Source organism: Lithobates pipiens, unplaced genomic scaffold (genome assembly GCF_037356315.1).
Source record: "Lithobates pipiens isolate NorthernLeopardFrog02 unplaced genomic scaffold, aLitPip1_a1.2 Scaffold_27, whole genome shotgun sequence".
NCBI lineage: Eukaryota > Metazoa > Chordata > Amphibia > Anura > Ranidae > Lithobates > Lithobates pipiens.
Window position 1 is genome coordinate 208,556,544 of NW_027507788.1, and position 534,647 is coordinate 209,091,190.

Genomic DNA, 534,647 nt, shown 5'->3' on the forward strand with positions numbered 1-534,647 from the left:
TGTAGGAGGTCCTAAGGAGCAGAGGGGACGATTTGGGCGATAGCTGCAGATGAGGTTGATGATGTAGATGGGGCTGATGTTGTGGATGGCTTTGTATGTTTATGGTTAGCATTTTGAATTTTACACGGTGGGGTAGGGGAAGCCAGTGACGGGATTGGCAGAGAGGGGTGGCAGTCACGGATCGATTAGTGAGGTGTATTAGTCTAGCAGCAGCATTCACAATAGACTGGGGGGGGGGGAGCCTTAACAATATCAAGATACAGGCTTCAGAAAAAAAGGAAAAGCATTCCACGCACAAAAGAGAAACCGTAACGCACATGTAGATACAACAGAGACACGTTTTCTAAGGTTTGAAAGCAAAAAGTAGAACCACCAGGCATCTAGCGTCAGAAATGACAATGGGTAACCTTGCACGGAGGCCCAGGACATTGTGAGGCAAAGGGAGTGGGATTGTGCTTGCATAATGGAGGGGAAGGGGAAAAAAGGGGGGGGGGTGGGAAGAGACAAGGCGAGAGACAGCCAGAATGAGGAAGGAAGAAGTGAAGTGCAGAACTAAGCAAGGGGAGAAGATGGGAATCAGTCAAGACGAGGCAGAAGAATGGGATTAAAAAGGTGTAGACCGGAAGCGGGATGAGAGGGCAGAACCTGCAGGTTAGATGGTGTTCCAGAATGATCTGGGGGCAGAGTGAGGAGACCACCATGGGTTTCACTCTTTGATGAACTTGGAGTGAGTCATGAAGTATAGTGGTCATATTCTCATAAAGCATGAGGGTAGTTAGGATGCTCTTTGCCTCTCCAAACTCAACCAAGGGCTTCCCCCAAGCCCCCAGCAAGGGCCTGCTCTGCAGCAATGAAAGGGAAGGTGGCCAGCTTCTGCTGGTAAGAGAAAAGGCCTGGGAGAGGGCAGTGGAGAAGTGCCTCCTTGTGAATGGGTACATGAAAAAGTAAACACGCGGCGGGTCATTCTTACCTTAAAGTGCTATTAAATCCAGGACTCTGCATTCACTAAATCTGGCCTCCCACAGAACATGGAAATGCAATTGTTTTAGTAAATATAAACTGTTAAATACCTTTTCTCGTTGGCAGTTTCAGCAGTCTTGTGACTTCTATCAGTGTCTGCTTTAAGCTTGTAGGAGGAGTTTTCATTCTCCCCTGATTGTCCTATTAAGGCTGCAGGACCCCTGACCCTCTGTCTGGACAGTACTGATTTAGCCCTGTGATGATCACATGCACCCTCCCAAGAAAAAAAACACAAAAAAAAAAATGCACACCTAACTGAGCATGTACATCTTGCACCCAAGGCTCTGTTCTATCAGGAGATAGTTTGGGGACAGTGGAAGAAGGAGGATCAGAGAATACAGGATCAAACAGCCTTTTTTACACAATGTGGAGGATTAACCCTTTAGGTTCCACAGTGAGTAGAACAAGCATGCTTTACTGCATATACAAACTGATTTTTTACTGTTGTGGGTTTAGCAACACTTTAATGCAGGGAATGCATGATGGAAAAAAATTATTGGACTTTAGAACCACTTGAATTCTTTCTTTCTTTCTTTCTTTCTTTCTTTCTTTCTTTCTTTCTTTCTTTCTTTCTTTCTTTCTTTCTTTCTTTCTTTCTTTCTTTCTTTCTTTCTTTCTTTCTTTCTTTCTTTCTTTCTTTCTTTCTTTCTTTCTTTCTTTCTTTCTTTCTTTCTTTCTTTCTTTCTTTCTTTCTTTCTTTCTTTCTTTCTTTCTTTCTTTCTTTCTTTCTTTCTTTCTTTCTTTCTTTCTTTCTTTCTTTCTTTCTTTCTTTCTTTCTTTCTTTCTTTCTTTCTTTCTTTCTTTCTTTCTTTCTTTTTCGTGCCCCGTTTGGACATTTTCCTTCACACTGTCCCATAGACACAACAGGAAATCCCTTCAAAGACTTAGACTGGCACAGGTGCTCCAGCTGTAGAATTGCTTCTCATCTCCCCTTCCAGCAACAACTGTAACTGTTTATTTCCTATCACTTTCTCTCACCATTACAAAGAAGGTGAATTTATTCAACACAGATGGAAACAAAAACATGACGGGGTGTTCCAATTTTTTCTTTTTGCTGTTCTTTCCAAAACCTAACACAAGTCTTGTGTAGATATGTTTTAAGAAAAATGGACTGATCTTTCATTGTGCATCAGTAGCATCGCAAATATGCAAATGTTTGAAATCGTAAGGAAGATGACTAAATTGCTACAGGCAATCATTACAACAGGAACAGACAATTATTTATTTTGTTCATTAGTGACAACAATTCTGCTTTTGTTTTTGTATTCAGTATACGGTACCAAATAAACTCTGTGCTACGTTCTTAAACCATTTTTATGCAACTCTTGTTGAATTCCTTCTGCTATTCTCGGAATGTAGCCATAATAACAGGCAGTCTGGTTTGCAGATTTAAGCTAAACACTGGTATAATCATTGCCTTCGTTTAAAGCACATGTAAACCTGAACTGAATGATGTTTAGCTTGCATAATACACTGTGCATAATAAACAATTGGTTCATTTAAAAAAAAAAAAAAAAAATTATTTAAAAGAGATGGATAAAGCATTTTTGCCCATGCTTCTCTTGTGGGTCACAGGAGTAAAATTACTTTTGTCCTCCTGTGACCCAGTGTCAGCTGATGGCACACGATTGCCTGCTATCAATTGACTGAACAGAGCTGCTCTAGAAGGATCGTGACTATATTGTCGGAATCCACCTAACTGCCTGATTGACAGCTGGCTCAGCCTTTCAGTGTATGGCTGAGGGCAGGAGCAGGTCACTCCCACCCCCTCACCAGCCTGGTGCTCCAGTGAGCGCTGGAGGAGCAGAGTGTGGTGACTAGATGTCTACTTTCCTGTCTACATGAACAAATGAAGAGGAGAGAGGCGCCAAGGAGCCCAATATAGTGTAGTAATTCAATTTATTGAGAAAGTAATTGTTAAAACCATTTAGTGATGCACACACATGGTGGAGGAAATGACAACGGGAGCCACCAGCCTAGTGTCCGCAGTCAGGTCAGGAGAGCCAAAGCTTCGCTAGGAGGAGCTGCCATGCAAGGAGGATGAGACAGCCTGGATCTACCGCAGAGGGAGTGAGTGTGTGTCTACTATTGGAAGGTGTTTCGGAAGAACTGCGCACTTCCTTAATCAGCCGCTTTCTTGTTTACATACACTGCAGTGATGGCTGCATGGCATGTATCGGGGTGTCTTTCCTGATGGTGATAACAGTGGACTATGCCGATGTAAGTTGCCTTGAAAGGCTCCCTTTAAAGCGGAGTTCCGGCTGGGTAAGAAAAATAAAAAAATTTAAGTTGTCAGCTACAAATACTGCAGCTGCTGACTTTTTTAATATATGGACACTTACCTGTCCTGGGAGCCTGCGATGTCTGCACCCAAGGTTGGACCCGTCCCTGAACTTACTACAGCTTCGCAGCCTGTTTTTTACTGCGCATGCACGAGTCACAATGCGCTTTCTGATTGGTCCCGGTGTTCCATTAGATTAGGCGACCCGTCAAATCTTATAACAGAAGTGACGTTCTGTCACGGCCATCTTGGTACACCTCGCACTCGGCTGCAGTAAGCCTATTGTCTAAAGTCGCCATGCGGACATCTTTTTACACCCAACGGAATCTTGCTTTTCACATTTTTTTTTATTTTTACCAGTAATCTGAGCTTATATCATGAAATACGGTATTTTAGAAGTCCATGACACTGTTTTAAAGTTGCATTTTAAAAGCAGCAGTCTTCTGCCAGATTAGCAAACGTGTGAGATCAGCACGCTTGCCACTGCTTTTACAATTCAACATGAAAACCGCTTCGCGGACTTCTAAACCCTGAATTTCATGATCTCAGTTTAGTGGTAAAAATGACTCTGAAATGTAAGATTTCGGTGGGTGTAAAAAGATGTCTGGAAGTGGGAGCAGATACCTGGATTTTACAGGTATCTGCTCCACCTTCCCCCCTGAAAGGGGTGAACTGTGGCACTGGAGGGGAAGTGATATCTGATCCATGGAAGTCCCATTTCTGCGTGGAACTCCGCTTTAATCTTCATGGGGGCCAGATGGTCAATGTAACAACGAAGGAGAACCATTGGGAGGCAGGGACAGAGCATAGTCACCCTATAATAGGAAATGCTGGAACAATTGTATGTGAGGCTTATGTGTCCCTGCACACATGGGAGTTTACATGTTTTTTTTTTCAAATAACAGTTTTATTTTTCGTGGTCGTAAAACAGATATTAGTACAGGCATACAGCAAAAGCAGTAAGGCTCCCAAAGTTTGGAGGGCCCATTGCAAAGAAACAGCACAAAATAACATAGTATTGGGGGGTACAGCAAAAACAGGCAGTCTGACCAGGGGTGCAGAGCGGCATGAGAGACAGAGTCAAACAGGAGTTTACATGTCTTTGAGGCAGGAGCGTAAGGAGGCAGGAAAGCCAGTGCCAAAGCTTTCAGGAGACACATATTGGCACATATATTGTTGTGGAGAGACCTGGTTATGAGCGGTACCCACTCACCTACATCCGGTCAGATCTCTGCAGCAATCAGAGTTTTTAGCCATTCCCTGGCGGCCTTCTGGGACACATCACAGAAAGCTGCGGGACCAATCGGATGACGCATGCGCAGTGAGCAGCCGCTTGTGAAGCTGCAGTGAGTCTCATCGACTGGCAAGAAGGGTGCCTGTGCCAGCGGCTCAAGCCCTGTGACAAAACTGGCTGGGTGTGGACAGCACTGGATCCTGGGACAGGTAAGTGGCTGTTTATTAAAAGTCAGCAACTACACTTATTGTAACTAACTGCTGACTTTTAATTTTTTCAAAATAGGACTGAAGAACCTCTTTAATGTTGCCATGCACGCCAGTGTGCGATAAATGATTCTAGGGCCCATGGAAAATTTGGGTACCAATCATTTCACAGATGCACACAACTGGGCCTGACATTGTTGGGTATCTATTTACGCTGCACTACCTCATTTTTTTTTTTTTATGTTGTACCAAAAAATAAGAGAATATTTTGCAGTTTTGTGCAATAAATGTGCGTTTTTTTTTTTTTTTTTTTTTTACTGAAAATGTGGACTCGATAAACTGCTGAGCTAATATAATGTGTAAAAAAATAAATAAAATTTGCAAACTACCACCATTTTATTTTCCAGGGTCTCGGCTTTCAAGAAAATGTATTGTGATTGGGGGGTTTAACTAATCTTCAGACCTAAAACGATTCTTTTACCATGTGTGCAAAAAACGCTTAGTCGCCGAAAGGGTTAAAATGTATGTGGCGTTAGGAATGAACATTATCCAACACACAGCTGATTTTTCCGGCCAGCAATAAAATGACAAGTGTCGTTTTTTTTGCTGTCTTGTTTCCAACAGAAGCCCACAAAGAACAATGTCTGGATTATTATCAAATACGTCGCCTTCTGTACTTACAAGGATAGTCCTTTTTTTTGGGGGGGGGGGGGGATAAGTAATGGAAGCATTTGTCAGAAGCTACAGATGGCTTTGCATTGAATAAATTGGCTATTTTTGCTGTTGCGGAGCAGGATTTGCCGTGGTACGGCGGCACTTCTGTGCTTTTGTGTCTGTACAACTTTCTGCACAAGAGACGGGCCTCAATAAATGATGGTTGCCATAGCAACTGTTAAAAAGCAGCTGTTGAATACAATTTCAAGGCTGCATTTTTTTTTTCTTTTTTTTTTTTCTTGGAGAGTCTCGTAGCTAGAGTTAAAGGGCAATGAACCTCCATTTTTTGAAATTTTGAAGTGGAGGATAGTCTGGTCATGGTGGTCCTCCTTTCTTTACCTGGGTCATGGTGCTTCCTGCGTCAGCTTGATGTTGGTTGCTGATATACATGGACATACGTATATGTGTATATGTGTTATATGTATATATGTGTTACAGTGCCTTGCGAAAGTATTCGGCCCCCTTGAACTTTTCAATCTTTTGCCACATTTCAGGCTTCAAACATAAAGATATAAAATTCTAATTTTTAGTGAAGAATCACCAACAAGTGGGACACAATTGTGAAGTGGAACGAAATCTATTGGATAATTTAAACTTTTTTAGCAAATAAAAAACTGAAAAGTGGTGCGTGCAAAATTATTCGGCCCCTTTACTTTCAGTGCAGCAAACTCACTCCAGAAGTTCAGCGAGGATCTCTGAATGATCCAATGTTGTCCTAAATGACTGATGGTGATAAATAGAATCCACCTGTGTGTAATCAAGTCTCTGTAAAAATACACCTGCTCTGTGATAGTCTCAGGGTTCTGTTGAAAGCGCAGAGAGCATCATGAAGACCAAGGAACACACCAGGCCGGTCCGTAATACTGTTGTGGAGAAGTTTAAAGCCAGATTTGGATACAAAAAGATTTCCCAAGCTTTAAACATCCCAAGGAGCACTGTGCAAGCGATCATTTTGAAATGGAAGGAGTATCAGACCACTGCAAATCTACCAAGACCTGGCCGTCCCTCTAAACTTTCAGCTCAGACAAGGAGAAGACTGATCAGAGATGCAGCCAAGAGGCCCATGATCACTCTGGATGAACTGCAGAGAACTACAGCTGAGGTGGGAGAGTCTGTTCATAGGACAACAATCAGTCGTACACTGCACAAATCTGGCCTTTATGGAAGAGTGGCAAGAAGAAAGCCATTTCTCAAAGATATCCATAAAAAGTCTTGTCTAACGTTTGCCACAAGCCACCTGGGAGACACACCAAACATGTGGAAGAAGGTGCTCTGGTCAGATGAAACCAAAATCCAACTTTTTGCCCACAATGCAAAACAATATGTTTGGCGTAAAAGCAACACAGCTCATCACGCTCAACACACCATCCCCACTGTCAAACGTGGTGGCAGCATCATGGTTTGGGCCTGCTTTTCTTCAGCAGGGACAGGGAAGATGGTTAAAACTGAGGGGAAGATGGATGCAGCCAAATACAGGACCATTCTGGATGAAAACCTGTTGGAGTCTGCTAAAGACCTGAAACTGGGACGGAGATTTATCTTCCAACAAGACAATGATCCCAAACATACAGCAAAATCTACAAAGGAATGGTTCACAAATAAACGTATCCAGGTGTTAGAATGGCCAAGTCAAAGTCCAGACCTGAATCCAATCGAGAATCTGTGGAAAGAGCTGAAAACTGCTGTTCACAAACGCTCTCCATCCAACCTCACTGAGCTCGAGCTGTTTTGCAAGGAAGAATGGGCAAGAATTTCAGTCTCTCGATGTGCAAAACTGATAGAGACATACCCCAAGCGACTTGCAGCTGTAATCGCAGCAAAAGGTGGCTCTACAAAGTATTAACGCAAGGGGGCCAAATAATTTTGCATGCCCCACTTTTCATTTTTTTATTAGTTAAAAAAGTTTCAAAAATCCAATAGATTTCGTTCCACTTCACAATTGTGTCCCACTTGTTGGTGATTCTTCACAAAAAATAAAAATTTTATATCTTTATGTTTGAAGCCTGAAATGTGGCAAAAGGTTGAAAAGTTCAAGGGGGACGAATACTTTCGCAAGGCACTGTATATGTATATCCATTTGCATGGATATACATATAACCTGCTGGTGTCCGCAGACAACAGACTATGTTTTGGGGAGAGATGCAGGCTGTGTTTTTATTTATTTATTTACTTTTTTTTTAAAAAAGTAAAAAAAAAAGCACCTCAAAAACGCCCCTGCCCATTGAAATGAATGGGCAGCGCTTCCAAAGCACCTCCAAAAGCGCTGCAAAACCTTTTTTTTTGTGTCACGTAACTTTAAAAAAAATGCACTGCTAACGCCTCAAAAATGCAGCAAAAACAACCGATGTTTTATCTCCAGTTTTTGCAGCACTTTAGTGTGAAAGGGGTCTAAAAGTGTTCCTAAACCCACAACAGTAAAATCATGTGCTTTTTATATGTGTTTTGTATTTTTCATCCTAAAATATTTTTTCGTATTCGATAATTCTTCCTTTATAATTTTTGTGCCTTATGAGTCCACCAGGGGATTTTGTTTCATTTGCCACAACAGTAAAATCAGTCTGTATATGCAGTAAAGCATGCTTGTTATACTCACTGTGGAACCTAAGGGGTTAATCCTCCGCATTGTGTAAAACAGGCTGTTTGATCCTGTATGCACTGATCCTCCTCTCCCTGCACTGTCCTCCTGGACAAGTCCGGATAAGACCGATCCTTTTGGAGTCGGGCTGCACATGCTCCGTTTGGTGTGTATTGCTAGAGGGTTTTTTATTTTATTTTTTTCTCGGGAGAGTGCATGTGATCGGCACTGTCCAGACAGAGGGTCTGGAGCCCCTGCAGCCTCATAGGACAGTCAGAGGAGAATGAAAACTCCTTCTACAAGCTTCACCAAGAACTGATAGAAATCACAAGACTGCTATATACTGCTGATGAGTAAAAGGTGTTTAGCAGTTTATATTTAATAAAAAGATTGCATTTCCATGTTCTGTGTACTGTGGGAGACCAGATATAGTGAATGCAGAGTCCTGGGTTTAGTAACACTTGAACTATGAAGCTGTGCACAAAATAGGCAAGCAGAGAGCAATGCACTTGTTACCGGTTTTTCCTATTGGCACCCTGCAGCTGATGTTCTCCCCTTTTACTGACTTGCATTGCATTGTTCTGCATTATGTCTTTGTGGAAGCAGCCATTTTGGTATAGGCAGATGTTAGATTCCTCATGTCAGCCCTACCCCCATGATGACTAATGATCTAACTATTGGGGGAACATAGGTGTACTCGGCCTATTGCATTAGCGTGTGACCCTCAAAGCTCAAACACACACGTGTTATATTAAAAGTGTGTGTGTGTGTGTGTGTATATATAATAGATATCACACACATTCTCTCACTGTCCACTTTATTAAGTACACCTGTTGAGTTGCTTTGTAACACAAACTGCTAATCAGTCAATCACATGGCAGCAACTCAATGCATTTAGGCATCTAGACTTGGTGAAGACTACTTGCTGAAGTTCAAACTGAGCATCAGAATGGAGGAAAAAAGGGGATTTAAGTGACTTTGAACGTGGCATGGTTGTTGGTGCCAGACGGGCTGGTCTGAGTATTTCACAAACTGCTGATCTGCTGGGATTTTCACAAACGACCATCTCTCTGGTTCACAGAGATTGGTCTCTTTCACTCAGATGAAGACGGTAAACAGGTTTTATGCCGGGGAGGCTAATTCACACCACAAAAAACGCACTCCAGATTAGTTCAGGACGCGTTTCTGCATGTGCATTTTTACCAAGTTTTTGATGCATTCTGAAGTGTTTAATGCGTTTTCAATATGCATTTTTTTTCATGCGTATTTGATGCATATTACTATGTTCCAGTGCAGGAAAAATACAGCGTGTTAGGCCCCTTTCACATGGACGATCCGTTCAGGTCCGCCTGTCAGTTTTTCAGGCGGACCTGAATGGATGCTCCATAGAGCTCTATGGAGCGGGTCGGATGTCAGCGGTGACATGTCTGCTGACATCTGACCCGCTCCGATCCAAAAAAAGTGTGACGGAGGAAAAAGCTATTTTTACATCTGTCAACGGGCCGTTGTCACCCGATCTCCCATAGGGGAGAGCGGTGCTATGACAGGTCCATCCCTGCGCAGTGTGCAGAGACCGACCTGTCATCTTCCTGCTCAGCAGAGATCGCTCCGGCGATCCCCGCTGAGCAAGCGGATATCCACGTGTAAATGGGCCCTTATACTTTTTTTTTTTTTTTTTTTTTTTTTTTAACTGATTGCACAGGTGTAAACTATGCCCTTGGAAACCATATAACCTACTTTCCATGTGTTTTTGATGGGGGGAAAAAAAACCACACTGGTCTGCATGTTGTGTGAACAGGCCCTAAGGCCTGGATCACACCTATGTAGTTTTAGTGCTTTTTGCATTTTGCACCACAGAACGTGCTCCATAGGAAACCATGTTAAATGGACTGTAGTGCAAATCTGCAAAATGCAAAAAACACTAAAACTGCCATAGGTGTGAATCCAGCCTAAGACCAGTTTCATACTAATGTGGTGCGGGAAACCTTGCGATCTGTGTGCGTGTTTTCTACCCAACATTTAAATCGCACTGCCCCTGCAATCCACAGTGGGTTCCGACGCAATCTTAACGCCACCCCAAAAGCAAGTTGCAAGCGTTTGATGGCACCGGATCGCATGGTACAAAAGGACAACGTGATGCGGTTGCAGTTCCAAAGTTGCTGCGTGCAGGAAATTGGCGTGATGAATGAATAGACTCAAATCGCACCTCGCTAAATCTCATGCGTATTGATCAGGAATGCAGCACGGTTTTGATGCCATTCATATGCGGCTTCATGGTGTGAAGCGAGTCTAAAGCCCCATACACACTCTGCTGATTTTTGTCTTCAGATTTATCAAAACCATATAATATGAGGTCAAACCTTAGGAGTTTCAATTTGTATGCAATCAGGCAGGCCCTTGCACTACATGGTTTTGGAAGACAAAAATCAGCAGAAAATCTGATAGTGTGTATGGGGCTTTAGAATTACAACTTGGTCTAAGACCTGCAGCAGCAGGATGATGTCATCACTTTGCGCTCTCTAGCTCTTGTCGTTGCTTGAACAGCGCTGTGCAATGCATTATAGCCCGGTTGTCTGCTAGTGCTTTCCCTGCTACCCCCAGTTGCAGAGATCTGCTTTGTAGGAGATGACAGGATGCTGATAAAATCAGATTCAGGTACTCGGATTCAGCGGTCTCAATACATTTTTTTTTTTCCCGAAGTTCAGTTTTTACAGTGGACATTTTTTCACAGATGAGACTAACAAAGTAAGAGGCTTGTGTATAACGAGCTGTGAATATCCAGTGTGTGACTTTAGGATGGAGCTGTGCCCGCCATCATTCCTGGGTGTAGAAGCCGCAGTCACAGCTGCACTCTTCCTCTGCCGAGGTGTCAGTACTGTGTATGTCTGCTGATCTGTCACCGGTTACATCAGCGGAGCTAGGAGGCTTCCCTCTGTGTTAAGGGAATTTGTGACTTTGATTCTAATAAATCAGTTTGGATCATCAGCAGCACTCAGGTTCTTACGTCCTCATCTGTGCTGTTCACTGGGGCTGAGACAAAAATATTTTTTTCTCAGTATAAGGCTAGCAAGTAAAGAATATCTTCAGCCAGATGTAGAAAAAAAGCTGAGGCCAATATAGAAATCCTAAGCAAGAAGATCTGTCCTTTATCCATAACAGCCAATGAGATTGCAGCAGTTATTCTTGCTCACACCAGGACACCCAGTCAATGGGGACGGGGTAGAGATGTATATTCTGTTGCAAAAAAAAAAAAAAAAAGTGCCTCTTGCTGGATTTTATGTCTGAAGAAGTGAACGTCGCTTCATGAAACGCATAACACGTCCTCTGCCAATTGGTGACGATGCTCTACTATAGTGGTTGTCAATGTTGAGCTAAAGGGGGCTTCAGATGTGGCCCCTGACTTTCCCCAAAGGACTGCACATAATTTTCAATATATGTAAGGACAGTCAGAGACTGCTGACTTAATAGACAAGATGAGGGTCAAACAGTGAAGGCAGGATACATTGTTGGTGGGGAGATGGTGCAGAAGATAATATGAAACTGGGAGCATGTTGCATGAGGCTAGTAGAGAGCCATGCTGTTCCTAGGGATGCATCGGTGCCGATGGCAAACATTTGTATAAATTCTCCCAATATCGAAATCGATAATTGGCAGTGCGATTTGTGGCACTACAAAATGAATGGGTGCAAATCGCACTGCAAGAATCAAATGCGACTTCCCCCACCGTGTGTGTGTGCGCGTGCGTGTGTGCGTGCGTGTGTGCGTGTGTGTGTGTATGTATGTATGTATGTATAGGGTAAAGTGCCATATAGTGGGCAAGTTAAAAAAAAATGTTAGAACTCAATACATATCTGGCCCAATGCAAAATCTGCATAGGTGTCCCGGTCCCACGGATGATAGCGAATTGTGGCCGCTGGAGGTGCTCACAGGGTTGGACGAGATGTAGAGGTGGTCTGGCCACAAGCTGACATCACTTCCACCTTATACCCACAGGGATCCCAGAACTTCTCCTCCAGCCCTGTGAGCACCTCCAGCAGCCGTGATTTGCTATCGTCGGTAGGTCGGGACACCTATGCAGATTTTTCATTTGGCCAGATATGTACTGAGTTATAACATTTTTAATAAACTGCCCACTAGATGGCTCTTTTCCCTTTCTATACACACACACACAGCAACAGTGGGGAAAATAGCATGCGATTCAGATAGGAATCAAACCACATTCCTGTTCAAATTGTGCGCAAATTGCGACAAGTTTATATGTGTTTACACTTTATGGTGTGAGTGACTTAACTGAAAGTATCAGTGCAACCCTAGCTATTACCCTAATCAATGTTCCCACTACAGACTGCTGAGGCCCGAGGGCCGCACGTCATATACCAAAGGGCCACATGTTGGGCACCAGGGCTCTACTTCAACATGGATTATATCTGATTATTTACAAAGATTGATCTGACATATAGTATGAGTTATGTATTAGTACATAACCGTTAAGGAGTCTCTGCCTGTTAAATGCAAGCTATATATGAGCCCTGCTGTTCTCTAGTTCTTTGGAAAGTACTTAGTATCTTTGCATACAAGATTAGTGACGGTGGGCTGAATTTTGTCTGTATAATGGCTAAGGCGCATTTAAGTCTGCTTTTGTCCTAAAAGTGTCATAGGACCGTTCTGTGCGCAACTCGCAGGTTTGTTTCTGTTTTTTCTGTTTCTTGTCTAATAGTTTTTTTTTTTATTTTGTATTTTTTTTTTTTCCCCTCTCGTTTTTCACAGGGGTGACCCATCGCAGCCAGAGCAGTGAGGGGGTCAGTTCGCTCAGCAGCTCCCCATCAAACAGCCTTGAAACTCAGTCTCAGTCCCTGTCCCGGTCCCAGAGTATGGACATCGACAGCGTTGCTTGTGAGAAAAGGTAACACGCTTGGCCTCTTTTTATGTGTATATAGATTTGCCGGCTTAATATATTTACCTTGCCTTCACTTTACCACCACTGCTTTCGGCCACCAGGTGCAAGAGAAATAACCAGTACTTCTGAGAATGGGGGATACACTCCCCTTTTGTACACATTGCAGTACTGGGGGCTGCCTGCTCAAATGTCCAGCATGTCACATGGGGGCTGGAGAGAGTCTGAAGTCCTTTTATAAACTCCAAGTCACGACCTGGAGCTTATTCAGGGAATATTCACTATACATAGCAGAAGTAATGGATAGGTGATTGTGAAGCTGGTAAGGACAATAAATAAATGATAAATTATACTGTCTGCTGTGATATTTTTTCATAGGCATCTTTAAAGACAAGTATGGGGTTGGGAAAAAAAAGTATAACTGCAGCTTCGATCTGATGCTGTATCTGTCCCCCGCCGGCTCTAAAACCGAGCAATCAAGTGCAGCTGATTGCTCAGTTCTTCCCTCTGCTCTGAGTGAGTGACTGTCACCAGCTCTGTGCTCTGCCCCTCCAGTGCTCACTGGAGTGCCAAGGATGTGGAGGGGATGGCGGCAGCTGACTCGTGCTGTCAGTGGCTTGCTGAGCCAGCTGCCACTTAGGGCATCTGGGTGCATCCTGACATTAAGGTCGAGATCAATCCAGAGCCTGGTCCTGCTGAGTGACGTCAGCCGACAGCAGGCTTTAGCTAAAAATGGGTCACTGGCATGCATAACTTACTCTACTCCTGTGATCCATAGAATTATGGCCAAAATAGCTTTAATAGCTTTGGCCTTGCGTCTCCTATAAAACAAACTTTAGTACATTTTTCTCTCCAAACAACATAGAAATGTCACAATCTTTATCGCTGAAATACAAAATTTACATGAACACAATTTTGCATGGGTTTACCAGCACTTTATGAATCAGTAATTCTTCAGCACACATTTTAGTGGAATCCATGGCATTTAAAAAAAGCTTTTATAGGACACACTGTGCAAGGCCTGCTGGGAAGCCAGGCAATACTGTGTAAGTCTTGGTTTCCATTATTTGGAGTACATTCTCCTTCTATTCCAATGAAAGAAAAATAATACAATCTTGTTGAAGGTACTAGCTTTCCATCTGATCGTGCAGATTCAATACTTTGTGACCGACTCTTATAAGGATCTGGAGTTCTCTCACTGCAAATCCTCATTCATTTTATCTGGCTCACAACCACTCGCTTTGGAAGTGGAAATGCCTTGGCAGGACTGTCATTTGTTGTTTCTGTGTTGACATCTTGTGTTTTTATCACCAGCATGTCCCAGGTAGATGTGGACTCTGGGATTGAGAACATGGAGGTGGACGAGAATGACCGCAGGGAGAAAGGAAGTCTGACCGATAAGGTGATTCAGCGCTCCATTCTGCTTTACTTCATATTTCAAATGTATGTATGTATGCGAGCGAGTGGCTAAACTTGGACATCCATTTTTTTCTTTTTAGTCTTATTCACTATCTAACACAGGGCTTGACAAATTTGCTTTGAATCTAGAAGCCAGCTAAAAAAAGGTAGGATCCAGTTTTTGTTAGCGTAGCATGAGTTGTCAGTGCCCAGGGTAAGGTAAGTCGTTTGCTCCCCATAACTTAGAGCAGAGTGGCCAGCCAATAACCCAGACGTAACATCACTCTTCCCCCCAAGATGTTTCCCCCGGCCAGGACTAACTCATCAGGGTCAGTAGACGGCCCCATGTCCTCCCATCTACCATCTCCTCCCCCCTCTCAAGCACGCCTCTGATCTCCTGCCATGTGTTAAGAACCAGCCCAGATGATATCTGCTGCGGCTCCCTGATCTTCTCTTTAGTGTGTAATCCTGCACATAGCCAGCACACTACAGACATGACTTGGGGCAGCAAGAAATGAGGGACCCTAACAGGGAAAAAAAGGTCATGCCTGCCTGTCACTTCCCATCTCCCTGTGTCTGCTCAGGAACTACACATCCCAGCATGCCCAGCCGGACACAGGCTGCTGCGGTGTCATGGGATTTATAGCTCTGGATTGAATTCTAATGCCCCGTACACACGATCCGAAAATCGTACGGAAAATACCGCTTTCGAAGCGATCGTACGATAATCGGATCGTTAGTACAGAGCTTTCGAGAGCCGATTAGGACAGTACATCCGATATTCTATCGGACATGCACGGAATTTTTTTTCGCACGATGCCAGATCGTACGATTTTAGTTTAATCAGTACAGCTATCGTTCGAAAATGCAATACAAATGCATTACAACAAATGACATCACTTCCAAATTTTTTTTCTGTCGTGCGGGAATTTTCGTGACTTTAATAAACTCATCAGATTCGATCTGAGATTAGCATGCAATAAAAAACGGATGATCATTCGTCCGATAATCTCATCGTGTGTATGGGGCATAAGTCTAGGAATGAACAAGGGATCAGGGCACATCTCTGCTGACCTGTTGGGGGCACAGGACTAGTAGCTGAGTTTGCATACCCATCCAATGCTGTGACTGCTGGAAGTTCTCCATCAGGAGTTAATTGCTCCAATCTGATTTCATCCAGGACAAAATATTTACTATGGCTCTTTAACATGTTATCAGCTGTGTCCAATCACAGTTGATCACATGTAAACAAATGCCGGTTATCTGCATTTCTTTCCTCAGCGCTGTCAGTGTTTGAGAAAAGTAAAGTCGATTAAGTGGCTTTCCTGAGACATAGGCACATTTTATAATGAAAATCAGTCCCCCGATTATCAGTGCCCCCTTTACACATACTAACATTACACACCCAAACAATAGAAATTACTTTCTCGAGACAGGTGTACTTAAGAATTTTTTTTAGACCTGCAGGGGTACTTCCCCGTAAAAGGTTGAGAAACGCTACTCTAAAGATTGAGTACTGTAATTGCAGACTGACAAGAGAACAGAGCTACATTAATTGCTGGAACAAGTGGCTAGAGAAGCAACCACTAGATACAGAGAGTAAAATCATCTGGTCGGAGTTGTATATTTTTTCTTGTCTTGGCACTGTGACCTGGTGCTGGGTATTTGTTGGGCCATTTTTACTTTTGCAATGCACTGCTGTACAGATTTTGTTTGTGGATTTTTTTTTTTTTAATATAAAGGTTTCTTATGTATTCTAGGAACAGTCTTCAGGCTCCGAGGTTTCGGAGGAGCAGTCACTGCAGCTGGTCTGCAAAATTTTCCGGGTATCTTGGAAGGACCGTGATCGGGATGTCATATTCCTGAGAAATCTGTCTGCTCAGTTCAGACAGAGCCCTAAAGAAGGTATTTAGTGCCTGTGGATGCTTTACTCTCGTTATTAAGTTTAGTCTTCCAACACAGTGTGGGGAAAAAAAATATTGTTCGGAAGCCATTAGTAATTCATGCTAAGGTTTCCCAGTAACCAAATTACATTTAGAGCACCTGAGAACCAAATAGTTAGCAACTGCGATTTGTAAAACTTTTTTTTTTTTTCTCTTTTTTTTTTTTTTTTGCTTTAGTCTTCTCCAATTTTAAGGACTTAATTGGACAGATTTTAATGGAAGTCTTGATGATGTCCACACAGTCGAAAGACGACAATCCGTTCGCTAGCCTGACGGCTACATCACAGCCAATTGCAACCACAAGACTGCCTGAAAGGACTTTGACTCTGAATTCTGGGTCCAGTCTTGGCACCAGTCCTATGTTGTGTAATACAGGATCATTTGGTGCTGGCTCCGTATCCAGGCAAGTACTATCAACTCTAAAGGGCAGAGGACAGTGTTCTGTAACCTGTAACAACCAATCAGATTGCAGCTCTTATCTGGATATAGTAAACAGAAGCTTGGTTGATATAGGCTACTTAACTACTCACAGTTCAGTTGCTCTTTGCACTTTCTTCTCCTAAAATTTTAACATTTTATGTACAGTATAGCCAAAATTATAATTTTTTTGGTAGAGAAGGGTTAAAATCACTGTTATACGTTTTGTTCTCTGTGTCCTGTTTGGGAAATTCCCCTCCCTGTCCCAAAAAGTCCCCTCAACTACTGTCACCAGAACAGGTGTCCTCATTAAAGATTTAGCCTTACAAATGGGAGGGGGTGAATCTGCCTAGCAGTGACACAGACCTCATTAAAAAAAAAAAAAAAACAGGGATCCTAAAACCTACCATATCAAAAAAAAAAAAAAAAAAATTGTAATCAATTTATATTCTTTGTCTGCCCTTTAAAAACAGTTATTTAAAATTTGAAATGCAAATGCTTATTGAAACTACGGTACTTTTAAATCGGTGAATTAGGTCGATGGTGTGGTTGGTCCAGGAGTGTCCAGGTAATCGGCTTGTGTAAAAGGGACATCTACAATTATGATTAGGGCACTGATTATCAGTGTAGATGTCCTGATTATCAGTGCAGCCCCAACAGTGGCCATTAGTGCTTCCAATCCATGCCCATCAGTGCTTCCATAGTGTCGCCTATCAATGCTGCCTATCTGCGCCATTCAGTGCAGCCTCATCTGTGCCCACCAGTGTCGCCTCATCAGTGCAGCTTATGAGCGCATGTCAGTGAAGGATAAAAATTACGGATTTGCAAAAATTTTATAACGAACTGTTAAACTTTTTTTTTTTTTTTCCCCCCCCCTTTAAAATTTTCTGCCGTTTAATCTATCCATAAAATAAAAAACCCCAGTGGTGATTAAATTCCACCAAAAGAAAGCTCTATTATTGTGAAAAAGTTATAATTTTATATGGGTACACTGCTGCATGACTGTGCAATTATTAAAGTGCGACAGCGCTGGAAGCTGTCAATTGGCCTGGGCAGAAAGGGGGTGAAAGTGCCCGGTAGGCAAGTGGTTAAAGTGGACCTTACAGTAAAATGCAAGGTCCTCTCATATTGCCTGAGCCCCCTACCTCCCCTTTACCAATCACCTACTGCAAAAAAATGGGACTTGTACTTGCCTTGCCTTCCATATTGCCAGGCATGACATTACCGTCCTTCAGGTAAAATTCCTAGAGAATGCTGAGCTGATGAAATCTCCTGAGAATACACTCCAGTGTGTTGCAATAGTGTCTTCTCACAACATTTAGGCTGCTTTGTATTCTCCAGACTCTAGGAGGAAGGAACATGACCTCATCCTTGCCTAGGCATGGAAGACAGGGGTGAGGTACATTACAAACCTTCTTCTTCTTTTTTTTTTTTTTTCCTTACTGATACATTTTACAGGTACTTGGTAGTAAATGTTTTGTGAAGGGGAAGGGGTCTGGACAGTGTAAGCAGACCTTGAATTTTAACGCAAGGTACACTCGAAGGTCATGCAGAATCATACTCCATGCTGTCTTTTTAATTTTACTGAGGACTAAGCAGGGCTCTGTTACTCAAGTCTGACCCTAAGCAACATAGAAAAGTTTCACCCTCTGGGGCCTTATCCAGCATAATAAGATTAGGAAGTGTCATTGAGCAGAAGTAACCCACGGTTTGTTAGGTGTCAGGAAATGGCCACTTGTTCCAGAATCCTCCTCTCTCCAAAGTAAGATCTCCCCACTAGGGGAGATTTTGTATTTACTTTAAAATGTAAGTTCACCTTTACAGAAAATCTGTACTGTGAACTTACACTGGACCCTCGCCCCATCCCCCCCCCCGGTCCTGCTAACCTGGAGTCCGGTGATTTCTCGCACTGACCAATTGCAACGCCACTGTACCGGTCTGGGGATTTTAAATCCCTGTGGCTTTCTCTCCTCTTCTCCCGTGGTAACAGAATGGACTACGTGGGGTCTTATTGGTTGACGCCGACCAGTTTGGAATGCTCCTAAACGTACCCCCTGACTAGGAACGTTTTGTAGATAAGCTGTGGGTGATTTCTAAGACCCGCAACCGGTGAGGTGGCAACCCGATGTGTCAGTTTGGGTGATCGCCGCGTTCCAGGTCAGCTTCCTGTTGTCACCTTTCTGCCTCCAGCCTATACCTTTTTGATAATGACATCAGCATCATCACCTCAATCAGTGAGCTGACCTAGAATGCAATAATGATAACCCAGGAAGCAGTAATACTGAACCTAGAAGTAGCAGAGGGATTATCCTGACTGACAGATGTCAGGATATCACAAAAGTGGCTTAGCACAGTTGCAAGTCTTTTGCCAGGTACAACTTTGCACATTCAGCTACTGGGCTGTTTTTCTGGAGTGGCACTTCAAGGGTCAAAATATTCCCCTCAGTGTTAAAAATGTTGGAAAACAAAATGGCCTCATTGTCGCTACCCTGGTACTACTTTGCTGCCTGAGTGTAAGAGGGTGGCAGCTTCCATCGGTGCCTTGTGACAAGCGTTCCATTACATTGTAGCCTTTAAGCCCAACTTTTTTTTTCTTGTTTAGAGACCGTTCTCACCAGGAATTGCACAGGTATGCACTGTACATTCCTGCGCAATACATATACGATCCAGGTGCATTATGATCTCAGCCCATTCATTTGAATAGGATAATCATGTCGGACTTCACCAAAAGTAGTGCATACAAGTAGTGTGATCCGATGCATGCTAACACACTGTGTTTGACCTGCGTTTGGGCTGTCGTTAACACCGACACCCGCTGCAGATTGCAAGTGTAGTGTGTTTTGAACTTGGTGTGGTAAACATGCAGGGAATACGCGTTTCCCAGATTGCGCTCTTATGTGACACAGCTTTTGCAGAGCTTTCAACAAGCTCTTTTGAAACCTTTTAAAGTGCCTTTCAGCTCCTGTTTGGAAATGTTACACACAGATCTTAATGAGTGCTGTTTGCCACTTTAAGCAAGCTGCTACCAGGCTTCGGCAGGCATTTTAACAAGCTTCAGGTAGTGCTGAAGCCTGCTAGCAGCACTTTTTAAGTGGCAATCAGCACTCCTGTTGGAATCTGTTTTTACCATTTACAAACTAGTGAAGAATGGTACTTTAAAAGCCTCAAACACACTTACTGAAAGCTTTGCAAATGCTTTGTCAAATCTTGAGGTTCACACTGCTCTTAGCCCTTGTACACACGGTCGGAGAATCCGTCGGAATGTGTCCTATAGGACCGTGTTGTCGGATAATCCAACTGTGTGTGGTATGCATCGGACTGATTCCGTCGGACCCAATTTTTTCCAACTTGTTGGAAATATTTCCCGACCAACTGGTTCGATTGGACATACTCCGATCATGTGTAGAGAATTTTGATTGGACCAAGTGCCACGCATGCTCAGATCAAATTCCTACATCAAAGCTATTGGCTACTAGCCTGAACGTAGTCCCATCGTAACGAAATTACGTTCTGAATGATCGGATTTTTCGACAACTTAGTCCGACCCTGTGTATGCAACAGTTTCGGACAAAATCCGATGGATTTGGTTGTCTAAATCTCTGACCGTGTGTACAGGGGCTTATACAAGCTAAAGCCTGTGTGAAACAAGAATTTGACTAGGTGAACGCCGTAATACGTGCGCACTCCCCACACCACTACATTCAAAACGCATTGCCCTTGCGATCTGCAGCAGATCTCAGTGCAATCTTAATGACAGTTAAAATTAAGCTTTGGCGCTAGAACTTTATGTTTGTGCATCTAAGTGCGTACAAATGAGTGTCTTAAGATTATTAGAAAAACTATACGTGTTTAGCAATTATATATCCGGTGTTGGTTTGCTTATTTCTTATGTGCGTGTTTAACAAAAAAATTATTACTTATAAATCCAGTGTAGATACTGGTTTTCTTATTACATACTATATATCAGTGTGGGTGCTGGTTTACCATGTGTAGAACTGTGTGATGCTGTATATATGTTTTCTGATGAAATACACACAGGTACCAGATAAACAAAGATAAATGACATAAAATTATTTTATAATTGTGCACAAAAGTGCTGATAATCTTAAACAAGTGTCATGCAACTACTAGTGCAAAAAATGATGGTGCAAAATAATCGTGCAAAAAACAAGAAAAAAAAAGTCCTTCAATATGCAAAGAAATTTTCAAAATCGCATCCTGAAGTTGCTAGAAAATCGCATGCTGCTGTATCTCTAGAGCGGATAGTGGAATAAGGTGACTAGTGCAGGAAGACTAAGGACATTCCTCCCCGGTGCGCCACTCAGTGCTGTAAAGATGTATTTGTGCTCACCAGATAAAACACCCTCAGAAGGGTTAGCCGAGCCTTCACAGTATAAGCCACTGTGCTGCTTTTTGGACTCTGCTCCTGATGTACTGGGGGAATATTCGCCCTTCACTTCCAAATATGTTCCATAGTTAGATGCATGAAGGAGGAGAAAAAAAGTATATCCATAGTGCAAAACCGTTTTATAACCTTTTTATTTCGTTTAAAAGAAAATTACTCACAATGCAGTTAAAATTCGATCGCGTGTATAACAGCTCCGCCAGCCCTATACACGCTATACAGCCCGTTATACACGCGATCGAATTTTAACTGCATTGTGAGTAATTTTCTTTTATACGAAATAAAAAGGTTATAAAACGGTTTTGCACTATGGATATACTTTTTTTCTCCTCCTTCATGCATCTAACTATGGAACATATTTGGAAGTGAAGGGCGAGTATTCCCCCAGTACATCAGGAGCAGAGTCCAAAAAGCAGCACAGTGGCTTATACTGTGAAGGCTCGGCTAACCCTTCTGAGGGTGTTTTATCTGGTGAGCGCAAATACATCTTTACAGCACCAGGGAGGAATGTCCTTAGTCTTCCTGCACTAGTCACCTTATTCCACTATCAGCTCTAGAGATAAAGCAGCATGCGATTTTCTAGCAACTTCAGGATGCGATTTTGAAAATTTCTTTGCATATTGAAGGACTTTTTTTTCTTGTTTTTTGCACGATTATTTTGCACCATCATTTTTTGCACTAGTAGTTGCATGACACTTGTTTAAGATTATTAATCAGCACTTTTGTGCACAATTGTAAAATAATTTTATGTCATTTAGCTTTGTTTATCTGGTACCTGTGTGTATTTCATCAGAAAACCTATATACAGCATCACACAGTTCTACACATGGTAAACCAGCACCCACACTGATATATAGTATGTAATAAGAAAACCAGTATCTACACTAGATTTATAAGTAATAATTTTTTGTTAAACACGCACATAAGAAATAGGCAAACCAACACCAACACTGGATATATAATTGCTAAACACGTATAGTTTTTCTAATAATCTTAAGACACTCATTTGTACGCACTTAGATGCACAAACATAGGGTTCTAGCGCCAAAGCTTAATTTTAACTTTCTACTTTTTGCCCCCTCCTTTATGTAAAGGTGGAGGATCTAGGCATAGGCAGCTTTAACCCTCTAAGACTTTGCTCAGGAATTTTTTCTTCTTTCTGTTTGCGCTACGGACTAATTCTGTAACTATTACAATCTTATTGATTTATTCGCAATCTTAACCACTTGAGGACCGCCGTATTGCCAATGTACGTCAGCACAATGGCACAGGCAGGCACAATCACGTACATCTACGTGATTGCCTTCCAGCGGGTGGGGGGTCCGATCGGACCCCCTCCCGCTGGTTACGGCGGTCCGATTCGGTCCAGGAGCGCTCCGTGATGAGGGGATGGCCGTTGGTTTTCGGCCACCCCCTCTGGATCGCTCCTGGCCAATGAGAAGCTTCCTCCCCTGTGTATTGTTTACACAGGAAGGAGGAAGTGATGTCATTCTCCTCGGGGCGGTCTTTTTGACCGGACTACGAGGAGAAGAGTAAAAGTAAGTGTGCACCAACACTACACTGACATGTAGGTACACACAGGCACACAAACCCCCCCCGATCCCCCCCCCGCCCCCCCTCCCCCCCAGTCACAGTGTCACTGATTGCATTGATCATTTCTTTACTGATCAATGCATTCAGTGTCAGTTGTGACAGTAAAAACTGTCAGGACAGTTAGTGTTAGGTCCAGGGTAGCCCCCTATCACCCCCCAATAAAGATTTAACCCCCTGATTGCCCCTAGAGTTAACCCTTTCACCCCCTTTTGCCAGTGTCACTAAGCGATCATTTTTCTGATCGCTGCATGTGTCGCTAGGTAGCTAGTTATTTTTTTAGGTTCACCGCCAGGTTTTTATATCGCTAGGTACCCCGATATACTACCCAATAATGTTTTTAACCCCCTGATTGCCGCTAGTTAACCCTTTCACCCCCTTTTGCCAGTGTCACTAAGCGATCGTTTTTCTGATCGCTGCATTAGTGTCGCTACAGTCGCTAGGTAGCTAGTTATTTTTTTAGGTTCACCGCCAGGTTTTTATAGCGCTAGGTACCCCGATATACTACCCAATAATGTTTTTAACCCCCTGATTGCCGCTAGTTAACCCTTTCACCCCCTTTTGCCAGTGTCACTAAGCGATCATTTTTCTGATCGCTGCATGTGTCGCTAGGTAGCTAGTTATTTTTTTAGGTTCACCGCCAGGTTTTTATATCGATAGGTACCCCGATATACTACCCAATAATGTTTTTAACCCCCTGATTGCCGCTAGTTAACCCTTTCACCCCCTTTTGCCAGTGTCACTAAGCGATCGTTTTTCTGATCGCTGCATTAGTGTCGCTACAGTCGCTAGGTAGCTAGTTATTTTTTTAGGTTCACCGCCAGGTTTTTATAGCGCTAGGTACCCCGATATACTACCCAATAATGGTTTTAACCCCCTGATTTCCGCTAGTTAACCCTTTCACCCCCTTTTGCCAGTGTCACTAAGCGATAATTTTTCTGAACGCTGCATCAGTGTCGCTAGTGTCGCTAGGTAGCTAGTTATTTTTTTAGGTTCACCGCCAGGTTTTTATAGTGCTAGGTACCCCGATATACTACCCAATAATGGTTTTAACCCCCTGATTGCTGCTAGTTAACCCTTTCACCCCCTTTCACCAGCGATCACAGTATAAGTGTCACTGGTGACGCTGGTTAGCCAGTTAGTTATTTAGGTTCCCCGTCAGGTTTTTATATAGCGCCAGGGACCCCCATATACTACCTAATAAAAATTTGAACCCCCTGATTGCCCCTAGTTAACCCTTTCACCACTGATCACCGTATAAGTGTTACGGGTGACTCTGGTTAGTTTGTTTTTTATAGCATTTTATATTCAAATCCGGAAGGCAGTGCTTGGTTTTCGGGGTCCCGTACGTGGCTAGGCTCCCAAAAAGTCCCCCACATGTGGTATCCCCGTACTCGGGAGAAGCAGCAGAATTTATTTTGGGGTGTAATTTGACTTCTGCCCATAGCATGTGTGAACAATATATCATTTAGTGACAACTTTGTGCAAAAAAAAAAAAGTTTGTAATATTCCCGCAACTTTTGGCAAAATATAAAATATTCCATGGACTCAACATGCCTCTCAGTAAATAGCTTGGGGTGTCTACTTTCCAAAATGGGGTCATTTGGGGGGGTTTTGTGCTATTTTGGCATTTTATGGCCTTCGAAACTGTGATAGGTAGTGGGGAGTTAAATCAAAAATTTGCACCCTTAGAAATCCTGAAGGTGGTGATTGGTTTTCGGGGTGCCGTGCGCGACTAGACTCCCAAAAAGTCCCACACATGTGGTATCCCCGTACTCGGGAGAAGCAGCAGAATGTATTTTGGGGTGTCATTTCACATATGCCCATAGCATGTGTGAGCAATATATCATTTAGTGACAACTTGGTGCAAAAAAAAAAAAGTTTGTAATATTCCCGCAACTTGTGGCAAAATATAAAATATTCCATGGACTCAACATGCCTCTCAGTAAATAGCTTGGGGTGTCTACTTTCCAAAATGGGGTCATTTTGGGGGGTTTTGTGCTATTTTGGCATTTTATGGCCTTCGAAACTGTGATAGGTAGTGAGGAGTTAAATCAAAAATTTGCACCCTTAGAAATCCTGAAGGTGGTGATTGGTTTTCGGGGTGCCGTGCGCGACTAGACTCCCAAAAAGTCCCACACACGTGGTATCGCCATACTCGGGAGAAGTAGCGGAATATATTTTGGGGTGCAATTCCACATATAACCATGGCATGTGTGAGCAATATATCATTTAGTGACAACTTTTTGTAAAAAAAATTTTTTTTTTTTTTTTTGTCATTATTCAATCCCTTAGGACAAAAAAAATAAATATTCAATGGGCTCAACATACCCATCAGCAATTTCCTTGGGGTGTCTACTTTCCAAAATGGGGTCATTTGGGGGGGATTTGTACTGCCCTGCCATTTTAGCACCTCAAGAAATGAGATCGGCAGTCATAAATTAAAAGCTGTGTAAATTCCAGAAAATGTACTCTAGTTTGTAGACGCTATAACTTTTGCGCAAACCAAAAAATATACGCTTATTGACATTTTTTTTACTAAAGACATGTGGCTGAATAAATTTTGCCCTCAATGTATGACTAAAATTTAGTTTATTCGATTTTTCTTATAACAAAAAGAAGAAAATATCTTTTTTTTTTCAAAATTTTCGCTCTTTTTCCATTTATATCGCAAAAAAAAAAAATCGCAGAAGCAATCAAATACCATCAAAAGAAAGCTCTATTTGTGGGAAGAAAAGGACGCAAATTTCGTTTGGGTGCAATATTGCATGACCGCGCAATTACCAGTTAAAGCAGCGCAGTGCGAAATTGCAAAAAGACCTCTGGTCCTTAAGGTGTTTATTGGTCCGGAGCTGAAGTGGTTAATGACACCCCAAATGCAGGTCGCAAACAGTGCATTGGCTGGCACCGTATCGCATGGTACAAAACAACCATGCAATTCGGTTGCACTACGGCTCCACAATTGCAGCATCACATCTTTGGCGCAATGCGGTGGGATTTGAGGTAATAAAAATGAATGGGCTCAAATCGCACTGCACTGAATATTATGTGAATTTAACAGGAATGTGGTGTGGTTCCTGTGTGATTCACAATACTGTTCCTAGTGGGAACTGAGTCTTAAGCAGCTCAGGCTGTAATGCTTATATTCAATCCAAAGCTGTCCAATGCAGTATCTCTTTACTACCACAAGATGTCCTTAGTCTTCTGGGTTAAATGAGGACCAGCATTGTCTAGTCGAGAAAACTGTGGGCAGGGTATAATTGAGCATGGCGCTCTGCATTTCTTGTGTAATGGTGCACAAGCCGCAGGAAATCATGTTTGCCCCATGGCTCTGTGCATCGCCAAGGACTGGAGAATGTGACCCTGGGGCATCACGTGACTGGCCTGAAAAATTAGCAAAACTTTGTGCGTATATCAGATTGGTATATAGAGTTGTGAATATTTGTTGTCTTTGTAAAGATATTTGTGAGTTTTAATGTTTTTTTTTTTTTTTTTTGTTTTTAACATTTTTCTTATTCCTTGATCCTTTCTTCTTTCTTTAATCCAGTCTGTATGGTACTAGTCCGGTTCTTGCCACCAGTCTGGCCACTGGTGCCCGTATGGCAGCTCCTTCCACCATTCCAGTTTCTAGCACTCCATCAAGCAGCATTGGACAAGCCGTGCCCACTAGCCCACATCCCGCACAAAGCGGCCCGTCTATAGTTCACGCCTCTTCTCCTCGCTATCGTCCCTACGCAATATCACCCTCGGGACCATTGCCTGTTCCCTCTACTCCTCGAACGTTCAGTCTTCCTATCCTGCATCTGTCATCGAGCCCACGTGCCCTTCCCAGCAGCCCTCGGGCAATCCCTGGCAGTTCACCCAGACAGAGGCCTCTGTTATCTCCTAGAATGTCCCCAAGACAAAGTCGGATGCCGCTTAGGTTTGCTCATGCATGACCTCTTTTGTATCCCTTACATTAGTGACTTCTTTGAAGAGTATGTGCGCTACATCCTAACCCTAAGCCTGCCCCCTGGTGGTCATTAACAGCTATAACTGGTTAACCTCTGCATGAATAGATAATGAATAAATACTTTATTGAGCTTCAACCGCATCTAAAGCCAAAGCTTTTTTACTTGGGTTTAGATGGTGGGGACAGTTTAGAACCTCTGCCGGGTCTTGTATTGTTTGTGTCCACAATGAGAAGATTTGCGCTTTTTGTCTATCCTGGTGACTATTGTCCTAAGGGCCGTAAGTGAGAAAAAAAATCCAGAATTTTGAGTTGATGCCCGATCGAGAATAGAGAAAATATCTGCCAATGAGGGGGGGTTGTCCCTTTTTCGCACTTTCTTTTGTTGTGCCTATAGGACAGGAAGCAAATAATCTTCTCCCCAGTGAGACACAGATAACAGGAAAAAAATCCAATGGAATTTTACTTTTACCTAATCTATAAAGTAAACAAAATTGGCTTTTGATATGCTTTGATAAAAAAAAAAAGATACCCCTCAGTAAACAACCCCAGTCCTTTTATTTTACATTTTCTAAACTAGGAACTTTGGTTCTTAGGGATACACATGATATACGGAGTGGTGACTTTTAAGGTGCCAAATATAATGTACTACATCATATTGTTAAAATTCATATCAAATTTTATTGGATACATTAAAAAGATACCCTTTGTCTTTTTTAAAATTATTTTTTCAAATAAAGATCACATGCAAACCAAGTATACAGCGGTAATTGCTCAACATGTTTCGGGGCGCTGCAGTGATGCATTGAGTCTTTCTGTCAGATTGTATATGCTTACACGTGCGATGTACCGGCACACGGATACACTGACAGATCTTCAAAACAACAATAAGAGAAGGGAGCACCGACCTAGCACATTAGCATAATAAAATGTATTTAAATGTAAAAGCAACAAACATTATACTCAAACGCATGGCAAGTAAAAGCATGTCATAAGTAAAAGAATCGCCTCCAGGTCTGCTGTAATCAACCAATGATATGGGGGAAGCCCAAATTGTGTCTGTATTGGATGATGCGTTTTTCAAGGGAGAACCCTCTTCATAAGAGCCGGCTCCATTTAGTCTTCCCATATCATTGGTTGTTTACAGCAGACCTGGAGGCAATTCTTTTACTTGTTACGACATGCCATTACTTGTCATGCGTTTACATAGTAAGGTTGAATAAAGACACCAGTCCACCCAGTTCAACCTGAGTGAGTGTCTACAATTGTCCCTATCCCTGTACATTGCACACTCACATTGGTCCCCACCCTCAAGAAGCTCACAATACAAGGTCCCCAATTCGCATACTAGGGACAATTTTTTGGGCAGAAGCGAATTAACCTACCTGCATGTCTATGAAGTGTGGGAGGAAACGGGAGTACCTGGAGGAAACCCACGCAGGCACAGGGAGAACATGCAAACTCCAGGCAGGTAGTGTCGTGGTTGGGATTTGAACCAGCAACCATTTTTACTTCTAGGCGAGAGTGCTTACCACTACACCACTATGCCTCCCTTTGTGAGTATAATGTTTGTTGCGTCTACATTTAAGTAAATGTTATGGTAATGCGCTAGGTCGGTGCCCCTTCTCCTATTGTTTTGCAGTTTGAGGATACCCATTGTCCTGAGGGGGCAGCAAAGTTTCTGGCTTTTGTGAAGAATTGAGACGGTGGATCCAGTGTTTATACACCCCAGTTTTTTGATTACTCTGACAGATCTGCAGGAGACCTGTATGGCACCAGCAATCTGCTGATCGCTGGTGCAATGCTTTAGACTCGACTCAAAAAAACTAATGATAAATGCACATTTTTATACAAATAATAAATGTGCATTTTTTTTTTTTTTTTTTTTTTTTTAAAGGTTAACTTTTATTCTTAATGCCAGACATAGATGGGTCAAATCTCAGCTGGTTCAGCAGGGGCTAGTCGAGCTTCAAACTCTCTATGAGCAGGCTGGTTGTACTGAAGTTGATCCACTGATTGGCTTCAGTACAACCAGCCTGTCAATTTTTTTTTTTTTTTGCATGAGATTTACTGCCAGTGACTAAAGCCGCTAGCAATAATCATTATGTTTTACCTGGCAGAGACTGCTCCCTGCCAGCAGAACACCATAGCACTGCAGAAGGGATTCCCCCATCAAATTAGTGATTACCCCCCCCCCCCCCCCTTTTCAAATCAGGTTATTTTCTTTCCTGCAACTTGTGGTTGCAATAAAGAAAATGTCAACTATGGCTTGCCTTTGGATTTAATTCCACTTTAAATCCCTTAAAAGCCACTCTTTTTCCTTAAATCCAGCCCCCATGTTTACCACTATAGCATTAATGTACTTATTTTACATTAATTCTACATAGGCTTACCTCACTCCCTTCATAGCTGTTTAAACACACTGATTACTTCTGTCCTACTTCCTGTTCAGATTTTGGGTCATTACACAGGAAGGAGTTGACCAGATCTCATTAGCACACGCCCTGAATCATCTACCCTCAACTGGTCAACTCTTTCCTGTGTCATGACCTAAAGCCTGACCGGGAAGTAAGGCAGAAGTAATCGAGCAGTGTTTTTACTTATTTTTTTCAATTCTTTTATTTTATTTTTTAACGCCCAACGCGGGCTCGGACGATGGAATACTGGCATAAAAAGGAAGTCCTAAGTAACATAAAGAGAAGAAACAGGGTTTCATATGTACATTTGATCGTGTTGTGCGTTACAAATGGGAAACCTTTCCTGGGTTGGTGCCGAATAGCCGAAGCCCTCTCTATAGATGAATATCAGTTTTTGGGGAAAAGGGAAGCCTAGTCTTTATTTTTTTATTTTTTTCTTTCTTTCTTTCTTTTTTTCTCTTTCTTTTTTTCTCTTTCTCTTTCTTTCTTTCTCTTTCTTTCTTTCTCTTTCTTTTTTTTCTCTTTCTTTTTTTTCTTTCTTTCTTTCTCTTTCTTTTTCTCTTTCTCTCTTTCTCTTTCTCTTTCTCTCTCTCTCTCTCTCTCTCTCTCTCTCTTTCTCTTTTTCTTTCTCTTTCTTTCTCTTTCTTTTTCTTTCTGTTTCTCTTTTTCTTTCTTTAATTTCTTTCTTTCTCCCTTTCTCTCTTGCTCTCGCGTGCTTTCTCGCTCTCGCGTGCTTTCTCTTTCTTTTTTCTTTTGCTCTTCTTTCTTTTTTCTTTCTTTCTGTTCTCCCTTCCATCGTCCATACAATCTGAGTTAGGGGTCTATATTAGAAAGCAAGTCGAAGGGGGTACAGGGTAGGGACAGTTAAGGTGGGGGCAGGGTAGGACCCCCAGTTGATTCAGAATGGCCCTAGAATGCAGACTTGCAGGGTTGAGCTGTATTTTTAAACTGCTATGAAGAGAGTGGGGTAAACCTCTAGAAATAATAGAAAGCTGTTTTGTTTTTACAAAACGAGTACTTTAATGCTATATTGGTACACAAGAGAGCTGGAATTTAGAAAACAAAAGGTGAGTTTAGCCTTAAATGCTCAGAGCTGCTGATATGTCTGTCGGTAATTGGCGCTCTGTGTTCTTTCAAGTGACTTTTTTTGAAAATTCGGCATATCCATTCCTTGGGGACCGATGACATCACTGAAAATGCATCCTTTCCATTCATTAGTGGCCAGTGACCTTTTTGAGAATGCAGACAGTCCATTCCTTGGAGACCCGTGACATCATTTAGGATGCAGCCTATTTCCTACAGACCAGGAACATGACTTCCTTCATTCTTAAAATTCAGCCTTTCCTTGTTAATATTGATCATTTATGGCAGCTGGACAAATTCCAGAAGCTGAGTAACTATTAGATCTAGGAAAATTATAGAAAAATATCTGCTGACTATTTTTATTTTGAGCAGTTTGTTTTAGTGACTTTGTGTTCTTGACTCCTTACCAGTTGTAATGACTCCTCAGTTTAGTTATAATGTATACCTTTGTCATATATGGAGGAAAAAGCTTTACTCTGATTTTAAACAGCATGCGATGTGGTTAAGCTTGGTGTGTTTTGAGATGCCCTGTACTCTCACCCACTCATTACCTGTGTGTTTACATCACGCCAGTGCATACGACAGTCCGCTGTCCCTCCTCTTCCTCTCCCACGCTGAGGAGGCCGAGGACAGCAGTGATGATGACGGCAACGAAGAGGATTTTTCTAGTGTGCAGTTTGGGTCCAGGTACAGATCAGTATGGCATGCTTGAGTGTCCGCGCACTCACTAACAATCACAGATACCAGTTGCTGTGTTTGGGCAGGGCATTGTGGCATTCTCTTTCACAATCAGAAGTAATCTTTAGGCTTAGATAGTTTTTTGAGCAAAGGGAAAAACTCTCACATTTGTTCAGAGCATGGTTGTTTAGGGATTAAAGCACATTAAAGTATATTTTGCAGTATACTAATCCTTAATGTGGTGGCTTCAATTTTCTTTTCTCAGACTAGTTTTCCTTTATTTTCACCTGGTGATTCTGTGAATCACACCCTTCCTGTCTCTGGGTGGCTACACTCACCTCTCCATTGTATCTATGGAGGGAGCATCTTTTCATGTCTGTTTTATGGGAGATGGAAGAAATATTCGTTTACAGAAGAAAAATAACATTTCCTCTTTCAATTCAACTCACAGGAAGTGATGAGGACACTTCATTTTTGGCAGGATTTCCTGTGGTTGATGAAACTGTTCTTAGCGTGATAAAGATAGTGTAACCACCACCTCGCTTTGACCTTCAGAGGCAGTTACAGTCATGGGTAAAAATATTGGCACCTCGGCATTTCTGTCAGATAATGCACCACTTCTCCCAGAAAAGTGCAAATGTTTAGGCATTCTCAGTTTTTTTTTTTTCTTTTGTTGGTATGACAAACAAAAAAAAAAAAACGGAAACAAAAAGCCAAATCTGACACATTCCATGCAAATCTCCAAAAACTGTCTGGAAAAAATGATTGGCACCTTCTCAAAACTGTAAAATAAATCGCATTCCAGGTTTACGATGCTCCTGTAATTTGTAAATAAACTCACCCGTATCAATTAACAAGTGCTGACAATATAGAAATCACACCATCAACCAGTTAAAAATTGTGAAAATTTGTGGAGAGGAGGGGTCCTGTGTAAGTTCACCCTCAATTTAATATTTGGTAGCACACCCCTTGTAAACAATAACTGAAATCAATCGCTTCCTGTAACCATCAGTGAGTTTTATACCTCTCTGCTGTCATTTTGGACCATTGGAAGGGTTCCTTTTTCCAACTGCTGTTTTGAGATCTCTACACAGGAGCTCTATGGGAATTAGATCTGGACTCATTGCCAGCCAGTTCAGTACTCTCCAGAGCTTTGTCTTAAACCATTTCTGTGTGCTTTTTGATGTGTGCTTTGGGTCATTGTCTTGCTGTGGGACCATGACCTCTACAGAGACCCAGATTTCTGACACTGGGCCCCATATTGCTCCCCAGAATTCTTTGGTAGGCTTCGGATTTAATAATCCCATGCGCACGATCAATATATCCATTGCCTTAAGCAGCAAAGTAACCCCAAAACGCCCACAAACCTCCGCCATGTGTGACTGAAGAGCCTGTATTGTTTTCTTTAAAGGCTTCATTTCTTTTTCTGAAAACAGTAGACTGATGGGCTTTACCAAAAAGCTGTCATTGTGTTTCGTCTGTCCACAGGGCATTTTCCCAAAACGATTCCTCACATAAGTTTTTTGTCAAATGCCAATCCTGGCTTTTTTATGTTTCTTTGTCAGCAGTGGGGTCCTTCAGGTTCTCCTTCTGGCTCTCGTACCATAGCGTCCCTTTTCGTTCAGATGGCGACGAATAGTTCAAGCTGACACAGTTGTATCCTGTGCCCGAAGGTCAGCTTGAATTTGTCTGGAAGTTGATCAAGGTTCATTCTCCACCATTCAAACAACCCTTTGTTGCAATCGTTGATTAATTTTTTTCTTTGGTCCATGTCCAGGGAGATTAGCTACAGTGCTTTTGGCTGTAACCTTAATGACAATGTTGCGCACAGTGGAAACGGGAACATGAAGATATAGGGAGATGGACTTGCAACCTTAAAGGGTAAGTTCACCTTTACAGAAAACTCCATAATGTGAACTTACACAGGACCCCCTCCTCGCCACAAATTTTCACCATTTTAACTGGTTGCTGGTGTGACTTCTATATTGTCAGCTTTTGTTAATTGATACGGGTGAGTTTATTTACAAATTACAGGAGCAACGCAAACCTGGAATGCAATTTATTTCTTACAGTTTTGAGAAGGTGCCAATAATTTTGTCCAGACAATTTTTGGAGTTTTGCATGGAATGTGTCAGATTTGGCTTTTTGTTGCCCCGTTTTTTTTTTTTGTTTTTTTTGTCATGCCAACAAAAGAAATAAACCTGAGAATGCCTACACATTTGTAAGTGGAACCATTTTCTGTTCACAGTGGTGCATTATCTGACAGAAAAGCAGGGGTGCCAATATTTTTGGCCATGACTGTATCTGCAGCCTGAGCCCCTATCTGAAGTAATTGACATGAGTAGATTTTAGCCCTCCTGCTTAGTGTTTGTTAACCTAAAAAAAAGAAATTCAAAAAAACAGATCCTGTTCCTTTAAAGAGGAAGTAAACCCTGATGGGTTTACTTCCTCTTTTTTTCCCTGCAAAGGTAAAGCATAATGGACTACTATGCATCGCATAGTAGCTCATTATGTGTCACTTATGTGTCACTTACCTGACACAGGAGCCAGCGAAGTCGCCGCTGTCCCCTGTAGTCCGCCGCATCCATCTTGCTGGTGGCGTCTCGCAGCTCCGACGAATGACAGCGGCGAAGCCGCGATGACGTCACTCCCGCGCATGCCCACGGGAGTCGCGTCTCGCAGCTCCGCCGCTGCCATTCGGCGAAGCCGCGATGACGTCACTCCCGCGCATGCGCACGGGAGTCGACAAATTAGGCAGATCCATTCTTGGACTTGCCGCATTTAGTGCGCCTGTGCGCCGTAGACAGCGGTGCCCATTTTCGGGCAAATATCTCCTAAACCATATAGGTTTAGGAGATATTGCTTGGACCTACAGGTAAGCCTTAATCTAGGCTTACCTGTAGGTCAAAGTGGTTTGAAAGGGTTTACTTCCTCTTTAAAGCATGTTATGCAGAACAGTGCTTGTGCTCTGTCATTTGGCCCCCCGTATTATCTGAAATACCTGGCTGGTTCTGCCCTCCCCCTGTAAACTGACAATAGTTTTATAATGGCTGCTGAGCCCTGACACTGGTCAGTTTACATGCCCCCCCGTCATCCGCTGCCTATCCTCTGCTCTCTCCATCCTCTTCCCCCTCCCTTCCCTGCCTGTCGGCTCTGTGTGTCTGTGCCTTCCCCCTCCTCTCCTGCTCAAATTAGGGTTAAATTTACATTATCCTCTCGGTTGATTCATGTAATGTCCCCCCATGACCATGTTTTATAATAATAATAATAAAAAAAAGGCAGCTATATACCTGTTCACAGAGCGCCGATCAGCGCTCACGTGACCGGCCGCCTCTCTCCTCTCTCTCGCATGACCGCTGCAGCGGGTGGGGCCGCCTCTCTCCTCCTTCCATCCTGACTGATGTCAGCGGGGGATCTTCAGCTCCGCCCACTGCAGCTGTCAGCTTGAGAGGCAGCGGGTCATGTGAGCGCCGACTGGCGCCCTGTACATAAGTATATAGCTGCATTTTTATTTTATTTTATTTTTTAATAAAGCACAGTCACAGGGGGACACGAATCAACGAAGAGGATAATGTAAATTTAACCCTGTGGGTTAACCACTTAAAATAAAATGGGTATCTATAGCAGCATCTCCCCTAGCTGCCAGGTTGTCTCAGCAAGGTTGCCCATAAGATCCCAGGTTCACCATAGCCCAGCCCATAGATGATCTACCCCATTATGGGAGTTATTGGAAAGTGTTTAACTGTCTTCTGAATATTTTGTTAACCATGTAGTGGTTTCCATGTGACTTGCATGTGCTACCATTGTGGGTAAAATAACTGGTTGGTTACAAAATTCCTCCTATAGGCCTGCATCACCCAGCCTCCTTGGAAGGCACTATACTCAGTTATACCTCACATAATGCCATATTCATTAATGAATAGGTGATATTTTCTGAACTGCCGCATAGTCTGCTGATAATGCTACATAACCAAAATATTGTTTGCTGCTTTTCAATTTAGCTTGTGCAAATTTTTCTTTTTTTTAAAACATATTGCATAATATATTGCTTAATAGGTGCTATTGTGAAATGCTGGTAGGATAGATAAATGGAAATGCCCAGCGTTTGTCCTTTGTAAAAATCCACACAAAGGAATGGTTGCTAAAGATGACGTTGGGCCAGTGTTGTGTTGACCATCACAGATGCAAAGCTCAAATGCCTTTAGAACGGGGGTCTCAAATTGGTGGCCCTTCAGCTGTTGCAGAACTACAATTCCCATGAGGCATTTCAAAACTGACAGTTACAAGCATGACTCCCATAGGGAGAGGCGTGATGGGACTTGTAGTTCTGCAACAGCTGGAGGGCCACCAGTTTGAGACCCCTGCTTTAGAAAATGCTCTGCCCCTGTTTGGGGTTGATGGGGCTGTGCAGGCACAATCTGAGCACCATCCAACGCTCTATAAACTTGCTAGAATCCCTTGTAGTAATCCACCAGTGTGTGAAAGGACAGCAGTCTGGCAGCTGTAGACATAGAGGGGTAGAAAAATACATGTTAAGAACACATTGAAAATCATTGCCATTTATGATTTCACACAATATTTACTGCTTAAAGTGGTTGTAAACCTCACATGAAATATGAACAAAGCATATACCTCTGTAGTGTCTACTTGTCTCAGTCCAGCACTAAGGCTGGGTTCTCGCATGCAAATTGGATGCGGGTTTCCCTGCATCCAATTTGCATGACAGGTGAGTATGATCGACTCTCAATGGAGCCGGTTCACGCTGGAAATGTATATATTGCGTATTACAGAAAAAAGGGAAAAGATGCCCTCCACTGTCATGTTTCACTCTGAAGGCTTCCTCAGGGGTTCAATGGGTGCAGTTGAGTATGATTGCTGGAAAAAGAAAAATACACAATAGTACATAATCAGTTGTATAATATACAATATTTCAATAAAGCTACCAAACCATTTGGAACTAACAGTAGACCCAAAAAAACTACTGTATATCCACCACTAAAGGATCGGATCAAAACGTTCATGATCTCTCAGCGCAGTTGAAAGCGTAAATGGTGCAATACGGAAGACAGTGCAGGAGTGGATACCTAAGTTTAAAGCTTTATACATTTTGAACAGATGTGGAGATGAAAAGATTACAGCTACATGTGTACAACTTGTGTAGGAGGATTTGTTTCATTTCTGTAGATCACCTATGGGATAATCACTTCTGTGTGTATATGCAAGGGTTTACAACCACTTTAAGCCTCCTTGATGATTATATTAAACTAGCTACAGTATAATTTTGAATAGTTTGTTCCATGAAGGTACCCCTAAATGTGTAATGGGCCAACCTTTAGTACTGCGCTTGGTTGTCCATGCTGGGTATAAAGGTTAATATGAAAAATATATCAGCGCTTAAAAAACAAAATAATACAACCAGCAGCTGTGCACTATAACCCAGATACCAGGCACAAATAATAATGTATAGATAAAAGTGCAGTGCTAGATAAGTAAAATGCAATTCCTGCATACAACACAATGCACGTGATATGTGCAAACATCCAAATAGATATACTAAAGTGCAATCAATAATATATGAGCAGTATAAGAAAACAATAAAAACTGTGAATATATTCTAAAATGCTTATGCGATATTACATCACATGTGAAAGGATAAAATGACTCGCAAAAAGAAAGTTCATATAAAGCTGAATTTCATCAAAGAAAATCCCATGGTGGAAAAGTGTATTGGAAATGATGATCAGACACCTACCAGCGTGATACCCATCATCTCAACAAAATGGAGGCTTAGCAGAAAGCCAGCGATACCCCAACCCTCCCCAGGGAGGTCACAGAGCGCTTGACTGGATCTGTGATCCACTGAGAAGGAAGTCCGGAAGTTTTACTCTAGTAGCCTTGGATAGTATACACCAAGAAGGTTCACAGCTGATCTGGGCTTGTCATTAGGAGACCTCAGTGCCAGAATGTATATGAAACAAAACACTCCACATAGTGTGATATTGTCTATGCATCTGTTTTAATAAAAGTAGTACACTTGCATAAAATTGTAAAGGCTGAGAACATCTCATAATCCAAACAAACCCATTCCCTCTTAAATTCCAAACAGCACTCGTGCATGTGCAGCAGCGTGTCTACATGACTGTCCCTAAGATTGTTTCGTCATAAATGACGTCATAAAGGTTGCTAGTTGACTGGCTGTCTCTGGCTTCATTATTTTATGATGCTGAAGTGAAGCAAGCGTGTGGATCAAGACAACCAGGGTGAAATCAGAGCTAACTTTATTCAAATTAGTGACTCATGAAAATACTGAAGCCATGGGATCAACATGACAGCCAGGGAGCTAACCTTTTCAAATGGAGAGGTTAGCAGGGGGTGGTTCCATATGTTTCACCACAAGTTTGCTTTAAATCCATCATGATGGACTGCACATTGTTTTTCAGCTTCTAATGCCGCGTACACACACGACCAGACTTTTCGCCGGACTAGGTCCGACGGAACGAATCCGCCGGACAATTTGATCGTGTGTGGGCTTCATCGGACCTTTGCTGTCTAAAAATCAGATGGACTTTAGATTTAAAACATATTTCAAGTCTTTCCGACGGACTTGAGTCCGGTCGAAAAATCAGTTAGTCTGTATGCTAGTACGACGGACGAAAACCGACGCTAGGGCAGCTATTTGATACGAACTACGAACTATGAACTTCCTTATTCTAGGCCGGTCGTACGTCATCAAATTCAAATCCATCAAACTTTGGTGTGCTTGTGTGTGGCCAAGTCCATTCATTCGGAAACTTCGTTGGAACTACGCCGAAAGTCCGTCGGGAAGACCGCCGGACCTAGTCCGTCAAAGTTCGGTCGTGTGTACGCGGCATTATACTGATCTGGAGTTCTACCTTCTGAAATGTGATGACGTTACAAGGCTTTCATTTGATTTGCTTTTTAGAGTTGTGCTGCTTATATTGACCATAACATTAATATTGACTATAACGATTTGATTTTCTGCCTGTGTTTTGGTGACTAACGGTGTGACTGTGTGACAATCGCGCTTAAATCGCTCTTATTTGCTGACCGCTCAGTGTGAGCTCTCGGGGACAGACGATTCTGGGAATTTGGAAATAACCTGAAAAGTATATTCTCTTTTACAGTGGAACTAGCAGTACGGAGTCATGCGGTGATCACTTTACAATTGAAGCTTGCAAAGAGACCGAGATGCTTAACTACCTCATTGAATGCTTTGACAGAGTGGGAATAGAGGAGAGGAAAGCACCAAAGGTGAGAATCCATTCCATTCCAAGCCAGCTAACTGCAGATAAAATATTGTTGCCGTAGATGAAGTGTACTTGGGGTCCTTTCACACAAGGCCTCCAAATCCCCCACCCCACCCCCTATGTGAATGGGTATCGGGTACATCATACCCCTATCCATTCACCCCAAAAAGCAGTGAAAAAACTGTTTTTTTGAGCAGTCCATTATTAAAAAAGCCCCGTGCCGTCTTTGCCCTCTGCCGTCGTCATCCTTGCCACCAGTAACCCACTAAAAACAAAAAAGGTCGCTCTTATCCTGATAATGTCTTCCTCCGCTGTCTGGCACCTCTTTATATAGGCAAGCCACTTTCTCTGTGGGCACAGGTGCGTGCTTTCTCCCAAGCCGCCTTTGTGTCCATAAGACACAGAGAGCACGGCTCGTCCCCAACCCCTGTTCCCGCCTCACTAGCTGTGATTGACAGCAGCAGCAGGAGCCAATGGCTCCTGCTGCTGCGTCTCAGCCACTCAGGAGGGAGAGACCTGTGAGAGCCTTGGGTCTCGTGCACATCGCTGGGTTGAGATCAGGCTTGGGTAAGTATTCGGGGATGCTGAGAGGTGGAGCTGCACACTGAAGCTTTTTTACCTTCATGCTTACAATGCCTGAAGGTAAAAAACCTAAAGCCTTTACAACCACTTTAATGTTCTAGAATTTTTCCCACTAAGGTTGTGATTTGAAGACAACCAAACGAAATAAAGCTCATCATAATTTGTTAAAATATTACATCTTTAACCACTTGCGGCCTGCCCTCCGTACATGCTCTGCACCAGATCACGTGCCTAGTACATTTATCTAACACTTCCGGGTCTGGGGCGCGCAGCGCCGGCAGCCTGCTCACGCTGTGTTTATACAGCAGGTACGGCGGACTTAATGCTGGCACCCGCCGATGCCATTCGGGCAGAATGGCAATCTGCCTATGTAAACAAGGCAAATTGTCGTTCTGTGAGTACAGAAGACATGGATCCTGAGTTCCTGTAATGCAGGAACAGCGACCCATGCCTTCCACTAGTCAAAGCACCTCCCCTACTACATTGAATCACAAGCTAGGCACACAGTTAACCCTTTGATCGCCCCTGATAACCCCTTCCCAGACAGTGGCAGTGCATATGTTTTAGCACTGATCACTGTATTGGTGTGACAAGTGTTGGTGTTCGACTTTGCTGCAATATCGCAGTCCCTCTATAAGTCGCTGATTGCTGCCATTACTAGTAAATAATAAAAATCCCATAGTTTGTAGACGCTATAACTCTTGCACTTACCATTCAATATACGTTGGGATTTTTTTTTCAAAAACACATATATAGCAATTTTTTTTTTTTTTCGATTGGATATGTTTTATAGCAGAAGTTTAAAAAAAAATATATATATATTTTTTTAATTGTCTATCTTTCTTTGTTTATAGCGCAAAAAATAAAAACCACAGAGGTGATCAAATGCCACTAAAAGAAAGCTCTATTTGTGTGAGAAAGGGGGCATGAGTTTTATTTGGGTACAGTGTTGCATGACTGTGCAATTCAGTTAAAGTAATGCAGTGCCTGGTCAGCAAGGGGGTAATGCAAGTTTTCAAATTCCTTTAAATTTTTATTTTTATTTTTTATTTTTTTTACAACAAACTTTTTTTAAATCCACAAAATAGCCATAAATCACTTGTACACATTGGTTTAAGTATACATGCTGAGTAGTACTTCGCATGTATACTACTTTGATCACCACTGTGTTTTTTTTATTTTATTTTTTGCTCTATAAACAAAAACAGACTGACAATTAAAAAAAAAAAAAAAAAAAAAGATTTTTTTACTTTTTTGCTGTATAAAACGCATCCAAAAAAAAGATTTAGGCCAGTATGTATTCTGCTACATAGTTTTTGTAAACAAAATCCCAATAAGCGTATATTGATTGGTTTGCACAAAAGTTATTGCGTCTACAAACTATGGGATATATACTGGAACTATATTTATGTGTATATATATATATATATATATATATATATATAACAGAAAAACAAAGAAAAGGCTCCTCTAAGTGTAGCATTAAAAGCTGTTTAATTTCCCCAAAAAGGGTTAAAAACACTTACAAGATATGTAGACTGGCAGAGCATATCATTAATATCCATGTAGGTGGTCCGGCATGAATGCAGTGGTCATTGGCATATACCAGTTCTTTAGGCTTTGTGTGTCCAGTAGCAGGGAGGTCCAGGGGATGCCAAAAGGAAAAACAGCAGGGAGCTCCAAGAGAACTGACAGGCCAGTCCGCAATCACAGTCTCAAAATACGAGGATCCTGGAAGTGACGTCAGCGGCAGGAGACAATAACCAGCAACCAGCATGGACCACAAACAGGAAGCAAAACAGGAAGCAGTCATCAAAGAGGGACGCGTTTCGGAACATCTCATTGGTTCCTTTATCAACCTGATGACTGTGTGTGTATGGGACTAATTTATACTACCTGGGCGGACCTTAGGGGCGGGGATATGTAAATGGAGCGTTATCACAATATAAAGGTATAGGACAGGGGGAGAAACAGAAACAAAATCCCTATCCAAACAAAAAAAATATGATTTCTTACAGAGCAACAACCAATAAGCGACATTTAAAAATAAAAATAAACATAAAATGAAAATGAGAATCAATATTTTTACACAGTCTTCAATAATGCTTAGGTCTAGGCATAATATATAAGACTGAAGGGGAGGGAGTAGGGAAAAAAAAAAAGGGGCAAAAGAAGAAAGGGAATAAAGGGGCAAAGAGAAACTATTTTGAAAAATATCTAGGGCAAAAAATATGTATAAATATATTAGCTAAATATATTAAAAAAAATATATAATATATAAATATACCGAAAAGGTTAAAATTATTTAAAAATATTTACCATATTTAAAATAATACACTAATAGAAAATGATATACTACTAAAAAAATCTTGCACAAATATATTAGGAAAGGAGGAATCTAGAGAATGGCACTAGTTTCAAAGTCCTCGTTCAACCCTCCAGGGGCAAGAACATTTAAAGTAAAAATCCAAAACATTTCTCTATGACAGAGTTTTCTGAAACGTTCGGCTGAGGGGAGGTTCTTTGGCATTGTCTCAATGACCCAGACCCTTAAACCATCTGTAGATTTTTGATGATACTTGAGGAAATGCCTAGGAACACTGTGATTATCTAATCCAGGAGATGCTCTCTCCTTCCTGTTGTTCACAATAGGCCAAAGTTTGCGTACAGAAAAGCACCTAATATTAAGAGCAAAGTGGCACCAAGTAAACTTAAAGAGAAACCTCCTCCCCCTGGTAGCTGTTTTCCCACTTTTCTAGCTATCTCGGGTATGTACCAATGCCGCAAACCATTATGCAAAACCTGCCAGTTTGTAAGACATGGCCAGAAGGACTTTGTTGTAAAAGGAAAAACATACCCTATCAAGGGTTTTCACACATGCTCCACTGACCATGTGGTATACTGTCTAACATGTCCTTGCGGCCTGTTTTATGTAGGGAGAACCATTAGGCCACTTCGCAAGCGTTTCGGCGAGCATCGCCGTTTCATCTCCGGTGGATTAGATAATCACAGTGTTCCTAGGCATTTCCTCAAGTATCATCAAAAATCTACAGATGGTTTAAGGGTGTGAGTGTAAGTGTTTTTAACCCTTTTTGGGGAAATTAAACAGCTTTTAATTCTACACTTAGAGGCGCCTTTTCTTTGTTTTTCTGTTTCCTATTCAGAGATTGCTTCTCTCCATAAGTGCAGCCCTAAGTGTGGAAGATACCCTATTATAGACTTTCTGGTTCATAAAGACATCTGTTTTTTGCTTGGTCCTGAAGTTCAGAGCGCCCTTACAAACTGTATCTGGAATATATATATATATATATATATATATATATATATATGTATATATATATATATATATGTATATGTATATATATATATATATATATATATATATATATATGTATGTGTATATGTATATATATATATATATATATATATATATATATATATATATATATATATATTTTTGGCAGTAATCGGTGACTTGTAGCAAGACTGCAATATTGCAGTGAACAATCGGACAGGAACTGTCACTTTGTGGGAACCAGTGACACTATTACAGTGATTAGTGCTAAAAAATATGCACTTTCACAGAACTAATGGCACTGGCTGGGAAGGGCTTAAACAAGGGTGATCAAAAGGTTACCTCTGTGCCTAACCAGCGTTTGTGTGCTGCTTTTACAAAGGCGGGTGGTGGATTTTACTCCCTGCTTTGCAGATCGGCTTCTGTTGAAGTGGCCCACGCCTTCTATAGGTGGAAGTGCAGAATCACTTAGGATATAGGTGATTCTGCACAGAACGGCTGCCCTGTAGTAGTATATTTGCTATGCGGTGGTCAGTAAGAGGTTAACGTACTCAATTGTGATTTATAGCTGCGAAAATGATTACAACTATGTAATGTGGCTCTTTTCTCCCCTGCAGATGTGCAGCCAGCCAGATGTGAGTCAATTCCTGAGCAACATTCGGTCCCAGTGTATCTGCCATGCTGCGCTGGTGTTACAGGGAGCGCTCACCCAGCCAAGGTAAATACCGCTTTTAGCGGGTTTGGTTTTCTTCGTCAAATTTTCCTCAGGCGTTGACATAAACTCTTTGGTGCAGGTCTGTACAGCAGCCGTCTCTCCTGGTGCCATATATGCTCTGTAGGAATCTACCTTTTGGGTTTATTCAGGAACTTGTGAGGACGACCTATCAGGACGATGAAGTATTCAGACAGGTAAGGCAGGCACAGCCATGTAGTTACAAGATCACAACCTTAATCACAGGTCCTTCATTAAATGTTTAATTTCCCAGTGTAAAAGCTTGTGACATCAGTTGAAGACACATCAGAGAGCGTTAATAATTTGACCTGCAGTTGACGACCTCCTGACCTGCATTTGACGGACCTTAAGTGGATTTTGCGTCATCTTGGACTCCTTTCACATGGGGCTGACTCCACTAGGAGTCTGCCTGCGCAGCATGGAATCTGGCTGCTGATCCCTGCTGAGCAAGCGGATGGGTGGTCCGTGTCCAATCTGTTTATGCAGAGCTGACAGACACAGCCCGCTCTCCTCTGGGCGGTTGCATGTAAACAGGCTGCCCCCTGTCCATTTACACCCAACTGCCATGGATCCATTATTTGGTGGGTGCCAACACACGTCTGCAATCCGCTGCTCCATAGAGGGCAATGTGTGGTCCGATCAGGTCCTCTTTAAGAAAAAAAAAAAAAATGGACAGGCAGACTCGATCGTTTTGCCTGCATTAAAGGCCCTTTGGACTTGTGTTGCTATGCAGACCCTTAAAGTGAGCAAAAGTTTGTCAGCACAGACCTTAAACATTAGATACTAAAGAAAAAGGCTTAGGAATGTTCTAAAACAAAGTGTTGTGCACTACTGTGCTATTAGTATGTTTTTAATCTTGCTGAAATCTTTGCCTTGGTAAATACAAAGAGCTTTCCGGTATTGGACTAGCACCAGGTCATTTGATCAGTTGTAGAGCAGGGCTTATGTTGAAAGGATCACTTTTCATGCTGAGCCTTTGGGCTGCTTTTCCTGAGGGGGCTCGTTCATAGGGTGGGTGGTGGAGGGCGGCTATAGAACCTTGCAGTTAAACCACCCTTTTACTGCTACCCTCTTAAGCAAAGCGAAAGCAGCTGGGGTGTGTACACATGCTGCAGCCATTCTGCTTTGCTTCATGGCTGTGGCAGGAATGAATACCCCCTGTTGCAAGTGAAAGGGGCTGTTTTGCAAGCACCTGCATGCAATGCACATGATTGCGGTGCAGTAGTGCAAGAATCAAGGGATTAAAGCGTGTGGTAGGGAGTTGATACCATGCCACCTCACCACCTGTAAAATGCTTTCTGAAGAGCAATCTGAATGCAGATTGCTCTTCACAGAAAGTGAAGAGTGTGAATGAGCCCTTAAAATCAGTCCACATGGATTCTTCAATAGAGATCACGTGATCAGTGCTTCCGCACTAAGCATGTGTGACCCAGTGCTTCCGCTCTAAGCATGTGTGACCCAGTGCTTCCGCACTAAGCATGTGTGGCCCAGTGCTTCCGCACTAAGCATGTGTGGCCCAGTGCTTCCGCACCAAGCATGTGTGACCCAGTGCTTCCGCACCAAGCATGTGTGACCCAGTGCTTCCGCACCAAGCATGTGTGACCCAGTGCTTCCGCACCAAGCATGTGTGACCCAGTGCTTCCGCACCAAGCATGTGTGACCCAGTGCTTCCGCACCAAGCATGTGTGACCCAGTGCTTCCGCACCAAGCATGTGTGACCCAGTGCTTCCGCACCAAGCATGTGTGACCCAGTGCTTCCGCACCAAGCATGTGTGACCCAGTGCTTCCGCACCAAGCATGTGTGACCCAGTGCTTCCGCACCAAGCATGTGTGACCCAGTGCTTCCGCACCAAGCATGTGTGACCCAGTGCTTCCGCACCAAGCATGTGTGACCCAGTGCTTCCGCACCAAGCATGTGTGACCCAGTGCTTCCGCACCAAGCATGTGTGACCCAGTGCTTCCGCACCAAGCATGTGTGGCCCAGTGCTTCCGCACTAAGCATGTGTGACCCAGTGCTTCCGCACTAAGCATGTGTGACCCAGTGCTTCCGCACCAAGCATGTGTGACCCAGTGCTTCCGCACCAAGCATGTGTGACCCAGTGCTTCCGCACTAAGCATGTGTGACCCAGTGCTTCCGCACTAAGCATGTGTGACCCAGTGCTTCCGCACTAAGCATGTGTGACCCAGTGCTTCCGCACTAAGCATGTGTGACCCAGTGCTTCCGCACTAAGCATGTGTGACCCAGTGCTTCCGCACTAAGCATGTGTGACCCAGTGCTTCCGCACTAAGCATGTGTGACCCAGTGCTTCCGCACTAAGCATGTGTGACCCAGTGCTTCCGCACTAAGCATGTGTGACCCAGTGCTTCCGCACTAAGCATGTGTGACCCAGTGCTTCCGCACTAAGCATGTGTGACCCAGTGCTTCCGCACTAAGCATGTGTGACCCAGTGCTTCCGCACTAAGCATGTGTGACCCAGTGCTTCCGCACTAAGCATGTGTGACCCAGTGCTTCCGCACTAAGCATGTGTGACCCAGTGCTTCCGCACTAAGCATGTGTGACCCAGTGCTTCCGCACTAAGCATGTGTGACCCAGTGCTTCCGCACTAAGCATGTGTGACCCAGTGCTTCCGCACTAAGCATGTGTGACCCAGTGCTTCCGCACTAAGCATGTGTGACCCAGTGCTTCCGCACTAAGCATGTGTGACCCAGTGCTTCCGCACTAAGCATGTGTGACCCAGTGCTTCCGCACCAAGCATGTGTGACCCAGTGCTTCCGCACCAAGCATGTGTGACCCAGTGCTTCCGCACCAAGCATGTGTGACCCAGTGCTTCCGCACCAAGCATGTGTGACCCAGTGCTTCCGCACCAAGCATGTGTGACCCAGTGCTTCCGCACCAAGCATGTGTGACCCAGTGCTTCCGCACCAAGCATGTGTGACCCAGTGCTTCCGCACTAAGCATGTGTGACCCAGTGCTTCCGCACTAAGCATGTGTGACCCAGTGCTTCCGCACTAAGCATGTGTGACCCAGTGCTTCCGCACTAAGCATGTGTGACCCAGTGCTTCCGCACTAAGCATGTGTGACCCAGTGCTTCCGCACTAAGCATGTGTGACCCAGTGCTTCCGCACTAAGCATGTGTGACCCAGTGCTTCCGCACTAAGCATGTGTGACCCAGTGCTTCCGCACTAAGCATGTGTGACCCAGTGCTTCCGCACTAAGCATGTGTGACCCAGTGCTTCCGCACTAAGCATGTGTGACCCAGTGCTTCCGCACTAAGCATGTGTGACCCAGTGCTTCCGCACTAAGCATGTGTGACCCAGTGCTTCCGCACTAAGCATGTGTGACCCAGTGCTTCCGCACTAAGCATGTGTGACCCAGTGCTTCCGCACTAAGCATGTGTGACCCAGTGCTTCCGCACTAAGCATGTGTGACCCAGTGCTTCCGCACTAAGCATGTGTGACCCAGTGCTTCCGCACTAAGCATGTGTGACCCAGTGCTTCCGCACTAAGCATGTGTGACCCAGTGCTTCCGCACTAAGCATGTGTGACCCAGTGCTTCCGCACTAAGCATGTGTGACCCAGTGCTTCCGCACTAAGCATGTGTGACCCAGTGCTTCCGCACTAAGCATGTGTGACCCAGTGCTTCCGCACTAAGCATGTGTGACCCAGTGCTTCCGCACTAAGCATGTGTGACCCAGTGCTTCCGCACTAAGCATGTGTGACCCAGTGCTTCCGCACTAAGCATGTGTGACCCAGTGCTTCCGCACTAAGCATGTGTGACCCAGTGCTTCCGCACTAAGCATGTGTGACCCAGTGCTTCCGCACTAAGCATGTGTGACCCAGTGCTTCCGCACTAAGCATGTGTGACCCAGTGCTTCCGCACTAAGCATGTGTGACCCAGTGCTTCCGCACTAAGCATGTGTGACCCAGTGCTTCCGCACTAAGCATGTGTGACCCAGTGCTTCCGCACTAAGCATGTGTGACCCAGTGCTTCCGCACTAAGCATGTGTGACCCAGTGCTTCCGCACTAAGCATGTGTGACCCAGTGCTTCCGCACTAAGCATGTGTGACCCAGTGCTTCCGCACTAAGCATGTGTGACCCAGTGCTTCCGCACTAAGCATGTGTGACCCAGTGCTTCCGCACTAAGCATGTGTGACCCAGTGCTTCCGCACTAAGCATGTGTGACCCAGTGCTTCCGCACTAAGCATGTGTGACCCAGTGCTTCCGCACTAAGCATGTGTGACCCAGTGCTTCCGCACTAAGCATGTGTGACCCAGTGCTTCCGCACTAAGCATGTGTGACCCAGTGCTTCCGCACTAAGCATGTGTGACCCAGTGCTTCCGCACTAAGCATGTGTGACCCAGTGCTTCCGCACTAAGCATGTGTGACCCAGTGCTTCCGCACTAAGCATGTGTGACCCAGTGCTTCAGTGAGAATGACGTGCCTGGAACCAAAACGCTCCTGGGATGTGCATGTCAGATATTCAAGAAAGCTTCGGCATCCATTCACTGCAGCTGGTGGAGGGGGAAATCTTGCACTCGTTATTAACAGGCCGGCTGCCTGAATGCAGAAAAGAAAACTCCTGATGTCATGGGGGGGGGGGGGGGGAGAGGCTGGCGGCATGGCACCAGGTGTTTGGTATCTGAGTGGTGGAACACATCAGGGCAGTGCTGGAAGGGTGTGAGTATGTGAATTCAGGATAAAGGGTAAGAGTAAGGCCAGCCATACATTGTTTAGAATCTCCGCCGGTTCAGCAGGAGCCGGGGCAAGATTCGAACTGTTAATAGGCAGGCTGAATGTACCAAGTTAATCGATCGACTTGGGTATAACCAGCCTGTTGGATTTTCTTGCGATTATCGCTAGTGGCTGCTACAGCCACTAGTGATAATCACTGTCTTCTCCCAGCAGGGGTAGCTTCCCCGGCCCCCCTCCTATGGTTGCAGGAAATAATTTTGCTCCCTTTATGGCCTGCCTAAAGGGCCAGTTCACGCCGGATGCAGTTGCGTGCCTTTTTTTCTGCACAAAATGCATGCACAGTGTTTTCCAAGTATTCCAATGGCTCTAGTTCACACCATGCAGTCAGTTTCTGGACAGTTTCTACACTGGAAATACTGCATGGTGTGAACTAGAGCCATTGGAATACAAGGGAAAAACTGTGCATGCATTTTTAGCGCAGAAAAAAAGCACACGGAACTGCATCTGGTGTGAAATGCCCCCAAGTCTTGTGTCTGCACCTCTCCTGTACTTTTCTGTAAACATTCTTTAGGCCCCTTTCACACATGCGGACGATATGTCCATATTTCATCCATCCGTTTGCGGATGAAATACGGACATACATGCACCCCTATGGGATAGCGGGTGTCTGCGGATGAACATCCGCAGACACCCGCTATTGTCCGCCTCCGCAATTGTCCGATTCTGCAGAGGGAGGAAAATCCTATTTTTCTATCCGTCTGCAGAGCGGATCGGATGAGCACGGACAGACGGTCCGTGCTCATCCGATCCCCATAGAGGAGAGCGGAGAGCTGACAGGGCGGTCCCTGCACAGTGTGCAGAGACCGCCCTGTCCGCCGCCGGCTCAGCGGGCACAATGGAACGATCCCCGCTGAGCAAGCGGATCATCATGGGGTGGATCATTACTGATCTGTCCCGTGTGAAAGGGGCCTAAGTGTGTGTGTGGCACTTGCTGGAACCCTCCCACAGCTCTGCTCTATGCACAGGCTATGGTACAGCACAGTGATGATATCACAGCAAGTTTATTATATTTATATCCTTTCTGGTAATTGAGGAATATATTTGAAGGAGAATTTTTGAGCCCAGAATATAGCTGTAATGAATGATGAACGGATTTTCTGTCCCGTAGTGTTAAAACATTAACCTGTATTTCTTCCACAGATATTTATTCCAGTTCTGCAAGGTTTGGCTCTAGCTGCTAAAGACTGTTCTCTGGACAGTGATAACTTCAAATATCCACTAATGGTGAGATGTTCTTGCTGCCTGTCAGGAGTAAAACGAAACTAATGTCAACCCCAATAATGTTGCATTACAATAATCACAAGAATAAAATGCTAGAATGGGAATTGGCTAACCTCTAAGGCCGCGTACACACGCGCGGACTGTTCGCCCAACCTTGTTCGGCAAACAGTTTGTCAAACAGTCCGCTCAAAATTTGCATGAGCGGACTTGCCCACACACGAGCGGACTGTTTGACGAACAAGGTTGGGCAAACAGTTCGCTCAACTTTTGAAATGAACGGACTCGCCCACGTAAGGAGGAGGCAAATCCGCCCATTTCGAGCGCGTGTACAGGTAGGCGGGGCCCGCGAAGGAGACGTCGCGGGCTCCGCCGCCTGGAATGGGCTTAAAGGGGAACCCCAACGCCGAAAAAAATCGGCGTGGGGGTTCCCCCCAAGTCCACACCAGACCCTTGTCCGAGCAGGCTACCCGGCCGGCCAGGAAAGGGGGGCGAGCGAGCGCGCCCCCCCTCCTGAGCCGTACCAGGCCGCGTGCCCTCAACATGGGGGGTGCCTTGGGGAAGGGGGGGCCGCGCGGCCCCCCCACCCCAAAGCACCTTGTCCCCATGTTGATGAGGACAAGGGCCTCTTCCCGACAACCCTGGCCGTTGGTTGTCGGGGTCTGCGGGCGGGGGGCTTATCGGAATCCGGGAGCCCCCTTTAAGAAGGGGGCCCCCGGATACCGGCCCCCCACCCTATGTGAATGAGTATGGGGTACAATGTACCCCTACCCATTCACCTGTGAAATAAAGTACAAAAAAAACACAACACATAGAAAAAGTATTTTATTGCACAGCTCCGGGGGTCTTCCGTCTTCGGGGGTCTTCTCGCCGGACTCCTCCGCTATGTGTGTGTAGCTCTTTTGCTAGCGGAGGAGTCCGGCTTTCTTCCTCCCCGCCGCCGGCCTCTTCTCCCGACTTCGGGGGTCTTGTCCCCCTCTTCGGTTCTTCTGCCGGGCCACCGCGCCTGGTCCGGTGGCCCGGTCTTCTGTCGCCGTCTTCCGTTCTTCTGTCGCCGCCTTCGGTTCTTCTGCCGGGCCACCGCGCCTTCTTGTAGCTCTTTTACAGGCGGTGGCCCGGTCTTCTGTCGCCGATGTCGTCGTCGCCGTCGCCGCCGCCTTCCGTTCTTGTTCTTCTTCTTGTTCTTCTTCTTCTTCTCCTGGAGATGTTGACTCGACGAGCTCTCCGGCCGGAATGCCGGGGACGCGCTGTGCGGTCACTTATATAGTGACAATGGGGCGGGGTCACATGGTATATGTCACATGGGTTGGTCACATGGGTTGATGTCACATGGGGACTATGACATCGTAAGGGGGCGGGGTCACCATGTGACCAACCCATGTGACATATACCATGTGACCCCGCCCCATTGTCACTATATAAGTGACCGCACAGCGCGTCCCCGGCATTCCGGCCGGAGAGCTCGTCGAGTCAACATCTCCAGGAGAAGAAGAAGAAGAACAAGAACGGAAGGCGGCGGCGACGACGACATCGGCGACAGAAGACCGGGCCACCGCCTGTAAAAGAGCTACAAGAAGGCGCGGTGGCCCGGCAGAAGAACCGAAGGCGGCGACAGAAGAACGGAAGACGGCGACAGAAGACCGGGCCACCGGACCAGGCGCGGTGGCCCGGCAGAAGAACCGAAGAGGGGGACAAGACCCCCGAAGTCGGGAGAAGAGGCCGGCGGCGGGGAGGAAGAAAGCCGGACTCCTCCGCTAGCAAAAGAGCTACACACACATAGCGGAGGAGTCCGGCGAGAAGACCCCCGAAGACGGAAGACCCCCGGAGCTGTGCAATAAAATACTTTTTCTATGTGTTGTGTTTTTTTTTGTACTTTATTTCACAGGTGAATGGGTAGGAGTACATTGTACCCCATACTCATTCACATAGGGTGGGGGGCCGGTATCCGGGGGCCCCCTTCTTAAAGGGGGCTCCCGGATTCCGATAAGCCCCCCGCCCGCAGACCCCGACAACCAACGGCCAGGGTTGTCGGGAAGAGGCCCTTGTCCTCATCAACATGGGGACAAGGTGCTTTGGGGTGGGGGGACAAGGTGCTTTGGGGTGCCCATGTTGAGGGCACGCGGCCTGGTACGGCTCAGGAGGGGGGGCGCGCTCGCTCGCCCCCCTTTCCTGGCCGGCCGGGTAGCGTGCTCGGACAAGGGTCTGGTGTGGACTTGGGGGGAACCCCCACGCCGATTTTTTTTCGGCGTTGGGGTTCCCCTTTAAGCCCATTCCAGGCGGCGGAGCCCGCGATGTCTCCTTCGCGGGCCCCGCCTACCTGTACACGCGCTCGAAATGGGCGGACTTTCCGAGCGGGAACAGTCCGCTCATTTCGAAAGTACAGCGGACAGGCCCACACACGGGCGGACTGTTCGCTCAAACACAGTTTCAGCGGACAGTTTTTCGGAATTTCCGAAAGACTTTGTCCGTCCAACTGTCCGCTGAAACTGTCCGCTGAAAGCCCACACACGAGCGGACTGTCCGCCCAAACACTGTTCAGCGGACAAGGTTGGGCGAACAGTCCGCCCGTGTGTACGCGGCCTAAGGGTTCACTTTTGATCATTTCATTTATTATCTTGCTATAACCCATTCTATTCAACACAATTATTGATGTTAAGTTCTTTATCACGTTGTGTGGTGATTGTCTTTCTTTTTTTTTTTGATCAGTACAGCAGGAGGAGTTCTAGCCAGACAGTTTTTTTCTTTTTCTTTTTTTTTTCTTTTTTATTCCCTTTTATTTCAACTTGATCTTGATCCTAATCCTATCAGATTTGAGTGGATATTTTCCGACTTGTCTGCCTTTTTTTTTTTTTTGCAGACCTGTAAAAATGATTGAAAGCAAAGGGGAAAGTTCCGCTTTATTTTTTGGTGGGGGGGACCGGGTTTTGACAGTTATTCGCTCCTACGTCTGCTAGGATCGCTTAGACCAGGCTTGTCCAAACTCCATTGCATTGCTGGCTGCATCAGCATTATGGTTGCCTTCAAAGGACTAGTTGTATCTATAAGACTATATATAAATGTATCTAGGGAACACACCTCCCAACAGGAGTGTTATGTGCAGGGTCCAAGGGTGCCCAGTGTGCGGGGTCCAGGGGTGCCCAGTGTACAGTGTGCGGGGTCCAGGGGTGCCCAGTGTACAGTGTGCGGGGTCCAGGGGTGCCCAGTGTACAGTGTGCGGGGTCCAGGGGTGCCCAGTGTACAGTGTGCAGGGTCCAGGGGTGCCCAGTGTACAGTGTGCGGGGTCCAGGGGTGCCCAGTGTACAGTGTGCGGGGTCCAGGGGTGCCCAGTGTACAGTGTGCGGGGTCCAGGGGTGCCCAGTGTACAGTGTACAGTGTGCGCGGTCCAGGGGTGCCCAGTGTACAGTGTGCGGGGTCCAGGGGTGCCCAGTGTACAGTGTGCGGGGTCCAGGGGTGCCCAGTGTACAATGTGCGGGCTCCAGGGGTGCCCAGTGTACAGTGTGCAGGGTCCAGGGGTGCCCAGTGTACAGTGTGCGGGGTCCAGGGGATCCCTGTGTGTGCGGGGTCCAGGGGATCCCTGTGTGTGCGGGGTCCAGGGGATCCCTGTGTGTGCGGGGTCCAGGGGTGCCCAGTGTGCAGGGGGTGCCCTGTGTACAGTGTGCAGGGTCCAGGGATGCCCTGTGTACAGGTAGCTTTTATTTTACGCTCATAATACAATTTTTTTTTTTTTTTATTCAGTGGGATATTTTAATTGACCAACAGTTTCCAAATCATGGGCTGTTCCATGTAGCCAGATAACCTTACTTGAAATAGAAATGTAACATGCATGATAGAGTTTCAGCATATTTGGAGATCTAGAAATCTTCCAGAATGCCAGTGTAAACTGCCATGATTCGTGAAAAATCGGTTCAGTTTTCTGTTATTCTGACCTAAGTAAACGGACATTGAGTCACTGAACTTTGTACTTGTCCATTGTGTTTTGTGTCTCCTTTTTGAAGACCTGAGGCAGATAATATGCATAACCTATTGCAAGTTAACCTTTCTTTCTTATTCTCTGCAGGCGTTAGGTGAGCTCTGTGAGATCAAGTTTGGAAAAACTCATCCTGTATGCTCTTTGGTAAGCTGTTCTGTTTATACTGTTTACTGCTTGTCGACAAATTAGGTTAATGTGACTGTCAGCCCTGGTTCACACTCCACCCCATTCCTGTGAAAATTCACATGCGATTCTGTGCCGTATGATTTGAGACCTTTCATTTTACCTTTCTCAAATCGCACTGTATCCGCATGGAAAAAAAGGTAGCGTGTTTGTGTGTGTATGAGAATGCAGCCAAATGAATGGCGTTCTTTGCAACCGCCACATTCAGCAGCTTTTTGTATTCAAATATTATATTAGTATTATACTATTAGAGATGCGAACATGTGTTTGCATGTCCAATCCTGTAAAGCTGGGTACACACAGTCAGTTTTTTTCTATCATTCAACCAAGTGGGCCATATGGAAAAAGAAAAAAAAATTACAGATCACTGTACTAACACAAGCAAAGTTGGTGCGGCAATCTCTGTACCGTGCCTTTGTGTTCTCACAGGGGGGGACCAACATCCCCACCCCCAAAGTTCAGCGCTTTCCTTTTGTCTGCAAGCGCTGAACTTTGCTGGACTTACCAACAAGTCAAACTTAGGAAACTGAACACGTTTGTAAGTAGGGGACTTGCAGTAATGCAATGGCCATCGCACACAAATTGACAGCTAAAGTTGGCAGTCGGCGGCTCAATGCAACAGTTTTTCTTTCGTGTTTTCAAACACCATGTATATTCTCTTCTATTAAAGTGTATATTGGGCATATATACTGTATATGCTGTATATATAGTAAATCTCTACAATACATGGATATTCTCCATGTTGTTTTTAAAAAAAATGCTGCAAATACTTGTTTGCCAGAAATTGTGTGCTCCTCACTTCCTGTTTGGGCTGCAACACTTTGCCTCTGCTGCACTTAAATCTGAAGCAGTTTTGTGAACCCCGCCCAGTTCTACGGTGGACTACAGAATGCCTCCCCTCATTTTATGGAGATGAGCAGCAATGGTGCTTTAACTTCTACTTGTCTGGAAGATGCAGAAAATCCTAAGTGGCTGTAATTACCTTTTTATTACTTTATCCTCCATTTATCCCAAACTATTAAATTGTGGTCCTCTTCTAGTGTGTAACATTGATGTATTTTTCAATTTTCAGATATCATCTTTGCCCCTTTGGTTACCCAAGTCTTTGAGTCCAGCCACTGGCCGGGAACTGCAGCGTCTGTCTTATCTAGGATCCTTCTTCAGCCTTTCTGTGTTTGCAGAGGACGATGTAAGTTCTGAGTGTTCTTTTAATTGCTTCTCGGAAATAATAGTGTCATAAAAAGGACATGTTTGTCGCAGTTACTAATCGGATTTTCCCTTTTGCGTGTTCTTGAAATTGTAATATAATTGGATTGGTCATTATGACTAAGACCTGCCAGAGATGGGCAGATGTCCCCCAAGAGTGACAATCAGGGAGGTAGCTGCTTGTCAGCTGTATAAACCTGTGTCCCATGTTTGCATCTTGTGCATCTGGCCTGATAGACTGAGGTGTCACTAGTACAGGTAACCACGTCCTTTATACGAGCTGTGTCCAAAAAGTTTGGTGAATGGTATCCGAAAACAAACAAAACCGAAGTTGCAAACAAATGACCTTTTATTGGGCTTCAAAATAATCGCCACCCCTTCACAACACACTTTTGGCAATTTTCTTAAAGCTTCTGGAAACTGTCGGTAAAGGCATCTTTTAGGAATTGATCGCAGAACCGCTCTCACACATTCTTGGATTGCTGCCACATCTGCAAAACGCGTGCCTTTCATGATGCTCTTCAGGCAGGTAAACAGAAGTCCGCAGGTGCCAGATCAAGGGAGTACAGAGGATGCCGCTTGGATTCCGGATCAAACTGGTAGCACCACGTCTCGACGGTAGGATGGATCCTGGTCGCACATGGTAATGAAATCTCCAGAGGTTTCCATCCGTTTTGCTTTCTGTTCATCTGTTAGCTTGTGTGGCACAAACGGGGAACAGATTTTCTGCTTGCACAAATCTTCGTAGACGATTGTACGCACAGTGTCCTTACGGATCTCATGCCAGCAGCATTTGTTGCACTCGCTTGATCGTGCCTGGTGTTGTTGCTTATTAACGGCCGACCTGAACGTGGCTCATGGCTTCCGTCCCATACACTTGCACCAACATTTAATGTGTCTCCGTCACCTTTATCCCAAATATCTCAAAACTTGGTGTTTACACATTGCTCCATTGCACTGTGACCTCACCTCTCATACTATGTTCGACTGCCCACAGCGGGTATAGTGACGTGTACTAGGTGTTTCTTCTCGACTTGTCTCTGGATAGCCAAGTGCATGTGTGTGCGCCTAGCCCAAATTGCCGTTGAGATATCGGGCGATTCACCAAACTTTTTAGACACACCTCGTACATCTCACTGAGAAGCAGGGAGCATTGGCCGGATCTTATTAGGATTTTTTAACCACTTCAATACTGGGCACTCTCGCCCCCTTCCTTCCCAAACCAATTTTCAGCTTTCAGGGGTCTTTCACTTTCAATAAGAATTGGGCGGTTAGGCAAAGCTGTACCCAAATGAAATTTTTATCATTTTGTTCACACAAATAGAGCTTCCTTTTGGTGGTATTTATTCACGACTCCGTTTTTTTAATTTTTTGCGAAATATAAGCGAAAAAAGAGCGGAAATTTGAAAAACAAACATACTATTAACATACAAACAAACTATTTTTAAAGAAATCCAATAAAATCTAATTTTGTCATAAATGTAATATTACTGAGCGGGTGAATTTCTGCAAGGTTTCACTGTTAATGTTCAGACTTTCATAGCTGTTCTCGTTGACACTTGTGATGACCCTGGGGTTTGGTTCAGTTTCAGATCGATCTAAGAAAGAATTTTGCTTTGTATTGTTTTTCTTAGAGTAAAGTTGTGGAGAAATACTTCTCTGGCCCAGCAATTACTCTAGAGAATACCCGAGTTGTCAGCCAGTCACTACAGCATTACTTGGAGTCTGCGCGGGTAAGTTTCACACTATTACAGTCAGTTTGAATGCAACCATCTTTCATTTACCCAGATCCCCTATAGCATGGGTGTCAAACTCCATTGCATGGTAAAATGCATCAGCGTAATGATGTTTTATCTATACATGAACTTGTATAGCCAAAACATTTTTCCTAATGCTGCGTACACATGGTTGGATTTTCTGATGGGAAATGTTGGATGTGAGCTTGTTGTCGGAAAGTCCGACGTGTGTCTGCACCATCGAACATTTGCTGTCGGACTTTCCACCAACAAATGTTTACTAGCAGGTTCTCAAGTTTTCCGCCAACAAAACTTTGTTGTCGGAAAGTCCGATCGTGTGTGTACACAAACCCGTTGCACAAAAGATTGTGCATGCTCGGAATCGAGCAGAAGGAGCCGCACCGGCTATTGAACTTGCGTTTTCTCGGCTCGTCGTATATCTTGTAAGTCACCGCGTTCCCACATTCGTAATTGTTGGCCAACATTTGTTTGACCGTGTGTATGCAAGACAAGTTTGAGCCAACAACCTTCGAACAAAAATCCGATCGTGTGTACGTGCCATTAGTGTGTTTTTTTGTTTGTTTTGTTTTTTTAAATCTTATGACTGCTGTAAGATGTTCGATTTGTCATTGCTTTCTGTCTCAGTATCAACAGTCTTCAGAACAAATAATGGGCATCGCAGGGACACGGATGGCAAAAAGAAAAAAAATTGACAAATTTTAATCCGTCTCTACGTAATCAAACGGAAAAAAAAAGCTTTAGATTCACTTTATCAAACTAAAACCTGGCTCCCATTTATGTTTTTTTTTCTTTCTGTGCACTAATCAGAAGAGTGCTTTCATCACCCTTCTAATGTGCGTTGAGTGAAATTTTAAACCTTAATTTTGCTTACAGCAAGAATTGTTTAAGATTCTGCACAGCATCTTGCTGAATGGAGAGACCAGAGAGGCTGCTCTAAGCTACATGGCTTCCGTTGTCACTAGCAACATGAAGAAGGCTCAGCTGCAGGTAAAGATCACTCCATTGCTTTTCTGTCGTTTATATCAGGGCTAAATTCTTAGTTCCCTCTCCTTGTATCCTGCAGGCAGATGACCGTCTTGTGTCCACAGATGGCTTCATGCTGAACTTCCTTTGGGTGTTGCAGCAGCTCAGTACTAAGATTAAGCTTGAGACTGTGGATCCCATGTATATTTTCCACCCTAGATGTCGTATAGCATTGCCCAACGATGAAACTCGCATTAAAGCTACCATGGAGGAGGTTGCCAGCTGGATGGGGGAACTGAGTGAGTGTTTAGTAGTTCTTTAGTAGTAGGAAAGTCAGGTCTGCCTTTCCGGATACGGCTGAGCACACAGAAGAGCTTTGTTTTCTGTCAAATCATTTGTATTTCTGTTCATTCAGTCCTGAGAGTTACAATTTCTTACAGTATGTATGTTTAGCTGTTTTACCTGGAGTTCAGTTTTAATATTTTGTCTTTTTGTATTACTCATTTTAAAAATTTAGGCCAAGATTCATCTGCATTTTCCGATCCCAAGTTTCCAACAGAATGTTTCTTCCTGACATTACATGCTCATCACCTTGCCATCTTACCGAGTTGCCGGCGTTATATCCGTCGCCTCAGAGCAATCCGAGAACTGAACAGGTAGGTGACCCTGCCTTCGCATTATCAAGAGTGCTCAGTTTGCAGAAAGGATATTTCAGACTACTCAGGTAATTGGCTTGCTGCTGAGCACTTGAGGTTAAAGTATACAGTCTCACAACTCCCCCTGTTGGTGGATTACCCCTTAAAGCCCACCCCACGAAAAGTAAAGATCAGCAGCTACAAATGCTGCAGCTGCTGACTTTTAATATCCGGACACTTACCTGTCCAGGGAGCCCGCAATGTCAGCACCGCAGCCAATCTTCGGATCTGCTGTTGGGTGCAGTCGCTGCCATTGCCAGTAAGGAAACCTGGCAATGAAGCATTTCGCGCTTAACAGCTGGTTCCCCTACTGTGCATGCACTCTGCTCCTTCTGACTGTAAGGAGGAGGGGGCCGAACTTCGGAGACGACGCAGCTGGCCCATCTCCCAGAAGTGGGGAAGGGGACCAAACAAGCGGAGCTTCGCTTTTTGGGTGGAGCTCCACTTTAATTAGAGATACTTGAACATCCCAGGGACTAAGGAGGCCTAGCAGCTCCAAACCCATAGTTGCAGTGCCTTGCAAAAGTCTTCACTCCCTTTGACTTTTTACCTATTTTGTTACATTACAGCCTTTAGTTCCATTTTTTTTTCTGAATTATATGTGAGGGATCAGAACACAATGGTCTAAGTTGGTGAAGTAAAATTAGAAAAATATATACATAAAACTATTTTTCAGAAATAAAAAAACTGATAATTGGCATGTGCGTATGTATTCACCCCCTTTGTTATGAAGCCCATAAAAAGCTCTGGTGGAACCAGTAACCTTTAGAAGTCAAATAATGTCCACTTGTGTGCGATGATCTGTCAATACATACACACCTTTTTGAAAGGCCCCAGAGGCTGCAACACCTAAATAAGAGGCACCACTAACCAAACACTGCCATGAAGACCAAGAAACTCTCCAAGTGAGGTACAATGTTGCTGAGAAGTACAGGGGTTAGGTTATAAAAAAAAAAATATCCAAATCTTTGATGATCCCTAGGAGCACCATCAAATCTATCATAACCAAATGGAAAGAACATGGCACAACAGCAAACCTGCCAAGAGACGGGCGGACACCAAAACTCGTGGACCGGGCAAGGAGGGCATTAATCAGACGCAGCACAGAGACCTAAGGTAACCCCCGGAGGAGCTGCAGAGTTCCACAGCAGAGACCGGAGTATCTGTACATAGGACGACAATAAGCCGTACACTCCATAGAGTTGGGCTTTATGGCAGAGTGGCCAGAAGAAAGCCATTACTTTCAGCAAAAAAACAAAATGCCACATTTTGAGTTTGTGAAAAGGCATGTGGGAGACTCCCAAAATGTATGGAGGAAGGTGCTCTGGTCTGATGAGACTAAAATTGAACTTTTTGGCCATCAAAGAAACTGCTATGTCTGGCGCAAAACCAACACATCACATCACCCAAAGAACACCCACAGTGAAACATGGTGGTGACAGCATCATGCTGTGGGGATGTTTTTCAGCAGTCGGGACTGGGAAACTGGTCAGAGTTGAGGGAAAGATGGATGGTGCTAAACACAGGGATATTCTTGAGCAATACCTGTAGCACTCTGTGTGTGATTTGAGGCTAGGACGCAGGTTCACCTTCCAGAAGGACAATGACCCCAAACACACTGCTAAAGCAACACTTGAGTGGTTTAAGGGGAAACATGTAAATGTGTTGGAATGGCCTAGTCAAAGCCCAGACCTCAATCCAATAGAAAATCTGTGGTCAGACTTAGATTGCTGTTCACAAGCGCAAACCATCCAACCTGAAGGAGCTGGAGCAGTTTTGAAAGGAGAAATGGGCAAAAATCCCAGTGGTAAGATGTGGCAAGCTCATAGAGACTTATCCAAAGTGACTTAGAGCTGTGATAGCCGCAAAAGGAGGCTCTATAAAGTATTGACTTTAGGGGGTGAATAGTTATGCACATTGACTTGTTCTGTGTTCCCTATTTGTTTGCTTCACAATAAGAAGAAAAAAGAAAAAAAATCTTCAACGTTGTGGGCATGTTCTGTAAATATAAATGATGCGCAGCGCCTAGAGGCGATTCAGTTCGCATTGTGCGCTATACAAGTATTTCATTCATTCATTCATGCAAATCCTCAAACAATCCATGTTTGCATCACCTCAGTTTTCATACAAACTAGAGCTGCGTGATCATTAAAAACTTGTGATCTCAATTCAACCCCCCTCACAACCTTAATCCAGCATTTCCACAATTCAGTGCAGAGCCGATCTCTGCTGACAGCTGTCAAAAAAAAAAGGCAGGCTGTGTTCTGTCAGGATCAGCGACCCGTCAGATTAGGCAAAGGACAGCCTTCTTGGTACACCTTGCACTTGGCCGCAGTAAGCCTGCAGTCAGAAGGCGGCAGCAGACCTCTTTTTACACCCACCCAAGTCATACATTTTACACTTAATTTTACCAGTAAACTGAGCTTATATGTGAAATACCGTATTTTGAGATCCATCAGACTGTTTTGATGTTGAATTTTAAAAGCCGCGGTGTCCTGTAGTAATAGCAAACCTGTGAGATCAGCAGGCTTGCCACTGCTTTTAACCACTTCAGACCCGTAAGGATTCACCCCCTTCCTGACCAGGCCATTTTATGCGATAGGGCACCGTGTCACTTTAACTGACAATTGCGCAGTCGTGCGACGCTGTACCCAAACATAGTGTAGGTCCCTTTTTCCCCACAAATAGAGCTTTCTTTTGGTGGTATTTGATCACCTCTACGGTTTTTGCTTTTTGCGCTATAAACAAAAGAGCAGCAAGAATTTTGACAACACTTTACCATTTGCTATAATATCTCATATTTAAAAACAAAATGCAAAAATAAACACAAATTTCTTCATCAGTTTAGGCCGATATATGTTCTACATATTTTTGGTAAAAAAACGCAATAAGCATATATGGATTGGTTTGTGCAAATGTTCTATCCCCTATTTTGTAGACGATATATTTGTTGCTTTTTTTTTTTATATCGGGACTGCGACAGATCAGACACTTTTGACACCTTTTTGGGGACCATTGATATTTATACAGAAATCGGTGCTATAAAAATGAACTGATTACTGCGACCCCATGGTTTACACACACAAATGAGTTTCTCGCTCTGTCAGGAGCGATCGTGGGTGTCTGGCGGACATCACGCCCAATGGGCACATGCATTGGCTCCTTAGTGACGTGGCCGCGTATGTGAACCCCCTATACTCCCTATACTCCGCGTATGTGAACCCCCTAACTGTACCCACATACAGCTGCGGTGATTCTCGCAGGAGTGCCATTCTGCCGCCGCTTGACGATTGATGGCGGGCAGTTTGGCAAGTGGTGAAAATTCAACATCAAAACAGTATCATGGATTTCTAAATACTGGATTTCTAAATACTGTATTTCACTATATAAGCTCAGTTTACTAGTAAAAATAAGTGTGAAATGCACGAACTTGGGTGGGGTATAAAATGATGTCCGCTGCCACCTGCTTACTGCAGACGAGTGTGGGTTGTAGCAAGATGGCCATCGCCGATTCTGACGGAACACCTTCCGTCCCTTTCTTTTAGATCAAAGGGATGAACTTTGGACTGTAAATTAGGCCATTTTAACCACTTAAAGACAAAGCCTTTTTCTGACACTTGCTGCTTACAAGTTAAAATCAGTATTTATTTTTTTTTCTTGAAAATGACTTGGAACCCCCCAAACATATTTATATTTTTTCGCAGGGAATAATATGATGGTCGTTGCAATATATTTTGTCACACTGTATTTGCGCAGCGGTCTTTCAAAAGCATTTTTTGAATTAAAAAAAAGTTAAGTTGGCCCAATTTTTAGTCTTTTTATTATGTGAAAGATAATGTTACGCCAAGAATTTAGAGATTCGTGATCTTTATTCTAAGCAAAAAAATCGTGATTCTTATTTTATCCATAATTGTGCAGCTCTAGTTCAAAAACTAATATTTGCGGCTTTGTCATCTTGCTGGAGTTGATAAAAGGGTTATACAATCCTCTTGAATGTCCTAATTTTCTTTAGCTGTTTTGTGAAGTTCTGAATAATACGCTTTGTGAGGAAACGTTGCATACCCCGCTGGCGCTCTTCAGTGTGAATGGATTCTTTTGTTTTGTATAACATCTTGTATCTTTTCTAATTCCTCTCTCCATCACCCATTGCAGGACAGTGGAAGAGCTAAAGAACAATGAAAGTCAGTGGAAGGACTCCCCGCTGGCCGCCCGGCACAGAGAGATGCTGAAACGTTTTAAAACGCAACTTAAGGTTTGTTCCACACTCGGGGCGGAGTATCACTATAAACATCCACAGTTTAATTTAAAGTGCATTCTCTTCCTAAAAGTACCCTGTCATCCATTTATGTGACTTGTAAGCCAATAAACGGCCTCTCGTTTTTTAAAAATAGATATTCAGAGCTGACTGCTTTTTGTTTATCTGTCGTTATAAGGGGACTTTAGACTGCTGGAAGGTTGCAGCAGATCTTCAGAAAAAGCTGCACCCTGTCACAACACAATATCATGCACGGCATTGGTGCCATTGTTCTCCTATTTTGCTTGACAGATCCTTTCAGTGATGTAGGAGAGATGGTTAGGGGTGCAAAAGTTTAATTTAGGCTGTGAACTTACAAATACTTTCTAATTTGTACTGTGTGAGTAGTGACTACCGTACAATTGCTTTTTTTTTTTTTTTTTTCTTGGGGCCGAGGATGGGTTGGGTTTAAATAAAAAGCCAAAGCTTTCATGCAGTCCCCCCCACAATTACATCAGAGTGCAGAATAATCGCATACTTGTTTGGATGGCAAAAGCAACCTACTTACCAAAACATGGGAACCATGAATCAAATACAACTTAGATTAGTCAAGAAGCTTCCCACCTATTAAAACAGAACTGCTATCTTTCGTGCTTGCATAGGCAGATCCCCGTTCTGTGTTTACAGATGATCATTGGGTGCTGGAGGACATTGAGTTCCTGGCACCCGCAGATCGGCTTCTGCTGTGAAGATTAATGCAGAATCGTGTGTGTGTGTGTGTGTGTGTATATATATATGTGTGTGTGTGTATGTATATATATATATATATATATATATATATATATATATATATATATATATATATATATATATATATATATATATATATATATATATATATATATATACATACATACACACATACACATATATATGTGTGTGATCCTGCACATAGCTGCCGCCCTGTAGCAGTGAAACTGCTATAGGTTAGTCAGCAAATGGTTAGCTGTGTTAGATATATATATCTATTTATTATCGCTAGATCTATACATCTCTATCAATATATAGATAGATATATATAATAGAGAGAGAGAGATGGATAGAGATTATATATGTGTATATATATTAGTTATGATCTAATTAGATTTGGGTACAGCACTGTTGACAAAGATCTGCTTATACAATAACAGCAATAGAATTAAATTATTAAAGTGGTTGTAAAGTCACATATATTACACTTCTCCTCTGTTTTGGTCCAGGTTTTGTGTGTGTGTGTGTGTGTGTGTGTGTGTGTGTGTGTGTGTGTGTGTGTGTGTTGCTATGCATTCATGTGTCCTCACTCTGCTCCTCTGCTCTCCTTCCCAATCTAAGGGAGAATAGTGGGAGGGGCTGAAATTCCCTTCTGATGTATGCTAGCGTAGAGGGAGGACACGTGACCGCACAGCAGCGCTGTGCAAAGAAGGTAGTTAGCATTATAATAAGCATTATAGCATTATGGTAATTGGCATTATAATAAAAAAAAAATTTTTTAAAAGCCGCACGCTATACTTAATTAACACGGACTAAGAACAGGATGAAAGTAATATATGTGACTTTACAGCCACTTTACTAATTTGATTCTATAGCTGTTATTGTATACTGTATAAGCAGATTTATGTCAACAGTGCTGTACCCAAATCCAATTTGATATATATACACATGTGATTCTTCACAGCAGAATCTGATCTGTGGGTGCCAGGCACTCGGTGACCTTGAGCACCCAATGATTATCGATAAATGCAGAACTGGGATCTGCCTATGTAAGCAAGGAAGATTGCAGTTCTGATAGGCGAGAAGCTTCTTGACTAATCTTTGCTCCTGATGTTAACCCCTTCCCAGCCAGTGTTAGTATAGTGATGGTGCATATTTTTAGCGCTGATCACTGTATTAGTGTTAATAAGACAGTGCCGTATTGCAAAAAATGGCCTGGTCATGAAGGGGGGTAAATCTTCTGGAGGTCAAGCGGTTAATAGATGTTACTTTACAACCACAGGGGAATAGTTTTACTCAAGGCAGGAGGGGTGGGTTTGGGGAGGAGGTCGGCTCACAATACAGACAACGGAAATGCTAAAGAGGGAGAGATGCTAAAAATACAGCACAATAGCGGAGCAAAGTAAACTTGACCATGTTATCGTGGCTCAGCAGCCATGATTGGTGTGGTCAGTTCACATAGGGAAATACAGGAACAAGCAGGATCTGCAACTGAAGTAAAAAAATAAAGCCTAAATTTCTTTTTAAATATTAAAATATAACATTTTTTATCTTTTTTTGCAGAAACTAGTACGATGTAAGGCCTGTGCTGATGCTGGCCTACTAGATGAAAACTTTTTAAGAAGATGCCTCAGCTTTTATGGAATGGTTATCCAACTCCTTCTTCACATGATGGATCCCGCTTACCCAAGGTGAGCTTCCAGTTGTTAAGGGTCTAGAGCCATACCAGCAATTTAATCCTGTCATTTTGGGGGATGTGTTTATTAATGGCTGCTTGTAAAAAAAGTCGGTGCAAGAAAACAAGAAAAAAGATATCTGAAATTGTAGTTTTTGATTCTGTGTGCTTTCTCTTCCGGTGACAGTATGACGCTGCCTTTAAATCCAGACATTCCCAAGATGTTTGCTGCACTGCCCGAATTCTATGTAGAAGACGTAGCCGAGTTCTTGTTTTTTATTGTGCAGTAAGTACACAACTGTAATTTTGGGGTTCTCTAAAATGACAAAACATCTGCAAAGGCGTGTGGTGTCCAGAAAAAAAATGATTGGTTTTATCAATGTTTAAAACCACAAGAAGTGGTTATTTAAAAGAACCTGACAGGTGTACAAACTTATAATAACCACTTGCCGACCGCGCTATAGCCAAATGACTGCTACATTGCGGCCGGCCAGTTCTGGGAGGGCATCATGAGGCCCTCCCATGATCGTGCCCACTGCTTATCACAGATTGAGGTAAAGAGCCAATCGAGTAGCTCTTATCCATGTGATCAGCTGTGTCCAATCACAGCTGGTCACAATTTAAACAAAAGCAGGTTATCTGCATTCCTTTCTTCACGCTGACAGCATGAGGAGAGGCAAAGGGACATGTGCACTGATCGGTGTCCTGATTAGCATTGCAGTCCCAACAGTGTCCACCAGTGCTGCCTCATCAGCGCACATCCAGGAAGGAGAAAAATTAACTGTTTGCAAAATTTTATAGCAAACTATGAAATGTTTTCTTTTTTCATTTATTTAGCAAAAAAAGTAAACAACCCAGTGGTGATTAAATGCTAGCAAAAAAAAAGCTCTATTTGTGTAAAAATGTCATAAGGGGACTGCAATGTCATAAGTGTAGCATGCCTGCGTAATTGCCATTCAAAGTGTGACCGCACTGAAAGCTGAAAATTTGCCTGGGCAAGGACGAGGGTTAAAGTGCCCAGTAGGCAAGTGGTTAAAGCATATGTAAAGGCAAAATAAAAAACTCATATGCAGTATATCTCTGCAATATGTGCACATTTTCTCATATTTGATCCCTTTAACCACTGAAGGACTGGAAGGTTTTACCTCCATCCTGACCAGGCCATTTTTTTGCAATATGGCACTACGTTATTTCAACTGACAATTGCATAGTCGTGCGACGCTGTAAAATGGGTGTCCCCCCCCCCCCCCCCCCCCCACAAATGCATTTGCTTTGGTATGCGATCACCTCTGCGTTTTTTTTTTTTACGCTATAAACAAAACAGAGTGACAGTTTTGAAAAAAAAAAAATATATATATATATATATATATATATATATATATATAAAATCTCTATTCATTATATTGATTGGTTTGCGCAAACCTATAGCATCTACACACTATAGGATATTTTTATGGGACTTTATATTTATCTTTATTTTTATTTTTTTGTGGTGCTGTGACATTGCGGCAGACAAATCGGACACACTTTTTTGGGAACCAGTGACATTATTACAGTGAACAGTGTTACAAATATGCACTGTTGCTGTACTAATGACACTGGCAGGGGAAGAAGTTAACTTCTTCCCCCTCAGGGGCGGTTAAGGGGTTAAGTGTGTTCCCTGGGAGTGTTTTCTAACTGTGTGGGGGATGTACTGACTGGGACAACAGAGATCCGTTTCCCTGTTTAGCCAGGAACACAAGATCTGTCCTCTTCCTTCAGAACAGCAATATGCCTTGTTTACATAGACAGATCCACATTCTGCCTCTGTGGGGAATGATCACGGGTGATCACCCGCTAATTGGCTCCCCCTCTGGCCAATCTGTGCACAACCACACAACGACATACAGGTATGTCAATTCGCGCAGCGGTGCCACCTTGGGGCGGGCAGTCGGCAAGTAGGTAAACGTGCTGCCAGTGCAGAAAAATACCTGTTATTCTGCTTGAAGTGCACTCCTCTCAATTTTGTATTGTGGGCTTGTCAGCACAATGCATTTTTGTGGACTAAATGATCTTTTGTGTCTTTTGCTAATCTACTTAACCACTCCCACTGTCTTATTCACAACATAGCGACAAATTAACTTGTAGTCAAAGATCAGAACAGAGAGGGCTGTGTGGTCTCTGAGATAAGAAACATCAAGTACTCTCTGCCTATCTTAATTTGACTAGATCAAAAGGTAATTGTGTGCCTTTATTAAACATATAATGTAATGTTTTCTGTTGTGTGTTTAACAGACCAAAAATGAAGCGGGTAAAAGAAGTTCATTGTTAAGGTTTACATATACTTTTGAGTGTATTGAAAACCAAACCAGGACAAGAGAGATTAAATGTCCATAGCAGGGGTACACAGGGAGCAGTAAATAGCTGATAGAGCTTCTAACCCTTCCCCTCCCTTGCCATAGCACTAACATCTTTTTATCTTTGCACGATATTGCTGAGGTTATTGCTCACCTTTTTGTCAGCAGGACATGTGGCGCATGTGCATCCACAATTCCCAACAGTGTCTTCTGCTGGGGCTGGACCAACTACAGCATAACCGGGCATGGGGAGATGGGCTAATGGACTCTGGGGCACTCTCCCAGTATCCATTTCAAGTCTTGAATCCAACTATGAATCTTGAGTTGACAAATCCGGAGTTCAAGGATACAGTAAACTTTCAATGGTGTTGGGTATAGCAAAATCAGCTTTGAGGTTGATGAGGTTTTCTGAGGTTCTCTTCTAAAGCAACCACAATCCTATATTCTTACAGAGCTTATAAAAACCCTTTCTCTTTTTTTTCTCCTCCCAGATATGCTCCTCAGGTCCTCTTTGAATCCAGCACGCAGGATATTGCAACGTTCCTGGTGGTACTGCTATGCAACCAGAACTATATCAGAAACCCTTACCTTGTGGCCAAACTGGTGGAAGTTATGTTCGTCACAAACCCTGCCATACAGCACCGGACGCAGAAGTTCTTTGAAATGATCGAAGGACACCCATTGTCAGTCAAACTCCTGGTGCCCTCACTGATGAAGTTCTACACTGGTAAGGAAAGATTAGGCCCCAGAGAATTATTTGTGCGCTGCAGTCTGCCACCTTATTAAAACCACTTCAAAAACTGACCTAGTGGATTAAACCGTTAGGTTGACTTCACACTTGTGATTTGTAGCTTTTTTTTTGTTTTATTGCATTTTATTGCATGTTTCCATACTGCGCAGTGGGTGCACTGCAATGTACATTTGTTAACCATGTGTGTTGAGGAGAAAAGCTTTTTTACCTTCATGCCTAGAATGCATGAAAATTATAAAACATTGAGCCTTTAAAACCATTTTGTCAGTTTTTCACCCTGTGTCTTTTTAAAGTGGTTCTTCGCCCTGAAAACAAAAAATATTGTAGTCCTGACTTAATAATGGAGCACTTTCCTGTCCAGGGATCCAGCGCTGTCCTCATCGGACCTGGCTCTTTGGGTCCAAACGCCGGCATGTTTACTTTGGGAAGCCGGCTGTGGCTGCTTGTCGCCTCAAAGCTGGCTTCCCACTGCACATGTGTGAGCTTCCCTGTGCTTTGTGAATGGTCCTGCAGCTTTCTGGGACCTTTGATGTGTCCCAGAAGCCTGCGGGGGGAGGAAGGGAGGGCCAAACTTCCACTTGGATTGCCTCGGCCTTCTGACTGTAAGTGAGAGTATTACCTGTCAGAACCAGGTCCCTGCTCCCTCCCCAAAAAATAGAAGTGCTAAAACTTAGTGGAGGAGGCAGAGCAGCAGAAATTTGGGGTAAAGTTCCTCTTTAAGTACCCTGAAAAGGAATACTTGAAATACACCCAAAGAACACAGCCGCACTGCCCAGAGCCTCTGACACCTCCAGACCATAATTACCTATTTGACAAAGGGATATAAATTTTTTTTTTTTTAACTTTGACAAATGGCCCGTTAACTTTAATTTGAGCTCTAAGTCAGAACACTGTCCCTGCATTGTGGCAGCCAGTAGACAAAGGCCTGCAGTACACCATAGGATGTGGAGGAGAGGCAGAGCTTTCGTTCGAAGCCCAAATTAGTGACAGTGTACATAGTGTGCCCAGATTCTGGGGCTCCCGGGGGGAAAACGGCAGGTATGTGCAGGCCCCCTTATGTTTGATGTTGATGATAAAATTCTGTGTCCATTTGGAATTTAAATATTTATCACAGTGGATAAGACTATTTCTCTTCAAAAACTCAACGCAAATGAAAAGGGCCCTGAGCTATTTCATAAACAGCCAACAGGCATTAATGTGATTTCTGTGTATGTGTGACATGACCTTGTAATAATAATATGACGGCTCTTCCATGTCTTCTGCAAGAGCGATTCCTGACATTAGTTCCGCTGTGCTGACTTGAGCGTGGTCTGATTTTTCTCTGGTCTTCTCTGGGCCTGCAGCTTATCAGTGGCTCTCGGAGATCTGGCTTGTGTGTATGAGTTGCCCAGTACTGACACTTATGATGCGCTTGATCTTCTCCCAATGAATGCGCTGTCTGTGTTTTGGCAGATGTTGAGCACACGGGTGCCACCAGTGAATTCTATGACAAGTTCACTATCCGCTACCATATCAGCACCATTTTCAAAAGCCTCTGGCAGCACCCGGCCCATCATGGCACTTTTATGGAGGAATTCAAGTGAGTAACACACAAAGCAAAATATGAATAAGGCTTGAAATTAAAGTTATAAATATATGCACACAGGTTGCAGACAAGACAAAGGAGCCTCTATCTCCATCCTTAGTTGTGGTCATGAGCTGGGGGGCTTACCTTTTTAGTGTGTGGATATATATATATATATATATATATATATATATATATATATATATATATATATATATAATATATGGGATAATTTCACCTTTTGACAAAAAATAATGCACTTTTTTTTTTTTTTTGCAGGTAAAAAAAAATGTGCATTTTTTTTGTTGCAGGGACCTGTAAAGCATTGCACCAGCGATCAGCATATCACTGATGCCATGCAGTACTCCTGCAGACCTGTCGGCGTATCTGCTTGCTTGAACCTCATACGATCAGGCTGGTACACTCTGAGAGGCAGAATCAATTAACTACCACAGCACTTTAAGCTGACAGCCGCTAAAGCAGTCGGGACTTGTTGTTTTCCATTAGCAGAGGACTGTGAATGAGTGACACGGCCGGCCAGGGCAGAGCCCCACTTGGCCACCCCCAACCCCCCTCTAGCTGTCACAGGCGGTCCTTTTCATAAAATGTTACACCCTGATTATGGGTGTAATATGTTACGAAAGGTGAACTTATCCTTAAAGTAAACTTGTCCTGACAGAAGCCTAGGGGGGATGCTGTTGCTGACTGATTCTTTTTGAGCTATGCCCAAAGTTCAGGAAACAATGCATTTGCAGATAGCAGAATAACACACAAGATTGCTGGGCTTATGTTCCATAATAAAGGGAAGAAGTTTATAAGTTGGTGGAGCAAAGGGCAGGGGCTGGGAACCTACAGCATACCTATATCCAGGCATTTTGTAGGTCTGATTCTAAAAATGGATTTTGCATTAAGTAGCGATCTCCATCTCATGCTGATTTTATACTATTTGGATCTGTTTGTATGATTTTGTGGCCAAACTGTATCATGGACTAGCTGTGTGGCCTCTTCACATTGAGTTGAGCTGCTTTAGGCATCTGAAGCAGAACCATCCTTAAAGCGGAACTAAACCCTCCTATCCTTTTACAACCAAGGAAGCTGCCATCTTGACATCTGTTTGATCTGCTGCTGTCATGGTGTTGCACATGTGATCAGTAATGATACAAGCCATTTGATGGTTTGACAGTTTGGTTGAGGGAACAAACACATGTGGCAGTTATCATTCACGGCATGTCTTAATTGCAGCAGTTTTGGGAAACCGTTAAATCAATGGGTTTAGTTCCACTTTAAAGTGGAGCTCCAGCCCCGCACCCCCTTCCTCCAAAAATTAAAAATCTGCTACAAATACTGTAGCTGCTGACTTTTATTATTAGGACACTTACATGTTAAGGGATCCCACAATGTCGGCACCCCAGTCGATTTTCGGATTAGCTCTCAGATGCTGCCGCCACTTGTGGTGAGGGAAACCGGCTGCGTAGCCTTTCTAACTGGTCCGGCGGCGAAGGAAGGAGGGGGGCCAAACGTCAAGGGGACCTTGCTGCATGTCGCCGCAGCCAGGTCTCCCAGAAGTGTGGGGACAGGTACCTGGCACAAACTGGGGAGGGGGAAAGCAAACGAGCTCAACCACTTTTGAGTGTAACTCCACTTTAAAGGCTTTTTTAGGAACCGCTCATTCGCATTCCAGCTAGTAGTGGACCCCTGAACAGGCTGACGGGATTAAGGCCTCATTCACACCATGTGCAGAGAGACAGGAGTTTTTCTGCATGCTTTCTGCAGAAAAAACAACTGTTTTCTATGTGCCCTGTTAACACCACAACACTGGGATCACCTGCAGATTTTTTCCTGCACAAGAATCTGCAACGTGTTTAAAATTCACTGTGCCTCGCATGAATATTGATATGAAATCTGCATGTCAGTTTCCATCAGTTTCTCTGCACATATGGTGTGATTGAGGCATAAACCTTCCAACTGGCTTGAAACAGCTTTCAGTTTACCGGGTAAACCTGTAGTCTAAGCATGCATTTTTTGGCAGGGCTACTCTGTAGGCTCTGTGACCCACACTAGGACAATTGGACTGTATTGATGAAGATGAGCAGGCAGCTGAAAACAGGAGAGTCACTGAGTATGCAGCATCAGGAGTCAGGGCAGGCAATGTGTTGAGATAAACTTTCTTTCGTACTTTATCTGATATCAGAATACTTTGTCTTTACAGCTCGGGGAAACAATTTGTGCGTTACATTAACATGCTGATCAATGACACCACGTTCCTGCTGGACGAGAGCCTGGAGTCTCTGAAACGCATCCACGAGGTGCAGGAAGAAATGAGGAACAAGGAGCTCTGGGAGCAGCTCCCTCGGGTTAGAGATCTTCTTTTTTAAATCAGGAAAATGTTTATTGGAATAACTGACAGTTTAACCACTTTCAGACCGGACCATTTTGCTGGTAAATGACCAGAGGTCTTTTTACACTTTGGCACTGCGCTGCTTTAACTGGTAATTGCGCGGTCATGCAATGTTGTACCCAAACAAAATTTGCGTCCTTTTCTTTCCACAAATAGAGCTTTCTTTTGATGGTATTTGATTGCCTCTGCGATTTTTATTTTTTGCGATATAAACGTAAAAAGACCGCAAATTTTGAAAAAAAATATTTTCTACTTTTTGTTATTAGAAAAATCCAATAAACTCAATTTTAGTCATACATTTAGGCCAAAATGTATTCAGCCACATGTCTTTGGTAAAAAAAAAAGTCAATAATTGTATATTTATTGGTTTGCGCAAAAGTTGTCACATCTACAAACTAAGGTACGTTTTCTGGAATTTACGCAGCTTTTAGTTTACGACTGCCTATCTCATTTCTTGAGGTGCTAAAATGGCAGGGCAGTACAAACCCCCCCCCAAATGACCCCATTTTGGAAAGTAGACCCCCTAAGGAAATTGATAAGAGGCATGTTGAGCCCATTGAATATTTTATTTTTTTGCCTCAAGCGATTGAATAATGACAAAAAAAAAATTTTTTTTTTTTTTTTTTTTTTTTTACACAAAGTTGTCACTAAATGATATATTGCTCATGCATGCCATGGGCATATGTGAAATGACACCCCAAAATAAATTCTGCTGCTTCTCCTGAGTACGGGGATACCACATATGTGGGACTTTTTGGGAGTCTAGCCGCGTACGGTGCCCCGAAAACCAAGCACCGCCTTCAGGCTTTCTAAGGGCGTAAATTTTTGAGTTCACTTCTCACTACCTATTAAAGTTTTGAAGGCCATAAAATGCCAAGATGGCACAAAACCCCCACAAATGACCCCATTTTAGAAAGTAGACACCCCAAGCTATTTGCTAAGAGGCATGTTGAGTCCATAGAATATTTTATATTTTGCCACAAGTTGTGGGAAAATTACAAACTTTTTATTTTTTTATTTTTTTTTTCACAAAGTTGTCACTAAATGATATATTGCTCACGCATGCCATGGGCATATGTGAAATGACACCCCAAAATAAATTCTGCTGCTTCTCCTGAGTACGGGGATACCACATATGTGGGACTTTTTGGGAGCCTAGCCGCGTACGGGGCCCCGAAAACCAAGCACTGCCTTCAGGCTTTCTAAGGGCGTTACAGTTTTGAAGGCCATAAAATGCCAAGATGGCACAAACCCCCCCCCAAATGACCCCATTTTGGAAAGTAGACACCCCTAAATTTAGGGGTACACTAGTGAGACTAGGTAATAAATGGCGGGTGCCCTGAAACTATAAAAAAATAACTAACCAACCAGCGTCACCTGTAACAGTTATATGGTGATCACTGGTGAAAGGGTTAACTAGGGGGCAATCAGGGGGCTTTATGCGGTAGTATATGGGGGTCCCTGGCGCTATAAAAAGCTGCGGCGAACCTAAATACCTACCTGCCTAACTAGCGTCACCTGTGACACTAATACAGCGATCAGAAAAACGATCGCTTATTAGGCTGGGTTCACACTGGAGCGATGTGGGAACGCCACGAATGCGCGGCGGGTTCCCGCATCGCATGCCTCCCGGCGGCAGTTCACACTGCCCTATGCGAACTGCTGGGAGTGTCAGTGAAATGTTAATGACACCCCCAGATCAGTTCGCATATCGCAGTGCGATCTGCAAACTTGGATCGCATGGTGTGAACACCCATGCGATCCGATTCTGCTGCGGACCAAAAAAGGGTCCCGTGCGAGTTTGCGGCGGGTGCGACACGAATTCAGCCATACTATCTGTATAGCTGAACTCGAATCACACAGAGATCGGATGTGATTTGCACTGCAGTGCGGTGCGAATCGCATCCGTTCTCATAAACCGCTGCAATGTGAACCCAGCCTTAGTGACACTGGCGACGGGGGGTGATCACGGGGTTAAACCTTTATTGGGGGGGTTAGGGGGGTACCTTAGAACTAAAGGGGGCTAACCCTAACTGCCCTAACAGTTATTAGTCACAAATAACACCCGCCGGGTGATCAGGGGGTTAAACCTTTATTAGGTAATAAATGGCGGGTGCCCTGAAACTATAAAAAAATAACTAACCAACCAGCGTCGCCTGTAACAGTTATATGGTGATCACTGGTGAAAGGGTTAACTAGGGGGCTTTATGCGGTAGTATATGGGGGTCCCTGGCGCTATAAAAAGCTGCGGCGAACCTAAATACCTACCTGCCTAACTAGCGTCACCTGTGACACTAATACGGCGATCAGAAAAATGATCGCTTATTAGGCTGGGTTCACACTGGAGCGATGCGGAAACGCCGCGAATCCGCGGCGGGTTCCCGCATCGCATGCCTCCCGGCGGCAGTTCACACTGCCCTATGCGAACTGCTGGGAGTGTCAGTGAAATGTTACTGACACCCCCAGATCAGTTCGCATATCGCAGTGCGATCTGCAAACTCGGATCGCATGGTGTGAACACCCATGCGATCCGATTCTGCTGCGGGCCAAAAAAAGGGTCCCGTGCGAATTTGCGGCGGGTGCGGCGAATGGCTGAACTCGAATCGCACAGAGATCGGATGTGATTTGCACTGCAGTGCGGTGCGAATCACATTCGTTCTCATAAACCGCTGCAATGTGAACCCAGCCTTAGTGACACTGGCGACGGGGGGTGATCACGGGGTTAAACCTTTATTGGGGGGGTTAGGGGGGTACATTAGAACTAAAGGGGGCTAACCCTAACTGCCCTAACAGTTACTACAGTCACAAATGACACCAATGCAAAAAAAAAAAAAGACATTGGTGTCACTGTGACTGGGGGGCAGGGGTAATTGGGGGGGGGTGATCGGGGGGTAAAGGGGGGGTGTGAGTGTGCCTGGCATGTTCTACTGTGTGTGTAGAGTGTTGGTGCAACTCACCGATCCGCTCTCCTCCGTGTCGGAACGAAAAATACCGACACGGAGGAGAGAATACATCACTTCCTCTCCTGTGTTTACATTACAGGAGAGGAAGTGATGTCACCGGGGATTTCTATTCGTCGGGAGCGATCGCGAGGGGGTGGCCATGAATGAATGGCCGTCCCCTCGTCTGGGATCGCTCCCGAACGAATACCGACCGCCGCAGGCACCGGGCGGGGGCCCGATCGGGCCCCCGACCCGCGGGAGGCAAAGGACGTACATGTAAGCCCTTATGCCTGCCCGTGCCATTCTGCCGACGTACATCGGCGTGCGGCGGTCGGCAACTGGTTAAAACAAGTCAATAAAGTAAAGTCTGAAGCCGCATATAGAGCCAAAGGCAATATTAAAGTGGATGTAAACCCGATTTTTTTTTTTTTTTTTTTTTTTTTCTTTTTTTAATTATTATTTATTTATTTATTTTTATGTCATAATGTAGAGTATAAGATTTCCTGTCATTTGAGCCCAGTCTTGCCGCAAAGAGTTAATCCAGCTCTGAGCAATCCTCTTTTATTGTTCAGTGAGATAAATCTTGACAATCAGAGAAAAACGTTGTCAAATCCTCCCCCTTGCTGTGAGTGACAGGTGATTTACATATCTCGTGCACTAGCCTAAGACATGCATTATTTTTTAATTCCCTCCCACTCCTTTCTTCTGCTGCTCTGCAAGGATTGGCTGATCCACACCTCAGCATGATTTGGCATGCTGAAGTCATGTGAGGACTTTTATGGGTTTTGACTGGATGTTAAAGATCATAGCAGAAGTTCAGTGTAATGCCGCGTACACACGGGCGGACTGTATGGCGTACTTAGTCCGTCGAAACACATTTCAGCGGACAGTCCGCTCGTGTGTGGGCTTCAGCTGACTTTTTCAGCGTGCAGTACGGCGTACTAAGTATTTCGGATTTTTCTAAATTCTGTCCGTCGTACTTTGATTTCAGCGGACAATCCGCTCGTCAGTAGGCTAAGAATGGCGCATGCTCAGAAAGGATTTACACGGCGGAAGGGTGCTTTGCTATGTATTGGACTTCCTATTTCTAGTCCCGTCGTACGTGCTGTACACGTCATCGCGCAAGCTTTCGACGGACTGTTTGTGCATCCGTGTGTGGTCAAGTCTGTTCAGTCGAAAGTATGACGGACTGTCCGTCGGATTTTATGATGGACCAAGTAGGCCATACAGTCCGCTCGTGTGTACGCGGCATAAGAAATACACAGGAGAAAATGCATATTGACAAGGGGAGTGTAGAGGTGGGCGGGGAGCCTGCTGACATCGCAACTCTACCCACTGAGCCCTGGAAAACGGACCCACCCACAAAATCTGCAGTTTTTCGGGTCTCATAGCAGATAGAGGGGAGACATTTCATAGTTAGTAAGGTTGAATAAAGACACCAGTCCATCCAGTTCAACCTGAGTGAGTGTCTACAATTGTCCCTATCCCTGTACATTACACACTCACATTGGTCCCTACCCTCAAGGAGCCCACAATCCAAGATCCCCATTCATATACTAGGGTCAATTTTGGACAGAAGCCAATTAACCTACCTGCATGTCTTTGGAGTGTGGGGGGAAGCCGGAGTACCCGGAGGAAACCCACGCAGGCACAGGGAGAACATGCAAACTCCAGGCAGGTAGTGTCATGGTTGGGATTTGAACCAGTGACCCTTCTTACTGCTAGGTGAGAGTGCTAACCACTACACCACTGTGGATGAGGCATGTATATCCTTCTAGATAACCAATATTGCAGTAGTTTCGAAAGGATGAGAGTGGGTTTACATCCACTTTAATGTTGACATTGTCAAGTATTTGTACATGCGCCCACATAACCATCTCAAATTACTACACCTACACAGTACAGCCATGGCACCAGCCGACATGAATTGTGTCAAAATCACAAAGTCATCTGATTAGTCAGTACCTTATGGTTTATTCAGACACACAAGGGTTAGATCTTAGTAATGACCTAGTTAAAGAAATAGAAGTTAGCTGTTTTGTACATTAGTCTGATAGTGTGCAATGATTATCAGCAACGCACAAGAAGTGGAAATGGGGATCATTTTGGGTCTCCTGTAGCTGAACCTCAGCCTGCAGCAGCCAGGAGCACTTTAGACTTTTTTGTTTTCTAACTTGCACTTGAACAATGACAAATGAAATTCAGATATGGTTGGACAGCACGCTTTTCTGCCTTGCTGAACTGCTTTCAACTCTGTGTATTTAAATGACAAGTTCACCTTTAGGAGCATGTTACATTCAGATTTAGGGTTTAACTTCTAACATGCTCCTATGCACCAACCACCCGTCGCCAGTGGTCCCTTCTCTTTGATAACAAGCAGGGCTTCCTGTCCCTGCACCCGCTGTCACTATTTGAAAACAGCATGGCTCTATGGCACTCCACACACATGGCTGTGCCATTTAAGTTTCCTTTTAAATTAAATATACTACAAGTACCATCAGCCATTGCAGCTGATGGCTTACAGTTCTTAACGAACACAGAAGGTGCTGGTTAGCTCTCTCGTAGCTCATTGATTCTTCCTGCCATTCAGTAACTACCTGCCTGGGTATGGGCAGACAGCTTACTGAGAGTCTGCATGATCCAGGCATTGCACCCACAATCTTCTGATTGCTGGTAATGCTTTACAGGATGCAGTGTAAAAATTTTTTAGAAATGCACATTTTATTTTTTTTAACCTGAAGAAAGATGTGCTTTTATTATTTTTTTTATTTTATTTTTTGTCAAAAGGTGAACTCAGGGTGGATTTGATTTAAATCAAATCTATTTTATATCACAATTTAAATCACTAGTAAAAAGGCTTGATTTAAATCAACTCAATTTTAAATCATCATTTTTTTAATCACTTCAGCCCCGGTAGATTTGGCTGCTCAATGACCAGGCTGTTTTTTGCAATACGGCACTGTCGCTTTTGACACATTTTTGGGACCATTGACAATTATACAGCAATCGGTGCTATGAAAATGCACTGATTACTGTATAAATGTCACTGGCAGAGAAGGGGTTAACACTAGGGGGCGATCAACGGGTTTAACTGTGTTCCCTAGATGTGTTCTAACTGTAGGGAGGATGGGACTGACTAGGGGAAGAGAGATCGGTGTTCATACTTAGTGTGAATACACCATCTGTCTCCTCTCCCCTGAAAGAACCGGAATTTGCACATTTACACACACAGATCCCGGTTCTCGCTGTCACGAGCAATCGTGGGTGCCCATCGGTCATCCTGCCTGCTGGGCACTAGCATCGGCTGCGGGCGCACGTGCCCATAGTGCCAAAGGGTGAAGCAAAGTAAGGTAACGTCATTTCGCCCAGCCTTGCCCTTCTGCCACAGTAAAACTGGGCGGCTGGTCAGCAAGCTGTTAAAGAGCAACTGTCATATCTGTCTCACAGCGGCTCCTCTGATCTGTTTTAAGACACCGACAGTCCCATTCACTTTAATGGGACGGCTGGTGATGCGGCAGTGACACAACAAGGTGAGGGACGTGGTGGCAGCAGGTGAGTGGATGCCCACTAACAGGCGCTGCCATGATGTATCTGAAATGACAGGTGCTCTTTAAATGTAAGGACTCATTCTTGCTGGTAGTTAGAATATTTCATATTTTCAAACAAAATGAATATTTCCTATTTAGAATAATAAGCTGTCAGGTTAGTAAAACAGCAATATTGTAACCCATTTTAGATTAATCACACATAGTTGGAGAACTACTCAAATTGTTTTATCTAATTAAACAATAGCATTGCTAGTGCATGTTATCTCAGCTTGCAGAGTTTGGATTCATTGAGTGAGTTTAACAAAAATGTAGATATTGCAGAATATACAAACTAATGCTACATAACTAAGCTCCGTTTCATGCTGAATAAATTACTAATGTATCTTAAATGGAAAACTATCTTTAGACAGATTTTTACTCCAAAAGCATTTTATTAAAATTAAATTGATAAAAATAAAAAACAAATTTTTTTGATTCTCTAAAAAAAAACATCAAATATATAATTTATTATAATAGAGATAGAGGCGATATAGATAGAGGCGATATAGATAGAGGCGATATAGATAGAGGCGATATAGATAGAGGCGATAGAGATAGAGGCGATAGAGATAGAGGCGATAGAGATAGAGGCGATAGAGATAGAGGCGATAGAGATAGAGGCGATAGAGATAGAGGCGATAGAGATAGAGGCGATAGAGATAGAGGCGATAGAGATAGAGGCGATAGAGATAGAGGCGATAGAGATAGAGGCGATAGAGATAGAGGCGATAGAGATAGAGGCGATAGAGATAGAGGCGATAGAGATAGAGGCGATAGAGATAGAGGCGATAGAGATAGAGGCGATAGAGATAGAGGCGATAGAGATAGAGAGAGAGAGATAGAGGCGATAGAGATAGAGGCGATAGAGATAGAGAGAGAGAGAGATAGCGAGAGATAGCGAGAGAGATAGAGATAGCGAGAGATATAGAGATAGCGAGAGATATAGAGATAGCGAGAGATATAGAGATAGCGAGAGATATAGAGATAGCGAGAGATATAGAGATAGCGAGAGATATAGAGATAGCGAGAGATATAGAGATAGCGAGAGATATAGAGATAGCGAGAGATATAGAGATAGCGAGAGATATAGAGATAGCGAGAGATATAGAGATAGCGAGAGATATAGAGATAGCGAGAGATATAGAGATAGCGAGAGATATAGAGATAGCGAGAGATATAGAGATAGCGAGAGATATAGAGATAGCGAGAGATATAGAGATAGCGAGAGATAGCGAGAGATAGAGAGATAGCGAGAGATAGGGATATATATATATTTATTTTATTTATTTTTTATTTATTTTTTTATATTATCCACCCTGCTTGGCCTTTAAAGCCAAAACATTTTTTGTTTTGCATATTAATAGGTATTAGATAGATGGATATAGATGGAACCTCCTGTAAGGGTTTTTTTTTCCTGTGGTCCCCACTTAGGAGGTTCATACTTTTAGTATTTGTGACTATTTGTTTCCTTGTAGCGAAAGAACAGGACATAAAGGAAAATCTTTCCAATGGGACATTTGTTTGCAATGTAACTGGTATTAACCATTTCATACTCCATTCAAAATAAAAGGTTCCTTTTTAGATGCACTTTAGTGTGGAGTATGTACTCTTTTATTTTCAAAGGGGTTCTTGCATCCATTTCACTAAGAGCATTTTCTAACGTCTCTCTGTATTAATAGATACCAGCCTTCTCCAATAAGGTCCCATAGATGTTCCTGTTCTCAAGCTGGCATGCTTATCAAGTACTGCAGGACACTTTGTACATAATTTACTTACAGGATAGTCATCCTCTTTTGAGTAGGCTGTTTAGAAAATCTCTGTAAAAGCTTTTATGATTATTTGCACTTGGCGGTCTTGTTTTTATTAGATGGTTTGTGTTTTTATCGTCTCTTGCAGGATCAACAACAAGCACGCCAGTCTCAGCTGGCCCAAGATGAGCGAGTCTCTCGCTCCTATCTCGCTTTAGCCACTGAAACGGTAGACATGTTCCACATTCTCACTAAGCAAGTGCAGAAGCCTTTCCTGAGACCCGTGAGTACTGAGCACCCAAGATTTAAGCATCTGGTCCTCTCAAATCCAATGCCCAGTTCTTACCTGCTTTTTTTCTGTGCAGGAGCTGGGACCTAGGTTGGCGGCTATGCTGAACTTTAACCTGCAGCAGCTGTGTGGGCCCAAATGTCGAGACTTGAAGGTGGAGAATCCAGAGAAATACGGGTTTGAACCAAAGAAGCTCCTGGACCAGCTCACGGATATCTATTTGAATTTAGACTGCCCACGGTTTGCAAAGGCTATAGCAGATGACCAGGTCAGTTTGATTTCTCTCCACTCATCTCACGTTGAAATGTGGTTTAGTTCAGCAACTAGAATCCCTGCTGCACCTGGTTTATCCTAGATTGTCAGACTAACAGCCCCATGCCTGTTAATTTTTACTGCAGACTATACTGAATATTTTTTTCTTTTCCACTTCTGCAGCTCAGGTAAGTGTTAAAGTGGTTGTAAACCTCAGACATGGAAAAATAAACAAAGCATATCCCCCTATAGTGTGCAGTTGTCTTAAGAGCACTGTGTAATTTCTGTCCGCTGCCTCCTTCCTCTACTATCAGCATTGGTCACTTCTGACAAGTGTTCCTGATACCAAGAGAAAAAAGGGTGAGGGAGCTCCAGCTGATTGACAGCCTCAGCTCTGTTCCTGTGTGAAGAGGGGGAGGGGGTCCCTTCCCTTCCCTCCCCTCCAATCAGCTCTCAGAGCTCTCCTCACTGAGCTGAGTAGAGTTCAACTTTGAGCTCTCCACACCCTTTTTTCTGGACACTCAGACAAGCTTATAAATTCTGCACTCTGAACAGATGTGGAGAAGAGAAGACTGCAGATAAACAGTACAACTTGTGAAGGAGGATATTTAATCTGTGTATAACTGAGGATAGTCCCTTCACTGAGTACATGAAGAATGAATGAATGAAATACTTGTATAGCGCACAATGCGAACTGAATCGCCTCTAGGCGCTGAGGGTTTACAACCACTTTAAGAACTTTTTATTTGATTAAAATATATATATATATATATATATATATATATATATATATATATATATATATATATATATATATATATATTTTGACATGGTTTACAAAGAAACCAACTTTTTTCCCCTTACCTGAAAAAATCTCAAGGACTTTTAAAGTTTTGTAAAAAGTGATGACAACCCTGACAGGTTGTTATTGCTATCTGTGCCTAATAGGGGGCGCTACGAATGGGTCCTCCTTTGCTCATAGAGCTTAATTTATTTTCCTGCAGAGATCGTACAGCAAAGAGCTATTTGAAGAGGTTATTTCTAAGATGAGGAAAGCTGGAATTAAGTCCACCATCGCCATAGAGAAATTCAAGCTGCTTGCTGAGAAGGTGGAGGAGATTGTAGCGCGAAACGCTCGTGCTGAGATCGATTATAGTGATGCACCGGATGAGTTCAGAGGTATGGAAAAGCATTCTGCCCTCAACCTCTATCTAGTCAATGTGTGTTTGTTTTTTGGGTTCTATCCCCAGAGTATGGATTTGTAATGATAAAAAATCCTCACTGTAGTATAGTGTGAGATCAAGTAATTACAAGTAGGATATCAGGCCCACAGGAACCAAAGTGTGCGCTTTCAGGTTGCAGCGTCATTGTTGCGTGCCACAGACTCTGACACTGCAGTACTGAAATAGAAAGTGGGTAGAAGACGCAGACCACCAGAGAGTTATCAATACCAATCAAATATCCGTACCTCTTCTATTACAGGGAAGTTCCGACCTTGCTTTTTTTTACAAATCTTACAGTGTGACTTTAATACTATACAGTAAGTTGCTGGACCTGGGATGATGCCTGCAGTCGCAAGGCATTACCCTGGTACCCCTTTTTTAAAGCTGGCGGTCGGCTGTCTTGAAAAAGCAATCCTAATGGCTAACTAGCCGCTTGCTCGTTCTCTCCCATCCCTCCGGGAGACCTGAGAGACCAGCCGTCATGTCTGCCAGGTGATCAGACAGCCGAACAAAGCTGGGATTGGCTTTGATTGGCTCTCCACTATGGTAAGCCAGAAGCGATGACCTGATGACATCACTTCCAGGTTAACCCAGATGTCAACTGTGCCATTTATAAAAAAAATATATATATATATATATATATATATATATATATATATATATATATATATATATATATATATATATATATATATATATATATATATATCAAAAGCATCGAAATACACCAATGTGCTTTGAATGCTTTTAAGGGCAGAGGAGGGTTTTGGGGTCTTATAGATGCCTATTGCTGTCACAAGGATATTTACATTCCTTTTTGACAGCAATTAAAGTGATTAAAAAAAAATGTAAAGTAACAGTGTAAAAATAAAATTATTTAAAAAAAGTGTTTTGTACCCCCCCCCCCCCCCCTCCTCCTGGTCATCCACACAGGCGTACACACGCGTTGGTGCCGCGCACACGCAAACGGTGATCATCCAAACACATGTGAAGGATGGTGGGCAGTAATTCTAGCACCAGACCTCCTTTATAGATCTAAAGTGGTAACCTGTAAAGGCTTTTAAAGCGTTGCCTATGGATAGTAAAATTATACTTTGTCGCTGTTGTATGGGTATGCGCAATTTTAAAGCGTGACATGTTTGCTATCTATTTACTCTGCGTAACATCATTTACAAAAGAGATGGTTATTTGTGTTTTTTTTTAAACCGACATTCTCAAAAAATTGCATTTGAAAAACCGCTGCGCAAATACCTTGTGACCTAAAAAAAATTCCAAAACCCATCCCCAATTAATTCTCTTGAGCCTCTACTTGAAAAAATATATAATTTTTGGGGGTTCTAAGTATTTTTCCAGCAAAAATGACTGATAAAAATGACATGTAAACAAACCGTGCCAGAAAAGGCCTGGTCTGAAAGTGGTTACTAGAAACCTACAGTAAGGAAGAACAGGGCTGCCCTTGTTGACCTCTTATTGAAAATTCTATGTTATGGTGATCCAGTTGCATCAGTACTTGGAATTACTGACTCTGAACAAGTATGCTGTTTAGGGCTCTCTAATTTGTAACACACCATTTTCTTTTCTTTTTTGGTTACAATGTGCCTTAATATCGATTCCGTTCCTCTTTCAGATCCACTGATGGATACGTTAATGTTGGAGCCGGTGAGACTGCCATCTGGAACCATCATGGACAGGTCAATTATTTTGCGACACCTCCTAAATTCGTCCACGGATCCCTTCAACAGACAGACCCTAACCGAGAATATGCTTGAACCAGGTACAGCTCACATCACCCCCTGCAGTATGGCACAGCATCTATATGAACATGGTGGCAGTTGTTAACATTACCATTAAAGTGTTACTAAACCCAGTAATATGAAAATTGTTAATCTGCCCCCTCAAAAGTGCTCACAGCTTATAAATCTTCTTTTCACATTAAAATACTACCACTATATACCTTTTTGGCTGATCTGTATACCACAATCACGTGGTAAACTGTAGGGTCTGCCCAAGTGCTGTGTTCTCAGGTAGGAGGAGATTTTCACTATAGCCTGTGTCCTCAAGCGGTTATGGGAGGCAGATCTTCCATGAATCAAGAGGTGACATCCCACCCACTGTGTTCTTTTTTACGTACTGGCATGGAGGGAGGGTCTAAGCTGTCATTTTAGAATCTGTATACACACTCACATGTGTGATGTCATACCATGTGACCTGACTAGCTCAGCTCAAGACAGGAAATGTTCTCACCAGCAAAAGAGACCAAACTGAGCATGTGCAGCAGTACTGGCCTTGCCAAGAGAGACCCTGCAGGAGAGGGAGGATCTGTGCATACAGGATAAAAGCCCTTTTACACAACGCAGAGGATTAACCCCTTACGTTCCACAGGGAGTATAAAAAGCATGTTCTGCATGTACAGACAGATTTTACTGTTGTGGGTTTAGTAACACTTTAACTTTATTAAAGTGGAACGGAAGGCATTTTAAAGAAGACTTGGAGCAGGCAGGCTATTATTGCAGAAGAGACATCCAATGTTACATAGGTGTATGGTATTGCAGAAAAGACTGCATGTCTCCTCTGCAATAACATTCACCTATCTACCTGTTTACAGTCTTCTGTCCCCCAGGCAGAAGGGCAGAGGCCATTCTTTAACCACTTACTGTCTTTTCGGTGGTTGTACCGGAGTGATGCCTTTTTTTTTTTTTTTTTTTTTTTTTTTTTTTTTGGAGCCGGTGGTCTGCCTTTTTGTAATGGCAATCTGATTGGCTTACTAGCTGCTTGATTGCTATTACAAGCTGCGGGAGGGGTCGGTTCTTTCAAGCTCTCCCGTCCACCAGAAGACCCAAGCAGCCAGACAGCTAAGCAAAGCTGGGATCGACTTTGATCAGCTGCTCATATCAGTAAACTGGAAGCAATGACATGACATCAATTCTGGTTTACTCAAAAACATCTTGGGTTTTTTGAATGCTCGATAGAACACCTTTGTGATTAATTTGAGGCGAGACTGCGAGCCATGCCTTCTCGTCCATATCAGTACCTGTCCTTACAAATGTTCTTCTGGAAGAATGGTCAAACATTCCCATAAACACATCTCCTAAACCTTGTGGACGGCCTTCCCAGAAGAGTTGAAGCTGTTATAGCTGCAAAGGGTGGGCCAACTCAATATTGAACCCTACGGACTAAGACTGGGATGCCATTAAAGTTCATGTGCGTGTAAGGGCAGGTGTCCCAATACTTTTGGCAAAATAGTGTACGTTGTAAATGTGTAAAAAGAATATAAAACAGAACTGCAAGACAGTGGTAGTCCTATTGAAATCGGCACTGAAGAATGAAAGCCTGCAGCCAGCTCAAAAAGGTGAGGAGTGGGCACCCCAAGAATAACTAAATGAAAACACAAAAGGGAGCAGTGAAAGCAGACTCCATAGTAATAATGTATTTTTAGTAAAACGTCGATCATATGCAATCCTAAAAGTAATAAGCATTGGGGGCAAAGAAGCCAAATACACATACATGGAACAAGAGTCCTTTCACACCTCCACCTCCTGACCACAGGTATGGGGGAATGATGACACCATTGGGAGGAGAAATAGAAACCCGCAAGTATGTTGGTGTCTTGTCAGCAGGCTCCTCCCCTTCAGGTAATGTCAGTCATCGGTGGCTACGGACAAGTTCACTGGTTTTCAGTTTCTATGCCGTCTTTGTCCTCTTAAAGTGAACCTGTGCTACTAGCAGCCTTTTCTGTATTCCTCCACTGAAAATGCATTTTTGTTCTGCTTGGTTTTTTCAGTGCCAGAACTGAAGGAGCGGATCCATGCGTGGATGCGGGAGAAGCATAACACTGACCAGTGACACGATCGCTTATCAAGAGGTTTGCATTGCTGGAGGATGTCCGCAGGCGACAGAACCTTGTACATATATTTAAATAATATTGCAAGCATTGACGTGCTCACCTGATGGATAGTAAAAAAAAAAAAAAAAAGAAAAGAAAAAAAAACATTTAAAAACATGGGGATTATATTTTCTTAAGGGCCAGCGTTACTGGATGGAAAGTGGAGACTGCCTTTGCATTAAAACATGATGATGGTTGACAGAGGAAATCGAGGATCTTCAACAAACCAATTGCAGTGTACTGACTACCGGAGGGTCTTTTTTTTTTTTTTTTTTATGTTTTTGTTGTTTTTTTTACTTCTGCTGCTACTATTTCCCCCCCTTTCCCTCCCTTCTCCCCACCTGGATACCAGTGTTGACAATAAAGGATGTAGAGAATAATTGACACACATTGAATCCAGGATCCTGCCACTGTTGAGTTAACCATGTGGTAAGATTCAGGGACTGAGGAGTAAAATGAGATTGTCAGACACAAATTTTTGTATTCAGCGTACAAATCTACGATTTAATATGTTATATATTTGTGTTTATATATAACATATGTATATAATATATATGTAATTTACATTACATATAATTTACTCTAAAGGGCAAGTCAACCCAATGTGGTTTTCCTTACATTTGTTCCTGAATGGCGATCTCTGTAATTGGAGCAAATTTGTATATATCCTGAGCTGCACCAGAGCACAGGTCCGCAAAAAGCTGAATGGAGAAATAATTGGCCACAGAAGAGGGTGGGGTTTGGATCTCAGGGGCGGGCGAAGGGATCTCCCCGATCTCAAGAGATTTACGAAGTCGGTGCGAGTCCATGTGATTTCAATGATAGAACAAAGTAATATTTTAGCAAGAAACGTTTTTTTTTTGTTTTTTTTTTTTTTCTTCCGACATTCACAGGTCGTGATGCGTTTTTTTTTTTTTTTTATTAAAAAGCTTTGTAAGATCTGCCGTGGGAGCCATTTTATAATGGAAGAGATGTTCAGATATAGTGTGTGACCCGACGGACAGGTTGCACCCTCCTCAGCCCTTGCTTTACACCTCATCCCATACCAGAAAGAGGAGATCTCCTGTATGCACCCATGTTTAGCCTTACCAAAGTGACTGGTGCCAGGGCAAGCTGTCCTCAGACTTTTTTTTTTTTTTTTTTTCCTCTCTGCTTTATTTTTTTAATGAAACCCTTTTGTATTACTGCCCTCCACAGCATACTTGAATCCCTGGACTAACTTTATGTGGAATGGCAGGACAATTTTAACCTGAAGCCCGTTTAAAGGTACAAAAGTGCCGCCCTCCTTTATTTTCAGTTTTCCGTCAGATTTCTCCTCCCTAATAGGCTCTGGACTCTGGAAATAAAATAAGTGGTGACAACATTGCAGAGTTTGTGTGGAGTGTTCTTATTAACGTGTTAGTCTTGTGGCTGGAAGATGCACTTAACCATGGAAGTGAATGTCGATGAATGTTCGTGTACCTATGACGGCATCCGATGTTAAACTGGCTTTGAACTTTTTTCTTAAATGTAGACTTTCATTGAATCCATAATATTTCAGGCCAGCGTGCTGGAAATTTATCGTCACCTACCTACAAATCGCACACTGCTCAGCGCTTGAGGATTTAGTTTTAAAAGAAAAATGTAGCAATCTTTAGACTAATCCTTATGATTACTAAATGATTCAATCAAATAAATAATAGAACAATAAAAATAATAGCTGCTGCTTGTTAAAAATTGCACTTCATGTAAAATATATACATAAAAAAATAGATAAAACTTCAAAGAGTCCACAATTTAAATATATATATATATATAGCAGCGCTCAATATACAAAACCTTATTCAGATATTAGTTCATATGTGCTCTTGAAAGACTGGTGATAGAGTCCAATGCGTGAAGAGAAGGAAGAAGGATCAAAACCACTTTCCACCTGGCGTTTTTCCACCTTATGTGCTCTCCAAATACAAACCCCCCAAGGGGATGCACTCACCAGAAAATCAAGGATGTATGAGCCTCCAATAAACCAAACCACTGAGTTCTTTAGTCGTGGGAAATCAAAGATATGGGAGCCTTCAAAACTTTAAATTCATTGGTCGCTTGATATCCCCATAATAGGATGGTCCAAAGCTCATAAAGTAGACAAGATCATACTGACATAGTGTGATACTGTTTTAAAAACCTTTATTGTAGACCCCCCATACAAAATAAGCGTACCAAATATATTCAAACAAATCGCATAGGATAAGTGTACTGTGCCTGAGTTACTCGTGGTGAGCCCCTTCGGTTACCGCGAACGACCGCTCTGTGCGTTCGGCTTACTTCCTGGTACCTTGGTTCACGAACGAGTCACTGGAACGCACACGAAACTTCCGGTGTGTGTTACGCCCTGACGCATTTCGTCATTTCCGACTTCGTCTCGAGGGAGTAACACACCACACCGGAAGATAGTAAATATACACGCCGGGATCCAATGAAAGCAGGTGTTCCCTGAGAGTGGCAAGGGTCAAAACCCGCCCAGACTAACCTATTATGATCTGGATTTCTCGTCACTCTGCAGTTGCCATAAAACGCAATCACTGGACCCGATGTGTAACTAAATAGCATACATTTAATACAATCTCACAGATGTATATGTGTACACAGAGATCATAGTAAAACCAAATTAACAGGACTATGCCTATCAGCATGCCAATAGAATAGCAAATAAAACCATAATCCGTTATATGTAAAAATTCCTTAGCATATAAATATATAATTACTTAACATATACATATATAAAAACCAATAAGTAAAAACATCAATGCTTAATACAAGTATCGCACTATGTCTTGTACCTACATATATAGATATATGTGCCAATTAGTGTCCTCTATTTAGCTCATGAGGTGATCTAATTTTATTCGATATGGGGCATGCTTAATCAATGAGGTAAAAGATTAACAGAACGTGAAAAAAATGAATAAAAAAATAAAAAAAATAAAATAAAAATAAAATTAAAAATAAAATAAAAAATAAAAAAGCTTTCAAGAGCACATATGAACTAATATCTGAATAAGATTTCATTGAATCCAACCAAAAAGCCATACAAAACAGAGTGGTGATGACATCGAGCAACAACCCCACACAATAGTTGACCAGTAGTGATTAAAGCCCCTAAGACCGGGGGGGCCACAATCGACAATAGACTAGCCATAAAGTATACCACAAGTCATTTGTGTAAGATCACAAAATACTACAGCCAACCTAGGTGGGCTTTTTTTTCCCAGCTGCATGGGAGGACCCATATATTGTACTGCTGTTCAGGATAACAGAGAAGTGAATAATATACAGGTCACTAGAGAGAGAGGATGGAGCTGAGATATTTGGGAGAGAAGAAGGTGAAACGGTTAAAAACGATCCCATAACCACCTTGGAATCACTCATCTGGAACTAAAGAATGATAGATTTTCCTTTCTCTGTTGTAAGAAGAAGGGAAGAGCTTTCTAGGGCTACACTTTTTAATTTTGAGAGCAATCGCATGTTAGTCGCTGAGATTGGCTCTGTACACCTGCGGCTCGGATTCACAGCCATTAACTTGTACACTGGCTGTCCGAGGGTTATTTCTACAGTGCTGTTTATGAATGGCACTCAGGAAATAATCATCCACCAATTTGCAGTAAAACAAATTGCATGGCTCTGCATCAATGGTTAAAGCAAAAACACTATATTGGTCTTTTGAACTAGTAGCATTCTGAGCTCTGCCCTATCTCTTTACCTCCCTAATGGCCATTGAGACTGACCATCATATGTAGAGGCACAGCATAAGGATAAGGTGATTTGTTGTGGGTTAGGTAGGGTTTAGAGTGCATCATATAGGGTGCTTGGAATATACATAAGGGCGCCTCAAGTATCGGAGCTCAGAAATTAAATTGAAGTGCCTGCCTCAAAGTCAACTGAGTAAGTGGGAAGCTGATCTGGGCCTTTCTCTCATGGAGGATCAGAGACACCACAAGTCAACAATCAGGTTTCAGCAAGTTTGGTACAAACTGCTGACCAGACGGTACAAGGTACCTTTGTTGCTGAACAAAATTTTTCTGACTGTATCACTATCGTGTTGGAGAGGTTTGCTAGAGCGTGGTACGATCTCACATCTTGTGGCAGTGTCCGCTTATATGCCCTTTTAGGAGAAAGTTCAGAAGATGGTACAGTATTTGAGTGTTATGGATTTTTGGCTCAACAACCACCCAAGGCATTTTTGTTGTCTGAAGGCCTCTATGACAAGTCACTTTTAGTGCACCTGATAAACACAGCTAGGGTTTGTATAGTTCAAACGTAGAAGTGTAATGAGCCCCCCTTGCTAGATCAATGGTTTGCTGTAATGGAGGTGACTCAACTGATGGAGGAACTTACGGTGACCTTGGAGTGAAAGGAGCAACAGCAGCAGAAGATTTGGTTTTACTGAACCGCATTTTCTTGTTCCCAAGACTACTGTACCTACCTTGCTACTGATGGCTAGATTTGGCTTTAGGGCACCTGGGACCTTGGCTGGGGGAAATGCACTTGTGTATTTTTTGGTAGTTGATGGTACGTTTTCCTTTGTCTTCCCCCCTGCACCAAGCCAAACCCCTGGTTTTTGGTTTGCTTATCTTAAAAAACCCTCACCTCCACCCTCCTCCTGTGACCTGTACATTAACCCCTTTACCACCTCCTCCCTCCTTTGTATTACCTGTACATTTAATGAATCTAGTGCACCGTTATCAAACTTTGTTTTACACTCCTCAATACCAGCATGTTTCTTCTTCGGTATTGGTAAAATGAGATCACCTTGGGGTGTTTACATTCCAAAATACAATTTTTCCTGTGTTCCTGTGTTATCGTTGCATGGCTTGCTGACAAAAAAGCGAGGACTCGAAGAATGAGGTAAGGATATAGGGGAATGCCCAGGGAATGTCATCAGAAACTTTGCCAGTGTCCCATCACCTGAAGGTACCAGCTGATAAGCCAGGATCTATGAATTTTAATCCTGTGTCCTGTACTGTACAAGATATGGAAGTACAGGTAAGCCAAAAGTCCTCTTCTTCTTTCGTTCATTGACAGACACAGCACTCCATTATTCAGAACAGTAGGGTTATATCGCCCCCTACAGGAGTAGGACACTAGGCAGAAAAAATACTTTACTATGCCTTTGGGCAGTCCTAGCTGATATACACCACCCCGCCCCCCCCCCCCCCCGCTATAGGCCTTCAGGTTTTTTTTGGGGGGGGGGGGGGTTTGCCTAGTCAGAAGCAAAGACCTAGTTCTAGTGCTTTTTTGTTTTGAAAGTACTTTTTTTTTTTTTTTTTTTTTTCAGTGGTCTCCCCAGTCTGGCCAGCGAATGCGTGCAGACCGCAACTATGCGCTAGGTCGGCCCTGCAGTTAAATGTCTCACGAGGTCGCATACTATCGGGTCTCTTTCAGTTGGCTTCTATACTATCTGAAGACTGCTCCTTCCAGAAAATTGGATTATCTGGGCCTGACTGGTTTCATCTCTAGCCAGTGTTTCTTCCTCTGGACAAACTCTAGAAGTTGCATGCTGTGCTTCAACTACTGTTGTCTTGCAGGTGGGCCTTCCTGCGGTCCTGCATGTGGGTATTGGGCCATGATGGTATCTACTTTTGAGGTGGTTCCATTTGTGCAGTTCCATACGAGCTCCCTTCAAGAGAGATCCTGGCATAAAGTGCCCAAGGTCTCTGGGCTATCGGATTCGGCTGAGCCAGAAAACCGGGGGTCCCTAGTCTGGTGGCTTCGCTTTCTGGTATTTCAGCAGGGCACATCCTTTCTCCCCTTGTTTTGGACACCACCAATGCCAATCTGTCCATGTGGGGAGGTGTCCTGGGAATGGGTTCTGCTCAGGGTCGATGGACGCTGGAGGAATCCAAACTGACTATCAATATCCTGGGACTTCGAGTGATCAGACTATGTATGGATCATGGTGGTAGGGATCCAGTCGGGTGATGCCATGGCAGTGCTCTGTGTCAATCACCAGGGCGGAATGAAGAGTCTATTGGCAGCCCTCTCCAACCTATGCATTCTAGGAGTGAAAAACTGGCATGCGGTTGCCTCAGTCGGCTAGTGTTGGTCCACGTGGTGGTCCCTTCACCAGGACGTGTTTCATCAGATATGTCTCTGATGGGGCACTCCTAAGGTAGATCTGTTGGTGTCCCGGCTTAAAGGAATGGTATTGAGGTTTCTGGCAAGGTCACAGACACTCTGGTGGGGGCCGATATAGTCAGATCTACGCCTCTCCTCCTCAAGCTTCTGGTCATTCTAGTGGGCGCTTATGGCCTTGTCGGCCTTGGTACACCGACCTGGTGCGCTTGGTCGCTGACATCCCTTGGCGACTGCCTTTCAGGGAGTGTCTACTGTCCCAATGGCCGATCTTGCATCCTGCTTCAGTCGCTCGTTTTGAAGGCCTGGCTGTTATGAGCCAGGTGCTGAAGTTATGATGCTTCTGAAGGCTAGGAAGCCTTCCTCTAGGAAGATTTACCACCGGATGTTCATAATAGCATACATATCCTGGTGTGAGGCGCTTGGCATTTACCCTCGCTCTTTCTCGGTGGCTTGGGTTTCAACCTTCCTTCACGGGGGGTTTGAGCAGAACTTGGCCTCGAGTACCACTGGCCTTGGCAGTTTTCTTCAGCATCCCCTGGCCTCACTCCCTGGTGTGTAATCAATGGTTCGACATCTGCCTCCTCCGGTGCAGTTTCTTCTACTGCCGTGAGATCTGCTCTTGGTGCGTTTTTTGGTTCTTCAAGAGCCACCTTTTGAAAATATTTGGGAGGTTCCTCTGCTTGCTCTGTCCCAGAAGGTGGCTTTTTTGGTTGCTATCACCTCTGCTTGCAGTGTGTCGGAACTTTAGGCATTACCATGTCATACTTCCTACCTGGTGATCCGCAAAGATGAAGTGGTTCTTCCTCCTGATTCCTTTTGAATAAGGACATTGTATTGCCTTCCTTGTGTCCCAGGTAAAAATGTCCTAAGTGTTTTACCTTACATGCCCTGGATGTGTTCGGGCATTTTGGGTGTATTTGGCAGTCACAGGGTCTTTTTGGAGATCAAACTCGCTGTTTGTAATCATGGACAGGCCCAAAAAGAAGCGGTCTGATTCTTCTTCCTTTCTAGATCTATCAGACAGACTAGGACTGGCCTATTCTATGATGGGTTGGGTTCCTCCTTTCCCTGTTACGGCGCATTCTACTTGGCTGCATACTGCTTCTTGGGCCTTCCATCATCAGGCGTCAGCTGCGCTGGTTTGCACGGCAGCCACTTGGTTGCCGGTGTACACTTTTGCAAAATTCTGCAACATGGATGTGCTGGCATCTGAGGATGCTGCTTTTGCCCGAAAGGTGTTGCGGGCTGCTGTTTAGGGGGTCTAATCTCTCTTGGGGTGTATTGTTCATGTTGGGCTCCAGTTCTGTGTTAAGCTTCTGTTACCTGGTTGGCTCTTGTTAGTCTTGGGATTTTTCGTTGTCCCACCCCTCATATTTGGCACAGTTTTGGGACGTCCCTATGGTTCTGAATAATGGAGCGCTGTCTGTCAATGAACTCAGAAATGGATTTTAAGGTAAGTCAAAAATACCATACTTTTTATTCCCCCTTCTCTTCTGTCCTGCTAATTAATAATGGTCATCAGGACTGACCGATCGAATCTCTCCTGCAGTCGGAGTGCTTATCATACAAACTTGTCTTTAACCACTTGCCTATTGAGTTTTTTTTTACCCCCTTTCTGCCCAGGCCAATTTTTAGCTTTCAGCACTGTCACACTTTGACAATTGCGTGGTCATACAACACCCCTTATGAAATCTTTATAATTTTTTCACACTAATAGAGCTTTCTTTTGGTGGTATTTAATCACCATTTTTTTTTTTGCTAAACAAATGAAAAAAAAGCAAAACTTTTTAGAGTTAAAAAAAAAAAAAAATTGCAAACCGATAATTTTTCTCCACTGATGGTCACTGATGAGGTGGCACTAATAGGCAGCACCAATAAACATTGTTGGGGCTACAATGCAGATGTCCCTTTAACACAAGCAGATTATCGGCTCTCTTCTCCCCTCCTCATGCTGTCAGCATAAGGAAAGGAAAGCCCATAACCTTGTGTTTACATCGTGATCAGCTGTCATTGAACACAACTGATCATGTTGTAAAGAGACCTGATAAAAGTTTGGGATGCTGGAGGACCAGACTTTTCTTTGAATAGATACCAGTGGACTTTTATATTAACATTGGGACTTTCCGTCACTGTTATGTTTTTTTTTCTTATGCATATATGATTTTTCTTTTTCACTATAATACTTCCACATCGTGTTTTGTCTATTTTGATGTGGAGTTGTACTCTTGCGCTGCACTTTATATTTTTATTTGTGGTGAACTTGGCTTGTTTGTGTGCTAGCAGCTTTGCTGTGTTCACTCATGATTTGGGTACACTGATTTGTTTTTTTCATAACTTTGGGGTTTAGCGCAGTGCTTCCCCTCCTCCTCTTTTGTTTACACCAGGGATGCCTGTAACGGGGCGACTACATAGGCACACAGTTAGGAGGCAGGAGTAGAGCGTTGTCACTTCATAATGGGAAGGATCACCAGGTCCTATCCTACACCCTAGCATTTTTTTTTTTTTTTCCATTTAACAAAAAAATTATCCTGACCCTCTGCATAAAAAAAAAAAAAAAAAACTCTGCGTGCAGTACTCGCTGTGTTTTGGAACTGTCCCACAAGGTGACCTTGGTCTTCTGAATTGTTGCGCAGTGTCACTAAATTGTGAAGAAAAGGGATATACTATGATTGGTTTATATGTACTTCATGTACTTACATTTTTATATTTTTTTTTAATATCTATATTTTATATAGGCTTAACATGAATTAGGAGAGTAACGTACCTTGCCATAACATTGCGTGGAGTACATTAAGTAAAATGTTAATTAACCCAGGACTCTGCAGTCACTATATCTGGTCTCCCACAGTACATAGAAATGCAATTATTTTAGTAAATATAAGCTGCAAAATACCCTTTCTCATCGGCAGTATATAGCAGTCTTGTGACATCTATCAGTGTCTGGTTAAAGCTTGTAGGAGGACTTTTCATACTACACCGATTGTCCTATGAGGCCGCGGGACCCTCTGTCTGGACAGTGCTGATTGGCTCTGTGCTGATCACATATAAACTCCCAAGTGGAAAAAAAAAATGTCTCTAGCAATACACACCAAACTGGGCATGTGTAACTTGTCCCCTAGCCTCTGTTCTATCAGGAGATGGATTTGGGACTGTGGAAGAATGGAAGGATCAGAGAAGATTGGATCAAAAGCCTTTTTACATTGCAGTGCAGAGGATTAGACCCCTTAGACGTGAGTATAACAAGCATGCTTTACTGCATATACGCACTGATTTTACTGTTGTGGGTTTAGTAACACTTTAAAGAGCAAATATGTGAATATACATTATCGTGAGTCAACAACAAACTCACAATCGACGATTATCACTACATAATAAAAGTTTGAGTGGTTTGTCTTTATTTTTTATTTTTTTTTGCAGTGGCTACTTTATGTAAAATATCACCTAAAGCACCGGTTGCCAACCAGTGCTCCATGACAAACTTTTGGTGGTCCCCAGGGGTTCTGCCACAAATCAACATTGTAGCGGATGTGTAACACCCAATGTTTTCAGTGGTGTTCTCAATGTGTGCTGACAGTCAATAACGTCAGCAGGCATTGAAGACCCGAGGCCTCCCCTGTAGTTCCTGCTCCTGTGAACTCAGATCACAGATTGTGGGAGGGTCCCGGGAGCTAGAGCACATGGCAGCAACTCCATGCATTTAGGCATCTAGATGTGGTGAGAACGACTTGCTGATGTTCAAACCGAGCTTCCAATGATGAGTCTGTGATCATTCAATGGATCATCCATGGATGAGTCTGCGTAAGGCTGGATTCACACTGATGCAGTTTTAGTGCTTTTTGCATTTTGCAGATTTTCACTAGAGTCAATTTACCATGGTTTCCTATGGAACACGTTCTGTAGTGCAAATCTGCAAAATGCAAAAAGCACAAAAACTGCATAGGTGTGAATCCAGCCTTAGACAGGAGAGTGATGTAGGGGGAGGGAGAGAGAGACACAGGGCGTTGTGTGTATAATTGGATACTAAACTAAATATAAAACTGCTACCTTGACTAAATATATAATTGTAGTGCGTGTGCTAATGCAATACATGAAAATGCAAAAAATTTATACAATTGTGCAAAATGTGCATGCATAAAGTGCTATTACATAAATGAGTGCTTCAAAAATTCTGTGAAACCAACAGAAATAAAGTAATACAAGTACACTCACGGATCACTTTATTAGGAACACCTGTTCAATTGCTTGGTAACACAAATTGCTAATCGGGCCAATCACATGGCAGCAACTCAATGCATTTAGGCATATAGATGTGGTGAAAACGGCTTGTTGAAGTTCAAACCGAGCATCAGAATGGGGAAGAAACTGAGGCTACAATTCGCACAGGCTCACCAAAATTGGACAGTAGAAGATTGGAAAAACGTTGCCTGGTCTGATGAGTCTGGATTACAGTTGCGACATTCATATGGTTGGGTCAGAATTTGGTGTAAACATGAAAGCATGGATCCATCGTGCCTGGTGTGGGGAATATTTTCTTGGCACACTTTGGGCCTCTTAGTACCAATTGAGCATCGTATAAAGGTCACGGCCTTCCTGAGTATTGATGGTGACCATGTCCATCCCTTTATGACTACAGTCTTCTGATGGCTCCTTCCAGCAGGATAATGCACCATGTCACAAAGCTCCAATCATCTCACCACTGGACAATGAGGTCACTGTACTCCAATGGTCTCCACACTCACCAGATCTCAATCCAATAGAGCACCTTTGGGATGTAGTGGACCCACCACCAGACCCATCTTCTAATGGCTCCTTCCAGCAGGATAATGCACCATGTCACAAAGCTCAAATCATCTCACCACTGGACAATGAGGTCTCTGTACTCCAATGGTCTCCACACTCACCAGATCTCAATCCAATAGAGCACCTTTGGGATGTAGTGGACCCACCACCAGACCCATCTTCTAATGGCTCCTTCCAGCAGGATAATGCCCCATGTCACAAAGCTCAAATCATCTCACCACTGGACAATGAGGTCTCTGTACTCCAATGGCCTCCACACTCACCAGATCTCAGTCCAATAGAGCACCTTTGGTATTTGGTGGAACAGGAGATTGGCATCATGGATGTGCAACCGACAAATCTGTAGCAACTGCGTGATGCTATCATGTCACTATGGAGAAAAATCTCTGAGGAATGTTTCCAACTCCTTGTTGAATGTATGCTACCAAGAATGAAGGAAGTTCTGAACGCACAAGGGGGTCCAATCCGGTACTAGCAAGATGTACCTATTAAAGTGGCCGGTGAGTGCATGTTCCCAGTGAGGGGATTGAAAAGACTTTCTCAATGAAATTCCATACAAAAGTGTGCAATGTGCCAACAGCCGAGCTGTCCCCAAGTATTTCCGAGGCTCTCCGCAGTAAACCCTGCATTCACTATATCTGGTCTCCCACAGAACTGAGACCACCAATCCAGCACTGTGCAGAATTACAGGCCTCCTCTGACCATCCATAGTGGATATTCTGCATCTGTGAGTTTGTTCAAATATTACTATTGTAAATTAATAACATGATATTCGATTTTTATTTTTTTAATCCAGTAGTATAAATTGAGTTTGGAATGCTTAAATAATGCATTACAATTTAACTCGACACATTTGATTTTAGTTGACTTAAATTATTTTATTCAACTAAAATGTACTGGAGATTTTGGTCGACTAAAATACGACTAAAACGAAAACAGTTGCAGATGACTAAAATGGGACCAAAACTAAAATGGCATGTAAATAGATCACTGCAAATCCCCGCGTAAGCTCCCACTAGGGTGCGAACTCACCCGCAGATATGGACCCACTCGGTGTATACCTAGCCAGGTCTATAAGGCTTTTCTAGTACTGTTGTGATGCCCGGCGGGGTGTTTGGAGACTGCATCGCTGGATCCAGCTGACTGATGCTGTCCTGTTCTGGAGGTTGATGTGGAGCTCTTCTGATAAGTCTTCTATGGTTGGGTTCCTCTGCTATTCTGACTTCTAAATCTTCCCAGCAAGGTGATTGGAAATGAAGGAGGAAATCTCTCCCAACTCTCGCCTTCTCTTCCTCCTACTCACAAGTGTCCACAATCAGGGGAAAGTTCCCCTTAAAGTGCCGTTCCACCTTGTGGGGCATCTTAGGCCTGCAATGTGCAAGGTTCTATACGCCAGGAAGAGGACATTCGTGTAATGTGACCGCCGTGATTGGTGGTCACATGATCAGAAAGCTCCCGATGGCTAATATGCATCAGGAGCTTTTTAGTAACCACCAGCTACCGTGCCGCTCTCAGTGCAGTATTTTAAACTGGGCTGGATGTATGCAGGTGCTTGGCGTGAAGGTCCACATATGTGTGTTCTGCCGGCGTGAAGAGGTTAACGCTATAGGTCAGTGATGGCGAACTTTGGCCCCCCCAGATGTTTTGGAACTACATTTCCCATGATGCTCATGCACTCTGCAGTGTAGTTGAGCATCAAGGGAAATGTAGTTCCAAAACATCTGGGGTGCCAAGGTTCCCCATCACTGTTATAGGTGCTTTTAGGCTGCTTTAAAATTTAACACAAGTGTGAAAGAGCCCTAAAAGAGTTGGTTGGGTGACCTATATTTTCATTTTAATATTGCCTGTTTGCTCTAGAAAGGGTTAAACACATAGATGTGATTATGGTGTGGACTCTTCCTCTTCAACTGGACTTAAAAAAAACAAAAAAAAACAAAAAACCTGAAACTAAAAATGTATCTAAACCACAAATTTAGTATACTGCAGCTTACAAGTCTTAGATGTAGTGGCTACATTAGTTTTCTTTTTTCGTTTTTTAAGAGCGCTTTCAGCAGCTACAGAAAATAACTGTCCAGACACTGCCCGAAAGTAAGCCGTACCCCTAAAATAAGACCTAGCGTTTTTTTGCGGATGGCTGCAATATAAACCCTAACCTGAAAATAAGCCCTTGTTAACGTTGTTGTAAAACCATGTGATCCATTTTTGTAAAAAGATTATATAATGTGCAGTGTGTCTCCTTTTGTAACTTTATTGTGGAAAATACTTTATTTACAGCACCACCGGGTGCACACGTGACCCGCCGGAGATCTTCTCCTCTCTCCTCCTGGCTGACGTCAGAGGCCCCTTCCTCTGCAGCGCTTAGAGCGGGGAAGAAGAACTCAGCACAGCGGCTCTGTAAATAAGGTATTTTCCACAGTAAAATTACAAAAGGAGACACACTGCACATTATATAATCTTTTTACAAAACGGATTACGTAATTTTACAGTGACTTTAACCAAGGTTTATTTTACCTTAACTGAAAACGAAGCCCTCGTCACCGCTGAAGGCAACATCCATCTTCGCCCATCTTCCATCTGGGTCCGCGGCTGTCTGACTGGCTGGAAGCCGCCGGTCACGGCACAGGGCTTTGAAGCAACGGCACAGGTGACCATTCCTTCAGAGCGCATGCATATACAGGAACTGTCTCCTAAACGGCAATGGATTCCCTTTAATTTGCATAGGTTTCCTCTCACTTCCTGTTTGGCTATGGGGTAGGAAGTGAAGGGAAATCTCTGCAAAGGGACAGGGGTGGTAAAAATAAACTGACAGGGGCTATAATATGTATATCATGCTCCCCTGCAGTGAGGAGATGATGTGCTGTAACCTCTAGCAACCAATCAGTGAGCGGTATTGATGTACAGTAATCTCTAGCAACCAATTAACAAGCAGAAATCATTTGCTGTAACCTCTAGAAACTAATCAGTGAGCTGTAATGTGTGCTGTAACCTCTAGCAACCAGTCAGTAAGCAGTAATGATATACTGTAGCCACTGGCAACCAATCGCAATTGATATACTGTAGCCACTGGCAACCAATCGCAATTGATATACTGTAGCCACTGGCAACCAATCGCAATTGCTGCCTGATCTGATACAGTAAACTGATTTTAAGTCTAGCTGCTATTTATTGTATGTCTCAGAGCAGGTGGAGAGTGAAATTGCATGGGGGGGGGGGGGCCCGAGAATTTTTTTGTCCAGGATGAGTGGACAGTCAAAATTAGAAGCAGAACCCCCCCCCCACAGTTGCGGAATGCCTGGGGTGTTTTATAGGGGCGCTAGACTATTTTGCCTCTCAGCCCAGCCCACCCCATAAGACTGGTGCTACACTAGCAGTGTAGCGCAAGCCAGCAGGGACTCTTTCCGTGCTCGCCCCCCCCCCTGCAAAGTGCTGCCCTAGGCCTGGGCCTTGTCAGCCTAGACCAGGATACAGGGTTGCCTATAGGTACAAACAGGGCCATCTTTAATATTGATTGGACAAGGGCAAAACTTTTCTTGGGGACCCCCCCATGCCGTTTTGTTCTCCACCTGCTCTGAGACATACAATAAATGGCAGCTAGACTCAAAAACTGTACCTTCTGGTTGCCAGAAGGTACAGTGTATCATTACCACTCACTGACTGGTTGCTAGAGGTTACAGCACACATTACGGCTCGGCTCACTGATTAGTTGCTAGAGGTTAGAGCACATGATTTCTGCTTGTTGATTGGTTGCTAGAGATTACTGTGGATATAACCTCAGGGGGGCATGATACACATATCAATGCTGCCGGCCGCCGCTGTTTACATATGAATGCTGGCAATTTACATGTATACACGGTCTGCAGGTGAGTCACCCATACACAACAATAGGGCAGAGCTGGGCAGCATTAATAGCAGCACTTCACACTGAGGTATTGGGACACAGCACAGGACTAAAACCTCAAGGGACGAGGGAATTTAAACCAGGATAGTTGGCAAGTATGAGGCAGCTGCTTTGGGCCCCACAACAATGACAGGGCCCAGGGCAGCTACCCCTTTTGCCCTGCCTTAAAAACGGCCCTGGGTACAAATGATCCAGTTTGGAAGTTTACTTCCTCTTTAAGGCCTTCAAGGTGAGATATATATTAATTTTTTAATTTCGGTTAAGACATGTTTTAGGCTCGTAAGCATTCTGCTACATTTTTACCTGCAGGTGATTTTGGATGACAGTTGCTCTGCCAGACCTAGATGCCCCCTCTAGTGGTTAGCGTATATATATCGAGATCATAGGAAAAATGAAAGGTCAGTGAAAATATGCATTGCTTGTGAATTCACCTATTGTGAACATATCTACCCTCTTTGTTTTTAGGAAGGATGATTTTGTGTGTTTTCCTTTTTTTTTTTATATCCCGTGATTAGCTTAGCTTGGACCCTATTCAGTCAAGGAAACAAATAGATAAGGCAAAATCTCAGACGGGCTTATTTTATTACAAGCCGGTACAAATACAAATAGAAAATCCCATCTCTAATAAGCAATTAAACGGTCCCTGTACACCAGGGGGAAGTGTAATCCCTGTTTAGCGGCTTGTAGCTGCAATAATAGATTACCGTGTCGCATGCAAATCTGTTGGCGTTTCCTCTCTAGAATTTCAGCCCTGTTTGTGCGTTTCATCACTTTGTGACAGTGAAAGGAGGGGGATTCTAGAACAATATAATGAGCTGACTAACAATGTCGTGCTGTCCAAAGGAACTATAAAATGCAGCAAAAAATGTTTCATCATGTCAACATGTTGGCAGATGTTTATTCTGTTTTGGGGTCCACGGTGAAATCCACGTTGGTTAGAAACTGGAGATGCATCAGTTTTAAAGCTGAACTCTAGTCAAGTATAAAAGACACCGTTTAATTGGCCTCTGTATTAATTATTACATAATTAAATGTAATTTTTATGCAAGGGGTGTAAATTAGTCTCGGTGCTGTCAGCCCCTTGCGATTCCTATTACAGCAGAGCTAAGGGTGGTAGAGGGAGGAGCAGTACATAGAAGGAAGAGAGGAAAGTTCCCTAGAGCCGAACATCCACAGAGTCCTATGGTGGCATGAGAGAGACAACCTCTGCCTGGGCTCCTGCCAGGCCATGCCTCCAACGCGTTTCATTCCGCCCCTCGGGGCTTAGTCATAGGGACCCATGACACCAAAACAGCCCTGACCCTTCAAGACATGGACGCCACTAGACCTCTGAAGGCATGCTGTAGTATCCAGCACAAAGCTGTCAGTAGCAGATCCTTAAAGTTCTGTCCATTACAAGGTGGGGCCTCCATAGACCAGACTCGTTTTTTCAGCACACCCTACAAATGTAGATGTTTATCTGAAGTGAGAATCTGAAGAATTTGGAGGCTAAGTAAACACCTTAAAGACACTTGCTCCATGGTCCAGCTCTGATACTCGCACTTTTGGACACGGGTCAGCAAGAGCACCCTGACTGGTCTGCGACTACGCAGCCCCATACACAACAAACTGTGATGCACTGTGTTCTGACACCTTTCTATCAGAACCGCCATTAACCACTTGACCACTGGGCACTTAAACACCCTTAATAACCAGACCAATTTTCAGCTTTCGGTGCTCTCGCATTTTGAATGACAATTACTCAGTCATGCAACACTGGACCTATATGAAATTTTTGTCCTTTTTTTCACACAAATAGAGCTTTCTTTTGGTGGTATTTAATCACCGCTGGGTTTTTTTTTTTTTGTGCTATAAAAGAAAAAATACCGAAAATTCTGTAAAAAAACGAATTTTTCTTTGTTTCTGTTAGAAAATTTAGCAGATTAGAAATTTTTTCTTCATAAATTTTGGCCAAAATTTATACTACTACATATCTTTGGTAAAAATAAGTACAAATTGGTGGATATTATTTGGTCTTTGTGAAAGTTATAGAGTCCACAAGCTATGGTGCCAATATCTGAAAATTGATCACACCTGAAGGACTGACGGCCTATTTCAATTCTTGAGACCCTAACATGCCAGAAAAGTACAAATACCCCCCAAATGACCCCTTTTTGGAAAGAAGACATTCCAAGGTATTTAGTAAGAGGCATGATGAGTTTTTTGAAGTTGTCATTTTTTCCCACAATTCTTTGCAAAATCAAGATTCTTTTTACTTTTTTTTTTTTTTTCACAAAATTGTCATATTATCAGGTTATTTCTCACACACAGCATATGCATACCACAAATTACACCCCAAAACACATTCTGCTATTACTCCCGAGTATGGTGATACCACATGTGTGAGACTTTTACACAGCGTGGCCACATACAGAGGCCCAACATGCAGGGAGCGCCATCAGGCGTTCTGGAGCACCCAGGACAATTCTGACATTTCTCTCCTACATGTAAAAATCATCATTTATTTGCTAGAAAATTACATAGAACTCCAAAACATTATATATGTTTTTTTAGCAAACACCCTGGAGAATACAATGGTGGTCTTTGCAACTTTTTATCTCGCACGGTATTTGCGCAGTAATTTTTCGAATGCTTTTTTTGGGAAAAAAAACTGTTTTGTGCTTAAAAAAAAAAACACAGTAAAGTTAGCCCAATTTTTGCATAATGTGAAAGATGAAGTTACGCTGAGTAAATAGATACCTAATATGTCACTCTTCAAAATTGCACACGCTCGTGGAATGGCGGCAAACGTCGCTACTTAAAAATCCCCATAGGCGACGATTTACATTTTTTTTACTGGTTATATGTTTTGAGTTACAGAGGAGGTCTAGGGCTAGAATTATTTCTCTCGCTCTAACGTTCGCAGCGATACCTCACATGTGTGGTTTGAACACCGTTTTCATATGTGGGCGGGACTTACGCATGCGTTCGCTTCTGCATGCGAGCACATGGGGACAGGGGCGCTTTAAAAAAAACATTTTTTTTTTATTGTTCATTTTACTTTATTTATTTTAGTTTGACATTTTTTTCCCCAAAAATAATTTTTTTGATCACTTTTATTCCTATTACAAGGAATGTAAACATCCCTTGTAATAGGAATATGGCATGACAGGTCCTCTTTACAGTGAGATGTGGGGTCAATAAGACCCACATCTCACCTCTAAGCTGGGAAGCCTGAAAAAAAAAAAGATTCTGGCTTTGATCGTATTAGCGATTCGGTAGAAGCACCGGAGGGCGGAGGGCGGCGGGAGATGTCTATGGCTGGGTATTGCAGGGTATCACCGACTATGGCTGGGTATCTCAGAGCATGGTGTTGCAGAGTACTGCGTTGCAGAGCATTGCAGGGTATTGGCGGGTGTTGCAGAGCATTGCAGAGTGTTGCAGGGTATTGGCGGGTGTTGCAGAGCATTGCAGAGTGTTGCAGGGTATCGGCGGGGGTTGCAGAGCATTGCAGAGTGTTGCAGGGTATCGGCGGGGGTTGCAGAGCATTGCAGAGTGTTGCAGGGTATCGGCGGGGGTTGCAGAGCATTGCAGAGTGTTGCAGGGTATCGGCGGGGGTTGCAGAGCATTGCAGAGTGTTGCAGGGTATCGGCGGGGGTTGCAGAGCATTGCAGAGTGTTGCAGGGTATTGGCGGGTGTTGCAGAGTGTTGCAGGGTATTGCAGAGTGTTGCAGGGTATTGCAGAGCGTTGCGGAGTGTTGCAGGGCATTGCGGAGTGTTGCAGGGCATTGCGGAGTGTTGCAGGGCATTGCGGAGTGTTGCAGGGCATTGCAGAGTGTTGCAGGGCATTGCAGAGTGTTGCAGGGCATTGCAGAGTGTTGCAGGGCATTGCAGAGTGTTGCAGGGCATTGCAGAGTGTTGCAGGGCATTGCAGAGTGTTGCAGGGCATTGCAGAGTGTTGCAGGGCATTGCAGAGTATTTGCAGGGCATTGCAGAGTATTTGCAGGGCATTGCAGAGTATTTGCAGGGCATTGCAGAGTATTTGCAGGGCATTGCAGAGTATTTGCAGGGAATTGCAGAGTATTTGCAGGGAATTGCAGAGTATTTGCAGGGAATTGCAGAGTAATGCAGAGTATTTGCAGGGAATTGCAGAGTAATGCAGAGTATTTGCAGGGAATTGCAGAGTAATGCAGAGTATTTGCAGGGAATTGCAGAGTAATGCAGAGTATTTGCAGGGAATTGCAGAGTAATGCAGAGTATTTGCAGGGATTTGAGGGGTTAATTTTCGGTGAGCAGCGATGTGGGCACTGCAGATGCAGCCCACATCGCTGCTGACACCGATCTCCTCCCCCTCCGCTGTTCCGATCGGTACAGAGAGGGGGAGGGAGGAACCGGCGTCATAACATGACGCCGGCTTGTTTACAAGTGATCACTCCGTCATTTGACGGAGCGATCACGTGGTAAACGGCCGCGATGAGCGGCCGTTTACCGTGATTCGTGATGCGCCGGGTCCACTGGACCCAGCGGTCACGGATGCTCTCGTGTGCGCGCCCCAGGGGGCGCGCGTAGAGCAGAATTCTAGGAGGCCGTTAATTAACGGCCTCTTAGAGTTAAACAACCGCCCTGATGCCGTTAATCGGCAATGGGCGGTTGTTAAGTGGTTAAAGAATAAGTTTACCTTTTGTTAAGTGCTTACTGACTGCCCCGCGTATATGTACTGCAGGGCGGTGGCTCCTACAGGCCAAATTGCGTACATGTAAGTTTTTTTTCTTCCACTTTTGTAGGCGTGCCGCTGGAAACCAGCTCTCGCTGTGATTGGAAACAGCGGGAGCAGATCAGCGGGTCCAGCAGATCCGCTGTCCCCTGGGACCCGCCGATTGTTTCCAACAGAGGCAGAACGGTGGTCTGCCTCTGTAAACAAGGCAGATCCCCGTTCTGTGACAAGGGAAGACAGAGATCCTGTGTTTCTGCTAAGCATGAACATTGGTCTTCCCACAGTACAAGCACCTCCCCCACACAGTAAGCACTCCCTAGAGCAGGGGTGCTCAACCTGTGGCTCTCCAGCTGTTGCGGAACTACAAGTCCCATGAGGCATAGCAAGACTCCGACAGCCACAAGCATGACACCCAGAGGCAAAGGCATGATGGGACTTGTAGTTTTGCAACAGCTGGAGAGCCACAGGTTGAGCACCCCTGCCCTAGAGACACATTTAATCCTTTGATCGTCCCTGAGGTTAACTCCTTCCCTGCCAGTGTCATTAGTACAGTAACATACAGTTAACAACAGTGTATATTTTTTTTTAGCACCGATCACTGTGTTGGTGTCACTGGTCAAGTCCATCAAATTCCATAACTAACGGGGCTTAAAAAAGTCCAAACACAGAGGGCTGCCACCATATGGGAACAGAAGCCGAATTCCAGCAAGGCTGTGAAAATGAGGAGAGGGGCGCCTCTAAGTGTAGGATTTTAGACAAATTTAATAGCACATAAATAGGCAACTCACATGTGTGTAGTTAAAAGTAAAGCACATCATAGAGTATGGTTCCTGAGGGGGGGGATCATCACCAGACTGTCGTAGGATTTGACAGTCTGCCAATGATTTTTTTTTTACAAGAAATATGTAGCAGAATACATATTGGCCTAACTTGGTGAAGATGATTTTATTTTTATTCTTTTATTGTATTTGTTTTATAGCAGAAATTAAAAGAAAATATATTTTTCTAAATTTTCACTTTTTTTATTTTTTTTGTTTGTAGCGCAAAAAATAAAAACCACAGAGTTATCAAATCGCACCAAAAGAAAGCGCTATTTGTGGGAAAAAAAAAAATGACATCTATTTTATTTGGGTACAGTGCTGCAGGACCGCGCAATTGTCAGTTAAAATGACGCCGTGCCGTATCTCAAAAAATGGCCTGGTCATGAAGGGGAGGGGGGGGGGTAAATCTTTTGGAGCTGAAGTGGTTAAAAAGAATCAGTTCACCTTTGTTAAAAAAAAAGATAATAATAAATGCGCATCTCTTGCAGATATAAAAAAAACTAGCTTTTTTTTTTTTTTTTTTTTTTTTTTTTTTTTAAACTAGATACCTGTAAAGCATTGCAGTTGTGATCAGCGGATCGTGGGTGCAATCTCAGGCTCCTGCAGAGTGTCTATGTAGCGGTCTGTCTGTACCTCATATGAGCAGGCAGTTACCAAATGACAAAGCATCAATGAACTAACTAGAACTCTCATTGGTGCCCTAGTAGTTCATTGAGGACTACAAGCCGTCTGCCACAATGGTTGACGGTAGTTGTAGTTCTTCCATTCACAGAACTCTGAATTATTGATGTGGGCGGAGCCCCGCAAAACCCCCCCAGGACATAGGGATGAGTATAGAATATCTGTTACAGGTCAAAGGGATGAATTACAGAATGTTGGATACAGGACACATGGATGCAGTATAGAATATTGGATGAGGGACATATGGAAGGAGTATAGATTATCAGGTATACAGGACATATGGATAAATTATTGAATATTGGGTACAGAACATATAGATGGCGTATAGACTGTTGCGTACAGAACATATAAATGGAGTATAGGACATCTGATAAAGTGCATATGCAACGAGTATATGATATTGGGTATAGGACATATGGATTAAGTATAGACTGTCTGGATGGGACATATGGAAAAGCAATGAATACTGGGTTTAGGATATATGAATGGAGTATAGCATATCTGCTACAGTACATATGGAAGGAGTGTAGAATAACGAGTACAGGACATATGGATGAAGTATTAAATATTGGGTACAGGACATATGGATGGACTATAGGATACCTGGTACAGGATATATGGAAGCAGTATGTAACGTCTGGTATAGGACACATGCATGAAGTATTGAATATTGGGTACTGAACATACGGCTGGAGTTATGAATGTCGGGTGCAGAACATATGAATGGAGTATAGAATATCTGGTAAAGGACATATAGAAGGAATATAAAATATCATGTATGAGAGATGTGGAAGGAGTATAGGATGTGTAGAACAGGACAGGACAAGATGGAATATAGGGTGTCGGATACATAACATGGGCAGAGTATAGAATAACAGGCAGTGGACATATGGTTGGAGTATAGGCTGTTGAGTAGCGTACACATGGATGGAGTATAGAATCTAGGGTACAGGACATATGGATGGAGTATAGATTAGGGGTAGCGGACATATGGATGGAGTATAGGCTGTTGAGTAGCGTACACATGGATGGAGTATAGAATATAGGGTACAGGACATATGGATGGAGTATAGAATATAGGGTACAGGACATATGGATGGAATAAAGAATATGGGATAGCGGACATATGGATGGAGTATAGGTTGTTGAGTAGCGTACAATGGATGGAGTATAGAATATAGGGTACAGGACATATGGATGGAGTATAAAATATCAAATACATCATGGGATCGAGGTAAAGGACACATGGGTGGAATATAGGCTGTTAAGTAGTGTACACATGAAAAAAAAGTATATAGTATAATATTGAGTACAGGACACATGGGTGGAGTACAAAATATCAAGTACATGACATATGGATGGAGTATAGAATATGGGGTAGAGGACATATGGATGGATTATAGGATGTTGAGTAGCACAAATATGGGAGGAGTATAGAATATAGAGTACAGGACATGTGGATGGAGTATAAAATATTAAGTACATGACATAGGCATGGAATATAGGATGTTGAGTATCATACACATGGAAGGAGAATACAAAATGGGGTACATGACGTATGGAAGGAGTATATAATATTGGGTACAGGACATATGGATGGAGTATATAATATGGAGTAGTGGACATATGGATGGAGTATAGAATATGGGGTAGTGGACGTATGGATGGAGTATAGAATATGGGGTAGTGGACGTATGGATGGAGTATAGAATATGGGGTAGTGGACGTATGGATGGAGTATAGAATATGGGGTAGAGAACGTATGGATGGAGTATAGAATATGGGGTAGAGGATGTATGGATGGAGTATAGAATATGGGGTAGAGGATGTATGGATGGAGTATAGAATATGGAGTAGTGGACATATGGATGGAGTATAGAATATGGGGTAGAGGACGTATGGATGGAGTGTAGAATATGGGGTAGTGGACGTATGGATGGAGTGTAGAATATGGGGTAGTGGACGTATGGATGGAGTATAGAATATGGGGTAGTGGATGTATGGATGGAGTGTAGAATATGGGTTAGAGGACGTATGGATGGAGTGTAGAATATGGGGTAGTGGACGTATGGATGGAGTATAGAATATGGGGTAGAGGACGTATGGATGGAGTATAGAATATGGGGTAGTGGAAGTATGGATGGAGTGTAGAATATGGGTTAGATGACGTATGGATGGAGTATAGAATATGGGGTAGAGGACATATGGATGGAGTATAGGATGTTGAGTAGCATATATATGGAAGGAGTATACAATATTGGCTACAGGACACGTGATGGAGTATAGAAGAGTACATCATTAAAAGGCAGTTGATAATCGGACAATCCTGTATAGAACATATGGAAATGGTATATAGGGGACAGTAAAGCAGGGAATGGATAATCTGGTATATGACACAGGAAAGCAGTCTAGCAGACATTAGTACATGTTATATAAAATATTGGTCTGTCATGTAACTTGCAGCATCATGTTTTGAGATAATCCTATTACACCCCTGACAGATCAGGGATTGGGCACACGTCAGGACATGGCAGCATTAGGGTGAATGTGTCCCTGCATGAGCTGTACGGAGTAATTAGTCCTGATCACCGGAAGACATCCAATGAGAAAGGTCCTTAATGTAATTCTGCATGCGTTACCATCACTGTTTCTTTGTATTGTGATGCTGATCTCCCTGGTAACCATTTGTTGTAAATGCAGAAAAGCACTCACAAGCCTTGAACCCTCACATTCTACTTCTGCTCCAGTACAGCATGTTTGTACCAGTGCTTCAGGGCTGCTTTCTTGGCAGTTGGCAGGGTATTACATGATCAGGGCAAACACTGAACCATTTGTCTACAGTGGTTTGTCCACTAGGGGCACTGTTCTCTTCTGTTTCAAGGTTGATGTCAACTTAAAGTAGAACTATAGGCAGTTTGTTTTTTTCATTTTGGATAGTGCTATAACCCCTGTCCTATTTTTTTCATTTCGCAACCTGTGTCCCATTGCCGAGATTTGCATTCATTTCCTGTCCCCTAGCCAAACAGGAAGTGAGAGAAAATCCCTGCAAATTAAGGGAATTCCTTAGGGAACCCCAGGTCATCAGAACTAGGGTCCCCATTGGAAGATTTCCCCTCTTTTACTTTTTTTGGGGATAACCCAAAATTTGGGATTTTCTTTTACTTTCATTTTTAATGAGAATGGTAAACTGGACAAATAGAGAGGGTGAATCTCCTTAACAGACCTCAATAAAAAAAAAAATGAATTGGGAGGGGCGGGTTCATTATAATCACTTGGTGCAGAGACATAATAATCCATCTGGATCTATGAGTGGGACTTTACATATACCTCCCCAGTGTTATACAAAACTCATAGTAAAAAAAATATCCAATAAAAATACCTGTTTTATTATACAAACTGCATATAATACAATAATAACGTAAAATACGCTGAGTGAAAAATAGTAATGTATCACCTCAGTCTACAACCAGTGCTTTCCTTTCAAAATACTGTCTAGTACTTTGAAAAAGTATTCACACCCCTTGAAATTTTCCACATTTTGTCGTGTTACAATCAAAAACGTAAATGTATTTTGTGATAGACCAACACAAAGTGGCACATAATTGTGAAGTGGAAGGAAAATGATAAATGGTTTTCAACATTTTTTACAAATAAATATGTGAAAAGTGTGGGGCATGCATTTGTATTCAGCCCCCTTTACTCTGATACCCCTAACTAAAATGTAGTGGAACCAATTGCCTTCAGAAGTCACCTAATTAGTAAATAGAGTCCACTTGTGTGTACTTTAATCTCAGTATAAATACAGCTGTTCTGTGAAGCCCTCAGAGGTTTGTTAGAGAACCTTAGTGAACAAACCGCATCATGAAGGCCAAGGAACACACCAGACAGGTGAGGGATAAAGTCGTGGAGAAGTTTAAAGCAGGGTTAGGTTATAAAAAAAATATCCCAAGCTTTGACCATCTCACAGAGCCCGTGGTTCAATCCATCATCTGAAAATGGAAAGAGTATGGCACAACTGCAAACCTACCAAGACATGGCCGTCCACCTAAACTGACCGGCCGGGCAAGGAGAACATTCATCAGAGAAGAGCCAAGAGGCCCATGGTGACTCTGGAGGAGCTGCAGAGATCCACAGCTCAGGTGGGAGAATCTGTCCACAGGACAACTATTAGTCGTGTTCTCCACAAATCTGACCTTTATGGAAGAGTGGGAAGAAGAAAGACATTGGTGAAAGAAAGCCATAAGGAGTCCTGTTTGCAGTTTGTGAGAAGCCATATGGGGGACACAACAAACATGTGGAAGAAGGTGCTCTGGTCAGATGAGACCAAAATTGAACTTTTTGGCCTAAAAGCAAAACACTATGTGTGGTGGAAAACTAACACGGCACAACACCCTGAACACGCCATCCCCACTGTGAAACATGGTGGTGGCAGCATCATGTGGTGGGGATGCTTTTCTTCAGCAGGGACAGGGAAGCTGGTCAGAGTTGATGGGAAGATGGATGGAGCCAAATACAGGGCAATCTTAGAAGAAAACCTGTTAGAGTCTACTTGAGACCGGGGTGGAGGTTCAACTTCTAGCAGGACAACGACCCGAAACATACAGCCAGAGCTACAATGGAATGGTTTAGATCAAAGCATATTCATGTGTGTTATGCACACGATCAGAATTTTGGTCGGAAAAAGCTCTGATGGTTTTCCAGACGGAATTCCGATTGGATTTCGCTCAAGCTGTCTTGCATACACACGATCACACCAAATTCCGACCGTTAAGAATGCGGTGACACATACGACGGGACTAAAAAAAGGAAGTTCAATACCCAGTAGCCAATAGCTTCCATCTCGTAGTTGAATCTGAGCACAAGTTTTTGTGCGTCGGAATTGCATACGCACGATAGGAATTTCCGATGCAAAGTTTTTCCATCGGAAAAATTGTGAACATGCTCTCAAATTTTTGCTGGTGGGATTTCGGCCAGCTAAATTCCGATGGAGCATACACAGTCGCATTTTCCGATGAAAAGTTCTCATCGGTCTTTTGCTGACCCGAAATTCCGATTGTGTGTACGCGCCATTAGAATGGCCCAGTCACATCCAGACCTGAATCCAGTTGAGAATCTGTGGCAAAACTTGAAAATTGCTGTTCACAGACGCTCTTCATCCAATCTGATGGAGTTTGAGATGTTTTGCAAAGAAGAATGGGAAAAAATTCCACTCTACTAGATGTGCAAAGCTGGTAGAGACATCCCCAAAAAGACTTGCAGCTGTAATTGCAGTGAAAGGGGGTTCTACAAAGTATTGACTCTGGGGGGCGCCGTACAAATGTACCCCCCACACTTTTCACATTTATTTGTAAAAAATGTTGAAAACCATTTATCATTTTCCTTCCACTTCACAATCATGCGCCACTTTGTGTTGGTCCATCACATAAAATCCCAATAAAATACATTTACATTTTTGGTTGCAACATGGCGAAATATGGAAAATTTCAAGGGTTGTGAATACTTTTTCAAGACACCGTATGCCTACAACAGCAATCCCCAGAATTTCCCCCTCAAATGTAATTGGCTTAATGTTTTATTTTCAAGAAGTCCACACAGAGCCTGAACTCAAATACAGGCATTCCCTGCAATAGCAGTTCCAGGTTTGTCAGATATTTTAAAGACGTTTGTATTTGTGAAGACTGAGTCCCTCCATTAGCACTATTAGAAAGTCCATGTCAACATCAGCCGATAACAGGTAAGAACATTTTGCTAAAATCTTGCAATGCAGAATGTTTACCTGGAAGGTTTGTCTTTAACATGACAAAAAAGGTATTATTGCGTCCATTTATTCTTATGGATTACCTGGTTGATCCTTCCAGTTTCCCATCCGTAGGTGCAAATCTGACCACGCTAGCCGATCCATGCTAGCGTGGTCAGTTTGCATCTTCTGTGAATGATTTTTACTTATAGGTAAGCCTTAGGCCGCGTACACACGGGCGGATTGTCTGCCCAACTTAGTCCGCTGAACCGTGTTTCAGCGGACAATCCGCTCGTGTGTGGGCTTCAGCGGACTTTTTCAGCGGACAGTCTGACGGACTAAGTCTTTCGGAATTTCCGTAATTTTGTCCGTCCAAACTTGGTTTCAGCGGACAGTCCGCTCGTGTGTAGGCAAGTTGGACGGACTAAGTATGGCGCATGCTCAGAAAGGATTTACACGGCCGAAGGTTGCATTGCAGTGTATTGGATGTCGTTTTTCTAGTCCCGTCGTACGTGCTGTACACATCATCGCGCAAGCTTTCAGCGGACTGTCTGTTCATCGTGTGTGGTCAAGTCCGTTCATTCAAAAGTTGAACGGACCGTCTGTCGGATTGTCTGACGAACTTAGTTGGGCAGACAATCCGCCCGTGTGTACGCGGCCTAAGGCTTACCTATTGGTACAGTAAATCTCTCCTAAACGTGCACCATTTAGGAGATACTTACTTTAGATGCAGCCAGTTACGTCACCAGCGCACGCGCTCTGAAGGAATGGCATACCCGTGCCATAAACAGCACAGGAGTGACGTCATTGCCAGCTCAGCCATTCATGTCACCGAAGCACGCCAACCCGGAAGGAAGACCGGGTGAAGATAGAAACGCCTTCAGCAGAGACAGCACCGCCACTGGTGGGCTTTGTTTTCAAGTAAGTCTGTCATAATGTGCTAGTATGCGATGCATACCCCCCCCCCCCCCACAGTTATTACCCTTGTATCACATTTAGATTGTAAGCTCTAATGTGCGGGGCCCTCTGATTCCTCCTCTATTGAATTGTATTGTAACTGTACTGTCTGCCCTCATGTTTAGAAGTGCTGTGCAAAGTGTTGGCGCTATATAAATCCTAAATAATTATAATTAATAACATAGGTGTTCATTAGAAAATCATTAAAGACCACAGCATGAAAAATGATCTGAATTTGAATTGCCCTTTTTTAATCTTCTGTAGAGCATTATTTGGACTGGAGTGGAGGGGACAGCTCTCTAAACCAGGGGTCTCCAAACTTTCTAAAGAAAGGGTTAGTTTATTATCCTTCAGACTTTAGAGGGGCTGGACTGTGGCCAGTAGGAGTAGAAAATGACCTGGCGTTGATAACAATGCCCCATCATTGGTATTAGTGGGAGGAATAGGGCCCCATCATTGTTATCAGTGAGAGGAAAAGAGCCCTATCATTGGTATCAGTGGGAGGAATAGTGCCCCATCATTGGTGTCAGTGAGAGGAATAGTGCCCCATCATTGGTGTCAGTGGGGGGGAATAGAGCCTCATCATTGGTATTAGTGGGAGGAATAGAGCCCCATCATTGGTATCAGTGAGAGGAATAGGGCCCCCATCATTGGTATCAGTGAGAGGAATAGGGCCCCATCATTGGTATCAGTGAGAGGAATAGAGCCCCTTCATTGGTATCAGTGAGAGGAATAGAGCCCCATCATTGGTATCAGTGAGAGGAATAGAGCCTCATCATTGGTATCAGTGAGAGGAATAGAGCCCCATCATTGGTGTCAGTAATAGTGCCCCATCATTGGTGTCAGTGAGAGGAATAGAGCCCCTTCATTGGTATCAGTGAGAGGAATAGAGCCCCATCATTGGTGTCAGTAATAGTGCCCCATCATTGGTGTCAGTGAGAGGAATAGAGCCCCATCATTGGTATTGGTGGGAGGAATAGTGCCCCATCATTGCTATCAGTGAGAGGAATAGAGCCCCATCATTGGTATCAGTGGGAGGAATAGAGCCCCTTCATTGGTATCAGTGAGAGGAATAGAGCCCCATCATTGGTGTCAGTAATAGTGCCCCATCATTGGTGTCAGTGAGAGGAATAGAGCCCCATCATTGGTATTGGTGGGAGGAATAGTGCCCCATCATTGGTATCAGTGAGAGGAATAGAGCCCCATCATTGGTATCAGTGGGAGGAATAGTGCCCCATCATTGGTATCAGTGGGGGGAATAGAGCCCCATCATTGGTGTCAGTGGGAGGAATAGAGCCCCATCATTGGTGTCAGTGGGAGGAATAGAGCCCCATCATTGGTGTCAGTGAGAGGAATAGGGCCCCATCATTGGTATCAGTGAGAGGAATAGGGCCCCATCATTGGTATCAGTGAGAGGAATAGAGCCCCATCATTGGTATCAGTGAGAAGAATAGAGCCCCATCATTGGTATCAGTGAGAGGAATAGAGCCCCATCATTGGTGTCAGTAATAGTGCCCCATCATTGGTGTCAGTGAGAGGAATAGAGCCCCATCATTGGTATTAGTGGGAGGAATAGAGCCCCATCATTGGTATTAGTGGGAGGAATAGTGCCCCATCATTGGTATCAGTGAGAGGAATAGAGCCCCATCATTGGTATCAGTGGGAGGAATAGTGCCCCATCATTGGTATCAGTGAGAGGAATAGAGCCCCATCATTGGTATCAGTGGGAGGAATAGTGCCCCATCATTGGTATCAGTGGGAGGAATAGAGCCCCATCATTGGTATCAGTGGGAGGAATAGAGCCCCATCATTGGTATCAGTGGGAGGAATAGAGCCCCATCATTGGTATCAGTGGGAGGAATAGAGCCCCATCATTGGTGTCAGTTGGAGGAATAGAGCCCCATCATTGGTGTCAGTGGGAGGAATAGTGCCCGTCATTGGTGTCAGTGGGAGGAATAGTGCCCCATCATTGGTATCAGTGAGAGGAATAGAGCCCCATCATTAGTATAAGTGGGAGGAATAGAGCCCCATCATTGGTATCAGTGGGAGGAATAGTGCCCCATCATTTGTATCAGTGGGAGGAATAGAGCCCCATCATTGGTATCAGTGGGAGGAATAGAGCCCCATCATTGGTGTCAGTGGGAGGAATAGTGCCACATCATTGGTGTCAGTGGGAGGAATAGTGCCACATCATTGGTGTCAGTGGGAGGAATAGTACCCCATCATTGGTGTCAGTGGGAGGATCTGAATGCAGGCATTGCACCCAGAGGTGGTTTAAAAAGAATGTTTTGATCACGCTTTGTTTGCGAGGTCACACGCTCTAATCTCTAATGCAAGCACATGCACCAAAAGGGGGGACACAAGAGTGGAAACGAGCACCTGTTGTATTATCTTTATGATGAATTAGAAAAAAAGGACTGAATTTGGATGAACTTTGTTTCATTTTATTAAGGGCACATTAATGCATGAAATATTATTTATATATATATATATATATATATATATATATATATATATATATATATATATATATATATATATATATATATATATATGAGAGAGAGATATATTATATATATATCTAAGAATAATCTATAGATAGAAATATAAAGTGCACAAGAGCACCTTAATGCACTATATTAATTTGTGTACCATATAAGCACTTTAATACTGTTATGTATTTTATGTGGATGCACTATATATATATATATATGTGTATGTGTATATGTATATGTGTATATGTACAGTTTTTCACATGCTGTCATGAGATATAATCGCATAGGATTGTAACATATTCACAGTATTATTTTTATATGTTAAAAGGTAATGCCAGCACCAGTGCATGCGGTGGTCGCATGACAGTATTTCGATAGTGCAGCATTTTATTGGCGCACATACCTGTCTGCAAGGACAGTAAGCCTTATATACTCATCAGATATTAATAACATCCTCTCTCAGATAGCTGCTGTGACCAGGGCGATAATACTGTTCCAGCCAGACAGCCCACTCACAGGCAAGAAGCTGGGTTTAGAAATGAGAAATCATGAAAAGATTAAATGACGTTCCTATGTCACCGTGACTCAGTGCCGAGGGCTCGTAAAACACAGCTATACCCGCACAAATATCTATTTTTAACCCACTCGTACAAGGCCAAAATAAAATAATGAAGCTGCCCAGGAAAATGAAACCTAGCAGGACTTCATAGACCTTTATGTAGATAAATTGGAGAGGATCTGAAGAGAGGCAAAATTAAATTGCAGTTGTTTGATCAGATTTGTGGTTTTCTTGTCACGCTGCAGGATAACCAACTACTGGCATAGACCTAAGTGCTTCTAAAGCCTGCCATAAGATGGACAGGTGCCCACTGAGAATTTTGGAAGTGGTACATACACCCATCCTCAAACCTCAGGGACCGCTGTGATCAGTCACTGGTCAGGGCAGTGAGGAGTTGTGCCTCCTATTATATTGAATCTTACTTCCTATCTCTACATGATGGTTAGAAATGCTCATTGCTTCTCCCTGGGGAATTCCTATATAATCCAACAGTTGCAAGGGGCCTTCCAATGGTGGAATTAGATCATGAATTTCCCTTCTTAGGGCATCCAAGGGTGTCCTATTTGAGTATAATATTGGGCAAATAGAATTCTGGTGTTTTTCACTAGCGGAATCACTACCAGGAGGAAGGAGGTCCTGATTCCGCTATATAGATCTTTAGGTATGACTACAGGGATCACCAGCAAGAAGAATGAGGTCCTGATTCCTCTATATAGACCTTTATTTATCTCTAGAGGGATCACCAGCAGGAGGAAAGAGATCATGATCCCTCTGTATAGATCTTTATACCACTAGAGGAGTCACCAGCAGGAGGAAGGAGGTCCTGATTCCCCTATATAGATCTTTAGGTATGACTACAGGGATCAACAGCAAGAAGAATGAGGTCCTGATTCCTCTATATAGATCTTTAGTTATCTCTAGAGGGATCACCAGCAGGAGGAAATAGATCCTGGTCCCTCTCGTTAGATCTTTATATCACTAGAGGGGTCACCAGCAGGAGGAATAAGGTCCTGATTCCTCTATATAGATATTTACTTATCTCTAGAGGGATCACCAGCAGTTGTAAGGAGGTCCTGATTCCTCTCTGAATCTTTAGTGATCTTTAGAGGGATCACCAGCAGGAGGAAGGTGTCTTTATGGACCTTGCTTTGTGCAGTTATGTTGGAACAAGAAGGGGCAATCCCCAAACTGTTTCCACAAAGTTGGGAGCATGAAATTAACTAAGGGGCCAAGCCCAACCCCTGAAAAACAACCCCACACCATAACCCCCCCCCCCCCAAATGATTTGAACCAGTGGACAAAGCAAGGTCCATAAAGGCGTGGATGAGCGAGTTTGGGGTGGAGGAACTTGACTGGCCTGCACAGAGTTCTAACCTCAACCCAAAAGAACACCTTTGGGATGAATTAGCGCGGAGACTGCGAGCCAGGCCTTCTCATTCACATCAGTGCCTGACCTCACAAATGTGCTTTTGGAGGAATGGTCAAACATTCCCATAGACCAGTGATGGGGAACCTTGGCACCCCAGATGTTTTGGAACTACATTTTCCATGATGCTCAACTACACTGCAGAGTTGCATGAGCATCATGGGAAATGTAGTTCCAAAACATCTGGGGTGCCAAGGTTCACCATCACTGACATTGACTCACTCCTAAAACTTGCGGACAGCCTTCCTAGAAGAGTTGAAGCTGTTATAGCTGGGGCCAACTCAATATTGAACCCTACGGACTAAGACTGGGAAGCCATTAAAGTTTAGATGCATATAAAGACAGGTGTCGCAATACTTTTGGTAATATAGCGTAGATCTTTATATCATGAGAGTGATCACCAGCAGGGGGAAGGAGGTCCTGAAACCTCTATGTAGATATTTAGTTGTCATCAGAGGGATCACCAGCAGGATGGGGGAGGCTCTGATTCCTCTTTGTAGATCTTTAGGGTTTTACTAGAGGGATCACCAGCAACAGGAAGGAGGTCCTGATTCCCCATTTAGAATAATGTGTCCAGTTCTGGAGGCCTCACTTAAAAAAAAATATATTGATAAAAGGAGTTCAGACAGGCAACAAAAACGATGAAAGGTCTGAAGTATAAAATATATCAGGAGAGACTGCAGGAACTTAATAATATGTACAGCCTGGAGGAAAGACGGTAAAGGGGAGACATTATTGGAACCCTTAACTACATTAGGGTGTAAATGAGGTTCAGGAGGAAAAAAATGTAGCGCTAGAAAATAAAAACAAATGGTGAAAACAAAGGAAGAGTCCACTAAAAGTTAATCTGGATGCATAGTGGGTTCTCGAAACTCGGAAGTCAATCCTATATGAAGAAGGTCAGCAGTCAACTGTACTTTGAGGAGTAGTAAAATCCAAATAAACAGATATGGTGAAGTACTCTTACCAGAGAGAGTGGACCTGTATGTCAGTGGCACCAGATCTTACAAGCATGGAATGATAATCACTTGGAGCAACCGGCTGTATGAGGTCCTTCACCGCCCACAAACGTCAAGGGAATTCGGCAGGCCAAAGCACTAACACCCAAGTAATCCAAATGCGTGTTTCTCGAATCCATCAATGTACACATGGAGCAAATGGTATGTAGAAACATAAAAAAGACAGGCTTCCAATGGTGTAGATCCAAGAATACAAAAATATAGTAACAGAACATGGAAAATAAAAACTTGTGATCACATTTAAAAAGCAATATGAGAAGCAGCTGCAAATAAATTTGCAAATAAAAACGCCAATTCGTATTCTCGGAACTAAACCATTGGGAGCCTGTCTTTTTTATGTTTCTACATGCCATTTGCTCCATGTGTACATTGATCGATTCGAGAAACACGCATTTGGATTCCTTGGGTGTTAGTGCTTTGGCCTGCCGAATTCCCTTGACGTTTTGTGGGCGGTGAAGGACCTCATGCAGCCGGTTGCTCCAAGTGATTATCGTTCTATTTTTGTAAGATCTGGTGTCGCTGACATACAGGTCCACCCTCTCTGGTAAGAGTATTTCACCATATCTGTCTATTTGGATTTTACTACTCTTCAAAGTACAGTTGACTGCTGACCTTCTTCATATAGGATTGACTTCCGAGTTTCGAGAACCCACTATCCATCCAGATGAACTTTTAGTAGACTCTTCCTTTGTTTTCACCATTTGTTTTTATTTTTTAGCGCTACATTTTTTCCTTTTAGTCTATATGAGTTTTTGTCACATTCGTATGTAGCTGCTGCATGCATTGTTTAACTGCAATTTTAGCGCAGTAATTACCATGTTTTTCCAAGGTTCAGGAGTGCAGAATATGAATATGAAGCTAAGATCAAGAACCCAAGATCATCAACGTAGCAGAAATACCAAACTATCAGGAAGAAAGTTCAAAACTAATCTTACAAAGTACTATTTAGCCAAAAGAGTAGTTTATACGTGGCATGTATTTCCAGGCAAAGGTAGTGAGTCAGTCAACAGTAAGTGCATTTAAATATGCTTGGGACGGACATACTGTAGATCCACGCTCAGACAAAAAAAGTTTATATTTCTGGTAGCGTTATGTCGGCCTATATTGTTTAGACCTTGGATATACCAATGAACTGAGCATCGGGAGTATATAGACCCGGGTTATATTTTCTTTCTTGTGCTGTTGAAATACATGCTGTATTTGGTATCCTGTCAAGATGTGTGACTTGGAGGCTGCGACCTCCATTTTTATGCTACCGCTGTATGTTAAACGGGCCCTTGCCCCATTGTTGAAAACTAATAAAATATATATTTGAAAAAAAAAAAGTTTATATAGAGAGCAGGGGGTGGCCTGTCAATTAGGGGTGCCACCCTATCTATGTGCTCGGCCCCCTAATCTACATTCGGGGAGCTGGATGCATGGATTCCAGTGGGGGAGGGGATTTTGAAGCATGTGCTTAGAGCCAGAGGCTCTAATTGGCTCACAAAAAAGGGTGGGGTCGAGGCGCGCAAGCACTGTGCCCCAAGCCCACCCAGCTGTGTGACATTCAGTGTGAAAATATAAAATATTCATTCATTCAATATCCTCCCCGCCAATCAGGAAGCAGGTGATGAGACCCATTTACCAATTGGCCAAGATGACAAGCGATCCTATTGGACCACCACGACGAAGAGAGAAGAGGAGGAGGAGGAGGAGGGAGGAGACGCAGGGGACGAAGCCGCAGACCGGTCCTTGCCTGCCCGTCTCAAGATGTGGACGGTCACTGCGCTGATCGATCCCCTGGGAACTCCCTAGGGTTGGAAATCTTGTGCACTTACTGCTTTATCTTCTATGTAAGTGCTTTTTATCACATTCAATATCACTAATGCCGGTCTGTGTTCTGTGCTTTAATCACCTGTCAGCTGGATTCCCCCGAGATCCTAACGAAGGAGCTGCAGCCTGTGCGTGATGTAATTCTTGATGAGTCTCCAGCCCTGAATGTGCCTTGGCAGCCAATCGGCTTCTGACTTCAGCTTGTTCAATTCAGCTTTGACAAAATAATCCTGGAAGCTGATTGGTCAGAGACATTGCATGTCGCGTCTGCAATAAACAGCCTACTCGTAAGTTTTAAAATACCTTTAGTTCCATTTGAAGCTGTCTATATATACTAGCATAGCTCCCAACGGTCCCTGATTTCGAGGGACTGTCCCTGATTGGGAGCAACTTCCCTCTTTCCTCCTCATTTGCCCCTCATTTTGCTCTGATCCATATAGTTGTATATAAAATGCACTTTTTATCTTTCAAAAAGTGTTTTCCAGCGCTAAACCTTTCATCCAATTTCTAAATTGCTGCATTTGTACATTTTAAAAGCCAATATAAAGTACTAGTAGTGGTAAAAAAAAAGTCCTTGTGGATTTAATTAACCTTTTTCTTGGGGTTAATTCTCCTTTTAAAGGGGGTGTGGCAGGGGGGCGTGTCCTGTGCCAGCATACGTTTGTTAGTAGGTGTCCCTCATTCCCATCTCAAAATGTTGGGAGGTATGTAATAGTAGAATTTTAAATGAACCCTTCGTATGAATATTCTCTGTACACTTGATGACTTGACAAAAGCTGCTCAAAACAACTTCAAAATGTAGTTTGCTTAAAGCGGAGTTCTGCTTAAAAAAAAAAAAAATTAAAAGTCAGCAGCTACAAATACTGCAGCTGCTGCCTTTTAATAATCAGACACTTACCTGTCCCAGCGATGTGGGGAATTGAAGCCCCTCCGCTTGGCGGTGCCGGTGTCCTATCACATATGGTCCCCCATCGGATAGTGTCCGCTGTGTACTGCGCATGCGCAGTACACACACATTCCGAAAATAGCCGAGGATGAACAGCGCCTGCGCCGTGAGTCCAGGTTCTAGCCCTACCATCCAAGTGGACATAGAGTAGGAATATAAAAGAGCCGAGCGCAGCGAGGCCGAGCGAAGCTCGCCCGCGAGGGGCCCAGGGCCGTCTTTAAGGCAGGGCAAAAGGGGCAGCTGCCCTGAGCCCTGTCATTGTTGTGGGGCCCAAAGCAGCTGCCTCATACTTGCCAACTATCCCAGTTTAAATTCCCTTGTCCCTTGAAGTTTTAGTCCTGTGCTGCTACTAATGCTGCCCAGCTCTGCCCTATTGTTGTGTACAGATGACTCACCCGCAGACCTGTGTTTACATGTAAATACTGGCATTCATATGTAAATAGCAGTGACATGCATATGTAAATAGCTGAGGCCAACTGCATTGATATGTAAATAAAGGCAGCATTCATAGGTATATCATGCCCTCCTGCAGTGAGGAGAAGATGTGATGTAACCTATAGCAAGCAGTGAGCAGTATTACTGTACAGCAATCTCTAGCAGCCAATCAACAAGCAGAAATGTGCTGTAACCTCTAGCAACTAATCAGTCAGCCTTAAGGAGTGCTGTAACCTCTAGCAACCAGTCAGTAAGCAGTAATGATATGCTGTAAAGAGAAGAAAAAACAGCGCCAATCTATATGATATGATATGATATGATATGCTGTAACCTCTGGCAACCAATCGCAATTGCTGCCTGAACTGATACAGTAAACTGATTTTAAGTCTAGCTGCTATTTATTGTGTGTCTCAGAGAAGGCGGAGAGCGAAATTGCATGGGGGGAGGGGGGCCCTAAGAAAATTTTTGCCCAGGGTCCAATCAATATTAAAGACGGCCCTGGAGGGGCCCTTTAATTTTCCAAACCCTATGTCCGCTTGGATGGTGGGGCTACCACCTCCACTCACGGCGCAGGCGCCGTTCATCTTCGGGGATTTTCCGAAGCTTCTTCTGCCCCGTACTGCGCATGCGCAGTGCGGGGCGGACACTATATGATGGCAGGACACTATCTGCCAGAACAACGGCATTGTAACTGTGGGCACCCGGCTGTGGCTTCACAGCCGGGCACCCACTGCGCATGCGCGAGCCGCGTGCCGTGACGGGCCGCGCAATCATCTGGGACCAGTCACGTGTCCCAGATGATTGCCTAGAGGGAGGGGGGAGAGGTGATCTCCCTTTCTGCTCCGAGGGAAGTGACGTCAGGAACCCAGGCGCCCAAGGAGGCAGATTACGAGGGACCCCCTAGCAACTGGCATTAAAGAGGTGCGTAGAAAAAAAAATAATTCTCCAAATGTTTTTATTTTTTTATGCACATTAATTAATTATTATTTTTTTGGGTGGAACTTCGCTTTAACATTAAAGCGGACTTTCAGTAATTTTTTCATCTTTCCATCTATTAAATCTTCTGTCCTTGTTGTTTTAACTTTGGATAGTAAAACTTCTTTTTTTTTTTTTTTCTTCTGCCAGTAAATCCCTTATACAGCCCACTTCCTGTTTCTTGTCTGGTCATTAGCCTAGGCTTATGATATCACGCACAGCGCTCTCTCTCACTCCCTCTTGTGAGAGTTTGCCAGGAAGGGAGGGGGGATGAGTCATAAGAGGGCCAATAAGAAATGCAGAGCTGGAGGTGTGCCTCTGTGTAAATCCAGCAAGCGAACAGGCGGCAGCTTCAGCTGCCAACAGTTAAAATGGCTGCAGCCAGACTCAGCGGAGGGAGATTTCTGCAGCGTATTTGCCAAGTGCAGAATCCTAGTATATATAAAATAACATGCAAAGTGCTTGGAGGGAAGCTTCAGAACGGCAAAGATGTTTTTAATTACAAATTATGTGAGCAGACTGCAGTTCCTCTTTTAATAGAAAACTATGTTTAGACCGATTTTTACTCCAAAAACATTAAAATAAATAACATTTGTAACAAATGCAATTTCTGGAACGAAAGCCACATTCGATTCGTAGAAATTCCTTTGCTCGAGAAAAGTTTTCCATCCCCGCCCCTTCGCATTTTCTTGTCACTGCGGTCAAAAAACAAATGTCGCTAGGACCCCACTAACCATTAAAAAAAAAAATCTAAAAATTTTCTTGAAACTAAAATTTCTTAATGAAATACTAGTGGATGGCAGAGCCTATGCCTGGTTTACACCTATGCTTTTTTTTGTTGTCAAATTTGTTTATTGAATTTTAACAATTAGTATACATAAGTACATAGGGTGGCAGCAAAGACCACATATATGGTAATAATATTTAGTTGTAAAAATGGAACAAGTTCCCCCACAATCGGGGTTTTTAGGCAGCAAACAACACTAAAAGTATGACAGGGTAGCGTAAAAAAGTATTTTAATATGTTTATTACCATGAAAAAACAACAACATGGCACAAAGGTAAAAACATGAGCTCCACCTAAACAATTGAAAAACTCCAAACGAAAAAATAATGTAACATAAGAGCTATATAAAAAGTACAATAATAACGAAGGATGTGTAAAGGCAGACACAACTATTAATGACACTGTACAATATAACAACAGTAGAAATATAGTCCTAACGCGTTTCAACCCGCTCAAGGGGTCTTCTTCAGAGAAGTGGTCTGTTATAAAACAAAAATGTAATAAATAATTACATCAAATATTCAGTGTTTATTCTGGGAATACCTGCTATTTTAGTATAATTTACCCAATAGAGCACGTCCAAAGGAATAAAATGAAGTACTTTCAGTGGAGTAGTGTTATATAATATTTAGTTGTAGTTCCAACATAAACTAAAAGTAGTTTAACACCTATGTGTTTTTATGTGCATTTTGCAAAAAACCCACTACAGTCCAGGGGCGGACTGACCATTGGGGCACTCGGGCACTGCCCGAGGGCCGCATGCCACAAGGGGGCCCCGTTAGGGTTGCCAGCCTCAATAAAACCAAGGGCAGTATGTAAAAATCTGTGTTTTTTAAAAAAATCCCAAGATTATAGCTGCCCCGCCTCTCCAGTACCTTTTCAGTGTGTGTATTCTGTGTGTCTGTGTGTGTATACTGTGTGGCCCCATAATCTATTGTTCGGGGACCCCATAATCTCCTATTGCCCGGGGGCCCCCTGAGTTGTCAGTCCGCCCCTGCTACAGTCCATTTTACATGTCTTTCTGTGGATCTAGGTCAATTCTGTGCGTTTGGAGCCAGAGCGTTTTTTTTGGAAAGGGTCAGGGACTTTTTTTTTTTTCCACACAGATTGCATTTTGTGTGCATTATGCCCCGTACACACGGTCGGACATTCCAACCACAAAATCCATTGGATTTTTTCCCCGACGGATTTTGGCCGAAACTTGTGTTGCGTGCACACGGTCGCACGAAGTTGTCGGAAATGCCGATTGTTCTGAACGAAGTGACGTCAAATACGTACGTCGGGACTATAAACGGGCCATTAGTCCATGGCTTTCGTCTCTTCGTTTATTCTGAGAATGCGTGGCACTTTGTCCGTCGGAATTGTCTACACACGATCGGATTTTGTTGTCGGAAAATTTTAGATCCTGCTGTCAAAATTTGTGCGTCGGAAAATCTGACGGAAAAAGTCAGATGGAGCCCACACATGGTCGGATTTTCCGACAACATGATCCGATCGCACATTTTCCGTCTGAAAAAATCCAACCGTGTGTACAAGGCATAAGAGTTAGGGTTAGCAGTAATCATATGGGTTAGTGGTAATTGTGAGGATTGGTGCTCTAACCCTAACAATTACCGCTAACCCTAACTCTAACCTTAACCCTAAAAATGAATGCAAACCCCAACCCTAACTCTAACAACTACTGCTAACTCCAAAGCCCCATACACACTATCAGATTGTCTGCTGATTTTTTCCTTCAGGTTTACCAAAACCATGTAGTGAAGGGCCTGCCTGATTGCATACACATTGAAACCCCTAAGGTTTGACCTCATATTATATGGTTTTGGTAAATCTGATGGAAAAAATCAGCAGACAATCTGATAGTGTGTATGGGGCTTAAGCCTACAGATAACTTCTAACCCTAACTTGAACCCTAAAAATGAATGCTAGCTCCAACTCTAACCCTAACAACTACTTCTAACCCTAACAATTACTGCCAACCTTAACTCTAAAAAAAAATGAATGCTAACCCTACCCATTACTGCTAACTCTAACAAATTACTACTAACCCTAACAACTACTGATAACCCGAGCCCTTAACCCTAACATTTGACTTTGTACACAAAGGTTTCTGCACTACTTTGATGCTACTTGAATGCCAAAGAGTGTAAAGTCACATCCCTAACTCTAACCTTAACCATAAAAATTTATGCTAACAACTACTGCTAACCCTAACAATTATTGCTAACTCTAACCATAATAATTACTACTAACCCCAACCCTAAGCATTATTGCCAACCCTAACCTTAACCCTAACAATTACTGCTGACCCCAACCCTAACCTTAACCCTAAAAATTAATGCTTACCCCAACCCTAACAACTACTGCTAACCCCAACCCTAAAAATTACTGCTAACCTTAATGCTAACAATTTCTGCTAACCCTAATTTTAACCTTAACCCTAACAACTACTGCCAGCCCTAACCATTACTGCCAATCCTAACTCTAATCCGAACAATTACTGCCAACCCTAACCTTAAAGTGGGGTACCCCCTAAAAAAAAAAAATAAAAAAAAATTTAAAGTCAGCAGCTACAAATACTGGCGCTGCTGACTTTTAATAATCGGACACTTACCTGTCCCAGGGTCCAGCGATGCGGGGGAACGAAGCCCCCCCTCGTTCCCTGCTCCGCTCGCGGCGCCGTCATGCGTACTGTGGGCACCCACTGCGCATGCACGAGCGGCGCAGGGCCCCGTGATACGCCGCACAGTCACCTGGGACACGTGACAGGTCCCTGGTGACTGTGCGGCGCGAGGGGAAGTGATGTCACCATCCCGGGCAATGAAGAAGGCAGACTACGAGGGATCCCCTAGCAACAGGTATTTAGAGGTGAGTACAAAAAAATTTCCAATTATTTTTTTTTTTTTAAACAATTTTTTATTTTTTGGTGGCAACACCACTTTAACCCCAAAAATTAATGATAACCCCAACCCTAACAATTACTGCTAACCCCAACCCTAACTCTGACCCTAACAATTACTGCTAACCCCAACCCTAACTCTGACCCTAACAATTTATGCTAACCCCAACCCTAACGATTACTGCTGACCCTAACAATTTATGCTAACCCCAACCCTAAAGCCGCGTACACACGGGCGGACTGTATGGCCAACTTAGTCCGTCGAAACACATTTCAGCGGACAGTCCGCTCGTGTGTGGGCTTCAGCTGACTTTTTCAGCGTGCAGTCTGGCGTACTAAGTATTTCGGAATTTCCGTAATATTGTCCGTCATACTTTGGTTTCAGCGGACAATCCGCTCGTGAGTAGGCTAGTTCGACGGACTAAGAATGGCGCATGCTCAGAAAGGATTTACACGGCGGAAGGGTGCATTGCTGTGTATTCGACTTCCTATTTCTAGTCCCGTCGTACGTGCTGTACACGTCATCACGCAAGCTTTCGACGGACTGTTTGTGCATCCGTGTGTGGTCAAGTCCGTTCATTCGAAAGTAGGACGGACTGTCCGTCGGATTGTCTGACGGACTAAGTTGGCCATACAGTCCGCCCGTGTGTACGCGGCTTAACAATTTATGCTAACCCCAACCCTAACAATTTATGCTAACCCCAACCCTAACAATTTATGCTAACCCCAACCCTAACAATTTATGCTAACCCCAACCCTAACAATTTATGCTAACCCCAACCCTAACAATTTATGCTAACCCCAACCCTAACAATTTATGCTAACCCCAACCCTAACAATTTATGCTAACCCCAACCCTAACAATTTATGCTAACCCCAACCCTAACAATTTATGCTAACCCCAACCCTAACAATTTATGCTAACCCCAACCCTAACAATTTATGCTAACCCCAACCCTAACAATTTATGCTAACCCCAACCCTAACAATTTATGCTAACCCCAACCCTAACAATTTATGCTAACCCCAACCCTAACAATTTATGCTAACCCCAACCCTAACAATTTATGCTAACCCCAACCCTAACAATTTATGCTAACCCCAACCCTAACAATTTATGCTAACCCCAACCCTAACAATTTATGCTAACCCCAACCCTAACAATTTATGCTAACCCCAACCCTAACAATTTATGCTAACCCCAACCCTAACAATTTATGCTAACCCCAACCCTAACAATTTATGCTAACCCCAACCCTAACAATTTATGCTAACCCCAACCCTAACAATTTATGCTAACCCCAACCCTAACAATTTATGCTAACCCCAACCCTAACAATTTATGCTAACCCCAACCCTAACAATTTATGCTAACCCCAACCCTAACAATTTAGACTACGAGGGACCCCCTAGCAACAGGTATTTAGAGGTGAGTACAAAAAAAAAAATTCCAATTATTTATTTTTTTAAATAATTTTAAACAACTTTTTATTTTTTGGTGGCAACACCACTTTAACCCTAAAAATTACTGCTAACCCCAACCCTAACAATTACTGCTGACCCTAAAAATTTATGCTAACCCCAACCCTAACAATTACTTATAACCCCAACCCTAACTCTGACCCTAACAATCACAGCTAACCTTAACGCTAACAATTTATGCTAACCCTTTAAACTTAACCCTAAAAATGAATGCTAACCCTAATCATTACTGCTAACTCTAACCCTAATAATTACTACTAACCCTATCCTTAATAATTACTACTAAAACTGACCATTACTGCCAACCCTAACAATTACTGATAACCCTAGCCCTTAACCCTAACATGCGACTTTGGACACAAAGGTTCCTGCACTACTTTGATGCTACTTGAATGCCAGAAAGTGTAAAGTCGCATCCCTAACAATTGCTACTAACCCCTAACCCTGACAATGACTGCCAACCCTAACAATTAGGGCTGTGGAAATTAAAGATTAATTCCTCAATTAATCGATAAATTGTTTTGATCGATCAGAATTCTTTTGATCGATACTCACCTCTCTCCGCCGGCTTCCAGGTCTTCAGGGAGTTCCGTCGGAGATCCGGTGACTTCACGGACATCGACGTCACAGGACTCCTCCCACTTCTCCAAGTGCCTCCATCTGCTACCGAAGGGAAGGGGGGAGGAGTCTGGTGATGTCAAAGTTCTGATTGAACGTAACGCGTACGGGGAGGAGCTACGCAATGACGTCACCCGCTGCTGCCCTACGGAACTAAACACGATTGTCGGCTTTACATGCTGTGTTTTTATCATCTTTGTGTGAGTAGTTTTGTGTTTGAACACAAAAATGAAATCTTATAGTTAAGCGGTGAGCACTTAGATCTTTTATTTCTACCCATGACCCGGCATCCTTGCTGAGATCTAAGGAGATGTGAGAGAAGTTTATGGTCCGTGTTAACCCTTTTGATACCCGCTTGCATGACCACCTGTTTGCACAGGGGTCCATGCCATAAGTCTAAAGTGATTAGTTAGACCGGAGGTGGAGGGATTGTCACGCTACTGTGGGAAAAAAAAAAGACTTACGCCAGTGCTACAGTTTGAATTTAAAACGCATTTGTGTGAACTGTGAAGTTAAGTCATGGATTGTGGAAACTAACTAGTGTCGGGTGATTGTATAAAGTGTATACCACATTTACCACTGACTAATGCAGAGTTGCAATACAAGGAGATCAGCTAAAAGTAGTTGGATCTGTATGTGCGTTATATATCATTGAAATTAGTCTATTAATTGATTTAAAAAAAAAAAAAAGGATTAATCGAACATGAAAATTTTTATCAGTAACAGTCCTACTAACAATTACTACTAACCCTAACCATTACTTCCAACCCATAACTTTAACCTTAACCCTAAAAATGAATGCTAACCCCAACAATCACTGCTAACCCTAACATGCAACTTTGGACACAAAGGTTTCTGAACTACTTTGATGCTACTTGAATGGCAGAGAGTGTAAATTACTATAAAGTCACACACATGAACAGAACTCTTATACTTTCCTAGTAGCAAAAAATAAATAAAAATAAAAAATGCATGAAAAACGCGTGTTCAAAAACACATCGACCTGCATAGATGTGTACCCAGCACTCAGCTCCTGACCCAGAGATCATTTCATATTTCTCCTCACTTTCAGTGTCACTAGGAAAAGGAGAGAGAGTGAATCTTCTCATGCGGGGACCCAGAGAGCAAGGAAAAAAAAATAGTTCTGGGTGGGGGTCCCCATCTCCCGAGTTCTGGGTGGGGGGTCCCCATCTCCCGAGTTCTGGGTGGGGGGTCCCCATCTCCCGAGTTCTGGGTGGGGGGTCCCCATCTCCCGAGTTCTGGGTGGGGGGTCCCCATCTCCCGAGTTCTGGGGGGGTCCCCTCTTCTCCCAAGTTATGGGGGGGTCCCCTCTTCTCCTGAGTTCTGGGTGGGGGAAGGGTTCCCTCTCCCGAGTTCTGGGTGGGGGAAGGGTCCCCTCCTCCCCCGAGTTCTGGGTGGGGGAAGGGTCCCCTCCTCTCCTGAGTTCTGGGTGGTGGAAGGGTCTCCTCTCCCGAGTTATGGGGGGGTTCCCCTCTCCTGATTTCTGGGTGGGGGGAAGGGTCCCCTCTCCCGAGTTCTGAGTGGGGGGGGTCCCCTCCTTTCCTGAGTTCTGGGTGGGGGAAGGGTCCCATCTCCTGAGTTCTGGGTGGGGGAAGGGTCCCATCTCCTGAGTTCTGGGTGGGGGAAGGGTTCCCTCTCCTATAGCTGCACTCTGGGTGGGGGGGGCCTGCTCCCCTTGCACCTAGTCACGTGTCCATTGTATGGCTCCCCTCCCCCCGGCCCCGGGTGGGGATCACAGTCGGCATTCTCTTTATTACTCCCATAAACTGGTGCTGATGCTGATGCTGCGTCTGCACCGGCCGCCTCTGCCGCACCGCCCCATCCCGACCACCAGAGGGCAGCCATCTCCCCTCCCTACGTGCATCCGCAATCCCCGCAGCCCAGGACGTCACCTCCCGCCCCCTCCCCTCGCCTTCTCATTGGCCCTCTGATGCCCAGTTGGCTCGACTATTGGTCACGGGAGCCGTCACTCCGGCGAGGCGGGCGGGGCGTTCCGGCGCTGGCTGGGCTCTGGGGGCCTCAGTCAGAGTCAGTCAGCGGAGGAGGACGGATCGTTCCCCGCACAGCACCGCACGGTCCCGGCCTCTCCCCTCCATGGCTGCAGCCACGGCCGCCCCCTGCTCACGGTGAGTCGGCACGGCAGCCGGACCGGCCTCTTATCGCGGGGGAGGGGATCGTGATAGAGGGTGGGGTGTGGCATCGCGACTGGGTGACGTCACATGACGTCATTGCGACCATCATAACAAATGGAGGGGGGGGGGAGGGATGTCACCCGATCCTCACCGACACCCAACATTACATCATCGGGAGGGGCAGGAGATCGGGTGACCCCGGGGTGACAGATGACAGGACTCGGGCTGATCTCTGGTGACAGATGACAGGGGTGATAACACTGCTGTACTCTGCTCTGTGATTGGCTGATTGTACATGACTGACAGTGTGTGACCCGTACTGAGATTGTCCTGTGTGGTGGAAGGTGAAGGATGATCAGCAGACTTCTGTATGAGAACCGATCATCCTCCAGAAGTCTCATCTCCCCTCCCCCCCAATATCATCTACCTTCCCCCCCCCCCCAATATCATCCACCTATCCCAATACCCCCCCCATATCATCCATCTGTCCCCCCCCAATATCACCCCCCCATATTATCTACCTAGATCATCCTCCTTTCCCACCCCCCCCATATCATCCACCTATCCCAACATTCCAACCCCCCCCAATATCATCCACCTATCCCAACCCCCCCCAATATCATCCACCTATCCCAACCCCCCCCAATATCATCCTCCTATCCCAATCCCCACCTGCCCCCCCATATCATCCTCTTATCCCAATCCCCACCTGCCCCCCATATCATCCATCTGTCCCAATCCCCCCCCCCCCCATATCATCCACTATTCTTCATATCACCTGTCTGTCCATCTAATATCTGTCCGTCTCTCTCTATGTATCACATGACTTTTCTCTCTCCCTCTCAGTATCACATCTCATCATAAGTTTCTCCATCTCATCTCATCTCCATCTTATCTCTCCTCTCATCTCTCCTCTCATCTCCTCTCCTCTCATATTTCTCTCTTGTCTCTTCCTTTGATATCTGTGATAGGGAGTCTCTGTAGAGCTCACACCTAGATAGAAATCTCCAATCAGGATCTAGGAAGGCACAGAGGGATCCTGCGCTCTGCAGTGGACGGCACTGATTGGGGTGTCAGTTCTGGACTCGGGGTGTCAGTAATGTTATTTCAGGCCTATGCCGGTATTCCAGCCATCTCTCCTTATTAACCCCTCACCTCCCGTCTCCTCTCAGACACACAGCCTGCTGGGAAATTGGTTATCCAGCCTGACGTTTCCGATTTCTGGGGGGGGGGGGATCTGATGGGGTCCGGCACCACAGGCAGGCCAGGGGTTCCTCTCCCCCTGTGTGTCACAGATCTGGCTTGCTCTTGTTTTCTGGTGCGTTTCTCCGGGGTGGACCCTGAGAGCCCCCCCCCCTCCGGCAGTGTCTTATTAACCCCTTCAGCAGTCGGTGAGCCCCTCCAGGCGGCTCCTACAAATGGCTCAATCAGTTCGCAGAGAGGTATGGCCCAGCTAATGCATTCTCTTGGCTCTGCCATCCTCATTCCATGGGGGGGGGTTCTGCAGCCATATTTTATTCTAACATAAGCAGACATCTGATCCGTCACAGAGAGCTGCCGGCTCTGCCGGGCCAAATGAGCCTTACAGATGTTTTCCTGGACTCCATCCCTGAGCAGCCATGTTAAGTGAAAGCCCAAGATGGCAGCAGTCTCTGGTCCTCAGGCCTCGCCGCCTCCCCCGCTGACAATCCGGGGTCAATCTTTACAATAAAACCTCTCTCTATAGTGTTTAGTTATCATCTCTGATTATCCCCCATCAGCCCCTAGAGGCTCGGGCCTGTGCCTCACGATCACCTTCTTCCAATCTCATAATATTCACATACTCTCATTTTTTACCCTCAGAACTCGTTTTACATCCCAGTTCAACATGCCGGCCAGGAGTTTCTGCGTTGGCTCAGTGTATAAACTGGGGTGCTTGGCTGGTGCGGTGGCACAGTGTATAAACTGGGGTGCTTGGCTGGTGCAGTGGCACAGTGTATAAACTGTGGTGCTTGGTTGGCGCGGTGGCTTAGGGTATAAACGGGGATGCTTGGCTGGTGTGCGGTGGCTTAGGGTATAAACGGGGATGCTTGGCTGGTGCGGTGGCACAGTGTATAAACTAGGGTACTTGGCTGGTGTGGTGGCACAGTGTATAAACTGGGGTACTTGGCTGGTGCGGTGGCACAGTGTATAAACTGGGGTACTTGGCTGGTGCGGTGGCACAGTGTATAAACCGGGGTACTTGGCTGGTGCGGTGGCACAGTGTATAAACTGGGGATGCTTGGCTGGTGCGGTGGCACAGTGTATAAACTGGGGATGCTTGGCTGGTGCGGTGGCACAGTGTATAAACTGGGGATGCTTGGCTGGTGCGGTGGCACAGTGTATAAACTGGGGATGCTTGGCTGGTGCGGTGGCACAGTGTATAAACTGGGGATGCTTGGCTGGTGCGGTGGCACAGTGTATAAACTGGGGATGCTTGGCTGGTGCGGTGGCACAGTGTATAAACTGGGGATGCTTGGCTGGTGCGGTGGCACAGTGTATAAACTGGGGATGCTTGGCTGGTGCGGTGGCACAGTGTATAAACTAGGGATGCTTGGCTGGTGCGGTGGCACAGTGTATAAACGGGTGCTTGATTGGTTGGTGCGGTGGCACAGTGTATAAACGGGTGCTTGATTGGTTGGTGCGGTGGCACAGTGTATAAACGGGTGCTTGGCTGGAGTCAGTGGCACAGTGTATAAACAGGAGTGCTTGGCTGGTGAGGTGGCTTAGTGTATAAACAGGGGTGCTTGGTTGGAGGTGGTGGATTAGTGTATAAACAGGGTGCTTGGCTGGTGTGGCAGCTCAGTTTACAGTGATGCAGCACGGGACATCCGCATGTAATTTGCACAGGAATCGCAGCACATTCCCGTGCAAACTTCACGCGGTGTCTCTGGGATACAGTGTTGTTGAGCCATGGATTTGCTTAAAGCAGAATTTGCCATTTTGGGTGGAGCTCCGCTTTAACATACGCTCCACAATCGGTTGGCCGCAACAGGTTACTGTTTTGATGGTGTGCAAAATCCACAGCAAATTTTGCATCATGTGAACCGAGGCTCAATGGAGAGATCTGTAGGTTGCAATACCCTCTCATTGTCTAAATGCCAACGTTTGTATCCGATTTGTGGATCTTCACATTTATTTTGTCACACATCTGTAAACATTTCCGAGCGTTTCTAAATTTTGATGCGTTAACGAGCATTTTCTGCGCACCTTTTTTTTTTTTTTAATAGGCCTTCAGGCATCGCAATATATCATTTATTCAAAACGTGGTATTGATTGGTTATTTTTAGTTTTATAATAAGGATCTGGTGGTGTTTGTTTTTTGATGATCACATTTGTAATAATATTTGTTTTTGTTCCATGAAGGGGATACAATGGGGGGGTTGGTTTACTAAAACTGGAGAGTGCAAAATCTGGTGCAGCTCTACATAGAAACCAATCGGCTTCTATTTTTAATTTTAAATTAAATTTTAAAGTCTTGTTTAAAAAAAATAAATAAAAAAATAACAAACCTGTTATTCCTGCCTCTGTGCAGTTGGTGGTTCTGGATCCGCCTCTTCTCGGGTCCCTCTTTGCTGCTCCTGGACCCTCCCTCTGTTCTGGATCCGCCTCTTCTCGGGTCCCTCTTTGCTGCTCCTGGACCCTCCCTCTGTTCTGGATCCGCCTCTTCTCGGGTCCCTCTTTGCTGCTCTTGGACCCTCCCTCTGTTCTGGATCCCCCTCTTCTCGGGTCTCTCTTTGCTGCTCCTGGACCCTCCCTCTGTTCTGGATCCCCCTCTTCTCGGGTCCCTCTTTGCTGCTCCTGGACCCTCCCTCTGTTCTGGATTCCCCTCTTCTCGGGTCCCTCTTTGCTGCTCCTGGACCCTCCCTCTGTTCTGGATCCGCCTCTTTTCTCGGGTCCCTCTTTGCTGCTCCTGGACCCTCCCTCTGTTGTTCTGGATCCGCCTCTTTTCTCGGGTCCCTCTTTGCTGCTCCTGGACCCTCCCTCTGTTGTTCTGGATCCGCCTCTTTTCTCGGGTCCCTCTTTGCTGCTCCTGGACCCTCCCTCTGTTGTTCTGGATCCGCCTCTTTTCTCGGGTCCCTCTTTGCTGCTCCTGGACCCTCCCTCTGTTGTTCTGGATCCGCCTCTTTTCTCGGGTCCCTCTTTGCTGCTCCTGGACCCTCCCTCTGTTGTTCTGGATCCGCCTCTTTTCTCTGGTCCCTCTTTGCTGCTTCTGGATCCACCTCTTTTCTCTGGTCCCTCTTTGCTGCTTCTGGATCCGCCTCTTTTCTCGGGTCCCTCTTTGCTGCTCCTGGACCCTCCCTCTGTTCTGGATCCGCCTCTTTTCTCGGGTCCCTCTTTGCTGCTCCTGGACCCTCCCTCTGTTCTGCATCCGCCTCTTTGTCCCTGTTTGCTGCTCCTGGCCCCTCCCTCTGTTCTGGATCCGCCTCTTCTCGGGTCCCTCTTTGCTGCTCCTGGACCCTCCCTCTGTTGTTCTGGATCCGCCTCTTTTCTCGGGTCCCTCTTTGCTGCTTCTGGATCCGCCTCTTTTCTCGGGTCCCTCTTTGCTGCTTCTGGATCCGCCTCTTTTCTCGGGTCCCTCTTTGCTGCTCCTGGACCCTCCCTCTGTTCTGGATCCGCCTCTTTGTCCCTGTTTGCTGCTCCTGGCCCCTCCCTCTGTTCTGGATCCGCCTCTTTGTCCCTGTTTGCTGCTCCTGGCCCCTCCCTCTGTTCTGGATCCGCCTCTTCTCGGGTCCCTCTTTGCTGCTCCTGGACCCTCCCTCTTGTCCACAAGAGTGAGGGGCCAGGAGCAGCAAAGAGGGACCCGAGAAGAGGCAGATCCAGAACCACCAACTGCACAGAGGGTGGTTTCGGAGTTGTATGCAGCGCTCCTAAAACGCCCCTGCCCATTGCAATGAATAGACAGCGCTTCGGACGGGCCACAACACGGACGTTTTTAACCCCTTCTTGGGTTTAAAAGCTGCCTGCTAGTGGCTGAAAAGCGCAGCTAAAATGAGAGGCGCTTTACTGCTAACACACGGACGGCCCCAGTGTGGAAAAGGTCTAAATCTCAGCCGTTGCAATCTATAAAGCTGATACATTGTATTCAGTAGAGGTGATGCAATGGGGGTTATTTACTAAAACCGGAGGGTGCAAAATCTGGTGAAGCTCTGTATAGAAAACCAATCGGCTTCCAGGTTGTTTTTTTTGTTTTGTTTTTTTGAACAAGCTGACGTTAGAAGCCGATTGGCTGCCATGCAGAGCTGCGGCAGATTTTATGTGCTCCAGTTTTAGTAAATCTCATTGCATGTTATGGAGGTGATACAATGTAATTGATGAAGGTTATATTGTTGCATGCTGGCCTCTTTGGCTTGGAGTCGGGTTGCAATGTTGTCACCAGATATATCTAGACTGTAACAGACGCCGTGTGCTAGATTCGTTTTTTGTTTTGTTTTTTATATATTCGCTTTTTATTTCAAGAGTTGCTTTGCATATGAAACGCGCTACCGTTATGTTTTCTGCTGGGAAATTGAACGCCATACCCGCCGGGGGAGGGGGGGTTTGAGGTTCCACCACTGGCTGCAGGTTTGTTTAGCAGGTGTCTGGGATGACTTTCTCATGATGTCACAGCCCTAATTGATGGGGTTGCTATGGAGACGGGATGACGGCGAGGAGGGGCAGCTGACGCGGTTGTAGGAATAGAAGGAGACGAATGTCTCTGGTACAGGGTGATGCATTAATGAAGGATGAGTTTCGGATACGGTGAGACGTCAGCTGAGATCCGACGGCCCTTTTGGCAGCCGGGAAGCGTTTGGTGACCAGGAGGCTTGGGATTGGCCCCGGTGGAGATGAACCAGTGATGAGTCATTTTAGAAGAAGCGATTGATCGTTTTTTATTATTGCGTTCTCACTGTTCTCCAAGAAGGATGAAGCTCTCTGGTCAGGCCCTGGCTCAGATTCCTAAGCTTTGCAGGAACTTTCACCTATCAGCACTGAGGTTCTGGGGTCAGATCCAGTCCTGATCCAGTCCTAGCTCCGTCTGCATGGGATGTGCATGTCCTCCTATGTGTGGTGAATCCTCCGAGTGTTCTGGTTTTCTTCCATAAAACTAAAGACATACTGGTAGGCCATTTTATATTTCACCTAATATTACTCCAAAGCAGGCAACCTGGGGCCCTCCAGCTGTTGCAGAACTACAAGTCCCATCATGCCTTCTGGGAGTAATTGTAACTGCCAGCCTTGCAATGCCTCATGGGAAATGTAGTTCCACAACAGCTGGAGGGGCTAAGGTTGCCTACCCCTGCTCTAAGGGGGGGAGGGGGGGGGGGGACTGTAAAGTGCTGTGTAATGTGATGACGGCTTTCAGTTGTCATGCTAACGAGCTCATTTTTGATTGGCTGATATGGGATAGGCCTTGCAAATGCTATTCATATTATAATTTACCACTTCAGCTTGCATGCCTGTACACCCCCCTTAGGCCAGAAATATGTATTCTTCATCTCTGGACCTATTCATTTTGCAATTTTAAAGTTTCCATTAATAAATAATAATAATGAATAAAGTGAGAAAATCTCTCGCTCTCTCTCGCGCTCGCTCTCTCTCGCGCTCGCTCTCTCGTTCTCTCCCTCCCAGACCTGTACATGTGCTTTCTTGAGCAGGGGGACCTTGCGGGCACTGCAGGATTTCAGTCTTTCATGGCGTAGTGTGTTACTAATTGTTTACTTGGTGACTATGGTCTCTGCTGCCATGAGATCATTGACAAGATTCTCCTGTGTAGTTCTGGGCTGGTTCCTCATCGTTCTCATGATCTTTGAAACTCCACAAGGTGAGATCTTGCATGGAGCCCCAGACCGAGGGATTTGCGAATAATCGCACGAATTGTTGTCACCCTCTCACCAACCTACTTGGCGATGGTCTTGTAGCCCATTCCAGCCTTGTGTAGACCTATACATCTTGTCCCTGACATCCTTGGACAGCTCTTTGGTCTTGGCCCTGGTGGAGAGATTGGAATCTGATTGCTTCTGTGGACAGGCGTCTTTTATACAGGTAACAAGCTAAGATTAGGAGCACTCATTTTAAAGAGGTTGTAAACCCTGTACTACCACCTTTACCTACAGGTAAGCCTATAATGAGGCTTATCTGTCCTGAATATCTCCTAAACTTGCACCGTTTAGGAGATATTCACCATATACGCTTGCGCCGCCGTCATCAGCGCATGTGCACTTCAGAAACTGCTCGTGGGAGTGACATCATTGTGTCACAGTGCCGGGCCCTAAAAAACCCAGAAATAACTCTGGGAGACATGTTGCTGGTCACAACAGTGTACGGGGACTGCTGCAACAGCGTCGATCTAAGGTAAGTATTTCATAATGAGCTAGTATGCCATGCATACTAGCTCATTATGCCTTTGTCTTGCAGGTGGTTTTTTATTTTTATTTTTTTGCTTGTTTTTTTTTTGGTAGGTTTACAATCACTAACCACTTGACGTCTGCGCTATAGCCAAATGACTACAGTGCGGACCTGAATTTCTGGGAGGCTGGCATAGGATGTACTGCTCTTTGCACGCTCCCAAAGACTAGAGTGATCACCGATCCGAGTAAGGGGCCGATCCCGGCCCCTTACCGCGTGATCAGCTGTCGGCCAATGACAGCTGATCACGTATGTAAACAAAAGCTTGGTAATTGTTTTTTTTTTCCTCCTCACCCTGACAGCGTATGGTAACTTATGTTCAAGGGACACCTGCCTGTGCCAATCCGTGCTGCCAATCGGTGCCACTTAGCAGTGCTGCCTTTCAGTGTAACCCATCAGTGCCCATCACTGCCAGCCATCAGTGCCCATCAATGCCCTTCAGTGTCACCTGTCAGTGCCCACCAGTGCCACCCATCGATGCCCATCAGTGCAGCCTCATCAGCGTACATCAATGAAGGAGAAAAATGACCCATTTGCAAAATATATATATATGTGTGTGTATATATATATATATATGTGTGTGTGTGTGTGTGTGTATATATATATATATATATATATATATATATATATATATATATATATATATATATATATTATAAATTTTTTTTATATATATAAATTTTTTTTTAACATAAAATAAAAACTGCAGAGGTGATCAAATACCACCAAAAGAAAGCTCTACTTGTGGGGAAAAAATTATAAAAATTTCATTTGGGTACAGTGTTGTATGATCGCACAATTGTCATTCAAAGTGCGACAGCTGAAAATTGGTCTGGGCAGGAGGGGGGTTTAAGTGCCCAGTAAGCAAGTGGTTAAGAGAGTGCTCCTAATCTCAAACGCCCTTCTCATAAAGAGGGTAAAACCTTCTGGAGATGAAGTGGTTAACCTACATTGTATGTAGAAGGAAGGGCATTCCTTTGATCTGCAGCCATATGAAACAAAGTAAATAAAAATGTAACAATATTAACTTTGTAGCTCTCTCTTTGCTTCTGAACATTGTGTCTAAGCACTGGGTCAGACGTCTGTGTTTTGTATCTTCTACAGATTCTGTATGTACACAGCAAGGCTGATCCCTTTTGCAGTCAGGCTTCGTTCACAGTTTTCGCGGTGCGGGAACACGCGCGGAAATCACGCGGTTTCCTGCAATGCACAAAAACGCACTTCCCTTTTACAGACGTGCGGCAGTGCCAATTAATTCTTAATGACACCCCCACTCATGGAGCTCACACGTGCGCCAAAAAGTTCTGGTGTTGCGTGATTTTCAAAATGGAGCATCTTTTTTTTTTTTTTTTGCGCATTTCACGCTCTATAGGGCAGCACATTGAAATAAGCTGCCCAAAACTTGACTTGTGGAAATGCACAAAAAAGTGCGCTCATTTTGTCAGCTGTTCCCATTCATGTTTAGGGCTTGTGGACTTGGCCGCCTGGGGTCATCCAATGGAATGTTCTGGCGTGTTTGCCCACCTGGGAGCCACAATTTCTGCATACACCTGCCCCATAGACCTAAATGGCTGTATGCTTGTATATGCCGGTACTTGTGTAGAACACGGAATGCAGATAGTCCGCGTTGAGGGTTTTATGTCTGTACGCATTGAGGGTTTACGCAGGTACCGGCATATACCTGCACACAGCCCCAAAAAAGTCATTTGTGTTGATGGGGCGGCCGTACATTGCATCTGTGGCTCCTGGGTGGAGAAGTACACCAAAACTCTGCCATGTATATAAGCCCTTAAAGTGGAATTCCATCTAAAAGGGGAAACTCCGCTTGTCTTACCCGGTACAACCCCCCCCCCCCCCCCCACTCTGAAAAAAATGACTGAAGTTCCACTTTAAGATACATTAATAATTGAGCTTATTCAGCATGAAATGGCGCTTAGTAATGTAGCATGAGGCTGTATATTCTGCAATATTTACATTTTTGGTGAACTTATTCAATGAATCCAAGTTCTGAAAGCTGAGATAACATGCACTGCATTGATGCATTCACACAATTTCACAGTAACCATGAGATAAAACAAAGTTCAGGAAAATTCCTTTATTACATTGTTGTGCAAATCTATGTACACTACAAACTGTATGACTGAATCTGTTCTGATATCGCTGTTTTACTAACCTGACAGCTTATTATACTAAATAGGAAACCTTCATTTTGTTTGCAAATATGAAAGATTCTAACTACCAGCAAGAATAAGTCCTTACATTTTAAAGAGCACCTGTCATTTCAGATCCATCGTGGCAGCGCCTGTTAACGGACATCCACTGATCTGCTGCTGCCACGTCTCTCACCTTGTTGTGTGGCAGAGGGATGTGGTGACATTGAATCACCAACAGTCCTATTAAAGTCAATAGGACTGTCGATGAGTCAACAAAGCGGGTCAGTGGAAGAGCCGCTCCGGGACAGAGGTGACAGTTGCTCTTTAAAAATTGATTTAAATCAAGCCTTTATACTAGTGATTTAAATTGACTTGATTTAAATAAAATCCACCCTGGTATCAGTGCATGAAAGACATGCCCAAGGGCATGTCATAGGGCCGCAGTTTGGAGATCACTTCTCTAGGATAAGGCTTATTGCCAATCACACGTTGAGCTTCCTTTGGCGGTATCTACCAGTAGCTCATAGACCAGTGATGGTGAACCTTGGCACCCCAGATGTTTTTGAACTACATATCCCATGATCCTCATGCACTCAACAGTGTAGCTGAGCATCATGGGAAATGCAGTTCCAAAACATCTGGGGTGCCAAGGTTCACCATCACTGTCATAGACGTTACGCGGTTGCCCAATCCAGCCAACAGTGGCCACACTGGAAGAAAATGATCCAATGTCTCTGGGTATGGACTTGGAGAAAACACACGGATCCAAACTTTAGATTTGGAAGTGGAGAATCTAGAAATGTCAGGACAGGTCCAGTTGAGTGTGACCACCTACAGACAGCTAGAAAAGTTCTGTTTTTCTTTGTAGATGGATTTTCTGTGCTTGTTCTACATCAGCCTGACTGGCTCCTGAATTCTCCATTCGTTTATTCCCTACTGACATGCCTGTGGTTAGTGGCTATCCTGTGTTGATGGTTACAGGCTCACCCCATCTGCTTTACGTCCTTGTGTGCATTCCATGGCAGAGCGTGGCCATACCGCCTCCGTGTCGCGCTGTATTAACATTTGCACATGTGAAATTCCTGTCATTCATCGGTCAGCAGTCTTCAGATCCATTTCTTTGCCTGAATTTTCTATAAACCCTCCCGCTATCCTATGAATGGATCACAGTTCCTTTATACAAAGTATGAACATGGGACCCATGGATGTTGGCCTGCCTACAGAACAGCAGCAATGTGATCATGGGGACATTTAAAATATATTTATTTTAAAATTGTAGCCTGACTTCATTTTGAATAGATAAAGGTTTGGCTAGTGGATATATTTCAACGTTGAACTCCGTCCTTCGGGCCGGGTTCACATATAGTATCTCATAAAAGTGAGTACACCCCTCCAGGGGCGGATTGACAACTCATGGGCCCCCAGGGCAATAGGAGATTATGGGGCCCCCAGGGCAATAGGAGATTATGGGGCCCCCAGGGCAATAGGAGATTATGGGGCCCCCAGGGCAATAGGAGGCTATGGGGCCCCCAGGGCAATAGGAGGCTATGGGGCCCCCAGGGCAATAGGAGGCTATGTAGCCCCCCAGGCAATAGGAGGCTATGGGGCCCCCCAGGCAATAGGAGGCTATGGAGCCACACAGTAGACACAGACATGTTTCTATTGGCTGAGAAGGTACTAGAGAGGTGGGGCAGCTATAATCTCAGGATTTTAAGACCAAAATAATGTCGGTAAGGGATATTTCATAGACAGATCTGAAAAAAAACACAGATTTTTACATACTGTCCTTGGTTTTACTGAGGCTGGCAACCCTGATGGGGCCCCCGGGCAGTGCCCGAGTAGCCAAGTGGTCAGTCCGCCCCTGCACCCCACACATTTTTGTAAATATTTTATTCTATCTTTTCATGTGACAACACTGAAGAAATGACACTTGTCTACAATGTAAAGTAGTGAGTGTACAGCTTGTATAACAGTGTAAATTTGCTTTCCCCTCAAAATAACTCAACACACAGCCATTAATGTCTAAACCACTGGCAACAAAAGTGAGTACACCCCTAAGTGAAAATGTCCAAATTGGGCCCAAAGTGTCAATATGGGGGGGAGTGGTTAACTATGGGTGGGTGTCAATAGGTCAATAGTTTGTGTGGGCATCATTATTTTCAAGCACTGCCTTAACCCTCTGGGGCACCAGAGCTTCACAAAAGTGAGTACACCCCTAAGTGAAAAAGTCCAAATTGGGCCCCAATTAGCCATTTTCCCTCCCCGGTGTCATGTGACTTGCTAGTATTACAAGGTCTCAGGTATAAATGGAGAGCAGGTGTGTTAAATTTGGTGTTATCACTCTCACTCTCTCATACTGGTCACTGGAAGTTCAACATGGCAAAAAACTCTGAGGATCTGAAAAAAAAAAAAAAAAAAGAATTGTTGCTCTACATAAAGATGGTCTAGAACAGGGATCCTCAAACTACGGCCCTCCAGCTGTTGCAAAACTACACATCCCATGAGGCATTGTAAAGCTCTGACATTCACAGACATGACTAGGCATAATGGGAATTGTAGTTCCTGAACAACTGGAGGAGCTGTACACTTACTACTTTACATTGTAGACAAGTGTCATTTCTTCAGTGTTGTCACATGAAAAGATAGAATAAAATACTTACAAAAATGTAACCAAATGGTGAGTATAGTCTCAGGTTCAAATAGGACATACATCAAACTTATAAAAGTACCATTATCCAAATTTGTAATTCCACATGCTAGAAGATGTGGAAGTGTCTGGGCAGTTTGCTGATTCTGACCCCCTAAACATCCACATCTATAAGGCTTTGGGTTTGAATGGACTATCTCGGTACTTGGTAGTGATTAACAAATGAAAGAACATAATAAAAAATATATATTTAATGAAGACAGGAAATATATAAATACAAACATAAACCTTGAAAATTGTATACACCACAATTAAACACTGCTACTGCCGGGTTCCCCCATAGAGTTTTCTGTTGAAGAGGGGTATACAAAATTCCTCAACCGGTTTCGCGGCAAAACGCTTCTTCAGGAGGATAGTCTATAGAATAAATAATATCTTTGAGCAAAACAATCAACAAAGCAAACATATATGCAAAATAAAAATAACAACATTTTTTACGTTTAAAATTAAACTAAGGAGATCGGCTCACCCACACGGACAGAAGCAGCAGACCAAAGGACCCATTTACAAAAATGTGAGGGTGTACTTACTTTTGTGAGATATTGTATGTCCAGCTGCAGTTTGCAGCCCAGTGTCCGGTGCATTCCTGTTCACTGGTTCAGGTGTGATTTAGGTCTGAATATTTGCCTGAGTTTGCACCTGAACCGGATCAGAACACGCACAGGACCCTTTTGGAATGGGGACGGCGGCCGCCCAGGAAATGTGTCAACTGGCTCCATTAAGAGCCAGTCACACTCGCATGTCATGAGAATTGGATGCAGAGAAACCCCACATCCAATTCGCACATATGTGAACCCGGCCTCAGTCTTGCATATTGTACCTGCTCCTCTCCTGGACTGAAATTGCTTACTAATGACACTGGCTAGGAAGGGGTTAAACATGTGCCTAAACCGTATTCTTGTGTGCTGTTTTTACTAAAGGATGTGATGGATTTTCTTTCCTTGCTTTGCAGGGAATAAAAATCCCTCACATCACTGCTGACAAGTCAGAGCTCAGCCTTGTTTACAAATGCAGAGCTCGGTTTTGTGTCTCTCCACTTCGATCAGCGGGGGCCGGCGGACATTCATTGGCTGCCACCCGCTGATCAGCTTGTGCTGTGTCTAATCACAGCACCGCCACGGCACCTATGCCGCATGCGCAGCCCCTACCCGGAAATTACGGATCACGTACGATTATGTGATCCAGCGCAGGAGAGCTGCCTTGCCACTGTAAATCTAAGTGATGCGGTTGGCAAGTGGTTAATTGAGCAAGCTGAAGCTAGAAGCTGATTGGCTACTGTGCACAGCTGCACCAGATTTTTATACTCCAGTTAAAGAGGAAGTAAACCCTGATGAGTTTACTTCCTCTTCGATTCCCTGCAAAGGTAAAGCATAATGGACTACTATGCATCGCATCGCATCGCATAGTAGTCCATTATGTGTCACTTACCTGACACAGGAGCCAGCAATGTCACCGCTGTCCCCTGTAGTCCAGAACGTCCATCTTCTTGGGTCTCGCTGCTCCACCGCTGTCATTCGACGAAGCTGCGATGACGTCACTCCCGCGCATGCGCAAGGTAGCCCCCACTCGGGGCATATCGCCGTTGACAACGGCGTCTGTCTTTCGGCAAATATCTCCTAAACCGTGTAGGTTTAGGAGATATTTCTTAGACCTACAGGTAAGCCTTAATCTAGGCTTACCTGTAGGTCAAAATGGTTTGTAAGGGTTTACAACCACTTTAAGCTGGCCCTACACTTATAGATTATCTGCAGATTTTCTACGGCTAGATGGAAAAAGTGGGAGATTCCTCCATCCACACAGTTCAGCGAACATGGAGAAATCTGTTGCACTTTTTCCATCTAACCATAGAAAATCTGCAGATAATCTATAGGTGTATGGCCAGCTTTAAAAGTAAATCAATCCCAGTCTGACAATGGAGATGTTCTCACAATAGAGAAGCACAGAGGCCCAGGGATGATCTGTCTAAAATAAGATCTGTAATATAAATGGAAAGGTTATATTTTAAAAAATGTCATTGGCATGGTAAAGGGGAGGGGAAACAAGGGAAGGCAAAATAAAAGCAGAGTAAACGTCAGTTTTATGGGTGTTGCCTCTTTATATGAGGTGTGGTAAAGCAAAGCACCAATTATGGTCCTCATTACAGGGGCCAATGAACAGAGGAGCGCTGTCTTTCAGACGCACTCTGGGAGGGCCCATTCTCATATAGTGACCATATAAAACTTAGTGTGAGCAATAATTGTCTTCAATGAATAAAGAGTATGGGAAGACGCATGGTTAAATGCGGTAATCCGTGACAGATTTCAGAGCAGTATATGAGGAATTCCGATTGATTGCTCTTGGAGTTATGCAGAGCATTGCACCTGTGATCCACGTGGTTTTTAAATTGTGACAGAGGGTGCAAAAGAGAGGATCCTCTGCCCACTGTCACGGGAGTGGGGGGGGGGTATGCTAAACATGTTGCACCCTAAATATGGATGTAACATGTTCAGAATGTGAACTTATGCTTTTACGGTAGGTAGTCTATCCCTTGGGACACCACTTAGGCATTGTTCTCCTTTCCTTTAACAGAAGCAACTTTATTAACTCATCTTTGGGTGACATAGGATCCCACCCATCCCCATTCCCCCCACCCACAAAATAATAAAACCTGTTCTACAGCCGGTGTTCTGTCAAATTCTCCAACCCCTCAGAAACTCCCAACCGCTTAACTTCCAATTTCTTTAAACCAGCAGTAATTGGAGTTCTTGACGGATTGGTGGTTGGGCACAATATCGGCAATGGAATAGAGTTCAGTGAAGGATATTATGAGCAGAGATTCTTACTTCGCTCTGAAACTAGCCAAGAAAATGTCCGCCTCCAATGGGGCGACAAGTTTGTCCTCGTTAGCCGCTGTGCTGTCAGAACAGCTCAATCTTCCTGTACCGGACTCTATTCAGTTGTCGGTGCTGTGTCCAACCACCAATTTGTCAAAATCTCCAATTACTAAGGGTTTAAATAAACTGGAAGTGACGTGGTTGGTGTTTCTGATGAGTTGGAGAAATTGACAGAACAGCAGCAATCCCTGGATCGAAATTTGACTGGTTCACCAGGGACAGGCCCGGCTTTTCATCCATGTATGGGCACCCTGGTTGTACCAAAGTTTATCTATTGATCGACTTCTTAAAACCAGCCTGTCAGGTTTTCTCTTAATGATCAGTGCCGCCAGCTATAGCCAGCAACCCTAATCATTGTGTTCTGATGGTGGGAAAGGCTCCCTGACATGAGAACACAATAGCACAGAGGGAGTGATTCCCCCATCCACATTGAATGTGTAGATGAGGGAATCTGCACTTTTTTTTTTTCTGTTCAGCCCGCTGTTTGAATGAAACAGAATTTATAATGTATGAAAAGCCTAATTCCTTCTTTACTCATTTAAATCATCTGTCATACAACTCTCCCCGATACCTGTTGTGGAAGTAAAAACTGGCGTTACCTCTGTATTCAGGGCCGACTGGTCTTGTTGCTGCCCCTCCTCATGTTACCAGGTCCCTAACTGGAGAAAATGGTGTGATGACACCAATGATGGACCCAATGGGAAGTGTCTGCATCACCAAATAAAGGAGATCGCCTTTAACATATACCACAAGTCCCAATACAGTCCTGCCTAATGTGTTCTGTGATTACCAGCAGTTCCAAGTGAGTGACCCTCTGTTGTCAGCATGCAATGTGGCAGCCTGAGCAGGACCCAGAAGATTGCGGCTATCACTGTAATAGCAACGACTACTATAGTGATTTCTATCTTCCTTAGCATTCCATCAGGTATGAGATATGAATACTTTTTTTTTTTTTTTTTTTTTTTTTTTAACAGAAAGGAGATATGGATGCTTACAATGGGCCAAGTATGCAATCTTCTTGGAGTTCAGCTTTATGCATAGGTGTTCCTTCCCCTGGTCTTGTCGTCATTATCGACAACCCAATTCCCTTTATTTAACTAGGAGTTCCTGGTGTTTTAGAACAGTGGTCATCAACCCTGTCCTCGGGGCCCACTAACAGGCCAGGATTGCAAGATAACTGAAATACATCACAGGTGATATCATTCGCTGCTCAGTGATTGCCGTATTCTAGTCTACATCTCCCCAAGGTAATACATAAAACCTGGCCTGTTAGTGGGTCCTGAGGACAGGGTTGATGACCACTGTTTTAAAATACTAGTGCAAGTGCTTGACTATTGGAAAATCAGGTACTACATAAAGAGTGAGGCTTGACTATTGAAAGATCGGGTACTTTGTGAAGGGTGAGGCTTGACTATTGAAAGTCAAGTCTCTTTTTTCCTATTCTGAGCACAATTCTACTCACTCTCATGGTCTCAATATATCAGTTATAGTTTCATAGTTGGTCATAGCTACCCTCTGAGGAGCTGCTGGTTATAATGGCTTCTTCTGTCCTCTAGAGGGTGACACACCTAGGTTGCTTGTTTCACTTTGTGAAGCATGAGACTTGACTATTGAAAGAAGGAGTACTTCATGAAAACTGAGGCTTGGCTTTTGGAAGATCGTGTACTTCGTGAGGAGTTGAGGTTTGGCTATTGGAAGATCTGGTACTCCATTAAGAGTGAAGCTTGACTATTGGAAAATCGGGTACTCCATGAAGAGTGTGGCTTGGCTGTTGGAAGATCAGGTACTCCATGAAGAGCGTGGCTTGACTGTTGGAAGATCAGGTACTCCATGAAGAGTGTGGCTTGGCTGTTGGAAGATCGGGTACTTCATGAAAACTGAGGCTTGGATATTGGAAGATCGGGTAATTTGTGAGGCCTGGTTATTGGAAGATCGGGTACTTTGTGAAGAGTGAGGCTTGGCTATTGGAAGATCGGGTAGTCCATGAAGAGTGAGGCTTGACTATTGGAAGATTAGATACTCTGTGACGAGTGAGGCCTGATTATTGAAAGGTCGGGAACTTTGTGAAGAGTGAGGCTCGACTATTGAAAGATTGGGTACTTTGTAAAGATAGTGGCTTGACTATTGAAAGGTCGGGTATTTCCTGAAGAGTAAGGCTTGACTATTGGAAGATTGGGCACTCCGTGAAGAGTGAGGGTTGACTATTGGAAGATTGGGCACTCCATGAAGAGTGAGGCTTGACTATTGGAAGATTGGGCACTCCATGAAGAGTGAGGCTTGACTATTGGAAGATTGGGCACTCCGTGAAGAGTGAGGCTTGACTATTGGAAGATTGGGCACTCCGTGAAGAGTGAGGGTTGACTATTGGAAGATTGGGCACTCCGTGAAGAGTGAGGCTTGACTATTGAAAGATCTGATCACTTTGTGAAGCGTGAGGCTTGTCTATTGGAAGATCGGGTACTTGAAGAGTGAAATGTGACTATTAAAAGATTGAGTACTTCATAAAAAGAATGATGCTTGACTATTGAAAAAACGGGTAGTTTGAAGAGTGAGGCTGTTTTGCTGAAATTGCATTGAGTTATTTTTATCTGGTCGTTGTTTAGTGAAGTTTTCCTTTAACTGACAGCCGGGTAGAAGGACTATAATTATGTCATTATCTTTTAAGTAATGTTTGTCTGGAGAATTGCTCATCTTGTTTAACTAGTCTTGTCTGCAGTAGTTTGGTATTGTTTTCTGGTGGTGAAGGAATGGCTGGCTGGTAGTCTTGTGAGTCGCTCTCTATTAACTTTCTCTTATTGGTTTTATTTTTTTGTTTTTTGTTCCTTTTTTATAGGCTTTGATTGAGATAAAGATCATTGTCTGCTAGCTGACGGCAAGTTGTTGATTAACTTAGACCTTCATAAAGTCTTTTTCTACATAAGATAAACTGGGTACACACTCCTTTTTTTTTTTCATTCAACCAGCGGGTTGAAAGGGGGAAAAAAAAAAAGACAGATCCCTGCATCAACACAACGTGTGATAGAAAGATCCCTCCTGCTGAGACATCGTATCCCTCTCCCGACAAAATACACTGATCAGTGCTTGCAGCCATTGGCTGTGGACGTTGATTGGATGCTGGTTTTCCAGTATGACCGTTCAACAGAAGCCAGTCGTTAGACCAACTTCTGCTGAAAAGAGAGCTGTACACAGAATGAAAGGTTTTGGCCCGTGTGTACCACCCGCTTATCTGGTGTCACATTTGGCACATTTCGGGGGGGGGGGGGGGGAAATGGGGTTCCTGTTTTTGGCTGGTACCTGTCCCCACTTTCGAGAGATCTCACCACGACGAGATTACTCGTTAGTTTGGCTCCCCCTCCGCCAGGCCATACAGAAATGCGCAGTAAGGAACCGGCTGTGAAGCCGAAAAGGCTTTACTGCCTATTAGGTATGGCAGCGGCAGCACCCAAGAGCCAATGGAAACACCGCCTGGGGTGCTGACATCGCTGGATTTCAGGACCAGTAAGTGTCCTAATATTAAAAGTCAGCATCTACAGAATGTGTAGCTGCTGACATTAAATTTTTTGCTGGGGGGGGGGGGCGGAACTCCTCTTTAAGGGTGCATTTAAACTTGCGAATGCACCTGCACCCCGGTTACATGCAAGAACCCCAGCGGGGGGTTCCTGCGATTAGCCACAAGAGGCAATCCTATTGAAAGCAATGAGAGGCTGCCAGCTCCCGCAGCAAATCCTGGCCACTCGCATGTAATCTCTCATGCAGAGATTACATGTAAGGGATTTGCCCTGGATGCAGGCTGCATGCGCTCAAGACTGATCTCACGCATGCGATCGCTGTGTGAAAGTTTACATGCGAGTAGCCACAATTTGCTGCAGGAGCTCTGCACTCCTCTCTGCCCCTGCCGGTACCACGTCCTTCTCTTATTGAGGGTCTACCATCTTCTTGATCTGCCCATTGGGCTGACAATAAATATGTAACTCGCATGCATGCACTATGCTTCATTCCCTGCATCTTTGTGATGTGGGGACTGTACACGGGACTGTGTATGCATCGCAGTCATTGTGCACATTAAAACAATTTGAATTTACTGGCCGGTAAATAAAAATTTTTTGGGCAAAAGAGACTTGTACGTTCTTCTATCAACAAATCTTTATCTGGAATTTTTTTTTGCTTTTCTTTCTTTCTTTAAAACCTCTGTACAACAAAGCAGAATTTGGGAGGAGAATCAGCAGAGCCAAGGTTTGGTTTCTGTGTTCTGACAGTCCTAATGAGTACTGCGCTTTTATCTGTCGCCATCTATAATAAGCCGGTCCACCGCGAGAAGTAAGAGGGCAGGCAAGCCTGGTGTGTACACTCGTGTAGAAGAGGAAGCCTGAGATCTTTTTATGAAGCTGGATGAAGGCCGGAGATCAACCTCCTTGGCTCTCAGTAAACAAAGCAGGTTGTCTGGAGATGCCGGGCGCGGGATGAAAGGCACATCCTATATTTACTGGCTTTCTAGGAAGCGCGCCTCTTCCTTTGTTGTAATGTCGGTTTACTTCTATAGATGGTGTATGAGAAGAAGAGTCAGCCTTCTACATTACATACAAGTGGTACTGGTTATCTTCAGCTGTGGAATCCGCTCAACTTGTGGTCTGCAGATCTTCCAGGTTGATAGAGTTACTTTCAGTAATGGTACGCTTTTGGTAACGTGAACACGTTTCTGGTTTACTACAGTCTACACCAACCTTTTTCAACCAGAGTGCCTTGAGGTTTCTTTGGGGTACCTTAACAAAATGCCTAAAAATTGCCCAAAAATTGTGGATGAAGCCTACCCTTTAGTTACACAAAGCCACAGGTTTTCATTGTGCACCATTGCAACTTCTAGCTTCTGGCGTCCTAACGACCAATGGCATCATCAGTTGATATGGAGGATGTCAGTCGACCTTCATAGCATCCTTTTATTTCCCTCTCCAGCAGCATTGGGGTCACATTAGTTGACTGATGGAAAGAAATTGAGGGAGAAGAGAAACATTGGAATACTAGTCGGTACCAGTTTGCAAAAGTGGATTTGCTTTGGAAGAATAAATCACCTCTAACTTTGGGCGTTCTACTTGTGTGGATGTTGCTGCATTATGTAAAACTATTATGCCCTGTACACACGGTCGGCCATTCCGACGTCAAAATCCATCAGATTTTTTTCCGACGGATTTTGGCCCAAACTTGTCTTGCATAAACACGGTCGCACAAAGTTGTCGGAAAATCCGATCGTTCAGAACGAGGTGAAGTACAACACGTACGACGGGACTATAAAGAGGCCAGTAGCCAATAGCTTTCATCTCGTAATTTATTCTGAGCATGTGTGGCACTTTGTGGGTCGGAATTGTCTACACACGATTGGAATTTAAACGATCGGATTTTGTTGTCAGAAAATTTTAGAAAAAGATCTCAAACTTTGTGTTTCGGAAATTCTGATGGAAAAAGTCAGATGGAGCCCACGCACAATCGGAATTTCCGACAACACGCTCCGATCACACATTTTCCGTCGGGCAGTCCGACCGTGTGTACAGGGCATTAGAATCGTTTTTACAATTTAGAAGAATGGGGTGCTTCAAAACTGTCCATAATTTTTAAAGGGTGCCTTGACTGAAAAAAAAAGCTTGAGAAACTGCTCTACACAACAGTATGGAAACAAAGTCCACTTTTATCATGAAAAAGACGACCTTGAGCTTCAGTTCAGTGACTGTGCCTAGGCTGAGATGATGTCATCAGTCTGCTGCAGGCAGAAGGACACATTTCCTCAGTCTCCGGACCAGTGATGAAACTATACTTTGCAACCTTTGTAGCAAGTCAAAATGCCCTGATCTGTGTCGGACAGCCAAAGAATGCACAGGCACCAGGATTACATTAGTCATGTGATCTCTGACATCTCAGTCCAAGAAAAGTAGATGGTGACCTTGGGTGGTGCCTGGACAAAGATGACTCTTGTCTTTTGGAGAGAATAACAGATAAATACAATGTCAGGGGAGTACTCTGCTCTCTGAGAGGTAATAAATACCAGGCTACATTACTATTGAATGCCCTGGTGTCCAACCTGTGGCCCTTTGGTACATGATGAGCGCCCCTCAGCAGTCTGTAGTAGGAACATTGATTAGGGTAATAGTATTGATCTCTATTAGCCTCATGTAACCTCTTCCCAGTTTTATATTATCTTCTGCAGCATATCTCCAGCCAACAACGTATCCTGTCCTCACTCTCTGACCCTCATCTCCTCTATTAGGTCTGTAGTCTCTGATAGTCTTCTCAGGCATTACATATACTGACCATTACGTACTGCCCTTTGGTGTTGTCAGGGAGCCACGTTTAAGGCCCCCTATAGCTCATAGGTTGATGACCGCCGATCTAATGCTAGGTCTACTTTGTTTACTGTCAGACCACCAGCTGGGGCTAGACCAAGCTGATTGCTTAGTGTTGTGTAACCCACAAAGAGATTCAGGCTGTACCATCAGTCGGGTTGGTTCAACAACCAGACCGGCTGAACAGGTTTACAAATCCCCTAGTGGGTAAAACCGTAAAATTATTAAATTGTGTATTCATCTGTTTGCCTGGAGTTCAGCCTTCGGTCCCTTGTACACGGGTGTCATGCTTTACTGATGTTTACTGAGGAGCTTGTGACACCCGCGTGCAAGGGGCCAAAAACTGTATGAAGAGCTGAGTAATGTTGAGTATAGACAAGCAATGGCAAATTAATTTCTTCATTTATTGCCAGTATTGTAATTCAGCGTTCCCACAACCTCCCCAGCACCAGGGACCGGCAGCTCCGAAGTTAACCCCTTCACGGACCTGGGGGGGACAGGGGGTTGGTGGATATTTGTGTGTTGGTTTAAAAGGGGTTTGCAGCTTGTCAACTGGGGGGGTGTGTTTCAGCCTGTCGCCTCGGGGAATGCAGTTATCACCTGGGGGGGGGGGGGGGGTGTTTCAGCCTGGCACCTCAGGGGGGGATGCATCTTATTACCTGGGGGGGTTGGTTTTTCCGGCCTCTCACCTTTTGGGAGATGCAGCTTATCACCTGGGGGGGGGGGGGGGGGGTTGCAGTCTCCCTCCCTTTCATCATGACCACAGAGGATAGAGAGTATTAGTGCTAGAATAGGAAGAGCAGGTGCCCTCTGGTGGTCGGAGGGTGGCAGTACAGGTTGTGCTAATTTGCGCTTCCTGCCGCCAACCCCTGCCGGTGTCTTGTCAAATAGCGTCCTCCATCGGATAGTGTCCGCTGCGTACTGCGCAAAATTGCCGAGGATGAACGGCGCCTGCGCCGTGAGTCCAGGTTCTATCCCCACTATCCAAGTGGACATAGAGTTATAATAAAAAAGAGCCGAGCGCAGCGAGGCCGAGCCCGAAGCGTGGCGAGCGAAGCTCTCCCGCGAGGGGCCCTCTAAAATTCACAACCCTATGTCCGCTTGGATGGTGGGGTTACCACCTCCACTCACGGCGCAGGCGCCGTTCAGCTTCAGAGATTTTCCGAAGCTTCGTCTGCTCCGTACTGCGCATGCGCAGTATGAAGCGGACACTATTTGATGGCCGGACTCTATACGGCAGAACACCGGCTCCCAGCAGGCCACAAATCCGCATCGGGGACCCCTATTGTAATATACTCGTGGGTATGCAAGCAAATTACTTCACTCAAATGAAAAATGTTTTATTTTTGTTTTACTGCTCTGTACTCATCGCTGTATTACTGATCTTTACTCCGCTGTGTGCAATGTCCCATAGACAACAATGTATCTCTTTTCAGATCAGAAAAAAACTCAGCATTTTTTACTCCCGTGTGCAAGAGGCCTTAAAGTGGAAATTCGGACTAAACCTAATCTTAAACCTGGTTCCGCCCCCCCCCCCCCTTTAATTTATATTCTTACTACCCTATAGAGCAGGGATATGCAATTAGCGGACCTCCAGCTGTTGCAAAACTACAAGTCCCATCATGCCTCTGCCTCTGGGTGTCATGCTTGTGGCTGTCAGTCTTGCAATGCCTCATGGGACTTGTAGTTCTGCAACAGCTGAAGGTCCGCTAATTGCATATCCCTGCTATAGAGTAAAGATGGGCTCAGGCGTGTTCGCAGCTCCACATGCCCGAGCCCGCCAGGAAGCTTACGCTCCGCAGCGCTAATCACAGGTAGTGACACATTTTCCCAATCTGTGGCTGCACAGCTCTGGAAACGTGCAGTGTCAGCTTCCTGGCGGTGCTCGGGCATGTGGAGCTGCGAACACGCCTGAGCTCATCCTTTCTGTAAAGCAGTGATGGTGAACTTTGGCACCCCAGATGTTTTGGAACTACATTTCCCATGATGCACTTTGCAGTGTATGTGAGCATCATGGGAAATGTAGTTCCAAAACATCTGGGGGTGCCAAGGTTCGCCATCACTGCTGTAGATGAAAGTTGCTTCTACTTACCTGTTCTTAGGGCACTCTGGTCCAGTCGCATGATCGGCTTCAGGGGAGAGGAGAGAGCAGCAACAGCGAATGCCCCATAGTAAGCCTATGGGTGATGTCCCCGACCAGGGATTACATCCGTTGTCAGCTCTCTCTCCTCTGCCCTGTAGCCAACTGCTGGGGAGATCACATGACCGGAGCACCCTGAGAATAGGTAAGTATAAGCATCTTCCTTCTATGGAGTAGTTAGTATAGGAAATACAAGGGGGTGGGAGCAGATTTACGATTAGATCATTTTAGCCCAGACTTCCCCTTTAATGAGGAAGTAAACCCTGGTGGGTTTACTTCCTCTTTCATTCCCTGCAAAGGCAAAGCATAATAGACTACTATGCATCGCATAGTAGCCCATTATGTGTCACTTACCTGACACAGGAGCCAGCGATGTCACCGATGTCCCCTGTAGTCCGGCGCATCCATGTTGTCGGTGGGGTCTCGCAGCTCCGCCGCTGTCATTCGGCAAAGCCGCGATGACGTCACTCCCGCGCATGTGCACGGGAGCGGACACGCGCGGCAGCTCCGTTCTTGGAAATGACGCGCTCAGTGCGCTTGTGCGCCGCTGTCTTCGGGCAAATATCTCCTAAACCGTATAGGTTTAGGAGATATTTCTTGGACCTACAGGTAAGCCTTAATCTAGACTTACCTGTAGGTCAAAGTGTGTTGTAAGGGTTTACAACCACTTTAAGGGTTATTTTTGTTCAGCATACAGGATATTCTGAACTGATGGAGAGATCAAAAGGAGTTGAAAGCAGAAATTTGAATGGATATTAAAGTATATCTGAGCACTGATGGAATGTGGCGGCGGATATCGTGAGGGCACAGGCCTGACTATGCTGTTTGGTAGTAGTGCCTGGATCACTTGCTGCTCCGATCAACCAATAGGGGATTTCCTTGTGTTGGTTATGATGATGTGGTGGGGGTGCACCAGTGCTGACTCACAATCATTTTAATACTGGAAGGGCAGGGACAGCAAATTTCTCTGGGTGTTCTATATAATAGATCAGCCTTACCATCAGGCTAAGCCTCACGTGGATGTATTACCCAGGGTGGTCTGCATTCCCATGCAATCTGTTTAAAACAGGGGTCACAAACTGGCGGCCCTCCAGCTGTTGCAAAACTACAAGTCCCATGAGGCAGTGCAAGGCTGAGAGTTACAAGTATGACTCCCTCAGGTAGAGGCATGATGGGATTTGCAGTTCTGCAACAGCTGGAGGGCCGCCAGTATAAGACCCCTGGTCTAGAAACACCCCTCCAACTCCTCCAGGATGGCCTCTACCCATCAAGGCATTTTGATATTTGCATAACTCCGCCCAATAGCCAGCCTACTGCTTGCATCGGAGCTGAGGACCCCTTGGGACCCTTGAGAGGAGTACTGTGACGGGGTGCTCTAACGCTTCCAGGAAGCTCTGTACAGTGCCCTGCTGGCCTCTCCCACCAGACATGATCTGCCTGCATTGCATAGAGAAGCACAGAGATGGCATCACTGGGTCTAAAAATAAGCTATGCAATGAAAACAGTTTTTATTTGAAAATGTATGAAGTATGTTTATTGGGATGGGGGGGGGGCGGGGTTTAAGGAAGGCAAAATATAGGAAAGGACACCAAAAGAAGAATTTTGATAGCTATTTGGAAAGGATATATATCTCTTATGTAGTAGCAGCATCTTCAAGGGGGTGAGCGTGTGGTGGGCACAGAGATAGAGGAAGTCGAATGTCCAAACATCAGAAAAGATGTATCATTAGTGGAAGTGAAAGGATGATCTCATCATCGGATTGTGTTCCCCTCCCCCACCCCTCCTCCCCGCACAGGTCAATTCATTACACTCCCTTTTTAGAGGTCAAATTCTTCACATGCAGAAGGCAGACCACGCTGCAAAAATAAAGCATATTACAGCCAGTAGCAGGGTAACGTATACAGTCCTTTCCAAATAAAAAAAGAAACTTCAGGACCATTGATGATGGTAAACCAAGGTAGGAGCTCTGTTTCTGTTGGTACCACTATGGATTACAGGCGGACTTTACTGACCAAGTGTTACCATGGGGGTCTGTTCCCTAGAATGTCTGAAAGCGTAGAGTCATTTCTTTGTTCCTTATGGGTGTTGCTAGGACTAGTTAAACCCTCTGTCTGGTTTTTATTGCTGATAAGCAGTAGATGCCAGCAAGCAAGGATCATGTCCTCATTCACTCCTTTATCTCTCGCCTTGACTATTGCAACTCCCTTCTCGTAGACCTACCTCTACATAAGCTATCCCCTCTTCATTCTATCATGAATGCTGCTCCCAGACCTGTCCACCTTGCCAACCTTTCTCCACCCCTCTCTAACAATACCTCCACTGTAAGTGGGCCATCCTTCCAACTGACCACCACTATAAGGGGAACATCCTTCCAACTGACCACCACTATAAGGGGAACATCCTTCCAACTGGCCACCACTATAAGGGGAACATCCTTCCAACTGGCCACCACTATAAGGTGGACATCCTTCCAACTGGCCACCACTATAAGGTGGACATCCTTCCAACTGGCCACCACTATAAGGTGGACATCCTTCCAACTGGCCACCACTATAAGGTGGACATCCTTCCAACTGGCCACCACTATAAGGTGGACATCCTTCCAACTGACCACCACTATAAGGGGGCCATCTTTCCCACTGACCACCACTATAAGGGGGACATCCTTCCAACTGACCACCACTATAAGGGGAACATCCAACTGACCACTGGGGGACATCCTTCCAACTTACCACCATTGTAGGGGAGGCATCCTTCTAAATGACCAACACTAATGCCACGTACACACGATCGGAATTCTTGTCGGAAAAAGCTCTGGTTTTCCCGACAGAATTCGGCTCAAGCTGTCTTGCCTACACACGGTCACATCAAATTCCGATTTTTTTATAATGCGGTGACGGGACTAGAAAAAGGAAGTTCAATAGCCAGTAGCCAATAGCTTCTGTCTCGTAGTTGAATCTGAGAATGCGCTATTTTTGGTGTGTCGGAATTGCATACACACGATCGGAATTACCGATAGAAAGTTTTTCCGTCTGGAAAATTGAGAACCTGCTATCAATTTTTGGCTGGCGGAAATTCGGACAGCTAAATTCCGATGGAGCGTACACACGGTCGCATTTTCCGATGAAAAGCTCTCATCGGTCTTTTTCTGTCCGGAATTCCGATCGTATTTACGCGGCATAAGAGGGAAATCCAACTGATCACCACTGTAAGGGGGGACATCCTTCCAACGGACCACCACTAGGGACAACCTTCCAACTGTTTACCACTGTAATAGGGACAACCTTCCAACTGTTTACCACTGTAATGGGGACATCCTTCCAACTCTCTACCACTGTAGGAGGAACATCCTTCCAACTGGTCACCACTGTAAGGGGAGACATCCTTCTAAGTGATCACCTCCGTAAGAGGGGATACCCTTCCAACTGATCACTGCTATAAGGGAGGCATCCTAACTGCCTACATCTGCAAGTTGGACATTTTTCCCAATTAATTGGTTTTAGCAGGAGTTTATCTGTCTGTAAATGTGACATTTCAAGCACTGCTGTAAAGGGGAGCATTTTTTCATCTGACCACCACTACAACCGTGGCATCTTCCAAATGACCACCAATGTAAAGGGAGCATCCTTCCAACTGACCACCTCCTGTAAGGCTGGCATTTTTCCCTATGGCCACCAATGAATTGGTTTTAACAGGGATTCCTGAGACCTAAAATTATCCCAAGGGTTCCTCTGGGGTAAAATGCTTTAGAAAGGCTGCATTAGACCCTTGGCTAATGTTCTTTAGTCTGTGAGCCTCCTTTTGTACCTGTGTCTGTCTTTTGACATTTTAAATAAAGCTCTTTTTCCCATGTGCTTTATGTATAAGAGGACTGAAGTCTACAACAGCTGGATGTGCCCCCTGTGTTCTCTGAAAGATACTGAAATAAAGGCCTGAGCTACTCCCTATTGTTCTCCTTGGGTTGGGGGCCTGCTGAGGAAGAGAGACCCCCCTCCTGAAAGTTTCGGATGTGTGCTTCCCCCCTCGGAGAGTCTGGAATTCTATTCCTGGTTAGACATTCCTGATGCCCTTTATGGGATTCCGACTAGATGGAATTGCGTTTATTCCTGTGTTTTCCCTGGAAGTCTTGGATCAGATCGCGTTCCAGCAGGTCTAGGAAATAAACTGAGGCTGGTCCCGTGGGTCATATTAAAGGGGAACTCTGCATTCTTTGTTTCTAAACTCCCCATATAGTATAAGAAGTGAAATAAAGGTTTGGAAATCCACAATCTAATATGTGTAGAGTATTGTGAATGGAAGCTGACATTTCAGACCCCTCACTCTGGGTCATGTTTACATTTATGGTTATGTGAGAGCTTACACAAGCTTTGTATAGCAGCGTAAAGCCATTCATTACAGTGGGAGGCTGAACACTGCACCTGTGGCTCCCTTATGCTATTTAAACTCCATGCACTGTATGTACGACTCCTATTCCAGTCTGTGTCCACATTGAGATTTCTCCCAATTTCCTGTCTTGATAAACACAAAAGAAGGCTACCAGCAGGGATGCAGATAGCAAAAAAGAAAAGTTGACTGAGGTCCTAACCCGTCTATACTCGGATACTTTTTGCCTGAGTTTTACCTTTTAAAGTTGAACTCTGGGATTAGCAAATGTTTTCTAAATCCAATTTGTTATGAGTTATTCTACCTTGAATCTTGGTGAGCTTTGTGTATTTCTTCCAGATCTGAGCAGTAATTCGGTGTGAGACTTCCTGTGATAAAGACCAGACACTGCTGCTCTCTCTCCTTGTGCAGTATGACTAGTCTTGTCTCTGCCCCCTCCTGTAGTGTTCAGCAGGCAACCTGTAGTGGGTGGGGACTGGTGGGGCCCTCCCACAACTCTGGTCTCTGCATAGGATATGTATAGCACAGTGATGATGCTACTGCTACTTTCACACATATATGGGTTTGCAAAGGCAATTTCAAAATAATTGTATTTTTCTTTTTTCTTAAAATGCTACAATTTCTCAGTTTTAACCGCTTCAAGACCGCAATAGGTATATATACATTGTGGCTTTGAAGTGGTTTACCGGGGGTTATGGCTGAAGCGATATTTTATTTTTTTCAGCCGTCGGCTGGATCGCTTTTATAAGCAGCAAGAGGGGGTCGTTTCCCCCTCCTCCCACGCTAACGGGTATTTCTGGGGCTTACTATTATTGCCGGCGAGCCTGGGAAACGATCCAACAGCTCGTGTGTCTGTTCAGAGGTCGGGAGAAACCTGATCGTCTCACCTTTATGATCTAGGAGGACCAGAGCGACGTCATGATGTCACTTCCAGTCTGAGGCAAAAGCAAACTATTTTCATTTTTTATTTTATTTTTAAAAGCATAAGATGTTGTGTTATTTTTTTATTTTTTATTTATTTTTATTTTTTTTGCTTTTTTCTTTTGCTTTCAAAGGTAGAAGATAGATTTAGGGTCTTATAGACCCCAGGTTTCACTGTAAAGAGAGACCTGGGAATAAAGGTGGAATAAAAGTGATGAAAAGGAAAAAAAAAAATGAAAGAAGCTTATTTGGCTGTTCTTCTTCTCGTATGGCTTACAGGAGTGCAGTTCGTTTTGCACGAATGTGACCTGTTTTCCCGCAGACAGCGGGCTGAAGTCCACTTTCTGCTGACGTCACAGGGCTGGGGTCGAGATCCGCCCACATGCCTGGACCGGCACCCAGCTCGGCCTCCCAGCAACTACAGAGAGCCTGAGCCGGCCACTCCCACCCCCTCCATAACCCAGAGCTAGGAGGGGGTAGAGCGTGTGTGCGCAATTTTAAATTGTGACATGTTAGGTATTTATTTACTCAGCGTAACATCATCTTTTATATTTTACGAAAAAATTGGGTTATATAATTTTTTTTTTTTTTTTATACTAAAATTCATTAATCGCTTAAAGAGGAAGTAAACCCTGATGAGTTTACTTCCTCTTTCATTCCCTGCAAAGGCAAAGCATAATGGACTACTATGCATCGCATAGTAGTCCATTATGTGTCACTTACCTGACACAGGAGCCAGCGAAGTCGCCGCTGTCCCCTGTAGTTCCGAGCGTCCATCTTCTTGGTGGGTCTCCGTGGGTCTCGCTGCTCCGGCGCTGTGATTCGCCGGAACAGCGATGACGTCACTCCCGCGCATGCGCACGGGAGCCGACACTCGCGGCATCGCGCGGCATTGACGAAGCCACGCTCAGTGCACCTGCGCGCCGCTGTCTACGACGCATGCTCTTCGGGCAAATATCTCCTAAACCGTATAGGTTTACGAGATATTTCTTGGACCTACAGGTAAGCCTTTCCTGTAGGTCAAAGTGGTTTGTAAGGGTTTACAACCACTTTAAGGACCACTCTCACTGCGGCAGGGCGGCCCTTAAGTACAAAATCACGTAACTGTATGTGATTTCTTCTTCTGGGTCTGGGGCACCACCAGAGACTGATTCCCCCCTCCCCTGTGATTGGACACAGCTAGAGCAAATCAGCGGGTCCGATGGGAACCTGGCGATTTGTTTGGAAAGAGACAGAATGGTCTGTCTATGTAAACGAGGCAGATCACCATTCTGCTATTGAAGACGACAGAGATCTTGTGTTTCTGCTATGCAGGAACACGGATCTCTGTCTTCCTACAGTGCAACCATCCTTCATACACTAAGACAGTGATGGCTAACCATGGCACCCCAGATGTTTTGGAACTACATTTCCCATGATGCTCAACTACAATGCAGAGTGCATGAGCATCATGGCAAATGTAGTTCCAAAACATCTGGGGTGCCAAGGTTCGCCATCACTGCACTAAGAAAACACATTTAGTAAGAAAACACATTTAACCCTTTGTACCAGAAAAGGCCCGGGCTTCAAATTGATGTGTGTTTTTTTTTTTTTTTTTCTATTGTGAATAAAATGCAATGATCTGCAAATGAGTGCGCCACCTTTTTGTGCATTCCTTCCTGTATTTGATTACACTGGTGATGTCCACCTTAGTACCTTCCCTTCCAGCACAGCTTATGAAGAAGCCCCTCCCCTTGAAAGCCTGATTTCAGGTGAGGTGTAACAAGAACATGTTTCGGGTAATTATGTAAGGACGTTTAGAAGGGGACCGGTGATCTGAAGGGTGTTTTTTTTTTTTTTTTTTGTTCATCCAGTTTTTCCAGATTCTATCTCGCCAGCAGTGTGAAGCGTACAGTTAGAGGTTTGTTTTTTTATCGGCGGCCGTGTAGGAAAATGTTCATTCATGCTGACGGCTCCCTTTTTCATGGATTTGGCCTACAAATAAAGGCAATCCGCTGTGGATGAAAGCCCCGGCTATGGCAGCTTTTGTTATACAAACGTCGCTCTTCCTTGTGACCCAAATACGGTTTAGAATATAACAGGACGTAATCCTATTGTATCATGGAGAGAAGCGGATGAATGTCTGGGGAATGAGAGACAAAAAACAGATTTATTTTCCCCCCTGTATGTATAGTATTTATTAGATCCATTTGTTATTGGCAACAAACGCTTCGCAGCGGCGCGATGTACGCTGGCGCCGCAACCAATCCACGCAATGCTAATCACAATTTATTTAGTGTAACGCTTAAAGTTGAGGCTTAATCTGCTTATTTTTCTTTTTGTGTCTTCCTCCCTCATCACATGCTTAAAGCAGAGTTCCACCCTGAAATTTTTTTTCCCCCCCATTAACGGACTTTTAACCTATAAAGAAACCTGTAGAGGAATTTTTTTTTTTTTTTTATACTTGCCAGAAATGCCTTGTTGCTATGTAGTCCACCTAATCTGCCACTTCCTGGTCCGCGGAGCTCCTCATTACTTCCTCCATCGCCTATGCTCCTGAGAAATGCCATTTCCCAGGAGTCTGTGGGCAGTACTGTGATCAAAAATCACGTTATTTCCTGATGGGAAATGACGAGATTTAGAGCCCTTTCACACCGCGCCGACTAGGGCATCAGTGGTAAAGCGGTGCTATTTTTAGCGCCGCTTTAGTGACGCTATCGGTCTAAAAAGGGGTTAAATCTGCCTGCAAAATGGCGCCATCTGCAGCTACAGTGCGGATGGAAAGAGGTAAATCCAGGGGTGTTACAAAATAATACAAGGCTTACGGGTTTCGCCATGTAGCCTTAATCATGGCTATGATTAGGCTACATGCCAAATGCTTACGGGTTTCGCCATGTAGCCTTAATCATAGACATGATTAAGGCTACATGGCGAAACCCGTAAGCATTCGGCGTGTAGCCTTAATGCCAAAACGCATAAGCCCTGTATTATTTTGTACCACACCTGAATTAATAATTCATTACGTAAGAACAAGCTGCCGGCTTTCTTTCATCTACATGTTCTTATTAATATCCATGTAGCTTTCTCTTGGATTATAACGGACATTGTTATATTATGAGGGTTCTTCTGAAAGTTTTTTTTTTTAACTCTATTAAAGTTCTATTAACTTTAAATATAAAATGATGTGCAAGCTTTTCAAAGGCCCCTCGTATTGTATTATATAATATTATGGTATTGGGTTGGGGGGGGGGGGGGACTGGTTCTCTCTGCTGTAGACAGTTACGGGAATGTCTCGTCTATGACCTCTAAAGATAATGTCATGAGATATTCCTATATAGCGATTAATGTCATGTCCTATACAGCTGCAAGATTTCCAGGTCACCCCACAATAAAATCCAGATGATCTGTTCTATCCAGAGAGCAGCCGTGTCCCAGAACACAGGAAATCAAATCCTGATGATGATAGAGAGACGTGGTTGAGAGGCACAGACAGAAAATAGGAGCTTTGAGATTGTAAACATTAAAGAACGGATTCTGGGATCTGATGGAGAAACCAGGGAACTGGTATCCATATTCTGTCTGTTAGCGTATGAGAACTGCATGACCTATAATTACTACGGCCAAGCATTCACACAATGGTATTGTTTTCCTGTGTTCGGTAGTGCCCCTCATGGCTGGAGGCCAAACTTTCATACCTGGCAACGCACCAGAAGGATAACGTCTTTCACTTGCCAGTGACACCTGTCCTGGTATTCTGTCAAATGGTGCCCTCCGTTGAAAAGTGTCTGTGCATGAGCAATACAGAAGGCCACTCCAGCTGATTTCGTGATCAGCTGGCGTGACATCACCATAGCGTGTTCACACATCGTTGGAGGCATTTTTCGACGGGAGATGCCATTTGACCGGGCAGAATTGAAAGCTATGCAAACAGCGGAGGGAGACCGTAGTTGTCATATTGTGCCTTGCTGTTGCAGGGCGGGTTATGGCTCTGTTCAATCGAATTATGCCCTCGGTCGAAAAGTGCCCGAGCATGCACAGTATGGATGGCCACTCCAGCTGATTTCCCGATCAGCTGGCGTGATGTCACTATAGCGCATGCGTACATCATAGCAGACATTTTTCGATGGGAGATACCATTTGACAGGCAGATTTTAAAGCTATGCAAACAACGGAGGGAGACCATGGTTGTTAGTTTGAGCCTCGCTGTTGTAGGGCGGGTTGTGGGTTTGTTGAAGGGCGGATCTTGTGTGAGTTGCAACCCGCCCTTAGACACTGGCAAAGCCCGTCCTGCGAAACGGGCAAAGCCCTTTTTGCAACATGCCAAGCCCACCCTGCAACACGCCAAGCCTGCCCTGCAACACAAACAAAACCCGACTTTCACCACACGGAAAACCCGCCCTGCAGCAGTGAGGCACAATCTGGCAACTATGGTCTCCCTCCACTGTTTGCATAGCTTTCAATTCTGCCCGTCAAATGGTATCTCCCATCGAAAAATGGCTCAATCGATGTGCGCATGTGCTATGGTGACGTCACGCCAGCTGATCGGAAAATCGACTGGAATGGCCTTCCGTGCTGTGCATGTGTGGGCACAGATATGTGATAGAGAAATCAGGGGACTGGTATCTGTATTTTGTCTGTCTGATCTGATGGAAAAATCGGGGGACTGGTGTCTGTATTCTGTCTGTCTTATCTGATGGAGAAATCGGGGGACCGGTATCTGTATTCTGTATGATCTGATGGTGAAATTGGGGGACCGTTATCTGCATTCTGTCTGACTTATCTGATGGAGAAATCGGGGGACCGGTGTCTGCATTCTGTATGATCTGATGGAGAAATCGGGGGACCGGTGTCTGTATTCTGTCTGTATGATCTGATGGAGAAATCTGGGGGCCGGTGTCTGTATTCTGTCTGTATGATCTGATGGAGAAATCGGGGGGCCGGTATCTGTATTCTGTCTGTATGATCTGATGGAGAAATCGGGGGGCCGGTATCTGTATTCTGTCTGTATGATCTGATGGAGAAATCGGGGGACCGGTATCTGTATTCTGTCTGTATGATCTGATGGAGAAATCGGGGGACCGGTATCTGTATTCTGTCTGTATGATCTGATGGAGAAATCGGGGGGGGGGGCGGTATCTGTATTCTGTCTGTATGATCTGATGGAGAAATCGGGGGGGGTTGGTGTCTGGATTCTGTATGATCTGATGGAGAAATCGGGGGACCGGTGTCTGTATTCTGTCTGTATGATCTGATGGAGAAATCGGGGGGGCGGTATCTGTATTCTGTCTGTATGATCTGATGGAGAAATCGGGGGGCCGGTATCTGTATTCTGTCTGTATGATCTGATGGAGAAATCGGGGAGGGGGGCGGTATCTGTATTCTGTCTGTATGATCTGATGGAGAAATCGGGGGGGGTTGGTGTCTGGATTCTGTATGATCTGATGGAGAAATCGGGGGACCGGTGTCTGTATTCTGTCTGTATGATCTGATGGAGAAATCGGGGGGGCGGTATCTGTATTCTGTCTGTATGATCTGATGGAGAAATCGGGGGGCCGGTATCTGTATTCTGTCTGTATGATCTGATGGAGAAATCGGGGGGGGGGGGGGGGCGGTATCTGTATTCTGTCTGTATGATCTGATGGAGAAATCGGGGGGCTGGTGTCTGTATTCTGTATGATCTGATGGAGAAATCGGGGGGCCGGTGTCTGTATTGTGTCCCCAGAAAGAGGAAATATGGGTCATTCTCCTCGGCTCATCCATAAAATGACATGACAGTCACTGCAGACTCTGCCTGTTAGTTCCGGTGTGCGGAATCACATGTATGAATAATAAATGCTCCTCTGACTTGTGCGGTGACACCTGATCATGTTATGAAGCCGCGGTGACATTTTATTAGTGTCTTAGTGGTGGATTTATTAGCGTGTCAGACGGGTGGAGTCTCGTATTTTGTATCATTGGGACCGCAAGGATTCACACATTCACTATATTGTCAAAAGTATTGGGACACCTGCCTTTACACGCACATGAACTTTAATGATGTCTTAGTCTGTAGAGTTCAATATAGAGTTGGCCCACCCTTTGCAGCTATAACAGCTTCAACTCTTCTGGGAAGGCCGTCCACAAGGTTTAGGAGATGTGTCTACGGGAATGTCTGACCATTCTTCCAGAAGCACATTGGTAAGGTCAGGCTCTGATGTTGGATGAGAAGGCTTGACTCAGTCTCCACTCTAATTCACCCCAAATGTGTTCTGTCGGGTTGAGGTCAGTACCACTTCTCTTGTCCTGTATGTCAGATGTAATTCTCAGTATCTGTTGTTATTCTGTATGTATAGGCTCCGCACAGTACCACTTCTCTTGTCCTGGATGCTGAGTGTAATTCTGAATATCTGTCCTTGCACTGTATGTATGGGCACTGTACAGTACTACTTCTCTTGTCCTGTATGCCGGGTGTAATTCTCAGTATCTGTTATTAGTTTTGCATGCACACTGCATGGTAAGGTTTTTCTTGCATCTCGGAAGTGATTCTTGGCATCTGTCCCTATTCACTAAGTACACTGCACAACTTCCTTTATCTCCATGTCTCTCTTTTTTTATTTATTTAAATTTTTTTTTTTTACTTTTTGGGGGGGGGGGGGGGGGGGGGGGTTGGGTTTAAGTCTCCATTTTAAACCACACCCCTTAAACAATCTCGCCACACCCATTTATGACACAGCAGGGGCCCTTTCTTTGCGCCCCCAGTTGGACATCTGATGGTGATCATTTTCTCAGTACAGGATAAGACTAGAGCCTGTTTGGTTTCTAGGCCCATCGGTCGTCCTTCCCTCTTGTTTGGTTGTAGACAGTCCGGCGTTTGGATGCAGGTTTGTTATTTCTGCAGACCTGACATAATATTACCATGACTCTGATTACTAGTCTCTTCCCATCATATAATCTTTCTCTTCCTGGGTGTGAATTGTCTGACAAGCGGCAGGGCGTACGCAGTAATTATGGCTTACGATTGGTCCTTGATTACTTTGGCTCTAGTCACATGGCAGACACTAGTATTGTGAACGATCTGTCCCATGGGGGCTAACTTACATCTATGTGTTGCGAAGACACATGTAGTAATGTGCGTATTATTGCGATGCAGCACACTTGCACCATTGTGATGACATTTGCACCATCACAGTGCATTAATAGCACCCCAACGAACTACGGCTTCATTTATTTGGGCCCTGGGGCCCGGATGCGATGCAGTACACTTGCACCATTGTGATGACGTTTGCACCATCACAGTGCATTAATAGCACCCCAACGAACTACGGCTTCATTTATTTGGGCCCTGGGGCCCGGACACCATGAATTGGCCACTTGTTTATGCAGCTGGAGCCGCTAGGTGCTGTGCAAAAACAGCCCATTAGGTCTATGGGAATGCAGCGGCTGCATGGACACCTAATCCCAGACAGTGTGTGTGTATTCAGGGCCACTCACCTACATGCATGTCACTTTAGGGCAATCGATTGTGTCCATGCAACCAATGCGTCCCTATAGACTTGAATGGGCTACCAGCCGCATAAGCAAACGGCCTAAGGTTTAGTTCCCACTGGTGGCGGAGGGTTGGTAAAACCAGGCAGTTGAACCACATCTATGATATTTTGGGCATTTCAGTACATTGATTTCAATGGGCTGCTGAGGGTGCCACACCTATGTTTTCCCTTTTTCTCCTACAGCGCTGCTTTGTTTTTATTTTCTTGTTTAAAGTTGAGTTCCACTTAAAAGTGGAAGCTCTCCTTGTTTGCGCCCCCCCCCCCCCCCTCCGGTGCCACTTTTGGCACCTTTCAGGGAGGACGGGTACCTGTTTTGACAGGTACCTACCCCAACTTCTGGAAGACCTGGCTGTGGCAAGGTCCCCTGGAAGTTCAGCCCCCCTCCTCCTTCCTCCACTGCTGGGCCAGTTAGAAAGGGCAGCGCGCTACGTGCATGCGCGGTAGGGACTGGCCGTGAGGCCCGAAAGGCTTCACGGCTGGTTTCCCTTATCAAGCATGGTGGCGGCATCCCTGGACAGGTAAGTGTCCTAATATTAAAAGTCAGCAGCTACAGTATTTTTAGCTGCTGACTTTTATTTTTTGGAGGGGGAGCTGGAGCTCTGCTTTAAGTGCTCCTGACAGGAGGCCAAGGAAGCCATTTTGTTACTTTAAAGAGGTGTTCCGCCTGGGGGGAAAAAAATAAATAATTAAAAGTCGGCAGCTACAAATACTGTAGCTGCTGACTTTAAATATATGGACACTTACCTGTCCAGGGAGCCCGCAAAGTCGGCACCCCAGCCGATTTTTGGATCGGCTCTCGGGTGCAACCGCTGCCATTCGTCGTAAGTGAAAGCGACAGTGAAGCCTTTTCCCACTGCGCATCCGTGAAGCGTGCTGCGCTTTCTAATTGGCCCAGCGGCAGAGGAAGGGTGCCGTACTTCCTAGGTATGCCACTGCGGTGCCTTCTCATAGAAGTGGGGAAGGGTACCTGTCAAAAATTGTTCCAATTCATTCAACATTGGGTCTAAATCAATCTGAAGGTCGGTTATGGCTATCAAATTTTTTGCAGATTCAACCTTTTGATCAAATTGGATAATAAAATAAAAGCGTGTTTGGCCACCATGATGCAGCACAAGGAATAAGGGCTAGTTCACAGCATGAAAACGCAGTCCAAATGCGTTCCGGATGCATTTCTGCATGCATGTTTTTATAGCATTTCCCCCCTCCCTCTTTTTTTCCTTAACGTTCAGTGGGGGAACATGTGCGTTCTGGTGCATTTTTGATCCGTTTGTGTGCATTCCAGTGTGTTTTTGATGCATTTTAACGTGGCCCAGTTTAGGAAAAATGCAGGAAGAGGGATCTCACCACTCCAGGAGCACACATGCAGGCTGTAAACTGTCTCTTCGCCTGGGAAGCCACAGGTGCTGGCTATTACCACTAGCAACAGAAGAAAAACAAGCTCTGGACTGCCGCACTCTTCAGAAAACCACTTTCTTTTATTGTAAAATCACATTACAGCGCAACAAACACAGCGAACAAGGAAAAAATGCTGCCTTTTCGCACTAGCTGTAGTGCTTAATCATAGCCATCATAGCCATATGATTAAGCACTACAGCTAGTGCGAAACGTCAGCAATTTTTCCTTGTTCGCTGTGTTTGTTGAGCTGTGATGAGGTTTTCTGAAGAGTGCGGCAGTCCAGAGCTTGTTTTTTGTCTGTCTGGTAGGAAAAATGCAGCGTGGCCTACTTTTTTCACTGGAACTGACCATACTCGGGTGGACTATGCCATTGGAAACCACATAACCTACTATACATGTGTTTCTGATGCAGAAAAGAAAATGCACTGGACTGCATGTGGTGTGATCTGGCCCCTCAGACTTGTTTCTTTGGTCAGCAGGACCCTGGGATCCCATTAATTCTGTGTGGGGAACGCCTGATTTTTTTTTTTTTATTCATAACAGTTTAGCCAACTAAATGGCTGCCACAGCTGAAATCTGAGAGGATTTTACTCATTTCCTTCTTTTGTACTATTTCTGAGGAGAATCTTACAATCACTTACAGCCGAGCTTTCATATTTTGGCCTGCTGTGAAAGATACATTCTGAGGAAGAGGTTTTATTGTGAAGGAAGACGGCTGATTTGAGCCACATTTTTCAGACCTCAAAATCTCCTCAGAGCTCTCCTCAGACACACGCATGGCCCCCTCAGGCCGGCCTTCTTTTGAAGAACATGCCGCAAGTTTTTTCAGCATAAAGGGAAGTGATTTATTCCTCACCAGTGATTACATCATTTGTGGGTTATATACATGAAGCCAGTGCCTAAAATCATTTTTGGCCTGCTGCCAGCGTTTGAGTCAGTGCTGCAAAACAAAATGGCTGAGGTGGGTGAGGTTGGGCCTAGTGCCCCTTCAGTCAGGGCTCCATCTGTACTGCTACTTAAAGTGGAGGCCCATCCTAAAATAAAAAATAGCATTAATATTCTTAAAAAAAGAATAAAAAAATATTTTTTTTTTTACTTCCCAGAAACCCCTGTTGCTAGGCAGTCTTCCTAATCTGCCTCTTCCTATTCCGCGGCGCTTCCTTCTCTTCAGTGAGTGGCCCCGTTGCCTTCTGGGACATGTGTGTGTCCCAGAAAACAATGTGGCCATTCACAAAGCGCTGCGCGACTCGTGCATGCGCAGTAGGAAACTGGCATTGAAGCCGCAAGGCTCCACTGCCCATTTCCCTTCATTAAGATGGCGGCGCCGACAGCCGATCCGATGGATGGATCGGCCTCGGGGGGTGGGGGGAGGGCGCGCGCACGACATTGCAGACTCGCTGGACAGGTAATTGTCCTTATTAAAAAAAAGTGTCTGGAACGCCCCTTTTAAGAGCTGTTTGGCCTGAAAACATTCGGTCTCGTTTATTGGGAAGGATGAACCATTACTTGTAGTGACCAGATTGAGATTTTCCGATACTGTGCTGGCTGAATGAGGCGGAGAATTAGAACACTGTTTTCTTTTGAGCCTCAGTTCACACACTAGATTCGTTGCGAATTGACAGCGAATTTGCTGCGGATTCCGCTTCAAAATCGCAACCTGTTGATGCAAACTGATTGCTGAGTGAAAATGCAGTGCTATTTTCTAGTTATTTTTTCCATCGTCTGATCGCATGGGTGTGATCCGATTCTGGTGTGCACAAGAGTCCTGCATGAGTTGTTTGCAAAATCTGTACGATTTGAAGCCATACAAATCCATGGCTCAAATCGCACCCCAGAGACACTGCAATGTGCTGTGATTCCCGTGCGAATTACATGCGTTGTCCTGCACCACATCAATGTGAACCTGGGCTAAAGGGTTAGTTCACCTTACCAAAAAACGACCTATGTACATAAGGGGCAACTGCAGGTAAAAACAAACTGTGCAGCTCTGACTAAAGTTGAGTAATGCCCTTGCTATAGGTGGAGGCCATTTATTTACCTCATGAAACCTGATTGGAATACTCTCAGAACGTTGCTGGCCTAGTCATTACTGATCCACCTTCACCATCACAAGAGTGAGCTCAGAGCTGCTGTATCAGGGGAGAGAAAGCGTGTGTGAGGGGGTTTGAATCGGTGGAAAAATCTCGCTCCTGTGATGGCGGAGGTGGGCAGTAATGACTAGGCCTCACTCTAGCAACATCCTAGAAATGTCTTGGAAATATTCCAGTCAGGCTTCTTGAGGTACATAAATGGCCTACACCTGCAGCAAAGGCAATTATTACACTTTAGTCAGAGCTGCACAGTTTGTTTTTATCTACAGAAACCACTTCTTTGCATAAGCAGTTTTTTTTGATAAAGGTGAACTAACCCTTTATACTCCACGTTTCCCACATTCAGTATGCAGTTCTGCATTTACATGGCACACTTATGCCCCGTAGACACGTTCCGATTATCGTAAGACAGATCGTTCACATTTTGCTGCATACAACTAAGATCGAATACAAAAGTGCAAAACGTGTGTAAGATTTTTGTCGTGCGATTCTGGAAAAACGTTGGTTGTGCGTAGCTACGTATTTTAAATTATGTCAAATACGTGTGACCCATGTGTCCTTCTGGTTTATTTTCGTGTTTCCGATCATGCATGGTGTTTGTCGAAACGACTTTTATCGGATGCATACTGTACTGACTACACAATTGTCGTACGATGGGCTGTCATCCGACTGAAGTTTTCCTGTTTGTCCCTTCGGATTTGGTTTGACGGAATGTCATGATCGGCTGTCGAAAGCTGCGTACTAACGATCAGATTATCGAACAATCTGTCCGAAAGCGACTTTTGTGGTCCGATAATCTGAACGTGTGTACGGGGCATTGCAGTGTGTTTTTGGTGCCTTTTTTTTTTTTTTTTTAAAGGAATAATTTAGGCTAAGTTCACAACAGATGCGGTGGGACTGCACTGGGCATGTATTCCAGAGCGGTCCCACCACATGAGAAGGGAAAATGCCATGTATTTCTATCTGCCCAGTTCACAACACTGAGTTGCTGCGGTTTGTGGGCAGTGTGGGCTAAAAAAAAGTACTGCATACAGTACTTTTTTTTTTTTTTTTTGCGCAGCTCAATCTGAGACAATCCACTGCCTTGCACCACGCGGTCGGCAACTGAACTTTATGAGATATCTTCGTGACATCTCAATAAAGTTTGCGAATAAAAAAAAAAAACAGCAAAAGTGCATTGCTGCACCGAGATCAGCTGATCAGCCCTAATCTTGGCTAGACCGCACATCAACTGCTGCATTGCAATAAAGCGGCTGGTGTGAACGAGCCTGCAGGATTATTTTTTATTTTTTCCTTTATATGCCTTTGCGGTGTGTTTATGTGCATTCATGTATGCTTGGGTAAGTTTACATGAGAGAAAAATGCAGCATGCTGTACTTTTTTTTTATTTTTTTTTATGCACGTGAAAGCACAGCAATTAGGTAAACTAGGCTCATTGAAAGATGTTTGTTTGGCATATGCATCTGTACTGTATTTAAAAACACATGACTTCATCTGGTGTAAATGGGCCCTTAGGGTACATTTATCAAACAGTCCCTTTATATGGATCATCACATATGACTAGATCATCAGCCCGTTCCAGTTCCGGGGTTACGGCCTGAAAGTGCAGTGCTGTTTTTTTTTTGTTGTTGTTCACTGGGACAGATCATGCTAGAATTTTGCTCCAAATCTTTATTTTTAAGAATGTTTGTTCGATTTTCTAGTATCTTTTACTGGGTTCAGATGGATGTTTGATTTCAAATGCAGTGATGAGAAAATTCAAAGGAACAGGATGGAAACATTTTCTCGAACGAATGACTTTCTAACAGTGTATTCGGTTTTTTGTTTGGGATCATCTATTCATTCCAAAATGGAATGTTAAAGTAGAACTAGGCAACTTTTTTGGATGGAGTGGAGAGGGATTAGAACCCCTGTCTGTTTTTTATTGCTGTCCGTGCCCTCGTTAAGGAGATTCAGCTTCTCTATTTGTCTTATTTACCATTATCATTGAAAGTAAAAGAAAACCCCAAAATTTTGTGTTGTCACCACAACAGTATTAGAGGGGGAATTTTCCAATAGGGGACACTAGTTCTGGTGACAACCAGGGATTCACTCACTTTGAAGGGATTTCCTCTCACTTCCTGTTTTAGTTATGGGACAGGAACTGAAGGTAAATTTTGCACAGATCTGGAAAAAATACATAAAGCATTCCAAGATATTTGTTTATCGCAGAGTTCAGCATTACATGACTTAAAGTATAACTAAAGGCAAAACCTTATTTTTTTTTTTTTTTTAATTTGTTGTAAATGCCTCCCTTGTGTAGACATTCAAAAGTTATGAGACTGCTGCTGTGCGCCACCATCTTGGATGTGATTTCGGGAACCCCAGCAGACTCATTCTTTGCAGATGACACCAAGCTATAGAGTGGATTAACCTCCTTACAGGATGTCTCCAATTTACAAGCCAATCTCAATGCTCTTTTTAATTGGGGGGGCTAAGAATATGCATGCTTCATACATACTAGGGGGAGTACAACTGGGGGAATCCATAGTGGAGAAGGATCTGGGTGTTCTGGTAGATTATAAACTCAATAATGGCATGCAATGCCAAGCTGCGGTTTCAAAAGTGAGAAAAGCCCTTTCTTTTCTATTCCTTTTTTTTTTTTTTTTTTTTTACTTTTTCTTGAAAAAGGTACATGACAGTTATCAAATGCGCTCAACATGAGCGACCAAAACAGTGCGGTACATATTACAGTGCAAACATTTACAAGTACATTGCATTTCTCAGCATATTGATTCCGATACACATTCTAGAAAACACCATAGACACATAAAAGTACAATAGCTATTTCTGAAATCTTTTTTAGTGATATAGTTATGTGTTGGTTACAGTAAGGGCAGAAGAATACCAAGAATCCCACACTTTATTATACTTAGTTGGGCAACCCCTGTGTTCAAATATGATTTTTTTTCATAGGGTAATACCTGATTCACTAACCAAAGCCATGTATGTATGGAATTAGGGCTGCAACTAACGATTATTTTCATAATCGATTAGTTGGCCGATTTATTGTTTTGATCGGTTAATAACCTTAAAGTGTGGTGTATAATGTGGTTAATATGTAATGTTTAAAAAAAGGCAATTTATTCTTAAATATATCTATGCAATGGTAAATATAAATAACCAACTATATGGTTAGGGAACACAATATCTAATACACTCTGAGGCCGCGTACACACGGGCGGACTGTTCGCCCAACCTTGTCCGCTGAACAGTGTTTGGGCGGACAGTCCGCCCGTGTGTGGGCTTTCAGCGGACAGTTTCAGCGGACAGTTGGACGGACAAAGTCTTTCGGAAATTCCGAAAAACTGTCCGCTGAAACTGTGTTTGAGCGAACAGTCCGCCCGTGTGTAGGCTACTTTCGAAATGAGCAAACTGTTCCCGCTCGGAAAGTCCGCCCATTTCGAGCGCGTGTACAGGTAGGCGGGGCCCGCGAAGGAGACGTCGCGGGCTCCGCCGCCTGGAATGGGCTTAAAGTGGAACCCCAACGCCGAAAAAAATCGGCGTGGGGGTTCCCCCAAAGTCCACACCAGACCCTTGTCCGAGCACGCTACCCGGCCGGCCAGGAAAGGGGGGCGAGCGAGCGCGCCCCCCCTCCTGAGCCGTACCAGGCCGCGTGCCCTCAACATGGGGGGGTGCCTTGGGGAAGGGGGGGCCGCGCGGCCCCCCCACCCCAAAGCACCTTGTCCCCATGTTGATGAGGACAAGGGCCTCTTCCCGACAACCCTGGCCGTTGGTTGTCGGGGTCTGCGGGCGGGGGGCTTATCGGAATCCGGGAGCCCCCTTTAAGAAGGGGGCCCCCGGATACCGGCCCCCCACCCTATGTGAATGAGTATGGGGTACAATGTACCCCTACCCATTCACCTGTGAAATAAAGTACAAAAAAAAACACAACACAGGGAAAAAATATTTTATTGCACAGCTCCGGGGGTCTTCCGTCTTCGGGGGTCTTCTCGCCGGACTCCTCCGCTATCTGTGTGTAGCTCTTTTACTAGCGGAGGAGCCCGGCTTTCTTCCTCCCCGCCGCCGGCCTCTTCTCCCGACTTCGGGGGTCTTGTCCCCCTCTTCGGTTCTTCTGCCGGGCCACCGCGCCTTCTTGTAGCTCTTTTACAGGCGGTGGCCCGGTCTTCTGTCGCCGCTGTCGTCGCCGCCGCCTTCCGTTCTTGTTCTTGTTCTTCTTCTTGTTCTTCTTCTTCTTCTTCTTCTTCTCCTGGAGATGTTGACTCGACGAGCTCTCCGCCGGAATGCCAGAGCCGCGCTGTGCGGTCACTTATATAGTGACAATGGGGCGGTGTCACATGGTATATGTCACATGGGTTGGTCACATGGGTTGATGTCACATGGGGACTATGACATCGTAAGGGGGCGGGGTCACCATGTGACCAACCCATGTGACGTATACCATGTGACACCGCCCCATTGTCACTATATAAGTGACCGCACAGCGCGGCTCTGGCATTCCGGCCGGAGAGCTCGTCGAGTCAACATCTCCAGGAGAAGAAGAAGAAGAACAAGAAGAAGAACAAGAACGGAAGGCGGCGGCGGCGGCGACGACAGCGGCGACAGAAGACCGGGCCACCGCCTGTAAAAGAGCTACAAGAAGGCGCGGTGGCCCGGCAGAAGAACCGAAGGCGGCGACAGAAGAACGGAAGGCAGCGGCGACAGAAGACCCGAAGAGGGGGACAAGACCCCCGAAGTCGGGAGAAGAGGCCGGCGGCGGGGAGGAAGAAAGCCGGACTCCTCCGCTAGTAAAAGAGCTACACACAGATAGCGGAGGAGTCCGGCGAGAAGACCCCCGAAGACGGAAGACCCCCGGAGCTGTGCAATAAAATATTTTTTCCCTGTGTTGTGTTTTTTTTTGTACTTTATTTCACAGGTGAATGGGTAGGGGTACATTGTACCCCATACTCATTCACATAGGGTGGGGGGCCGGTATCCGGGGGCCCCCTTCTTAAAGGGGGCTCCCGGATTCCGATAAGCCCCCCGCCCGCAGACCCCGACAACCAACGGCCAGGGTTGTCGGGAAGAGGCCCTTGTCCTCATCAACATGGGGACAAGGTGCTTTGGGGTGGGGGGGCCGCGCGGCCCCCCCTTCCCCAAGGCACCCCCCATGTTGAGGGCACGCAGCCTGGTACGGCTCAGGAGGGGGGGCGCGCTCGCTCGCCCCCCTTTCCTGGCCGGCCGGGTAGCGTGCTCGGACAAGGGTCTGGTGTGGACTTTGGGGGAACCCCCACGCCGATTTTTTTCGGCGTTGGGGTTCCCCTTTAAGCCCATTCCAGGCGGCGGAGCCCGCGACGTCTCCTTCGCGGGCCCCGCCTACCTGTACACGCGCTCAAAATGGGCGGATTTGCCTCCGCCTTACGTGGGCGAGTCCGTTCATTTCAAAAGTTGAGCGGACTGTTTGGCAAACAGTTCGTTGAAACAGTCCGCTCGTGTGTGGGCAAGTCCGCTCATGCAAATTTTGAGCGGACTGTTTGCCGAAACTGTTTGCCGAACAAGGTTGGGCGAACAGTCCGCGCGTGTGTACGCGGCCTGAGAATAACAGACAGAAGAGATTAAAGAGGAAGTAAACCCTCAGATACAAGTTAAGCTTATCAGATACTACATAACACAGGCAGCTGATCGCTGCCTGTGAAAGTGCACTTACTTGTGTAAATATGATATAAATCGTCTTTTTAATGTTCGTGACGTCATGCGCGATTGCGCAGTATGCACTTTCAAAGGCGGCATGTATATAATGCCAATTCTGTCTTTCCTGCTTGCCTTGATTTTACTGTGCGTGAGATTCTCCTCTGAATGGCACAGAGGAGAAGTCTCGCGATGCAGTAATTATTCTGGTCTTCCTGATATTCCCCCTTGTGACTGAACAATGCTCTGTTGCTGTAGTAACGGCAATTGAGAACGAGGCTTGGTTACGATGCTACAGCGCATGCGCGAGATTTCGGCAGGGATACGAACTAAGGGCGGAAATGACGTCCGTATCGGCTTCTGAAAACAGCACAAAGAATGGCGCAGACGATACCCGGAAGATACAAAAAATAAAACTACAAAAAAAGGTACTTCCAGCGCTCGTTTTGGAGTTATTAATATATCTTTTGCTTGGATATGTTAATAAACATAGAAATATTGTAAAAATAGAATTTTTTTGGTGGGGTTTACTTCCTCTTTAAGGCTCCATGCACACTGAAGCTGATAAACTGCAGTTTATTGGAGTTTGGGCGTTTTTTGTAAAAGCCCATAAACTCCACTCTATGTTAGCCTATGTGTCCATGCACACATGGACGTTTTTCAGCTTTAATGAGCAGTGGAGTTTATGGGCTTTTTTCTGAACGCCAGAAATTCGCGTTCAAAGTGCCGTTTTTCAGCGGCAAAAAACGACAAACGCTCATTAACGCTCATTAATGCTCGTTCATTAGTGTTCGGCATTCTATTTTTCAATGCATTGTGGGATTTTTGGAGTGTCCTCTGTGTATTTTTATAAAAAACGCCCATTAACGCTAACGCTGTAAAACGCTCATTAACGCTCATTAACGCTAGTATAAAACGCTGTTAAAAGCAGGTTTTTCAACCAGCGTTTTCTGCCAGCAATCTGGCATCCAGAAATAGCTTTTTTGAGCTTCAGTGTGCATGGAGCCTAAGGCTCCATGCACACTGAAGCTGATAAACTGCAGTTTATTGGCGTTTGGGCGTTTTTTGTAAAAGCCCATAAACTCCACTCTATGTTAGCCTATGTGTCCATGCACACATGGACGTTTTTCAGCTCAAGGCTCCATGCACACTGAAGCTGATAAACTGCAGTTTATTGGCGTTTGGGCGTTTTTTGTAAAAGCCCATAAACTCCACTCTATGTTAGCCTATGTGTCCATGCACACATGGACGTTTTTCAGCTTTAATGAGCAGTGGAGTTTATGGGCTTTTTTCTGAACGCCAGAAATTCGCGTTCAAAGTGCCGTTTTTCAGCGGCAAAAAACGACAAACGTTCATTAACGCTCATTAACGCTCATTAACGCTCGTTCATTAGTGTTCGGCATTCTATTTTTCAATGCATTGTGGGATTTTTGGAGTGTCCTCTGTGTATTTTTATAAAAAACGCCCATTAACGCTAACGCTGTAAAACGCTCATTAACGCTCATTAACGCTAGTATAAAACGCTGTTAAAAGCAGGTTTTTTAACCAGCGTTTTCTGCCAGCAATCTGGCGTCCAGAAATAGCTTTTTTGAGCTTCAGTGTGCATGGAGCCATAATGTATATACTATTAGAGGAGAGGTATATACTGTATATACTATTGGAGGAGATATTCTGCATAAACTATTAGAGGAGAGGTATATACTGTATATGCTATTAGATGCTATATACTGTGAAAGTTATATTTACAGTAGCGATTATTTGCTCTTTTTGCACTATAAAGAGTCATTTTATTTATATTTTTAACCCCATTATGTTACTGGCCGATTAATCGTTTATGAAAATAGTAATCCATTTCATAATTGATTAGTTGTCGATTAATCAATTTGTTTTTTCAGCCCTAGTATGGATAGAGGTCTGGGCTGGATCCACTTAAAGCGGTAGTAAACCCGCACATTTTTATTTTTTTAACCCTGCAAAGAAAAAGGCATAATGAGCTAGTATGCACCGCATACTAGCTCATTATGAAATACTTACCTTAGAACGAGGCCCCGACATCTGGCCCGATCCACGCCGAGGGAGCTGACATGCTCCCTCGGCGTTTCTTCCGGGTATCGTCACTCCCGCGCGCGCGGGAGATTTCATTCCGGCCGGCCGGCCACTGCCGGATTTTCAGGCCGAGAATCCCCTTGTGCGCATGCGCCGCTGCAGTCAGCGGCGCATACCGAGGGGAATATCTCCTAAACCGTACAGGTTTAGGAGATATTTTTTTTACCTACAGGTAAGCCTTATTATAGGCTTTCCTGTAGGTAAAAGTTCAAAAATTGGGTATACAACCACTTTAAGTGCTACAGCTTTACGGCCCATAAATAATGTCTCCAGTAGCATGGTCCTAACATGTCTTGGCCATTGCTCCTTGTCAAGGACCCCCAACAGACACACCAGTGGGGTACATGGAACAAGAATTGATAAGACCGCAGACAATATTTCCATCACCTGTTGCTAGTATCTCACTATAACTAAAGCCCCTTACACACCGAGGCGGTTTTCAGGCGCTACAGCGCAAAAAATAGCGCCTGAAAAAACCGGCCCCTTTCACTCCAGTGTGAAAGCCAGAGGGCTTTAAGCACTGGAGCGGTGCACTGGCAGGACGGTAACAAAAGTCCTGTTAGCCGCATCTTTGGAGCGGTGAAGGAGCGGTGTATTCACTGCTCCTAAACCGCTCCTACCCATTGAAATCAATGGGGCAGCGCGGCTATACCGCCGGCAAAGCGCAGCTGCAGGGGTGCTTTGCGGGTGGTTTTAACCCTTTTTTCGGCCGCTAGCGGGGGTTAAAACCGCCCCACTAGTGCCCACTGCTAAAACGACAGTAAAGCGCCGCTAAAAATAGTGGCGCTTTACCGCCGATGCCCACACTGCCCCATTGTGAAAGGGGCCTAACTGGACAGAGCCACATAACATCTACCTTTTATAGGCATTTACAACTTCGACATGTGCTACGTACTAAATTTTGTATTCGTGACACTGACTTCTCTGAATACCCACTGACAGGAGTGCTTCGATCTCAGGGCCCTAGGGGACTTATCTCAACTATGTATCTCCATTTATTCTCTGCCACGACTAGTGGAGCTCCATCGGAGGTGCGCATCAAGTGGCAAAAACGTATCCCTGATTTTTCTGATGAGGATTGGGAGGAGGCATGCTCCGCCCATCTATCTGTATCTCCCGCAGTCAACAATAAATTAATCCACCTTTATATGCTACATCAAACATACCTGAGCCTGGTCAGACTGCACGCAATGCACCGTTTACCTACCTCTGCCTGCACTAAGTGCACCTATCCGCGAGCAGATTTTGCGCGGATAGGTGCACTTAGTGCAGGCAGAGGTAGGTAAACAGTGCATTGCGTGCAGTCTGACCGGGCTCAGGTATGTTTGATGTAGCATATAAAGGTGGATTAATTAGATTTAATCCTGCCTGCCACAGACCAGGGAAGTTTGGCCCAGACAGTAAGTTTAACTTTCATCATGGTAACCAGAGGGTCCAGATTCGCTTGGGAAGCCTCTGAAGGAGACAGGGTAATAATTATTCCCAAATAATTAAATGAGGTCACTACCTTAAGAGGACATGGGGGATCACTGCAGGGAAGGGCCACGAGGCATCAGGGTTGACTTCTGCCAGTTAATTTTAAGGCCTGAATACGTGCCGAATTTGTCTATGCTATGCATTGCTATTTCTACTGAGGCAGAGGTATCCTGCATGTATAAAATAATGCCATCTGTGTATAGTCCTATAGCAGTGATGGTGAACCTTGGCACCCCAGATGTTTTGGAACTACATTTCCCATGATGCTCATGCACACTGCAGTGTAGTGGAGCATCATGGGAAATGTAGTTCCAAAACATCTGGAGTGCCAAGGTTCGCCATCACTGTCCTATAGTATCTACTCTCTCACCCAGTGATGCCTTTAAAGAGAGGAGACTGACGATATCTCAGTGCCAGCGTTTCGATAGCGACCACAAACAGCGGAGACAGAGGACACCCCTGCCTGGTACCTCTTTGAAGCTGTATAGATGGGGATAGGAGACCATTGACTAAAAGGTTAGACGTGGGATCCCTATAAAGTATAGTGACCCATTGCTGGAATTTAGTGCCAAAGCCAAATGAGCGCAACTCAGCCATAAGAAAGGGCCATTCTTTTGAGTCAAAGGCTTATCGCGGGCAGAAAATGTTGAGCTATTAGTTGCGTCCTACGTATGTTAATGGAGGTAGACTTTCCTGGCATAAAGCCAGTTTGGTCTGGATGAATTATACTAAGAAGGACTGCATTGAGGCGTTTGGCCAGGATCTTTGCTAGTATAGTATAGTCAATATTCAATGAAGAAACTGGCCGATACAACGCATAACCAGCCAGGTCCTCCTCAGGTTTAGGAATCTCCCCTCTCGAAAATGCTGTAGAATAGACCTGTGCCAGAACGGGGGCGAGTGTGTCCAGGTATCTGCAATATATTTCCAAGGGTAGACCATCGGGACCCGTGGCCTTTGCCTTAGCCATAGACACCACTGCCTCCATGACCTCATATTCCATGATATCTGCATCTAAGTCCTCCCTCTGTTCCTGAGTTAATGTAGGGAATATCAAATCGGAAAGGTTATACCTCAATGTCTTTACTGATAAATGTAAGGATAGAGTCATACATACTTGTGTAGAAGTTGTGAAAGCAACTATATCTCCAGCCAAATGGGCCTCCATACCACCATGACGTGTTATTTTATTCACTACAGAGCTACCTGACTGCTGTCGAGCCATATGGGCTAGTAATTCTCTATTCCAATGATGGAGAAGCTTGGCGCCCCAGATGTTTTGGAACTATATTTCCCATGATGCTCAACTACAATGCAAAGTGTATGAGCACCATGGGAAATGTAGTTCCAAAACATCTGGGGTGCCAAGGTTCACCATCACTGACCTAGTTCAACCAATAAAAAAGGGGAAAAAAAATAAAATAAAAATCATATAATCCCAAATACCCAATCCTACACCCAACGTTGATCCAGAAGAAGGCGAAAAAACCCCACCAAAGCATGATCCACTTTGCTCCAGCAGGGGAAAAAATCCTTCCTGATCCCTTCCTGATCATTCCAATGATGGAGAAGCTTGGCGCCCCAGATGTTTTGGAACTATATTTCCCATGATGCTCAACTACAATGCAAAGTGTATGAGCACCATGGGAAATGTAGTTCCAAAACATCTGGGGTGCCAAGGTTCACCATCACTGACCTAGTTCAACCAATAAAAAAGGGGAAAAAAAAAAAAATAAAAATCATATAATCCCAAATACCCAATCCTACACCCAACGTTGATCCAGAAGAAGGCGAAAAAACCCCACCAAAGCATGATCCACTTTGCTCCAGCAGGGGAAAAAATCCTTCCTGATCCCAGAGAGGCAATCGGATTTTCCCCGGATCAACTTTACCTATAAATGTTAGTAACCAGTTATATTATGTACATTTAGGAAACATGACTATTTCGAAACGTGGAAAATTTCAAGGGGTATGAATACTTTTTCAAGGCACTATAACCCATAGTTGATCCAGAGGAAGGCGAAAAACCCCACCAAAGCATGATCCAATTTGTTACCTGAACTAGGTGGACTTGTGTCTTTTTTTTTTTTTTTTCAACCAGACTACCTATGTAACTCGTATCTGAAACTCTATAGAATTTTCCTTTGCACCTCCCCCTGGCTGTTTCTAAAAGGTTATGTTGGGGGAGATGAGGGGAGGGTGCGTGGAGGAGCTGGGTCAGCACAGACAGTAATTGGACACTCCCAGAAGAGGTGAGGGTTATGAAGTACAAGGAGGGAGGGTGTTGTGCTGGGGAATCCACACTTACTGGAGAGGTCACATTTTCTAGCAAGTTCAAAGACTTATTGCAAATGCTTAAAAAATAATTATTTATGGCAAGTATAAACACTGCGAGTAAGAATTTAAAATGCTTGATTTTTTATTTTTATTATTTGCTTTTACCTGCAATTTTTTTAAGTTGTTGACAGGCCCTCTTGAAGCTGCTACAAGAAATAGATATTGATCAGGATTTCAGGATCCAATCCTTTTTCAACTTGCTGGTGATATTTTGAATGGCTCCATAGAACACGACCATTGTATTGTTAAGGATTACCAGACAGGGGATGTCTGAATTGCTGGTGTTTTCTTAACACCCCAAAGTTTTTTTTGCCCCGGTTACATAATAGCCATGGTTAACAATGTTTTTTTTTTTCTGTGCCAGCTGAGGAGATAAGGCTATATAACCTCAGAGATATATATATATATATATATATATATATATATATATATATATATATATATATATATATTTCAGTTACTTTATATAGCGCCATCAATTTACACAGCGCTTTACATACATCGGTACATTGTACATTCACATCAGTCCCTACCCTCAAGGAGCTTACAATCTAAGGTCGCTAACTCACATTCACACATACAAGGGACAATTTAGACACGATCCATTTAACCTACCAGCATGTCTTTGGGGTGTGTGTGTATATGTGTAGAGATATATTATATATATATATATATATATATATATATATATTATTATTATTATTATTATTATTATTATTATTATTATTATTTTTAGATATAGAGAATATATATATATATATATATATATATATATATATATATATATATATATATATACTGTGTGTGGATAATGTATTTACTTTTTATGTTCTTTATTTCTGCAGAATGAGGACCTGAAGCCTATCACCCCCTCCAGAACTTCTATTCATTATTCTGTATAATTGGCACATCCCTCCCGCTGACCGCCATGTCGGGCGCCTCCGTGAAAGTGGCCGTGCGGGTTCGACCTTTCAATTCCAGGGAGCTCGGCAAGGACTCAAAATGCATCATCCAGATGCAAGGCAACTCAACCAGTAAGTAGAGTTCATCCCTCCACCCCTTGTTTTATTTCCTAGACGTAGCTGAGATGACTTCATCTGCGATGTTCCCCCGGGGGGGCAGGCGGGGAACGCTGACATTAAAGATGCCCTCAGAATTTATTGTTAGGATGCAGGAACAAAGGCTGGAGCCGTACCCTGCGTCTGTCTGTAAAAGTGCTGTAAAGTGCATCTCAGTCCTGTGCTCAGTATGCAGGCTGCATCTGCTGCCGAGTTCTCATTTTGTTCTCTCTGAATACACTTTTCTTCCCCTTTACTCCCGATTTTGCTGTAGGCCTTCCTTAATGAAAGAGGCTTAAGAAAAAAATATCTGTGTTGCCCATAGCAACCAATCAGAATGGGGAAAGGGATTCTGATTAATGTCTGATAGTGGTGATGCTCTAAGTGATTTTGTGATTGTGAATTGTTTTGCTTTGTCATTTTGTTTTCTTGGGGAGTATTTTTAGTGCAGGAGATTTATATTTGTAGTAACCAGTTAAAATTTTAATTGCCTGTCATGGCAAATTTTAAAAAGAAAACACCCACATGCAGTACATCTCTGCAATACATGAACACTTCCACACATTCCAAAGGTAAATACATTATCCACACACAGCATACAGTGTATATCTCTTTTTAAAAAACACTGCAAGCATACCAAAATACCTGTAAAGCTGCCAAAAATACACTCTGCTCCTAAATCCTATTGTGGGCTGACGACCCACAGATCCACAGATTCTGTAGACTAGTGTCAGCCCTGACTAGTGCCTTTTGCGAAACTGCTCAACCACTCCCCATCTCTGAGGCTGGGTTCACACCTAATACCAATGCGGCTCGCAGAAGTGGTGGGGGGGGGGGGGTCCAGTGTATCCCTGTTCTCTGTTTCAGGGACACATTTTTGCCTGAATTCGCACAGCGTTCCTATACCAGCCGCTCCGCAGTCGCAATGAAAATATGTGAACCGGCTCCGTAGAGAGCCGGTCACAATCTTCTGTCATGCGAATTGGATGTGGAGAAAAGCCACATCTGATTTGCATAGGTGTGAACTCATCCATAGGGGTGATTCATACCAAAATACGGTACAGGAGACCAGCATTCAGTGCACGTTTTACGCACCGCGTTCAAAACGCACTTGATTTGCGATCTGCAGCGGGTGTCAGTAATAAGTTAATGACACCCCAAAAGCAGGTCGCAAACACAGTGTGTTTGCCTGCACCGGATCGCATGGTACAAAGGTTACCATATAATCCGGTTGCAGTGCATTTCCAAAAGTAGTACTTTTGGTAGCGTGCGATTTCAGCCCATTCATATCGCACATTCACATGCAGTTCCTGGAATGAACCAGCCCTAAGCCTAGTTTTACACATATGCGGTGTGGTAAGTAGAGGTGCACCGAAAGAAAATTTTGGTACCGACGCCAAAAATGCAGGATGCAATTGACCGAAACAAAAAAAAATGACATTTTTTAAAAAAAGATATATTTTTATATATAATTGTATTATATTGGACTTTTTAATTTAATATCATCAATTTAAATGAATATGAATTTATCGTCGCCCATTATGGGCATCTTTAGCGCAAGAAAAGCTCAAAGAAAAATGCATCCCTTTTAAATTCTATGTATGTCTTCACACTGGTTCATTGCTCTTCCGTGGTGTTAAAAAAAATCTTGCTTGCTGCATTTTTGGTCCGTTTAAAAAAAAAAAAAAAAAAAAAAAAAAGCTACAAAAATGCACCTCCCCACTGAATTGCATTGCTCTATATACCATCTGTGTACAGAACACCTTCAGCTTGCCATATTGTATTTTACAGAAAATTACGGAGCTGCAAATTGGAAAGGAAAGTACATTTTTAATAACATTCAATTACAATATGACTTGTGTAGCAATTGAATACGCTATATTATTATTATTATTATTATTATTATATATTTTTTTTATTTGCTAATTTTGTTTTCTCGAATGTGGTGTTACCCTTTTAAGTGTCAGTAGAGCACTGGTAGTGGGACCGGCGTGTACCTTCATGTCTTTTCTGTTCCCATGTCGCTGCGGTCCTTGGATCCAATAGATTATATGAGAAGAGAGCACAGCGTGCGTTTTATTCCAGTAGCTGACAGGAGATGAATTTCACAGACAGGCCGGGATTGGCTGAATACAAAATATTTACAGAGTGTCCAAGTGAATGAGTACAATGGCGTATCATCCGGCATGTGATTCTGAGTGTTTTTCAAGCTATTTCCAGCTCATAGCACAGTAAGGAAAGAATGTGGGAGAGAGCCCAGCTCAGGGAAGGGTAGGGGCGGCCGTGCAGCTCATCGGCAGATGTTCTCAAATCTTTCAACACCGGGCTGCTGAGAGAAAGGAAAGCCTTACTTTCCGGGTTTCTCGATATTTGGCTTTTAAAGCTTTAATCCAGCCTTACCTTCAAACCTTGTACAGTTGCAGCGGCTCCTCTCTTGTACTCACCTTTCTGATTTCACTGCACACTGTGAGCGTCTTACAATGTACATTAGAAATTGCAGGAAGTCAGACAGACCCTACCTCATTTCCTGGTTGGAGGGCATCCAGAATCCTCCCCCCCCCCCCCCCTCCCCCCTCCACTGTCCCTGACCTGCCTATTTTATTCTTTAGATTTCAGTTCTTCCATTCATAGATGCCCAGGATCACGTGTGGGCGTTACCAATGGGTGGCATGCATGCAAAGCCTGTCTAGGAACACCCACCAGACTGAGGTCCACCCATGAAGACATTTTGATATTTGCATAACTCCTCCCAAGATCCAGCCCACTGCTTACATCAGAGCTGAAGGCTCTTAAGAGGATTACTAAGGCCAGGGTGCTGTGATGTTTTCGGGAAGCTGTGTACAAGCACCCTGCCCGTGTTTCGTCAGATTAGACGACCCGTTTTTTTTGTAACGGAAGTGACGTTCTGACGCCGCCATCTTGCTACACCCTGCACTCCTCCACCGTAAAGATAGTGTGAGAAGGCGGCAAGCGGACACCTTGTTACACCCACCGGAGTCTTGCATTTTACACATATTTTTTTACAGTAAACTAAGCTTATATTCTGAAATTCATTATTTTTCAATCCGTAAGATTGTTTTGATGATGATTTTTCAAAGCGACTGTGTTCTGTTATATTAATAGACCTGTGAGATCAGCAAACTTGCTGCTGCTTTTAAAATTCAACATCTAAACAGCATTTATAAATACTGTACAGGCATACCCCACTTTTAAGTACACAATGGGGTTTATTTACTAAAGCTGGAAAGGCCAAAATCAGGCTCACTTCTGCATAGAATCCAATGAGCTTCCAGGTTTTATTACCAAAGCTTAATTGAACAAGCTGGGGTTAGAAGCTCATTGGTTTCTATACAGAAGTGAGTCTGATTTTGGCCTTTCCAGCTTTAGTAAATAAACCCCAATTGTGTACTTAAAAGTGGAATATGCCTGTATTGCACTTTACAGTAAAAACCTTGGTTTGAGAGCGTTTTGCAAGACCAGTCAAATTTGTTCATAAATTTTGACTTGATAAACAAGCGATGTCTTGATATACAAGTAGCATCATAGCACAACTGAGTATAAAAGAAGAGAGGCGCCTCTAAGTGTAGCAATATGGTTACCTGTAATGAAGGTACAACATTTAGCAACTCGCATGGTTGATGATTAAAACAGATATAGATCATCCTCCTCACCGCCATCGATGTCATCCCTTCCATGCTGCGCTCCATGAGCGGTCCAAGCCTCGCTTTCAGATCGCTCTACCGCAGGGTAGTCTTCCCAGTCATAATTTCAGACTGACAGCGGTGAGAGCCGGTGGGGCTGAGGATGGTCTATGTGGACAACTTTCCCCCGGATACCTGCATACTTAGATGTGCCTCTTTTAATCATCAACCATGTGAGTTGCTAAATGTTGTACCTTCATTAAATGTAACCATATTGCTACACTTAGAGGCGCCTCTCTCCTCTTTTATACTCCTGTAATTCTTGTTGGATTTTGCTTCTAATCCCCTTATGGAGGCTTCCATTTGTGGATGGACATTTTATGGTTACACAACCAATCACATCGCTATAATCCTTTGTTTATGGACTATAAACTGAAGGGTTGTGGAACGAATCATCTGAGTTTCCATTATTTCTTATGGGGAAATTTGCTTTGATATACAAGTGCTTTGGATTACAAGCATTTTTCCGGAACAAATTATGCTCACAATCCAATTTTTTACTGTATAAGCCGAGTTTACTGTTAAAAATAACTGTGAAATGCAAGACTCCGGTGGGTGTAACAAGATGTCCGCTTGCCGCCTTCTCGCTGTATCCTTACTGTGGACGAGTGTGGGGTGCAGCAAGATGGCCGTGGCGGAACGTCACTTACTGCGCATGACAAAAGGCCAGAAGAGAAAGCCAACATGTTCCAGGGACCCAATACTCCCCTTCTTCAGGGCTAGGAAATGAGATCACATTAGAGCTGCAAAATTAATTGTCAAGATTTGTTATGGCGATCTTGACTAAAGTGTTTCACAATTCTTTCTATGCAGAGAATTCTCTCTGCTCTTCTGAAGCCACATCCCTCCAAAGAAAGGAAGAGAAAAACTGGGCAGTCTGACAAGAATCAAAACATTCTTTATCAGTTTAACATAAGTATAAACATTGTAACAATTTGTCAATGGAATAGACTTTGTGTGTAAGTGAAAAAAGTTTAACTACTTAAACACTAAAAAAACAAAAAAAAAAAAAAATATATATATATATATATATATATATATATATATATATATATATATATATATATATATATATATTATAAATAAATAAAAATTTTGGGGTAGAAAATTACTTAGAACCCCCAAACTTATATAGTTTTTTAGTAGACACCCTAGACAATAAATGGTGGTTGTTGCAATATTTTATGTCATACTGTATTTGCACAGTGGTCTTTCAAATGCAATTTTTTTGAAAAAATTACTTTCATGAATTAAAAGAAAAAAAAAAAAAAAAAACAGTAAATTTAGCCCTTTTTTGTATATATTGTGAAAAATTTGACATCGTGAGAATCGTGATCTTTTTATTCTAAACCAAGAAATCGTGATTCTAATTTTGGCCAGAATTGTGCAGCTCTAGATCATGTAAAGTCACATAAGAGCGAAATTCTTAAAAAAATAAAATAATAATGATAAAAAAAAAAGCGTATTTCAGGATATTCTAATTCACTATATATATATATATATATATATATATATATATATATGTATATATGTATATGTATGTTACTGCACATGACAAGGCATCAAAAGAGAAAGCCAACATGTTCCAGGAGCCTAGCACTACCCTTTCTTCAGGGCTGGGAATTGAGACTCTATAAGGCTAGGTTCACACTGCTGCGATTTCCAAGATCGGATGTGATTCGCACTGCAGTGCAAATCACATCCGATCTCTGTGCGATGCGAGTTCAGCCATACAGATAGTATGGCTGAATTCGCATCACATCCAGCCCAAACTCGTACAGGACCCTTTTTTTGGTCCCCAACAGAATCGGATCGCATGGGTGTTCACACCATGCGATCCGATTCCTGTCCGAGTTTGCAGATCGCACTGCGATATGCAAACTGATTTGGAGGTGTCATTAACTTTTAACTGACACTCCCAGCAGGTCGCATAGGGCAGTGTGAACTGCCGCCGGGAGACTTGCAATGCGGGAACCCACAGTGGATTTGCAGCGTTCCCGCATCGCTGCAGTGTGAACCTAGCCTAAAAAAGGAACCTAAGAATGAAGATTTTAAAAAGGCGTATTTTAGGATATTCAAATTCTTTAATGGTCATGACAAATGGCCAGAAGAGAAAGCCGACATGTTTTTGGGGTTCTAATACTCCCCTTCTTCTTCAGGGCTAGGAAATAAGATCCCATAAAGTAACATAAGCACAAACATTTAAAAAAAAAAAGGAGAATTTTAGGATAATTCTAATTTATAATATAGATATATATAGATCCAAATCTGTATTGCACATGCCAGTAAACATCAGCAGGACAGAACGTGACGGGAAAAAGCAGTTAGAATCAGACGGGTTAAAAAAATAAAAATAAAAAGTTTTGGCTAGACCTACACCGTACCAAGCGATTGGTGGTTAGTTGTATTCTTTCCATTTTTATCTCGCGTGTCTCCAATAGGAGAGGCAAGTCCCTACGTTAGAGGGAAGCCACCTGGACAGGAAGTGCTGACACGTCTCTGCTGGGTGACCCCCGACCTCGGCCCTGCTGAGCCTGTATTGTATCCAGCCCAGGTCCTCTCCTACCCTGCGCTGTGTCAGTCCATCCTTGTTCCTGTGCGACTTCCAGGGGATGTTGTTACATGTGCGATTCTGATGATTATACACGTGTTTCCCAGCGTCAGGTGCTTATTATTCACAGTCAGCTGACTTCTATCAAACAGATTTGTTGTTTTCCAGGGTGATATCTAGATTTAAAGGGGTGATCCATAAAATGTAATTAAGCTTAGAAACACTTTTTTTTTAAAAAGTTTTTTATAAACCCTAAATCTATTTCTCAGTCTGTTTTGATATAGTGCCTCCAATGAATACATTTTTCTTAAAGTTGTACTCCAGCCTTATGTTTCTTCTTTCACAGTAAGGCCCCTTTCAGACGGGATGGACTCCGCCCCAATAAGCAGGGATATCCACTCACAAATCCTCTGCTGATAGGAGCAGAGCGTGCGGTTGCCCCCACTCTTGATGAATCCGCACAGGGGGAGGAGAGCTTTTAAATGTATTAGATTTAGATACACTAACCCAGGGGTGTCCAAACTTTTTTCAAAGAGGGCCAGATTTGATGAAGTGAACATGCTCGAGGGCCGACCATTTTGCTTGACATTCTTTAAACCATTAAAATTCAGTCTAAGTGTGTTCATCCGAGCACTAATACACGGCCCAACAAGAATTCAATTCTTTGAATGCAGCCCCCACGTTGCCATGAATGCAGCCCCCACATTGCCAGGAATGCAGCCCCCACATTGCCAGGAATGCAGCCCCCAGCGTATTGCCATGAATGCAGCCCCCAGCGTATTGCCATGAATGCAGCCCCCAGCGTATTGCCATGAATGCAGCCCCCAGCGTATTGCCATGAATGCAGCCCCCAGCGTATTGCCATGAATGCAGCCCCCAGCGTATTGCCATGAATGCAGCCCCCAGCGTATTGCCATGAATGCAGCCCCCAGCGTATTGTCATGAATGCAGCCTCTCCCGTATTGTCATGAATGCAGCCTCCCCCGTATTGCCATGAATGCAGCCTCCACCGTATTGCCATGAATGCAGCCCCCACATTGCCATGAATGCAGCCCCCACGTTGCCATGAATGCAGCCCCCACGTTGCCAGGAATGCAGCCCCCACATTGCCAGGAATGCAGCCCCCACATTGCCAGGAATGCAGCCCCCACATTGCCAGGAATGCAGCCCCCACATTGCCAGGAATGCAGCCCCCACATTGCCATGAATGCAGCCCCCATATTGCTATGAATGCAGCCCACACATTGCCATGAATGCAGCCCCCATATTGCCATGAATGCAGCCCCCATATTGCCATGAATGCAGCCCACACATTGCCATGAATGCAGCCCACACATTTCCATGAATGCACCCCCCATATTGCCATGAATGCAGCCCACACATTTCCATGAATGCACCCCTCATATTGCCATGACTGCAGCCCACACATTTCCATGAATGCAGCCCACACATTTCCATGAATGCAGACTCACCATTGCCATCAGTGCAGCCTGATTCATGTCCCTCTGCAGCGTTGGAGGAGACAGGGAGGGGGGCGGGACGAGCACCGACAGACATACAGGAGAAACTCCTGTTTCTATCGACGGCCTCTTTAATTGAAAGTCCCGCCTCCTGTGATGGACAAAACGGTTGTCCAATGGCAGCACAGGACGGGACTTCCTTTTACACAGGACGCTGTCCTGTATCTTCGGCACTCGTCCTGCCCCCTCCATGGCAGCCAGCATATCTATCTTTTGTGGCCCCCGGCGATCGGGGATTCGTTGGGGGCCACAAAAGATAGATATGTGAACATGACCAGACGGGCCATCCGAAACCGGAACGCGGGCCGCGATTGGCCTGCGGGCCGGACTTTGGACATGCCTGCACTAACCAATTGAAGGAAAACTCCAGCTCACACTTTAGAATCCGTTTACAGCACAGTCCCCCGCCCCCGTTTTGGGATAAAGGTTTTACATGAATAAATAAAATCTGCTCATTTATTCACCTCTGTCAGACCCCTTTCACCCTGGGGCGGTGTGGGCATTAGCGGTAAAGCGCTGCTAGTTTTAGTGGCGCTTAACCGCTGTTATAGCGGTGCTTTGTGGCTGCTAACGAGGTTCTTTTAACCCCTGCTAGTGGCCAAAAAAAGGGTTAAAGGGGTTGTAATCCCCCCGTGGTTTTTTCACCGTAATGCATCCTATGGTGAAAAAACTTCTGACAGTGACCAATGAATGAAAGCCTAAAAAAGAAAACAAATGCAGCCATCACATCTAAGAATTGGTAAGCTGCAACAAAATGTTTGCTTTTGGGTTTAATACCACGTTAAACTTCTTAAAGTGTTACTAAACCCCCAACAGTAAAATCAGTCTGAGCAGTAAAGCATGCTTTTCATACTCACTGTGGAACCTAAGGGGTTAATCCTCTGCATGATGTAAAAGGGCGGTTTGATCCTGTCTTCTCTGATCCTCCTCTTCTTCCACTGTCCCCAATATATTTTCTGATAGTACAGAGACTAGGGGACCAGCTGCACATGTTCAATTTGGCGTGTATTGCTAGAGAGATTTATTCTTGGGAGGGATGCATGTGATCAGCACAGGGCCAATCAGCACTGTCCAGACAGAGGGACAGCCTCAAAGGAGCATGAAAACTACTCCTGCAAGCTTTAACCAGACACTGACAGAAGTTACAGGACTGCTATATGCTGCTGATGAGAAAAGGGTCTTTAGCAGTTTATATTTACTAAAAGAATTGCTTTTCCATGTTGTGTGTACTGTGGGAGACCAGATATAGTGAATGCAGGGCCCGGGGTTTAGGAACTCTTTAAATAAAAAGCTTTTTGCAAATATGTTGCAAAGTTTGTCATCTGGTGTTTCTGACAGTAGCGGTGTCACGCCACATTCAGCTACCCATTGCATTCGGCTACCCGCTGGAGTGCGCATGCGCGACGCTGCCATATGCGTTCCATCATGTGGCCCCTTGCGGGCTCAATTTGTTCGCCACGCTTCGGGCACGGCCTCGCTTCACTCGGCATAATTATAATCTAACTCTATGTCCACTTGGATGGTGGGGCTTGAACCTGGACTCAGGGGTGGAACGCATATGGCGGCTTCACACATGCACAGTCCAGCGGGTAGCCAAATATGAAGCAACGGCACTTACTGTTGCAGGCTGATAGTGCTAATCCACTGCCTCAAATTTAGCAACAATCTTGTCACCCTGTCTTGCAAGCTACTTCATTTGGCCATTGGGCTGCCAAGCAATGATGAGCGGCTGAGGCTGGAGGCCGTGCATGTAGAGGGGAGGAGATCAGCAGCACAGCAAAGGATGAATATAGGCGAAAACAAGTTTTTTTTTATGGAAAAGGTATGGTGATTGTTTGGGATACAATTGGCATCGGCAACCTGAAGAAGTGGCCAAATCTATTACTAGCTTGATTTTTAGGGGACCTACAGAGGTGAGCTTATCCTCATCTGACACAACATCTCGTCTCAAATTTTATGAGATGTCTGTTCAAGAGAAATTCTTCAATTATGACATTATCTGCATGCCCGTTCCTCTGATCATAGCGTCTCCCATCAGCCGGGGTTGAATGGGATGTATATCTGCAGCCTTTCTGCATGGAAAATAGGGGAGACAATTTGGCAAAAGACAAGACCCTTGCCATGCTACCGGGTATTCCTTCCTTCATTTCTGACAGATCACCAGTTTCCTATATGGAGACATTTGAATATCCGCATGAGAAAGAAGGAATACAATTGGGGGGGGGGGGGGGGGGGGGATAATGTAACCGCTTGGCTCCTTTTCTCATCTCATCATCCCATTGCTGCCGATCTCCTCCAGTCTCTTTCAGTCACTTCCTGCATACTTGCCTACTCTCCTTAAAGCGGTTGTATAGTCGTTTTTGTAAGTTTAACCTACAGGTAAGCCTATAAGGAGGCTTACCTGTAGGTAAAAAAAAAAAAAAATCCCCTCGCAATGCGCTGCTGACAGCAGCGGTGCATGCGCACAGGGGATTCTCGGCTGAAAGTCCGGCAGACGCCGGACCCTGCCGGAAAAGAAATCTTCCGTGCGCATGCGCGGGAGTGACGATATTGCGGCTCCGGCCACTGAGCGCCAGAGCCGCGATACCCGGAAGACATGCCGTGGTTCAGGCCAGATGTCAGGGCCTCGTTCTAAGGTAAGTATTTCATAGTGAGCTAGTATGCGGTGCATACTAACTCATTATGACTTTTCCCTTGCAGGTCAGAAAAAAAAAAACGTCAGCGGGTTTACTCCAGCTTTAAGGGGACTTATGCCGGCCATACACGGTTCGAATTTCGAAAATCGTATGTAAGAATTTTCGTACGAATTTCGCACCATTAGTGGGGCTGCAGCAACAGGCGATTTTCGTGTGGAAATCAAATTTGAGGAATCGGACATGTTGGAATTTTTTTTTAAAAACGAACGATTTTCTAATCGATGATGGGAGAATCGTGCGAGAAATGTAATAAGAAAAGAAAATTTACAGAGAGAAAAGAAGATTCCCGGCCACGAAATTTTTTTTCTGTTTCAACATGGGGTAAAATTGAAGGCTTGGTCGGCCGAATATCGAAAATCAGTGGTGGCATCATCGGATCACAAAAAAACCAAACTTTCTGATTTTGAAAAGAAAATTTGTTCGAAATTCGACCATGTATGGCCTGCATTAGGCCCCTTTCACACTTGTGCGACTTGTCCTGCGACTTGGGACTGCAAAGTCACATGACAAGTCCTACCCCATGATTTCCAATGAGTACCATTCATATCCGTGCGACTTCAAAGTAGTCCCTGTACTGCTTTGGTCTGACATTGATGCGAGTTGAGGTTCGTAGGCCTCTGCCTTTGGGAGTCATGCTAGTTATCGTCCGCGGCTTGCAATGCATCATGGGACTTGTAGTTCTGCAACAGCTGGTGGGTCACAGGTTGAGCACCCATGCGGTAATAGGTGTGCAGTATGGCACAGCCTAGTCTGTGTATACCTTCTGCCTCCCATGTGCCCATAACATTCAATTTTTACTAGCAGGCCTCAAAGGAGACATTAAATATTTGCCATGCTCTTTGCATTGTGACCTGTCCCAGGCTCCTATTTCCATCACCTAGGAACGGCAATATTTGTGTGGGGAAGAGCCCGGCCAGCTGCTGTCACATGAGCCCGTCTCCATTAAAGGCTGCTATGCTGGCACTGTGCCCGGGGCTGGGCGCACATGGTATGTGTTTGAAGGGTTCAGCATGAAGATCGGATTGAAGTCGAGGCTGGTCGTTGATTAAATAAAATTTTACCACGCATGAGGAATCCCGCAGCCAAATCAGGGCTTTGTGAAGCAAATGTTCTACCTCTTCCGTGTGGAAGAAAGAAAAGATATTCAAATCTTTAAAGTACACCGAAAGACCTTTTTAATTTTTTTTTTTTGGATAGAGGGTGGAAGTGACCCCCCTCCAGGTTTTTATTGCGGTCTGCAACTTTGTTGGGGATTTCTGCTGTCTTCGTTTTGTCTCTGGGGAATTTTGTCACCAGAACAGAAAGTAATGGGAAATCCAAATTTTGCAGTGGATGGAGATCGCTGGACTGACTCGATCAGTCATTGATTGTAGGTAGGTGATGACGTGATCAGGTAGGAAGAATTCCCTTTCAAAGATTTGTGCCCAACTTGAAAGGAGGTGGTAGTGAGCCCTATAGGAAGCCTGGGGCTTCTGCCTCGGGGTACGGTCTACGGGCGATTCCATATTTTATTTTGGAAAGTTGATAGAAAGGAGCGTCCAGTAAATGTGAGTTTTGAAAGTGGGGTTTAACTACTTGACCTCTGGAAGATTTACCCTCCTTCCTGACCAGGCCATTTTTTTTCGATACAGCATTAAAACTGACAATTGTGTGGTCGTGTGACACTGTACCCAAATAAAATATGTCCCTTTTTTTTTTTTTTTTTTTGCGCTTTCAAGACCGACAATTTTCAGAAAAAAACCCCACAATTTTTATGTATTATATATTTTAATATATTACATAATTGTGTATATAATGTTATATATATTATGTATATTAATATCTGCTATAAAACGTATCCATAAAAAAGAAAAATATCAAATTTCTTCAATTTAGTCCAATATGTATTCTTCATATTTTTGGTAAAAAATAAATAAATTTGCGTATATTGATTGGTTTGCGCAGAAGTTATAGCTTCTACAAACTGGGATATTTTTATTCATTTATTATTAGAGATGGCAGCGATCATCAACTTATAGCAGGACTACAATATTGCGACGGACATTCTGATACTAACTGACACTTTTTGGGAAACACTGACACTAATACAGTGATCAGTGCTAAAAATATGCACTGTCACTGTACTAACTAGTTACATGGTAAGGGCTCTTTCACACATGCGGACCATTCAGATCCGCCTGTCTGTTTTTTCAGCGGATATGAACGGCTGCTCCATACATCTCTATGAAGCGACGGATGACAGCGGTGACATGTCTGCTGACATCCGCTCCGCAAAATCCGGGCGGATGGAACCCCTATTTTCCATCCGTCAAGCGGATCAGATGAAAACGGAGAGGCGGTCCGTAATCATCCGATTTCCCCCCCCCATAGAGGAGAGCGAAGATCTGACAGGTCCGTCCCTGCACAGTGTGCAGAGACAGACTTGTTATCCGCCGGCTCAGTGGGGATCAGGATTCGCGCACATGAAAGGGGCCTTAGGTTGAAAAAAGACACAAATCCATTTAATTCAACCATAAAAATAAATATACAATTCCATATACACAATCCTATACCCACAATTGATCCAGAGGAAGGCAAAGCATGATCCAATTTGCTACAGCAGGGTATTTTCCCTGGATCAACTTTACCTATATATGTTAGTACTCAGTTATATTCTGTACATTTAGGAAAGAATCCAGGCCTTTCTTAAAGCAATCTACTGAGTTGGCCAGAACTACCTCTGCAGGGAGTCTATTCCACATTTTCACAGCTCTTACTGTGAAGAAACCTTTCCGTATTTGGAGATTTAAATCTTTTTTCCTCCAGACGTAGAGTGCCCCCTTGTCCTCAGCGATGGCCGTAAAGTGAATGACACAACACCAAGTTCACTATATGGACCCCTTTATGTATTTTTACATGGTGATCATATCCCCTGGCTGGGAAGGGGTTAACATTCCTTAACTGCGTGACCATTGTTTTTCTAAACTGTGGGAGGTCCTTTTACTAGGAAAATAAATGGATCCGCCTCCCTGCTTTGCAGGAACACAGGATCCATCCCTTCTCTCCAGTCTGCCTTGTTTACATAGGCAGATTGCTGTTCTGCCTCTCTGGCTGATGACCGGGACATTGAGTCCGAGTTACCTGCCAATCGGCTCCCGTTGTGTGTAATCACAGCGGGAGCGAGCAGCCAGCGGCACGCATTCATGTCCGCTATCCTGAAGTGCAGTATGTATACATGTTTCGCACAGCTCCCGCCCTGTAGCATTAAAACTCCTATAGGGTGGTCGTTTTATTGAAGGTATCAACAGGTAAAATTTAAGCCAACGTGTTTCGGGGACGGGACGGGACGGGACGGGACGGGACAGAGACTCCCCTCTTCTTAGGGGCTGTTGCTGCATGCTAATAGATGGGGAAGGATCCTAATCAGGTGTGCTTGTAGCACACGGAATAGACGGATGGCTGTCTGAGTGCTGGTGTTCTGTCGAGAAGTGCCCCCCATTGAATATTGCCTGGTATGTACTGCGCATGCGATGTATGGAAAAGAACAGCTGATTTGCCGATCCGCTGCGCTGACGTAACCAGGGCACATGTTTACATCGTAGGAGGGAGATACCATTTCACAGGCACAATTTAAACCTATACAAACAGCGGGGGAGACCTGAGATTGTGCATCGCTCCGGCTGGAGGGCGGCTATTGGCTGTCTTGAAGAGCTTGTTTTGTCTGCGTTGCAAGCCCCCCTTTCACACAGGCAAAACGCAGCAAACCCGGCCCACAACACAGACAATGCCGGTCCATCATCACACTGTAAAGCCGCCCCGCAACACAGACAATGCCAGACCATCATCGCACTGTAAAACCGCCCCACAACATAGACAATTCCGGACCATCATCACACTGTAAAGCCGCCCCGCAACACAGACCATACCGGACCATCATCACACTGTAAAGCTGCCACACAACACAGACCATACCGGACCATCATCACACTGTAAAGCTGCCACGCAACACAGACCATACCGGACCATCATCACACTGTAAAGCTGCCACGCAACACAGACCATACCGGACCATCATCACACTGTAAAGCCGCCTCGCAACACAGACCATACCGGACCATCATCGCACTGTAAAGCCGCCCCGCAACACAGACCATACGGGACCATCATCACACTGTAAAGCCGCCCCGCAACACAGACCATACCGGACCATCATCACACTGTAAAGCTGCCACGCAACACAGACCATACCGGACCATCATCACACTGTAAAGCCGCCCTGCAACACAGACCATACCGGACCATCATCACACTGTAAAGCGGCCCCGCAACACAGACCATACCGGACCATCATCACACTGTAAAGCCGCCCCGCAACACAGACCATACCGGACCATCATCACACTGTAAAGCCGCCCCGCAACACAGACCATACCGGACCATCATCACACTGTAAAGCTGCCCCGCAACACAGACCATACCGGACCATCATCACACTGTAAAGCCGCCCCGCAACACAGACCATACCGGACCATCATCACACTGTAAAGCTGCCCCGCAACACAGACCATACTGGACCATCATCACACTGTAAAGCCGCCCCGCAACACAGACCATACCGGACCATCATCACACTGTAAAGCCGCCCCGCAACACAGACCATACCGGACCATCATCACACTGTAAAGCCGCCCCGCAACACAGACCATACCGGACCATCATCACACTGTAAAGCCGCCCCGCAACACAGACCATACCGGACCATCATCACACTGTAAAGCCGCCCCGCAACACAGACCATACCGGACCATCATCACACTGTAAAGCTGCCCCGCAACATAGACAATAATGGACCATCATCACACTGTAAAGCTGCCACGCAACACAGACCATACCAGACCATCATCACACTGTAAAGCCGCCCCGCAACATAGACAATACCGGACCATCATCACACCGTAAAGCCGCCCCGCAACAGCGAGGCACAATGGGAGAACTACGATCTCCCCCTGCTGTTTGTATAGGTTTCAGTTGTGGGCGTGAAATGGTATCTCCCATCGAGAGATGCCTCCTACGATGTACACTTGCTCCCTGGTCACGTCACTCCAGCCGATTTGCAAATCGGCTAAAGTGCGGCTCCATCCTGCGCATGCGTGGGCACTATTTGATGGGGGCACTTCTCAACAGTGGCTGGCTGTGAATGCTGCTTCAGCCACAGCATTTGGACATCCATCCAAGTAGGAGACTATGTGCATATGCTGGACAATGCGGCCGCCTGTCCCACGAAGAGTGATGGAGCAACACTTCTAATAAATATTGGGCAGCCCTGCTGCAGAATGTAATGAGTAGGGATCGAGCGATTATCGGTGCGCCGATATTCACATTTGTGGAAGTATCGGTCACAAACGTACCAGATATTACCGATATTGCTTCAAGGGTTTTTACCGGGGTGATGCCTGCAGCTGCAGGCATCACCTCAGTACAATTCTTTAGAGCGGACAGTCGGCTTTATTGTAACAACAACCGATGCAGCTCAGCATGCAGCGGGAGGGGACGTCCCCTTCCACCACTCGCCCAGGCTCTCACCGGGAGGTCCGAAGCAACCAGCGAGCGCGTCCGCCGGCTGGCCAAAGACCCAAACAAAGCCGATGCTTCATTCGAATCTAGTAACACGGAAGCAATGACATCACTTCCCAGATTACTGCCATCTTAATGACACCAGTTTTAAAAAATAGAAAGTATTCAAAAACGCCGATCTTGATGTTTTGAATACTTTCAAGTGCAGAGGAGGGGTATGGGGTCTTGTAGACCCCCGATCCCTCCATAAAGAGTACCTGTCATTGACTATCACTGACACAAGGGGTGTTTACATTCCATGTGACAGCAATAACAGTTATAATAAAAGGACAGTGTAAAAATACTTTTTTATAAATGTACAGAATATCGGCCTGAAAGGTGGCCGAAATATAAGTATCGAAAAAAGGATATCGGTCGATCCCTAGTCACGAGTTCCCTGAACCATGCTGTAGTGAGACATGTCTGCCTAGAGAGGTGCCCTGCCTGCAGAATTCACCTCTGCAGAGCCGCTGCCCTTTTATTAGCAGAAATAAACACACCATCACAACTACTACTTAATGTCAGTGTGTCAATGACGGGGGAACACCTTGTGTCACTACCAACCGTTGTTGGTGACCAATATCCAAGTATGATAGTGGAGCCCCCTAGTGTTCTACCACCGCCATCCCCAAATCAGAATAGTTTACTCCACAGTACCTTCCAAAAGCCTCAAATATCGGATTTGGTTGGACTGAAGCTCAATGTGTTTTGTTGGATTTGTTGTCATATATTCGTGTTTCCTCAGTCACATGGCTGATCTGCTATCATGGCGTGTCACTGACCCAGCCTGGGTGTAGCCTCACCCCTGCATGCCATTCTCTAAAGAAACACTTGTTATTGCAGCTCCAGAGGACGGCCCGTTTCCTGCCTCCACAATTTAATTTGAACTTGAAATTGTGGCCACCTTTCACCCCTCAGGAAATAGACAGAAGGGTATGGTGAAGTAAGAACGTATACTGCAGATTTCTAAGTCTGAGATTTTTTATTCGGTAGGGGTTGCTGTGATTATGTCACGATAAAAGAGAGAAGTAAAATTGGTTCAGTCATGATGCAGGCGGCTCGAAGTTCTGCAATCTACCACAAGCAAGCTTCACAAGATCACTGGGGAAGCACCGTGGCTAAGTGGTTAGCATCTCCGCCTGGCAACACTAGGGGTTGTCAGTTTGAATCTCAACCACGGCACCACCTGCACAGAGTTTTTATGTTATCCCCGTGCCTGCGTGGGTTTCCTCCGGGTACTCCAGTTTCCTCCCACACTCCAAAGACATGCTGGTAGGTTAATTGGCCCCAGTATGTGTGAGTTAGGGACCTTAGATTGTAAGCTCCTTCAGGGCAGGGACGGATATAAAAGTATAATATACACTCACCTGCCACTTTGTTAGGTACACTTGTTCAATTGCTTTGTAACACAAATTGCTAATCGGCCAATCACATGGCAGCAACTCAATGCATATAGGCATCTAGACGTGGTGAAGGCAACTTACTGAAGTTCAAACCGAGCATCAGAAAGATTTAAAGTGTAAGTAAACCCCCTTATTGTTTTCAGCTAAGGAAGCTGCCATTTTTGCCTGTTTGATCTACAGCTGCCATGATGCTGCACATGTGATCAGTTATGACTCCAGCCATTTCATGGTTTGACAGTTTGGTTGAGAGCACAGCCAATGGAAGTGTTACATTTCCGGCACGTGCCGGAAATGAAACTGTTTTATGGATGGGTTGTATTCCGCTTTAAGTGACTTTGAATGTGGCATGGTTGTTGGTGCCAGATGGGCTGGTCTGTGTATTTCAAAAACTGCTGATCTACTGGGATTTTCACACACAACCATCTCCTCGGGTTTACAGAGAATGGTCTGAAAAAGAGAAAATATCCAGTGTATGGAGGAAAACGCCTTGTTGATGTTGGAGGAGAATGGGTAGACTGGTTGGAGATGATAGAAAGCCAACAGGAACTCAAATAACCACTTGTTACATCCAAGGTATGCAGAATACCATCTCTGAATGCAGAACACATCAAACCTTGAAACAGATGGGCTACAGCAGCAGAAGACCACACCGGGTGCCTCTCCTGTCGGCTAAGAACAGGAAACTGAGGCTACAATTCGCACAGGCTCACCAATACTGGACAATAGAAGATTGGAAAAATTTCTGGTCTGATGAATCTGGATTTCAGCTGCAACATTCATATGGTCGGGTCAGAATTTGGTGTAAACATGAAAGCATGGATCCATCCTGCCTTTTATCATGGGTTCAGTCTGGTGGTGTAATGGTGTGGGGGGATATTTTCTTGGCACACTTTGGGCCCCTTAGTACCAATTGTGCATCGTTTAAACACCACGGCCTACCTGAGTATTGTTGCTGACCATGTGCATCCCTTTATGACTACAGTGTCCCCATCTTCTGATAGCTCCTTCCAGCAGGACAATACACCATGTCACAAAGCTCCAATCATCTCACCGCTGGACAATGAGGTATCTGTACTCCAATGATCTCCACACTCACCAGATCTCACCCAGTAGAGCACCTTTGGTATTAGGTGGAAAGGAGATTGACATCATGGATGTGGAGGTGACAAATCTGCAGCAACTGTGTGATGCTATCATGTCACTAAGGAGCAAAACCTCAGAGGAATGTTTCCAACACCTTGTGGAATCTATTCCACGAAGTATGAAGGAAATTCTGATAGCAAAAGGGGGTCCAACCCAGTACTGGCAAGGTGTACCTAATAGTGGCTGGTGAGTGTATACATGGTGCAATTTGCTAGAGGCCATAGACTTCTATTATATCTTGCGGGTTACATAGTAGGTGAGGTCGAAGAAAGACACAAGTCCGACCATTGTGTGTGATTATATGTCAGTATTACATTGTATATCCCTGTATGTTGTGGTCATTCAGGTGCTTATCTAATAGTTTCTTGAAACTATCGATGCCCCCCGCTGAGAACACTACCTGTGGAAGGGGATTCCACATCCTTGCCTCTCTTACAGTAAAGAACCCTCTACGTAGTAGTGTGGTACACTTTTAAGAAGACACACCAAGCTCACAGGATAAAATAGAATTGAGCACTCCCTGGCTTGTAAGCTGGAGCCTCCTGGGATGTGTGACGTGGATATTTCAGGAGACGAGTTATCTGTCCTCCTTGTTTAGGTGAAAATAGAGGCAGGGGGACGGCTGGATTGGGAATTCGTGAAAAAAAAAAGTGGCTTTTTTTTTTAGATTGTGGAGGGGAACAATGGCACAAAAGTAATTTTGGTGTAAGGGTCCCCTTTAAGCAGGTGAAATACCTTCACTCCTATAGCTGTCCTCAGCTGACACAAGACAGGTTGGTAATGTGATCTGTCCTTGGCCCGGTCCCGGCTCGAGCGATTTGATACCTCTCTGTAGTCCTTAGCAGTCAGCGATCGATCCATTCGTAAAATAATAAAAAAAAAAATTTCTCCAAGAACAGAGCCCTTAGCCGTCTCCTCTTCTTGTGGTCTGAACGTGCGTCTTGTACAGCAAAAAATATCTATCCTCCCTTCTGCATTCCGTATCGATTTCCTTGGCTTGATGCCTCTCTCGTATTGACGGCAATCTCCTGTAGGCATTTTAAAAGCTGCACACAAGGGCGGAGCTCTGGATCATATCTCCTTTTTATGTTGCATTTTTAGGAATATAATTATAATTGTAGTTCTAATTGAAGCACAATGCAGCATGTGCTGACAGCTGATACAATCGATCACACCAAGCAGCTGCTTCCCCTATTGATCGTGTTGTGTTGCAATCCCGGTCCGTGTGTTCTTGTCTTAAAAACATAAAATAAAACCTTTTTGGTTTTGGAATAAATACAAGGAGCATTTTTCTAAGCGTCTCTGGCTTCCAGTTTTCATCATGGCATTAAAGAGTAACTCCGCTATTGAGAGAAAAAAAAAAAAACCTTTCCCTGTGGGTGATCTATATACATTGTCAGGATTTTAAACACTTAAAGTGATTGTAAAGTCTTTTTTTTTTTTTTTGTTTGGGCTTAATGACCAGGCCATTTTTTGCGATACGGCACTGCGTCACTTTAACTGACAATTACACACTCATGTGACACTGTACCCAAATAAAATTTTCTTTTTTCTTTTTTTTTTTTTTTTTTTTTTTTTGGTGCTGTCAAGACTGATATATTTGAGAAAAAATTTCTGCTGTAAAACATATTCAATAAAAAATAGAAAAAAAACACATATTTCTTCATCAATTTAATCCAATATGTATTCTACATATTTTTGGTAAAAAAAAAAAAAAAAAAAAAATCCAATTAGTGTTTATTGATTGGTTAGCGCAAAAGTTTTATAGCGTCTACAAACTGTGGGATATTTTAACTGACAATCGCATGGTCATGCAAACGATATTGATGTCCTTTTTCTCCCCACAAATAGAGCTTTCTTTTGGTGGTATTTGATCACCTCTGCGTTTTTTATTTTTTGCGCTATAAACAAACAAGGGCGTCAATTTTGAAAAAAAAGCCTTTTTTTTACTTTTTGTTATAATAAATATCCCCCAAAAATATATAAACATTTTTTTTCCCTCAGTTTAGGCCGATATGTATTCTTCTACATATTTTTGGTAAAAAAATCAATAAAAAAATCGTAATAAGTGTAAAGTGTGTAAACAAAGAGTGACAATTAAGAAAAAAAAAAAAAACTTTTTAAAATATCCCCCCAAAAAATGAAAACCTATTTTTTTTTTTTTCCATCAGTTTAGGCCAATATCAATTCCACTTATTTTTGGTAAAAAAAAATTGCAATAAGCGTCTATTGGTTTACGCTAAAGTTATAGCATCTACAAAAATGATGGTGATCTGCAATTTTTAGCGGGACTGCGTCATTGCAGCGGACACATCGGACACGTTTGACTTTTTTTTGGGGGGGGGGGGACCAGTGACATTTATACAGCGATCAGAGCTAAAAAATAGCCACTGATTATTGTATAAATGTCTCTGGCAGGGAAGGGGCTAACACTAGGAGGCGATCAAGGGGTTAGGTGTTTTCCCTGGGAGTGTTTCCAATGTTTCTAAGGCCCCATTCACACCTGAGCGTTTTGTAGCTTGAAGCCTGAAGCTACAAAACGCTGGAGGGAAAAAAAAAAAATCAATTATTCTCTATGGGGATGGTTCACATCTCTACTCCAAAACGCTTGAAGGCAGAAGCTACAAAACGCCTGAAGCTCAAACAAGTTCTGGAACCTTTTTTTTCAGGCAGATTTGGGCTTTTTCCTTCTTTTTACATTGGTGACCTTTTTGCCCTGCACAAAATCGCGGCAAAACGCTGTAAGAAACATTGCAAAATCGCGGTAAAATCGAGCGATTTTCTGCCTGAAAACGTTACGCTCAGGTGTGAATGGGGCCTAACTGTTGGGGCTGGGCTGACTGGAGACGAGAGATCGCTGTTCCTAATCACTAGGAACAGCAGATCTCTACCTAGCTACGCTGTCAGAACGGGGATCTGTCTCTCCCACTCGTTCTCTCGTTCCCGCGATCGCGGGTAGCCCGGCGGAACATTGCGCACCAGGTCCCCCGACCAGACGGCGCGGACCTGATATGGCTCCTTTTGAGGAGCTGACTTATACCTACGGCAGGTCGGCATGTTCCCGCAAAACGACAGCGGCTGGTCGGCAAGTGGTTAAAAATAACAAACAGGCTATACTTACCTGCCCTGTGTAGTGGTTTTGCACAGAGCAGCCCCAATCCTTCTCTTCTCGGTGCTCCTGGACCCTACCTCTTCTTGAGTGCCCCCACAGCAAGGAGCTTGCTATGGGGGCACCGGAGGCCAAGCCACAGCTCCCTGTGTCCATTCAGACATAAGCTTTTACATACATGGTGACCTCAACCCAGACTAGGCCCCCGCTTTTTTTGAACTTGCTCAATTTAGGATCCAATAAAGCTTTGGGGTGTACAAAGATACAGAGAAAAGTCCCCAGTATTTCCAGTCTGGTTTCTTTAGGAACCAAAACAAAGTGCAGCTTTTTCATTGACTGGGGATTGTTTTAACAGTTTTTCCTCTTGTTTCTCGGCTGGCATGTGTCCTATGCGCATTGCTGGAATAGTCTAGATGCCATGAAGACGTGACAAAACAAAGTGTGAGCACTTGAAGATTTCTTTTGTGCATGAAGCCGTAAACCTGTTTTTGGTTGCACGGGATGAGCTCCATCACATGTCCTCCCCACTTTTTGCTCTCTCCCTCTTGGATGACCTCTGCTCTGTATGTTGCAGTCTTTGCCTGCTCAGCTGAAGTGTTTTTGTATTAAATGACTGTGTTAATCCAGCATTCCCCAGCCAAGCACTCTGCAGCGCTAAATCCCACCCACAGCAGCTTCTAGAAAGCAGCATTGACCCAGTCTGTTGGCTGGGGCCGTGCACTGCACAAGACGGCCCCACAAACTGTGACTGCACTCTTCCACATGCCATAAAAGTTGCCACGAGCTTAAAGAAGAAGTAAACTCTCCCACTGTGATGCTTCTTTTCATTTTAGTCCATTATAATAAGTAATTATCGGACTATAGCCACTGTAATCCATCCCAAATTGCATATTACTGTTTAACCACTACAATACAGGGCACTTTCACCCCCTTCCTTCCCAGCCCAATTTTCAGCTTTCATCGCTCTCGCGCTTTCAGTGACAATTGCGCGGTCATGCTACACTGTACCCAAATGAAATTGTTATCATTTTGTTCGCACAAATAGAGCTTTATTTTGGTGTTATTTATTCACGACTCCGTTTTTTATTTTTTGCGATATAAGCGCAAAAAAAGCGGAAATTTGGAAAAAAAACAATATTTTCTTTTTTCTATTTGAAAAGAAATCCAATAAAAATCAAATTTTGTCATAAATTTAAGCCAAAATGTATTCTGCTACATGTTTTTGGTAAAAAAAATTCCTTTAACCACTTGGGATCCGCGCTATTGCCAAATGACGGCATTAGCGCGGATCTACTTTTCCGGGACTACGTCTATTGACGTCGTCCCGGGTACGAGCGGCCTGCGCGCGCCCTAAACGCTCTGTGATCGGCGAGTCCGTGAGACTCGCCTGATCACCGATCCGTGCAAGGGGTCGATCCCGACCCCTTATCACGTGATCAGCTGTCAGCCAATGACAGCTGATCATGTGATAGAACGGAGCCGGTAATCGGCTATTATTCCTCCTCGCGCTGACAGCGCGAGGAGAGAAAAAAAAAGCCGATCACCGGCGGCCGTGATCGGGACATCAGTCCCGATCACGGCCAGCAATACAGCTGACCACCTGCCCCCTGCCAGTGCCCACCTGCCCACCGCAGTGCCATCCTGAATAAAAGTAAGTTCCCCCACATCAGTGCCACCCACAGTGCCCATAGTGCCATCCAGCAGTGCCACCCACAGTGCCCACAATGTGCCTCAAAGGTGCTGCACCCCAGTGCCGCCCATCAGTGCCCAGCAGTGCCACCTATCAGAGCCACCTATCAGTGCCACCTATCAGTGCCCATCAGTCCCATCTATCAGTGGTACCTATCAGTGCCCATCCGTGCCACCCATCCGTGCCACTTATCCGTGCCACCCATCCATGCCATCTTATCTGTGCCCATCTTTGCCCATCAGTGCCGCCTTATCTGTGCCCATCGGTGCCGCCTTATCTGTGCCTATTAGTGCCGCCTTAACTATGCCTATCAGTGCCCACCAGTGCAGCCTATCAGTGCCCACCAATGCAGCCTATCAGTGCCCACCAATGCAGCCCATCAGTGCCCACCAATGCAGCCATCAGTGCCGCCTAATCAGCGCACTTCAATGAAGGAGAAAAATGACCCGTTTGCAAAATTTTATAACAAACTATTAAAACATGATTTTTTTTTTTTTTGCATCTTTTTTTGTTTGTTTAGCAAAAAATAAAACTCCGAGCTGTAACTAAATACCACCAAAAGAAAGCTCTATTTGTGGGAAAAAAATGATAAAAATTTCATTTGGGTACAGTGTTGTATGCCCGCGCAATTGTCATTCAAAGTGCATCAGCGCTGAAAGCTGAAAATTGGTCTGGGACTGAGGGGGGTTTAAGTGCCCAGTAAGCAAGTGGTTAAACTGTATAATAATTGGTTTGTGTGATCACGGACATATGTACGCAAATGATCATGTACATATGTGTGCAGGTGATCACGTACATATGTGTGCAGATAATCATTGGGACATGTGATTTTAGTGGGACATATGTGGGGGACATGTTTTTATTATTAGGGACATGTGTTTTTATTATTTGGGGACATGTATGTTTTGGGGACATGTGTGGTTTGGGGACATATGTGGGGACTGTGTTTGTACTGTGTGGTGTGTTGTGTGTTGACACTAGACTGATGATCAGTGAGTAAAAAGCTGTAAAAAGCAGCCCATACTCACTGATCATCAGCCGGCTGCAGCGTTCTGCTCTCCTCTCCTCAGCGATGACTTCCGTGTGAGGAGAGGAGAGCCGATTGCCTAGCAACCGGCTGTTTGTTTACATCACATGACGGCCGTGATTGGACACGGCCGTCATGTGATCAGGAGGGCCAATCACAGAGCCCTCCTGCCGATCTCAGATGTGCCGTGTCCGGGTGACACGAGCACATCGGGATCGCGCCGCTGCGCGGGCACGCGCGCGCGCGCGATCCCGCTACTTCTGAATGACGTTCAGGAACGTCCTATCAGGAGTAGACGGCTCCCACCCGGCCGTATATATGCATTGGCCGGGTGGGAAGTGGTTAAAGAAACTTTAAAAAACTTGTTTCCAGGGGTTAGGCAGCGCCATCTTAAGTATTGTTTTTTGAGTTTTTGTATTTCCACCCTTACATTGAGCACTTCCTGTACTGTTAACCAAGCCTCCTTCTCAGTCCAATGTTTTTATGGCAACCCTGCTTCCCTGTTCATAGCTGACTTGTTTTATTTCATAGTATTTACTTGTGCCGATTATCTAGTGTTTGCCTTTGTCAGTCTTATCAGCTTCAGCTGATAAGACTGCAGTAATGCTGTCCCATGCCCTGATTTACACTGCATGTGATGTCACATGATCACATGGTCACATGGTGTGTAGTAGGAAGCTCTGAATGATTCTGCAGTCTCCTGGGATTTCAGTGTTGTGCAGTAGGAAGTCCTGATAATAGATTTACGGCACACTCTGTGTGCTTGTATATCAGGGGAGATCTGGGCATGCTCAGTGACGTCATTCTAAAGAACAAAAAGGATTAAAACAATACTAAGCAAGTAAGGAGATATCTACAAGCAGTGTTCACTAGGGTTTTTTTTATGCTGATTCACATGGGACAAAGTTGTGGGGGAGAGTTTACAACCACTTTAAAGTGGACGTTTACCCATAATAACTTGATAAAAACATAATGTTCTTTCACAAGGAACGCAAACTTCACACTAACTGCTTGCTGACCATCCTATAGCAATTTTACTGCTACAGGGTGGCAGCAGTGTGCGCCGGATCATGTATATATGCGTGATCCGACACTTCCAGGTAGGGGGCGTGCATGCATGCAGCCAGCGGCTTGCTTCCGCCGTCATTAGACACAGCGGCAGCCGATCGGCAAGTGTTGGGTACTTGATGTTCGCCGGCACCCACTGATTTTTGGGCAGACAATGGGATGACAACCGATGCTAAGAAGCCACTGTTATGCCAAGCAGCGGGAGGGGGCGCCCTCCCCGCTGCCTTTACGCAGCTCGCTCAGGCTCTCTCGTCCCAGCCGGAATCGGCTTTGATTGGGTCTCGGATCTAGTAACCCGGAAGCGATGTCATGGCAGGACGAATAGGGTTTTTCAGTGACCATTGAACCCTATGCCCAACTAATGGCGGCAACCAATTTCCTTCTGTCATGACATCGCTTCCGGGCTACTAGATCTAAGACCCGATCAAAGCCGATTCTGGCTGGGATGAGTGAGCCTGAGAGAGCTGCGTAAAGGTGGTGGGGAGGGCGAATCGGTCGCTGCCGTTAGTTGGGTATAGGGTTTTCAGTGACCAGATGGTCCCCAGTCATCTCTGTCCCTCGAAGGCACAGACACAACGTTATGATGTCATGTCTGGGCCAGTGGAAGTAAACAATGCTGGGGACGCGGCTGGAGAGGCAGGGAGGTTTTTTCTTTTTCTTTTTTTTTTTTAATCTCAGCCTGGAGGAGAGATGCAGGGTCTTATTGACCCCACATCTCTCCATAAAGAGGACCTGTCATGCCCTATTCCTATTACAAAGGATGTTTACATTCCTTGAAATTGGAATAAAAGTGATCACATTCTTTTTGTTTTTTAAAGAGTGTCCCCGTCCCCGCATGCTTGCGCACAGAAGCAAACGCATACGCAAGTCATGCCCACATATGTAAACAGTGTTCAAATCACACATGTGAGGTATCGCCACGAATGTTGGAGCAAGAGCAACGATTCCAGCCCAAGACCTCCTCTGTAACTCTAAACATGTAACCTTTAAAAAAAATTAATGCGCCGCCTAAGGAGATTTTTAAGTACCAAATTTTTGCGCCATTCCACGAGTGTGCGCAATTTTAAAGCATGACATGTTTGGTATCCATTTACTCAGCGTTACATCATCTTTCACATTATACAAAACAATTTGGCTAACGTTGCTGTTTTTTTTTTTCATGAAAGTGGTCCCCCCCCCAAAATAAAAGTGGTTAAAAAATAGCTGTGAAAAATACCGTGTGACATAAAATCTTGCAACGACGACCGCCATTTCATTCCTTAGGGTCTCTGCTACGAAAAAAAAAAAAAAAAAAGCATATATAATTTTTGGGAGTTCTGAGTAATTTTCTAGAAAAAAAAAAGATGGATTTTTACATGTTAGAGCGAAGTGCTGAAATTGCCCAGGATGGGGGGTGGTTAAAAAAAAAAAATAATCTGACACCTTGCCCATTAAAGTGACGGGTATCTTTAAAGCCCACCACTTCTATGGCAGTAAAGAGATTTATCCGGGTGTGTTAGCTTTGTAAATTGAGCCTTTAGTGTTGTATGCGACTTGTAATATTTCTTGTTTTTCATCATAAAACACGGCAATGTATGGCATGCAATGTGCATAGCAACCGGATTTCAGTGCGCTGTGGTTCGCTCGGTAAACGCTGGCTGCTGTTGGGTTGCCGTGGGCTATAAATCAGTGTGTGCCGCATCATTGTGCCGGCCTGGCGGTGCAGGGGGAGCAGAGACCGGAGCTGTGTGTGTGTGTGTGTGTGTGTATGTATATATGTGTGTGTATATATATATATATATATATATATGTGTGTGTGTGTGTATATGTGTGTGTATATGTATGTGTGTGTATATATATATATATATATATATATATATATATATATATATATATATATATATATATATATATATATATATAATGGCCTTATCAACCCCGTCTCTCCAAAACAGCAACTGCACAGACTGTATTTATAGCTACTGAATCCACAGAAGCAGCTGGAGACGGAAGGCTTTTCCAGCATTTTCTGACGCTCGCCTTCCTGGAGAATTTCATCTTTCATTCACGTCTGTTTCCCTTTTCCCAGAATCCCCTTCTGCCTGCAGATCTCAGACCTTTGTGTCGCACAGGCTTCCTTCTGTCTGCATGTTCATTTAATGCCTTTCCCTGGTTATTTTATTCCCTCCGTCCTCCCAGGCAGAGTTTTTTTTTTTTAAATTTCTTTAAGTTCTTGTATTTGCCGTGATACAGCAGAGAAGGCCGGGGATCTGAAGGCTGGCAGGGATCGTGGCAGACGTGGGGGGTTTATGGCGTATTTCCCATTATGCTCAGCATGCTACAGCATCTTTAATTGCCAAAGGGTATACCAAAGTGTAAAGCATGCTTGAATGCGTTTTACATGCGTTTTGTCCTACGTTTGCATTTGCAGTACATTTTGCTATACGTTTTTGGGCTTGACTTTCTTGGCTTAAAAGGGTGCAGTGCATTTGTAGCTCATTTCCCGCATTTGCGGTGCAGAAAAATGCAGCATGCTCTACTTTTTTTTCTTTTTTTTTTTTTTTTCAATTGCACTGCAATAATGTGAATTATGGCCATAGGATTACCTTGATTTTAGACTGTCTGTGCAGTTGGAGTGCAGTTCAAAATGCAGCCAACTGCATTCAGCTGTGTTCGGTGTGAAAGGGCCCTTAGGAACAGGTGAAAGGTCAGAACTGCTCCCCGGTTTTATTGCTGTGTCCTTGCAATAGTGATTCACCATCCTTATCTGTTTGGTGACCATTGTCTGCAACTGAAGTTGATGCATTATCCACAATTTCACAGTTGTCACCGATACAGGAGGTGAGGGGAAGTCCTGTAATGGGGGCACCTCTGCCGGGGACAGCTGTCTAAGAGGGGATTTCCTTTTACTTTAAGGAAGGGGGTCTCCAAACTTTGCCAGTTTACTGTCAGATTTTTAGGGGGCAGACTGTGGCCAGTGGTGTCAGTGGCAGAAATGATGTCCCATTGCTGGTGTCCGTGGCAGAAATGATGTCCCATTGTTGGTGTCAGTGGCAGAAATGATGTCCCATTGTTGGTGTCAGTGGCAGAAATGATGTCCCATTGTTGGTGTCAGTCTGGGGTATAGTGCCTTGTATTACTGGGAGAAATATTTCCCCAAGGGACAGATAAAGGAAAGCAAAGGGCTGCGGTTTGGAGACCACTGCTTTATAGAAATGAAATGCAGTGTCTCCAGGACAGAAATTAGAAGAGAAATCTCCCCAGTAGGACACAGATAATGTAGCAGAGAATTGAAAGATTTTACCTTACTCCATATAGTTTAACACTCCAACAAAACAAGAACAGTGTCACCGAAACAGGAAGTGAGGGGAAGTCCTGTGATGGGGACACCTCTGCCGGGGACAGCTGTATAAGTGGGGATTTCCTTTTACTTTAAAGTAGGGGTCTCCAAACTTTGCAAACAAAGGACAGTTTACTGTCCTTCTGATTATTGGGGGTCCAGTGTGAGTAGAAAATGCCCTGGCATAAATGTGAGTAAACAATGCTTTATCATTGGTGTCAGTGGGTGTTTTAGTGTCTCATTGCTGGTGTCCGTGGCACAAATGATGCCCCATTGTTGGTGTCTGTGGTAGGAACTATGCCCCATGGGTGTCAGTGGCAGGAATGATGCCCCATGGGTGTCAGTGGCAGGAATGATGCCCCATGGGTGTCAGTGGCAGGAATGATGCCCTATGGGTGTCAGTGGCAGGAATGATGCCCCATTGTTGGTGTCAGTGGCAGGATTGGTGCCCCATTGTTGGTGTCAGTGGCAGGATTGGTGTCAGTGGCAGGATTGGTGCCCCATTGTTGGTGTCAGTCTGAGGAATAGTGCCCCATTGTTGGTGTCAGTCTGAGGAATAGTGCCCCATTGTTGGTGTCAGTCTGAGGAATAGTGCCTCGTATCGGTGGGAGAAATATTTCCCCAAGGCAAGCAAAGGGCTGCAGTTTGGAGATCAGTGCTTTATAGAAATGAGATGTGTCCGGGAGAAATCGCCCTAGTAGGACACAGATACTGTAGCAAAACAGACAGATTTTACACCACCCCATACACTCTCTAACCCTCCAACAAAACATGAAGAATGGGGTTTAGGTGGGCCGGCCATGCAGTGTTTAGATGCAGACAAAGCTTAGCAGAGTTCTTCCTTAGTGTAATGTAGGAATAAAGATTCCTTTGGTAAAAAGAAGTTCTGATGACCTAAATCTGATCGTCAGACTTTGTTTGAGGGTCTCCGGGTTCAGGGACAGACATTACACGGCTCCCTCTGCCCCCCCCCCCCTCCATCCCTTTATCTGAACTCGGAGTCCTGTTGTTAGAGGGGCCCTGAAGCAGCTCCGGACGTCGGCCATCTGGTCATGGCTGCTCTCTAATCCACACACTGCAGGCTCTTCATCGGACAGCACTGGCTGGGTTGTGGTACGGATTGGTAAAGGGAATAAGCTGTATATCCCAGGGGAAGAGGTGCTTTGGCACTGGAGATCACTTAAGGTGTCTACAGACACCAGGCAACAGCTGCTTAATCTGGATAGTTGCTGGAAAATCTCTTTTCTGACGCCAGCAACCGGCTTATGGGGGAAAGGTCAACCAGGCTGTCTGAAAACCTCCTCTGGGTGTCAGCAATAATCTGCTTACTCCTCCTCCTTTTTCCTCATAGGCATGTAGGCCATAATCCTGAACCAAGCATTCCTGTTTATGTGACAAGCTGACTGAGAGGCATGCCTGAGGGGTGGATCCTTTGTGCCTCCATGTCTGATTTCCCTTTGATGCCTATAACCAGGTTTGAAGTGTATTGTCTGTATAATTTATTATGGTAAATGGTGCCAGTACAGAATAATACTTGCTGATCTGCCAAAAATCCAGTGTGCTCTTGACACTCTAAGGGCTCCTTTACACTTGCTTCTAAATGTGGCATCAGACACTCTTTCTTTTTTTTTTTTTTTTTTTTTTTTTAAAAGCACTCTGATTGCCAATCAAAGCTCCTTTCTCTAGGTAAAATTGTTATCTTAAAGTCCTGTTCATACGTTGTGTTTGCTCCAAAAATGTTACCCCATGATGCTGTCTTCGTGCTATAAAGTGCCTCCAAAGCCTCAATAGAAGCCTATGACAAAGCTCACTTACAGCACCTGAAGCTTTTGATGGGCTTTTATTCAGTAGCGTTGGCTTTGCTTAGTTTTGGAAGTATTGCAGGTATGAGAGATCCCAGGATACACTATGAAACCAACAAGCGAAACAGACATCATCAGCAGTCGCTTCCGGTTCGTGTGTATTTATTCTGGAAGTGTCTGGTGCAGATGTCACATCTGGTGTGCAGTGTGAAGCAGCAGGAAGGTGAGTGGGGTCCAGACTGGTGAACAGCAACTAGCAGAAGGCATGTGTGGTGTGCAACATGGGCACGCTATAGCAGAAGGTGAGCAGGGACCTGAGAGAGAGGACTGAGCGGCAGAGGATCAGCAGAGCTGGGGGAGAAACTAGCAGATGTCACGTGGTGAGCAGCATGGGAGCAATATAGAGGGAGATGAGTGGGCACTGGAGAGAGATGAGGCTCAGCAACCCAGAGGATCAGCAGAGCTGGGGGTTATTGCTGAGTGGGGGATCAGCAGAGCTGAAGGTTACTGCTGGATGGGGTATCAGCAAAGCTGGGGGTGTACTACTGAGTGGGGCATCGGCATATCTGAGGGTAAAACTGAGCAGGGGATCTGCTGCACGAGGGTACTAATAAGCTGGGGATCTGCTGAACAAAGGTACTAATAAGCTGGAGATCTGCTGAAGGAGGGTACTAATAGGCGGGCAATCTGCTGAACGAGGGTACTAATAAGCTGGGGGTCTGCTGAACGAGGGTACTAATAAGCTGTGGGTCTGCTGAATGAGGGTACTAATAAGCTGGAGATCTGCTGAAGGAGGGTACTAATAGGCGGGCAATCTGCTGAACGAGGGTACTAATAAGCTGGGGGTCTGCTGAACGAGGGTACTAATAAGCTGTGGGTCTGCTGAATGAGGGTACTAATAAGATGGGGATCTGCTGAACGAGGGTACTAATAAGCTGGGGATCTGCTGAACGAGGTTACTAATAAGCTGGGGATCTGCTGAACGAGGGTACTAATAAGCTGGGGATCTGCTGAACGAGGGTACTAATAATCTGGGGATCTGCTGAACGAAGGTACTAATAAGCTGGGGATCTGCTGAATGAGGGTAGTAATAAGCTGGGGATCTGCTGAATGAGGTACTAATAATCTGGGGATCTGCTGAACGAGGGTACTAATAATCTGGGGATCTGCTTACGAGGGTACTAATAAGCTGGGGATCTGCTGAACGAGGGTACTAATAAGCTGGGGATCTGCTGAACGAGGTTACTAATAAGCTGGGGATCTGCTGAACGAGGGTACTAATAAGCTGGGGATCTGCTGAACGAGGGTACTAATAATCTGGGGATCTGCTGAACGAGGGTACTAATAATCTGGGGATCTGCTGAACGAAGGTACTAATAAGCTGGGGATCTGCTGAATGAGGGTAGTAATAAGCTGGGGATCTGCTGAATGAGGTACTAATAATCTGGGGATCTGCTGAACGAGGGTACTAATAATCTGGGGATCTGCTTACGAGGGTACTAATAAGCTGGGGATCTGCTGAATGAGGGTAGTAATAAGCTGGGGATCTGCTGAATGAGGGTACTAATAAGCTGGGGATCTGCTGAACGAGGGCAGTAATAAGCTGGGGGATCTGCTGAACGAGGGTACTAATAAGATGGGGATCTGCTGAACGAGGGTACTAATAAGCTGGGGATCTGCTGAACGAGGGTACTAATAAGATGGGGATCTGCTGAACGAGGGCAGTAATAAGCTGGGGGATCTGCTGAACGAGGGTACTAATAAGATGGGGATCTGCTGAACGAGGGTACTAATAAGATGGGGATCTGCTGAACGAGGGTACTAATAAGATGGGGATCTGCTGAACGAGGGTACTAATAAACTGGGGATCTGCTGAACGAGGGTACTAATAAGCTGGGGATCTGCTGAACGAGGGCAGTAATAAGCTGGGGGATCTGCTGAATGAGGGTACTAATAAGCTGGGGATCTGCTGAACGAGGGTACTAATAAGCTGGGGATCTGCTGAACGAGGGCAGTAATAAGCTGGGGGATCTGCTGAACGAGGGTACTAATAAGCTGGGGGATCTGCTGAACTCGGGGGCTAATAAGCTGGGGATCTGCTGAACGAGGGTACTAATAAGCTGGGAATCTGCTGAACTTGGGTACTGATAAGCTGGGGATCTGCTGAACGAGGGTACTGATAAGCTGGGGATCTGCTGAATGAGGGGGCTAATAAGCTGGGGATCTGCTGAATGAGGGTAGTAATAATCTGGGGATCTGCTGAACGGCCCCTTTCACACGGGTGATCCGATCAGGTCCGTCAGTTTTTCAGGCGGACTTGATCGAACCCTCCAGTCTCTTCTATGGAGCGGCACACCCCCCACCCCCATCCAATCCAATCCTGTCCAGATGGATGGTGGTCCTATTCCGTCGATCAGATGTTATGGAAACAGACAAGCAGTCCATTTCCATCTGCTTGCCCCATAGAGGAGAGTGGGACTGTGTCCGCTCTGCGTAGTGGAGCAGACAAGGACCTGCCATCCCGCCTCTTTAGTGGGCATCAGCGGAGAGATCACCCAGCTGAGCAAGCGGATTTCCTCTGTACGGAGGCGCCCGTGTTTCAACTGGGTTTCTACAGCGAGATCCTGAGCAGTGTTGTCAGCCCAGCCTACTGGACTAAAGAACTTCACCAATCCCTACTCTTCCAGTCTGTCTCCATATCCATACATTCATTTATTCCCCAGTAAGATAATGCTGCTGGTCCGACTCCCAGGAGCCTGGGCGCACACTGGGTGGGAAAAGGGCTCTTGGAAGATGTAGTTCTGGGGGGGCTTCTTACCAATGTCAGAAGGAGTTCTCAGCAGCTACCCATTCGCAAATGTTTACAAGTTTGGTGGTGATATCACGGGAAGTAATAAAAGATATTCCTTGCTATTCAGGAACAAGGTAAAAGAAAAAGTAAAGCTGAGCCATGCTCTAAATAGGGAGAGGGAGGCTTGAATTGAAATGTGGGCAATATCTGTACACACACCACACACGTGAGGTATCACTGCAAATGTGAGTGAGAGCAATAATTCTAGGACTAGCAATAATTGGTTTACCATCAACTATCACCCTAGGGATTGATGGTAAACAAGTTATTGCTCTGAGGAAGGGAGGTGTTCCCCCTGATATGCATCAGCTGGTTATCTCCTCCATTTAGACCTATGAGGTTGGAGGGCGTATTATTGGTTTGTGAATTTATGGTGCATTACCATCAATTATTGGTGTGTGAGTATAATTTGTATCTTTTAATAAAGCGCTGTCGATTAGGAGTTTGTGCTCTTTTTTTTTTTTTTTTTTGTCTGCTATATACAAGAAGCTAATACCAAATATGTACACTAGTAAATATAGTAAAAAAAAATACATCTATACTAGTAAACTAGTAAAAATACATGTAATGTTTCTTCTAAGCACCCCTCGGGGGCCAACAGGGGGGCTTCATTTTTCTCCTTTGGAAGCTCTGACATCTGGGGGCATCTAGGACTTCAGTATCTTAGCCATCCTTCCCCCTTCTGAACTGTTGGCAGGCGGTGACAAAGCTATACTTGACTTTATCAAAAACTCATATATTTTTTTCTCTCCTGTTATCTCTGGATCTCTTGGTCTTTTTGTTGATAACATTGTCACCGAAGGTCACCTCTACTTGTGTATTTATTTTTTATCACATGCTCCGTTTGTGACAGGTCCACTTCATAGAGCCGGAGATAAAGATTGATGAATATTGCTACCTGTGCATCAGATGAAGAACATCACACAGACCTGGGGCAGCAATCAGAAATGTTGGGGCCCCTTACACAGATTTAGGTCTGGGCCCCTTTGGACCTGATCACCAACATTCACCAGTGCCCTCCCACTGGCCGTCCCACCGGGTCCACCCACTGGCCACCCCACAAAGGCCAATCCCATGTCCTCCTCATCCTACTCTAGTCCCATCTCCTCCATCCCACATCCTCTTCCTCCAGTCCCATCTCTTCCATCCCATGTCCTCATGCTTCTGCAGTCCCATCTCCATCCCATGTATGCCTACTCCAGTCCCATCTCCTCCATCCCATTCCTCCTCCAGTCCCACCTCCTCCATCCCATTTTTCCTCCAGTCCCATCTCCCCCATCCCATGTAAGCATACTTTATTCCCATCTTCTCTATCCCACATCCTCCACCTCCTCCAGTCCCATCTCCTCCATCCCATGTCCCCCTCCTCCAGTCCCATCTCCTCCATCCCACGTCATCCTCCTTCACCAGTCATATCTCCTCTAGCCCATGTCCTCCTTCACCAGTCATATCTCCTCTATCCCATGTCCTCCTCCTCCTGTCCCATCTCCTCCATTCCATTCCTCCCCCAGCCTCATCTCACCCGTCCCATGTCTCCCTCCTCCTCCAGTCCCATCTCTTCCATCCCATGTCCTCATGCTTCTGCAGTCCCATCTCCATCCCATGTATGCCTACTCCAGTCCCACGTCCTCTATCCCATTCCTCCTCCAGTACCATCTCCTCTGTTCCATTTTTCCTCCAGTCCCATCTCCCCCATCCCATGTAAGCATACTTTATTCCCATCTTCTCTATCCCACATCCTCCACCTCCTCCAGTCTCATCTCCTCCATCCCATGTCCTCCTCCTCCATCCCACGTCATCCTCCTTCACCAGTCATATCTCCTCTATCCCATGTCCTCCTCCTCCTGTCCCATCTCCTACATCCCATTCCTCCCCCAGCCTCATCTCATCCGTCCCATGTCTCCCTCCTCTTCCAGTCCCATCTCTACCTACCACAGAATGGGGGAAGTGAGACAGGAGGGGATCAGTGGGACAGGTGTGGGCAGTGTGTTAGCAGGGGGAAGTGTCACAAGAGAAGAGCAGCGTGACAAGAAGGGGACAGTATAGCAGGTGGTGGCAGCGGAACTGGAAAGGGAAGTTTCATAGGAGGTCAGCGGGACAGGTGGGGGAAGTTTTATGGAAGAGGGGTAGATGAACATGTGGGGGGCAGCGTCACAAGTGGTGGGGGGGCACTAGAACAGTTGAAGGGGCAGCAGGACAGGTTGAGGGCAGCAGGAAAGGTGGGGGGCATTAAAACAGGTTAAGGGGCAGGTGGGGGGGGGGCAGCATCACAGATGGGAGGCAGTGTCTCACACACCTAGGGAAATGGCAATCCTCCCAGTTCTTGCCTGTCCAGCAGTACCAGGAGGAGTAGCTGAGCCTCTGTCCCTTCAGCTGCAAGAAAGGGCTCCTCCATGGGGCCCTCCACTGGCACCAACTGGCCTCACCCTGCACAGCCTGGTGCACTCTGTAGTACTGGAACAGAGCCTGCCTGACAGCGAGCCCCGACCTGCACATACAAAAGAGTGGGGGGAGGGGGGGCTCCTCCACCCTGACCACCTCTTCCTCCATGGGGCCCAACTGCCAACCGGTGCACACTTTAGTACTGCTGCAGAGCCTGCCAGATAGCGGGCCCCGACCCGCACACACATGGGACCTGCCCACCTCTCCACCCTCCTCTGCATCCTGGCAGATGGTCCTCTCTTTCAGCAACTGCCATGTGCTAAAGATGATCCGGGTTGTGACCCATGGTCCGGGCCCCTTGGAGGCCCAGGCCCCTTACTTGTGCACCAGCTGTACACCCCTGATAGCGCGGGTGCAGATAGAAGACCCCTTCCACACTGGGGCTGTGAGCACGTTTGCGATAAAGCGCCACTCGTTTTAGCGGCACTTTACCACTGTTTAAGCCGCTATTGTGTGCCGCTTTTCACCTGCTAATGGGGCACTTTTAACCCCAAAGAAGTTAAAAATTCCTGCGCCACTTTTCAGGTGCTTTCATTGCAATGGGAAGGGTTTTTTTGGGAGCGCTGTATACAGCGCTCCCAACCCGCCCCAAAGATGCTGCTTGCAGGACTTTTCCGAACGTCCCGCAAGCGCACCACCTGGGTGTGAAAGCACTCATTGCAGAGAATGGGAGGCAGTTTTCAGGCGCTTTACACGTGCTATTTCTAGCGATAAAACACCTGAAAACTGCTTCAGTGTGAAAAGAATGTTTGCAGCGTCATGCATCTTTGCTCTGATTCATTCCCTTACACCCCCTGATTTTTTTTTTACAGTGAATGTTACTGTATATCATCTATTTTTGTTATATTTCATATTATGGATGAATGACTTTGCTGGGGTGGTATCAGAATGATGTCACTGGTTTTTACCCTCTCACATGACATCATCATTCTCACTTTGTATAAAATAAGATGCATTACAAAGCACTGTATTGTTGAATAGAACTTCACTTAAAATGTTAAGTCCCACTCATCCTCCCTCCCTCCTCCTTATTATACTGATTATTTTCTTTTTTTTTTGCTGGGAGCAGGTACCTGTTTTTCACAGGTACTCCCACACTTTCGTTCTACTCACCTAGGCAAGCAGATGTTCACCCCCTCCCATGCCAGCAACCTCTTGGGACACATCACATGTCCCAAGAGACTGCAAGACCATTCAGAGCATGTCTCGCACATGTGCAGTGGGGATCCGAGAATCGGGAAGTCACAGATGGCGGCGCTGGGGACCCGAAGACCAGCAAAGAGCCATCCCTGGGGAGGACAGTGCTGGAGTGGAAAGTGTCTGTTTATTAAAAGTCAGCAGCTACAGTAGAGTAAGGGAGGGTTATAACTAGGGATGCACCAATACCATTTTTTTTTGTGAGTACCGATACTTTTATTTATTTTTATTTTTTTAGTACTCGCCAATACCAATTACTGATACCTACCGCAACTGTTTTATTTTTCACTTCAGCTGTCAGCTGGTACAAAGCATTGAAAAGCTATTTTACAAATTAAATAAATAGATTTTTTTTTTTTTGCGCTTTGTGAAATGTGTAAATATATGTTAAAGTGGTTGTAAACCCTTACAAACCACTTTGACCTACAGGTAAGCCTAGATTAAGGTTTACCTGTAGGTCTAAGAAATATCTCCTAAACCTACACGGTTTAGGAGATATTTACTAAAAGACAGGCCGTAGACAGCGGCGCGCAGGCGCAGTATCGCCGTTGGCAGCATGCCGCTGCTAATGGCGATATGCCGTTAGTGGCCGCTCCTGTGCGCATTCGCGGGAGCGACGTCATCGCTGCTCCGGCGCTGTGAGTGGCCGGAGCAGCGATACCCAGAAGAAGATGGAGGCTCTGGACTACATGGGACAGCTGGGACATCGCTGGCTCCTGTGTCAGGTAAGTGACACATAATGGGCTACTATGCGATGCAAAGTAGCCCATTATGCTTTACCTTTGCAGGGAGACAAAGAAGAAGTAAACCCATCAGGGTTTACTTCCTCTTATATATATATGTGTAAAGTATTCGCTAACCAATCAAACAAAAAAAGGTTTATTGTTTATAACATAGACGTGAACAAAAAAAAAAGCAGGAAAATAAATGGAAGAGAATAGGGAGTTAATTAAGGCTGATTAGAGTAAATTGAGGGTTATTGAGGGGTTAAAACAGAGGAACATTTGTTCATCCCTTTGATCTGCAGATGAAGAAACAGAAAGATTAAAAAAGAAACATACGTATGTCCGTATTTCATCCATTCGTTTGTGGATGAAATACGGACATACATGCATCCCTATAGGATTGCGGGTGTCGGTGGATGAACATCCGCTGACACCTGATATTGTCTGTCTCCGCTATGGTCTGATTCTGCAGATAGAGGAAAATCCTATTTTTCTATCAGTCTGCAGAGCGGATCGGATGAACACAGACAGACGGTCCGTGTTCATCTGATCCCCCATAGAGGAGAGCGGAGATCTGACAGGGCGGTCGCTACACAGTGTGCGGAGACCGCCCTGTCATCCGCCGGCTCAGCGGGGATAAATGGAGGGATCACTGCCGAGCGAGCGGATCATCACGGGGCGGATCATTACGGATCCGTCCTGTGTGAAAGGGGCCTTAGTGTTTCAGTGGCTGAGCAATGTTTATTAATAACATTGCCACTGCGTCTTTTTTTTTTTTTTTTTTTCACAGCTCCAATTACCGGACTTCTTTAACACTTCAGCTGTCAACAGGGGAGACCCGCTGACCGCTCAAAGAACCGAGCCTGAAAGTATTGGTGCATTTGCAGGAGTACCGATACTTGTGCAAATACTCTGTATTGGCACTGATACTAGTATCGGTGCAACCCTAGTTATAACCCCTGTAAATTTTTTGGGGGGCATCTGTGGCCCATTGGAGCGATTTCCCCATCACTTTCTGTCCCATAGACAAAACAGGAGGTGACAGGAAAACCCTTCAAAGTGAGAGAACCCCTGATTGTCACCACTGAGATCTCCCCTTCTAATCCTGTTCTGGTGAGAACCCAAAATGTAGCATCTTCTTTCACTTTTAGTGATAGTCTCTCCTCATTCCAACGACCAGATCATTAAACAAATTGGTCGTTAAACAAGAAGCCACAAGTAATCAATATTTTAAGCATTCTTAAAGAAGGATTTCACTGAAAAAAAAAAAAATTATTAAAAGCCAGCAGCTATAAATACTACAGCTACTGACTTTTACTAAATGGACACTCACCTGTCCCAGGGTCCAGCGATGTCAGCAGCCGAGGCTGATCGATCGCTTGGCTCTCGGCTGCTGCCGCCGCCGCCATTCTAGGTGAGGGAATCAGGAAGTGAAGCGTTGCGGCTTCACTTCCCAGTTCCCTACTGCGCATGCACGAGTCACGCAGCACAATAGGAATGGTCCGTGCTGTCTCTGGGACCCGTGTGTGTCCCAGCAGACAGCTCGCTTGGACAGGAAATGGCATAGACTCCCGTGGGAGTCTATGCCCGGAAGTATGCCCGGAAGTATCTGCACCCCCCTCCCCCCTGAAAGGTGCCAACTGTGACACTGGAGGGGGGGAGGGTTCCGATGAGCCGAAGTTCCACTTTAGGGTGGAACCCCGCTTTAAGTACTATACTGTATTGTTAAAAAAGGTCTGAACACACAACTCCAGCTCAATAGCGTTATTTTCATTTGCATAAGTAGAGCACACAAGAAAATACTGTACTGTACAATACAATGATGTACAGCGAGGTAGTTCGGTGGGAAGAGCTGGTCGTAAGTCTAAACGGTCGTTAACCGCTGCACGGCGATATACGTCGGCAGAATGTGGGCAAAGGGACGTACAGGTACATCCCCTTTTAAGAAACGGCACTGTGGGGGTGTACACCCGCCACATTCGCCATTCCCGCGGACTCTGGGTGCCCGCGATTGGAGTCAACGGAAAAACTTTCTATCGTTAATTCCGATCGTGTGTATGCAATTCCGACACGCCAAAAATCACGCATGCTCAGATTCAACTACGAGACAGAAGCTATTGGCTACTAGCTATTGAACTTCCTTTTTCTAGTCACGTCATACATGTTGTACGTCACCGCGTTTATAAATGATCGGAATTTGATGTGACCGTGTGTAGGCAAGACAGCTTGAGCCGAATTCCGTCGGGAAAACCATCAGAGCTTTTTCCGACGAGAATTCCGATCGTGTGTACGCGGCATCACTCTCTACTCCTTCCTTTACTTTCTACTATATCTTCATGGGTACAAATTTCTTCATTAGTACCCAAAATGGGGCTGATAAAATAAAGTGGGTCATCTTACAGACCTGGAAATAAGCTACATCAACGTAGACGCAGACCCCACTAGAGTAACGCGAATGTGATAGCAATAATATTATTTACATCTGGAAAGATGATATATTGGCTCCATATCAGTTTGCATTGGCCTTAAAGTATGATATTACCCATATTACTATGAAACTGTTTGATATGTAGTACTTCTATTTTACTATGGAAAATGTGAAAACTTGAACTAAAAACTATTGAAAAAAAAAGAGCACATCACTGCCATTTCTAAAAAAAAAAAAAAAAAAAATGTATAATGCCATAAAACAATGCCCTATTTTGTAGATGCTATACATTTTGTGCAAACCAATCAATATACACTTATTACTATTTTTTTAATTATTTTTTTTACCAAAAATATGTAGAATACATATCGGCCTAAACTGAGAAAAAAAATGTTTTTTTAAAATATATTTTTGGGGGATATTTATTATAACAAAAAGTTATTTTAAATTGTCGCGCTTGTTTGTTTATAGCGCAAAAAATAAAAACTGCAGAGGTGATCAAATACCACCAAAAGAAAGCTCTATTTGTGGGGGGAAAAGGGACATCAATTTTGTTTGGGAAAGCGTCGCACGACCGCGCAATTGTCAGTTAAATCATCGCAGTGTTGAAATCGCAAAAAAAAGTGCTCTGGTCAGGAAGGGGGGGTAAATCCTTCCGGGGCTGAAGTGGTTAAACGAGGAGCATCTGTAATGGTAAAGAGGACAGATCGAGAGGGTGACTCTCCATAACAGGGCCACAGACAGCAATAAAAGCCTGACAGCTGTTCTAATCCTTCTCCAAAACTTAAAAAAAAAAGTTTTACTTTTGTTTTTAAAAACTCTACCAGACACCGGTGACATCTAATAGGATCAGGGCCGGTGCTACCACTAGGCAAACTAGGCTTCCGCCTAGGGTGCATTGCTGCCTAGGGGTGCCTGGCCGCTGGTTTCCCTCTGTGTCTGCATGCTCTGCAGGCTGCAGCATGTAACTCAGTCTCAGCCAGCTGCTCTGTCCGACCAGTAGTGTAAGTAGAGGTGCAACGCTAGAGGAAGAAGAGCCAATGCTTCCCGTATAGTGGCGCCAAAGTGGGTGGAGTCAGGAGTGGAGCCAATGGGGGCGCTAAAATTAGGTTTCGCCTAGGGTGTCAAAAATCCTTGCACCAGCCCTGAATAGGATGAACTCTCTTTCTCTGCCTTTTGAGATGTATAAAGTCAGTGCAGCTCAAGTAAGTGCTCTGCTGTAGTTCTCCATTAAATTTGGGCTAAGTCGATGAAGCGTGTCAGATTGCCATGTAGAGAGAATGTAATCATATCATTTTCAAGCTCTGTTTTCCTCTCCAATAATAGCAGTGTGCGAAAGCACCAGCAGATTTCTCCAGCGGCATCTGATCAACTCATAAATTAGATTATTTTCTTTCTAGGAACATTACGCCATTAAACTGACCCAGGGATAAGACATTAAGCTAAATGGGGATGTGATCATCAGACAACATACCTAATTCTAGAAACATGTGAAACAGAGATATGTTGTCAAAAGTATTGGGACACCCATCTTAACACACACAAGAACTTTTAATGGCGTTTTAGTCAGTAGGGTTCAATATTGAGTTGGCCCACCCTTTGCAGCTACAACAGCTTCAACTCTTCTGGGAAGGCCGTCCACAAGGTTTAGGAGTGTGTCTGTCTATGGTGCAAATCATTTGGTGGAGGGGGGATTAAGGGGCTTGGCCCTTTAGTTCCAGTGAAGGGAACTCTTAAGGCAGAGGTGCCCAACCAGTGGCCGGGGGGCCACATGTTGGGCGGCACAGTGGTATAGTGGTTAGCACTCTTGCATAGCAGTAAGAAGGGTCGCTGGTTTGAATCCCAACCATGACACTACCTGCCTGGAGTTTGCATGTTCTCTCTGTGCCAGCGTGGGTTTCCTCCGGGTACTCTGGTTTCCTCCCACAATCCAAAGACATGCATGTAGGTTAATTGGCCCTAGTATATGAATGGGATTGTGGGCTCCTTCAGGGTAGGGACCAATGTGAGTGTGCAATGTACAGGGCTAGGGACAGTTGTAGACACTCACTCAGGTTGAACTGGATGGACTGGTCTCTTTATTCAACCTTACTATGAAACTATGTGGCCCGCAGAGCCATCTGATGTGGCCCGCGACCTCCTGCTCTGGGATGGAATAGAATACTGTTATTAAAGGTAGATTTATTACTAAAACCACAGTGTATATATGGGCATATCTCTTCTGCAGTGGTTACTGGGCTGCTTTCAAACTGATCTGTGGGTGCATAGCAGTGCACCTGCGGGTTACCTGCACTGAGCCATAGACTTCTGTTATTACCTGCGAGTTTGAGCTTCTGAAAGTGCACCAAACCTGCAGAATATAATGGAAGTCTATTGCAAAGTGCAGGAAAGCCAAAGGTACACTGCGTTGCACACACGGTGCAGAAAAAAAAGCAGCGCATCAGTGTAAAAGCAGCCTTGGGCCCCTTTCACACGGTCAGTCCGACCCAATTGGACCCTCCATGCACCTCTAAGGAGTGGCAGATGTAAACGTCCTACCTCCAATCCCAACCGCTAAAAAAATAAGAGTATAGTGGGCTGTGTCCGTGTCCGCTCTGCATATGTAGAGTGGACATGGACATCCACCCGCTCTGCTCATTGTGGCCCGCAACCGGTTACCAAGTCTATTAAGTGGCCCTCGCTCTTCAAAAGGTTGGGCACCCCTGTCTTAAGGCATCAGCATACCAAGACATTTTGGACAATTTTATGCTCCCAACTTTGTGGAAACAGTTTGGGGATGACCCCTTCCTGTTCCAACATGACTGCGCACAAGTGCACAAAGTAAGGCCCATAAAGACATGAATGAGCGAGTTTGGGGTGGAGGAACTTGACTGGTCTGCACAGAGTCCTGACCTCAACCCATTAGAACACCTTTGGGATGAATTAGAGTGCAGACTGCGAGCCAGGCCTTCTCGTCCACATCAGCGCCTGACCTCACAAATGCGCTTTTGGAAGAATGGTCAAACATTCCCATAGACACATCTCCTAAACCTTGTGGACGGACTTCCCAGAAGAGGTGAAGCTGTTATAGCCGCAAAGGTGGGCCAACTCAATATTGAACCCTACGGACTAAGACGACATTAAAGTTTGTGTGTGCAAAGGCAGGCGTCACAATACATTTGAAGATGTAGTGTATATTTATTTCTAAATACATATATTAAAACACAGATGAAAAACAGCTTAAAATGTATAATCTTTAAATGTAAAATAAAGGTAATGAAAATCCATTATAGGTTTCCCTGCACACATGGGGGGGGGGAAAAAACAGAAAAGAAAAATAAATGAGCCCATTAACACCTGTGTGTGTTTTTATATACATTTCCCCTAGCCCTCACAATCTCCATACCTGTATGACTTATGCAGGCCATACACCGTCGAATTTCGAATACATTTTCTTCAATTTCACCTCCATGTTGCTACAGAAAAGAATTTTCGTGGCCGGGAATCTTCTTTTCTCTCCGTAAATTCTTATTACATTTCTCACACGATTCTCCCATCATCGATTAGAAAATCGTTTGTTTTTCAAAAAAAGGGCAGACTCCTCAAATTTGATTTCCTCATGAAAATCGGGTGTTGCTGCAGCCCCACTAATGGTGTGAAAGTCATACGAAAATTCTTGGATTTGATTTTCAAAAGAAAATTCTTTCTAAATTTGAACCGTGTATGGCCGGCAGAAGGCTTGGCGGTGAAACGCATGAACTTGAGATATACGGTACATCCATCCATTGTTTTCAAAACAGTGTGATTTTTTTGTTTGCCGTCTTGGTACAACTTGTTCCTTTGCTCCTGCACACATGGTTGAGATTGCGGAAAGGGGTAAACAGCACAAAGTACCTTTTGTTTCAAAGAAGAAGTTCAGTTTTTGCAGCATTATGCATTCGTTATGTTCCTTTGGGGCACACAGCGGCTGTTAGGTTGCCTTGAAGCTTTGGAAATCAAAGAAAAGCCGGGGAAAAATACTTGCAAAAATTCCAACATCTACTTTCCAACCAGCCTGCGACTAACCAGATTAACCTGTCTAACAGTATGTGTTTAAAAACAGGGGGTTTCGTTGCACAAATTTGCAAATACATGCCTAAGCTACAGGGTCCGGCGAGGTACCCTGTGATCTGTAGACCCTACCTCTAACTTATAAGAGGCTCCACAGTGGAAGCACATGCATTCTGATGAGATAGATGAAGGCAGATGGACTGGAGGTAGCCCATCCCTCCTTAGACCCCTTTCACACTGAGGCGCTTTACAGGTGCTATAGCGCCTGTAAAGCACCTTTCCTCTCACATGCCGCCCTGGCCTGCCCCTCTACCGCCCTGGCCTGCCCCTCTACCGCCCTGGCCTGCCCCTCTACCGCCCTGGCCTGCCCCTCTACCGCCTTGGCCTGCCCCTCTACCGCCCTGGCCTGCCCCTCTACCGTCCTTGCCTGCCCATATACTACCCGGTGCGCTGGCAGGAGGTCAAAAAAGTCTTGCAAGCAGCATCTTTGAGGCGCTTTAGGAGTGGTGTATACACTGCTCCTAAATCGCCCCTGACCATTGAAATCAATGGGCAACCCTGCCTAAACGGGTGCTTTTTAACCCTTTTTCGGCCGCTAGTGGAGGGTAGTGTATGGGCAGGCTAGGGTAGTGTATGGGCAGGCTAAGGTAGTGTGTGGACGGGCTGGCTAGGGTAGTCTAGGGTAGTGTGTGGACGGGCAGGCTAGGGTAGTGTGTGGACGGGCAGGCTAGGGTAGTATAATGGCAAGCTGCGGCTGTATAGTGATTTTTGAGCATGACATGTTAGGCCGCGTACACACGGGCGGACTGTTCGCCCAACCTTGTCCGCTGAACAGTGTTTGGGCGGACAGTCCGCTCGTGTGTGGGCTTTCAGCGGACAGTTTCAGCGGACAGTTGGACGGACAAAGTCTTTCGGAAATTCCGAAAAACTGTCCGCTGAAACTGTGTTTGAGCGAACAGTCCGCCCGTGTGTGGGCCTGTCCGCTGTACTTTCGAAATGAGCGGACTGTTCCCGCTCGGAAAGTCCGCCCATTTCGAGCGCGTGTCCAGGTAGGCGGGGCCCGCGAAGGAGACGTCGCGGGCTCCGCCGCCTGGAATGGGCTTAAAGGGGAACCCCAACGCCGAAAAAAATCGGCGTGGGGGTTCCCCCAAAGTCCACACCAGACCCTTGTCCGAGCACGCTACCCGGCCGGCCAGGAAAGGGGGGCGAGCGAGCGCGCCCCCCCTCCTGAGCCGTACCAGGCCGCGTGCCCTCAACATGGGGGGGTGCCTTGGGGAAGGGGGGGCCGCGCGGCCCCCCCACCCCAAAGCACCTTGTCCCCATGTTGATGAGGACAAGGGCCTCTTCCCGACAACCCTGGCCGTTGGTTGTCGGGGTCTGCGGGCGGGGGGCTTATCGGAATCCGGGAGCCCCCTTTAAGAAGGGGGCCCCCGGATACCGGCCCCCCACCCTATGTGAATGAGTATGGGGTACAATGTACCCCTACCCATTCACCTGTGAAATAAGGTACAAAAAAAACACAACACATGGAAAAAGTATTTTATTGCACAGCTCCGGGGGTCTTCCGTCTTCGGGGGTCTTCTCGCCGGACTCCTCCGCTATGTGTGTGTAGCTCTTTTGCTAGCGGAGGAGTCCGGCTTTCTTCCTCCCCTCCGCCGGCCTCTTCTCCCGACTTCGGGGGTCTTGTCCCCCTCTTCGGTTCTTCTGCCGGGCCACCGCGCCTTCTTGTAGCTCTTTTACAGGCGGTGGCCCGGTCTTCTGTCGTCGCCGCCGCCTTCCGTTCTTCTTCTTCTTCTTCTTCTTCTTCTCCTCCTTCTCCTTCTCCTTCTCCTTCTCCTTCTCCTTCTCCTTCTCCTTCTCCTTCTCCTTCTCCTTCTCCTTCTCCTTCTCCTTCTCCTTCTCCTTCTCCTTCTCCTTGAGATGTTGACTCGACGAGCTCTCCGGCCAGAATGCCAGGGACACGCTCCGCTGCCACTTATATAGTGACAATGGGGCGGTGTCACATGGTATATGTCACATGGGTTGGTCACATGGGTTGATGTCACATGGGGACTATGACATCGTAAGGGGGCGGGGTCACCATGTGACCAACCCATGTGACATATACCATGTGACCCCGCCCCATTGTCACTATATAAGTGACCGCACAGCGCGGCTCTGGCATTCCGGCCGGAGACCTCGTCGAGTCAACATCTCCAGGAGAAGAAGAAGAAGAAGAAGAAGAACAAGAACGGAAGGCGGCGACGACAGCGGCGACAGAAGACCGGGCCACCGCCTGTAAAAGAGCTACAAGAAGGCGCGGTGGCCCGGCAGAAGAACCGAAGAGGGGGACAAGACCCCCGAAGTCGGGAGAAGAGGCCGGCGGCGGGGAGGAAGAAAGCCGGACTCCTCCGCTAGCAAAAGAGCTACACACACATAGCGGAGGAGTCCGGCGAGAAGACCCCCGAAGACGGAAGACCCCCGGAGCTGTGCAATAAAATACTTTTTCCATGTGTTGTGTTTTTTTTTGTACTTTATTTCACAGGTGAATGGGTAGGGGTACATTGTACCCCATACTCATTCACATAGGGTGGGGGGCCGGTATCCGGGGGCCCCCTTCTTAAAGGGGGCTCCCGGATTCCGATAAGCCCCCCGCCCGCAGACCCCGACAACCAACGGCCAGGGTTGTCGGGAAGAGGCCCTTGTCCTCATCAACATGGGGACAAGGTGCTTTGGGGTGGGGGGGCCGCGCGGCCCCCCCTTCCCCAAGGCACCCCCATGTTGAGGGCACGCGGCCTGGTACGGCTCAGGAGGGGGGGCGCGCTCGCTCGCCCCCCTTTCCTGGCCGGCCGGGTAGCGTGCTCGGACAAGGGTCTGGTGTGGACTTTGGGGGAACCCCCACGCCGATTTTTTTCGGCGTTGGGGTTCCCCTTTAAGCCCATTCCAGGCGGCGGAGCCCGCGACGTCTCCTTCGCGGGCCCCGCCTACCTGGACACGCGCTCGAAATGGGCGGATTTGCCTCCTCCTTACGTGGGCGAGTCCGTTCATTTCAAAAGTTGAGCCAACTGTTTGGCAAACAGTTTGCTGAAACAGTCCGCTCGTGTGTGGGCAAGTCCGCTCATGCAAATTTTGAGCGGACTGTTTGACAAACTGTTTGCCGAACAGGGTTGGGCGAACAGTCCGCGCGTGTGTACGTGGCCTCATACAACATTTGGCCATCCAGCAGATCAGCACCCACTACTAGAAAAAAAAATGGACACCCTTTGGGCCCTGTCACACAGAACTAACTTATATGACCTCTCTGTTGCTCTTCCAGTGCTACCACAGTCTGCAGTGCCTAACCTGACACATGCAGCAGAGCAGAAGAAGGCGGGCCAGGCACAGTGCCGGCCACACCTCCTCCTCCAGTTTCACCCAATAGAAATGCAAGCAGTGCCTGAACATCGGCTGCTGGCAGAGCCCCCGGCAGCGCACACACACACACACACCTGGGCTCTTCATGTGTGCTCGAGTGTTTAACAGCCAGTGTTGGGCTGTGTGCGAGCATCCTCGCACCCGGCAACTAGGAGTATGCTTGTTGAGGGCGGCCTTTTTAGAGGGCAGTGGAGCGTCCCGGGGGCAGTTGTCCCCTTGCCCCCCCCCCCCCCCCCCGGCCCAGTCTGCCCCCGGATGACACAACTGCTAGAAAAAAAAATCCTGGGCATCAGTTTGCCACCCCTCTCAAAGTGCCACCTGGTTCCAATGGACCCAGCGGGACCCGTGGTAGGACCGGCTCTGTTTGTAAACAAATTTATTTCAGTTTGTCTAATCCCAGCGCCCCCTTGCTACTTTGTTTCATTACATTAACCATGATCAAAGAACTGTGTGTGGCCCCCTTCCCAACACCTCCTTATCTGCATGTAGAGGAAGGAGTAGAAAATCTGTGTACCCGTCACACGGAATATAATGTATGGACACCGAGAAGAAAATAGGAATCTGCTTCAGTACTTGTTGAGTTGTTTCATTTGAGTGTTGTTGCCACCTGCGCCCTTCTACATTCTGAGCCTTCCTGTGATATTTAAAGGGGGAATTTCATGTTGCTTTCACACAATAATGCCAGGTAAGCTTTCTTCATGTAATATATATGGAAAATGTAGGTGAATAGGATTAATGTGTATACCAAGGAGCCATTTATTATTGCTATCAGCAGATTTTCAGCCCTCGGTCTTTCATCTTGAGCTCTTGTCTTGCTATAAAAGTCGCACACATGGCATATAGATTTATTGTAGGTGTGTGAGAGTAAACAATCATGTTTATTACCTGCTGATAAACTCTCTGAAATGGAGGTAGATATATTTCTGTACTTTAGCCACCCGCTAATCAATATGTTACCTGCAGTCAAGTAGAAAACACAGATAGTGACGTTGCCATAAAGGACATACAACGTATTCATTTAAAAAATAAATAAATAAATAAAAAAGGGGAAAAAAAAGTTCTAAGTGATCATTCTTTATGCAGTAACCCATAGCAGCCAATCGGAATCCATCTTTTACCCGCCTGATTGCAGCAGAGTGAATTCCAATTGGCAGCTATATGCTACAGCGTTTAAAGTGGTTGTAAACCACAGGCATGTAATATGAACAAAGCATACCCCTCTATAGTGTGTACTTGTCTCACTCCAGAGCACTAAGTGTAATTTCTGTCTGCTGCTTCGTTCCTCTATCAACATGCATCAAAAAAAAGACGGGATTGAGCTCTGGCACACAGCCTGTTATTGACAGCCTCAGCTCTGTCCCTGTGTGCTGTGTAAAGGGAGAGGAGTGGGGGTATTCCTTCCTTCCAATCAGAGCTCTCCTTCCTATTCTCTGCATAGTGTAACTTCAGCTCCCCGCCCCCTTTTTGCTGGATAGCACAGGCAAGCTTTAAAAATTCTAGACTTTGAATGGCGGTAGAGAAGACTGTAGATAAACAGGTACAGCTTACGTGGGGGGGGGGGGGGGGGGGATTTGTTTCATCCGTGTATCACCTGAGGCCAGTCACTTCACTGGGAATATGTAAGGGTTTACAACCACTTTAAAGCAGAACCCTAACCTTCCAACCACTACCTGCCAAAGTACCCCCCTTTTTTTTCATTTCCAAAGAAACCGTGTACATACATTTTTATTTTTTCCCTGCAGTTTTGTAACTGGTCCAGTGATCTCAAAGGAGCTTCCTCTTCTTCCTCCAATGGTGTCGGTGAAGGGGGGGAGGCAGCATGCATTGGTGCGCCCCCTAGGGGACATGGATAGGACAGGTTGGGTTTACAGGAAATGGGCAGGAGTGGTTATTCTGTCCAAAGAGGACTTCCAACATCGGACAGGAGGACTCCAGGGACAGCGCTGGAGCATGGAAAGGGTAAATATTATGACGTTTTTAGAGTTTTTTCTTTTACAGGAGAGGGTGATGTAAGAGTCACAATATTTCGGGGTCAGACATAGTTGTCTGGACTAAATTAGGAAAACCACAAGCCGCAATGGAAGCCATCCTTTTCCAATGCTCAGTGTGCAGCCTGTGCTTAAAAGGTTAAGCGGCTGACTGCAGGAACCAGGCCGGGTATAATATAATCCTCCTGGAGCTGGCGGTTTCCGTTCAGCCCTCCTCTCAGTGGCTGAGCGTTTAATTACAGCTGAGGTGGCAGATTCAAGAAACTTTCTTTCCTTTTGTTTGCAAACAGAGAATTTAATTACAGACCCAACAAATAAGGAAACCGCCGAAGCGGACACCATGAGAGGCAGCATCCTTTCCACCGATCTGTCTTTACAGTGGCGCTGCGCCACGCATATTTCAACATCGCTCTGCTGCTATCCAGTGCCTTTGATCAAGCCAAGCCAATGAAAGAGCAAAGACGCTGAAATCAACCTGCTAGTAAACATTAGCGTTGTCTACTCTTCTGTGTGGCCTGTTTAGTGGTCGGGATATATTGGGGGCACCAAGTAACATTTACAGAAGATCTCCAAGACTGAAATGCCACAGCGAGGTCGTAGGTTCCTAACACGGAGGTGTCTCTTATATAGGTTGTGTGATCGCAATGGTCATTATGAACTTCATAATTTCATGTGCAGTGGGGGAAAGAATATTTGATCCCCTAGAGATTTTGTAGGTTTGCCCACTTAAAAAGAAATGAAAAGTCTATAATTTTTATCATAGGTGTATTTTAAATGATAGAGACAGAATATCAACCAAAAATCCCCCCAAAAAAACACATAAAACAAAAGTTATAAGCTGAGTTGCAATTCAGTGAGTAAAATAAGTATTTGATCCCCAAGCAATACATGACTTATTACTTGGTGGAGAAACCCTTTTTAGCAAGCACAGAGGTAAGACGTTTCTTGTAATTGGTGATCAGGTTTGCACATATCTCAGGAGGCATTTTGGTCCACTCTTCTTTAAAGATCTTCTCTAAATCCTTAAGGTTTCTTGGCTGTCACTTAAAATTTCAGCTCCCTTCATAAATTTTCTATAGGATTAAGGTCTGGAGACTGGCTAGGCCACTCCATGACCCTAATGTGCTTCTTCTTGAGCCACTCCTTTTGTTGCCTTGGTGGTAGGTTTTGGGTCATTGTCATGCTGGAAGACCCATCTTCAGTGTTCTGGCTGAGGCAAGAAAGTTTTCATCCAAGATTTTACAACACATGGCCCCCATCCATTGGCCCCTTAATGCAACAAATTCGGCCTGTACCTATATATCTATGACTTAGTACTTGGTGGAAAAACCCTTGTTAGCAAGCACAGAGGTAAGACGTTTCTTGTAATTGGTCACCAGGTTTGCAGACATCTCGGGAGGCATTTTGGTCCACTATTCTTTACAGATCTTCTCTAAATCCTTAAGGTTTCTTGGCTATGACTCGAAATTTCAGCTCCCTTCATACATCTTCTATAGGATTAAGGTCTGGAGACTGGCTAGGCCACTCCATGACCCTAATGTGCTTCTTCTTGAGCCACTCCTTTTGTTGCCTTGGTGGTATGTTTTGGGTCATTGTCATGCTGGAAGACCCATCCATTACCCATCTTCAATGTTCTGGCTGAGGGAAGAAAGTTTTAATCCATGATTTTACAATACATGGCCCCTGTCCATTGGCTCCTTAATGCGACAAATTCGGCCTGTACCTATATGTCTATGATAAAAATTATAGACCCATCATTTCTTTTGTAAGAGCAGAGAAACAGCCCAAAGCATAATGTTTGCACCTCCGTGCTTGACTGTAGAAATGGTGTTCTTGGGGTCATAGTCGGCATTCTTCTTCCTCCAAACACGGCGAGTCGAGTTAATGTCAAAGAGCTCAATTTTGGATTTCATCTGACCACAGCTCTTTCACCCAATCATTCTCTGATTCATTTAGATCAGCCTTTCTCAACCTTTTCAACACAGAGGAACCCCTCAAATAGTTTTCCGGTCTCGGGGAACCCCTGCTAAAAATTAGAAAGCTACAACTCATGATACATTAGTGTGATGGTCAGTGGGAAGAATGGTCCTTACACTTGTGGTCGTTGGGAAGAATGGTCCTTACACTTGTGGTCATTGGGAAGAATGGTCCTTACACTTGTGGTCATTGGGAAGAATGGTCCTTACACTTGTGGTCATTGGGAAGAATGGTCCTTGCACTTGTGGTCATTGGGAAGAATGGTCCTCGCACTTGTGGTCATTGGGAAGAATGGTCCTCACACTTGTGGTCATTGGGAAGAATGGTCCTTACACTTGTGGTCATTGGGAAGAATGGTCCTCACACTTGTGGTCATTGGGAAGAATGGTCCTTACACTTGTGGTCAGTGGGAAGAATTACCTCCTTACAGATAGCTAAAAAGATCAATTGTGTCAGTGGGAACTTATCGGAGAGGCAGAAATTGCTCAATGCTGAAGGAACCCCTAGCAACATCTGGAGGAACCCTAGGGTTCCACGGAACCCTGGTTGAGAATCACTGATTTAGATGTTTATTGGCAAACTTCAGAGGGACCTGAGGAGGGGGACCTTGCAGGCACTGTAGGATTCAGTCCATGGCAGCGTATTGTGTTACCAATGGTTTGTTTGGTGACTGTGGTCCCAACTGCATTGAGTTCATTCACAAGCTCCTCCCGTGTAGTTCTGGGCTGATCCTTCACTTTTATTATGGTGTTCCGTACCCCATGAGGCAAAACCTTGCATGGAGCTCCAGACCAAGAGCAATTAATGGTTATTTTGCATTTCTTCCAGTTGAGAATAATCCCTCCAACAGTTGTCTCCTTCTCACCAAGCTTCTTTCTGATGGTCTTGTAGACCTGTCCAGGGCTGGAATGGGCTACAATCTTGTCCATGACGTAATTTGACATCTCTTTGCTCTTGCCCATGATAGTGGTTTTAAATGGAAGAGAAAGGTTCTGTGGACAGGTGACTTTTATACACGAAACGAGTTGTCGTTAAGAGCACCTACTTAGGCTGGGTTCACACTGCAGCGGTTTATGAGAACGGATGTGATTCGCACCGCACTGCAGTGCAAATCACATCCGATCTCTGTGCGTTGCGAGTTCAGCCATACAGATAGTATGGCTGAATTGCCATCGCACACGGCCCAAACTCGCACAGGACCCTTTTTTTGGTCTGCAGCAGAATCGGATCGCATGGGTGTTCACACCATGCGATCCGATTCCTGTCCGAGTTTGCAGATCGCACTGCGATATGTGAACTGATCTGGGGGTGTCATTAACATTTCACTGACACTCCCAGCAGTTCGCATAGGGCAGTGTGAACTGCCACCGGGAGGTATGCGCTGCAATGTGAACCCAGCCTTAAAGTAGTTGTAAACCCTTACAAACCACTTTGACCTACAGGTAAGCCTAGATTAAGGCTTACCTGTAGGTCCAAGAAATATCTCCTAAACCTACACGGTTTAGGAGATATTTGCCGGAAAACGGCAGGCGCACTGAGCGCGGCATTTCCAAGAATGGAGCTGCCGTGCGTGTCGACTCCCGTGCGCATGCGCGGGAGTGACGTCATCGCGGCTTCGCCGAATGACAGCGGCGGAGCTGTGAGACGCCACCAACAAGATGGATGCGGCGGACTACAGGGGACAGCGGCGACTTCGCTGGCTCCTGTGTCAGGTAAGTGACACATAATGGACTACTATGCGATGCATAGTAGTCCATTATGCTTTCCCTTTGCAGGGAATGAAAGAGGAAGTAAACTCATCAGGGTTTACTTCCTCTTTAAACAGACAGGACTAATCTGTGTACCACATGATCATCTGCTGTAGGCAGTCTGTGGGAGCCAGAATTATTGTTGGTTGGTGATCAAATACTTATTTTACTCATTGAGTTGCAACTCCATTTATAACATTTGTATCATGTGTTTTTCTGGAGTTGATATCCTGTCTCTATCACTTAAAATACACATATGATACCAATTATAGGCCCTTCATTTATGTCTAAGTGGGCAAACTTAGAGAATCTACAGAGGATCAAATAATTATTTCCCTCACTATATGTTCACCTCAATCTAGCCTCTAATTCCACATAAAGAGGTGCAGGTTTGGCTAGCAACCATAAATAACTTGAAAGGAAAATGTTGGTGACCGCACTCTAAATATGCAGACGATCGTAGGAGTTAATTGGAAATAGTCCATCAAAACAGACACTTATACAGCAGCTACAGGATAGGAACAGTGTTGACGGGCTGCACACTCCAAGCGCTCCGCCACACGTGATTGCTGGCTGTGGGGACAACATCAGATAGCTGCGGCCGCTGATCACCTGTGGGGCTGGCGACCGCATCTATCTGCTCGGAGATCTCTGATTCCTGCTGCTACTTTTCGCACCGGCCTTGGAATAGATTCACGTCTGTGTGGGTGGTTCCCGCTGCGAGTCCCACACCCCTCCCCACATCCGCAACCACCCACACAGAAAAAAACACACTGGACTAGAGGTCGACCGATATATCGGCCGATATTTGCCGTTTTTTAAATAATCGGCATCGGCCGATTATGTTAATAAAAAGCCGATTCTACAGCGGGACTTTGAAATGAGTTCTGTAAGAAGACAGTGTGAGTTGTCTGAGTCGTCATAGCAACACTTTCCTCCACTCTGGGCAGACTGCCAAGAAAAGAACTAAATGATACAATGTTTACACTTCTGAATGAATGAAGTCATCTCTGTGTGTAGAAGTTCTCAGTTTAACCATTTAAAGACTAAATCTTTTCTGACACTTGTTGCTTACAAGTAAAAATCCTGTATTTTCTGCCAGAAAATCACTTAGACCCCCCAAAAATTATATATATTTTTTTAGCAGAGATCCTAGGGAATAAAATAGCGGTTGTTGCAATATTTTATGTCACACGGCATTTGCACAGAGGTCTTTCAAATGCATTTTTTTGGGAAAAAAATACACCATTTAAAAAACAAAATAAAAACAGTAAAGTTAGCCCATTTTTTTTTTTTTTTGTCCAAAAGTTTTGACTACCTGTTTTTATTTAATATATAGGTTTTTGGTTTTTTTTTAATCTAGATCATACATACAAGTAAACTGATTGGAGGTTTGTTTTGTTTAATAAATGTTTAAAGCGGGAGTCCGCCGGGACTCCGCGTTTTTTTTTTTTTTTAAAGCCAGCAGCTACAAATACTGCAGCTGCTGACTTTTAAAATAATGACACTTACCTGTCCAGCGCGCCCGCGATGTCGGCACCCGAAGCCGATCTCTAGATCGACACTCGAGTGCTGCCGCCGCCGCCATCTTGGGTATGGGAATCAGGAAATGGAGCCTTTCGGCTTCATTTCCCGGTTCCCTACTGCGCATGCGTGAGCCGCACTGCGCAATGAGGACGGTCCCCGCTGCCTCTGGGACCTGTGTGTTTCCCAGCAGGCAGCGGGGCAATTGCGGAAGGGGGTGGGCACTTGCGGAAAGGGGCGTAATGTACGCCCCTTTCCGCAGAGAGCTAGCCCGGAAGTGGGTGCAGTTACCTGGATTATCCAGGTAACTGCACCCCCCTCCCCCCTGAAAGGTGCCAATTGTGGCGCCGGAGGGGGGGAGGGTTCCGATGAGCGGAAGGTCCATTTTAGGGTGGACCTCCGCTTTAAGTGTAAGAAATTTTCTGTATCACTTATGAAGACTGCTTTCACACTGGAGCGGGCAGACGTTGATGGTAAAACGCAAGTTTTAGCGGCCCTTTACCATCATTTTAGCGGTGCTATTTGGCTGCTAGTGGGGCACATATAACCCAGCTAGCGGCCAAGGAAGAGGTTAAATGCGCCCATGAAGCACCGCTGCCAAATCGCATTGCATGCGCTTCGGCAGTGGTGCCCATTCATATCAATGGGCAGGAGTGGTGGAGGAGTGGTGTACACCACTCCAAACGTGCTGCTTGCAGGACTTTTTTTTTTAAGATCCTGCCAGCGCATCGCCTCAGTGTGAAAGCACTCTGTCTTTCACGCAGACTGCAGGGGAGCCATTTTGCAGGCACTTTACAGGCGCTATTTTTAGCCCAAAAGCGCCTTAAAAAACGCCCCAGTGGAAAAGGTGTGTTAGATCAAGGGGGATTAAAAATAAATAAATAAAATAAAATCGGCCTAACATATCGGCCCAAAAAAATCGGGATCATATATCGGCTATCGGCCTCCATGATTTCTAAATATCGGCATCGGCATCGGCCAGAGAAAAACCCATATCGGTCGACCTCTACACTGGACGCATGCGTTTGGCATTAATCCTAATGGCATGTCGCACACACCGGAAGTCACTCCCGCACTGGGAACCGCACTGCACTTGCGGTTCCAGTGCAGGCTGCAATTTCAATTATATGCTGCAGGGACCTTTTTCTCTGCGTTTCAGGAGGTGCAGTTGCCCATTCAAACGAATGGACTGCCGTGCCCGTAAAAAAAAAAAAACATGAATGGCAGAGTTGCATATATGTGAATCTAGCCTTAATCAAGGAGATTGTGCAATCAGTTTGTTACCAGTGAGATTGGACTAACACATAGGGGGTTATTTACAAAAGGCAAATCCATTTTGCACTACAAGTGCTCTTGGAAGTGCAGTCGCTGTAGACCCGAGAGGGACATGCAAGGAAAATGTAAAAAAAATGCATTTTAGCTTGCACATGATTGGATGATAAAATCAGCAGAGCTTCCACTCATTTCAGATCTACCCCTCAGATCTACAGTGACTGCACCTACAAATTTTTGAATGTTTCTAACACAGATGGAAGGTGTTCAATAAACAAGGGGAAATCTGACAAACACATTAATGAATTCGAAACGCGCTGACCTTTTACTAGCCAGGTTAGGATTATATAACTGTGTCAGTGGGCCGTTGAATGATTGAGCGAGGAACAAGGGGCTTATGACGCTATAATTCCCCACTGACCCCCCCCCCCCTCCTCCAGTCTCTCCTGTTGATTGGACGGGTTTCATAATTATAGATACTGTTTAACACACACTGCGGATCCTTATAATTGGCTCTGAATTGTATATAAATACCTGACACCTGCAGAGGAGTAAATGGTGTTTATTGTCTCTTTGTAAAGCAGCTTAGGACAAAACCCCGTTGTCCTTTGTAGTATTGTATGGTATAAATGATGATTGGTTTGGTTGGCATATCAGCCCATGGATGTGAGCAGACAGTGCCCGGTGTAGCCGGAGCTGTGAGTCAGACGGAGGGGGTGTTTGTGTGTAGCGGGCACCAGGAATCGCACTCTCCTCTCCTCTCCTCTCTCTGGGAAACAGAATGTTCAGAGTGAGTCACCATTATCCCTAATCCTTTCTATCCCTAGATCTGCAGCTGCTACCACCAACACTACCACCAGACGCACCATCCCCCGGGGAGGGGGGGGGGGGGGTGCTGCTGCCTGGTAACCGAGCGTCTCCATACTACTGCTATTTATACCCTGCATCCCAGGATATGCATCTGTGTCAGGCTTTCCTGCTGTGCCAGGCCAGATCCGCAACAGGTCCCCCAGGCTCATTATTACCGACTTTTATTCAATAAAGCTGAACTCCTGGTGGAAAAAAAAATATTAAAATTTTCCCTTGCAGTGGGTCCCCTCTTTACCTCGAAGGGTTAACTGCTCATTTTACTTCGGGGATGATAAATCAGGTGATACCCACCTTATTCCACACTGGTACAGACTTCCTTCTCTTTGAGCAACCGGTCCCTTCTAGGGCCAGGACAAGGTTATCTAGAGCCCAGGGCAAACATGGCAAACCGCCCCCCAGCATTTTGTGTCGGCAAAAATCCCCCCAAAAAATTGAGTACTAATCTGCATGCTTACCCCCTAAGCATAAATTCCCCTTCCTCCCAGTACAAAGCCACCTTCCTGCTGAAATCCCCCCACCCAGCAAAAATCATCCGCCTCCACTCCCCAAATCCCCCCCCAGCACAAATTTTCTACCCCTGAAATTTCCCCTGCTAGCATGAACCCCCCCCCAAAAAAAGAAAAACCCCTAGCACAAATCCTGTACCCTTCAAATTTCCCCTGCTTGTACACATCCTCTCCCCCACTCCAAATACCCCCCCCCCCCCCAAGCATACATTTTAGAGGGATTTGTGTTTGGAGGGGGAAGTGGACTTCAGCAAGGAGGGGGTTGTGCTAGAGAGCTTGCCTACACACGATCACACCAAAAAAAGATCGTTAAGAACGCGTGACGTACAACACGTATGACGGGACTAGAAAAGGGAAGTTCGGTACCCAGTAGCCAATAGCTTCCGTCTCGTACTTGCTTTAGAGCATGCGTCGTTTTTGGTCCGTCGGAACAGCATACAGACGAGTGTTTTTCCCGATAGGAATTGGTTTCGCCGGAAATATTTAGAACATTTTCTTCTTAAAAAGTCTGATGGGGCACACACACGATCGGAATATACGAGGAAAAGCTCCCGTCTGACTTTTTCTGTCGGACATTCCGCTTGTGTGTACACGCCATTAGCCGTTTCCTAGCAAAAAAAAAAAAGATTTTTACATGTATGTGAGAAATGTCCGAATGGGTTTAGGAGGCAAGTGGTTAAACCTCCGCATCCATACGGAGTGGTGGACTATTGGGCTGAGCCGGGGGCGGACTGACCATTTGGCCACTTGGGCACTGCCCGAGGGCCCCGGGGCACTAGGGGGCCCCATCAGGGTTGCCAGCCTCAGTAAAACCTGGGACAGTATGTAAAAATCTGTGTTTTTTTTTTTTTTTTTTTTACATCTGTCTCTGAAATGTCCCTTATCGACATCATTTTGGTCAAAAAATCCTGAGATTATAGCATCCCCACCTCTCCGGTACCTTCTCAGCCAATAGAAACATGTATGTGTATACTGTGTGTACATGTCTGTGTATACTGTGTGATTTTATACTGTGTGTGTGTATACTGTGTGGCCCCATAATCTCTGATTGCTGGGGGGCCCCATAGGTTGTCAGTCTGCCCCTGGGCTGAGCGGCCTGTCGTCTCGGGGTAAGTGGCTCACATCTGAGGGTGGAAGTAACGTGTACAGATGATGCTATTAATAAAATCACAGATAACTCTGGAGAACCTGCAATGGAAAACGCAGGCCTCAGCTCTTCTTTTTTTTTCTTTCCTCTGACTGCTTTGACTTCCTCGCTTGTTCTGTCACACATTGGACACCTAAAAGGGCAGCAGAGTCTGAAATAGTGCTGCAGTTTGGCAAGTACGGCTATTTCTGGTGGAGCTGAGAGTTCCCGGGATTCACAAGGACTCGACATCTGCTAGGAAGCTCAGGGGGGCACAAGGTGGCAGGCGGGTGTGTGTGTGTGTGTGTGCGGCCTTTGTGCAGCGCCCACTCTCACCTGTGCCGACTTTCATGACGGTAGCAGAGATGAGTGCTGGGCAGTGTGTGGCATGAGGATCTGTAGAAGGAGCTTACAACAATTTATGACTTCCTGCAGTACATCATCTTCCGCATTGCAGTATTTATTGTATTTGTGCCAATATATTGCACTATACATTGATCGGCTATAACTTTATGACCACTGACAGGTTAAGTGAGTAACATTGATCATCTTCATACAGTGGTATCTAATTCTTGGTGGGATATATTGGGCAGCAAGTGAACATGTTGTCCCTGAAGTTGATGTGTTTAACCACTTACCTACCAGGCACTTTCACCCCCTTTTCCTGCCCAGGCCAATTTTCACCTTTCAGCGCTCTCACACTTTGAATGGCAATTGCACGGTCATGCAATGCTGTACCCACGTACATTTTTTATGCCCCCCCCCCCCCAATAGAGCTTTTTTTTGGTAGTATTTAACCACTTTAAGACCAGCCACCATAGTTATACTGCGGCAGGTTGTCTCTATTGCGCGAATCGCCGTAGCTGTACGGCTCTTAGTGCAGTAGATACGGTGGGCGTGTGCCGATGCACTTGGCCCAGCGGCCGCAATGTGCGCTGGCCACCCACGATTGCTCCACAGAGAACCAGAACAGGGTCCCCATTTTGTCAGGGGAGTAGAGAGAGATCGCCTCTTCCTAGTAATCAGGAATAGCGATCTTTCCCCTCCTCCAGTCAGTCCTCTCCTCCCATAGTTAAACACCTCCCTAGGGAACACTTTACCCCTTGATCACCCCCTAATGTTAATCCCTTCTCTGCCAGTGTGATTTATACAGTGATCGCTCACCCGAAGCGCGTCCCCGCGATCGCTTGTGACAGAACGAGAACGGGGAAGTGTGTGTGTGTGTGTGTGTGTAGATACACAAATCCCGGTTCTCTCAGGGGAGAGGAGACAAGATCATGTGTTCATACTAAGTATGAACACCGATCTCTCTCCTCCCCTAGTCAGTCCCCTCCCCCTTACAGTTAGAAACGCACACTAGGGAACACAGTTAACCCCTTGATTGCCCCCCTAGTGTTAACCCCTTCCTTGCTATTGACATTTACGCAATAATCAGTGCATTTTTATAGCACTGATCGCAGTATAAATGTCACTGGTCCCAAAAAAGTGTCCGATCTGTCTGCCACAATGTCACAGTCCTGCTAAAAATTGCTGATCACCGCCATTACTAGTTAAAAAAATAAATAAAAATGCCATAAATCTATTCCCTATTTTGTAGACGCTATAACTTTTGCATAAATAAATCTATATACGCTTTTTGCAATTTCTTTTTTCTTTTTTTTTTACCACAAATATGTTGAAGAATACACATTGGGCTAAACTGATGAAGAAATGTGTTTTTTTTTTTTTTTTTTTTCCCCTCCAATTTTTTATTTATTTTTTGATATTTATTATATTTAAAAAAAATATATATATATATATTATATTTGTTTTTTTTCCCCAAAATTGTCGCTTATAGTGCAAAAAATAAAAACTGCAGAGGTGATCAAATACCACCAAAAGAAAGCTTTATTTGTGGGGGGGGGGAAAAAGGACGTCAATTTTGTTTGGGTACAGCGTCGCATGACCGCTCAATTGTCAGTTAGTGTCCCACTGCCGTATTGCAAAAAAAAAAAATGGCCTGGTCATTGCAGTGCAGCACTGATGGGCAGGCACTGTAAGGCAGTACTGATGGGCAGAGAATGGTGTCACTGATGGGCACTGTTGGTGCTGCAATGATCATCAGGGCACTGATGATCAATGCCCTGATGATCAATGCCCTGATGATCAGTACAGGTCTCCCCTGTGAAGAAATGCTGCTGATCCGCTCTCCTCCGTGTGAGCCGATGAACAGCACTTCCGTGATTGGCTGTGATTGGACACAGCTGATCACATGGGTAAAGAGCCGAGTTATCGGCTCTTTGCCAAGATCGGGGTCACACCGTGTCCCAGGGACGCAGCGCGCCTGAGATCAGCGCGAGATCGCGGTGAGACTGGGTGACATCATATGATGTCCCAGAATGAGAGGGGATCCCGCCGTCATTTGTTTATACGGTGGTCGGGAGGTGCTTAAAGGAGAAAAAATGGCCATCTCAGTTTGTTGTGTATTTGGGCTGTGTAGCCGCAGACCGGTCTGGGTCCACAGCGAAAACCGCCTACAACGGGCATGCGAGCATCAGAACTGGACCACAGAGCAATGGAAGACGGTGACCTGGTCTGATGAATCGCGTTTATTTTTTTAATCATGTGGATGGCCGGGTGCATCACTTACCTGGGGAAGAGATGGTACCAGGATGCAGTATGGGAAGAAGGCAAGCCGGGGGAGGCAATGTGATGCTTTGGGCAATGTTCTGCTGGAAAGCCTTGGCTTCTGCCATTAATGTGGATGTTATTTGAAACCTACCACCTACCTTAACAATGTTGGTGACCAAGTACACCTCTTCATTGAAACAGTCTTCACTGATAACGATGGCCCCTTTCGTCATAATAATGCATCCAGTGCCACTGCAAGAATGGTTTGAGGAACACAACAACGATTTTAAGGTGTTGACTTGGCTTCCAAATTCTCCAGATCTCAATCCAATCAAGCATCTGTGGGATGTGGAGGAAAAGCAAATCCAATCGAATCGGATTGGGGGGTTCTTTCCTTGCAATTTACAGGAATTAAAGGATCTGTTAGGTGATGGCTTGGTGCCAGATACCACAGCATACCTTCAGAGGTCTAGTGGTGCCCATGCCTCAGAACGGTCAGGGCTGTTTGAGTGGCAAAAGGGGCACCTACTCAATATTAGGTGGTCATGAAGTTAGGGCTGATCAGTGTATGTGAATCAAATAATAAAGGGGTGCCAGCTGGCCTAGAATATACAGAAAGAGGACAGAAAGAGTGGAGGGCTCTACCAAGGAAGGGTGGAAAGTATGCCAGCAAAGGGTAAAGCCCTGCCCATGCTTTGCTCATACCAAGTAACCGGTTTACTTTTATGTCTCCCTCTTTTCTTCTGCCTGCTGAAAGTTGAAACCAGGCTTTCAGTAGGAATGCCTTGCCCTGCGTGCCTGCCCGCCTGTTCCTGATCACATAATGTGCACAGGGTGGTGATGCGTAGCAACTCAGACAACCAGATCACGTAAAGGTCATTTGTGATTGGTTGCTGGCCATTCTGGGATTTTGCGCATCAATGTGTATTTTTTTTTTTAATTCCTTAAAATTTTAAACTTGGCTGTACACGTGAAGTAATCCAGGTCACATCTCCAGGGAAAGTGATATTCCTTCAGGCTAATGGAAATTGGTGGGGGCAGAGTTTTATAGGGTACGTCTACTTTCTGAGGGGGAAAAAAATGTGCAAACAAAAAAAATATAGCGTATATAATTGCCACACAAGTCATATTGTAATTGAATGTTATTAAAAATCACCTTTCCTTTTCAATCTGCAGCTGCTGTAATTTTCCGTAAAATGCAATATGGCAGCCTGGAGGCGCTCTGTACACAGATGATATGCAGAACGCCTCCCAGAAATGTAAATTCCTGCTTGTGTGATTGGCTTACAGATTTTCCCAGAAGTCTACACCTAAGATACGAGTCAGATTTTGGGCATTCCCTGTAACAAAAATTTCATTTTTGGTGAGATATCCCCAATGGGAAATCACATCTACAGAGATTTAGACCTGGCTACTTTCCTCCTTGGAGCCCTGCAGGTGCAGCGGCTGATTGATAATTGTAAAGTCACTCTTATTCATCTTCATTTGGACACAGACAGCTTTTTTCTTTGGAATAACAAAAGATAGGAATCTGCAATGAAGTTTCTTAAAGTCCGTGCAATGTACGTAGATCACCCAGAGGGGAATGTTTTTTTTCTCAGCAAAACTGGAGTTACTTTTTAACATTACTGTTATTGCATACCATAATTGTAAGATGTTTAATATCTAGTTTGCAGATGCTAGTCCTGACCCCCTTGCCAGCAAGTGTGATTAATTTCCTTCTTCCATTCTCTTCTAGGTATTATTAACCCAAAGAATCCTAAAGAACCAGCAAAAAGTTTCAGCTTTGATTATTCATACTGGTCTCACACTTCGGTAAGTGTTCTGTACATTGCCTGCAGCTTGTTCACAGTAGATAGTAGTGATATGATGGGTGCCTTGGACTCAACAGGGTTGATTTACAAAAACTGGAGCACTCAGAATCTGGTGCAGCTCTGCATGGTAGCCAATCCGCTTCTAACTTCAGCTTGTTGAATTAAAGCGGAGTTCCACCCCAAAAGTGTAACTTCCGTTCATTTGTCTCCGCCCACTCATCCCCCACTAGCCCCCCCCCCCCCCGGTGCCACATTTGGCGCCTTTCATGGGGGAGCGGATACCTGTCTAGGTATCCTGTCCCCGCTTCCGGGAGACCGCAGCGCATTATAAAAGCAGCTCGGCTTCCCCTGCCGCCGCGCCAATAGAAGGGCGCAGCGGTGCCACGCACAGTAGGGACCCAGCGTGAAGCCGTAATGCTTCACTACCGGGTTCCCTTACCAGCAATGGCAGCGGCAGCACCCAACAGCTGATGGAAACATCAGCTACGATGCCAACATCGCTGGACTCCAGGACAGGCAAGTGTCCTATTATTAAAAGTCAGCAGCTGCAGTATGTGTAGCTGCTGGCTTTTAATTTTTGCAGGGGTGGGCGGACCTCCGCTTTTAAGCTTAGACAAAAAATCCTGGAAGCTGGTTGGTTTCTGTGCAGAGCTGCTCCAGATTTTTCACTCAAGTTTTAGTAAATCGACCCCAAAGTGTTGCCTTCTGCAGGACTTTATTTCTGTTGACTGAGCTGGCAGTATGGAGTTCAGCACCACACAGATGTGCACAATGCTGGCCTTTATTCCCAAGGGCCCACGGTGCAGCTCTTTGGCAAAGTCAGGCCTGAATGCAGAGGTGCCACAGTGTCTGAATAATGCTGCAACATCATGTTCATTTTTATACCTCTTATAGATGTGTCTCACCCAGTGCATCATTTACAGACCTTTAAATGTTGGACAACAGGTTCACCTAATTCCCCCAACCCCCAGCAGCTCATACTCTCCTTCCCTTTGTTCCCCTACTGTTCTGTTTGGCTACCGTAAAAGAATTTCCAGGTATTGGGGCACATATAACAAATTAAATTGTGGCACAAAGAAAAGCCAATGCTAAAACCACATGAGTTGGCCTCTACCCCCCTAGATATATGTGAAGACGCACTTGTGTAGCATAAGTAGTTCATAAAATGTTCATAAGAAGTTCATAAAAATCCCATAGGAAAGGCATTGCACTTCAGTAGGCAGCACCACCTGAGATGGGAACAAATCTCTGAAATTACAAAAAGGAACACAAGGGACGCCAGCTAAGTGCAGCATCTGTGGATTTTTGGCTTTTTAATTGCTAAATACCGGGGGTCAGCAACCAATAGATCGTGGTCTGGGCTGCTGACCCACCATCCCAGAGCACCAAACAGAGTGCAATGCAGAGGGACTACTTGTAAAGTTGGATCTGTAGTGGGGAGCGAGAGCTGCATAAGCTGATGCCTCCTCTGTAGTGCCAGCTCCTGTCCCATGTGGAGTGATACCAACTGCACTCCACCGCTTATCCTGGCTAGCGGCTCCCAGAGTGGTGTCGGCAGCAGGAAAAATTAGATCTTCAGGTGAGTGTGAAGTAATACATTGGGCATATTAGTATTGGGCTGCTTTTACACTGATGCACTGCAGTTTACCCACACGCCGGGTGCAGTGTTCCTGCAGCTTTCCTTCGGGTTTGCTGCTCTTAGCCATAGCCATAGATTTCTATTATATCCAGCTGCTTTACTACCCCCTCCTCTAAAAAGCGATCTGTGTGTGTTGACAGGTGGTGAAGAGGCAAAATGTTGCCTTCTCACCACCTGATTTAAACCCATGATTGCCATGCAATGCACGCGCTTGCGACACGGTGATATGGCAATTAAATTAGGTCTGATCAGGCGACAGTGGGAGATACTGTGCCCAGTGATCTTTGACTTCTCCCATGTTGTTCAGTTAGATCTCCACCTCTTTTTAAAGTGTTTGTAAAGCCTAGGACAAAAAAAACCCTGCAAGACAAAGGCATAATGAGCTCTTATGCATACTAGCTCATTATGAATTACTTACCTGAGATCGAAGCCCCATGCAGCCGTCCTCATACACTGCTCCGGCGGCTGACATCGCTCCTGGAGTTACTTCCGTGTATCACTGCTCCGGCGCTGTGATTGGCCAGAGCCACGACGAAGTCACTCGCACACCGGAGCTGCCGGTAACGGCACACTCACTGAAGCAACAACACGTATGTGCCATTGCTTCAGTGCGCATGTCCTGATGACTTTGGCGCATGCAAATACGGGGGGCTATTTCCTGATATCTGCGGTAGCTACAGGTAAGCCTTATTATACGCCTTATTATAGGCTTACCTGTAGCAAAAAGTGTGTTTTAAGGGTTTACAACCACTTTAAAGTTGCCTACCCCTGCAATAAACCCTTTGATGCTGTAGTTAGCTGGCGCCCCCTTGTGTTCCTTTTTGTAATAATGACTCACTACTTTACTTTCCGTGTGACAGTGTGGGTAATTGATGATTGGCCCAATGCTGTCACATGTATGCAGCAAGAGAATACTCATCTCTCTGTAAGCTCTCAGTTGTGATTCCGAGCTTACACGGGACCATTGCTGCTAGTGGCTGAACAGTGGGAAGGTGACTGTGGAAGGAAGTATGGCACGGTTGTTTTGCTATTCTTTTTTTTTTTTTTTTTTTGTTAAAGTGATTCTAAATTAATTTTTTTGAATAAGAAACATGTCATACCTGCTCCATGCAATGGTTTTGTATAGAGCAGCCCTGATTCTCCTCTTCCCTGCTGGTGGTCCTGGCTCCCCCTCCCTTCTGAGTGCCCCCATAGAAAACCGCTTGCTGTGGGCCACTCATGTGGGCTAGATCCTGAGCCATGCTGTGTGTCCATTGACACACACAGCGTGGTTCTGCCCTGTCCTACACTCTCTCCTCTTCGGCTGTGACTGGCAGAGGAGATATGATTGCAATATATAAATATCTAAATAGTGATTCTATAATTGGCAAAAAAATAAAAAATATTTAGACTCATAGTGGCTAGGGAAGACGCACGCTGCCACGCAATGAAATTGTTCAACTGCGTAAAGGATTAGAGAGGTAAGGATGTTGGACTCCCTTCCACAGTTGGTACACACATTGACACAGGTTGAACTGGATGGACTGGTGTCTTTATTCAACCTTCCCAACGCTTAGATTTTATTTATAAAACAATGACTGTATTAATTTCAGTAAATGCTATAGGCTAAATTGTAATGTATGTGTGATGAGATTGTACAATCCTACATACTGTTTTTTCTGACAGTTTTGAGTATTGTACAGTCAGAGTCTCTATAACTCGGCCTCTTTCGACCTTTTGAAATACTTTTTGGGTTTTAGGGAATCCCTGCTTATAATTACTACATTTACAGCTCACAGTACATTACAGTGATCAGCACATTGAAATATAGGAATAAATAAAAGAAAATGTGTGGTCTAGTTTGAATACTTGGCACCCACTCTTTATAACACGTATTTTCAGTAACAGTGATGTAATGGAATAATAATAAAGACTAGAATAGAAATTCAGAAAGTGAAAATTACAATGTTCCCTTACGTCAGTGGTTAGTGTAGTGCTCCTTTCCAGCGAAGAGTGCTTTCTACATTGGTGGTCAGTGGGAGGAATTCCGCTTACATTGGTTATCAGTTTTAAGAATGCTCCTTCCATTGGTGGTTATTGGGAAAAATGCTCCTTACATTGGTGGGCAGTGGGAAGAATGCTCCTCACATTGGTGGTCAGTAAGAACAATGCTCCTTACATTGGTGGTTTGTGGGAAGAATGCCCTTACATTGGGTATCCGTTTTTAAGAATGCTCCTTAAATTGGGGGTCAGTGGGAAGAATATTCCTTACATTGGTGATCAATGGGAAGAATGTTCCTTACATTGGTAGTCCGTGGGAAGAATGTCCCTTACATTGGTGGCCAGTGGGAAGAATGTTCCTTACATTGGTGATCAGTGAGAAGAATTCTCCTTACATTGGTGGTCAGTGGGAAGAATGCCCCATTGCATATAGCTACAGTGATCTTTGGCAACAGGGGTTACTTATCTGAAAGGCAAAACTTGCTCATGGAATCCTGGTTGAGAGAGGTTGTTCTATACCAGGGGTGACCAATCTTTTGACCTTCCTGGGCCACATTGGAAGAAGAGGAATGGTCTCGGGCCACACATAAAATACACCAACAATTAGGATAGCTGAAGAGCAGAAACAGTAGGGCAGATCACAAGTTAACGATTATAGATCATTTTTTATTATAAAAGTAAAATAGGGCAACAAAACTAGTGCGCTATTTGACACTGTTTTTGATAAACGCATCAATATCTGGTTGGATGGAGTAGCAATTCTCAATGCATTTTCAAGGTGCTCTACTGATATTTTTGTTCTAATTTTGCCCTTCAAGTGCTTCATCCTTGCAAATAGTCGCTCACAAATATAGGTGCTGCCGAAAACTGATGACATGAATAAGGCGTGATTGTGAAGAGTGGGAGATTTTTCTTTAACAACATAAAACTTATAAAAGTCTGGTGAAGAGAACCGTTCAAATTTTTCTTCAGCCGCACGTGTTCGCTAAGTGTGAACACATTTTTTTTTCTAAAAAGTCCCCAAGTTTAAGATTTTGTGTTGGGCCGCATTCATATCTGTCCTGGTGTCAGAAACCATGAAATCAGACCGAGACAGAAGTACAGTTAAATCACCCTTAATTAATAATAAAAGTAAAAAGAATAAACTTAGTCAATACATAACCAAAGTTCAGTAACCGGAATGGATAGTCAGCCAAGCCAGAAGTCAGGGATCAATGTAGTGGAACAGCAAGCAGGATCTGGAGCCAGAAGGGATGTCAGCAAAGCAAGTCTTTAAACAGGAACACAGGAGAATGGCGAAGGCAGAGATCCTCTGGACTGGGCGGCTTAAGTAGGCAGGGCTGACGAGCAGGATATCATCAGCTGAGTAACTGTGGAGAGAGATGGGAGCTGGCAATTAGCCAACAGCTGAGCGGCCAGCTCAGAGAAGGAAGGGCTGAGCCCAGCCCTGACACCTGGGCCATATGTGGCCCGTGGGCCGCAGGTTGGACACCACTGCTCTATATAGTTACATTGAAATGCTTATTAGATAGTGGGGGTTGGATTGTGATAACTGCCCCTCATAACCCAAATGACAGGCTTTCATCAGCACAAGGCGATAGATGGGGTTTTTTATTTTTTTAGGTCCTTAAAAAAAAAACTGCTCCAGTATAGTGAATAGCTGATGACTACTTGTGTTTGTGTTTGCCATGGGCTAACATTCTTGTTGTTGTTCCACAATCATAATTGTATTGAATCTTGTGCCATGAGAAGATAAGTGTCTAAGATTTGTGTCTCCCACAGCCGGAAGATCCTTCCTTTGCATCCCAAAACCGCGTCTACAATGACATTGGAAAGGAAATGCTGGAACATGCCTTTGAGGGCTACAATGTTTGTATATTTGCTTATGGACAGACTGGTGCTGGCAAATCCTATACTATGATGGGCAAGCAGGAAGAGACCCAAGCTGGCATCATTCCCCAGGTATGGATTTTGTTGTCTGTATATGGCAAAAAAAAATCCCAACTCAAGTCAAAACCTTTATTCCTTCCCTGTTGCATAGAGTGAGGAAGGTTAAAACTTTTTGCTAGTAATTTATTGATGATTGTGTATTCATTGCCCTCACCTCCTGTCCCAGTGATACTCTGTGGAAGTGAGGGGAAGCTCCTTTATCAAGGACGCCAACAGCAATGAAACCCAAGAGGGGTTCTAATACTTCCACCCTTAACCCCCCCCCCCAAAAAAAAAATATTGAATACCTGCTTCTCCCACTGCATGCTTTGGTTCCTTTTACTGGTACATGCCCAATCAAGATTTACACAAGCAGGCTAGGGGAACCACAGGATGCACTGGGGGAAGCAGATGTTTGACATACCTGGAAGAATTTAGAGTGGAGGCACTCTAACTTAGGAGGTGTGTTACTGGCCAGATCACCAGGTGAAAAATGCCTAAAAAAATAAAACGAATGCAACCACCACATCTAATGATTAGTAAGCTGCACTATATTACATTTTTGGTTTTGGGTTTAATAACGCTTTAAAGTGGAAGCCCTCCCTAACACAAAAATATCTAAATCTACAGGCATCCACGATCTAAGCCTAACCTGTCTAGCCCTGTAAAGAAGAAATCGCTATACATACCTTTTCTGAAGCCAATCTGGTCCGGTCTCCAGCGGCGAAAGCTCTGCAGAGGACACAGCCAACAACAGCTGGGAAATGAGTGGGAAGTCATGTCGCCCATAGAATTACTGTTTGGCTTCCATTGTCGGCTGTGTCTTCTGCTCAGCATGGGACCGGACCTGAGCAGCTTTCAGACAAGGTATGTATAGTGATTTCTTCTTTACAGGGCTAGACAGGTTCATCTTAAATTGTGGATGCCTTTAGTTTCAGAGATTTTAGTGGACTTCTACTTTAATATAAATTAATTGTGAGAAGTAGGCTATATCTTTATAGGACAAGGCTCAATAAAGGATGCAAACAAACACACATCTGTTTACATCTGCCTACTCAGCCAATTCAGCTGGCCAGATTAGCTTGCGATTATCGCTAGTGGCTGCTATAGCCGCTAGCAATAATCATTTTCTTCTCCTGGAGGGGACGACTTCCCCTGCCCGCCCCTAACTCCCCCCTGCCGGGAGAAGACAATGGCCCAGCAGGAGGGATTCGGATGGCTTCCCCTGCCCGCCCCTAACTCCCCCCTGCCGGGAGAAGACAATGGTCCAGCGGGAGGGATTCGGACAGCTCCCCCTGCCCGCCCCTAACTCCCCCCAGCCGGGAGAAGACAATGGTCCAGCAGGAGGGATTCGGACGGCTCCCCCTGCCCGTCCCTAACTCCCCCCTGCTGGGAGAAGACAATGGTCCGGCAGGAGGGATTGGGACAGCTTCCCCTGCCCGCCCCTAACTCCCTCCTGCTGGGAGAAGACAATGGTCCGGCAGGAGGGATTCGGACGGCTTCCCCTGCCCGCCCCTAACTCCCCCCTGCCTGGAGAAGACAATGGTCCAGCAGGAGGGATTCGGAGTGCTTTCCCTGCCCGCCCCTAACTCCCCCCTGCCGGGAGAAGACAATAGTCCAGCAGGAGGGATTTGTAATGGCTTCGCCTGCCCGCCCCTAACTCCCCCCTGCCCGGAGAAGACAATGGTCCAGCAGGAGGGATTCAGACGGCTTCCCCTGCCCACCCCTAACTCCCTCCTGCCTGTAGAAGACAATGGTCCAGCAGGAGGGATTCCCACATCAGCAGTATCTGTGTTGATGCAAGAATCCAGCAAATTTCTTTCCTGCAACCTATGGTTGCAGGAAAGATATTCACTCTGTGTATGGGCGGCCCAAGAATGTATGTGGGTTTGATTAATTTGATTTTATGTGATATTTCCTGCAATTCAGTGACAGCCTTTACATCCTTTGTGAGGAATTGTCTACTTAGTCATTATCTGCTGTCAGCACTGTGAGCTCATCTGACTACAGCCTGTACTGACTCCTCATGTGCTCTTCCTCCCCCAGCTGTGCGAGGACCTTTTTGAAAAAATCAATGACAATAATGACGATGAGGTGTCCTTCTCGGTAGAGGTGAGTCCTTCCTGTCTGTATGTTGATAAGTTGTCCTTGTCCAGTTTGCAGCACTGGATGTCAGAAGTGCACGTTATGTATTTTATTAAAATAAATGAGTCAGGCTTATGATGTATAATTTAGAGAAAAAAAAAAGTTGAGGGTAGAATATAAAGTTTATGGTACAGTAATTGTAGATTCTGTATTGCAAAGGAAGTCTAATCCACGAGAATGTGGTGATTACCAAAACTTTTGAAGGGTGTTTGTAGAAAGATCTCACCACTACAAGGCGTTATGGAAGTCCCTTACCTCTGGAGGAACTCTTGGTGCTGACCAAAGGGGGCCCAACCATGTTCTATAAACTCACTAGGGAAGCATGAAGTCACATAGTGATGGTGTCAGATCTTATCCAACTTTATTAAACCTGCACTTAGCACATTGACCACCCCTCTCTAATATTCCATCCAATATAAATTTGAAAAACATGTAAACGAAAGCACCGCTCAGATGCCACTGTGTAATGCAATGGCTGGTTCGAGTAACTGCTGCCAGGTGCTGGTCTAACATCTAACTCAATAGCGGAACTCCAAGTGTAATGCAGGACGCCCAGTTAGTGTGTACCACAGTAACGAAAATCCACTCTCCACTTGTGGAGCCTTATTTCACCCCTATAGGGCTTAAAGTGATTGCAAATGTTCCCATTCCCAGTGCTGGTTCACACTACAGAGGCTTGGGATCCGACTTGTCAGACCTCAAGTTGCCCCAGGTTGCTGGACATAAGAAATTCCATTGACGTGAATGAGAGTCGTCTTAATGTACACTACTGAAGTCGCTCCGACTTCAAAAAAGATTCCTGTACTACTTCAAGGCGACTTCTAACCGATTTTGCACCCATAGATTTCAATGGAAGTCTCCTCCAAGTCCGATCTCCATCTATATTTAAGCGACTTTATAGGAAAAAGAAAATAATTTACCCAGGTACTTCCCACATTTATCCAGGCAACCCCCTCCCTCCCACAGAGCTGATTATTCTGTGATTGGCCACAGCCAAAGTCACCTGTCCTGGAGGCAACTTTAAGTTGTGCAAAGTCATGCTGAAGTCGCCTCCAAATCGCCTTGCAAAGTCGCGCTGTAAGTCGGGTTGCCCCTGTGTGAACCGGCACTTATACTTACCTTCCTTGTGTAATGTTTTTTTCGAAGAGCAGCCTCGATCCTCCTTCTCTTGGGTCCCAAGCCAACGCTCCTGTCTCTGCCCCCTTAGCAAGCTGCTTGCCATGGGGGCGCTCATGTGTCCTCGCTCCTTAGCCATTGACACACAGAACAGAGGTCCGCCCCGCCCCTTTCCTGTTCAATGGCTGTGATTGACAGCAGCAGGATGCAATGGCTCCCGCTGCTGCCTCTGGGCCAATAAGGAGGGAGACAGCCTTGAAAGCCTGTGCTGGATCGAGATTGGGCTCAGGTAAGTATAAGAATCTGCTGGGGGAGCTGTGCACATGAGTTTTTTTTTTGTTTTTTGTTTTTTTAAACTTAATGCCAAGAATGCATTAAAGTGGAAGTAAAGTCAAAATTAAAAAGTTTGCTGACAGGCAGACCCTGGAGGTCTTTTCTGTCATAAATCTCCCCCCTTTCCTGTCAGCGGTAATGTGATCTGAGCTTGCGCATGCGCAGCTCAGACCACGTTTACAGCCTGTGTGTGCCACTGCGATGTGACGTCACCATGGCCAGGCCATTCGGGTGATCAAGCTTACAAAACCCATAAGGAAGACCGGGTGAAGATTGAAGCGCCAGGGGAGCCATCGCAGCTTTTTTTAAGCATTTTTATGGGGAGTTTACTACTGCTTTAAGGTAAAAAAACACTTTAATCACAGAGGCATTACTCCCTAAAGGGATGTAATGCAAATGAGGGGTGTGTCCAGTATAGGCTTGATCACAAAGGGGAGAATAAGCTGGTTGTCATGGACCCTGGTGTCTGGCTCCCCTATACCCCTTTTGAATAGTCCAGCAAGAACCAGGTAAGCACCTCATGTACCTGCTGCTTAATGCGGCTAATGCCATAGCACCAGTGTGGGCTGGAGGATGCATATTGGTCAGGTGAATTGCATCGATATTTGTGCATTTTTGACCTGTTCTTGGCCCTGGCTGTCACCTGTGCTGCATAAAATACTATTACTCAAAACACAAGAACTCCCCACTGCTCAACCTGACATGCCAACCAAGAGAACTCGTTCAATCCACTTCTAAATTAAAGTAAGAGCAGACGTCTCCGTTGCTAAGTTGTAAATAAAAGTGTAAGCTGCATACTGCAGAAAGTGGACTCTGCATGATATGTACAAATCTATAGGAGAACTGAAGCTGGGAAATTTTATAGCTTTAAATAAACTGAGAGCAGGCAGGCATACCTGGAGGCAGCACTATTTCTCCCTATGGTGCAATATTACTTGCAGAACTTTTGTGTAGATGTAGCTGGGGGCAGAACTTTTGTGTAGATGTAGCTGGGGGCAGAACTTTTGTGTAGATGTAGCTGGGGGCAGAACTTTTGTGTAGATGGGGGGGGGGGGGGGGGGGTGTAACACATTAAACTCAGCAAAAAGATAAAATGGCAGTTAGTCGATCAATTTAAAGTTGAAGTGGAACTACACTCCATCTGAGCACCACAAGCCAAAAATGCTGTTTAATTGTTAATACTCAAAGCAAACTCCTCCATCCATCCATGTCCCCATGCTGGGGAGAAATCACTGTGGAAAAATGCCACCGTCGCATTTCTGGGCGTTGCCATCTTGAGAAACAAAGGGGGGAAATTGGCTGCACTAAACCACTAAAAGTGCAGCTAACACCAAAACAAAGTCCAAAGTGAATATAGTATACAAAGTGTAACGCTAAATGTACCAATGGAACACTCTCTATAGTGTGCCAAACAATGAAAGTAATTAAAACGTGAAAACACAGCATATGCTGTACACATACAGTGAATGGTGATATAAGGAACAGTAAACTACATGTTCCATCTAAGTGAAATACAATAAAAAAAAAAAAATGTTCGTGAACATCAAACAGGTTAGTGGTGGTAGACGATATAAAGCTTATGCCCAGTCTGAATGATTAATAGAAAGTCCTCAATGGCACATGATGTAACAATGTAAACCAGGAACAGACTGTAAAACATGTTCAGAGCTGGACTAAAATTCTTCAAAGGGAAAGTTGTAGGTAAATACTTCTTACCAGACAGGGTGGACCCACTTGCCGTATGGCAAAGGGTCAGTCGAGCTTGTATTGGCCAAGGCCTGATGGTCAAACGATGGAACCAACTCGGCTATGATTGGAGTATATAGAGCAGTGATTCTCAACTAGGATTCCTTCAGCATTGGGCAATTTCTGCCTCTCAGATAAGTTCCCACTGACACCATTGATCTTTTTAGCTATTTGTAAGGAGGTAATTCTTCCCAATGACCACAAGTGTGAGGACCATTCTTCCCACTAACCATCACACTGATGTATCATGAGTTGTAGATTTCTAATTTTTAGCAGGGGTTCCTCGAGACTGGAGAACTATTTCAAGGGTTCCTCTGTGTTGAAAAGGTTGGGAAAGGCTGATATAGAGGGATCGCTCACAGAATGAACAGCCGTTTGATCAATCAGGATGGATCCAAGAAGTGTATCAAGGCCAGATGTCCAGGATTCGGGCACTTCTGAGGGCTAGGAGTGAAATGGACCTCCTTATCCACAAGTCCCGCTACAAATCAAAGGGAGAACGAAGATTCGCAGTCCAAGCACCACGGCTATGGAACGATCTACCCACTAACATCTGCATGGAAGAAAACCATTGGGTCTTCAGATAAAAACTCAAGACCCACCTCTTCTAAGAAGCAGGACAACACAGAATGGATCAAGCGCCTGAGGCGATTCATTCTTTTTTTTTTTCTAGCGCTATACAAGTCAGTCATTCATTAATTTATTCATTCAGTAGAGGGTCTGTACCCGTACCAAGGGCCAATGGAAAGTTAGACCATTAGGACCGTAATGAAAAATATTTTTTTTTAAAAAAGAGCTTCATATGGCGCAGGTCGAAAAGGGAGAGTTTTAATCTATTTCTTAAAATTTCAAACATCAATGACAGATGAATGCTTTAAAAAGGGATAACATATAAAAAATGGTAAAAGCAAGTGAAGCAGACCGATGCGTTTCGTCCGATGGGACTTGAACTGGGGCAATATAGTCTACCACCACTTCCCTGTTTGATGTTCATGAACATTTATTTTTTTATTGGATTTCATTTATATGGGACATGTAGTTTACTGTTCCTTATATTACCATTCACTGTATGTGTACAGCCTATGTTGTGTTTTCATGTTTTAATTACTTTCATGGCCATCTTGAGTTAGGACAGATCATTCACATAGCGTTTACTTCCTGGAATCCATATGCCCCCCCTCCCCTAATTGCCATTACCTAATCCTCACATCCACCCATGAGGGCACTGCAAGGGTGATGTCAGTGTTCTTCTGGAGATATCTTGGGAAATGCCAAGTAGCTCAAATCTCACGAGAAGGTGTTACCAGCACTGTACTGCAACGTCCTCTTGCAGGATCTGGGCTACATTGTAAGCTGACGTCACCCCCTGCAGTACCGAAGGGGGTAAAGTGTTTTTATTAACAATATTTATCCCGTGCATGTGTTTTATTTACATTTATTTAGCATCAGATTAACATAGGAAGGGGACCTTACAAACTGAGTGCACCTTGCATGTGGTGCCAAGTCTGCTTTTAAAGAGGAACTGCAGTCTGCTCGCTCGCTAATCTCCCTCCGCTGAGTCTCGATGCAGCCATTTTTATTGTGGGGATCTGAAGCTGCTGCCTGTTTAAATCTTGGATTTACACAGAGGCACACCTCCAGCCCTGCAGCTCTCAATGGCCCTCTTATGACTCATCCCCCCTCCCTTCCTGGCAAACTCTCACAAGAGTGAGAGCTGTGCATGATGTCATAAGCTTAGGCTAATGACCAGACAAGAAACAGGAAGTGGGCTGTATAAGACCCCTTTCACACCAAGGGCATTTTGCAGGCGCTATAGCGTTAGAAATAGCGCCTGCAATCCGCCCTAAAACAGCTGCACCATTGTCGCACCATTTGCCGCTCCTCCACTACTGCTCCCCATTGAAATCAATGGGGCAGCGATGTAATCCCGCCAGCAAAACGCAGCTATTGCGGGGCGGTTTTAACCCTTTCTCGGCCACTAGCGGGGGTAAAATGTGCCGCAAATCCGACGGTAAAACGGTTTTACCACCGACGCTATGGGTGGCGTGGTGTGAAAGGGGTCTAAGAGATTTTCTGGCAGAAAAAAAACAAAAAACATTTTACCATCCAAAGTTAAAACAACAAGAAGGACAGAAGATTTAATAGATGGAAAGATGAAAAAAATTACTGCAGGTCTGCTTTAAGTCATTTCATCAGCTCATTTCAGTTGCCCACTTTTTAGTTCTTTTTTTAAGTTCCATTATGTTGGCCAAAACATTAGTAACATGGCAGCTAAATCTGTTTTTTTTTTTTTTTTTTTTATGAACAATATCCTCATCCACTTCTACCTTCATAATTCTGAATGAGAGCTGAGGGCTCCTGTGGGGTTCTGAAGGCTCCAGGGTCTCCCATGTGATGTCACAGTGACACATTGCAAAAGACGGATAGCAGAGAGCTTGTTGATTTCAGACTCCTTGTTATAAGACGGGTCTCTCTGCTCAGCAGTGGAGAGTGCAATGTCAGCATTGTAAATATACATTATTTATGGGAATTGATTCCCTTTAAAATCAATATCAAGCTTAGAAGACTTCTTCAAGATCTCGGAAGGCATTTTGTATTGTACAGCAAGCTCAAATATTTCTACGTCTCACATTTTATATATACAAAGATGTAGTTGTAGATAGATAGTGTAAGGAGCAGAGTCATTGACACATCCTAGGACAGGAACCCTATCTTCTTGGACTGGTTTGAGGCTGTCTGTGGATCAGTCCTTCAGCATCACAGGGATAATAACAGGAGATGAGGGTCACCTTGTGGGTGGTGCGAAGTCCTTTACATGTGGTCTTTATGGTTCAGCCCAATTTTTTTGTGAAATGGGTCAGAGGAGAGGGTCCTAGGCAGGGTTTCATGTCCTTTTGTCCAGAACAATAAAGTTTTAGATGGGATTCCACAGGGTGCGGCTGGTTCTTTTTCTTGGCCAGCAGCATGTCAGTAAATGTGTGTAAAGTTGTGGGTGGAGCAGAGCCCTACAGTAGCACAGAGGCATGTCTGTAAATTAGTGTAAAGTTGTGGCTGGAGCAGAGCCCTCCAGCAGAACAGTAGCATGTCTGTAAATTAGTGTAAAGCTGTAGGTGGAGCAGAGTCCTCCAACAGAACAGCAGCATGTCAGTAAATTTGTGTAAAGTTGTGGGTGGAGCAGAGCCCTCCAGCAGAACAGAATCATGTCAGTAAATGAGTGTAAAGTTGTGGGTGGAGCAGAATCCTCAAGCAGAACAGGACAGATGCATGTCTGTAAATTAGTGTGAAGCTGTAGGTGGAGCAGAGCCCTCCAGCAGAACAGAATTGTCAGTAAATTTCTACAACATCTCCAATTTTTAATATACAGAGATGTAGTTGTAGGTAGATAGTCTAAGGAGCAGAGTCATTGACCTATCCAGGCCAGGACCCCTATCTGCTTGGAGCTTGCAGGGGTTTGAGGCTGAGGTTGTTGGTTGAGCAGAGCCTTCCAACAGCTCAGAGAATCTGATAAAATGAGTGTGAAGTTTGATAGGAGAGAATTGTGAACTTGTGAGTGGGGTGGAGTCCTCCAGCAGCACAGAAGCATGTCTGTAAAATTAGTGTAAAGTTGTGGGTGAAACAGAGCCCTCAAGCAGAACAGAAGCATGTCAGTAAATGAGTGCAAAGTTGTGGGTAGAGCAGAGTCCTCCAGCAGGACGGGAGCATGAAAGTAAGTGAGTGTAAAGTTGTGGGTGAAGCAGCATCCTCCAGCAGAATAGAAGCCTGTCAATAAACGAGTGTAAAGTTGTGGGTGGAGCAGAGTCCTCCAGCAGGAAAGCATGTCAGTAAACAATTGTAAAGTTGTGGGTGGAGCAGAGCCCTCCAGTAGCACAGAAGCATGAAAGTAGGTGAGTGTAATGTTGTGGGTGGAGCAGAGCCCTTCAGCAGTACAGAAACATGTCAGTAAATGAGTGTAAAGTTGTGGGTGGAGCATAGCCCTCCAGAAGAACAGAAGCAGGTTTGTGGGTGAAGCAGAGTCATCCAGCAGTACAGAAACATGTCAGTAAATGAGTGTAATGTTGTGGGTGGAGCAGAGTGTTGAGGTTGCACTTCCAGTATGTTGGTGTTGTCAGATTTCTCTGCGTCGGTAATAAAGACACAGCCTGCTCCACTATGTCTTATTCATATGCAGTTTATCTCTGATAGAGGCCGGCCTGCCCGCGCTCTGCTGGCTATGATTATATCCATGATCTGAAGATCTGAACTCGCTGTGAATTATTCATAACTTCCTTTTCAATGTTTAATGCGTCCATTTCTAATGTGAGCCGAGAGCCAAACGCCTTCCATCCTAGCCAGAGGAAAAATGAAAAGTGAATTTTCCATAAAGCCTTCTTTTTAAACACTCGGCGCCCACCGGGCTCTTTAATCCGATTATACGTTTTGGATATTAACTGCCACCGGCTGCTTGTATGGAGCTAGTTATTGTGTGTCAGTGGCGGTGGGGGGTCCCAACGGGCACTGGGCAGCTCTACTACTGAGACTTAGAACATTGAAATGTGCGTGCTCATATGACCGACAGCCCGCAGCAGTGTAAGACCTCGACATACAAGGTTACCTTTATGTCTTATTAGTAGATCTGCGTTGTTGTTAAATATTGATATTGTGTATTGCCATTCAAGACATTGTGTATTCTATTGCCATTAAGGGCTTTTGCACAAGGATGGCCTGAGCCCATGCAATGTAAATTCCAAAAACTTAAAACGAGTAAATATGATATACTTTCCTATCTATTTACTTTACTATTGCTAGCACCTAAAGAATTAAAAATAGTCGGTGTTGATGGAGAGAGCGAAGTTCTGCTTTTAGTAATTGCAGTATCCAACACACAGCAACAATTAATAATGGAAACATAAATTGTACAATCTGATATATATACAAGCCATCATCATTTAAAAACGCAACCCAATAGCTATAGAAAAGGAGAACCATGCCATTGTTAGAGACTCAGTACATGAATAGGGTAAAAAAAACCTTGTACAATAGAGTAGACATAAACTTAGACTAAACCTCCTCCCACTGACACCAATGATGGACACCCTTCCTCCCTCTGAGACCAATGATGGGCACCCTTTCACTGGCACCAGTGATGGGCACCCTTCTTCTCACTGACGCCAATGATGGGCACCCTTGTTCCCACTGACATCGGTGATGAGCACCCTTCTTCCCATCCGAAACCAGTGATGGGCACCCTTCTTCCCACCGACACCAGTGATGGGCACCCCTCCTCCCACCGACACCAATGATGAGCCACCCCTCCTCCCACTGATGCCAATGATGAGCCACCCCTCCTCCCACTGACGCCAATGATGAGCCACCCCTCCTCCCACTGACGCCAATGATGAGCCACCCCTCCTCCCACTGACGCCAGTGATGAGCCACCCCTCCTCCCACTGACGCCAATGACGGGGCACCCTTCCTCCCACTGACGCCAATGACGGGGCACCCTTCCTCCCACTGACGCCAATGACGGGGCACCCTTCCTCCCACTGACGCCAATGACGGGGCACCCTTCCTCCCACTGACGCCAATGACGGGGCACCCTTCCTCCCACTGACGCCAATGACGGGGCACCCTTCCTCCCACTGACGCCAATGACGGGGCACCCTTCCTCCCACTGACGCCAATGACGGGGCACCCTTCCTCCCACTGACGCCAATGACGGGGCACCCTTCCTCCCACTGACGCCAATGACGGGGCACCCTTCCTCCCACTGACGCCAATGACGGGGCACCCTTCCTCCCACTGACGCCAATGACGGGGCACCCTTCCTCCCACTGACGCCAATGACGGGGCACCCTTCCTCCCACTGACGCCAATGACGGGGCACCCTTCCTCCCACTGACGCCAATGACGGGGCACCCTTCCTCCCACTGACGCCAATGACGGGGCACCCTTCCTCCCACTGACGCCAATGACGGGGCACCCTTCCTCCCACTGACGCCAATGACGGGGCACCCTTCCTCCCACTGACGCCAATGACGGGGCACCCTTCCTCCCACTGACGCCAATGACGGGGCACCCTTCCTCCCACTGACGCCAATGACGGGGCACCCTTCCTCCCACTGACACCAATTATGGACTACTATTTTCCTATTTACTCCCACAATATTTTCTACTCTCACTAGCCACAGTCTGGCCCCCCTAAATTCTGAAGGACAGTAAATTGGCCCCTTGTATAGAAAATGTGGAGACTCCTGCCTTAAATCATAAGTTCACAATTCTGAAAAAAATAAAATAAATGCACATATTTTTGCAGGAAAAAATGTGATCAGTGGATCAGGACTGCAATGTCAGGCTCCTGCCAACACTGCACATACCTCTGTACAGACTTTCAGTTTCAGAGCTGTAGGAAGTGCAAATGAACTACAAGCTTGCTGATTGGCTTGCTCGTATTCTATTGAAACTACATACTGTCTTCAGCGGTGTCAGGCGGGACTTGTAGTTTAGTCATTGACAGATCGCTGTGAACGAATGTCATGGATGTAGCCCCGCACAGGCACACCATTTTTAAATGTGATAACGGCTGCGGGGAAAGAAGCCCCAAGCTGCCGCCACAGGGAGGGAGGCTCTGGCAGTGGGAGGCAACTGATAAGGAGCATGTTCCATTGCACCCTAAATATGGGTGGAACATGTTCCCAAAGGTGAACCTATTCTTTAAAGTGGAAAAATTAGGCATCCAATGCCAGTTTAAAGTGGAACTTTAGTCAAAAGATGAAGTCCTGCTAGATTGCTTCAGGCTGGCCCCCTTTGCAGGTATAGCTATGTAAAACATTAAACACTGTTTAAAATTCCAGTAATACACTTTCTCAACCTGCTCTGCACATGCTCAGTGGCTCTCTACTTTTTGGCAATGTGCTAAAAAGCAGAGCCACTAGAAGCTAATCTGGTGACAGCCTAGAGATTTACTGCTGCTCAGGGGCTTTGAGCGTCAGCAAAATGGCAGCCTCTGGCAAGAAGAAACGGGAACAATGCTGGAAGCAATGTACAGGACACACTCATTTTGGTAGCATATCTATAAATGTGGAATGAATGTTCTTTGCAAGAGAACATCGTTTTTTTTTTGTTTTTTTTATCAAGTTGTTATAGAGGAAAGTTCCTCTTTAAATAGACAATAGGACGGAGGGACCCAGAAAAACAAAAACTGCTGTTATTACTATTGAAAGACTACATCATATTTTGCCCATCGTGAATGATTCACTGTACCTGATATATTAATATAAACTGAATCTCCTCTGCACCATGACAACCAAAAACAGTTTATATAAGGAGTTGCCCAGAATCCATTAAAGAAGAACTCCAGACAAGGTGCTTTATTTTTAGTTTTTGTAAAGGGGGGGGGAGTTGGGGGGTTGGCCTTGTGGAGTACATAGCCTTGCACATTGTTCACATTTCATCTTTTTGTGCCATTTACAGGTTAGTTATATGGAAATTTACTGTGAGAGAGTCCGAGACCTGCTGAACCCCAAAAACAAAGGCAACCTCCGTGTCAGGGAACACCCGCTGCTGGGGCCCTATGTGGAAGACCTATCCAAGCTGGCGGTCACCTCATACACTGATATTGCCGACCTGATGGACGCAGGAAACAAGGCCAGGTGAATACAGAGAAACATAAATAGATGTATTTTTAGGCTGTTTATGTGAAAGCAAAAGGCTTTCTGGTTTTCTGAACATTCCAGCAGACAGTTACATGCTGATCAATTCACATATTAGCTAGTATGTGAGGACACCTTGGCACAGGGCAAGAGATAAAGATGCACAGCTAGAGGTTAAAGCGGTAGTAAACCGCACTTTTTTTTTTTATTATTTCATTTTTTATACCCTGCTAGACAATAGCATAATGTGTCAGTATGCATCCCATACTAGCACATTGGGAAATACTTAACTTGGAACAAAGTCCTTCAGTGGCACGCTGTCACCGCAGACAGGGCTTCGGTCTTCACCCAGTCTTCCTTTGCATGCTCCGGCTGTCTAATTGGCCATGCCACAATGCCGTCGCTCCCGCACATGCACGCGGGAGTCACAGACCGCTGCATGGAGCTCTGAAGGGACGACGCGGGTATGCTGTGTCTCTTCAGAGTGCATGCGCTGGTCACATCACCGTCTGCATACAATGTGAATATCTCCTAAACTGTGCAAGTTTAGGAGATATTCACTGTACAGTACCTACAGGTAAGCTTCATGATAGGTTTACCTGTAGGTACAAGTTTTTAAAGAAGAGTTTACTCGCTTTAACTGCAAGTGCAGGGGAGGAGGGGGTAATTTAGGGTGAAGTTAGATTTTGAGGAAGGGGTTATTATTAGTGCAGTCTCAGAATAAGGAATTATTTTTTACTCCCACAGTGCTGGGAGCTTCATGCCAAAATTATACAGTGCTGAGGTCTCAGAGCCAGAATACTATATACTGGCATTAATATGTCACGTCTGAGCAGGTATAAACCAGGAGACAAAGATGCAGGCCTGGACCGGCAATCTGGAAACTGGAGGTCGGGTGCATTTCATAGAACCTATTCTAGAGGCTCCAAAACTATCGCCATTGGAGTGCTGCTTCTTCAGCCTGTGCCTGTAAATCTCTGCATAAAGTTAGGTATCTCTGTTTAGGAATATGCAATATTTTATATGCAATCTGTCTCTACAGAACGGTAGCCGCCACAAACATGAACGAGACCAGCAGCCGCTCCCACGCAGTCTTTACCATTGTTTTTACCCAAAAGAAACTCGACATAGACACCAACCTCTCCACTGAGAAGGTAAGCAATACATCTCAACAGGCAGCCCGACAATTCTGTGATTCGGGAGATCCCAATTATTCTGCTTCTTTCTCACATTGACTGTGGTTAGCAACCAATCAGACTCACTCTCCTCCAGTCCCTTTCTAAGATATAAAACTAAAAGCAGTGGCTGGTTGGGTGCTAAAGGGAGCACAGACAGTTCATGTGCCTGAATCTTACTAAATATTACTGTGTCTCTTCTGTGGCTCGCCCAAGCCTGTTATAACACAATCCTGTTCTTGGTTACACAGTTTGCACTTCTTTAATAAAAGCTTCTGGGAGAACTTCTATCAATCATTTATGGGATGTTTTATATTGTTATAGGACCCGGTTTTGTATGCGCTTTCTATAATAAAATTGTGTGTGTATGTATATAATATATATGTGTGTGTATGTATATATGTGTATATATATATATATATATATATATATATATATATGTGTGTATATGTATTTTTGTGTGTGTGTGTATGTATATATATATATATATATATATACATATACACATACACACACACATAATGTGTGTGTTTATTTATATATATATATATATATATATATATATATATATATATATATATATATATATATATATATATATATATACACACACACACACCAGGTGCTAAAGGGATAAGTTCACCTTTTGTAACATGTTACACCCATATTCAGGGTGTAACATACATGTTACAAATCCACTGGCCCCCCCACATCTCCCCGATGTCACGGGCGGTGGGACATCTTCTCCCTCCCACCCCACTTTCTGACAGAATCTGCAGAGAACGTGGCTCCGCTCACCCAGCCACGTCACTAATTCACAGAGTTCTGTGAATTGAAAACTACAAGGTCCAGCAGCCTTTTGCGGCTGTCGCCTTGTAGTTCTCAATAAACTACCGCGGCACTGTTAAGCGCTGTGGTAGTTCATTGATGCTTCCTGTTAATGTGTAAATGATGTACGGCCAAGCAGCTTACGCACAGAGTCTGCAAGAGCCCTGCATAGCACCCAAGATCTGCTGATCGTTTGTGCATTGCTTTCCAGGCTCTCAATTAAAAAAATAATAAACGTAGATCTGCTGATCGTTTGTGCATTGCTTTCCAGGCTCTCAATTAAAAAAAAAAAAAAATGCGCATTTTTTTTACCTGCAAGATGATGTGCATTTATTATTTTTTTTAAAAAGATGAACTACTCCTTTAACACTAAAAAATCTGGATGAACCCTCTGCATACAGCTATATACTTTCTCTAGCAAACTGCACAAAAACAGGGATTTTTAATTCACATGCATTACAATACAGGCTGCATTAATTTAAAAAATGCAATAATTTATGCAAAAGGAGCCCTGACCAACAATTGAGTGCATACTATACTGTACATGAATATACTTTTCAGTAAGCCAACATTTCTGTATTCAATTTTTTTTTTTATTGTTCTTATGTAATATTCTAATTTTCTGAGATACAGATTTTGGGGTTTTTACTAGCTGTAAGCCATAATCATCCAAATAAAAAATAAATAAATAAATGCTTGAAATATATCACTCTGTGTGTAACACATCTATATAAAATATGAGTTTCACTTTTTAAATTGAATTACTGAAATAAATTAGCTTTTTGGTGATATTCACATTTTTTGAGATGCACCTGTATATATAGCCTTTTATATAATTTAATAACACTTTAGTCATATCTTTACTCAGTTTGTGAGTGATGATTGGCCTATTGTATTAATAAAGCTTCTTCTTATCTCAGGTCAGTAAAATCAGTCTGGTAGATCTGGCCGGAAGTGAAAGAGCCGATTCCACAGGAGCAAAAGGAACACGACTAAAAGTGAGTACAAATGTTAATCTTGTCTGTGAGTGATCACATTTCTGCCCTTAGGGCTCTTTCACACATGAATGTCCGTTTTCACGGACTCAGTTTGCTCAGCTGGGATCGATCCGTTGATCCCTGCTGAGCCGGCGGATGACAGGTCCGTCTCCGCTCACTGTGGAGAGACGGACCTGTTAGATCGCCGTTCTCCACTATGGGGATCGGATGAAAACGGATCCGCCTGTCCGTTTTCATCCGATCTGATCCGCCAGATGGATGGAAAATAGGGTTTCCGTCTGAATTTAGCGGCGCGGATGTCAGCAGACATGTCACCACTGATATCCGTCACTCCATAGAACTGCATGGAGCGTCAGTTTTTTTTAGGCGGAGTCAGGTCTGCGTGTATGAAAGGGGCCTTAGACTCTGCTCACACTTTTGCCTTGCTGGAATAATTATTTTGATGCGATGTGATGATATTCATTCTGAATGGAACTCAAACGCACCTTGTTGACAGACGTGGAACATTGCTGTGCACTGCTCTGCCAGGAAAGGTGCATGTTTCTTTTATGGGACATAGCAGTGCATTACCAGCCCATTTATTTTGAATAGTCTGCAGTACACTTTAATGCAAAAAAAGTGCATTATTGCACCTCAGCAGAAAATGTGAAATGTGTAGACACCTAGCCTTAAAGCGGGATTCCACCCTAAAGTGGAACCTCCGCTGATCGGATCCCTCCCCCCCTCCGGTGTCACAATTGACACCTTTCAGGGGGGAGGGGGGTGGAGATACCTGTCAAAGACAGGTATTTTCACCCACTTCCGGGCATAGACTCCCGTGGGAGTCTACGCCATTTCCTGCCCTGCCGCGCTGTCTGCTGGGACACACACGGGTCCCAGTGACAGCGCGGAGATTTCCTATTGCGTGGCGCGGCTCGCGCATGCGCAGTAGGGAACCGGGAAGTGAAGCCAATTCGCTTCACTTCCTGATTCCCTCACCTAGAATGGTGACTGCAGCAGCCGAGAGCCGATCGATCAGCCTCGGCTGCCGGCATCGCTGGAACCCGGGACAGGTGAGTGTCCATTTATTAAAAGTCAGCAGCTCTAGTGTTTGTAGCTGCTGGCTTTTAATATTTATTTTTTTGGTGGAATCCCTCTTTAAGGTTCCCAGTACTTGTCATCTACAGCCAAATTGGAACATCATTTTATTCACATAAATACATTTTGCTGCGGTATGCAGAGAATAAAACTTTTGGCATAGCCAGCATTATCTTTAGATCCTTAGCTGCTTGCCCTATCACACCCTGAATGTATTATGCCCTGTACAGACGATCAGATATTCCGACAACAAAATACATGTTTCTTTTTGTTTTTTCTCTGACGGATGTTGGCTCAAACTTGTTTTGCATACACACAGTCACACAAAGTTGGTTGGAAATTCCGAACGTCAAGAACGCGGTGACGTACGACGAGCCGAGAAAAATTCAGTTCAATAGCCAGTGCTGCTCTTCTGTTAGATTTCGAGCATGCGTGGCACTTTGTGCATCGGAATTTGCACACAGATTTTGTTGGGGGGAAAATTTGAGAGCCAGATCTCAAATTTTGTGCGACAGAGATTCCGATGGAAAATGTCCGATGGAGCCTACACACGGTCGGAATTTCCGACAAAAGGCTCCCGTCGAACATTTTCCATTGGAAAATCCGACCGTGTGTGTACGGGGCATTAGAATTATTTTCTGTGCATTTAGTGTTCTCCTCTCATTGTCAATGTTCTAGTTGAGGGATTCACTAAAATTATCATCTGTACTGTGATCTAAGCTGATTGTTTTTTGTTTGTTTTTTTGATTTGCAGGAAGGTGCTAATATCAACAAATCTCTGACTACTTTGGGGAAAGTCATCTCTGCTTTGGCAGAAGTGGTAAGTCCTTTTATTTTATGTAGGGAAGTTAGGTGATCCTTGCCACACCTGCTGTCAGAATTCAGTGGCACAATGGGGGAGATCCCTGTATCCACGTCGCTTGTGTGGGGGAGCAGAGAGCTGGTGACTGACAGTCATGGCACTCTGGTTAGAGTAAAGGGGGCAAAACTTTTCTTTTTGTTTTGGATAGAGTGGAGAGGGATTAGAACCCTCAGATTTTTCTTGCTGTTGGCCCAATTAAGAAGATTCACACTCTTTATTTGTCTTGTTTACCATTATCATTGTAAAAGAAAATCCAAAATTTTGAGTTGTCTCCAGAAAAGTAACAGAGGGGAAATATTCCAATATGGACACTAGTTCTGGGGACCTGGGGGTCCCCAAGGAATTCCCCTTTATTTGTAGGGATTTCCTCTCACTTCCTGTTTGGCTATGGGACAGGAAACAAAGGAAAATTTCCGCAATGGGACACGGATGACAAAATCGACAGGGATTATAACTCTCCCTTGCTCTATCCAAAGTGAAAAAAAAAAAGTTTTGCCCATAGTTCTACTTTAAAATGTATCTATACCTCTGTACCTCTTACTTTTTGCTTTGGCTACATTTTATGCAAGTGGAGAAATTGTTGCACCATTGGAAAGCGGTCCATGTTCAAATTGCAATTGTGAGGCTTTTGACGGGCTATGAAGAAGTGATGTGTTGCCTGCTTTCCAACTGTAAACGCCTCACCACCACCCCACGAATGCATGCTTTGCAGTCAGTTGCTAGTGGGTGCAGCACGGCCCCATTCTCTTGAATCGGTTGCGTTTGGCAAGAGGGATCATTTTTGCTGCAGACGCAAAGCATTGCAGGTGCAGCATGTGAACCTCCCTGCCCACTGCCTGTGCAGCTTAGGGTAGGCGGTTGAGGGTCAGTGAAAATGCGACTCATCCGGCTGGTGTTTTTCTCCTGATGACCATTGTCATTTGGACAGAAAGTAATGGGAAATCTAAAACTGCTGGGAAATATTACAATGGAGACACCCATTCAATGCAAAGTGTCTAAGAGAGAATATCCCCAGCACTTTGTCTAGAGGATAAGAATTGAGAGGCAATCTCCCAAACAAGACAAGACGGTAAAAACCTTTCTAACTACTTCAACTCCGGGAGATTTACGCCCCTCCAGGCGAGGCTTTTTTTTTTTTTTTTTTTTTTTTGCAGCAGCAGCATGACACTGCGTTACTTTAACTGTGCAGTCGTGCGACGCTGTACCCCAATAAAAATGTCAGTTTTTTCCCCACAAATAGAGCTTTCTTTTGGTGGTATTTGATCCCCTCAGTTATTTTTTGTTTATAGCGCAAAAAACCTGGACAATTAAAAAAAAATTATATATATATATATATATATATATATATATATATATATATATATATATATATATTATAATATAATTTTACACACTACTATAAAACGTATCCAAAATCACATTTCTGCACTGATTTATGCCAATATGTATTCTGCTACATATTTTTGGTATTAAAATCCCAATAAGCCTATATTGATTGGTTTGCGCAAAAGTTTATAGCGTCTACAAATTATATATATATATATATATATATATATATATATATATATATATATATATATATATGGAATTTGTATTTATTTCTTTTTTACTAGCAATGGCCGGTGATTAGTGGCTTATAGCGGGACTGCAATATTGTGGCGGACACACTGGACACTGACACTTTTGAAACTTTTTTTGGGACCAGTGACACCAGTACAGTGATCAGTGGTAAAAAAAAAATGCACAGTCACTGTGCTAATGATACTGACTGGGAAGGGGTTAACATCAGGGGCGATCAAAGGGTTAACTGTGTGCCTAGCTAGTGGTTTTTTTTTTTTTTTTTTTAGTATAGCGTGGGAAGTGCTTTTACTATGGGAAGACATGGATCCATGTCCCTGCTTTGCTGGAACACAGGATCCATGCCTTTCTTACTGACAGAACGGCAATCCGCCTTGACATTGAGTCTGCGGAACCTGTTGATTGGCTCCTGCTGTGTAGAATCGCGTGTGTGTGTGTGTGTATATATGTGTGTATATATATATATATATATATATATATATATATATATATATATATATATATATATATATACATATAATATACATATATATACACACACACACACACACACACAGCAGGAGCCAATCAGCAGGTTCCGCGGACTCAATGTCTGCCGGCACCTGCTGATCATTCGGTACACAGGCATAACAGAAGTCCTATTATGTAAACAAGGCAGATTATTATGTAAACAAGGTAAACAAGACACACATATATATATATATATATGTGTGTGTGTGTGTGTGTGTGTATATGTATGTAGAATGTGTGTGTGTGTATATATATATATATATATATATATATATATATATATATATATATATATATATATATATATATATATATACACACATGTGTGTGATCCTGCGCAGCGCGGCCGCCCTGTAGTAGTAAAACTGCTATAGGGCCGTTGGCAACTGGTTTAACATTCCATTCTTTAGCCAACACAAAAACAAACGTTTTGGCTATAGATGCACTTTAAAGGTTTTATATTTTAGTCCTTGGGCCAGTTTAGTACCATTATCGTAATAAGTGACAGTAACATTTCCTGTATTAAATGCTGAAGTATCAACAGACAGTATGAAATATTTAGTAGTCAAGATTGCCATTAACCTGTTCTTATTTCTGGTATAATAAATGTATCAGGGTTTTTATGTTGAAGCTTCCAGGCTTTTTTAATACGTGAAAGCAGGTTGAACTTGTGATCTATACATGTGGTGTATGGGTCGGTACTCTTGTGATGTATTATATTTTTGTTTTCATTCATGCTGTCCTTTCAGGACAACTGCCCCAGCAAGGTAGGTCTTTCCTGGTGGTGTATACCTTCAGGCTTTTAATAAACAGCAGTGTGGACTGTGTCTGTCTGTATTTGCTTGATCTGTTTAGTTGCTCAGTCATTATTGTCATCTTCCCCCCCATGGGTTCTTTTGGACACTTATAATAATGGTTGACCTCTCCAAAATGGTCGCTGAAGCCCATGGACACTTCCTGGTATTCTCTTGTATGCTTGCTCCAGTGTGCATCAGGCAAGCGCTGGCTGTCCGAACTGGCGAAATGGGATTATGCAATACAATTCTAAATTCTCAGACTCTGCTACATTACTGAATTTGTTTTACCCTGAAAAACTGCATTTATTATTTAAGGTGCTCCTATGAATATGTGCACTTAGATGGCAAATTGCACTTTAAACATTGTGTTACTTGCATCTTCCATTAGTACAAAATCTTAAACGAGGATATATTAGCTGCCCACTTATGAAAGGCATAAAACATTTCATTACTTCCTATTAGTCATCTGATTTTTTTTATTTATTTTTTGTTATTCATTGCTCCCTGGAAAACCATAAAGCACAACCTCTGCTCTCTGTCTAAACAGACAAAAAGTAATGTTTCATTTCTAATTTTCTATTTTTGTAGAGTAAAAAGAAAAAGAAGTCAGATTTCATTCCCTACCGAGATTCTGTGCTCACTTGGCTGCTGCGGGAAAATTTGGGTAAGTTGTTTTTTTTAGTGGTGGATCACTTGTAAATGCTAGTTTTTAAAAAAAATAAAAAGGTTTATAACTACCTGGCCTATGCAATTCTGAATCTCCTCTTCTCGGATCCCCCACCAGCGCTCTTCCCCTCCACCCCCATAGAACTTCCTATGTGGGGAACTTGTGCAGACTCGCTCCCGAGTCTCATTGTCAATTGACAGTGGGAGTCAGCCCTGCCCCCCCCCCACCCACTCCCGCCTCAGCAAAGCCGAGAGACCAGGAAGTGAGAAGAGCTGCAGACTGGCACATATAAGGGCTCAGCTAAGTAAAAGAAATAAAAGGGGGATTGAGGAGGGATACTGATGCCTAAACACTTTGCATTCCTTGCATTAAGGTAAAAAAAAATGCTCAGACTTTATAACCACTTTGAAGTGATTGTAAACGCTCTTTTTTTTTTCCTGTTAAAATAACAAACATGTTATACTTACCTACTCTTTGCAGTGGTGGCAGCCCTGATCCTCCTCTTCTCAGGTCCCTGGCTGGAGCTCCTGGCCCCTCCCACCTGTTGAGTACCCCCACTGCAAGCAGCTTTGCAGCTCCATGTATCTGTTTCGAGCCCGCCCCCTCTCTCCTCATTAGCTAACTGTGTTTGATTGACAGCAGCGGGAGCCAATGGCTCTAGACAATTAGAAGGGAGAGTCCTGGTACGGCCGAGGCACTCTAGGACATTGCTGGGTAGAGATGGGACTTAGGTAAGTATTAGGAGGGCTGCCGCACACTAAAGGTTTTTTAGCTCAATGCATAGAGTCAACGTTTTCCTAGAATATTGATGATTGGCTCACCCTTCAAGACCTTCCTATTGGTCCATTGCTATTATCAACACCATTACAAGTCTATAGGATTTAGAAGGAAAAGGAGAGGGGAAGGGGGGCTTAATGTCTAAATATGAATATTGCACCATATCATGATTTCTGGATCCCTGGCAGTTCATGGTGAGTATGTTGTAATAATAAACATAAGCAGAGGTTACCTTCAGATAATTTATAGGCAGATGAAATTACAGTTGTGCTCATAAGTTTACATACCCTGGCAGTATTTATGATTTCTTGGCCATTTTTCAGAGAATATAAATAACACAAAAACTTTTCTTTCACTCGTTAGTGTTTAGCTGAAGCCATTTATTATCAATCAACTGTGTTTACTCTTTTTAAATCATAATGTCAACAGAAACTATCCAAATGAACCTGATCAAAAGTTTACATACCCTGGTGATTTTGGCCTGACAAACATGCACACAAGTTGACACAAAGGGGTTTGAATGGCTATTAAAGGTAACCATCATCATCTGTGATCTGTTTGCTTGTAATTAGTGTGTGTATAAAAGGTTGAGTGAGTTTCTGGACTCCTGAGAGACCCTTGCATCTTCCATCCAGTGCTGCGCTGATGTTTCTGGATTCTGAGTCATGGGGAAAGCAAAAGAATTGTCAAAGGATCTGCGGGAAAAGGTAGTTGAACTTATAAAACAGGAAAGGTATACAAAAAGATATCCAAGGAATTGAGAATGCCGATCAGCAGTGTTCAAACTCTAATCAAGAAGTGGAAAATTAGTGGTTCTGCTGAAACCAAACCACGGTCAGGTAGACCAACTAAAATTTCAGTCACAACTGCCAGGAAAATGGTTCGGGATGTGAAGAAAAACCTGTAAATTCACTTCAGGTGAAATACAGGACTCTGAAAACATGTGGTGTGGCTGTTTCAAGATGCACAATAAGGAGGCACTTGAAGAAGGATGGGCTGCATGGTCGAGTCGCCAGAAGAAAGCCATTACTACACAAAATGATCCCACTTACAATACGCCAAACAGCACAGAGACAAGCCTCAAACCTTCTGGCACACAGTCATTTGGAATAATGAGACCAAAATTTCGCTTTTTGGCCACAACCATAAACGTTACATTTGGAGAGGAGTCAGCAAGGTCTATGATGAAAGGTACACCATTCATACTGTGAAACACGGAGGTGGATCACTGATGTTTTGGGGATGTGTGAGCTACAAAGGCACAGGGAATTTGGTAAAAATTATTGGCATGCAGTATGTTATCAAAACATACTGGAGGAACATTTTCATTCATCAGCCAGGAAGCTGCGCATGGGATGTACTTGGACATTCCAACATGGCAATGATCCAAAACACAAGGCCAAGTCGACCTGTCATTGGCTACAGCAGAATAAAGTGAAGGTTCTGGAGTGGCCATCTCAGTCTCCTGACCTCAATTGAGCTACTCTGGGAAGATCTCAAACGTGCAGTTCATGCAAGACAGCCCAAGAATTTACAGGAACTGGAGGCTTTTTTCCAAGAGGAATGGGCAGCTTTACCATCTGAGAAGATAAAGAGCCTCATCCACAAATACCACAAAAGACTTCAAGCTGTCATTGATGTTAAAGGGGGCAAAACACAGTATTAAGAACTGGGGTATGTAAACTTTTGATCAGGGTCTTTTGGGTAGTTTCTGTTGCGATTATGTTTTAAAAAGAGTAAACACAGTTGATTCAAAATAAATGTCTTCAGCCAAACACTAACCATGAGTGAAAGAAACGTTTTTGTGTTATCATTCATATTCTCTGAAAGATGGACAAGAAATCATAAATTCTGCCAGGGTATGTAAACTTATGAGCACAACTGTATATACAAATCTTTATTCTGGCTTTACCCCCTCTCACGATTCAATTTTGGACCTTTATTGTGATTGGAAGCCTCTATTTAAAGAGTTTATTTCTGGTGATCAATGTCATATTAAAGAGGAAGTAAACCCTGGTGGGTTATACTGCCTCTTAATTTCCCTGCAAAGGTAAAGCATAATAGGCTACTACTATGCATTGCATAGTAGCCTATTATGTGTCATAGGCTTCATCTGAAACTGAAGCCCATGATGTCTCTGTTGTCCCTACTAGTAGGGAGAGTGTCCATCTTCACCCATCTTCTTTCCCGGGCTGCAAACTCAGGCACTGACTGGCCGGAGTCTCGTGACATCACTTCCGTGCATGCACCGCCAGTCACGGCATGACCCCTATTAGAAACCGCACAATGTGCCCTTTCTAAAGTGCGCATGCGCTGATGGCATCGGCGCTTGGGCCTTTCGTAAATATCTCCTAAACCGTGCAGGTTTAGGAGATATTTCAAGCACCTACAGGTAAGCCTTAATATAGGCTTACCTGTAGGTAAAAGTGGTTGTACAGGGTGTACAACCACTTTAATAACATGAACGTATCTAAAGCTAAAACTTTTTTTGTTAGGTTTGAATAGAATAGCAGTGATGGAGAACCTTGGCACCCCATATGTTTTGGAACTACATTTCCCATGGTGCTCTTACACTTTGCATTGTAGTTGAGCATCATGGGAAATATAGTTCCAAAACATCTGGGGTGCCAAGGTTCTCCATCATTAGAACAGAGAATAGTTGAATCCTGCTCGGGTTTTTTTTTCTTTGCTTTGTGTTTTCTATTGGGGATATTTTTCTTCACTTCCTGTCCCAAAGGCACAACAGGATTTGGAAGAATATCTTACTAAAGTGAGGTAATATTCTCTGTTGTCACCAAAACAGTTGAAAGCATTAGACGTTCAGGTTAGGTCTGTAATTGCAATTAAGGTCCAAAATAGTCTTGAGAGGTGGTAGAGCGAGCCAACAAAGTCAAGATTTGCATAAAACGTACTGTAATTTTTTTTTTTTTTGTATTTCTCATCACTTTCTGTCCCCGTGACAGTGCTCACCAGAACCTACAGAGAGGGAGCAGCTCACCCTAGTGCGGACAGATGCCGTCAATTTAAAATCCAGTTATATTTTTTTATAGCAGCTGTATGTCCCATGAATAAGGCTACATTTACACAGGCGCCTGAGGGCCGGCGCTGCCCATTGATTTCTACGAGTAACCGCCAACCCCAAACAGCAAGGATAGCTTGCTACAGATTTGTGGCAGTGTTGAATTATAAATCTTGTTAACTTGCTGCACGTTTTCACTGGCAATTTGTACACTTTTAAGAGTGCTGGAAGCGCAAGTTCTAGTTGACACTTTTCTAATTTGTTGCAAATTTGCGTGGAAAGTCTCTAGCAGGAGCAAAGTTGCCGTGGTGAGTCTACAGCAAGAGCTCTGCAAGTCACAGTGACCCCATGTGGTGGGATGACTATTGCACAACATAACTGAACCAGAACTTGTAGCAGACTTGCAGAATGTTTGCAAAGAAAGTTGATCTGGAGTCATGCAATGTGGACTTGCTGCAATTGTGCAACAAACTTGTGAAGCCTGTCAAGTCTAGCAATAGCTTAGCAAGTCATTTTCAAATTTGCAGCTCAATTCCATGCTATCTGAGGCTGTTCTCATACACCGTGTGCATGCAGTGCATAACTCTTCCATCAAGAATCTACTTATTCTCGATGGTGGCTGTCTGTGTGGAGGCCCCCTAAGGCAGTGGTTCTCAACCCTGTCCTCAAGTACCCCCAACAGGCCATGTGTTGGGAATGTTGCTTAGGTAAAATAGCTGTCAAAAACACTAAGCCATTGACTCTGATTTAAAGCACCTGTGCAAGATAAGGCTACTTTCACACTGGGGCAGGCGGATGCTAGCGGGGCGCTTTTAACCCCTGATAGCGGCTAAAAAAGGGTTAAAACCGCCCGCAAATCGCCGATACAGCGGCGCTTTGCTGGTGCTGCCCCATTGATTTCAGTGGGCAGGGGCGCTTTAGGAGCAGTGTATACACTGCTCCTACAGCACTGCAAAGATGCTGCTTGCAGGACTTTTTTAGCGTCTTGCAAGCGCTCCGCTCGAGTGTGAAAGCACTTGGGCTTTCACACTGGAGAGACAGAAGAGTCTTTTAACAGGCGCTATGCAGGCACTATTTTTTAGCACTGTAGCGCCTGTAAAGCGCCTCCGTGTGAAAGTAGCCTAAAGGACTACCTGCAAACGTGGCCTGTTGGGGGTAAATAAGGACAGGGTTGAGAACCACTGACCTAAGGGAATGTATGCTTTGATCAAAGCCTAGTCACAGGTGTTTTTTTTCTTGGATTCTCCTCTATGGAAGGTAGTGGAGTACATGATGGTATATCGCAGGGGAAGAGAGTAAATAAATTCTTCTAGGCATGAGCAAGCCGTGAGAACTCCATAGTCACTAAGCTTTTTGTTTCAGGTGGAAATTCCCGTACTGCTATGGTGGCCGCTCTGAGTCCAGCCGATATCAACTACGATGAAACACTCAGTACACTAAGGTGACAAACTGACCTGAAATATATATGCAAGATTGTATATACTTTTAATGTTTCTGTACCCAGACTTATTCATTTAAGGTTTTTTTTTTTTTTTACTTGCATGCTTGATTTGAACTTGTTTGTTGCCCTCCTTCAGATATGCAGATCGTGCTAAACAGATCAAATGTAATGCTATTATCAATGAAGATCCCAACGCTAAACTGGTACGTGAGCTTAAGGATGAAGTATCACGTTTGAGGGAACTGTTGCGGGCACAGGGCCTGGGCGATATCATCGACAGTAAGTTGCACTTTTTTCAGGTGACTGTATTTGACATAGTGCTTTGCCACTCTACCTCTATGATCTCGAGGTGGTTTTATTTGATGTTTTTTTTTTTTTTTACGTTTCTTCAACGAGATTAATGGACAGACAGGTGAAATTAGAACAAAGTGCTCTCAGGATAATCAAGGGAGGGGAGGAGTGGGGAATGGGTGGCTCTCCTTAACCTCTGAAGTCCTCTTGGGGTGTGTCCAGGTGCTTTGATGTGGTTGTTTAATAGTTGTGAAGATTACATTGTTAGGCTTCTTTGTAAAAGCTTTATATAGTCCTTTGTTTTCAAAGAAAGTTAAATCATCCATAGTTGCCTTTTTTTTCTTTCACACTACCGATCCATTCAGATCCGCCTGTCAGTTTTTCAGGCGGACCTGAACTGATGCTCCATAGAGGTCTATGGAGCGTCGGATGTCAGCTGTGACATGTCCGCTGACATCCGACCCGCTCCGATCCAAAAAAAGTGTGACGGAGGAAAAACCTACTTTTCCATCCGTCATCGGATAGGGTGACAACGGACACTGCGGTCCGTCCTCATCCGGTCTCCCCTAGGGGAGAATCTGTAAAGTAAGAAAATATATTAAAACACATGTATTTTAATTGTTTATTTTTTATCAATTTACAAAATGCAAAGTTAGTGAACAGAAGAAAAATCAAATCAATATTTGGTGTGACTACCCTTTGGCTTCAAACCAGCATCAGTTCAATTCATCAAAGTCTTTTGAATTAATCAAGCTCTTCATGAACGCATTGCAGCTAAAAAGCCATACCTCCAACATGGAAACAAGACGAAATGATTCAAATATGAAGGAAAACATAGGAACTGGGTGCAGAAAAATTACAGCAGGTGCTCTGGACTGATGAGTCACAATGTTAAATATTTGGATGTAGCAGGGGGCAGTTTATTGGTGAAGGAATGCAGTAAAATGATGAGTGCCTGCAGGCAACAGTGACGCATGGTGGAAGTTCCTTGCAAGTTTGGGGCTGCATTTCTGCAAATGGAGTTGGAGATTTGGTCAGGATCAAACATGTTTTCAACAGTGGCGGCTGCTGTTTTTCTTTTTTTGGGGGGGCACCTTCACCCCTCCCCCCGGTATCTGCTGTACAGTCCGACACTTACCCCATCTAGGTGGCGGGCAGTGGCTCCTGTGTCCTCTCCTCCATTACGACCCCCTTCCTGATTGGCTGGGAGGAGGATCAGTGTTACAATAGCGAATATTCATTTGCTATTGTAACACACCTCGGTAGGCTTGTTCCCCCGAGCCCACCCTTTTTTGACGCCTATTAGAGCTGCAGGCTCTAATCAGGTGCTTCAAACCCCCCCCCCATTGGAATCCATGCATCCGGTGTCCTGCATGGGGGCCAGACACATGGCTGGGGGGCGGCGCCCATGCGCCCTTAATGGATGGGCCGCCCATGATCCTTAATGCTGAGAAATAGTCAGATAATTATCCATCATGCCATACCATTAGAGAGGCGTGTGATTGGCCCCAAATTTATTCTGCATCAGGACAACGACCCCAAACACATAGCCAATCGTAATTACAGTGGTAATAAGCCGCAGTTGATGCAAAAAAAGAAATCTCATGTAAGGCAATGTCATAATGTGCTAGTATGCATCGCGTACTAACACATTATAAGAGACTTAACTTGGAACAAAGTCTTCAAGCACCGCGCTGTCACTGCTGAGAGGAGGACTGACATCTTCCCCTCCACTCTTCCTTCTGGGTTTGCGTCCTCCGCTACTGTATGCTGGACCTTCAGAGCACATGCGCCAGTGACGTCACCTGCTGCATGGACTCTGAATATCTCCTATACTGTGCAAGTTTAGGAGATATTCACAGTACCTACAGGTAAGTCTTATTATAGGCTTGCCTGTAGGTACAAGTGGTAGAGCAGAGTTTACTACCACTTTAAGAACCATGTTCATTGTAAAGAAGAACAAGGAGTCCTGGAAGTGACGTTTTGACCCCCACAGAGCCCTGATCTCAATCAACATCATGGAGTCTGTCTGGGATTACATGAAAAGACAGAAGGATTTGAGGCAGCCAACATCTACAAATGATCTGTGGTTAGTCCGCCAAGGTGTTTGGAACAACCTACCTGACGAGTTCCTTCAAAAACTGTGTGCAAAGTGTATCTAGAAGAATTGCCGTTGTTTTGAAGCCCAGGGGTGGTCACACCAAATATTATTTTGCTTTGGATTTAATTAACTGACACTTCTATTTCTTAAAGCATTCTTGATGTACAGCAGTTATTCACAACTGCCTAAAACTTCATGTATCTCCTAGAATATTTTTATTTTTTATTTTTAAATGCTAATGCTTACTTTAGAGCAGTCAGCGATATGGATTTTTATTTTGTTGGCTTAACTATAGCTAGTATGTGGTTTTTCAATACGCACACAATTTATCCTTTAAGCCGACCATAGACGTTTCGAATCTCTGCCAGTTCAGCAGGGACCGTCCCAGATTCGACCCATTTATGGGCAGGCTGAATGTACCCAAGTTGATCGTTCAACTTTGGTACAACCAGCCTGTCAGATTTTACATGCGATTATTGCTAGCAAGTATCAGGTAGCAGTAATCACACTGTTCTCCCGGCGGGGGTGGCTCCCCCAAACAGAACACAAAGGCTCAGCGGAAGGGATTCCCTCCATCAACCTGAACTATGTTGATGGGGAATTAAGTGATTTTTTGGGTTGCATTAAAAAAAAAAAAAAATCGCTCCATCTTTTGCTGGCTTGTGTGTTCCTTTTAAGTGGGTTCTGTGAGTTGTTACAGCTCTTGTCGCTCTGCCACAGAGCATGTGCAGCAAGAGAGTACAGATGGAAACGAATCCATGGAGGGCATTGAACGCTTGCCAAGGGGCAATAAAGTTGTCTGACTAAAACAAAACATCCCTTTAGCTATAGCTACAAATTTCATGCTATCCTATCAACAGTGTATGTGCGAGAGCAGTTAGGGTTTTCTAATTTAAAGAAAATGTAATGAAGAGATTGTGTTTTTATTTACATATGTTAGGCCAGCCATATGGGGAGCAAATTTCTTTCCTGCAACCACAGGTCGCAGACAGTGCTGACAAGGGGATTCCTTTCCTCCGAGCCATTGTATTCTTCTGGCGGGGAAAGCCATCCCTGCCAGATAAAGACAGAGATTATTGCTAGCGGCTATAACAGCCGACTGCAATAATCACAGGTAAAATCTGTCAGGCTTGCTGTACCCAAGTTGACTGATCGATCAACTTGGGTACATTCAGCCTGTCCATACACGGTTTGAACCTTGTCTAGTTTCTGATGAATTGGCCAAGATTTGAACAGTCTATGGCCGGCTTTACACTCACTTGTGATAGCAGCTAAATGTATTATTTTGAGTAGTTTATAGTTGCAGTTTACCTCTTGTTGGCAGTCAGATCATTTACAACACATTGCAGTGGGCTGAAGATGAGGCAACCACCAAGTGGTTAAATTACCCTGTAGAGCAGGGATATGCAATTAGCGGACCTCCAGCTGTTGCAAAACTACAACTCCCATCATGCCTCTGACTCGGGGAGTCATGCTTGTGGCTGTCAGTCTTGCTATGCCTCATGGGACTTGTAGTTCTGCAACAGCTGGAGGTCCGCTAATTGCATATCCCTGCTGTAGAGTATATAGACCTGTGTAGTTTATCCCTTTTCCCAAAATCTGACTGTGATGTTAACCTTTGGAAGTCTGAAGTGTTATCATATTGGGCTTTTACAGCCCTTATTTAAAAACTTTACACAAAAACGACAGATGTATCCCACAAGATACCCAGAACCCCCCTGTAGCAGTTGGCCTGACTCTTTCCTTAGGACTGAGAATTATTTTTTTATCAGATCAGGAAGTGTTTGCCGATACTAAACCTTCAACCGTCTTTGTGTCTCTCCTTCTTTTGCCTTCCGTCAGTTGATTCTATTGAGGAGAATTTTCCTGGAGTGAAATGTGTGTATATCCGTGATAACCTTTATCTTGTCAGCCTCACAGCTTGAGCCGGGGTCCTGCATGTCAGCTTAGGGCCCGTGTAAATCCCAGACAGAACTGTGACATGACTAAGAGTAGTAAAAAAAATAGCTTCTTCAGATGCTGTTGTGGATTTGCCGTTTCTTAAAGAATACCAATAGGCTTATTCTGATAGCTTTTTCTTAAAGTACATCTAAACCAGTGGTTCTCAACTCCTGTCCTCAGGGCCCACTAACAGGCCAGGTTTGCAAGATAATTGAAAGACATCACAGGGGAGATAATTTGCTGCTCAGTGATTGCAGTATTCTAGTCTGCATCTCCCCAAGGTAATACATAAAACCTGGCCTGTTAGTGGGTCCTGAGGACAGGAGTTGAGGACCACTGATCTACAGACTCCTGTATGACAGTCTAAACCAGTGGTCATCAACCCTGTCCTCAGGGCCCACTAATAGGCCAGGTTTTATGTATTACCTTGGGGGACATGCAGACTAGAATACTGCAATCATTGAGCAGCAAATGATATCACCTGTGATGTATTTCAGTTATCTTGCAAACCTGGCCTGTTAGTGGGCCCTGAGGACAGGGTTGATGACCACGCGGTCTAAGGCTGGGTTCACACCGCTGCGGGTGGGAGACCCGGATGTGATTCGCACCGCACTGCAGTGCAAATCACATCTGATCTCTGTAGCGATGCGAGTTCAGCCATACAGATAGTATGGCTGAATTTGCATCGCACCCGCCGCAAACTCGCACATGACCCTTTTTTTGGTCCGCAGCAGAATCGGATCGCATGGGTGTTCACACCATGCGATCTGATTCCTGTCCGAGTTTGCAGATCGCACTGCGATATGCAGACTGATCTGGGGGTGTCATTAAGATTTCATTGACACTTCCAGCAGTCCGCATAGGGCAGTGTGAACTGCCGGCGGGAGGCATGCGATGCGGGAAAATGCTGCGGATTCGCGGCGTTCCCGCATCGCTCTGGTGTGAACCCAGCCTAAACGAGTCCCAAATACAGTTATTAAATCTTGTTACTATGTGATGCACAAGGCTTTCCTGACTGAGCCAAATCATCCTTTATTTGTGTCTCACTCACTTCCCCTCCCAGACACTGCAGCTCACAATGGGAGGGATTCAGCAACAGAGCCAGTGCAGCCAATCCAGAGAGAAGTGGGCAGGACTGGGTGTGGCCAAGGGCTGAATAACAAGCTACAGGCTTGTGCATCAGCAATAACAATGCTTGATAGCCACACCCCCTGCAACAGGGGACGCTCCGCAGCCGCCATCCTGCTACACCACACACTTGTCCACAGTAAGGGTACAGTGAGAAGGCGGCAAGCGGACATCTTGTTACACCCACCGGAGTCTTGCATTTCACTCTTATTTTTAACAATAAACTCAGCTTATATAGTGAAATTCAATGTTTTAAATCGGTAAGACTGTTTTGATGTTGATTTTTTTTTAAAGCAGCGATGTTTTGTCATAATAGAAAACCTGTGAGATCAGCAGGCTCGCCACCGCTTTTAAAATTCAATGTCTAAACAGTCAGACAGATTTTTAGATGCTGTATTTCACTATATAAGCTGAGTTTACTTTTACAAATAAGTGTGAAATATATGACTCTTTTGGGTGTAAAGAGATGTCCGCTTACACCCTCATCCTTACTTGTGGACGAGTGTGGGGTGTAGCAAGATGGCCATGACGGAACGTCACTTTTGTTACAAAATGTGACAGGTGGCCTAATTTGACGAAACACAGGCACAGCCTAGATGAGAGCGACAACTCTGCGCTGAATTCTGCAGCAGTGCAGCATCGTTGTCACCCTATCACAAGAAGGTGTATTAGGCTGACTTCCCTTGCAGGATCACCAGGTATTAATGGGACTAAGAAAAAACTTTAAATGCAGATTCACTTATAATTAAAGGAGTTGTAAACCTAATGTGAAAAAAACACCTGGCAGTGACCGGCCCCCCAGGCCCCCCTGTTTTATTTACCTGAGCCCTGAAACTTGACCCGGCAGGGACGCGCAGTCTCTGCCCGGGGTTCTCGGCTCTTGATTGGATAGATTGATAGCAGCGCAGGAATTGGCTCCAGCTGCTGTCAATCAAATCCAGTTATGAGGGTGCCGGAGGGGCAGGTCCGAGTCATACAATCTGCGGCTATGGACGCCAAATCCTGGACTCGGGAGCGTGCTTGCTAGGTAGCCCCCTCTGGAGAGCGCTTCTCCTAGGGGGTTATCTGAGGTGGGGAGGAGCCACGAGAGCCGCTGGGGGACCCCAGAAGACTAGGTTCAGGGCCACTCTGTGCCAAACCAGCTGCACAGCAGAGGTAAGTATGATATGTTTTTTATTTTTAAGAAAAAGAACCCTTAAAATCACTTTAATTCCTGCAGCACATATACTTTTTTTAAATGGGAAATCAAGGTATTTTATTGCATGACTCTTTTGCAATAAAAAATCCTGTCTGTTTGCAATTTTTTTATTTCTCTACTTCAGTTCCACTTTAAATGTGAAAAGGTTAGGACACCAACCAGGCTTTCCTTTCCAGCGGAGATGTATAAACCTCAGGATTGGATGGACACACGAAACTGTGCAGTTTTGGTACCTTCTAATGTATCCTAGCTGGACACACTAGAGATTCCCTATCCAACAGACTACCGGCTGCTTAAATGATCATTAGATGATAAATGATCAAAAAAATATAGAAAGATAAATGATCACCATAAATCTACTTAGACCATACAATCCTGGTTTAGTTGAGCCCCATGTTTTGCTAAATTTGCTTCTTATTCACAGCATCTGAAAGTCAACAGCAGAGAAAGATGAGAATCAAAGTGAATGGGTTCTGTCTGGGATTTTCTAGCTTTTCAGAAGTCCTATCTGCTTCTGCGTTTGCTGGAAACTTCTTTGGGGGTAACAATGGCTCTGCTGGGCAGGATATGCATGTTAAGCTTTCAGGTTCCGCACCAGGTTTTTTATCTTGTGATCATAATAGGCGCCAGTCAGATACCTTAATGCTGAATTCCAGGAATTCAGCAACTTTGTAAAAAGTGCAGGCACACTATGAATTTAGTCTGGGACTTATCTCTATTACTGTCCCAGAGGACACACTGCGGCTGTGAGAGGAGAAAAGCACACACAGCAGCTATGCCAGCCCCTCCCCTCTGCTGCCCATTCACAGAAGTCTTTGTAATACAAAGGCTTCTGTAAATGGGCAGAAGGCAGGGAGGGTGCTGGCATATCAGTTTCAACAACTCTGCTCTTGTAGGAACTGAGACCACAGTGAGCAGGGTTGGAGCTCCAGAAGTTATCTTCCTGGAGCACAAAAAAGCTGCCAGATGTGAATAATAGAGATAAGTCTACAAGACACGCACCTTGTTAGTCTTAACCCATGGTATACCTGCAGTTTTTATAATGTAGCTGAATTTCTGGAATTCATTTGCAAGGACTGGAGGTGTGGCTGCATTAATCTCTTCCTCCTTGGCTGTGCTCCATATTGCCTTGAAATTTATTATTTTCCTTTGCTCTGCAGCTTCTTATTGCCTTTTTCCCTTTTTTGCTCTCGTATTTGTGTTTTTATCCAAACAGTTATTCTTCTGCTGGTACATTATCCGTTCAAAGAGTACACTTGTTAGAGTATTTTATCTTTAAAAATCCTAGAAAGAGGGTTGTCTAATAATCTCTTGGAATCTTGTGTTGGGTCGATACCCATGACTGCCTGTAAATGTTCCCCCTAGTTCTAGTTCCCACTTGAAATCTTATCCCCCTACACCCTGACAGTTATAACTGGGCGATGACAGGTAGTCATGACTATTTGACACAATGCCAATGTTTTTTGCAAGTAATATTATGTTTTGAATAAAAGTCATATACTTTGTGGTAGAGGTTTGCCCTGCTCCGTCTCCTTTTTCCTTGGCTGCCGTCATGTGGTTTGATGTACATCTGTCCTGAGTTATTGATATATCAGAGCAGATAAATTGCTGCACGATCATTGATTGATCTGAGAGCCGTCTTCATAGCAGCAGCATGACCCTCATTTCTCAAAGTGTCTGACAGAACTTTCTTTAAAGTCCCAGAGCAACCTGCAAGGCTTATTTTTTTTTAACCAACAGTGAAAAAGTTGACATAAAACACTGGATAAAAGTGAAAGAGCATGCCTTTAGGCAACTGTGCCAAGCCATTGCATAAGTACACATCCACAGTCTCCTCAGGTGACTGTTAGTATATTCTTCTATGAAGAGGGAGAGAAGGTTCTCCTGTGGACAGATCCAGCACCAGACCATTAGAGGGAAAACAGTAGACATCAGGAAAAGTGTCCAATCACTATAACCCCCAATGAGCTTTGGCTGTCCGTGTCTGAAGGTACATACCTTGGCAAATGTTTTGGACTCACAACCCTCACACCTACCATATGGTCAAAAAGTCCGGGTATTTTTCATGAAGGAGCCGTTAATGTTGCAGCATGCAATGGCGTTATAGAAAATTGTGCTCCTCCAACTTTATGGCTAACAGTTTGGGTAAGGCCCTTTTCAGTTCCAGCATTACTTGGCCCCTGTGCACAAAGCCAGCTCCATAAAGAATAGGTTTTATATTTTTGATATGGAGGAACTCAAGTGGCCTGACCTCAGTGTCCTATTGAAGACTTTTGAGATGAATTGGAGTGCTGATTGCAGGTCAGGTCTTCAAATCTTAGTACCTGACCCCACAAATTCTCTTTTGGCTGAATGGGCACAAATTTCCACACAGACACTCCAGAATCTTGTAAAAGGCCTTTCCAAAAGAATGGAGGCTTCTACAGCCATAAAGGTGAGCGCAAATCTATTTAAATTCCCACAGCCACACTCCATAATCTTGTGCAAAGCCTTTCCAGAAGAGTGGTGGCTGTTATGGCCGCAGCAGGGTGCCAACTCAATTTCAATGCCCTTGGTTTTCGAATGAGATGTCCAACAAGCTTATATAGGTGTCATGGTCAAGTGTCCATAGACTTTTGGCCATATAGAGTAGGTTATAGTCATTGGGCATATAGTGAGACTACCACATATCTGCAAGCATCTTTAAAGTGAACCTTTTATAAGAGAATAATGGAGGCTGCCATTAAAATGCTAGTTGCCTGGCTGTTGATATGGCCTCCTGGCTTGAGTACTTTGAGTTTTTTGTCAAGTTCGAAGACTTGGCTTCAAGCTTGTCCCAAGCTTAAAGGCTCAAAGTAGTAAAGCAAATAGATGATTATGACAGCTAGGCAACTAGCGTTTTCAGAGGCAACTAGCGTTTTCAGAGGTAGAACTCCTCTATGACAGCCTTTATCTTTGTCTCAACACAACATGATCTTCTTTTAGACACATTGACAAATGAGGCCTCATTTTAAAACATTTATTAAAGTGTTTGACAAAGAAGCAGTACTTTCCCATAGCAACCAGATTATCTTTTTAAAGGGAAAATCTGTTTGCCGTGGGTAGTAGGAATTGTTCTTTTTTTCAAGCAATTTGATAAACGTGGCCCCTTCCTCGATCACTATCCTTATTCTATGTTTCTGTTTCATCTTCCTGCTTTGATTGCCCTTTCTTGGCGGCCATTTTGCGTGGTGTGACATTGGGTTAGCGTTCTGTCCTATCTCACTGCGGTTTCCTTCTCCTTCCTTCCTTGTTCCTCTTCCACTCCACCCCCGGCTTCCCTTTCTCTCCAGCTCTCCCTTCTGTGGCGTGCCTTCCTTTGTCAGATATCAACGACAACCAGAACCTTAAGAATAAATACTTGCTAGCCAATGAAAATCAACGACCTGGGCATTTCTCCACAGCCTCCATGGGCTCGCTGGCCTCTTCCCCCTCATCCTGCTCTCTCAGTAGCCAGGTGGGCTTGAACTCCGTGACGAGTATCCAGGAGAGGATTATGTCCACACCAGGAGGAGAGGAAGCCATTGAACGCCTTAAGGTAACATTATTTGCTGTTATCTGTGATTCATAATGGAGATTCTGAAGCTTGTCTGTAGGTGTCAGATGCCATTTCTCATCAGCAGAAAGGCCCTGCTAAATATTTGTTTTGGATAGAGTTCTTTTTCTGTCTTTGAGTCTTAACAGGAAATGATGAAAAATTTCCCTAATTACTCTTCCTCACTCAAAAAATGCTTGGGCTGCAGTTATACATTAGGTATGCATTTTTATTTTAGACACATGCAATCTGGGGAATTCAAAAGAGCATTTACAAAACTTTTATAGTGGTAGATCCCTTTGAAACTACCTCCGCCCTATTCAGACAAGCATTTTTTATTTTTTTCCCTCAACGTTTTATTGATAAATGAAAACCATATACATCAATATTCATTGTACAAAATACAACTATGTACAAATAAGAGAAATTAACTATAGTATAGCAATATCCTTTGGTGTAAATCAAAATAAAGACATTGTCAATCTACTGTAGACATCAAAGTAATAGAGTTACAATTGTAGCGAGAGGGGTAAGAAACATAAATGAGTATGTATAGAAAAATGTGTATGGCTAGATTGTATATATCAAGTTTAGTTTTTTTATGTTAGGTCTATAGGGCCAGTGTCACGCTTATCCCAAACGCAGGTGGTCAAACACTATAGCTGGCTACTGTGTTCTTCACCTATAGCAGCCCACTTTACCATAAGACAATAAGGCCAGACCAGTACTCAGTTGCCCCCAGGACTTATACACTTTACTATAGTGCCTGGCTACCACACCAGGGCAGGCACAAACTGAGCAAAGCAAATGGGTACTTGCGGTTGGCAGACAGGCAGAGTGGTACAATGACAATCCAGGTAAAAGGCAGGTAGAGTTTAGAGAATAGCCGTTATATAATCCGAGGTCATACACAGGGAATAATCTAGCCGAGCTGGGAAAATATACAGGGAGTGTGGAAATTGTGTTACAAACACAATATCACAAGCATGAGAATGCAGGTTTGGCTGGCTTCAATCAGGTTTGGCCTCCACCCAGAGACCGGCCACATTAATCACCTTGCAGGTGGACTGGCAGACAAGGAGAATGCCGCAACCAAACCCAGAATGCTGGAAAAAGGATCAGGAGCGATAGGTTAACATATTTGCTGTATTTGAACTGAATCAAAGTGTTCCTTTATGCTACTATAAGAAGGAAGAGGTGTTTCAGACAAGCATTTGTGACCATCTCAATAAAAGTACCCACACGTGCAACAAATTTTACTTAGTCCTTCTGACACTTTAGGAACCTGTTACTATAGCTGTGTCAGGTATAAAAAATTACCACCCAGTTGGATATTAGGAAACTTTCAGTAATTAAGACCAACTCTGAGCGAACAGAGATGCCTGTGCTCAGAGTGGGCCATTTTGTGCTCAGAAGCCATCATAAATGTGGTAGCTTCCAGCACAGTGACCTAAACAAGAAGCTTTGGGCAACGCTCCAGGTCCCCGATCCTGCTATCGCCGGTGACTCTCGCTATGAGGCTACCAACAAGATAGGAGCCTGCCCGGACTGAATACACTTTATTGTAAAGGAAAGCCCAAACGCAGCCCAAACGCAGCACAGCAAACAGAAGCCTAAGTGAAAGACGTTTCAGCCCGACTCCACCTGGGCCTCAGTCATGTGCTTTCCACACAGGTTTCATGGTTGCTAGGACACCAGCGAATGCTGGAATCCTAGCATCCAATGACTCATTACCAGTCCCATTCAGCTGCCGTCCTGGAGAATCCATTCATGGAGGCTGAATGTAAACAAATGGGCTGGGGGATTCTAGCCAATTTAAATTACTCAAATATGGCAATGCCCATATTTGGTCAATGACGAGCTGTATTCGAGGCAGACTTGACGCAGAACTAGTCTCCCCATCAGGCACCACCTATCCAACTCCTTGTTTGCCCACTGCCATGTACTGTCAGTCAAAAGCAAGGATGACCTGATAGCATACTAGTTTCTCAGTTGCACATCAAGTTCTGCCCACCCCACTACAAACCTCCTCAGCCATCCACCTGTCTGTGTGATATTGCTGTGTCCCATACAAGAGTTTAGTCCTGTAACGAAACATCCCACACTCTGCTTGAGTGCTTTCGTCATATACTGCTTCCTCCCAGTCTGAATATAGGTATCAGATATTCCAACCGCTGATAACCAGAAAATAAGACAATACTCGTTTGGTTGCTGAACATGGACTGTTTATTAGAACAAGAATACAGTCTTGTATACAGTTGAAGAGGAGGTTCCCCCCTCCTGCTCATATTACTCTAACAATACACCTGTAACCAGAAACATAAATTAACATGAGCTAGTTATCTAATCATTTACCCAGACTTGATGACTTGGAGATATGACCTTTCAGGATAGACTTGCCATCTCCTCACTTACAACTTACAATACACATAAGTATAAACACATCCCCCAATAGTTTGCTAGGAGACAAAGGTGTGTTAATGAGCACAATTAACTATTGGGTGAAAGACTCAGGCTTTCCAGATCTCATTAATCAGCATTCCTTTTACTGACATCTGTCCACTGAGTCCCGAGCTGGCAGAGACCATCATGGCCTCCTTAATAATGTCCTTTTGCATTGCATAACAGAATATCTTCTTAAATGCTTGTAGCTCCCTCAAATGCCACGGCCCATAGTCGGTATGCAGAAGGCTAGCATTCAGTCCCCTACAAAAGCCTCCATCCCAGGTGAGTCTGTCACCAGTGCCACCAGAACAGAAATGGAGAGGAAAACTTTCAATGGAGACAGTTTATTTTTGACAGCTGTCTAAGGCCAGGTTCACATATGTCCGGCTGTGGTTTGCAGCCCAGGGTCCAGTGCGTTCCTGTTCACCAGTTTAGGTCTGAATTTTTGCCTGAATTTTGCACGTGAACCGTACCCAAACACGCACAGGACCCTTTTGGAATCCAGACTGCAGCCACCCCGGACATGTGTGAACCAGGTCCGTTGAGAGCCAGTCACACTTGCATGTCATGTGAATTAGATGCCCTCAACCAATTCGCACATATGTGAACCCATCCTAAGAGGATCTGCCTCACAATAGAGAGGTATCGCCTTGCATCCTCTTAAGTCTACCAGACAGGATGTGAAGGGAAATCTGTGTTGAGACACAGATGGCAAAAAACTGACGGGGGTTATAACGCTTTCCTACTCTTTCCAAATTGAATTTATATATATATATATATATATATATATATATATATATATATATATATATATATATATAATAGACCAGAAGGAAAGTCCCAGGTTGCAATAGAGGCGGCATATGTTACGAATATATGCTGGCCAGCGAGTCAAAGATCATGAAGTAATTGGTATCCAACCATCTATTCCATAATATGCCGGATCAATGGCTCTTTATACGGCAGCTCTCCAAACTTAAAATAACATGAATTATTCACAGTGAGTTGATCCCGGAGAGGTTGGCCCTATTGGAAGATCGAATTATAGAGTGCCAAGAGATAGTAGAGACATCTACTAGATTGGTTGATGTAATGGCCCAGCGAGCTGGAGAGATCACCAGTATGGCTGTAATAGATTGTGCTAATTAATCCCACGTCAATGAGCCTTTACATCCCTGGTCCCCAACCTGAGGCCCTCAGAATTCAGCAGTCTGTAGTCGGAACATTGATTAGGGCATTGATCTCTACCAGCCTCATGTAACATCTTCCCAGTTTTGTATTATCTTCTGCAGCATATCCTCAGCCAACAATGTATCCTGTCCTCACTCTCTGACCCTCATATTCTCCTATTAGGTCTGTAGTCTCTGACAGTCCTCTCAAGCATTACATATATTGAACATAACGTGTGGCCCTTTAGTGATGTAAGGGTCCACATTTTAAGATCCTCTTTAGTCTATAAGTTGACAACCACTGCTTTAGACTTTAGTTGACCTATGGACTCTCTGCAGGCCTTCCATATTTTTATCCTAACAGGTTGGTGTTCAGTGGAAGAACATGGTGCAGTATCTACCTCCCCACCCTCCTTCACACTTAACACTTAAGGGCTCACCACCCCTTCTTTTTTTTTTTTTTATGAGAAGATCTTCTTTTCCCTGTTCATACCCACCTTGATCACACTCAGGAGAAACCTTACATCACAGAAGGGTCTTTGGGGGGGGGGGTCATAGAAATTCAGACAGTGGAGTTACTATACTATAAAACAGTTCCTTTACGTAAGCTTCAACTGCATATTTAGCTGTTAAGTAGAAACGGACATTTTAGGAGAAGAGGGTGCTGACGGTGACCCCCGTCCTTGCCCTCCCGTCTCCCCCACCCAGCCTTGGTACAATGCAGACAGTGCGCAGTCTTTATGTCTGGACAGTCATGCTATTGTATGCAGCCTATAAGAGGCTCAGGCTGCAGCACATTACATTTGTATGCAGAAGGCAAAGAATAGGCCTATTCTTTTGACCGTTTCCACAGCACTACAATCACGCCACCACACTGCCTGACATAAACAGGAACTTCAGCATCAGGATTAAAGAGCCAGAACACACAAAAACAAGTTGATTTCCATAGAAAGCCAGTAATGAACTTGCAGAAAAATGAAGACAAATTTCATCTTGTGGGAGATTTATAGTCTCTCTAATCTTTATGTTGTTTACTGCAACCTCATAGTCTCTGCAGTTTTAAAGCTGAATCCCAGGCAGCTCTAATAAAAAATGACATTTATTAATTTATGAGTGAGTGGAATTGAAGCTCTGCACTGTAATACTTAAGTCCAGATACAACAATACTTTTAAAAAGACAACACGTTTCTGGGGCTATACTCTGCCCCCTTCATCGGGGGCTGAAATGTTACATAAGATGTAAAATCTATTATAGGTATTATATATTAATGAAAGCATTTAAAATATATACTATATAACATTGACATAAAACATGATCCCACTAATCGTCTAGAATGTAATCCTCCAAATTAATGATACATCGGTAACCTTTATGAATTTTTTTTATTTACAGTGCATCCGGAAAGAGTTCACAGTGCTTCACTTTTTCCACATTTTGTTATTTTACAGCGCTATTTCAAAATAAATTAAATTAAATATTTTCCTCAAAATTCTACAAACAATAGGCCATAATGACAACATGAAAGAATTTTGAAATCTTTGCAAAATTATTAAAAATAAAAAACAAAAAAAATCCATATGCTTAAAGAGGAACTGCAGTCTGCTCACATAATTTGTAATAAAAACATTGTTGCCATTCTGAAGCTTCCCTACCCAACCACTGTGCATATTATATTATATATACTGTGGTTCTGTACTTGCCAAATATTCTGCAGAAATCTCCCTCCTCTGAGTCTGGCTGCAGCCATTTTAACTGTGGGCAGCTGAAGCTGCTGCCTGTTCACTTCCTGGATTTACACAGACACACAGAGGCACACCTGCAGCCCTGCAGATTTCATTGGCCCTCTTATGACTCACCCCCCTCCCTTTCTGGTAAACTCACGAGAGTGAGAGAGGGAGCTGTGAATGATGTCATAAGCCTAGGCTAATGACCAGACAAGAAACAGGAAATGGGCTGTATAAGGTATTTCTTCTACTTCTGGATAGGCCCTCGGACAGCCTAGCAGCCAGATGTGCCCGGGGTAGACCCAGTCGCCGACATAGCAGCCCGGGCATTACAACACATGTCCACCCAGACAGCCATCCTGGTGGCACAGACCACAGATCACCTGACTCCACCCTAATATATAGGATTTCCCAGCAGGGCAAGGGATTCAAGAAAACCCCTGCCCATTGTCTGAGATGCTCCGTATACCCAAATTCCGACCTTGCGTTGCCCTTCTCATATCTAGTACCACGAGTACCCGATCACCTAGTGATATAACAGAAAAGTACAAACAGGCCAAACTTAGGGAGAAATCAATGGATCTCTAACAATCAAGCAGGGTAATTATTCCTGGCAAGTACATTTGTAAGGAGCTCCCTGACTAAACTCCGGGGTGCAGTTGATACAAGTAACCTGGATGAAAAATCCTCATCTCCATGGAGGGGGTAAGGAATGGACTCCCAACAAGAGTCCATTTCTTGCCCCACTCCGCCCAGCAAAACTTTCTTGGTAATGCTCTTAAGTGCTAACCTTTTCCACTGTTTAAAAAGTTTCTACATGGTAAGGTTTCATGTAGTAATACATCTTTCTTGCTGTTTACATTGAGATTAGAATTATTCTATTGTGTTTTGCAATTCAATAGTGCTAAGTCACTGCACTCTCTGTTCCCCATCGATTACACAGGTGCATTCTGACAGCTTGGTTCAATTTGATGGCTTGTGCAAAACAAATTTCTTGCTGAAATTTTCCTCATTAATTTTTTTAACTTTCAGGAATCTGAGAAAATTATCGCCGAGCTCAACGAAACCTGGGAGGAAAAACTTCGAAAAACAGAAGCTATCCGCATGGAAAGGTACGACATGACAAATCACTTACTGTTCATTAATTAGGGCCAAGAGCCATGGGCTTTGTGCAACAGCTCTGAAGAACCAACCAAAATCATCCTTATCTGATGTGACATTGAAAGTGTCATTGGTTGCTTTGGGCTGGTGCACTTTGCACATCATCTGTAGTTTTATTAGCGTGACCACTGCCTTATTAAAGTGACTTTGCCAATAGAAATCCTTTACAGACTATCAATGGAGACATCGATGCATGCATCTTTTTTATGAAAATACCTGCCATATATTGCATGCTCAGGGAGCTTTTGTACCCTCGCAACCACAAAGCATGCTGATATCAGCATAGCTAAAACCCAAGATATGGCCCCTACATATATATACCAGAATGCAAAACAGCTTTAAGCAATGTAAATTGTTATATTCTTTATGCAGCTCAGAGATGAACCTCTGTTACTACATTGATTTTAGAGAGTTTAGCAGCAGAATCCCCTTACTTATCATGATGATGTCTCTCGCACAACATCTGTCTGTATTACTGGTCAATTGTTGGCTTCTGCAGCTTTGGAAATTATGCTAAGGCTGGGTACACACTAAATGTTTTTATTCTCGTTAAAACCAGCGGGCTGAATGAAAAAGAAAAAAAAAGATCTCCATGCTAACATAAGCAGTGTTGGTGCAGCGATCTACCCCCGCTGTGCCTTTGTGTTTTGACCCCCCAATGCCCTTCTACCCCCCCCCCCCGCCCCCCCTGGGGGAACACACTGATCAGCGCTCACAGCCATTGGCTACCACTGCTGGTCGGATGCTGGTTTTCCAGCATGCCTGTTCAACAGGAGCAGGTCATAAAACCAGCTTCTGTAGAACAGACAGCTGTACACACAAGCCGAAAGTCATCCTGTTTCTGCCGAACAGTCCATTTTCTGCCATTTTTCTGTCCCCATGTACCCAGCTTAGGAAAAATGTCCAATTTACTTAACTCTCCCTAGCTGCAGTTTCCTTCTTTTCAGCTGCTGGAAGTAAAGGGGGTTATCCCTGGGTGAGAGCAAAAGTCAGAATTTGAAGCTTACACAGGGTTTAGGACTTTCTTCTTGTCCCCTTGTGTTAGTGCTGAGTGTCTGAGTGGCTCAGCACCGAGCACCAGCGCTACCTTGTGTGAGGAAGGGAAGTGAATCACGGGATCTGCATACCTGGAAGGACAGGGTATATGGGCCAGGCATATACCAAAATGACAACCACCCCTATTTATAAGTAACTTTAGGTGCAAGGTGCACATAGAAGGCCTTTGCACAGAGCAAACAAAATGTATTTTATTTCCCACCACCGCTAGACAGCACAAAAAAAGTGTGTTATTCCCGGATGTATAGGAATAAATATTAATAAAAAGACTGGCTAACGCCATAGATGCTTGCAAGGCTGCCTTTAGAAGTGGATTGGGAATCCACAATCTGAAATGCCAGATGGAAGGGAAAAAAAGTGCCAAGCAGGCATCGTGTAGCACAATTTATTAAAAGCTAAAAAAACGATATAAACAGCAATGACACTCACAAGCGGGAGTGGTGGGGGATGATGACAGTTTGCAGTGGATGGGAAGGCCAATTGTGAAACGGGAGCTATGGTCTTTATTCGTTATAAGAAGAAGGAAAGCTGTATAGGGGGAACGAGATCAGCCTGAGATCTTTCCAGAGGCATCGAGCTGCCCCGTATAGCTGGGGACCGCCTGTCCAGTGTGCGGATATCCGTCCAAAGTTTGTATCACCAGCGGGAGTGTAGAGAGGAGCTGTCAGTCCGTCTGCCGTGAGAGCCAATGGGAACGCGTTTTGGAAGCAAGCCATGCTTCCTTCATCAGCCTTCCAAAATACATTGGCTCTCCAACTCATTTTTAACTACCTTTAAGAGTGAGGTGCACATTTGAGAGCTTTGCACATTGCAAACAGAATAAAGTGCATTTCCCTGCACACTTACCAGCTAAACAGCAAAAAAAATTAAAAATTACACGGTCTAGCACTTTGCATTAAAAAAAAGGTTTTAGTTGCACAACATTGGCAGATATATGTGGAAGCCGCAGTGCCTCATCATGGCTTCTCTGTGTGGTGCGATGCTAACTTTAGTCTAAGAGAGTCTCCATGTTGGAGCATATATAGTAATGAATACATTACGGCAGCTATTACAGGAAGCATTGCAGTTTCCACATACTTTGATACTTATGTTTTTTTTTATTATTATTTCAGGGAAGCGTTATTGGCAGAGATGGGTGTGGCCATACGAGAGGATGGAGGAACATTGGGTGTCTTCTCTCCGAAAAAGGTAAGGTTCCCGGTTCATTATGGAAAAACTTGAGTCAAGTAGGTGATGCAGAATGTTGAAATAAAGAGTCCATGGCCGGTTTGTTTGTCTAGAGGTAGGTTGGGGATGCTTTTGTTTTCATCTAACACCAGAAAACACTGCATCTTTAAGACCGCTTAGGCTGCATTCACACCTGAGCGTAGCGTTTTTTGCGGCGATTTGCCGCGATTTTGTGCAGGGCAAAAGGTCACCAATGTTAAAAGAAGAAAAACGCCCAAATCTGCTCAAATCAAGCGACAAAAAAGGGTCCGGAACTTGTTTGAGCTTCAGGCGTTCGGCTTCCGGCGACATGTAGTGGAGATGTGAACCATCTCCATTGAGAATAATATAATTTTTCCCCTCTAGCGTTTTGTAGCTTCAAGCTACAAAACGCTCAGGTGTGAATGGGGTCTTATACATGTTTTTAGACACTACATTGAAGACTTGCTAAATAGAAGTCATGATTTCTTACAGTAAAACTAAATAAAATGTATCATTTAAATTTTTTTTTTTTTACCACGAAATTGCTTTTATATTCTTTAAACACTTTCTGTGTGATGTCTTAAGTTACCGTCAGAAAATGTGTCCACTGCATCATTTATCACATCTTGAAGTGACCTTTCCTCCTTCTCCATTTCCCAATCCACACCGCAATCTCTCCTCCCTGGTTCGCTATAGATTTCCTCTAATGTCCTGTCTTTCTTTTCGTATATTTCACTGTCAACGCTCACCTCTCCTCCAGATCTCCTCCATGATCTTTGATGAATATTTTGACTCTCTGTCCACAGATCAGGTCTGTCCAACAACTCAATTCATGAGCCAGGGATAAATGCTAATGCCTTTTGGGCATCTTTTTTTTTTCCCCATCTAGCTGATAAATGGTTGATTAGTAAACATTAGAGACAGAGATATTAACAAAGTGCTGAGATTTTTTCAAGACTAATCGATCTGAGCTGTTTTTCATAGTATTTGTAATTAACCAGGAGATGGTTGTGGCTCATGAATTACTGTGTTTTCATTGTGATAGTAGTGACCTGTAGCATACACCCATCAATACGGAGTGTAGATTAGAAACCCCAAATCTATACTGCAAAGTCCCCACAGATCCGGTAAGTGGATGCTGAAGAAGGTGAATTACTCATTGGCTTTTTATGGCCTGCACCACAAAGGAGATTTTTGTAGCTCAGGCATGCTGCTAAAATATTTAGAGATTAGTTGAGTAGCAATTGATCCCTATGCATATGGAGCAAATGCAACTCCACTTTTGTGGGAGAAAAAATAATAATAATAAATATTTGGAGGATCTCGGGTTCTGAGCCAACGAAGTCTGCAGGGTGTCTGCATAATTAAATTACTACCTGACACCATTGAAGGACGTTTCTTAATTCTCTTTCCCTTGATCCTGCCAATTGAGCCTCTCTCATGTGTCTCAAATTGTTATGACACTTATATGGCAATATATGAAATATCTGGGTGACCTTTTGTCTTGTGGGTGTGCACACCTGTGGCTACTTTGTTCTTAATGTTTTTTAATTTTTATATCACCTGCCCATTATCTTCATGTGTTTTTGTATTCTTTGTTTAACCATTAAAGACATTTTCATTATTAAGTGAAGACCGCCGTCTGCTCTATCCTTTGTCTCAATCTGAACTTTATGGTTCTCTCCCCTCTTTTGCTTCCCCCGCCCTACACATGGGAAACGTACAAAACAAGTGCCTGACCCATTTTAAAAACTGATCCGCACCAAAACGCATGCGTTAGCAAGAATAACAAGCACTGTTTAGGTGATGTTCAGATGTGTTTCAGCAGGTAGTGTCACCGGTGCATGCTCACTGTGCTCTGAATTTGGGAATTCAGTTCTAGAGATCTTACCACAGGAATAACCTATAGATAAAAAATGCCAGTGGGTATTCAGTCCTTCAGCATCTACCTGCACTGCTGTTTTTGGGGAGACCACTCCTATAATTATGGAAATGTTTTTAGATATCACCTTAAATGTAGTTGAATTTATCGTTATTAGGCATTTTCTTAGTTCTCCTTTTAGACTCCTGTATGTGCCCATGTTTTGTCTAGTAGGGAAGTTTATCAGTCTAGATAAGTAGGTGTCATGACATGCTTGGACTTGTGGTTCTGTAACAGCTGGACAAATTTGGATTACTTTGTGGAGCACCCATGGACAAGATTCAGAATTGCATGTATTGAAATCCTGACATTTCTTTATGCTTGATGCGCAATAAAGTGAACCAGTCTATGAACATTGAAGTATTTACTGTACATGTTCTTAGCAAGCAGTAAATGGGCTTTAACCACTACAATACAGGGCACTTTCGCCCCCTTCCTTCTCAGCCCAATTTTCAGCTTTCTTCGCTCTAGCGCTTTCAGTGACAATTGCGCGGTCATGCTACACTGTACCCAAATGAAATTTTTATCATTTTGTTCGCACAAATAGAGCTTTATTTTGGTGGTATTTATTCGCCACTTCGTTTTTTTTTTTTTTTCCGATATAAGCGCAAAAATAGCGGAAATTTGGAAACAAAAACAATATTTTCTTTTTTCTATTTTAAAAGAAATCCAATAAAATCAAATTTTGTCATAAATTTAAGCCAAAATGTATTCTGCTACATGTTTTTGGTAAAAAAAATTCCGTTAAGTGTATAATAATTTGTTTGTGTGATCACAGACATATGTACGCAAATGATCATGTACATATGTGTGCAGGTGATCACGTACATATGTGTGCAGATAATCATTGGGACATGTGATTTTAGTGGGACATATGTGGGGGACATGTGTTTTTATTATTTGGGGACATGTATGTTTTGGGAACATGTGTGTTTTGGGGACACATTGTGTTTATACTGTGTTTATACTGTGTGGTGTGTTGTGTGTTTACACTAGACTGGTGATCAGTGAGTAAAAAGCTGTAAAAAAACAGCTCATACTCACTGATCATCAGCTGGCTGCAGCGATCTGCTCTCCTCTCCTCAGCGATGACTTCTGTGTGAGGAGAGGAGGAGCCGATTGCCTAGCAACCGGCTGTTTGTTTACATCACATGACGGCCGTGATTGGACACGGCCGTCATGTGATCAGGAGGGCCAATCACAGAGCGCTCCTGCCGATCTGAGATGTGCCGTGTCCGGGTGACACGAGCACATCGGGATCGCGGGCACGCGCGATCCCGCTCCTTCTGAAGGATCAGAAGTGGACGGCTCCCACCCGGCCGTATATGTGCATTGGCCGGGTGGGAAGTGGTTAAAAGAGAAATAGAGCCATCATTTATTTGGCTATACTTCTCCTGGGGATCACAGCAGTGCACTTGGTTCTGCACTCCTGTGACCCGTATTCAGCCGTCAGTAGGCTAAATTCTGCTGTTGGCTGACATCACTCAGCTGATCTCGGCTCTGGATAGATCCCAACTTTAATATCAGGATGCACCCAGATCCGTGACTGGCAGCTAGCTTGGCTAGCTCAGCTTCTCAGCACACCCCTGAGAGCCTGAGACCGCCACTCCAGCCCCCTCCACAGCCCAGCGCTCCAGTGAGCACTGGAAGGGCAGAGCAGAGAGCTGGTAACTGACAGTTACTGGCTCTCTGCTCAGTGAAGCCCCAGAACTGATCAATCAGTGGTCTCCGATCACTCAGTTCTGTGTCTTAGAAGCAGCGGCGGAGGATTGATGCTGCATCCACCTAGGAAATGTATGTATGTATGTTTGTTTTTTAATTCCCAAACTTCTCTTTCAAAGCAAGAACTCACTAACCTTTGTAGGTGCAGATACTGTAGAGCAATGTATCTTCAAAGTTCACAGGAGAAAGAACATGTCAGCTCATTTCTCTGCTCCAAACAGCTCATCTCTCCCTCTCACAGCAGTGACTTGTCTGCCTTCGAGCCTTCTAATATAAATGCAGACCAGGTGTTTATATTAAAAGGTGAGCTTTTGAGAAGTTAACCAGAGTTCAACTTCAAGGATGTAAATTAAGATGAATTTCTTCAGTGACTGCAGCTACATAGGTGAGCAAGGGATTATTTTACAGATTAACTCCATGTGCTCTCACTTTTAACCCCTTCCCACTGGTAGGGCATACATGGACGTCCTCCAATTTCAGTGGTTATACTGGGCTGATGCTTGCACCTACAGGCATCAACCCAGCATCGTCCTCTTCAGCTGATGATTCCCTGCACCGTAAGAACAATCATAGTGGCAGATCAGCCGCTTGATTGTTCTTACAGGCAGTGGGACATCCCCCCTCTCGCCGCCCTCCGGTGCTTCTACCGGCTCGTCCGTGTGAGCCGGAGAAGGAATCCACCGGCTCCATATGCATATGGAGATTTTTGGTCTTTCAGGGTCTTGGCAATCTTATAGCCTAAGCCGTTTTTATGTAGAGCAACAATTCTTTTTTTCAGATCTTGCCATGAAGTGCCATGTTGAACTTCCAGTGACCAGTATGTGAGAGGGATAACACCAAATTTAACACACCTGCTCTCCATTCACTCCTGAGACCGTGTAACACTAACGAGTCACATGACTCCGGGGGAAGGGAAAATGGCTAATTGGGCCCAATTTGGACATTTTTACTTATGAGTGTACTCGCGTTTGTTGCCAGTGGTTTAGACATTAATGGCTGTGTGTTGATTAATGTTGAGGGGACAGCAAATTTACACTGTTATACAAGCTGTACACTCACTACTTTGCATTGTAGCAAAGTGTCATTTCTTCAGTGTTGTCACATGAAAAGATAGAATAAAATATTTACAAAAATGTGAGGGGTGTACTCACTTTTGTGAGCTACTGTAAATAGAACTACAGCATAACAGCTAGCCAGACCCATTTGTTAATTTTTTCTTGTCGCGAAACTGGCACTTCTTTCTTGATGGTCCTTTGTGTATTGAGTTATCCAGCAGAAAGTTCTGGGTGGGTCTCGGGGGAAACGCATTGGAACGATTCTGATTTGATGGCTGCAAAGTTTTAGGCAACTGGTGACCTTCAAACGTTTTCAGAACTACAAGTCCTAGCATGAGCTGACTGCTCTGAACCCTGGTCCTTTCTGTTTTGTACAGTCCAGAATATAACATTGCACAGGAAATGCTGTCTTCTCTAGATCTGTGTGGGTTGGTTCACTGTTGTTATACTTTCCATTACATCTGTTGATCATCTCTCTCATTCCATCGATCAATCATCGCTCTCTACTTCCTGGTCACACAGATCTTATCGCCCAGTCCATGTGATCTGTTTGCTGACTCTAATGGGGTATTTTCCCCAAAAAAGGTTTGTGCTATGAATTAGATTGTCTTGTTAGACTAGAACTGAATTGTCTAAGGGGGTGTCATTGTATGAAGGGCTTCTGATCTGTGTCTGTGAGTGAAACGATCATCCTATCTGTGCCAAAGGCCTGTGATATATCTTAGTTATCTCTGTACATATATTTGTGTTTAATAAAAAGAAATTGCATTTTTACTGGCTTTAGGTTTTTTTGTCTGTAAATTTTGGAAGTAGTTTTTTAGGTGGTATTACAATTTAATACATTATAGTTTATCAATAATTAGATGTGGTAGCTGCGTTCGTTTTCTGTTTTTAGGCTTTCCCCCCTTTGTTTTCACCTGGTGATCTGGCCGGTAACACCTCCTGTATTAGTGACCCCCCCCCCTCCCCCTCTGGATGATGGAGAACATGGGGGCAGCTTTGAGTGTTAGATGCATTAGGCTCGGTTCACAATGGAGAATGCAGCGGCTCACAGCAGGAGTCCGGTGCGTCTCCATTCACTGTTTCTGGTCCGATTTCAGCCCGAATTTTGTGCTGATTTCAGACTTGAAACGGGCCAAAAAGACGCACAGGACTCCTGTGCAATTCGCACTGGAGCCGCTGCGGAGATATGTGAACCGGCTCCATTGAGAGCCAGGTCACAATCTCCTGCAATGAGAATTGGATGTGGGGAAACCCACATCCAATTCTCAATAGTGTGAACCCAGCCTTAGCAGATTGAAATACAGTAACAAATCGAAGCCAAGTGCACATTTGCTCATAGTCGGTGCTGGATTACCAAATGGGTAACAGGCCCACCGCCATTTAAGGGTCCTACGACAGCGGATCAAAATAATATTGGTTTGATCTTCAAAGGAAATTCCAATGAAGCTTTTTTAAAGTGGAGGGCCACCCTGAAAAAAAAATACATTAAAAATTAGAAAAAAATCTGAAAGAAAAATGAAAATTTTTATTTTATTTTTTAACTTATCAGAAATGCCTGTTGCTAGGCACATCGTCCTAATCTGCCTCTTCCTCCTCCGTGGAGATCTTCTGTCTTCTCTCCTCCATGCGGCGTCTTCTGGGTAATGGGTCGCACTGTGTTCTGGGAACTGTGTGTCCCAGAACACAGCGCGCCCCATTCACAAAGCGCTGCACGACTCGCGCATGCGCAGTAGGAAACGGGCAGTGAAGCCGCAAGGCTCCACTGCCTGTTTCCCTTAGCCAAAATGGTGGCGCCGGGAGCCGAGGGATGGGTCAGCCTCGGGCAGCCGACATGGCGGGCGCCCTGGACAGGTAAGTGTGCTTATTAAAAGTCAGCAGCTACAGTGTTTGCAGCTGCTGACTTTTAAAAAAAAATTTTTTTTTTAAACCGGCCCTCCACTTTAAATTGTTTACAAAAGATATGAAAAATGAATCAACTCAAATAAACAAAACCTTTACATTAAAGACTCTATAGAGAAAATACTGTATTAATGTAATGTACCCAATAACAACTTAAAGGAGAAGTAAAGCCAAAACTCATTTGGCTGTACTCCTGTGGATCACAGAAGTGCAGTTCGTTTCGCACTCCAGTGACCCATTTTTAGCAAACAGCAGGCTGAAGTCTGCTGTCTGCTGGCATCACAGAGCAGGTACAGGCTCAGGCAAGTTTGCGACACTGGAGTCTGGATCCACACACTTGCTTGGACCGGCACCCAGCTCCGCCTCTCAGTGAGCCGCTGAGAGGCTGAGCCAGCTGCTCCTGTCCTCTCCACAGCCCAGCGCTCTAGTGAATGGAGAGGGTGCAGACTCCAGTAACACACCACAAATGCTCAATCAACACTCTACAATAACACTATGTAATGAATGATTACAATTACATAGTGTTATTGTATGTTAACCGGCATTTTTGTGGTGTTACTTTATAAACAACAACACTTTAGGTCAAGAGGCATAATGCCATATATTATAAATTCTGCCTAACACTTAGGAAAAGATGCATTCTGAAGGCAGCATGTGTGGTTGAGTAGTAAGGTTACCACATAATGCCTTCTGAATGCATCTTTTGCAAAGTGTTAGGCAGAATTTGTATGGCATTTTCAAGCCTCATGCCCTTAAGCATTACCTTTTATTTTTGGGCACTCTATTTTTGTACATTATGTCTTTCATGTGTTTTGTACGCAGTGCAGAGCAGCAGTGCTTTTGTAGCATTTTTATATGGCATTTTTTAATGCTTCTGGCCCTGAATTAATGGCAATGCCATTATTCGTGCCTGATTGCGAAGTGTTTAAATTTTATTTTTGGCACTTTTTTATACTGTAAAAACTTTACCACATTGAATTACTTTTTGGAAAAATATTTAATAAAAGTTGAAATATTATATTAGAAGTTGTACGTGTAATTTTTTTGTAAAGTTATCCAAAGGATTATTATCTATTCACAAAAAGAACACACTAGATTCATTAAAAAAATAAAAATAAATAATCGGACAGTCGTTGACTAATCGAAAAAATAATCGATAGATTAGTCGACAGACAGATTAATCGTTGGTTGCAGCTCTAGTGCAGAGAGCCGGTGACTGACAGTCACCGGCTCTCTGCTCGTGAAGTTGTGAGAACTGAGCAATCTGCGATGTTAAATCATTCGGTTCTCAGTGTAAGGTGCGCCGGGGGACAGATGCAGCCTACGTATGTGTAATGTATGGTAGTGGTGATCATCTCCATCTAGCGATGGAGATCAGGAACCTGAATCGCAAAATTTGCAGCACAAATTTAAACATCATTTTATCGAGCAAAAGAGTCCCTATACATATATTTAAATTGTATAACTAGGTCTTTGTCTATATTCAGCTTGAGGTTTTACCCAGGGAAGTCCTGTTTTTTTTATTGGTTGGAGTGGATTGCATAGTCTTATGGGTTGGGGTTTTATTTGTTATGTTGTAAACCTGTGCTGTGGCTTTGGGCCCCAGATTTGTGTTTGCGGCAGGAGACGTGTTTCTCATTCCAATCATGGAAGATTTATGTTAATGACTACACTCTATTTTGCAGACTCCTCACCTCGTTAACCTTAATGAAGATCCTCTCATGTCGGAGTGCCTTTTGTATTACATCAAAGATGGTATCACCAGGTAAGCCAACATAAGGTGCAACTGCGCACCTCGGGTTTTGCCTTGCTGTTACTGCTTGATGTAACCTCTTCCATCTTGTTTCACCAGGGTTGGTCAGGCAGATGCAGAAAGGCGACAGGATATCGTGCTAAGCGGCGCCCATATTAAAGAAAAACATTGCATATTCCGCAGTGAGAGGATGCCAAATGGAGAAGGTAAAGGATTCAAACAAATGTTGAACTGTACTGGGGCAGGCTGAGGTGTCACAGTTAAAGCGGAGTTCTGCTTAAAAAAAAAAAAAAATTAAGTCAGCAGCTAAAAACACTGCAGCTGCTGACTTTTAATAATCGGAAACTTACCTGTCCCACAGTCCAGCAATGCAGGGGAGCAAAGCCCCGCTCATCTCCCCCTCCTGTCAGCGGCGCCAGCATTGTAACTGTGGGTGCCCGGCTGTGGCTACAGGGCCAGGGGGTCACCTCTCTTAAAGCGGAAGTTCAATTTTTGGGTGGAACTCCACTTTAAAGTGGTTGTAAACCTCAGACATGAAATATAACCAAAGCATATATCCCTTTATAGTATGTACTCGTCTCAATTAAAAGCACTGCGTGTCATTTCTGTCTGCTGCTTTGTTCTTCTGCTATCAGCATGAGTCACCTCTGACATGTTTTTCTGACACCAAGAGAAAAATGGTGACGGGAGAGATCTAGGGCAGATTGAAAGCCTGAGCTGTGTGAAGGGGGTGTGTCTCTTCCATCCAATTAGCACTCAGAGCTCTCCTCACTGAGTTCTACAGAGTGCGACTTCAGCTCCCCGCCCCCTTATTTGAACTCTCAGATAACTTTATTAAAGGGGTTGTAAAGACAGAAATGTTTTTATCGTAATGCATTCTATTCATTAAGATAAAAAGCCTTCTGTTTGTAGCAACCTTCCTCAGCCCCCTTAATATTTACCTGAGCCCCATCTTTTTCCAGCGATGTCCATGAGTGCCTTGGCTGTCCAAGACGCTCCTCCTGACTGGCTGAGACACAGCAGCAGCGCCATTTGCTCCCGCTGCTGTCAATCAAAGTCAGCTAGCCAATCAGGGCAGCGAGGGGGCAGGCCAGGTCGGGGCTCAGTGGCTGAATGGACACAGGGAGCTGAATGACTCAGCTCGGGTGCCCCCAAAGGAAGCTGCTTGCTGTGGGGGCACTGAACAGGAGGGAGGGGCCAAGAGAGTCGAAGATGGACCCGAGAAGAGGAGGATCTGGGCTGCTTTGTGCAAAGCCACTGCAACAGAGCAGGTAAGTATAACATGTATGTTATTTTTAGGGAAAAAAAAGAGACTTTACAATCGCTTTAATGCAGAACTTTGAACAGAGAGAAGACTACAGATAAACTGGTACTTGTATCGGTTTCATCTCTGTGTATCACTTGAGGATAGTCACGTCACTGGGTATATGTGATGTTTTACAACCATTTGAACACAACTTTTCTTCTTATTGTTCAGTTTTGGAACAAATAGTTTTATGTTCTGAGTTCACCTATAACAAATTTACCATTTTATTCCATTTGGGGACCCAAAGAAAATACTACTTCCTCATCTGTAGCTTATCTCTTGCCTCTCATTCCCTTAGTTGTTGTCACATTGGAGCCATGTGAGCATTCAGAGACTTACGTTAATGGAAAGCGGGTTGTCCTTCCCGTACAGCTGCGTTCCGGTAAGTAGAAAAGTTTTCACTTCCTATGACTTCCGACATCAAAAAGTTCTGCTCATTCGCTTTAATCCTCCTTCCCTCCCATTCTTTTCAGGGAACCGAATAATTATGGGTAAGAACCACGTTTTCCGTTTCAACCACCCTGAGCAGGCCAGGGCAGAGAGGGAGAAGACGCCATCAGCAGAGACGCCCTCGGAGCCTGTGGATTGGACGTTTGCCCAGCGTGAGCTTTTGGAGAAACAGGGCATTGATATGAAACAGGAGATGGAGAAAAGGTACATGCTCTTTTTTTGCCCCAAGCTATTATTGCCTTTGTTCTACTCTGTATGGCTTGTCCAATAAGGAAAACTATATCTTAGAGCGACACATATGTGAGAGTCTGAGAAGGCTGCACACCCCAATTGAAGTCTTTGAAAAGAAAAAAGTGGAAAGAGCAACATCCACACATCCAATCCTATTTTATTTTCAAATAAACTTTCCTAAACCTCAATATTCTCGGATGCCTTTTACTCTGTAGAACTTAAACTCGTCTGCAGCTCCTTTCCACTATTATATTTGTTATTTAAAGGAGAAGTACAGGGAAAGCTTGTTTGGCTGTACCTCTCCTGTTGATCACAGGAGTACAGTTCATTCTGCACTCCTGTGACACGTTCTCAGCAGACAGCGGGCTGAAGCATCACAGAGCCGATCCAGGCTCAGGCAAAATCGCAAACCATATGGTCGAATTTGGCCCACATGCCTGGACCGCAGCCTTTCGGCGACCCGCTGAGAGCCAGAGCTGCCTGCTCCTTCCCCCTCCACAGCCCAGAGCTCCAGTTAGTGACAGTCACCAGCTGTCTGCTCAGGGAGCTGTAAGAACTGAGCGATCGGTGGTGTTTGATAACTCAGTTTTTAGTGTTAGAGCCGGCAGGGGGGTACCGATGCTGCATCCAGCCAAGTGATTATCATTCTTTAAAAGAGAAATGTTTTTTTATTTTTTTTATTTGTGTACTACTTATATTTATTTGTGTACTACTTATATTTATGCTTTTTTTGTCCATTCAAAACTGAGCATGTTAACCCCTTTTTTCCCAGAACCCCCCCCCATGTCCCCGTCCCTTTTAAATAGGGTCTGTATGCCCTGGGGGTGGAAAGGATCGGCAATCATGTAACCACTTTGATCGTGAGCTGGTCCCGCTGGCTACTGCTTATTAGTGGGGACCAAGAGCTGTCTTGGACAGTTCGGACTCTGCTGGGAGCATGTGGTGAGCACACTCAGCACAGAAAGAGCCCACCCACCATCAAAAGTAGAGTCTCCCACCCCCCTTACATCACAGTGCACCCCCTTACCCTGTGCTGCTGCCGCCAAGAAGAAGCTGGAGGCGGAGCTGGGAAGCAGAAAGTGCAGGATCTGGAGGAGGGCTGGGGTCAGCTGCTGGAGACTGCTCAATGCTAAGACTGGGGAGGCGAGGATGAGATTGGTGCTGCAGCTGCACAGAGAGGTACAGGATCTGCATAAGGAGTTCTGTCCTCTCTCCTGCTCGCTGCTTAGATGGGAGACCGAAACGAGCCTCTCAGCGGCTGCATGGAGAGGCGTAGGATCTGGGGGAGGAGTTCTGTCCTCTCTACTGCCGACTGCTGAGACAAGGTGGGGGTGGAGACAAGGAGGGGTTCCACAGCTGCAGGAGAGGTGTAAAGGCCATGTGAAATGGCCTGGCGGGCCACCTTTGTCCCAGGGCCTTATGTGGTTTTATTATTTTTATTATTTTTTATTGAAATGTTCATAGTAAAGTTACAAACATTAAAACTGATTCAACAGTCAGCACTACAATACACCAGCACCAGTGAACAATGCAGCTCCAGACCCTACTAGTGGCTTGTTTCTTGTAAAGAGGTAAATAAGGAAAATAAAGCACACATTTACAGAGTCAAATCACATCACCCCAGACTAAGATCTGTAGCTTTGTACAGCGGTAAGGTGTTATTTATTAATGCTTTCCAAGCCACAATGGTAGGGGCCACCGGTCTCTTCCATGACAGAATGATTATTTTACGTGCATAGTACAGAAGCAGGGTAAGTAGTGTACGGATCCCCTTTTTGGGTGCCAACGGATCCACCAGTGCCAACAAACTGCTATGGAAGGTCTGATGGTAATTGTCGTAACTGACTTGACACAGTCCATAGACTCCACCTAAAATACAGACCTTATGTTTGAAACGAATGCTTTAGGGTATTGTCAGGACTGTTGTAGCTGATGCCGTTTTCCTCTATCTCTTCCTACAGGCTTCAGGAAATGGAAATTTTGTACAAAAAGGAAAAGGAAGAAGCAGACCTCCTTCTGGAGCAGCAGAGACTGGTAAGAGCTGCATTGCTGAATTTCCTCACTGTCGCCCCTCCCCCTGTTCTCACTGGCACTTTCTCCCTCACACCATGTAGTATGACCACACTTCTTGGCCTACACATCTCAGATCTACAGATCTCAGTTAGGCTATATTTCTACTTTGTACTATCCAGTGTTATGCAGCTTCTAAATCTTTGCCATAACCTCTGTAAGCTTGTCTAGATCCTTTTTTTTTCACATGCACTGGGAGTCTAGATACATTTTAAAGAGGGTTTTGTTTGCATGTACGTGACTTTTTACAACAGAACTAGCAATGCAGAAGTTGTACCCCAATATATGGTCATGCTGTTTATTTCAAAAACACAAAACTTTATTTGCACCAGGTAGTGGTTGACGATAAAAGCTGATTTTGGACCAGTTGCACGGAGTTTTGATATTTTGCCGTCTGAGTTTTTGTCGAATAAAGGGACAGTATCACCCAATTAAAATGTAGGCCTTTCCAGTTCCTTCCAATTCTTTAGGAACTACAAGTCACACCCAATATAGCTACCACTTTACATAAAAGGGTGGTCAAAGTGTTGTTATCTAAGTTGTGAAAGTGAATCTATGAGCAAAATAAAATCTGACATACATGATACAGTTTGTCAATAGCATTAACACAGCAGTCTTTTTTTTTTTTTTTTTTTTTTCATTTTTCCTTTAACATACGTTATATTTGTTACAAGAACTGGTATTTATCTGCTTCCTTTAACAGGGTGACAACACTGTTTCTTCTGCAGTGAAATTGCACAGCAGCGTTGTCACTCTGGGCAAGGTAGTCTTCAGCGGACATGAAGTTTAAGCCCTGGTTCAAATTGATGCGACTTGGCATGCAATTGGACATGTCAAATCGCATGCCAAAACGGCTGGCAATGGCAGTGGCTGAATCTATTCGACGCCACACCGATTTCCAAAAGTAATTAATGTACTACTTTTGGCAATTTCAGGGTGTGATTTCCTTTGACATCTGTGCAGAAACCCGCACAGACGTCTCTGAAATCGCCCCCGAAGTCGGGACTGACATGTGTGAATGAATTTGTGTGAGTTCATTCCCGCAGGCGGTGTGAACTTAGGCTCAAGGATAAGTTCACCTTTTGACAAAAAAAAATAATAGATGCAAATTTTTTGCAGGTAAAAAATATGTGCATTTATTATTTTTTTGTTTTAAGAGCCTGGAAAGCATTGCACCAGTGAACAGCAGATCTGTCAGTGTATCGGCTTGCTCATACCTTGTATAAGGAAGCCGATACATTTTGTCAGGAAGACTCAATGAACTACCACAAAGCTCACAGCGCCATAGTAGTTCATTGAAAACAACAAGTGAACAGCCACAAAGTCTCCCAGACCTTGTCTTTTTCCGTTCACAGAGGACTGTGAATGAGTGACGCAGCCAGGTGGGCGGATCCCTGCACAGCCACGTCCTTTTTTTATTGTGGCAGCAGACATGGGAGAAGATCCCCAGTCTGCTGTCACAGCGAGGATCGAAAGTACCCCCTGGTACTTAGGATTTTAAGGGCAGACTCAAAAATATTAGATTGTTTTGCTACAAAAATATTAAGTTTATTAATGCATAGTAAAAACGTTGATGCATACATCACCATCAGTTACATAAAACCGCAAGATATACAGGGGCTCGTATAGAGCTGATAGATGACCTAGTCGTCTGTTCTCGTTATGCCCCAATGTAACGAGCATAAGGGGCATAACTAGAAGAGACGTCTACGTCATCTATCAGCTCTATACGAGCCTGCCCTTAAAATCCCAAGTACCTGGGGGGTACCCTTCCACTCTTGCTTTTAAATCTCTGAATTCCCTGAAAACTAGTATCTACACAAATATAACCTTTAAAAGCTGCAGCAACTATCTTAAGCTTGCCTTTTTTTTTTTTTTTTCCAATGTGAATGACTCCAATCACACGTCAATCCCCTCTCCTTCTGGTCAATACTGTCCTTGCCCACTTATCACAGCTTTCTCTGCCATCAGTCATTTTTTTCCCCGAGCATTACAATGAAGAACACATCCTCGGCGTCCCTTTAGATGTGATCAGCAGGTTTCACAGCTAAAACCTGCAGCACCCAGTAGGGAGCAGCAGGAATGTCTAAAGGGATGCCAAGGAGGTGTTCAAATTATTTATTTATTGAATAAAGTATCCATCAGTGCAGAACAATACAATACCATACACAAAATTAGAGCGGCACCTCGCAAAATACGACAACATTGCCTCATAAGGAGAGATCTAGAAAATGCTAAACGTCAGGTGGCCTGAGAAGATGCATCTAATATCCCGAGGCTAACCCTAACAAATATTTAAAAAATCACTCAGACGTGCCAATTTAAAATATTGTATTTATTTTTTTAAAAGGAGGGGAAAAGCAAGAGGGGGGAGGTAAAGGGTAAAAAGGGGGTAAAGGGTGCCTATGAGCACCAGAGAATTGGGAAACAGGTGGGGAAAGAAAGAGGAATGGGAAAGAGGGAAAAAAAAACACACCAGGGATGTGCTCTTTCATATAATGCTCTTGAAAGTAGATCAAAAACCAGGTTCTGCAATGTTTAATGGAACCTGCCCAACCCCTCTCAACAAAGATCAGCAGGCAGACACATTGAAGACATCAATGGGTCTTAAAAAGGGTATTTCTTAAAAACCATATTTGATTGAAAATTTTAATTGCATGTTGAAGATATTTAATGCAAAAATTACACTTCAGCTTTAACAAGGGGACTCCGAAAAACAAAAAAAACACTGTAATAATGCAGACTGAATCATTTATTTTGCTCATAGTTGCATTTCAACTTTGCATGTAGATTATTGGAACACGGACCTAAAGGAATCATACCAAGAGATCAAGTTAACTTAGTTACTTTGTTTTACTAACTAAGTTACTTTGATTTAAGACCACCAGTGACATTATAATATAAATTTGCTTATTTCAGGAAGCTTTTATTATCATTTACAAATTAATATTGTAAAAATGTCAGATTTTTAAGCCTTATAATATCAAATGCTGATTTCACTTCCTGCTGCAATGCAATAAGAGAGTACTGAAATTTGTTTTTTTATGCCTTTTATTTATGGCAGCTAATACAGATAAATTGGGTGTTTAGACAATGTACAATAATGTCACAGCTTTCATTTTTTGTGCAGGTGTGACCATACAATCATATAATGTGAATGTATTAGTATACATTTTACATAACTATTTCATATCGCCTAATAGTCCTTTTGTAAACCAAGTTTAGTTCTGTGTTTTTATATGGTGACCTGCCAGCGTCATTACAGGCTGGGTGGGGGCCAGATAGTTCCTATTTTAATATTTTCAGTTTATCAGACACTAGCCTATGAGCAGAGGATTGTTCTTGTCCACATAGCCTCAGATGTTCTCTTAAATCATCCATTGGAATATTTTGGAATAAAAAGAAGAATATAATTGTTTGCTCTGGCCAGAAAGCGATGTTTTCCCAAAGAGCACTGTGTGTTTTATCTGCTTAAACACCTAAAAATACCGACAGACCTCTTACAGGTAAAGACCAGCACTAATGATGCTCCAGGAATTCTCCACCTCCCACCTCCTCCTATCGGCTCCAGTACTGTGGTAATCGAAATGCCACATTCCCGGGATCCCTCAGTTTTTACAACAGTCCTTGCCCCAGTCGTGAGAAAATCATGTAGGGGGCAGCAGGTTTTACAATAATCCTTACCCCAGTCATAACAAAATCATGTAGGGGGCAGCAAAAATGTTCTTGTTTTGCACCTTAAAAGTACGAAGCTGCCTGCTGCAGAGACCAGCAAAGCTGGGATGATCTAGTACAGGGGTAGGCAACCTCGGTCCTCCAGCTGTTTTGAAACTGCAAGTCCCATGAGACATTGCAAGACCCTGACAATCACAGGGATGACTCCTAGAGGCAGAGGCATTATGGGATTTGTAGTTTCACCACAGCTGGAGGGCCAAGGTTGCCTACCCCTGAACTAGTATCTCCTGGCATGTTTCTTGCTGTAGCGTTATTACATTGGGGCAAAAGCTATAAAATTAAAATGCTGCATTGGGGGGCTGGGGGTGCAAAATTTCACACTTCACCAGCTCACAGTTCTATCCTGCGCACAGACCTAAGACTCTAGTTCTTATACATTCTTGTATTGTAGAAGGTGATAGTGTCCCTTTAAAGTCAGTAAATGTGAAATGTGAATGCATGGAGTGCACTGCTTGTGTTTTTGTGTACTATAGAACCTGAGAAGCTTTTTTTTTTTTTTTTTATTAATGCTTAAAGGAAATCTGTCATAAAGGAAACATGGGGGCAGCCATTGCTGATGTCTCTTTTTGAAAATACTAGTGGCCTGTCTGTTATGCTGAACCAATTGCTAGAGGGTCACTTTAACAGCCAGACAGCTAACATTTTTAGGAGGTCAGCATGACGGCCTCTGTCTTTCAGTCTTGACAGGTGTACTTGAAGACATGGAGGGCAGTTGAGCAGAATCTGTGGGTGCCATCATCCTGCACACCTTAGGCAACTGTTATTTGAGTGGGAACAGGCCTCTTGCTATTACACAAGGCCAAGGCAAAGCATGGGGATAATCTGTAAAAAAAAAAAAAAATGATGTCGATTGTTAGCTTTTTACTTTGAAAATAACCATTATTTGGTTTTTAGGCTCCATTCACACTTGTGCAACTTGTCATGTTGGAGGTCAAGTGGATATAAAGTGACATGACAAGTGGCAGCCCATTCTTTTCAGTGGCACCTGTATAAATTGGCATGACTTAAAGTCGCTCAAACTTTGAAAAAGTTGCCTGCACTACTTTGATGCAACTTTGATCCAGAGAGTGTAAAGTTGGCTCAAAGTCACGCTGAAAATTGTGCAACTTGCGCTAGTGTGAAAGGATCCTCACGTCCTCCAATTATTGCAGAATGCCCTCCAGTGGTTTGTCAAGTGAACATTGTTGTTCTTGATATTTTGGGAATTCCTACACTAGGATATGGTGGGATATCTTAGTAAATTCCTTGGCCGAATTGATTTTAGCACATTTAAAATGGTTGCTTTAGTCATTTTATTTCTGCACTGTAATGAGAACGCGGCCTGTTGGTTGAAGAAATCGGCCTTCCCGTGTGAATTGATCCTTTGTCTCTGAGTAATGGATCAGCTCCCTCGGTGTGCAGATGATGATTCCACTTTATGGTCTGTATCAGTGATGGCGACCCTTGGCACCCCAGATGTTTTGGAACTACATTTCCCATGATGCTCCACTACACTGCAGAGGGCATGAGCATCATGGGAAATTTAGTTCCAAAACATCTGGGGTGCCAAGGTTCTCCATCACTGGTCTGTGTCGCTGTCTCCGGACTGCCGTGCTCCAGTCCTCTTCACCTTCCAGTTATATTAACCCATATTTCTACAGACTGAGTTATCTTTGTGTGGAGCTTGGTACTGATCTGCAGCACTGTGCATGCGTTCTCTCCTGTCACTGCATGCCGTCTGGACTTTTCTATTTCGCTTTATCGGATCGATGACTGGCTGTGCGCTGTACCTGCTTTTCTTTTATAATCACAGATACAAAACAACATACTCACTCATCTGAGATGACACAAATATCTGTTGAGATGTCGGGTAAAAATGACGGTGACTACATTTTGCAGTCAGTGGTTATATTCTCCCCTGGGTGGTGTTATCACACAGCTGCAGGTTCCTACTACGTCCAGCTCAGTTGTTTTGTGGATAGACTCGCCTAATCAGTGTAGTCAACTATCCCTGGCCAGCTACTGGCAAACTTGGAAAATGCCCTCAAGGAAAATGTAAAAATTGTCACCTGGCAGGGGATGACTAGGATAAGGATGGGGTGGTATTTTCCCCCTGGAATAGTGTTAAGCAGGTCATACGCAAAGAAAATGTATTCCTGCGACCACAGGAGGATGGGGGGAAGCCGTCCCCACCAGGAACGGAACCAGATTATTGTGAATGGCTATACTTGCCACTAGAGATGGGCTGGATCCTAGTCCCAACCCACTTGCCCGATCCCGCCAGGAAGCAGACACTGCGTAGACACTGCAGACACTGTGCAGCTGCGGACTGGGAAATGTCTCACTGCCTGTGATTAGCGGTGTGCAGTGTCGGCTTCCTGTCGGCATCAGGCAGGTGGGTTGGGACTAGGATCCACAACACACCCGAGCCCATCTCTACTAAACCACTAGCGATAATCACATGCAAATCCGGCTGATTGTACCCAAGTTGATTGATCGATCAATTTGGTACATTCAGCCTGCCCATACATGGTTTAAATCTTAGTAAAGCTGGCCATGCACAGCTTGAATTTCAGCCGATCCCTGCTGAATCATCCAAAAATCAAGCTGTGGGTGGACCTGTCAGTACCACCTGGCTCCACAGGAGTCATGGAAAAAATTTGAAGGAGTCGGGTGGAAAATGATCAAGGAAACAATGGGGTTGATTTACTAAAGGCAAATCTACTTTGCACTACAAGTGCACTTAGAAATGCATTTGCTGTAGATCCGAAGGGGAGATCTGAAATGAGGGGAAGCTCTGCTGATTTTATCCTCCGATCATGTACAAGCAAAAATGCTGCTTTTTTATTTATTTTCCTTGGATGTCCCCCTCAGATCTGCAGTGACTGCACTTCCAAGTACACTTGTAGTACAAAGTGTATTTACCTTTAGTAAATGTACCCCCTGACTGCATCCAATCGGATGCTGTCACTGTTTAGGTATTCAGACAGCCATGTGTACTGTTTAGTGTGGATGAGGGAATCCATTATTTCTCCCATTCAGCCCTCGACTAGCTTAAAGTGGTTGTAAACCTCAGACATGAAATATGAACAAAGCATATCCCTCTATATCGGGGTTCTCCAAATTTTCTAAACAAAGGCTCAGTTTACTATCCTTCAGACTTTAGAGGGGCTGGAATTTGGCCAGTGGGAGTAAAAAATGTCCTGGCGTTGGTAACAATGCCACATTATTGGTGCTCATAAGAGGAATATTGCCCCATCGTTGGTGTCAGTGAGAGAAATAGTTCCCTAACATTGGTATTAGTGGGAAGAATGGTACCCAATTATTGGTGTCGGTGGGAGGAATATTGCCCCATCGTTGGTGTCAGTGGGAGGAATAGTGCCCCATCATTGGTGTCAGTGGGAGGAAATGTACCTAATTATTGGTGTCAGTGGGAGTAATAGTGGACCATCATTGGTGTCAATGAGAGTAATGGGGCCTCATCATTGGTGTCAGTGAGAGTAATAGGGCCTCATCACTGGTGTCAGTGGGAGGAATAGTGCCCCTCTAATAGTGTCAATGCAAAATATGCCTCATTGTTGCCCGCCAATTGTTGTGATTGGCGGGCATTATGTCCCATTGTTAAAGTCAGTGGGAGGAATAGTGCCCCAAAGGTTGCAGTTTGGAGAGCACTGCTCTATATAGTGTGTGCTTCTCTCACTCCAGAGCATTAAGTGTCATTTCTGTCCACTACCACGTTCCTCTGCTATCTGCATGACTCGCTTCTGATGAGTCTCCCTGACACCAAGAGAGAAAAGGTGACAGGGGACGGACCTCCAACTGATTGACAGCTTCAGCTCTGTTCCTGTGTGCTGTGTGGAGGGGGGTGTGTCCCTTCCCTCCAATCAGCTCTCTCAGCTCTCCTCACTGATGTAACTTAAGCTCTCCACCCCTTGCTTTTCATAGCTAAGAGATCCTGTGTAATTTTGGCACTTTGAATGGATGTGCACTTTGAAGGGATGTAGGGGATAGACAGCTGCAGATAAACAGGTATAACGTATGTAGGGGGATTTGTTTCATGTCTTTGTATCACCTGAGGCCAGTCACTTCACTGGGTACATGTGAGGGTTTACAACCACTTTAAGATATGTTGGCTGTTGTCCCCGAGTGTAGATATTTTACTATTTGGATATTGATCAATTGGAATTGCAGTCGGTGACCCACGGTGGGTATTATACAGTACATCTGTCTGCTCCCTATTCAGATCCACAATGTCCGCATTTGCCAGAGGAAAGTCTCCACTCACCAACCTCTTTTTTGCGGTTCTGAGATGTCACGTACAAAAACCATCACTTCCAGCACTTGGAGTTCTGCCATGAAATTTCAGTGTGCAGCGGACCATCAGTAGCATTGAATGAACACCCTTCGGATATGCTTTACCAGTGCAGCTCTCCTCAGATCAGGGAATCTAGTGAATAACCATAAAAGAGCACACAGGAGGGTGCAAACGACTAGTGCATTGCAGGAGGTTTATCATTTCAAAAACATACAAACAATTGAATACTCAGTGTAAAAGGGGTAAATACCGCGCTAGGGAGCAAAAAATAAAGAAATGGCTGCAACAAAAAACCATCAAATATCTCTATGGCAAATCATAAAAAACATACGTTGCGCTTGTGATATAAACACTCAAAATAAAATAACATTTGAAAAGAGTGGTGAAAAGATTATGAATCCGATAAAAAAGGGACAGACGTGATGAGTTGAGTCCATACAAAGAGCCTGGTGGAGAAAAAAATTGAGTCCATACACAAATCAGAAATAAAACGCACATAAGACGAAGCAAGTCCAATAAGAAAAACAAATATCCGGGGTTCACCCACCTTCACCGAAGAAGGGAGGAGGAGACAGGGGTATGGAAGAGATCCCCGGTTGGAAGTGAGTCCCAATTGATATATCAATGCCTTTGCCAGAGACGGCGGACCCCCTAAGTAGCAAGGTCTTAATTGCAAGCAGATATAGCCCTCTGCAGGGACAAGTGGGTCTCCTGTGAGCCCGTAGCCTCGCGTCTCCGTGGCGATCAAAGGCAGAAGGACCGGACTTCCAATCTGGAACTGTCACTCTCAGAGCATGAGAGCGTGAATGCAAAAAATGGAAAGAACTCCAATAGTGTAATAATGTAGATAAAAAAGTATTTTGCTCAAGATAAAGCAGGCGGGAACACACATCCGCCGCAAATTTAAAATAGCCGGCAAAGCTTAAAAACACAAAGCGAACACCGTGTACTTGATTCACATGGGGCATGATGGTGTCAGTGCGTAGCACCGCCCTACATGTTTCATCATAGATGACGTCTTCAAAGGGGCACGGGCCCCTGTTCACCGAGGTGGATAGTATACTGTATAAGTGTTTTATAACACCCAACAGAATCCAGTGCGAGAATTGTGTGGCCTGACACACAATACCACTATGCTGGCATGCTGACGTGTTTCAGGGGATTTACCCTCTTCTTCAGAGCTAAACAAACTAGCATATCAATCTATATATATATATATATATATATATATATATATATATATATATATATATATATATATATACTTTCTCCACTGAAAATATACCACCCACAGGAAGGGCTGCTTGTGGACAGAGTATGCGTGTGTAAAAAAAAAAAAAAAATATATATATATATATATATATATATATATATATATATATATATATAATTTTTTTTTTTTTTTTTTACACACACATACTCTGTCCACAAGCGGCCCTTCCTGTGAATGGTATATTTTCAGTGGAGAAAGTATAAAATATATATATATATATATCGATTGATATGCTAGTTTGTTTAGCTCTGTGTCAGGCCACACAATTCCTGCACTGGATTCTGTTGGGTGTTAAACAACACTAGTATATTGTTCACCTATGTGAGTATTCAATTGTCTGTATGTTTTATATTAATAAACCTCCTGCGATGCACTAGGTATTTTTGGGCCCTCCTGTGTGCTCTTTTACCGAGATGTCATGTGACCAGAAGCTGAGAGCTGCAAAGGAAGCTGGTTTTGGAAGCTGGGAAAAGGAGCGTAACAATAAACCACACCCCCTTTCACCATGTCCACCAATCACTGTAGTACCATGGCGCACTTTGCATGGTGCACCTTCCTTGGCTACCTAACATGAAAGAGCCAGTTGCTTGTGGTTTTCCCCTCAAGCCAAGAGTTCCCAGTCTTCCCCTGTCAGTCACATTAGTCTGCATTTTTTTAATTCATATGGAGAGCAATATTGGTGCTTGTTCTATGGAGACAGCCGGATGTTTTCTGCCAAATTACATTTAGAGACAGCTGAGATGAGAACAAATGGAGAGTGTCCATGATTTTGCAGTATATACTATATCTGGCTAAAGCTTTTTTTTTTTCTTTTAATTCTTGGACAGGATGTAAAGGGTTACAATCTCATTTCCACTGGGGAGAATTTAGAGATGTCATGGGAATAGGTAGAATGTATATGTTCTGCTGTCAGTTGGGAATCTTCTGCTGTCAGTGGGCAATCCCCCGCTGACAGCAGGGATGACTCAGCGTTGTTAGGAAGCTGGCGGGTGTTGACTCCTTAACAACCAATGACTCATCCCTGCCACTGACTTTTATATCTAAAAGGGGGATTTCCCTTCACCTTGGGAAAAATCTATTCTCGCTCCCTGTTGTGTTTTGAGAACTTGAGATGAAGATAAATCTTCCTAACAGCACTTAGGGCAGTTACTGGAAAAAAAATAAAAAATCTGAGAGGAGTTAGCCGACCAGCCCTATTGGGTTTGGTATGGATATTGAAGCGCACCTCACAGCAAAAAAAAAACCACAACAACAAAAATGCATGCCCTTATGTCTGGTATACATTTTGAGTGGGTCCAAAATCCATATCAGACCCTTATCTGAGCATGCAGGCCAGGAAAAAAGGGAGGCAGACGAGCCCCCCTCCTCCTGCATCATACCAGGCCACATGCCCTAACGGTTAAAAACATGTGAAACCCAGTGCTCAAGGCTGAATCCCAGAGGAAACCACACTAGCACCCTACTGGGGGGGGGGGGGGCATATTTTATGGGCACAGGAAGGCTTTTTTAATTTAATCACGCCCCTTTAAGCCTCTCCCACTGTAAATGCAATTTGGCCACTCCCACCATTTGCCGTGGCTTTGAGGTGCACACCCTAATGCAATAGGCTGCACACACCTATGCTTACCTAGGTAGATGCAGCAACGATCCGTTGCTGCATCTGTCCTCCAGCTCCTTTTAACTGAGAACCGAAGTGATCAAACACCCCCAATCACTTGGTTTTTACAGCTCTGTGAGCAGAGAGCTGGTGACTGCAACTCCCGCACTCACTGGAGCGCTAGGCTGTGGAGGGGGTGGGAGCGGCTGACTCAGGCTCTCATCGGCTCGCTGAGAGGCTGAGCCAGGTGCCGGTCCAGGCAAGTGGGCAGATCCCGACTCCATTGTCGTGATCTTGCCCAGGCCTGGACCGGCTCTGTGACGTCAGCAGACAGCGGGCTTCAGGAGTTCAGAATGAACTGCAGCTTTGGCTGTACTTCCCTTTTAATGTTTGTCGTGTGTAGGGCAGCCCATTGCAATGAATTGACTGCCTTATGGGTGATCATATGCAAAAAAAAACCCGTCATGCGTCAGAGTGTAAATGAGACCTAAGGTGTGATGAGCTGCTATTTCAGCACCTCTATTGTAAATTTAGAAAATTAATTTCTCCATAATGCCTTTAGATACAGAGGTGAATCATGGCTTGTTTTAACGTGCTTTTACTGCATGTTCAGAAAATCTGAATACTTAAGCTTGTATAGTTTGGGCACAGGTGTACTTTAATGTTTATAAACTATTAGCAGACGCGGGCAAGAATATTTTCATTAATCACATATGTATTCAAAGCTCCCTATTGGTCTTTGCTGTCCTATTAGTAGTTGCGTCAGCAGTACTAATTGATTTGTTCACTTTGGTAAACAACCACATCATTTTTTATTTTTTTGGAGGTTTGTAGTTTTGAGTATCCTGCTTTAGTCTTCTCTTGGGTGTAGTATATAGCATTAGTTGATCTATAAAGTATGTTCAGTGACAACAGAGATATTGTATTCTAGTAACTTACTAAGCTTATACAGAGCCAGATGCCGCCCCTGTGGCAAAGGTGGGTAGTAGGGCTGTCAGTAGAAGTCTGCTCATTGACATTAAACCTGTTACATTTGCAGGTTTAGTGTCAATGAGTACATTGGCTGGCCGTGCTCTGCTCAGTGACGCTAAATCTGCACGTTTAGCATGCTATGCCTTAGGCCGCGTACACACGCGGGGACTGTTCGCTCAACTTTGTCCGTCAAACAGTTTCAGCGGACAGTCCGCTCAAAATTAGCATGGACGGACTTGCCCACACACGACGAACGAACAGTCCGCTGAAACCGTGCGCGATGACGTGAACGGCACGTACGACGGGACGAAAAATACGACGTCCTATACACTGCAATGCAAACTTCGGCGTGTAAATCCTTTCTGAGCATGCGCGGAACTTAGTTTGACGAACAAGCCTACACACGAGGGGACTGTTCGCTGAAACAGAGTTTCAGCGGACAGTTTTCCGGAATTTCCGAAAAACTTTGTTCAGCAGACTGTCCGCTGAAACTGTCCGCTGAAAGCCCACACACGAGCGGACTGTCCGCCGAAACACTGTTCAGCGGACAAAGTTGAGCGAACAGTCCCCGCGTGTGTACGCGGCCTCACTGAAGAGGCTCAGCCCCTGACATATGCAGAGGCCGGGCAGAGAGGCTAGTAATCGTGAGCCTGTGATTTTACTGTGCTACACTGAGTAGAGTGTGTGCAGTATGGATAGTCTGTACACACAGCACTCCTTTTTTTATATATACCTTGTGGTTGGATTAGCATTTAAAATTATTATAAGATTAGAGTCTTCTGAAAACCATTAGATATTTATCAGTTTCCTAGGACACCTCACGAACATACCTCGTCGACCCACGTTGTGGACTGCCCTCTACACTAAAGGCCTATGTAACACCTTGTCCTTTCTCTTGACTACTTAACTCACAAAGCACTGCAACCAAGTTTAAGCACCAGCATCTGAAATCTGCATTTACTAACCACGATTTACTGACCTTCTTCTTGGCTGTCTTTGCCTACTTGCATCTTGGAGTGGTGGGTTTGCTGTGCGAAGAGACTCAGGATTTGGCCTGTGTGCGTTGGGCATGGGTTGTTTCACCATCTCTAACTCTGTGCTCTTTTAACGAAGGCTGCCTATCTTCTCTTCCAACTTCTCTCACGTGATAGGTGAGAACTGAAAGTTTAGTTTCACTTTTTCAAAAACATCACCTCAACATTTTGTTTTATTTTTCACATCCTGTTGTTTCCTTAGTTTGTTTCATGTCCTTTCTTTCTTTTGCCATTTGTTGTTGTGTTTTTTTTTTGTGTTTTCCATTTTTTCTGGTTTATTTTGGGGCCATTTTGATTTTTTTTCTTTCTCAAGGACGCAGACTCGGACAGCGGAGACGACTCCGAGAAACGGTCATGCGAAGAGAGCTGGCGGCTGATCACATCCTTACGGGAGAAGCTTCCTCCCAGCAAAGTGCAAAGCATCGTTAAAAAGTGTGGCCTACCCAGTAGCGGAAAGAAAAGGGAGCCAAATAAGATGTATCATATCCCACAGAGGCGGAGACTGAGCAAAGATTCTAAGTGGGTTACCATTTCCGACCTTAAAATCCAAGCCGTAAAGGAAATCTGTTACGAAGTTGCACTTAATGACTTTCAACATAGTCGACAAGAGATTGAAGCTCTGGCCATAGTCAAAATGAAGGAACTCTGCTCCATGTATAGAAAAAAGGATCCAAATGAACGCGATTCCTGGAGAGCAGTGGCTCGAGATGTCTGGGACACAGTCGGAGTGGGAGATGAGAAGATTGAGGATGTAGTACCCGCTGGAAAGGGTGCCTCGGATGTCGATGACCTGAAGGTTCATGTTGACAAACTGGAAGACATATTGCAAGAAGTGAAGAACCAGAATAACATGAAGGATGAGGAGATAAAAGCACTACGAAACAAAATGTTAAAAATGGAGAAAGTTTTACCCCTCATGGGTCCACAAGGTGAACGTAGGCAGAGAGGTTCTAGCGCTGAACGTGATAAGGGAACAGAAAGTGATAAATGTAAAACTTTTGACCCCAACAAGGAAGGACAAGTCTACCAGGAGACAGACAGTAGTGATGCCATGTTTCATAGAGGGCGGACACAGTGGATGAGGCAGGAACAGATTAAGTTTAAAAACCTTCAGCAGCAGGAGATCGCAAAGCAGCTCAGGCGCAACGGACCTCATCGCTTCATCCCACCAGAGAACCGTAAACCACGTTTCCCCTTCAAAAGCAATCCCAGTCATCGAAGTTCCTGGAGTCCAGGTACACACATCATCATTACAAATGATAAATGTATAGAAGTTAAAGTCCCAAAAGAAGCGGAGATTAAAGAACAAGATGAGGTAGAACCTGAGAAGCAAATCTGGAGTCCTTTCAGTCACTTGCGCAACCAACATTTGACACAGCAGCAGCAGTACCACCGGGGCCATGGCGGCAACAACAACAACAACAACGATAACACCTCTGGCCGATGGAGAAGTAACTCCTTGAATGGTTATCAGAAGGGACTAAGGCGCCAAGCATCTGGCTCCTCTGAGTCACTTCAATCCTCTGAATTAAAGCAGACTGACTCAGAGTATTTCCAGCAACAGTCACCCCAGGGGCATCAATACAGGCAGCAAAACTGGGGCAATCATTATGGTGATGGTAACGAAGGCAGCAATACCTCTTATAACAAGCAGGGTGACAGACCTCACTATTACAACCAGTTTGTCACTCCACCTCGCATGAGACGCCAGTACTCTGATCCCAATCTCAAATCTGGACGGGAAACCACAGTGTGAAGCAGTGGTTTCCTGGAAGGACCCTAATGCAGTATCCAATGGACAGGGAGGATTTTACAGGCTGCACACACTCTGTGAACCATGTCCCTTCCTCCCCTTAAGCTGGCTGATCAACCATAACAGTGTTGGGTGCATTGGAGCTTCCCATTCTCAAGATTTATGTGTGTTTTTTTTTTTTTGTGTGTGCTGTTAAAGCCCAGGACAGGGACCGAGCAAAGTGTGTCTAGATAGTTTTTCCTTAGACTAATAATCTTGGGGGAGGCTTCTCCGTCCATGTTTTCAAGACACTCTACCTCTCCCGCCTTTACTTGCAGTATTAACTATGACGCTTCATACTACCTACCGCTTGGGTAGAATAAAACTGATACATATTCCCCGTATTTGCTTAACAAGATGTTTGTAGTCTAGAGGAGTCTTCTATGTGCACTGACTTCCTTCTGTATCCACTCGATGTTGTGTTTTTTTTTGGGGGGGGTTTTTTTGTTTCTAGTTTATTTTTTATTACTGATAAACCACTAGGATGCCTTAAAGTATTATGACTGAGCACTCATTCCGAGAAAACGACATTACCAGAACTAACACTGACCTTAACACTAACTTCGACCGTGAAAAAAAAAACTGTTGCCCTCACAAAGTTGGGAAGTTTACTTCTGGGTGTCATCTTATATAATGAGACCTTTACAATGTTGTTTAGGATAGAGATATACTTTACATTTACTATCTAGCTTGTTTGTTATGCAGTTATTGTTCTTTTTTTTTTTTTTTTGATGTCTGTTAGTATTACAGTTTAACCGCTAACGTCTGGGTGCAATTTAACCTTTAATTTTCCACGTATTATATGTTGAACAGAAAGCAGATTGCCCACTGCCATTCAAGAGGGCAGATTTATGGGCTTGCCACTCAAGGTGCTGCACTTTCAGTCTGGGCTTTGAACATTGGTCAAGGTGCCTGGAAGTTATTTTCAACTATGGAGCCTGTTTTACACTTATGGGGCTCATTAGTGTTTGAGGTATGTTTAAAACAACACAGTAGGTAGTCTGTCAGAGACGAAAAGTGTTTAGAGAGAACATTGTTGAGGACATAAAGTTCTCCTGTTTAGAAGCAATGACTCCGGAAAGTTGACTTTTAGCATGTCTGTGACTAATACAAACAGAGCAACAAGGACATGAATTTGGTTGTTCGGGCAAAGACCAAGTTCTTGACACATAAACAAGTTCTGCTTTATTGCACATTACTTTTTTTTTATTTTATTTTTTTATTTATGATGGTTTTTAGTACCATTATTCATAATTTATCCTAGAATAGCCTGAAAACTTGCTGTGACTTTCTTTCAAGGCTGTAATAATTTAAGCCACTCGCATCTCCTTGGGAAATGCTCTGGAGACCTTTTGCATCTCTCCCCTTCAACCCTGCGGTCTTTGTAACTGCTGGCAGTAAGTCTATGTACGCAAGAGGTCAGTGATGTGCGGCTTCACTACTTCTATTTGCTGCTGTATTTTAAGTATGATATTGCCAGATTGGTTTTAAGTAACAGTCCAACCCAGTTTTTTAAAGATTTTACTTCTTTTTGTACTACCTAAAGGTGAGTACAGAAACATTTGTATCCTCTAAGAATGGCGGACGTCTATTTCCTAGCAGATATTTTTACCAGGAGGTTGGGGTATTTGTCCACTGAACCACTGGAATGTACTGCTGTCTTTATCCTGACATAGTAGAAGAACCTATGTGGTGCACAACGGTCACAAATGTTCTCTCTTTTCTAAAATAGAAATTAAACTTATAGCCATTGCTGTGCAAAATGTGTCCTATGTGCTGGAAGTCCATCCCAGTTTACCCATCTCCATTGTTACAGATGTTTGGATCTGTCGCTTTCTCTGCTTTTATTATACCCCACATGGCTGCTCAGACTTTTCATAAGTAGAACCTGCTTCCATTCTTCCAGATTCAAAATTTAATTATCTTCAAGATATTTCGCTGATAACCACTGATTGGTCTGCAGCTTCTCATTTGTGACTTTGATTTTGAACCCCAAATTATGGTTTTCTAGAATTAGCTTTTTGACAGAGGCTTAGGGCATCATGAACGTTATAGAAAATTAGGCTGAAAAGGGCCAGCTTGTTCAGTATTTCTGAAAGACCAAGTTCTGTTTTTAAAGAGGGGCTTTTTGTGATGTGACAAATGTTTAGAAAGGCTAAATTGATTACATGGCTTGTCAAGTAATGCTGAGTGGAAAAGACAATGTAGGTGTACCTTTTATGAAGGACAGATTCATTGAGATATTGTCAGGATGTCAAAGTGGGTATATATATATATATATATAATGTATGTGTACTCTTTTTATTTTAGCAAATAATCATGAAGGTCAGGGCACTCACAGCTTTTTTAAAAGAGCATAAATAATCCAAGGCTTTATTCACTGGCTTTTCAGTGGGTGACAGCCCTCATTTAAATATCCAAATGTTTAAAGTAGTGTTATATTTTTATATATATATATAAAATAATCTCTGTAGATCACATGTTTCCAACCCAAGCCGGGATGTGACTAAAAAAAAAATGGCTGTGAAGGGAGTGTTGTGCAGAGGGGGTAAGAGGGGAGAGTTGTGCAGAGGTCAGAGCCGAGGAGAGGTGGAAGCGGGTTATGGAGAGCTAGACACACCTCTGAACCCTGCACTCTGTACACAGCGCACCTCTGAACCCTGCACTCTGTACACAGCACACCTCTGAACCCTGCACTCTGTACACAGCGCACCTCTGAACCCTGCACTCTGTACACAGCGCACCTCTGAACCCTGCACTCTGTACACAGCGCACCCCTGAACCCTGCACTCTGTACACAGCGCACCCCTGAACCCTGCACTCTGTACACAGCGCACCCCTGAGCCCTGCACTCTGTACACAGCGCACCCCTGAGCCCTGCACTCTGTACACAGCGCACCCCTGAGCCCTGCACTCTGTACACAGCGCACCTCTGAACCCTGCACTCTGTGCACAGCGCACCCCTGAACCCTGCACTCTGTACACAGCGCACCCCTGAGCCCTGCACTCTGTACACAGCGCACCCCTGAACCCCGCACATAATGTACTCCTGGTATGTATTGCCCTCTTTAGATCCCCCATATGGTATTGAAATTTGGCCACACCCACCGTTCAATGCAGTTCGGGAGGGGGGCATCGTGGTTGTGTTCCTGCACTTATTCTTTGAGGGAAAAAAAAATTGATACATTTATATAATCGTACAGATACAGCTGGCCCTTTGAGGGCAACCATAATGCTGGTGCAGCCCACAATGAGTTTGACACCCCTGCTCTATCTCCAGTTGAATCATTTTAATTACTAGAGTAATTCTGCACCAATTTTCTCCAAACCCATACTTTTTGCTTTTGCAGTATCTAGATGTTTTGTTGTCTCTCCCTTGATCTTCCCTGAGCTTTCAGTTGGTGAGCACACACTTTTCTTAAACAGTCATGTTGCTTGCTCAGGAGCTGGAGGGTAGTTGGAATGTAGCTACTGTCAATCACTGGAATGGTGGGAAGAGCAGGATCAAGTGTTTTGGTGCTGCCTATGTGGAAACCTGGCCGGGAACTGGCACAATAGAGTGGTTACGCTGAGGCTCCAGGAAGACTCCAAATGGCAATATAGCCACCCTATAATGGAAAGTAACACCGGCTTCAATTTTGGATGGAAGATTCTGCTGAAAGAGTCTTCAGAAAAAAGCAATAGCAATAGAACAAGTATGTGAATTATGCTTTCACATATACACTTTGTCTTTGAAGGTTAAATAATGCAGGGTCCTTGGCACCATGTTGATCACAGTTTTGAGAGTTGGCCATTGTGCTGCCCATGGTCAATACCCAGCCCAGTCCTGACAGATTCCTGGCTAATTGCTGAAGCATTAAAAATTGCTGTTGTGACCGTTGCTCACTTTTTTAGCCATTGTCTTTTCACCTCTACCATAGCTCCCAACTGTCCCTGATTTCGACGGGCTGTCCTTGATTTCGACGGGCTGTCCCTGATTTCGACGGGCTGCCTCTGATTTGGAACAATGTTCCTCTTTCCTCCTCATTTGTCCCTCATTTTGGTCTGATCTATATAGTTGTATATACAATGCACCTTTTTAGCTTTCATGTAGTGTTTCCCAGCGCTAAACCTCGCATCCAATTTCTAAATTGCCGCATTTGTAAATTTTGAAAGCCGATATAAAGGAATAGTAATGTTAAATAAAATCACTTGTGGGTTTAACTAATATTTTGTTTTTTATAATTCTTCTTTCACGGGGCGTGGCAGGGGGTGTGTCCTATGCCTACATACTATTGCTAATAGGTGTCCCTCATTCCCATCTCAAAAAGTTGGGAGGTATGCCTCTACTAATAAAGAAACCTGCTAAGAAAAATGGTAACAAGTGATTTTAAAGTGCAGTAGCTTTTTGAAAAGCATAGATATAGCCATGTTATAAAGTCAACCAGTGTTACTAACAATACACACTATCTGTTTACTAGAAACTGTTATCAATGACAGACTCCTTTTTTTTAAAATGGGTGTCTATGCAAAGAGGACTCTTTTTTTTTTTTTTATGTGATGTATCGTGCTTTTACTCTTCAAGTGCTGCTGTTTGTGCTTTTTGTCTTGTGAGTCCGAATGAATGTTGGCGTACCAACATCTCGTTGGCTTGTTTGCGTGTTATTATTGGGAGCTGTCCATCACCCAGCACTGAGTATATTGATCAAAATGCTGCCCCTAAATCTGACATACTACCTATAGGTGGCGCCACCCTGCCCTTCTCTTTTTCATCTTGGGGTGGCTCTGCTTGGTTTCCACTACTTGTATTTTTCTATTGTTGCCGGGAATACAGACCCAACCTATGCTGCCTTAAGAACCATGCCTTCTGGGGACACCAGCGAGGGTGCGTTCTTGTGGGGGGGAAAAGTACATTTTGTAAGCTGTCTAATGAACAGGTTTCTGTACAGAATCAACAACCTGTCAGATTTGAGGCTGCTCTTTGAATAAACTTTGAGATGAACTTGAAAACTTGAGTTTTTATTGTATTTTCCAGTACTTGTGTCTGCACACACTGGGGGGAATGTAGATACCGTCACTTGCCGCATTGCTGCTACCCATGGCATCATACCTACCTTACATTCTACAAGCATAAAAAAAAAAAATCACTTAAAACCCAGCAAAGGGAACCCAAACAAAGCCTGCCTATAAATAAAAAGCAGAGGTCTCAGCTCCGTGAATAAACAAATTTACAATGTGTTGGAACCGCATGCCACATTCACGCTGGGATTTCACAACTTGATCAAATGTGAAGACATTTTCAGACAAGCTCAATGAATGAATCTGGTAAAGCAGCTCCAAAAACAAACAGGCCTCCCTCGATAGGTACACCAGAAGGGATTCAAAGTGTAGGCATACAGAAATGAACCCCAAACCAGATTTGCGAAAGAGTCCAAAATGCTTTTATTTTTTTCCCAATTGAATCGCATAAAAAATGATCAAAAAATGTAATTGGTGCTTAGAAAAAGGTAATGAGGACTTGAATGAGCTTAAAGTAGAACTAATGTCAGCAGTTCCTGTATTTCCTTCAGCGGCATCTCCTACCCGGCATCTTCCAGGTACAGTCATCTTCATTGGCCGGTATAGAATAACATCGCCCATATGCATGAGTTCAGTGATCCCGCCACAGATCCTGCAAAGCTTAGTCTACATTCTAAAGAAGACTGTGAGCAAGCAGATAAGTTTTTTTATTGCAAAAGAGACATTGCAAGTCTTTTTCTGCAATAAAGAGCCTGCGTGCTTGCAGTCTTTAAAATTGAGGCTTAAAGGGGTTGTAAAGGTTTGTTTTTTATTTTCTAAATAGGTTCCTTTAAGCTAGTGCATTGTTGGTTCACTTACCCTTTCCTTCGATTTCCCTTCTAAAATTTTTTTTTTCTTTGTCTGAATTTCTCACTTCCTGTTCCTCCTCAGTAAGCTGTTCAGTAAGCTGTTCTGGCTGACTAAACACCGCTCGGGTGATGGTGTGAAGTTTACTGAGGAGAAACGGGAAGTAAGAAATTCAGACAAAGAAAAAAAACATTTAGAAGGGAAATTGAAGGAAAAGGTAAGTGAACCAACAAGGCACTAGTTTAAAGGAACCTATTTAGAAAATAAAAAAACAAAGCTTTACAACCCCTTTAAGGCCTAGTACACACCGAAAAAAAAAAAAAAACACTGCTCATATCAGAACCACTGTACAAACAATCCGATGCACCTCATCTCCCCTGCAGTGCTATTGTGTTCTGACAGGACAGCCCCCTTCCGCCAGAACACTCCTCCATAGGCTGAGCGCGCCGCTTTACCGATAACGCATGGGCAGCCCCAATGTGAAAGGGCTCTTAGGACTGCAAATGATGCACTGTGATCAGTGGCAGTCACTGTCTTCCAGTCCTCGTTCCATTTTTCTAAGCCCTGATGATGGAGGGGTGGTGTTGCCCATGAAAGGCATTGGATGTTTTTTTTATATGAACAAATTGCAAAAACATAAAAAATATCTATTATAGTGTCCAGAATGGTAAGGCAAGAGGTTTGATCTGTTATTAAGGGGAACTGGAAAGTTATCCCCACTTTAGTCCAGGTGGCAGGAGGACACTGACATCAGCTAAATCTTCATTAAAAGGGTGGGTGGTGACTCTGGCTGCACCCACAACACTGTGCTTCTGCAGATCACATGAACAAACAACTGTGATTTAAGATCACATGACCAATACAAGACCTGCTTTCTCCACTGTTGGTTATGTTTTTACTGTTTAGAAAACTCTTATGCCGCGTACACACGCTCAGAATTTCCAAAAACAAATCTTCAATGTCAGCTTGTTCTCGGAAATTTTGACCGTGTGTAGGCTCCATCGGACATTTGTTGTCGGAATTTCCAACAACAAAAATTTGAGAGCTGGATTTCAAATTTTCCGACAACAAAATCCGTTGTCGGAAATTCCGAGCGTGTTTAGACAATTCCGACGCACAAAGTTCCACGTGTGCTCGGAATCGAGCAGAAGAGCCGCACTGGCTATTGAACTTAATTTTTCTCGGCTCGTTGTACATGTTCTGCGTCACTGCGTTCTTGACGTTCATAATTTCCGACCACATTTGTGCGACCGTGTGTATGCAAGACAAGTTTTGAGCCAACATCCGTCTGAAAAAAAATCCAGGATTTTGTTGTCGGAATGTCCGAGCGTGTGTATGCGGCATTACCCTGCCTCCCCAGTGAGCACCTATTGAAACTTGTATAGACCTAGGCATATCAAGATCAGAGGGTTACCAAAACCCCTGAGCCAATCAGGGTAGTAATAGCAGAGTTCCAGTCTCCTTGTGTAAAAAAAAAAAAAAAAAAAAACACCCCTGTGATGTTCTTTGCTAGTGAAATCGAAAGTGTAAACTGTTATCAGTGTGGTTATTGATGTGGCTTATAAATCTTCATTTGTGTCCCTGGTATGCATACATAGTAGGTGAGGATGAAAAAAGACACAAGTCCAACCTAAGTGTGTGATTATATGTCAGTATTACATTGTATATCTCTGTATGTTGTGGTCGTTCAGGTGCTTATATAATACATTTTATGAAACCCCCCGCTGAGACCACCGCCTGTGGAAGGGAATTCCACATCCTTGCCGCTCTTACAGTAAAGAACCCTCTAGGTAGTTTAAGGTTAAACCACTTTTCTTCTAGTTTCAGTGAGTGGCCGCATGACTTATTAAATTCCCATAGGCGGAAACGTTTTATACCTATTGTGGGGTCACCAGTACGGTATTTGTAAATTTAAATCATATCCCCTCTCAAGCGTCTCTTCTCCAGAGAGAATAAGTTCTGCGCTCGCAACCTTTCCTCATAACTAATATACTCCAGACCCTTTATTAGCTTTGTTGCCCTTCTTTGGACAGCGGCCATTGCTACTGTGGGCACCTGAAGCCCGCTCATGCTTGTTTCCGGGATCTGGTGCCGCTGGATACCCAGCATGCACCTCCCAGATCTCGCACCTGCGCAGTCAGGACACGCTGTGTTGATTGCAGAAATAATGTGATGGCAGAAGCGGAGGATGCCCATCACATCTTGACTCCCATTGACTTCTGGGATATCAGTGTCATCAATCCCAGGAGTCAGTGGGAGTCAAGATATGACGTACATTGCCAGCAGCGACTAGGGTCGGAAGTGGAGGATATTTTACATTTTAAAAAAGTATTTACATTTTTTTTTATTATTATTATTTTAAAAACATGTAAAAATTTACAAAAAAAAAGTAAAATGTTTTATATTTAAATAAAAGTAACTAAACAAACAAAAAAAGATTACAGGTATTAGCTACCGGTGGGGCTGTGGGAGTAAAAAAGTGTGGGACTCCACTTTAAAGAGCACTTTTGTGTTTAGTCTCTATACTGCAGGGCAATGACAAATGCGCTTTGGTATTAGGCACATATCTGAGCATAAGGAAGATATATAAATAGTTTTCATTATCATAGACTTCTACTGTATTTAGACTTGATGTAAATTATTAACTTCATTTTATACAGTATATAGTACATTATTGATAGAAAAATATGCTTTTGAAGAAGAAAGAGCGTGTTTGATGCAAAAAAAAGGAAGTTTTCCTTTTAGAAGTGACACAATTGGTATCTGTGTCCCCCTACAGGTCCAGGGGCTGTGGTGGTGCAATTTCCCCTTACTGTTGTCCCATGAATGCATCAATTTACTGCAATAGCACACCGCCATCTTGTGGTTAAAGTGCAAAATGCAGCCACCTTTAATGCTATTGGAGTACAAAATATAAATCTAAAAGTAAACATGTAATATATTGCAGGTTACCAATTCTTAGATGTGATGGCTGCTATTGTTTTTTTTTTTTTTTTCATCTGGTGATCCAGCCAGCAAGTCTGTTTTTTGTTTTTTCTAAATACAAGTTCTCCAGCTGTATCGGTTTACAGGGATGAAACAAACCATTTTAAGAGGGTGCTTATAATGATCAACTATTATTTATTCTTGTAAAACCTTTATCCTAAGCTGAAAAAACAGTTTGCTGCAACTGCTTATAAAGTATTACCTGGAGTTTGGCTTTAATTTGCTAGTCTATTTAAATGTGCTAGTACATCGAACACTCCTACCCTCCCCCCAGGCTGACAATGCTGCCCCCTGTGGTCCTTGATCCAGAGTGGGGGCGCTCTAATACATGAGGTATGTTACTGGCCAAATCACTAGGTGAAAACAGAAAAAAGGCCTAAAAAAAATAAAAAAAATGCGGCCGCCACATGTAATGATTGGTAAGCTGCAATATACAGTATTACATTTTTGGGTGTATTGCCAGTTTAAGGTGCGTTTTCAGCTTTGCAGTCAAATTTGAGAAACAATATGTTTGTTATGTGTTCCTATTCACGCAGCATACCGAAAAATAATTAAAATCAATAAAAAAAAAAAACCTTACCTTTTTAGTTTGTGGAGCAGGATTATACACCGGGCACCATAGGTGGTGTATATCGCTTTGAATAGATGGAAATATCAAGATAGGAGACTGACTTATAGTGTACCACCCAAGCCCTGAGATATTTAACACTTTGTTAGAGACAGACAACCCTGGACATGTGTGTATACACACACACACACACACACACACACACACACACACACATATATATAGATATAGATATGGTTGCCCCGATACCACTTTTTTTAAGACCGAGTACAAGTACTGATACTTTTTTTTTCAAGTATTCGATACCGATTCTTTTTTTTTCTTTTTTTATGTCATGTGACAGTTTTCAAAGCACAATACAGATTAGGTAAGACTGATAGGATTAGGTGGCACTGACAGATGGTGGGCACTGATGGCAGGCACTGGCAAGTGGCTGACACTGATGAGCGGCACTTATGGACATTAGGCACTGATAGGTGGCATTTATGAGCACCGATGGGCTGCCTGTGACGGCCCATCTTGATGCACCCTGCACTCGGCCGCATAAAAGCAGCAGCGGCCATCTTGTTACACCCAGCCTGAGCTGGCTTACTGCAGCCGAGTGCAGGGTGTACCAAGATGGGCGTCGAGATGTCCAACCGCCGACGTCGACACAGAGCATCACTTCCGCTGTTCCGCCTGCTGACTTCCGGTTGCGCCGGGTTGCTTTCGCGGGTATCGGATCTGGCATCGGGAGCATTTTTCTTAAGTAGTGATTAAATACCACCAAAAGAAAGCTCTATTTGTGTGAAAAAAATTGTAAACATTTTGTTTGGGTACAGTGTTGCATGATTGAGTAATTGGCATTCAAAGTGTGTGAGAGCGCTGAAAGCTGAAAATTGGTCTGGGCAGGAAGGGGGTATAAGTGCCCGGTATTGAAGTGGTTAAAGTGGAACTTCTCCATTTTGGGTGGAGCACCACTTTTTTAAAAAAGGTAAGCAGCAATTTTTATTTGTGATTGGGGACATATAACAAGTATAAAGTAGGTGCTATCCCAATTTGAATGCAAAAGTGGAAATACGTTTTATTGTATAATGTGTATTTATGTGTGCTCTGTAATGAAAGAATTATGGGGTCTGCTATTGCTGGCTTCTTTCTAGAAATACTTGTTACCTGGCCAAATCGGCATTATTTTTTGAGTCAGACAAGGATCACCTTTTAAATCTTTTTTTTTTTTTTTAAACAAACCAAATGAGAAAACTATATTGTATTTAATCACCCCTTTCACATACTCACTCCTCCTCTTCACTGTACGGATCACCTGGCTCCTTCGCTCATTTATTTTTACATTTTAAGAGCCAAACGAAAAGATGGAAGCTAGAAGTTAGACACTTTCCCAATCTAGAAAGCATTGTGAAAAGCAAAAAGTGGGATTTTTTTTTAATTTTAAAGAAGTATTGTGCCAGTTTTATCATTTTACACAAGCATCATAACAAACAGCTGAATGTCACATACATGGCCTGAGGAACACAGCTATGCCAAAATAATGGATGGAATATTTGTTTTTTAATACAACCATAATTCCAAAAAAGTAAAATCTACGGTGCATCCAGAAAGTGTTCACAGCCCTTCACTTTTTCCACATTCTGTTTTGTTACAGCCTTATTCCAAAATTGATTAAAGATTATTATTTTCCTCAAAACTCTACAAACAATACCCCATAATGACAAAGAAGTTTGTTTGAAATCTTTGGAAATTTATTAAGAATAAAAAATGAAGAAAAACTCCCATGTACATAAGTATTCACAGCCTTTGCTCAATACTTTGGTGAAGCCCCTTTGGCACCAATTACAGCCTCAAGTCTTTTTGAGTATGATGCTACAAGCTTGGCACACCTATTTTTGGGAAGTTTCTCCCATTCTCCTTTGCAGGACCTCTCAAACTCCATCAGGTTGGATGGGGAGCGTCGGTGCACAGCCATTTTCAGATTGCTCCAGAGATGTTCAATCGGGTTCAGGGCTCTTGCTGGGCCACTCATGGACATTCACAAAGTTGGCCCATAGCCACTCCTTGGTTATCTTGGCTGTGTGCTTAGGGTTGTCCTGTTGGAAGATAAACCTTCACCCCAGTCTCAGGTCCAGAGCACTCTTGAGTAGGTTTCATCAAGGATGTCTCTGTACATTGCTGCATTCATTTTTCTCTCAAACCTGACTAGTCTCTCAGTTCCTGCCGCTGAAAAACATCCCCAAGGCATGATGCTGCCACCACCATGCTTCACTGTAGGGATGGTATTGGCCAGGTGATAAGCAGTGCCTGGTTTCCTCCAGACATGACGCTTGCCATTCAGGAGAACGAGTTCAATCTTTGTTTCATCAGACCAGAGAATTTTGTTTCTTATGGTCTGAGAGTCCTTTAGGTGCCTTTTGGCAAATTCCAGGCGTTCTGTTATGTGCCATTTACTGAGAAGTGGCTTCCATTTGGCCACTTTACCATATAGACCTGATTGGTGGAGTGCTGCAGAGATGGTTGTGCTTCTGGAAGGTTCTACTGTCTTCACAGAGAAAAGCTGGAGCTCTGTCAGAGTGACCATCGAGTTCTTGGTCACCTCCCTGACTAAGTCCCTTCTCCAATCGCTCAGTTTGTCCAAGCGACCCGCTCTAGGAAGCGTCCTGGTGGTTCAAACTACTTCCATTTATGGATGATGGAAGCCACTGTGCTCATTGGGACCTTCAATGCTGCAGAATATTTTCTGTACCCTTCCCCAGATCTGTGCCTCCATACAATCCTGTCTGGGAGGTCTACAATCAATTCCTTGGACTTCATGGCTTGGTTTGTGCTCTGACATCCACTGTTAACTGTGGGACCTTATATAGACAGGTGTGTGTTTTTCCAAATCATGTCCAATCAACTGAATTTACTACAGGTGGACTCAATCAAGTTGTAGAAACATCTCAAGGATGATCAGTGGAAACAGGAGGCACCTGAGCTCAATTCGGAGTGTTGGCAAAGGAAGTGAATACTGTTGTAAATGTGATTTCTTTTTTGTTTTTTTATTTTAAATAAATTTGCAAAGATTTCAAACAAACTTCTTTGACGTTGTCATTATGGGGTATTGTTTGTAGAATTTTGAGGAAAATAATGAATTTAATCCATTTCAGAATAAGGCTGTAACATAACAAAATGTGGAAGCGCTGTGAATACTTTCCGGATGCACTGTACATAAACACAGAATGCAAGGATTTGCAAGTCTCATGAACCCGTATTTTATTCACAGTAGAAAATAGAAAATGTTTAAACTGGGAAAATGTACCTTTTTTAATATAAAAAAAAATGGTAATTTTGAAATTGATGGCGGCAACACGTCTCAAAGTTGAGTAGGACAACAAAAGACTGGCAAAGTACAACCCCAATTCCAAAAAAGTTGAGACAGGGTCATGGTGTAGCATCCCCTCTTTTAAAGCGGTAGTAAAGTCCAATATTTATCTTTTCTTTTATGGGCCCCATGCGGGTATATGCCATAATGTAGTATGCACTGCATATTAGCACATTATGGAAGACTTGCCTGTCAAAGAAGCCCTCCAGCGCTGTAGTGTGTTAAATCCGGTGGGTCCCAGGTGCTTCCATCTTCACCTGGTCTTCTTTCCGGGTTCTCCATCTTCAACCGCTGGAATGGCTGTGCACACATGCATGACTCACATTGCCGCGGCACAGATCTGGCCGGAAGTGTACACTGAGCTGCGCTTGCGTGGCTCAATATACATGATGGTTGACAGGCAGCTGGAAGCTTTTATGACAGAAGAGACCAAGGTCTCTTCTGTCGCTAGTCTGTCAGCAATTTTTCAGAAACAAGGCTTTGCTACCACTTTGACAACACTCTGTAAACATCTGGGAACTGAGGAGACCAGTTGCTGGAGTTTTTGGGAGAGGAATGTTGTCCCATTTTTGCCTGAGCATACGCTGCTCTAAAACCTGGATATACTGTACCTATCCGCATTAATGGTGCCTTTCCAGATGTGCAAGCTGCCCATTCTATACGCACTAATGCTCCCCCATACCATCAAAGATGCAGGCTTTTGAACTGAGCCAGAAGGTCCCGCTCCTCTTTAGTTTCGGAGGATGCGGCGCCCATGGTTGCCAAAAAGAATGTCAACTTTCAATCAGTCTGACCACAGAACAGTTTTCCACTTTGCAACAGACCATTTTAAATGGGCTTTGGCCCAGAGAAGACAGCAATGTTTTTGGATTATGTTCAGATATGGCTTCTTCTTTCCATGATAGAGCTTTGCCTTGTATGTTTGGACAACACGGTGAACTGTGTTCAGACAGTGATTTTTGGAAGCATCTCTGAGCCCATGCAGTGATGTCCATCACAGAATGATGCCTGGTTTTTATGCAGAGCCGTCTTTGGGCTCATGTATCACAGGCATCCAATATTGGGTTTCAGCCTTGTCCCTTGTGCACTGAGATTTCCCCACATTCTTGGAAACTTTTGATGATTATATATATCATCTATATCATCTACTATATATATATATATATATATATATATATATATATATATATATATATATATATATATATATAGTCTTTGCAATTTTATGTTGAAGAACATTATTTTAAAATTGTTCAATTTTTAGTCCCAGCTTTTCACAGATTGGTGTACCTTTGTCCATTTTTACTTCTGAGACACTCTGGCTCACTAAGATGCTATTTTTATACCCAACCATGTTACTGGTCTGCCATCAATTTCAAAATGACCTGATTTTTCTCTTAAAATTTCTCAGTTTAAACATTTGATTTTTTTTTTTCTGTTGTCGATAAAATATCGGTTTATGACATTTGCAAATCATTGTATTATGATTGTATGTAGATTTTACACAACGTCCCAGCCTTTTGGAATTGGGGATTATATTTATTTTCCCTAAAATTCATTGTAATGAATGCCCAGTGCCAGCTGATTTTTCCATAATGAGTCTGAATATGAAAAATTGCAATAATAAATATTGTAACCTTTTCAACATGCAAATACCCATTCTGCTGTATAAGATTACATTGTGCACTGTCAGCCTCCAGCTGGGACAATGTTTCCTCCCAGAAGTCCACAGACGCATGTAGGAGAAGGGGGCACACTAATTGTAGTGCCATCTACAGACAGTTGTAACTCAAGTGAGCTGTTCCTTATTGCAGCATTTTGGCAATACATCCTTAGACTTGCCAAGTCTCAGCCGTTGTGAGGTCTGGGTAACTACATGATATGGTCGAAGGTTTATGGACACCTGACCATCACTTCTATATGAGCTTGTTGGACATGTGATTTCTAGAACCATGGACATCAGTATGGAGTTGCCCCCCCTCTTTGCAGCCTCCATGCATCTTGGAAGGCTTTCCACAAGATTTTGGAGTGTGGCTGTTGGAATTTCTACTTATTCAGCCAAGAAAACACTTGTAAGGTCAGGTACTGTTGAATGAGAAGATCTGGCTCACAATCAGCATTTCAATACATTTTAGGACTGGGTTCACATTTGAGCAAGCAACGGCTCACAGCAAGAGTCCAATGAGTCCGTTCACCGTTTCAGGTCCGATTTCAGCCCGGAGCCGATGTGGAGATATGTGAACCGGCTACATAGAGAGCAAGTCACAATCTCCTGCTGAATCTCCAATTCGCACAAGTGTGAACCCAGCCTAATGGTGTCCAGTAGGGTTGTTGTTGAGATCTAAAAAGACCACTTGAGTTCCTCCACACCAGACTCATCAAACCATGTCTTTATGGAGCTGGCTTTGTACACGGGGCACAGTCATGCTGGGACATACAAGGGCCTTCTTCAAACTTTTACTACAAGTTTGAAAGGGAATAATTTTTTAAAACATCTTTGTATGCTGTAGCCTTAACAGGAAACACGTGACCTCAGTAATTTGAGGGGTGTATACACATTTGACCATATAGTCAATCCGGTAGAGGAAACCACAATATATTACACAGGTACATCAAGTATATCTTTTAAATAAAACAAAAATAAAACTTCTGTATTATGCATTTGGTCAGGTATCTTTTACATTAACTAGTACAGTAATAAACTTATTTCCATATAGAATTTCTGGATTGCTATTACTACAAAAGTGGAATCTCCCTCACAAGCAAATGTGAATGAAAAAAAAAAAAAATGAAGCTCATATTTCCTTAACAGCCACCAAGTCCCCCTTTCGGGTTGGTAGCAGTGGTGACTGGTCCATAAGTAAGGGATGCAGGGGTGCTGTCCCCCTTATCTCCATGCAGGTCGCCGGATGCATAGATTTTTTTTTTTTGAAGCACATGATTAGAGCCTGAGGCTCTAATTGGCTTCAAAAAGGTTGGGCTTAGGGCGCAGTGCTCTGCACCCCAAGCCCACTTACTTGTGACGTCAGCGAATCAACGTTCGCAGTTGTCTTCCTGTTTCTCCTCCTGGCCAATCAGGACAGGCAGCAGGTCTAAAGACCGTATTGGCCGGGAGGAGAAGCCGGGAAAGCCGCCTATGACTCGGAGGGGGGGGAGGGTGATTACAGACCTGATGGAGGGGGGGTCCCTATCAGCATCAGAGAGGCCCTATAGATCAGGGGTCCCCATCAGAGTGCCCCATAGATCAGGTGTCCCCATCAGAGGGCCCCATAGATCAGGTGTCCCCATCAGAATGCCCATCCTTAAATTTCAGTTGGGAACTATCACAATGCATCTGTAGATAGGTAAAGACCATATATGTAAACAGTGTACCTGTTGGATAAGTCCCTGTAGGCAGGCAGGGGGCGGGGGTGGGAGCTTGAAGACATGTGCTGCAGGGGACAGGAGCTGGGTGGTGCAGACGGGACCCACACTTGGTCTGGGTCTGGGCCGTGGTCTGCTATTTAGTGAAGAGAATCCTATTGGTCTCCAAAGGCACTACATCTTTTTTTTTTTTTTTTTTTCATCTGAAGGCTTAGTGTTTATTACATGTGGGAGTTTTGAGGATCACCAAATGGTACCGAACTGTCTCTCATCCATGTGCCTTCCTGTATCTTGTCTCATCTCTCCCCCACCTTGTGGAGCTGCTGTGTGTGTGTTTCTGTCTCGCCTACACGTCCTGTCTCTCCGTCCTCAGGATTATGAAAGCAAACTCCTGGCCCTTCAGAAGCAAGTGGAGACCCGTTCACTGACTGCAGAGACCACCGAGGAAGAGGATGAGGAGGAAGAGGAAGGTAAACATCTGTCACAACCCTGGTTACATAGGAACATGTCTGATTGTATGTAGTTATCTTGCATACAGCATATGATACATCCTCTTAAAATTTACTATATCATCAGCCTTTGGTGCTTAGACTAAAGCTGCCCATACACATACAGAAGTTCAGTCAATTCCTGCTTAAACTGACTGAAATTCGTTTTGTGGGGGCCCTGTTGGCACCAACCGGCTTGACAAAAGTTGACTTTCGTAGAATCAGCTAGGTGGGAAAATTCTCTGCCAATCAGCTACTGCATCCAATCAGATGCAGCCACTGTCCAGGTGTCACCTGTTGATGGCTGTCGGAATACAATTATAGGAATTGGAAATTTATCATGGATGGGTGGAATCGCAAGATTTCTTTTGCTCATGTATTGGCATTAAAGTGCACATGATGACCTGTACACATAAAAAGAGGAACATATACAGTATATAGCAGAGATATGCAATTAGCAAACCTCCAGCTGTTGCAGAACTACAAGTCCCATGAGGCATAGCAAGACGCTGACAGCCACAAACATGACACCCAGAGGCAGAGGCATGATGGGACTTGTAGTTTTGCAACAGCTGGAGGTCCGCTAATTGCATATTCCTGGTATATAATCTTTGGAAACTTTGATAATGATTCATTTGCTGATAAAGGCTTTAATATTTTTCCTCTTTTGTCTGTAAAATATACCATTAAAAGCATCTGTTCAAAAAGTGAAAAAGCTATCTCTGTGGGGTACAGGAACCTTTCCCTCTGTTATGAAGAAGGGGAAAGGGGCTGCTGTTCTTTAAAATGTTACTAAAGGCACATTTTTTAAATGAAAATAATAAGTTATACTCCCCTGCTCTGTGCAATGGTATTGCACAGAGCTGCCCCAGACCTCCTCTTATGGGTTCCCCTGCTGGTGATCTTGGCTTCTCTTTTCCATGTGCCCCCATTGCAAGCTGCTTTCTATGAGGACACACAATGCGTGTTCGCTCCAGAGTTGTATGTGTCTAACGGAGCTGCGATCCATAGACACACACATCGCTGCTTGGCCCCATCCCCCACTTTTTCCTCATATCGTTTGATTGACAGTGGCTCAGAGTCCCTGTGTGAAGAGAAAGAGAGCAGCGAAGAGATGTAGCCGTGCACAATGCTGGATCAATTGAGGTAAGTATTTTGGGAGGTGGGGGAGGGCAGCAAGATGTAAAATTTATAAAAGTATAACTAAAGGCAATACTGTTCTTTAGCTTTGGATAGAGTGGAGAGGGGTTAGAACACCTGTCAGTTTTTACTGCTGTCTGTTTCCCCATTAGGGAGATACACCCTCTTTATTTGTCCTGTTTACCATTATCATTGAAAGTAAAAATTAAAATAAAATCCCAAATGTTGGGTTGTCCCCAGAAAAGTAATAGAAGGGGGGGAGGTCTTCCGATGAGGTCACTAGTTCTGGTGACCTGGGGGTCCCTAAGGAATTCCCTTAATTTGCAGGGATTTCCTCTCACTTGTTTGGCTATGGAACAGGAAGTGAAAGGAAATCTCTGCTTTTTTTTTTTTTTTTTTTTTTTTTTTTTTTACACCATCTAACAGTGGTTATAACCCCCACTTACACTATCCAAAAAAAAAAATAAAAAAAAAAAAAGGTTTGCCTATAGTTCTACTTTAAGGTAAAACACATTTTAACTTTATGCCACTTTAATTTTGTCCTGGGTTGATATAACGCTGCTTCACCTTGCTATAGTATAGTTGGAGAGCATTGTCACCCTAGGACAGGAAGTGTGTTACTGGCAGGATCACTGGGTGAAAATAAAGGAGAAAAAGCCAAAAAAAATAATGCAGCCACCACAGCACATGCACAAATACCTGTTGATCTGCCAGAAAGCTTTTACTCTGATAACTTCCTGTGGCCTCTGCCTGTTCTACATCTCTTCTGTTACATTGTTCCCAGCTGTCACTGTGAAGTACAGAACCCCTTCCCTCTGTTATGAAGAAGGGAAGAGGGAAAGGTGTTCTTTAGATCTGTCTTAGGGTGACAACATTGCTTCTCCACAGATATAGTATGGTGAGCGGGCATTGTCACCTTAAAGCAGGAAGTGTATTTTTGGCAGGATCGCCAGGTAAAACTGAAGGTAAGAAACCGGCTGCCTACTTGTGACGTTTTACAGCTCCAACTTCTGTGCAGGTCTCTGTTAAGTGCAAATACTAAGTGACAGAATCCACTCATTCTGTGTAATGGAGCTCCGTTATTTATAAGAGCATTGTATGCCCGGTGTACCTGATGCTAGTGTCCAGTCCAGATATGTGCCCTAAGATGTGTGCCAATGCTGATAATAGGTTTCCCATCTCTTTCCATTTCAGTGCCCTGGACACAGCATGAGTATGATCTGGCAGAGTGGGCATTTAAGAAATGGAAACACCATCAGTTCACATCTTTAAGGGATCTGCTGTGGGGAAATGCCATCTACCTGAAAGAAGCCAACGCCATTAGCGTGGAGCTGAAGAAGAAGGTAACAAACTGCTCTGATTCCAGTTAGTTGCTGTGGGCCATGTCCTATTGCTCGTGGGGTTTGGATGGCATTTAGTTTAAAGCTGAATTCCAGGAATTCAGCCCTTTTGTAAAAAATTAAGATACACTATGAGTTAAGTCCAGCGAGGTACATGACACCTCCTGGGCTTAGCTCTGTTATTTATATCCGACAGCTTTATAGTACTCCTGGAAGACGCTATCATTGTAGTTCTGGGAGAGCAATGCTGATCCTTCTGAGCTATGCATCTTTAACAGGAAAGTCACTGCTGCTGTTGTTCCTGCCCCTTCCCATCTCCTGTCCATTCACAGAAGAACACATTCACCAAATACAAAGGCTTCTCTGAATGGGAAGCAGAGGGCAAATCTGCTTTGTGCGCCCTTCTCTCTTGCAGCCTGAGTATCTTATTCCTGGCAGAGCAGTAAACCTGTCGGATATAAATAATAGAGAAAAGCCCAGGAAATGTCATGCAGCTGCTTGGACCTAACTCATAGTGTGCTTTAACTTTTTACAAAGTGACTGAATTTTCTGGAATTCATCTTTAAATTTGAACCCCAGCCAGGAGGAATACGATCTTATTACTAGCTTACCCAAAAACGCTCTTCCTTTCTTGGATTTTCTACAAGTTCTTCTACTCTTAGGAGGTCACATATGCCACCTGTATTGTGTCCTGTATTATTGTATTCTCCCTATTCTCCCTGGTCTTATTTCTTCTTCCTCCAGTAATGGCCCACCAACAACCATTGATTGGTAGCTATGCTAAAAACTGTTTTCTAGTTAGCATAGCGCTTTCCCTCATAGGCCGTCCATTCCCATGGAACCATGGCAAATATAGACCTATTTGCCTCTACGAAGCATGTGAGATATGATGTGTGCCACCTGCTTGGATTCCCTCCCAGGCGCAGTAACATCTTTCTGAAGGAGTCAATGATGTCACACAAGTGAAAAACCTTTATAAATCGAAAAGTAGGGCATTGTTTTATAAAACATTTAAAAGCAATATTATTGTGCATTGAGAAAGGAGCTAATGGTCGAAAGTGGCCAGGATTCTGGAGTTCAGGTTTATCTGGGCATAGCAGGTCAAATGGGTGGTCACTGGAACATAAGCTCCAGTTTCGTCAGTTAAATTGGCTTGTAGGGGGAATGGTCAGCTGTTTTAAATCAGTATTCCAGTACAGGCTTTGTTTGTAACCCCTTTTTGTAAGAGAAGGTTGGCTATCTTGCTCTCTACTTCCACAGGTCCAGTTTCAGTTTGTGCTGCTGACGGACACACTTTATTCCCCTCTACCTCCGGAACTGCTTCCGCCTGAAGCTGAAAAACTTGCAGAGGACCAACCCTTCCCACGCACCGTGGTTGCTGTGGAGGTGCAGGACCTGAAAAATGGGGCTACCCACTACTGGTCAATGGAGAAACTTCGGTAAGTCTACTTGTATGGTGAGTCAGCTGTACTTACCTCCTATATTTCCCATGCCCAACACTGGGGCTAATGATAATTGTAGATCATAGTTAAGCCTCATACACACGGTCGGACTTTGTACAAACTTTTCCGTGGACTTTTGTACAAAGGGCGTGGTCCACAAGTTTGTATTGCATACACACGGTCAGACTTTTTGACAACAAACACGAACGTAGTGACGTCACAACGTACTGACGCCACTTCAAAAGAGGACGTTCAATGACTCCAGCGCCACCTTTGGTCAACTTCTGTATTGTAGTCTGATCTTTTGCATTGGTTCTGAGCATGCGTGTTTGTACCTTGTACAAAAGTCCGATGCTTTTGCGTACACACGGTCGGACTTTGCTCCATCGGACTTTTGTTGCCAGAAAGTTTGTCCGTTCGCACAGCCAACAAAAGTCCGATGAAAACAGAAAAAGTTTGTCCGATGGAGCGTACACACAGTCGGATGTTGCTCCAAAACAGCTAATTTGCATGTTTGTTGTCAAAAAGTCCGACCGTGTGTACGGGCCTTTAGACTGTTTCACCCAGTGTAGTGAGGAAGAATCTACACTGTGTGTACAATTATTAGACAAGTTGTATTTTTGAGAATGAATTTCATTATTGAACAAATACAGTGCTCTCGGTCAATCCAAAGTGTTAAAGTGGAAGATCAGTCGAAAATTACATTTTTTTTCTTATATGCAAAATATATTTATCTTTGGCGTTATTCATTTTCTGTATAGCTGATTGCCAAGCTTAGAAAGTCTAATCAAAGCCAAACAATCAGGTTCTTCCTGTTCTTCAGGGACAACCTTACTTCCTTATTTCTGAATTCTGCATGGAGGCCGCTCACTTCCTGAAAACGTTGTCCTCTGATACACGCCCCCACCCCCATCCCGCCTCTCTTTTTTTAGACAGACGTGCCTAGGCCTGCCCAGTCCCACCCCCATCCCTCTTCTTCACAGATCTCCTCCTGTCTTCATAGCCTCGTTTTGAGTAGCAGTTTCTCCTGAGAGAGGGGGAGGGGGAGGGCAGGCATTGGAAGTACAGGGGAACCTTGAATTACGAGCATTATCCGTTCCAGGAGAATGCTTGTAATCCAAAGCACTCGCATACCAAAGCGAGCATCCCCATAGAAGTCAATGGAAACAAAGATAATTCGTTCCACATTGACATCTATTGCATGCAACACCGCATGTGGCCAAAGGTGGGGGGGGGGGGGGGCACCAGAGAGACTCGTTAACGCTCTAGCAAAAAAACTGTTTTTAACTTGTAAACACATCTCAAAAAGAGGCTCATTCCTTAAGTGGTTAAAGTGTGTCTTCTAAAAACTGGCAGTAGGTTTTGGAGTTGCTTTTGAGTCCATCTTCAATCCAGAAAGGTCCAACTAGCTCATCTTTAATAATACCAGCCCATACCAGTACCCCCCCCCCCACCCCTTGCTGGCTCCTTTAGTGGAAGAAGAGCTTTGTGCCCATTACTGATCCAGCCACATGCCCGTCCATCTGGTCCATCAAGAGTCACTCTCATAGCATCAGCACTAGACGAACTCAACGACTGGATCCACCCATGTGCTAGTAAATTGTGGGGCAAAATAGAATACTAATCGCTACTACGCCCAAATCTACGATGGTGTCTGACGAGCACCCCCTTAGGATCACAACTACCGGCACTACCACCTACCATGAAAACATCAGCCATAGCATGGAAAATTTTGGCCCAAACTAGTTATACCTACCCTAACACCCCACCGATACCAATCCCGATTGAATCTCTCCACCACATATCACAAGACCTATCATTGTCCAAATGGTCCTGCGAGGGAGTCAAATCAATTCAAGATTTATTCCAAAACTCCAGGCCAAAATCCTTCCCTCTTCTACAACGCAAATTTAATCTACCAAATACGGACCTTTTCACATATATTAGAGTAAAGCACTGCCTTGACAAAGTACATCTACCACTATATACAATACATCCAATAGCAATTCTTAACTAATCCGTCTCCAAACGCAAAAGGGATTTCTCTGTTCTATAATGTTTTACACCAAAAACGCAGGTTCACTAAGGCGCCTCCCCATATACACTGGGAGACTGACTTAGAATAAAAATACACAGAATACCAATGGCAACAAGCACTGCAAACAATCTGCTGCAGCAACTAAATCCTCTGCCTTATGGGAACTCGCTCAAAAACTGTCCCTCAGATGGTACTTAACCCCATCAGAACTGGCTCGTTCAGTAAAAATTCCCCAAACTTATGTTGGAGATGCAATTCAACTAAAGGTGACATACTGCCACATATTTTGGCAGTGTAGCCATCTCAAAAATTACTGGAGAACTATTTTCAGAGTTCTAACGGACATTACAACACATCCCTTTGACACCTGACTTGGCGATTTTAAACCTGAATATAGATTCCCTACCACAGCCCTTCAGACATGTAACGGCACACATCCTACTAGCTGCAAGAGTATAACATGGCTATGGAAATCAGATAAAGTTCCCTCAGTGGAACACACACTCGAGCTGGTAAACATGCATCGGCCATGAATTAGCCATGGCTTCCATTGGAGACCGTCTAGCGAAAGAAAAAAGACTGTGGTTACCATGGGAACAATGGGCGGGTGCTGAAAAATTTCCGTGATGTACAATCACTTACACTTAGATTGGTCATGATATAGCACCGAGTCCATATGGAATATTTGCGTATTTAAACATTCTAAGGATAGGAGTACTTTGTAAAGACACAAAACATACCTTGGTTACACACGTATCACCAAGTTTAACTCTTCCCCCCAGGAGACAAAAGAGGTCCCAGTGGGGGTCCCTTGGGGGAGTAAGTACCACTACTCCATGGTAACCATTTAACTACACCAGATGTTTAAGTTGTAGTAACACAACTTATATAACATATTTCTATGTATTGACGTGTACACACTACGTTGTACAACATTTTACAATGCACACATTGTATTATTTTAAAATGCAATAAAAATCTATTGATGATAAGAGTCACTCTCATCTCATCAGTCCATAAAACCTTAAAAAAAAAATCTGTCTTCAGATATTTCTTGGCCCAGTCTTAACGTTTCAACTTATGTGTCTTGTTCAGTGGTGGTCGGGTTTCAGCCTTACTTACCTTGGCCATGTATCTGAGCACTGAACACCCTTGTACTTCTGGGCACTCCAGGTAGGTTGCAGTTCTGGAATAGGACAGCACTGGAGGATAATGGGTTCCTGGTAGCCTCACGTTTGATTCTTAAATTTTTGGCAGTTAAAGTATTGCTAAACCCAGGACCCTGCATTCACTATATCTGGTCTCCCACAGTACACATGGAACAGCAATTATTTTAGTAACTACAAACTGCTAAATACCTTTTCTCGCCAGCAGTTAGAGCAGTCCTGTGACTTCTATTAGTGTCTGGTTAAAGCTTGTGACAGGAGTTTTCATTCTGCACTGACTGTCCTGTCAGGATGCAGGACGCCTGACCCTCTATCTGGACAGTGCTTATTGGCCCTGTGCTAATCACATGCACCCTCCTAAGGGAAAAAAAAAACTCTCTTGCAATTCACACCAAACTGAGCATGTGCAGCTTGTCCCTTGGCTCTGTATTATCAGGAAATATATTGGGGACAGTGGAAGGAGGAGAGGATCAGAGGAGACAGTTCAAACAACTTTTTTACCTAATTAGGATTAACCCCTTGGGTTCCGCAGCGAGTATAACAAGCGTTCTTTACTGCATATACAGACTGATTTTGTGGGTTTATTAACACTTTAATTTGCATAATTTTTTTCTCAACAGGTAAAAGAAGCTGCCTAGTAAATATGTGTTTTCAATGAATAATTGCGCTAATATTAACCTACTAATATTGCACAGTTTACCACCAAATTAAGTGAATAATTATGAACCTATAGTGAATCATATAAAATACAAGAAATATATAAAATCCCTTCTGTGTACTGGTAACAATAGAGCAAACTTTTGCCACAGGTAAAAGAATATCACATTCCGCTGTGTACAAACCAAAGTCTCTGCCAATAAATTCACATATGTGGGACTAGATAATCAAGCCTTAATGAGTCTTCTGAGTAACAGATGGTTCATTCAGAGATTTCACTGCTAATTCCAATGGATGAACTTCCAACTTTCAGCAGGCTTCCATAACATAAACAAGCAAGACCATTGGCATAACAAAGTGATCCCTATTTAGTTAGGGTGAACCTCACTCACGCTTCCTCGCAGGATAGATCGCATATGAAATGATCAGTTGCATAGAGCATAACGCTGGGATCTCCTCATACGCTGACAGTGCACACAAAACACTGCTGGTAACGTCACAGGCTCCTCCTCCCGACTAATTGTGTCACTGGACACATGACTTTTTCAAGGGCCTAGTAATTATGCACACATTGGTGTTGATCTCCTTATGCCACACCCTCCCTCATTACACAAATACACATCACCTGATATATTTAAATCCAATAAGCATTGAAGTGTATACAGCTTGGAGTTGGACAATATGCATAAAAATGATGATTTGGTCAAAATACCCACTTGTCACAAAAATTGTGCACACAGTTCTTAATTCAGGCATCGTTCATTCCACGCTGATGCATATTGTGACCTTCTTTTTATCCCACCAGGCTGAGGTTGGATCAAATGCGAGAGATGTACGACCGGGCAGGAGAAATGGCCTCCAATGTGCAGGATGAAACTGACACTGTAATAAATGGCGGTGACCCGTTTTACGATCGTTTCCACTGGTTCAAGCTTGTTGGCAGGTAGGTTTTGTTTCCCCTGTTGAAAATCTTGAAGGCATTGATATTTTCTATAGATACTTTTTTGCACCACTCTGCAATGTCATTGTAAGAATTAACCACGATAAAAGTGTTGAAGTGCGCAAAAAGATTGTACAGTACTGGAAATAATTATTCATACCGAGTTTTCGAGTATTAAATTTGTTTTACTTTTTTTTTTTTTTCCCTTCATATTTTTCTTGCTCAAGTGTTCATATTTATGGATATAGAAGTGGGATAGCCATCTTGTTCACTGGAAGGGAATGCAAATGATATAAAGCTGAGGATTCTATAATGACATTGGTTTCCAGGGATTCTCTAGTGAATATTTAATTCTTGTGCTCGTGGTCAGGTCAGGGATACCTTAAAACCCAACTGTTTTTTTTTTTTTTTGCTGCTGTCTTTACACCATTGGGAAGATTTAACTTTACTTCCTGTTCTGAAGACAAACCAGAAAGTGAGAGGAAATGTTTCCAAAGGAGGGGAAATCCCCTTTTTAGATAGTTCTCACCTAAACAAGAACCCCATTGGATGATTTCTCCTCTATACTTGTTTCAGTGAGAACTCCAACATTTTGTATTTTCCCTCACTTTTAAACCAAGGGACTGTGATCATCAAATCAAATTGAGTTTTTATCCAAAACTAAGGCTGCTTTCACACTGGGGCAGGGGTGCGTTAGCGGTAAAGCGCCGCTAGTTTTAGCAGTGTTTTACCATAGTTTTAGCTGCGCTTATCGCCCCCCTAAGGGCAAAGCTTTTAACCCCCGCTAGCGGCCAAAGAAAGAGTTAAAAGCGCCCATGTTGCGGCGCTGTCGAAACACTTTGCAGGCACTTCGGCAGCGCTGCCTATTCATTTCAATGGGCAGGACATTTGGGGGTGGTGTATACAGTGTATGCTCCTGCACCACCCCAAAGATGCAAGACTTTTTTTCCCCGTCCTGCAAGCGCACTGTGCCAGTGTGAAAGCACTCAGCTTTTACACTGGGAGGGAAAAGGGGCACTTTTCAGGTGCTATTTTTAGTACCAAAACACCTGAAAAACCGCCCCAGTGTGAAAGTGCTCTAAAGGAAAAACATTTCTTTAAAGATACACTTTAAATAAAGCTGACCATTGTATGTGAATCTAGTAATACATTTTAGCCTTTGTTATTTATTTGCTTTATTTAAAGTGGTTGTAAACCCGTACATATTCCCAGTGAAGTGACTGGCCTCAGATGATACACAGAGATTAAAAAAATAAGTTGTTCCTGTTTATCTATAGCCGTATTTCCACTACATCCATTCAAAGTGCTTAATTTAAACAGGCTTTCTCAGCTCTAAAAGGAAGGGGGCGGAGAGCTAAAGTTAAAGCCGAGTTCCACACGTAAGTTTATTAAAAGGCAGCATCTACAAAAAGTGTAGCAGCTGACTTTAAAATAAACACTCACCTGTCCTAAGGTCCAGCGACGTGGCTGCCCGAAGCCACACTCCTCTCCCCAGCCTCTCCGCAGCGCTGCCATTGCCAGTGTGGGCACCAGGCCGTGACAGCTTGCAGCTTCACAGCTGGTTGCACACTGTGCAGTCGCGTTGTGCTCTCTTATTGGCCAGGCAATCTTCTCGGACCTGTGACCTGTCCCAGAAGATTGCAGAGAGGGAGGGGAAGAGGAGGAGTCGCCTGGGCGCCAAGGCGACGGAAGCAGGAAGTGGGACAGGAAGTACCTGTCAAAACTAGGTACCCACTTCCCGCCCAAAAAAATGACGTGCCAAATGTGGCATGTAAGGGGGCGAGGAGTGCTTAAAACAGAATTTCTGCTTTTGGTTGGAACTCTGATTTAAATCAGTGAGGAGAATTATGAGAGCTGATTGGAGGGAAGGCACGTACCTCCCTTCACACAGGAACAAAGCTGAGGCTGTCAGTCTGCTGGAGCTCCCTTTCCTGTCACCATTTTTCCTTTGGTGTCAGGAAAATTTTAAGTGACTCATGCTGTTAGTAGAGGAAGGAGACAGTGGACAGAATTGACAATTAGTGTTCTGGATTGAGACAAGTACACACTATAGAGGGGATATGCTTTGTTCATATTTCATATCTGAGGTTTACAACCACTTTAGCAGTCTAAATGCAGTGAATATGAAGTTCAGTGAATATGAAGTTGGAGCACGTCTTACAATATTAGTTAAAAAAAAAATGCAATTTAGGGGGTTCCCTGGGTCACTACACATAAAATATAAGTGAATGTGGAGAAAATGTATTTTTAAAAATGTTTATTTTTGCACCCTGCTATGCCTGGCCTCCTAGTATCCTCTTTAATTTTGTTAGCCGCTGATCCTTCCCCCCCTTAGAGCACCTACACACTGGCACTTAGGATTCAGTTCCCATATGTTATTGTCACTGGATCTACCAGGTGTTCCCTTAGATCCTGCTGAGATCATGTATGTCTATGGCATTTGGCATGCACATTATATATTAAAGTGATCTTGATCTGGACTAAAATAATTCTAAGGTAACCGTGCTAAAGGTCATCAGGTTGTGATCCCTCCATGTACCTGTTTTAGTCTTCCAACTCATCCCTTTAGAAACCCCTTCCGATCCTTGGCCCAGTCTACAGATGGGTACTTTACTGTAGCCCAAGTAGCATACAGTGCCCTGAAAAATTATTCATACCCCTTGAAATCTTCCACATTTTGTCATGTTACAGCCAAAAATTGTAATTTGTTTTATTGGGATTTTATGTGATAGTCCAACACACAGTGGCACATAATTGTGAAGTAGAAAGAAAATGATAAATGGTTTTCAACTTTTTTTTTTTTACAAATAAACGTGTTTAAAGTGTGTTGTGCATTTGTATTCAGCTCCCTTTAATCTGATATCTCTAACTAGAATCTAGTGGAACCAATTGCCTTTAGAAGTTACCTAAATAGAGTCCACCTCTGTAATTTAATCTTGGTATAAATACATCTATTCTGTGAACCCCTCAGAGAACCTTGGTGAACAAACAGCATCATGAAGGTCAAGGAACACACCAGACAGGTCAGGGATAAAGTTGTGGAGAAGTTTAAAACAGGGTTAGGTTATAAAAAAAAAAGAAAATAATCCAAGCTTTGAACATCTCACGGAGCTCTGTTTAATCCATCATCCGCAAATGTAAAGAGTATGGCACAACTGCAAACCTACCAAGACATGGCCGTCCACCTAAACCGACAGGCTGGGCAAGGAGAGCATTCATCAGAGAGGCAGCCAAGAGGTCCATGGTGACTCTGGAGGAGCTGCAGAGATCCACATCTCAGGTGGGAGAATCTGTCCACAGGACAACTATTAGTCGTGCTCTCCACAAATCTGCCCTTTATGGAAGAGTGGCAAGAAGAAAGACATTGTTGAAAGAAAGCCACAAGAAGTTCAGTTTGCAGTTTGTGAGAAGCCATGTGGGGGACACAGAAAACATGTGGAAGAAGGTGATCTGGTCAGATGAGATCAAAATTTAACTTTTTGGCCTAAAAGCAAAACGCTATGTGTGGCGGAAAACTAACACTGCACATCATCCTGAACACATGGTGGTGGCAAGATCATGTGGTGGGGATGCTTTTCTTCAGCACGGACAGGAAACTGGTCAGAGTTGATGGGAAGATGGATGGAGCCAAATACAGGACAATCTTAGAAGTAAACGTGTGGAGTCTGCAAAAGACTTGAGACTGGGGCGGAGGTTCACCTTCCATCAGGACAACAACCCGAAACATACAGCCAGAGCTACAATGGAATGGTTTAGATCAAAGAATATTCATGTGTTAGAACGGCCCAGTCACAGTCCAGACCTAAATCCAATTGAGAGTCTGTGACAAGACTTGAAAATTGCTGTAAACATGACGCTCTTCATCATCCAATCTGACAGAGCTTGAGATATTTTGCAAAGAAGAATGGGCAAAAATGTCCCTCTCTAGATTTGTAAAGCTGGTAGAGGCATCCCCAAAAAGACTTGCAGCTGTAATTGCAGCGAAAGGCGGTTCTACAAAGTAGGGGGCTGAATACAAATGTACGCCACACTTTTCACATATTTATTCATAAAAAATGTTGAAAACTATTTATCGTTTTCCTTCCATTTCACAATTATGTGCCACTTCTTGTTGGTCTATCACATAAAATCCCAATAAAATACATTTACAATTTTGGTTATAACATGACAAAATGTGGGAAATTGCAAGGGGTGTGAATACTTTCTCAAGGCACTGTAATACCTGCCACCAAGATCTACTCTCCATCATTCAACTGTTGAAACCAAATGTTTACTGGGCATTCAAGGCTCCGGCATTTAACAGTTAGTTAAAGCTGGGGGGGGGGGGGGGGGTAAAGCTTGATGGCTTAATCCTGACTTTTACAGAAATTAGGACTTTTTATAAAGCCTGGGCCAGTTTGTTTTTGCCTAGATTAGATTAATTTTATAGTGGAATTCCAGTCATACCCTAACTAAGCCTAAATCTAATACCGCCCCCATTCCAAGACTCTTCTATCTATCCTATCTATAAAGAAAATTTGCCTATACTTAGCCATTCTGAAGCCGCTCTGGTCAAGTCACATGATCGGCTTCTAGTGCCTGCTTCAGTGTAGAAGAGGGGCAGCCGACAACGACTGCCCTGTAATGGCAGGCCTGTGGGTGACGTCATTGCAGCCGTTGTCACTGCCTCTCCTTTACGCTAAAGCTGACCATGTGACCAAACCGGAGTGGCTTCAGGATAGGTAAGTATAGTATATCTTCTCTTTTACAGGGTAGATTAAATAGTCTTAGAATGGGGGTGGGAGTAGATGTAGGCTTAGTTGGGGTTTGATTGGAATACCACTTTAGGGGAAATGAGCTTTAATATAGAGTTTAATGAGATTACAGGTATATAATTTACTTTTTCAATGCGTTATAGGGTACATTGAGCAGTTCATATCATTCTCTGACCCATAGGAACTTATATCCCAATATCCCTTTTCACAACTAATACAGATCCATACATGCACACACTCATAGACTAGAGTGGTGACCATGGGTTGCAGCCTGGAGCTTTGGCGTCTGTACCCTGAGTGCCAGTCTGTGCCTTTCTCAGTTTTGCATGGCACTTATTTTATTTTTTTCTCAGTTTTGCTGGTAAATTATTTGGAGTGTACCCTACTCCTCCTTGTGTAACTCAGGGTTGTGATAACAAATCTTCCATTACAACTGTTCAGTTCACCCATATTCCACGGCTGCGTCAACGAGCGGCTGGCAGACCGCACCCCATCCCCCACCTTTTCAACAGCGGACTCAGACATCACAGAGCTGGCCGATGAACAGCAGGACCAAATGGACGATTTCGATGACGAGCCTTCTGTGGACGACACTAGCTCAGATGTCGGCAATGAGGAAGGATCGGATCTGTTCAGCGATGGGCAGGACCCGTTTTACGACCGCTCTGCTTGGTTCATTTTAGTAGGAAGGTTGGTGAGGTTGTGCGAGGAAAGGGCGAGGAAGGACAAGCTCCCGACAGAACCCCAAAACGATAATAATGAGAATGTCTGGTAGTCTTTTAGCTGCTTTTAAGCATACAAGATTTTACGGGCCATGTGTCCTGGTACATCTTCAGAGTCTTTTCTCCAGTGCAACCACATAGGTCTTACTCACCTTTCATTACAATTCGCAAGCATATCTAACTGCTCATTTAAAATATATAAGCAGAGAGAATCTTCAGTGAAAACTGGATGTCAATATAATCAGTAGACCATAAATAGATGCAACTGAAGTTCTTTGCATATACTTTTCCTGTAAAAGTTCAGCTTGTCCCACCAGCCGTACTTCCCTGTTTGTTCTTAATGTGATGGGCAGCCTTGTTGGCCATATCTTTTTTTCCTTTTCAGAACTAACACTAGGCCTTGTTTATCAAATTATTTTGTAGGGAAAACTGTCTACGTTGCCCGCAACATTTTATCAAGGCTTCCATTCAGTCTCCCAGTGCAGTATGGTGGGGAGCTTGGATGGCTTCCATTCAGTCTCACAGTATGGTGGGAAGCTTGGATGGCTTCTATTCAGTCTCCCAGTGCACTATGGTGGAAAGCTTGGTTGGGTTCCATGCAGTCTCCCAATGCAGTATGGTGGGGAGCTTGGATGGCTTCCATTCAGTCTCCCAGTGCAGTATGGTGGAAAGCTTGGTTGGCTTCCTTGCAGTCTCCCATTGCAATATCAAAACCTATGAGCTGCGCTGTAAAAAACTCTACATAAAAAATATCTCAGAATGCCAATGAATCTAGTGAAATAGATAAATCAGAGCATGCAATAAAATGACATAAGCCAATAATTAAGTGACTTAATCATGATTAGACCTAGTACATAAATAATAAAGTCCTGGAACAACCCGTTAAAAAATTAAAGTCCACCAATAATTAAATCCTTAGTGATCTGTTAATCGTGACATCACACCAGAAGCACCCGAGAACAGTGATGAATTCCAAAGAAAAGATCCTCCACCTCTAATCACTATTTAATAAATTTAAATAAATTATTTGTGTGAGAGTTACACTATGGAGGCTCTTCTATCTTTTACATGGGGGAGGAATACTACCTAGGATATCCTGATATTTCGCTACCACCTGGGATTTTGCAGTGGGGACTACCCTCTTGACTCTCAAAGTGAACCCCTGGTTGGAAAAGAATTGCAGGCTGTTGTAGATCTCCCTAAAAAGAAATCTCAGAATCTGGTAAGTGGCAGAGTGATTAGAGGTTGAGGATCTTTTCTTTGGAATTCATCACTGTTCTCGGGTGCTTCTGGTGTGATGTCACGATTAACAGATCACTAAGGATTTCATTTTTGGTGGACTTTCATTTTTTAACTGGTTGTTCCAGGACTTTATTATTTATGTACTAGGTCTAATCATTAAGTCACTTAATTATTGGCTTATGTCATTTTATTGCATGCTCTGATTTATCTATTTCACTAGATTCATTGGCATTCTGAGATATTTTTTATGTAGAGTTTTTTACAGCGCAGCTAATAGGTTTTGGAATTGTTTTGGTGTGGGTATCTCACATTTTTTTGGTTGCAGCAGTTAATTATTATTTGTTAAAATATTTTCGAGGACAGCACAGTATTACCCTTTTCTTATTCCCATTGCAGTATGGTGGGTAGCTTGGATGGCTTCCATTCAGTCTCCCAATGCAATATGGTGAGGAGCTTGGATGGCTTCCATTCAGTCTCGCGGTATGGTGGGAAGCTTGGATGGCTTCCATTCAGTCTCCCAGTGCAGTATGGTGGAAAGCTTGGTTGGCTTCCTTGCAGTCTCCCATTGCAGTATGGTGGGTAACTTGGATGGCTTCCATGCAGTCTCCTATTCCAGTATGGTGGGAAGCTTGGATGCTTCCATTCAGTCTCCCAATGCAGTATGGTGGGGAGCTTGGATATAATGATTATTGAGGCCTGTTGTATCTTAACCTTAGATTGTCAGTGAGGGGAATGAGAACAGAAGACTGCTGAAGGTATGAATTGTAGGTACCTGAAGGTACACATGCCTGCAACAGCCTCCCAAACAATACTGCCATGGGCAAATCACAGGTGCTTGGTTAGTTTCCCATCTGGTGCCTTTGTAAACTCCACTCATACAAAGGCACAATCCCTGTTTGGTGACATCCCCACTTCCTAGTGAACCTACACAAGCTACCTTATTATTAAATTTGGTTTAGCATACAAGATGTCCACTTCTTGTAAATGCATTAGGTGACTAAATGGAACTGGTTACCTATAACCTCAAGCGTGTTCCTCTACTGCAGCTTTTCTCAACTTTTTTTACCCTGGACAAACCTTTGACATTTTTTTAAGGTCTTATTTTACAGTAAAAAGTAAGCAGTTGAAAGTAAGAATATGATATATCGAGAATATTTGGCACTCAGAGCTGAATATTTGCCGACACCCCTTTTCTCTATACAATTTGTAAAAAATAATAATGGCCAGGAGAGAAACACAGACTGTGAAAACTGTAGTGTCCCCTTTTACTTGTTTGTTCAGTGATGAAATGTCCCCTTAAAATAGTGATCATTGGAGAATTTCTTTATTACATTGGTGATCAGTGAAGAAATGCTCTCTTAGCCCTTGTACACACGGTCGGACATTCCGACAACAAAATCCATCGGATTTTGTCCGACAGATTTTGTCCGAAACTGGTGTTGCATACACACGGTCGGACAAAGTTGTCGGAAAATCCGATCGTTCGTAACGTGATGACGTTATTTGGTGACGACGTGACTACGTTCAGGCTAGTAGCCAATAGGTTTGGTCTAGGAATTTGATCTGAGCATGCGTGGCACTTTGCCGGATCGGAATTCTCTACAAATGATCGGACAAAGTCCGATCGGATCATGTTGTCGGAAAATTTTATAGCCCAGCTCTAAAACTTTGACGGTGGCATATTCCGTCAGAAACAGTCCGATGGAGCCCACACACGGTCGGATTATCCGACAACACGGTCCGATCGGACATTTTCCGTCGGAATGTCCGACCGTGTGTACAAGGGCTTACATTGATGATCAGTGGAGAAATGTTTCATTGCATTTAGTGTTTAGTGGAGAAATGCTTCATTACATTGGTGATCAGTGGAGAAATGCCCCCTTACTTTGGTGGCCAGTGGAGAAATGCCCCCTTACGTTGGTGGAGAAATGCCCCCTTACGTTGGTGGAGAAATGCCCCCTTAGGTTGGTGGAGAAATGCCCCCTTAGGTTGGTGGAGAAATGCCCCCTTAGGTTGGTGGAGAAATGCCCCCTTGCACTGCTAACTACTGTAGTAGTGACTGCTTGCATTGAATGTCAATGAGAAATTGCCCCCTCACATTGGTAGTCATTGTATGTGGAGATCAATCTGTCATTGCTCATTTCTCAGGGAACCCCTAGAAACCTCTGGAGGAACCCTCGTTGAGAGCCTGCTCTGCTGTATTGCCATGGCTTCTCTTCTAAAGCTTAGATGTTTTTACGTCTTGTTATTTAGTTTGATATTAATGGTGATTTCTGGTAAGGACACGCCACAAAACAAAAATAATACGATATATTTTTAAACACACATTTCATAAATAGCGTGTTCATTTTTCTAAATAATAAAATGTAAAAGTTTAATGTTCTGGATGATTTTTTTTCAATATTCACAAACATTTTTAGCTTTATTTGTACCAAGGCAGATTCTATATATTTATTTGCTTCTCAGGCGGGTAAAACGAGAGCTTGTTCTTCCAGCCTTGTCACATGTTGGGGGAGTCAGGAAAGTGGCAGAGTGTGACGCACCCTTCACCCAGTTTTTTGCTCATGGTTTTCATTTTCATTTTTAACAGTATACAAAGCATATGTTTTGTCTTTTTTTTTTTTATTTTTTTTTTTATGTTGAATTAATTTTAATTTTGTTTCTTTTAGTTTTGGTCTGCCATCACCTCACCAACCTTGCAGCTAATGTATTCCCTGTCCCCTCGTCCCTGTCTATGAATGAGGGGTGTTCCAGAGATTAAAAACCATGCTTTCTCACGAGCTGTTGTCCTAAGTGCAGCCATTTTGTCGGTTAAGTCCATGTTCTCAAAAGTTAAACCTTCTTTAGTTAGTTGGCCTTCACTGTGCTGAGAACCTTACGAAAGGCCATCACAGATGTTCAGTTGTCTTACTAGTAACCAGTGAAAAAAAATACTGTGCAAATTATCAAATATCTAAGAAAAATAATAAGAAGAAAAATAACCATATAATGAAAGCAAAGCTGCTACACAGGAATGTAACAAAAATTCAAAAAAAGAGGATGAGTGAAAATGTAGCGCTTAAAATAACAACACAATGAAGCAAATAAACAATCAATGAATAATCTAGTAAACATCTAATGTGGTGATTAAGTCCATCATGGTAAATTAAGTAATGTGAAAATAAGTCCCATAAAATAAATCCAGTCCTAAAAAGGAAAATAGAGTCCACAGCTATAAAATGATAATCTTCGAACAAGTAGAATGAGATGGCTGTAACAAGAAACATCCAGGATGGTGAGTCCCGTCTAAGTATATGAGATTACACACTCTTACCGGAACCGGTGGACCAGGATGTCTGCAAGATTAAAAAAATAAAAATAAAAAATCCAATTATTCACTAGAAATATGAAATGGGTGCCTTAACCAACAAGAACAGTTTTTTTTTTTTTTTTTATTCAGTGACAAAGCCCATGATTTCTGGACACCCCTTATTCCAATAGGCATCTGGCGGGAGGCTCGGAACCCAGTAGTGTTGTAATATTTGGTTCTCATCTCTTTTTTTTTTTTTTTTGTTTGTTTTTTAGCAGTTTAATAATTTTGTATTCCTTTTTATGTTTGTAATGCTGCTACATGGCTTATTAATCCTTATTTTATGCATTTTGTTGAGTTCTCCGTTTCATTTGTTACTTATTTTTAGCTAGTTGGTTTGTGCTTTCTATTTTATTTTTTTTTTTGTTCCTTCTAACCCCTGAAAGCTGAATAAATGTGTTTTGGGGTGGTCATGTGATCAGAATGTTTTATTAATGGCGTCACTTTTGTGCTACATATGATACATTGTTGCCTATAAATACCACACCACAAGTCTATGTGAAAAGACGCATGGATATTCACTGGGCCTTATTTATCACTGCGTCCGAAAGAAAAACTGGCCCTGTAATATGTCCCCCCCCCCCTTTTTTTTTATTATTTCTGAATGTATGTATGGGTTGAGAATAGAACAAAAATCGTTCAGCTTCTGTGACAACATAACTGGTTCTTCTCCCAGCTAATGATAATTGAGATCTAAAAGATTTGATGGGATCAGTAGATTGGGGGGACATCAGCTCTTTTTCCTTTCCTATGTGACAGCAAATCCCTTTGGTCTCTTTTTCAGAGCATTTGTTTATCTCAGTAACCTGCTCTTCCCGGTTCCTTTGGTCCATCGGGTGGCCATAGTAAGTGAGAAGGGGGATGTACGCGGTTTCTTGCGTGTTGCAGTACAAGCAATAGCAGGTTAGTACTATTTTCTTTTCTTTTCTGTCTCTAAGTAACGTTTTATGAGGAGTGAATAGATTGTATGCAAAAATATCATTTGCTGTAATTGTGCCACTTTGTTTCTCCTCTATAGGAGACGAGGAAGCTCCAGATTACGGTTCTGGAATACGACAGTCTGGGACCGCTAAGATCTCCTTTGACAATGATTACTTCAATAAGGTAGGAATCACAGTAGACTTTCTTATACAAAGAAAATGTTATTCCTGCACAGTGGAAGAAATGCAAATTGAGGGAAATTGTTATACATGTAATAAAACTACAGTGGAACCTTGGTTTACGAGTAACGCGGTTAACCCAGGAGCCTGCATTCGCTATATCTGGTCTCCCACAGTACACAGAACATGGAAATGCAATTATTTTAGTAAATATAAACTGCTAAATACTTATTTTTCTCATCAGTAGTTAGAGCAGTGTCTGGTTAAAGCGGAGCTCCACCCGAATCACAACTCGTATACCCTTAACATTGTTATATGCTCTAATTTCATTATAGCACCTTTACCTTGCTGCTACATTCTTCTGTCTTTCTTTTCTTCTTTATTTCCTGGTCCTGGACGCTGCGGATATGGGCGTTGCGGCTGCGGATATGGGCGGGGTTTCAGCGGCCAGGTCTTAACTTCCTCTTGGCCGCACTGTCTGCTGGGATCCTTTTTTCAAGTTCCCAGGAGTCTGTGCGGCACCCAGGCGTGAGTTATCGCGCGATTTAGAAAAAGGAATTTGTTTTCAGAGCTAGGATTAGTTTTAACCGCGAGATCGGCGCTTGAACGGGCGGTGCATGCTGGGACATCAGCAGCACAGCGTCCCGGAAAGGAATGCCTGTGGGCTTCGCATGCCCACAGGCAAGATGGAAACTGGCAGCAGAAGATTTTATAAATGAGTATCTTTTCAGAAAATGGCAGCAGAAAATTTTAAAAAGGGAACAAGTAAGTGCAACATTTAAATATAGTACTCTTTGTGATTTCCCCCCACAAAAAAATAAATAAATAAAAGACGGTGGAACCCCGCTTTAAGGAGAAGTTTTTTTTTTTGTTTTTTTCAATAACGATTTTATTTAGTATTATTCCAGATACATTTCCAATGCAGTGTTCATACATGTACACATCAAGTGTTTTGCTTTCTTGGCATACACAGCTGTTCTATATCCTGAATGCCGAATTTCTCTCTATCTGGAGAACAAGATCCAAAACGCTCGCATCCGGTTATTCATTCTCCATCTCAAATAGTTAATAACCAAACCTTTTAACTTATAACATTTGTAGGAGAATAAGGACTCCTATTAGTGGGAAAAAAGAGTAGAATAGAGAAAGAGGGGGGGGAGTAGGGTGGGTCATCGTCAGCCTGTGCCACTGTCCGGGTCTCTTTGTTCCTCCGGGTGGTGCCACAACTCCCTGATCACATTATGAGCATCCAGACGGTCACGGATCCCCGCCGTCATTTTCTCCATTAATTCTATATCCTTTATTCTAGCGTATAGAGCTCCCTCAGTCGGGGGGTGGGGAGCTTCGCTTCCAATTCAGCGCCACCAGACAGCATGCCGCTGTAAGGACGTGTCTAACTAGTTTCCTCTGAGGGGCCGATGTTTTCAGAGAAAAAACTTAGGAGTATTGGAGACTGTCCTTCCAAGGAGGCGTGCTAAGAGCTGCTGGACCATAGTCCAAAAAGGGACTATCCGTGGGCACTCCCAGTAGATATGGAACAGTGTCCCCTTGGCTCCTAAGCAGCGCCAGCAGCGGTCTGAGCTAGCTGGATAGATAGCATGAAGCACATCTGGGGTCATGTGCCAGAAGTATAGGATTTTGTGGGTGTTTTCTTTATATAACGTGCAAATCGAGCTCTTGGCCTCCTAAGGAGAAGTTTTCATGCTGCTTTGATTGTCCTATGAGGCTGCAAGACCTCTGACCCTCTGTCTGGGCAGTGCTGATTTTCCCTTTACTGATCACATGCATCCCAAGAAAAAAAAAAAAACTCTCTAGCAATACACACCAAACTGAGCATGTGCAGAGTGCCCCCCAAAGCTCTGTCTTATCAGGAGATTGAGTGGGGACAGTGGAAGAAGCAGACAGGTTCAAACAGCCTTTTAAACAATGCAGAGGGTTAACCCCTTAGGTACCACAGTGAGTATACCAAGAATGCTTTACTGCATATACAGACTGATTGTACTGTTGTGGGTTTAGTAACGTTTTAAGTGAGTTAAAGGCTATTGTTTTTTCTTTACAAAAGTCAATCACCATTTTAACTGAATTTCATTATTGAGTAACCTAGATTTCCTTGAATAAACTCGTATGCTCCTTTTGAAAAAGCCACGTGGACATGCCACTAAAGAATGGCTTTTGTTTTTCTGTTCGCAGAACGACATGACATCCACAGTCCTCACCCGCTCAGGGCTGTCACTGGAAGAACTGCGCATCGTGGAAGGACAGGGCCAGAATTCGGAAATGAACACTCCTATGGAGGAGGTGAACCGGCTGGCCGAGATGGGTGAGTCATGTGACACATAAGCGTGGTCTAGCACAGTGTGCAGTAAGTCGTGTAACGTGCAAACATTGTCTAGTGGTGCCTTACACAATTTATAGTCATGCGACGCAGAAGAATTGTTTTGTAGTAGCCTGTCACACAAGAACATGGTTTTATGTGCAGCGTCTGTCTGTTCTTTACTCTTCTGTCTGATCACCTTCCTTTTTTCCTTAGACATGAAATCAGGCAGCCTCTTAGACGGAAAAATGATGATGGAAGGATTCTCTGAAGATGTAGGGGAACACCTGAAGATCGGCAGTGTCTTCACCTTCCGTGTCACCGTCCTGCAAGCCAATGGCATTCCACCAGAATATGCCGATATCTTCTGTCAGTTCAAGTGAGTCATTGTGTTTTGTAGATAGTCCAAGGCATAAGTGAGGCTTGTGCCCCGTACACACGGTCGGACTTCCCGACCACAAAACCGTGGGATTTTGTTGGAAAGTTGTTGGCTCCAACTTGTCTTGCATACACACGGCCACACAAATGTTGGCCAACAATTACGAACGTAGTGACGGACTAGACGTATTACATGGTTTTTCAACTCTTTAACGTCGCTCCTTCTGCAAATTTCGTGTTAGTAGAAATTTGGTGAGTGTTGATTCGCGCTTTTCTTTTTGCGTTTTTCATTTAGCGCTATTATTATTCTTGATATCGCTTGCCAAAAAAAAAAAGCCTTTGAAAATTTGTTTGCAATAAATCCATCGGTATCACCAGCAAAGCAGTGTCATTATTATCCCATTAACCACTTCAACCCCGGAAGAGTTTACCCCCTTCCTGACCAGAGCACTTTTTGCGATTCAGCACTGCATTGCTTTAACTGATAGTTGCACGGTCGTGCCACGTGGCTCCCAAACAAAATTGACGTCTTTTTTCCCCCCACAAATAGAGCTTTTCTGTTCTATGGAGCATATACATGGTCGGACCTTCCGCCAACAAGCTCACATCCAACATTTGTTGTCGGAAAATCCCATCGTGTGTACGGGGCATTACACAGTATACACTTTCTAGCCGAAGTATGTGGACACCACATCAGCTTTATAAAGACATACTTTGACTAGCCCGGTGTGGAGGAACTTGAGTGGCCTGCACTCAACCAAACTGAACATCATTAAGATGAAACGGAATGCCAGTTGCAAGCCAGGTCTTGTTTATTATTATATTATTATTCAGAATTTATATAGCGCCAACAGTTTATGTAGCACTTTACAATTTGAGGGTAGACAGTACAAGTACAATCCACTTTAATACAGTAGGAATCAGAGGGCCCTGCTCCTTAGAGAGTACCTAACCTCGCGAATGCTTTTTTTATTTTATTTTTGCTGAATGGGTACACATTTCCACAGATATACTCCAAAATCTTGTGGAAAGCTTTCCCAGTAGAGCTGGGCTTGGGCGTGTTCGAAATACCACGTGTCTGATCCCGCCAGGAAGCCAACACTGCACAGAGCTAATCACAGGCAGTGAGACGTTTCCCGATCCGCAGCTGCACAAATGGGTAAATGTCTCACTGCATGTGATTAGCGATGTGCAGTGTTGGCTTCCTGGTGGGATCGGGCATGTGGGATTTCCAACACACCCAAGCCCATCTCTACTTCCCAGTAGAGTAGAGGTTGTTAAAGCTACAGAAGGGGAACACTCCATAGTAATGCCCATGGTTTTGGAATGGGATGTCCAACAAGCTCATATAAGCTAATCATGTGTCTACAAACATTTTGTTATATAGTCTACCTGCTGCACATATATGGCTGACATAGCTAAACTACTGATGTTAGGCCTGGAAGTTAAAGTGGTTGTAAATACTAGAATCCCCTCTGTTAAATGCAGCACAGTATCTTTGTTTTATAAAAAATTACACGTGACATCCCGCCGATCTTTTTCCACCAATCTGAGGGCTACAGTGGGAACCATTAATGGGCAGCCTGAATGTACCAAGTTGATCGATTTTGGGTGCAGCCAGCCTGCCAGATTTGCTTCCGATTATCACAAGCGGCTGCTATAACTGCTAGCGATAATCAATGTCTTCTCCCGGCGGGGATGGCTTCCCACGCTGGGAGAAAAGACAATTGCTCAGCAGGAGGAATTCCCCTGTCAACACTGTTGTGATGGGGTAATCGTGCATATTTCTTTCCTGCAACTCATGGTAGGGGTCTCAAACTAATGGCCCTCCAGCTGTTGTGAAACTACAAGTCCCATCATGCTTGTAACTGTCAGCCTTGCAATGCCTCATGGGACTTGTAGTTTCGCAAACAGCTGAAGGGCCACCAGTTTGAGACCCCTGGTCTATGGGCTGCCTTACACTCACCCCACGACCAGATCTAGAAATCTTCAACCTGCAAAGTTGGACTAATGTCTCTGGATGGTTTGGAGGGGGGGGGGGGGGGGGCATGAAGCTAAGTGTACCTTATGCTAATTTTGGAAAGATTTTATACTGTTTGGAACTGATGGATAGCAGTTATTGTGTGGGAAGGTTTATGTCTCAGTATAGTAGGGTTTTAATTTCTAAAACATTTGCATTCCAGTTTCCTCCATCGGCACGATGAGGCCTTTTCTACGGAACCCCTGAAAAATAACGGGCGTGGAAATCCGCTGGGTTTCTACCATGTACAAAATGTAAGTACCTCAGTGTTCCATCCTCCTGAGCTACTACCGTATGATCTGACTGATGAAACTGATACATCTTCTTTTTTGATTAGATTGCTGTAGAAGTGACTGAATCCTTTGCAGAATACATCAAGACCAAACCGATTGTGTTTGAAGTATTTGGACATTACCAGCAGCATCCATTTCACCTGCAGGGTCAGGATCTCAGGTAATGGCAAAAAAGGAGACCAGAAATACAAAAAAGTGTCGGAATTATCTGACAGATGAATGTTTTTGTTTTGTTTTTTTGCCCAAAAAGTACCAATTAGGATCTTCATGTTTTCCCGTGATTTGTTGGAGGCTAATAGTGGAACTCTAATTGCCTTAGTCTGGCAAAGGCCTCATTTACACTTGCAGTTGGGGGGGTGTTTTTACTGCCCCCTCAACGGCTCCCCTTTAAGTTTAAAGGCAGCAAACAGGGATGTAAACATTATCCCCTCGTCGCGTTTGGTGGGCACTACCACCTGCCAAACGCCACCTTTTCAGCCGAAGCTGCAGACGCCCTGTAACCTCATGTGATGCACGTGGTTGTGGCGCATAGGTGCAGGTTTTTAGGGGACAGTGGCAAGGGGGCTTATTGGGATAAAAAAAAAAGTGCAGTGCTACAAATTATGCCATCAAAAGTGCTTTGTGCATATAAAACTCCAAAGTGTATAACCAATACATAACAAAGTGCTATATACACAGTGAAAAAAATATCTCTAGTATAAAAAACCAGTGCATTCAAACATAATCTATGATGCATAAATTAAAAGCATCAATAAATAAATCAATATGCGATGAATCAAAAAGTCCTTCGAATTATGTGGTAAAGGTCATCGTAAATGTGATATTAGACAATGAGGAACCACAGTCCATTAAACCGTACGTAGAGAAGTTACCATAAGGCAGGGATATGCAATTAGCTGACCTCCAGCTGTTGTAGAACTACAATTCCCATGAGGCATAGCGATACTCTGACAGCCACAAGCATGACACCCAGAGGCATGAGGGAAGGTGTAAAGGCGAATTCTGAAAATGCCCAAGCAAAGTTCACACCACCGAATGTGATACAGTCAGGAGGCGAGCTGTTGCCTCCTGTCTGTCAGTCTAGCACCCTCTGAAAAGTAGTCCACCTTGGATCACTCTTCGGAGGGCACTGCAAGTGTAAACAAGGGCTAATAGTATGGTGTGAGAGCAATTGGGCCAAAAATAGTCCCTTTGCTTGCAACCACGAGACAAACGGTGTTCACTGGAAAAACTTATCACTCAAAGCCCTTGTACACACGGCCGGTCATTCTGACGGAAAAGGTCAGATTGGACCGTGTTTTGCGGGATAATCTGACCGTGTGTGGGCTCCATCTGACTTTTTCTGTCGGAATGTCCGACCAACAAAGTTTGAGAGCTGGATATAAAATTTTCCGACAACATGATCCGATCGTTTGTAGAGAATTCCGATTGGACAAGGTGCCACGCATGCTCAGATCAAATTACGAGACCAAAGCTATTGGCTACTAGCCTCAACGTAGTCCTGTCTGCAGCGAGCAAACGTCATCACGTTCCGAACGATCGGATTTTCCGACAAATTGTGTATGCAACCGTGTGTATGCAACACAACCTTCGAACAAAATCCGACGGATTTTGTTGGCGGAATGTCCGACCGTGTGTACAAGGGCAAAGAGATTTCCAAGTTGCTGGAAAATCTGTCTGTGAACTGGGAGGCCGATTTGTTCCCTTTCCTGTGTTAAAAAGGGAATGGGGGGACTTTGGCAACAGCAGTGCAGCAATTTAATAATGGGCCGCCACATCTCTTTAGCCATTCTTCTCAATGAGACATCTTTGTGTCTGTGGGCAGTCTCAGATTCATGTTGTATGACCTTTTTATCTGTTTTTGTTTTGCAGTCCAGCACAGCCATCCCGACGTCACTTTCCCACACCGATGCCCCTCTCCAAGCCAGGTATGTGAATGTTCTGTGGAAAAGCTTTATTTGAAATGTTGCAGTCTTGTCTTGGATAAACCAGGGTAGAAGTTTTATCAATGAGAGCAAATGCATACAGCTGTGTCTGTTTTCATCCCATTGTCAGTGCACACAAGATTCCAGTGCTTTGATAAGCTTCTTTACTCAGGTAGAGTGCAAAGTTCAGTAACCTTTATCAGCCAATGGGAATTCACTATTCATTGTTTAAACTATTCTACAGTAAGAAATTATGAAATTTGGTTGACCGTTATTTGTTTCTTCACTATAACATGACATTTATTAACCACCTGACCTCTGGAAGGTTTACACCTCTTCATTACCAGGCCACTTTTTGCCATTCGGCACTGCGTTATTTTAACTGCCATTTGCGTGGTCGTGTGACACAGTACCTAAATAAAATGTGTGTCCTTTTTTTTTTTTCCTGCAAATAAAGCTTTTTCTTGGCGTATTTGATCATCTCTGTGTTTTTTTATTTTTTTGCTCTATAAATTGCCCCGATGTGCGGCTGCAGAGATCGGGCAATGTCTCACTGCCTGTGATTAGCGCAGCGCTGCGCCGACTTCCTGGCGGGCTCTGCATGTGTTCCATGCGAACACGCCTGAGCTCATCCCTATTCAACAGCATTAAAGTCTGCACGATCCAAGGGGTCCAGACCTGGGAAAACCTGCTCTATGGCTTGCTGCACCTCTGGGGCCAGATGAAGCACAGCTTCCAGCTCCTCCACCACTTCCAGCTTTTCTTGATATTATATATTATTATTATATATATATTATATATATATTTTCATATTTATTATATTTAAGTAGCTTAATATCAATTTTCACTAATTGGTGATTCATTTTCGCATTTGTATTCATTATTTCACGTGAATGTTTGATTATTTAAGAGATTCACTTATTAATTAAGGTTTCCCACTAGATGGGATAAAGTATTATTAGCGCAGCTATTTTTTCCTTTTTTCTTGAATTTGCTGTGTATCACACTTAGTAGCTACTGCTCTTTATGTTAGTTTAGTTTTCACCAGGTAGTTAGGAGCGCAGTATTTTTTTCCTTTTTAATCGTGCAATACAGTTTGTTAAAATAATGGATTAAAACCATCCCCAGTCAATTGCGCGTACATTAGAGAGTGCCTAGACTGGCAACAGCTCGATCAGCTCATATGCACACAATGCCAGCCAACATTCGGCCCATGTGTATGGCAGCCGGTCTGACAGAAGCCGCCTGTTTTGTTAGCTTCTGACGGTCGAGCATGCAGGAAAACCAGCAGCTGACCTGGATCTCGATCAGCGTATCCAGCCAATGGCGGAGAGCAATGACCAGAGTGTTCTGGCGTTTAACAAGTGTAAATACTCCCTTATAGTGGATGATTCACAGCAACATCATCCCAAAGTTGAAGTAATATTTTCTGTGCAGGGTCTTGGCATTTTTGTTCCCAGCTCGTCTACCAGCCATTGCACTATTGACTGGCACAATTGGCAGGCATTGCAAAGAGTTTTCCTCTCCTCTGTCTCTTTTCTTTTATTTATGTTTCGTTTTTTTTTTTTTTTTTCTTTAGTGAAGTGAGGATTTTAGTAGGTGAAAATATAAGAGGCTTGTTGGTGACTTTCTCTAACTAGTGTCCATCCAGATATCTATTTTGTGTGGACTGACCCTTTAAATAATATCCATCCTTACCAGGAGTTTTAAATTTTTGACATGTGTTTTGTTGCTTTGCATGCTGCATCACTCAGTAATTTTATTTTTATTTGTTTCCTTTGCTGCATGGCGACCATGATGACATTTTTATATTTTTTTACCTGATTGTATTCATTCCCTTGCCCTCTGCCTTCACTGCCTCACTTTGTGACCCCCCCCCCCCCCCCTCCTGCCCGTTCTGTGTATAACCTATCTTGGTGGCAGGAGAGAGAAAGATCAATCTGGTCCGGTACCTGATGTCTGGCTACATTAGTGATCCCGTACTGGACACTTTTTCAGAACATGCACACGCTCTCTCTGCCAGCCTCCAAGACAGGGCGGATCAATTTCCATCTTTTCTGTCTCTGCCCATCCCTACCTGCCTTCCAGAGAGGGCTCCAAAGAGACCAGGTTAGTATTCCAGCTTACTGGTGGTGTTTACTAACGATTTAGGCCCCCCGTAGGTCCACCCAGTAGTTTGGTTTTGTGTTTTAACAGAAGAATTTTTAATACTGGCTTGCTTTTCTCCGACAGTTCCGGCCACCAAACTCAATCCTCTGAACAAGACAAGTCTGGGGCAGAGTGTCAGCAAATACGACCTATTGGTGTGGTTTGAGATCAGTGAACTTGAGCCAACGGGAGAGTAAGTACAAACACAGCTATTAAAAGGGGCTTACTTGTATAGTCAGCTGTTGACCTAACTTTGGTGCTTTGTTTCAGGTACATCCCGGCCGTGGTAGATCACTCTGGAGGACTGTCCTGTCAAGGAACCTTCCTGCTACATCAGGTATGGTACATAAAGCAGTAAAAAAACAAAAAAACTGTTGAAGTACCTCCATTGCGCAAATCACGCTGCGCTTTCTGGATGGTACTGCCGTCTACTGGGACCTGTGTGTGTCCTAGAAGACAGTGGCGGGAAGGAGGAGGGGCCGGGCAAGCTCGTAGAATACCATTATTATTATTATTCAGGATTTATATAGCGCCAGCAATTTACGCAGCACTTTACAATATAAAAAGGAGACAATACAGTTATAATACAATAAAATACAAGAGGATTAAGAGGGCCCTGCTCAGAAGAGTTTACAATCTAATAGGGTGGAGCAGGTGGTACAAAAGGTTATAACTGTGGGGAATGAGCTGATGGAAGTGATAGGAGATTAGTTTGAGACGTGGTAGGCTTCCCTGAATAGATGAGTTTTCAGGGATCGCCTGAAGGTAGCAAGAGTAGGGGATAGCCGGACCAGTTGAGGTAGAGAGTTCCAGAGGATTGAAGAGGCTCTGGAGAAATCCTGGAGACGAGCATGGGAGGAGGAAACGAGAGAACTTGAGAGTAGGAGGTCTTGGGAGGAATGGAGGGGACGATTTGGGTGATATTTGGAGACAAGATTGGTGACGTAGCTCGGGGCAGAGTTGTGAATGACTTTGTATGTTGTGGTTAGTATTTTGAATTTTATTCGCTGGGTGATTGGGAGCCAGTGTAAGGATTGGAGGAGAGGGTTGGCAGACACTGAGCTGTTGGTAAGGTGGATAAGTCTGGCAGCAGCATTCATGATAGACTGAAGAGGAGATAGCCTATGGAGAGGCAGTCCAATGAGAAGGAAGGTTCCAATAGTCAAGGCTAGATATAACAAGCGAGTGAATGAGGAGCTTTTGGTTTCATTTGTTAAAAAGGGGTGAATTTTAGAGGTGTTACGGAGGTGAAATCTGCAAACTTTTGACAATGATTGGACTTGGGGCTGAAATGACAAGTCAGAGTCTAGGATTACACCTAGTACCCTGGCGTGAGGGGAGGGCCTGATGGTTGCATTGTTAATTTTGATGGAAAGGTCATGGAGGGGGGCATGTGCAGGGGGAAATATTAATATCTCAGTTTTAGAGAGGTTTATTTTAAGGAAGTGGTGTGACATCCATGCTGATATGTCAGTTAGCAGGTTAGTAATGTCAGAGGAGACTGAAGGAGTGAGGTGAGGAGATGACAGATTTGGGTGTCATCGCCGTATAAGTGGTATTGGAAGCCGTGGGCGGTTATCAAGTGACCAAGGGAGGAGGTATAAATAGAGAAGAGAAGGGGTCCAAGAACAGAGCCTTGGGGGACCCCCACAGAAAGAGGCAATGGAGAAGAGGATTCAGAGTTGTACGTGACACTGAAGGAGCACTGTGATAGATAGACAGAGAACCAGGAAAGAGCAGAATCTCGGAGACCAAGGGAATGTAGTTTATTAAGGAGGAGCGGGTGGTCAACACCATCAAAGGCAGCAGAGAGGTCAAGTAGTAGGAGTATGGAGTACTGGCTGTTGGTTTTAGCAGTTAGTATGGCGATCTTACCTGGAAGTTGGAGCGGGTACCTGTCAAAACCTTCTGCGAAGAAGCAGAGCTTCTTCTTTTGGGTGGAGCTCTGCTTTAAAGTGGTTGTAAAGTCAAAGTTTTTTTTATCTTAATGCATTCCATGCATTAAGATAAAAAACCTTCTGTGTGCAGCAGCCCCCCTCTGCCCCCTAATACTTATCTGAGCCCCATCTCTCTCCAGCGATGTCCACGAGTGCCTTGGCTGTGGGGGGCTCTCCCCCTGATTAGCTGAGACACAGCAACAGTGCTATTGTCTCCTGTTGCTGTCAATCCAAGTCAGCCAATCAGGGGAGAGAGGGGGTGGGGGCAAACCAGGGCTCTGTGTTTGAATGGACACAGGGAGCTGTGGCTTGGCTTGGGTGTCCCCATAGCAAGCGCCTTGCTGTGGGGGCACTTGACAGGAAGGGAGGGGCCAGGAGAGACAAAGAGGCACCCGAGAAGAGGAGGATCTAGGCTGCTATGTGCAAAACCACTGTATAACATGTTTGCTAAGTTTAGAGAAAGAAAAAGGAGACTTTACAATCACTTTAAGGATAATGTATAGTTTTGGTATTCTGTAGACTGTTTAAAATCTTTCTCTGTACATTTCTGATATTTCATAATAAACAGGAAGAGTTGTATCTTTTATCCTGAAAAAAAAAAACAGTTCTTGATGTCAAGACACTTTGCCTAGGCAAAGATGATGTCACCAGACTGCTGCAAGCAGAGGGAAACTTTTCCTCAGTCTCCTCTCCCTCAGAAATGAAACAGACTGTACATAATAACTTTCTAGCAAGTCATATGGTGAAAGGGAGCATCAAGGGCCTGATTTTGTTTTAATGCAGTTAAAAACTGCACAGCCATGAATTTACATGATTGTTTAAATGCTGAGCTGGCATCTTGTACCATTGGAAAGTAGATGGTGTCTCTGGATGATGCCTAAACAAAGATGGTTCTGTCAAAGGTAGATTTAAAGGATAAGTTCACCTTTTAAAAAAAAAAATTATAATAAATGCACGTTCTTTTTGCAGGTAAAAAAAAATGTACGTGTACTATTTACTATTTTATTTTCTTAGGATCCTGTAAAGCATTGCACCACTATCAGCAGATCCCAGGTGCAATGTCCAGTGCCTACAGACACTCAGTGTAGCTGTCTGCCTGTACCACAGATAAGGACAGATGGTTACTGAATGACAGGAAGCTAAATGGACTATGAGAGCGCTCACCAGCACCCTCGTAGCTCATTGAGAACTTGTAGACATTAAATAAAAAAGTTAAAAATAAGTGTGCACACCCTCTTATAACTGGGGATGTAGCTGTGTTCAGAATTAACCACTTTCAGACCGGACCATTTTGCTGGCTTAAGACCAGACCACTTTTTGCGGTTCGGCACTGCGTTGCTTTAACTGACAATTGCGCAGTCGTGCGACGTGGCTCCCAAATAAAATTGACGTCCTTTTTTTCCCACAAATAGAGCTTTCTTTTGGTGGTATTTGATCACCCCTGCGGTTTTTATTTTTTGCGCTATAAACAAAAATAGAGTGATAATTTTGAAAAAAACGCATTATTTTTTACTTTTTGTTTATAATAAATATCCTCCAAAAATATATATATAAAAAAAAAAAAATTCCCTCAGTTTAGGCCAATACCTATTCTTCTACATATTTTTGGTAAAAAAATCGCAATAAGCGATTATTGATTGGTTTGCGCAAAAGTTATAGTGTTTACAAAATAGAGGATAGTTTTATGGCATTTTTATTAATATTTTTTTTTTACTAGTAATGGCGGCGATCAGCAATTTTTATTGTGACTGCGACATTATGGTGGACACATCGCACATTTTTGACACATTTTTGGGACCATTGTAATTTATACAGCAATCAGTGCTATATAAATGCACTGATTCCTGTGTAAATAACACTGGCAGTGAAGGAATTAACCAGGGGGTGGCAGTGTAGGAGTTAAGTGTTCCTAGGGGAGTGTTACTGTGGGGGGCTGGGCTTTGTGTTAGTGAATACTGATCTCTGCTCCAATCACATGGAGCAGAGATCAGCGTCACTTGTTGCTAGGCAGAACGGGGAGATGCTGCTTACAACAGCATCTCCCTGTTCAGCCTCCCTGTGAGACGATCGCGGGTATCCCCATGGCGATTGAGTCCGCGGGACCCGCGACCGGACTCCCGGGGGTCCCAACCAGCACGCGAGCGTGATGGCAGGGCGGCATATAAAAATGGATGTACCTGTACGCCAATATGCCTGCCCGTGTCATTCTGCCGACGTACATCGTCGTGCGCTGGTCGGGAACTGGTTAAGCAATTGCATTCAAACTAATGTTAAATAGGAGTCAGTACACACCTGCCATCATTTAAAGTGCCTCTGATTAACCCTAGATAAAGTTCAGCTGTTCTAGTAGGTCTTTCCTACCGTTTTCTTACTCGCGTCCTACAGCAAAAGCCATGGTCCGCAGAAAGCTTCCAAAGCATCAGAGGAATCTCATTGTTAAAAGGTATCAGTCATGAGAAGGGAACAAAAGAATTTCCAAGGCATTAGATATACCATGGAACACAATGAAGACAGTCATAGTACATAGGTTGAATAAAGACACCAGTCCATCCAGTTCAACCTGAGTGAGGTGTCTACAATTATACCTATCCCTGTACAATACATCTCATTAAGATGCTCATCTCTTATATTAATATTTAAGGTACCCATACATCACACACTCACATCGGTCCCTACCCTCAAGGAGCCCACAATCCAAGGTCCCCAACTCATATTCATATACTAGGGCCAATTTTGGACAGAAGCCAATTAATCTACCAGCATGTCTTTGGAGTTTGAGGAAACTGGAGTACCCGGAGGAAACTCACACAGGCACAGGGAGAACATGCAAACTCCAGGCAGGTAGTGTCATGGTTGGGATTGAACCAGCGATCCTTTTTACTGCTAGGTGAGAGTGCTACCCACTACACCACTGTGCCACCCCAAGTGGAGAAAATATGGCACAACAGTGACATTATCAAGAACTGGATGTCCATCCAAAATTGATGAAAAGACAAGAAGAAAACTAGTCAGGGAGTCTACCAAGAGGCCTATAGCAACATTAAAGGTGCTGCAGGAATATCTGGCAAGTACTGGCTGTGTGGTACATGTGACAACAATCTACCGTATTCTTCATATGCCTGGTCTATGGGGTAGAGGGACAAGATGGATGCCTTTTCTTAAACATCCAAGCCCAGCTAAATCTTGCAAAAACCCATCTAAAGTCTCCCAAAAGCATGTGGGAAAATGTGTTGTGGTCTGATGAAACCAAGGTTGAACTTTTTTGCCATAATTTCAAAAGAAATGTTTGGTGCAAAAATGACACTGCACATCACCGAAAGAACACCATACCCACCGTGAAGCGTGGTGGTGGCAGCATCATCATGCTTTGGGTCTGTTTTTCTTCAGCTGGAACAGGGGCCTTAGTCAAGGTAGAGGGAATTATGAACAGTTCCAAATACCAATGTTGGCACAAAACCTTCAGACTTCTGCTAGAAAGCTGAACATGAAGGGCAATCTTAATCTTTCAGCATGAGAATGACCCAAATCATACATCCAAATCAACAAAGGAATGGCTTCACCAGAAGAAGATTATAGAGTTTTGGAATGGCCCAACCAGAGCCCAGACCTGAAGCTGACTGAAAATCTGTGGGGTGATCTGAAGAGGGCTGTGCACAGGAGATGCCCTCGCAATCGGACAGATTTGGAGTGTTTTTGAAAAAGAAGAGTGGGCAAATATTGCCAAGTCAAGATGTGCCATGCTGATAGACTCGTACCCAAAAAGACTGAGTGCTGTAATAAAATCTAAAGGTGCTTGAACAAAGTATTAGTTTAAGGGTGTGCAAACTTATGCAACAATATTATTTAAGTTTTTTATTTTTACTTCCCTCCACCTCAAACATTTCAGATTGTTGTTCAACTGAGTTGTACAGTTTATAGGTCACATTAAAGGTGGAAAACATTCTGAAATTATTTATCTTTGTCTCATTTTTTTACATCACAGAAACCTGACATTTTAATAGGGGTGTGTAGACTTTTCATATCCACTGTATGTAGGTAGGAATTGGGTACCTTAAATTTGAAGCTTCTTAGGGGAAGGGACTGATGTGAATGTACAATATGTAAAGCGCTGTGTAAATTGATAGCACTATACAATGCCTGTCATAAATAAGTGAAGCCCCAAAGTGGAAGAACCATTGCCGGCTTATAGAGGAATTGTCGGGAGAATAAAAAAAAAAGGTGATGGTAATTGTCTTTTTCGGCAGCAGAAGCCATTGTTTCAGCTATTTATATGTAATTTGTTGTTACAGGGCATCCAGCGTAGAATCACAGTGACTATAATTCATGAGAAAGGCAATGAATTGCACTGGAAGGATGTACGAGAACTGGTGGTAGGTGAGTGTCACAACGCGCCCCTGTAGCTGTACATTCCCACCATCCATGCAAATCCCTACTGACAATCTGCCTTCTATGTGTCCTTCCAGGGAGAGTACGGAACAAAACCGAGGTGGACGAGTCTCCAGCAGATGCTGTTCTTTCCCTCAACATCATATCCGCCAAATACCTCAAATCTCACAGCTCCAGCAGGTAATCTATTATGACCACTGAGGCAAGGCACGCTGGGTAGATTTCTTATGAAGCCAGTTAAAGGTTATACCCACAGGAAGTAACATTGCCTTCAGTTCAGTTAGATCTAATAGAAAATACCAAGTTTTACTAGCGAAGTCTGGCGAGTCCAAAAAACAAAATTTTTACAGTTATTTTGGGGTTCTCTATAACTTTTCACCTACGTGTGTTTAAAGTGTGTGTAGGAGGAGCCTGGATGGAGTTTCTCCCCGGGGGGTACCAGATGGAGGTTTGGATCAATCTACAGGGCACAGGCAAAGTGGTACTGGAATGGCCAGGCAGGACTGGGACAGGACTGTTGAGCGCCCAGGGCAAGGATGTGGGACTGCGCCCCCTCCAGCGCTCCTAATACATGCAGTGGAATGGGTGTGCCATCCTGTGCCTCATTCTCAGCCCCCTTTGAAGTGGCTGTCCATAGTTGCCAAAGAGCAGGGGTCTCAAACTGACGGCCCTCCAGCTGTTGTGAAACTACAAGTCCCATCATGCCTCTGCTATTGGAAGTCAGACTTGTAACTGTCAGCCTTGCAATGCCTCATGGGACTTGTAGTTTCGCAATAGCTGGAGGGCTGCCAATTTGAGACCCCTTGCCATGGAGTGTTTATTACAAGTTGGCCAATTGCTTGCTTTCTAGCAAATCGAAGGTATTTGTATATGCCCGTTGTGTTTTTTGTGTCCGCTGTGGGCAGATGGGGTTAAGGATGGGTGATTGGAGCATATGTGGCATCAGTAGCTGTCCGAGTAGACATGAATCTGCACCCTGCTGGTTGCTAGCCACTGAGAGGATGGGCGATGGGAGCATGTGTGGCATCAGTAGCTGTCTGAGTAGACATGAATCTGCACCCTGCTGGTTGCTAGCCACTGATCTGGAGATTGTGTGTGGTGAAGAGATGCCCTCCCTACCCCTGTGCTGCTTCTCCTTCTGCCCACTCGTTGTCCTGGCCCTGCAGCCAGGATTACCTGGATAGTGGAGAATTGAGAGGATGGATCGCTGGTTCCTCGTTGTCTAGAGCAGTGGTCTCCAAACTGTGGCCTGGGGACCGAATGTTGCCCATAGCTTGCCTTTATCTGGCCCTTAGGGCACTATTCCATCACTGACATCAATGATGGGGCACCATTCCAACTATTGACACTATCAATGGGGCACTATTCTTCCCGATGATACCAACAATGGGGCACCATTCCTACCGTTGATGCCGACAATGGGGCTCTATTTCTGCCATGAAAACCAATGAAGGGGCACTAATGGCCTTCCTAAAGCCTGAAGGACAGGAAATTGGACCTTTGCTAAGAAAGTTTGGCGACCCCTGGTCTAGAGGCTTGAGGTCATTGCACAAGGGTAGAATCAGTAGCAATTTAGAATGGTACCGGCTGAATATATTCTGAAAATGTGTCTACATCAGAGATTATCCACTCAAGGATTAAATGAGACCCTAAAAATGTGTTGTGTTTTTTTTTTTTTGTTTAAGACGTGAAGGTTCCCATGTTTAGATTTTTCTGCAGTGGCCTTAGGTACACCTCTACCTGCATTGGTCATTGGAGAATACAGTGATGCTGTAAAATTGTGTTAACCCATCAACTCTGTATTTTAAATGTGCCTTCTAACATCTTCCATACTGCATCTTCAGGGTTGAGCTATTCCTTAACGTGATCCGAGACTTCGTTTTCAAGTGATTATCATCTTGCTTGTCTTTTTTTATTTGCCACATTTATGTTGGATTTAATTTGCGTGGCTTCTTTTCATTTTTTATTTATTTATGTATTGCTCCCCTCTCCTTTACCCGCTGAAGTCTTGTCTGCGGTCTGGGCGTCCTCCATCTTGTCTCCCTTAATGTCTCTGTCACTAATCACAGCTTCTTCTTCTGTGTCTTACAGGCTGTTTCTTGATAAGGACATGCCTAGGTATTTTATGTTTTGCTTCTCCCACACCCCCCACTATCACCACCCTGCACATAAAGATTCTTCAGTCTCTCACAGAATACTTTATGTCTCCTCCCCCTGCACTGGCTTGCGCCACCACTCCCTCATCCACACACCCCCCCCCCCAATAGCGCTTCTGCACTAAATAGCTAGGCGGTAGCATTTAAATGGCAGCATCAAAGACACTATCATCAAACATTTTTTTCTACAATGCAGATTCTAATGGAATATCATGCAATTTGTGATTTTAAAAAAGAATGTTTTGTTTTCTCAAATTTAGGAGAACATATAAAAAATGTGTCAACATTTTAGCATTTGGCGAAGTAGTTGGGAAGGCGAAATTTAGATGAGTTTTAGGGTTCAGTGGGCTTTAAATTGCTTCTAAGGTTTAGGGAAGATCCTTTCGGCTATCTTGGACCTGTTCTTGTCCTTAAAAATGCCCTCTCCATTTTATGGAAACATGAGTCTAGATATTGAAGAACAGAGGAGCCCTTAATCTAAAGCCCCTTTCACACGGGCTTAGTTGAAGCAGCAAAAGCAGGTGGTTGTGGTGCTTTTTTTAATGCACTCAGCTGACAGTAAAAACCCTGCAATGGCCGACCTAACACCCTTGTACACATCATCAAGGCTGCAAGGCTTTGTATCCTGGCTCAACGAAAATAAGTAGGGTATGTCGCATTCGGTACGTGATACCGCCTGCCAGCATAGCCCATGGGAGAGACTGGTGCTCTGCCTTAGGCCTTTTGATGAAGGTCTAAGGCCGAAACGCGTCAACATTTTTGGATGATGTTATTGCTGTAATGCTCTGTCGAGTTGCCGGCCTGTACTTTCTATGGATCTTTTGCGAGCTTAATTAGCCAGAGCACTGACTACTCTACACACCAACTATACTATATAGAGGTAGAGCTTGGGTGAGTTTTTCTCTTGCCTGCCAACATAGCCCATAGGAGAGACTGGTGCTGTGTCACAACGAAATGGTTGCAGCGTGATGAAGAGGAATTTTGGAGTGATATTCCCTCTCCAAGCAGGCATGCAGGTGGCGGCCATTGCAGATCCAGTAGTCAGTAGCATTGCCCGTGTGGGAGGGGCCTAACCCTTTGCTTATCAACAAAGTCATGTGATTATCATATCAACATGGACTAGTGGTCATTTGGTTTTGTTAGGAAACACAGCCATGTGATTTTATTCCCAAGCTTATTTCACCTAAAAAGCCATTTGATCATCATATTAGCATGGCGTGGCATAATGGTCATTTTGCTTTGTTAAAAAAAAGTCATGTAATTAATCCCCCCCTGCTTATTTCAGGCCCCTTTCACACACGTCCCTTTTTTAGGTGCACCTGATCGGACCGTCCATTGCCCTCTGTGGATCACTGGGTGTCAATGAACATGCGTCACCAGCCGACATCTGATCCGATCCGCTAAATACAGATGGAGGGGGGGGGGTGGATTAGTTCCCTATCCATCTGGCGGACAGATGTAAATGGACAGTTGATCCATTTATATCTGACCTCCCATAGAGGAGAGCGGGCTGTGCCTGTGCATAAGCGGAACGGAAACAGACAGATTCAGCGGGGTTCAGCAGACAGATTACTCCCCACTGAGCAGTAGGCAGATCCACTGCCGGAGTCCTTTCGGCGGAGTTCTGTCGGACCTTCTGAACAAACGGACTTGCCCACACATGAATGGACTAAGTGCATTCAAAAGTCAGTTCGTTTTGAACGTGATGACGTACGACGGGACTAAAATAGGAAAGCTTCTCTTGTGTGGTATTTGGTCCGTCGAACCAGCACATAGATGAACGGTTTTCCCGATAGGAATTGAATCCATCAGACAGATTTGAAACATTTATTAGGCCCGTCTTATTTTTAATTTTTATTTTTTATGAAAAATGATCGGATTAGCCCACACACGATCGGACTGATTCCGTCGGACCTAGTCTTCCGGAAAGTCCAGCCGTGTGTACGCGGCATTAGTCTCCTTTGTTATTTTTGAAAAAAAAAGATGACTTCTGTAAAATCAGATTTAGTGAAATCACTCCACTCATCCCTACTCCCTCATTAATTCAGGGAAAAAAAAAAAAGAAAAGATGGCAGCTTCTATTGTAAACAGGAACATACATACCTTTTATGATATCACTATGCCTATTCCCCAACTGCCAGGTACATATATTTGAAAAACTTTTAGCCCCACTTCAAGACTACTCCTTTTTTGCATGATGTCATTGCTGGGCTGGTTTAATCACAGGTTTGATTAAAAAGAAAAAAAAAATACAAATTCAGCAATGCAGTAGGGATGTTCTGATTGCGATTTTTTTATTAAGTCAGTTAATTAAGTAGTTGGGTACAGCTTATAAAAGTTTCAGATAATGATTTGCAAATTGGTTGCTGCCTTGTTGCAAGTGGGAAAAATGATCTGCCGCTTTGGTGATAGTGTCATTTATTCTGCAGTTGTAGCAGTAGATACATTTAAACATATTAGATCTAGTATAATGGTATAATAATATGTATTTGATTTTTTTTTTAATGTCATTTTTCTCTGGGTTGACAACTTCTGCCATTTCTTCCTCTGCCGTTGCAATAAATAAGTAGATTACATCTTTTGGGATGAATTTAGAGTTTGTACAGTACAGGATCCCGGCATCACTTTTATAGTGCTTGGTTATACACCTTCCCAACTTTGAAATTGGTATTGTCCATCTAGACAGGCCAACAGCTCCCTGTGACTCATGTGCTCTGAGGTTGCAGCTGTATATAGTTAACAGCAGGAATTAGTATGTAATTCAACTCAGGAGCACATGACTTAATATTTGCAGCTTGACAAGTCCGTATATGTAGAGGCTGCATTAATTTTCCTTTTGCAGTCATTCTTTCCTTTATTTTCTTATGCTGATCCTGCCAGGAACACACTTTCTGTCCTGTGGTGACAACGCTCAGTCAGCACACTGTATTAGGAGGTGCAGAGTTGTCACAGGAAGTGCGTTAGGATTGCAGAACACCTCCCCTCATCTTATTTCTGTAACTTGCAGAAGGTGTTCTGTAGTCTGCAGGGATGAGCAGAGCTGATGAAGCTGCTTAAGATTTCAGTGGAGTTGTCAGAAACCATGAAATCAGGCGAAGACAGAAGTACAGTTAAATCACACTTGTTTAATAATAACAGTAAAAAAGAACAAACGTAGTCAAAACATAGCCAAAGTTCAGTAACTGGAACGTATAGTCAGCCAAGCCAGGGATCAATGTAGTGGAACAGCAAGCAGGATCTGGAGCCAGAAGGGATGTCAGCAAAGCAAGCCTTGAACAGGATCGCAGGATATAGTTTCTCTGATGTGACCAAGGCGAAAGCAGAGCTCCTCTAGACTGAACAGCTTAAGTAGGCAGGACTGACGAGCAGGAAATCATCAGCAGCTGAGTAACTATGGAGCGATAGGAGCTGTCAATTAGCCGACAGCTGAGCAGCCAGCTCAAAGGAAGGCTTTGCCCTGCCCCTGACAGGAGTGCAGGCAGATAGCCCAGAAAGTTATTATCTAACAAGATTTCTTGCAGAATTAACAGATAGTTTTTTGCATTTTTCAGACAGATAAAGCAAAATAGTTTTCGTGGTATACAGTGCAGTGGGGAAATAATTATTTGATCCCCTGCAGATTTTGTAAGTAAGAAATGAAGGTTCTATAATTTTTATTATAGGTGTATTTTGAATGATAGAGACAGAGACAGAATATCAACCAGAAATAACACATGGTACAAATGTTATAAATGGAGCAAGTTCAGTGAGTAAAATAAGTATTTGATCCCCAAGCAAAACGTGACTTAGTACTTGGTGGAGAAACCTTTGCTGGCAAGCACAGAGGTAAGATGGTCCTTGTAGTTGGTGACCAGTTTTGCATACATCTCAGGAGGGTTTTTGGTCAACTCTTCTTTACAGATCTTCTCTAAATCCATAAGGTTTCTTGGCTGTCACTTGGCAACTCGAAGTTTCGGCTCTCTCCATAAATTTTCTATAGGATTAAGGTCTGGACACTGACTAGGCCACTCCATGACCTTATTGTGCTTCTCCTTGAGCCACTCCTTTGTTGCCTTGGTGGTGTGTTTTGGACCATTGTCATGCTGGAAGAAACCATCCACAACCCATTTTCAATGCCCTGGTAGTGTTCTGGATGAGGGAAGAAGGTTCTACAAGATTTTACAATACATGGCCCCCGTCCATTGGCCCCTCAATGCGGCAAAGTTGGCCTGTACCTTTAGCAGAGAAACAGCCCCAAAGCATTATGTTTCCACCTCTGTGCTTGACTGTAGGGATGGTGTTCTTAGGGTCACATTTTCTTCCTCCAAACACGGTGAGTCGAGTTAAAGTTAAGAGCTCAATTTTGGTCTCGTCTGACCACAGCACTTTCTCCCAATCCTCCTCTCAATCATTTAGATTTTCATTGGCAAACTTCAGGCAGGCCTATAGATGTGCCTTCTTAAGGTGGGGGACCTTGTGGGAACTGCAGGATTTCAATCCATGGTGGCGTATCGTGTAGCCAATGGTTTGTTTGGTGACTGTGGGCCCAACTGCCTTGAGATCATTCACAAGCCCCTCCTGTGTAGTTCTGGGCTGATCCCTCACTTTTCTCATGATCATCCTTACCCCATGAAGCAAAATCTTGAATGGAGCTCCAGACCGAGGCCAATTGATTATTTTGTATTTCTTCCATTTGTGAACGCCAACAGTTGTCTCCTTCTCACCAAGCTTCTTGCTGATGGTCTTGTAGCCCATTCCAGCCTTGTGCAGGTCTACAATCTTGTCCCTGATGTCCTTTGACAGCTCTTTAGTCTTCCCAATGATGGTGAGGTTTAAAGGGAAGAAAAAGATTCTGTGGACGGTTGTCTTTTATACACATAATGAGTTGTCGTTAGGAGCACCTACTTAAATTGACAGGACTAATCTGTGTACCACATGAGTACATACAGTAGGCAGTCTGGGAGCCAGAATTATTGCTGATTGATAGGGGATCAAATACTTATTTTACTCACCGAACTGCAACTCAATCTATAACATCTGTATCATGTTTTTTTTTCTGGATTTTAGGTTGATATTCTGTCTCTATCATTTTAAACACACCTATAGCAATTATAGACCCTTCATTTCTTTGTAAGTAGGCACACTTACAAAATTTGCACGGGATCAAATAATTATTTCCCCCACTGTAAACAGATCAAGGGGGAGCAAATAAGAGGAGTTAATTATTGGGGTGCGCACACACACACACTTTAAATAGATAAGAGAAATATCACTTAGAGGTAGGTTTAGTCTTTTAGACCTTCTCCAGATATGATGAAAGACCAGCTCTGTTTAAAATGATAGTTGTGTTTGGTAAAATGAGAATCAGTTTGGTCTTGCAGGTCTTCCTTGCTGTCTGAGAGCCAGGTAGGCTGATGTATGGTGGTGACATGCAATGAGGTCTGATGACAACCCCAGCTGCTTATGATCATCAGCCTGGGCCTTTTTTTCTATATATCTCTCCGGAGCATTCACTAAAGTCCATGCCACACAGGTGCTCTTTACAGGTTTAGCCAAGCCAAAACAGATATATGAAATATGGCAGTGCTCCTTCTTTCACAGGATCCATGCTGTTTTTGGGGAGTTAATATCTTAGATCAGTGTTCCTGTAAAGTCATATTTGTGTGTCTTTTGTCACTTGTGGTGTGTGTTGGGAGCGGGTATATTCTGTGTTGTACAAGGACAGCGTGGATGTAGAGGTTAACTGATGTTACCACCCTGATTCTCTAGGACCTTTTATCGGTTCGAGGCTGTATGGGACAGCTCCTTGCACAACTCCCTACTCCTTAATAGAGTCACTCCCTATGGAGAGAAGATCTATATGACACTTTCAGCCTACTTAGAGGTACGTAGTCTGCCATCTATCTTCTGCCAGCCTGTCTTAGTCTATTAGTTCTTCTGTTACTGCTGTTTTTGAGTGCTTTCTCTCACTGTGACATATCACTTGTTTGGCTTTATCTCTGTGAAGCATGTTTCAATTTTGCACCAGTGTGATCATTGTAGTTCTCACTCCATCCATTGCTGTGTTTTCATCCCTTCACTCCATTATTCCATCTTTCCTTTTTCTACTTCGCCATCATCCATCCTTCTGTCCTCTCTTTTAACAACCTATACTGTCTTATTTTCCTTATCCTGCTTTTCCTCTCTCCACTTCCCTTCCTCTCTCTCTCTCTCCTATTCCTTCTTTTCTTCCTTCCCTCTCTCCTTACTTCCCTTTATCATTCCTGCCTTACCCCTTCCTTCCTGATTCCTTCTCTTCTCCCACCCTTCTTTCCTTTATTCCCTCTTTTCACCCTTCTTTCCCTCCTTCTCTCCGCTTTGTTCCTCTCTCCCCAATTCCTTCTTTTCTTCCTTCCCTCTCTCCTTACTTCCCTCTATCTTTCCTGCCTCACCCCTTCCTTCTTTCCGAATTCCTTCTCTTTCCCCCACCCTTCTTTCCTTTTATACCCTCTTTTCACCCTCCCCTCCCTCTTTTTCTCCCCTTCCTTCCCCTCTCCCCTATGCTTTATGTTCTTCCTCCCGCTTTCTTTCCTCTCTCCCTTATTCCTTCTTTTCTTCCTTCTATCATTCCTTCCTCCCTGCCTCGCCCATTCCCTCCTTCCTTTCTTCCCTTCCCCCCTCCTTTATTCCCTCTTTTCACCCTTCCCTCCCTCCTTTCTGCTTCGTTCCCCTCTCCCCTCCGTTCCCCTCTCCCCTCCGTTCCCCTCTCCCCTCCGTTCCCCTCTCCCCTCCGTTCCCCTCTCCCCTATTCTTCCTCCCACTTCCATTCATCTCTCCCCTATTCTTCCTCCCACTTCCATTCATCTCTCCCCTATTCTTCCTCCCACTTCCATTCATCTCTCCCCTATTCTTCCTCCCACTTCCATTCATCTCTCCCCTATTCCTCGAGTCGTTCCTTGCTCCCTCCCTCACCCCTTTCTTCCTTCTTAATTCCTTCTCTTCCCCCATCCTTCTTTCCTTTATTCCCTCTTTTCCTCCTTCACTTCCCTTTGTTCCTCTCTCCCCTATTCCTTCTTTTCTTCCTTCCCTCTCTCCTTACATGCCTCTATTGTTCCTGCTTTACCCCTTCCTTCCTAATTCCTTCTCTTCCCCCACCCTTCTTTCCTTTATTCCCTTCTTTCACCCTTCCCTCCCTCCTTCTCTTGGCTTCATTACTCTCCCCCCTATTCCTTCTTTTCTTCCTTCCCTCTCTCCTTCCTCCCATCGTTCCTTGCTCCCTCCCTCGCCCCTTCCTTCTTAATTCCTTCTCTTCCCTCCATCCTTCTTTCCTTTGTTCCCTCTTTCCCTCCCCTTTGTTCCTCTCTCCCCTATTCCTCCATTTCTTCTTCTTCTCCCCCCTTCCTTCTGTCCTTCTTCCCCCTTCCTTCTTTCTTTTTTTCCCCTCATTAGGCCTCATGCACACTAGGCATAACACAAAGGAAAGATAAATTCCCCAAGATAGTCACTAAGTGGTACACTTCAATTGAGTAAAACACACATTGCTTTATTGAATTTATTGAAATGTTCAATTAAAATGGCAAATCTAATCCCTTCACCAACACTTGTTAAAATAAAAAAGACAATGTTGTCTTTCTGACAGGAAGCAGCTGCACACTCACCCATCCAAACCACCATTCACTCACAGGGGAATCCAGGTAATGAGTCCTAGTAATCAAGGATTTAGGGGCTTGTGATAGTGAAGCAAGTTCATTCAATTCATTGGCCAGAATATGACTCTATTCCATAGCCATTGAAATGAATGGGCGCTCAAGCACTAAACAGGCATGTTTAGCAATTAGGCATTTTTAAACAAGATTAAATGCGTTTAGACACATTGGGCATTTTTTATATGCTAACGCTCCTTTACTGATTGCAATTTTGGTGCATTCAAATTTCTACATCTAAATGCCTGCAAATGTCTATGTGTGCATAGGCTAACATAGGGGGGCATTTAGGGGCAGAAAAAAAGTCACACACCTAGGTAGCTGGCGTTTGACAGCTGTAGTGTGCATGAAGCCTTACCTTCTCTCCCCTCTTGTGTCTTTGTGCAACCCCATTCTCACCCCCACTGTCTCTTTCCTTGAAAGTGCCTTTAGTGTTAAAATGTAGAAATTGAAAGATGTTTACCCCATTGCGTCATCTTTCCGCTTATCTTTCAGCTTGATCATTGTATCCAGCCAGCAGTGATTACAAAAGATGTGTGTATGGTCTTTTATTCTCGTGATGCCAAAATTTCCCCTCCTCGGTCCCTGCGCAGTCTCTTTGGCAGCGGATATTCAAAGACTCCTGACTGGTGAGGACTTGTATGTTTATTCAATTTTTTTTTTTTCTCTGATCACTCACAGGAAAGGGAATATATCCAAGAATTGTTAAAATAGGGTATGAAAATCAGGGCTGCTGTTAGAAATCCCGGGACCCCATACTGCCTACCCGACAGGGCCCCGCTTTCTCCCCACACCCCAGAAAATATCAAATGTTTTCGCATAAAATACAATAAAATCATCATTATATGATATATTTATTGACCCCCTCTACTACTCTCCATCCTTAAACATCTCCTTGTGTGCTCCTAGCAGCTGCTGGCAGGAGACGAGGCAAGCCGGAAACGCTGCTGGGAAAAAGAACGGGTCACAAAAAGCAGGGGGGATGGGGGCGCAGATGCTAGAACTGATCCTTTGCAGCACAGCTGGAGGGAGTGAGCGGAGAAGAAGCCAGAAGAGCTGCAGGGGGAGGCAGAGGAGGATCGGTGACTGCAGAAAGGCATTACAGCTAGCTCTCCTGTTCAGCAGGTGCCCAGGGCCCCCTTTTGAACTGATGGGGCCCGGGTCCAGTACAGGGGGGCTGGCTCTACTTGTCTTATCATAGGCCCTGACAACAATCTCTCACACCCCAGCTGTAATGTTATCGATTGTACTTATTGGTATTTGTGGTGAACATACTCTCTTATGTGCTTTTATTACAGTAACAGAGTAACTGGAATCTATGAACTAAGTTTGTGCAAAATGGCTGACACAGGAAGTCCTGGTAAGAACAAAAATGTTTACCTACTACTTTGTATACATATCTTTGTGTTCGTATATCTCATATGCTTCTTTGAGTGCTAGCCATCACTTCTGTTTACTTTTATTTGAGAGTGGAAGATGCCACCCTTCACAATCTATTGAATTAGGAGCTGTATTTACTTAAAGCAGAGTTCCACCCAAAAATTGAACTTACGCTTTTCAGGATCCTCCATCCCCCCCCCTCCGGTGTCGCATTTGACACCTTTCGGGGGGGAGCAGATACCTGTCTAATACAGGTCTTTTTCTCTCACTTCTGGGCATAGATAGCCGAGCCACCCGCGGGTATCTACACCACTTCCGGTGCCCCCTCTGTCCGTCGCCTGTCCCCCCGCTGTCTTCTGGTAGACACACAGGTCCCAGAAGACAGCCGGGACCAGTGGGATCGCGCAGTGCAAGACGCGCATGTGCAGTAGGGAACCAGGAAGTGAAGCCGCAAGGCTTCACTTCCTGATTCCCTTACCGAAGATGGCGCCTCCACCCGAGAACCGAGGGACAGGTCAGCTTCGGGTGCCGACATCGTGGGCACCCTGGACAGGTAAGTGCCCATATTTTAAAAGTTGCAGCTGCAGTATTTGTAGCTGCTTACTTTAGAAAAAAAAAATTAGGCAGAACTCCACTTTAAGGATAAATACAGAGTGGGCCCAATTTGGGATAAAATACCTACATCATATATATCAGGAAGGTAAGCAACTAAGGGACCAGTTTGGGATACCCAGGACCTGACACTTCAGATATGCTTAAATGCATCATATGGCAGTAGCGCAGTTTGGTGGCGGAGAGATTTGGTCCAAAATACCTCTTTGACTGATCCAGCCAAGAGAATTTCCAGGTGTTATTTGGCTCTGGGGCCTGGATATCCTGGGTTGATAGGTAGTAAGGATAAGCTCAGGCGTGTTCGCAACTCCACGTGCCCGCCAGGAAGCTGACACTCTGCAGCGCTAATCAGAGGTAGTGTGACATTTCCCGATCTGTGCAGCCATGGATCTGGAAATGTCTCACTGCCTGTGATTAGTGCTGTGGAGTGTCCGCTTCCTGGCAGGTGCGGGCAAGTGGCGTTGTGAAAACGCCTGAGCTTATCCTTACTACCTATCATGCGTAAGAGAGATTCTACAACTTGTCACAAATGCCTGGGGGAGGAAGGGCCTTTTCTTCACGTGGTGTGGGAGTGTACCAAGATAAGGCCTCTATGGTCTAAGGCAGTGATGGCGAACCTTGGCACCCCAGATGTTTTGGAACTACATTTCCCATGATGCTCAGCTACACTGCAGAGTGCACGAGCATCATGGGAAATGTAGTTCCAAAACATCTTGGGTGCCAAGGTTCTCCATCACTGGTCTAAGGTGACTGAATTTATAGCTGACAAATTGTGTATGCCAAATCATTTCTTAGGATTTTCTATTTTGGGGTAAGGAAGCTCATAGCAAAAAGGTGGATTTATACGGAAAATCTGACGTTAGTGATGTGGGTGAAGGTAGTGAATGCTGACCTTCTATATCGTATGAAGAACCCTCAAAGTTTAGGAAGGTGTGGTTTTGGTGGGTGGACTCGAAAGATACGCTGGAGGGGGAAGTGGATCACTGAGCAGTAAAGGGGTGAGGAGAAGCTGCATGATAACTGTGTTTTTTGATAGGCCCTAATTGAAGTTAAGGGTTAAAAGTACTGCACACTGATATAAATGATGGGGTACTGGAGCAGCATACTCCATCTGCAATTGGCCATGGTTTTTATGTATATAGTTACACAAGGGTGTGTGGTCAGTTCTTCAAGGGTTTGGGGGTCTTTGTGGGAGGGGAGGGGGAATTTCGACTGTATCCCTTTTGTTGAAATTGCTGGGGTATTCAGGCTTGTTTTGTTCATAATTCCAAAAAAAAAAAAATCTAAATAGCAGACTTTTTGGTTAACAGGTCTTGGATATGGGACTCTGGTAGGAGTTTTCTGTGATTGGTGGTGCTGGCCTTTCTGGCTAGTTACTGTGAAATGTATACTGTTTTTTAATGCCTGTGTTACATTTTATTTGGCATTTTGTATGTGAAATATATTCTCTGCTAATTAAATAAAAAAAAATAAAAAATAAAAAGGAAAAGTACAGAATGTTTAATTTCACTGGTGGACTATGCAAAGAGTAAGGCTGGCCCTACATTAAAGGGGTTGTAAAGGTAAAAGTTTTTTCACCTTAATGCATTCTATGCATTAAGGTGAAAAAACATCCGACCCACCCCCCCCCCCCCCCCGTTTTACTTACCTAACCCCTCGAAAGTCCCGCGCTCGCCCCCGACATCCTCTTCGCCGCTCAGCCTGGCCGTTGATTGGTTACAGTGGATGGATTGAAAGCAGCGCAGCCATTGGCTCGCACTGCTGTCAATCACATCCAATGAAGCGGCGTGCCGTGGGGCAGGGGCGAGTGATACCGTGAGCCTCCGGCTGCATCACGGGAGCGTGCCCGCAAGCACTCCTCACCATGCGAGTGAGCTCGCATGAAGGTGAGAAGTCCTTGCGGGGGGGGGGGGGGGGAGCCGAGACAGCCAGGTTCGGGGACACTCTGTGCAAAATGAGCTGCACAGTAGAGGTAAGTATAACATGTTTGTTATTTAAAAAAAAAAAAAAAATTATAATAAAAATTATTACCTTTACAACCCCTTTAAGTAATTTTCTCTCCTTCAACCACTGTTTTCATTAAGGAAAATCACTTGATTCCTGCATCAACACATTCAGTGTTGATGGGGGAATCCCTCATGCTGCGCTATTGTATTCTGACAACAGGAGGTTTCCCTGCCGTCATAAACGATGATTGCTGCTGGCGGCAATAATCACACGGAAAAAAAAACAGCATTCTGGTTGTACTGAATTGGATCAATAGATTGACTTTAGTATAACTATCCTCACTTCCTATTGGCAGTGTCACCCTGTGCATAATGATATTACAGGGGGTCACCAGAACAGGAAGAAAGGAGTACTTTACCTAACAGGCACACAAAACCTTCATCCTCTCCAGCTTTCACACAATTAGGCAAGGACACGTCACTCTAACTGGGTGTTTCCAAGTTGAGAACTATGAAAAAAATGTCAACAGTGAGGGTACAAACGGGCTACTCCACATTCCCTATGCCAGTGACAGGTGAATGTGAAGTGAAAGTAAATCTCCCTGTTTCCCATTCAATGAAAAAACACTCTTTTTACATCTATGCCTGGGTTCTTCATCTCCGTCATGTAGGGTGAAGTTCACATTGTGGTGTGTCTTATTCTTCCTATTGAGTTCAAAGTAATGCATTGTTTTTTTCTGTGCAATTCTGTATCTTCTACCTTGGTGTAGGGGTGGATCCAGAGACTAGTATGAACCTGCACTGCCAGAAAATACGTTTTTTGGCTAGCATTTTATCGGGGAAATGGTTGGTGTTTGTGCTTCAATCATCCTGGCACCATGGTTGATATGGTATCAGGATGACTTAAGCGCATTTTTTCTATTATTACATTGTTATATAAAATGGTTCAACTCACCATAATGCAGAATCATTGGGAGCCCGGAGTGTCACTTGCCACTGTCACCTACCAGCAGATGCTGATTGTCACTTGCCACACGTTGCGGATGGTCACTTGCCCACTCTCTAGTCTGTCAAGCCTCTCAGCTGCCTGGCCCACCCGCGGAGCAACCCACTCTCTCACCCGCTCGGCTGCCCGGCCCGCCCGCTCTCTCGCCTGCCCACTTACCTGCAACTAATTTCTCGGGGGCTGGGGGGGGTAATTGCCCTGTCCCCCCCCCCCCGAATCTGCCCCTGCCTCGGTGTCAGTATAAAATTGAAGAAGCCTATCTAAACCATAGCAGCAAGATGCCTTCACCCAAAAGCTGTATTAACCACTTGCTAACCGCCCTATAGCAGTTTTACTGCTACAGAGCGGCAGCTGTTCACATATATATACATGATCTGGCATTTCCGAGTAGCGGGCGCGAATGCGTGCTGCCGGTGGCTCGCTCCCACTGTGATCACGCACAGAGGAGCTGATCAGCGGGTACCGTGGTCTCAATGTTCTGCCAGCACCAGCCAATCATTCAGTACAGAGGTAGAACCGCAGTCTGCCTATTTAAACAAGGCAGATTGCCGTTCTGTCATTAAAGAAGGCATGAATGCTGTATTCCTGCAAAGCAGGGACTGGGATCCATGGCATGCCCTTAGTAAAAGCACCTCCCACGCTGTACAAAAACACTGACTAGGCACACAGCTCTTTGATCGACCCTGATGTTAACCCCTTTCCTGCCAGTGTTATTAGTACAGTGACAGAGCATATGTTTAGCACTGATCACTATATTAGTGCCACTGGTCCCCAAAACTCAAAAGTGTCAGTTAGCGTCTGATTTGTCCATCGCAATATCGCAGTCCTGCTATAAGTTGCTAATAAAAATAAACGCCATAAATATATCCCATAGTTTGTAGATGCTATAACTTTTGTGCAAACCAATCAATATACGCTTATTGGGACATTTTTTTATTTTTATTTTTTACCAAAAACATGTAGCAGAATACATATTGGCCTAAATTGATGAAGAATTTATATATATATGTTTTATAGCAGAAAGTAAAAAATGTTGTTAAGGTGATCAAATGCCACCAAAAGATAGCTCTATTTGTGGGAAAAAAAGATATGCATTTTATTTGGGTACAGTGTCGCATGACCGCGCAATTGTCAGTTTAAAAATAACAATGCGGTATCGCAAATAAATGGCCTGGTCATGATGGGGGTAAATCTTCCCGGAGCTGAAATAGATGAATGAATAAACCCCCGCTATATAGATTCTAGGGTCTGTCATCTTATGTCAACCTAGTTTATTTCTCCAACTGAATTGCTCTGTAAGGCATTTTGGTGCAGGAAGATTGGGGTTACGGTTTTACTATAGTTCCTTCATTTGATATGAACGCCATGGTAGAAGATACAGCATTGCAAAGAAATAAGTGCTGTATTACCTTTGAACTCTATTCTTCTACGGCTATATACCATCTTGTATTTGCTGGCCCAATGGTCATGATTAAGCCCCGCTGTGGGTGAAACATGTTTGGGGCATGGCTTTGGGTGGGAGTGAGCAGTGTGCTCTCATTGCTATAAACCTTGGCTAGAGTTGAACTTCTTCAATGTATGGCCTTTGGCTGTGGGCTGCTACGTAGTGTTATAAAATTTAGCCTGGACTTTTATTTTGATTTAATGTTCTTCCTTTTAGGAATGCAGCGACGGAGAAGGAAAATTTTGGACACTTCAGTGGCTTATGTCCGTGGAGAGGAGAACCTGGCTGGGTGGAGACCTCGAGGTGACAGTTTGATCCTGGAACACCAGTGGGAGCTGGAGAAAATGGAGCAACTCCACGAGGTAGGACAGTTGAAGTTTAGTCATGTTATTCCATGAAATGGTCCAAAAAAGATTACCAACTAAACAAAAGGCGCCTTTTCTGGGGTTTTTTGAGCAGTGTTAGTTTAAAAATAATGTTACTGCGCATAAAAATTATAAAATAAAATAAATAAAATTAATAATTTTATTAAATTAAAAAATAATATAAAATAATAAATAAATAAATATTTAGGGATGCCTATCCCACGCCCACCTAACTGTCCCCGAGCCACCCCCATCAAATCATTCTCTGCAGCTATTACCTTTTGTACCACCACCCCCTCCCTTTAGAATATAAGCTCTACAAGCAGGGCCCTCCTGTACCTTTTGTATTGTACTGTAATTGTGTTGTCCCCCCCATACATTGTAAAGGACTGCGTAAACTGTTGGCGCTTTATAAATCGTGTATTATAATAATAATAATAAAAAGTGTGCATTTTATTCTGTAATTTGTTCTGTTTAAAACAACACTAAACTTATGATTTTGGTACAAAGCATTGCAAAGTTATTTACAAATAAATTAAAGTAAGGTTTTTTTTTTTTGCACTTTTTTTTAGTGTGATACGTCCATTATATATGTAAAAGGTGCAAAAATATTAACAAACAAACAACATGAACAAAGCAAACAAAATATTACTATTACTAATACTAATACTAATTAAATATTAGTTAATGAAATAAAAAAAAACTTACAAGGAAAATTATAATTAAATGGAGAAGAAAGAATAAGAAGTTAATTAGGGCTGATTAAAGTAAACTAAAGGTTAAAGCAGAGTTCTGCCTGGGTAAAAAAATAATAATTAACCTAAGCAGCTTGAATTACTGCAGTTGCTGACTTTTAATATAAGGACACCTGTCCTGGGAGCCCGCAATGTCTGCATCGGAAGCTGACCCGTCCCTCGGCCCCCGGGTGCAGGCACCGGCATCATTAATAAGGGAAACAGGAAGTGAAGCCTTCTGCGCGAGTGGCGCTGCGCTTTCTGAATGGTCCCTGCTGTCTTCTGGGACCTGTGTGTCACCAAGAAGGCAGCGGGGGGGAAAGGAGGAGGGGCCAGGCATTACAGAAGTGGGAGCAGATACTTGGATTTGACAAATGCGGCACCGAAGGGGGGGAGGAATCCGATCAGCAGAAGTTCCATTTATGGGTGGAACTCCGCTTTAATAAGGGGTTCAACAGAGGAACATTTAATAAAAAATAAACTTTTTTTTTTTACTTGTCAGGTTGCATTAACTGACTTCATCTGCAGATCAAAGTTCATCCCTTTGATCCGTAGATGAAAAAAAACTGTTACAAAGTGAAACAATGTTTCATTGTAGCTTTCTGTATTCATAGCTGAGCAATGTTGAAAAAAAATTTATCAGACTCCTTTTTTTTTTTTTTTTGACAGCTCCTGCTGCCCGGACCTTCTCTGTGTACTCAGCAGTGCAGCTGTGATTCATCAGAGCTGAATTGTCGTGTACTGGAACAGGGGGGATTCTGGCAGAAAGACTGGACGGACGACATACTAGACACGCCCCGTGTACAATGATTCAATTTTTTTGGGGCGTGTCTAGTAGGCCCAGAGTTTGCAACTGGTTATTGTAGATGGAACTTGGTTTTAAACTCTTTCCTCTATTGAGGAGCTTGTCCATCATGTATGTTTTATTTTTTCTTAAGAATAAAGTTTTGGTTTGTCCATGTTACAAACACTTCTTAATTTATAGAGGTTTAGCACATTACTTTATAAAGTTGTCAACTTGTAAGTTTTCAGGCTGGTAAAAGAGCTACGGGATCAAACTAGCCCTGTCCGTTACATATCTTTCATAGCTGGAGCGGTACAGGTCTATTGCCTGTGGGGGGGGGGGGGGGGTTGTCTCTTTGCTGTTGGTATAATATATTCCTGTGCTTCCTCTTAAGGTGGAGAAAACTCGGCACCTTCTGCTGCTCAGAGAGAAGCTTGGAGACAGCATCCCCAAATCCCTGAGTGAGTCCATCTCGCCAAGCCTCAGTAGCGGGACCCTCAGCACCTCCACCAGCATCTCCTCTCAGATCTCCACCACCACCTTCGAAAGTGCCATCACCCCCAGCGAGAGCAGTGGATACGACTCCACCGATGTTGAAAGCCTGGTGGATCGCGAGAAGGAGCTGGCCAGCAAGGTGAATTGTTAGGAGTTTTTTATTATTTGTAGTATACATTTATGGAATCTCTTCTTGAACCTCCTGGTGGTTAGGAGATAAATTCTGCTGCAGCACTTTGCTTTCCACTTCCTATAATGGAGTCTCCTCCTTTTTTTTTTTTTTTTTTCCTGTGTCATGCATACTGTTGGGCAAGCAGATTATATTTCCTAATGCCCTGTACACACGGTTGGATTTTCCGATGGAAAATGTGCAATCAGATGATGTTGTCGGAAAATCCGACCGTGTGTGGGCTCCATCTGACTTTTTCCGTTGGATTCTCCGACGCACAAAGTTTGAGAGCAGGATCTAAAATTTTCCGACAACAAAATCCGATCCGATCGTGTGTAGACAATTCCGGCGGACAAAGTGCCACACGTGCTCGGAATAAACGAAGAGATGAAAGCTATTGGCTACTGGCCCGTTCATAGTCCCGACATACGTGTTTATCGTCACCTCGTTCAGAACGATAGGATTTTCCAACAACTTTGTGCGACCGTGTGTATGCAACACAAATTTCGGCCAAAATCTGTCGGAAAAAGTCAGACGGATTTTGTGGCCGGAATGTTCGACCATGTGTATGGGGCATAACCGTGCATAAGGAAGGCAGACCTGTTGGGTATAGGCTTCACTAATAGATGGGAGGACATAAAGGAAACCAAAAACTACCAACCCCCACCTTTTCCACCCCCATTTAGATTTTACTTCTCTTCTAGGAAAGAGGCTCTTTATGGGCTCCTTATCTGTCCTTTAGGCAGGAGTTGGTCTTTAAAAATGAAAACTTTTACAGAGAGATTTGCTGAGTATTGTCATTGTAATACCGGTGTCCCTTCCTGTTCTGCAGTGTCTCCGATTACTCACTCATACATTTAACCGGGAGCTGACATCAGTGTGCAACAGCATCAGTGATTGTAAGGTAAGTGGAACACTGACCTTCTACCTTCTGTTTGGTGAATACTTCATGAGACACATTGTGCTGAATACAGAACTCTCTTTTATACATTTATTTACACTGGAGCACAATAAAATGGTTATGTCCACTGCAGCTTATTTTCTGTATCACAGTAGAAATGAATAGGACTTCAAGTATAAGTAAAGTCAAAACGTTTTTTTCATTTTGCACAGAGTAGGAAAGGATTAACAACCCCTGTCAGGTTAATTTGTTTTCTGTGTGCCATTAGGAGGATTTCCCTTCACTTCCTGTCCTATAGACCAGGGGTCCCAAACCCCTGGTCCACGGCATGTTGATGACCGGGCCACACAGAGGGAGGCAAGTGGCAGTCACGGTCCTCACAGACCGCGGTCGATGTTTACCACCTGCTGTGCGGTCATGCCCGTGTGTGTCCTATACCGGCTCCTCCACCCAGCTGCCAATGTCATTATATGAGCTGGGCAGGAGGATCTGCAGATCATAATGGAGAGCTCCTCCCGCCCTGCTGATAGGATGACATTGTTGGGTTGGCGGGGCTGCCGGGAGAGTACACACGGACTGGGCACAGCCTCTGCCCTGTCAAAGGTAGGAGTCATGTGCAGAGCTGGCAAAGATAGGAAAGAGGGGGGGGGGGGGGAGACTGCATGGGCACTGTGATGGAGGAGGCTGGAATTGATCTCGGGAACTGCTATGTAAAGGGGGGGACTTACGATAATGGGGACTGCACTGTAAAGGGCATTGTAATCATTACAGTGCCCCTTTACAGAGCAGTCCCCTTTATAGCACAGCCCCCTTTACTTTATAGTACAGAACCCTTTATATCAGAGTGCCCCCTTTACAATGCATTCCCTTTGTATCACATCCCCTTTACATTACAGTGCCCCCTTTACAAAGCAGTCCCCTTTACATCACAATGCCCCCTTTGCAGAGCAGTCCCCTTTATATCACAGCCCCCCTTTACATTATAGTGTCCCTTTACAGTACAGTCCCCTTTACATCACAGCGCCTCCTTTACATTACAGTGCCCTCTTACAGACCAGTCCCCGATACATTACCGTGCCCCCTTTACAGAGCTGTCCCCCTTTACATCACAGTAAAGGGGACTACAATGTAATGTAAAGGAGGGCTGTGATGTGAAGGAAAACTGATTGCACTGATATAAAGGGGGGCTGAGGACAGCCTCCGTGAATGTCCCATTCGCCAGCCCGTCACTGTGTGGAGCAGCAGCTGCAGGAAGCGAGGGTATGGAGGAGCAGGATGTCTTCCTGAAACCAAAGTAGAACACGGGGCAGAAGTGACGTCAGCAAGGGGGTGTTGACTAGTTTCGAGCATGCTCAGACCCTCGGTTCCTGCAGCTGCTGCTCGGCACTGTGACAAGGAAGACCTGGGAAGATCTCAGGAGGACTCCATACATTGATGAGCCTGTTTACGCTGTAATCCAGTAAGGCCGCGTACACACGGGCGGACTGTTCGCCCAACTTTGTTCGTCAAACAATCCGACAAACAGTCCGCTCAAAATTTGCATGAACGGACTTGACCACACACGATGAACGAACAGTCCGCTGAAAGCGTGCGCGATGACGTGAACGGCACGTACGACAGGACTAGAAAAACGACGTCCTATACACTGCAATGCAACCTTCGGCCGTGTAAACCCTTTCTGAGTATGCGCGATACTTAGTCCGTCCAACTTGCCTACACACGAGCGGACTGTCCGCTGAAACCAAGTTTGGACGGACAAAACCAAGTTTCAGCGGACTGTCTTACGGAAATTCCGAAAAACTTTGTTCGTCAGACTGTCCGCTGAAACTGTCCGCTGAAGCCCACACACGAGCGGACTGTCCGCTGAAACACTGTTCAGCGGACAAAGTTGGGCGAACAGTCCGCCCGTGTGTACGCGGCCTAAGTGTTTTTAACAGTTGCCTTTTAATAAAATTGCTCACATGCTGCACTTAGAATGCCTTTCTCTACATAACACTGTACATGAGGACTTTTATCTATGTCTAGTTGATGTCTAGTTGATGTATGGCTGTATGGCTCCGTGTTGGTTTCGTCCTTGTGTGTTGCTGACACCCGGTACATTTGGCATTGTGCTGTATGCAGACAGTTTGCATGGATACATTGTGTAGCTAAATCGAGCACTCTTGGTTCTCCAGCTGTCCGATATCTCCCCAATTGGACGTGACCCATCTGTCTCAAGCTTCAGCAGCGCCACCCTGACGCCCTCCTCCACTTGCCCATCTTTGGCAGAATCCAGATGCAGCTCTGTGGACCAGAAGTGAGTATTACTTGCTACTTCACTGGTGCATTGGGTTTTATTGATCATAGTGTCTGCAGTATGAGCTGTTCATGCTGCTCTCAACAGCCAATCAGAGCCTTTATTTCCATGAGACCTGATTTTTCTTGCTCAAGTACAGGTTAATAAAAGGGAGAATCTGATTGCTTTATACATTTTTACAAGTGAAGCCTCATCTTAATGTTATTGCCGTCATCTTATTTGAAGCCTCCTTTTATTTCAGAACGCCAGAAGCCAACTCCCGTGCCTCCAGCCCCTGCACAGAATTCGAACAATTCCAGTTGGTGCCCACAGTGGAGACGTCATACCTGGCGCGTGCTGGGAAGAATGAATTTCTCAATCTTGTGCCCGACATTGAAGAGCTCAGACCTGGGTATGAGGTCTTCTGTGATCAGAAACATTAGATAATTCCACACCTTATAGTTCCTCCATAGGTGGGACGTCTTGGGTATCCAAGGCATTTATATTATAGGCTTTTATATAACACTGATATTTACACAGTGACTTATGTATTGTACATTTACACTAGTGTCTACCATCAAAAAGCTTACAATCTAAAGCTGGCCATAGATGGACCACAGGTTGCAGTAACGAACACAGTCAGTGTTGATGGGGGAATCCCTCCTGCAAAGCTATTGTGCTCTCCTGGCGGGGAAGAGATAGCAGCGATTATTGCTAGCGGCTATAGCAGCCACTAGCAATAATCGCATGTAAAATCTGACAGGCTAGTTGTACCCAAGTTGATCACTCAATCAACTTGGGTACGTTCAGCCTGCCCCATACATGGAACGCATCTTGGCCAATTCCTGCTGAATCGGCTGACATCCAAACTGCCTATGGCCGGCTTTAGACCCCTATCATGCATGCATACACAAACACACACATAAGGCCTCTTTAGGCCTGATTCACACCTATGCATTTTCAGTGCTTTTTGCAGATTTGCACTACAGAATGTGTTCCATAGGAAACCATGGTAAATGGACGGTAGTGCAAATCTGCAAAATGCAAAAAGCACTAAAAATGCATAGGTGTGAATCAGGCCTTGGACAGGAGCCAATTAAACCTAATAGAATCTGCAAGCACAAAGTGAACAAACGCAAAAAGTGTTCCTTTAATTTTTTTCGAGCAGTGTGTGATAGTGATGGAGATATATATATATATATATATATATATATATATATATATATATATATAGAGAGATATATATATATATGTAATTATATAAAATATATATAGATAATTATCTGTGTTTGTGTTTGTGTGTGTTTGTGTGTGTGTGTGTGTGTGTATGTATGTGTGTATATATATATATATATATATATATATATATATATAATGGATAAGACCCTCAAAAAGTTTCCGTCCTTCTTTTTTTTTTTAACCAAGTTATATATATATATAAAAGTGTGGAAACTTTTTGAAGACCCCTCGTATATAGATCACAAAGCAGAAATATTTCAATGCACCCCTTTTTCCTCCACAGCTCGGTGGTCTCCAAAAAGGGTTATCTGAACTTCAAGGAGCCTCATTCCCATTCCTGGGCCAAGCAATACGTAGTCGTGCGCCGCCCATACGTCTTCATCTACAACAGCGATAAGGATCCTGTGGAGAGAGGCCTTATTAACCTGTCCACTGCCCAGGTTGAGTACAGTGAGGACCAGCAAGCTATGGTTAAGGTCTGTTTCGATGTTAGTATGGTCATCTCATGGTCTGTGTGTTTTTACCTGTCTTCAATAAATGTATATTCACCTATGTTGATTTGTATATATTTTGTCTTATGTAACAGAGTCCGAACATATTTGCTGTGGTCACTAAGCACCGTGGAATCCTTCTGCAAGCTATCAATGATAAAGATATGAATGACTGGCTTTATGCCTTCAACCCTCTGCTCGCTGGTACAATACGGTGAGTCCAGATCAAATACTGATTAATATTTCGGCAGCGATACAACAGTATGAGACAGTACAACAGTATGAGACAGGGTGATGCTTAATTGGTGTTAAGGAAGTCATGAGCAGCTTTTGCCTTTCACTATTTCAACACATGTTCTTTAGTTAGCCGGACCATTTGCATTTTGACGTTTTTTCCTGACAATTTAAAATATCAAATCATGGAGTTATTGTAAACCCTGTGCCTAATTAAAGTGATTGTAAAGGTTCGGGTTTTTTTCCATAAAAATAACAAACATGTTGTACTTGCCTGCTCTGTGTAAGGGTTTTGGCACAGAGCAGCCCCGATCCTCCTCTTCCGGCACGTGCCGCCGGCGCTCCTGGCTCATCTCCTTCATTGGGTACGTGCGGGCGCGCTCCCATGTCCTGCTGCTGCGTCCATTGACACAGACAGAGGGACACGGTCCCACCCTCTCAATCCTCTGCCACTGGATTTGATTGACAGCCACCGGCTCCCGCTGCTATCAATCTATCCAATGACATCAGAGCCAGCGGCTTGTGCACGGCGCTGAAATGAATGGGCTCCGGGAAGAAAAGGGGGCGGGAGGGGGAATAGGGCGCTGAGGCCAAAAAAGTTTTTTCCCCTTAATGCATAGATTGCATTAAGGTGAAAAACTTAGACTTTACAACCCCTTTAATTTGTATCTAAAGTCAAAAGTTTTTTTTAAGTTTTGACGGGGTGGAGAATGGTTAAAATCTGTTTTTTTTTTGTTTTTTTTTATTGTCTGTATGCTCGCTGGGGAAATTCATCTTTTCTGTTTTTTCTGGTGGCCACGGTCACTGGCACCAAGTTATGCGAAATCTAAAATTTTACAGTTGTCACTGGAAGTGATTTCAACTCTCATCCTGTGGTGTCACATGGACAGGAAGTGAACAGAAATCTCAAAAACAGGATACATACTGCAAAAAAAAGGAAAAAGGTGTTTTAGCCATGCTCTATTCTATCCAAAGCTTGAAAAAGTTTGGGCTGTATATACGCTTCACTTGACACAAATTTCATTTATAGCAAGAGTAGTGCAATGTACATTTGTAAATCACATTAGTGTGCTTTAAGAATTTAAGATAATTACCGTATTTTTTTTGTTTTTATGAAGGGTTCGCTCACCTTTCCAGAAAAAATAAAAAGGTGAACGGACACCCTATGCCAGTGATGGCGAACCTTGGCACCCCAGATGTTTTGGAACTACGTTTCCCATGATGCTCCACTACACTGCAGAGTGCATGAGCATCATGGGAAATGTAGTTCCAAAACATCTGGGGTGCCAAGGTTCGCCATCACTGCCCTATGCTCCCCCTTTCCCCTGGTTCCCTTTGTACTTTATTCATGGGTGATGAGCTGTTACTGTCCAGGCAGCCATTGTAGCAATCCAGTAATATGAATTCCCCATTCTTCTCCCCTTTCTTTCTGCGGGCTTTCAGGGTGGATCAGATGAATTTTCTGTGCCGGTGCTGACCAATCAGAAGCACTCTGATCTGTCCTGGAAGACCTGCAGAAAGAAGAGCAGGAATTTGCAATCCCTGGATTGCTAAAATGGGCACTGACAGCTCATCACCCATAGAAGTAAGTACAGTGGTGGTGGGGAGAGTGTAAGGTGTTCACCCTTTAATTTTTTCTGAATAGGTGAGGTTACACATTAACCACTTCAGCCCCAGAAGATTTGGCTGCTGAATGACCGGGCCATTTTTTTGCGATGCGACACTGCGTCACTTTAACTGCGTCGCGCGCCATTGTACCCAAACAAAATTGACGTCCTTTTTTTCCCACAAATAGAGCTTGCTTTTGGTGGTATTTGATCATCTCTGTGTTTGTTTTGCGCTATAAACAAAAAAAGTGCGACAATTTTGGAAAAAAAAACACAATATTTTGTAATTTTTGTTATAATATCCCCATTTTTTATTTTTTTAAAAAGCATTTTTTTCTCAGTTTAGGACAATATGTATTCTTCTACATATTTTTGGTGAAAAAAAAAAGGGCAATAAGCGTATATTGATTGGTTTGCACAAAAGTTATAGCATCTACAAAATAGGGGATAGATTTATAGCATTTTTATTTTTTTGACTAGTAATGGCGGTGATCTGTGATTTTTATCGGGACTGCGACATTATGGCAGACAGATCGGACACTTTTGACACATTTTTGGGACCATTGGGATTTATACAGCGATCAGTGCTATAAAAATGTCACTAATTAATGTAAAAATGTCACTGGAGCTGTAGCTATTATTCTCCTCACAGAACAGGGATTTGTGTGTTTACACACACACGCGTCCCTGTTCTGCCTCTCGTGCCCGTGATCGCTTGTGGCCATCGGTCATCGCGACCGTTGGTATTCTGCCATATAGGGCCCGGCCATCTAGAAGTGTCCGCCCCGTACTGCACAAGCGCAGCGCTTGCGCAGTATGGAGCAGAAGGAGATTCGGAAAATCTCTGAGGATGAACCACGCCTGCGCCGTGAGTCGAGGTGCAAGCCCCACCATCCAAGTGGACATAGGGCTGCATATATTAGAGGGCCCCTCGTGGGCTCACTTTGCTCGCCACTCTTCGGACATGGCCTCGCTGCGCTCGGCTCTTTTTATTCTAACTCTATGTCCACTTGGATGGTGGGGCTAGACCCTGGACTCACGACGCAGGCGCCGTTCATCTTCGGCTATTTTTGGAATGTGGTTGTCCTGTGTACTACGCATGCGCTCCCCTGCAGCGCATGCATGTGCATGCCTCCAGCGGCGCACACGAGCCTGCTATCCCGCTTAGAGGAGCCGACGTATAGCTACGACGGCTCGCAGAATTGTGCCGACCTGCCTCAGTATAATGACGGCGGCTGGTTGACAAGAGGTTAAGCAGTGGTACAGTCATGGTAAAGCCATGCCACAACTTCATAACTGGGGCCTTAAGTCTTCAAATTAGCAGTCGTTTTTTTTCAGCCGAAATAGGAATTGTGAGAAAGAATTATTAACTCCTGTTTGTCTCTCCTACAGGTCAAAATTAGCGCGCCGCCGCTCTCTCGCCATCAACTACTGAGCAGCTCCACCCTTTTCCTCCAGATATGAAGTGTTACCTCCCTTTTTGTGATTCTTAACTGTTTCTCTTGTCTGTAAACCTGTGGCTTTCTCCCGCCTCCTCTTCTGTCTGTGCTCAAAACAAACCCAACTCATCGCATGTGGCCGAACAAGAAGAAAAGACAGAGAGAAACGGACTACTAACTCCCCTCTTTTCTTCTGGACATGTCCCCTTCCCCCTCTTCCAGCCCCATCCCAGCAGTTTCTAGTGTCTGTAGTGTAGTATGTCCGTCAGAAGATTTTTTTTTTTCCTTACTTTTTTTTATTTGCCATTGGTTTTGTGAGTTTTTTGGAACCTTCAGGCTCTCCTTGAGATGTTCTTGTCCTCCTTTAACCCCCCCCCCCCCCCCACTCAACCTGCTGCTAATGATCCTGGGGAGGGCAGGAGGTACCCCTTTATACAGCTTTCTCTGTCTCTTCTACTACCACCATGGCTCCAGCCCTGCTCTGCACCAGGGTGTGACGGGTGTCAAGGCTGGGCGGTGGCAAATTCCAAACATCACATTCAAATTCTCCTTGCCCAGGGACTTCATTGCCATCGCTAAGCTTAACATCTCTGCCACGCTGTTCTTTTCTGCAGTACGGCCAACCTCACGCGCTACAAAGAACAACATGGAGACTCAGACAAGAATGCCCTTCGCCCACTGGTGTTTATCTTACTGCACAAAGAAAAATTGAAGGGATTTTTTATTTTTTATTTGTTGTTTTGGGGTTTTAAGGATGAAGGAAAAAATGCTGCTTATTTTGTTTTTATCTTTTATTTTTTTTTATTTTATTTTTTTATCATTAGGAAGTCACACGGATCAAAACGAGCAGGAAAACAAATCGGCAACCATTTTTTTTTCCTTCGACTGTCTCAGGCATAAAAGTTCAGAAAGTTGTTTGTGCTCCAAAGTGCTGGGCTGAATGCTAGGCCTTTTTCACCAAACTGGGCTGTTTTCAGGACGGGGAGGAACTCATGTGACCATGAGAGCTTCATCTCCAATAACCCATTCTTGGCAGGTTCCTGTAAAAAAAAAAAAAATTTTAAAAAAAATCTGCACACCACTTCCACAACAATAATAGGGTGGATTAAACTATATTTCTACATATATTTATATATTGATTTAAAAAAAAAAAGTTTACAGTCTTTGCTTTGAGTGACCCCAAGATTACCTGATCACATTAATACAGCGACCTAATTAATATGTATTTTCATATTATTTTATACACATTTGGCATTGTTTGTTGCTGCACCTTTTTTCATGAACTTTTGGACGGTGATATTTAACAAAAGTGTTTTAATTTACCTATTAGGATATTTTCTTCATTAAAGTACCTGCCATTACAGCAGAGAGTGGTAGCATGAAAGTGCCCCCTATTCGGTTGTCAGCTCACTAGTGACTGATGACATGGCTAACGCATTTTGGTGGGGGAATCTACTAAAACTTGAGCAGACAGAATCTGGAGTATCTGTTCATGACAACCAATCAGTTTGTATCTTCAGCTTGCTCAGTTAAGCTTTAAAAATGAAAGCTAGAACCTGATTGGTGTTGCCATGCACAGCTGCTCAAGATTCTGTCTAGTAAATTCCTTTCCTTGTTCCTTAGTTGTATTACCATTATTCACCTTACTTTTTTTTATTAATACCCACTACTACAGAAATCGGAAACCCCGACAGATGGAGGAGGCACGGATGTTTTGTGGGTCTGTTGGAACGGATTTATTTTTGGTTTGGTGACCAGTAGACATCGGAGTCAGGCAGCTCTGGAATGCCATATATAGGGTGTGCCATGGGCCAACCAACCCAATGAGCATGCTCGACTGGTCTCCAAAGCCAAATATTTATTTTCCAACACATTTGTTTTAAGATGATTGGCCAGCTTTATGGTTTCAGTTTGTCTTCAGTTTGGAAAACCCACCTTACCTGTTCATCTGTGCCCAATTAAAATTTTAGTTTTCATTTAGCTCCCTAAATCAAAAATATGTGCCCTGCCCATTAGTACCGATGGGAGGCCTCCACTTTTACCTAATTGTTATCCAATCTTTTATCAAATATCTTGATAGTGATATAAAATACAGAATTTCATGCTATCACTCACTGCAACTAAGCACTCTTTCACTGCTTACATTTATTTTTGCATGTTGGTGGGCAGGCAGCCCAAGAATAAGGCCTCTTGCACACTGCAGCTTGAAAAAGCTGATCTAAAATGCAGTCTATTTTTTACAAGGTGCCTGTATACACAGGTGCATAAACGAGCGCTGCATATTCTCGCGCAAGAAAAAAATAATTGAAAAATCTGCTTTCTCAGTCAGTATTTTGCGCCAGTATGAGCAAATATGCGCAAATACTTGCATAAATATTTTGAATTTTCATTGACTTTTATTTTATTTTTTCCCCCTAAGGAATGTACTGTACGCGCGAATTTGCATACATGTGAATACGCTCTCCCTGCCGATTGGACAGTCTACCCCGCCCAGATTACAAAGGGGGGGTATTGTTCCGAGTATTACCTGTGTTTCAATAAACAGTTCATGTTGAGCAGCCAAACGAGTACTGCCTAGTTTGTGGTTGTCAGCGGTTGGAATATCTGATAACTATATTCAGACTGGGAGGAAGCTGTATATCACGAGATAAAGGAAAAGGTCTGGTTTGCTGTATATCACGAAAGCCCTCAAGCGGAGTGTGGGACGTTTCGTTACACGTGTAAATACAAATTACATTGAGAAAATGCAGATGCTCAAAACATCCGTACCGTGTGCAAGAGGCCTGATAGTGTCACCTGTGCCTTTATTCCAAGCTGTAAGCAGAAATACCTCAGCGATCTTTGCTTTATTACTCACACACTGCAGTAACACAACAATGATCCGTGTCCATGACACCCAATATATTCAGAGGCAGTTCATTCTAAGGCATGGATGCCACTCCAAGGCCATGGATAACAGTAACAAATAGGTCCTGGCATGTAAACCATCTTATCTTATTACAATTTCACTGCATAACATGAAATTGATTAGAAAAAAAAGTAGTATTGGTTCCTTATGTAAGGGAAACTGCCTAATACAATCTATGAATCTTTTATCATTGTGACCCCCTTTTAGCCATTTACATTCAAAAAAACATACAAGCACTGCACTTTTATTGTTACGAAATTGGGGGAAAAAAAGATTTTTATTAAAATTAGGAAATCTGGCTTCAATGCAAAGCAAAGACGACTTTTACTTGTTTACTAATTGAAAGGGATGTTAACTTGTCTATAGGTGTTATTGTACTGTATATTTATGCCTGCGTTTAATTGCACACGATTTAAGGGAGAAAAGAGCTTTGAATGGGGTTTCGCACCTTACTAGGGATCAAACGCTACATTGTCTTAAAGAGGTCTTTTGCTCATAGATGATTTTAATCTGTCAGCCTTCACATGCCATGTTGCAGAAATGTTTTTTAATGCATTGTAGTTGTGTTGTAACACATGCCATTGTTGCAGATGAAACGTATCTTTCATCGCATATGACGATTCGCCCTTGCCCTATAGGTTTATGGTACATTGAGGACTCCAACACCTTTATAGTTTTATTGAAAGTCATCATATACTTCCAATGCATTTTGGGCTGAGTAGGGATAGGACACTCCCTTAAGCCAGCCATTGGCTGGTTCAGCGGGAACCAGTTAAGTCGGCCATAGATGGTTTGAATCTCGGCCAGTTCAGCCGGAACTGGTTAAGCTGCCATGGACGGTTCGAAGCTTGGCTGGTTCAGCCGGAATTGATTAAGCTGCCGTGGATGGTTCGAAGCTTGGTTGGTTCAGCCGGAACTGGTTAAGCTGGCCATGGATGGTTCGAAGCTTGGCTGGTTCAGCAGGAACCTGTTAAGCTTGCCATAGATGTTTCAAATCTCAACCGGTTCAGCAGGAACTGGCTGAGATTTGAACCATGTATGGGCAGGCTGAATGTACCCAAGTTGATGGATCAATCAACTTGGGTACAACCAGCCTGTCTGATTTTCCATGCTGTTATAGCCGCTAGCAATAATCAGTGTGTTCTCCCAGCAGAGATGCCTTCCTCTCCGGGAGAACACAATGGCTTCAAGGGGAGGGATTCCCCCATCAACACTGTGTAGATGGGGAAACCGGTGTCTTTTTGAGGTTGCAAGAAAGTAAATCGCTCAGTCTATGGCCGGCCTTAGTCTGGGGATAAGACTGCTGTTAGTCTGGCCACCTATACTTGCGGCTCTCCAGCTCCAGTACCTACATATGCATATCATGACATGGCAATGTTTTCTGCCAGCTTTGATAGGTTAAAAATGGGTCAGGTTTCTATTGCCCCCCCCCCCCCATAGTGCATTATGTTAATATCATACAATCCCATATACCCAATTCTATACCCACAGTTGATCCAGAGGAAGGCAAAACCTGACTAACTTTTCAACCGGACTAACTATGTAGCTATGTTAAGCAAAAAAACACCAAACTAGTCAAACTAAATATATATATATTTTTTATCCATAAATTTTATCAAAAGAGAACAAAACAATTAAGAATGTTGCAAATGGGTACATATCATTGTAATAAAAAACATTGTAAAGGCTTATATAATATGTTTTGTTCAAATCTTGATGGCCCAATCCAGCCTACCCCTAAATGGGTTCACGCTGTAGGTCTTGGGAGGTCACCGCATTGAGTCACTAGTCAGCCTGTACAACTATAAGTAAGGGAAATAACATTGGGAAGGGGGAGGGTAACAATATAGGAAATTCAGGGAGTAGAGGATAACATGGTTTGTGTTCTACATCCACCTATTACTTGGTTAATTGAACAGATTATTTCAGGCTGTGGGGTAAGTTAGACTTTGCAAAACAAAATATATTTAATAAATTCTGTTTAGGTACACAACCAATTTGACAGATGAATATCATCAGATGTAGAATACCCCTTTAACCATATAGACCACTAAGGCCAGTGCATTTACTTAATGAAGGTTTTGAGCATCCAGGGCATTCCTCATTCACCGCTGGTCAGAAAGTTCCTTGAATGTATATATAACTGGAATTGTTACTACTCAGCTTTTGATGTGTGTATTTATGCTATGTTATCCACAATCTAAACTGTCTTAACTGGAATGTATTCCTTTTATGTCATTTTTTATTTTATTTTTTCCCTCATTCTGACGATGAATAATCTTATGCTTTATTTTTAAAGTGTGATGTTGATAGCGCACAAGTCTTAGAAGGAAATCGGGGAGCTGCCCTGCAAATTTACTCGGCACGTGTGGAAACGTATTCGTTTTATAAATGACTTAATAATATCACTAATAAAAAACCAAAACCATATCATTAGCTCAAAGCCCGATACAAAATCTTATTGCTGCCGCTTGGCAACAGATTCTAGATGGGCTTAGTTAATATTTTGGATGGTTTTGGCAGAGTAAGTGTGACATAGATAGGCGGTTACACATTAAGTTTCCGCTTGTGTTTTTGGTATATTACATGACCCAATCCACATGTGGCTGCTTATCATAAGTAACTATTGGACTGCCAACAATTGATAATGGTGTAAACACATGTGCAAGACTTCTCCTTTTTGCATGTTTCATTTAGTGATATGGCCAAAGAGTGGCTCAGTGGACAAAACGGCTGCTTCTAACAGCTATGGGCACTTTAACCTCCATTATATGTCCCTGCAGATCTTGTAGCTCCCATTTACATTAACCATTTGTAGTAGATATAGATTTTAGTATTAGGACCATGTTCTTTTCTTTAATCGAAAAATTTTAAGCCAACCCTTAAAGTTGATGTATAATAATAACACCCCTACTAAGCCCTAGTAAGCCGAGAGATGGTTAAAGGTGTCCTTAGATATTAAGCTGCTTACCAGCGCACATTACATGTCCAGATACCAAGGCATTGGTCATGTGATCCAATCAGGTTAGGTGACTGACATCTAGGTAGAGCCACCCAGTCAGCTGCTTCCTCTTCCCACCTACTTCAGCTGAGCCCATGTTTCCTCTGCCTTTGCCAATTGGTCAAATTAACTTGAACCAGAGATAGGTCAGCATATTCTTCAAATTAGGTATGTTTTTAAGCACATCTTTTACTGTCTATGGTGGAGGGTTATTGCACTTTGCAATTTAAACTTTTATCTATGTGGTTTATATGCAAGTTTCATTTTAAATTCCCTTTTTAGCTCACAATATTTGACAAGAGCCCCTGTTAAGCTAAACAATTTTTTTTTTTTTTTTCAAATATAAGTTTTATTGAATTTTCAAAAGGGGTACAGGAAACAATTTCATCAGCACTGTAGATGCTGATATGTTTCCATTCATCTTTCTTCAAGAGCATTTCATGTCTGTTTGCAATCCCGAAATGAATGACGTTGCTATAGGTCAGTAAAATTCCATGCATGCACAAGTGGCAAACTTTATCAGAAGCGTGCAATTAATTCTTCCTTTTGCAGTCATATAGACCAGCCTGAGGCTCCTTTTTTATTTTTTTTAGCCCCCTGGACAGGTAAGACATTTGAGATCTGGCTGCTGTGAGCCGAACACCCATAAAGGAGATCATACTGAACCTCCTGTGGGTGATACAATTTAGTGGCGCCATTCCAGCCACTGATATTGTTTTAGCTTTGCATCTGTCATACATATCACACAATGCCTGAGCGGGAAAATGATTTTGTTTTTAAGCTTGCTAGGCTCAAAGCATTTCATTGGACCAAAGTTGTCATTGTTGAAATAAAGCACCTTTTTTACACTACTAGTATTACCTGGAAAAGGAAAAGTACTAAGTCTCTGAGTCATTTCAACAGGATAGACAGAAATGTGTGAACCAGCAGACATTTTAAGATGCAATCCAAAGTTTGTGAGATGGTTTTCTTGCAAAAATTGGAATTTCTTCACGGAAATGACTGACCGGTACTCTTCAAACTCCTTAAATTTACCAGTACAACACATTGGTTGCATTCAGTTAAGCAAAGGAGTCAATTAGGACCGAGCTTTTGCTTCTACAACTTAGCAGAGGTGCACAGACCGCTCTTCAACAGAAAAAAAAAAACACACAGCGCAGGGTCATCATGGCGAATTACAAAAAAAAATAAAAAATACTCCTGTCATGGTTTTTAATTTTTCTGTGTTTTATTTTGTAAATATAATCGGATGTGTGGGCTTGAGTATACAAAATGTAAATATATTTCATGTATTTGTACTAATTTTGATCCATTTTGCTGTATAGCCTAGATGTGCAATGCAGATAAATCTATATATAACTGTGTATGGTAACCTTGCACCACTGAAAAATGTTAGTGAACGGGATCTAACAATAAAAGTTCAAGCTGTGCATTAACAGACTGCTGACTCCTGTCTTTTTGGCTTTATAGAGGAACACTGGACAGCAGGTAAAAATGAGTTTGGGATTTGCTAGCGTCATTCTGGCTGTTTAGATTCACTTGCTATCCCTTACCCTCTATTTATGCTTACCTTCTGTTCATGTTTCTGCCACCCCATGTGCATGCTACAGTAAAAAAAAAAAAAAAGTCCAGTGTAAGTTAAAGTGGTTGTAAACCCTTACAAACCACTTTGACCTACAGGTAAGCCTAGATTAAGGCTTACCTGTAGGTCCAAGCAATATCTCCTAAACCTATATGGTTTAGGAGATATTTGCCCGAAAACGGGCACCGCTGTCGCAGGCGCACTGAGCGCAGCAGTTCCAAGAATGGAGCTGCCGCATTTGTCGACTCCCATGCGCATGCGCGGGAGTGACGTCATCGCGGCTTCGCCGAATGACAGCGGCGGAGCTGCGAGACGCCACCAGCAAGATGGATGCGGCGGACTACAGGGGACAGCGGCGACTTCGCTGGCTCCTGTCACCTTTGCAGGGAAAAAAAGAGGAAGTAAACTCATCAGGGTTTACTTCCTCTTTAAAAGCCAATCAGGCTAAAGCTTACTTAGAGCCTCTATATATGACGCAGTAGACCTGCACGATTCTGGCTAAAATGAGAATCACGATTTTTTTTTTTTTCGCTTAGAATAAAGATCACGATTCTCACGCTGTAACGTTATCTTTCTCATTATACAAAAAAATTGGGCTAACTTTACTGTTGAGTTTTCTTTTTGTATTTTTTTTTTTGTTAAATTGCATTTGAAAAAACGCTGCACAAATACGGTGTGACAAAAATATTGCAACAATAACTATTTTCTTCTCTAGGGTCTATGCTAAAAAAAAAAAAAAAAAAATATCATGTTTGGTTGCTCCAAGTAATTTTTTCGAGCAGAAAATAATGCAACAAATGTCAGAAAAGTTTTGGTCTTTAAATGGTAAAACTTCCCTCATCTACATGCCAGATTTCTTTCCTTTGATAAAATAACAAAAACATACGTTGTTTCTACTTATTTGCATGTTGTAATAAAACTAGGCAGGCTGCCTGAATTTTTTTTTTTTCAGCTGTGAGAACTCTCTGCACTTGTTAGAAAGATCGTGACATGCTGTTCTGAAGATCAGGAAGGGAAAAAAGATTGCGATTTCGATTCTTAACGATGAATCGTGCAGCTCTATGATGGAGGCCTGCGAAAGTGACACTTAGGTACCCAGCAATGCATCATGAGAAGAAGAATATGCAGTAACCTGCTTGAGCCACTCCCAGAAATTGTAATTTTACGTGCTGTTAGGGTAGGGTAGAGTATGTATGTATGTATTGTCAAAGGACTCCCATGTCACAGGGTGACAGAGCGTTGTCACGCTAAAACAATATGGGGTTGATGTACTAAAACCAGAGCGTGCAAAATCTGGGGCAGCTGTGCATGATAGCCAATCGGCTTCCATTTTTTTTTTTATTGTGTCAAACGCACAGCTGGACCAAATTTAGCATTTTCCAGTTTTTGTAACTCGCCCCCTCAGGCTGGGTTCACACTGTTGTGAATTGGATCTGGGTTTCTCAGCGTCCAATTTGCATGTCAGGAGATTGTGACCGGCTCTCTATGGAGCCAGTTCACACATCTCCAGGGCGGCTCCGGTGCGAATTGTACAGGAGTCCTGTGCGTCTTCTGGTCCGTTTCAGGTCTGAATTCAATCAAAAATTCTGATTGAAATCGGACCTGAAACACTGAACGGGGACGCACCGGACCCATCGCTGTGAGCCGCTCCGTACTGCAGCATGAGCCCAGCCCAAGTGTCTGAATAAGTTCTTTCATGGCACAGTCACCAGGTATTATTTTATTAGAAGCTCCAGATTAAAAAAACATTTGCGTTCAAATTTTTAGAAGAGTTCAGTTATTAGGTTTACATATGCTTTAAGGAAGGGACAAAGAAACTGCACTGAGCCTCTGAGAGCTCCAGCTAGTGCCTGATCTCTTGTAAAACAATAAATTGTTAGGTTCCATCAAAATTACTTTAAAGTGGTTGTAAACCCTTACAAACCATTTTGACCTACAGGTAAGCCTAGATTAAGGCTTACCTGTAGGTCCAAGAAATATCTCCTAAACCTACACGGTTTAGGAGATATTTGCCAAAAGACAGGCACCGCTGTCTACAGCTCATACGCCGTAGACAGCGGCGTGCAGGCGCACTGAGCGCTGCTGTTAACAGCGATGTGCCGCGAGTGGCGGCTCCCGTGCGCATGCGCGGGGTGTGACGTCATCACGGCCCCGCTGAATGACAGCGCCGGAGCAGCGAGACCCACCAAGAAGATGGAGGCTCCCTACACAAGGGGACAGCGGTGACTTCACTGGCTCCTGTGTCAGGTAAGTGACACATAATGGGCTACTATGCGATGCATAGTAGTTCATTATGCTTTACCTTTGCAGGGAATCAAAGAGGAAGTAAACCCATCAGGGTTTACTTCCTCTTTAAAGTCCTACTAAACACACACTGTTTAATTTACATTGTACCTTCTATTTCTGTATTTGGATGCTGGAACTATAACCGGTTCCCGACCAGCGCACGCCGATGTACGTCGTCAGAATGGCACGGGCAGGCATATTGGCATACAGGTACGTCCAATCTCTAATGCCGCCCTGCCATCACGAGCGCGCCGCCGGCTGGTTCGGACCTCCGTGAGTCCGGTCGTGGGTCCCGCGGACTCTATCGCCGCGGGCATACCCGCGATCGTCTCACGGTGCGGCTGAACGGAGAGATGCCATTGTAAACAGCATCTCACCGTTCTGCCTAGCAACTAGTGACGCTGATCTCTGCTCCATGTGATTGGAGCAGAGATCAGTGTTCACTAAATGAAAGCCCAGCCCCCAACAGTTAGTAACACACCCCTAGGAACACTTAACCCCTACACTGCCACCCACTGGTTAACCCCTTCACTGCCAGTGTAATTTACACAGGAATCACTGCATTTATATAGCAGCGATTGCTGTATAAATGACAATGGTCCCAAAAATGTCCGATGTGTCCGCCATAATGTCACAGTCACAATAAAAATCGCTGATCGCCGCCATTACTAGTAAAAAAAAAAAAATTATTAATAAAAATGCCATAAAACTATCCCCTATTTTGTAAATGCTATAACTTTCACGCAAACCAATCAATAATTGCTTATTGCGATTTTTTTTTTACCAAAAATATGTAGAAAAATACGTATCGGCCTAAACTGAGGGGAAAAAGTTTTTTTTTTATATTTTTGGGGGATATTTATTATAACAAAAAGTAAAAAATAATGCGTTTTTTTTTTCAAAATTTGACGCTCTATTTTTGTTTATAGCGCAAAAAATAAAAACCGCAGAGGTGATCAAATACCACCAAAAGAAAAAAAGGACGTCCATTTTGTTTGGGAGCCACGTCGCATGACCGAGCAATTGTCAGTTAAAGCAACATAGTGCCGAATCGCAAAAAGTGGTCTGGTCTTTGACCAGCAAAATGGTCAGGGGCTGAAGTGGTTAATTAGTTTAATAATAAAAGTTTAGTCCTCTGACGCCGGTCACATGCTCAAATAAAAAAAAAACAGCCTTTGGAATACAGAGTAAAAACAAATAATATCAATAAACTGTTTTAAACTGTCATACAAATATTATTTTGTGGAAATAAGACTGTGTTGGCAGATTTCTGCCAGTCACAGGCTGTGTCTTAGATTAAGAGGGAGGTGAAGCCTCCATTATTCAACATCTAATATGCCGCCCACATTGTGTTTAGATGGATAGTGGGCATGGAGGAGGGAGCGAGGGGGTGGGCTGTCATTTACCACTGTGTATACGTCCACATGTGTGACTATAGTTACATGGGCTGCTCAGATGTGATGAGGAGGAAATGCTCAGCATAGAAACTCACTGAAAACTGAGCATGTGCAGAGTTGCCACCACAGCTGCAAAACCCCTAGCTGAATTGGGGACATGAACAAAAGGTGGAGCTAGAGAGCAGCAGAATCAACCAGGTTTTTTGCAGAATACAGAAAACAAATCTCCTAGTGACTGAATGAGTGTGAACAGCCTGTAATACACCATTTGATAGTTTTTATGATGCGGGTTTAGTGACACTTTAAGTTAAATGCTGCAAAAACAAAGTACTAAACTTTCTTGTCCATCAAGGGACATAATAAGTCTCCAACCTTAACCTTATACTGCTACCTACAGAAGGTTGCACCCTGACAAACTTGTAGGCTAGCCCAAGAGAACCCCTCCTAATATCATCATGCCTTCGCTTTTTATAGTGTCCCAACAGGATAAACATCTTTTCTTCAGCTCTGCTGCTGTAAATACTAACCTATTATTATTTTTCTAGCACTTTTTTCTTTTTCAACTTTTTTCTTTACTTAAGATTATTCTTTACACCACTGCTGGAGGTTTCCCCTCTGGCTGCTATTGGGCACAGTCATCCTCTTTGGCTTTTGGAATTCCAGATCTGGACCCCGCTTAATTAGACACTGCAGGGATATCCTGAAAGAGATTTTCGGGTACTGGGTTCTACTTGGAGAGATTTCCAGACCTGGTAAAAGTTAGCTGTGAAGCACTTTTCAGGTCAGGGCCAACAACATTGCATCAGCACTTACCTCCAGGTTCTGAGCACATGGCCGCAAAGAATGCCTGAGTTGCTCAAGTCAAGACCAGATTGATGAGATTATCTCACAATGTTCTGCTATTAAATCCTAAATTATGATGATGGCAAGGATGATGCAGAACCATCATCTCCGGTGGAAGAAGCTTAAAGAGCAGTCCACTCTGACTGTTAAGAAATGTGCCGTTCTTCTCTCCACTCCTGCAGCTTCATTGCACATCACATCATTATCCTTAAAGCTTGGCTCCCAATCCAACCGCACAGTCAGGCATTTCAGGTCTGCCAAAATGTCACATGAAGGTGGCCCACCTACTTTCCAGAGTAAGGTGATGTCTGTTACCCTTTGCAGGCAATTGGCAAACTTGCATCCCAGATGGGTGCAGAAGGTGGTCTCTCCTAGGGCTGTAAACTTAAGTTTTGCTTCCTACCCCCTTCTTGTTTCCATGCTTACAATTTTCCTTATGTTTCTTACAAACAATCAGATCTTCAAACCCTTTCAAGTCATTTGGATCAAAGTGTTATATATCCAGGGCTTTTACTTCAACTTGTTTGCTGTTCCCAAACCTAAACAGGGCATTTGCCCCATCTTCAGTTTCATCCCCACTGTAGGGCATTGAAACGACCTTCTGTTGAGGGAAATGTCCACAAGGGCTCTGTCAGACAACACATCTCTAACTCCAGGCTATACAGATTTGAATCCTGAACCTTCAGAAATCATTGCTGGAACCGACTCATCGCTTGAAGTGTCTGATTCTGGACTTGGACTTGTCTCAGACCAGTTTACCTTTCCCAGGAGAAACTTTGCATTGTCCTGTCTCTGTTAAATCTTCAGTCCAGAAGTGCTGTCTGAAACTCTGCATAAGAGTCTTGGGGATGGTGGTAGCCTCCTTGTCCCCTTTGCCCAAATTCACTCTAGACTTCTGAAAAGCAACACTCTGCTGTCATGGGACAAGTCAGTTTTGTCTTTGAAAGGTCAATTTAGGTTGAAGCCAAAAAGCAGGTTATCTTTAGCTTGGTGGCTCAGAAATACAGTTCTGGAGTCTGGGAAATCTTTTCTTTCCGTCTTGTGGAAGATTCCCATGACATCCTGAAGTTTCGGGTGATTAGGCTGTACCTACAGCATTGGATCATCCTGTCGAAGGGACATCAGTCTGGATTCAGTCAAACAACATGACGGCAATGGTATTCATCAACCATCAAGGAAAAACCTGAAGTCTCGTTGGGGCAAGAAAGGTAGAGGGGGTCCTGTTCTTGGCTAAACACTTGATGTTCTGACCTTGTAAGCTGTGTACGTTCCAGGCAAAGAAAATTGGCAGGCAGATTTCCTCAGCTGGCAGTGGGTCAGAGAGTGGTCTCTGCACCTGGAGGTGTTCCAAGACCTGTATCAAAGATGGGGATACCAGATGTAAACCTCCAGGTTCAACAACAACATAGAAAGGTTTGTATTCTGGTATAGGGATCCCCAAGCGGAAGTAGTGGGTGCTGTGGTGGCTCCATGGGATTAGCACACCCTGATTTATGCTTTTCCTTCTCTGAAACATCTTTCTTGTCTGCTCCACAAGATCGAGATGGAGAGAATTCCAGTGATCCTCATTGCTCCAGACTGGCCCAGGCAAATGATGTATGCCAACCTGGTGAGACTTTTGTCAGACACTCTGGGGACACTGCCAGATCAAATAATCAGCATCTTCTCTCCTAAGGGCCAATTTTGAATTGTGGTCATTGGCTTTTTTTTTTTTTTTTTAAATTATTTTTATTAATTTGCAAGTAAAACAATACAACAACCTACAGCCTATTGGGCATACCCAGGCTGATTATTACAAACCCCCCCTGAGTCAAACAGTCAGGGAACAACCAAATAACCCTCCCCCTCCCCCCACCCGATACACCGCCACCGGCGTGTGCATCCAAACAGAAAAAAGAAAAACCCCCCCCTCCCCCTGTACGCTCCAGCACCACTGCACATTACTCAGGACAGTTACTTAATTCGCCCATGCTCCACCGCAGTCCACACTCAGACCCAGGATAAAATATGCATGCATCACCCTTCACCTACCAAGCCCCCATTGCCCACGTAAATACTGACCCAAGGTTACATGAATATCACACAACTTAGAGCTCTTCCCCTAATCACTAATGAAACTCCATCAGTCCGGATTCAAGTCAGCGTTGGTGTCACGCGACTCCGTCCAAATACCCCATACTTTATGAAATTTAGTGCCACACCCTCGCGAAAGGTAGGTGGCCCTGTAAAGAGGGAGAGCCGTATTCACTAAGTGCTTCCAAAAATTAATAGAGGGGGCTACCGGGGCCTTCCATTTGAGAACAATCGACTTACGGGCATAGTACAGCAATAAGCCCAGGAGTGTTCTGAGCGCTCGGCGTGGAGCCAGCGGCTCGACCAGTCCTAAGAGGCATATCTCGACCGATAAAGGTATGTTAACGGTGGTAACCGCCAGAATAAAATTAGTCACCTCCACCCAGAACCCAGCTATCTGAGGACAGCTCCAGAACATGTGTATGAAATCCGCCGAAAGTGAGTTGCATCTCCAACAAGAATCAGGGACAGATGGATAGATTCTGTGAAGACGTTGCGGAGTGTAATATACCCTATGCACTATTTTGAATTGCACCAACCTATCTCTGGCTGACACTAACTGTAGGAAAGGATACTCCCATACATCTTCCCAGTCCTCCGTATCCAAGGAGGGAAAATCAGCCTCCCACCTTGCCCTTTGGAGTTCCAGACCGGTATGGACACCTGGGAGTAATACCTTGTAGATAGCAGACAACGGTTTGGACAGATCAGCATCTCTGAGCAGAGATTCCAACCTTGAGGTGTAAAATGCGACGGGGGCATTTCCAAACTGCGTTCGAAAGGCATGATTAAGTTGTAAGTATCTGAATAAGTGTGAGTTGGGCAGTGTAAACTGTTGTTTCAGCCTGTCAAAGGTCTGAATTTTGCCCTCAAAACAGAGTTGATCGATATATTTAATACCCCTGCTTGCCCATACACTAGGGTCGGGAATAGAGCCAAATTCCGGTAAATTCGGGTTGAGCCAAAGAGGACTATGCGGGGAGATGTGTCCCGAGGGTACGGGGCGCATCAGATTGGCAGCCTTCCATGCCCTTATAACCGCCCTCATTGCAGCAGTAAGAGGAAAAGGGGCTCGCAGACCGCGATACACCAAGTGTCTTAGTGCCTCATACGACCCCAACCACGCCGCTTCCAGGACCACCGCCGCATTGGACTCGTCCGAAACCAGCCAATTATGAGCATGGGTCAGAAGAGCCGCCACATAGTAGGAGTGCAAATCCGGGCAAGCCAATCCACCCTCCCCCCAAGGCCTCTGCAATACCGTGAGCTTAAACCGTGGCTGACCAGCGCCCCAGAGAAAGGACACCAAAAGAGAATTTGTCGTGCGAAATATTTTTTTAGGAATCCAGACTGGAGCATGTCTGAGAACATAGAGAAAAGCAGGCAAAAGCTTCATCTTAAATAAATTAATTCTCCCAATCAAGGTGAGAGGGAGATGCGACCATGCCTTCAGTCTAGTCCTCATCCGCCGCACCAGTGGATCCAGATTGAGGGCACAAAAATCAGAGGTAGAGGGGGAAATGTAAATCCCCAAATATTTCATTGTATCTGTCCACATGAGTGGCAGGTTGGGATCCGCAGCTGCCTTGGCTTCCCTGTCTAATGGCAAAATTTGAGATTTATCCCAGTTTACCTTAAGCCCTGAACAGTCAGTGAAGTGAGAAAGAATAAGTAGCGTCTCCCTGAGAGACTGGGCCGGGTCACTTAAAAAGAGTATGAGGTCGTCTGCATATAAGGCTACCTTCTCCTGTATGGAACCCACCTGTATCCCTCTAACTCCCTCCGCTTTCCTGAGGGCCGACGCGAGTGGCTCCATTGCCAGGGCAAACAGAGCCGGTGACAATGGACAACCCTGCCGCGTTCCTCTCCTAACAGCAAAGGGCTCTGACAGGGCGCCACCCAGCTTAATCTGCGCCAAGGGCTCCTTATATAAAATATGTATCCAATTACAAAATCCCACTCCAAAACCCATGGCCTCCAAAACTAAGGACATAAACTGCCAGGCCACAGAGTCAAAAGCTTTTTCAATATCCAGTGTAACTATGACCCTCGTAGAAGACTCAGTGGCCGGCAACTGCAAATGTGTAAACACCCGTCGTAGATTTATATCAGTGGACTTCCCTGGCATAAATCCAGTTTGGTCCATCTCAATCAGGGATGACAGGACCGTCCGTAACCTGGTGGCCAGAACTTTCGTCAAAATTTTTAGGTCATAATTTAGCAGGGAGATCGGTCTATAGGAAGCACACAGGGAAATATCCTTGCCAGGCTTAGGGATAAGCACTATATGTGCTTGATACATGGATGAGGGAAGCCCCATCTGAAGTTTGCTATCGGAGAACACTTTTAACAACTTGGGAGCAATCAGTGGGGCATACATCCTGTACCAGTCGCCAGGTAGACCATCAGGTCCAGGAGTCTTTCCACCAGGGAGTGAGCGAATTGCCTCCTCCACCTCCTCCAAGGTAAAATCCTTATCTAGGAATTCCCGGTCCTCCTGTGATAGAGAGGGCAAATTTAAGGAGGAAAGAAATTCCCTCTGCGCTTCCACCGACCCCCCTGGAACCTCAGCATACAGTTGTTCATAGAAGGCCCTAAACTCAGAAAGTATCATGTCAGGCTCGGACACCAACTGACCATCCGACCCATAGATCTCCGAGACAACTGTCTGCATTTTAGAATCAGCTACTAAATTTGCCAGAAGCTTACCATTTTTGTCCCCGGATTCGAAGATTTTCCCTGCCAGAGACTTCAGATCTAGGTGTGTGGCCTCCGCAAGATGAAGGGATAGGGCCCGTCTTGAATCAGCCAGCCGAGTGAAGCGCTCCGGGGTCGGCGAGGTGGAAAAAGCCTCAGCCGCCTCGGCCTCGCTCCCCTCAAGCAGCCGCATCCGAGATGACATCTCAGAGCGGACCGCCTTGATAGCCGAAATGTATTCCCCCCTGGTATTGGCGTGGTCATTGGCTTTAACAGAGTGGCTGTTTAACCACTTAACAACCGGCCCATAGCCGAATGATGGCTACAGGGCGGTTGTTTAACTCTGGGAGGCCGTCATATGACGTCCTCCCAGAATTCCGCTCTCGCGCGCCCCCCTGGGGCGCGCACTCGAGAGCATCCGTGACCGCCGGGTCCTTTAAACGGATCACGGTAAACGCCCGCTCATCGCAGCCGTTTACCACGTGATCGCTCCGTCAAATGACGGAGTGATCACTTGTAAACAAACCGGCGTCATGTTATGATGCCGGTTCCTCCCTCCCCCTCTCTGTACCGATCGGTACATCGGAGGGGGAAGAGATCAGTGTCAGCAGCGCTGTGGGCTGCATCTGCAGTGCCCACATCGCTGCTCACTGAAATTTAACCCCTCAATTCCCTGCCATTACTCTGCAATACTCTGCAATACCCTGCAACACTCTGCAATATCCTGCAACACTCTGCAATGCTCTGCAACACCCGCCAATACCTTGCAACACTCTGCAATGCTCTGCAACACCCGCCAATACCCTGCAACACTCTGCAATGCTCTGCAACACCCGCCAATACCCTGCAATGCTCTGCAACACCCGCCAATACCCTGCAACGCAATACTCTGCAACGCCATACTCTGAGATACCCAGCCATACTCGGAGATACCCAGCCATAGTCGATGATACCCTGCAATACCCAGCCATAGACACCCCCCTCCCCCCGCTGCCCTCCGGTGCTTCTACCGACTCGCCAATACAATCAAAGCCATAATCTTTTTTTTTTTTCAGGCTTTCCAGCCTAGAGGTGAGATGCAGGGTCTTATTGACCTCATATCTCACTGTAAAGAGGACCTGTCATGCCATATTCCTATTACAAGGGATGTTTACAATAAAAGTGATCAAAAAATTTATTTTTGGGGAAAAAAATGTCAAACTAAAATAAATAAAGTAATATGAACAATAACATTTTTTTTTTTTTTTTTTAGAGCGCCCCTGTCCCCATGTGCTCGCATACAGAAGCGAACGCATACGTAAGTCCTGCCCACATATGAAAACGGTGTTCAAACCACACATGTGAGGTATCGTTGCGAACGTTAGAGCGAGAGCAATAATTCTAGCCCTAGACCTCCTCTGTAACTCAAAACATGTAACCAGTAAAAAAAAAAATTAAATCGTCGCCTATGGGGATTTTTAAGTAGCGACGTTTGGCGCCATTCCACGAGCGTGTGCAATTTTGAAGAGTGACATGTTAGGTATCTATTTACTCAGCGTAAATTCATCTTTCACATTATGCAAAAATTGGGCTAACTTTACTGTGTTTTTTTTTTTTTTTAAGCACAAAACTGTTTTTTTTCCAAAATAAAGCATTCAAAAAATTGCTGCGCAAATACCGTGCGAGATAAAAAGTTGCCACGACCACCATTGTATTCTCCAGGGTGTTTGCTAAAAAAACATATATAATGTTTTGGGATTCTATGTAATTTTCTAGCAAATAAATGATGATTTTTACATGTAGGAGAGAAATGTCAGAATTGTCCTGGGTGCTCCAGAACGCCTGATGGCGCTCCCTGCATGTTAGGCCTCTGTATGTGGCCACACTGTGTAAAAATCTCACACATGTGGTATCGCCGTACGTGGGAGTAATAGCAGAATGTGTTTTGGGGTGTAATTTGTGGTATGCATATGCTGTGTGTGAGAAATAAACTGATATGACAATTTTGTGAAAAAAAAAAAAAAGTAAAAAAAATCTTGATTTTGCAAAGAATTGTGGGAAAAAATGACAACTTCAAAAAACTCATCATGCCTCTTACTAAATACCTTGGAGTGGCTTCTTTCCAAAAAGGGGTCATTTGGGGGGTATTTGTACTTTTCTGGCATGTTAGGGTCTCAAGAATTGAAATAGGCCGTCAGTCCTTCAGGTGTGATCAATTTTCAGATATTGGCACCATAGCTTGTGGACTCTATAACTTTCACAAAGACCAAATAATATCCACCAAATTGTACTTATTTTTACCAAAGATATGTAGTAGTATAAATTTTGGCTAAAATTTCTGAAGAAAAAATTACTAATCTGCTAAATTTTATAACAGAAACAAAGAAAAATTCATTTTTTTACAGAATTTTCTGTATTTTTTCTTTTATAGCACAAAAAAAATAAAAAAACGAGCGGTGATTAAATACCACCAAAAGAAAGCTCCATTTGTGTGAAAAAAAGGACAAAAATTTCATATACAGTGGTGTGAAAAAGTGTTTGCCCCCTTCCTCATTTCCTGTTCCTTTGCATGTTTGTCACACTTAAGTGTTTCGGAACATCAAACCAATTTAAACAATAGTCAAGGACAACACAAGTAAACACAAAATGCAATTTGTAAATGAAGGTGTTTATTATTAAAGGTGAAAAAAAATCCAAACCATCATGGCCCTGTGTGAAAAAGTGATTGCCCCCCTTGTTAAAACATACTATAACTGTGGTTGTCCACACCTGAGTTCAATTTCTATAGCCACACCCAGGCCTGATTATTGCCACACCTGTTCACAATCAAGGCATCACTTAAATAGGAGCTGCTTGACACAGTAAGGTCCACCAGAAGATCCTTAAAAGCTACACATCATGCCGAGACCCAAAGAAATTCAGGAACAATTGAGAAAGAAAGAAATTGAGATCTATCAGTCTGGAAAGGGTTATAAAGCCATTTCCAAAGCTTTGGGAATCCAGCGAACCACAGTGAGAGCCATTATCCACAAATGGCGAAGACATGGAACAGTGGTGAACCTTCCCAGGAGTGGCCGGCCGCCCAAAATGACCCCAAGAGCGCAGCGACGACTCATCCAAGAGGTCACAAAAGACCCCACAACAACGTCCAAGGAACTGCAGGCCTCACTTGCCTCAGTTAAGGTCAGCGTTCATGCCTCCACCATCAGGAAAAGACTGGGCAAAAATGGCCTGCATGGCAGAGTTCCAAGGAGAAAACCACTGCTGAGCAAAAAGAACATCAAAGCTCGTCTCAATTTCTCCACAACACATCTTGATGATCCCCAAGACTTTTGGGACAACATTCTGTGGACCGATGAGACAAAAGTGGAACTCTTTGGAAGGTGTGTGTCCAAGTATATCTGGCGTAGAAGGAACACTGCATTTCATAAAAAGAACATTATACCAACAGTAAAATATGGTGGTGGTAGTGTGATGGTCTGGGGCTGTTTTGCTGCTTCAGGACCTGGAAGACTTGCCGTGATAAAAGGAACTATGAATTCTGCTGTCTACCAAGAGATCCTGAAGGAGAATGTCCGACCATCTGTTCGTGTACTCAAGCTGAAACGAACTTGGGTTCTGCAGCAGGACAATGATCCTAAACACACCAGCAAGTCCACCACCGAATGGCTGAAGAAAAACAAAATGAAGACTTTGGAGTGGCCTAGCCAAAGTCCTGACCTGAATCCTATTGAGATGTTGTGGTATGACCTTAAAAAGGCCGTTCATGCTCGAAAACCCTCTAATGTAACTGAATTAGGACAATTCTGCAAAGATGAGCGGGCCAAAATTCCTCCAGGACGCTGTAAAAGCCTCATTGCACGTTATCGCAAATGCTTGGTTGCAGTTGTTGCTGCTAAGGGTGGCCCAACCAGTTATTAGGTTTAGGGGGCAATCACTTTTTCACACAGGGCCATGATGGTTTGGATTTTTTTTCACCTTTAATAATAAACACCTTCATTTACAAATTGCATTTTGTGTTTACTTGTGTTGTCCTTGACTATTGTTTAAATTGGTTTGATGTTCCGAAACACTTAAGTGTGACAAACATGCAAAGGAACAGGAAATGAGGAAGGGGGCAAACACTTTTTCACACCACTGTAGGTCCAGTGTTGCATGACTGAGTAATTGTTATTGAAAATGTGAGAGCACCGAAAGCTGAAAATTGGTCTGGTTATTAAGGGTGTTTAAGTGCCAAGGGGTTAAAGCCCAGTTTTTCTTTTTCAATCATTTTTATTAAATGTACAAGAAGAAATACAAAGCATATTTAAGGACATACATACATTCAGAAAAAAATGGAAAAGGATAGACTACCCGATACATAAGTAAAGAGAATACAATCACGAAGGAGTAGAATTAGAGGAGGAGCCTGTCAACCCAATTGATGTAGCAGCTCATTTATACATCAATATTAACAATACAACACAAGGGAAGCGGTATTGACCCATACACAGAGCAAAGACAATCAAGGATAGCAAAGATATGTGTCCGGCAGGACATCCACCATGTAGGACCTAATCCCTCCTCTCCATCTGTCATAAAACAAATCCAAAAAGCATATACCCTTTTGGGAAACGGAAACATATGGACATCTGATGCCAATATTCTCCAGGAAAAGCCCATATTTTAAGCAACAGGGTAACCTCTGAGTCTATGGTTCTTACAATGTCTTAAGATAGGAAGTCTAATTCCTGGAAGAGCTATCATCAGATGTGGAAGCCATACATCACTTGGTCTGAGTCTTGGCCTTCCACCCTAGAGGCTTCTCCACAGGATGAATCCTCTCCTTCCTACAGCTAGGTTTGGAGCAGCATTTAGCTTTCTTACCCACAAGGTGGTTTTCATTGTAGCCATCACCTCTGTAGTAAGTGTTTGGCCTGGCAGCTTTATCCTGTAAAGAACCCTTTTTGGTCATGCACAGGGACAAGGTGGTATTGAGGCCCAGGACTTCCTTCTTCCTATGGCACAACAAGAAAAAAGACGGATGGGATTTTTAGGGTGCCAAATACAATAAAAAAATATAAAAAATACTACATTTTATTTAGATATTAAAATATTTAGACACTGTCATCATATATATCCTATATATCCATACGGTAGATGGAAAGGGTGCAGTAGATTCTAATTCTCTACACATTTCGCCATGCAATGGTTTCCTCAGGAGACAGCCACTTGCCAAATTATGGGATGTGGTGCTGATGATTATCGGACACCCAGCAACCTTTCTTATATTCTTGCTATGGTAGTTTCTGCCTTTTACCACAGCTAGGACATTGTTCTCCTGTCCTTTTGCCTGATTTGGGTTAGTCAAAAAAAAATACCCTCCACTGTCTGTCTGTGGTTCAAGCTTTTCGATACTACCTTTCAGCCGCTACGTCTTTCAGACTGAATCCCTTTTTGCCATTCCAGATAAGACTCTGGAAGGTTACCCTGGCTTCTTGTTCCACAAAAAAATACAAATTCAAAAACCTCACCATGCCTCTTACTAAATGCCTTGGACTGTCTACTTTCCAAAAAGGGTTCATGGGGGGGGGGGGGGTATTTGTTCTTTCTAGACATTTTTGGGCCTCAAGAAATGAGATCAGCCGTCAGTACATCAGGATTGATCAATTTTCAGATATAATCCATAGTTTGTGAACTCTAATTTTCATACAGACTAAATAAAAAACACTGATTTGCATTATTGTCACCAAAGAAATGTAGAAGAATACATTTTTAAGATTATTTATTTGCAACATTTTATAATGGAAACAAAGAAAAGCGTATTTTTCTTTTCAAAATTTTCGGTCATCTTTTGTATATTTAGCAAAAAAAAAAATATATATATATATAGAAACCCAGAGGTGAATTAATATCACTAAAAGAAAGCTCTATTTGTGTGAAAAAAGCTAAAAATGTCACATGAGTACAGTGTTGCATGACCGCACAATTGCCAGTTAGACTAGCGCAGTGCCGAATAGCAAAAAAATGGCCTGATCATTAAGGGGGTAAAACCTTCCAGCGCTCAAGTGGTTAAGGTTAGTGATTCAGAAAGCCTTGAAGTCAGGCCACTAGCATTTCCTGAAGGCATCCCCCATATTTTTTTTCTCCATACAGGCTTTCTTTATATATCTCCTATAACCTTGGTGCTCGGGTCTATAGAGACATTTTCCATGGTGGGGTGTCACCAGGGCCGTCTTTAAGGCAGGGCAAAAGGGGCAGCTGCCCTGGGCCCTGTCATTGTTGTGGGGCCCAAAGCAGCTGCCTCATACTTGCCAACTATCCCAGTTTAAATTCCCTTGTCCCTTAAAATTTTAGTCCTGTGCTGTGTCCCAATATCTCAGTGTGAAGTGCTGCTACTAATGCTGCCCAGCTCTGCCCTATTGTTGTGTACAGATGACTCACCTGCAGGGCCTGTGTTTACATGTAAATAACCTGCATTCATATATAAATAGCGGTGACATTAACGTAAAGTAAACTACAGTAAATAGCTGCGGCCAGCGACATTGATATGTAAATAAAGGCGGCATTAATATGTGTATCATGCTCCCCCACAGTGAGGAGATAATGTGCTGTAACCTCTAGCAACCAATCAGTGAGCAGTATTACTGTACAGTAATCTCTGGCAACCAATTAACAAGCAGAAATCATTTGCTGTAGCCTCTAGCAACTAATCAGTGAGCCATAATGTGTGCTGTAACCTTTAGCAACCAGTCAGTAAGCAGTAATGATATGTTGTAACTGCTGTCAATAGCTGCCTGATCTGATACAGTAAACTGATTTTAAGTCTAGCTGCTATTTATTGTATGTCTCAGAGCAGGTGGAGAGAGAAATTGCATGGAGGGAGGGGGGGGGGGAGAAAATTTTTGCCCAGGGTCCAATCAATATTAAAGACGGCCCTGGGTGTCACGTAGAGGCTAGAGGGTTAATAGAAGGCTTTGAGAGTCAGATGCCGCCGTGTACATGTTCCCACACAATGTGGAGATTTGCTGCTTATAATGGAATGTGTCCAGCTCATTTAATAAGTCATTTTGACTCAGCAGATTTGCAGAGCTCCACCCTGCCAGCCAGGAACACAATGAGATGCATGGAGGGATCACGTACAGCAATGAGCACATGGAGGTGTTGGACTGGTTGGGTCCTTGCTAAAATGTTCCTTCTCCTCTATGTACACAAACCAGCTGATCGCTTAAAGTGACGGCAATCACAAATGTGTTCATGTCCAATTAGGCCTCCCGTATCAAGGTGGAGCACTATGTACCAGCAGATTCTGATCCCCGAGGGACACCATAGCTCCCAACTGTCCCTGATTTGGAGCAATGTCCCTCTGTCCCTCATTCCTCTTCATTTGTCCCTCATCTTGGTCTGACCTATATAGATGTATATAAAATTCACTTTTTATCTATCAAAAAAATTTTTCTAGCGCTAAACCTTTCATCTGATTTCTAAATTGCTGCATTTGTAAATTCCAAAAGCCATTATTATTATTATTATTATTATTATTTTATACAGAATTTATATAGCGCCGACAGTTTACACAGTGCTTCACAACATTAATAGGAATAGTAGTGGTAAAAAAAAAAAAAGCACTTGTGGGTTTAACCAATCTTGTTTTTTAGTACAATTCTCTTTTAACCACTTTCAGACCGGACCATTTTGCTGGCTTAAGACCAGACCGCTTTTTGCGATTCGGCACTGCGTCGCTTTAACTGACAATTGTGCAGTCGTGCGACGTGGCTCCCAAACAAAATTGGCTTTCTTTTTTTTCCCACAAATAGAGCTTTCTTTTGGTGGTATTTGATCACCCCTGTGGTTTTTATTTTTTGCGCTATAAACAAAAATAGAGCGACAATTTTGAAAAAAACGCATTATTTTTTACTTTTTGTAATAATAAATATCCCCCAAAAATATATAAAAAAAACATTTTTTTCCCTCAGTTTAGGCCGATACGTATTCTTCTACATATTTTTGGTAAAAAAAATTGCAATAAGCGATTATTTATCTGTTTGCGCAAAAGTTCTAGCGTTTACAAAACGGGGGATAGTTTTATGGCTTTTTTTTTTTTAAATTTTTTTTTTACTAGTAATGGCGGCGATCAGCGATTTTTATTGTGACTGTGACATTGTGGGGGACCCATCGGACATTTTTAACACATTTTTGGGACCATTGTCATTTATACAGCAATCACTGCTATACAAATGCACTGATTCCTGTGTAAATGACACTGGCAGTGAAGGGGTTAACCAGGGGCAGCAGTGTAGGGGTTAAGTGTTCCTAGGGGCGGGTTACTAACTGTGGGGGGCTGCGCTTTGTGTTAGTGAACACAATCACCATGTGATTGGAGCAGAGATCAGTGTCACTTGTTGCTAGGCAGAACGGGGGGAGATGCTGTTTACAACGGCATCTCCCCGTTCAGCCTCCCCGTGAGACGATCGTGGGTATCCCCACGGCGATAAAGTCTGCGGGACCCGCAACCAGACTCACAGGGGGTCCCAACCGGAACCCGAGCGCGGCGGCGGCGCGCACGCGATGGCAAGGCGGCATACAGAAATGGAAGTACCTGTACGTTAATATGCCTGCCCGTGCCATTCTGTCGACGTACATCGGCGTGTGCTGGTCGGGAAGTGGTTAAGGGGTGTGGCAAGGGGGTGTGTCCTATGCCTACATACTTTTGCTGAAAGGTGTCCCTCATTCCCGGCTCAAAAAGTTGGGAGGTGTGGGACACTGTTGCCAGATTTGCACGTGATTGGTGGCTGTGAGGAATCTACTGTTTCTGCTGCTGTTTCAGGCCCTTTGAACATGGGGCCGTTCAACTGCCGTGAGTCCCTTCCAGCATTTAGTGCACCCAGGAGGGACAGGCACAGTGTCCACCCCCACTGCAGGCAGCCTGGCAAAGTCTATGGCAGGCTGCAGCTGGACTTGGCTGAACGATGTACTAACTGGTGCACTAAAATGCCATGAGGGACATGTTGCAGCTGGACAGCCCCATGTGCCAAGGAGCCTTAAGGTGTGTTTGCATTTGTCTGTTTTCCTGCCGTAAAACACATGAATTATTGTTCAAGAATTCATTTCATAATTTTCTTCATTGTGGTTCATATCTGTGCATTGCAGTTTAGTTGTGATTTTTAAAGGGAGCTAGAAGAGCCAATTCACGCCTACCGACACATGTGCCTTAACCACTTGCCTATTGTGCACTTTCACCCCCTTCCTGCCCAGGCCAATTTTTAGCTTTCAGCGCTGGCACACTTTTAGTTGTGGATGAAAAGTTAGGGAGAGCAATAAAAAAAAAGGGCAGGGGGGATAGGGAGCAGACTAGGTAGGTAGTAAAGTGTCGGAACATAAGGGAAATACAATTCGGCTACACTGGTGCGTTTTAATGCACATGTTCTGACGTGCTAAAACGCATGTGTCATGGTTCACCATGAGGAATATCGTGTCTGTTCCCATGTCATTGCTGCAGTATAGTGTGCATTGAAAAATGCATATTTTTTTTCTGTTTTGCTGTGTTGGGAGGCCCATGGAAGTCAATTGTTAATGCTCTAATGAGCCGGGCCCTCCCTTTCTCTTGTACTAAATTGTAATTTAACTGTAATGTCTGTTAAATGAGGGGAGGTAGGTGGGGCGCTGTTCTAGGGTGCAATATTACATGCCCCTATGTGACACTCTATATATCTTAATGTTATAATAAATCAAAAGTGTCATGTGCTTAGTGCAAATCCAAGTGTGTGCTGACAATGCACATATACAAGAAAAAATATAATATAATGAACCCCTACTCTAAGGCCCCTGTCACACTGGGCTGGTGCGGGTGTTGGCGGTAAAACGGTGCTATTTTTAGCGCCACCTTACCATCGTTTTAGCAGCGGTATTCAGCCGCTAGCAGGGCAGTTTTACCCCCCACCCCCCCTGCTAGTGGCCGAAAAAGGGTTAAAACCACTGCAAAGTGCTGCCCTATTCATTTCAATGGGCAGGAGAGGTGAAGGAGTGGTATACACACCGCTCCAAAGATGCTGCAAGCAGGACTTTTTTTTTTTACCATCCTGCCAGCGCACCGCTTTTAGGGCGCCTTGCAGGCGCTATTTTTAGCGCTACAGTGCCTGCAAAGCACCCCAGTGTGAAAGGGGTCTAAGTGACAAGTGCTCTTCAAAATGTAACCTCAGTGTTGCTCATATAAATCAATTTCATGCAAAAAGAAATATATATATATACAGTGCCTTGCGAAAGTATTCGGCCCCCTTGAACTTTTCAACCTTTTGCCACATTTCAGGCTTCAAACATAAAGATATAACATTTTTATTTTTTGTGAAGAATCACCAATAAGTGGGACACAATTGTGAAGTGGAACGAAATCTATTGGATATTTTAAACTTTTTTAGCAAATAAAAAACTGAAAAGTGGTGCGTGCAAAATTATTCGGCCCCTTTACTTTCAGTGCAGCAAACTCACTCCAGAAGTTCAGCGAGGATCTCTGAATGATCCAATGTTGTCCTAAATGACTGATGGTGATAAATAGAATCGACCTGTGTGTAATCAAGTCTCTGTATAAATGCACCTGCTCTGTGATAGTCTCAGGGTTCTGTTGAAAGCGCAGAGAGCATCATGAAGACCAAGGAACACACCAGGCAGGTCCGTAATACTGTCGTGGAGAAGTTTAAAGCCGGATTTGGATACAAAAAGATTTCCCAAGCTTTAAACATCCCAAGGAGCACTGTGCAAGCGATCATTTTGAAATGGAAGGAGTATCAGACCACTGCAAATCTACCAAGACCTGGCCGTCCCTCTAAACTTTCAGCTCAGACAAGGAGAAGACTGATCAGAGATGCAGCCAAGAGGCCCATGATCACTCTGGATGAACTGCAGAGAACTACAGCTGAGGTGGGAGAGTCTGTCCATAGGACAACAATCAGTCGTACACTGCACAAATCTGGCCTTTATGGAAGAGTGGCAAGAAGAAAGCCATTTCTCAAAGATATCCATAAAAAGCCTCGTCTAAAGTTTGCCACAAGCCACCTGGGAGACACACCAAACATGTGGAAGAAGGTGCTCTGGTCAGATGAAACCAAAATCAAACTTTTTGCCCACAATGCAAAACGATATGTTTGGCGTAAAAGCAACACAGCTCATCACCCTCAACACACCATCCCCACTGTCAAACATGGTGGTGGCAGCATGATGGTTTGGGCCTGCTTTTCTTCAGCAGGGACAGGGAAGATGGTTAAAATTGAGGGGAAGATGGATGCAGCCAAATACAGGACCATTCTGGATGAAAACATGTTGGAGTCTGCAAAAGACCTGAAACTGGGACGGAGATTTATCTTCCAACAAGACAATGATCCCAAACATACAGCAAAATCTACAAAGGAATGGTTCACAAATAAACGTATCCAGGTGTTAGAATGGCCAAGTCAAAGTCCAGACCCGAATCCAATCGAGAATCTGTGGAAAGAGCTGAAAACTGCTGTTCACAAACACTCTCCATCCAACCTCACTGAGCTCGAGCTGTTTTGCAAGGAAGAATGGGCAAGAATTTCAGTCTCTCGATGTGCAAAACTGATAGAGACATACCCCAAGCGACTTGCAGCTGTAATCGCAGCAAAAGGTGGCTTTACAAAGTATTAACGCAAGGGGGCCGAATAATTTTGCACGCCCCACTTTTCATTTTTTTATCAGTTAAAAAAGTTGCAAAAATCCAATAGATTTCGTTCCACTTCCCAATTGTGTCCCACTTGTTGGTGATTCTTCACAAAAAATTAAAATTTTATATCTTTATGTTTGAAGCCTGAAATGTGGCAAAAGATTGAAAAGTTCAAGGGGGCCGAATACTTTCGCAAGGCACTGTATATATATATTTATCGTCGTATAACACGCACCCCAAGTTTAGGAAGGAATTTTAAGCAAAAAAACTTTTAGGAGGGAAGTTAAAGGAAAAAAAAATTATATTTAAATGCCCATCAATGCACCCTTGTCAGTGTCATTTGCAGCCTTGTCATGCAGCCTTGTCCCCTTGTCTGTGTAATTTTCAGCCTTGTCTGTTTTATTTTTCGCTTTTATTTTTAAAAATGGCGCCACCGAGATGTCCTGTGTATCTCCGCGGCGCTCGGTAGTTCTCGGCCGCCTTCAGCCGTTCTCGTTGGCTTTCGGCCACCTTCGGCCCTTCCTGTCGACTTTCGGCCGCCTTCGACCCTTCTCTGCGGCTTTCGGCCGTTCTCTGTGGTTTTCGGCCGCCGGGAAGGGCCGAAAGCCGTCAAGAAGAGCCGAAGGCGGCCAAAAGCCACCAAGAAGGGCCGAAGATGGCTAAAAGCCACCCAGAGTCTCCAAAATGGCGGGGGATTGGCGTATAATTGTATTGTATAACACGCACCTGCGATTTACCCCCGATTTTGAGGGGAAAAAGGTGCGTGTTATACGCCGATAAATACGGTGTGTATAATATATATATATGTGTGGGTGTATACTGTGTTCATAAATAGTCCATAATTCATTTACTGAGAATGCATAAATAAACCTCTACTTAAATTGACTACTGCTCTTCAAAATTGTGCCTTAGCGATGCTCATATGCATCAATTTCATGCAAAGAGGTACATGTATATAAACACTGTGATCATAATTGGTCCATACAGTGGAACCTTGGATTATGAGCATAATCCGTTCCAGGAGAATGCCTGTAATCCAAAGCACTCGCAAGTGAGTTTCCCCATAGAAGTCAATGGAAAGGAAGATAATTTGTTCCACATTGAATTCTTTTGCATGTAATACCGCATGTGGCCAGAGGTGGTGGAGGGTGCCAAAGAGCCACAGAAATACTCGGGGACACCTCGGCTGAACTCGGAAAGGCTCGGGAACTGAGTATTTCTGAGTGATTCTGAGTATTTCTGAACCTCTCCGAGTGTCACCGACGCTCCCGCACCTCTGGCCAAATGCAGTACTGCACACCACATTAGCTTGAATTCTGCTATTTTTGCATGACAACACTCGCAAACCGAGTCAGTATTTAAAAAAAATTGTTTCAAATCGTTCGTTAACCACGTTACTTGTTAACCAAGGTCTCACTGTATTTCATTCCAAAGAAGAAAAAATAATAAAATGTTTAAAATGAAAAAAGTGACAGGGGCTCTTCAAATGTGTGCTCCTTATAGATCCCCTAGAGCAGTGGTCATCAATCCTGTCCTCAAGGCCCACTAACAGGCCAGGTTTTATCTATTACCTTGGGGGAGATGCAGACTAGAATACTGCAATCACTGAGCACCAAATGATATCACCTGTGATGTATTTCAGTTATCTTGCAAACCTGGCCTGTTAGTGGGCCCTGAGGACAGTGTTGATGACCACTGCCCTATAGGTATGGCACTCACCCCCAGGCCGGGGTATCTCACTTTCACAGTATCTGCCACTGTGCAGCAATCGTGAGATCTTTTTTCTGCTGTGTCAGCTCTATGTTTCCGTGCTTGTGGTATAAGGTATATAGTTCTCCTTTAGATCTCCCTCCGCATCTCCCACTATCTCTCCGATGAAAAAGCTGGGGGTGTAGTCTCCGATTAATCCCCTGTAGGGCGCTGTGCCTGTTACAAGAGCCGCGATAAGATGCTCCCTCTCCCTGGCAGCCTACAGTAAAAATGGCACCGCCTTCATTTTGTTAAGCGCTGCGCAAACTGTTGGCGCTATATAAATCCTGTATAATAATTATAATTGCAAAGCATAAAAAAATGCATGTAACGTGCGGTTTGTTGCGTAGGCAACAGGTATTAGTAAACCGCGGTCAATATCTGTTGACTTTACAGATTCCAAATTCTAAAGTGAATAACGGATGGAAACCGTGCATGAACGCAGCTCTATGTACATGCAGAAATGAGCCCTAAATAATTGGAAGTCATTTCCAACCTACACTGCAATGCACTTATGGCAAAAAACATCTCTCCGCTCTGAGTCTCCTCGCTCCCCCCCCCCCCCCCCCCTTATGAAATGATTTTAGCATGTCGATTGCTAAAACATATCTGAAATGTGTCATTACAACACGACTACTTCCACCCAAGAGTTACAATTGATTTCCTTCCCTCTATAGAGTATTAGCACACACAGGCCGATGTGAAATGTCATTGCAAAATAAGGTTGCCTTGTCCAACCTCTACAGATGAGAAGTGAGCGTGCGTTTTAGATTTGGCCTAAAAAAAAGTTTGTAACGGCAAACTTTATTTTTTATATATATATATATATATATATATATATATATATATATATATAATAAACATGTTATACTGACCTGCTCTGTGTAATGGTATTGCACAGGGCAGCCCTAAGGCTGCATTCACACTTCAGCGTTTTGAATCGCGGGCAGATTCGTGACAAACCTGCCCGCGATTCAAAACGCTGAAGTGTGAAAGGGCCGAGGTGTGAATGACAAATCGCGAGACTCGAATTTGAGATGCTGTTCTTTTGAATTGCACCTCAAATCGCAGGCCTGCCGTGATTGTCGTGCGACTAATCGCGCTGCAATCGACACACACTGTGGGAAACATGTCGACCCCAAAAAAGTTCAGGGGCTATTTTTGGGGGCGACGCGCCTCCCGCGATTGCGTGTTGCCGCAATTGCAGTGCGTTTTATCTCGGCAGACCTGTGCCTGCGATTTGAAGTGCCATTCAAATGACAGGCGTCTCAAATTTGAGTCCTGTGATTTGCCATTCATGCAGCGGCACTTTCAAATCACGAGCAGATTCTCTGAAAATCTGCCAATGATTCAAAACGCTGAAGTGTGAATGCAGCCTAAAGGAGAAGTACAGCCAATCTTTATCTGTATGTCTATGGATCATATGGAACGTTTTCAGCACATAGTGAGCTGAAGTCCGCTGTCTGCTGACATCACAGAGCTACTCCAGGCTTGGGCAAGATCGCGACCATGGAGTCAGGATCCGCCTGCATGCCTGGACCGGCACCCGGCTCACCCTCTCAGCGAGCCCCTGAGAGCCTGAGCCGGCCGCTCCCGCCTATTTCACAGCCCAGTGTTCCGATGAGCAAGGAGGGGGCAGAGCAAAGAGCTGCCGACTAGACATGTGCAAAAGGAAAAAATTAGTTTCGTTTCGTTTCGTTTTAATTCGTTAATTCATTAATTTCGTTTAGTTATATTCGTTAACTTCCTTAAATTCGTTTTCGGATTTCGTTTAGTTTTCTACCGAATTCGAAAAATCGGCCACATTCGAAAATATTTCAACGAAATTCGAAAATATTTCTACTGGATTCGAAATTATTTCAACATGATTCGACATTATGTCAACCACATTCGAAAATATTTTGTGACCCGACTTTAGGGCCATGTATCTCGGGGTCACTTTGTGCTAGACACTTTAATTTGGATATGTTGTAGTGCTAGTACTGTTGTGTTTGCATACCAAATTTGGGGTTTCTAGCTATAAGTGACCCCGAGATATGTGGCCCCAAAATCGGGTCGCAAAATGTTATTAGTTAATAGAGCAGAGAATGACATTTTGCGACCCGATTTTGGGGCCACATATCTCGGGGTTACTTATAGCTAGAAACCCCAAATTTGGTATGCAAACACAATAATACTAGCTCTACAACATATCCAAATTTGAAGTGTCTAGCACAAAGTGACCCCGAGATACATGGCCCTAAAATCGGGTCACAAAATATTTTCGAATGCGGTTGAAATAATGTTGAATCCTGTTGAAATCATTTCGAATGTAGTTGAAATAATGTCGAATCATGTTGAAATAATTTCGAATGCATTCGAAATTATTTCAACATGATTCGACATTATTTCAACTGCATTCGAAACTATTTTGTGACCCGACTTTAGGGCCATGTATCTCGGGGTCACTTGGAGCTAGAAACTCCAAATTTGGATATGTTGTAGTGCTAGTATTGTGTATATACCATTGTGTTTGCATACCAAATTTGGGGTTTCTATCTATAAGTGACCCCGAGATATGTGGCCCCAAAATCGGGTCGCAAAATGTCATTCTCTGCTCTAATAACTAATAACATTTTGCGACCCGATTTTGGGGCCACATATCTCGGGGTCACTTATAGCTAGAAACCCCAAATTTGGTATGCAAACACAATGGTACTAGCACTACAACATATCCAAATTTGGAGTTTCTAGCTCCAAGTGACCCCGAGATACATGGCCCTAAAGTCGGGTCACAAAATAGTTTCGAATGCAGTTGAAATAATGTCGAATCATGTTGAAATCATTTCGAATGCGGTTGAAATAATTTCGACTCTTGTCGAATTCGTTCGAATTCATTCGTTATATTTCTTTCGTATTCGTTGTAATTTGTTGTTTTTTTTTTTATTCGGACATTCGGATGCATCCGAATGTCCGAAAGATGCAAAATTCGGCCGAATTTTGATTCGTTACGAAACGAATTGCACAAGCCTACTGCCGACTGCCAGTGAACAGCTCTCTGCTCAGGGAGCTGTGAGAACTGAGCGATCTGCGGTATTAGATCACTCGGTTCTCAGTGTTAGAGCCTGGGGGGGACTGATGCTGCATCCACCTAAGTATGAATCTAAAAAATAAAATATAGTCCATACTTCTCTTTTTTAATCCTCTTCTTCTCGTGTCCCCCGCTGGCACTCTAGGCCCCTCCCCTCTAAGTGCCCTATAGCACGAGGCTTGCTATGGGGGCACTCATGCATGCTCACTCCCAAGCTCGGCTCCCTCCTCACTGGCTGTGATTGACAACAGTGGGAGCTAATGGCTCCTACTGTTGCATCTCAGCCAATGAAGAAGAGAGCCTCTGCTCTCATGCACATCTCTGGATCACGATCCAGGTTAGTATTGGCGGGGGGGGGCGCTAAGGGGGAACCCTTCTGCCTTTAGAACCACTTAAATAAGTATGAACTACACTGACGGTACCGTGGAAAAGGAGGGTGTTTGGTGTAAAAAAAAAAATGGGGACATGACCAGGGCCAACAATTAAAAATTAAAGTGGCTTCAACCCTCTTAATCCTACTTTTAATCCTTTTGCTGCTAGCATTAGTATATAAATAGGAAGTTATATTACTGTATATTTACTTATTTTAGACTTTTTTTTTTGTTTTTTTACATTTCTTTAGCGTCTGCCAGGTTTCCTCCTAGGCCAAAATTATATTGTACATCCCAGGGGTCTTCGAGGGAGAAGGGGCTTTCTGAACTAAGCATACCCTTCTACCTGCATGCCTGAGCTACAGGCAGATGGATTCCAGGAAGTAAATGCTAGATGAATCATCTGCCCTTACTCAAGATGGCTGCAGCTAGAATTGCTAAAGGGGGGGGGGGGGGGGGAATCACTTTTCAAAGTGATTCCTAAACAAAAGTCATGGAGTCATGGATGGATGGGCATACCTCCCAACATTTTGAGATAGGAATGAGGGACACCTACTTGCAAATGGATGTAGCCATAGGATACGCCCACTGACACACACCGACACACCCCCTTAAAGAAGAATTAACCAAAAAAAGGTTAACTAAATCCACAAGGACTTTTTTTTTTTTTTTTTTTTTACCACTACTATTCCTTTATATTGGCTTTTAAAATTTACAAAATGCAACAATTTAGAATTTGGAGGAAAGGTTTAGCACTGGGAAATACTATATAGATCAGACCAAAATGAGGGACAAAAGAGGGACAGAGGGACATTGCTCCAAATCAGGGACAGTTGGGAGCTTTGGATGGGTGAGGTGACTTTGAATATTAAAAAAATGAATTAAATTGCATTTTCAGTTTGTGGTGCTTAGATACAATTTAGATACAATTTAGTTTTACTTTAATAAAAAAGTCCCATTGCTCTCAGACTATTTTTTTATTTTATTTTTTTGCTGGTGTGATCCTCCTTTCTGGTAGAGGGTAGCTATGTTTGTTCTCCATGGTCCCACTCTATGTAGGAATGTAGTCCCTCCCTCTTGCTTTCTCCTGAGATGGACTATAGATGATGGGATTTGGGGTGTGTATAGACCAGTGATGGCGAACCTTGGCACCCCAGATGTTTTGGAACTACATTTCCCATGATGCTCCACTACACTGCAGAGTGCCAGAGCATCATGGGAAATGTAGTTCCAAAACATCTGCGGTGCCAAGGTTCGCCATCACTGGTATAGAGCAATGGACAAACACTGCAACAAATGTTTTCCTGAAAAATAGATTACAGGACCATTGACCACTTGCCGACCAGCCGCCACAGTTGAACAGCGGCAGGTTGGCTCGGCTGCGCAAATCGCCGTCATTAAACGCCGGGCGCGTACACAACGATCTGTAGGTGCATGCGCCCATTCGCTGGTGGGGGGGAGCCAATCAGCGGGTCCGGCAAGCCACCCGTGATCGCTCCACAGAGAGGCAGAACGGGGGATCTGCCAGTGTAAACAAACCGATCCCCCGTTCTGTCTGGGGAGTAGAGTGAGATCGTCTGTTTCTAGTGGTTAGGAACAGCGATCTCTCTCCTCCTCCAGTCAGTTCCCTCCCCTCATAGTTAGAAACACCTCCCTTGGGAACACACTTAACCCCTTGATCACCCCCCAGTGTCATTTATACAGTTATCAGTGCATTTTTATAGCAGTGATTGCTGTATAAGTGTCAATGGTCCCAAAAAAGTGTCCACCACAATGTCGCAGTCTTGCTAAAAATCGTTAATCGCCGCTATTACTAGTAAAAAAAAAAAAAAAAAAAAAATGCCATAAATCTATTCCCTCTTTTGTAGATGCTATAACTTTTACACAAACCAATCAATAAACGCTTATTGCGATTTATTTATTACCAAAAATATATAGAATACGTATTGGCCTAAACTGCTGAAGAATTTTTATTTTTTTTTGTGGGGGGGGGGGGGGGGGGGATATTTATTATAACAAAAAGTAAAAGATATTATTTTGTTTTAGTTTTCTCGAAATTGTCGGGATTTTTTTGTTTATAGTGCAAAAAATAAAAACCGCAGATCAAACACCACCAAAAGAAAGCTCTATTTGTGGGGGAAAAAAAGGCCCATACATTTTGTTTGGGTACAATGTCGTACGACCGTGCAATTGTCAGTTAAAGCGACGCAGTGCCGAATCACAGAAAGTTCTCTAGTCAGGAAGGGGGTAAAATCTTCCCGGGGCTGAAGTGGTTAAATAAGAGCCAGTTCACACCGCATGCAGTCCAGTGCGTTTTATTTCTGTATCGAATACGCATCAGTGTTGATTTTGGCAGAAAATTTCGATTTAGTTTTAGTCTTAGGACTAAAATGGCATTTTAGTTTTAGTCTCATTTTAGCCTTCTGCAATTGTTTTAGTTGTATTTAGTCGACTAAATCTCCAGTACGTTTTAGTCGACTGAAATTCGAATGGGTGTAATTAAATTGTAATGCATTAGTTAACATTTCTCTACCGTTTCCAAATTCATTATATACGGCTGGAGTGAAAAAAAATCTCATATCTTATTATTTATGGTATTGAGGTATGAACACGCACTACAGACCAATGTCCAGTGTGAAGTTCGATTTCGTCTTTGTCTTGTGCCCCGTACGCTCGGGCCGGTTGCCCCCGTACGCTCGGGCCGGTTGCCCCCGTACGCTCGGTCCGGTTGCCCCCGTACGCTCGGGCCGGTTGCCCCCGTACGCTCGGGCCGGTTGCCCCCGTACGCTCGGTCCGGTTGCCCCCGTACGCTTGGGCCGGTTGCCCCCGTAGACACACTTCCATGGTGTGAACTGGCCCTCAGGGTGTAAGTGGCATACTTGCCCAAAGGACAGATTTAGGGGCTTTTCTAGGGACAATTCATGACCAGGACAGGTGTACTCCCCATACACAATCCCCCCATCCATCATCATGGCTGTCAGTGGGGTGGAGGGGAGCACACTGGGCTCTGATTGGTGGAGGAAGGATCAGATCTGTCATGATACAATGTAACAATGATAGTCAGGAAGAGGAAATTACTATATACAGGTGTGGGGGCGGGGTCACTACACGCTGTACTCGGGTGCCTCTCATTAAAATACATTAGTTAGGGGGCGGTGCTCTGTGTCTGGCTCCTCCTCCCTGCCTCTGCTCTTCTTTCTGATACTCATGCTGGCTCATCATTGCCCCACCTCCCCCCCCTCGCTCCAGCAGTGAAGGGGTGAACGGCTCAGCTGTTGATTGCTCCGGTCTAATTGGTCGTCCCACGGGCTGGCGAGCCTCCGTCCTACTCTATAGGGTGACGGAGAGCGGCGCCACGCCTACCGTGCGACGAATCTTCCAATGGCGGACGGGGAAGGGGGCGTGGCGTCAGGTGGCTTCAGAGGAGAGCTCGGAGTATAGAGGGAGGTTGTGTCACACGGCGACAGAGAGCGGAGAGAGGAGACATCCGGGCACCGGGACTACGTGACATCACTGAGGAACCATGGCTGAGTGAGTGCCGGGTACACTGAGGGGGGATAAGAGAAGAGTGCCGGGTACCCTGAGGGGGTGATGAGGGGAGAGCGCCGGGTACCCTGAGGGGGGGGGGATGAGGGGAGAGCGCCGGGTACCCTGAGGGGGGGGGATAAGGGGAGAGCGCCGGGTACCCTGAGGAGGGGGATAAGGGGAGAGCGCCGGGTACCCTGAGGGGGGGGGGGATAAGTGGAGAGCGCCGGGTACCCTGAGGGGGGGGATAAGTGGAGAGCGCCGGGTACCCTGAGGGGGGGGATAAGGGTAGAGCGCCGGGTACCCTGAGGGGGGGGATAAGGGTAGAGCGCCGGGTACCCTGAGGGGGGGGATAAGGGTAGAGCGCCGGGTACCCTGAGGGGGGGGATAAGGGTAGAGCGCCGGGTACCCTGAGGGGGGGGGATAAGGGTAGAGCGCCGGGTACCCTGAGGGGGGGGGATAAGGGTAGAGCGCCGGGTACCCTGAGGGGGGGGGGGATAAGGGTAGAGCGCCGGGTACCCTGAGGGGGGGGGGGGATAAGGGTAGAGCGCCGGGTACCCTGAGGGGGGGGATAAGGGTAGAGCGCCGGGTACCCTGAGGGGGGGGGGATGAGGGGAGAGCGCCGGGTACCCTGAGGGGGGGGGGATGAGGGGAGAGCGCCGGGTACCCTGAGGGGGGGGGGATGAGGGGAGAGCGCCGGGTACCCTGAGGGGGAGGGGGATGAGGGGAGAGCGCCGGGTACCCTGAGGGGGGGGGGGATGAGGGGAGAGCGCCGGGTACCCTGAGGGGGGGGATGAGGGGAGAGCGCCGGGTACCCTGAGGGGGGGGGATAAGGGGAGAGCGCCGGGTACCCTGGGGGGGTAAGGGGAGAGCGCCGGGTACCCCGAGGGGGGGATAACTGGAGAGCGCCGGGTACCCCGAGGGGGGATAAGGGGAGAGCGCCGGGTACCCTGAGGGGGGGCGATGAGGGGAGAGCGCCGGGTACCCTGAGGGGGGGGGATGAGGGGAGAGCGCCGGGTACCCTGAGGGGGGGGGGTGAGGGGAGAGCGCCGGGTACCCCGAGGGGGGATAAGGGGAGAGCGCCGGGTACCCCGAGGGGTGGGGGGCAGAGTATGGCAGGGCTGGGTTAAGCATCTTGGAGAGGGTGTTCTGTGTCGCATCTCTTGTATTACATTGTATCATCACATCTCCTGTAGCTCGGGGTCTTTTATTTATTTATTTATTTATTTATTTATTTATTTATTTATTTTTTTCCACTGAAAACATTTGTGGACTTGCAGTAATTTTGTGTTGTAGACGGAAGTTTGGGGACATCACAGACACCCTCAGTAGGTTATTATCACAGATCTGGGGGGGGTTTGGCTGTAGATGGGGGGGGGGGGGGGGCAGAAGGAGGATGATGATCGGCTTTTACATTTCTCCAAACACGAGGGAATCCACTGATCTTGGTCTATAATAATAAATGGTGATTTGGGCACCTCTCGGTTTTCTGCGGTCTCTGACAGTAATGTATTTAGGATCAGCCAATCACAGCTCAGCACTGTGTTTGATGTGTGAAATGCCCGCTGTACTCTAATGATGGAGGACTGTGCTGGAGGACTCGGGGATCGCTGTCACGGGAAGGGGATAGTTTGCTCTTCTCAGGAAATCTTTTACACGGCTTTAGTCATTCTTTCACAATAGATAAATGAAACTCTCCGTGTTCAATGCGGAGTCCACCCAAAGCTCACACTTCTATTTATTTTTTAGAATTATTTCCTTGTCTTTCATTATTTTTTTGCACACATTTTTCCATTTTTTTTTTATATATTTTTTTTTTTTTTTTTTAATAGAGATCAGCTTGTTATGTGAAGGGGAATCTTCCAGTGGAAAAGCCTGTTCTGGTGACAGCTGTTTGAGAGGGGATTTCTCCCACTTCCTGTTATGTCTCAGGCACAGGAAGTGACGGAAAATTTTCACAAGGGAGCAAAGACAGTAAAAAAGCTGTGTGGGTTTTTTATTTTTTATTTTAGCAGTTCCAACAGAATACAAGGTGACATATATAATTGTGGGTTGGAACAGGGGTCTCCATGGCCCACATCCAGCCCACTGCAAGATTTTACTCAGGCTGCCACAACGATGGTGTGATGGGAGGGGGGCTCTGATGTTGTTAAAGTGGGGTCTGATGCAAAAGGGGGGACTTTGATGGGAAGGGGGGTGGGGGTCTGATGTGAAAGGGGGACTTTGATGGAAACGCAGGGGGGCGTCTGATGGGGGGGGGGGGTGTTCTGATGTGAAAAGAGGACTTTGATGCAAATGGGGGGAGGGGTGTTCTGATGTGAAAGGGGGACTTTGATGGAAATGGGGGGGGGGGTGTTCTGATGTGAAAAGGGGGGTGTGATGTGAAAGGGGGACTTTGATGTGAAAGGGGGACGACTTTGATGGAAAGGGGGGGTGTGATGTGAAAGGGGGACTTTGATGGAAATGGGGGGGGGGGGGGTCTGATGTGAAAGGGGGACTTTTATGGAAAGGGGGCGGGGGATCTGATGTGAAAGGGGGACTTTTATGGAAAGGGGGCGGGGGATCTGATGTGAAAGGGGGACTTTTATGGAAAGGGGGCGGGGGATCTGATGTGAAAGGGGGACTTTTATGGAAAGGGGGCGGGGGATCTGATGTGAAAGGGGGACTTTTATGGAAAGGGGGCGTTGGGTCTGATGTCAAAGGGGGACTTTGATGAAAAGGGGGGGTCTGATGTGAAAGGGGGACTTTGATGGAAATGGGGGAGGGGGTGTTCTGGTGTGAAAGGGGGACTGCATAGGAAAGGGGGGGCTCTGATGTAAACCAGGGACTGTAATGGAAAGGCAGGACTGGGGGTTCTGATGCTAATGGGGACTGCGATGGAGAGGGCGGTGTCTAATGTGAAATTTTTTAGTGTTTTGTTTAATGGAAGGGGAGGGGGGCTCTGGTGTAACATAGGGACTCTGATGTGGAAGGGGGGGCATTCTTGGATTTTGTTTATTCATTTAAATTTCAATCTCTGGTGGTTCAATCTCTATTCATTGTAAAGATTATTAATAATAATAATAATATTATTATTTTATTTTTTTTCCATTCTGTCAATGTTTTTGGAGAATATACAATGTGGTCCTTGGAAAGATTGTAGATCCGGGGGAGGGGGGGGGGGGGTTAGAACATCGGAGCGGTCAGCCTCTGTCGGGAAATGATTCGTTACAATGTTGCGTCCTCTCGGATCTCTTGTCACCTCGGTGTCTTGGTGGCAGTAGCTGGATTGTCACACGGAAGTCAATAATCCTGGATAGTAAATCTGATCAGGCGGATTATCTAGCTGCTGTTTATTTTTGTATCCATTGATGCTGTGAAGTCATAGAAGGAAAGCCGATAGGACGCCGCAAGTAAAAGGCTGCCGCCCAGAACGCCCCGTGATCCTTGATTAAGCGTAGTATGATTTGGTAGCGTGGACAGGACAAGGTCATGTGACCGTCATAGAGGAACATTGGCTCAGTGTTGTACTACATGGTTGATTTTTAGATCTGAAGGCTATTTGTACGATCGTATAGTGTATTGCCCCCCCCCCCCCCCCCACATCACGGTCAAGTGGAGAGACAGAAATTTAGCACCGACCTGCAGCTTTTGAGGCAATGGAGTCTTCAATGACTTCAATCCTAGTAAGCTTTATTGTGTCTGGAGTTGGGCTTGAAAGTGTCCTAAAAATCATGTGACCTCCCTATCTGTGCAATTTGTCCCGGGCACAGCTGCTTGTAGCCTGTATTAGGAGAGCTTGTGTAAGGGTGACAGTGCACAACCACAAGTGGCAGACTGTTGTCACTCTACAACAGGAAGTGTCGGCACCAGGTCCTTCATAGTAAGATCAGCAGGAGTCCCCGGGTCTGTACACCTGCTGTGCCCATTATGAGGGTATCCCACCATCCCTGTGCTGGGTCTCCAGTCTTTATATCCACAGTGCCCATTATGAGGGGTCCCCACCATCCCTGTGCTGAGGTCCCGGGTCTGTACACCCAGGGTGCCCTTTATGAGGGCTTCCCACTATCCCTGCGCTCAGTTCCTGGATCTGTACACCCGCTGTGTCCATTATCAAGGGTTCCCACCATCCCTGCGCTCAGCTCCCGGGTCTGTACACCCGCTGTGCCCATTATGAGGGTATCCCACCATCCTTGTGCTGGGTCTCCAGTCTTTATACCTGCTGTGCCCATTATGAGGGGTTCCCACCATCCCTGTGCTGAGGTCCAGGGTCTGTACACCCACAGTGCCCATTATGAGGGGTTCCCACCATCCCTGTGCTGAGGTCCAGGGTCTGTACACCCACAGTGCCCATTATGAGGAGTTCCCACCATCCCTGTGCTGAGGTCCAGGGTCTGTACACCCACAGTGCCCATTATGAGGAGTTCCCACCATCCCTGTGCTGAGGTCCAGGGTCTGTACACCCACAGTGCCCATTATGAGGAGTTCCCACCATCCCTGCGCTCAGCTCCCGGGTCTGTACACCCGCTGTGCCCATTATGAGGGTATCCCACCATCCTTGTGCTGGGTCTCCAGTCTTTATACCTGCTGTGCCCATTATGAGGGGTTCCCACCATCCCTGTGCTGAGGTCCAGGGTCTGTACACCCACAGTGCCCATTATGAGGGGTTCCCACCATCCCTGTGCTGAGGTCCAGGGTCTGTACACCCACAGTGCCCATTATGAGGGGTTCCCACCATCCCTGTGCTGAGGTCCAGGGTCTGTACACCCACAGTGCCCATTATGAGGAGTTCCCACCATCCCTGTGCTGAGGTCCAGGGTCTGTACACCCACAGTGCCCATTATGAGGAGTTCCCACCATCCCTGTGCTGAGGTCCAGGGTCTGTACACCCACAGTGCCCATTATGAGGAGTTCCCACCATCCCTGTGCTGAGGTCCAGGGTCTGTACACCCACAGTGCCCATTATGAGGAGTTCCCACCATCCCTGCGCTCAGCTCCCGGGTCTGTACACCCGCTGTGCCCATTATGAGGGTATCCCACCATCCTTGTGCTGGGTCTCCAGTCTTTATACCTGCTGTGCCCATTATGAGGGGTTCCCACCATCCCTGTGCTGAGGTCCAGGGTCTGTACACCCACAGTGCCCATTATGAGGGGTTCCCACCATCCCTGTGCTGAGGTCCAGGGTCTGTACACCCACAGTGCCCATTATGAGGGGTTCCCACCATCCCTGTGCTGAGGTCCAGGGTCTGTACACCCACAGTGCCCATTATGAGGGGTTCCCACCATCCCTGCGCTCAGTTCCTGGATCTGTACAACCGCTGTGCCCATTATGAGGCGTTCCCACCATCCCTGTGCTGAGGTCCCGGGTCTGTACACCCACGGTGCTCATTTTGAGGGGTTCCCACCATCCCTGCGCTCAGTTCACGGGTCTGTACACACGCTGTGCCCATTTATGAGTAGTTTCCAGGTCTGTACATCTGCTGTGCCCGTTATGAGGATATCCCACCATCCCTGTGCTGGGTCTCCAGTCTTTATACCTGCTGTGCCCATTATGAGGGGTTCCTACCATCCCTGCACTCAGTTCCCGGGTCTGTACACCCGCGGTGCCCATTATGAGGAGTTCCCACCATCCCTGTGCTGAGGTCCCGGGTCTGTACACCCGCGGTGCCATTATGAGCAGTTCCCACTCTCTTTCTGTTATATTATGGAGAATTTAATAGGAGCTGGATGGGAACACCCAGAACTCCTAGACCAGTGATGGCGAACCTTGGCACCCCAGATGTTTTGGAACTACAATTCCCGGGATACTCATCTACACTGCAGAGTGCATGAGCATCATGGGAAATGTAGTTCCAAAACATCTGGGGTGTCAAGGTTCACCATCACTGTCCTAGATGGACAGGAACAGTCGGAAATTAGGGCAGGGGTATCTCCCTGTTGGAGAAGTCAGGGTGACTCTAGGCTCCTTCTATAACTAAAATATAATTTCTGGGTGGATTGAACATGAAAATGTCTTTTAATGTAAAGCCTGTTTGATGACCTCCACGGTCCCGTGGAGGAACGCTGTCCTAGCAGTCGCCCAATGGCCGTCATTATCTGTGTTTTGCACTCTCAGCATGGCTCTGCACTTTTTGCACGTCTGTTCCAAGGTCAACAACCTCCAATCACGTCTCTCGGTGAGCTGTGCCGGGTTCTGTGTATACAGCGCTCAGTAAATCCAGGAGTGTTCTCTCTGATACTATTCATATGTGATCGTGACTTGAAGCAGCATGTTTGAGATGGGTGTGGAGGGCGCTGTACCCATCCCTGTCCCGATATGAACTCCAGGCCTGGCCATTGGCATTAAATCTGCTTTTTATTGATCATTACTACTACTACTTCTTCTTCTCCCCCTACAGGGCTGACATCGCACTCATTGGATTGGCTGTCATGGGCCAGAATCTGATCCTTAATATGAACGACCACGGATTTGTGGTAAGTGCTGCTGGTGATGTAAGGCATGTTGGCTCAGCGCTCTGTTATGTAATGCCTCATGTTAGTTTTCTTCCTCGTCAGCAGCGAACCTTCAAAATGATGCAACTGTAAATTGCACAAACACACCAAACCTGGTGCAAACAGGCAAACCACTGAAAAAAATAAACAAAGGTGGAAGTCATCTATGGGGATTGTTCTGCCTATTAAAGGATTTGAGATGCAGTCCTGAGATTTACACAGCCGTGCCAGCTTGGTGACCTGACTTTTCTATAGTGCAGTTAAAGCTGAACTCGGGAGAATTGCAAAACTACCCCTGCGGTGGGATTTCCCCCTTCACTGCAAGGGTTAAATGCTGTTTTTTTTTTTGTTTTTTGTTTAGAGTACCTTAACCACTTAAAGTGGTAGTAAACCCATCGATTTAAACAGTTTCAAAAAACGGCATGCCGGGAATGCTAACTGCACATTGGCTGTGCTCTCAACCAAACTGTCAAACCACCCAATGGCTGGTGTCATAACGAATCACATGTGCAGCACCGTGGCAGCTGAAGATTAAATAGAGGCAAAGATGGCAGCTTCCGTGGATGAAAATGATAGGGGAGTCTACTTACACTTTAAAGGGTGTTTCCCTCCCCCCCCCCTTATGCATTCTATGGGCATTAAAGTGAAAAACCTCCTGTGATGCAGCATCCCGCCCCCCCTTTTTACTTACCTGAACCTGGGCTTTCCAGCGACGGGGACGAGCACACCCGCTCCAGCCCGTGTCTCAGGTCCTTATTGGATAGATTGATGGCAGCGCAGCCATTGGCTCCTGGTGCTGTCAATCAAAATCCAGCATCGCAGATATACTGCGGCAGGGCAACCCTCCTGCACGAAATCGGGTACGGGATTTTGTGTAGAGTCTGGGGACGCATGCCGCTGGCGACCCGCTCCCGATATGATTGGACACAGCGGGAGCCAATTAGTGCGGCTGCCGGTTCCCGCAGCAGGTGGAGTCCCGCCTGGGAAATAAAAAATGAAGTCAGCAGATTTTTAATATAAGGACACTTACCTGTCCAGGGAGCCTGCTATGTCCTCACCCGAAGCCGAGCCCGTCCCTCGGACCCTGGTGGAGGCACTGCCATCCTTACAAAGGGAAACAGGAAGTGAAGCCTTGCGGCTTCACAGCCTGTTTCCTACTGCGCATGCACGAGTTGGGCTGTGCTTTCTGAATGGTGCCTGCTGTCTTCTGGGACCTGTGTGTCTACCAGAATGCAGCGGGTTGGGAGGAGGAGGGGCCAGACATTGCGTAGTTCGCCGCACAAAGTGCAGCAAGCTATGCCCGGAAGTCAGAGCAGATCCCCCGGAAGGCTCCAAATGTGGCACCGGAGGTGGGGAGGGGAGGACATTTACATGTTTCTCCAATAAAGGGTCTGCCTGCTTGCTTAAGATTATTATTATTTTTAACATTATTTCAGCTTTTGTTCTACTTTTTTTATTATCAGGCTGGTTGATCTTTTGCAGGTTTTATTGTTCTCTGCCCCATTTTTTTTTTTAACCACAGCCTTCCCTGTCCTCTCCAGGTCTGCGCATTTAACAGGACGGTGTCTAAAGTGGACGAGTTTCTGGCCAACGAAGCGAAAGGCACCAAGATTATCGGAGCCCGTTCACTGCAGGAGATGGTGTCCAAGCTGAAGAAGCCGCGCCGGGTGATGATGTTGGTGAAAGCCGGCCAGGCCGTGGACGATTTCATCCAGAGCCTGGTAAGCCATATTTTTGAAGGTCTCTATCACCTTCTCAGGTTCTGGAGAGCGTGGTTATTAAATTGTCTGCTTCTTGGGTGTATTAGAACAGTGACAGCTGGGGCCCTACAGTTTTAAAGTGGAACCACGCTGCATCTGAGCACCACAAACTAAAAAAAAACGCTATTTAATTCATTTTTTAATATTCAAGGGAAAACCCATCTATCCATGTCTCCATGCTTTATTTTTGCTGAGAAATCACTTTAAAAAATAAATAAATAAATAACTCCTGGGCATTTTTGGCTGTAGCCATCTTGGGTCCATCTGCTCTTTTCTCAGCTAAGCACACCCTCCTGCCTGCATGCCTGAGCTAACACCCCCTCCTTGCCTGAAGACTCATTTGTCATTTGTCTAGGCAAGAAAGCTGGAAGTAACTGAAAAAATCTAAACAAAAAAGGCCAAAACAAGTAAAAATTATATACATTCCTATCTAGTCACTAATACTAGCAGCTTTAGGGCTAGAAATCGTTAATGTTGATAGCGTGAAAGACTTTCTTTAAAAAAAAAAAAGCTAGACTTTAGTTTTATGTCCTAGAAATTACCTTACCATTTCAATCTGCTACCAAAACCAACAGAATGTTTTGGCAGCAGTGATAGTGTGTGTACACACTTATTAATATTATGTTTGCGGGTTTCCTCCCACACTCCAAAGACATGCTGGTATGATAATTGGTTCCTGTCTAACTTGGACCCAGTATGTGTATGTATGAAATGTGAGTTGGAGACCTTAGATTGTAAGCTCCTTGTGTGCAGGGACTGATGTGCATGTAAAGCACTGTGTGGAGTGAATTTCAATTAATATATAAATCTCTCCCTCTCCCCACTTCTTTTTTTTTTTTTTTTTTTTTATAGCACAAAAAATAAAAACCTCAGAGGTGATCAAATGCCACCAAAAGAGAGCTCTATTTTTTTTTTTTGGGGGGGGGCGAATTTCGTTTGGGTACAGCGTTGCACGACCACGCAATTGCCAGTTAAAGCAAAGCAGTGGCAAATTGTAAAAAGTGCTTAATTTGTACCTTTCCAGAGCGGTAAAAGATCTGAGATATAAGGTGGTGTATTAACATTTCTTGTATGTGGTCTGACATTTTGGAGGCTCAAATTTTTTCCAGTTGTCTATGTACATTTTTTGGCCAGTACCACAGAGGTACATGTTGGTCATTGAACACGTTCATTTCTAACCAAAATACTTTTCAACACAATCTTTTATCATTACTCCTTTATGTACACGGCCTTCTTTTTTTTTTTTTGTATTTTTTTTTTTTTTGTATCGTTGTTACAGTGCAGGTTGCACCCTGATCCCACCTGTGACATATTGACATTGGTTTGCCATGAATATGAATTGACGTGATGCCAGCTTCCTATAATAATAATCTGACTCATTACTTTTGTGTACTGATATATTTGTTTCTGCCTGCCAAAAAAAAAAAAAATCATAGTTTTCTACTTCTGAGCTTGTGTTTTATTTTTTGGTTGCAGGTTCCATTACTGTCACCTGGTGACATCATCATCGATGGTGGGAACTCTGAATACCGAGATACTACAGTAAGTTTTAGAAGACCGATGCAATAGCCTGACAACTGCTCTGTCCCTTGTAGTGTTTGTCTATTTTTTATTTATTTTTTGTTTTTTAACAATTGTAATATATGTACTTTTGAAACTCTGTAATTGATACATGCACCAAGTGTATAAATGTTGAATTTATTTTTCAGAGGCGATGTAAAGAACTGAGGCCAAAGGGGATCCTGTTTGTTGGCAGCGGAGTTAGTGGTGGGGAAGATGGCGCAAGATATGGGCCCTCTTTGATGCCTGGAGGAGACAAGGAAGCTTGGTACGCTCTGCATTCTATTCTCAGATCTTGCACAGGTAGCATTGCATGAAGGTGCGCAGTGTTTGTAGCTGCATTGTGGATGGAATTCTAGTGGTGGTATGCATCTGGTCTTATGCAGACTATACTAAGAGCAAATTCATTCCTGCAACCACAGCTTCCTGCCGATCCAATGTAATCTCCCGGTAGGGGGAGCCGCCCCCGCTGGGAGAAGACGGTAAAGAATTGCTAAAGGCTAAATCAGCTGGTAGCGATAATCGCATGTAAAATCCAGCAGGCTGGTTGTATGAAATGGATTGATCAACTTGGTAAGTTTTTTTTTTTTTTTTTTTAAATTACAAGTCTAAAACAGTCCTAAGGCCAACCTTTTTAGATGCTGCTTGAACCATGCACACAGTAGGCTGGCACACGGGGTGCGCCCGGGCACACTCTAATCACCCCGTGTAGTGACGTTTTTCCCCTGCTTCCCCTCTGCGGTGCTGCCCGCTTCCCTCCTCTCCTGGAAGGGGCTGGTAAATATTTCATTAACCAGTCTTTGTTTTCTGAATGAACACAGTGAGTGATCCTCAGACAGGAATGAAGATAGGAGATTGCTCCTGTCTTCATTCTTATCTGAAGCATAGTAAACTGTTTACTGCAGGCTGCAGAGAGCCTGTGCATCAGCTCTGTGACTCAGATCGTGGTTGCAATGCTCTGCAGTCCAAAACACAAGCTTGTTTTTTTAATGTTACACTTTTAAATCATCTCATCATTGGCACTTTTTTTGCAAAAGGAGTACTAAGCTCAATTTTAGAATTTTGCAAGGTTATAAAAATGCAGTTGCCCAATAGGATAAAGACCGACTCTCTCTAGGTTTTTGTGCAGGACATAAAATTAAAAGCATATTTGTTGCACTTGCAGAATAAAAAACTTGGTTGGGAGTCTATCGAGGGCCGCGGTATAGAAAGGATCTTCAGCCCCTCTGTACAGCTAGCTAAAGGAGGAGAGGATGCAAATGAAGCCCTGGACTGATCTTTGCACACTCCCAAAGAAATAAAATACCAGGGCAGGAGATGGCCTTGGAGAAATTCTGGTGCCCTTAACTTAGCCGATTCATCGGTATCTGCGCGGGAGTGATGTCCTCTGCATGAGTAGGACCTGAACCTTCTCATAACTGATTGTGGAGAAGCAGAGAGATGGTGAATGACATTATTTGCTGTATGCTTGTTTCAGGTCTTTCATGCAGAAGTATGAAAATGAGGCAACAGTGCTTTTCAGAAGGAAGTTGATTCACAGCTCCTATGTTTACTTTAACCACTCCCTGGCCAGCCTATAGCAAAATGGGGTTTCATTGTAAACTTTGTATGACATCCTTCAGAACAAGCAGCTCCTGCGCAACCCAGGGGAAAGCGGCGATCGATGGGTCGCTCGGACAAAGCACATCTCCGATCACGGTAAAGAGCATATGATGTAGGCTCTTTACCATGTGATCAGCTGTGTCCAATAACGGTTGCTTGCAGTGTAAATAGAAAGTGACGGTTATTGTCATTCCTCTCCACACGCGTTGTCCTAAACAAAAACATAAATGTAAAACAATGAGTCATGTGTCTTCCAACTGACAACAGTGTAATGCCTTCGCTTTGATAAAAAGTGCACAAACGTTTGTTTATTAAATTCCTCCACTGCCTAAATAAAGTATGTACTCTTACCAGAGCGTATTGACCACCTATTACGGCGGCGGGGAGGGGGGGGGGGGTTTAATAAGACTTGTGTATCTTGTATGCTCCATCCACGCTTGCTGTTCCACATCAAAGAACAAGAGGAATCATCCAGCAGTCCCCTCTGAGCGCTAGTCCTCACTCCTCAGGTCCCGAAGCAAGATGTCCAGTGGGATATGTCAATATAAAGATAAACGGCAATTGTGTAAAATCCTTAAAAATCTGCTTTATTTAGGGAACGCATAGCATGCCATTACATGGGTCCGATCCTCCTTGGTCCAAACACAAGGACATTGGATCAATGCAAATGCGATGACATGAGATAAACCTTACCCAATCGGTTTTGTTACAATAGAACTTCTACCGGAGCATGATTGCGATGATCAGATGAGACGCCTCTATTGTAACTAACTAATGCAACTTGAGAACAGAATAGTGCTTATTTAGGGTTTGCAATAGTAGTGAAAAAAAAATAGTCACTACGATTGCAATCAATCACTCATTGGTTTTTATATTTAATTTTATTTACAGTATTTATTAGGGATGCACTGAATGGGTCTTTTGGTGCCGATACCGAAAATGAAAAATACACTAGGCTGAAAAACCGAAACGGCACCGATACCGAAAATGACTGACTGCTTTTAAAAAATATTTTTATACAGGAGGTGGTCAGAGACTGGGGACACGGTTCAGGAGGTGGTCAGAGACTGGGGACACGGTTCAGGAGGTGGTCAGAGACTGGGGACACGGTTCAGGAGGTGGTCAGAGACTGGGGACACGGTTCAGGAGGTGGTCAGAGACTGGGGACACGGTTCAGGAGGTGGTCAGAGACTGGGGACACGGTTCAGGAGGTGGTCAGAGACTGGGGACACGGTACAGGAGGTGGTCAGAGACTGGCGACATAAGAGATAAGTGTGTTGTTCCCCGTGCAGCCAGTGATGCAGCAAAGAGAGGAGAGCCGCCAATCTGGACGGGTGATCTGTCTATCAAAGTTCCCAGGACAAGGGGGAGGGGCTGTATGTGACGGGGGAACACACAGCTATTGAAATTAAAGCTGTGATGTTCCCGGTGCTCTATTGAACCAGACAGCGGAGGCGGCTCTCCTGCGCTATACACCTCCCATGATGGGAGGCCCCGCCCAGGCTCCGCCCCATTTTCGGCTCAATTATCGGACGTTTTTTCCTTTCGGCAAATTGCCGAAAAGGGCATTTTTGGCCGATATGTTTCGACGGCCGAAATTTCGGTGCATCCCTAGAATTTATGTATGTGCGCGGCTTTTTTCTTTTGTTATCTTATTGTGTTTACGTGTATCTTGTAAAACTGAACTGCAGCGATTTTTTTTTTTTTTTTTTTTTTTTTTTTTTTTGTTGTTGTTGTTGTTGTTGTTGTACTAGTGTAGATTTAGTTTTAGCCCGGTATTTATTTTTCTTTTTGATCTTATATAGGGTTTGTTTCAGGCATATTGTCAAATCCTCTTTTTGTGATAACGCTAATAGATTTCTTTTGTATTTCCATCAGGCCTTTTATCAAAGACATCTTCCAGAGCATAGCTGCCAAGGTTGGGAACGAGCCATGCTGTGATTGGGTGTGTATTCAGAAACCTACGCTGTATCTGTGCGCCGAGGGTTTTTTTTTTTTTTTTTATATACAGTTTCACAACACTTTGTCATAATGAAGGTCTTAGTGCTGCAAGGACAGCAGACTCTTGGCATTATTAATTCCTAGACAGTGTTGAAATGTGTATCCAGAACCACTGATTTATAGAGCCAGTATAACTAAAGGCAAAACTTATTTTTGGTAGTTTTGGAGAGCGTGGAGATGGATTGGAACACCTCTCATGTATTTACTATTTGTGCCCCTGCTAGGGAGATTTACGCTCTTTTTGTCCTGTTTACCATTATTGTTTGAAAGTTAACCCAAAATTTGGATATAGATATATATAAATAAATATATATATATTTTTTTATTACATCAGAGCAGGAATAGAGGGGGAACCTTCCAATGGGGACACTAGTTCTGGTGACATTCCAGGATTCTCTCACTTCCTGTTTTTTTCTATGCAACAGGAAGTGAAGGGAAATCTCCCTTATGGGACACAGATGGCAAAAAAAAAAAAAAACACTGACAGGTGTGATAACCCCACCTTGCGCTATCAAAATGAAAAAAGTTCTTTCTTTAGTTGCACTCTATTTGCTTTGTTTCCAGGCTGCAATCACTCAACTGTGTAAAGAACTGGAAATCATGGGTTCTATAAAGTAAACCCATAGTGGCCTAGTGGTTGGCACTTGTGCTTTGCAGCACTGGGTCGTTGTTTCAAATCCCAGCCAGGACACTTTTATCTACATGGAGTTGGCATATTCTCTACCTCTCGCTCCTATTTTTATTTTTTTTCTTCCTCTCCTTTCCACACGCCACAGTTGGTTCCTGTCTACAATTGGCCCTAATATGATGGTCTGCTGGTTACAAAGGATGGGGAGATAGAGAAGGTATTGAATTTATTCTTCTCCTCAGTCTTCACGAGGGAACAGAGGACAGAATTAAAATTAGACTTGGGGAAACTTGACATTAATAAATCACCAGGACCAGATGGCTTGCACCTGAGGGTACTTGGGGAACTTGATCAAGTAATTGCCAAACCATTGTTCCTAATTTTTATTGACAGGAATGCTACCAGCTGATTGGAGAAAAGCCAATGTAGCACCAATATTTAAAAAGGGCCCAAAATACATTCTTGGGAATTACAGGCTAATTAGCCTAACCTCAATAGTTTAAAAAAAAAAAGGCATGCCGGGAATGCTAACTGCACATTGGCTGTGCTCTCAGCCAAACTATCAAACCATCCAATGGCTGGTGTCATAACGAATCACATGTGCAGCACCATAGCGGTTGAAGATTAAACAGAGGCAAAGATGGCAGCTTCCTTGGCTGAAAACGATAGGGGAGTTTACTTCCACTTTAAGCAATGAAGTTGTAGTAATTTTAAAACCACATAGATTTTATAAATCTATTTCTAAGGAATCTGAAGCATTTAAGGTCACGTGGGTGGGTTGATAAGATTGTGCAGAGCTTAAGAAATTAGGTGAAACTTTGCTTTGCAAAGAATACGCGAAATGGTAAAATACCCAATCGCATACGAGGGGAAAAAAAACTTAAAAAAGTATTTTGCTTGTACATGATTGGATGATGGAAGTCCAACAGCCTCCCCTCATTTGCTAAGCTCTGGAGTAGCTGTACTTGCAGAGTGCTCAGTAGAGCTGCACAATTAATCATTAAAAAAATCGTGACCTCGATTTAACCCCTCCTGAGATCTCTATTGCAGAGTTTGACAATTCTTTCATATAACAAGTGGAGAGACTTATCTGCTCACTCAGCTGTCAAAAGAAAACATCTGGGCAGTCTGCTAAGTTTAACATGAAACATTGTAACTAACTCTTCTTTCGCAGATCAAAGGGAGAAACTTCTGTGTGGAAAAAATAAAAATAAAATCCAGTCCACCAAGTTTTTAAACAAGTGTACATGCAGGAAGTTTAACCACTTAAGTCTAAATCTTTTTCCTGACACTTGTTTCTTAAAGTGGTGTTGCACAGAAAAAAAAATCATTAAAATTCCTAAAAAAAAAAAAGAAATATAAAATAATTCCAAGTGGTGTGTGTGTGGTGTTTAAAAAAAAAAAAAAAAAAACTCCCCTCTAAATGCCTGTTGCTAGGGTGTCCCTTGTAGCCTGCCTTCTTCAGTGCCTGGGCTGGTGACATCACTTCCCCTTGGCACAGGAAGAGCTCAGCTCTGCCCCTTCCCTCCTGTCAGTCATCCGGGACACGTGACAGGTCCCAGATGACTGCGTGGCCAATCGCGGCGTGCGCCGCCACTCGCGTATGTGCAGTGGGGGCCTGGCTGTGAAGCCACAGCCGGGTGCCCACAGTTGCAATGCCGGCGTAGATTCCCCCCCCCCCCACATCGCTGGACCCCGGAACAGGTAAGTGTCTGATTATTAAGTCAGCAGCTGCCGTATTTGTAGCTACTGACTCCTCCTCCCTTCTCTACACTTTTTTTATTTTATTTTATTTTTTTATGTGAAAGATGTTACGCCGTGAGTTTTGTGATCTGTCTTCTAAGCAAAAAAAACCAAAAGGGGGAAAAAAAAACGATTCTCATTCCAGCCAGAATCGTGCAACTCTAGTGCTCAGTCTATTTGCCTTTAGTAAATCCTCCCCTCTGTTGTGCTGAGATGCAGATAACCGTAACTTCTTCATCCCGTCCTTCCTGCACTGTCATTTACCAGGAAGGCTTATTCAACGTGCTTCCAAAATATTCTCCCCCCCCCCCCCCGGTCCTTTTTATAATATATTTTGTCTTTATGTCCAGGTGGGTGATGAAGGTGCCGGCCACTTTGTGAAGATGGTGCACAATGGCATAGAGTATGGAGACATGCAGCTGATCTGTGAGGCTTATCATCTGATGAAGGACATCCCGTCCTTGGATCAAGCTGAAATGGCAAAGGTGAGCGAGCGCCCCCCCCCCCCGTCCCCCACCGGCCCCTCCTCCACCCCCCCCCACCGGCCATCGGAATCTCTAACTTTTCTGAGAATCCACAGAAGATTAGTTCACATTCTTTTGTGTTCTTTATCCTTCTTTGTTTTTGTAATTCAGACATTTGAAGAGTGGAACAAGAGTGAGCTGGACTCCTTCCTAATCGAGATCACAGCCGACATCCTAAAATTCCGGGACGCCGACGGCACCCCCTTGCTGCCCAAAATCCAGGACACAGCCGGGCAGAAAGGAACAGGAAAATGGACGGCAATCTCTGCCCTGGATTTCGGTGTTCCTGTGACCCTCATTGGTGAGAATGCCATCAGTGCTTTAATGTGCATTTCCACTTTTGCAGCTAAATTGGGATAATACCTACATTATATTTGTTACATGTTCCCAATAACTTATTATAACTTAAAGGTAAATTGCATTCAAGTGCTTTTTACTAGCTTAAAAAAATAAATATGTCCATGCTCTCCCTGCTTTGTGATGTTGAGGGAGCCATGCAGTAATACTACAGTCCCGTTTTGTTTAAAAAAAAAATGTCATGCTTACCTGCTCTTTGCACAGAGCAGCCCAGATCCTCCTCTTCTCGGGTCCCCTGCTGGCGCTCCTGGCCCCTCCTTCCTGTTGAGTGCCCCCCTACAGCAATCAGCTTCCTGTGGGGGCACTCAAGTCGAGTCGCAGCTCCCTGTGTCCATTGAAACATGGAGCTGCGGCCCAGGCCTCATCCCCCTCTCTCTCCTCATTGGCTCACTGACTTACTGTCTGAGCCAATGAGGAAGTAGAGTCCCAGACAGCCGTGTGTCTCGTGCAACATCGCTGGATCAAGATGGGGCTCAGGTAAGTATAAGGGGGGCAGAGAGGGGCTGCAGCACACAGAAGACTTTTTATCTTAATGCATAGAATGCATTTAAGATAGAAGAAAAAAAGACTTGCCGTTACTACTAGTTTAATATAATTAGTCTGTACTGTTTGCAGTTCCTCATCACCTGTAAGCTAGATTTTAACACTGATTTTAACACTGTCATAAAAAGGGTTAAAAACATACAAAACGCTCCTCCTGCATACACACACACTAGACAACTATTTTTTTTTTTTTTTTTTTTTTTTTTTTCCAAAAACGCACACACACACACTTTAGAAAAAAAACAAAAAATAGTTGTGTGTGTGTATGGGAAAGAAAAAATATATAATATACACTAAGTAAAAAATAAATTGTGTGTGTGTGTATGTGTATATATATATATATATATATATATATATATATATATATATATATATATATATATATATATATATATACATATACACACACACACACACGGCAGCAGTACCCAAATACCACCAAAAGATATATATTAAAATACAACAGCGTTCATGACCGCGCAATTACCAGTTAAAGTGGCAAAGTGCTGAATAGCAAGAAAGAAAAATGGCCTAGTTGTGAAGGGGGTAAAACAACCTGAAGCTGAAGTGATTAAACAGTCACAACGTAAATGATTTGGTGGCAATTCCTTACAGGAATGTGACGTTTCATATAAAATGTTGCAATAGTGAAACAATAAAGCGGCTGTTGTTGTGACTATACCATATCTGTGTGCATCGTGAAGACTTGGGTCAGCTTGCTGGGACCCGCCTGTATCTCCATCGGGATAAAGGAGCAATGTGGCCACATTGCCAACAGCTGGCAGAGGAGCATTTTGCGAATTAAAAAAAAAAAAAAAAAGTTTTTATAACCATGTCTACGTTTTGTGACTGTTTGGTAACAGTTTCAGTTGCTACGCTAGGTTTCAGCACTTTTAGTTGTTGTGCAAAGATGGTTCTGTATTTGCAAAGCCATTTCTAAAGAGGAACCGCTGCAATGCAATGAAAATAGATTCTTGTGCTCTTCTGTCTCAGAGCCAAATCATGATTGCAATGCACTAAGATGCAACAAGACGCATATGCGTTGACAAATGGCCCCTAATGTGTGTTTATCAGATGGTGCTCAATGGCAGTGACATGCAGATATGTGTGATGTTTTAAAGTGTTATTAAATAAATAAAAATAAAAAAGTAGTTAAGCATTGTATTCAGAAAAGGTCACACACACGGGGAATTTCTACCTTTTTAAAATGACTTCCTGAGAACTTCCTTGTAGCCTGTTTGCATTAGATTAGATGATGCTTTTTATTGTTGCTGGATAGAGCCTTGTAATACTGTGTGGGTGGGGATGATATCTTGCAGATACTTCCTGCCCCTCCCCCTGTAGTTTTTGCTGGTGGTGTAATTCGGCCCCGGAAGACTTCACAATCGGCTTTGTGCCACCTGTGATCCAATTCTTTAAGATGATGCAATGGGGTTGCAGCACAGAGTTGGGGTTAAGGGAGGGGTGGCACATGATGGTGCTAAAAATCTGTGAGGCTGTTCTACTATTATTATTATTTCTTTCTCCTTTTTTTTTTTTTTTCTTTTTTTTTTTTCTGCATGTCAGATTGTATGCATGTCATTTCCTTTTTAACTTAATTTCCCACAAGAATTTAATTTGCAGATTAAATTTCCTTAAGGGAACATTGTAACCAGTAACTGTCGTATTGGATGGTGGGCTTGAGGTAAACAAGCTACGGAATTACCACTAAAAAAAGCGTTGGCCATTTAACCACTTGACCTCTAGAAGATAGAGAAGCTCTAATTCCTCCCAAAGGTGTTCTGTCGGGTTGAGGTCAGGACCCTGCGCAGGCCAGTTAAGTTCCTCCACCCCAAACTCGCTCATCCATGTCTTTATGGACCTTGCTTTGTGCACTGGTCCAAATCATTTGGTGGAGGGGGGCCTTATGGTTTGGGGTTGTTTTTCAGGGGTTGGGTTTGGCCCCTTAGTTCCAGTAAAGGGAACTCTTAAGGCATCAGCATAACAAGACATTTTGGACAATTTCATGCTCCCAACTTTGTGGGAACAGTTTGGGGATGGGCCCCTTCCTGTTCCAACATGACTGAGCACCAGTGGACAAAGCAAGGTCCATAAGACATGGATGAGCGAGTTTGAGGTGGAGGAACTTGACTGTCCTGCACAGTCCTCACCTCAACCCGATAGAACACCTTGGGGATGAATTGGAGAGGAGACTGCGAGCCAGGCCTTCTCATCCACCATCAGTGCCTGACCTCACAAATGCACTTCTGGAAGAATGGTCAAACATTCCCATAGACACACTCCTAAACCTTGTGGACAGCCTTCCCAGAAGAGTTGAAGCTGTTATAGCTGCAAAGGGTGGGCCAACTCAATATTGAACCCTACTGACTAAGATGTCAGTAAAGTTTGCGTGTGTAAAGGCAGGTGTCCCAATACTTTTGGCAATATAGTGTGTATATACATGATCCTGCACACAGCAGCTGCCCTGTATCCCTAAACCTGCTATAGGGTGGTGGGCAAACCATATTGAATGGATTTAGCTTTTTGAGTAGAAAAAAAAAAAAAAAAAAACTTTAAATCCCAGCACAGAGAAGGTATGAGTAGCAGAAAATCCTGCACAGTGTCCTGTAGTGGCATTCCTCTGATAGTGTTGTCACTCCTGTCTGTACAGGTGAAGCCGTGTTTGCACGCTGTCTGTCTTCCCTAAAGGATGAGAGGAAAGTGGCGAGCAAGCAGTTACAAGGACCAAAGCAGGTCCCCTTTAAGGGTGACAAGAAGGCCTTCCTCGAGGACATCAGAAAGGTAGGTGTTGTGCGATTTTTCTGCCTCCATATAATTAAAATTTGTTTATAGTCTCTTATTTTGTTGTTTTGGATATACATATAAAAGAGATCTGCTTGATGTAAATCTTCTCAATTCCTACTTCTCTGTGTAGTTCTATAATATTTTACATGGAGTTCCCCTTTAGAGCCCTTTCACACTCTCTGATGAAGAAGCGTTGCTAGTTTTAGCAGCCCTTTACTGCCGTTTTTAGAGGTGCTTTTCAGCCACTGGCGGGGTGCTTTTACCCCCACTAGCGGCCAAATAAAGGGTTAAAAGCGCCCACAAAGTACCACTGCTGAGGCGCTTTGGCGGTGCTGCCCATTGATTTCAATGGGCAGGGGTGGTTTCGGAGCGGTGTATACACTGGCTCCTAATGCGCCTCAAGCTGCTTGCAAGACTTTTTTTTTTTTTTTTTTCAATGTCCTGCCAGCGCAGCGCCCCAGTGTGAAAGCATTCAGGCTTTCACACTGGGATTGCAGATGAGGCTTTTTTTTTTTTTTTTTTTTTTTTTTTTTTTTTTTTTTTACCGCTAAAACGCCTCCAGTTTGAAAGGGGTCTTAAACACACTTTGTTCCGGTGTGAGCCCCTTATTGATGAGCTGCAGTCGGTTCTCGGACTAACTCATCGGCTGCTAATCTGCTTTCTGTTTCCTGTTGCAGGCGCTATATGCATCCAAGATTATTTCATACGCACAAGGGTTCATCCTGTTCCGCCAGGCGGCCCAGGAATTTGGCTGGAAGTTGAATTATGGCGGTATCGCTATGATGTGGAGAGGAGGCTGCATCATCCGCAGGTAATTTCTCAGCACATACCTCCATGGCTTGGAGCAGATCACACACTGGAAAAAATAAAAGTACATCGCTAAGGTCCTTTTTAAGGGGAGGGGGAGGAATGACCATGTCTTGTTTATCTCCACTGTGCAGTTCATTTTGCACAGTGTAGCCCCGAACCTCGTCTTCTGGGGTCCTGCGGCGGCTCTCGCAGCTCCTCTTCGCATTGGTAAACCCCCTGGGAGAAGCGCTCTCCCGAGACCGGCATTTGTATCTATAGACACAGAATACCAGACATGGCCCCTGTGCCTGCGTCATTGGATTTGATTGACAGCAGCGGGAGCCTATGGCTGCGCTGCTATCAATCTATCCAATCGGGGGCCGAGAACCCCCGGCAGAGAGGTAGAGCGCGTCTCCGCCAAGGGAACAAAGGGCTCAGGTGAGTATAACTGGGGGGGGGGATGCGGTCACTGTCAGAAGGTTTTTTTTTTTTTTTACAACCTCTTTAAGTTGCCTGGCAAAGTTGCACAGTAAGTCACACAACCTTCAGGTTGCAGTGTTTGTTTTTTCATCAACTCACCTGCTGCAAGAAAGAAAATGAGCTTTAGTTTTATGTTTAGGGCGGTGTGTACAAGTTTTATGTAGCACTTTCTATAGTGATTTACAGAGAAGTATGAAAGTGTCCAAACTGATTTCCCTATGACAGGTGTATATACACATTGGGTACCTACCAGTATATGTTTCCGACATCAGAGAGTGCGATTCTTCAGGGCAGGTTATGGGGTTGGCTTGCCAAAACTGGAGAGTGCAAAATCTGCTGCAGCTGTGCAAATAACAGCTGAAGTTAAAAGCTGATTGGTTTCTATGCACAGCTGCACAATTTATGGTTGTTTTGTTTTTTTTTGTTTTGTTTTTTAACCACTTAAGCCCCGGACCATTTGGCTGACCAAAGACCAGAGCACTTTTTGCAATTCGGCACTGCGTCGCTTTAACTGACAATTGCGCAGTCGTGCGACGTGGCTCCCAAAGAAAACTGACATCCCTTCTTCCAACAAATAGAGCTTTCTTGTGGTGGTATTTGATCACCTGCGGTTTTTTATTTTTTGCGCTATAAACAAACAAAAAAAGTGGCAATTTTGAAAAAAACGCATTCTTTTTTTTACATTTTGCTATAATAAATATCCCCCAAAAATATTTATTTTCCTCAGTTTAGGCCGATACGTATTCTTCTACATATTTTTGGTTAAAAAAAAATCGCAATAAGCGTTTATTGATTTGCGCAAAAGTTATAGCATCTACAAAATAAGGTATAGTTTTATGGCCTTTTTATTAAATAAAAAAAAAATAAAAATATATATATATATATATATATATATATATATATATATATATATATATATATATATATATATATATATATATATATATATATATATATATATATATATATATATATATATATTATTTTTACTAATGATGGCGATCAGTGATTTTTATTGGGACTGCGACATTACAGCGGACACATCGGACATTTTTGGGACCATTGCCATTTATACAGCAATCGGTGCTATACAAATGCACTGATTCCTGTGTAAATGACACTGGCAGTGAAGGGGTTAACCACTAGGGGGGCAGTGTAAGGGTTAAGTATCTGCTGGGGAGTGATTCTAACTGGGGGAGGCGTGACTACGTGTGACACGTCCACTGATCTCTGCTCCTGATCACAGGGAGCAGAGATCAGTGTCACTAGGCAGACCAGGGAGATGCGTGAGGCGATTGCGGGAATCCCCGCGGACATCGACGTCCATAGGACCCGCGACCTGACTCACGGAGGTCCCGTACGTCATGGCACAGCGGCAAATTTAAAGGGGCGTACAGGTATGCCCATTTGCGCCATTCTGCCGTTTTACATCGGTGTGTGCTGGTCGGGAATCGGTTACTAAGTCATCCCCCTATGTGCGATGAGAACCAAGCAATGCTGTTGAAGAGAGTAATGTGCAGGGGGTATGTCAGACTGCTGGAGACAGGCCAGTGGTGGGGTGTTCCAACAGCAGCCGCCTGACTCTCCTTCCTGCTCAGATCATCTTTAACCCTTGCTGTATCACTTGGTTTGTGTGTGTGGGGGGGGGGGGGGGGGGACGTAAAAAGAGACCATTTAGTACTGTATAAGCAGCCTTAATGCATTACAGTAATATCAAGGCTTCAGCCACGCTCTAATGCTCTGTGCATTGACCATTGTTGCGGATTGACATGATTTTATCATGTTTCTGTTGATTTCAATGGAAAATGTATCTGGGAAAAAGTGTGTTCTACCTAAAATGGAATGTAAGTCTGTTCAGCATCTGTGAAGAGAGGTTTAATAATTGTACTTACACCAGGGAACTATTGTATCCCCTGACAACCGAGAACAAATCGACTGTTTGCATAAATTGGGGGCTTTATAAATTAAATGCTTTTGTTCATCATTATTTCACTTTCTTAGTGTCTTTTTGGGGAAGATCAAGGAAGCCTTTGACAGGAATCCAGATCTGCAGAATCTCTTGTTGGATGATTTCTTCAAAAAGGAGATGCACAACTGTCAGGTAATGAGGAGACCATGTGGCAGGAATGATTCAATTCAGTCCTCCTTCCAGATTTACTGGGAAAAATGTGTATAGATAACAATGTGGGTACTTAAACCCGATCCTCACCTATGCAGATTTGCACTACAGTCCATTCAACATGGTTTCCTATGGAACACGCTCTGTAGTGCAAAATACACTAAAAATACACAGGTGTGAATCCAGCCTTACTTCTGATTCTATAGCAAAAGCAAGCTGCTGTCTGGATTGTTGGTAAGCAAGAACCCTAATATTTCATTCTGCACAGGCCACAATTCAGTGCAGATTTGAATACAATTGTATGAGTTCTCTTTGATAATATTAGACAGTGTTGTACAATGTGAACTTGATTTATGTTTGTGAGAAGTCGAATCTCTACCTGGTGGGGGTGTCTCAGTCAGTTTTTAGGGCTCCCCAAATGATCATATCTGACTTTTTTTGATTGACATGTTTGTCTGTGTCCCTGAATTTAAAGGGGTACTTGTGTGGAATAGAAATGGGGACAGGTGCCGTTTTTAAAAAGATGGGGGGAGGGCGGCAACGTGACTTCAGGATTGTCATCTTGATTCTTGTTTCCCTAAGTATGTTGCCAGTGCACTGACCTACAAGAGTTTAGACTTTAATGGCTGCATGCTTGTTCCAGACCAGAGACCAAATGACCTTCTCCTTCCACCCCCCCCCCTTTTTTTCCCCCTATAACTACTTTTAGAACGGACCATTTTGCTGGCTTAAGACCAGACCACTTTTTGCGATTCAGCACTGCCTCGCTTTAACTGACAATTGCACGTGGCTCCCAAACAAAATTGACGTTTTCTTTTTTTTATTTACCGTATATACTCGAGTATAAGCCGAGATTTTCAGCCTCTTTTTTGAGGCTGAAAGTGCCCCCCTCGGCTTATACTCGAGTCATCGCTGTCTGCCCGCTCGATCAGCGTGTCGAGCAGACAGACAGCGGCCATTCTATTCAAAAGCCGCGCCTCCGGCTCCGCCTTCGCCTGTGATAGGCGGAACACTGAATTTCCCAGCAGCCTGTGTTCCGCCTATCACGGACATCGTATCATCCTCGTACTACGGACGAGGATGATACGACGTCTGTGATAGGCGGAACACAGGCTGCTGGGAAATTCAGTGTTCCGCCTATCACAGGCGAAGGCGGCGGCGCTGCTTTTAAAATTTACAATGGCCGCCGACGAAGAGGGCACGGGACGGAGGCAAGGGAAGGCACGGCACGGGACGGGACGGCGGCGGCAAGGCACGGCACGGCACGACACGGGACGGATGCAAGGAGGCAAGTCACGGCACGGGACGGAGGCAAGGAGGCAAGGCACGGGACGGAGGCTCGGGACAAAGGTAGGCTGGACACACACACACACACACAGACACACACAGGGATGGATGGATGGATGGATGGAGACACACACACACACAGGGATGGATGGATGGATGGAGACACACACACACAGGGATGGATGGATGGATGGATGGAGACACACACACACAGGGATGGATGGATGGATGGACACACACACACACAGGGATGGATGGACGGACACACAGGGATGGACGGACACACAGGGATGGACGGACACACAGGGATGGACGGACACACACACAGGGATGGACAGGCATGTCTCACCCTCGGCTTATACACGAGTCAATAAGTTTGCCAGTTTTTTTGGGGGTAAATTGGGGGCCTCGGCTTATATTCGGGTCGGCCTATACTCGAGTATATACGGTATTTTTTTACCACAAATGGAGCTTTATTTTGGTGGTATTTGATCACCCCTGCGATTTATTTATTTATTTTGTAACGCTTTAAACAAAAATAGAGTGACAATTTTGAAAAAAAACACATTATTTTTTACTTTTTGTTATAATAAATATCCCCCAAAAATATATATAAAAAAATTTTTTTCCCTCAGTTTACATGTTCGAAAAATTGCTGCGCAAATACCGTGAGAGATAAAAAGTTGCAACGACCGCCATTGTATTCTCTAGGGCAGTGATGGAGAACCTTGGCACTCCAGATGTTTTGGAACTACACTTCCCATGATGCTCATGCAGTGTTGTTGAGCATTATGGGAAATGTAGTTCCAAAACATCTGGGGTGCCAAGGTTCCCCATCACTGCTCTAGGGTCTTTGCTAAAAAAAAAAAAAAAAAACATATATAAATAATATGTGAGGGTTCTATGTAATTTTCTAGCAAAAGAATTTATGAATTTTACATGTAGGAGAGAAATGTCAGAATTGGCCTGCATGCGAAATGGTTAGAGGAAGCCTCATAAGAAATAAAATTTAAAAAAAAAAAGACACCATGCAAGGCATAATGAGCTTGCTTACCTTAGATCAAAGCCCCTGCAGCGGTCCTCAGTCACCACCCTGATACCCGGATTGACTTCCGGGTATTGCAGCTCTAGCGCTGTAACTGGCCGGTGCCGTGATGACGTCACTCCCGCGCATGCGCGCTGATGTCGCCACTAACGGCATGATCGCTGTTATAAACAGCACGCTCAGTGTGCCTGCGCCCGATGTCTACAGCGCTTGCGCCATAGACATCAGTGCCACTATTCTTGCAAATCTCTCTGAAACCTTGGGAGATATTTCTTGCACCTACAGGTAAGTCTTAATCTAGGCTTACCTGTGGGTTAAAGTGGTTGTAAGGGGGTTTACAACCACTTTAATATATAAACTATCTGACATGGCAGCTCCTGTATTGTTCACTGCATGTACTGCACATGGTAAGGTGTTATGTTCTTAGCTGTGTGTGAGTGATCACAGGAGGAAGTATTCCGCAGGTCTTCCATCCCTGTAACTGGCATTCAGCAGACTCCCGGTGTGCTTTTTCTTAGGCAGACCTGAAGTTTGAGACTGCTTTTTAACCGGATATAATTCTGTGTATTGAGATATTGTATGTCTCGGACAGATATGTATGTCTACAGACTGGAAAATTTTACATTAAAGCAGTTGTAAACCTCAGCAAGGAAATATGAACAACGCATGTTCCTCTATAGTAGTGATGGAGAAGCTGATGTTTTGGAACTACATTTCCCATGATGCTCATACTCTGCAGTGTAGTTGAGCATCATGGGAAATGTATTTCTAAAACATCTGGGGTGCCAAGGTTTGGCATCACTGCTCTATAGTGTGTACTTGTCTCAATCCAGAGCACTAAGTGTCATTTCCATCCGCTACTTTGTTCCTCTATCAGCATGAATCCCTTCTGACAACAAGAAAAAGATGGTGACAGGGGAGGGATTTCTAGCTGATTGAGACCCTTGGCTCTGGTGGTTGGTGTGTGTGTGTGTTTCCCTTCAATCGCCTCTCCTCACTGAGGTCTGCAGAGTGCAACGTCAACTCTACGCCGCCCCCACCCTTTCCTGACCTCTCCGACAAACTTTTTAATTCCGGACTTTAAACAGATGTCTGCGGATAAACATGTGTACCACTTGCATAGGAGGATTTGTTTAATCTCTGTGTATCGCCTGAGGATAGTCCCTTTGCTGGGTATATGGAAGTGGTTTACAATCCCTTGAAATGGTGGTCACAAATTTCATAAAATAAGTCTTTACTACTTATTTCCCTCATTGTGTTTTTACTTCTGTGCTTTTCCTGTTCAGGAATCGTGGCGCAGAGTTGTGAGCACCGGAGTGCAGTACGGCATCCCTATGCCATGCTTTACCACCGCACTGGCTTTCTATGATGGTTACAGGCATGAAATGTTACCGGCCAACCTCATTCAGGTAAGATGATTTCTGTACATGGTCTAGTCCAGTGTTTCTCAACCATTTTTCAGTTACGGTACCTTTTCTAAAATGTATGCACCACCTTCTAAAAAGAGTTTATGACAGCAGCCTACACACATCGGGGCTCCTAACATTAGAGGTGATTTATCTTTGCAAAGCAAATGCACCCTTTATACACTGGTACTGATATCCAGCATTTCTCTGCTCCCCTAGCTCTGACAGAGGGGCAGGGAATGGGAAAACGAGGACGCTGTAAAGGCACCTGTTGTGTCCCTACCAACCGATGGCAATACCTGTGGCTTTGTGTAGCAAAAGACAGGCTTGATTCACTTGTTGACAATTTTTTTAGGCAACCAAGATGGCACCCTAGTTAGGGGGGGGCTGGCTTGGTGTATACGGCTTTTCTCTTAAAAGCTACACAAGGAGATTTGAATCACGGGCGGAATCACTGATTCCAAATTATGGTTGGACACGTTTTGAGATTCCATTATTTCTTAAGATAAACCGTGGCAAATTGCAACACTGTCGCCTAAAAAAAAAAAAAAAAAAAAAAAAAAAAGGCCCTGCCCCCTTTTTGAGCGACAGGCTTTGCGCATTGTGATTTTGACATGATTGGGGGTGCTATTAAGAAGTAATGGCATCCCACACTTTGAAATCGCTGTGATTCCGCCCACGATTCAAATTGCCTAGGTATGAATGGAGCTCTACTAAAATTGGTGCAAAGTAACCAATCCCATTCACATTCACTTCATCTGAAATTTGCGTGTTATTATGCAGCAGCTGACCTCCCTTTTCAATTTTCTCAAAGAATGCAAAATGTTCTCTGATTGGATGAAGTGGAGGTTGTGATGTCGTCACCACCCTACCCATCAACCTTGTCCAGTCAGATTTTTTTTTACACCCCCACACCCAACTAGGCAAAAAAAACATGCACTAAAGCTTATAATGTGCAGACTTGTAAAATCGTTATATCTGCTCTTTTAAGAGGCATTGAAGTCACATATTTTATTGTGCAGTGTACAGGATAAGCACATAATTTGGGTCAGTGCAGTGTTTAACCTTTTTCCAGTCGGGGTGCCCTTGAAAGTTATTGCACTAGTTCCTGACACACACACACACACACACACGCACTGCTCTTTAGAGGTGCCATTTAATTCTTAAGTGTACCCCCACACATTGGCAAACATGGGTTGCTTTTGGTGCATCGCAATAAAAAAAAAAAAAAGTTTGGAGACATCTTTCCCTGCATTTTTGCAGGCAAGGAAGCCCATTGAAATGAATGTGCTTTCCTACATCCAGCCACACAGATGTGAACCAAGGGCTTGTTCACATGTTAGGTTGAAGGGGTGGTAAAACTACATGGTTGAGCTGTTTTTACCATCCCTAACTGAACCCCCCCCCCCCCCCCCCCTTTAGCTGCAAAGGCAGCAGCTGGGGGGTGTACATATGCTGTGGCTGCAGGTATACCCAGGGTGAATGGGGCTGTACTGCAACCACCCAGTAACTGTGTGCATTAACCACTTCAGCCCCGGACCATTTTGCTGGCCAAAGACCAGACCACTTTTTGCAAATTCGGCACTGCGTCGCTTTCACGGACAATTGCGCGGTCATACGACATTGCTCCCAAACAAAATTGATGTCCTTTTTTTTTCCCCACAAATAGAGCTTTCATTTGGTGGTATTTGATCACCCCTGCAGTTTTTATTTTTTGCGCTATAAACAAAAATAGAGCGACAATTTTGAAAAAAATGCATTATTTTTTACTTTGTTATAATAAATATCCCCCAAAAATATATAAAAAAAATGTTTTCCCTCAGTTTAGGCCGATATGTATTCTTCTACATATTTTTGGTTAAAAAAAAAAATCGCAATAAGCGATTGGTTTTGCGCAAAAGTTATAGTGTTTACAAAATAGGGGATAGTTTTATGGCATTTTTATTAAAAAAAAAATTTTCCTAGTAATGGCAGCGATAATTTTTCTTTTTTTTTTTGTGACTGCGACATTAGACAGAGCAGCACTGCTTGCTTCTATGACAAGCACACCCTAAAATGCAGTTCTGACAGTACAGGAATAGGGGGGGTCAGGATTAAATGTAATGTGTACACCCCCCCCCCCCCATACAGACACATGCGCAAACACAAACTATTAGATGGGTACCTTAACAATGACAACATACAGGGGTATACAATGTACTATTAACAAAACGCACACACAGGATGGACTTGTATCTTCCCAACCTCACCAACTATATATGTAACATGCACATACATGTATAAAGCCCGTTTGAAAGTTCTTGTACCCTTCCTTCACTGTAGGGGGAAGCGGAGAGCACACGCCCCTTCCCTTTGCTAAAACTTGACAGCGCTCCCTCACAGTGCCGATGTATAGTTCGGCAGGGGATCGGGCTCATCCGACAGCCCTTCTCCGCTGATCCCGCAGCACACCTGGGGACCTCTGATGGCACCCCAGTTGAGAGAGGCTTGATTCTCCCATGACCCCTTTGAAGATATCTGCTGCAGGGAAGTCACCCCTTTGTAATAGTTCTGATCTTATCCTGTAAATGTCATGTTGCACAAAAATCTGTAGACTGTAAAAAGTGTGTAAAGCCATTTCAGTTTTGCTTTATTTGTTTAGGAATTTTTACCTAATTATAATTCTCCCTTTTTTTTAATAAACTTTTTCCATATGTCTTCTATTCCTATCTTTGATACATCTACCAAACATTGTTGTCTATCTTATTACTACAGGTACCCAATAATATAAACGCTGTCTATTTACACAGTGCTTTACATGCACATCAGTCCCTGCACACAAGGAGCTTACAATCTAAGGTCTCTAACTCACATTTCATACATACACATAGTAGGGTCCAATTTAAACAGGAACCAATTATCCTACCAGCATGTCTTTGGAGTGTGGGAGGAAACCCACACACATAATAAAATAATATGAATACGTGTGTGTATATGTATATATATGTGTGTGTGTGTGTGTATGTATATATATATATATATATATATATATATATAATATCTATATTTTGTTTTTTATTCTGGTAATAACAGGCCTTCCCTGTGGATGTATTTGAATGGCTGGGTACAGAGAGTGTGCTGGTAGTAGTAATATTCTGTGTACTTTTTCTATTTCAGGCACAGAGAGACTACTTTGGCGCTCACACCTATGAGCTCTTGTCAAATCCAGGACACTTTGTTCACACAAACTGGACCGGACATGGTGGAAATGTGTCGTCGTCTTCTTACAATGTCTGAGACCCGTCTACAATAATATATAGTCCTGGATGTCCTAGCGCTTTCTCAGTTGTCACTGTTGTAATCTGCACTTTTTGTCTAGCGAGATAATAAATTTCTTTTTATATATGACTGATGTTCATTCAGATCTTTCTTATACATGAAGTTTCAGTGGGTTAGCAAAGAAGCAATGTCCTCTCCTCCCCTGCATTATACAGCTGTGTTATTCGCTAAATGAATTCTTCAGCCCATTTATTTACTAATGCATAAAAAGCCTTGCAGACCGATACATGATTGTATTTTTCAGAAAATGTACAATATGTACCACTATTAGGGGAGCAAATATGTTTTTTTTTTTGTTTTTGTTTTTCTAAATGTACAGATTTCAGCTAATATTTGTCCTATATCAGTGGTCATCAGCCCTGTCCTCAGGGCCCACTAACAGGCCAGGTTTGCAGGATAACTGAAATACATCACAGGTGATATCATTTGCTGCTCAGTGATTGCAGTATTCTAGTCTGCATCTCCTCAAGGTAATACATAAAACCTGGCCTGTTAGTGGGCCCCGAGGACAGGGTTGATGACCACTGTCCTATATGATTGCAGAAGAACTAAGTGCAAGCACCTTTACAAATATGAAGACTTGGATATGTGAATAGGTAAGTGTATTTGTACAGGAAGAATCCAGTAAATACACATCTGTATGCAATTGTAAAATGTTACATGTTAAAAAAGGTGAACTTATTCTTTTTAAGAGCAAGTACCCATTAGTTAGCTTTTCATACACCTGAAAGGGGGAGAACACACAATGTATACTGCCATGGAGTCTGTCACGAAAACAGAAAATTTCCTATTAAATACTTCCTCTAATTTTCCTCTCCTGATGGGCAGCGTGGTTCTTCTCCCAGTGTAAGCTACTTATGGAATGTGGCCTCTGGCTTGGCCTCAATTTACAGGAATGGGGCATGAGTGAGGGCGGAATTACCCTTTACTACAATCTCTAAGCAAAAAGGTTTGTGCTGTACATACTGTAAAGTAGTATTTGCAGAAATGGGTAGAACGAGGTAGTAAATATTCCCAGGCATGACGTGTGTGTATATTATGGCTGTAAATATGTATATGGGAAATTTAGGTTTGGAAAAAGGTGAGGTTGTGATTCTGCTGCCATCTTGTGGCCAGGTGATATAGGCAGTGCTGCAACAAAAACATTTCTGCAAAAGAATAATTTGGAATATATTTATTTTGTACATAATAATTACATCTTTTTGCATTCTTGGAATGTCAGTTCTGTACATGGAGAGAATGTTGTCCAGCGTCATTATGCTTTTTAGTTTAGCAGGAGGTCCAATAGGAGACCCTGCAGATGTGTCTGGTAACATGCGTTTAGCTTGAGGACTGTAGAGAACCGCTCTGCCACTTGTGTCATCTAGTAGGAAAGGAAAGAAAAGACTTAAGGCCAAATGAAATCCTATTTAGAGGCTTAAAAGGGTCAGAGAGGTGTTAGCAGGGGGTGAAATGTTTCAGGAAGTTCTGACCTTTTTAATTAGGGATGACTAAAGTGGAATCGGTTTCAGATTCTGTGATGTTTTTATTCTGGTCACTTTTGTTTTATAGTAAAGATATTAGAATTATGGAGTACACTGACCTCTTCTGTCACTGAATTCATCAGGGTGTCGCTCCATCTCTTCCGATGCTTTCCATCCTCTTTTCTTAGTGCAAGTCGAAAGCTATTTGAAAATGATTCCATCTCCTAAAAACAACACTCTGGTTAGACCAGTGGTCATCAACCCTTTCCTCAGGGCCCACTAACAGGCCAGGTTTGCAAGATAACTGAAATACATCACAGGTGAGATCATTTGCTGCTCAGCAATTGCAGTATTCTAGTCTGACTAGAGGTAATACATAAAACCTGGCCTGTTAGTGGGTCTTGAGGACAGGGTTGATGACTACTGGGTTAGATGATCAGCAATTAGTACATAGAAGGGAATTAAAAGAATCAAGACTCACGAAGGGCTCTTTTCTTTCCATACATGTGTTTGTTCATTTTAAAAAAAACCGACAGGCTCGCTGTACACAAGTTGATCAATGGGGCAGGATCAGCTAGTGCAGTGGTTCTCAACCCTGTCCTCAGGATCCACCAACAGGCCAGATTTTATGTATTACCTTGGGGAGATGCAGACTAGAATACTGCAATCACTGAGCAGCAAATTATATCACCTGTGATGTACCGTATTTATCGGTGTATAACACGCACCCCAATTTTAAGAGGGGAAGTTTAAGGGAAAAAAACAACTTATATTTTAAATAAAGAACTTTGAAGCAAAATTAGGCCGCGTACACACGGGCGGACTGTATGGCCTACTTAGTCCGTCATACTTTCGAATGAACGGACTTGACCACACACGGATGCACAAACAGTCCGTCGAAAGCTTGCGCGATGACGTGTACAGCACGTACAACGGGACTAGAAATAGGAAGTCCAATACACAGCAATGCACCCTTCCGCCGTGTAAATCCTTTCTGAGCATGCGCCATTCTTAGTCCGTCGAACTAGCCTACTCACGAGCGGATTGTCCGCTGAAACCAAAGTATGACGGACAGAATTTCGAAAAATCCGAAATACTTAGTACGCCAGACTGCACGCTGAAAAAGTCCGCTGAAGCCCACACACGAGCGGACTGTCCGCTGAAATGTGTTTCGACGGACTAAGTAGGCCATACAGTCCGCCCGTGTGTACGCGGCCTTAGGGTCACGGCTCATCAATGCACCCTGCTCAGTGCCCATCTGCAGCCTATAAATTAACCAACAATGCAGCCTGTTCAATGCCCATCTGCAGCCTCGCCAGTTTTGGATTATCTCTGAGGGAAGAGCAGGAGCGAGCGCCACTGAATTGCACAGAGCCACGATCTCCTGTGTACCCGGTGCTCCGTCGCTCACGGCCATGCCTCGTGGCCCTATGCAGGGCCAGGAGGCGTGGCTGTGAGTGACGGAGCGCTGGGTACACAGGAGATCGTGGCTCTGTGCAATTCAGTGTCTACTACTCCTCTTCCCTCAGACAGCAGGGATTGGTGTATAACATACACCCACGATTTTCCTGATTTTAAGGGGGGGGAAAAAAAGTGCATTTTATACGCTGATTAAATACAGTATTTCACTTCTCTTGCAAACCTGGCCTGTTAGTGGGTCCAGAGGACAGGAGTTGAGAACCACTAAGCTATTGCATAGAATGCATTAAAGAAGGATTCCACCTACAAAAAAATTATTAAAAGCCAACAGCTATAAATACTACAGCTGCTGACTTTTAATAAATGGACACTTACCTGTCCCAGGGTCCAGCGATGTCGGCGGCCGATCGCTTGGCTCTCGGCTGCTGCCGCCGCCATTCTCGGTGAGGGAATCAGGAAGTGAAGCGTTGCGGCTTCACTTCCCGGTTCCCTACTGTGCATGCGCAAGTCACACAGCACAATGGGAATGGTCAGCGCTGTCTCTGGGACCCGTGTGTGTCCCAGCAGACTGCACAGTGGGACAGGAAACAGCATAGACTCCTGGGGGAGTCTATACCCGGATGTGGGTGAAAATACCTGCACCCCCCTGAAAGGTGTCAAATGTGACACGGAGGGGGGAGGGTTCTGCTGAGCGGAAGTTCCACTTTAGGGTGGAACCCCGTTTTAAGGTAAAACCTTTTATCTTTATAAGCACATTAAAATGTATGTGTGCAGTAAATGGAACACTCTTTTAAAAGAATTCATACATACAACCATTTTTTTGTGATTGAAAATGTATTAGCAACTTAAAAATTTTGAGAATGAAGCCTGTTGCCTTCAAAATACTAGAAATATAACAAAACATTTGTCCACCTAAATTGGCAAGGTGTGTGTGAAATAAATATACATAGACACACTTTCACCTGATGTAAAAGCCTCTTACTCTGCTATGCTGTGGACACTTGGGCAACCCCTGCCAAATACTCCTTTTTTACTAGCTGTGCTGTTGCTCCTCAGCTTGAAGATCTCCTGCAGGACATATACACTGTTACCCGGTGTACACTAGAATACGTCCCTATTAAAGCAGTGGTAAACTGTGGTTTTGTTTTTAAACCTGCAAAGCAATGCCATAATGTGTTAAATTGCATACTAGCACATTATGTGAAACCTTACAACGAAGCCCTCCCAGTGGCATGCTGTCACCAGTGATGGCCCTTTTTCACTCTGTCTTGCTTCTGGGTTCGTGGACTTCCGGCTGTGCGAGTGAGCAGATGAAGTCACTCCCACGCATGCGCACAGGAGCCGCTGTTCCTTCAGAGCGCATGTGCCAGTTGAATCACCGACTGCATATAAAGTAAATATCTCCTAAACGTCACACATTTAGGAGATATTTACTGTACCTATGGATAAGCCTTATTACAGGCCTACCTATAGGTAAAAAAAAAAAAAAAAAAAAAAAAAAAAAAAAAAAAAAAGCATGTATGGGCATTTACTCCCACTTTAAAGTAAGGTAAAAGTTTTACTAAAAACAGCTGTGAATTTACTAGAAGAAGCAGCAGCAACCCCCCTGGGTAGGGATGAGCCGACAGGAACATGAAAAATCTAAAGTGCTAATTTTAAAGGCTTATATACAAGTTATTAAAAGTAGTCATAAAAAGTGTTTGGGGAGTGCTGCAGGGGACATGTATCAATGCAAAAAAAAAAAAAGTTTTAAAAACAGACATTTTTTTTTTGGGAGCAGTGATTTTAATAATAATTGAAGTGAAACAATAAAAATGAAATATTACTTTAAATATTGTGCCTGGGGGGTGTCCTTAGTATGCCTGTAAAGTGGCGCATCGTTCCCGTGTTTAGAACAGTACTGCAACAAAATGACATTTCGAAAGGAAAAAATTGTCATTTAAAACTGCTCATGGGCTGTAATGAATTGTCTGATCCCAGCCATATAGATAAAAAAAAAAAAAAAAAATCATTGAAAAAAACAGCATGGGTCTCTTTCTCCCCCCCCAAGTCCATTACCAGGTCCTTTGGGTCTGGTATGAATATTAAGGGGAACTCTGCGCCCAAATTTATTTTTTTAAATGGCATAGGGGGCCCCCCAAAATTCATATCAGGCCCTTATCTGAGCACGCAACCTGGCAGACCACAGAAAAAGAGGGGGAAGAGAGAGTACCCCCTCCTGAACCGTACCAGGCCTCATGTGCTCAATGTGGGGAGGGTGTTTTGGGGTCCCCCCCCAAAACACCTTGTCCCCATGTTGATGGGGAAAAGGGCCTCATCCCCACAACCCTTGCCTGGTGGTTGTGGGGGTCTGCAGGCGGGGGGCTTATCAGAATCTGGAAGTCCCCTTTAACAAGGGGACCCTGCGCGCCCCCCCCCAATGTGAATGGGTATCAGGTACAATTGTACCCCTACACATTCACCATAATGGTAAAAATGACAGACAATTTGGGACAAGTCCTTTATTATTTAAAAATAATGATGTCCCTTCATCTTCGATCAGTGTCCGATGACCCGAGTCGAAAAAAAAAGGAAAAAAACTCTGCCTTCATGGGAGGCTCCCGCTGACTGGAGGCTTTCTGCACTGACAGCTGTTATATAGCTGAGGGTGGGGCCACCTGTGACTTAAACGGGTGACCAAGCCCCCTTCTGAAGTCATGCAACAGGAGCCTCCCATGGAGGTGGAGTTTTTTCAGTTTTTTTTTTTTCCCTCGGGTCATCTGACACTGTGATTGAAGATGAATAAGGACAGTTTTTTGTTTTTTTTTTTGTTAAGGACTTGTCCCAAATTGTCTACTGTAATTTTTAAAATTTTTACACTTTTTCTGGTGAATGTGTTAAAGGGGGCTTTCAGATTCCGATAAGCCCCCCCGACCGCAGACCCCCCACAACCACTGGACAAGGGTTGTGGGGATGTGGCCCTTGTCCCCATCAACATTTTGGGGGGGGGGGGGTTTCTTAAAATGACTTTTATCTATATTGCCGGGATCCGGCGAAACATTACTGCAGCGAGCAGTTTTAAATGACATTTGTAAAGGAAGAAATTACATTTTTCTGCTTTCGTTCCTAAAACTATGTATGGCTGCGGTGTAAGCAGCCTTACATAGTGTGGGGGGTGGATGCATTAAGGTGAAAAAAACACGAGGGCTTAAAATCCCTTTAAGCAAGCTTTGGGAGGCAGTGGAGGATAGAAAAGCCTGGCACCCGCTATGGTCCATGAGGTCATTAAGAGTCAGACAGAACTGAACAACTAATCAACCATAACTTTATGACCACTAACAGGTTAAGTGAATGACACTGATTATCTTGTTACAAAAACTTGTAGGTGGCCTGGGCTGGTGCAGGGCACTTAGTGGGTGCGTCGGCAGCTTCTGCTGCTCTGTGTCATTGAGCCGACATCTGGCTCTTTGTTGTCACCTCTGGCTATTTCCTGCATCTGCACTCCTTGTGTGCGCTGCATGTAGTGTCTCAGTGACATGTGGAAACAAGAGCTGAGACTAAGAAGACCTTCTTACAAGTGAAGGGTGTGTGTGCACACGTGTCATATATGCACATGTGAGGGGGCGGGGGGCTGAGTGCATACAGGTGTGAGGAAGTGAAGAAGGGTGCCCAAGAAAGTCCAGCAAGTGCCAGGACCGTCTCCTACAGTTAATTCAACTGCGGGATCTGGGCACCACCAGTGCAGAGCTTGCTCAGGAATGGCAGCAGGCAAGTGTTAGGGCATCGGCACTCACAGTGAGGAGAAGACTTTTGGGGGATGACCTGGCATGAAGAATGGCAGCAAAGAAGCCACTTCTCTTCAGGAAAGACAGACTGATATTCTGCAAAAGGTACAGGGATTGGACTGCTGAGTACTGGGGTAAAGTAATTTTCTCTGATGAATGCCCTTTCTGATTGTTTGTGGCATCCGGAAAAAACCTTGTCCGGAGAAGAAAAGGTGAGCGCTACCATCATACCAACACTAAAGCATCCTGAGACCATTCATGTGTGGGGTTGCTCCTCCGCCAAGGAAGTGGGCTTTCTCACAATTTTGCCTAAGAACACCGCCATTACTAAAGAACGGTACAAAACATCCCCCAAGAGCAACTTCTCCCAAACAACCAAGAACAGTTTGGTGAGGAACAATGCCTTTTCCAGCATGATGGAGCACCTTGCCATAAGGAAAAAGGGATAACTAAGTGCCTTGGGGAACAAAACATTGAAATTTTGGGTCCATGGCCAGGAAATTACCCAGACCTTAATCCCATTGAGAACTTGTGGTCAATCCTCAAGAGGTGGGTGAACAAAAAAACCCGACTAATTCTGACAAACTCCAAGCATTGATCATGCAAGAATGGGCGGCCATCAGTCAGGATGTGGCCCAGAAGTTGATCGACAGCATGTCTTGAAAAAGAAGGGTCAACACTGCAAATATTGATTCTTTGCATAAACTTCATGTCAATGTCAATAAAAGCCTTTGACACTTACGAAATGCTTGTAATTATACTTCAGTATACCATAGTAACATCTGACAAAAAGATTGAAATACTCTGAAGCAGCAGACCTTTGTGAAAATTAATATTTGTGTCATTCGCAAAACTTTTGGGCATGGTTGTAGACTTCTTATCATACTTTTCACCTACCTACAACTGAATACTCTTAGAGGGATCTTTCATTACTTTTTTTCCCCCTCTTTATCTACTAGACTCTGCTCGCCCGGAACACCATTGACTCAGCTAAAAAAATTGAAATGGCTAGAGTTCGGCTGTAAAACACAAAATTTTACTTATAACTATACATTTTTGCAAGGATTCGGTTTATCCTGCAGTGTGCCAAAAAAAAAAAAAAAAAAAAAAAAAAAAAGGAAAAAAAGCTGTACATGTTAAAAACTTCCTGAACACATTGATGAGCTGTGTGCGTCTTACCTGTAGCGTAGCCGTTAGTTGTTTTGCAGTGTTTTCATATGTTTCCAGCTTTCCTGCAATCATTTTACTTTGTTTCCCAATAACCTACAAAAAGAACGGCACAAAATACATCTGAAAAGTAGGCTCTCTTAGATAAATACTGCCAGGCAAAGTGCTGGGTAGGAAGCATCAAAATCCTAGTGGAAGGGCATGCATGGAAACATTGGGGATAGACATGTGCACTGCCGAAAAAAAAATTCTTTTTCGTTTCACTTGTTTTTTTGGGAAAATTGAAAATAAGGGAAAAATACAAAAAAGAACGAAAATCCAAAATTTTGAAAAAATAACTATTAAATTATAGGTATTTGAATTTTCTTTTAAATTTGTCTGCTAGTGAACGTAACAAATACAAAGTTAATAAAGAATGCCGCATCTAAACAAATGTAACGGAACAAATAATAATGAAAAGTTTTTATTATTATTGTTATTTATTAATATTATTAAATTTGTCATGTTCCATTCGTTTAGATATGGCATTTCTTACTACAGATAATTCGTAACTTTGGATAAATTCGTATTCGTTACGTTCACTAACAGCCAGATTTGAAAGGAAATTCCAATACCTATAATTTAATAGTTAGCAATAGTTAAATCATTATTAGTTATTATTTCAGATTTTTTAATTTTTCAGGTTTTTGAAATTTTTGCATTTCCAAAATTCAAAATATAATAATAAAAATAACAATAAATAATCCAAATGTTCCAATATTTGCAAAAATTCAGATATTTCTGAATTAACGAATTTGTCTAAATTCGTTAATAAAACTAATTTAGAACTAAATTAATTATGCATGTCTAATTGGGGATGTTTATGAAATCAGGAATCCCTTTAGCCCCTTTGACGCCAGCGGACCATTTGGTCCGTCTGTCTGTTTTTCAGGCGGACCAGATCAGACCACCCATTGTCCTCTATGTGGCAGCGGATTTCAGTGGACATCTGTCCGCTGACACCCCCGCCTGGCATCTGATTAAGCAAAATTCACTTAAAATAGATGTATAGCAATACATCCAGCATTCGTCCAGTGGATCAGATGACAATCGAATTGAAACGGACATGCAGTTCATTTCCATCCGACCACCTCTGTCCTTGTCCACTCTTCATAGCGGACACAGACCTGTCATCCGCCTACTCAGTGGAGAGTTCCCCCGCTGAGCTGGCGGATTTTGTTCAGACAGATCGGCCACATGTAAAAAGGGCTTTAGCTGCACTACTAAGAGCACTGCACCCAATGTTAAAGCTAGAAAATCTGGTATAAAAGAGCCTTATATCAATATCACACAACATGTATTCTGTGTACCTGCGTCTGTGAGAGCTGCTGCTGGACAACAAGGTGTCGGTCACATGTTACATGATGCAGCCTCTCCTGAAATTCCACAACATCCGACAGCCAAATCTTCACCTCTTTCCCTTGTTCCAGGAAGGCCGAGAACTGCTTCCCTACCAATGTCAGCATGTGCTGCCTGCAGCCAAGAACATCATACATTTATTACATTCAATTACCTAAAGGAAACAAAAGTCTAAACTGGAAGTTTTATTGCAACATTTGTGTTAAGGCCGAGGTCACACTGGTGCGACAGACAAGCGCTCCGACTTTGAGAGCACATGTTGCATGACAAGTTGCTCCCCATTAAGTGCAATGGAACTGTTTTAATAGAAGCGATTTGAGTCGCTCCAACGTAGAAAAAGGTTCCTGTACTACTTTTGGGCCGACTTCAGCACGACTTGCATTGACTTCTGTTAAAGAAGTCGTATACAAGTCGTGCCAAAGTTGCGCTGGAGTGTCGGCTTCAAAGTCGCGGCAGTGTGAAGAACCGAGCCTGCTGAAATCTAAATATTATATAACATTTAAAAAACTGGCTACAATGGTACAAAATGTATAATAATGCAAAAAAAAAAAAAAAAAAGTACCCGGGTCCTAAACAGGGCTGCTAATAAATCTAGTTGTGCTAGGTGGTAACTAGCCTGGCTAATTGGTAGGTTGATCCACTGATTCCTGTCCGAAGTCCGAGTTTGGGGTAGTCTCTCTCTTCTATCAATAGGTGGCACTGTTGCTTTTGGCATTAGAATGAAGGATTACCATAAATTCAGGTAACGGGTAACTAGGATGTCTCAGCCAATCAGCAGTAGTTTCTTTGACCACTGTGTATTCTGGGATAGGCTATTTGGGAGGAGTCTGGTGATCAAGGTTCTTCCCGCCCGAGGCTGCGGCCTGGATGGGTGTGTGTTGAGAAGCTCCTGGCGGCTAGGCCTGAAGCCTATCCAGGAGTCATACTGGCTGCTAGGTCCACTTAAGGACTATCCAGCAGTTTAGGGTTCCGCAAAGGAGAAGCAGCCAAGGTTAAGCCCAAAGCCTGGGGCTGAACCACATGTGTTAGAGCAGTGGTCCTCAACCCTGTCCTCAGGGCCCACTAACAGACCAGGTTTGTAAGATATCTGAAATGCATCACAGGTAATATAATTTTTTGCTCAGTGATTGCAGTATTCTAGTCTGCATCTCCCCAAGGTAATACATAAAACCTGGCCTGTTAGTGGGACCCGAGGACAGGGTTGATGACCACTGTGTCAGAGGCTCTGCATGAGGGGAGCCTGATCGTTGCCGAAGGTAAAAGAGAAGCAGTTGCCAGAGGAATGACTGCTCCTGTTACCAGAGGCAAATTTGGAAGGAATGAAGTTCTGAAGGCATACCAGAGCAGACGCTTCACTATCCGGGGACAGTGAAGTAGTGTAGACTCATTCAGGAATACAGCGTGTAGCTGTGAGTAAAGCTTGAAGATAAGTACGGCAGTTAGCTGTGGGTGAAGCTCGGGAATGCATACATAGATGAGAGTCCAAGAATTCTAGTGAAAGACGGTGAGCTGAGCTTAAAGCGGAGTCCCACCCAAAAATGGGTGTTTTCGGAATCCCCCCCCCCCCCCCCCTCCGGTGTCACATTTGGCACCTTTCAGGGGGGAGGGGAGAGCAGATACCTGTATAATCCAGGTATTTGCTCCCACTTCCAGGCATAGATATCCACGGGTCCCCGCAGATATCTATGCCATATCCGGCTCCTCCTCTGTCCCCCCCCTCGCTGTCTTCTGGGAGACACACAGGTCCCAGAAGACAGCAGGAACCTGTGGGATTGTGCAACGTGACTCGCGCATTCACAGTAGGGAACCAGGCTGTGAAGCTGCAAGGCTTCACTTCCTTATTCCCTTATCGAAGATGGCGGTGCCTCCACCCAAGAGCCGACGGGATAGATCGGCTTTGGGCACCGACATCTCAGCACCCTGGACAGGTAAGTGTCCATATTTTAAAAGTCAGCAGCTGCAGAATTTGTACCTGCTGACTTTAAAAAAAAAAAAAAAAAAAAAATAATTCGGCAGGACCTCTGCTTTAAGGATCTACAGTGGGATACTGTGAGTTAAGTTGGATGATTTACAGAAGAATACTGTGAGAAAAGTTGTTGCCATCGGAGACAGCGGTTGCTAGAAGATACAGATTTCTGCATTCAGATTAAAAGGCCCTCTATCTGTATTCCGGTCTGCCTAGTTCTATTTTTGTCTACGGAGTTTGCCTTAATTGCTATTGCATTTGCTAAAGGTGTCCTGTGCCCTCACCCCCTCTCCCACCATTCCTGTTAGGAGAAATAAAACTCTCTTGTTCTTACACCCACTATGCCTAGTAACCTGCACCCTGAGGAGGAATGTCCGTTCTCCCTGGCTCTGGGGGTCACCCTCAGGCCTTTGGAAGTCGGGGAGACAAGTGGCTCTGGGAGGAAACTTCAATCAGTCAAAATTTTAGGCAACATTTAGGGCGCATTCATTTGCATGATTTACACAGATGAACGCAGGCTCAAAACTAGGGCATTCACACATTACTGCATTGCCAGCATGTTGCATTGAAATGTAATTTCCATAAAGTTAAAAAGGGGGGGGGGAGTCATTTTGTGCTGAGAAGGATCTATTGTTGAGGGAAGGGTCTATTGTTGCTGGCTGCTGAAGGGTCTATTGTTGCTGGCTGGTCTGATGTTGCTGGGGGTTGTTTCTTAGAGGGATTTACTGCTGAGGGAATGGTCTATTGTTGCTGCTAGGAGATCTATTGTTTCTTGCTGGATTTTTGTTTGTTGCTGAGGCAGAAGGCTATTGTTCTGAAGGGGGTCTATTTTACTGCTTTTCTTGCTATTAACAAATTCCATAGCAACACAAAATGATCCTTGGTTTTGCACTCCATAAAAGGAGTACAGCCAAAAAGGGAGCACAGCCAGGGCGCGGTGCTTGGAGGCCAGTGTAGGGGGTAGGGCTGCCACCTGTCTGGGATTCACCTGGGCAGTTCGGGTTTTTGAAACATGTGTCCAGGTTTCAGTCCCCCAGAAACCCGGACACATCAGATGCAAATGTAATTCGGAACAGAGCCTGACAGGAGGGCGATGGGGAAAGTATGCATGCTGTATTACTATTCTTTTTGGAGAGCCCAAAGGTGTCCAAATCCTATAGAGCAGGGGTCTCAAAACTTTCTAAAAAGAAGGGCCAGTTTATTGTCCTTCACACTTTATGGCAGGAGTGGACCTTTTCCTGGCATCAGCGGGAGTAAACATCACCACAAATGGTATTAGGGGGAGGAATAGTGCCCCTTCTTTGGTATCATTGGCAGGAATTATATTGCGTTGGTGTCAGTAGGAGAAATGGTGCCCCATTGTTGGTGTCAGTTGGTAGAATAGTGTCTGATATCAGTGGGAGGAATAGTGTTCCAAGGGCTGGATAAAGACAAGAAAAGGGCCACATCTGGCCCCCAGGCCGCAGTTTGAAGACCACTGCTATAGAGTATATTAAAATAAAAATAAAAAAATTGCTGTGCAACGCTAAAGTGTCCGGGTTTGGTGTGAAGATAAAGTGGCAACCCTAGTAGGGGGTAAAGATATGGGGTGACTTGGAAAGGGGGGTGGGAGTACCTCCACCTAATCGTTGAGAAAAAAAGGCCTGACTATAGTACATCATACCACTCCTACACAACAGATATCACATGTTTTAGTGTGCAGGCCCTTGTCAATGAGTGTGTTCATCATGGCATCCCAACGCCCTGTTGCAGTCGTACACAATGCACTCACACCACACCTGTACAGGCATACCCCACTTTTAAGTACACAATGAGGTTTATTTACTAAAGCTGGAAAGTGCGAAATTAGGCTCAGTTCTGCATAGAAACCAATGAGCTTCCAGGCATTATTACCAAAGCTTAATTGAACAAGCTGAGAGCTAGAAGCTCATGGGTTTCTATGCAGAAGTGAGCCTGATTTTTCACTTTCCAGCTTTAGTAAAATAAACTCCATTGTGTATTTAAAAAGTGGGGTATGCCTGTAATTATACATTTCAGTGCAAATAATAAATACAAATCTGAACCTGAATGAGTGGAAACAGGATTCAAAAACACAATTTGTATAACGTTGAAGCACAATGTATTTAAAGTGTATCTAAGGTTGAAGTTAATTTTTTTTAGTCTTGGATGAGGTGTGGAGGGGTCAAGACAATGGAACACATGTGGCAAAAAAAAAAAAAAAAAAAAAAAAAAAAAAAAGAACCTGACAGGCTTTAACTATTCCATACTCTATAGGAAATGTTTGTCTTTAGATACACTTGCGGTTCATTTCCCATTCCCATGTGTCTGTATTTTTGTTATCATGGCAGCATTGGCAGGTTAGACAGGGGGCAAGTTGGGTGTCGTGACCCAGGTGAATCAGCTGTCACTCAACATCTCAGAATATCACATTTATGTCATCCTCCTTCATAGCAAGAATGCAAAAAAAAAAAACACTGAAAATCAACAACAACAACAAAAGGATGGGACTTCCTTTTCTTTGACTTTTGTTTTTCATTCAGGTGAAATGTACAAAATATGACTAAAGAAGCACAACTATCTCTCACCTTAACTCCATGTAAGCTGTTACATAGTCAAACTTTTTGAGCAGGTCCTGAATTCTCGTGTACTTGCTGTTGCCCTTCGGACTGCTGTAGAGTATCTGGGTCTTCAAAGAGTCAATGATGATCTGAACTCTCTTCAGCTGTTTACAGGCACTCTGCGTATGAATGACATCAGATGACAAAACTTACTATATGGGGTCAGATAGATTTCGGGACATTATTTCAGAGTATATATGACAAGTGTGACCTTCCAAGTGTCCTAGAACTACAAACTCCAGCATATGATTGCAGACACTAGTTGGGACTTCTTGTATTAAGGCCAGGGGGCTGCAGATTGCCAAAAAAGAATGATTTTAGCTGAGCTATCCTCAGACCTGAGAATATAACGACCCTGCACACCTGGGTACTCAGACAGGCTGCAGGCACCTGATAACAAGCCCTCATTCACACTGAACACGGCTTTGAAATCAAAAGACATCTGTGAGAGTTCATGTACAGATGTCTATCGAAAATTGTCGCAAAGTCGGTGTCGCACCGATTGAGACGCTCCTATTGCCGACAATTGGCTCAGATTTGACCTTCCAAACTGCATGTCAAATCGCGCTGATGTGAACAGGGGCTGAAAAATTCCACTATATATCCCGCATGAGCGCACAATTGTCACCTACATTAACGCAGTACTCAACCCGTCTGCATAGCTGCCAACTGTCCCTGATTTGGAACAAAGTCCCTCTGTCCCTCTTTCCTCCTCATTTATCCCTCATTTTGGTCTGATCTATAAAAGTTGTATATAAAAGGTACTTTTTATCTATCAAAAAAGTGTTTCCCAGTGCTAAACCTTTATTCCAATGACTAAATTGCTGCATTTGTAATTTTCAAAAGCCAATCTAAAGGAATAGTAGTGATAAAAAAAAGTCCTTATTGGGTTTAACCAATATTTTTTTTTGTACAATTCTCCTTTAAGGGGGTATGGCTGGGTGTGTCTCCTATGCCTGTGTAATAACATATTCGGCGACCCATCACAGTTTGCTACGGAAGTGACGTTTCATCGCGACCATCTTGGTACACCCCACACTCGTCCACAGTAAGGATACACTAAGAAGGGGGAAAGCGGACATGTTGTTAGACCCATTGGAGTTTTGCATGTTACACGTATTTATAACAGTAAATTCAGTTTATATAGTGAAATACAGGACTTACAACTCTGTGACTGTTTAGATGTTGAATTTTAAAAGCACCGAACTTCTGTCAGATTAGCAAACCTGTGAGATGAGCAAGGATGCCACTGCTTTTAAAATTCAGCATCTAAGTAGTCAGACGGAGTTGTAAGTACTGTATTTCACCATATAAACTAACTTTACTGTTATAAATACGTGTAAAATGCAAAACTCCGGTGGGTGTAACTACATGTCCGCTTTCCCTCTCCTTACTGTGGACGAGTGTGGGGTGTAGCAAGATGGCGGAGACGCAACATCACTTCCGTAGCAAACTGCGATGGGTAGACGAATATGTCATTACACCTGCATACTTTTGCTAATAGGTGTCCCTCATTCCCATCTCAGAAAGTTGGGAGGTATGCATTTGTGTCCTCAGGGTTGATTGATTCCTACCCATTCCTTGTAGCAAAACAGTAAATTCAGTTATCTTTGTATCTGTATTGGCAGGGAACCGTCTTCCTTATAAAATCCTTACATGGGCATCTGTTCCCTTATTGCTCTTTGGGGGAATGTCACCTTTTTCGCAATGGTTTTATTTACCAGACTACTTTACCGTCTGCAAACTCTCCCCCTCCTATTGAAACACTCAAACACTCGGATGTCCAAAAAATGAATTTGGGCCTGCTTACTTTTCTGTGGCGTGGTAAAAGACAGACAGAATTGCGCTCCAAAAACGATGTCTCCCAAAGAGTGAGGGTGGGGGCTGGTTTGCACAACCTTAGGTTTTATATTCTCTCGTCTGGTACAGCAGGGTATCAATTGGTTATCGAAGATATCTCGCTACTCTAACTATACGCTGGAGAACACGAACAAGCGGCTACTGCCCCTACTAGAGTTGCCACCTCATCCCTTTAAACCCAAACACATATTAATTACACGGGTTCCGTGGCTGATTAAGGTGGTAAATAAACTCACTTGGTGCCTTATCTGCATTAAATCAGCCTCAGAACCTGTGTACCATATTTTTCGCTCCATAAGACGCACCTGACCATAAGACGCACCTAGGTTTTAGAGGTTGAAAACAAGAAAAAAAAATATTCTGAACCAAATGGTGTAATAAAATATTTTCCAGTGCCCATGAAATGCAGAGTGACCATTACCATAGAAAGTATTAGCAGAGTATGGCAGAGTATTGGCAGGGTATCGCAGAGTATTGGCAGGGTATCGGCAGAGTATTGGCAGGGTATCGGCAGAGTATTGGCAGAGTATTGGCAGGGTATTGCAGAGTATTGGCAGGGAATTGCAGAGAATTTGCAGGGTATTGCAGAGTACTGGCAGGGTATTGCAGAGTATTGGCAGGGTATGGAGGGATGGCTGTGACTGCACTTGTCACAGAGCAGCGCTGTGGGCACTACAGATGCAGCCCACAGCGTTGCTGCCATCCGATCTCTCCCTTCCACTGTACAGATCTGTACACAAAGGGGAGAGAGGAACCGGCGTCATCATGACGCCGGTTTGTTTACAAGTGATCGATCCGTCACTTGACGGGGCGATCACATTGCAAACGGCGGGTGCACCAAGATGACCACCGCTCTGGAGCTAGGCCGAAGCCGCGGCCTTGGAAAAGGCCGAGGCCATGGAGCGCTCCAGAGCGGCGGGGGGCGGTGCCAAGCGTATATTTGCACCATAAGACGCAGGCACATTTTGCCCCATATTTCTGGGGGGAAAAAGTGCGTCTTATGGTCCGAAAAATATGGTAATTCATATGTGTTCAGGTTTAAAGGGATGAGGTGGCAACCCTAACCCCCACCTATTACTTGTCTATTGCACTGGAAGGGCGACGCATGTCAAACAAATATAAGGAGATTTCCAAGCTCAAACTTACCAACTGAATTGTCCTGTCTAACAATATGCGTTAAGAACAGGGGTTTAGTCTGCACACATTTGCAAATACATGCGTAAGCTACAGACCTCGTCAAGGCACCCTGTTTTCTGCAGTCCCTAACCATGACTTCTGGGTCTCCACAATGGGAGCACATGCATTTTTATGGATAAGTGAGGACAGGTGGCCTGGAAGGAGCCCACCCCCCCCCCCCCCCTCATAAAAGTTACAGGGGCACACTGAACACCAGCACATAGCACTATGGCAGCAAAGATGCCTGACCAATATAATCAAAATACAAACAAGTGTCCACTGCCCCCACCTATATTGGTCAGGCAACACATTGACATCTTTGCTGCCATAGTGCTGTGTGCTGGGTGTTCAGTGTGCCCCTGTACCTTTAAGGAGCGGTGAACTCCTTCCAGGCCACCTGTCCTCACTTATCCATAAAAATGCATGTGCTCCCATTGTGGAGACCCAGAAGTCAGGGTTAGGGACTGCAGAAAACAGGGTGCCTTGACGAGGTCTGTAGCTTACGCATGTATTTGCAAATGTGTGCAGACTAAACGCCTGTTCTTAACGCATATTTTTTATGTTTTTATATGCCTTCTTTTATTGTGTTGTAAGGTGAAGGTGCTGCTGTTTGTTCCAAGACCTTCATTGAACTTTTGGAACGCTACCTATTTTCTCAAAATTCTATAAACATTTAAATAAAAAAAAAGTAACACAATGCCATATTGCAAAAAAAGGTCTGGTCTTGAAATCTTCCGGGGGGGGGGGGGGGGGGGGGGTCTAGTGGTTGATAAGTAAAAATGTCAACAGCAGATTTGAAATTGTGATGGTGATATATTGCCACGGGGGGTCCCAATAAATATACATCGTCAGCATGTGATCAGTTTGATATTGAACATGGTAATGTCGGTTTTGGTTGAAGCTGGCCTTTAATACATAAAAGGTAGATAGATAGCATATTGTATATGTACAGTTTGCTAGAGAAAACACTAGAACAGTGAAGCTGAGCAGGTACTCTGCGCCGAGTGGTGTGCATCCCCCAGCTCATGCAGGTAAGAGATAAAGAGCTACAGTGTGTTGTAAGACAGACCAGTATGGTGCAAAATGTAAAGAGAAACTGTATTGTATTTTTTGAGAGCACATATTTTGATTCTTGTAAATTTCTTTTTAATTTTTGATACATTTTCGTACTTCATTTTGCATTTTTACTGTATTGGATATAGAGGAAATTTTAAGATTAGCCACTAGAGGGCGCAAGCACACAATTAGAAATCACTGTGTTCCTTGAAATGGAAGTAAATGTAAAAAAAATTTGCCAACAGGAAGGGTATTTATGACGGTCTTTATCAATTCCACTACAGTGTTGGGGGGGTCCTAAAATAAAAATGATATAGCGGAGTTAAAGGGGTTGCATAGGCTCGATTTTATTTTATTTTTTAAATAACAAACATGTTATACTTACCTCCACTGTGCAGTTCGTTTTGCACAGAGTGGCCCCGATCCTCCTGTTCTGGGGTCCTAACGGCGGCTGTCTCAGCTCTTCCCCACTAAAGCTAACCCCCTCTGGGAAGCTCTTTCCAAAGGGGGCTAGCTTGTGGGCGTGCTCCTGTGCCATACAGTTGGCGTCCAGAGACGCCAAGTGTATGACTCGGGCCCCCCCCAGCCGTGTCATTGGATGTGATTGACAGCAGCATCAATAGTATATAAAAAATTAGCCCTCGTGCCACTAGGTAATAAAGTGACTAAAGTGAATAAATATCTAAATATGTGTTCAACGAATAAATAGAAAATATGCAAAAAAGATAAATAGCATGTAAACCATAAAGTGATAAAAAGTGCAAGTGCTACTTAATAGTGCAAAAAATGCAGCGGGACAAGATAGTGAACACAAACTATCAAGTGAAATGAATAAAACAAAGAGTCCTGCGCAAATCGTGCCACTCTTATAAAAATACAAATATATATATATATATATATATATATATATATATATATATATATATATATATATATATATATATATATATATAAAAAAAATATAAAATGAAAACGTGAAACAGTCAATATATATATGAAAAAAATTAGTCCAAGAATCGCACACAAATGAGTGAGGATGAAATATGGAAAAAGCGGGACCAAATGCTACAAAGTCCACTAATCCAGGCTCTCAGAACTCTCACCTTAAGATAAAATAAGCAAGCAGATCAAATATAGCCCCAGAAACTTCTCCTTTGATTCACTGTATTAAGCCACTAAGGAAATGCAGGTGAAGGATGTGATAAAAACTTCCGCCACTAGAGGGCCAATCCCAGCATATAGGTATTGCACTGTAGATATTGACATATATTCCGTAGTGTATGGCTCGAAAAAACAAAGGGGAGAGGGGGAAGGGGAGAGAGAGAGGGGACTCCAATAGTGTAGTAGTTTAAATAAGCAGATGTATTTATTAAAAAATAACCAAGACTCTCACATTTCAAAAAAATATAAAATACAGAGAGAGGAAGATGGTGGTCTGGCGTCTTCCGCCAGTCTTACTCTACTTCCGGTTTGTCCTACGGCCACTCCCTACGCGTTACGTCATACCACGTGACTTCTTCATGGGGATGATGATAGGCCGTTTAAGATATCAATATATATCGCGAAAACCGGAACCGGAAGTGCCCGGTCGGCCATTTTGGAAAAAGTAAGCAGGATGTAAACATATGTAGACCGGAAATAGTAACTCGGCCATCTTGCTCCTCACATATAGTAAAGCGGAAGTGCACATCACCGCCATCTGTGGACCGGAAATAATAACTCGGCCATCTTGCTCCTCACATATAGTAGAGCGGAAGTGCACATCACCGCCATCTTGGAAAAGAAAAATGACCCGAACGGAAAATAAAATAGAAATACTTACACTTAGAGATAAAATATGTAAAGAATACGCAAAATAGAAATACTATAATTGGAAAAAGGCTACAAATAGCTGGCATGTCTTCCATGAAATAAGATGGAAAACATACACAATAAAAAACGCAAGTTTAAATGATAAGAAAAACGTATATCTAAATGACATAATATAAAATATACGCATAATTTAGGAAATGGCTGAAGAAATGCTAAAAATTATAGCATATCAACCAATATAACTAATCAATATTGTAAAAACTAACAACAACATCCGCCCAAAAAATGCTAAAAAAATGTTTTAAAATTAATATAGAGCATAAAATGGAATAAAAATGGAAAATTAAATAATCAATAAAAATTGACTATTCAAATTATAATAATTATGAGTTATTCCATTAATATTATGAGTTATTCCATTTTTATGTTTAATAGATTTTATCCCACTGTGGGAAATATTGTGGTAGGATATATTTTGATGTAAAGTCCTACTTTATTTCCGGTATGTCATCTTACTTATCTGCTTTGAGGATGATAATTTGAATAGTCAATTTTTTATGATTATTTAATTTTCCATTTTTATTCCATTTTATCCTCTATATTAATTTTAAAACATTTTTTTAGCATTTTTTGGGCGGATGTTGTTGTTAGTTTTTACAATATTGATTAGTTATATTGGTTGATATGCTATAATTTTTAGCATTTCTTCAGCCATTTCCTAAATTATGCGTATATTTTATACTATGTCATTTAGATATACGTTTTTCTTATCATTTAAACTTGCGTTTTTTATTGTGTATGTTTTCCATCTTATTTCATGGAAGACATGCCAGCTATTTGTAGCCTTTTTCCAATTATAGTATTTCTATTTTGCGTATTCTTTACATATTTTATCTCTAAGTGTAAGTATTTCTATTTTATTTTCCGTTCGGGTCATTTTTCTTTTCCAAGATGGCGGTGATGTGCACTTCCGCTCTACTATATGTGAGGAGCAAGATGGCCGAGTTATTATTTCCGGTCCACAGATGGCGGTGACGTGCACTTCTGCTTTACTATATGTGAGGAGCAAGATGGCCGAGTTACTATTTCCGGTCTACATATGTTTACATCCTGCTTACTTTTTCCAAAATGGCCGATCGGGCACTTCCGGTTCCGGTTTTCGCGATATATATTGATATCTTAAACGGCCTATCATCATCCCCATGAAGAAGTCACGTGGTATGACGTAACGCGTAGGGAGTGGCCGTAGGACAAACCGGAAGTAGAGTAAGACTGGCGGAAGACGCCAGACCACCATCTTCCTCTCTCTGTGTTTTATATTTTTTTGAAATGTGAGAGTCTTGGTTATTTTTTAATAAATACATCTGCTTATTTAAACTACTACAATATTGGAGTCCCCTCTCTCTCTCCCCTTCCCCCTCTCCCCTTTGTTTTTTCGAGCCATACACTACGGAATAGATGTCAATATCTACAGTGCAATACCTATATGCTGGGATTGGCCCTCTAGTGGCGGAAGTTTTTATCACATCCTTCACCTGCATTTCCTTAGTGGCTTAATACAGTGAATCAAAGGAGAAGTTTCTGGGGCTATATTTGATCTGCTTGCTTATTTCATCTTAAGGTGAGAGTTCCGAGAGCCTGGATTAGTGGACTTTGTAGCATTTGGTCCCGCTTTTTCCATATTTCATCCTCACTCATTTGTGTGCGATTCTTGGACTAATTTTTTTCATATATATATTGACTGTTTCACGTTTTCATTTTATATTTTTTATATATTTATATATATATATATTTGTATTTTTATAAGAGTGGCACGATTTGCGCAGGACTCTGTTTTATTCAGCATCAATAGTATGCAAGGTCTTGGAGGTGATAATAAGGGACTAAATACAAGATTTTAGTAATGCAAACGGTATCATTAGCAGTAATTAGCATGGATTCACGAAGAATCATTCTTACCAAACCAATCTATTAACCTTCTATGAGGAGGTGAGTTGCTATCTAGATAAAGGAAGGCCCCGTGGACGTGGTGTATCTAGATTTTGCAAAAGCATTTGGCGCAGTTCCCCATAAATGTTTACTGTACAAAGTAAGGTCCATTGGCATGGACCATAGGGTGAGTACATGGATTGAATACTGGCTACAAGGGCGAGTTCAGAGGGTGGTGATAAATAGGGAATACTCAGAATGGTCAGGGGTGGGTAGTGGGGTCCCCCAGGGTTCTGTGCTGGGATCATTCCTGTTTAATTTGTTCATAAACGACCTGGAGGATGGGGATGGGGTAAACAGTTCAATCTCTGTATTTTCGGACGACACTAAGCTAAGCAGGGCAATAACTTCTCCGCAGGATGTGGAAACCTTGCAAGAAGATCTGAACAAGTTAATGGGATGGGCAACTACATGGCAAATGAGGTTTAATGTAGAAAAATGTAAAACAATGCATTTGGGTGGCAAAAATCTGAATGCAATCTATACACTGAGGGGAAAACCTCAACCTCTGGGGGAATCTAGGATGGAAAAGGACCTGGTGGTCCTAGTAGATGATAGGCTCAGCAATGACATGCAATGCCAAGCTGCTGCTAACAAAGCAAACAGAATATTGGCATTAAAAAGGGGATCAACTCCAGAGATAAAACAGTAATTCTCAATAATAACAAGACTCTGGTCCGGCCGCACCTGGAGTATGCTGTCCAGTTCTTGGCACCAGTCTTCATGAAGGATGTATTGGAAATGGAGCGAGTACAAAGAAGGGCAACAAAGCTAATAAAGGATCTGGAGGATATTAGTTATGAGGAAAGGTTGTGAGCACTGAACTTATTCTCTCTGGAGAAGAGATGCTTGAGAGGGGATATGATTTCAATATAAAAATACCATACTGGTGACCCCCACAAAACTTTTTCACGTAAGGGAGTTTAATAAGACACGCGGCCGCTCACTAAAAGAGAAGAGAAGAAAAGAGTTTCAACCTTAAACTGCGTAGAGGGTTCTTTACTGTAAGAGCAGTTAGGGTGTGGAATTCCCTTCCACAGGCGGTGGTCTCAGCGGGAAGCATTGATAGTTTAAAAAAACTATTATATAAGCACCTGAACGACCGCAACATACAGGGATATACAATGTAATGCTGACATATAATTACACACATAGGTAGGACTTGATGGACTTTTTTCAACCTCACCTACTACCCTGTTTCCCCTAAAGTAAGACATCCTCCGAAAGTAAGACCTCCCACCAGGTTTCCCTATCTCAGAAATATAAGGCATCCCCCGATAATAAGACATCCCCCGATAAAAAGGCCCCTAAAGCTACCATAAGGCGTCTGACTCTTCTGGACCATAGCAGTGGGCGCTGCCACGCAGCTCACTGATTGGCCGCAGCTCAGCCGGAGCTGTTCAGGCAGGTAGGTGCGAGGTCTCTTTAAATCAGTGAGCTGTGGCTGGCTCTCTGAATGACGAGTGACGTCACCCGTCACCAGAGAGCCCGTCCTGCCGTCAGCACAAGCTGTCACCTTCTGCCGCCTGCTACTTGCTCTGCCCTGACGGAGTCTGGCTGACTCACAATTAGACAGTGAGTCGCGCTGGGCAGGAGTCGGGCACATTGTGTGGAATCTGGCCTCCACAGACACACAGGGGTGACTGAGGTGGGGGGGATGTCTGGTAAAGGGTGGGGGATGTCTGGTGAAGATGGGGGGGGGGGAGACTAAATAATCCACTGGCACATAGGTGGGTGGAGGGGGACTCACTTAAAATGACACAGGGTGGATTTGAGGGGGGGGGGGGATCAAAATGGCACAGGAGGATCAGAAGGGGGCAGAATCAATAAATGTGTACCCTATTCATCTTCATGGAAAAATAAGACATCCCCTGAAAATAAAACCTAGCACATCTTTGGGAGCAAAAATTAATATAAGACACTGTCTTATTTTCGGGGAAACAGGGTATGTAACTATGTGTAGCTCTGCAAGAGTGAAAATCACCACCCACTGGACTGTTAACCCTTTAAAGAGGAAGTAAACCCTGATGAGTTTACTTCCTCTTTGATTCCCTGCAAAGGCAAAGCATAATGGACTACTATGCATCGCATAGTAGTCCATTATGTGTCACTTACCTGACACAGGAGCCAGCGATGTCACCGCTGTCCCCTGTAGTCCGAAGCCTCCATCCTCTTGGTGGGTCTCGCTGCTCCGGCGTTGTCATTCGTCGGAGCCGCGATGACGTCACTCCCGCGCATGTGCACGGGAGCCACCACTCGCGGCATATGGCCGTTCACTGCGTTAACTGCGGTGCGCTCAGTGCGCCTGTGCACCGCTGTCTACGGCGCACGGTGCCTGTCTTTCGGCAAATATCTCCTAAACCGTGTAGGTTTAAGAGATATTTCTTGGAACTACAGGTAAGCCTTAAGCTAGGCTTACCTGTAGGTCAAAGTGGTTTGTAAGGGTTTACAACCACTTTAAAGTCCACATTTTTCAATGAATTAGGGTGACTCAAAATGTGCTCTACCCTAACAGTGGAGCAGAACGTTAAAGGGTTAATCATCTTTTTACTTTTTTTCAGCCATGCAGGGACTGCACTGCTCTCAATGAAGAGCCAGATTTAGAGGGGGGCGTGACCGGAAGTCGACCCGGATGGCAGCCTAATTCTCCTGCTCTCCCTCCAGCCTCTGCTTTACCGCACCTACGGGGAAAATCCAGCCCCATCCGATGGGGAAATCTAGGGCCACACGGTCCTCCAGCTCCAGGGGACCTCCCGCAGCCTCGTTGGGCACAGCCACGGACCTCTGGTCCTTCTTCTCCATGACGGAGCTCCCGACCGACGGACCTCCCAAAATGGCGCCGGCGGCCGCAGCCGCGCCGGCGCGGGCTCCTTCTCCGGCCCGCAGGGCCCATCCGAACTCCCAGCACGGACCGGGGGATCGAGGGACACCGCGGCAGACAGCCCCGGACCCGGAGGCCTCCGGTGCGGTGAGTCGAACCCCGGTCCCGCCCGCCTCTGAGGCCGTCCAGTTAGGCCTGCGGCCTACCACGCCGCCGCCAGGGCACATGACTAGGCCCCCCCTGGGACCCTCTCTATCCCCATGTTGCTCAGCACCGCAGTCCCCCCTCTGCACGCCTGCAGCTCTGGATGCCAGCGGGGAGTTCCAGTGTGGGACTGGCCGGATCGGGGAGGGGGGTGGACTAGGCCTGGGGCCCTCTGGCAGTAGGTGCCCCCCTCCTCCGGATACTCAGTGTTCTTTGGCCTTGCCCAGGATGCTCCGGACGCCCCCAGACTCCAGTGCTGTCTCCGAGGGGTCCCCCCTTTCTTTTGCGGCTGAGGACTTCCCTGCCCTCCCCCCCCCTGAGGAGCCACTATCCTGGGTGTATCGGGGGCCCGGGGGAATGGACGGACCCCTGCTGAATCCTGACTCGGGGTCGCCCCCACCTAAGACTCAGAGACTGGGCACCTCGGGGCCCCCCTCCCCCCCCACGCGGTCACGGGGGACGGCCAGGGGTGTCGGCATACCCGGGGGGACCCGTAGCCCTTCCACCCCAGGATACCGGGGGACAACACCGGCCACCTCCCGTGGCCCATACTTCTGAGTGGCCGGGGGTCTGGGATTCTCCCCCTGAGCATGCCCCCTCCTCTCGCACTGCTGGACCCGTGGACCCTAGGCCACTGTCGCCACGGCATCGCACAGACCCGGACGACCCGGGAGACATGACCACAACACCACCGCATCCTCAGTGGCAATTATACTTACAAGCGATCCCCACCAAAGAGGATTTTAAACAATTGATTGAAGATGTCAAATCAACGTGTCGGGCGAAAATACAAATGCTCCACTCTGGCCTTAAGCACCTTGCGGACCGGGTGGAGATGGCTGAAGAGGAGATACAAGAGGCCAAAATTGCGGTCCACAAAACCCAAACGCAAGGGGCTGAACACCATCTGCTCCTAATGCCCCGTACACACGTTCCGATTATCGGACCACAAACGTCGCTTTCGGACAGATCGTTCGATAATCTGATCGTTAGTATGCAGCTTTCGACAGCCGATCACGACAGTCCGTCCAACCAAATCCGAAGGGACAAACAGGAAAACTTTAGTCGGATGACAGCCCATCGTACGACAATCGTGTAGTCAGTACAGTATGCGTCCGATAAAAGTCGTTCGACAAACACCACGCATGATCAGAAACACAATAATAAACCAGAAGGACACACGGGTCACACATATTTGACATCATTTAAAATACGTAGCTACGCACAACGGAAGAATTTTTTGGAATCGTACGACAAAAATCTTACACACATTTTGCACTGTTGTATTCGATCTTAGATCGTTCGCATTTTGTTGCATACAACTGTCTTGCGATAATCGGAACGTGTGTACAGGGCATTGGAGATATGCAGTGCCATGTGGAGGACTTGGATAACAGGGGGCGCCGGCACAACATCAGAGTGCGAGGGGTTCCGGAGTCGGAGGGCCCGGAGGACGCTCAGATTATCCTGCAGGAACTATTCAACACTCTCCTCGGAGAACCCCCCACTAAATTTATTGAGATGGATAGAGCTCATAGGGCCCTACGCCCCAAAAATGCTACTTCTGGCCCCAGGGACTTTATCTGCAGAGTCAACTCGTTCCACCTTAAGGAGGATATCCTGCGACAAGCCCGTTTAGCCGGTGAGGTGTCTTTCCGGAACCACCCAGTGCAACTTTTTCCGGACCTCTCCTGGATTACGCTGCAAAAACGTAGACTCCTCCAACCCTTGCTCCGTACCCTGCAAGACGCCCAGATCCCTTACCGCTGGGGTTTCCCATTTAGCCTCACTGCCAAACACCAGGGCAAATCGGCCTCTCTGCGGTATCCTGAAGATCTGCCGACTTTCTGTGAGGATCTGGGCGTCCGCCCCCCCCCGGCTCCCCGATTGGGACCTCATCGCTACTCAACCCACACCTCCGACGCTGTGGCAAAAGGTTCCCTCACGCCAATGACCCAGAAACCGGGAAACGCAAAACAAATCTAAGAGACAGGGCCCTGGCTGAAGATCCCGGCCCTTCCTCCCCTTTTTTCCAAGTGACTCTTATCTTTTCTCATCTCTTCCTAGTTGGCCCTCCGCGACCCGTTGATGGTGGAGATGAAGTTTCACAGCGTCCCTGACCGCTTAGCGGCATAGTGCTCGGACGTTGTATTGCCCTGGTTCCAGTTGCACTCATTACCCCTTCCCCTTTGGTGCCTTTTCAATAACTTACTGCACTTAGGCTGCTGGTTGGGAGATTCGGGAGAGTGGGTTCCCCCTTGCTCTCACGACCCTCCCCCTGATCCTTTTTTTTGGGTTGTTTTTCTTTTTTCTTTATTTTATTCATCTTATTTATATTTTAGTGATTTTGCTCCTGTTCAAGTTTTTACACATTTTACGCTCCTCTATTCCTCCTTAGGACCTGAATGAGGAGACCAGGACTCCTATGCGGCCGCCAGGCCCACGCCTCGTGCGCTGGGTCTGGTGGCCCCCTGGGAATCCGTGCAGTCCCGAATGACCTTTTTACCCGGGGCCGAATATTGCCCTATGTTTGGTCCGATTATGGGCCCATGTTTTCTTTGTGACGCCTTTCTTGTTGTACTAACGTTTTTCTCCCTTTTCTCACTCTCTATCTCCCCCTCTCTTCTCTCCTCTGTCTTCATTCCGCTGCCTGCAGGGACCGGAAACGTAGTGGCGGGGTCCTACGACCGGAAAGCGTCTGCTCCTGGCTCCTGGCGGTCCCTCTTGGACGTTGCTACCGGGTAAGATTTATTAGACACAGACCGCTCTCCTACCCCCCCCCCCCCCCCCCCGGACTTGACTGATGGCTAAGATTCTATCTATGAATGTTCACGGCCTAAATTCCAACAGGAAACGGCATCTGGCACTAAGGGAGTTTAAACAGTCGGGGGCAGATATTATCCTGGTTCAGGAGACGCACTTTGACAGGGGGGGTTCTTTTGCCTTCGCCTCCAGGAGCTTCCCGCTTGCGTATCTATCCTCGGGGTCCCATAAGAGAGCAGGGGTGGCTGTCCTGATCCGACATGGAGCACCTTTTACCTATGTTGACCATTACAGCGATCCCCGGGGGGGCTTCCTGATACTTAGGGGTACGTGGCAGTCACGGCCGATCACCCTGTGTACGATATACGCTCCTAATGTCCATCAGCATAGCTTCCTCGCCAGGGTTTTTGCACGTCTATTTAAGGAAGACCACGGTTATTTGGTGGTGGGAGGAGACTTTAATCTGGTTCACTCGGCCACGGCTGATCGTCAGACGGCGCCCACCCGCGCGCCCTCGCCTAGAGCCCTCCGGGACTCGAGGCTTTTTCGGCAGCTCACTCGCCGTTATGCACTGTTTGACGCTTGGCGAGCTCTCCGGCCCGGGGATCGGCAGTACACGTACTATTCAGCCCCTCACCATATGCACTCTCGGATTGACTATCTTTTCACTAATAATGCTACGTTGAGAGCGACGCGTGACGCGTCTATCCTGCCGATCTCCTGGTCGGACCATGCCCCGATCTCACTCACCCTGGATTTAGGCCCCCCGATAACTCGGCCATATAATTGGAAGCTGAATACTTTCCTTCTACAGCACCTTCCCTCCCAATCGGAATTAGCCTCGACCCTGCGTCACTATTTTGTTGAGAACTTGACCCCAGACGTCCCCCTCCCCACTGTGTGGGAAGCCCACAAGGCGGTGATGCGTGGTAGATGCATTGCGCTTTCCTCGGCCTTGAAGCGGGATGTCGCAGCCACCAAGCTAAACACCGAGAAGGAACTTAGACAGTTAGAGCAGAAACTGCAGGCCTCACCGACGGTATCACTCCTTAGGAAAATTGTCAATTTGCGCATGGCGCTTGCGGACCTGGCGCTTCGACGTGTTGAGAAAGCCCTGCTGAGGATCAAACAGACATACTATGATAGGGGCAATAAAGCACACTCCCTCCTAGCGCGGAAGCTCAAAGATAAAATCCTTCTCTCTGCTCCACACCAGATAAAAACTAGATCTAATGCAATTGTTTCCCACCCCAAAGATATAGTTGATACGTTTGCTGGCTTTTATACGGAGCTCTATAATAGTCCTGACATCCCTAGCAACCCTGTGTCGGTGGAGGTTTCGCAGCGTATACAGCAGTACCTGTCCGACAGCGCTATCCCCAAAATTAGAGAGTCGGACTTGCTCATTTTGAACATGCCCGTCACGGAGGACGAAGTGGAACGGACCATTAAATCCCTCCCCGCACATAAATCCCCGGGTCCAGACGGTCTGCCCTACGAATACTATAAAGCATTTTCCCCCCTCTTAACACCGCACATGAGCAGCCTCTTTAACGCTTTTCTACAGCAAACGTCCCCTCAGATATGCAACGTTCCTTCCTTACCTTAATCCCCAAGCCAGATAAGGACCCCATCCTTTGCGCGAATTATAGACCCATTGCGTTGTTGAACGCAGACCTAAACATTTTTACTAAATTGTTATCTCTGCGCCTTAACAAGGTCCTACCCTCTTTGATCCACAAGGACCAAGTGGGCTTTGTCCCCCTCCGCCAAGCAGGGGATAACACCCGGAGGGTGATAGACCTTGTCGACGTGGCGAACAGGGAGGGAATGCCGTCCTTGCTCCTAAGCTTGGACGCAGAAAAGGCATTTGATAGATTGGGTTGGCCCTTCCTGTTCGCCACGCTGACCCACATAGGGATGGAGGGACCTTTTTTGCGAGCCATACAACATCTTTACTCCAACCCGTCTTCTCAAGTGAAGACCCCCTTTGCCACCTCTTCGCCCTTTTCCATCTCCAACGATACGCGTCAGGGATGCCCGCTGTCACCCCTACTATTCGCCCTCTGTATTGAACCCCTGGCGGCGTCTATTAGGCGGAACCAGGCTATAAGAGGGGTTCCGGTGCGAGGCCAGGAATTTAAGATTTCGCTATTTGCGGACGACGTAATTCTTACTCTTACCCAACCCAGGATATCCCTGCCCAACTTGCATATGGAATTAGATCGTTACAGTGCGCTATCGGGCTACAAACTTAATGCGTCGAAGTCCGAAGCCCTTCCGATTAACATTCCAGCGCTGGAGGTGGAACATCTACGATCCAACTTTCCCTGCCACTGGGGGTCCACTTCCCTTAGATACCTGGGGGTAAACATCACCCCAACCTATACCTCCCTCTATCAGGCAAACTATCCATCCCTTTATGGAGATATTAGGCGTCTGTTGTTACAGTGGCGGAAACATCAAATTTCTCTTCTTGGTAGAATAGCCTCTGTGAAGATGGCTATCCTCCCGAAACTCCTCTATCTTTTTCAGATCCTCCCCATCCCAGTCCCCTCCTCCCACCTGAAAAAATTGCAAAGGGACCTACTTCGATTCGCATGGAACTATAAAGGGCACAGAATACCTCGCTCGGTCATGACCGCCTCCCGATCGGATGGGGGGTTAGCATTCCCGGACCTAGTCAGGTACTATCAGGCTGCCCAACTCCGCGCGGTCGCTTCTTGGACTACCCAGAGGCCTCACAACCGCTGGTCGGAAATTGAATCCCGGTGGTTGGCCCCTATACACCCTAATAGCATGCTCTGGAGTGCGGCGCCATTGGTTCCCCAGTCCCAATTGTTGGGCCCCATGTCCCACCTGCAGAACCTATGGCGTAGGTCTTCCAAGGCGTTTGCCCTGACCTCGGCTAAATCGCTCCTGACCTCTTTTATATCCAACCCTCGAGTGCCAGATAGCCTATCTCGCCAGATGCAACACCCCCGGTCCTCCCGGAACCTTTTCCATCTGAGATCTCTGGTGGACCCCAGATCTAGGAGACTACTGATTTACACTGAACTCTAATCCCGGTTTGACCTCCCCCGGCAGAGCTTCTATAGTTACTTACAAATCCGTCACTTTGCCCAGACCATCTCATTAGACCTCCGTTTCTCCCCGCCTACCTTGTTTGAAATAGTTGTCTCAGCAGGTACAGCACAGAGGGGGATGATCTCGGATATTTATAAAATAATTAACGCCTTTCCTATGGGTCTTAACGGCAAACATGCATATATGCTTAAATGGGAGGAGGCTCTGGGTGAAGTGTTCACGGAGGAGCAATGGCGGGTGATTTGGTCACAGGCATCCAAGAGCTCCATGTGTACGCTCTACCGGGAGAATGCATACAAAATATTGTTCTTCTGGTACATGACCCCGGATGTCCTGCACGCTATTTATCTCTCTACAACAGACCGGTGCTGGCACTGTGTGGAGCATAAGGGCACCCTCTTGCATATATACTGGCAATGCCCTCGTATAGTCCCTTTCTGGACGGAAGTCCGTACGCTCTTGACCAGTGTCCTGGACCATCCCCTGGACTTGAACCCGAAGCACTTTTTACTGGGAGTCCCTTTCTCCAAACCCCTATAGAAATTATCCCGCCATATCTTGACCGCAGCGAGGTGTCTTGTAGCACTACATTGGAAAAAAACGCACCCCCCTACCCCAGAGGCATTATACGCTCGCATCAGAGACGTGGAGCTTATGGAGAGGATGACCGCCAGGATACAGGACCGGCTGGAAGCGCATGACGTAGTCTGGAATCCCTGGAATCTTAAGGGCGATCGACCCTTACAGGCAAGCGGAAGTATTCGGATGACTACCCACCCCTACTCCCTCCTTTTCCTCCCTACCTCTCTTTCTACCCTTTGGTATCCCTTTTCTTCTCTTTTTTTTTCTCTTTTTCCCTTCTTCCTTTCTCTTATTTCTATCTTTCTTCCAAACCCCCCCAAGGGGGGGTGTTTGATTGGGTTAATGTGTACTACAAGTATCTTACACTATTAGTCGACACCTGTATCCTCGGATTGCCACTCTTTACTGGCTGTTGAGTTTTGAGGACTGGTTTATTATTGGTTGGACTTTATCCCTGACTTACATGTGTTGCAGAACATGCTGTCTGTGAATAGCTCTACCTGGCCTGGTTTGTACCTGCTCCAGGTGGCTATACTCGGTAGGCCAATATGCTCTTATGGTATGTTCTCCCCTGTAATTTTTCTTTTCTCTTTCTTTCGCTCCGCCAATGCTGTATTGAAGTGTCTGACGTGTAATGTTTCACTTTATACCAATAAAAAGTTATTTGACAGAAGAGCCAGATTTAGACTTGCACCATGAAAAGCAGCAGTAATGCTGGACAAACTGGCTTTTTTTTTTTTTGCTAGAGCAATCACTCTCCAATATGCGATCGCTAGCACTAGCTACACATGCAGTTGTGTGTGGTAGCAAATTAACACATTTCAAGCATTGTGTTGATTTACTAAAACTAAGAAATCTGGTGCCACTCTGCATAGAAACCTATTGGGTTAGTTTTTTTTTTGGTCAAAGCTTAATTGAACAAGCTGATTGGTTTCTATGCAGAGCTGCACCAGATTTTGCACTCTCCAGTATTAGTAAATGAACCCCAATGTGTTGCTATTAGTAATTAAGTGTGGCTCCATGCTACACTCCACCGTTCCCTATGAGTGGCAATCGCTAGCGAGTAAAAATTGCCGGTGTGCGCCCATCCTGAAGCAGAACTGTTGTGTAGCACTGCAAAAGCAAGAGGCAACGGCTACATGTAATATACAAATATGCCTGCCCCCAAGTACCTATATAATTACAAATTATACATACAGAGTTGTTTTAAACAGTCAATGAAAAGATCATTTACACTCACCGGCCACTTTATTAGGTACACCTTGCTAGTAGCGGGTTGGACCCCCTTTTGCCTTCATTCTTGGTGGCATAGATACAACAAGGTGTTAGAAAAGTACCTCAGAGATTTTGCTCCATAGTGACATGATAGCATCACACAGTTGCTGCAGATTTGTCCGCTGCACATCCATGATGCCAATCTCCTGTTCCACCACATCCCAAGGGTGCTCTATTGGATGAGATGTGGTGAGTGTGGAGGCCATTGGAGGACAGGGACCACATTGTCCAGCGGTGAGATGATTGGAACTTTGTGAAATGGAGCATTATCCTGCTGGAAGGAGCCATCAGAAGATGGGGACACTGTAGTCATAAAGGGATGGACATGGTCAGCAACAATACTCAGGTAGGCCGTGACATTTAAATGATGCTCAATTGGTACTAAGGGGCCCAAAGTGTGCCAAGAAAATATCCCCCACACCATTACACCACCACCACCAGCCTGAACCGGGGATACAAGGCGGGATGGATCCATGATTTCATGTTGTTTACGCCAAATTCTGACCCAACCATCGCAGCTCAAATCCAGACTCATCAGACCAGGCAACGTTTTTTCCAATCTTCTATTGTTCAGTTTTGGTTAGTCTATGTGAATTGTAGCCTCAGTTTTCTTTCCGGTAGACTAGGTCCGACGGTCTTCCCGACGGACTTTCGGCGGCGTTTCGATAGACTTTCCGAACGAACGGACTAAGTCCGTTCCAAAGTGCGTTAGTTTTGAACGTGATGATGCAAGACGGGACTAAAAAAGGAAGTTTAATAGCCAGTAGCCAACAGCTTCCCTTGCGTCATGTTTGGTCTGTCGGACCAGCATACAGACAAACGGTTTTCCCGATAGGAATTGAGTCCGTCGGACAGATTTGAAACATGTTCTATTTCTAGGTCCATCTGATTTTTTTGGGGGGGAAAAACGAACGGATTAGCCCACACACAATTATCCGACGGTCTGATTCTGTCGGACCTAGTCTGCCGGAAAGTCCGGTCGTGTGTACGCGGCATTAGCTGACAGGAGTGGCACCCATTGTGGTGTTCTGCTGCTGTAGCCCATCTGCTTCAAGGTTTGATCTGTTGTCTGATTAGAGATGGTATTCTGCATACCTTGGGTGTAACGAGTGGGTATTTGAGTTACTGTTGCCTTTATATCATCTCACACCAGTCTGCCCATTCTCCTCTGACATCAACAAGGCATTTTCCTCCACACAACTGACGCTCACTGGATATTTTCTCTTTTTAGGACCATTCTCTGTAAACCCGAGAGATGTTTTATGTGTGAAAATCCCAGTAGATCAGCAGTTTCTGAAATACTCAGACCAACCCATCTGCCATCAACAACCATGCCACGTTCGAAAGTCACTTAAATCCTTTTTCTTCCGCATTCTGATACTCAGTTTGAACTTCAGCAAGTTGTCTTCACCCTGTCTAGATGCCTAAATGCATTGAGGTGCTCCCATGTGATTGGCTGATCAGCAATCTGCGTAACCAAGCAATTGAGCATGTATACCTAATAAAGTAGGCAGTGAGTGTATATCCAGATATTTTTATTGCATGTAAAAAATAAAAAAAATAAAGATTAAAGACAATAAAAGCATAACCAAGACCGTGACAATAGCCGCTTACCTGGAGTTTGTCGATCTTTTGCTCCAGTGGCTCTGATTCTGTTGATATATTTTCCTCTTCATACAACCAGACTTGAAATAATTCAATAAACTTTTCTGCATTCTTTATACTGTCAGCAGTGGAGGAAACTGTAACCTTCCTATTTGGGAGATGAACACAAAGTGGTATAAGAATACGGACTGTCACTGATAAAAACTGAAGAAAAGGAAAGTATCTTCCATCTTGTTTGAGTTGATATATATATTATATACATATTAGTGCAATTGTGACAATTCGTTTTTAGGGCAGGTTGGACCAGGGGCAGACTGACAACTCATGGGGCCCCCGGGCAACAGGAGATTATGGGGCCACACAATATACACAAACAAACACAGTATATACACAGACATATTTCTATTGACTGAGAAGGTACTGGAGAGGTGGGGCACCTATAATCTTGGGATTTTTAGACCAAAAGGATGCCAGTAAGGGACATTTCAGAGACAGATATAAAAAAAAAAACACACAGATTTTTACATACTGTCCCTGGTTTTACTGAGGCTGGCAACCCTGATGGGCCCCCCCAGGGGCCTGGGGCCCTCAGGCAGTGCACGAGTGGCCGAATGGTCAGTCTGCCCCTGGGTTGGACCATAACCGCTAGGAACACAAAATACCATTCTTCCTTCTCTTCAGAAACAATTGAGTACTGTCCGGGATACTTTTATTATTTGCACCAACATAAAATGTTTCAGAAAGAAGAATACAACAAGCATAAAACAAAACAGAAACAGAAGGGGGCTTATAGTGCAGGAAAATATTCTGTGCTTGAAAAACCCATAGGGTTGCAAGAGGACGGCCACAAAGCCAACCATTCAAAATTTTCACTTTGGTAAGAGCTACTTCTGTGGATATAAGTTAACCACTTGCTTGCTGGGCAATTAAACCCCCCTCCTATCCAGACCAATTTTCAGCGCTAATGCACTTTGAATGACAATTGCGCGGTCATACAACACTGTACCCAAATTACATTTTTATAATTTTCCCCTCCAAATAGAGCTTTCTTTTGGTGGTATTTGATCAACTCTGTGTTTTTTTGTTTTTTAATGTAAAAAGACAGAATTAAAAAAAAATATATATATATATTTTTTTTTTTTTATTTTGTTATAAAATTTTAAAATGGGTAATTTTTGTCCATCATTGATGTACGCTGATGAACTGATGGGCAACGACAGGTGACAGTGATGGGCACTGATGGGGGGCAGTGATGGGCACTGATGGGGGGCAGTGATGGGCACTCATTGGTTACACATCAGTGTAACATCAGCAGCACTGCAACATCAGCAGCACTTCTAGGTGGCACTAATTGGCACCACTTGTGGGCATTGATAGGTGCCATAAATGAGGCATAATTGCCTCTTCCTTTTCGGGACCGATGTCCCTTTAAGATGAGCCGGTGATCTGCTTTTTTTTTCTCCTCCGCCATCAGCGTGAGGAGAAAAAAAAAACCGATCACCGAGCTTTTGTTTTGATCATGTGATCAGCTGTCATTGGCTGACAGCTGATCACATGGTAAGGGGCCGGGACCGACCCCTTACTCGGATCGGTGATCACCCAAGTCTCAGTGACTCAGTAATCACAGGGCGCGCACAGGGAGCGTGCACAGGGGAGGCCAACTTATGACGGCCTTCTGGGAATTCAGATCCGCGCTGTGGCCGTCATTCAGCAATCGCGCGGATGTCAAGTGGTTAGAGAGTAAATCCACTTTTGTTGGGGAAAAAAGCATTCCCCTCTGGGTGATCTATGTACATTGCAGGGATTTTAGCAAACTTTTTGCAGATTCCTACCTTTTGTTAGCCTGAGGAAATATTGGTGCGTTTGTCTGTGTTCAGGTCCAGAGTGAAACTGTATGGGAGGGATTTTTATAATTATCAATCAGCTGCTGCACCTGCAGGGCTTTAATGCGGAAAGCAGCAGGGTTTGCGTCCCTTTAGACATGATTTCCGTTTGGCAGTATCTCACCAAAAAACTATTTTGTTGCAGGGGGGTGACCAAATCTGACTTGAATCTTAGTGCAGACTTCTGGGAAAATCAGTAAGCCAATCACACAAGCAGGAAATTACATTTCGGGGGGGGCGTTCTGTACACAATCTGTGCACAGGACGCCTCAAGGTTGCCATATTGCATTGAATTTTACAGAAAATGACAGCGGCTGCAGATTGAAAAGGAAACGCCATTTTTATAAACATTCCCAATTACAATATGACGTGTCACAATGGTATATAAATAAGAAAAAAACTGCACCCATAATACGCTTTTTTCTTAGTTTTTTTCTTATTTATATTGTTTGCTGTGTTTATCCCACCCAAACTGCAGCCTTTTTTATTAAATTTTTTTTTTTTTTTTTAGGAATGCGCAGTTTTCTATATTTCACAATGGCATATGCTATATTTTTTTATTTGCCATTTTGTTTACCATGAAAGTGGAGTTACTTACTGACCTCCTAACTGGGAAAATAGTGATTTTACAGTAAAATACCGGGGTTAAGGCTGCAGCTAGATGCCATAACCCTGGTATTAACATTTTCAGCAGCCACTGCTCTTTCTCCTTAAAGTGATCAGAGTGGCCGATTAGCTGCTGGATCACTTTTAGAAGCTCCCCCCTTTCTGGTGGTTATCAGGCTTACATAGCTCATCAGAAGGCCCAGGAACTGGTGCAGGAGCTTGGCCATAGAGTAGCGATGAACAGAGGAAAGATGGCCTCAGCTCATCCCTATGGCCTAGAAGGCTGGGAGCGACGTCATGAAGTCACTTTCAGTTCACGGCCGATGTAAACGAGGCGTTTTTATTTTTTTGTTTCTTTTTGCAAAGCATTCAATTAAAAATGTTTTTCTTTGATCTGATGCTTTCCATTGTACAGCCATGGCCAAAAGTTTTGAGAATGACACAAGTATTAACTTTCACAAAGTCAGCTGCTTCAGTGTTTTTAGATCTTTTTGTCAGATGTTACTATAGGATACTGAAGTATAATTACAAGCATTTCATAAGTGTCAAAGGCTTTTATTGACAATGACATGAAGTTTATTCACAGAGTCAATATTTGCAGTGTTAAACCTTCTTTTTCAAGACCTCTGAAATTCTCCCTTGCATGCTGTCATCAACTTCTGGGTCACACCCTGACTGTAGGCAGCCCATTCTTGCACGATCAATGCACGGAGTTTGTCGGAATTTGTGGGAGTTTTTTTTTTTTTTTTTTGTTCACCGGCCTCTTGAGGATTGACCACAAGTTCTCAATGGGATTGAGGTCTGGGGAGTGAACTGGCCATGGACCCAAAATTTCAATGTTTTGTTCCCAAAGCCACTTAGTTATCACTTTTGCCTTATGGCAAGGTGCTCCATCATGCAGAAAAAGGCATTGTTCCTCACCAAACTGTTCTTGCTTGGTTGGGAGTTGCTCTTGGAGGATGTTTTGTACCATTCTTTATTCATGGCGGTGTTCTTAGGCAAAATTGTGAGTGAGCCCCACTCCCTTGGCTGAGGAGCAACCGCACACATGAATGGTCTCATGAATGGTCTCATGAATGGGCTCAGGATGCTTTACTGTTGGCATGAAACAGGACTGATGGTAGCGCTCATCTGTTCTTCTCCAGACAAGGTTTTTTCTGGATGTCCTAAACAATCGGAAAGGGCATTCATCAGAGAATATAAAGCCCCATACACACTATCAGTTTTTCTGCTGAGTTTTTCCTTCAGATTTACCAAAACCATATAATATGAGGTCAAACCTTAGGAGTTTCCAATTGCATGCAATCAGGCAGGCCCTTGTACTACATGGTTTTGGTAAATCTGATGGAAAAACTCAGCAGAAAAACTGATAGTGTGTATGGGACATTACTTTCCCCCAGTCCTCAGCAGTCCAATCCCTGTACCTATTGCTGAATATCAGTCTGTCCCTGATGTTTTTCATGGAGAAAAGTGGCTTCTTTGCTGCCCTTCTCGACACCAGGCCATCCTCCAAAAGTCTTCTCGCTGTGCGTTCCGATGTCCTCACACCTGCCTGCTGCCATTCTTGGGTACTGGTGGTGCCACCGATCCCACAGCTGAATCAACTGTAGGAGATGTTCCTGGCGCTTGCTGGACTTTCTTGGTCACCCTGAGGCTCGGTTCACACAGGGGCGACTTGTCCAGGCGACTTAGCCACCTGACAAGTCGCGCTCTGTTCTGTACTATGGAACCGTTCTAATAGGAGCGACTCAAGTCAAAAGGTTCCTGTACTACTTTTGGGGCGACTTCAGGCGACTTGCATTGACTTCTATACAGAAGTCATTTTGCAAGTCGCCGCTGAAGTCGTTTGCAGGTCGCGTCTGTGAGTCGCGCTGCAAGTCGTGCCGCCCCTGTGTGAACCGAGCCTTAAGCCTTCTTCACTAATTCAGTGGAAATGTTTTTTTTTTTTTTTTTATATAGAAAAAAGTTAATTTTCACAGCAAAGAGAGACTTTGCAATTAACTGCAATTTATCTGATCGCTCTTCAAAACATTCTTGAGTATTTTGGAGTTTATGCAAATTGCCATTATAAAAACTGAGGCAGCAGATTTTGTGAAAATTAATATTTGTGTCATTCTCAAAAGTTTCGGCCACAGCTGTAGAAGAGGGATGTCGAGTCTTATTGACCCCAGATCTCTCTATAAAGAGGTCCTGCCATACTTTATCGTTAACACAAGAGATGTTTACATTTTTTGTGATAGCAATAAAAGTGACTAAAAAAATAAATTTAATAGGGACAGAGTCAAAATAAAAAAAAAAATGTAATAAAATACATTTAAAAAAAAATATTTAAAGCGTCCTCATGCTCGCAATATTTCTAGCACTATAAGCCAATCACAACTCGGGAGCCACGTCGCACAACCGCGCAATTTCCCCGAGCTACATCACCAATCTTGTCTCCAAATATCACCCAAATCGTTCCCTCCGTTCTTCTCAAGACCTCCTACTCTCAAGCTCTCTCGTCTCCTCCTCCCATGCTCATCTCCAGGATTTCTCCAGAGCCTCTCCCATCCTCTGGAACTCGCTACCTCCACTGGTCCGGCTATCCCCCTACTCTGGCTACCTTAAGGCGATTGCTGAAAACTCATCTCTTCAGGGAAGCCTATCACGTCTCCAACTAATCGCCTACCACTTCCATCAACTCATTCCCACAGTAATAACCTTTTGTACCACCTGCCCCACCCTATTAGATTGTAAACTCTTCTGAGCAGGGCCCTCTTAATCCTCTTGTATTTTAATTGTATTGTAACTGTATTGTCTCCTTTTATATTGTAAAGCGCTGTGTAAATTGTTGGCGTTATATAAATCCTGAATAATAATAATAGCACTTGCCCTCTTCTAACTCTAAACTGGTAACCTATAAACATTTTTAAAGCATCACCTATGGATATTTTTAACCACTGCACATACGACCGGGTGGGTGCTTCCTCCTCCTGAGTGGACGTTCAGGAACGTCCCTCAGAAGGAGGGGGAACGCCTGCGCATCGGCTTGAACCCGATGCGCTTGTGTCACCTGGACACGGCGCATCTCTGATCGGCAGGAGGGCTCTGTGATTGGCCCTCCTGATCACATGATGGCTGTGTCCAATCACAGCCATCATGCGACGTAAATAGAGAGCCGGTTGCTAGTCGATCGGCTCTTCTTACACAGAAGTTGTCAGTGAGAAGAGCGGATCGCTGCAGCCGGCCGGTGATCAGTGAGTATGAGCTGTTTTTTACAGCATTTTACACACCAATCACCAGCCCAGTGTCCCCACACAATGTCCCCAAAATAGTGTCCTCAAAACACCTATCCCCCACATATGCAACAGTAAAATCATATGTCCCAATGACCATCTGCACACACATGTCCGTGATCATCTGCGCACATCTATCCGTGATCACACAAACCAATTATTATACACTTGCTGGATTTTTTTTTTTACCAAAGATATGTAGCAGAATACATTTTGGCTTAAATACATGACAAAATTAGATTTTATTGGATTTCTTTTAAAATAGAAAGTAGAAGAATTTTTTTTTATTTTCAAAATGTCCGCTCTTTTTTTGCTTATATCGCAAAAAATAAAAAAAACGATAAAAATGTCATTTGGGTACAGTGTTGCATAACTGTGCAATTGTTATTGAAAGTGCAAGAGCGCTGAAAGCTGAAACTTGGCCTGGAAAGGAAAAGGGTGAAAGTGGCCAGTATGGAAGTGGTTAAGTACCGTACTTTGGCGCCACAAGCGTGTGCAATTTTAAAGCGTGACATGTTAGATATAATTACTCTTTGATATTAAAAAAACAAAAATAAATGATTATATAATCATTTTTTTTTTCTTTTAATTCATTAACCACTTCAGCCCCGGAAGAATTTACCCCATTCCTGACCAGAGCACTTTGTGCGTATCGGCACTGCGTCGCTTTAACTGACCATTGCACTGTCGTGCGACGTTGCACCCAAAGAAAATTTATGTCCTTTTTTTTCCCCCCACAAATAGAGCTTCCTTTTGGTGGTATTTGATCACCTCTGCGGTTCTTATTTTTTTGCACTATAAACAAAGAAAAGAGCGACAATTTTGAAAAAAACAATTTTTTGCTATAATAAATATCCCCCCCCCCCCCCTAAAAAAAACAATTTTTTTTCTCATTGTAGGCGATATGTATTCTTCTACATATTTTTGGTAAAAAAGAATGCAATAAGCGTATATATTGGTTGGTTTGCACAAAAGTTATAGCATCTGCAAAATAGGGGATTTGTAGCATTTTTATTATTATTTTTTTTATTAGTAATGCCGATCTGCGATTTTTATTGTGACTGCGACATTATGGCGGACACATCGGACACTTGACACCATTTTGGGACCAGTGTCATTTATACAGCGATCAGTGCTATAAAATGCACTGATTACTGTGAAAGTTACACTGGCAGGGAAGGGGTTAAACACTAGGGGGCGATGAAGGGGTTAAGTGTGTCCTAGGGAGGTTTTCTAAATGTAGGGGGGGTGGGCTACCACTGACATGACAGCGATCACTCAATCACTACTCCCGATGACAGGGAGTAGTGGATCTGTCATGTCACTAGGCAGAACAGGGAAATGCCTTGTTTACAAAGGCATCTCCCAGTTCTTCCGTTCTATGACATGATCGCGGGCCCCCGGTGTACACAGAATCCGCGGGACCGGCGAGCACGGTCACGGAGCACGGTCACTGAGCACGCGGCGGGCACGGTCACAGAAGACGCGGCGGGCACGGTCACAGAAGACGCGGCGGGCACGGTCACAGAAGACGCGGCGGGCACAGTCACAGAAGACGCGGCGGGCACAGTCACAGAAGACGCGGCGGGCACAGTCACAGAAGACGCGGCGGGCACAGTCACAGAAGACGCGGCGGGCACAGTCACAGAAGACGCGGCGGGCACAGTCACAGAAGACGCGGCGGGCACAGTCACAGAACACGCGGCGGGCACAGTCACAGAACACGCGGCGGGCACAGTCACAGAACACGCGGCGGGCACAGTCACAGAACACGCGGCGGGCACAGTCACAGAAGACGCGGCGGGCACAGTCACAGAACACGCGGCGGGCACAGTCACAGAACACGCGGCGGGCACAGTCACAGAACACACGGCGGGCACAGTCACAGAACACACGGCGGGTGCACGGGACTACAATGCCGTGATTTAAAGGGGACGCACCTGTACGCCCACTTGCTGTGCCAACATACATCGTCGTGCGCTGGTCGGCTAGTGGTTAAAAATGTGCAAATATCGTGTGAAAAAATTGCAACAGCCACCATTTTATTCTCTAGGGCCCCTGCTAAAAAAAAATTATGTTTGGGGGCTCTAAGTAATTTTCTAGCAAAAAAAAAATACTGATTTTCACATGTAAACAAAAAGTGTCAGTCAGAATAGGCCTAGTCCTTAAAGCGGAGCTCCACCTAAAACGCTGCCACATTTGGCACCTTTCGGGCGGGTACCTGGTTTTGCTTCCGGTTGACATTTTGGCATGGCAAACACAGCCGGAAGTTTGCCCCCTCCTCCCCCCGGTCCATTCACAAACTGCACCAAGCTTTACGCATGCGCAGTAGGGAACCGGCTGTGAAGCCGCAAGGTTTCACTACCGGTTTCCCTTAGCCGAGATGGAGGCGGCAGCACCGGAGAGCCAACCATAAAATTGGCTCAGGTGAAGACACCGCTGGCTCGGGTGAAGACACCCGAATATTAAAAGTCAGCAGCCACAGTACTTGTAGCTGCTGACCTGGCCTGGAGCTCTGCTTTAAGTGGTTAAGCTTTCTAAGTCCAGAACAGCATTCAACTTTTCTATTCACAGTCCCATTGTGGGAGGTTGGGACAATATCCAAAGTTGTGCTGGAGTTTTTCTGGTCAGAGTACAGGCCTCTAACTATTGTCAACTAAAAGTGAGAGCTTCGAAATGGGAAGCTCCAAAATGTCCAAGAGTCCCATGTGTGGTTCTGAGGAGCATTGATGGAATACACAATTAGTGTTATCAAACACTTCCTGCCAGTAGCGGACCAATTTGGGGCATTTCCAGAACATGTACCCCTTTGTCACAAGGGGTGGGCACTGGGCAGTGTACTTCAGAGGGTGCCAGTTGGGCTGTTAGGGCGTAACAACAAGTCTGGCAGAGACCCTGATATCATCCCTCTCTGGAGCAGGCTGCTCTCCCCTTACAACACTATCGGGAGTGCCGGAGGATATCAACAATATACAAACAGGTTGGGCAGTTGGAGGAAGCATTCCTCTTAGGAAAAGGTATTTCCTTGGCAGCACATTGACGGCATTTTTAAACAATAGAATTCTTATTCCCTCTGAGATCCCTTAAGCTGAATGCAATACAGAAAACAATAGATTCCTTATGTTTTTAAAACGTTCCTATTATTGTTGCTATGTATTTCTAGGCTTATTTATCAAACAGTGCAAAGAACACACCGCTAAATAAGAAGTGCAGCACCATGACCAACTATAAAATGTAACTTTACTGAAGTCAGTAGTACAATATGGATAGTGACTGCTTGCTATGGGTTACTACACATCATTCCTGGCTCTTTGCATTGTTTTACAGCAGGGGTCTCCAAACATTGTTTGCCTTTATCTGGCCCTTGGGGCACTATTCCCCCCACGGATACCAATGATGGGGCACTATTCCCCCCACTGATACAAGCCAATATTCCTCACACTGACCCCAACGATGGGGCACTATTCCCCCCACTGATACAAGCCAATATTCCTCACACTGACCCCAACGATGGGGCACTATTCCCCCCACTGATACAAGCCAATATTCCTCACACTGACCCCAACGATGGGGCACTATTCCCCCCACTGATACAAGCCAATATTCCTCACACTGACCCCAACGATGGGGCACTATTCCCCCCACTGATACAAGCCAATATTCCTCACACTGACCCCAACGATGGGGCACTATTCCTCCCACTGATACAAGCTAATATTCCTCCCACTGACGCCAACGATGGGGCACTATTCCTCCCACTGATACAAGCTAATATTCCTCCCACTGACGCCAACGATGGGGCACTATTCCTCCCACTGATACAAGCTAATATTCCTCCCACTGACCCCAATGATGGGGCACTATTCCTCCCACTGATACAAGCTAATATTCCTCCCACTTACACCAATGATGGGGCACTATTCCTCCCACTGACACCAATGATGGGGCACTATTCCTCCCACGGACACCAATGATGGGGCACTATTCCTCCCACGGACACCAATGATGGGGCACTATTCCTCCCACGGACACCAATGATGGGGCACTATTCCTCCCACGGACACCAATGATGGGGCACTATTCCTCCCACGGACACCAATGATGGGGCACTATTCCTCCCACTGATACAAGCTAATATTCCTCCCACTGACGCCAACGATGGGGCACTATTCCTCCCACTGATACAAGCTAATATTCCTCCCACTGACGCCAACGATGGGGCACTATTCCTCCCACTGATACAAGCTAATATTCCTCCCACTGACGCCAATGGGGCACTATTCCTCCCACTGATACAAGCTAATATTCCTCCCACTGACGCCAACGATGGGGCACTATTCCCCCCACTGATACAAGCTAATATTCCTCCCACTGACGCCAACGATGGGGCACTATTCCCCCCACTGATACAAGCTAATATTCCTCCCACTGACGCCAACGATGGGGCACTATTCCCCCCACTGATACAAGCTAATATTCCTCCCACTGACGCCAATGATGGGGCACTATTCCCCCCACTGATACAAGCTAATATTCCTCCCACTGACGCCAACGATGGGGCACTATTCCCCCCACTGATACAAGCTAATATTCCTCCCACTGACGCCAACGATGGGGCACTATTCCCCCCACTGATACAAGCTAATAGTCCTCCCACTGACGCCAACGATGGGGCACTATTCCTCCCACTGATACAAGCTAATATTCCTCCCACTGACGCCAACGATGGGGCACTATTCCTCCCACTGATACAAGCTAATATTCCTCCCACTTACACCAATGATGGGGCACTATTCCTCCCACTGACACCAATGATGGGGCACTATTCCTCCCACGGACACCAATGATGGGGCACTATTCCTCCCACTGATACAAGCTAATATTCCTCCCACTGACGCCAACGATGGGGCACTATTCCCCCCACTGATACAAGCTAATATTCCTCCCACTGACGCCAACGATGGGGCACTATTCCCCCCACTGATACAAGCTAATATTCCTCCCACTGACGCCAATGATGGGGCACTATTCCCCCCACTGATACAAGCTAATATTCCTCCCACTGACGCCAACGATGGGGCACTATTCCCCCCACTGATACAAGCTAATATTCCTCCCACTGACGCCAACGATGGGGCACTATTCCCCCCACTGATACAAGCTAATATTCCTCCCACTGACGCCAATGATGGGGCACTATTCCCCCCACTGATACAAGCTAATATTCCTCCCACTGACGCCAACGATGGGGCACTATTCCCCCCACTGATACAAGCTAATATTCCTCCCACTGACGCCAACGATGGGGCACTATTCCCCCCACTGATACAAGCTAATAGTCCTCCCACTGACGCCAACGATGGGGCACTATTCCTCCCACTGATACAAGCTAATATTCCTCCCACTGACGCCAACGATGGGGCACTATTCCTCCCACTGATACAAGCTAATATTCCTCCCACTGACCCCAATGATGGGGCACTATTCCTCCCACTGATACAAGCTAATATTCCTCCCACTTACACCAATGATGGGGCACTATTCCTCCCACTGACACCAATGATGGGGCACTATTCCTCCCACGGACACCAATGATGGGGCACTATTCCTCCCACTAACACCAATGATGGGGCACTATTCCTCCCACGGACACCAATGATGGGGCACTATTCCTCCCACGGACACCAATGATGGGGCACTATTCCTCCCACGGACACCAATGATGGGGCACTATTCCTCCCACTGATACAAGCTAATATTCCTCCCACTGACGCCAACGATGGGGCACTATTCCTCCCACTGATACAAGCTAATATTCCTCCCACTGACGCCAACGATGGGGCACTATTCCTCCCACTGATACAAGCTAATATTCCTCCCACTGACGCCGATGGGGCACTATTCCTCCCACTGATACAAGCTAATATTCCTCCCACTGACGCCAACGATGGGGCACTATTCCCCCCACTGATACAAGCTAATATTCCTCCCACTGACGCCAACGATGGGGCACTATTCCCCCCACTGATACAAGCTAATATTCCTCCCACTGACGCCAACGATGGGGCACTATTCCCCCCACTGATACAAGCTAATATTCCTCCCACTGACGCCAACGATGGGGCACTATTCCCCCCACTGATACAAGCTAATATTCCTCCCACTGACGCCAATGATGGGGCACTATTCCCCCCACTGATACAAGCTAATATTCCTCCCACTGACGCCAACGATGGGGCACTATTCCCCCCACTGATACAAGCTAATATTCCTCCCACTGACGCCAACGATGGGGCACTATTCCTCCCACTGATACAAGCTAATATTCCTCCCACTGACCCCAATGATGGGGCACTATTCCCCCCACTGATACAAGCTAATATTCCTCCCACTTACACCAATGATGGGGCACTATTCCTCCCACTGACACCAATGATAGGGCACTATTCCTCCCACGGACACCAATGATGGGGCACTATTCCTCCCACGGACACCAATGATGGGGCACTATTCCTCCCACGGACACCAATGATGGGGCACGATTCCTCCCACGGACACCAATGATGGGGCACGATTCCTCCCACGGACACCAATGATGGGGCACTATTCCTCCCACGGACACCAATGATGGGGCACTATTCCTCCCACGGACACCAATGATGGGGCACTATTCCTCCCACGGACACCAATGATGGGGCACTATTCCTCCCACGGACACCAATGATGGGGCACTATTCCTCCCACGGACACCAATTATGGGGCACGATTCCTCCCACGGACACCAATGATGGGGCACTATTCCTCCCACTGACACCAATGATGGGCACCATTTCTCCCGGTGACACAAATGGTGTCATTTTCTTTACTCCATCACCAAGCCTATGGCATGATTTACTCCCACCGATACCAGGGCATTTTCTACTCCTACTACCCACCCCTAAAGTTTGAAGGGCAGTAAACTGGCCCTTTGTTTTGAAAGTTTGGAGACCCCCATTGTACAGAATAATGGCATTAGTCTGTACATGAGAAACGTTGGATTAGAGCAGAAACACAGCACTCACTTTTCTTTACTTGTCGATCTTCTAACGTTCTTTAGCGTCAACTATAAAAAAAAAAAAAAAAAAAGAAGAAAAGAGGATTAACAAGCTCTGCTTTTTGTATAACGGACTATGGAGCATTTTATTAATATGAAAAAGAGAAAATCATGTCTTTATTCCGTATGATGTTTAGCACAAGATCTGTGTTCTCCTGGGAAATGCTAATCTCCGGGATCTCCTCGCAGAAGCACAGCTGAAGCAAGTTCTAGGTAATAAGCTGCCTTTAAACCTGCTACTGACTAATATATACTCTTTAATTTGGCACACTCCATTCACAATTGTGCGACTCGTCCTGCGACTTTGCACACAACCCACGTCGTCCAATGGAAGCCTTTCAAATCTATGCAAATTAAAGTCGCAGCTACTTTAAAAAGGTTCTCGCACTACGTTGATGCGACTTTCATGGGACATGAGTGCGATAGACATGTAAACTCTCAAAAAGTCGCAGGAAAGGCCTATTTGACCCCTTTCAGGCTGAGGCGCTTTCACGCTAAAAAAAAAAAAAAAAAGCACCTGAAAAGCTCCCGAAAACCTATTTCCATTAAAATCAATGAATGCTTTAACACTGGGGCAGTGCACTGGCAGGGCGGTGAAAAAACGCTCCTCTCCATTGAAACGAATGGAAAGCTCTTCAAAAGCGCTTGCCCTGGAAGCAGAAGGGTTGTTGGTTCAAACCTGCCTGGAGTATGCATGTTCTACCTGTGCGGGTCTCCCCTTCCCCCCACACACACTCCAAAGACATGCTGGTAGGTTAATTGGCTCCTGTCTAAATTGGCTCTAATATGTGTATGTATGAATGTGAGTTAGGGGCCTTAGATTGTAAGCTGTTTGAGGGCATGTGAATGTACAATATACACTATATTACCAAAAGTATTGGGACAGCTTTACAAGCGCATGCACTTGAATGCCATCCCAGTCTTAGTCCGTAGGGTTCAATATTGAGTTGGCCCACCCTTTGCAGCTATAACAGTTTCAACTCTTCTGGGAAGGCCGTCCACAAGGTTTAGGAGGGTGTCTATGGGAATGTTTGACCATTCTTCCAGAAGCGCGTTTGTGAGGTCAGGCACTGATGTTGGACAAGAAGGCCTGGCTCAGTCTCCTCTGTAAGTCATCCCAAAGGTGTTCTCTCGGGTTGAGGTCAGGACTCTGTGCAGGCCAGTCAAGTTTCTCCACCCCAAATTCGCTCATCCATGTCTTTATGGACCTTGTTTTGTGCACTGGTCCAAATCATTTGGTGGAAGGGGGATTATGGTTTGGGGTTGTTTTTCAGGGGTTGGGCTTGGCCCCCTTAGGTCCAGTGAAGGGAACTCTTAAGGCATCAGCATACCAAGACATTTTGAACAATTTCACGCTCCCAAGTTTATGGGAACAGTTTGGGGATGGCTCCTTCCTGTTCCAACATGACTGCCCACCAGTGCACAAAGCAAGGTCCATAAAGACATGGATGAGTGAGTTTGGGGCGGAGGAACTTGACTGGTCTGCACAGAGTCCTGACCTCAACCCGATAGAACACCTTTGGGACGAATTAGAGTGGAGACTGTGAGCCAGGCCTTCTCATTAAACATCAGTGCCTGACCTCACAAATACTGTTCTGGAAGAATGGTCAAACATTCCCATAGACACACTCCTAAATCTTGTGGACGGCCTTCCCAGAAGAGTTGAAGCTGTTATAGCTGCAAAGGGTGGGCCAACTCAGTATTGAACCCTACGGACTAAGACTGAGATGCCATTAACGTTCACATACATGTAAAGACAGGCGTCACAATACTTTTGGTGATATAGGGGTTTATTTACTAAAGCTGGAAAGTGCAAAATCAGGCTCACTTCTGCATAGAAACCAATGAGCTTCCAGGTTTCATTATCTAAGCTTAATTGAACAAGCTGGGGTTAGAAGCTCATTGGTTTCTATGCAGACGTGAGCCTGATTTTGCACTTTCCAGCTTTAGTAAATAAACCCCACTGTGTATATGTAAAGCTCTACGTAAATGGATGGCGCTATATAAGAACCTGTAATAAATAAAATAAAAATCAATTTTAAAGTGAACCTGCGTGTTTTTTTTTTTCTTTTCCTTGTTTTGTGTTTTTTTTATATTGTTTTTTTTTTCTTTTCCTTGTTTTGTGTTTTCTTTTTATTTTATTTTTTGTCTTTTCCTTGTTTTGTGTTTTTTTTTATTATTTTTTTTTCTTTTCCTTGTTTTGTGTTTTTATTATTTTTTTTTTTCTTTTCCTTGTTTTGTGTTTTTTTTTTATTATTTTTTTTTTTCCTTGTTTTGTGTTTTTTTTTATTATTATTTTTTTTTTCTTTTCCTTGTTTTGTGTTTTTTTTTAATAATTTTTTTTTCTTTTCCTTGTTTTGTGTTTTTTTTTTAATTATTTTTTTTTTCTTTTCCTTGTTTTATGTTTTTTTTTTTTTATGTATATTTGATTTAGTTGATATAGTTTTTTGTTTGTATAATTTTTTTTATTTTTTATCAAATAATAAAGTGAGCCTGTCATAAGGAGAAATATGCAGGTTTACCATTGCTGACCTTATTTCTGAAAATGCCTGTTGCTTGGCTGTCCTAGTGACTTAAAAGTCTGGTCAGTAAAGTGGAACTAAAGCCTTCTACACATGGTCAGATTATTGGACGAATTTTCGTCAGTTTGTTTGATGCTAGTCTCAGATTGAAAGTGAAGACTCACCGTCACAAAATTTTCTGATGACGGAATTCAGCGTCAGAAGTGACGTAATGTGTTGAATTGTTTTGTGTTCTTTAATTTCTGAGCATGCTTAGTCTTACGCTTCAGATTTTTTTTTTTTTTTTTTGTCAGAAAACCTTACTAATGCAAAGAAAAATCGCATGTTGTGGTCACATCAGACAAAAATTTTCAAGTCTGCACATCCAATTTTTGTCTGCCGAAAATTCATAATCAGCTGCCAAAAGCAGCATACTAAAACGATCAGATAATCATCAGATCGTTCATCGGACGAAACTTATCTTCAGATTCTCTGACCGTGTGTGTGTGGGCCTTAAAGTGGTTGTACACCCTGAACAACCACTTTTACCTACAGGCAAGCCTATATTTTTCACGCTGTACTGCCTTTTTTATTGTTAATTGGGGGATTTGATATTTTGACCCTCAGTATTTCAGCTGCCATATTAGGTTATTTGTGTTGCGCTGGTTGATTATCTCTTTTCTTAAGCCTATATTAAGGCTTGCCTGTAGATGCTTGAAATATCTCCCAAACCTCCACAGAGATATTTACTAAAATGACGAGTGGCGATGACATCAGTGTGATGACATCAGCGCATGCTCCCTTCTAGAAAGGGCACATCGTGCCGTGACTGGCGGCTCCCGTGTGCATGCGTGGGAGTGACGTCATGTGGCTCCAGCCAGTCACAGAGCCGGAGTGCGTGGCCCTGGAAGGAAGAGGGGCGAAGATGGAAGCTCCCTGCTCGCGGGGACATCGGCGACAGCGCGGGCTTCAGCATCAGGTGACACATAATGGGCTACTATGCGATGCTTTACCTTTGCAGGGAAATAAAGAGGAAGTAAAACCCACCACGGTTTACTTCCTCTTTAACACAGCAAGCTTAAAGGGGTGTTCCAGCGGGAGTTTTTTTTTTTTTTTTTTTAAAGTCAGCAGCTAAAAAAAAAAAAAAAAAGTGCTGACTTTTAATAAGGACACTTACCTTTACAGAGCGCCAGCGATGTCGGCCTCCCGAGGCCGACCCGTCCCTCGGCTCTCGGGGTCCCGGTGCTGCCATCCTCACTAAGAGAAACAGGCAGTGGAGCCTTGCGGCTTCACTGCCCGTTTCCTACTGCGCATGCGCGAGTCGTGTGTGGTGCTTTGTGAATGGGGCACGCCGTGTTAGGAAAGGCACATAGCTCCCAGAGCACAGCGCGCCCCATTACCCAGAAGACAACACGAGGAGGAGAGAAGACCGAAGATCACCGCGGAGTAGAAAGAGGCAGATTAGGAAGACGGCCTAGCAACATGGGGTTTATGGTAAGGTAAAAAAAAAAAAATATATTAACCCCCCCCTGGCGTTACTCCCGAGTCTGGCTCGGCGTGAACATTTTGTACCATTAGCGGTAACCCCGAGCCAGACTCTGGACCGCATCGCTGAATCCAGGAAGAGGTTACTTATCTTGTCCCCTGGATCCAGCGATGTCCCCCCCGCTGTACGAGCGAGCCGTGCTCCGCTCGATCTATAACATCGCCGAGCTCCGTTCCCTGTGAGCGTTTCGACCCACAGGGATGGAGAACGGCACCAAATTCAAAAAGTAAAACACACACATTACATACAGTATAATGTAATCTTACAGATTACATTGCTGTCTGTAATTATTTCACATCCCTTTTGACCCTAGTGCTCTGCCCAGTGCCCTGCATGCAGTTTAATAATATAAAAACTGTTCTTTATGGCAGGAAACTGGAGATTGTCCATAGCAATAAAAACTGTCCCTTTACATCAACAGCTAGAAAACAGCGATAATAAATTGGAATCACTCGCAGAATTGAGGGATAGCGATTTGTGGGGAGATTCGTCATCAAATACTGAAAAGTAATGACAGCGACAATTCTGCAACTGAGCAAATTTCAGTGTTTTTAATTTGATTACATTAGTGAATAATTTTTATTATTGTAATATTATTATTTGGTATAATTATTTATTATATTCAAATTTATGATTTCATTTTTCAAACTTTATCGTACCCGGGATGTCCGCTAGACTCTGGTTTGGACAGATTTAAGTGAGTTATTCCTAAGAATTACAGGATTACAATATAAAACGCCAAATTTCCATGGAAAATAATTGTACCGCTTTCAGCGGTAATAATCATACCCCGCCAGGGAGGTTAATGCTGTTTATTTTTGTTTTTGTTTTTTAAGGGTGGCCCTCCACTTTAAATCCTGACATGTATTGTTAGTCCAGGTCAGTGTCTCAAAGTATTGAAAGTACCGTATCAGAATGATAGCCAGCCAGCTAGTATTTTTCAGGGCAGATCAGCAAAAAGGCAGCTTATTTTTTTTTTCCTCTCATAACACACTTAGTTATTTCTCTCATAACTTTCACTTTACTTGAAAAGCAAAGTATAAAACACTTACCGTTTCACCTTTTCCCGTGTTTTTCTCTAGTTCATCTGTAGTATAAACGCACAGAATACTGAACATCCACAGAAGTATCACTGATAAATAAGTGGAAAATAAACCATTAATCAGCACAAAGACGGACAGAATATATTCAATTTTCCAGGTTAGGTGAGCGATGACCTGTGTACCACCAAACAGTCCTTTTATACAACTCCCGAGATAGACCATCGCTGAGCACAGGAACATAATAAGGAGAACGGACTTAAACGGATGCATGGTTATCCGCTAGAACCCGAAATCTCTGCAATATCCTTCATGAAATAAAATGGTTACATTGGCATATATCCTACAGGTCTGTACCAAAGTCTTCCAGAGGCGATGCACATGATGTACCTCCGAACACACCACATCATCATCTTCTTCAATCCAGTAGATCCATTTAGGTTTTTACAGGGCAGTAGACATTCTGTAGGTAAATAAATATATGACCAGAAACATGCACAGCATAGTCCGGTGTCTTGTTCTCCCCTAGGGAACAAGTTATTCTGCTGGTAGCCAGTACTGGATCTTCTAGGTCTTGTCCTTTGTCGATTTAAAAAAAAAAAAAAACGACATGCCATAGGCTTGTATTATGTACAGATAATTTCTCTCAATCTATTTAGATGACAACATTCTGTCACATTCCATTGCTTGAGTGTCACATTTTACAATTCTCTCCCCCCCCCCCCCACCTTCCTTCACTAAACTGCCATCTATTCCACCAATGTTGCTGAGCCAGAAAATCAAGAATGTTTTGGCTGAAGATTGAAGATTGTGCTGGAGGGAAAGAACAGCGAAGAATGGGTTGGTCACTTACTACACTCTGCCAATATAAATCAATACAAAAAAAAAAAAAAAATAAACTAAACTAAACACAGAGTAAAACTAAGGCAGAGCTCTGATCTTAAGAACAAGCAGAATCACTATCAGAAAAAGTCTATTGTATCATGGATGCCATGTTGTTCTGCATCAAAATTGCTCAAATGGGAGTCGGAAAAGGACAGCTGACCATACCTAAACACTTTTTTTTTTTTTTGATACTTTAAATTTCCACATAAAACAAAAGCAACTAAAAACTATTTTTTTTTTTTTTCTGCAACTGTGCCTAAATGTCTGGTCATTGCATATGGTGTATACCAATAGTCATCAACTCCTGTCCTCAGGGCCCACTAACAGGCCAGGTGTTAAGTCTTACCCTTGGGGAGATGTAGACAAGAATACTGCAATCACTGAGCAGCAAATGATATCACCTGTGATCTATTTTAGTTATCTTGCAAACCTGGCCTGTTAGTGGGTCCTGAGGACAGGAGTGATGACCACTGGTGTATGCAATGACCAGACGTTTGGGCACTGTTACAGAAAAAAAAAAAAAGTATTTTGTTGCTTTGGTTTTTTTATGTGGAAATATAAAGTATCAAAAAAAGTGTTTTATTTACACATAACAAAACCAAAGAGACTAAAAACTTTTAGGCACTGTTACGAAAAAAAAAAAAAAAAAGTTTTTAGTTGCTTTTGTTATGTGGAAATTTAGCCACTTCAGCCTGGAAGGATTTACCCCCTTCCTGACCAGGCCCTTTTTGCGATTCAGCACTGCATCACTTTAACTGACAATTGCGGGTGGCTCCCAAACAAAATTTACGTCCTTTGTTTCCACACAAATAAAGCTTTCTTTTGGTGGTATTTGATCACCTTTGTGGTTTCTATTGTTTGCGCTATAAACAAACAAAAAAAAAAAAGCGAAAATTTTGAAAAAAAGCAATATTTTTTTACTTTTTGCTATAATAAATATCCCCAAAAAATATAAAAAAAACAAAAACAAAGAAAAAAAAACAAACAAATTTCTTCCTCGGTTTAGGCCAATATGTATTCTACATATTTTTGGGAAAAAACAATTGCAATAAGTGTAAAGATTGGTTTGCGCAAAAGTTATCGCGTCTACAATATAGGGGATAGATTTATGCCATCTTTATTATTCATTTTTTTATTAGATTGGCGGCAATCTGCAATTTTTATCATGACTGACATTGTAGCGGACAGATCGAACACCATTTTGGAACCAGTGACATTTATACAACGATCAGTGCTATAAAATGCACTGATTACTGTGTAAATGTCACTGGCAGGGAAGTGGTTAAACACTAGGGGGCAATCAAGGGGTTAAAGAGGAAGTAAACCCTGATGGGTTTTATTTCCTCTTTGTTCCCCTGCAATAGGTAAAGCATTGCATAGTAGACCATTATGTGTCACTTATCTGATACCGAAGCCTGCAATGTCACCGCTGTGCCCTTTTCTACGAAGCGCCCATCTTCCTTCCGGGTATCGCGGCTCCGGCGCTGTGATTGGCCAGAGCCGCTATGACGTCACTCCTGTGCATACGCGCGGGAGCCGCCAGCCACGGCACGATTTCCTTTAGAAACAGCGCGCTGTTTCTAAAGGAGTCTAAAGTGCACCTGCGCGGTTGACATCAGCGATCGTCTTTTTTTGTAAATGCATCCTAAACTATAGGGGTTTTGGAGATATTTCGAGCAAGCTAGATTAAGGCTTACCTGTAGGTAAAAGTGGTTGTAACGGGTTTACAACCACTTTAACTGTGTTCCCTCAGCGTGTTCTAACAGTGGGGGGGGTGGGCTCACTAGAACATGACAGAGATCACTGCTCCCGATCACTGGGTGCAGTAGATCCCTGTCATGTTGCTAGGCAGAACAGGCAAATGTCTTGTTTGCATCTCCCTGTTCTGCCTCTCCGTGCTACAGGCGAACATAGAGTCTGCGGGACACGTGGGCACGGTGTGAGCCGGTCGGCAAGTGGTTAAAGTATCAAAAAAGTGTATGAATGCCCATCATGATAACCCCTCCTAATACCAGCATGCCTCAGTTTTGTAGCAAGCAGTACCAAGAGTATGATCATACAACACAGAAGTGTGGGCTCCGTGTCCTTCAATACACCCCAAGAAAGATGTATTGAAGGTCACGGTGATTACAAAGTGATTGTAAAGTCTTGTTTTTTCTAGTTAAATATAACAAACATGTTATACTTACCTGCTTTGTTGCAGTGGATTTGCACAGAGCCACCCAGATCCTCCTCTTCTCGGGTCCTTCGGCTCTCCTGGCCCCTCCCCTACTGTTGAGTGCACCCCACAGCAAGCATTCAGACATGGAGCCGTGGCACAACCCCTTTTTCTCCTCACTGGCTAACCAACTTTGACAGCAGCAGGAGCCAATGGCACTGCACTGCTGTCTCTGCCAATGAGGAGGGAGGTCCTGGGCAGCCAAGACACTCCTACAACATCGCTGGACGTGGATGGGGCTCAGGTAAGTATGGGGGGGGGGGCTCACAGAACGCTCATCTTAATTCACAGAATGCATAAAAACCTTATGCCTTTACAATATCTTTAAAGTATGAAAGTCCTATTTTCTTTCTTGTCCATTGCGGGAAACAAAGTTATTCCCATTTGGGACATGCAAAAACTAAAAGGCCCAAGAAAAAAGAAAAAAAAAAAACATTAGGGGATCCATTTCCCTCCATCTGGCTGGATCAGAAGGCAGTCATGTGTAAATGGACAGCTGGTCTGTTTACATCAGGCTTCCCATAGAGCAGAGCGTCAACTCAGCATAAGTGGAGCAGGGACAGACCTGTCATCCGGTCGCTCCTCTCAGCATTGGATTAGCGGATGGAAACCCCTGCTGAGCAAAACTGGATCTGGCCCACGTTAAAGGGGGCCTTACACCTGAAGCTGGCATCAAAAGAGGCCTGAACGTCCACCTGGTAAAAGTCAGGCAGCCTTTTAACAGAGGAGCAGGTGGCAGCCTTACACAATTGTTGCCGAAAAGTTCTCTCAGATCTAGTAGAGCAGTGATTCTCAACCCTGTCCTCAAGTACCCCCAAAACAGGCCACGTTTTGGGAATTTCTCTTAGATAAAAAAAAGATATGCAAAATACCAAGCCACTGACTCTGATTTTAAGCACCTGTGCAAGATAAAGGAAAACCTGCAAACATGGCCTGTTGTGGGTACTTGAGGACAGGGTTGAGAACCACTGTAGTAGAGTGTGCATTGGCAGGAAAGCGGACAATCAAATCCTTGAGATCATTAGCTTGGATGATAGTCTGTATGAGCCACAGAGAGCTGGTGGAGTGAAAAGTCAGTGTACCCTTTACGGGGGACCAGTGGGGAGGACAGAACTAAAACCAAGTTTTTCAGGAAGGTATGTAGGTCCAAATACACTAAAAATACTAGTATAAATCATGAGTCAATTATACACAGCAGAGCTGAAGAGACATTCATCCAAACCAAGACCTTCACATTAAGACCCCTTTCACACCGAGGGCGTTTTGCAGGCGCTTTAGCGTTAGAAATAGCGCCTGCAATCCGCCCTCAAACTGCTGCACTATTGTCTCCAGTGTGAAAGCCCCGAGCGGTGAAGGAGCGGTGTGTTTACCGCTCCTCCATCGCTGCTCCCCATTGAAATCAATGGGGCAGCGCGGCTATACCACCGGCAAAACGCCGCTATTGCGGCGTATTGTGGGCGGTTTTAACCCTCTCTCGCTAGCGCCCGAAATGCGCCGCAAAACCGACGGTAAAACTGCTAAAAATAGTGTGAAAGCTGTCTTAACTTGCCTAAAACATTAATTAAATCCTCAATACAAGCAGACATGGCCCCCAAACTAGTCTTTCATATTAGCTACACATACATGCGCAATTTGGCCCCCAAATGAAAGCTGCATTAGACAGCATTCTGGCATCATACGAAAATTTATTTTATTGATTGAGAAGAGCAAATAGGCATCCCCAACATTGTGCGATTTTAAATAGAATGACTAAAACAGGTGTGCAAAGGAATGTCTATTCACAGCAAACAGTCGAAAGTTATAGCGCAGAAATAGAAAACAAAAGGAGCAAAATGTTGTTGACTTGTAAAGGGAAACTTGTAAAGAAATGCTCTGGCTTTTATGCACATTACAACACCCTACTCACTGCCCTCAGGGTAGGAGGTGTGTGTATATGTAGAACTAATTGATTCTCAATGTTGTACACACCGGGAATGGCATGTAGTATTTCTGATGCAGTTTTGACTCATATGGAGTCATAACATTTTCACCTTAATGACATTCTATTTTCTAAATATAGCCAGAAATTCCATGGGTTGCTATGAGGAAAAACCACCATGTATCGAAGCGATTAAATAGACACTGTCACCCGTCCATTAAGGTCAAAGTGACAGTGCCTCCTGGTATCTCCCCAACAAGGTATGCTCACTAATCCACGCTCCTTTGCCACCTCCCCATTCCCTCAAAACTTGTTTCATTAGTCTAAAGATCACCAAGCACGTTACAGTCTGTACAATCGCCTTTATATCAGCCAACTATGTAGCACAATAGTCTGCCTGCTTATATACAATTTTTTGGGGATAGAATAGGTAGGTCCTCATATTACAATCTTGTAAAATCTAAAGTTGCTTGTACAAAGATTGTATATTCAGATGGTAACATGTATGATGGAGGCATATCCCCCTCAAATCATTCTCTGCAGCTATTACCCTTTGTACCACCCCCTCCCTTTAGAATGTAAGCTCTACGAGCAAGGGCCCTCCTGTACCTTTTGTGCTGAACTGTACTGTAATTGTGTTGCCCCCCCCCCCCCATATATTGTAAAGCGCTGCATAAACTGTTGGCGCTATATAAATTGTGTATAATAATATGACCTCCCCCCGTGGCAGTGCTTGGGTCTGAGCAGCCAGTCCTCAAGCTCAAACACTTTCATGTGAAGAGAGGCAGAGTGAAACCAATATCAAAACCTATGCGGGGGGGGGGGGGGCTCCTGCAGTGGGAAGGCAGCAGGGGAGCATGAATGGGTGAGTATACCTTACATAAGCAGTGGGCTATGAGGTGGCACTGCTATTTTGCCCGACTGTCTGTGGTGCCCCATTGCACAAAGTTCCCCCCCTCCCCAGGGAATTGCCCTCCTCTAATGCTATGGTATTCAGTCTTTTTTAGAGGCTTATAATACACGTGCAAATGTAGACACCTAAAGTAAAGACAGATCAGACTCACAAGAAACAGTGACTGGTAACCATTTAGAGACCTGGAGGCAAACATTTCCTGGATTTAAAGCGCCACTTCCCCAATTAAAGTTGCCAGCATGTTGTGCTTTCAACCATGTGCCATGGAAATGACATTTATCTATCATTTACTGAAGAAAGCAGCACTGCAGATTAATGGCATATAGGTAGACCTATTATTATAAAGGGCCAAAAGTTTGCTCAGCACCTTACAAAATATATAAAAAAAAAAAAAAAGAGACGGTGGTTACAATACAATTGAAGACAGGAGGGTTAGGAGGACCCAGCAAGTGGTACAAAAGGCAACAACTGTGTGGTGATGAAATAGAAGTTCAGTTGTTGGGTAGAGGCAGGATAGGGTTCCCTAAAGAGCGGAACAGGAGATAGCCGAACAGATTGGCGTACGGAGTTCCAAAGGATAGGAAAGCCACTGGAGAAGTCCTGGAGGCAAAACATGGGAGGTGGTGGTAAGGGAGCTAGAAAGCAGGTAGCTTTGGAATGAGCAGAAAAGATGGTTTGGATACTTTAGGATGGGGTTTGTGATGGAGTTGTGGCAAAGTTGACTGAATACTACGCAAAAAAAACAAGCCAGTTCATTCTATAATCCTATACAAGGCTATACTCCTATAATACTGGCTTTACAGTGCAACCCAGTTTAGTCTAGTGTCCTGTGGTGGAAGAACATCTTTCCCCAGATCTGCTGGTTAAAGATTTCATTTGTTTTTTTCAGCCAAGCAACTACCCCATGGTTTCATGCGTAATCTAAGATTTGTGTCTCCAGCAGCCAAGGAGTGCAATGTCAGACTGAAAATCATTACTTCACAAAACGATAGACCTCTATATATGCAGAGGCATTCCTAGAAACAGTGCTTCCACCAAGAATGCCCCACAGCACCTTCTAAACTTTACAGACTAGCTTATATAAGCAAACATCTGTACAATGTCGCACTAGATTCCAGTCACTTAGTACCTAGTCTATGTGCAATGATCATCCACAGGGTACTCTAGATTAAAAATTGTGGACAGCTAATCTAACCTCTTAAAAGCTCATTTGGATATGAATATGAATAAAGCCAGATCCCGATTGTGTGCGTTAACTGCAACAACTCCCTCTAGGTTCCAGAGCTACCAGACCTGCAAGCCTTGGCTCTGAAGAAATGCACTCTCATAAGTAGAGTGGTATTTTCACTGTTTTGGCTCTAAAAAGGTGCCAAAGGCAGAATCCTATTAAAGCCTAGGGCTCTGGAGTAGCACTGATGCCGCCAGACTTCCTGGGCCCTTCCTACTCCTGGGTGACATCACAGACGTTGGTGGGGCTTTTTAGAGACTAGCAGTTCTCTGGGCTTCAATGCTGCAAAAACTCCTCGTTTGTGGTCTCATTTAGCCCTTTAAAAAAGGGTCACACACACGCACACTTTTTGGTTTAGTCAATATTTGACAATTTGACAAGTGTAATACAAAAAAAAAAAAAAAAAAAAGAAGAGCAGTTGCCTCCCCAAAGCAGACCATTTTCTGTGGCCCCATGTTCAACAATGTAACAAGCCAATTATCTATATGCTCACTTCTGTGCCTTTAGGAGAGACTTCAGGTGAGCGGGTAAGCTGGCTATCTCTTATGAGGATTTTCTTTTATGAACTTGCCTACACTCGCACTATAGGATGGGCATCAAGGAAAGAGCCCCCCCTCTTCCTCTTCTATTTGGATCATCTAGTTTTTCCCAAGCCAAAGGAACAGTGGGTGGCTTTTCTATGCCACTAGAAGCTAGAAAGTTTCAGGTCTAACCCAGGCAAATCAAGACTTTGAAAACTAGGACTCATTTTCTTCTTCAGCCCATATTACAAACGGCTCTAAGCTCTTAAAACCCAAAGTGCTCAACTAAAGACACTCCTTATTTTCGCCCACTCCTTCAAATCATCAGATGCTCAGATCTCTGCTTCCACTCTTACGCTGACGACACGCAACTTTATTTCCGGATCAATGGAAAAAAAAGATCAACAACTTGAAAACTGCCTCAAATCAATAGAGGACTGGATGACCACCAACTCCCTCCAGCTGAACGAATCAAAGACAGAGCTTCTTATCTTACATCCAAATCATAATCCCGTAACCAAAACCTCCTGGTCTCCACCAACCGTCTTTGGGCAGACAATCTCCCCAAAGACCAAAGCCAAGAGTCTCTGGGTTATTTTAGACGCACAAATGTCAATGGATGCGCAAATAGGATCTGTAGTCAGTGGATTTCACCATCTGCTGCGCATGCTTCGCAGACTTTTATCCAAAAGAATGACAAAGCAGTGGTAGTTGGAACAATCATTAATTCACGACTGGACTATGCAAACTCGCTTTACATAGGATTACCACAATATCAACTTGCGTGATTTCAACTGATCCAAAACACGGTGGCAAGGCTGATAACAGGAAAAAAACCCTGGGAATCCATCTCTACTTCGCTGAGGAGCTTACATTGGCTAACCATAAAAATAAAAAAATCGGATCACGTTCAAGACCCTTTGCCTCACCCACAAATGCGTGCATAGAGAAGCTCCGCAATACCTAATGGAGAAAATAAATCATTACACACCAAACCGCAGTCTTCGATCAGCCAACAAAAACCTCCTCCTCGTGCATAAAGCCCGGTATAAATCCAGGGGGGATCGGAGATTCGCTGTCCAAGGGCCTCGGCTATGGAATGCTCTACCAATCAACATCCGCCTGGAAGAAAATCACCTGGCTTTTAGGAAAAAACTCAAGACCTTCCTCTTTTAGCAGATGATCAAAGCTCGCCACAGCGCCTAGAGGCGATTCAGTTCGCATTGTGCGCTATACAAGTATTTCATTCATTCAAAGACTTTCCTTATTTTCTTTGACAATTTCCTGTACAAGGAATTAAGATCCCCCATTTCTAACCTTAAAAAAGCAGGTGTCACCCCAGTTGAGGATGGCACCCCCCTCCCATTTAAGGAGTGTACAGATAAGCAGCGGTAATCGCTTTTCAGACCCTTGTAATCCACAGCAGGTTCCTCTTGCTGCCTGTTTAGATTTTGGCCCCGCAGACTTTTGAGGAGATACAGGCTTCTACACTAAAATTTAAAAAAACGAAATTTTGCACAGCACCTCTTCTACTTTATGAACGATTTGACATAGGGGCACAAATGTCTGTGCAACACTGCAATGGATCCCATTCACCACTTAGTGTCTCAATTTAGCCATAAGATGCGCTAAATTAAATGCTAGTTGGCCAACGAACTTGAGTGATTGCACGAAGGCAGAACCACACAGCTCCCATTAAGGACAGTTTGGTGCATGCCTGGGTGAGATTGTCAAAAACATTCAAGGGTGTAGGAGTCTCATCTTGCTCAGTTTTACAAGGGTAGTAACCCCCGACACAAAAGGGGAGACCCTCCTTGACGTCCCAAGTGTGTTCCTTAACCCCCCACTCCCCCCCCCCCCCCCCATTTACCAACTCACCTCTCTAAACACAGCCTTCTTGGCTAGCTTCAAGCAACTTTGGCGAGCCAGAACTTTCAAGGCCATGAACAAATCCAATTTTAGCATGACGGCTTGACCCCATCTGCAGATCTGAGTGGGGGGCAATTTTTTTTTTTTTAACCTTTTGGCTTCAGCACATTGGTACGGGAGATTCTCAGGCATACATTTAAAAAAAAAAAAAAAAAAAAAAAAAAAAAAAGCACTTTGTCGGCATTCTGTAGACCTTTCAGATTTTGTAAAACTTTGTTTGGAGTAGTCACCACTCAAAAGTGGTTCAGGGGTTTGTACTAATTTCACAAAAATTCCATATAGGATTGGTTTACTTGGTAGTGGCCTCCCTTTGCCAGGGAGATATTCTAGCATTCAGAAAACTCATCTGCACATCCCCATATTCCTGGACGATTTGTGGATACCAAGATGGTGAGAATTTTTGCTTCCCTAAGAAAAGCTACTGACGTTACAGACTAAATCTCAGCACAGTATAGATTCTCGCTGCAAAAGTTGCAGTGCTTAGACTGATGGTCTAAGCACAGTTCCATATCAGAAGTTGTATCCAGTTATAATGCGTTTTATGTTCTTTGACAGAAACATTTTCACCACTGCTGCAGTGGGGCTCAATTCACCGACGCCAACATGAGGAAAATCCTTTCCTCCGGTCAGATCAAAAGATCTACTGGCCAGATCTTCTCTTAGGGTCCACTTTGGGCTTTTTATTCATCCTCTTGCAAGGTGTACAGCCATATTTGGAAGGCTTATTTTAGCTGGTGAGCTTTGGGGCTTAAGGAAGCTCCTTTTTGGTTAGTCTCTTCTCAACAGCTGGGTGTTTTACTATTCAACTACAGGTTTCAGTCTTGGTCTTTTTCGGCAGCTTTTAGCCAACTATGCTCTAGTTTGTTCCGTTCATCCATTGTTCCCCCCTGTAAAGCCCCCTCTCAAACCATGGGATTTAAATTTAGTCCTTCCATTTGTTTAGAAACCTCAGTTTGAGCCAATAACGGACATTCCTCTGTGGATGTCGTTTAGGAAGGTGTCTTTTTTTATTGCCATTACCTCAGCTAGGGGGGGGGGGGGGGGGGTTTATAAGATGGCAGCCTTTTCTTGGAAAGCCCCCTTCCTTAGTCTTCACAAGGATATGATAGTTTTGACCACAGTTGTGTCCTCCATTTACTCTGAGGACCTTATCCTTTATCCTGACCAACTCCAGTTCCGCAAAAGGAAATTCTCTTTCATTCTCAGTGCGGTTAAGAGCTGTACATGTCTTTCTGAATGCTACTGCTTCTTTCAGGATGATCGATTCCTTTTTTGTCATTTTAAGGGTTCTACAGCTTCTAGTGCAACAATTTCTACGTAGATTTGCTACCATATGTCACAGGCGTATGCCCTCAAACAGCAGTATATTCTCTTAAGGGTCACTCCTCAATCCACTAAGGCAACGCATGCTTCCAGGTCCTTCCTTCACCAGGCATCAGTTTACAGGTTTGAATGGCTGCAAACTGGACTTCTAACCACACCTAACAGGTCCTGAAGATGCGGGTAATCCCCAGAAATGCATGGACCTTTATGTATTTGTTACAAATGAACCTCTGATTTCTTGTAATATTTTTAATATTGAAATGATAGCATTTGCAGCAGTGTCTCTTTTGAGATATGATTAAATTTCAATAAAATTGCAAAAAAGAAAATATATATATATATATATATATATATATATATATATATATATATATATATATATATATATATATATATATATTTTTTTTTTTTTGGTGCTTACAATTGGAGGCATATTAAATGTCCCACTACACTTTTTCCCACCCCTCGCTGTCCTTTTAGCCAAAATTCACTAAAAGGACACACAGCTGCGTTCCTTTTGGGGACATTTTTTTCTTTCCCCTTGTTGCTATGGTTCCATGGCGGTGTTTAAAGGGAACGTTCTTTCCTTTTACTACAACTGACTTGTACAAGAGGTATAGTGTTACAGCCCGATATAAATACAAATAATTACCGCTCTAAGGTAATGACTTCTCCCAAAACAGCTGTCTCCACAATCCCACAGGGTGCTGGCTCTGTTTTCAACAGGAACTGAAGTGGAAAAGATGTAGCTGGATAGCTGCACTCCGAATTATTCAACTTCATTTCAAAAATGTAATTAAAATCATAACATCTAGGCTGGTAAACAGACTAACTGCACAGCCGCTTAGCGGCTGTGCAGTTAGTCTGTTTACCAGCCTAGATGCTATGATTTTAATTACATTTTTGAAATGAAGTTGAATAATTCAGAGTGCGGCTATCCAGCTACATCTTTTCTACTATAGTGTTACAGCCACTAGAGAGAGTTGGTCCCTTTTGTGTTTTGCATGGTGTCCAATCTTCCTAG

The 534,647-nt window shown here is 44.2% G+C and overlaps 4 protein-coding genes across 17 annotated transcripts in view; 3 read left to right on the plus strand and 1 right to left on the minus strand.

Moving 5' to 3' along the window:
• Window positions 1-86,422, plus strand: part of UBE4B (ubiquitination factor E4B) — a 131,178-nt gene extending 44,756 nt beyond the window's left edge. Inside the window, exons 3-29 of one of the 2 annotated variants that reach the window (XM_077458163.1) lie at window positions 12,798-12,933; window positions 14,239-14,326; window positions 16,083-16,227; window positions 16,443-16,668; window positions 26,225-26,599; window positions 30,700-30,813; window positions 37,950-38,076; window positions 42,567-42,667; window positions 42,744-42,858; window positions 48,576-48,659; window positions 52,711-52,767; window positions 53,879-53,995; window positions 55,647-55,745; window positions 56,643-56,756; window positions 56,833-57,031; window positions 57,250-57,388; window positions 61,580-61,679; window positions 63,975-64,102; window positions 64,274-64,372; window positions 66,914-67,149; window positions 68,626-68,752; window positions 70,947-71,091; window positions 79,561-79,695; window positions 79,778-79,969; window positions 80,958-81,132; window positions 82,804-82,950; window positions 84,958-86,422. In XM_077458163.1, the coding sequence (XP_077314289.1) occupies window positions 12,798-12,933; window positions 14,239-14,326; window positions 16,083-16,227; window positions 16,443-16,668; window positions 26,225-26,599; window positions 30,700-30,813; window positions 37,950-38,076; window positions 42,567-42,667; window positions 42,744-42,858; window positions 48,576-48,659; window positions 52,711-52,767; window positions 53,879-53,995; window positions 55,647-55,745; window positions 56,643-56,756; window positions 56,833-57,031; window positions 57,250-57,388; window positions 61,580-61,679; window positions 63,975-64,102; window positions 64,274-64,372; window positions 66,914-67,149; window positions 68,626-68,752; window positions 70,947-71,091; window positions 79,561-79,695; window positions 79,778-79,969; window positions 80,958-81,132; window positions 82,804-82,950; window positions 84,958-85,019 (3,782 nt within the window). In that variant the 3' untranslated portion in view covers window positions 85,020-86,422. The remainder of the gene's footprint in view (window positions 1-12,797; window positions 12,934-14,238; window positions 14,327-16,082; window positions 16,228-16,442; window positions 16,669-26,224; window positions 26,600-30,699; window positions 30,814-37,949; window positions 38,077-42,566; window positions 42,668-42,743; window positions 42,859-48,575; window positions 48,660-52,710; window positions 52,768-53,878; window positions 53,996-55,646; window positions 55,746-56,642; window positions 56,757-56,832; window positions 57,032-57,249; window positions 57,389-61,579; window positions 61,680-63,974; window positions 64,103-64,273; window positions 64,373-66,913; window positions 67,150-68,625; window positions 68,753-70,946; window positions 71,092-79,560; window positions 79,696-79,777; window positions 79,970-80,957; window positions 81,133-82,803; window positions 82,951-84,957) is intronic. The other variant, XM_077458164.1, reaches the window with a different exon arrangement.
• A 43,787-nt stretch (window positions 86,423-130,209) lies between these two features.
• KIF1B (kinesin family member 1B) lies at window positions 130,210-410,517 on the plus strand. Of its 13 annotated transcripts, XM_077458165.1 has the most exons (50): window positions 130,210-130,357; window positions 182,698-182,886; window positions 245,956-246,032; window positions 251,433-251,612; window positions 253,626-253,691; window positions 264,369-264,547; window positions 265,590-265,701; window positions 267,471-267,548; window positions 269,380-269,445; window positions 272,325-272,342; window positions 272,961-273,036; window positions 278,198-278,276; window positions 278,413-278,555; window positions 282,511-282,546; window positions 288,247-288,491; window positions 294,860-294,939; window positions 297,157-297,232; window positions 305,518-305,597; window positions 305,685-305,791; window positions 307,190-307,273; window positions 307,365-307,545; window positions 309,534-309,606; window positions 340,825-340,921; window positions 343,274-343,422; window positions 344,680-344,858; window positions 349,528-349,665; window positions 354,858-355,106; window positions 360,514-360,632; window positions 360,748-360,833; window positions 363,020-363,149; window positions 363,360-363,522; window positions 365,705-365,795; window positions 365,879-365,994; window positions 367,707-367,762; window positions 369,992-370,100; window positions 370,178-370,244; window positions 376,134-376,218; window positions 376,308-376,410; window positions 378,322-378,348; window positions 384,135-384,249; window positions 386,543-386,676; window positions 387,346-387,407; window positions 392,652-392,797; window positions 394,713-394,952; window positions 395,815-395,886; window positions 398,058-398,179; window positions 398,421-398,570; window positions 399,681-399,873; window positions 399,984-400,102; window positions 403,122-410,517. In XM_077458165.1, exons 2-50 carry the CDS (start codon window positions 182,781-182,783, stop codon window positions 403,162-403,164), a joined length of 5,502 nt encoding a protein of 1,833 aa, XP_077314291.1. In that variant the 5' UTR covers window positions 130,210-130,357; window positions 182,698-182,780; the 3' UTR covers window positions 403,165-410,517. The 13 variants fall into 13 exon arrangements, with proteins under 13 accessions (XP_077314291.1, XP_077314292.1, XP_077314298.1 ...); XM_077458166.1 differs by lacking the exon at window positions 378,322-378,348; XM_077458172.1 differs by lacking the exon at window positions 354,858-355,106.
• A 29,636-nt stretch (window positions 410,518-440,153) lies between these two features.
• Window positions 440,154-470,788, plus strand: PGD (phosphogluconate dehydrogenase). The gene is made up of 13 exons (XM_077458180.1): window positions 440,154-440,308; window positions 446,680-446,755; window positions 448,315-448,494; window positions 450,010-450,075; window positions 450,243-450,361; window positions 453,574-453,640; window positions 456,418-456,552; window positions 456,703-456,892; window positions 460,142-460,272; window positions 460,953-461,086; window positions 463,546-463,645; window positions 467,282-467,404; window positions 470,558-470,788. The coding sequence occupies exons 1-13, from the start codon at window positions 440,301-440,303 to the stop codon at window positions 470,675-470,677; spliced, it is 1,449 nt and encodes a 482-aa protein (XP_077314306.1). The 5' UTR covers window positions 440,154-440,300; the 3' UTR covers window positions 470,678-470,788.
• Window positions 470,789-471,878: 1,090 nt separating this feature from the next.
• Window positions 471,879-523,284, minus strand: LOC143934504 (uncharacterized). Its single transcript, XM_077458181.1, has 8 exons — window positions 522,701-523,284; window positions 517,570-517,610; window positions 504,754-504,892; window positions 484,482-484,633; window positions 479,882-480,044; window positions 478,545-478,628; window positions 472,302-472,406; window positions 471,879-472,082 (listed from the first exon to the last, which is right to left on the minus strand). The coding sequence occupies exons 1-8, from the start codon at window positions 522,959-522,961 to the stop codon at window positions 471,984-471,986; spliced, it is 1,044 nt and encodes a 347-aa protein (XP_077314307.1). The 5' UTR covers window positions 522,962-523,284; the 3' UTR covers window positions 471,879-471,983.
• Window positions 523,285-534,647: the final 11,363 nt, after the last annotated feature.

Bases quoted from the DNA above. Each gene is read 5' to 3' on its own strand.
- LOC143934504 (XM_077458181.1), bottom strand. From the start codon at position 522,961: ATGCATCCGTTTAAGTCCGTTCTCCTTATTATGTTCCTGTGCTCAGCG. The intron at 517,611-522,700 runs GTAAGTGTTTTA...TTTTTTTTATAG, and splicing joins ACACGGGAAAAGGTGAAACG to TTGACGCTAAAGAACGTTAG. The intron at 478,629-479,881 runs GTACACAGAATA...TTCTTTTTGTAG, and splicing joins AGCAGCTCTCACAGACGCAG to GTTATTGGGAAACAAAGTAA.
- KIF1B (XM_077458165.1), top strand. From the start codon at position 182,781: ATGTCGGGCGCCTCCGTGAAAGTGGCCGTGCGGGTTCGACCTTTCAAT. The intron at 246,033-251,432 runs GTAAGTGTTCTG...TGTCTCCCACAG, and splicing joins CATACTGGTCTCACACTTCG to CCGGAAGATCCTTCCTTTGC. The intron at 309,607-340,824 runs GTAAGAGCTGCA...CTCCGTCCTCAG, and splicing joins TTCTGGAGCAGCAGAGACTG to GATTATGAAAGCAAACTCCT.
- PGD (XM_077458180.1), top strand. The intron at 456,893-460,141 runs GTGAGAATGCCA...CTGTCTGTACAG, and splicing joins TGTTCCTGTGACCCTCATTG to GTGAAGCCGTGTTTGCACGC. The intron at 463,646-467,281 runs GTAATGAGGAGA...TTTCCTGTTCAG, and splicing joins AGGAGATGCACAACTGTCAG to GAATCGTGGCGCAGAGTTGT.